We start from the raw sequence: 576,716 nt of genomic DNA, 5'->3' as shown, positions 1-576,716 counted from the left end.
CTTGAAAGATCAGATGGTTGTGCTGCCATTTAGAGGGACCTTGACAGGTTGGAGAACTGGGCTGACAGAAATCTCATTCAGTTCAACAATGGGAAATGCAAAATCCTACATCTGGGAAGGAACAGCCCCATACACCAATATATGTGAGGGACCAACAACCTGATAAGCAACTTCAAAGAGAAGGATTTCAAGGTCCGGGTGGACAACCAGCTGATCATGAGAGCGATACACCTTTGCAGTGAAAAAACAGAACAGTATCATGGTCTTAAAAAGAACATTGTAAGGAGGTTAAGGAAAGTGATCCTTCCTCACTACTCAGCATTGGTGAAGCCATACCTGGAATACTGTTTGCAGTTCTGGGCTCAACAATACAAGAGAGTCATGGGCATACTGCAGAAAGTCCAATAAGAATGGCCATAAGAACGATGAAGGGACTGGAGCATCATATATAAGGAAAGGCTGAGACAGCTGGGATTCCTGAGCCTGAAACAGAGAAGATTAAGGGGAGATCTTATGGTAGAATAGAATCATAGAATGACAGAATGCCTTGGGTTGGAAGGGACCTTAAAGATCATCTGGTTCACAACCCCCTGCCATGGGCAGGGATGCCACACAGTAGATCAAGCTGTCTAGGGCCTCATATAACCTGGTCTTGAACACCTCCAGGGATGGGTCATTCTTGAAAGGCCACAAAGAAGTCTACCAAAGGTGTTTTCTTCTTTAGGCTGAAAAAGAATTTCCTCCTAATACTTAATCTATATCTACCCTCTTTTAGTTTTAAACTATTCCCTTTTGTCCTATCTTTGTCCATGAAAAAGTTGTTATCTATCCTTTCTTGATAAGCTGCCTTTAAGTATTGAAAGGCTACAATGAGGTCTCACCAGAGCCTTCTCTTCTTCAGGCTGAACATCTTTCAGACTTTCTTCACAGGAGACATATTCCATCCCTATGATCATCTTTGTGGTCCTCCTCTGGACCCACTCTAACAGGTCCACATCTTTCCTGTACTGGGAACCCAAGACCTGGATGCAATACTCCAGGTGGGGTCTCATGAAGGCAGAGTAGAGGAGGACAATCACAGAATCACAGAATCACAGAATTGCAGGGGTTTGAAGGGACCTCGAAAGATCATTGGGTCCAACCCCCCTGCCAAAGCAGGTTCCTCAGAGCAGGCTGCCCAGGTAGGCATCCAGACAGGCTTTGAAAATCTCCAGAGAAGGAGACTCCACAACCTCCTTAGGCAGCCTGTTACAGTGCTCCGTGACCCACATTGTGAAGAAGTTCTTTCGCATGTTGGTATTTCCATGGTTGGAATTTCCTGTGCTCCACTTTGTGGCTGTTACCCCTTGTCCTATCCCCACAAACCACTAAAAAGAGGATGGCCAAATCCCTCTGTCTCCCACACTTCAGGTATCCATAAACATTGATAAGATCTCCTCTCAGTCTGCTTTTCTCCAGGCTGAACAGACCCTGGTCTCTCAGCCTTTCTTCATAGGGAAGATGCTCCAGGCCCCATATCATCTTTGTGGCCCTCTGCTGGACTCTTTCCAGGAGATCCCTGTCTTTTTTGTACCGGGGAGCCCAGAACTGGACACAGTACTCCAGGTGAGGCTTGATCAGGGCAGAGTAGAGGGGGAGGATCACCTCCCTTGACTTTCCTTTTAATGCACGCCAGGATCCCATTAGCCTCTTGGCCACAAGGGCACACTGCTGGCTCATGATCAACCCGTCATCCACCAGGACCCCCAGGTCCTTCTCCTCAGAGCTCCTCTCCAGCGGGTCGTCCCCCAGCCTGTACTGATACTTTGGGTTGTTTATTCCCAGGTGCAGGACTCTACACTTGCTCTTATTAAATCTCATTTGGTTTCTTCCTGCACATCTCTCCAGCCGGTCCAGGTCTTGCTGAATAGCAGCACAGCCTTCTGGTGTGTCAGCCACTTCTCCCAGCTTTGTGTTATCAGTGTACTTACTGAGGGCAGACACTAGTCCCTCATTAAGGTTGTTGTCGTGGTTTAACCCAGCCGGCAGCTAAACACCACACAGCCGTTCGCTCACCCTCCCCCCTCCCTCTCTGGGACGGGGGAGAGAAATGAAAAGTGAAGCCTGTGAGTTGAGAAAAAGACAGTTTCATAAGACAGGAAAATAATAATAACAATAATAACAATAACAATAACAATAATAATAATAATAATAATACAATGATGATAATAGTACTACTACTAATAATGTGTACAAACAAGTGATGCGCAATTGCTCACCACACGCTGACCGATGCCCAGTCTAACCCAGAGCAGTCCGGCCCCCTTCTCCCGGCTAGCCACCCCTATATATTGTTTAGCATGACATCAGATGGTATGGAATACCCCTTTGGCTAGTTCGGGTCACCTGTCCTGGGTCTGTCCCCTCCCAGCTTTTGCTGCACTCCCAGCCTGCCCGTTGGCAGGACAGAGCAAGTAGCTGAGATGTCCTTGGCTCAGTATAAGCACTGCTCTGCAACAATTAAAACATCGGGGTGTTATCAGCACTCTTCTCATCCTAAGCCAAAACATAGCATTCTACCAGCTACTAGGAAGAAAATTAACTCTGTTCTAACTGAAACCAGGACAGTCATCGATGAAGATGTTGGACAAGACCAGACCCAGCACCGACCCCTAGGGAATACCGCTAGTCACAGACCTCCAGCCAGACTCTGAGCCGCTGATCACCACCCTCTGAGCTCGGCCAGTAAACCAGTTCTCAACCCACCTTGCCATCCACTCATCTATCCCACACTTTCTCAGCTTTGCTAGCAGGATGTTGTGGGAGACAGTATCAAAAGCCTTGCTAAAGTCAAGGTAGATGACATCCACCACTCTTCCCCCATCTACCCAGCTGGTGATGCCATCACAGAAGGCAACAATGTTGGTCGAGCACAACTTCCCCTTGGTGAATCCATGCTCACTACTCCTCATAACCTTCTTCTCTTCCAATTGCTTGCAGATGGCATCCAGAATAAGCTGCTCCAATACCTTTCCAGGGACAGAGGTGAGACTGACTGGCCTGTAGTTTCCCATATACTCCTTGCCCTTCTTGAAGACCAGAGTGACATTGGCTATCCTCCAGTCTTCAGGCACCTCTCCTGTTCTCTGGGACCTTTCAAAGATGATAGAGATCAGTTCAGTGATCACCTCTACCAACTCCCTTAGCACCCATGGATGCATCCCAGCAGCACCTATGGATTTGTGTGCACTGAGCCCACTCAGACACTCCCAAACCACTCTCTCATCAACCAGGGGGGAACCCTCCATATCCCAGACCCTTTCCCTTCCCTCCAGTGTTGAGGAGTCCAGGCGCTGTCCTTGAAGCAAAGACTGAAGCGAAGAAAGCATTCAGTACCTCTGCCTCCCATTACCAGGACACCCCCCTTGTTCAGCAAGGGACCCACATTATGCTTAGTCTTCCTTTTACTGTTTACATACTTTTCAAAAAACAAACAAACAAACAAACAAACAAAAAACTTCTTATTATTCTTTATCTTGCTGAACCTGTTTAGGTTCACATGGTCCCACTTCTCAGGCTTGTCCAGGCTCCTTTGGATGGCACCTCTTCCTTCTGTTGTGTTAACTGCACAACAAAATTTTATATTATTGGGCAAAAAGTTATCCAGATTGCACTCTAGGAGCCTTCTGGTTTGCTTACATCCTGCTCTGTACCTTATTTTCCAGCAGACAACCTGGTTGAAGTCCCCCATCATGATGAGAGTGTGCTTCTTGTAGTTGAAACAATAAAGCCTCTTCAACATGCTCCTCTTCTTCAGGTGTCCTGTAGTAGAGTCCACCCAAAAGGTGTCCTTTATTGGTCCAGTTCTTAACTTCTACCCTCAAGCTCTCAGCTCGTCCATGTCTATTTCTCAGATGCATCAATCTCTTCCCTAACATAGAGGATAACACCCTACGCCTCCTTCCCTGACTGTCTCTTCTAAAAAGCCTGTAGCCCTCTACTCAAGTACTCTATTTATGTTATGTCTCACCATGTTTCAGTGATAGAAATTAGGTCACAATTTTCTAATTGCACTGTGGTTTCCAGTTCCTCCTCTTCTTTCTCATACTGTGTGCAGTGCTGTAGAAGCACTTCAGCTGGCCTATCAGTCACATCACTTTTTCAGAATAACCTTTCCGGATTGCTCTGGGATAGTTCTCAAGTATTTCCATGTTGTCTCCAAAAGTGACAAAGCTCCCAGGTTCACTTCCATCACTAAGAGGTACATCTCCATCCCCTGCTGTTTTAATACTTTAAAGCTCTACTAATAAACTCAGACAACTTACTGTCCAGAACACTCTTGCCCCACTGGTCAGGTAAGACCCATCTCACGTCAGTATGCTCAGTCTCTCAGATCTGAGATCATAGAAGCCCAAACCTTGAGCATGGCACCAGCCATGCAGCCAATAGTTCACTTGGTCCATTCATCTTCTTCTTGGGTTCCAGTCACCAACTGGGAGGACAGAAGAAAACACTACTTGACCTCCTGATCCTTTCAGCAGCTTTTTAAGGGATATAAAGACCCTTTTGACATTTCAGAGTCTCTTTGTTGTAGCCTCATTTGACCCTACATGAGAGAGTGGGAATGTGTGGTAGTCTTCTGAACCCAGAAGGCTTGGTAGCCTCTTTGTAATATCACGAATGTGGGCCCTAGGCAGGCAGCAAACCTCTCTGGAGAAATTATCTGGACAGCAAATAGGTGCTTCAATGACTCTCATTGAGGAGTTTCCAATTCCTAATACTCTTTGCACCTTTTTTGTGGCACTGTTTCTGATCCAGGTAGCTGACTGGGCCATCTTTGTATGGTTGCCCTTTCCTAGATTTTCTCTTTTACTCATATACTCTCCTTTTTCCAGCCCTAGAACATTGTGTCTGTTGTGTAGAGGCACTTCAGGGGCAAGAGGGAGACTCCTCCTTCTGCTTTGTGCAGAGACAAGTGTCGTTAGTTAGTCTCCCTTGTCTTGTGAGTCAGTCAAGATTGTTGGTTAAGGGTTGGAAGCTAACTTGTGTTCTCCTTGCCAGGATTTAAGGAAGGAATCAATGTGCATAAACCCGATGGAAGGAAATGTAGAGAGAAACAGGCTTTTTTTTTTTTTTTTTTTTTTTTTTTTTCTCAGTAGTGCCCAGTGACAGGACAAGGTACAGCAGGCAAAAATTAAAATACATGAAATTCCATCTGAACACAATGGAATTTTTTTAAGGAAACAAACAAACAAAAATAACCTGTGAGGGTGAATGTAACAGGTTTCCCAGAGAGGTTGTGAAGTCTGCATATGTGGAGTTGCTCAAAACCCAACTGGACATGATCCTGGACAACTGACTAGCTGAACTTCTTGAGTAGCACACTTGAACAAGATGATCGTATGAGGTGCCTTCCAACCTTAACTATTCTTTGATTCTGTGATTGAGTGAGTGTAGAACTGGAAATCTACTTTGGTAAGATGTTGGATTTTTTCATCTTTTCCACAAAAATATATAGTCTGTAGACATCTATTTGAAAATTATAATAAGGTTAATACTTTATTAATTCATCAGTTACACAAAATTTTAAGGTTAATAGCTTAAGCAAGGTAAATTCAGTTCAGAAATACAGGTCAAATTTTAGCAGTTTGAGTAATGATGTATTAGAATAAATTGGTTTGAACTTGAAGTTCAAATGGCTATTTTCCATAACCACTATAAAAAAATAAATAAATCAGAAGTTATACTTCCATAGCAGATATTGTGATATTTTTCCACTTATATATTGTGAGGTAAATATATTGGTCATTACTTATCTAAAATTCTGTTGCTTAACATGTAGATCTAATCTATATATAAGTCTTTGTGGCTGTAGAGATAGGAGGTTTAGAGGGAAACATTCAGAACTAAACAGCATGTCTTCAGTGCTGAGGTCAACTCTTTAGCACCTCTTACACGAACATTCCCTTCTATAACTGTACGTTTTCTTCATATGGTGCCATGTTCTGGATTTAGGATAACAGTAAAGCTGATAACACACTGATGGTGTAGTTGCAGAGCAGTGCTTACACAGAGCCAACGACTTGTCAGCTCCTCACACTGCCCTGCCAGCAAGGAGACTGGGGATGCACAAAGAGCTGGGAGGGAACACAGCCAACACCGCTGACCCAAACTGGCCAAAGGAATGTTCCATAACATATGATATCATGTTGGATAATAAAAAATGGGAAGGTTGGCTGGGAGGGGGGGGGGGGAAGGGGAGGGAGGGGGGACCACTGCTTGGGGACTGGCTAGGCATCCATTGGTAGATGGCAAGCAATGACATTGTGCATCACTTTATATATTATATATATATAATTATCATTATTATTATTTTCCCTTCTGTTTCTATCTCATTAAACTTTCTTTATCTCAACCAACAGGTCTTTATTATTTTGGCTTATGATTCTCTCCCCCATCCCACTGGGTGGGAGAGAAGGAGCAAAAGGCTGCAAGGTGCCTAGCTGCCTGCCAGGTTAAACCAAAACAGGGTTCCAGAAAAATAGAACTTCTCTGGAAGGTAGAGGGTAAAATTAAAATAAAATAAAATAAAATAAAATAAAATAAAATAAAATAAAATAAAATAAAATAAAATAAAATAAAATAAAATAAAATAAAATAAAATAAAATAAAATAAAATAAAATAAAATAAAATAAAATAAAATAATAAAACCAAATAATAGAAGAAGGAATAACTGCACTCTGACAGATAATGAAAATAGAGTCCCTAAATCTTCTTGCCAAGTATCAATACAAGATATTGTGCTAAAAGAATGATCTGTCACTTTTAAATATTTGCCTCGGCCATTTATTTCCACAGCTGAATATCACAGGTAACATTGTAGTGCTCACTATATTGCACTCCTGTAATCTGGAGAAGTAAGAAAGAATTTGAACTTAGTAATTATTAGTAAATATTAGTAATATTTAAATGAAATACTTTCTATAATTTTAATTTAAATTTATAAGCTTAACTTTTGTTAGTTTTGCTTCTGCCTGTCCCATGTAAAGTAGAAATAAACTGTGATTAGTGATCCTCTTTGTTCCTTTACAAACTTCTTCATTTTAGAAGGATGAGTCCTTGCACCTTAGAAACATTGAATAGGTGGCTTCAGAGACTCATAAACACATTTTCTGTTGAAGTAAGAAGCTTTGTATGCTGAGTACCTCCGATTAGAATCTCTCACAGTGTTAACGTATTCAGTTTGCTGAGAGGCTTCATCATTTCCAGTAACGAAAAGCAGACTCTTTACACATTTGTTCCGTCATAATTTTTGTGGTCTGATCCACACTAACTGGAGTACAAGGACATTTGGTTGGATACACTACTGAAACATTCTTTGTAGTGCATGCTATTATTCATTAAATAGGAGATATTTTTTTTCCCCTCTAATAGGGTGATGAAATAAAACACTTATATTTGGGGGTTGAATTACACGGTCACAGTCACCACAAAAGTAATTACCATTGGGTAGTTGTGCCACTGAGGGTCCACAGTGATGAACAATGCACTTTTAGAGTACACTTTTGTCTTTTAAGTTGGGTTTCTTCCATAAGCCATCAGGAGAAGATCTTTAAACAAGTTATTAAGGTCAGGGTTGTTTTGAAGAATGTTCCAACGTTTCCCTGATAATTGCTTGGATTCCACCTACCTATTCTTTAACCTAGTGACACGGCTAATAGAAAGTTATTTGTGTTTTGATGCTGGGTTGTTTCAATAAGAGCTCCACTCATGCTTTCCTAACTTGAGGTTTATTCTTGGCATGAGGGAATTGTACTTTAGAAAAGCATCTATAAAATAAATAAAACTTCTCACTCAGCCCATCAGACCTTTTCAATAAAGGCCTTTATGTTAGAGAATCTCTTGAATATAAAATGTTATTTAATAAGTCCCGTTTTTTATTAAAGATAGCAATTTTTGTATTCTTATTCTTTTTTTTTTTTTTTTTTTTTTTGCTTTTGAATAGGTGTATTTTCTATGATAGTAATATTTCATCTTGAAGCTTGTTAGTAAAATCATATATCAAAATAATGTCTCTATTTCACATTATGTTCAATATGGAGATGAAATATTTTATGAATATTTCTCTGCACCTGTCAAAATAAACAAAATATAATTTACAGGATAATTTGTAATGTATTTTAAACTTCATATTTTTCTTAGTAAGTTATATTTTCATCAACTCATTGTGGAAATGAGGAAGATTCATGTATGTTTTTCTTTGGATATAAAACACGTCACTTTGAAATTTACTGGAATAAACGGGAAAGCTTACAAAGTACCATTTGTTGCCAGTCAAGCTATCACAGTACAGGTCACATTGAATTTTGCTAAGGTAAGGTAGATGACATCTACTTAACAGCATAGAAATTATAACTAGTATACATTTTCTGAGTGGAATAACTCTTGCATATAAACTACCCTTCAGCACTTATTTAAATCATATTTACAATGCTATTGCCATTGCATTTTGTTTTGTAACAAAAATCCTATTGAAAGACTATATTTTGGTTTATGCTGGGGAAAAAAAAAAAAAAAGAAAAAAAAAAAGGAATGGCAAGTTTACCTCCCATTGAAACAGCATTTGATTCTTTATTTCAGTGTTAGGATTCTACTTTCTTGCTTGGGAGGAAAAGGGAAGAGATGAGGAGAGGAGAGGAGAGGAGAGGAGAGGAGAGGAGAGGAGAGGAGAGGAGAGGAGAGGAGAGGAGAGGAGAGGAGAGGAGAGGAGAGGAGAGGAGAGGAGAGGAGAGGAGAGGAGAGGAGAGGAGAGGAGAGGAGAGGAGAGGAGAGGAGAGGAGAGGAGAGGAGAGGAGAGGAGAGGAGAGGAGAGGAGAGGAGAGGAGAGGAGAGGAGAGGAGAGGAGAGGAGAGGAGAGGAGAGGAGAGGAGAGGAGAGGAGAGGAGAGGAAAGGAAAGGAAAGGAAAGGAAAGGAAAGGAAAGGAAAGGAAAGGAAAGGAAAGGAAAGGAAAGGAAAGGAAAGGAAAGGAAAGGAAAGGAAAGGAAAGGAAAGGAAAGGAAAGGAAAGGAAAGGAAAGGAAAGGAAAGGAAAGGAAAGGAAAGGAAAGGAAAGGAAAGGAAAGGAAAGGAAAGGAAAGGAAAGGAAAGGAAAGGAAAGGAAAGGAAAGGAAGGACACAGACAGGGCACTTGTATTTAAAGTGAGTAACATTTCCGAGAAAATATACAGAAGGACATTAAAAGTGCTTTTTAAGACCTGATAAAGTAAAGTTTCAGAAGAAGCATATTAAACAATATATATAATAAATATTATATAGATGTGCGTGTATGTATATATATATATATATATATATATCCTGTTTTAAAATACTTTGTTAAAGCTGAGACTCTTCAAGATGAGACTCTTCAAGATCTTTGGATGTGTGACATAAGCCAAAGACTCAAATGCTGAATTAAATGATTATCCAAATCACAGTGATCCTAGACATAATCTGATGATAGAGAAAATACACCCTCTAAATATGAAACTGGAAGAAAGTTTATCATCTGAAACCCAGAGCAGGAATTAATCATTCATTTAATTTGAATTAAGTCAGTTGGAATTATCCCAGGAATTAATATAGCCCAATTTGTTAAATATATTGTATTGTAAATACTGTATGTGTCAGAGATGCATGTGTTCAGCAACTACATCAGCTAAATAAATAAGAGATGTTTTTCCATTAGATAAAAACAACCTAACACTTAACTCAGACCAACACATGCAGAAGTGGCCTTCAAATGAAGCAACTCAGTACTTTTCACTTGGAGTCATGTAAAACATCTAATATTTGGTTTAGAAAAAAGAGAAGAAGGAGAAGGAGAAGGAGAAGGAGAAGGAGAAGGAGAAGGAGAAGGAGAAGGAGAAGGAGAAGGAGAAGGAGAAGGAGAAGGAGAAGGAGAAGGAGAAGGAGAAGGAGAAGGAGAAGGAGAAGGAGAAGGAGAAGGAGAAGGAGAAGGAGAAAGAAAGAGAAAGAGAAAGAAAGAGAAAGAGAAGGAGAAAGAGAAAGAGAAAGAGAAAGAGAAAGAGAAAGAGAAAGAGAAAGAGAAAGAGAAAGAGAAAGAGAGAGAAAGAGAAAGAGAAAGAGAAAGAGAAAGAGAAAGAGAAAGAGAAAGAAAGAGAAAGAGAAAGAGAAAGAGAAAGAGAAAGAGAAAGAGAAAGAGAAAGAGAAAGAGAAAGAAAGAGAAAAGAGGAAAGGAGTAAAGGGGAATGGAGAAAAGGGGAAGAGAGAAATGGGGAAGAGAGAAACGGGGAAGGGAGAAGCAGAAGGGAAAAGGGGAAGGGGAAAAGAGGAAGGGGAAGGGGAAATGGGGAAGGGGAAGGGGAAAAGGGGAAGGGGAAAGAGAAAAGGGGAAGGGGAAGGGGAAAAGGGAAGGGGAGGGGAGGGGAGGGGAGGGGAGGGGAGGGGAGAGCGAAGCGAAAGGAAAAGGAAAAGGAAAAGGAAAAGGAAAAGGAAAAGAAAAAGGAAAAGGAAAAGGAAAAGGAAAAGGAAAAGGAAAAGGAAAAGGAAAAGGAAAAGGAAAAGGAAAAGGAAAAGGAAAAGAAAAAGAAAAAGAAAAAGAAAAAGAAAAAGAAAAGAAAAAGAAAAAGAAAAAGAAAAAGAAAAGAAAAGAAAAAGAAAAAGAAAAAGAAAAAGAAGAAGAAAAAGAAAAAGAAAAAAAATATATATGACCAAAACTCACAAAAGAATAAAGGGAAGAGGGCAGAATGATGGGATATTCACAGTACAACATTCTGTCACTGACAGTCTGATCTTCAAAGGATTTCAACAAAGTCATTAAAATAGGAGGTTAGCTTTTAATGAGAAGGTATACAAGATGCCCAGTATAATTAGACAGTGGGCTCTGAGGATTTACAGGACTTATGAATTTTTGAAAGAGAAGAAATAGCTGAGCAAACTGAGTTTAGCAAGAACTGTCCCTAATATTTTGCACAACCTACATATGCAAGTTGTTTTAATATGTATTCTTTGAACCTTGTGAAGCACTGTAAAACATCAGTTCCTTCCTCACTAGCTGTTTCATCAGAAAATTTTGCCATGGATTGAACTAGATCCTTTCATCTTCTCTCCCCACTATTCTCCCACAGTGAAAGCTATCCTTTTTGTTTACTAGACAATCCGCAATGTATACTTCATTTATGTACACAACGGTTTTGAAGGGTCAGTAGAGGATTTCTTTTCCTTCATTTATGACTATCTAGTAAAAAGGTTCACAGTTTTGCACAAATGCATCTTTTGCATAAAATACTGATAATTCCTCCTAGTGAATAACACCTTTTAATTCTAGAAAGTAAAAAACATTTAAAGTGCAGTAAAAAAAAAAAAAAACGGGGGGGGGGGGATGTGGGGATTTTTACAGAAGTTTCAAATTATATTTTATTCAGACAATAAACTGACTGCATTGTCTAGATGTTTAGATGTACTATTTTTCTCTGTCTTAGTCTAGTCATTGAGTTGTTCTTTTATTTTTTTTCCTTCCTTTTTACTCATGGGCCTTTTTCCTTTACTTTGCTTTTGTTTTCCCATTCTAGATCTAGTGGCCTCCTTCCTGAGCTCCCTGTCTCTTTCTTTCTTTTCTTATGAGAAGGTTTTTGCATGTAAGCATTTACCAACCTTTTTTATTTTTAGGAAATAAAAGAGCTGAATGCATGTTTTAATACATTTTTAATGGCCATTGCTGACAGACAAGACACTTTGTTGGTATTGTCTTGCACTGCTATTATATTAAAAGACTTTTATTTTTATCAATATCTATTGTGCCATCCAGTTAAAATGACAAAGACTCCCACGCTGAGCAAATTGAACGAGCTTTTCACTTCATTGAAGAAAAGGACTAGTTCTGGTTGCAATCGCTTTTTTTTTTTCCTTTTTTTTTTTTTTTTTTTTTTTTTCAGGGGGAGCCATTGTTCGTATTCTATTGACTCTATAGTTCCTGTTAAATAATGCTTATGTATTATTAAGAGAATATTCGTCGTTAGAGTACAGATAACTGCAAAAACTGTTCCAGCTATTTATTCATGAGATTTAGTCTTTTGCTTTTGCTACCACCTATAGACAAAATGAAGTATTGCTGCATGGTGTGCTTTTAAATAACATAAATGACACTGGCATGCCTTCGTTATGTAGTTTCAGAGACATTTCTCCATTTTTATATATTCGCAGCATTTATGTGGGAAAAATCTCACGGGAAACAAAAAAAGACTATAACACAATTTTTTAATTGTAAAAAAAAAAAAAGGAAAGAAAAAAAAAAAAAGAAAAAACAGCTCACTACATACATGTACTCAAACACTTTTTTGGGTAAGATAAACATATTCTAGTCCATTATTCCCCTTCACAAAGTGAAAAGGGTTCCTTCATATAACTGCATATGCCTGTTCTGGTCTGTAAAAACTATTGTTTTTAGTGCCTCTTGTCTTAATTGCAGCACTTAATGATAAGGGTTTCTTGCATCTCATTCCAAGGTGGTTCCATGTGTCCTTCATGCTTATTGTTCCCTTGACTTATCAGCCTGAAAAGAAAATTCAAAGCAGTAGTTTTCTTTTCTCTTTCATAGCACACAGTACAGATAAAATTCTGCCAGTGTGAAGGATCATATACAGGCCTCTTGGAGTCGTAAATCCCACAGCACACACTGCACAGATATGTGTCAGAAAGAATATCAACCTTTACCTCAGTCTGCTGAACTTCTTTGGTACTGTGAAAGGGACCTCTGTTATGAAATTGTACAGTACAATGAAGTGTTAAAAAAGGTGTAAAAATGAGGAAAGCAGTGTATTGTTAATTCAAAAATGGTGATTCATTATCCAGAGAGGCTAAGATCAAAATGATTATTCCTCATCTGTTATGTCTGTGGGATCTTACTTGTCCTGGTGGCAGAAGCATGCTCTTGATACTCCTTCAGGCTGTAGTACATTGTAGTAAAATAGCTGCAGTACATCCTGGGGTAAACTTTTTCCTAGGAAAAAAAAAAAAACACAACGCCAACAGGAAAAAAGAAATTGGTTGTGTGTATATAGGAAGACAAAAGCTACACTTCTGAATCCTCAAGCAGATGCATTCTACACGCTAACTGCAACTGATACAGCCTAGCTGTAAATTTTGATAACACCTGGACTAAACAGAAGTGTCACATCCTGAATACTTCATTTAATAAAGAGGCATGAACCAGAACCACCAGCAAAGACACTGAGCAAACATTGTTCTTCTGCATATGACTGGGAAAACCAGAAGCTTTAGGTTCTGGAATGAAAAGAACAAAAATAAGGAGCTATCAAAAAGAAGAAGTGGACTCAGAGACAAGAGAAGGCCAGGAAAGAAGATGGTGAAAATTAAAGAATCACAGAATTTTCTAGGTTGGAAGAGACCTCAAGGTCATCGAGTCCAACCTCTGACCTAACGCTAACAGCCCTCCACTAAACCATATCCCTAAGCTCTACATCTAAACGTCTTTTGAAGACTTCCAGGGACGGTGACTCCACCACTTCCCTGGGCAGCCTGTTCCAGTGCCTCACAACCCTTTCAGTAAAGAAGTTCTTCCTAACATCTAACCTAAAACTCCGCTGGCTCAACTTAAGCCCATTCCCCCTCGTCCTGTCACCAGGCACGTGGGAGAACAGGCCAACCCCCACCTCGCTACAGCCTCCCTTGAGGTACCTAAAAAGAGCGATAAGGTCACCCCTGAGCCTCCTCTTCTCCAGGCTGAACAAGACCAGCTCCCTCAGCCGCTCCTCGTAGCACTTGTTCTCCAGGCCCCTCACCAGCTTCGTCGCCCTTCTCTGCACCCGCTCAAGCACCTCCATGTCCTTCTTGTAGCGAGGGGCCCAAAACTGAACACAGTACTCGAGGTGCGGCCTCACCAGAGCCGAGTACAGGGGGACGATCACCTCCCTAGCCCTGCTGGTCACGCTGTTCCTGATACAAGCCAGGATGCCGTTGGCCTTCTTGGCCACCTGAATACACTGCTGGCTCATATTCAGCCGCCTATCAACCATCACTCCCAGGTCCTTCTCTGCCTGGCAGCTCTCCAACCATTCCTCTCCAAGCCTGTAGCTCTGCTTGGGGTTATTGCGCCCCAGGTGCAGGACCCGGCACTTGGCCTTGTTGAACTTCATGCAGTTGACCTCAGCCCATCGGTGCAGCCTATCCAGATCCTCCTGCAGAGCTTTCCTACCCTCAAGCAGATCGACACACGCACCTAACTTGGTGTCATCTGCGAACTTACTGAGGGTGCACTCGATGCCCTCGTCCAGATCATCGATGAAGATATTAAAGAGGACCGGCCCCAGCACCGAGCCCTGGGGGACGCCACTAGTGACCGGCCTCCAACTGGACTTGGCTCCATTCACCACGACTCTTTGGGCCCGGCTATCCAGCCAGTTTCTAACCCAATGAAGCGTGCGCCAGTCCAAGCCAAGAGCAGCCAGTTTCTTGAGGAGAATGCTGTGGGAGACGGTGTCAAAAGCCTTGCTGAAGTCAAGGTAGACCACATCCACAGCCTTTCCCTCATCCACCCAGCGCATCACTCTGTCATAGAAGGAGATCAGGTTCGTCAGGCATGACCTGCCTTTCATAAAGCCATGCTGACTGGGCCTGATCGCCTGCTTGCCCTGCAAGTGCTGCATGATGACTCTCAGGAGGATCTGCTCCATGAGCTTTCCTGGCACTGAGGTCAAACTGACAGGCCTGTAGTTTCCCGGGTCTGCCCTCCGGCCCTTCTTGTAGATGGGCGTCACGTTTGCTAGCCGCCAGTCGATTGGGACCTCCCCCGATAGCCAGGACTGTTGATAAATGATGGACAGTGGCTTGGCCAGCTCCTCTGCCAGTTCCCTCAGTACCCTTGGGTGGATCCTATCCGGCCCCATCGACTTGTGCACATCTAAGTGCCGTAGCAGGTCACCAACCAGTTCTTCATGGATAATGAGGGCCACATCCTGCTCCCCATCCCCTTCCACCAGCTCAGGGTACTGAGTATCCAGAGAACATCCGGTATTGCCGCTAAAGACTGAGGCAAAGAAGGCATTGAGCACCTCCGCCTTTTCCTCATCTCTTGTAACTAAGTTTCCCCCCGCATCCAGTAGAGGATGGAGATTCTCCTTAGTCCTCCTTTTTGTGTTGATGTATTTATAGAAACGTTTTTTGTTATCTTTAACGGCAGTAGCCAGATTGAGCTCCAGATGAGCTTTGGCCTTCCTAATTTTGTCCCTGCACAGCCTCGCTACTTCTTTAAAGTCCTCCTTAGTGGCCTGCCCACTTTTCCAAAGCTTATAAACCCTCTTTTTCCTCCTAAGATCAAGCCACAATTCTCTGTTGAGCCAGGCCGGTCTTCTTCCCCGCCAGCTCGTCTTTGGGCACGTGGGGACAGACCGTTCCTGCGCCATTAAGACTTCCCTCTTGAAGAGCGCCCAGCCTTCCTGGACCCCTCTGCCCTTCAGAACCACCTCCCAAGGGACTCCACCAACTAGTGTCCTGAGCAGCTCAAAGTCAGCCCTCCGAAAGTCCAATACAGCGGTTTTACTGGTCCCCTTCCTGGCCTCGCCAAGAATAGTGAACTCCACCATTGCGTGGTCACTCTGCCCAAGACAGCTCCCGACGATCACGTCCTCCACCAATCCTTCTCTGTTTGTGAAGAGAAGGTCTAGCGGGGCACCACCCCTGGTAGGTTCACTAACCAGCTGCGTCAGGAAGCTATCTTCCACGCTCTCCAGAAACCTCCTAGACTGCTTTCTCAGGGCTGTGTTGTGCTTCCAGGATATGTCAGGGAAGTTGAAGTCCCCCACGAGTACAAGAGCTGATGATTTTGCAACCTCTGTCAGCTGCCTGTAGAATTCCTCATCTGTCTCCTCATCCTGGTTCGGCGGTCTATAGCAGACCCCGACCAGGACACTAGCCTTGTTGTCCCTGCCGATCCTAACCCAAAGGGACTCGACCTTGTCATTCCCAACCTTGAGTTCTACAACCTCGAAAGACTCTCTAATATAGAGAGCCACACCACCACCCCTTCTATGCTGCCTGTCCCTTCTATAGAGCTTATAGCCAGGCATTGCAGCACTCCAGTCATGAGAGTGGTCCCACCACGTCTCCGTGATGGCAACCAAGTCGTAGCCTGCCTGCCGCACGATGGCTTCCAGCTCCTCCTGTTTGTTACCCATGCTGCGTGCATTGGTGTAGATGCACTTCAGCTGGGCCATTGCCTTATCCTCCGGCCTTGCCATTGTTCCCCCTAGCACAGCCCCAACAATCCTAGCCTCAGCCCCATCCCCCTTCCTACCTAGTTTAAAGCCCTCTCAATGAGCCCTGCCAGTTCCTGGCCCAGGATTCTTTTTCCCCTAAAAGATAGGGACCCATCTGCGGCCATCAGGCCAGGTGCTGAGTAAAGTGCCCCATGATCAAAAAAAACAAGATTTCTGCGTTGGCACCAGTCCCGGAGCCACGTGTTTAACAGGTGGGCTTTCCGTGTCCTCTCTGAACCCCTCCCTGCCACCACAGGGATGGACGAAAACACCACCTGCACTCCCGCTCCATCCACTAACCGACCCAGTCCCCTAAAGTCCCTTTTGATAGCCTTGAGGCTTCTCTCTTCGATGTTATCACTGCCCGCCTGGACTATCAAAAGGGGGTAATAGTCAGAGGGGCGTACCAGGTTAGGAAGCTTCCTGGCAACGTCCCTGACCCTGGCCCCAGGGAGGCAGCAGACTTCCCTACGGGTAGGGTCAGGCCGACAAATAGGGCCCTCTGTTCCCCTAAGAATCGAGTCACCAACAACAATAACCCTCCTGTCTTTCTTGGTGGAGGCAGTCCTGAGGCGCGGAGTCGACCTCCTCGCCCCAGGCATCCTCCTGGGAACATTTGCTACCTCTTCCTCACACACCAGCCTCTCAATCTCTAGGGCCTCAAACCTGTTGTGTAAGGGCACCTGGGAAGGTGGGGCCGGAAGGGGAGAGCATCGCCTGCAATGTCGAGCAGGGACCTGTTTCCATTCCTCCTCAGCTCCCAGATCCCCTCCCTCTGCCCGACAGGGACAGGGCGGGGGGTCCGCCCCCATTTGAGGAGTCTCACCTCGGCACCTCCCCTTGAGGCCCTGCAGGGAGTTACTCCAGAAGTCTATCTCCCGCTCACACTCCCTGATGGCCCTCAACCTCTCCACCTCCTCCTTGAGCTCCGCCACCATGCGGACCAGATCATCCACCTGCTCGCACCTCACGCACGCAGTTTCTCTGCCTGCCGCCGATGGCAGCAACAGGCTCAGACACTCCTTGCATCCGGTGACCTGAACTGCGGCATTTTTTGACAGGTAGTCGGTCTGCGTGTGTACCGACTTTCTGGAGAGCGCACCGTGCCTGGTGGCGACCATTATCGCCTAGTTACGGCTGTTGTTAACGAGGTGTTGTTTGTGTGTAGGGGGAGCGCTCTGCCCTTCCTGCGCGCCCTGCCTGCGCAAACTGCCGCGCCACTCCCTTCTGACGCGCCACGCCCTGTTTGCCCGCCCTGGTCGCCGCGCTCCTGGTCGCTCGCGCTCCCTAGGGGCAGCTTTTGAACGGCTGGGGAGGGGGCGCTGCTGGCTCCGCCTTCGCCTCGTCAGCCTCCCTCACGAGGGCTGCCGGGTCCTGGCGGCTCCCTCAAGTAGGCTCGATGCCGGAAAAAATTAGCCCTGCCTGGCCCGATCCCCCGCTCCGCTGCAGAACGCGTCTGCCCCGGAGCCGATCGCCTCGGCAAATTCCTGCTAAAGAAAAGATCTGAAAAGTAGGTTAATATCCTTGATATCAGAGAGATATGGGAAATAATGCAGTGGGATGCCTCTTGACTTTGGCTGGTGACCCTCCCAGGAATGGTAGCTGTGAATAGTAGCACAACTTGAGCCAAGATGACTTTCTGTGTGATCTTTTCAGACCAGCAACAAGTTCCTTCTGGGAAAGGGAAGCTGAGATCTAGCATATGTGGCATTGTGGAGAGCCAGTGAGTGTGTAAGATGAGTGGGGTAAAAGATCTAACACTGCTGTTTCTAAAATAAACCCCACAATCCATATTCACTATGGCTGTTTTTTACTCTGCCTGGCATCAGCAGTGTGACAGACTTGCTTGACCTGCATCTCTTCCTTTGCCCAGGAGCAAAACAGATACAAGTTCCCAAAACCCCTAGTGAAGTCTGTACTAGCTTAGTAGACTCCAGCAATGGCTTCTTCTTCCTGTTTTCTTTGAAACACAATTATTTCATAAGCTAAAGAACAAACCCCTTTAATATATATTGAATATTAAAGCAATCACTACTAATTAAATAAGTCTAATAATTGTGATATTAGATTGGGGAGTTTATGAGGAATCTAGAGATGAAGAATCTCATAGGATCTTTATAGGTTCCTCTACATTTGATAGGTATAAAGAGACTTGAAAATACAGCCAATTTACAAATATTGTGATAAATTTGCTTGTTTGTTTGTTTTGTGATGAAAATATAATTGTCAGTGAGATCATTTTCCTGCTCAACCAAAACTTTTTAATTCATCAAATAGACCCAAATTAAAAATAAATCAAAATCCTGTTTTCATCTTATTTTTCTTTCCTGTTCACCTCCTCACTATTATAATTTCAAGGCCAGAAAGACCCGTGAAATTTCTCATTGACCTCCTGCTTAGAACAATTTTTAACCCTGTTCAGTGTTTTCTCACAATAACACATTTGCATAACTATGTTTATCAGCTGCTGTGACCTTCCTCTTGCTTTCCACCAGTCATTGTAATTTAACACAAGAGGTACTACTTGTATTACAGTTTTTAATATGCATTTTTCTCAAGAAGGGCTCATTTGTTAACACAGCTGAAGTTTTGTTGTTGTTGTTGTTGTTGTTTTTTGGTGAAATTTACTCATAGATGTGAAGTTTATCTAGCATTATTTCAAGATTTCCTTTTGGTGTATTTGTTTCAAATATCATTTTTCCTACTTGGAATTATCCCTTATCTGTAGTATTAACATGTAAGAAAAAATACTTCAAAAATAGAAGTAAAAGATTTGATACAGCAGACTCTTGTAAACATAGCTCTTGCTCTACTGTTTTTCTGATTAATTGTATAAAAATATAAAGAAATATTAGGGAATATGGAGGCTCAGAGTGGAAACAGATGACTTCAAGGAATAGGGCAAGACATTTTTTCCAGATTATTCTTGATATTAAATGCTACTGTGGGAAAAAAAAAAAAAAAAAAAAAAAAAAAAAGCTTAATTTCCATACATTTATAATCATCCTTTTTTTTTTTTTTTTTTTTTCCCAACAAAAATGATAACATTTCTCTTTTATTCTGTCTAATACTTATCAAAGGATGAGAGAAATGATTAGGGCTATATCCTGTTTCATAAACATACGTAACACATACTTCAATACAGTCATTTTGAAGTCAATTGAACTTCCAATGAGGATGAATAATGTCTACAAGGAAGGGCAGAACTTTTAATTTTGATGGAAACTATGAAACCAATCCTATTTTCATAGGCAATAAATATTTTGCAAATATGTTATAATCAATGTCTAGACTAGTTCTCTTTTCAGATTATTAACACAAATTCCTGTAGACTCTTCAGAAATGCTTCAAAGGCCAGGTCAAATATAATATATCTGAGCTATGTTTTTTATTATTTTATTTTTATTTTTCCTTTTGAAGTGAATAGTTTAGACATATATTAAGGGTTTTGTTCTTTACCTGCCAAAATGCTCATGCATTACTCACTCCCCGATTATCTCATTTGCCTGACAACTAATCTTAATGAAGAGTTAACAGCATTTCATTGGCATGGACTGAAGTATTCCTTGCTACCATGAATAAGGTCTGAGAAATTAATCCAGGAGTAAGTAAGGACTGAAGGATTTGGCCCAACACCTATAAAATATGGGGAGATAATTCTTTCAGAAAGAAGAAGTATTATCATCTATTGTCTTCTGATGAACTCTGTGATGACTGAATTGCACAGCACTCTGGATAGTAGTAAATGACTATTGTACTTGAGAAGTCAGATTTATTTTGCACATTTAAGACATTATTTTCATTCTTAGTCTTCAAGGACCCTTCATTCAGAATTTAAAATGTTTCATCAAACAATGTAGCATCTGTTAAAATGATAATCACTCACATAAAGAATCTATATCAAAAGACATACTGTACTTTACTTTTTTTTGTATTTATTACACACGCACACACACACACACACCAAATAGGCATCTCAACAATTTGGAAGATATATAGTAGGCTTATATGGCAGGGGGAAAAAAAAAGAAAAAAAAAAAAAAGATAAAAAAAAAAAAAGAGTTCTGTTCTGTTTTTGTCTTTTAGTTGACATCAGAAGTGCAGTAATGCTAATCTAGGAAATAAAGTAAGTTTTAAATATTTTTACAGGCAATTCAGAGACTAAATAATAAAGGAAGCGTTTAGGTTTTATTCATATTCACCTATTATGAACAGTGTTATTAACATTAAATATATTATGCAGGCTTCAGCTGATTTTCATTTTGATTTGTAAGAAGTGAAACCACTGCTTGTTACTGTGAAGATGAAGAAGGATCTTAAATTCTACTAAGTCTAGCTATTGAATTTTGACTATAGGTAAAAGATGCAGGAAGCCAAGAGGAGATGAAAAAGTGCTTTATGCAAGCATTCATGGGCATGAAATATAAAAAAACAGTATAAGGGCCTTTTGTCCTGCTCAAGTATTACACAAATCAAATTAGGTCACTCAGTTTGGAACAGGCCTAAGCATGGTACAGTAAACTTCTACACTATCTTATGAAATGATGAGTTTTTTTTTTCTTATTCCAGAGAACAATTTTGATTTTTGAAAACTAATGCAAATCACTGTAAAAACACTTAGGAAAAGAATATGCATATGAAAATCTCAAAAATAAAACTTTAAATGGTACATGTGTCATATTAAAAAGAGTCAGAAATTCATCCCAGGAGGATGAAAAAATCACAAAATATTACGCACATATTTGGAAAAATATCACTGAAACAATTTACAATCATTAAAACAAACAACAAATCACCATAGGGAGCCCTAAATTAAAAATCCTTCATACTTCAGAAGTCAGTATAGTTAGTGTTGTCAATTGTACACTTGGGATTATTTTAATGTACTATAGGTTTCAGCTGTTTGGTTGATATGCATAGTTACCCCTTTGATCAGTTATCATTTGGAATTTCCCCTTTTTTATTTTGCAGATAATGTTTCATGAGATTTATCTTCAGTCCCGTTTTTGATGCAAGGATAATTAGACCAAATAGTTCTAGCTCTTCTAAAGAGAGAGGATTATTTTGTCATTGTTTTATTATTGTTTTTTAGACAGTGGGGATAAAGAGAAGGGTATGTTCTTTTACTGGAAGTTGTTTATGAATTTTATTGTCATTTTAATCAGCCAGGATACATAAAAAAGCAAGCTTGATCCAACATTATATTATAGGGTCTATGAATGCCAATATATGACTGAATGACATTCAGTCCTGAAAAAAATAAATATATATATATATAACAAATTTAAATGAAAATGTTTTTAAATTTTATTGCTTCATTGCAGTTATAAATGAGTAGTGATGAAGGACTGTTTTGAAAGGAGGTAGAAAATATTTGGTGTGAAAACTGAGATAGACAGAGTTCAGGCTACAGTTATTTTTTCTTCTGTTTTGATGTTATGAGGTACATTCTGTGAAGAACAGGACTGCATCTAATGATATGAACTAAAAAAAAAAAAAAATTAACACTGGCCACTTCTGCAAAGAGCAACAATGATCTCTAGTGGCAGCATTTTTTATTTCAAGCTTAGAGATAGTAAAACAAACATAGTAAAGATTTTCCATATCATCATTTAGTCTAATTTGATTAAAAATAAGAATAATAAAAAATAATAATAATTTAAAAAAATCAAGCAGTAGTAGTTAATGAAATTTAATTCCCGTATTTCCCTCCCCTCTGTATGGACTTAAGTTTGCAAATTTAGTAGTCCCTTTGGTATTAACCCAGTTTTACACATGCAATTGTCTGCTGTATTTATTTATTTATTTTCTGGAACTGAAAATATTATTTTCATAACTACTTTTTGCTGAGGCATTTAAATCTCTGAGTTACTGGTGATATAACAACAGAAAAGAACAAAAGGCTAAATTTTTCCTTCCTTGTAGACAGAGTAGTTTTACATTGTCTGCATACATTTTTATTTTATTTTTCTTTCAAATATATTAAATTTTGTCCACTCTAAATAGCAGCATTGCATTATGTAATAAGACATTTTAATATAGTGATTAATAGTATAAATACAAATTCTTGTAAAATTCTTGTATGTAAAAAGAACCCAGAATTATAAAGTATTGTTTTTTTTCCAGTAGTTTTATGTAAGAAAACACATATGTATACATAAACTCTTATAGTAGCTATACTATTTCTATATGCTGTCTTCATTCCTTGATAGCAATTTCAGATTTGAAATTTTAGGCCAATAGTGTTTCCTGTTTCTTAGCTTATATTCTCCTTTTTTTCATTCTTGTATTTTCTGAAGTATGGAAAGAAGATACAAGCCAAAACAAGGTGAGTAAAGTCACTTATATTTAGGCATAAGAAAGAATCTCATTTATTTGTGTTAATCAAACCTACTTATTTTAGATCCATGGCCATTAGTTCTGTGGCCACAGATTCTATGGGGCCACAAAAATCTGCAGCTCTTAATATCCAGAGTACAAACTACCATTTCCCCAAGGTCATTTAATGTGTTTTGGAGGACCAGATATATAAGAGCAGAGCAATGTTTAATGTATAATGAGTTGAGAACCTCTACAATTGTCATCAAATGGTTTAACCCAGGGTGACATGAGAGTGTTTGTCCAGAACACTTAGATGGCCAAAGGCAGAACACACATGCCATGACTGTTGTTTTTAGCCACTGGAGTGAAACGTTATTTTTTCTACTAGTAAATGAATGTAGTGCAGATACTTTCATTGCTTATATGAGGGCAGCACTGATATCTACAGAGGTGTATTAGAATGCAGTTAAATAAATGCATAATAAGATGGGTGAACAATTGGCTGATAGGTCAGACCCAAAGGGTTCTTGTAAATTGGGTTAAATCATGGTGCCGACCTGTCACTAGTGGGCTTCCCCAGGGCTCCATTTTAGGAACAGCCCTCTTCAATGTTTTCATAAAGGATTTGTATGTAGAACTTGGGTTTATGTGGCAAGGTTTGCATAGTGGGGAACTGAAAGGGTGGCCTCTGAGAGAAGAACCCAGAACCTGCCCAATGACAGATAAGGGCCAGTTTCAGATGGCTCCAAAGGGACCTGCTCTTGGCCAGAGCTAAACCAATAAGCAACGTTGTTTGAGCCTCTGTGAGAGAAGATTTAAGAAAATGAAAAAAGCTGCTGTGCAACAGAAGCTGGGAGAGCAAGGAGTAAGAAACAGCCTTGCAGACACCATGGTCAATGAAGAAGGAGAGGGAGGAGATAACCCAGGTGCTGGAGCTGAAGTTCCCCTGTGGCCTGTGGAGAGGCCCCTGGTGGAGCAGGCTGTCCCCCTGCAGCCCATGGGTCCCACATGGAGCAGATCTCCATGCTGCAGCCTGTGGAAGAGCCCCCGGTGGAGCAGGTGGATGTGGCCTGGAGGAGGCTGCGGCCCATGGAAAGCCCACGCAGGAGCAGGCCCCGGGCCAGAGCTGCAGCCCGTGGAGAGGAGTCCATGCAGGCTCCCCCCAGGTTCTGGGGGAAGCTGTCACCATGGGGGACCCAGGTTGGAGCAGTTTGCTCCTTAATTATGCACCCCATGGTACTGAGACATGTGGGAGCAGTTCTTGAAGAGCTGCTGCCTGTGGCAAGCCCCTGCAGGCTCTGTTCAGGAAGGATGGCATCCCATGGGAGGGATCCCACATTGGAGCAGGGGCAGAGAGTGACCGTGAAGGACCAGTGGAGATGAAGCATTAGGGACTGACCACAGCCCCATCCCCCCTTTCTCCTGCGCCACTCTGGGGGAAGATGTAGAGGAGGGTGAATGGGAAGAAGGTGTTTTTTAGTTTGTTTTCTTTGTTTCTCACTGCTCTCGCCTGTTAGTAATAGGTAGTAAATTTCTCTAATCTCCCTATGCTGAGTCTGTTTTGCCTGTAGTGCAAATTGTTAAGAGATCTCCCTCTCCTTATCTCTACCCTTGAGCCCTTTCTACTGTATTTTCTCTCTCTTTCCCTTTGAGGAGAAGTGAGAGAGCAGTTGTGGTGGAGCTCATCTGCCCAGCTTCTAAGTTTGTGGCTGTAAAACCACCACAGACTAAAAGTTTTTTTGAGTGAGTTCACGGACGATACTAAATTGGGTGAAGCTGTTGACTCCATAGAGCGTAGAGTTCTTGCGGAGAGATCTGGAGAAATTAGAGAGCTGGGCAGTCACTTACAATATGAAGTTTAACAACAGCAAGTGATAGATTCTGCACCTGGGAAGAAGCAACCCTGGCTACACGTACAGACTGGGAGACAAGATGCTGGAGATCCACCCCACAGAGAGGAATCTGGGAGTTTTGAACAGCAAGCTGAACGTGAGCCAGCAGTGTGCCTTGGCAGCCAGAAGGACCAAATATATCCTGTGGTGCATCAAGCAAAGCATTACTATCCAGTCAACGAAAGTGATTACTCTCTGTATTCTGAGATGGTGCAGCCTCACCTAGAGTACTGTGTGCAGTTTTGGGCACCACGGTATAAGAAAGATATAAAACTGTTAGAAAGTGTCCAAAGGAGGACAACAAAGATGGTGAAGACGGGAAGGTATATGAGGAGCAGCTGAAGTCACTTGGATTGTTCAGCCCAGAGAAGAGGAGGCAGATGGGAGACCTCATTGCGGTCTACAACTTCCTCATGAGGAGAGCAGAGGGGAAGGTACTGATCTCTGCTCTCTGGTGACAGCAACAGGGCTCAAGGAAATGGCATGAAGCTGTGACAGGGCTGGTTCAGGCTTTTCCTGGGTATCAGGAAAAGGTTCTTCAGTGAGGGGGGGGTCAGGCACTGGAACAGGCTCCCCTAGAGAGTGGTCACAGCACCAAGCTTGCTGGGGTTCAAGAAGTGTTTGCACAGTGCTCTGACACATTTTGATTTGCGGACCCAGGAGCTGGACTTGATTATCATGTGTCCCTTCCAACTCAGTATATTCTATAATATGACAGAAGCAGAGCTTGCAGCACTCCTTTTCTACCTTATTTTACTCCTTCCCATGCATTTCCTTTTTCTTTTTTTTTTTTTCTTTTCATTTTTCTCTTCTTTCTTGGCATGTTATATGGATTATTAGCATGTTTCATTGAACTTGTAGTAGCCAAAATATGTTGGAGACAAAGAGCTCTGGGACTTAAAAAGCGTGCTCTGAAACCCATCCTTTAAGCACCTCAAATGCAGTTCAAAGCCCTGAGAAAGTTGCTAGGAATATACACAGTGCAAGACAGCACACATCTCAAAACAGGATCCAAAGCAGCTGGTAATCTGAATGATGCTTCCTACTGACGTTCTGATGCCTGGAGTTAGAGAGTGGAGATATGTTAAGAGTTAGAGAAAAGCTTCACATACATTTTTAAACCAGAGTTTTTTTCCTATTCTGCAATGTGATGCCATTGTGTAAAAACTTAGAACCTTTTCCTGAAAGCAGACAACTCTGCTTTAACTTATGCACCCTCATTATATGGTATACTAATATACCATAATTTGCCTACTTGGCAAAACAATGACAAGCTTTCTTCAGGGTACACCGCTGTAACATGTCTGAACAGTATTAATATCTTATTTCCTGTCCCCTTATTAGATTTCCAAACTGCAATCTACTCTAGATAGAATTTTACCATTTGCCTTTTTAAAGTCCTACTAGTTTTGCATCTTCTGAGTCAGAAATAAAGAGCACGAAAAAGAACAATTTGTAGCTTAAAACCTTGTGCTAGTTTAGTCTCAACTCCCTGGTGACACACCAGTTGCAATGATACTGGTTTGCTAGGAGAAAAAAAAAAAAAAAATCTTAATAATTTTTCTTTACTGATGCTGTTTGTAAGAAAATGGTCCTTTGTAAGAAAATTTTGCAGCATGAAGGTTCTCCTGGCTGCCTGACTTATTTAGATTTGGATTTATGTGGATTTAACACACATTGTAACACCTAGTCATTAGAGAAAGATGTACATAACCACTGATATATTTCTGGCTTTCACTCTGCATGACTACACCACCTTTGCTACTTTGAAAAAGATGGAGAAGCTACAGCTGGTAAAGCAGCTGTTCTCTTGATTAGAAGTTGTAGTCACAACTAGCACATTACTGGTGGGCTTCTAGGATTGCACTATGAATGTATTTGCTTCTGAGTGCAATTCAAGGTGTAATTCTGGGTCCAATATTTAATTGCATCTTAAGACACTGCATACTATTGGAATTAGCTGCTTGAGGGACTCTTTCTTTCCTTTATATTAATTCAAAAGTAGTGATTTCTTCAGGTAGTATGATTCCAGGTCCATATATATAGGACATAAAGTGGGCTATTTTGATGATCAGGCACCAAAGCAGGCTCTATGGAGAAGTGGTCATGGCACCTGCCAGTGTTCAAGATGCTTCTTGAACACCTGCTAATGTTCAAGAAGCATTTGGACAGTGCTCTTATACATATGATTTAATTTTGAGTTAGTCCTGTGTGGAGCCAGGAGTTGGACTTAATGATCCTTCTGGGTCCCTTCCAACTCAGGCTATTCTATGATTCTATGATCCCTGGGGTCCCTTCCAACTTGGGATATTCTATGATTCTAGGATTTTCAGTAAAGGTCATTTGACTGGATTTATATTTTTCCTGATGATTCTTCCAGACAGACACTTTTATTAAGCATTTAGCCTAAAGAAGACCAGGACCTTTATCTATACAATGATACATTGGGACACTAGTTCCCAATGTGTTTAATTGCACAAAAGACCTGGCAACTAGATCTGGAGAAAAGGATGAAAAGAGAAAAATATGACTTCTATTTACCCACATCCCCCCATGTTCTCCCTTTCCTTTCTGTAAAGGCACTCTTCCCTACCAGCCCAATTACCTGCGCGCATTGCAGTACCAGGTGAATTTCTCACAGCAAAGACCCCCTCCACTCCTTTTTTAGCTTTTCTCTACACCTCTGCATCATCAGCTCAGACCCATTAAACTCCTCATCCATCACCTGTTCTGCCACCACTGCCTATATATCTAGAAAGCCCAGAGCTGGATCTGCCAACAGCCTTCTGCCTATAAAGGCCCTACATAAAGTTTGTCATTCATTCCAGCATAATTGCTAATAATAGCTGGTTGTGCAGGCACTACACACATTTGCGTGCATTTAATTATACATATTAGTCAAGTATTGTTTAGATAGCAAAATAAAAATTAATCCAACATGGGCAGCATACTACCACCTGGGATGTATGGAATGCGTGGAATGTATGACAGTCATTTCCCACTGGAAGAGAGTCTAGAGGCCTAAATGATTGTTAATGCTTCAATTAAACAAGAAGCCTTCTCCTAATTTAAACAAAAAGAGAGATACCCAAACTCAAAATTTTACAGATGTTAAATCCATTTACCCTGCAGAATTCTGGAGCTACAAATCTTAGTTTGCTATATACATGAAGAGGATGCTATATCCATGAAGAAGAGAAAGGAGTCTTGAATACTATCCTTTGTAATCTGAGTATTTTTCCCAGATTTCTGTCTCCACTCTGGATTCTCATTCAAAACCCTCTCCTTCAAGTACACCTGTAATTCCTTTCTCAAATTCATAAGTTGATATTTGAGAACAATTTTTAATATATATATATTTGATCTTGAAATGCAGTAATGTGCTAACAATATTATGGATGAAATGCCAGCTGCCACAATGAATGAATAATAGCATACTGAGTAATGTTAATTTTTTAAATTAAGATATAATATTGTAATCTAGACAGTGTTTACCATGAAATTACAGCACTGGGCTAGGAAGTGTTTTTCCCTTGTAAACAAGGGACAATGTGTAGAACAAATCAAAGACTTCTACCTTGTAGCCCTTCTCAAACTGCCTGATCTGTAGCGTGAATTACATTCCACTACCACGGAGGCAGATAAGAATAGTTTATCTGAAAAGATGAGTAGCGACAGTTCCATATAAACCAGAATGCCTTTACTTTTATGCAGCTATCAGCATTGTAGGTCATTGATAGAAATGAGTGAGGAGTGACCTTTATTTAAGTGATTAAAAAAATCTCTGTCCAGTCTACTATCATTGGTCTACTGCAACACCAGTTTTTAGGTGAAATAATGATGTCTATAGTTATGGGTTATAGACACCACCAAGGACATTACAAGAGATAATTTCCAAAATCAAATTTTTGGCAAAAAAAAATAATTTTAATGAGAATTACAAGAGAGACATGACCATTGATCCAAATCATATAGGCATGATTTCCCTCCCCTTTCCCCCCCCAAAAAAAATAAATATATACATATATACATACATTCTTTATCATGAGCATCATACAATTATGATTCCCATTTTAATTTTATATTATTGTCAAATAAAATGATAGCATGACTTTCTACAGTACTTGTTGCAATGATTTCAAACAGTGCTTAACTAATTGTATTGACCAAATTAAGTCTTGTCTTTACTGCAGTAGTTTCTATAAAAATTCTCTCTTGTGTGTATCTGTGTCTCATAGACACAACTCGGGACAATTACCACAGAAAGCAGCAGAACGTTAAATACAAAGCTTAACCCTGCCCTCTCACCCTCAAGATCTATACCGTATTCTTTAATGAAGAAACAGAAGTAAGGATGATGCATTTCATTGGACCTTCATTAGATGAAGACAGTTAATTTTCTTCACAAGCATATATGTGTTGACCCATTGAGATCTAGATGTGTTGGAAAAGGAGGCATATAACTTCATAAGATTGAATAGACAGGAAAGCACATATAGATTGCATAGGGGCTTATCAGTGATAGCAGTAAAAATACATGGTTCTAAGAAATATTAAAAAACAAATCTGTCAGAGGACGATTAAGGAATAAATTACACAAAAAATACTTCTCTTGTGTCACAGATATGTTGAAACTTAAATGAAAACCTAGTCCTATGGAACTCTACGAAGAAGGTCAAGATTTCACCTTGTGCATTAAATTTATGACTATGTGGTTCAATATTACACAGAATTGATACGACAATACGTCACAGCTTACCAGTAGAAGAATGGTAATGCAGTACATACTCTCATTACCTCTAACCCTAAATTATTGTCACTGCCTCGATCCTAAATGGTCCTAGAAGTACTCTCTTTTCAAAGCCTTTGGGGGAGGGGGGGGAGGGGGGACTGTCATCAATGAGACGACCAATGTTCGTGTTTTGAAATATTCTGAAAAAAACAGATACACTATGCTAATACAATAATGTGGAAGTCTTTTTTCAACTGTATAAATGAAAAATAGTCTTGCAGTAGAAATATTGACAACTATTTGGAACAGCAGTTATTTCACATACTTCAGCTAAGAAATAAAGGATGGTCTTGTTAATTTTGGTATTTTAATAAAATGAATAACCCATGTATTCTAATGCAAGGAACTTGTATTTTAAAATAGACATTAATAAGTGAAATTTAATAGTACAACTTTAAGTATTCATAGTAGAACACCTGTTGGTTGTTTTATTAAGATTTTTTTCCTCATAATTTTCAAAAATACACAATTATGTGTAAAAAAATAAAATTTATAGTCCCTCAGCACCTTCTTAAAGTCTGTGAAAAGCAAGCTCTAGACGTATAAGACCAGTATAAAGTACTAAGCATGTAGTTTTATTATCAGAAGGCATTAGACCATTAGGTGTTTTCTGTGCTCCATAAAGAAGCATTAACAGAAGCAAAATATTCATCAACAAAACCTACAGTTCTACCATAAAGTAATGTATAAGAAAGCATGAATGAACAAGTAAAATATCCCAGCAAGATTTATAATCCATGGATATTGCTTAGAATGAAGCATAAGGATTGAATGTATAAATTGGCTCTGTTACCAAAATAAAGTTCTTAGTCTGAAATCTAAGTGACTTGCTTTAAACTATAAAACTGTCATCTGCTTATAGATAATTCGTTATTTTGACGCTCTAAGAAAGCCACTATAAATATAGTATTTCTAAATATAATATATAAATAACAACCTCTAGTACGTATACCATCTTACATTATCCAGCTCTCCAAAGCACTGAGTATATTAACTTTTACTGAAGAACTTGATCTCCCATCTTTTGTTCCTATTTTGAAAAAAAAGGATATTTCAAAGATAATTAAGCTAATAGCTCATGTAAAACTGATAAAGGTAATTCAGTATTTATAGCATTGATAGTGGCAGCTCTCTCAAATAATGTTCACCTGCTTGCACCTTACTCAGCTGGGAGACTTTCCTTGGATAAGTGAATTGATCTTTTTATCTGCCATGGCAATAAGGAGTTTTCTACTGAGAAGGCACACAGTGCCTAATTAATAATAATCACTTCAGTGTAGGTTTATGTCTACTCAAAACTGCACAGAGATTTCTGCACCTGGAACAACCAGCAGCAGAGAAAGACAAAAACTAATTGCTAGCTTCTCAAAAGGCCTATAAAGAGGAGAAATTGTATAGGAAAAAGAAATTAGACTCCTGTTGATGTCTAATCCTCTTCATGACTTTTTAATCCTGACACCTGTTAATGACCCAGATATTTCTGGTAAGAAAGTGTTTTCATCTTTTTGGCCTTTGCAATACCAGTGTAGTGCAGAGCATTGCCACCATGGGGGAAAATTTCAGTGAAAAAAAAAAAATAATCTTTGGTAGCAGAGGAAAGAAAATTACAACAGTTACAGAAGCAGACACAGAAAAGTATGAGTGGGTTTTTTGTATCCTATCTCATACTAGCTGAGAAAGCATAGACTTTCTGTTTCAGAGGGGTCCAAAATTTGTCTGGAAGTGCACAAAAAGTGACAAACATTAAGTGCTGTAGAGATGACAAATGAGCTTGATGGTAAGAGGATGTTCTGGTATGATGACATAAAAAATTGAGTAAATATGAAAAAACAGACCTGTGCAACTTCCATCATCCTGATTGTCTATACTGCTTAAATGCATAAAACCTAATGAGGACAGGTAGAAGAGAAAAATAAGACCTCTTATAAGGACAATGGATAACACTGCGGCCAAGGTGTACAGAATAAGAAAAACTTCAAAGCACAGCCCTCTATAATCCTTTATTATGGTGTGCAGTATAGGAATATTGATTCTAAATTCAAATGAAACAATTGTGAAATTTGACATTAACTTAGACACCAGTAATACTCAAGTGAAAGATTTATTTATATTAGTTTTTATGTACTTTGTTACAGTCCAATTATTAAGAAGGAAACCCATATATAAATTGAGGTAATTAATATTGCAAAATAATGTCTGGAATATTAAGTGTTTTGTTATCACAATCAATAACATGAAAATGATTAAAAAGATTAAAAAACATAAAACCAGTCTACCATCAAAACAGAAAAGTGTAAGAAATCAAATAAAGTCAATCACCTTATACCCTTGATTTATGCATTCTCATTGACCCCTTATTATTGTATTTTGCCTGAACCTACATAAACATAAACAACTAAATCCAGTGATATTCAGGGATGGAAAAAAAAAAAGAGGATTGTGTTTTAGTCAACATGATTAGTCTCTTACATATTAAGGTCCCGGAAGAACAAATCTGATATACATCAGAATATTCTACTACTACTTATAATCCAGTAAAGTAATTATTATAAAGGTGATTTCATCTGACATGATATCAATTTTAGAACATATTCATATTTATGTTCATATTTAAGTTTCTGTTTGTTTTTTTGGTTGATCAGCCACTGCCACTACCAGCACTGCATGCCAATCACTTCAACAGTCATGATTTAATAACTTAATTTAATATCTTTATTTACTTGGTTATATCCAGTAGGTTTGTCTAACTATAGTATTCAAAGTTTTCTAATTGTAAATGGGCAAAATTAAGGAAGCAAGCTCAGGAGAGCTAGGGAAAACAAAAAAATAAACAAACAAAAACACCGCCTAACTTACAAGGAACAAGTAATAAATTCCTAGATGCATAAGTTTTCTGGTAAATTTTGTGTTTGTTTTTTTTTTTAACCATAGCTTTGATACTGTGGTATCGAACTGTGATGCTTATTGATGATTGGTCATGTGTTTATTCTTCTACTTATTTAAATTAATTGTTTGTCTCAAGCCCACTAAAGAGCTTAATTTGCTGTGTCTTTTGCATGTATTACCTCCAGGCTCTGGTATAGTATGCTAAACCCTAATTCATCAGATTGTCAGATTTGCTTGCATTGGTCTGTCTTTTTTTGTTGTTGTTTTAAACTGAGCGTAAGGCTGTGTGTAGTTCCTTTGACTATGTAAAGCATTGAAGCACACTGGCCCATCTTCTGTCCATCCTGTTCAAGTATTTTTACACTCTAAAAGAGTGTGGCTGCCCCATATGATTTATTAGGCCTGATCCCTGATTTGTGTTATTTTTAATAGAAATTATATGGGAAAATATAGTATATATGGAGAAAATATATTTTCTCCAGCCTTTACTGGATGCGGGGGGGAACTTAGTTATGAAAGATGAGGAAAAGGCTGAGGTGCTTAATGCCTTCTTTGCCTCAGTCTTTAGCGGCAAAAACCAATTGTTCTCTGAATACCCAGTACCCTGAACTGGTGGAAGGGGATGGGGAGCAGAATGTGGCCCTCACTATCCATGAAGGCTGGCGACCTACTACGGCACTTGGATGTACGCAAGTCGATTGGGCCAGATGGGATTCAACCGAGGGTACTGAGAAAACTTGCGGAGGAGCTGGCCAAGCTGCTTTCCATCATTTATCAGCAGTCCTGGCTATCAGGGGAGGTACCACTTGACTGGTGGCTAGCAAACATGACGCCCATCTACAAGAAGGGCTGGAAGGTAGATCTGGGAAACTATTGACCTGATAGTTCAACTTTAGTGCCAGGGAAACTCATGGAGCAGATTATCTTGAGTGTCATCATGCGGCACTTGCATGGCAACCAGGCGATCAGGCCCAGTCAGCATGGGTTTATGAAAGGCAGGTCTTGCTTGATGAACCTGATCGCCTTCAATGACAAAGTGACGCACCTGGTGGATGAAGGAAAGGCTGTGGATGTGGTCTACCTTGACTTCAGCAAGGCTTTTGACAATGTTTCCCACAGCATTCCCCTCAAGAAACTGTCTGCTCTTGGCTTGGACTGGCGTACGCTTCGTTGGGTTGAAAACTAGCTGGATAGCCAGGCCCAAAGAGTCGTGGTTAATGGATTCAAATCCAGCCGGAGGCTGGTCACTAGTGGTGCTCCCCAGGGCTTGTTACTGGGGCTGGTCCTCTTTAATATCTTTATCGATGACCTGGATGAGGGCATCGAGTGCACCCTCAGTAAGTTTGCAGAAGACACCAAGTTAGGTGCATGTGTCGATCTGCTTGAGGGTAGGAAGGCTCTGCAGGAGGATCTGCATAGGCTGCACCGATGGGGTGAGGTCAGCTGTATGAAGTTCAACAAGGCCAAGTGCCGGGTCCTGCACCTGGGGCACAACAACCCCAAGCAGAGCTACAGGCTGGGAGATGAGTGGTTGGAAAGCTGCCAGGTGGAGAAGGACCTGGGAGTATTGGTGGATAGTCGGCTGAATATGAGCCAGCAGTGTGCTCAGGTGGCCAAGAAGGCCAACAGCATCCTGGCTTTTATAAGAAGCAGTGTGGCCAGCAGGGCTAGGGAAGTGATTGTCCCCCTGTACTCGGCTCTGGTGAGGCCGCACCTCAAGTACTGTGTTCAGTTTTGGACCCCTCGCTACAAGAAGGACGTGGAGATGCTCGAGTGAGTCCAGAGAAGGGTGACAACGCTGGTGAGGGGTCTGGAGAACAAGTCCTGTGAGGAGTGGCTGAGGGAGCTGGGTTTGTTCAGCCTGGAGAAAAGGAGGCTCAGGGGTGACCTTATCACTCTTTATAAGTACATTAAAGGAAGCTGTAGCGAGGTGGGGGTTGGTCTATCTTCCCACATGCTTGGTGACAGGACGAGGGGGAATGGGCTAAAGCTGCACCAGGGGAGGTTTAGATTGGATATTAGGAAGAACTTCTTTACTGAAAGGGTTGTTAGTCATTGGAATGGGCTGCCCAGGGAAGTGGTTGAGTCACCATCCCTGGAGATCTTTAAAAGATATTTAGATGTTGAACTTAGTGATATGGTTTAGTGGAGGACTCATTAGTGTTAGGTCAGAGGTTGGACTCAATGATCTTGATAATTCTAGATGATCTAGATAATTCTGTGATTTTGTGATCCTGTGAAAATAACATTTGTACTAGATGAAGACATGGCAAGCACCACTTCAACAATTTAGCAATCTGAAAGATCAAGTTCCAGAGCCTGAGAACATGCCCTTGTACTGTGTAATTTGCCCACACAGGTATATCCAATGAGCTCCATGGGTGCTAAAATGAAATCTAATCAATCTTAGTATATATGTGAATACTACTTTGAACTGAACTAAATATTTGATCTTCAAAGATGGCTCAAGAATGTCAAATCAACATCAGGAATAATGACAAGTTTTTTGTTTGTTTGTTTGTTTGTTTGTTTTTGTTTTGTTTTGTTTTCCCCTTTGCTATTATTGAGTGTACTGAATTTATAGCTTCTGCCAAAATACCTGATTCACACAATGCCATCTAGAGACCTAATATGAAGCACACATACTTCTCCCTCAGAATGCTCTCTATCTATCTACACATGCATGTAGATATCAATAAAATTGGGGCAATTCCAGTGGCACACTACACAGGGACCATTTACCCATTTAGATCAGTGGGGGTTTGGTATGTATTACTTTAAAGGCAGAACTAAGTATTAATGTAGCCTCATTACATTAATTACATTACAAATGAGAGGCCTCATCTGCTTTCAAGATGCACATATTTTTGATCCACTACAGAAAGTAAGCTATAAACACCCACCAGGAATGATCCAGTACCCGAGTAAGATTTTTAGCCCTCCTGTTTAAGCTGTTTAGCCAAACAGCTTAAACTCATCTCAGAGTTTCAGCAGAAAGCTTGGTGTGCTGACATTATTCCACCAGGCTTACTACTATGCTTAGTAGGGACAGAAATAATACAAATACTATTTGGCTTATCTGTCTTATCTAAAATTATTTTCAAGTAAACATCTCAAAATATGATCTGCAAAGCAATATGACTACTCAGAATATTCCTATAAAATGACCATTGGTCTGGGGATGCAAATACCCATTAACAGATTCCCTACAGGAAACTGTGCCATATACTTTGTCTCTCTAGAAATTTCTGGTGTGTTCCTTTACTGTTCCTCTCTCTTAAGATAACAGAAGTAGAAGGTTTGTCCAACCATGCTCAGTGTGGCACCCACCATTAGACTCCAAAGAGTGAGAATAAGTGATTTTACTTAATATTAAAGAATGTTTAGTATTAATTAAATTTAATATTACAGTTTAATAAGAAAATAAATAAATCAAGGATAGATAGATTAAAAAAAAAAAGTGATGCATAATGGAATTACACACCCACTGAACATCCCAGCCAATCTTCAAGCAACTGCAGCCCACCCAGTTCTATTGTTCAGCTTGACACCAAGAGTTTTTTTCAAAAGATGTCAGATCGTTGACAAACAGTTCTAGAACACTTCTCCAGAAAGTGAAAAAAAATGATTTTGTGCAATGTTCTTCATAAGGCTTTTTGAACTAATTTTTCATCTTACTGCTACTGAAGCTACTTCATTAGGATAGTATGCCAAAAATGTAAGATTCATCAGATTAGTAAGAGGACAAGAATATGATTCTGTAGTGTGGTAATAAGGAAAAATCCCAGTGAAGGGTGGTACTCAGGCTTCCAAAAAACTGCCAGAGCTGTATAAAAATTTTATGCCACATCTCTTTAACATGAAATGTATGAATGCATGTAAAAACATTTAAGTGGGGATTAAAACTAAAGACCTAAGCTACACAAGCATGCTGTCAGCAAAGCTACAGAAGTAGGTACCTTTTATTGTCCTGTTCTTAGAATTATTACAGCTGTCCACACAGTGGCACAACTTCCAAAGGAAAAAGAAAAAAAAAAAAAAAAAAAAAAAAAAAAGAGAGAGAGAGAGAGACGAGAGAGACATTTCAGGCAAATTGCTTTCATATTACCAGTTAGCTGAATATGGGACTGCTGTGTCTATTTAGCATACCTTTTTATTTTTCTTCTTCTTTTTTGTAAAGCTCATCCTAAAACACCCTGTTCTATTTATATATTATCCAAGTAATCTGAGAATCTAACTTATGTTTACAAATTCCACTCCTCCAGCCACATCTTGGCTTTCAGTTGTGAATTTGGCCACAGATACATAAGTTGGATGAGAGGTGAAGAGGAAATCAACTCAGGCAAGCTAGACAAGGAGATGATGCTAATCAAGGTACAAGATTGTAAACAGCATATAATTTGATTTGTTGGTAGCTTACTGTTATCTTTTACTGTATATAAGGGAAAAATAAAAAAATAATAAAAAAAAAAAAAAGAAAAATCATAATAACAGGTAATGGAATTTTGTTACATGACATTGAAAGCATGTCTGCCTCCTCCAGCTCCCCAAGTCCACAACTCATCCTGCATGGTGCTAGAGCCCAGCCCGGTGCCAGTGGAACCAGGGTCTCTGCCCAGGCTGGAAAATGCAGCTGAGCTTTCTCCATTGTTGGTTCAACCTATAGCAAAGCTGAGAACCGGTCCCAGAGACACACAGGCAGCAAAGTGCCCTCCTCCTCTTGGTTTGGCAGAGATAGAAGGTCACTAGTGAACGCAAAAACACAACACTTTCTGCCCACCACCACTGCCTGGATCCTGGTCCCTCTCACCTGCCTCATGGGTTAACCCACTCACCAGCTGCTCCTGTGAGGGATTTGCCAGCAAACACACATGCAAACCCTGCACACACACAGTTTGGGGCAAACACAGATGCTACCACCATCAGCCAGCACCAGGTACAGAGGCTGTGACCTGTGACCCCGCTCCAACTGCCAGCACAGAGCCCCTCACTTGTCTCACTCACCACCCCTACACCAGGGGCTGGAGGCTGAAGACCCCTATTACTCCAGGAGCTGACAATGGTTCTAGCAGCCATCATCACAGGGCAGGGTACACACAAACCCAGCCTGAGTGCAGCAGCTGGTACCAAATTTCTCTCACGTCTCACATGGAGCTGACACTGAGCCCCTTGTAGCAATGACACACATGCAATTTCTTATTATTCATTGTTGCACTGGAAAAGGTCCTTGACAAGCAAGATACCCTTTCAAGAGCAGACACATTCTCTCCTTTTACCCACCTTTACAAATTTAACTGAATATCTGAAGCTGAAGATCTAAGACACTAAATTGGTCTAAAAACATGAAAATGGCTGTAGTGGATAACATTTGAGGTTCACTTTTCACAAAATCTGACTACTTACTATGCCTAAAAGATCTACTTTTGCTTTAGAAGACAGAAAGAAATCCTGATTAAGACAACACTGAATAAATATGTATCTTGGAAATATAATTTTAATCCTTAATTAGGAATGATGTGAATTGTGAAGATATAACATTTAGAAAACCGTGCTAGAGAAAAGAAAGATGAAAGATATTTTTTATGTTGGAACTGAACTATGGAAAATGCATAGTTTTCTCTCTAAATGTATTCTTTCATACAGCAGATTATTCCTTATCTACCCAGGAGATGGCACCAGAAGCTTGAATAAAGTTTAGCCCACACCTTAACATTTATATATCTTCACCACATATCTTCCTGAAAACAAACAAACAAACATCAGAAATGCAGTAACAATGGCACAAACCAAGAATTCTGTGTCTGCCTAACACTTTGAAATGACATATACTTTTTATAAACTGTAAAGGTAGTGCTTGCCTCAATTTGATTCAAATAGGTATTTTGCTACATATTTGACCAATATTGAAACTTAAAATATTTTCTCAAAATACTTTAACAAGGATTTAAAAATGCAGGCTAGTTCCCAGGAAAGGTCATTTCTTCAGTAATATGATTTAATTGTTTTGTATTATTTTAAAGATCAAGTAATTACATTTTATTAGAAGGTCCAAACCTTTGGAATTGTATAAGACCTTTCAGGGTTAATAGTGGTTAGCATCACTTTAAATGGGGTTCTGCCAAAATGGAAAACTGTTTATGGTGTGACTGCTACTGATGAACTTAGAGATGCTGATTTATTTAGTTTCTACTTTTTATTTACTAAATCTTCATTAAAAAAATAAAATAGTTTTTGTAGTAATGTGAAGGGTATAATGAATGTTTCTATTACCCTTCTCCCTATCTCTGGGAATCCTTCACGAAAAAATAAACTATTTGTTATTGAAATAAGTCCCTTAAGATTTCTTTGTCCACCACAATCTATAACAGAGTGATGACAAAAGTGTTCCTGTAAAATCTTCAAGATGATTAAATTGTAAAATTGGAGAAAATTCTATCTTTCAGAAAGCAAAAATTATTTGGATTTGTAAAACCAAGGTAATAATAATTAACCTGCAAAAATTATCAGAAATATTTCAGAACTCAGATGCATGTTCTTTCTTCTTATAAAAGATACATGTGCCTACATGATATTCTTTAAGTGTATGAGACAAAAGGACTGACTAAGAATGAGAAAATAAAAATAAAAACAAAAATAAGACATGATTTCATGCTGGAAACAAGCCAAGTTAATTGAAAACTTCTGTCACACTACAATGCAAATGCCAATAATATGTAGGTAATATTATTTGTCACAGATGACAAAAGTAAAGGGAATTATACAGTAAATTGGAAAAAAAAATACACTTTGGCAATGTATTTTAAAAAGTTTAAGTACATTTAAATAGTACAGTAAGTAAAAAAGCATAAAGACCAATCCCCTAAGCTTTTCATGACAATCTGCTTGATTGCAGTGGAACAGCATGGTTACAGACATGCCCTAATGCCTTAATTTCAATTCAGGAGATCTAGAAAACATATTCTTAAATAAAGTACAATGATCAAAATTTAATCAATCCACACTTTAGTTTGTTGTCTTGAACTGGGCATGACATCATGACTTGCTGAATACATGGCTTTAGTATTCTGGCATTGAATTTCTCGTATTTTTAGTGACTCCATCATATCTCACAAAAAGTAATTCAGTGATCTTCATCTTTGTCTCATATCTAAAAGTATGGAAAAATCTTTCAGAATGAAACACAGTTAGGTACTAATCTTATTTGAATACTCTGTATTTCAGATAATTTCACTGAAGTGAAGGAAAAGTGTAAGTTACAATCTGAATTCATACTATTGTAGCAGAAATCTGTCCTGCTTTTGGCTGGGATAGAGTTAATTTTCTTCATAACAGCTCATATTGTACTGTGTTGTGAACTTGTGTTGACAACAGCATTTATAAAACACCAGTAATTTAGTTCATAGTATCATAGAATCACAGAATCACAGAATCACGAAATCACAGAATCACAGATTTGTAGAATCATAGAATAGTTTGGGCTGGAAGGAACCTTAAAAATATTGCTGAGCAGTACTTGCACAGAGTCAAGGACTTTTTGTGAATGAATTCCTTTTTTTTTTTTTTTTTTCTTGCATGCAAGGCTTTTGCTTTACCTAGTAGACTGTCTTTAACTCAACCCACAAGTTTACTTACAATTTCCTTTCTGATTCTCTCCCCACCCCTCTTTGTGTAAGTGACCAAGCAGCTTTGTAGTTCTTAACTGCCTGCTGGTGTTGAACAAGCCCCTACAGACAAAATTCCTTATTTAATGTATACATACTACTAAAAATCCTTCCTTGTTTAATGCATAAATACTACCAACCTATAAGTTAGATGCTTTATTCAAGATAGATGAAGAGAGCTTTAAACTAAAGTTGTCAGAGGAGGGGAACTTCAATCCATCCAACTCTTAGCATCTTGATGCCAGTGCCAGAAATAAATGCCCAGAGCAAAGAAGGGGATCAGAGGCCAGTGAGAGAGCACCTGCAAAGCAGCACAAAGGAATTCCAGGTACTTCATCCAATAAAACAGTTTACATCAGAGGTCCCACTTAAATGTCTCTATGCAAAGGCACATAGCATGGGGGAGTAAATAAGAGGAGTTCTAACAGGGCTATGATCTTACTGGCATCACAGAGACAAGGAGTGTTGTAAAGGCTCTAGAGAAAAGATAAGCAGGGGAGATGAGTATTGAGCATTAACCTCTAGCCAATGACCAGCTGGAGTACATGGAGTTCCGCCTGGGGATGAAGGGCCAATTGAAAGCTTATTGGTCATGCTTAAAGGGAGGGTAGGGAGAGATGCCATTATAGTGGGGGTCTGCTAGAGGCCACCTGACCAAGTAGACTGAGTGGGTGAGGCCCTCTATCTATAGGCAGGTAGGAGCAGCCTCACATTCACAGCTCAGGTCTTCGAGGGGGAATTCAGCCACCCTGATACCTGTTGTAGGGAAAACACAGCAGGGCATAGGCAATCCAGGAGGTTCTTGGAATGCATTGATGGAAGCTTCCTTTTCCAACTGGAAAAGGAGCCAACAAGAGGAGGAACAACACTGGACCTCATTCTCATATATCCGTAGTGTAGCAAGAAGGGTGCGTAGCAAGAAGTGTGCACAGCAAGATCCTGGACTTAAGATGTCAGACCTTGCTGCATGGTAGAGTACTGTGGATTGAAACCCTAGAAAGATGAGAAACCCAAGAAAGCTGCTTAATATTCAAGGATCTCCTCCTTCAAGCTCAAGAGCAATAAATTCCAATAAATAAGTCAGGCAAAAATGCCAGGAGGCCTGCATGTAGGAACAAATAGCTCATATCCAAATTCAAACACATGAAGGAAGCCTATAGAAGGTGGAAGCAAGGACAAGTAGCCTAGAAAGAATACTAAGAAATTGTCTAAATGGTCAGGGATCCAATTAGAAAACTAAAGCCCAGGTAGAACTAAATCTGGCTAGGGACATCAAGGACAACAAGAAAGGCTTCTACAGGTATGTCAGCAATAAAAGAAAGTCTAGGGAAAATGCAGAACCTCTCCTGAAGCAGGACACATGGATTTGCCGAATGGACCACTCAGTGGATAAGGAATTGGCTCGATGGTCACCCTCAAAGAGTTCCTGTCAACAACTCAGTATCCAGGTGGAGACCTGTAGTGAGTGATGTTTTCCAGGGGTCAGTACTGGGACCAAGTATTATTTAACATCTTTGTCAGTGACATGGAGAGTAGGATTGAGTACACCCTCAGCAAGACTGTGGACGGCACCAAGCTGAGTGGTACACTGAAGGGAAGGGATGCCATCCAGAGGGACGTGGACAGGCTTGAATGGTGGGCCTGTGTGAACCCTCAACAAAGCCAAGTGAAAGGTTCTGTACTTGAGTTGGGGCAATCCTAACCATGAATCCAGGATGGATGATGAATGGATAAAGTAGAGCCTTGAGGAGAAGGACTTGGTGGATGAAAAACTGAACACAACCCAGCAATGTGCACTTGCAGCCCAGAAAGCCAATTGTATCCTTGGCTTCATCATATGAAGCACAGCCAGCAGGTTGAGGGAGGTGATTCTCTATGTCTGCTCTACCCTTATGAGACCTAATCTGGAGTACTGCCTGTGGCTCTTGGGTACCCAGCATAAGAAATTCATGCATCTGTTAGAATGAGTCCAGAGGAGGGCCACATGGATGACAAGAGTGCTGGAGCACCTCTCCTATGAAGAGAGGTTGAGGGAGTTGGACTTGTTCAGCCTGGAGAAGAGAAGACTCCAGGGAGACTGTATAGCTGCGTTCCAGGAAAGATGGAGAGTGACTCTATCAGGGAGTGTAGCAATAGGACAAAGAATAATGGTTTTAAATTAAAAGAGGTTAGACATTATGTAGAAATTCTTTACAATGAGGGTGGCAAGGCACTGGAATGGGGAAGTTGTGAATGCCCTGTTCCTGGAAATTATTTTAAGGCCAGGCTGGATGGGCCTTTGTGCAACCTTATCTAGTGGAAGGTATCCCTGCCAATGGCAGTGGTATTGGAACTAGATAATCTTTAAGGTCTTTTTCAACTCTAACCACCCTGTGATTCTGATATATAGTGAGCAGAAAATGGCTTATATCCTGAACTTTCCCCTTTTCTTTACTGTTCATATTGTGACAACATTTAAATGTTTCATAATTACTTAGATGCATACTTAGCTAGTACTTCTTTAGTGCTACAAGAAGAGGTTATCAACCTTCCTCAGGAAACTGAGGGAACTCTATATGCCGGGAACTCTAACTTGTTTGATTCAGCTGTGCTGTAGAATGAGACACCCTACTATTAATGATGGAAAGTTTATATTTATACTTTCTCTTTTTAAAGTCTGGCATGAAACCACATTCAAAATATTTTGTATATCATGATGATAATAATAACAACAACAACAACAACATTTCAGTATTGTTTATGCGTTTTTCAGTTTCTAGTCCTGAAACAGTTATATCATCAGTCCTCTCTGAGTACATCAGAAATTCACAAAATCCTTTTGTTTTATTAACAGGTACCAGATGTCACAGCAAGTTAACTATACCTCAGCTGTCTGTGGGTTAGCAAATTCCTCATATTCAACATTTCTTAGATTAGTTGGTAACCCATTTGCTTTTCATGAGCAGCTATTTGCACTGCAAGACTGGGCATGGGTACAGAACCAGTCTTAGCAATGCAATTGCATCAAAGGCTACAAGAAATAAAGCTTCAGCTTTAACAGCTAATTTAATTAAAAACTTAACATGCATATTTATGGCTGATTCTTCAAATATGTTTCTTATGCATCTACTCCCCCTCACCCACCCCCCCCCCCTCAAAAAAAAAGAAAAAAAAATGTCAACAATACTCTCTTAAAATATGTTAAGAACAAAAAATATTTTCAAAACCTCTGATTGTTCATTTTTTAATCTGAACTTCCCTTTGTTGAGATTATGTTGTTTAATGGAATTTCCCACTATCAATCAAGCATTATGCTAAAATGTGACCTCTAAGAATTTAATTATGATCCTTGGCAGAGGAGAGGTTTTAGCATCCTTACGTATTTGAGAGGCCTTCCTGACCAAGGGCTCCCAAATTCTTAGGACATGTAAATTCTCCATTATTGACAGTTCCACATAGCCACCAATGTGAGGACAACCCTAGCTGAGCTCATCTTTCACAACATTCAGGTGTAAGGCAGTAGAAACTCTTCCCTAGAACATGGCATCATAGATGATAGTCCTGGTTATCATCACTAAAACAGAAGACTTCCACTCAGCACGACTGGATGGATCATGTGTTACTTGCACAGTTGACAGGGTGTCTTACTGAGAACATCCTGCACCTTCAAGGGATTGAGGGTCCCATTGAGTCCTGCAACTTTCTACTTTGGGGCAACTCAGGGGAAGTGGCAGCCCCCACCTACTTCCTTACATTTGAAGTGTCTCTGCTTTATGATATTCCCTGCATCTCCCCATGAAACACTTTACCCAGCCAGTCTACCTCCAAATCTCATCTTGGAAACGGATCTCTGACATTATTTCATTTTCTTTATGATTTCAGAGGGATGTTGGTGCCTTCAGAAGAAAAGAAACCTCAGTGAGCTAGGGAAATCTGTTCTTTGTCTTTAATGTGAATATAAACTGCAAAATCACCCATGAATAAAAAGCTAAGAACAGTGAACTGTGTGGTTCAGTACATTGTTTCCTCTGTGATGAGAAGAATGTCCCTTACCTGAGACACCTAGACCCAATAAAACCACTTCCCTACTTTCACCATGGGTACAGTATTTCCAAAACTGTTCATCTCATCCCATCCTTGTAACCCTGATATGAACATCTTGGGACCAGACTCTTGCTAATGTGAACAGAGAATAAACTGTTGTCATCCCTTGCTATCCCTGATTTTATAAGCCTCACTTCCCCTAAGTAATATATTTTTTTTTTTTTAGATATGATGTTCTTAGCCTACCTAGTCATTTCTTGTACAGAAGGAAAAAAAAAATCTGTATCTTGTATTTTTCTGGGTTTTGTTTGTTTGTTTGTTTTTCTATTCTTTTTTATCCATTGCACATTTTATTAGAATCAAAACTGTTTACATCATTCAAGGTGTAGGACAGTCTATTAACAGTATTATGGTGGCTTGTGTTTTGTTCTCTCTTTTTAAAACAATCCCTAATATTCTATTTGCTTTTCCAACTCCTGCTATTATTGAACTGATATTTCAGGGAAACGTTTTTTATAACTCCAAGATATGACTCTTGAGAGGTAATGGTTAGTTTTAAATCTGTAATTTTATATGTGGAAATAGGAGTGTTTTTCTTCATCACTCTACGTTACATTTATTTACGCTGAATTTCATTTGTCACTTCATTGCCCTTTGAGTCTTATGCAGTCTTTTTTTCAGTTCCTCACAGTCAGCTTTCATCCTTACTATCCTGCATAATACAGTATTTTCAGCAGTCTTTCTTTTCACTGATTTCCTGCTTTCCAGGTCAATTATTAATATGTTTTACAGTAAAGACCCTTGCTTTCCAGCACCGATGACCTGTCTCCTCTTCAAGAATTGACAATTTACTCCTACTTGTGTTTTTTTTTTTGTTTGTTTGTTTTATTTTGTTTTGTTTTGTTTTCTCTTAACCAGTTATTTATACATGCAACAAATGGCTTTGTTCATGCTATCTAATTTACTTAAAAGCTTTCTGAGAGAGCCTGTCCAAAGGCTTTTTGAAACCTATGTAAACTAAATAGTTTGCCCCACAGCTCTTGGAACCTGTTAGAAAATTTGAAGTAAGATTTTCCACCTTCTGATCTTCAGGATCTAAAGCTTTTTAAAGTGAAAAGCTACATGAAAGTCAGTAATTCAGATATTTCATCCTTGAGTTCCTCTAGATCTCATGTGTGAATAACATCTGGTCCTGGAAAATCATTATTGTTCATTTGTCATTTTTTTTCATAAACTCTACTACAATTATGCACTTTCAGGCAGATCCTTGATAAGTCTCCTGCAGAGAGTGGCTCCCTAATGGGATTCTTCTCTCCCCTTTTTCTTCTGCAAGGATCACCATTACAACCTCTCAAAAATGACCTTTTCTGCTTGTTTGGTTTTAGTACTCCCTTTATGTTCTAATCATCAACTAGCTGAACAGACTTCTTGATCCTGATGTATGTGAAAAAAAAAAAAAAAGTTTTAGTTTTGTTTCCTTTTGTCACTTTTTTTTTTATGCTTTCTGTTTTCTTTTGAACATAAGAATATGACTTCATCTTTCTGAAGGATGACTTAATGCTTCTTGTAACCTCCACTTCATTATGATTTGGGCTTTCAATTTCCTTTTGCTTTTTAGTCTTCTGTTAGCAGGTAATCTTAATTGAACTTGCCTACCATTGTTTTTTTTTGTGATACTCATGTTCCCTATAAGGATTGACTTTCTTTGGTGTGGTGGTTTTACTCAGCAGGGCAGCTGAGCTCCACCACAACCACTTTCTCACTCCCCCCTCCTCAAAGTGAAACGGAGAAAATACGATGAAAAGGGCTCAAGGGTTAAGATAAGGGCAGGGAGATCACTCAGCAAACTAAAACCACCTTCCCCTCCACCACTCTCTTCCACCTCCTCCCCCCGCATGGTGCAGGGGAACAGGGAATGGGGTCTGCTGTGAGTCCCTAACACTTCATCTCCACTGCTCCTTCATGGTCACTCTCTGCCCCTGCTCCATGTGGGGTCCCTCCCACAGGATGCTGTCCTTACTGAACTGATCCGGCAGGGGCTGCCCACAGGCAGCAGCTCTTCAGGAACTGCTTCAGTACGGGTCCATATCACGGGGTTCATCTGTCAGGAGTAAACTGCTCCAGCACAGGTCCCCTACAGGCAGCAGCTCCCCCCAGACCCCTGCTCCTGCATGGACTCCTCTCCATGGGCCACAGCCTCCTCCAGGCCACATCCACCTGCTCCACCGGGGGCTCCTCCACGGGCTGCAGCGTGGAGATCTGCTCCATGTGGGACCCATGGGATGCCGGGGGACAGCCTGCTCCACCAGGGGCCTCTCTACAGGCCACAGGGGAACTTCTACAGCACCTGGGGCACGTCCTGCCCTCCTTCTGCACTGACCTTGGTAAGGGCTATTTCTCACTCACAACTGGTGTTTGGTAGCAGTTATTTTTTCCCTTTCTTAAATCTGCTCTCACAGAAATATGAACAACATCACTTACTGGCTTGGCTCTGGCCAGCGTCTGGTCCCTTTTGGAGCCGGCGGAAACTGGCCCTTATGTAACATGGGGCAGGTTCTGGACTCTTCTAACAGAGACCACCCTTCTATCCCCATGCAATTAAAACCTTGCCATGGAAACCCTATACAGGCCTGCATTGTGTTTTCTACATTGAAGAGGATTAAAAGTATCTATGAAAAAAAGCCATACCCAATATATATTCATTTTGAAGTAGTGTTTTGCTTTAAAAAACAGAAACAAACAAACAAACAAAAAACACATTGTAGAGTTTTGGCCTCTGCTGTAATGCTGTGAAGTTCATGTTATCAATGGAACATTGATCTGTTTGCAATCTTCTATTTTATTTTACCAAATTAGAGATCTGCTATGAATAATTTTGTTTTGTATCTCAAGCACATGGAATATAAAGCAAAAAATATCTATCTGTCCTCATAGATATATTAAAAATATTGGTTCTATTTATGAAAGAACATTTTCTTGTGAAAACCTTCTATATACGCAATCAATACCTATGTTTTTGGGTGCAACACTTAGCTGTAGAAAGACTGTATAGATCAGTGTTTTTACATTAAGATTTAATATAGCTTTGAATTGTATATTACCTTTATATATTACAGACATTTAATATTCTATTTCTTACATAGTGTTCTGCACCCCCAAATCACTTTTTAACTGCATTTGCTTAATGTAAGTGTAGGCTTTTAACTAAAAGAGTGTAGATTTAGATTAGATATAAGGAGGAAGTTTTTTCCTCTGAGAAAAGTGAGCCACTGGCACAGGTTGCCCAGAGAAGTTGTGGATGTCTTGGAGGTGTTCAAGGCCAGGTTGAATGGGGCTTTGAGCAACCTAATTTAGTGGAAGGTGTCATTAACCATAGCAGAGGGTGTGGGGTGGGGGAGGGATGGAACTAGATGATCTTTACAGTCCCTTCCAATCCAAACCATTCTATGACCTATAACAAGAAGAAAAGAATAATGCTACCTTGTGTTTTTCACTTTGAAGAAAGTACTATTTCAAGAGCAAGTTTTCCGATACATTGTCCTCTTGAACATTTGCTGTCAAGTTTTCAAGATGTGTTTTAGTTATCATCTAACAGACAGTACATGGAGAAGTGAAAGCTCATCTTTTTTTCCTTGTGCTCTTTCCTTTTCTCACTATTTCTCACAGTTCTGAGGTACAGTCCAATGAAAAAGTTATTTTATGACTTCTCAGGAAATATATATTTTTATACATTTTTAGATTCTTTACCATGTCCTTAACTTAGAGAAATTTTAAGATCACTATGCATTAAAACCACATCTGCAGAAAAAAAAAAAAAATGCAATTCAGGTCCTCATATCTAAAACTGAATGTCCTATAATATCTTACTCAGCTGTTTCTAAACTTCCTACAGAAACTCTCAGTGCTGAAGTTTTGTTTCTTTTTTCCCTGAAACTGTTCAAGGGACTCAAACTTCTGCTTCCTGGTCCATATGGAAATGCTTTAGTTTTTAGGAGTCTGTGGAGTCTGACACCCAAAGAAATTAACTGCAGACTTGAAACGAGACATTCTACATAACATCCAGAAGGGATTGATTCAGTGAATCCTTACAGAGAATGTATAACAGACTTGACTTTGTATAAGATGAAGAAGAGCAATATTTGATTATAAGACCATCTGCTCAGTACCTATTAGTACCTATTAGAAGGAAGAGAGAAACCCATGCCCTTTTTTTCTCTGCCTCAGGAAACTGGAACCTACAAAAGTTTACTTGAAAATGTTGATTTAATATTTTGGCTATCCAAAAGTAATGTTAAAAGCCAGGGAAATATTTAACTTCCATTTTTAAAGATGCACTTTTCAGGGAATTTAAGCAGTAAATCAAGGCTTAGTGAGCCGGAACAGAAATGGAAGAGACACAAATACAAGGAATGACATAAAATGCAAAAACAGCTCATGGATAGGGAATGGAATTCTGTCTTTCTTGCTTCATTAATATGTTTTGTTTCATAAAATGTGTACTTTCTTTGGTGAAATTTTAATTCTGACATGCATAGCAAAGCAGCTTCAACAAGGCATATCTCTGAGTTTTAAGGCTGAATTTTTAAAATTATATAATCTGAATTTGCAGTAGCATAGCTCCTAGGATCTCATTAATACTTCCATGAAATATGTAAAGTCTGGCAGAGCTACACCATATTTATTTGAGGAAGATACTCACTCCTATTTAAAAGCCTTGAATTGATAAAAAAAAAAAAAAAAAAAAAAAAAAAAAAAAAAAAAACCTACTTCATCTCCAAGTTAATTAGTCCATTAGTTAATTACCCTTATCATTTATTTTTACGTTCTTTCTGCATTCATTTGCAGAAATGAATGGCTTCTAACTTTGGGTCTCATTGTGGCTATGGGCACAGTGAGATTGGAAATATACTCTTTCTACAAATTCATAAATGACATGAATATGTCACTCCTAGATAAATTACAGAGAAATTGCATCTGTTTCTCAGTGGGGTTTGCTATATGGTGAAACACTGCAAATCGTTTCATATTTGTGAGCATCTAATTAAAGCAGAGATTCTAGAATGTGCATAGTGTCCTAATAATTGTTTTATTAATTCTATGAATGGTTAGGATATCACCTTCTGTTTCATATTCACTAGCTGGTATACCCACAAGGCATTTTTTTCATTTGAGATGACTCAATATACTGTTGGCTGACATTAAAATGGTTAATCATAACTTGAAGAGGAAAAAAAAAAAAAAAAAAAAAAAAAAAAAAACTGTAGCTCTTTTCCTATGCAAAATCTCTATGTATGGTTAGCAATTCAATACTGCACTAGAGACAGAGTACTACAGTATGCAACAAATGTATATATTGTATAACAATTATACTATACATTTAATAAAACTTTTTTTTCCTAGAAAGAATGGCTTCTCTGTAAGACACAAATTCAAAAAATTCATATGCCACTAGGATTTTCAAAGTTCACACTGAGCCACCTGGCATTCTGGAAGCTGCTTCAGGTTTAGAAATCAAACAATTTATACCACAGTACATTTATTCATTAAATGCTGAAGAAAATGAATATCCACAGACAAATGGGATATATTAACCAAAAGAGATTGTGTATTTTTGTGTGTTTTTAGTTACTGAATATTTTAAACATACATTTGTATGTTTCATCCAAAGATGAAAGGTTAGAAAATGTCAGGGATAACCTCGCTAATTTGATTTTTGTTAATTCACAGAGGTCATAAGACTCATCCCTTAAAAAAACAGTTGGAAAGACATGTCTCTCTACTGTCTTTCTTGTGGCTCTCTGTGGCATAAATGCTCTGCTCTGCACTCCTAAATGAAAATAGTTGTGCTTTAGTTTAATGTGGGTCCAAACTGTCTCTTAGCTGCTCTGAGTATTGGCCTCATGATGCATATAAAAGTCTTCTACTTAGGTCCCCAAGCCCTGTGCCAGAGAGTGTGTATGCCTTGCTGTAGATATCAAGAGTGAAGGTGAAGAGAAAAAGATGTGTTCTGAACATTTCAGAATCAAGTCAGTATGCTAAATATTTTATATGATCATTTTAACTATCACCTTCCTTGAACTACTGTAATTTTTCAAGTCTTAAGCTGAAGTAATTTACAGAAGAATCTGACATCATTTTTAGAGGTTAAATGGTAAAGATTAAAAAAAAAGGAAAGATCAAATTTCAGTAAGAACAATTAAGTAGAAAATCGTATATGATGAAGATAATAGAAAATAAAAGTATTTTAGTAGAAAAGACTACACTTAGAAGTTCTTAACACCCTTTCATAGAGCAAAAACACCTTAACATCCTATATAAAAATGGTTTCACTGGAATCATATTCAAGTTAATTAAAAATATACAGCTGTAATTTTTGCTTTTTCTCCTTTATTGTAAAACTATTTAACTTTTTAAAGCTCAGCACTACTTACATTGTCTTAGAATATGACTAGTATCACAGATACAAAGCCATTCATTATTTCATCAAAAATAATATGTTTCTACTCATACGCACATCAACTGCTGTTATGTTGGTATATCAAGAGCAGTTCCCCAAAATAACTGTTTTAATACTTTAATTAATTGTTTTAATACTTTCCAACTTGCAAGTGATGCACAATGCAATTGCTCACCACCCGCTGACCGATGCCCAGCCTAACCCCGAGCAGTCCAGCCCTCCTCCCCCCGGCCAGCCACCCCTATATATTGTTTAGCATAACGTCAGATGGTATGGAATACCCCTTTGGACAGTTTGGGTCAGCTGTTCTGGGTCTGTCCCCTCCCAGCTCTTGCTGCACCCCCAGCCTGCTCATTGGCAGGACAGAGTGAGAAGCTGAGACGTCCTTGGCTTGGTATAAGCACTGCTCTGCAACAATTAAAACATTGGCGTGTTATCAGCACTCTTCTCATCCTAAGCCAAAACATAGCATTCTACCAGCTACTAGGAAGAAAATTAATTCTGTCCTAACTAAAACCAGGACATCTGTGTAAGTAGTTCATATACTGGTGGAAGATGAAGTGATATTATTCAGCTTTTGGGGAACTGACAAAAGGGAATGAGTTTGATCTTCTTTCCTAGTACTCAGAGAAGCACATGAGAATTAATCTCATTCATTGAATGGATTTTGTTTGTCCATTCTGATACCTCTCTTTCAGTTAAACTGAGACTGATCAAATAGAAATTCATCTTGAAGGCTTTCCTTACAGATAAAAAGTGTCACTTGCCTGTGGCAATGATGTGTGTTATGGCCTCAGCAAAGGTTATAAGTGAGAAAATCTTGTATTTTAGTCTCCAAACCTCCAAATTAACTGTGAAGAGTTACTACAGAGTCATGTGCGTACTCAGCTATAGGTTAGGGCTTGAATTTTGATCTGAAATTAGTGGAACATGCCAGAATGGTCCAATTTCTCAAAGCTTATTCAGATTGCTAACTAAAAAAATCATGCTGCCTAACAACAAAATTCAACAAATAATGCATTTTATCCTGATAATATCAGCATCAATACCAAAAACAAAAACTATGATATGCAATGAGCAAAATACAATGTAGTTTGATAAAAAAGAATTGTCAGCTTTTGTGTATGGCTAACAACTAAGTCCTCAACTAACTGCTTTCTCATTCTTTTTCCTCAGTAGGTTCAGGGGAGAAAATATGGTGAGCAAGGTCATGAGTGAAAATAAAGACAGGGAGATTCTTTACATTTATAGGCAAAACAGACTAAACTTGCACAAAATTATTTTAATTTCTTGCCAGTAAAATAAACTCAGGCAGTGAGATACAAAGAAAGATGTTAAAACATGTTTCCTCTTCACTTTCTTCATTTCTTCTCCCTCAACTTAATTTCTTCACACCCAACTCCTCTCATTCTGAATGCTCCAAATAAGATACTTTTTTTTCTTTTCATCATACTTTGTTTTCAAGAAGGGATCTACTTACTTTCTGAAAATAAGTGAGCAGTCACCTTTTTTTTCCTTCTTTATGCCTTCTTTAATTCAAATTCTTTCAAAAATATTTTCATTTCATTTAAATATATGTATAGAGAGAGATGGTAAAAGAGTAAAACATCCAGTAACAGCAAAATTTTGCAGAACTAAGGAACAATGCAGGGTATATGAGAAAATGAAATGGACAAAATGGAAAATATGAAAAATAAGAGGAAGAGAAATGTATAATAGAAGTTAAATTAATGAGTTATAATGATTTTTTTTCCAGTTAAATTGAAACATAATGCAATACCATTACATTTTGTTTCAAAACCTTTCTTCCCTACTTGACTCAAAATTCTTAGAAGGAAACCAGATTCCTTTGCCTGTCCAAACACCACTGAAGTTTCTAAGGATTAGTGTGTATAATTGGAATAGATTATCATTCAACAAGGGTGAGTGCTGGCACCTGCAACTGGGACCTAACAACCTGAAGCAGCAATATAGGCTTGGGAAACAGTGGCTGAAAAGTTCCACAGCAGAAAAGGACCTCAGGGTGCTGAACATGAGCCAACAGAGTACTCAGGTGGCTAAGAAGGCCAATGGCACGATGGCCTGCAACAGAAATAGCGTGACCAGAAGGACCAGGGAAGTGTTTGTCCCTTTGTATGCAACACTGATAAGACTGCACCTCAAATACTGTGTTTGGTTTGGGGCCTCTCACTACTGGAAGGAAACTGAGTTGAGTGTGTGCAGAGAAGAGCAATGAAGCTGATGAAGAGACTAGGAAAAAAGAGTTATGAAGAGCAGCTGAGGGAATTGGAGTTGTTTAGTCTGGAGAAGAGGAAGCTGAGGTGATATCTCATTACTCTCTACAACTACCAGAAAGGAGGTTTTAGCAAGATGTTAGTCTCTTTTCTCAGTTGAAAAGTGATAGGACAGAAGGAAGTGGTCTCAAGTTGTGCCGGGGGTGTTTTCATTGGATGTTGGGAAGCATTTCTTCACAGAGAGGGTGGTTAAGCATTGGAACAGGTTGCCTGTGGAATTGGTGGATTTGCCATCCCTGGAGATATTCAAGAGATGCGTGGAGGTGGCACTATGGGACATGATTAAGAGATGGGACTCACTAGGTCAGGTTGATGGTTTTACTTAGTTATCTTAAAGGTCTTTTCTAATATTGATTATCCTATTATTCATTTTTGCAATATTCAGTAAGAATTATGCCTGAAGAATTATTGCTTTCTGAAAACTACAATAAGATCTTTTTCACGTTACAAATAGCAAACTTGTTATGTCAGGTAGTTCTGATATTACCTAAAAGTTTGTTTACTGCTGTGGATGGATTACTGAATAGTATGGAAAGGCAAAAGATTCCTGATTTAGTACTGTATCATCATCCATCACCTCTTATTTCTTAAATCCTATTAAAATTAAAAGACCATTGGAATAATACTTATTGAACCTGTTTTTCAGGATGAATCAGAATTTAAATTTTTCAGAATTTAAAGTTCAGCTTCCAGGATGAAAATTAACATGTTCATAGATTTTTAAAGGCTAGCACAAAATGTTATCCCAAAACACTTTCTGTAAACTGTAGTTTTGACATTGAACAGTTCCTGTGAGCAAGAGCACTTCACTTAGAAGTAATAAAGTATGTTTGCTTGTTTTTGCAGTTCTCAGCCTTTTAGTGTTCCATAATGTGTTGCAGTTCCTAGTTCAATGTCAGAGGATAAGAACTGTTTCAGTGTGGTTCATTTATATCCAGTTATTTTTCCAATAAAACAAAGCCAAAAGCAAACCGATCTCAAGGAAACTGACACCAAAAAAAGTTGAGTGTATTTCAAAACAATTTATAGCTTGTTGTAGTGATTAGCAGGTATAGTGAGATGACATTTATTGTCTTTTTTTTCAGTCATATCTTATCCAAACATAGACTATTCAGACTGAATAGGCCACTTGCTGGTGTTTACTGCCATTAACATGGATACTATTATTACAAATATGAAACCATAACTTTTTATTATCATTAGTGTATGCTTCTATGTTTTATGTTTTTACAGTTACACATTCTTACTGACATTAAAGTTATTGCTGATATTCTTTTAAATCATTTAGAGCAGGTAATAGAAAAACAAAATTTTTCACACAATAAAAAAAAAAATCTCAATACACTTTTTTTTTTTTTTTAATGAATTTTGTGGTGTATCAGTTCTCTTCATCACATATGAGAAACTGGTCCAGCCTTCAAAACAATCAGTGCTTAAAACCACGTGGAGTACAACCCTTTTTGAAATTTTAATGGCCCACTAAAAACATGTATACGGAACTACGTTTTTTCTGCTGATTGATTGTGTGTGTGTGTGTGTGATATTCCCAGATCAGTACTCAAAGGAAAGAATACCTCTTAGATAAGTTTATGAAATTCAATTTATATATGTGTTAATCAAGTTTCAAAAAAAAAAAAAAAATTAAAATTAATCTACATTGGTAATGATTCCCCCCCCCATAGGTGATAAATTTTATATTATAGGTGATAAATTTTAGATTGATTGATTTGATATTTAGTTTTAATTTGTGACATACAGTGCAGTTAATTTTTTCCACATGCTCTTTTCAATGTAACATTTTAATTGTGCTTATTTTTTTTCTTTTTAAACAGAAAACCCAATATGAAAATGAATTTATCCTAAAACTCATCCATGATAAATTAAAGTCTACTTCTTATGCAGTATTAAGCATCTAAATGAGGCCTAGGCCATTTCATACAGTTGAAAAAAAATATTTAAAAGCATTTGAGAATCTGATTTAGCTTTCAAATTCATCTGTCAGCTAGTCAGACAAGACTGATGAATGTGGTTCAATTTTTTTTTTTTTTTTTGCACATTACCTTTAAATTATTTACAGACAAAAATTATTCACATAAATTATTTTCTGGACACTACAAAATGATTAATATATCTTGGAGTATTCAAATGTTCCCACAGAGAATTCAAGAATAGGAAGAGGTGAAGTTCAATGAATAAATTAGAAAAAAAAAATCTCTCAGCTTCAGTTAGAATGTACAAATCAGCATATTTAGGGGGCCTCTTGTTAGTGATGATACTGATTAGATTTAATATACCATCCCATCATTTTCTTTAACTAGGGATGTCCTAGGGATGCAGGTTGTAATTGTTAATATGCATCAGTTGTTTCTATTATATGTTACTGATTTTCAATCTCAGTTTATTCATTAGAAGAGAACATTACAAATTTAAAATTATCTTCATGATATACTTCATATCATGTAATATCATCTTCATGTTATCCCACTTCTTAGATATGGTAAATATAAATAATTTAAAAGAATATTTATATATATATATATATATGTATATGTATGTATGTATATATATGTGTGTATATATATATATATATATATATATTTCTGGTCCTTAATTAGACAAGCCTTAAAATTAAATAGGCAGACATCTAAAGAGCTGAATTTTCTACAAAAAATAATTCACACACACACACACACACAAAAAGTATTTTACGTATTTGGATAATACTTGAAGGGTTCAATGTCTAGGGTCAAAATCTCCTTTATGCCTCATCTAGATGAGCATCAGCTAAGGCCCATTTGTACATGGTAATTGGATCATATGAAAGCCTGATACTGACCTACTGGCCAATTTACACTTTTTAAAAAGAAATGATCTATTTCCACTGAAACAAATTTCATTTCCAACCACTTTAGTTGTCTTAGGTTGCTAAGCAAATCTGAGCATAGCAACATATTTGTGAGAAAGAACTTAACTGTTTCAAAACACACAAACTTCATGTGAATGCACTACAGCTTATAAGAATGCAAGCAATTTTAGTCAATTAGCAAGGACAGGTAAATGACTTCAAATGTCAAGATGGAGTCCTCCTTTTAATTTATTGGAACCTCCTTAGTATTTTTGAAGAGAGCTGGCAAGAATTATGATTTTTTTTAATATTTTTGCTTAAGGATAAAAATTACTCCCAAATAAAATTAGCACAGGTGAGATGTCTAAATAATCTCAAAAATCATTTTGTGGGAATTTTCTAAAACATTTCAGTAAATTAGAAGGAGGTCAAGAGAATTTGAGATTAAGTGAAGAAATGATTTAGAAATCTTTTATAAGTGTTTGGCAGTACAGCCAGATCTTAACAATATATGTTTAAATAGTAAAAGTTAAGTTTCTGTGCAGATAGCTAAGAGTACTAACACCCATATCTAATCTGGGAAATAGTTAAAGCTTCAGCATTTTACCCATGTAAAAAGTAGATTAAATGACTTTTAGCTAAATCAGCCACGATTACCTTGTTACATATAAAAAATGGTTGTAAAGTGAAATGTTGTGATAAATGAAAAGATCAATTACTTAAAGAATATAAGCAATTAGAGTGAAAAACTTCAGATTCATGGAAACACATAGGTAGTATTTGATTTGAAATATTTACAGGAATATTGTGTTACCCAAATTTGATAGTTAGTTGTTGCTGAAAATCTGACTTGTAATTCTGTTCAATTTTTGGTGCAAGACTATATTAGCCTTGAATTCAGGATTACAGTAATCTTTCTAATGCTTTCCTTATTCAGTACAGAAATGTGTCGTCTGCACCATGGATGCAACAGGAATTTTCAGGAATTTTGACATAAGTGAAAAATTGAAAAAGAAAAAATCCCTTATGAAATAGCAAAGTTACCAAATAATTAGTGATTAAGCTGAAGGGTGAGGTCAGTTTAATTTAGACAATTAAATAAATTTTAAATAGAATGTTTTTCTTTTGTTGTTTTTCCTTTTTTTTTTTTTTGAAAGAATGAAAGAAAGAATGAAAGAATGAAAGAACAAAAGAACAAAAGAAAGAAAGAAAGAAAGAAAGAACAAAAGAACAAAAAAGAAAGAAAGAGAAAAATAGAGGGTTTAGGGATAATAATCATGAGATTATTAGTTTTTATTTTCTTGTCCATGAAGAAAATCAGTGTTTTTTTTTCTGCTCAGCTGAAGTCTGAGTAGAATTTAGTAATGAAGACAATCCTTATGAGCATACTATACAAGAAAACGTAAAAAATACATTGATCAAAAGCAAACAGGTTGAATACTAGCTTATGCAGATATTGGTCTCATTAAAATCACAAAACAACTCATAAAATAATTTCAATCAGACAGGCTATCATAACCAACCCACAGAAGTCAAAGGAAAACAAACAAACAAACATACAATTCTATCTCTGAAACACAAAATACAGCATAAACAACATCTGGACAGGAAGGAGGGAAAGAAGGTGCCACAATTATATTTCATGCTTTTCTAGAGGACTATACGTCATCTGTTCTCATTGATTTTTATGAACATTCTTGACAGTACTTTTTAGAACATTAGATTATTATCTTCTCTTTTTGAGAGGTGCCAGAGGAGATAAATGGATTTATGTAATATGTATACGGGATTATCTTTTTATATAAATAACTTATTTCTGGAATAAACATATGCAGTCTCCAGAATAGACCACAGCCTCAGAATTTCCTGCTGCTTTTGATGATTTCTTCACTTTGTGTGAGGTAAGATCATATCTGGAAATTTGGAACACTTAATAGAGTCATCCCATGGCAGGTTAGAAGAGTATTACTGTGAATATCAGGAGTGGTGTAGAGGTTAAGTATTCTTCCAAATATATCTTACGATTGATTCACTTTTTTTCCCTTGTATCTAGATATTTCCTTAATTTATCATTTCTTCTAACATATATTTAATACCAAAAAAGAAGACAGTAAGGCACACACATGTACACAGATCTAGCTGTGAATTACCTGTTCCTAATCTGGTTTAGTTATATTCTTCTGTAATCTGAACATGTATTTTCATCTCAAATTTGGGAAATAAAGTAAAATCAGTATAATCAAATATGATCAGAGCCACATTGTCATATTATTGCCATATTATTGCCATCATCATCATGCAAGAAAACATTTTCTGTATCAGTGAAAAGTAACAATTGCTTCATGAAGACATGAATAAAGGACGGAGAAGTGTATGGTTGCCTTCTTGCTCAGCTAGATGGCATTTCTTGCAGAACGGGAGTTTATCTTGACAGTGTGACTTGATGGCCTTGCTGGCTCTGGTTTTACTGATCTACAGCAGTTCTTGGTAGAAATCCTCATTAGTAGAAATTATTACTAAAGATAAAAAAATGTTGACTGCTTTAAAAATGATCTCAAAAATAGAGAATTAAAGGAGAACCATAAGAGTAACTATTCAGAGTTAAAAACTCATAAATTATATCTTTCAGAATTTTACAAAACATTCTAAAGTAACTTTGCAATTAAACACATCAAGTACATGAATATATTTTGCAATGAAGTCACCTTCAGTCTGGACTCGTGAAACCACAAATGAGCATAGTTGAATGTTCAACTATGCCTCCTCACTGGCACAGCCGTGTATGGAGCTGAAGAGTCCTTGACTTAGTGCAAGCACCGCTATGTAACAACTACAACATCAGTGTGTTATCAGCATTATTCTTATCCTAAATCCAAAACATGGCACCATACTAGCTATTAGGAAGAAAATTAACTCTATTCTAGATGAAACCAGGACAAGCAAAAAGCATACAAGATTTCATTGAAATATTTGCTCTATATTTTAGCTATATTAACTTAAAGAAAAACTAAACAAACAAACTAAAGAAAGTCTTTTCTTCTAATGTACAAGATGAAGTCAAACTAAAAAAAATATACCAGTTATTGATAAGAATTAAAGTGTTTGGATTTAATGAAAAAACGAAACAAAGCGGACAGGGTCTGGGTGAACTTAAAGTCTTAAAGCCACAATTTCGATAAAGCCAACAGGATTTAGAGGAAAACCTAAAGCCCTAAGGCCTGATAAATGCTGGCTTTATTGGTATTATATTTTTTATATAAATACCTATGAAACACAACCTTTCTTAATGAAAAATTATTCACTGTAGTTACAGTAATATTTATGTAGCTCTACCAACTGAAATGCAGCTTTGCAGGATATACTCATCATTATAACAGGAAATCCATATCAAAATAAATTGTGCATTATGGTACCCTGTTACTCTTTAATAAACTTTGTTGCTCTTTGTCTACCAAAAATATTAGAAGGAGTGTGGTCTGGTGATCTGAGTATTGGGCTGTGAAATTAGTACCTCTATTCTTCACCACTAGAGGTGACCTTGAGCATTCCACAAAAATATAAATCTCAATGGATTTCCAAGGCACATTTAATTGAAAAATAGTTTATAAATACATAAAAAAAAACAAACACCCCCAAATGAAATTGGGAAACATTTTTGAAAAGTATGATGTGACCTTAAAAAGTATGATTAAAAGTATGTTAAAAGTATGATGTGATCCTTAATTTAAGGATCATCAAAGTATTATGATTCAAATATATAAAAATAATATTAATATTTTTATAATGCAAAGGTCTAAATTATTATGACTCAAATATATAAATATAACATTAACAATGATTTTTATAAAGCAGAGACCTAAAATATTTTGGATGCTATATAGGGAAAAAAAAAAAAAAAACCCTACCTGAACAACTACCAATAATTTTGATCTATTAACATTGTGTGAAAAGTTACAGATTTTGAATTGTATGTCTTGTAACTATGTAAAATCATTTATTGTGAAAAGTTATATCTTACTTTCACTCTTTAATAAAGGAAATCCACAAACCATTTCTTCTCGCCAGTTATGTTTCTCATTTTCACAGGTTACAGTCTTCCGTGCCATGGAGTTAATGTTAATCCCTTTGTTCCTTCTACCCCCAAACTCCCACCTCCATTTTAAATGTTACCTGTATTCAAGCACATCTATTATTTACAGAATTTTTGTACTACTTCAGCAAAGCAAAATTAGGACCACAAGCCCCAACTAATAGAGATGGAAAGCTGTAAACTCAATTTTTATTAATACGTGAAACCATTTTTGAATTACCACCTGAGCAGCACCTTAGCCTGCCAGCTTCCTACAGAGATTCCACAGAATCCAGAAAAGGACCATTTTGCTGCTTACAGAAAGATGTATAGGGGTGACTTTAATATGGAGGACAAATAAATTCTTCCAAATCTTCCGGTACTCGCGTCTTTCTACTCCGATGAATATAGAAATAATAAAATGGTTAAAAGTAGACTTCCAGATATTATAAAAGAATATAGTTATAAGATAACATTGTTTTATCACTGACAACTTGTTCCTTTTACATATGTACCAGAATCATTCTATGATTCTGATTCCTGTGTCACAGATGGGGAAACAAGGCATTGTTAGATTTGAGCCATCTAAATCTTTCCTAGCATGGGAGTTAAACAGTATTAAAATTCTTGAATTCTAAACAATGACTCAGACAATCTGCTTACAAGTTCAAGCTAACCTCACAGGAATTTTTAATGAACTGGTAACTGCTTCTGAGATAACATAGATCTCAAGACACCTGAAATTGGGTGTTTGTGTTATGTCAGAAGTGCTCTTATCTAAATTACTAGAAAACTAACTCTTGTTTATATCAGTTGTACAGAGACAGAGCTAGACATTGCTCAGGTCTACAGGGAAACCTATTGTTTCTGTGTTCAGACTATTTCTAATGTATAGTGACAGCAAGACACATAGCAGTCACAACCACTTTACAAAGTATGGCTATTGGTAATGTCACCACCAGCCAGCTTTTATATTGTTGACATTAGTCACCCAGTAGGTAGGAGATATGGATTCTGAATCTTTCACAGAATGACAATACTTAAGTCAAACACAAAGCTCTCATATTCCAGGTAGGTTAGAACAGGGCCATTCTCAGCTGAAGTTGCCCTATTTTGAGATTCAAAAATAATGTCAGCTTTTGGGCAGGATGCATATTCTCTTGTTTTACATAACGAACTGCATAAAGGAGGATTTGGACCAGAGATAACAGTGAAGGAATTTCATCTCCAAATAAAACTGCTTACTAAACTGAAGAATCTAAAGCTTCCTAAAGCTTGTCAGTGTGGCTCAATTCAATAAGACTCAGAAGGATACTAAGCCAGTCTAAAAACTTCTAGAGATCTCAAGTATTCAACATGCATATATACACCTAGGAGATTTAGGGCCAAAAACAAAGAAAGAATGAAACAAAATTCTAAATAAGACTAATCTGCAAACTCATTAATACACACTCATGGAGTGAAATCACTGAGTAGAATATTACACAGAGATCTCTCTATTGCCGTGTGTAGTCTAGAAGTGCTTCTTAGTCTTGCCATCTTGGGTAATGTTTGTGTGGGGATCACATCTCTCAGTCTAAAAGACTGGAAGTTGCATGGATTTTTGAAGCTGTATGATGAAGCTAACATTGCATGAACTCCAAGTTCATCAGACTGAACCCCTTCATTGGACCAAACCCCTGTTTCCAGAGTCCCAAACTCACTTCCTAATTATTGAAAGATGTCAAGGATAAGAAAAAAAATAATTTTTAAGTTGCAAATTCTTTTTTCCTACTTTTCCTCCTTTTTACTACTTGTAAAACATTTTCAATGAGATATTCTGTTTTCCAGTTTAGGCAAAATGTCACTTTTATGTTCTATTTTTAAAAAAGGAATCAGGATATTCCGTAAGAGAGGTGATGGCTTTAGAGAGTCTCTTTCCAGTTCAGAGTACTCTTTAAAAACTGTGAAACTAAGCTGCAATATTCTTGTCGCAGATGCGTTTCAAAATCTGCGAATTCTTTCTACAAGCTGCAAGTGGTATTTGGCATGTAAATCTATTAAATGTCTCAAGCATTTCTGAAAATCTTTCTTTCCCTTAGAGTAGCTTGTTTTAAACTTTTATGAATGTATTAACAGGAGACAGGGAACAGAAAGTAGATTTGACCAGAATGACTGGAAACCCCTGAGGTTTCTTTCATTGCATTTTCAATTTAATTCTGCAATTTTCAGATAATAATTAGAATTGCCAGATTCATCTTTTTTTTTCTTGCAAGTTCTTCATATAAGATGTGGTTACAATAACAGGATATCCTATTTTTTTATGGCATGAAGGTGGAACTATATCTATGGAGTTTAAATTCTCATTTCTTCTCCAGTTCACAGGGGGAGCGGTTACCTTTTCCACAATGTGTTTAATTCTGAGTTACAAATGGTGTGGAGTCCTGTTTAGATTACTTAACTTGAACAAAATAAAACTGACTTTTTTGCCTCCCTAGGGTTTCAAACCCCTTTTCCACTAGTTTAAATTTGAATAGCTTCAGATCCTTTGTGTTTTCATTTAATAAATCTGGTTCCTTGAAAACTGTTACAAAGAAGGTGAAAAAAAAATAATGGAGCTCAATTAATAAGCTTTATAGATTGCTTCTGACAGTGCAAATACTTATTTCTTCAACAAATCACCACATATGACCTGTTTCTTTTCCAAGCCAAAAAAATGTTAAAGAACAAAGTCAGTATAAGAAATCCTGTGGCTATCTAAATGCATTTAAAGTTTTAAAGCTACAGCTTTTCCAACTCTGAAAAAAAAGAAATATTTGTAAAACTAGCTTTGAATTCTTTTTTCAATTTTTATATTAAACTGGGAAAGATTCACTTTTTTTTTAAAAAAAACAAAAAACTTCTCAGATCTATTTATTTTATGTGTATATCATGGTTATGTAATTTAAACAATAAAAATTCCATGTCATTTATAAAAAAAAAGGATAACATTTTTTTTATCATTATTTATTGGTAAATGAATTTGTATAAAGTTCTTATCACTGGATTTAAAAACATTTTACATTCACTTTGTATTGGACCAAAGGTCTGTGGAAAGTACAGACAGGATTTGGAATGATAGGAGGAGGGAGGCTTAGATAATAGCCACAGTTCTTTACTCACTTTTTTTTTCCCCCCATACATTCTCATCATATAATTATTCAGTTACACTAGAAAAAGTAAGAACCAAGAAAAAGAATATCAGGACTGTTAACATGCAGAGAAATGAGCACCTTTGTTGTCTATAGACACCTTGCAATAAAAATAAAATTAAAAAAAAAAAAAATATGACACACTTGCAAATACACATATAATAGTGTATTGGCTCTTTAAACAGAAACAAAAACTATTCCTACATAAGATGAATATTAAAAAAAAAAAAAAAAAAAAGTGTTAAATATCTATTTTTTTCTGTTATGGATAATTAGTGAAAATTGTGTGGTTTGGCACAGATTCACAGAGCAATCTATATAAGTCAGCAGCACTTGAAGTAAGAGACCAGTCAACAGCAATCAGAACATGAGCCAGTAGAGTGCTCAGGTGGCCAAGAAGGCCACTAGCATTCTGACCTGCATAAGAAATAATGTGGCCAGCAGGACTGATTTGTCCCTCTGTATGTGACACTGGTGAAACTGCACCTTGAAAACTGTATTTAGTTTGGGGCCTGTGTTCAGTTTTGGGCCCCTCACTACAGGAAAGATATTGAGTTGCTGGAATGCATTCAGAGAAAATCAACAAAGCTGATGAAGTGTCAGCAAACAAGACAGATGAGGAGTGGCTGTTGTTTACAAGAACTGGAGTTGTTTAGTCTTGACAAAAGGAAGTTAAGATTTTAGCTTTGTGCTAATGCTTTAGAATCAGAAGTATTCTTTTGATATAAATCTCAGGTTTGCACAGTGTTTGGAGCACATCCTGGTTTTGTTTTAGATGTAAGTAATTTGGAAAAGACAATTCAGGATTTAACACAGTGTGCACCGGCTGCACATGGACATTCAGTCACTGAGTACAGACAAAAGCTATCCTGATATCACAACCCAAAAAAATCCTCCCAGACCAGAAAGGTTTACAGTGTTCTCAGTACCAGCTGGCTAATCAAAACTCCCTAAAAAGTACATCATTTCAGAACTCTACATCACAATTTAAAAAGAAGGAAAAATGTATTCCATCAGTACCTTTTTAGACCTTCCAAACCACATCTGTACTGATGCAAGGCATTAACACCAGACTTCCCCTGCCTTTGTCATCATTTTTATTCAACCTGTGCCCTTCATATAATATGTGATCATTTGGCTTGTATTTTTCCTTAGCTTTGTCATAATTTCTGTAACAGAAAAGCTGGAGGAAGAAAGCATAAAACAAAAATCATTTCAGAACATTAATGTGCAGTTAGAACAGTTCTCAAAAAAAAATAAAAAAAAAGTCAGAGGGGTTAACAAGAAAACAGGAATATACATGTAGTTGTTGCATAAGTATTTTTTCTTCAGTCTTTTCTTCTTTTCTGAGAACTCAGCTTTTTCTACCAACAATTATACTGGTACAACTGCCATTAATATTGTAATCATAACATTATTTTCACATTTTAAAATTCATAGTATTTAATTTTATTTTAAATTGGACTTCATCATGAACGTCTGAATAAAACTGTGTTGTGAATTACTATCCCATCAGAATAATGAATAATGACTTACAGTGTATTATTTAGTAGGCATCTATCCACAGTCACTAACACTTTTCTTCTGAGAAGATTAATTCATAAGTTTTGCCAGTTCCACAGCAATCCTTTTTTTTGGTGCGTATGCCACATATGCCTGTCAATGTATAGCAGAAAGAAAATATGAAGTTCAGTGGATGGAAACACTTCATACAGGAAAATGCAAAAAGAAGATTCAGTCATATAGAAAGATGGAATCTTAATGGTTTTCTATTGAAAAAGAGAAGACTTACATTCCTTCACATCTTAGGCTGTGTGGACAGACCCCTCTCTCTGCATCATCTGTAATGCTTGTTAGACTACATATTAAACTAAATCAATTCACCAGAAATCCACCTGATAAAATAAGAAATGGATGGTCACTAAAGAGGCAAGATGGAAATGTTTTACTTCGTTGCATCAAGATTGTATTAAATGAGCAGCAGTGTGATGATATCTGATTTTATAAAGTAGTTTTTGCTCTCATAGAACAAGAAGTGTTTATTTTTGGTTAAGTTCAGGTGGCTGAACAGAAACCAAGTTCAGATTTAATACTAATATAGCTTGAGAAACCTTAATTTTCGATGTTATTATTTTTTTAATCAACAGCAGTTTTACTATAAATTTCTGCATTCTTTGTGTATTCTGTATGTGGGAAACACTAGTATATCTGATCTGTTTTAGTTTAGTTAGTCTGAAGGAAATGAGACCAACAGCAAGTTACCAACTACCAAAGCACTTAATGATTTTGCAGATCAGGACACCACCAGTTTAACACATTCTGAAGAATAATCAAGTTTGCATAGATTGTTTTGAAAGCTGCTTTTCAAGCTCAGAGAAAGAACCTTCTCCACTGATATCCTAGCAAATTTCCTGAAACACAGAAATGTATTTGGAGCATACCTTACTACCCCCAAAAGAAAATTTTTCCCATCAGGCTCAAGCAAATCCCAAACTAAGAGCCTTCTATGTTTGGATAGTTGTCACTCATTGACCACTTAGCTTTGGAGGACGTGCCAATCCTAAAAGAATGGCAAGGCAAGAAAAGGCAAATATTTTCTATGGAACTTCTAAAGTCACAACAATTTATTTATTCATTTATTTATTTGTTTGTTTATTTATTCAGAATGAATAGTAACTGCTGTGCTTGAGATGCAGTCAGCCACCTGTATGCGTATATTCAGGTGTCGTTAAAATACTCCAAACATGAAATGAAAATATGAAAATACCCCAATAAAAATCATCTTCTGAATTATTTTACAAGTACTGTTAATGATGGTATTTAATGCAAAAGCTAGATACACTAGAACATGTAAATATATATATACTTGTTCTGTTCTAAAGAAGAAGAAAAAAGATTATCTTATATTCAGGTTGAACTATATTTAGTTTCCCAAACTAAACTATTTCTTGATACCTTATCTTCTTTAAGTAGTATTTCTGAACTGATTTAATTAACGCTTGACAGTTACAGCATTTCCTTTTAGATTTCAACTGCTAAAAAAAAAAAAAAAAAGATAAAAAATCATGAACTCAATCTCATTTGTGTCGTTTGTGCAGCTATTAGCTTATCTGAAAACAATGTTTGTATTTGTTTGTTAAGATGAGTACTTGATTGACCAATAAGCCCCTATAGAAGAAGAAGGCTCTGTGAAAAGGGACAATGTGCCCCCTTTTGGGGGTCAGTTGTGTATTGCTATATTGTGCTTTTTTTGTGTGTGTGATTTTGATACATTGTTGTATCAATTTTCTAACTCCAAATCCCATGTAACATCAGATATCTGTCAATAAGTAAATTTGATATTTGAGTATACCCCCCACCTGTGGAATAACTAAAAGAATCTGGCCAGAGAATACTGCACTTACTGTAACAGTACTTTTTGCTATGTTAGCCTTTTTGTTATTTGTACAGGATTGTATTCTTTAAACTGCATTTGAACATGACAAAATATATTGTATATGCTTCATAACCAGAACAAAATGCTGACATTATGATTTTTATTTTTTTAATGTAGTCTAATAAGTACTGTAATAGTATACTAATGTTCCCTAATGCTACATATTTCATGGATTCATAAGAAATGGCAATAACAGAATCCTTGGAAATCCAGTTTATATTCATCACAGTCTCATTTCTTAATTTATATTATTTCTTAATATACATTAATGTATATTGTATATAATGTATATATATATAATGTGTAATGTATATTGTAATATACATTGTAATATATATGGGGACATGCATTTTAATTAAATCTTAACTGCAAAGGAAACAATCACCTATTGCAAAAAAAGGTTTTCCAAAAATGCTATTTTTTTCCTAGCAACCACAGAAACTTGATCATATATTTTGACATTATGTGCTAAATTATTGACTTAAAAATGTCAAAATGTAATATTTCTTATTCTAAATGAAAATATGGACATTTAAGTATGGATCAGCATTACTCATATTTAAATGAGCACAGGAACTTCCTCCTGTATTCATTATTTTGTTCATGATAATATACTAGAAATACTATTTTGTTTGTTTGTTTGTTTGTTTTTGTTTTTGTTTTTGTTTTTTTTAATTAAAATAGCTTGTTGCATACCTGTCCATTTTCTGCAATTCTAACATCATTTGCATTTAACCTTTGTACTTTGTTTACTTTACTTTCATCTCATAGTCAATGTATATAGAGCAGTCAGTTTATTTCTGTTGAAGCAATAAAGCACATGGACGACTGTTACATTTCAAAGTTTATCTGTTCACAGTTATCTGAACTAAAAATGAAGGAACTAGAATCTGTTGCACTGGATAGCTTTCAGATTTCAGAGCTGGTACATAGTGCCATTAATCTGCAATAATGATCATTTTTTGAAGGAATTTCCTCTCATCTATTATATAAATGTGTATACCTTCACTGATAACCTTAGGCTTTTCTTAGTGCTAGCGAAGAGAAATAGTCATTTTTTGGCTATGATTTATCCGCCATGTTAAATTTCTGTATTAGAATTAAACAAATGATACCTCAAATGTGATTCTTTCTCCTCATTAACTCTAAAATAAGCCTCGGGTACCTATTAGAGGTACAGACATCCATGCTAAAGACTTCTTAAATTGGATAAAATGTATTGTATCCTAAATGTCAGTAACATTTAAGAAATTAGCATAGCCTCAAAATAACATCAGTGGTAACAGTCAAACTTATCTATTTATTAACTAATAAATAATTTAACTGTATATCAGTGATTCTTCCACTCCTTTTTTGATAGTGTTAAAATTAGGATTAGAGCTATATCCTCTCCCCTCTATTTTCTAAAGAAAGCTTGGGAAGAAAAAGGATTTGCAGTGACTCCATGGTTGGCCAAAATGACAACTATAGATATCCTGATATGTGTCCACATGTGAGCTTCACTTGCTTAAAGATAAACATTTAATTGCCTGAACTTACATGCTTAGTGTCTAGGTTCTGGTCCAGGAGGAAATGGATCTCCTATAGTTCTGTGCCAGATCTTCAGCCCTATAGAAATGTCTCAAACATCCTAAAAATACCACATATATAAGTATCACAAATATCTGTAAATTATAGACAACTAAGACATCCCCAGAAAACGAGGCATTGATTGGATGAGATGTTTAAGACTGCTACAGTCTATTGGTAGTAGGGTTACGGTTGGACTAGATGATCTTGGAGGTCTTTTCCAACCTTTATGATTCTGTGATTCTTACTATCTAAACATCATGGTAAGAAATTTTGCAGTTAAGGAGAAAGTAAGAGCAAAGTATTAAAAATTCAGCATATCAGACAGAAATGAGAATGACAAAAAAGTTCCCAAATCAGTATGTGCAAAACTAAAGTGTATACAGAACTCAGAGGAGAATTTGCATTTGGTAGAAGTGATGTTGCTATTTTGATTGTGCCTACTGCACAGTAGGTGATTACTGCATGATCCTTCTGTCTTTCATCTCTCTAGGTAGTTACATAGCTGTCATCACTTCAATACATCAAAGTAGTTTCCCTTTCCTTCATTTATACTGCATATCATTTATCCACTTCTGTAGACCAGTCTCTATGATAACTTTTGGTTGCAATTAGTTTCTATCAAGTTAATTTCAAAAGTTATAAGACATCCAAGTTTCTCTTGCATTTTCTCATAATCAGATCACTGTAGGATGGTAAGTTGCTCTCACAGAAGAATGCTAGTGCAATTTTCACTAGGCTGAGGCTATTCAATATAACTTTTGGCAACAGAAGAAAACTGGTAAGTAGATAGTTAGATAAAATTGTTCTTACTGACAGATGGTTGCTGTTTCATTTTACAAATGAGTCATAAACATACAAAAAGGATAATAAAAATAAAGATTTTAATAACTTTAGCAATAACAATTTTCATAAGTCCATCTCGTGGCAGAACAGCAAGGAAAACATAATGGTAATCATAACCATTTTCAGTTACAGTATTAGGCTTAGTTGGCAAGGTTTTGGTGGCAGGGGGGGCTGCAAGGGTGGCCTCTGTGAGAAGAGTCCAGAGGCTGCCCCATGTTAGATAAGGGCCAGTTTCAACTGTCTCCAAAAGCAAGTGTGAACATATAGTCTATTAACAAGTAGAAACAGCATACTTTCTATAAAAGAAAACGTGTGCACTGTGGTTTGTTTTCTAAGCATTTTTTGAATTGTACCTATTAATTCTCTCTCAAGCTTTGTCAAAACCACAGTAGATATCATGATTTCATGAAGGTTTATTTCCCAACAATTATAAATGTTATTTTATGCATCTTATTTAGGTCCTATTTATTTAAACAGGAATTGAGGTTTCCCAATGAAGTCAAACCTAAAAGTATATACATATAGAAACATTTTGATAGTGTTTATATATCATAAGTATTGCCTGTCATTCTACTAAATCTCATAACATTAAAAAAGTAGAATTTGTGACTGAACTAAGAAAGAAAAACAAAACAAACAAAAAAGGCAACAAAATATAAGCTTTTTAATATTTAATATGAAAATGAAGAACACCTTTTTTATTAAGACTCAATAATTCATAAAATCTAGTTGAGCTGTACCAGGAGGTAGCCAACCTGCAGTTTTCTTGTATACTGCCTTTCAGCTATTAAACTATATACAAATTTACAGTTGCCAAAAGTCAAGTCATTGATTTACCTCTCTAGTAGGGGGGTACAGCTGCTCTGTTCACTTTTCAGAAATCCTCCTCTCTAGATGACATTGAAAGCATAACAAGAGACTTCATTACTGATGAAATAAAGTCTTGGACTACTCAGCGAATATATTAAAAAATAAATTCTTAGTAGAAATGTACAGATGAAGCACAGAAAAAAAAATGGTGGGAGCAAATGTGGTGCTTACCCAGAATCTTATCACCAGAATACTATCACCTTACACCAGAATCCTATCACCTACCAGTTTTCTAATACACCAACTATTATGAAAAATGCTTTTTTAGCCTACTAATTAAATAAATACAGATCCTTTAGATATTGCATTCTTCTTTTGATTCTTAAATGAAATTGCTAATAGTATTGCTCAAGGCAGGGAAAAGCTTAACTTTATCAGTGATCTGTTAACTACACATCTAATGTAACAATAAATTAATTAATAAATAAATGTTGACAATACTCACAGCTCCAATTAGTAGATTTGCTCTGGTAGATTCTAATCAAAAGACAGATTTTTTTATTATTTTTTTTTAACATCTGGCTCATTTTTATAGATAACATTTTCTGTAAAACTTCAAGATAAAGCCTATCTAAATAAATGATATCATACCTGGATTGCTTGATGTTTCTCAGGATGTTCTGGGAAGAAAAAACAAATAAAAAATGAAGGGAAGGGAAGGGAAGGGAAGGGAAGGGAAGGGAAGGGAAGGGAAGGGAAGGGAAGGGAAGGGAAGGGAAGGGAAGGGAAGGGAAGGGAAGGGAAGGGAAGGGAAGGGAAGGGAAGGGAAGGGAAGGGAAGGGAAGGGAAGGGAAGGGAAGGGAAGGGAAGGGAAGGGAAGGGAAGGGAAGGGAAGGGAAGGGAAGGGAAGGGAAGGGTAATAAACATCTATATTCATTAACAGTGGAAGAGAAAATGAAGATATTAACTAGAAACTTCCTTTTCCTGATTCTATACTCTGATATGTGATTATTACTTCCAATGCTTGCTTTTTCGCCTAAAATTGCTTCCTTAAAAAGTTTTTCAATGACATATTAGGTCATTATCACTTCTCCTGATGCATTAGGCTATTAGGCTTATGTGGCAAGATTTTAGTACTTCAGGGGGCTGCAGGGGTGGCCTCTTTGAGAAGAATCCAGAAGCTGACCAATGTTAAATAAGAGCTAGGTCCAGCTGGCTCCAAAAGCCAGTTCCACGGCTGGCCAGAGCTGAGCCAGAGGGCAACGCTTGTTCTGCCTCTGTAAGAGCATATTTAAGAAAGGGGGGGGGGGGGGGGGAATGTTGCACAGCACCATCTAGACTAGAGTAGTGTAGGAAATGTAGAGAGAATCAATCTTGCAGACACCAAGGTCAGTGAAGAGGAACAAGGAGGTGATGCTCCTGGCTCCAGGGCAGAAGTTCCCCTGCAACCCACAGAGGACCACACAGGAAAAGATACCCACACTGCAACATGTGGAGAAGTCCACAGTGGTAGAGCAGGTGATCTGTCAGTCAGGAGCTGCCACCTGCAAGGGACCCCTTCTGAGGAACTAGTTCCTGAAGGACTGCACCCCATGCTACAGACCAATATTGAAGCAGTTCAAACAAACAAAAACCAGCAAAGGCCAGGAGGGAAGGAAAAGAAACAAATAAATAAATCTCTACTTCCCATCAACAAGCAATATTTGGTTAAGTCCAGGGAGTCAGGGAATCAATACAGGTAGTCATTGTCTGGGAGGGACAGATGTCTTCATAATGAGTGCTCCCCCTCTACCTTCCCCTTTCCCACCTTTTATTGCTGAGTGTGACATCATATGGTATGGAATATCCCTTTGGTTGGTTTAGGTCAGCTGCCCTGGTGATGTTTCCTCTCCAGGTTTTGCCCACCCTCAGCCTACTGTCTCTGGGGTGGGCTGGAGGGAGTTTTAATGCTGTGCCAGCACTGCTCAGCAACAGACAAAACATTAGTGTCATATCAGGGCTGTTCTAGCTACAAGTGCAGAGCACTATGTGGGCCACTACAGGGAAAGTTAACTGTAGGTAGGTGTGACCTCTGTGAGAAGAGAAGATAGCACTATTATATTATAAAGAGACGGTCTTACTATCTTCTTTTTACATGAGAACACTACAATGAATGGAGAATTCAGAGATGCAGCAGACATTATATATTCTTCAAATAATATACAAGACTTAATCACCACCTTTCCTGAAAACAAAACACCTTTCAAATTATCATAGAAAAAGCACAATTAATCTAAACCTGTTGAAAATAATTACTCTGGATTCTGACTCAGAAGTGACACTTCATTAGTCATATTTGTTTTATCTCTTTTGTTACAAACACAATAACCCATATTTTGAAATATTACCATACATTAGTAATACCATAGAATTGTAAAATTCTATTTTACAACTTCCATCTGTAGATCAGTAAGCAAAAAAGTTCAAAAAATTTCAATGTTAGTAATATTATTCACCAGTGATCTCAGGCAATGTTCTCTGAAGACAGGAAAAAATAGAATTTCTAATTTATTCTAACTAAATAAAATCATTGATACATTCTTAGAACTTCAAATATGTAAGTGCTTTAGGAAAAATAAATAAATAAATAAATAAATCATCAATATGTTTTATGTTTATTTATAAACAAACAAAATTTAATTTGTAACAGCTCACAGATTTTTCCAACATATTATTTATGGTGGCATTTTGACAGATTTCTTAATGTCTTATTATTATTATTATTTACTTATTTATTTTTTAATTTCCCTTAATTACTACTGTTACTTTGAAAAGACTTAAAACAGTTCCAGTGGGAGAAAGTTGGGAATCAGAAATGTATTATGTCAATAAGCCTACAGATGAATATTCAGTCTATATAGTATACCTGGATTCTGAAACACTTTCAACACAGTCCCAGATAGGAGTCTCCAGCAGAATAGAAGAGAATATTCTATCAGGATTATTAACAGGTTAAAAGACATAGAGCAAAATACAGGAGAAACAAGTTCAGTTTTCAAAAATAAGGAAAACTATAAACCAAGTACTACAACTTTTTGTATTTTCATGTAGTATGATAGTTAGATAGGGAATAAAAGAAAGATTATATGAGATCCTGATTGTTCACATATAACTTAATTAATTAATTCAATCCTTGATTGTTTTGGACCAGACAACTCCAGCTGTCTGCACTGGGATTTCATGGCAAGGTTTTGGTAGCACGGGGCTGCAGGGGTGGCCTCTGTGAGAAGAATCCAGAAGCTGCCCCATATTAGGTAAGGGCCAGTTTCAGCCAGCTCCAAAGGGAGGACAGCAACATATTGATGTTCCATTGATAATTAGGACTTCACTGCATTATAGCAGAGACCAAAATTCTACAGCGGTGTGTGTGTGTGTTTTGTTTTTAAAGCAAAACAGTACTTAATAATACAGCTCTATTGAATATGGCTTTTCTTCATAGATACTTTTAATCTTTTTAATAAAATCTAGAAAACATAATGCAGGTCTGTATTGGGTTTTCATAGCAAGGTTTTGGTTGCATGGGGGTATAGAGGTGGCCTCTGTGAGAAGAATCCAGAAGCTGCCCCATGTTAGATAATGGACAGTTTCAGCCAGCTCTCAAAGGGACCAGCCACTGGCCAGAGTCAAGCCAATAAGTGATGTTGTTTGTGCCTCTTTTAGAGCATATTTAAGACAGTGAAAAAATAAATGCTGTGCAACAGTACCTGAGAGATAGTGAGGGGTGAGAACCAGCCCTGCAGACCGCAAGACCAGTGCAGAAGGACAGAATCACAGAATCACAGAATTTCTAGGTTGGAAGAGACCTCAAGATCATCGAGTTAAACCTCTGACCTAACACTAACAAGTCCTCCACTAAACCATATCACTAAGTTCAACATCTAAATGTCTTTTAAAGATCTCCAGGGATGGTGACTCCACCACTTCCCTGGGCAGCCCATTCCAATGCCTAACAACCCTTTCAGTAAAGTTCTTCCTAATATCCAATCTAAACCTCCCCTGGCTCAACTTTAGCCCATTCCCCCTCGTCCTGTCACCAGGCACGTGGGAAGATAGACTAACCCCCACCTCACTACAGCTTCCTTTAATGTACCTATAGAGAGCAATAAGGTTGCCCCTGAGCCTCCGTTTCTCCAGGCTGAACAAACCCAGCTCCCTCAGCCACTCCTCGTAGGACTTGTTCTCCAGATCCCTCACCAGCTTCGTCGCCCTTCTCTGAACTCACTCGAGCACCTCCATGTCCTTCTTGTAGCGAGGGGCCCAAAACTGAACACAGTACTCGAGGTGCGGCCTCACCAGAGCCGAGTACAGGGGAAAAATCACTTCCCTAGACCTGCTGACCACACTGCTTCTTATACAAGCCAGGATGCTGTTGGCCTTCTTGGCCACCTGAGCACACTGCTGGCTCATATTCAGCTGACTATCCACCATCACTCCCAGGTCCTTCTCTTCTAGGCAGCACTCCAACCACTCATCTCCCAGCCTGTAGCTCTGCTTGGGGTTATTGCGCCCCAGGTGCAGGGCCCGGCACTTGGCCTTGTTGAACTTCATACAGTTGGCCTCAGCCTATGCAGATCCTCCTGCAGAGCCTTCCTACCCTCGAACAGATCAACACACGCACCTAACTTGGTGTCATCTGCGAACTTACTGAGGGTGCACTCAATAACCTCATCCAGGTCATCGATAAAGATATTAAAGAGGACTGGCCCCAGTACTGAGCCCTGGGGAACACCACTAGTGACCGGCCTCCAACTGGATTTGACTCCATTAACCACAACTCTTTGGGTTTGGTTATCCAGATAGTTTTTAACCCAACAAAGCGTATGCCAGTCCAAGCCTGGAGCAGACAGTTTCTTGAGGAGAATTCTGTGGGAAACATTGTCAAAAGCCTTGCTGAAGTCAAGGTAGACCACATCCACAGGATATGCTCCACGATAGCAGGATATGCTCCAGGAACCATGGCAAAAGTTCACCCGTGGCTTGTGGAGAGGCCCCTGGTGGAGCAGGCTGTCCCCCTGCAGCCCATGGGTCCCACATGGAGCAGATCTCCATGCTGCAGCCTGTGGAGGAGCCCCCGGTGGAGCAGGTGGATGTGGCCTGGAGGAGGCTGCAACCTATGGAGAGCCCCCACAGGAGCAGGCCCCAGGCTGGAGCTGCAGCCTGTGGAGAGGAGCCCACTCAGGAGCAGGGGCATGTTAAAACGTTCCTCACAGTGAGAAGAATTGTGCCAGCAAAGCGCAATTAGAGTTGAAGCTGGCCAGAACTGTGGAGGAAAATCTTTTTTTCCTTTTCTTTTTCTTTTTCTTTTTTCTTTTTTCTTTTTCCTTTTTTTTTTTCTTTTTCTTTTTCTTTTTCTTTTTCTTTTTCTTTTTCTTTTTCTTTTTCTTTTTCTTTTTCTTTTTCTTTACCTTTTCCTTTTCCTTTTCCTTTTCCTTTTCCTTTTCCTTTTCCTTTTCCTTTTCCTTTTCCTTTTCCTTTTCCTTTTCCTTTTCCTTTTCCTTTTCCTTTTCTTTCTTTCCTTTTCCTTTTCCTTTTCCTTTTCCTTTTCCTTTTCCTTTTCCTTTTCCTTTTCCTTTTCCTTTTCCTTTTTTCTTTTTCTTGTTCTTTTTTTTTTTTCTTATTTTTCTTTGTGTTAACAGCAAAAAGAACAGAGAACACGTTGGTCCATTATTTGATGAGGATGGTCACCTCACAGAGACATAAACAAAGCAGAGAAGTTTAATGCCTTCTTCATTAAACTCTGTCTTCAACACTGATGGTGTGCTCTGGGACCCCAGGTGCCCTGTGTTGGGGGACCATGACTGTGGTAATGACAATCTCTCAACCAACCCTGAAGTTGTGTAAGATGTGTTGCTCCAGCTGGTCTATGAGGCCCAATGTAATTCATGCCAGGGTACTCAGAGAGCTGGCTGATGTCATCAAAAGACCTCTTTCAATTATTTTTCAATGGTCTTGGGAATCTGGAGAGGTCCCAGTTGACTGGAAGCTGCCAAACATTGTTCCAATTTTCAAGAAGGGCAAGAAAGAAGACCCTGGTAATCACAGGCCTGTCAGTCTCACTTCAGTGCCTGGTTAAAGAGAAAATTATTCTGGGAGTTATTGAAAAAAAATTGAAGGACAATGTGGTCATTGATCATAGCCAACATGAGTTCATGAGGTGAAGGTTCTGCTTAATGAACTTATTGTCCTTTCATGACAAGGTCACCCACCTAGTTGACCAAGGGAAGCCAGATGATATAATATTCTTGGATTTCAGGAAAGCTTTCAATACTGTTTCTTACAGTATCCTTCTGAACAAAATATCCAGCATACATCTAGATAAAAACATAATACGATGGGTGAATAATTTGGATAATGGTCAGGCATAAAGGGTTATAGTAAATGGGGTTAATTCAGGCTGGCAGCCAGTTTCTAGTGGGATTCTTCAGATCTCCATTTTAGGGCCAATTCTCTTTAACATTTTCATAAATTACTTTGATACAAGACTTAAAGGTGTATGAAGTAAGTCTATGGATTGTGGATAACACTAAATTGGGAGGAGCTGTTGACTGTGTGGAGTGTAGAAAGGCCTTGCAGAGAGATCATGACAAATTAGAGAGCTAGGCAATTGCCAACTGTATGAAGTTTAACAAGTGCCAGATTCCACACCTGGGAAGGGGCCACTTTGGCTATATGTACAGACTGGGGGACAAGATGCTGTAGAGAAACCCCATGGAAAGGGATCTTTGGATTTTGGTCAATGGCAAGTTGAATATGAGTCAAAAGTGCACCCTGGCAGCCAGAAGGGCAAACCAAACCCTGGGGTGCATCAAGCACAGCATTGCTAGCCAGTCAACAAAAGTGATTGCTCCACTCTTTGGTGTGGCCTCATCTCAAGTGCTGCATGCAGTTTTGGGTGCCGCAATATATGAAGGACATACAACCATTAGAGAGTGTACAAAGGAGATCAACAAAGATGGTGAAGAGTCTAGAGGGTAAGACTTATGAGGAGTGGATGAGGTCACTTGGTTTGTTCATCCTAGAGGAAAGAAGACGGAGGGGAGACCACGTGGTAGCCTACAGCTTCCTCATGAGGGAAGCAGAGGGGCAGACACTAACAACTTCTCTCTGGTGACCAACCAGACTTCCCTCTGGACCTGAGCACTTGAAGCTGAACAGCAATCTCAGACCTGTGGTTTAATTTTTAGGCAGTTCTTTATGGAACCAGAATTTGGACCTTATAGGTCCCTTCCAGCTGAAGATATTCTGTGATTCTGTGATTCTATGACTACATTTCTGCAGTTCAGACGTCTCTACTCTAAGCCTCTACATTTGGTGGATGAATATTAATCAAAACCTTTAAGTACTTAATTCATCTTTTTATCTAGTCATACAGGTTCAATATATACTATGCTATGCATATTCTTGAAAAAATATTTTTCATGCTCTAAAAATAGAATTCACTAAAATTAAACTGTATTTTTTATGATTAAATACCACTACTTTAACCATGCAACATGATGTTTTTGTTATAGCTTAAAAATTAAATAGAAAAATAAACAAGTGTTTGTTTTCTATTTGTGTCTTTTAGTATTAGAAATTATTAATGAATTAATTAATTTACTATCCTAGCAAAAGAAAAAAAAAAAAAAAAAAAAAACAAGTTTAAAGCTGCAATCCAAATTCTTATCCATTTAGGGAATTTTTATTTCCAATAAAATGAGGCATACATTTAAAAAAAGGTTAACCTATAAATGTTGAACATATTTTCATGACTGATGCACAACACGGATTAATAAGCAGCAAATTTTCCATCGCATGCTTGATCTGTATTTAGATAAAAGTGAGCTTTATGAAATGGAGCTGATTAAATATATTAGTTTAAAAGAATGGCATATATATAATAGGAAATACTGACTGAAAATTAATTTTAACTGCCTTATACATTAAAACTGGTTGATAGATTGAAAGCTATTTGAGGAACAGTAAATGAAGGAGAAAAACAAACAGTAGACTATAAAATCTAGATATGCAGTGTAAAATTATTAACTTTATTAATGTCTGGAACAGGCAATGGTCTGCCAGTTAATAGCTACAAATGATTATAGGCTGGAAATCACTGCAAATGCCAATAGAGAACAGACAGTAATTTGTGAGCAAATTTAAAATGTTATCTCCCCAAAATAAAATAGATTCTTTCAGACATAACCTCAAAATTTATAATTAAAATTATTCTTTTAGGAATGCAGTCAAACTATAAAGAACAATAAGCAAGAGGTATTACTTGAGGAAAAAAATATGAAGAAAAAACAAATTATCAACAAACTAACAGAGAAGAATAGGAAACTTGGATTTACAGAAGTAGAACATTTAAATTACTAGGTAGGAAAAAAGGATATTGTCACATTCTTAATAAAGTTATTAAGACAAATCCAAATGTGATGCAATTTTGAGCAGTTGGCCTCTGTTGGTAGCACAAAACAGTTATCCTGTGCTCTGCCTCCTGAGATAAGATTATACCTGTTCCAAAAGTAGTGAGAGAAATGTATTGAGTGGCATCTTCACAATTCATACTAGGACACAAATCAATTATATATTCATGAAGATGGACTCTGAGTACCAGATGCAAATTAGGTTTTCTAACACTTGACAACTCAGATATTGCTCTGAATTTCAAACAAAATGCAAATATTTCTCTTTATTCAAAACTGACTGAAAGAGAGTTAAGGACTTGCCAGGAAACTTCCTGAAGACAAGAATCACACTATGTAAGTGAACGGTAAACACAGTGCAGAACTTGGCAAGGTCTGAGCCTCTCCATTTCAATAGATCTTCCTTCAACAGAAATCACAATCTAGAAATCTCATTAAGATGTTGACGTTTATTTTTGCCTGATAGGGACTTGAGCACAACCTTAGCTTTGAGTTCAGTCCCAAGTTTGGATAGGTTTGTTCTATTCCTCCAATTTCCTACGATATTCAGCAGTAATTATTCAATAATTATTTCTATATCTAAACTGCACATGTCCCTGTACCACTCTAAAAATCTCTCTAAAGAGAGACCTTATGATGACTGAGGAAAGAAAAAATATATTTTTTTCTTCATTTTTTGTTTTTAAATTATTTTAATTATTTTAAATAATAATAATTATTATTATTATATTTTTGTTTTGTTGTGTTTTTGTCAAGAAGACAGTCAACAAGTAGTCATGTTTTCCAATTTTACATTCAGAAGAACAAAGTATCTGTCTCTTCCTATATTTCATGAACAAAAATATCTGTGTTAGCTAGTTCTGGCAATAAGACAGATCATGCGAAAGACCTATGGAAAAAAGCCTTATGTGAGGAGCTTATTAAAGGCAATTAAACTTCTATCTTAAATAGAACAAGTCATAGTAAGAATAAAATCTGACTGTTCTCCACTGGCACTAATTCAATGGTTAATCAACATGGAAAATACAGTTAAAAAAAAAAAAAAAAAAAAAAAAAAGAAGTATTAGAGCTAGGGTCATTCTTATAAAATAGAAGAAGGCTGTTTTTCAGCTTTGTACATCTGTAGAATTTAGATGTACAATTCCGGTTCTCATTAAACCATATCAGAAAGTGTTAGCTTTCATTCCTTATTTCCCACTTACAAACTGGCATTTATATTAGAGTCGGGTTAAATCCAATAACTGGATAAAAATATCCGTTAATATTTGAAACCTTAGTTTGTATCACTGTGAATAGTATGGAAAGTGTAAATGGCAAAATCTTACCCTCTAGGCTTAGTGATTTTTTAAAAAGAAGTATTTGAAGTCTAATGTAAGTTAAATGAGAGGTTGCAGTACTCTGCATAACCTCTCCAAATATAAAACTATAATACTTTTATACTTTATAGATATCTTGAAATAAATACATTCAAAGAGATCTCATTAGATACAGGCTTTCTTTGCCTTTAGTCCAATCAAGTATCTACAATTTCCTTTCAAAGTCAGACTGTAGTATGTTTGAACTGAAGCAAGCAGACAGCATTTCTTTCTGCTAAACCTTGATTTTCTAAAACTCTGCTTTGCAAGCACCAAGAATTAAAACGCAGGTCCTATGTTCATTTATGAGTTCAGTTTAATGTCACATGCTATGCCCTTAATATCTAACTTCAAAAAGTTAACTAGAATTATGTAGTCACTTAAGAGATTAGATAGTATCACATGACTCTTTTACTTTTTTTTTTTTTTTTTTTTTTTTTTAAGTATCAAATGTAAATTAAGCAGGTAAAAGTCCAAATACTTGAAAATATCACAGATCCCTAGAAAAATCGATTAGATGACTACGTGTTTCACACTGACACTAGACTTTGAGAAAAAAAAAATAAATCTGTAATAGTTTGACTTCTGAATCTAGCCAACAGAACCTGATACAGGGTCTAGAAATTAGCAGGATTGATTAGTGGAGAAACTCTTCTTCTGTTGTATATAATAATTAAAAGCTCAGTCTTCAGACATGACACATTTTTACTTTGCTTTATCAAGTATTATGGCCTTAGAAACATCTACAAATGATTTTTTTTAGTATTTTATTTTATTTTATTTTTTTAAACAAAAGGGATTAAGAAGCTTTAGAAAATATGTTCTGTAATGAAACATTATCTAGGTCTACTTAGGACTAAAATTACTCAGCTAAGCTTAGTCACAAACAGTTTTTAAATTGCAGAATTTAATTGTAACGTGTGTTCATCAGGATGTAAGTGAAATGCTTCCAACACTACATTACCCTAGTTCTTCCATAACCCAAGTTTTTTCTACTTTGTTATAAAAAATGTATTTCATATGATAAACACTATGAGATAAATCATTTTTCATCTGTGTCTGCTTAACAGTATCGAGCAAGAGTCACAGAATTACAGAATGGCCGAGGTTGGAATGGACTTCTGAAGATCATCCAGTCCAACACCCCTGCTGTGCACATTCACCTAGTGCACATTGTGCAGGATGGCATCCAAGCAGGTTTTAAATATCTCCAGAGAAGGAGACTCCACAATCTCTCTGGGCAAACATCAGCAACAGCATGTTTCTTGAAACTAAGGACGTTAATACTAATGTTTTTTAATACTAAGGACAAGTAAGAGCATATAATTTGCAAAAACAGTGCCAGCTATGAAGAATAAGGTCAGCTGTAAACAATGGCTGCTTTTTTTTTCATGTGAATTGTAATGATTAAGAATTGACTCATTTTATAAACATAAGCTTGGGAATGTGCATAAATTTATTAATTAAATCTGAGAAAACAGCATAATTCCAAGAGTATAACACGTTAGCAGTGGTTTGTTGAAATTATCCCCTTTACATATTATCATCTAAGTTAGATGTAAATTTGAAAGAAATTTACTATGACAGATTTTTTTTTTTTTTTTTTTTGAGGCATGGTGTTAGAAATTACTAGTATAAATGTTCTCTAATGGCAAAGTTATAAATTAAACCAACAGTGTTAGAATAGTGTATTAGCTTTTATTCCTGATTATTCTAATTTTTTCCCTGTTAAATTTCAACTTCTAATATTAAAAAGAGACTGGGAGGAAAATGAAAATGAATCATTGGTTCATATAATATTCATATAACATATTATGTACTGAAGTCAAGATTCACACCACAGGACATTAGCAACACTTTTAATTGAATCACATTGCATTCCAAGTTGCTATAAATATTTATTGTTCACCATATATGTTCTCTAGAGAAAAAAATAATGAAGTGCTTCATTTGGAATTCCTGGTTTCCAGTCTTTACACCATGTTTGAATTACACAAACACAATACTTTAAACATTTTGGGTATTATCAAATTATATTAATTATGCTATTTTTACAGTGAAAAAAAAAAAAGTACTTTTAATACATATCCAATCCATGAATATTTTACAAACAATCATGCTAGAGAAGTACTCATATCCTTGCCCAGCAGGGATTCTCTTTCCTGACATATTTAATTAATCATTTGTTGACTTTTGTTTTTCCTCCCTATATATTATCGGACTGAACATTTTCATCTTAACATGATTTGGATACTGAATTTGATAGAATTCAGAGCAACAAATGCAGAATGCTAAATGTAGAAAACATTTTTCATTCTTTGAATAGCACAGTATTCCCAAGGGTCTACAAATCTGTGAGGGTTAAAAAAATTATTTAAATTTAATTTCATTTCTGAAAGATTTTGTTTCTTTGCAGGTTTAAAATTAATCACATAAAGAATAAAGTAATGCATAACCTTTACTTTCTAAAGCAGATTAAACAACATTTGTAATTAATAAATATTACTTCCTTGTTAAATGGCGTCAAGGTTTATTATTTTATAGCCCTATTAATGATGGAAAATGTCAAAATACTTAAATGTCAAGAAATTTTCTCTAGTTTTCAGCCATTCCTCCATTCTAATACATAACAAATTGGTCAAGTAACAGCACTTAAATAGCAGAAAGGCTGTTGAGACTTCAGTATGGTCCTATTCTACCCCAATATTATTCAACTTGTTTGAATATTCCTGGTTCATGAGGGTTTAAAAAAAAAAAAAAAAAAAGTAAGAACCTTTCATAATATTTTATATATTTAATGTTTTATTATTTATGCCACATCATGAGGCCACATTGCAGTGACTTGTTTCAGGAAGCTAAACTGATAAACATGTGTGGTAATAAAACACTAGATCTTTAGAGATAAAAGATGAGATGGAAACAGATGAGATGCCTCCTAGAAGCACAAGATCAGGCAATTCCTAAATATCGCAAGTCAGGCAGGCGGGGCAGGAGGCCAGCGTGGCTGACCAGGAACGTTCTAATGGAGATTAGGCGGAAACAGAGAGTGTTTCGCTACTGGAAGGAGGGCCAGGTGTCATGGAAAGAATGCAGGGATGCTGTTCGTGTTTGTAGGGAGAAAGTTCGTGTGGCCAAAGCACACCTAGAGTTGAAGCTGGCTGTGTCTGTGAGAGAAAATAAAAAGGTTTTTTTTAGATATGTGAATAGAAAAAGGAGAACTAAAGAATACATAGGGCCGCTCCTTGATAGGGAAGGTCTCCTCACAGACAATGACATAGGCAAAGCAGAGACGCTTAACGACTTCTTTGCCTCTGTCTTCAATGACGATGATGGGCTTCGGGACCCAGGGTGCCCTGAGCTGGAGGACCAGGACGGTGGGAATGACAAACTCCCAACCGACCCTGAATGTGTGCGGGATTTGCTACTCCACCTGGATCCCTACAAGTCCATGGGTCCGGATGGGATTCATCCCCGGGTGCTGAAAGAGCTGGCGGACGTCATCGCGGAACCTCTCTCAATTATTTTTCAACGATCCTGGGAATTTGGAGAGGTCCTGGTAGACTGAAAGCTGGCAAATGTTGTGCCGATTTTCAAGAAGGGTCAGAAAGAAGACCCTAGCAATTACAGGCCTGTCAGTCTCATGTCAGTGCCTGGTAAAATCATGGAGAAGATGGTTCTTGAACTTATTGAGGCGCACCTGGGGGACAAAGCAGTCATTGGTCCCACCCAGCATGGGTTTGTGAAGGGTAGGTCCTGCCTAACTAACCTGATTTCCTTTTATGATAAGATCACCCGTTTGGTGGACCAAGGGAAACCAGCTGATGTGATTTTTTTGGACTTCAGCAAGGCTTTTGACACGGTTTCCCATAGGATCCTACTGGACAAAATGTCCACGATACAGCTAAATAAAAACATCATACGATGGGTGAGCAATTGGCTAACGGGCAGGGCCCAAAGGGTTATGGTAAATGGGGCTGCGTCAGGCTGGCGGGTGGTCACCAGTGGGGTCCCTCAAGGCTCCATTTTAGGGCCGGTACTTTTCAATATTTTTATAACCGATCTGGATGTAGGAATAGAAGGTATTTTGTGCAAGTTTGCTGATGACGCCAAACTTGGAGGAGTTGTGGACTCGAATGAGGGTGTAAAGGCCTTGCAGAGGGATCTGGATAGGTTGGAGAGCTGGGCGATCACCAACTGCATGAAGTTCAATAAGAGCAAGTGCCGGGTCCTGCACCTGGGACGGGGAAACCCTGGCTGCACGTACAGACTGGGCGACGAGACGCTGGAGAGCAGCCTAGAAGAGAGGGATCTGAGGGTCGTGGTAGACAGCAAGTTGAATATGAGCCAGCAGTGTGCCCTGGCAGCCAGGAAGGCCAACCGTGTCCTGGGGTGCATCAAGCACGGCATCGCTAGTAGGTCAAGGGAGATGATTGTCCCGCTCTACTCTGTGCTGGTGCGGCCTCACCTCGAGTACTGTGTGCAGTTCTGGGCACCACAGTATAAAAAGGACATGAAACTGTTGGAGAGTGTCCAGAGGAGGGCTACGAAGATGGTGAAAGGCCTGGAGGGGAAGACGTACGAAGAACGGCTGAGGTCACTGGGCCTGTTCAGCCTGGAGAAGAGGAGGCTGAGGGGAGACCTCATCACAGTCTACAACTTCCTCGTAAGGGGGTGTCGAGAGGCAGGAGACCTTTTCTCCATTAACACCAGTGACAGGACCCGTGGGAACGGCATTAAGCTGAGGCAGGGGAAATTTAGGCTTGACATCAGGAGGGGGTTCTTCACAGAGAGGGTGGTTGCACACTGGAACAGGCTCCCCAGGGAAGTGGTCACTGCACCGAGCCTGTCTGAATTTAAGAAGAGATTGGACTGTGCACTTAGTCACATGGTCTGAACTTTTGGATAGGCCTGTGCGGTGTCAAGAGTTGGACTTGATGATCCTTAAGGGTCCCTTCCAACTCAGGATATTCTATGATCCTATGATTCTATGATTCAGATTCTGCTTAAAGTTGAACAACTACTTAGGAAGCTCATCTGGAGATCTGCCCGGAGGCAATATAGTTGTGGGTGGCAGGGAGTATGGGAGGATATGGGCAGGCATCTAGAGCAGTTGGCACCCCCAGTGTTTTGGAAATTCACCTCTGAACAACTGCAAAATCCTAAAAAACTGGCAGAATGCTTGAAAAAAAGGTGTCATGATTCTGGCAGTTCCAAAGTAGCACAAATCATTGTAACATGCTGGGGCCTGGCTCATGCCTATCGAGCTGCCACTGATACTGCTATCAACTTAGTGACAGACCCTGCGGCCACTCCAAGTCCCGTGACAGATCCAACGGCCACTGTGACCCCTACGGTGGACTCTGCAGCCGCTCCAGTCCCAGCTCCTGCAGCTGCTCCAGCTCCGGTTCCTGCAGCCGCTCCAGCTCCAGTTCCTGCAGCCGCTCCAGTTTCAGTTCCTGCAGCTGCTCCAGTCCCAGCTCCTGCAGCCGCTCCAGTCCCAGTTCCAGCAGCTGCTTCAGCTCCAGTTCCTGCAACTGCTCAAACTCCAGTTCCTGCAGCTGCTCCAGCTCCGGTTCCTGCAGCTGCTCCAGCTCCTGTGGCTGGGTCAGAGAAACGAGCTGTAGCAGTGCAAGTTGACCCTGCAGAGGGTATTCCAACCCCTGTGGCAGACCCTGTAACGGGGTCAGAGAAACGAGCTGTAGCAGTGCAAGTTGACCCTGCAGAGGGTATTCCAACCCCTGTGGCAGACCCTGTAACGGGGTCAGAGAAACGAGCTGTAGCAGTGCAAGTTGACCCTGCAGAGGGTATTCCAACCTCTGTGGCAGACCCCGTAACAAGGTCAGAGAAATGAGCTGTAGCAGTGCAAACTGCCCCTGTAGAGAAGGTGAAAAAATGGTATAGAGATTCAGGTCGTTTAGAACGCAGGGAGTCTTCTGCCAAATCTAGGTATAGAGACGACGATGACGCTGGGCCATCAAGGATTCAGGAGGAGGAAGATGAGGATGCCGAAAAATCAACAGTAACTACCCAAAGCCTATACGAGCGCGAGCTACGAGACGTGCGAAAAGATTTTGGTCATTGTATAGGTGAGCAGCTTGTCACCTGGCTGCTCCAGTGCTGGGACTCTGGAGCCAATTGTGTGGAATTAGACGGCAGGGAAGCCAGGCAGCTGGGATCCCTTGCTCGAGACGCTGGCATTGACAAAGCAATTGCAGATGGAGCACAATCTAACAGCCTCTGGAGGCGTCTCCTCTCAGCTGTGAGGGAAAGGTATCCCTTCAAGGAAGAACTTTTATGTCTACCAGGCAAGTGGACCACTATGGAGAAAGGAATCCAGTACCTGAGGGAATTAGCCATACGGGAAGTGATTTATGATGATCCAGACCTCGGATAAACATCCAAATATCCAGATGAAGTCAGGTGTACACGATCCATGTGGCGGAAGTTTGTATGGAGTGCACCATCATCATATGCCAGCTCATTGGCAATAATGGCCTGGAAAGAGGATGAGGAACCCACAGTGGATGAAGTGGCTAAACAACTTCAGCAGTACGAAGAAAGTCTCTCCTCTTCCTTACAGGCCTGCGTCTCAGCTGTGGAGAAACTTTCTGAAAAGGTTCACCAACTTGAAGAGAGATTATTCTCCTCCGCACCTGTACAAAGCAGTGTCTCAGCTATCAGGGGTAGGCGTTCATCCACACAAGGAAGACGATATGGTGAGTACTCACCCCGTGCCACCCTGTGGTTTTACTTACGAGACCATGGAGAGGACATGAGAAAATGGGATGGAAAATCTACTGCGACCCTAGAGGCACAGGTACGTGAGTTGCAAAAGAAAACAATCAGGAAAAAGGGATTCTCTGAAAAGTTTGCTTCTCCAACTTCCAGCAGACAGTCCTACAAACACAGAAACGAAGAAGATTCTGACCAGCATTAGGGGGGCCCTGCCTCCAGCCAGGGGGAGGAAAGGGACAATCGAGTTTATTGGACTGTGTGGATTCGATGGCCTGGCATGTCAGACGCACAGAAGTATAAGGCTTTAGTAGACACCGGTGCACAATGTACTATAATGCCATCGAGATATAAAGGACCAGAGCCCATCTATATTTGTGGAGTGACAGGCGGATCTCAGCAGTTGACTGTATTGGAGGCTGAAGTGAGTCTGACTGGGAATGAGTGGGAAAAGCACCACATTGTGACTGGCCCGGATGCTCCATGTATCCTTGGCATAGACTATCTTAGAAGAGGATATTTCAAGGACCCAAAAGGGTTCAGGTGGGCTTTTGGTATAGCTGCCTTAGAGACAGAGAGCATTAGACAATTATCTACCTTGCCCGGTCTCTCAGAGGACCCCTCTGTTGTGGGGTTGCTGAGGGTCGAAGAACAGCAAGTGCCAATCGCTACCACAACTGTGCACCGGCAGCAATATCGCACTAACCAAGACTCCCTGATTCCCATCCATAACCTAATTCGTCAATTGGAGAGCCAAGGAGTGATCAGCAAGACTCACTCACCTTTCAATAGCCCCATATGGCCAGTGCGAAAGTCTAATGGCGAGTGGAGACTAACAGTGGACTATCGTGGCCTGAACGAAGTGACGCCACCACTGAGTGCTGCAGTGCCGGACATGCTGGAACTTCAGTACGAACTTGAATCGAAGGCAGCCAAGTGGTACGCCACAATTGATATCGCTAATGCATTTTTCTCCATCCCTCTAGCAGCAGAGTGCAGGCCACAGTTTGCTTTCACTTGAAGGGGAGTCCAATATACTCGGAATTGGCTGCCCCAGGGGTGGAAACACAGCCCTACCATTTTCCATGGACTGATCCAGTCTGTGCTGGAGCAGGGGGAAGCTCCTGAACACCTGCAGTACATCAGTGACATTATTGTGTGGGGTGACACAGCAGAGGAAGTTTTTGAGAAAGGGAAGAAAATAGTCCAAATCCTTCTGAAAGCCGGTTTTGCCATAAAACAAAATAAAGTCAAAGGACCTGCACAAGAGATCCAGTTTTTAGGAATAAAATGGCAAGATGGATGTCGTCAAATCCCAATGGATGTGATCAACAAAATAACAGCTATGTCTCCACCAACTAGCAAAAAAGAAACACAAACTTTCCTAGGTGTTGTGGGGTTTTGGAGAATGCACATTCCAAATTACAGTCTGATTGTAAACCCACTCTAAGTAACCAGTAAGAAGAATGAGTTTGAATGGGTCCCTGAGCAACAACAAGCCTTTGAACAAATCAAGCAGGAAATAGTTCATGCAGTAGCCCTTGGGCCAGTTCGAACACGACCTGATGTAGAGAATGTGCTCTACACCACAGCCAGGGAGAAGGGCCCCACCCGGAGCCTCTGGCAGAAAGAACCTGGGGAAACTCGAGGTCGACCCCTGGGGTTTTGGAGTCGGGGATACAGAAGATCTGAGGCCCGCTATACTCCAACTGAAAAGGAGATATTGGCAGCATATGAAGGAGTTCGATCTGCTTCGGAGGTGGTCGGTACTGAAGCGCAGCTCCTCCTAGCACCCCGATTGCCAGTACTAGGCTGGATGTTCAAAGGAAGGGTCTCCTCTACACATCATGCAACTGATGCTACATGGAGCAAGTGGGTTGCACTGATCACTCAGAGGGCTCGAATAGGAAACCCCAGTCGCCCAGGAATATTGGATGTGATTATGGACTGGCCAAAAGGCAAATACTTTGGGATATTATCAGAGGAGGAGGTGGGTCGTGCTGAAGAAGCCCCACTGTACAACCAGTTACCAGAGAATGAGAAGAAATATGCCCTGTTCACTGATGGGTCCTGTTGTATTGTAGGGAAGCATCGGAGATGGAAGGCTGCTGTATGGAGTCCTACACGACGAGTTGCAGAAGCTGCTGAAGGAGAAGGTGAATCGAGTCAGTTTGCAGAAGTGAATGCCATTCAGCTGGCTTTAGACATTGCTGAACGAGAAAAATGGCCAGTTCTCTATCTCTACACCGATTCATGGATGGTAGCAAATGCCCTGTGGGGATGGTTACAGCAATGGAAGCAAAACAACTGGCAACACAGGGGCAAACCCATCTGGGCTGCTGCATTGTGGCAAGATATTGCTGCTTGGGTAGAGAACCTGGCTGTAAAGGTACGCCACGTAGATGCTCATGTGCCCAAGAATCGGGCTACTGAAGAACATCAAAACAACCAGCAGGTGGATCAGGCTGCTAAGATTGAAGTAGCTCAGGTGGACCTGGATTGGCAGCATAAAGGTGAATTATTTATAGCCCGATGGGCCCATGACACCTCAGGCCATCAAGGTAGAGATGCAACATACAGATGGGCTCGTGATCGAGGGGTAGACCTGACCATGGACGCTATAGCACAGGTTATTCTTGACTGTGAAACATGTGCTGCAATCAAGCAAGCCAAACGGTCAAAGCCTTTTTGGTATGGAGGATGATGGCTGAAATATAAATATGGAGAGGCCTGGCAGATTGATTACATCACACTCCCTCAAACTCGCAATGGCAAGCGCCACGTACTTACAATGGTGGAAGCAACCACCGGATGGCTGGAAACATATCCTGTGCCTCATGCCACCGCCCGGAACACTATCCTGGGCCTTGAAAAGCAAGTCCTATGGCGACATGGTACCCCAGAAAGAATAGAGTCAGACAATGGAACTCATTTTCGAAACAACCTTATAGACACTTGGGCCAAAAAGCATGGTATTGAGCGGGTATATCACATCCCCTATCATGCACCAGCCTCCGGGAAAGTTGAACGATACAACGGACTGTTAAAGACTACATTGAAAGCAATAGGCGCTGGGACATTCAAAAATTGGGATATGCATTTGGCAAAGGCCACCTGGTTAGTCAATACTAGGGGATCTGCCAACCAAGCTGGACCTGCCCAATCAAACCTGTTACGTACTGTAGATGGGGATAAAGTCCCTGTAGTGCATGTAAGAAATATGCTGGGTAAAACAGTCTGGGCTACTCCTGCCTCAGGAAAAGGCAAACCCATTCGTGGAATTGCTTTTCCTCAGGGACCTGGATACACTTGGTGGGTGATGCAAAAGAACAGAGAGGTCCGGTGTGTACCTCAAGGGGATTTAATACTGAGTGAGAATAGCCCATAAATTGAATTGTACCATGTTAATAACCATATAATACTGTATGTTATCACTACCATGACTACTATTTACCCTACATGAAAATGGTGACTAATTAGAATGTATAGAAAAGAGTGTAACCTGAGCATGACATAAATGGTATGGAATAAGGGGTGGATAGATGTCCTGGTCTCAGTTAGAACAGAATTTTCTTCCTAGTAGCTGGTGGAATGCTGTGTTTTGGCTTGGGATGAGAAGAGTGCTGATAACACCCCCGATGTTCTAATTGTTGCAGAGCAGTGCTTATACCAAGCCAAGGACATCTCAGCCTTTTGCTCTGTCCTGCCAACAGGCAGGCTGGGGGTGCAGTAAGAGCTGGGAGGGGACAGACCCAGGACAGGTGACCCAAACTAGCCAAAGGGGTATTCCATACCATCTGACGTCATGCTAAACAATATATAGGGGTAGCTAGCCGGGGGGAGGGGGCCGGACTGCTCAGGGTTAGGCTGGGCATCGGTCAGCGGGTGGTGAGCAATTGCATTGTGCATCACTTGTTTAAAGTGATTAAACTGTCTTTATCTCAACTCACAGGCTTCACTTTCCATTTATCTCCCCCATCCCAGAGAGGGAGGGGGAGGGTGAGCGAACGGCTGTGGAAGTCCAGTCTTCCTGTACTCCTCTGCTCTTCAGAACTGCTTCGCAAGGGATTCTGCCAACTAATGTCCTGAACAGCTTAAAGTCTGCCCTATGGAAGTCCAAGATAGCAGTTTTACTGATCCCTTTCCTGACTTCACCAAGGGGACAGAACTCTACCATTTCATGGTCACTCTGCCCAAGACAGCTCCCGACCACCACATCTCCCACCAGTCCTTCTCTGTTTGTGAAAAGAATGTCTAGCGGGGCACCACCCCTGGTAGGCTCAATAACCAACTGCGTCAGGAGGTTATCTTCCACGCTCTCCAGAAACCTCCTAGACAGTTTTCTCTGGGCTGTGTTGTTCTTCCGGGATATATCTGGGAAGTTGAAGTCCCCCACGAGAACAAGCACTGATGATTTTGCAACTTCTGCCAGCTGACTGTCGAATTCCTCATCTGTCTCCTCATCCTGGTTTGGCAGTCTTAACAGACCCCCACTAGGAAGTTTGCCTTGTCCTTCCTGCTGATCCTAACCTGATTAGACAGATGTCTAATCTGTCCCCACGTGCCCAAAGATGAGCTGGCGGGGAAGAAGACCAGCCTGGCTCAACAGAGAATTGTGGCTTGATCTTAGGAGAAAAAAGAGGGTTTATAATCTTTGGAAAAGTGGGCAGGCCACTAGGGAGGACTTTAAGGATGTAGCGAGGCTGTGCAGGGACAAAATTAGGAAGGCCAAAGCTCATCTGGAGCTCAATCTGGCTACTGCCGTTAAAGATAACAAAAAACGTTTCTATAAATACATCAACACAAAAAGGAGGACTAAGGAGAATCTCCATCCTTTACTGGATGCGGGGGGAAACTTAGTTACAAGAGATGAGGAAAAGGCGGAGGTGCTCAATGCCTTCTTTGCCTCAGTCTTCAATGCCGATGATGGGCTTCGGGACCCAGGGTGCCCTGAGCTGGAGGACCAGGACGGTGGGAATGACAAACTCCCAACCGACCCTGAATGTGTGCGGGATTTGCTACTCCACCTGGATCCCTACAAGTCCATGGGTCCGGATGGGATTCATCCCCGGGTGCTGAAAGAGCTGGCGGACGTCATCGCAGAACCTCTCTCAATTATTTTTCAACGATCCTGGGAATTTGGAGAGGTCCTGGTAGACTGAAAGCTGGCAAATGTTGTGCCGATTTTCAAGAAGGGTCAGAAAGAAGACCCTAGCAATTACAGGCCTGTCAGTCTCATGTCAGTGCCTGGTAAAATCATGGAGAAGATGGTTCTTGAACTTATTGAGGCGCACCTGGGGGACAAAGCAGTCATTGGTCCCACCCAGCATGGGTTTGTGAAGGGTAGGTCCTGCCTAACTAACCTGATTTCCTTTTATGATAAGATCACCCGTTTGGTGGACCAAGGGAAACCAGCTGATGTGATTTTTTTGGACTTCAGCAAGGCTTTTGACACGGTTTCCCATAGGATCCTACTGGACAAAATGTCCACGATACAGCTAAATAAAAACATCATACGATGGGTGAGCAATTGGCTAACGGGCAGGGCCCAAAGGGTTATGGTAAATGGGGCTGCGTCAGGCTGGCGGGTGGTCACCAGTGGGGTCCCTCAAGGCTCCATTTTAGGGCCGGTACTTTTCAATATTTTTATAACCGATCTGGATGTAGGAATAGAAGGTATTTTGTGCAAGTTTGCTGATGACGCCAAACTTGGAGGAGTTGTGGACTCGAATGAGGGTGTAAAGGCCTTGCAGAGGGATCTGGATAGGTTGGAGAGCTGGGCGATCACCAACTGCATGAAGTTCAATAAGAGCAAGTGCCGGGTCCTGCACCTGGGACGGGGAAACCCTGGCTGCACGTACAGACTGGGCGACGAGACGCTGGAGAGCAGCCTAGAAGAGAGGGATCTGAGGGTCGTGGTAGACAGCAAGTTGAATATGAGCCAGCAGTGTGCCCTGGCAGCCAGGAAGGCCAACCGTGTCCTGGGGTGCATCAAGCACGGCATCGCTAGTAGGTCAAGGGAGATGATTGTCCCGCTCTACTCTGCGCTGGTGCGGCCTCACCTCGAGTACTGTGTGCAGTTCTGGGCACCACAGTATAAAAAGGACATGAAACTGTTGGAGAGTGTCCAGAGGAGGGCTACGAAGATGGTGAAAGGCCTGGAGGGGAAGACGTACGAAGAACGGCTGAGGTCACTGGGCCTGTTCAGCCTGGAGAAGAGGAGGCTGAGGGGAGACCTCATCACAGTCTACAACTTCCTCGTAAGGGGGTGTCGAGAGGCAGGAGACCTTTTCTCCATTAACACCAGTGACAGGACCCGTGGGAACGGCATTAAGCTGAGGCAGGGGAAATTTAGGCTTGACATCAGGAGGGGGTTCTTCACAGAGAGGGTGGTTGCACACTGGAACAGGCTCCCCAGGGAAGTGGTCACTGCACCGAGCCTGTCTGAATTTAAGAAGAGATTGGACTGTGCACTTAGTCACATGGTCTGAACTTTTGGATAGACCTGTGCGGTGTCAAGAGTTGGACTTGATGATCCTTAAGGGTCCCTTCCAACTCAGGATATTCTATGATTCTATGATTCTATGATTCAGATTCTGCTTAAAGTTGAACAACTACTTAGGAAGCTCATCTGGAGATCTGCCCGGAGGCAATATAGTTGTGGGTGGCAGGGAGTATGGGAGGATATGGGCAGGCATCTAGAGCAGTTGGCACCCCCAGTGTTTTGGAAATTCACCTCTGAACAACTGCAAAATCCTAAAAAACTGGCAGAATGCTTGAAAAAAAGGTGTCATGATTCTGGCAGTTCCAAAGTAGCACAAATCATTGTAACATGCTGGGGCCTGGCTCATGCCTATCGAGCTGCCACTGATACTGCTATCAACTTAGTGACAGACCCTGCGGCCACTCCAAGTCCCGTGACAGATCCAACGGCCACTGTGACCCCTACGGTGGACTCTGCAGCCGCTCCAGTCCCAGCTCCTGCAGCTGCTCCAGCTCCGGTTCCTGCAGCCGCTCCAGCTCCAGTTCCTGCAGCCGCTCCAGTTTCAGTTCCTGCAGCTGCTCCAGTCCCAGCTCCTGCAGCCGCTCCAGTCCCAGTTCCAGCAGCTGCTTCAGCTCCAGTTCCTGCAACTGCTCAAACTCCAGTTCCTGCAGCTGCTCCAGCTCCGGTTCCTGCAGCTGCTCCAGCTCCTGTGGCTGGGTCAGAGAAACGAGCTGTAGCAGTGCAAGTTGACCCTGTAGAGGGTATTCCAACCCCTGTGGCAGACCCTGTAACGGGGTCAGAGAAACGAGCTGTAGCAGTGCAAGTTGACCCTGCAGAGGGTATTCCAACCCCTGTGGCAGACCCTGTAACGGGGTCAGAGAAACGAGCTGTAGCAGTGCAAGTTGACCCTGCAGAGGGTATTCCAACCTCTGTGGCAGACCCCGTAACAAGGTCAGAGAAATGAGCTGTAGCAGTGCAAACTGCCCCTGTAGAGAAGGTGAAAAAATGGTATAGAGATTCAGGTCGTTTAGAACGCAGGGAGTCTTCTGCCAAATCTAGGTATAGAGACGACGATGACGCTGGGCCATCAAGGATTCAGGAGGAGGAAGATGAGGATGCCGAAAAATCAACAGTAACTACCCAAAGCCTATACGAGCGCGAGCTACGAGACGTGCGAAAAGATTTTGGTCATTGTATAGGTGAGCAGCTTGTCACCTGGCTGCTCCAGTGCTGGGACTCTGGAGCCAATTGTGTGGAATTAGACGGCAGGGAAGCCAGGCAGCTGGGATCCCTTGCTCGAGACGCTGGCATTGACAAAGCAATTGCAGATGGAGCACAATCTAACAGCCTCTGGAGGCGTCTCCTCTCAGCTGTGAGGGAAAGGTATCCCTTCAAGGAAGAACTTTTATGTCTACCAGGCAAGTGGACCACTATGGAGAAAGGAATCCAGTACCTGAGGGAATTAGCCATACGGGAAGTGATTTATGATGATCCAGACCTCGGATAAACATCCAAATATCCAGATGAAGTCAGGTGTACACGATCCATGTGGCGGAAGTTTGTATGGAGTGCACCATCATCATATGCCAGCTCATTGGCAATAATGGCCTGGAAAGAGGATGAGGAACCCACAGTGGATGAAGTGGCTAAACAACTTCAGCAGTACGAAGAAAGTCTCTCCTCTTCCTTACAGGCCTGCGTCTCAGCTGTGGAGAAACTTTCTGAAAAGGTTCACCAACTTGAAGAGAGATTATTCTCCTCCGCACCTGTACAAAGCAGTGTCTCAGCTATCAGGGGTAGGCGTTCATCCACACAAGGAAGACGATATGGTGAGTACTCACCCCGTGCCACCCTGTGGTTTTACTTACGAGACCATGGAGAGGACATGAGAAAATGGGATGGAAAATCTACTGCGACCCTAGAGGCACAGGTACGTGAGTTGCAAAAGAAAACAATCAGGAAAAAGGGATTCTCTGAAAAGTTTGCTTCTCCAACTTCCAGCAGACAGTCCTACAAACACAGAAACGAAGAAGATTCTGACCAGCATTAGGGGGGCCCTGCCTCCAGCCAGGGGGAGGAAAGGGACAATCGAGTTTATTGGACTGTGTGGATTCGATGGCCTGGCATGTCAGACGCACAGAAGTATAAGGCTTTAGTAGACACCGGTGCACAATGTACTATAATGCCATCGAGATATAAAGGACCAGAGCCCATCTATATTTGTGGAGTGACAGGCGGATCTCAGCAGTTGACTGTATTGGAGGCTGAAGTGAGTCTGACTGGGAATGAGTGGGAAAAGCACCACATTGTGACTGGCCCGGATGCTCCATGTATCCTTGGCATAGACTATCTTAGAAGAGGATATTTCAAGGACCCAAAAGGGTTCAGGTGGGCTTTTGGTATAGCTGCCTTAGAGACAGAGAGCATTAGACAATTATCTACCTTGCCCGGTCTCTCAGAGGACCCCTCTGTTGTGGGGTTGCTGAGGGTCGAAGAACAGCAAGTGCCAATCGCTACCACAACTGTGCACCGGCAGCAATATCGCACTAACCAAGACTCCCTGATTCCCATCCATAACCTAATTCGTCAATTGGAGAGCCAAGGAGTGATCAGCAAGACTCACTCACCTTTCAATAGCCCCATATGGCCAGTGCGAAAGTCTAATGGCGAGTGGAGACTAACAGTGGACTATCGTGGCCTGAACGAAGTGACGCCACCACTGAGTGCTGCAGTGCCGGACATGCTGGAACTTCAGTACGAACTTGAATCGAAGGCAGCCAAGTGGTACGCCACAATTGATATCGCTAATGCATTTTTCTCCATCCCTCTAGCAGCAGAGTGCAGGCCACAGTTTGCTTTCACTTGAAGGGGAGTCCAATATACTCGGAATTGGCTGCCCCAGGGGTGGAAACACAGCCCTACCATTTTCCATGGACTGATCCAGTCTGTGCTGGAGCAGGGGGAAGCTCCTGAACACCTGCAGTACATCAGTGACATTATTGTGTGGGGTGACACAGCAGAGGAAGTTTTTGAGAAAGGGAAGAAAATAGTCCAAATCCTTCTGAAAGCCGGTTTTGCCATAAAACAAAATAAAGTCAAAGGACCTGCACAAGAGATCCAGTTTTTAGGAATAAAATGGCAAGATGGATGTCGTCAAATCCCAATGGATGTGATCAACAAAATAACAGCTATGTCTCCACCAACTAGCAAAAAAGAAACACAAACTTTCCTAGGTGTTGTGGGGTTTTGGAGAATGCACATTCCAAATTACAGTCTGATTGTAAACCCACTCTAAGTAACCAGTAAGAAGAATGAGTTTGAATGGGTCCCTGAGCAACAACAAGCCTTTGAACAAATCAAGCAGGAAATAGTTCATGCAGTAGCCCTTGGGCCAGTTCGAACACGACCTGATGTAGAGAATGTGCTCTACACCACAGCCAGGGAGAAGGGCCCCACCCGGAGCCTCTGGCAGAAAGAACCTGGGGAAACTCGAGGTCGACCCCTGGGGTTTTGGAGTCGGGGATACAGAAGATCTGAGGCCCGCTATACTCCAACTGAAAAGGAGATATTGGCAGCATATGAAGGAGTTCGATCTGCTTCGGAGGTGGTCGGTACTGAAGCGCAGCTCCTCCTAGCACCCCGATTGCCAGTACTAGGCTGGATGTTCAAAGGAAGGGTCTCCTCTACACATCATGCAACTGATGCTACATGGAGCAAGTGGGTTGCACTGATCACTCAGAGGGCTCAAATAGGAAACCCCAGTCGCCCAGGAATATTGGATGTGATTATGGACTGGCCAAAAGGCAAATACTTTGGGATATTATCAGAGGAGGAGGTGGGTCGTGCTGAAGAAGCCCCACTGTACAACCAGTTACCAGAGAATGAGAAGAAATATGCCCTGTTCACTGATGGGTCCTGTTGTATTGTAGGGAAGCATCGGAGATGGAAGGCTGCTGTATGGAGTCCTACACGACGAGTTGCAGAAGCTGCTGAAGGAGAAGGTGAATCGAGTCAGTTTGCAGAAGTGAATGCCATTCAGCTGGCTTTAGACATTGCTGAACGAGAAAAATGGCCAGTTCTCTATCTCTACACCGATTCATGGATGGTAGCAAATGCCCTGTGGGGATGGTTACAGCAATGGAAGCAAAACAACTGGCAACACAGGGGCAAACCCATCTGGGCTGCTGCATTGTGGCAAGATATTGCTGCTTGGGTAGAGAACCTGGCTGTAAAGGTACGCCACGTAGATGCTCATGTGCCCAAGAATCGGGCTACTGAAGAACATCAAAACAACCAGCAGGTGGATCAGGCTGCTAAGATTGAAGTAGCTCAGGTGGACCTGGATTGGCAGCATAAAGGTGAATTATTTATAGCCCGATGGGCCCATGACACCTCAGGCCATCAAGGTAGAGATGCAACATACAGATGGGCTCGTGATCGAGGGGTAGACCTGACCATGGACGCTATAGCACAGGTTATTCTTGACTGTGAAACATGTGCTGCAATCAAGCAAGCCAAACGGTCAAAGCCTTTTTGGTATGGAGGATGATGGCTGAAATATAAATATGGAGAGGCCTGGCAGATTGATTACATCACACTCCCTCAAACTCGCAATGGCAAGCGCCACGTACTTACAATGGTGGAAGCAACCACCGGATGGCTGGAAACATATCCTGTGCCTCATGCCACCGCCCGGAACACTATCCTGGGCCTTGAAAAGCAAGTCCTATGGCGACATGGTACCCCAGAAAGAATAGAGTCAGACAATGGAACTCATTTTCGAAACAACCTTATAGACACTTGGGCCAAAAAGCATGGTATTGAGCGGGTATATCACATCCCCTATCATGCACCAGCCTCCGGGAAAGTTGAACGATACAACGGACTGTTAAAGACTACATTGAAAGCAATAGGCGCTGGGACATTCAAAAATTGGGATATGCATTTGGCAAAGGCCACCTGGTTAGTCAATACTAGGGGATCTGCCAACCAAGCTGGACCTGCCCAATCAAACCTGTTACGTACTGTAGATGGGGATAAAGTCCCTGTAGTGCATGTAAGAAATATGCTGGGTAAAACAGTCTGGGCTACTCCTGCCTCAGGAAAAGGCAAACCCATTCGTGGAATTGCTTTTCCTCAGGGACCTGGATACACTTGGTGGGTGATGCAAAAGAACAGAGAGGTCCGGTGTGTACCTCAAGGGGATTTAATACTGAGTGAGAATAGCCCATAAATTGAATTGTACCATGTTAATAACCATATAATACTGTATGTTATCACTACCATGACTACTATTTACCCTACATGAAAATGGTGACTAATTAGAATGTATAGAAAAGAGTGTAACCTGAGCATGACATAAATGGTATGGAATAAGGGGTGGATAGATGTCCTGGTCTCAGTTAGAACAGAATTTTCTTCCTAGTAGCTGGTGGAATGCTGTGTTTTGGCTTGGGATGAGAAGAGTGCTGATAACACCCCCGATGTTCTAATTGTTGCAGAGCAGTGCTTATACCAAGCCAAGGACATCTCAGCCTTTTGCTCTGTCCTGCCAACAGGCAGGCTGGGGGTGCAGTAAGAGCTGGGAGGGGACAGACCCAGGACAGGTGACCCAAACTAGCCAAAGGGGTATTCCATACCATCTGACGTCATGCTAAACAATATATAGGGGTAGCTAGCCGGGGGGAGGGGGCCGGACTGCTCAGGGTTAGGCTGGGCATCGGTCAGCGGGTGGTGAGCAATTGCATTGTGCATCACTTGTTTAAAGTGATTAAACTGTCTTTATCTCAACTCACAGGCTTCACTTTCCATTTATCTCCCCCATCCCAGAGAGGGAGGGGGAGGGTGAGCGAACGGCTGTGGAAGTCCAGTCTTCCTGTACTCCTCTGCTCTTCAGAACTGCTTCGCAAGGGATTCTGCCAACTAATGTCCTGAACAGCTTAAAGTCTGCCCTATGGAAGTCCAAGATAGCAGTTTTACTGATCCCTTTCCTGACTTCACCAAGGGGACAGAACTCTACCATTTCATGGTCACTCTGCCCAAGACAGCTCCCGACCACCACATCTCCCACCAGTCCTTCTCTGTTTGTGAAAAGAATGTCTAGCGGGGCACCACCCCTGGTAGGCTCAATAACCAACTGCGTCAGGAGGTTATCTTCCACGCTCTCCAGAAACCTCCTAGACAGTTTTCTCTGGGCTGTGTTGTTCTTCCGGGATATATCTGGGAAGTTGAAGTCCCCCACGAGAACAAGCACTGATGATTTTGCAACTTCTGCCAGCTGACTGTCGAATTCCTCATCTGTCTCCTCATCCTGGTTTGGCAGTCTTAACAGACCCCCACTAGGAAGTTTGCCTTGTCCTTCCTGCTGATCCTAACCTGATTAGACAGATGTCTAATCTGTCCCCACGTGCCCAAAGATGAGCTGGCGGGGAAGAAGACCAGCCTGGCTCAACAGAGAATTGTGGCTTGATCTTAGGAGAAAAAAGAGGGTTTATAATCTTTGGAAAAGTGGGCAGGCCACTAGGGAGGACTTTAAGGATGTAGCGAGGCTGTGCAGGGACAAAATTAGGAAGGCCAATGCTCATCTGGAGCTCAATCTGGCTACTGCCGTTAAAGATAACAAAAAACGTTTCTATAAATACATCAACACAAAAAGGAGGACTAAGGAGAATCTCCATCCTTTACTGGATGCGGGGGGAAACTTAGTTACAAGAGATGAGGAAAAGGCGGAGGTGCTCAATGCCTTCTTTGCCTCAGTCTTCAATGCCGATGATGGGCTTCGGGACCCAGGGTGCCCTGAGCTGGAGGACCAGGACGGTGGGAATGACAAACTCCCAACCGACCCTGAATGTGTGCGGGATTTGCTACTCCACCTGGATCCCTACAAGTCCATGGGTCCGGATGGGATTCATCCCCGGGTGCTGAAAGAGCTGGCGGACGTCATCGCAGAACCTCTCTCAATTATTTTTCAACGATCCTGGGAATTTGGAGAGGTCCTGGTAGACTGAAAGCTGGCAAATGTTGTGCCGATTTTCAAGAAGGGTCAGAAAGAAGACCCTAGCAATTACAGGCCTGTCAGTCTCATGTCAGTGCCTGGTAAAATCATGGAGAAGATGGTTCTTGAACTTATTGAGGCGCACCTGGGGGACAAAGCAGTCATTGGTCCCACCCAGCATGGGTTTGTGAAGGGTAGGTCCTGCCTAACTAACCTGATTTCCTTTTATGATAAGATCACCCGTTTGGTGGACCAAGGGAAACCAGCTGATGTGATTTTTTTGGACTTCAGCAAGGCTTTTGACACGGTTTCCCATAGGATCCTACTGGACAAAATGTCCACGATACAGCTAAATAAAAACATCATACGATGGGTGAGCAATTGGCTAACGGGCAGGGCCCAAAGGGTTATGGTAAATGGGGCTGCGTCAGGCTGGCGGGTGGTCACCAGTGGGGTCCCTCAAGGCTCCATTTTAGGGCCGGTACTTTTCAATATTTTTATAACCGATCTGGATGTAGGAATAGAAGGTATTTTGTGCAAGTTTGCTGATGACGCCAAACTTGGAGGAGTTGTGGACTCGAATGAGGGTGTAAAGGCCTTGCAGAGGGATCTGGATAGGTTGGAGAGCTGGGCGATCACCAACTGCATGAAGTTCAATAAGAGCAAGTGCCGGGTCCTGCACCTGGGACGGGGAAACCCTGGCTGCACGTACAGACTGGGCGACGAGACGCTGGAGAGCAGCCTAGAAGAGAGGGATCTGAGGGTCGTGGTAGACAGCAAGTTGAATATGAGCCAGCAGTGTGCCCTGGCAGCCAGGAAGGCCAACCGTGTCCTGGGGTGCATCAAGCACGGCATCGCTAGTAGGTCAAGGGAGATGATTGTCCCGCTCTACTCTGCGCTGGTGCGGCCTCACCTCGAGTACTGTGTGCAGTTCTGGGCACCACAGTATAAAAAGGACATGAAACTGTTGGAGAGTGTCCAGAGGAGGGCTACGAAGATGGTGAAAGGCCTGGAGGGGAAGACGTACGAAGAACGGCTGAGGTCACTGGGCCTGTTCAGCCTGGAGAAGAGGAGGCTGAGGGGAGACCTCATCACAGTCTACAACTTCCTCGTAAGGGGGTGTCGAGAGGCAGGAGACCTTTTCTCCATTAACACCAGTGACAGGACCCGTGGGAACGGCATTAAGCTGAGGCAGGGGAAATTTAGGCTTGACATCAGGAGGGGGTTCTTCACAGAGAGGGTGGTTGCACCCCCGGTATTAGCGGCAATACCGGATGTTCTCTGGATACTCAGTACCCTGAGCTGGTGGAAGGGGATGGGGAGCAGGATGTGGCCCTCACTATCCATGAAGAACTGTTTGGTGACCTGCTACGGCACTTAGATGTGCACAAGTCGATGGGGCCGGATGGGATCCACCCAAGGGTACTGAGTGAACTCGCAGAGGAGTGGCCAAGCTACTATCCATCATTTATCAGCAGTCCTGGTGATCGGGGGAGGTCCCAGTTGACTGGCGGCTAGCAAATGTGACGCCCATCTACAAGAAGGGCTGGAGGGCAGACCCTTCCGGGAAACTACAGGCCTGTCAGTTTGACCTCAGTACCAGGGAAGCTCATGGAGCAGATCCTCCTGAGAGTCATCATGCAGCACTTGCAGGGCAAGCAGGCGATCAGGCCCAGTCAGCATGGGTTTATGAAAGGCAGGTCCTGCTTGACGAACCTGATCTCCTTCTATGACAAAGTGACGCGCTGGGTGGATGAGGGAAAGGCTGTGGATGTGGTCTACCTTGACTTCAGCAAGGCTTTTGACACCGTCTCACACAGCATTCTCCTCAAGAAACTGGCTGCTCTTGGCTTGGACTGGCGCACGCTTCGTTGGGTTAGAAACTGGCTGGATAGCCGGGCCCAAAGAGTCGTGGTTAATGGATTCAAATCCAGCCGGAGGCTGGTCACTAGTGGTGCTCCCCAGGGCTTGTTACTGGGGCTGGTCCTCTTTAATATCTTTATCGATGACCTGGATGAGGGCATCGAGTACACCCTCAGTAAGTTCACAGATGACACCAAGTTAGGTGCGTGTGTCGATCTGCTTGAGGGTAGGAAAGCTCTGCAGGAGGATCTGCATAGGCTGCACCGATGGGCTGAGGCCAACTGTATGAAGTTCAACAAGGCCAAGTGCCGGGTCCTGCACCTGGGGCGCAATAACCCCAAGCAGAGCTACAGGCTGGGAGATGAGTGGTTGGAGTGCTGCCTAGAAGAGAAGGACCTGGGAGTGATGGTGGATAGTCAGCTGAATATGAGCCAGCAGTGTGCTCAGGTGGCCAAGAAGGCCAACGGCATACTGGCTTGTATCAGAAACAGTGTGACCAGCAGGGCTAGGGAGGTGATCGTCCCCCTGTACTCGGCTCTGGTGAGGCCGCACCTCAAGTACTGTGTTCAGTTTTGGGCCCCTCGCTACAAGAAGGACATTGAGGTGCTCGAGTGAGTTCAGAGAAGGGCGACGAAGCTGGTGAGGGGCCTGGAGAACAAGTCCTACAAGGAGTGGCTGAGGGAGCTGGTCTTGTTCAGCCTGGAGAAACGGAGGCTCAGGGGCAACCTTATCGCTCTCTATGGGTACCTCAAGGGAGGCTGTAGCGAGGTGGGGGTTGGTCTGTTCTCCCACGTGCCTGGTGACAGGACGAGGCGGAATGGGCTTAAGTTGAGCCAGCGGAGTTTTAGGTTAGATGTTAGGAAGAACTTCTTCACTGAAAGGGTTGTGAGGCACTGGAACAGGCTGCCCAGGGAAGTGGTGGAGTCACCATCCCTGGAAGTCTTCAAAAGACGTTTAGATGTAGAGCTTAGGGATATGGTTTAGTGGAGGGCTGTTAGCGTTAGGTTGGAGGTTGGACTCGATGACCTTGAGGTCTCTTCCAACCTAGGAAAATCTGTGATTCTGTGATTCTGTGAAGTCTTTAAAAGACGTTTAGATGTAGAGCTTAGGGATATGGTTTAGTGGGGACTGCTAGCGTTAGGTTAGAGGTTGGACTTGATGATCTTGAGGTCTCTTCCAACCTAGAAATTCTGTGATTCTGTGATTCTGTGATTCTGTGTAACCCATATGGACTCAACCTTATCATTCCCAGACTCAAGTTCCACAACATCAAAACACTCTCCGATATAGAGAGCCACACCACCAAAAAATGTTTATACAAGAATGTTTACATTTGGACTTGGGGTTGTTTGGTTGTCTTTTTTGGTTGGTTGTTTTTTGGCTCATGCCTGCCTGGCACTTGCAGTACACATGTATTATGACATGCAAGACACTACAGGGCAAAGCCTTGGAAAAATAAACAGAGCTGTTATAACACTAAATCAAAACAGTGCCAAAGGAGGCATGTATTTGATAAGCTATTGTGTTGTTGTTGGTTTTTTTCCTTCTACATTACCACTGTGCTACCTGCATCAATGGTAGAAACAGCAAAAACACTTGTGTAAATAGTTTGCAGCAACTGTATCGTTATGATATCTTCCTATGTTCATTGTATATTGTTAAGTACTATGGAAAAATCTGGAAACCTGGGAAAGTTTGTTTATCCTTTAGAGTCGCTTATATTTATTGACTTAAAAAAAATAAATAATCATATACCAATTGTGTTCCTACCTTGGGTAACTTATTAGAAACCTAAAACTAGCTGAGCTAAATCTTGTCCTTTATCTTGTTAGCACAAGTGCTTCTGCTGCTGCAGCTGCTGTATTGCTGCACAGTACAACAATAAGTTCAGGAAAAATATGTGTGTAGACAGGGTTGAAATTCAGTTTGTCTAAATTTAGGTGTCTGCATAAAATTAGATGTCTGGACATAAGATTAGATATCTGAATTTACTAATCTAATCAGTGATCTAATCAGTACAGTCAATGAAGCCTCACCTTACCTAGTTGATCTTTTGTATAGCTCTCTAGAAACCAATATCTGTATTGACTAGAATTCTACATTCAATAATGGGAGCTAGAACATCAAACTTGCACATAGACACCTATAGTGTAGGTATTAAGAGAGAGAATAAGATGAATACTGCCTGCAGGACTACAGGGGATGCAGGGCATTGGTGTATGAAATCCTGCAACAACCTCACTATGAAAACAGAATAGCGTAGTAACAATGACTGTCTCCACTAAAAGTATATGGTTAGGCTTAGCGGCATAAGAAGGGGTAAATTCACCCAAACTCACTTGCACTTGTCTTTTAAGTTACATGCTGCTAATGCCAATAATGAGAAGAAATATTAAGTAGTTGTGATGAGAATTGAAAGAAGATAACTGTGATTTGATTAATTAAATATTTTTGACATTTTAACTGAAGTAAGTAACAACCAACTAAAGCAAAAATCATTGACAGTCTTTGGAAATAAACACATGACAATATATGTGCTAAGAACACAAAGCTGAAAGGAAGACAATGAGGAGGTTTAAAACAAACCATATAATCATTTAGTAAATGTAAGATCTGATAAATGTAGTTACTTAGTGTATATAAGAGGAAATGAATTAGCACTTGAACAAACAGTTGATGTTACACTTCTGGAGAACCATAGTGCCTGCATAGGTGTCTCATTAAAAATATGTAGCTTAACTGCCCAGACAAAAGAAAAGAAAATATCTTCATGTATTTATGTAAGTATTTCTCCTGCAAAAGACAACATTTCCTGAGTAGTCAAGAGAGAAAATAGAATTAACCTTTGCAATGTTTCCCTTTATGTATTCCAAGCAGCACAGTATTACATACCATTATTTGATGAGGTAGTTGCTTGTATTTAATGAAATTACATCCTTTATTAGGTAGCAAAATAATTGGAAAGCATATGCTGGAACACAAGATAGAGAAAAGTGAGTGCAGTGCTAGTATATTAATTCCATCACTGTAATTTTCAATCAGGAATCCGGGTAGGAAAGGCTTATATGAGCTTTTTTAACATTATTGGATAATTCTATTTCAGTATTTTAGTTCACATCAGAAGATGCATTGGATTTATATGGCAAGGCTTTGACAGCAGGGAGGCTGTAGGGGTGGCCTCTGCAAGAAGACTTCAGAAGCTGCCCTATATTAAATAAGAGCCAGCTCCAGTCAGCTCCAAAAGTTACCCACCACTGGCTGAAGCTGAGCCAATGAGCAATGCTGGTTGTGCCTCTGTGAGAACAGATTTAAGAAAAGATGAAAAACTGCTGTGCAACAACATCTGGAGAGGGGAATGAGAAAATGAGAGAGAAACAATCTTGCAGACACCAACATCAATGAAGAAGGAGGTGGAAGAGGTTCTTCAGGCTCCAGAGCAAAAGTTCCACTGCAGCCTGTGGAGAGGACCATAGTGAAGCAGCAGATTGCTCCCCTGCAGCCCACAGAGGACCATATCAGAGCAGATATCCATGCTGCAGCCTGTGGAGAGCCTGTGGTGGAGCAGGATGTCTGGCAGATGCTGCTGCCTATGAGGGACCTCTGAACTAACTGGATCTGTTAGTTCCTGAAGGACTGCATCCCATGCTACAGACCCACATTGGAAGTTCTTGAAGAACTGCAAACTGTTGGAAGTCCATTTAGAAAACGTTTGGGAAGGACTGCCTCCTGTGGGAGGACCCTATGCTGGAGCAGGAGAAGATAGTCAGGATAAAGGAGCAGCAAAGATGGACTATTATGGACTGACCATGACTCTCATTCCCCATTCTCCTGAACTGATCAGGGAGAGGAGGTAGAAACAGGTAGATTGGAGGAAAGCATTTTTAGTTTGCTTTTAATTCTCACTGCACTAGTCTGTTAGTGGTATAAATTACATTACAATAAATTACATTAATGTCTCTTATTCTGAATTTGTTTTGCTTGTGATGGTAATTGGTACATGATCTCCCTGTCCTTATCTCAACCTGTGAGCCTTATTTTCATCATATTTTCTCCCCATAGTCTGTTGAGGAGAAGGAGTGAGAGAGTGGTGTAGCGGTTCTTCACTGCTCATTGCTGTAAAACCACCTTTTGAAGTGAGCCTCCAGATTGCCTTCTAGGGTTCACATGGTGGAGTAGTTTCAGAAAGACAATTATTGAATTCCTTCTGGCCAAAAAGTAAACCACTGGATGTACTCTGGGCTCTCATCTAATGCATTCCAATTGCTGTTGAGTTCACACCATAGGAACAAAGTAGAACTGCACCAAATTAAATCTTGGTCCTCATCATAGTCATGAAGATCAGGAGCAACCATTAGTAGCACAGCAATGTTTAAAATATTTTTTAAAATGCCTTAAATTAGTTTCTTCTAGGCAGAGCCAGGGATATGAAATATAAGCCCTATAAAAATGGAGAAATTCTGTATAGTGGTTCTACTATTACAATGTCTCTGTGTTTCAGGAATCCTAGAGATATATTAAAATGAACAATCATATGCAAAACTGCTGTAGTAAATTCAGTGACTACAACAGTCTTCCATAACAATTAATTTCTTACTCTCTGAGATATTAATAACATGTTACCTTAATCAAACAAAATGAGATTTCAGCTTTTATTCTATCAGCTATTCAACATCATTTCTTTCAGTAGTGCCATACAAAAAGGAAGTCTCATTCTTCAAAAAGAATTATTAGAATAATATTGTCTTGTGGAACAAACAAAAAATTATAATTTGAAATAACAGTTTGGATGAGAAGATCACTTAATAAAACAATATTTAGATTAATTTATTTCTTAGTTAGGAAGCTTTTCTCTTATGTATGAAAAAGTGAGTCATGTTAATAGAAGAGATAGTCATGAAATTATACCTTTTTGGTAAAGTGTGGAGCTCAGCAGAAGTTCCTCTCAGTTCCTTGATTTCATAAAATAAATACAGTTAGATGAATGCAGAGAAAAAGAAAAATTAATATAACTCAGTGAAAATCAAACTACAGACAGTAAATCAGGTCAAGTAGTTAAGGTTATGAATACCTCTGGGAGATGGGAGACTATACCTAGTTCGACTACAGATGCCATTTCCAAATAACACATCATCTTATAAATAAAAAGTTGTTTATTTTACATTAGTATACTAGTGTTGTGTGATAACTCTTTGAAACACTTTGCTAGCTCATTAATTTAGATTTGACCCTTGCATATCACTTTTTGATGCAATAAATGAAAAAAGAAACCATCAACTTCTTAGAATAATGCACATAAATGTTTAATAGTAGGTAAGCATCAGAATACTATAATGATAACAAAATATTCGAAGAATAATAGAGCAAATAACTTCACAACCCCACCTAATAGGCTTTGTATTTTTGTTTGTTTGTTTCCAAGGTAGAGGCAAAAATTCATAATCAATTTAAAGGCTGGAGATAAACTTCAGTTATTCTGAGCTGTAAGTAGAGTTTTAGTGACTTAGAGCAATTTCTTCACTTAAAAACAAGCACAAAGACTACATAAGGAATTGTTTGGAAGATGTAGGATGATGAGATTCTTATGGAAAAAACAGAAATCAAGTTGTTATCCAGACATTCAAAATACAAAAACAAATTATGTTTAATAAAATCATACATGAACACATGTGTATGCATACACACTTGTAGAATTTAATTCAATTGTGTATAATTAGAGGCAGTACACTGTAATATGCCCAAGTATTTATCTATAACAATAGAGAAGTTGATAAGAGAAAAATAGCAATTAACATAGGTAAAAACATTGTTAATGTATAAATCAGTATTTCCATGCCACTTGTCATTTTGGACACCCCACAGTCTTTTATAGCTTCATTTAAGGCATCCTCAAAAAATTATTCATAAAGGGAAGCATGTTTCAGCCTTTTTGAGGAAGGCGTGTTTCAGCCTTTTTGAAAAAGCACCACTTCGAGTGTTTCAGAAACATCCTGCTTTAAACATCTCTTTACTTTTAAAAATTGCCTATTTATATTTTTCCATGTATTAATTTTAGTTTTATTTAAATGTCAGAGATGATACAATATTTCTGAATGAAAATATGAAGTCTCTTTGGAAAGGAACCCTTTAGTTCTATTAGTGTTATATATCTCTCAATATATGTATGTGTATATGCTTATATTAGTATTTATACATTTTCTGGTTTATGATGTATCTTGACAAATTTTTTTCTATGTGATATATTAAATAATATTGATTTAGTGGACCTTTCTCATATGAATGATTGACTACTTCTTGGTAGTTCAGTGACAGCATTTTAGATGTTTAGGTCCTATGGTAGCAATATATAGAAACCTATAAAGAATAAACCTACTGAAATAGCTGAAAAAGATACATCTTGGATTTAAGTAGCTACTTTTCATCTTGATCCCCTGTGAAGTTGAAGTTTCTCAATGAATATAATTCAGAATGAGTTGCAGTTGAATCTTTAGTTATATAATAATATCTAGCTGTTCAGTGATAACTGGGAGAGTCAGTCAAATGAGGGATCTCACAGACGCACGTCATTCTCATCTTCATCTCTTGCTAACACTGTCTACCTGACCTACAAGGTGGCGTCAAATGAAAACATAAAATACTTTTGTTATGTTAGATCATAAAACAATCTTATTGCTGTTTTTCTTTTTTTAATTGTTATCCCTCCAAGTTGATTTTTTTCCAGATTCCCTTGTAATGCATTCTGAAAATTTGAAACAATATAAAGAAATTATTTCTAAAAGTTAACATAAATGTAAGACTCCTTCAGTTTCTTTTTCAGAAGGAGATGTTGGAAACCTTATAACACAATCTTATATTCTGACACATTTTATTTGCTTTCGGTACCTCTTATTTGGTACCTCTTTCTTAACTAATGAGCACCCCTGAAGAAAAGATCTCGGGATTTTCACAGAATCACTCAATGTTAAGGACTGGAAGGGACCTTGAAAGATCATCTAGCCCAATCCCCCTGCCAGAGCAGGAACACCTAGATCACATCACACAGGATTTTATCCAGGCGGGTTTGGAAAGTCTCCAGAAAAGGAGACTCCACAACTCCCTGGGCAGCTGGTTTCAGTGTTCTGTCACCCTTACCATTAAAAAGTTTATTCTCATATTTAACATCTCCTATGTTCCCATTTACACCCATTGCCTCTTGTCCTATCATTAGATGTCACTGGAAAGAGCCTGGTTCCAACCTCCTGACACTCACCCTTTACATATTTATAAACATTAATGAGGTCAATCCTCAGTCTCCTCTTCTCTAAGCTACAGAGATCCAGATCCCTCAGCCATTCCTTGTATAGGAGATGCTTCTTGTGGTTCTGTGCTGGAATCTCTCAAGCAGTTCCCTGTCCTTCTTGAAGTGAGGGGCCCAGAAATGGAGGCAATATTCCACATGGAGTCTCACTAGGGCAGAGTGGAGGGTGAGATATCACAACCTACTAACCACACCCCTTCTAATAACCCCAGGATGCCATTAGCCTTCTTGGCCACAAGGGCATAGTCCTGGCTCATAGTCATCCAACTGTCCACCAGGACTTCCAGGTCCCTTTCCCCCTCACTGCTCTCCAGCAGGGTAGTCCCCAACCTATGCCTGAAGTTGTTCCTGCCCAGATGCAGGACTCTACACTTACCCTTCTTATATTTCATTACATTTTTGCCTGCCCAACTCTTCAGCCTGTTTTGGTCCATAGCAAGTTGAATATGTGTCAATAGTATGCCCTGGCAGCCAGGAGGGCCAAGTATATCCAGAAGTGCATGAAGCACAGCATTGCTAGCCAATAGAGGAAAGCGAGTATCATGCTCTGCTCTGCAGTGGTGCATCCTCACCTCAAACACTATGTGCAGTCTTGGGGACCACAGTATAATAAGAACAGGAAACTACAACAGTGTTTGAAGTGGAAAAAAAAAAAAAAAAAAAAAGAAGAGTTTATAGGGCAAGACGTATGAGGAGCAGTTTGAAGTCGCTTGGTTTGTTCAGCCCAGAGCAGAACAGACTGAGGGGAGGCCTCATGGTAGCCTGCAGCTTCCTCATGAGGGGAGAGGAGCAGCAGGCTCTGAGCTATGCTTGCTGGGGACAGCGACAGGACCTGAAGGAATGGCATGGAGCTGGGACAGGGGAGGGTCAGGATGGGTGTTAGGAAATGGTTCTTCAGTGAGAGGGTGGTCAAGCACAGGAACAGGCTCCCCGTGTCTTCCCAGTCTGCTCAACTCTCTCAGACAGTTATATTTTTGAGTGGTTCTGTGTGGATCCAGGAGTTGGACTTGATGTTCCTTGTGGGTCCCTTTAAACTCAGGGTATTCTATGATTCTATGGTTGCTGTGGATGTTGAAAGAAGGTATTTTCTAATATGTATAAATGTATCTCTTCAAACTGGCGTGTACCTGTCATACCAATATATTCACTACCAACAGACAAAAAAAGAAAGCCAGTAAATACACACTTCATTATGAAGATTTTTTCCATTTCTAAGAATCCTGTACAAAAAAAAAAAAAAAAAAAAGGTTTTTTTTTTTTTTTTTTTTTAAGTCCATATCTCACAGGTAATCTAGAGGACAAATTAATGCATTTATACTGCATTTATTCATTTAACATTTATCTCAACTACTTGTTTTCACAGACTTGTGCCACTTTTTTTTTTTTTTTTTTCCAAAGAGAGAACTGAGGAACACTGAGACCTTCTTCTATTTCATCATCGTTAAGTCTGATGCTTCAGACTATTACTGAGATAGGAAACCATCCTCCCATTACTTCTTTCAAGTGATAATGACTTGATTCCAACTGAAAAAAAGCATTTTGAGTAGGAATTGCCAGTCAGTTGTCACCTTATACTCATATACCTTGGTTTGATTATGGGGGTGAAAAGTACAGTTACTATATTTTCCTAATAAGCCTCCAGATAACTGGCATTCTTCTCTAAAACAGGTATGCAAAGAGAAAATATTATGAGAAATTGATTCCTATGTATAACTTCATACTGAATGAGCACACACTGTTTTTTTTCAGTGAGTATGATATGTTTCTTCTGCAGCAAGACTCGACTACATAAAGCACAAAGTAGTTTGCTTGTGCTTGAAAGTCAAATGAGCCTGTTTTTCCATTTTCCTCTTCCACTGTGCAGTTTTCTCTGAAGTGACACAGTATACAGTAGTTCTATTAAGGGTAGCTGAGTCACCAAGAATGTTCACATTTGTAGATCAGGTGTGAGTAATAATAAGACAAATTGCCTGGCACTACTCAGCTGGACCTCTGTCACTCTGTGCAGACTATTTGTTGCTTATTTGCTGATAGCTTTACCTTTAGTTAATGCCTAGCCTGATACATTCTCAGATATTTTTCTGTGGCTGTACTTTTTGAATTGTGTGCATAGCAATGGGACCTTTATTCATTCTGTAACTGTTACAAGAAAAGCAAGGGCAGAGCAGGGCAGGGCAGGACAGGACGCAGGTTCTTTGTCTGTCTGCATAAAATGTCCCCCAGAAAGAGTAGAGAGAAGGTGAGAAATAGCATGAGATTTCTATATTTTGTAAGGAAGCCTAATACCAAGTTCTGCCTGTTAATTATACAGTATGGATTTGGCATTTAGGTTCTAAATAATAGGTGCTTTATTTTTGGTACTAACTGAATAATTCTCATCAGAAATTACAACTGAGACCTTTAACTCCTAAACCCAAACCACTTTGGAACATCTGTATGCATTGTGGCCTTAAACACACACCACAGAGAAGAAGGTTACATAGCTACCCAGTAGATGTGGGTCAGATATAAAACATGAATTATGAAGACAGTAGGCATTTGAACTGTGTTTTAAAAAAGTCATGATCCAAAATCTAAGCATCATATGTAATTGGTATACACTTTTATGGACATTGCTAAATGTTTTCCCCATTTTCCTCTGCAAGCCTAATTATAATGTAGACACTAGATTATATCCTATTTCAATGTGTCAGTCCATTGTGGTTGACATTGTGAGAGTGCACTTAGCTGGAAATAAAAATAAAAATAATAATAATAAAAAAAAAAAAAAGCTTCAAAGCAGAATGCACTTGCCTCTCTTCATTTTTAAGCACTGTTTGAGGAGAAGATATCTCCAGTAATAGCTAAAAATATGTTGCACCGGTCATTCAAGAACTGAAAACCATAAGCCTCACTGTAGTCAGCCTTTCATCTTTCACCAACCAAGAGGTCTACAGGTGAGGCTAAAATTTGTTTCCCTTCCTCCCACTCAGAAGAATGAAAACTTCCTGGTGTGAGAAATGGAACACTAAATCAAATAACATGATCCATGATAGCACTTAGCTAGGAAAGGGTACACCTAGCTTTTATCCTTAAACAAATTCATTATACAAAAATTTGTAAATAATATAGGTTTAAGCCACTTGATTTGAGAAAATAAGTAATGCTAGAATAAAGAAGGAAATGGCCACTTAGCAGCTATCCCTGAAAGCTCTCCCAGGCAAGATCTGTTTAGGCATGTGTGCTACCTGAATTCAGAAGCAGTAAAGTAAAATCAGGCAGACCAGTTGAATATCATTTGGATGATAACTGAAACTTGAACTAAGAATTCTGAGGATGCTACTGAAGACTGTCTTTATGAGTGGTACTCTAGTAGTACCCCAATGAATACGTGAGAACTCATTCACTGATTTCCAAAATTATTTCAGATTTGGTTTATGTATTTTATTTATTTTATTTATTTATTTATTATGTATTTTACCCTACCTGAGTTAAATCCAAGGAAGCAAAGAGAGTGGAGACAAATAACAATCAAAAAAAAAAAAAACGTAGTAGTATGAATATCTATTTTCTGGTTAATGTCTCCTGTTTTTCTGCAAGGAGAATAGTAAGGTTTTACTCTCACAGATCTGAAAGGGGAGTAAGTCCAGCTAGTCACAAAAACCTTTATCTTTTATCTAAGAAAAAGAATAAAACATGGAAGTGCTGCATGAGTTATGTAACCTGCCTGAGCTGCCTGGTTGAGTGAATTTTGAAATAGATACAAGGAAACTCTGTCATAAAGTCTGAAATGCACACTTCTTCCTAACTGGATGACCAAGCATATGATTTTTAATAAATAAATAAATAAATAAAAGAAATAAAATTTAGATACAAGGAAATAACTGCACCAGGACTTTCTCCTTTTCTCTTTTTTTCCTTGTTATTTTTTCTTAAAGTACTTCCAAATAAATGAATGTTTTAAATTATTTTATCTAATGCCACAGTTCCTTTTTCTGTGAATTACTCCAAACTTAACATACTCAGTGAAATAATAATAATAATAATAATAATAATAATAATAATAATAATAATAATAAAAGAAATTTTAAAAAAAGAAATCTCCAACAGTGTGTTTCTTTGTCTTCCCTGGCACAGCAGAACAGGTGATGACTTCAATATCATTGCTTAGCAAGCTATTACTATCAATGTTACCTGTATGTAACCCAAAGAAAGATGAGCACTTGAAAAATTAAGTTATTGATTCATTGTACAGGCGGCCAAAGGAGAATTAGGCCCAAGGTCTGAGTTCTTTTAACACTTAGCTTTGCAGTATCCTCTTTGTCAGTGTGTAAGTTTACCATTTATGTTGTGACTATATCACTTCAGTTAATTACTCAGTTTCTTTTATGCACGTGAGTATGAAAATAAACATCAGTTTAATGACGACATAATTTAAACAACACGAAGAAATTATATAATTTTAAATCCACCTGACTGATAGCACCATAAACTAGCATACACAGAAATCAAAATAAATTCATACTGTGTAGACTTTGAGAAGCAATTGGGTGTCTGAAGAATAATAAATGTATACAATGGCCTATTAGGCAAGGGTATTCAAGGAAAAACACTGGAATCAAGAACATGAAATACAAAGAAGAGAACTTGTTTTGACAGGTTAAATGCCCTTTACTCTTTCCTAAAAATCAAAAGAAAAAGGGGGGGGGGGGGGGGGGGGAGGGAGGGGACAAGGGGAATGGTGGTTGTTCTTATTTATGGCTTTCCTTAGGGAAAATGTGTCCTTGTTGCATATTCTTGTTTAAATGCCCTGTAAAATGATTATGATACCTGCTGTAGAACAACTTGACTGGTTTATGCCCACACAAATAGAACTGTGATGTTGTAAATCTAAGAGCTGCTATAATGTCCATACACACTATGCTGGAATTGCCTGCGATCCTCTATTATTTGTCTTTAAATGTTTTGTGCTCCTGACACAAATCCAATATTGCTTGCTTGGCTGGAGGATGTTTTCAGATTCCAAGGTCATTTGCTTTGACCAGTGGTTCATGAACCCTGTAAACAAACATTTTCAAGCTCTGTGTCTGTATGCATGCTATTGTATTAAAACAAGCAAACAAACAACATCTCTATATCAAACATAATCCAAAGATTCTGGCATGACCATAAGAAGTGTCAACAAATGAATGAAATGGAAATAGTCAGGTAGTCCTGAGTTATGGGTCCCATGGGTAAAGCTGTTGCCTTTTTTGTCTGTTACATAATTGCACAGAAAAACATTAAAGTTGGCAAATGACTGTTTATCCTTCTATAAAGGACCCAAACACATCACCTCCTTCACATGACAGTTTCCAATTACACCACACCAAGTTACATTTTAATTAAACCCTAACAACTTTTGTTGGCTTTACTCATATGGACAGCTGAGCTTCACCACAACCACCCTGCTCAAAGGGAAAGGGGGAGAAAATACAGTGGAAATGTTGCAAGGATTGAGATAAGAACAGGGACGTCACTCAATAATTATAATTGCAGGCAAAACAGACTCAGGATAGGGAGATTAATGTAACTGATTACACATTACTAACAAGCTAGAGAACTGAGAAACTGAAAAATAAAAAATAATAGCTCCTCTCCACAGGGTGCAGCTCTGGCCTGGGGCCTGCTCCTGTGGGGGCTCTCCATGGGCTGCAGCCTCCTCCAGGCCACATCCACCTGCTCCACCGGGGGCTCCTCCACAGACTGCGGTGTGGAGATCTGCTCCATGTGGATTTGGACCCATGGGCTGCAGGGGGACAGCCTGCTCCACCAGGGGCCTCTCCACAGCCTGCAGGGTAACTTCTGCTCCGTGCCTGGAGCATATCCTGCTGTCCTTCTGCACTGGTCTTGGTGTCTGCAGGGCTGGTTCTCACTCCTCACTCTCCCAACTGCTGTTGTGCTGCAGTACTTTCCCGTTCTTAAGTGTGCTGTCATGGAGGCACAAACAACATTGCGTATTGGCTCAGCTCTAGCCAGTGCCAGGTCCCTTTGGAGCTGGCTGAAACTGTCCCTTATTTAACATGGGGAAGCTTCTGAATTCTTCTTACACAGGCCACCCCTGAAGCCCCCCTTGCTACCAAAACCTTGCCACATAAACTCGGTACACACCTAATTCATTCTTTTCTAAAAACTAAAGACTTGACCCATTGGAAAACCATTTTGCCACAGAGAGTCATCCCAAATAAAATTCTTGACCTACTTTTCCATCTGTAAAACATACATAATAATAGAATCACAAAATGGTTGAGGGTGAAAGGTACCTTCGGGTGTCATATTGTCCAAAATCCCACCTCAAGTAGAGGCACCCAGAGCAGCTTTGAAATTCTTTGGCCCAAATGTTTGTTCAGTCTTAGGAACCAGACTAAATATAATTTGATATAAAACCACCAAAGTACAAATTATGTAGATATAAGGGACTTAGAAGCAAGAATTCACTGGTCTGATTCTATGCCGCCAAATTATTTGCTAATACAGGGATTGCCTAGGGTTTTTCTTTGGTAGACTAAAGGTATCATGTAGTTTTAGTGAACCACCTATATGATCCTTGCTTCTACCTTTTCCAGTTTTAAGCTACTGCAGCCCATAAATATTTTCCCCCTAAATATTTTTGATGATATGATTCCAATTTTCTGATTTATGTATCTAATCATTCATCAGTTACCATGTTAATGCTTCCACCAAATATTTATTTTGAAACAGATCTTAATGAAACCTTGTTGTTTTTTTGTTTTTTTTTTCTACATGAGCAATTCTGATCTTTTATTTTAGAGACTCCTGCCATCTAGAATGGCTACCTGCCATTTGCAGTGAGGGAGGCAGCACTTAATAATTAATATGATGGATGACAAATAGAGTTGGACATGTTTTCCCTTGGTTGCAGTATACTTAAGGAAATATTTTATGTTCATATAAATGATTCTGTAATTCAGTGAAAGTTTAACTTGCCACCACAATAGCAATAAAACTAATAAGTGGGTTGAATATTGAAACAACAGTCTTTAGGATTTGTGTGTGTGTGTGTGTGTGCATGTGCATGTGTGTGCATGTTGGAAGCCTTGTTAATTCTACTTGCAGTGAACACTTTCAACTGATAATCAAACTTTAAATGACCTAAAGGAGATGCCTACTGATATGTCATGGTCAAATGGTCAAATACACGGGGAATCAATATGATGAGAAACTGACAAACTGAGAAAAAAAAAAAAAAAATATATATATATATATATATATATATTATTGTAGCAGTAGGCTCCAGCTGGAAATAGGAAAAATGAAAAATGAATTCCAGAGAAAATACTATTTTTCAAATTCAGGTCTGTGGTAATGAAACAGAATGACTGAATTTCAGTAATTCTTCAGATCTACATACAGATATATGTATAGAGTTAAGATGAGAAGTCACTTGCCTTTATAGTAAACTGAAACCTTTTCCATAGTTAGCCTTATGAAATATAAATATTTCACATATTATTGTCCTTAAATTAATTATTATTTTGTCTTCTTCTTCTTTAAATGAATATTCACATTATTTGGAAAATATAGGAGAAAAATAGGTGAAGGAAATGCAAATCAAAGCATGCGTTTATCATATAGTCAGCTATAAAATAGAAAGTAAGAAGGAGTATATTTGTTATTTCTTGCATTTAACTTATGAATAGAATGAAGAAATTCATTTCATTCTGGAGAGTAAAACAATTTCAGGAATATGAGCTAGCTGCTCAATAATCGTAAATTAAAAGATTTCCTTTCCTCAGATCTATTGAGGTCACTTTTATTCTTTGAGGGCTTTACATTTCACCCTGTGGCAGACTGCTCAGAATGCCTAACAGGATAATTACATTTCCCAAACTGGATGACAACTGGAAAGATGATAACAATGTACAACTGTTTAACTGAACAGAATCTTGAATATTAATTTTGTTTTATAATTGCCTACATTTGGAGGCACTGATGTTTCTTTTTTTCTTTTTTTTTCAACCAAGTACTTTTTTCCCACATTTTTTCCATTTCCTCTTTTTTTCATCTTTTGTTAGATAAATGATCATTTCCTGTGACATACATGCTGGTAAATATATATAGAACATATTTTTAATAGCTTTACTCAAATATTATCTGATCTTATTAGGACAGCAGCATATATTGATTTAAATATTTTAAAACTTATTATTTTTCCATGACAGAGGAGACCATGTTTTCATATAAATGAATAAATAGTTATAATTTCTCAATAAATGATTGAAAAAACATGCATTTCAGCATTTGTAATTCATATGCTTGTTAATGATCTGAAGTAAATGTATAATTATTAGTTTAAAGTATAGTAGTATTAAGATTCTAGGAAGTGATAAAATAGAAAAAAGATCACGATTTACAGGCTAGATCTAGATTTTAATGATCTTGGGCCTTTTCATAAATTAGTCACAAGCAAATAATGTAAATGGTAATTTTAATATTTCTGAATCAAGGCAAACTCTACTTGAATTATATTCTTAAAAGCAGTGGCTAGGTGTCCTGGTTTCAGTTAGAACAGAATTAATTTTCTTCCTAGTAGCTGGTGGAATGCTGTGTTTTGGCTTAGGATGAGAAGAGTGCTGATAACACCCCAATGTTTTAATTGTTGCAGAGCAGTGCTTATACCAAGCCAAGGACATCTCAGCCTTTTGCTCTGTCCTGCCAACAGGCAGGCTGGGGGTGCAGTAAGAGCTGGGAGGGGACAGACCCAGGACAGGTGACCCAAACTAGTCAAAGGGGTATTCCATACCATCTGATGTCATGCTAAACAATATATAGGGGTGGCTAGCCGGGGGGAGGAGGCCGGACTGCTCAGGGTTAGGCTGGGCATCGGTCAGCGGGTGGTGTGCAATTGCATTGTGCATCACTTGTTTGTACATATTATTATTACTTTCCTATTATCACCATTGTATTATTATTATTATTATTGTTATTATTATTTTGTTATTATTATTTTCCTGTCTTATTAAACTGTCTTTATCTCAACTCATGGGCTTCACTTTCCATTTCTCTCCCCCGTCCCAGAGAGGGAGGGGGGAGGGTGAGCAAACGGCTGCGTGGTGTTTAGCTGCCAGCCGGGTTAAACCACGACACTAGGTATAATTTTCAATTACATATGGACAATTAATTACTTTACTTGTTGAGATCTGAATTTTAAAAATATGATCAAAGTTATTTTTAAGATACATTCTTTTTCAAAGAGACTGATTCAGGAAAGGTAGATGTTACAACAGGTAAATGAAATGTTCATTGTGTTTTCTTTATATTTAAAATTCAGAAAACTTTTTTTATGAAAAAAAAATAGGAAAAAAATAATAGAAAAAAAAAAAATGATGTGCTGAAGTCTTTCCTGGCACTATGATTCTGTATTATTCTTCTGTTGTTTCCTGCTTCTTTACAAATACTTATTTTAATTTAGTCAAAGTCCATCAGCAGCCATTTTTTAAAACATATTCCCTGGTCTCTGTTCTTCATACTGTTCTGCAGACATCTGTTTTTGTTTGTTTGTTTGTTTGTTTTTTCTTTATCATTATGACTTACTTTTTCCTAACAGCTTTTGATCTTTTTTATGCTGTAATTAAGACACAAATTAAGATACAATAGTACTGTTAATTGTCACTTCCATTGGAGCAAATTTCAGATGTTTGAATAATGGGCACACACAGATACAAGACATTTTTATTTTTCAAAAATATAGTATTAGAGTTTCTTTCATTTTTTTTCAAGACTTTCCATATTGAATGTCCTAAATAAATAAATAAATAAATAAATAAATAAATAAAATTTGTTCTGAAGTATCAAAAATATCCTTGGTCTTTGAGAATGCAAACATTAGTTTGAACAGACCTTGTTTTCTTTTTCTTCTTTTCTTATTATCTATATCTACCACACAGTGACATTTCTGTTTTGCTTCCAGTCTTTGTAACCCAGTTCATAGATATTTGCCCTGGCACTTACCAGTTCTACTTGGTAGTCTGCTAGGATTTATTTTTTTTTTTAGAGAGAGATATTGCACTAATCTCTATTGCCATTTAGTAGGAATCTTCTCACCAGGATTCAGTTATGCCCACAAGATCACAACCACCATCATTTAGCAACCTTTTTTTCTTTTTGGTTCTTTGTGTTTGATCTCATCCTTCTAGCATTGTGTACAGGCACTCTTCACACATTACAGCATACAAAAGGCACTAGCCTTTTAATTCTTCATACTTCATTCTTTTGACAAATATATCTGATTTATTGAGATACTAAATGTGGCAAAAACCAAGCAGAACTCAAAGGAAGGATTAAACTTTCATATAGATAATAATATTTTATAGATAATAACCTCTACAGTTATATGTTCTACAAAGCCATCAAATAAACAAGCAAAACACAAAGCCTTCTTGCTTCAGGGTTTAATAAACTGCTAACTACCTCTCATTAGAAATAAAATTGACTTAACACAGAATTGCCTGTTAGGGCGTGTAAAATTTCCTCCTCCTCTTAAGAAGAGCTGTAGGAGTATCACAACCCTTATGAAGATAAGACTTATTTGGGTGCCTAATTTCAGGCACCTATTTCTAAATACTTTCACCAGCTGAGAGGTCCTGTTCTGAAATTATGCTGTGAAATTAACTGACAGCATTATATGTTATATTGTGGTGTACAAATAAGAGAAACTTGACACTAGCGTGTACTATTGCGTTAGTAAGAGTTGCTGAATAATCTCTAAACTTAACCTAAGTAACAATTATTAAGCTTTTGTTTCTGTAATTATTTTGACCTTTTTTCAACATGCTTGCCCCCCCTACCCCTCACCCTCATCCCAGATACTCTAGGAGTATAGGTGTGGGATTTCTGCAAATATGACTTCCAAGTATCAGTACTCTCATCAGGTGATCTGTTCCAAGTCAGTCGCATGCTGCTGTGGAGCAGGCGAACATGGCAGGCACATACTTTTCTGCATCAAGGTCACTCGAGGCAGCTGAGGGAGCTGCCCTCGAGGGCTTCTGACAAGATGCAGGTGGAGTCAGCAGCAGCAGAGACCCATTTCACAGCCACTTGCCTGGTGTTTTATTATCTGTGATTCTATGTCCTGACTATGTCATTCCTCTTCCACACAAATAAATTGACTGTTTTCACACTTAGACCCTCTATTCCCTATAGTCTTTGCTTCCTACTGTAGATGTCAATAATATCAAAAGAAGTTTTGAGCTGGAAGCTGGGATTTGTTTTGCAGTCAACATTATTTTTAGTGGCAGACATCCAGAATCATAGAATCATTAAGGTTGGAAAAGACCTTCGAGATTGTCTGGTCATACCCCTACCACCAATATCACCCACTATACCATGTCCCTAAGCACCATGTCCAACCTTTCCTTAAACACCCCCAGGGACGGTGACTCCACCACTTTCCTGGGCAACCCATTCACAGAGTCTGACTACTCTTTCAGAGAATAAATGTCTAAACCTACCCTGGCGCAGCTTGAGACCATTCCCTCTGATCCTATTGCTGGTTATCTGCAAGAAGAGGCCCATTCTCAGCTCCCCACAACTTCCTTTCAGGTAGCTGTAGAGAGCAATAACATCTCCCCTGAGCCTCTTCTTCTCCAAACTAAACAATCCAAGTTCCCTCAGAGCCACTCCTCTTAGGACTTGTGTTACAGACCCTTTGCTAGCTTCATAGCCCTTCTTTGGACATGCCTCGATATCTTTCTTATACTGAGGGCCCAAAACAGAGCACAGTACTCGACGCGCAGCCTCACCAGAGTTGAGTACAAGTGGATGATTACCTACCTGGTCCTGCTGGCTACGCTATTCCTGATACAAGCCAGGGTGCCATTGGCTTTCTTGGCCACCTGGGCACACTGCTGGCTCATGTTCTGAAGTCAAACAATACCCCCAGATCCTTTTCCTCTGCAGAGCTTTCCAACCACTGTGCCCCAAGACTGTAGTGTAATCAGAACAAAATCAGAACAAAAGCTTTCTCTGTGTATGAATTTTTCATTTATATTTTGTCTATTTAGAAACAGTGGTATGATAACTGTAACAACAAAACACTTTTAGTCTAAATCTGGGACTATTTTTTTGAGGATTTTGATTATTTGCTCCTTATCATATACTGTAAAACATTTACTATTCGCTGGAAATTAAACGTTAATAAAGACAAACTTTGGGACATTTCTGCATTAATACTAACACCTTCATATAGTTTTGAATCCAAATTTTTATTTTAGAATGTATTTGAAATGGCACTTTTTTTTTTTTTTTTTATTCTGTGAACAAATGTGAGGATTCATTTCATCCTTCTATTCTAAGGTAGTTACTAAATCATCTTGCACTTTTTTTCCTAATGAATAACCAGCAGTGTGTGGTCATTCATCATCCCGTATTAGATCAAAGGTCCGTGCTACCCTTTTCATTCCCCAAATATTGAATCGGTCACTCATTTCTAAACACAGACAAAAGAACGAATCTTAAACCAAAGCCTATGTATCCACAGAAAGGTAGTGAGAAATTATGATAGATAGAAAGCCCAACAGAATACTGAAAGTCATGTATGAATACAATATGTGGAAAACCAGAATAGTTCAGGCAAAATCTATAAATATAAATATGGAGAGAGAGAGAAAGAAGGAGGGTGGGTAGGAGGGAGGGAGACGGAGATTAACTATCTCCTGGAAATACTAATGTTTTTCATAGTATAAAAAAAAATTATTATAGTTTATGGTAGCTAATCTGTTAAATTTGGTTGTTCTACATAGTTGTACAGGATATCAAAGGTGAAAGGTGATGATTTATGTATTTATGGATGGGTAGATGAAATGGATAAGTGAAATAAATCCAAAGTCAGTGAAGTAATGATGACACCTCTGTATCTTCATCTCTGCAGGGCTTAAATTAAGCTAAAACTTCAAAGCATTTGTCTATAGCTCTGAATAGGTATCCATATAAGAATACAACTCTACATTCTCATTGTTGTTAATCCAGATGATTAATTGCTGAGAATTGACTTTATCGAAGAAGACTGTCATTTTTTAAAATGATAAACAAAACTAGAAACTGACACTTGTCATACTAGTAACTCACACTCAAAGCAATATTTCTTCATTAAATTTTGCTGTCTTCAGTGTTTAAAATTACTTAAAATTAGCAGTTTTACAGCTTTAATCTGCTTATTTATTTTATACACAATCTCTCTTTCCCCCTCCATATTATTAGTCCCCCCCCATTAGTCAAATGCAAAATGCAACATTAGCACGTTTACAATATTTAATCGGTGAACATTTTGTCTTCCTTTTTTAAATAATATGCTATCTACAGTATGAAATAGCTTATCATTTGAATGGGATAGATATATTTACCTTATTTTACTCTATCTACACAGTTAAATTAATATTATGTGTTTCCAGTGTTGGAAATTTTGGAAATTGATCAAATCTTTGATCTTCTGGTGGATGTACCAAGTCTTACAGAGGTTAAAACTCTAACACTCCTATTGCTTCGGTTAGTTATACTATTTCAGTTTCAGTGCTTTTTGCCACTGTTATTCTGCAGATAAAAATAATAGCAATGATGGCCCAATTTCATGGTATCACAGATAATGTTGTTGACAAAAAAAAACTTTCAAGTGATTTTGTCTTTGAAGGAAAAACAATTCTAGTTTTTTGTTTTTGTTTTTAATTTTAGTTCTTTATATAAAAAGCAACAACAACAATAAACAAGTAAGAAAGCAAAAAAAAAATTACTCTTCTTTCTCTCTGTATTTATCTGTCTCTAGGAATCTTTGATTTGTGAGAAATGAAACAACATCTTTCTCTAAAAGAAAATTGTTTGCTTTTTTTTTTTTTTTTCCTGACATTGGTCATTCAGCATTTAGTTTAGAGTTTAGTTAGATTAGATAGTCTATGCTTCTTGTTTAAGTTTATGATCACCCTGAGAATCATAGATCTAATCCACTTTTTGTCGCGCTAAATTCTATGGATATGGAAACACTCTGAAAATAGCATATTTTGATAACAAACCCTTGCCTTTCCAGCACCAAGAACGCTATGTATAATTTTTTATAAATAATTCTGATGAAGCATATTAAGCAATATAAGAACATTTTGTTTCTATCAAATAATCAAATAAAAAAAAATCAAAAATTCTGTATTTTGTTTTACTATCTTTAAAAACATTGTGCATACTCATCAGAAATAATCATAATTTACTAATTTAATTTGAGCTGTAATTTAGTTGCTTTCAACCATTTAATTAGCATATTGTCTCAATTTCAGGCATCAATAAGGAAAATACATAGAATCACAGAACCATAGAAGAACAATTCCACTGGGAGGACCTCAGAAGGTCTAAAGTCCAGTGTCTTGCTCATAGAAGACTCATCTTTGAGGTGAGAAAGACAACTCTGGGCAGACAGACAGCTGAACTCTGACAGAGACTTTACGTTCTCTCTGAGGAGCCTGTGCAAGTTTGTTCTCATCATACTTTTTTTTTTGTTTAATCCTTATTTCCTGTCTGAAACTGGATCCAGTTCTCCTGCCATGCACAAGTCCCAAAATCCCACAAGATTAGCAGTTTAAGATGAGTACCCGGTATATGCCCTAACTATGATGATAGCTGCAATATCACAGAGAATACAAATTGGTGATAGATACCTGTTTTTTAGACAAGTCCTTAACAAATATTAAAAATTTGCTTGTAGATTAGAGGTGTTTTTTGCTTGTAGATTAGAGGTGTTTTATTATTTTTATTTTTTTAATGTTCATTCTTTGGTACTTTCACAATGCTTCCTTGAAGCAGTTTTAAGGAAAACCTCATGTTATTCCTGGAGAGTTGTCAGGAATTCCTCTGATAAAAACTTATTCTGGCCTGAATTCTATTTTTAGCGACATTTTTCTCTGGGAATTAATTTATCTCACTGAGATTTTAACAGTATTACATATCATTATCTTAACCAGAAAACATTTTGTGTATTTTTCATAAAATAGAAATTTTATCTGTATTTTTCATAAAATACATCTTACAGAGTAAGTTTTATTAGTTCTTATAATATATGTGGTACTTAATACAGGAATTACTTCCAATTGTCTTCGTCATTTTCATTTTTCAACATTCCATCAATTTCTATACCTATTTTAAAATCATTTCATTTTAAAGTCTTTTTTTTTTTTTTTCAATTTTCAGATTTAACTAGTCCTGTAAAATAAAAAAAAAATAAAAAATAAGTCCTGTAAAAAAAAGTTTGAAATACAATGAGGTAATATAGTTATTAACTTTATTTTAACTTCTTACATTGTATTATATCTACAGTATACTGCCAGTATTACAGCATTAGGCTATCACCATCAGTATGCTGTAGTTAGTTTAAGGACTTCCACAGAGCTATCGATTTAAAAACCAAGTCATTTTTTTTTTTAGAAATTAAAAACAATAAATATATTATCCCATGCTGTTGTTGAAACAATCGCTAAGAGTAAACATTTTATTTTCACAATAAATACCAGATTTTGATTGTTATCTCTAGTTATTCTTTCTTCATTTATTTCCTTCCTTTATTGGGTCCTCATAGCTGATCAGGCCTTTGATCAGAGCTGGTTGTTCATAAAAGTTGGAATTAGTTTATGGCAATAAACTAATCCAGACAGACTGAATTTCAGTTCTGTAATCCAAAGTAATTTACGTTATGACATTTCTCCGCATAGTTATCAAAATTATTGATTTCAGGGTAGTGACAACAATTAAAATCTGGAAAGGATCTCTTATTCATTTTTTGTCTGTACAGTCTTTAGTATAAAATTACTGTGAAAATCTATAAATTATTTAATTACTTGTTAGATTTAATGTAATTATTCAGGGCAGGTGATTACTTTTTGTTTCTGTGCTCTACACTTCAGTCTGTTTTCTTCTTGTTGCACCATTTGAAGCTATGCATGGTCTTATATCCACTTATAAGTTAGGGTGCAAACTTGAGATTTCTTCAACCACTATACATCTGAATGTTGTTTTGTTAGCAGGCCATCTAAAGACATTGAAAGCTTCATACCTGCTCATATCTGATGTAAAACATTTTTATCTTGCTTATTTGACTCTACTTTTTTTTTGTGAGACATAACCAAAAAGAATGGTTATGCTTCATTTATTAACAGTGAAGTAAATTTCTAGATCATGAATCTCCTCTCAAAAAGAAACAGATGAAATTACTTTTTTTTTTTTTTTTCCTAGTTCACTTACTTCTCTGCAGTCCAATGGTCTGTAATGCCACTTTCTAAATATTTCACAACTTTATTAGTCATTAGTCACAATTATGTTAGTACTGTTATGAGCAAAAAGTGCATAAAATTTCTTATTGAATTAAAACTGGCAAAAGATAAATCTCTGGAATGAGATTTCAAGGTACTTTGTCATTGTTTTGCTTTAGGTGTCCACTCTGCACAATCGTATCTCTTATAGATGTTAAATACGTTCATTGATATATACTTTTCTCTATTTTATGTCACCAGAATTTTGCAATTGTTCAGTGTAGCCTTTGATCACTTTTACGTAATCTCTCTAAGCTGTGAAGGATACAGCTGTGTTTGGATAACACAGTTCTGAAATACTTGGAGAAATTATATTGATCTGTCTTTTAGATGATACATCTTTTAGGTTACACATGTAGTGTATTACTATTTTTACATCAGAATAGCAGTGCACAAGTATTATATGCTTTTCTGACCTCAGATCTTGAAATGTGGAAAGATCCCTTTGACAGTTTTGTTTAATAAACATAATTAGTACCATTTATGTGGTAAAAAAATGTTACTTAAACCTGCAAAGCTTTACCCAGTTTATGATACATTTGACACTGCATGCATGTAGGTACCTGCATGTGGACCTATACTACTTTGGAAAAGTGCAAATCAGTACTCCATTATCAGTAACATAGAGAAGTTTATTCTAATGTCCCACAGAAATTTGTCAGAAATTGTACTTCCCTGCTATACTAACTTAAAAAGGATGTCTGTTCTATTTCTACTTGAATTCCATTATCAATTCAGAAAAACACAGATGAAAGAGTTAGCATGGGGAGGTTAAATGAAAGGAAGGAATATATATATATATATATATATATATATATTCCTTATTTATGTCTCCTTAATAATCTCTCTTTATATATACAATATATTCTTTCCTCATATATATATAAATATATCATCAAAGATATATATATATTATATCTTTATATCATTATTATATATATATATATATATTATAATGATAAACACAGTCCTGTCATAAGCACTGCAGGAAATACACATTCCTAATGATCACAGGAAGAGACATACTGTGTGGGAGACATACCATTGAATACTGACATGACTTGGCACAAAGAGAGTCTTGTGTTTTATTGTTACTGATAGCTTCCTTAGCTTATGTTGAAATACAAGGGCCATCACTGTAAGAAGAAAGGGAATTGGAAGAACTATAAATTATCAAGATTATGAAGTTTCCTATGATGCTACAGTTGATGGTTTAATAAAGGAAAGAATAACTGATAGAGAATACATTCTCAAAAAAAAAAAAAAAAGGAAGGGAAGGGAAGGGGAGGGAAGGGAAGGGAAGAGGAGGGAAGGGAAGGGAAGGGAAGGGAAGGGAAGGGAAGGGAAGGGAAGGGAAGGGAAGGGAAGGGAAGGGAAGGGAAGGGAAGGGAAGGGAAGGGAAGGGAAGGGAAGGGAAGGGAAGGGAAGGGAAGGGAAGGGAAGGGAAGGGAAGGGAAGGGAAGGGAAGGGAAGGGAAGGGAAGGGAAGGGAAAAAGAATTCTAGCACCTACATACAGTTCAGAATTTAAAATGAAAACTTAGGATTCTGGAATTTTGAAATAAAAAGTTATAACACACTTCTCTTCACCAAAAATAACATGTGGAAAGGAGAACATTCTTATAGGTATTGTTGGTAGTATGTGTTCAGGAATGCTTTCAGGCATTCTAACCTTATCTTTTTTCATAACTGTTACTAATTTTTCTGGTAATGATGCCATGATTACAGGATTACAGTTTTCCAGATCCACTTAATCCTTTTTTAAAGATTGATGTCACATTTGCTACCCTCCAATCTTCAGGTAACAAAAAAGTGTAAAGGAAAAGTCAACCCATAGCCATTAACTATTTTAACTCTCAGCTTTTAAAACACTTTCATATGGGTAATATATGCAGCCTGGGTAATATGATAGCATTCATTTTGTCTTTTTACAACATAACCTCTTCAATAGTTACTTCAGTTGGAGAGTTACTTCATATACTCAGATACTTCATACTCTTCAATAGTTACTTCAGTTTGGCTCAGCCAACTCCTGCTGAAAATTTTTCCTAAAGGTATTTTTTTGATACTATACACAAAAGCAAATAATTCATTCAGCTTCTCTGCAGTAATGGTGACATATCTAAGAAACACCTTTTTCTTCCAATGGTCAACCATTGGATCTAACACTGCATGGCAGTCTTTTGGCTCTTGATGAATTGGAAGAAATTATAGTATCATTTATTACATTAGCCAGTTCCTTTAACCAGTCAGACCTCCTCTGGTCACGTGTCTGATATTACTGATTTCATCATTTAAGAATAAATATTTCCATTCCTTTATTCCTACCTATTCCTTAGATTTTCAGCATTCATATAGATATACTATCTGGTACATTTCTTGTCACTGTATTTAATAGTACTAATTTTGTTCTTCTTTTCATACATTAATACCTCTGTTTTCTGACTTTTCTGTCTGTTGAGGATACAGAGTTTTCAAGTCTTTCTTGGCAGAAATTATTTTACAGAAGTTATCCCATCCTCCCCATAGTGTCATGCACTTTGCAATGCTTAACTACTTTGAGTTTTAATTTTCAGCAATATCTGTAACTCAAAATAAACCAGAGATCTGGGGGAAAAATCATGATATTGACTTGTCCTAAATCAGTGTGATACAAACTATAATAAGGTCATAAGAAAGAGCTCATTTGACTCAATCCCTCATTCTATATTTTGACAGAATACATGTCTATTGTATACTTCTATAAAATCTCAACTTCTGTGAAATAGTCACACAGATATTCTTCAGAAGGCAGACCATACACATGAAATATGACTGGATGTGTAGAGAAACACATCATATCATCAAACATGTATGAAACTCCGGGCCATGTGATCTGCTCAAGAGTATTTAAAATGGATTGTCAAAACAGGAAAAATACAGTCAACTTCCTTCTTGTCCTTAGGATGTACCTTTCCCACCACCACCACCCCCCCCCAAAAAAAAAAAAAAAAAAAAAAAAAGAGAGAGAGAGAGAGAGTGTCATAGTTTAACCCGGCAGGCAGCTAAACACCACACAGCCATTTGCTCACCCTCACCCCTCCCTCTCTGGAATGGGGGAGAGAAATGGGAAAGTGAAGCCTGTGAGTTGAGATAAAGACAGTTTATTAAGACAGGAAAATAATAATAACAATAATAACAACAATGATAATAGTACTATTACTAATAATGTGTACAAAACAAGTGATGCACAATGCAATTGCTCACCACCTGCTGACCAATGCCCAGCCTAACCCCGAGCAGTCCAGCCCCCTCACCCCAGCTAGCCACCCCTATGTATTGTTTAGCATGATGTCAGATGGTATGGAATACCCCTTTGGCTAGTTTGGGTCAGCTGTTCTGGGTCTGTCCCCTCCCAGCTCTTGCTTCACCCCCAGTCTGCCCGTTGGCAGGACAGAGTGAGAAGCTGAGATGTCCTTGGCTTGGTGTAAGCACAGCTCTGCAACAATTAAAACATCAGCATGTTATCAGCACTCTTCTCATCCTAAGCCAAAACATAGCATTCTACCAGCTACTAGGAAGAAAATTAACTCTGTCCTAACTGAAACCAGGACAGAGAGAAAGAAATAAAAATAAAATAAATAATCACAGAATCACAGAATTTCTAGGCTGGAAGAGACCTCAAGATCATCGAGTTCAACCTCTGAACTAACACTAACAGTCCCCACTAAACCATATCCCTAAGCTCTACATCTAAACGTCTTTTAAAGACTTCCAGGGATGGTGACTCCACCACTTCCCTGGGCAGCCTGTTCCAATGTCTAACAAACCTTTCGGTAAAGAAGTTCTTCCTAACATCCAACCTAAAACTCTCCTGGTGCAACTTAAGCCCATTCCCCCTCGTCCTGTCACCAGGCATGTGGGAGAACAGACCAACCCCCACCTCACTACAGCCTCCTTTAAGGTATCTGTAGAGAGCAATAAGGTTGCCCCTGAGCCTCCTTTTCTTCAGGCTGAACATATCCAGCTCCCTCAGCCGCTCCTTGTAGGACTTGTTCTCCAGGCCCCTCACCAGCTTTGTCACCCTTCTCTGGACCCGCTCAAGCACCTTGATGTCCTTCTTGTAGCGAGGGGCCCATATAAATAAAGAAAGAAAGAAAGAAAGAAAAGAAAAAAAAAGTGTATACAGAGAATTAAGTAAACACTGCCAAAGCATATCTAAGCAATGTTGACTGACATAGCTGACTACTCCTGAATTTAAAGATCAAATCTTCAATCAAGTAAAAATAATTTATATTCCTTAATTAACAAAGATTTCAAAAGTGTAAGCAATCTGAGAGATATATTGTGTTGTGTCCTCAGAGTATGAGAAAAGCAGTTAAGGTATGCCTAGATAGTATTCAGCTGAATAAAGTTATTAGAATGTTTCAGTAGCATGCTCTATCATTTTAAGACATACAGAATCCTCATATGCTTTTTTAATTGCTCATGAACACTCTTGGCAATCATTGGTTAAGGAAGCAAATAGGTCATCTGGGTATCTTAAAAAAGCAGTGGAAGGTAATATAGAAAATATTAATATTGCTTTACATCTTTCCAAGCAAATAAATATCACATTTACCTTTGTAAATGAAAATTAAAATACATTCTAGTTAGCCATTGTTTAAAATAGTAAGGATCTTATTTCTTTTAGAAAGAAGTATATGAAAATATGAGTACATTGCATATGATGTCATACTATTCAGTCTGTGAAATTGTTCATATCTATCTGTGCAATTTATTCATTGATGCAACTTCTCATTCACCTTTCTTTACACCTGAAGCACTACTTGTAAATTAAAGGAAGCCTTATCATGAAAAAAAAGTATGTCAGAACTAAATAATGCAACTGTTTGTAATTATATTCTAAATGATTCTATGATTCTACTCAGAGTTTTATCTGGTAATGGAGGGGAGGAAAGTATATGAATTCACTTATTTTGATTTAGGAGGTTGCACATTTTGAAACTTGAAGATGATGATTGGAATCATATGTTGGGTACATAAGAAACAGGTGATCCTGGAGGAATATCAAGATACCACCTAAATATAGGATAGGATTAGGAAAACCAAAGTCCATCTAAAATTGAATCTAGTGAGAGGCATGAAGTACAAGAAAGGAAGACTAGGAAACAAGCAAAAAAAAAGGCTTGAGAAAAACATGGGCTTGTTGTTGAGTGGGGTAGGAGACCTGGTCATAAAGAAAACAGAAAAACACAAGATATTAAATGTCTTTTTTGCTTCATTCCTTAGTAGTAAAATCAGATTCAGGAATCCTAAGCCCTGAAACATAAAAACTCAGAACCAAGGAAAACTTACTTTCAGTGGAGGATGTACATGCTATGGAACATATAAATTAATTTGACACACACAAGTCTATGGAACCTAACAGGGTGTTGTTTTAACCAAAAATGAAAAGCACAGCAGAGTGCAGGTTTCTGTAGAGGTTAACTCAGCCCCAGAATATGCTTATGCTTCAGGATTATCCCAGTTCCTTTTGACATTATTACTGCAAGTTCTGTTTTGTTGTTTGGTTTTTTTTTGTACTGTCCTGTATTGAGCTTGTTCACTTACATCACAAGTCTCTGCCAGTGGATGTCATCTACCTTGATTTTAGCAATGTTTTTGATACTGTCTCTCACAACATCCTACTAGAAAAGCTGAGAAAGTATGGGTTAGCTGAGTGGACAGTAACGTGGGTTGAGAACTGGCTGACTGACCGAGCTCAGAGGGTGGTGATCAGCGGCACAGAGTCTGGCTGGAGACCTGTGACTAACGGTGTTCCCCAGGGGTCACTGCTGGGTCCGGTCCTGTTCTACATCTTCATTGACAAACTTGATCAGGGACTAATGTCCACCCTCAGCAAGTACACCAATCATACAAATCTGGGAGGAGTGGCTGACACACCAGAAGGCTGTGCTGCCATTTAGCAAGACTTGAACCGGCTGGAGAGAGGGCAGGAAGAAACCAAATGAGGTTTAATAAGAGCAAGCATAGAGTCCTGCACCTGGGAAGGAACAACATGATGTATCAGTACAGGCTGGGGGATGACCTGCTGGAGAGGAGCTCTGAGGGGAACAACCCGGGGGTCCTGGTGGATGACAGGTTGACCATTAGCCAGCAGTGTGCCCTGGTTGCCAAGAAGTCCCATGGGATCCCGGTGTGCATTAAAAGGAGTGTGGCCAGGAGATCAAGGGAGGTGATCCTCCCCCTCTACTCTGGTCAAGCCTCACCTGGAGTACTGTGTCCAGTTCTGGGCTCCCTGGTACAAAAGACAAGGATTTCCTGGAAAGAGTCCAGTGGAGGGCCACAAAGATGATACGGGGCAAGGAGAATCTTCCCTATGAAGAAAGACTGAGAGACCTGGGTCTGTTCAGCCTGGAGAAAAGAAGACTGAGAGGGGATCTCATCAATACCTGAAGTGTGGGAGACAGAGGGATTTGGCCATCCTCTTTTCAGTGGTTTGTGGGGATAGGACAAGGGGTAACAGCCACAAAGTGGAGCACAGGAAATTCCAACCATGGAAATACCAACATGCGAAAGAACTTCTTCACAATGTGGGTCACGGAGCACTGTAACAGGCTGCCTAAGGAGGTTGTGGAGTCTCCTTCTCTGGAGATTTTCAAAGCCTGTCTGGATGCCTACCTGGGCAGCCTGCTCTGAGGAATCTGCTTTGGCAGGGGGGTTGGACCTGATGATCTCTCAAGGTCCCTTCCAACCCCTATAATTCTGTGATTCTGTGAATCTCCAATTTTAGCAGTTCCATACACTACTCAAACATATAATCTTTTTCAAAAAATAGAAAATATCTTTGGAGACAATAAAAAAATAGATTTTGTGACTTCTATCTAGCTAGAAGATTTGTTAATATATTAGATATTTCATAGTGATGCTTTAAGATAACCTATTTGCCTATTTTTCTATATACAAATGATAAAAACTATAATTGCATGGCTAAAAGGTCATGTTTTGTTTTGCATACAATAAAGGTCAAATTAGTGTAGTGTTACTAGTAGTTATGTTCCAGAAAGATGAAATGAACCATATATGGAAAAAAAAATCCACAGTAACTGTATTTCAAAATAAAAACTATTATTTTTTTAAAAAAGGAACTTCATGATCCTGTCAAGATATGCATTACTAACCATACATTGATAGCATACATCAGAACGAGAGTTCAGGATCCCATGTAAGGGAGAAACAGATAATTTCTGTGTCAAGTAAAGCTTTGGCTATATTGTATCTGTGGAGAATAGAGCTGACAAAACTCAAGAACAAATTATTCCATATTTATAGCTTTTTTAATTTCATATATAGATTACATACAGCTTTCATGATTGCCTCGATTATGTGGAAGCAATGAGTTTATTTATATAAATCAAATTTTACTTCTAAATTGCTAACAATTTATAATTGATTAGAGGTGACTGATTATTATTATTGATCTATGAAGCTAATAAATTACTTCCAATATGTGATTAATATGACAATCATGTCTGTCTTGGGAGACAAATGTCAAGTCGGTCACCTGTGTAGAGTTACAGAATTTGACCTAAGTATCCTTTTAGCATAGTAGTGTGAATTTACAACGTAAATAGCAAATAGTTTTGGTTTTGGCAGTATATCTATACCAACATTTAATTGGCAGTAGAAATTACCTGCAGAATTAAAATTTATAAAACCCACAGACCATACTTGTGCAGAAACCTGATCAATAATAATGTTTTGCTGCAGAATTAAACACCTGAAAAGATTATAATAAAACAAACAAACAAACAAACACATCTGTGTTAGAAATAGTCACTGCAAATATAATTTTCATTCATATTCCCTTATGCACTTTAATAAATTCAGAGCAAAAAGCAGAAGGAATTGAAGATATTTTTACCTTAATGGCTCAGTCTGCAGGCAAGTCTTAATTTTATAGAAAAACACTAATAGAAACAAATAAATCATCAGGGAAGAGTTGTCAGGTACCATAATTTAGCCCTACTCCAGAGAGCATTAGCACTGACTTCTGTCAAGCCAACAGCCTATGTTTACTAAGTAGTCTTGGTAAGAAAAGTCAAACTGTTCTTGTAACCTATACTGGTTTAGACTACCCACTTCTGGTTTGAATATGTCAGTGCTAATTTAAGAATATCAACCTAATTCACATGCTAACATGCAAGTTATAACTTTTAATCAAAACTTCTTTACCTACATCAGAATAGAAGATGAGAAAAATACATGTGTTAAAATGTTATACAATGGATAGTAAGTAATAAATTCAGGCAGTTCAAGCTGATTACTTGATAAGATAAAGTGTAACAATATCATATTTTTCAATAGTATGAATACATTTTATTTTATGCAAAAATTAATATATCAAGAGTATTTAATCTCTAAATATTTTGCAGATATGAATATCACTTCTCACATGTGAAAAAGTAGTTAACAGCTGACAGCTAGATGGATACTTCTATGAATTTGCACTCTGCATCCTTCACTGTGACACCTTTGTTCTCTGTTCCCATGGGCCATTAACTTGTTTATTTATTTACTCATTCATTTTTTAAATATATTCAGAAACTCAGAAATTAACAAGCAACATCTTATGAAACATGAAAAAGTGAAAAGTACTGTAGTTATAGACACAACATTCAACTAAGCCTCAAACTACTGATATAAAGAATTTTCATGACATCTAAACATGAAAAAATAAGAAAAAAAGTATATTTTCACAAACCATTAAATCAATGTAATTTGTTATGCTACTGAGCAACACTGAGTCTAAAGTGGAAATATATATATATATAAAATCTCCCTCCAATTTTATTATATATATATAACAAATTATTATATATGTTTTTCTAAATTTTATGGGAAAAAGTCATCTGATATAGGCTAATATTTGGCATACAGGCTTTTATAAGCTCGCATTATTCCATGTTCAGATAACATGACAGGAATGCCAGGTTCCCTAGTCTTTGCATGTTTTTATTGCATATGCAACAGTATAGTGCAATAGCATAGCATAAAGCCTCACCAATGCATTTAATTCATATTTAGATTATACCTGTGTTGGCTCACAAACCACATTTCTGAGAACCAAAATGAAGGACATAGATTTTAATAATCTATGTATCATGACACTAAAAGACACAATGGATAAAATTGGATGGATACATTGCCTTCTATCTCACATAGACATATGTGAGAGTAGCTGCTTTCTTACTGAGACAAGGTATTCGCTTTCAGTTACAAGCAAAAGCTAAGATTTATCTCTTGGCACCAAGAATACTCAAAACACGCACACATATAGCAAGAAGACATGGACATGTATAACAGAAACAGATATGATGAATTCAATTTGAGCTAACCTACAGAGCGTCTTCTGAGATATTATGTCTTACTGAAATAGTAGCTTCAATTAATAGGCTGTTTACTAAGCTAGAACACTTTTCAGCTTCTTTTACTGTTATATCCATATCAGACTGTTCCATAATTTATTTCGGCTTGGCACATAACCATATGATTTTATTTTAAGCAGAAGTATAAATTTTCCAGTGTTATTCAAACTTGAACAACCATTTCTGTGATATTCCCTTTCTGATAAAAACAATAGTGCATTACTGTATTTTTTTTTCATATTACCTACCACTTGACATCCTATCTATTTAGCTACTTCTTTATAATAGTCCAGCTCGATATAGACTGTTGGCACTGACATTTCAAGCAGAAGAGCTTGAATATCACATTCTTGGAATTTAAATTTTTATTTTCCATCCAAGAGTTTCCAATACTGACATATTTCTCCTAGACTTCAGTTGCTTTTTGAAGAGAAAGCATAACCTTATTTTCCTCCAAAATAAAACATTTTTTTCCTCCATTTACTTTTTAAAGTGCTGAAACCATCTTATTTCAAGAAATATAGATCTCATTGTACTATAAGTAGCTTACCATGATATACAAAATAATGAAAATCTTGAATGGAAAAGAAAAAAAAAAAAAAGTCGACTGTTTAATATTAAACCCATCAACTCTCTACGTCTATCATATTCAGTTTATACTGGTGGTAGAGGTACATGTGAGTATTTGGTTCACCCTTATTAAAATTCTGCCTCTTTTTTTTTTTTTTTTTTTTAATAATTCAGTAGAACATATCAAACAAGCAAACAAATAAACAAAACAACAAACCAAACAGAAACTGCTGCAGAGAAAACCTGATTGTTTCACAGTTACATATGGATCAGAAACTATTCACCAATGCTCAGGCTAATTTATCTTTCCTCTTTCCACAATCTCTTAAGTGAAAAGAGAATTATAAATAGGAAATTACGTAACACTATCTGAGTGGAAACACAAGTAAATTGCTAAACATTGAAAATAGAACATTCTATATTAAGAAACTCTCTTAGTAAAATTCAAACTATCAGCTATTTTATGGGATAGCTCAGCCACAAAGGGGGTCACAAACATCAAAATATTGCCTCTTCTGTGTCATAATTGATTTTTTGGATTATGTGTCTGTGGATGTCTACAGTGTAAAATTAATTATAACTGCGATATAAGGCCTGTAAAAAATGACCAATAAGTATTGTTCAACACCAATGCCAAATAGCAGAAAATACCTGACAATGTTTGTCTTGCCATAGAATCGTTTAAACATAGAATGGTTTGGGTTAAAAAGGACATTAAAGATTCAAGTGCCAATCCCCTGCTATCAGCAAGGATACTAGACCAGGTTGCCTAAAGCTTCATCCAACCTGGCCTTCAACACTGCTAGAGAGGGGACATCCACAACTTCTCTGGCCAACCTGTTATAATGCCTCATCACACTCATAGTAAAGAATTTCTTCCTATTATCTAACCTAAATCAATCCTCTTTTAGCTTAAAAACATTATTTTTGTCTTATCACTACAATCCCTGATAAAGAGTCCATGTCCATCTTTCTTGTACCCACTTAAAGTACTGGAAGGTCACTATATGGTGTCCTGTACTGGAAGACCACTATAAGGATCCTTTCCTTCTCCAGGATGAGCAACATCAACTCTCATATGGTCTTCATAGGAGAGCTGTTCCAGTTCTTTGATAATCTTCATCTTCTGATCATCCCCAGTGTTGAATGCAGTAATGAGGTGGGGTCTCATGAGAGCAGAATAGAGGGGAAGAATCACTACCCTCAGCCTGGTGGCCATGTATCTTTTGATGGAGCCCAGGGTACAATTGACCTTCTGGTCTTCACAGACCCCTAAAGGACACCAGTCATCTCTGGTCTCCACTGTGATATTGAGCGATTGACAGCAACATTGTGAGTGTGACCATCCAGCCAATTTCTAATCCACCCAGCAGTGCATTCACCAAATTCATGTCTCCAATCTAGAGACAAGGATATTTGTTTGAACAATGTCAAAAGCTTTGCACAAATCCAGTTGCTCTTCCCCTATCTTAACAATGCTGTAACTCCATCACAGAAGGCTACCAGATTTTCCAGGCACAATCTGTCCTTAGTGAAGCCATGCTGGCTGCAACCAATCACCTCCTTATTTTCCATGTGGCTTATCATAGTTTGCAGGAGGATCTGCTCCATGATCTTGCCAGGCACAGATGTGAGACTGGCTGACTTGTAGTTCACTGGGTTTTCCTTTATCTTTTTTTGAAAATGAGGTTATGTTTCCATTTTTCCAGTCAATTGGAACTTCACTGGATTAGCATAATTTTTCAAATATGATGAAGAGTCATTTATCAACTTAATCTGCCAGTTGCCTCAGTACCCTCAAATGAATCTCATCAGGTTCCATGGACTTGTGCACAGTCAGGTTCCTCAGATTGTCTCAAACTTCACCTTCACCTTAGGTGGTAGAGTTCTTTATTTTCCCATTCCTCACCTTTGCTTTCCTTGACTTGGGCAATGTGGCTAGAATACTTTCCTGTGAAGGCTGAGGCAAAGAAATCATCCAGTACCTCAGCTTTTTCACTCTCCTGGGTAACCAGGTCTCCCATTTCCTTCAGGCCCACATTTTCTTAGTCTTTCTTTTATCACTGACATACTTGTAGAAACCTTTTCTTGTTGTCCTTAATGTTCCTGTCCAGGTTCAATTCTATCTGGTCTTTAGCTTTCCTAACCTGATCCCTGGCAGCTCAGACCATTTCTCTACATTCTTCCCAGGTTACCCGTCCTTGCTTCCACATTCTGTAGGTTTTCTTTCTGTGTTTGAGTTTGGCCATGAGCTCCTTGTTCCTCCATGCAAGACTCCTGGCATTTTTCCCAACTTCCTCTGGATGCATTACTTGAGCTTGAAGGAGGAAAACTTTGAATATTTACCAGCTTTCTTGGGCCCTTCTTCACTCTAGGGTTTTATCCCACAGTACTTTACCAAGTAAATCCTTGAAGAGGACAAGGTTTGCCCTCCTGAAGTCCAGGATATAAAGCCCATTGTGGAGCCCATCTTTTTCAAAGTAACAAAAAATATGAGTGGAAAACAACCTGTCTCATATGCCTTCATGAAGCTCCTAGGCTACTGTAGGCCACTGATTAGCAATAAAACACAAAAGAAAAACAAGCAAACAAAGAAAACCTATGCAGTTTGAAGTGTATCTGGTGATATGTTACAGATATTTACCATAGCTTCACATGGGTTGATAAAGCTACGTTTAAATCTCCTACTGCGTACCCCCATGGTGGGTGATTCACCTCAGTCCTTATTATTTTGACCCTCTTGAAGATTCTTGTGTCTCTTTCTATCCATATGCTCCTGTAGTTATTTTCTAGCCTCTCTTAGTCTAAACTAAGTTAACCTTTTGGTTGACTTAGTAAGGTTCTACAGTTTAAACTGCTGAGTGTTACCTGACTGTTTTGACTGAACCAGGTTGATAGTTAAATGCCTGCCTGTTGAGATAACAATGAAGAAAAGCTATCATATGTATTTGGGAGAGAGAAAATAAAATGGTCAGGCTGCAATGGTATCTTATTCAGCCATATTAACATGGGTGCTATCACAGCTACAGACAAGGAGTATGTGTAAATACCTCCTAAGGATTTTAGACATGTCCCAGAATACTATGGGGATTTTCAAAGAATCAGTTTCAAAGCATTAGCAATGAGCTAGTATTTCTTCTTTCAAAATTGTGTTTTTATCATCAACTCGAGGAATTTTAATTGGAATTTCAGAGCTAGTTTAAAACTGATTTGTTTGATAAACCTCACCTCTAATATTTAATGTATTAACAGTGAGAACTGCCATCTGAAAGAAATAATTAGTTTACCTAAAACTGCAGTCTTCATGGACATATGTTAATCAAATTTGTTTTGCTAGCAGCAGTCAAGAAAATGTAGTTTCTTATTTTGGTGCCCATCTTATTTTGGTACCCAGAATGTGCTAAAATAAAATAAAATAAAATAAAATAAAATAAAATAAAATAAAATAAAATAAAATAAAATAAAATAAAATAAAATCCTACGTAATTGAACAAAATACATAATCTTTTAACTATTTAATTTCATTTTTCTCACACATACTTCCATTCTGTTGCACATAAGTGTTTTCTTGTTTTATGCCTATAGTCTGACTGTAAACTCTTAAAGAAGAAAGGTTTTTTTCTTCTATATTAGAAAGCTTCTTTTTTTTTTTTACAGAAATTTTGAAATTAAATAATAATATACCAATTTGCTCTGCACCCCTTCATAATAATTATTGAGATAGTAAATTTTGAGAAAGAACAAAAGTAATTTTGGAGGCATGTAAAACAATAAAGAATCTTTCATTTTATTAATGCAAATACACTTCTCATGAAGTTGAGATTAAATTAGATGGTGTATGTGTACTTCCTCTTTAAATTATATTTTTTGTCTTTTTCATTGACCCTTAAAGTTTGTTATTTTTACTTTATATAAGGTATGTGGAAAATACTCTTCAAATAAACTCATAAATTAAAGTTATTTTTATGTAATCTTCTTAACACATATTTACTATATCTGTGTTAAGATATGTGCATGCAGTAAATCTCCAATTAGTAGTTTTTTCAACTAATTTATATCCTTGTGATTTTATTCATAACTGGAAACTTTATATGATACAGATTACAATAAATCTAAAAAAACAACTGCAATGATATAAGCAGGTACAGTCGAATATTGAAATGACATCTTGATTGCTCAGTGAAACACAGTACCATTGTCTAGACTGTGCTCATTAAATTCTCTCTTTCTCAAAACACAGTGTAATTATGTTTTACAAATATGTTGATTTAATACCTGGAATATAAATTGGTTTTTATTTATTGTGTTGTGTTTTATGTTATTTAGAGTTTTCTAGTAAAATATTTATCATGTTCGGTATTAAATATGTTATTCATATGTAAATGTCATGTTCCCTTAAAATAAGGGAAATTTTTACAGTAAAAAACAAACAAACAAGTTTTGTATGTCATCTCTATTCACTAGCAATGTATAATAAACCACACAAGACATTGCTGCAATTGAATTATGAAGTATTTCAGATTGCATAATAGTTTACTGCCTCATATACTGGTGTTCAAATGCATATCCCTTCCCTCTCCTCTCCTCTCCTCTCCTCTCCTCTCCTCTCCTCTCCTCTCCTCTCCTCTCCTCTCCTCTCCTCTCCTCTCCTCTCCTCTCCTCTCCTCTCCTCTCCTCTCCTCTCCTCTCCTCTCCCCCTCTTTTTTTTTTTTTTTCCCCATTGGAAAATCAGAAATAAAGCAAAATAGCAAATGCATTGTAAAAATACAAATATATTAATGCAAAAATACTTCATTTTTGAATGTTTTAGAACTTTGGAAGGTATACATTAACCATGAGAATTCTCTGACAGATATTTAGACACATTTTGTACAATCAGGTGAATCTTAGCCAAGCACATATTTTCTATAAATATTTTTCTTTCATATTTAACATATTCTATCCATGTTAACCCAGACGTACATCTTCATAATACTTATAGGAAGTGTTACTTGTAGGTAGGTATAATTACTGACAAAGCAACTCAGAAATTGCTTATAAGAAGTTTTATTTCAAGCCTCTAGATGATCTTATTTGGTCAGATTTTAAACCCAAAGTATCTATCAAAATGATTATTTATTTATTTATTTATTGTTAAACAGAACAAGTAGTTGAAATGCCACAATCTGGCTTTTATTCTTTGTCTGTGTGTGAATTCAGTTTCATAACTTTGAAGTTTATTGATGTTAACCAGCATTAGACTGCATTACAGACCTCAGGAGGTAAAAGCATGTTTCATTTCAGGATGGAAACGTAATTCTCTTGAGTTAAACATGTAATAGCCTCACAGCCTCCACTGACTGACTACAAAAGTTCTTGTGTACAATGACCAGTGAACTATATTTAGAGATGAAATATGGGGTTAATAACATAGAGTGAAATTATCCATTAGCTTTAAAAGTAGTTCCAAATTACAGAAATAAAAAGATGAAATTATTTGTAATTCCAGTTTTCAATTAAATATATATATATATTTCAGCCTCAATTAAGCAAAGCTCTTTTTTTTTTTTTTTTTTTTTTCTTTAGTAGTATCTTTATCAGTGGCATGGATTTGTTCACTGGAAAGAAAGTGCCTTTTATAGGTATAGGTTCATTTATATACAGTAAATTTCCACCTATGCTTTCATGCAATAAAATCAATACTCACAAAAAAAATCAAAAGGAGCATATACTGACTGCAGGATAATATCGACATATAATATTCAACAGCCTTATAAAAGACTGTGATGAAAGAACTTTCTCTTGTATGTACAGGAAAAATCTGGTCAACAATATACCATATCTTAGCAAAGGTGAATTTATGTAATAGAATGAAGAAAAAGAAGAGTAGTGCAATGATTATGTATTTCAGACCATAAAATATTACAGATTAAAGAACTAAAATAGTAGCTAATAATCTTTACTCCCAATGCTTGTTTTATATAAGTGTGAGAAAACAAGAAGAAAATCTTGCTGATATTTTTATTTATTTTAAAATAAATAAATAAATAATCAAAATATTAATACAGGGTGCCACTTGCTTAAATGGATGTTTATAGAACAAATGTCTAGAAAATATTTGTGCTGTATAGATTGCGAACTTTGGCACAGGACTACATTTTCTTTAGTCAGTCTTTGGTACTTTCCCTTTCCACATCTGAGAACATATTCCTTATCTTGCTGAGAGAGTATCATATCATTGAGGGAAGAACTCTCCTCATCATGAGTCCTTTCAGCCATTCAGGCAGTGTATGAACTCTTATATGGTCTTTTCCAGTTACATATACACCTCCACACAAGGAGAACAGTCCTTGAGAGACCCACTGGACAGAATTATTTTTGTTTCACTTCTGGCATGTGAATAAAGTAATTTATGGACTGTAGTGATGAGAACCTTCAATTAATCTTACAATACAACAAAGAGTAAGCACTCCACAATTTGTAAAACCTGTCGACCATATCCACAAAAGCTTCAAAATCTGCTTTACAAAGACAGCAACACCTTACATGAAATCAAGAAGTACTTTGTTGGCTTGCAAATATTTATTGACTCTGAAAAAAATGACACACAGTTCAGTTCCTAGTCCTAGCAAAGAACCTCTCCATTCTGCCTCTTTAATTCCATAACTAACATTAGAATCATTGAATCATAGAATGATAGAATCATTAAGGTTGGAAGAGACCTTTAAGATCATCTGGGCTTACCATCACCCTATTACCAATGTCACCCATTAAACTATGTCCGTAAGCACCAGGTTCAACCTTTCCTTGAACACCCCCACGGACAGTAATGCCACCACTTCCCTGGGCAACCTGTTCCAATGCCTGACTACTCCTTCTGAGAAAAAATGTCTCCTAATTTCTAACCTAAACCTTCCCTGGAGCAACTTGAGGCCATTCCCACTAGTCCTATCACAAGTTATCTGCAAAAAGAGGCCAGCTCCCAGCTCCCCACACTTTCCTTTCAGGTAGTTGTAGAGAGCAATAACATCTCCCCTGAGCCTTATTGAACAACCCCAGTTTCCTCATCTGCTATTCCCAGGACTTGTGTTGGCCCTTCACCAGCTTCATCCAAAGTTCAGTGCCTGAATAAAGTACTGGTGACATTTTTGTTTTGTTTTGTTTTGTATTTTGGTTTGTTTTGTATTAGTTTCATATAATTGTTTGTTTTAGAAGTGAAATTACACTCCAAGTGTTTAAGAATTTTTTTAAGCTGCTTTTTAACTCTGATTCTTATGTATGTCTTCAATTAAATGTTAAACACTCTTTCCTGAAACAAGTGACTTCAAAATAAGAATGCTTTCTGTTTCTTGGTCATGTGTTTTTTTTCTAAAATTCATGCTTGCATCTATTTGATTTAATGGATATCTATTTGCAAGCTCTTTATAGAATTTATGAAAGGGAGTGCATAGTTTAATATTATGACCCAGTATTGATTACTTCTGAAACAAAGATTAATCAGATGCAAAATATTGTTCCTGTCCTCAGGTAAAAAAGAGAAAAAAAAAATAATTAGACCAATCAAAGTCCATAGAAGTTCCCGCTGACTGGAAGAGGTGACCCATAACCCCATTTTTAAAAAGAGAAAGAAGGAAGACTTGGAGACAGACCAGTCAGTCTCACTTCTGTGCCCAGGAAAATCATGGAGCAGGTCCTCCTGGAAACTATGCTAAGGCACATGGGTAATAAAGAGGCAATTGGTGACAGACAATACAGCTTAACCAATGGCAGATCATACCTGACAATCTTAGTGTCCTTCTATGATGGCTTACAACTTTGGTGGATAGGGGCAGAGTACATGACATCATCTACCTGGATATGTGCAAAGCATTTGACATTGTCTACCATGATATCCTTGTCTCTAAATCAGAGAGACATGGATTTAATGGATGGACCACTCAGTGATTAAGGAACTAGCTGGATGGTAGCACTCAAAGTGTTGCAGTCAACAGCTCAGTGTCCAAGCGGAAATCAATGACAAGTGGTGTTCCTCAGGGGTCAGTATTGGGGCTGGCATTATTTAACACCATTGCTAGTGACATGGACAGTGAAATTGAGTGCACCCTCAGAAAGTCTGCTGATGACACCAAGCTGTGTAGTGCAGTTGACACACTGGAGGAAGGAGGTGCCATTCAGAGGGACCTGGACAATCTTGAGAGGTGGGCCTGTACAAACTTCATGAGGTTACACAAAGCCAAGTGCAAGGTCCTGCATCTGGGTTGGAGCAATCCCAAGGACAAGTACAGGCTGGGCATATAACAGGCTGAGAGCAGCCCTGAGGAGAAGGATTTGGAGGTTTTGGTTGACGGCTTGACATGAGCCGTCAACGTGTGCTCACAACCCAGAAAGCCAACCTGCCTCGACCAAGGGATGTGATTATCCCTCCCACCTCTGCTCTAATGATACCCCTCCTAGGGTTCAGCTCTGGGGCCCCTATGACAAGCAGGACATGGACATATTAGAACAAGCCTATGGGAGGGCCACAAGGATGATCAGAGATCTGGAATGTCTCCCATGAAGACAGGCTGATAGAGTTGGGTTTGTTCAGCCTGGCAAAGACTCCAGGGAGACCTAGCAGACTTCCAGTACCTAAAAACTAAAAACTAAAAAAAAAAAAAAAAAAAGAAAAAAAGAAAAGTAGATTTAGATTAGATATTTGGAAGACATTCTAAAGGGGTGTCTCAGAGGGTGCTGAGGCTCTCTGTGGACGCCCAGTCCCTGGAAGTGTTCAAGGACAAAGTTGTATGGGGCTTTGGCCATTATTATATGGTTCTATAATTTTAACAAGTATATTATACGTGTATATAGTCAGCTGAGAAACACCAATTTTTATTAGCCCTTTTTGGGCTGAAGTATTGATATTATCACAACTACATGTCGGATAATACAAGATGATTTACAAGCTTTACCATTTGGTAGTTGCTTTCAAGTGTGCAGGTTTTTTCCTTTTCCAAGATCTATAAAATAGTAGCTCAAGCCCCTTTTTAAGGTGCTGCTCAGCTGTTGCTGGTTTGCAGTGGAGAAGCAGAAGAGAAAGCTTTCTGCCATACTTTTCTGTTTGAACATGTTACTTCTACACAAGGTTCAGCTTTTCCAGATTAACACTCAGCAAATAGTATGATTTTCCGTGGGTAAACCTACTCACCTATAAGCCAATGATATTTGTCTTTTATTTTATAACCATTTATAAGCAACACTCTCCATCTACACATAAGGTAATCTGGGCTACTCTAGCATCAGTTGAGAAAGAGACAGATCTCCATGAAATAAATAAATAAATAAATAAATAAATAAATAAATAATCTGTGCTAGGAGTGCTAGGAGGTTAAAACTGTACCCCTCTACATTCCAGGTTGCTCACTGCTCAAATAGCTACTGTGGTATTTATTCCAGTAGTAACAAAACTGTTTCATGCTACCAGAAAATGCATTTGAAACAAAGTAAAAAGAAAAAAAAAATACTTGTATTGACTCTACACAATATGAGATATGTCAATAAAGCAGAATCAGAATTATAATTTGCCTTCTAAATTCAAAACTGATGTCACCACAACTTACAGGGAAAAGATTAATTTAAATTCTCCTTAGACATCTATAATATAGATGTCAATATTTGAACCAGTTGGTTAGACTATTTATAACAAATGCAGACAAAAAGGTGTACACCTTGGGAAACTTTAATGGATCAGTTTTAGACATCTACCATAGGATAAAGTAAATTTTTACTTAGAACTATTTCTCTCTGTTGAGAGATTAAATGACTGATTTTGACATATACGTATTCCTAGCCAATTAAAATTGATACTCTCTGTATTCAGGTTATATTTGCTCATTTTGTTTCTCTACCAAAAAGTATGGTACCTTTATAGTAGAGAATGGTACCATATGGTAGTTTCTCTACCATAAAGGTTGTTTTAGTTTAAAACAACCCCCCCCCAAAAAAAAATAATAATAAAAAAATAATAATAATAATCTTCATATTTCAGAATGTTCTATATTTTACATAGCTCTTTCACACTTACCATTAGTAGGACAATAATAACTATGATTTACTGAAAGGTGTAATTGTTCATGAATGTAATAAGTTCCTGCTAGCAAAATATATGCCCCTATTGTGACAAGTTTATTTGACTTTTCAACCCATCTGTATATTCCTGTGCCATCTTTGACTTGAAAGTTTGTATTGGAAGAAGCAGACTAAAACCATGCATTCATTTTCTCAGAATTCAGATAAGAACTCCTGCCTTCTTTAAAGAAAGAATTGAGTAAAAAATTCTGCTCCAAAGGATGGTTGAAGCTTCAGTATTTAAAATTGATTTTCAGATAGAGTTTCAAAACACATTCAGCCGTTGGAATGTGTGCTACATACTCAAATTAGCAGAATCATAATATTCCTATAGAAATTATTTTGGGAAAATTCTGTCATTCAGCAGACTTCTGGCACTAGTTGTTTAACTTAACATTCCTAAGAATTTCTAATCCTTAGTACCTTGTCCCAGGACACCTATTTTTTCAAAGCCCTAGCCATCAACTCACCAAGACACTCACTTATGTCCTTTGTCTACAGTGAGAATAAGAAGAACAAAAGCGTGAAAACCCATAGTCTGAGATAGAGATAGCTTAATTAGTGAAGGAAAGAGAAAGAGGAAAGAGAAATTTCCTTTAAAAAGTGGTGCAAACCTTTCTTCCAAAGAAGAACAATGTCCAGTCTCTGAATAATGGCTACCTTGGAAAGACTACACTACAGTTATACTGCTGAGCATGGCACAGTTGTTCCCTGCCCCACCTGTGTCCCCTCCCATCCTCCTGTCTACATGGATGTGGATGCATATGGAGATGATGCTGTGCAAGCACTGTTCACCAATACTTAAAATAAATGATGTGTTATCAGCATTAGTTTAGCCACAAATCCAAAATACAGCACTATACAAGCTGTCACAAAGAAACTTCCATCCCAGCCAAACTTAGTACATTCCTACAGCTTCTTTTGCAGTGATAATCGTTCTGAGGAGAAAAAAAGAAACAAACAAACAAACAAACAAAAATCTAAACTTAACTAAAAGAATTCTAAATTGGGAAGCATATTAAAAATGAGAATTAAAAAAAAAAAAAAAAAAAAAAAAAACAACTCTCATGTTCTTGTTTCATAACCCAATATTTGTAAACCTTATTTTTGAGCAGCCTTCTTTGGATAACTACCTTTCACAGAAAATTCCTATCAGATAATTATACAGGAAATACAAGAGAAGTAGTGCTGATAAAAGGAAAACAAACACCTAAGACCTAGCAGAAATTGTACTCTCATTAACATTGTAACACTGCCATGAATTACCATACCACACTGAGACAGTGATTAAAAGGAAACAAGACTTAGAGAATACAAGGATATTTTACCCTGCTGTATGTTTCCTGTGTTGTGGGTAATATACATTGAGGATTAGTAAGTGGAAGCCTTAAATTACACCACTCCAGGGCTGCATAGGGTAAGTTATAAATTTGTCTGAGAGAAAGCTGAAATTGAGAATTCAAAAGTGAATTCTTCAGTGACTTCAGTGAATGTGCTATGTCAACATAAGTGTATATTAAGCCCCTTTTCTTAACTATATGTGTTTCAAAATGGCAGAAGAGAGATATTAGAAATTTGGCTGGCTGCATGATGTTGGTAACAGCCCAGAGGTATCAAAAGTACAGCTATGTCATACTAGAAACCAGCTAAAAATAACTTGGTTTTGCAATTTATTTTTAACATGTTGTTTGTATATATATTTGTGTGTAGAGATAAATGAGAGAGACAAAAAGAAAGCAAACACCCTAGAGAATTTTCTTTTATTTTTTTTCTTGTATTAATTTCTTACAGATATTAATCTTTTCTTCTCATATTTGATATATCTAAATGCCTGAATAATCATTTTGCAGTGCATTTTTCTTACTTTCAATTAGAAACTGAAGCCTATAGAGAACATGAAATAGCAGAGGAGAATCCTGATTTCTTTTTCTTTGTTTTACTATGTAGTAACTCACCCAATGATTTCTCTGTGTAGCAATAATATTTTCACAGAGTTATGTAAACTTTAAAGCAGCTTCACCAAAATAAGGTTATACCAGCTTCACTGAATATTCTGAAAATATTAAGGGTAAATAAATAAAACTACACTATTCTTGTATTCTGTAGTTATAAAAGCTCTACTTTACTGCAATGTAAAAGGTTATTTTTAAACGTACATTTTTTTCAATGTGATTGAAAGAAAGAATGTGATTGATTCATAACAGACAAAGAAATGTAATATTGCTTGCCCAGATGTTATTTATGGGTTATAAAAGGAACTCAGTAAAAAAGCTAAGAAAACTGAAATTACCACTGGGAGAGATATCATAATATTTGTCTTCAGCAATACAAGTTTACTGCAGTCAGAAGAGATGTGAGGACAAAGAATATCAGATTTAGTAAGTTTCAGTGCTCTTGGAGTGTGGATTGGCAAATGACAGACCCATGAAATGATAGACCCAGAGGAAGAATACAAAACCAGGTTATACTAAGGTAAAATTGTTCCAAGAGCCCAAAATTTCATTGCGAAGTTTTGTATCCTTTACTGTTAGGTTTTATGCAATGTACAATATACAATGAAATGTCCTCTCATTGGGTAGACCCATTGATCATCCAGCATCCTATTTTAATTTATTTCCCTGCCATTCCCTGAAGTCAGAGAACTTTACAATCTTTATAAACTTTATAATCAGCTCTATCTTTATCCCATATTCATTTTCCAAGTACATGTATAGTTAAGTTCCATGCACAATCATGGTAGAAAGATTTATATCTCCCTTGCTCAAGTGTATGCCGACACTCCCAGCATACCTAACATGAGCTTGAGACCATGGCAATTTTAGGGTTCTTTGATCATGGGCTGGGAGGAATAGAATTGTTAAAATCTGAAATAACAACATGAACACATCTTTGTCTGTCATCTTGCAGAAAACAAAACTACTTGCTTTAGTGGAGGGATTATGAACAAGTTACCCCTTTAAAAAGAAGGAAAAATCGATCGTGCACTAATTTTATGTTTTGCACCACTGATATCAGTAGCTTCCCAGGCAAGTGTGCAAGTTTTGGTTAGGATCATAGGTACAAGTAGTGATGGAAGCTAATTGATCGTCACATGTTGTCCTGACTGTAATTTTTTCAGATATTCTCTTTCCCCAGTAGGTGGAGCGCTAACCTCTGTTTTAAGAAATAAAGCCCGGCCTACCGGGCTTCCCTTAGGTCCGTATCCGATGTTTGAGTACCTTTAAAAATTATGTATCCTGTTGAGTCTCGTGTGGTATGAGATTCCTTTTCAAAAAGGCATTAGTTCTTTCTACCATCCAATTTGATTGAGAGTAGTATGGGGTGTGAAATACCCATTGAATTTCTTCTTGCTTTGCCCAATATATTACAGTTCCTTACATGGGAAATGTCAGACATTGTCATTTCGGATAACATCAGGGGTAGGTAGATGTGAGAACCAAGACTACAGTCCTCACACCCCTCTTTGGGATGGTAGAGGATAGATAAGCTTTACAGAGAGCATCTTCCAGACTGGTTACAGGTGGACTTGCTTGTTGATTTGCGTAGTGAGTGGATACAGAAATATTCTTGCAAAATGTAGTTTTGTTTCCACCACTTTTATGTTGGTTTCTATTTGTTTGTTTGTTTTATTTGCCTGTTTGTTTCATAACACCTGCCTAATTGTTTTTTATCTGCCAAAAGTTGTGACCCTAACTAATTAGCAACATCCCACAAGCCTCCAACATCAGCCTAATTACTAAAGCAATGTCAACTCAGTAGGCCAAGGCACAGAGAAAATCAGATGTGATTAATCCTATACTGGAATTCTTGTCCTTATTTTCCTTAGAAACTCATAGTTTTCTGTCATCCTGTTTAGAGTCACTTCAAGAAATTATTTGAGATAATGCTGTGTATCCTCTTCTACAATTTAAGACAGTAAGATCATAACTTTGCAAAGAGTTTGTCATAGTGAGTGCAGCTCTTTATAAAAGGTCATTGTCTCCATGTCCAGACCAAATGAGACATTTCTTCTCCTTGTGGTATTGCCTCTTATTCTAATCTGCAGCTGTCAGACTGCTGTCATTTATACTTAAATTTTGAATGTCAAGGCTTACAGACCATAAATGCTGTTTCTTCTATGATCTACAAGATCTTTTTGAGCTTTTGTACTCTTGGCCCATTTTTTCATGTTCTGGTTAGCAACTTTCTGTTGTTTTCACATGACTAAAACCTAACTATAGAGAAACATCATTTACAGTTGTTAGTTTTCGCCACTAGGGATCACCACATTTTCTGAGGAAAATAAATAAATAAATAAATGGAGGACTACTGCTATCTAACCAGACAATGTATAGAATTTTAATTAAGTTTTTAATATATTATGCAGCTCTTCACATGCACATCTGGATGTGAATGCGTGTCTGTACCAAAGATGAAATAATGTAAACATTTCAAATTCTTCAAAGTGGCTAGACAACTACATATTGCCTGAAATTTGCCACAAAGATCTATACAGTGATTGCTAGGTACTGAGATAATACATCAGACTTCTTTCTTGCGTTTCAGACTTGATAAAAATCAGTCCAGAGCAAACCATGATGCACTATTGTACTGCTTTTTAAAAATAGACTTTGTTTTGCTTGTTTATTATTATTATTATCATTATTATTACCAAAATGTAACACTACATAACTTTACGGAACCTAGGTAAGTATTCTGGAATTCTAGTCCATGTTATGGACACTGGCTTTGTTTGTCTTCTCTTCTGTGGTTGATACTACGCATAATTTTTCTGCTCAGATTTTTCCGAAAATTGTTCTTTTTATATATCAGCTAGGTATCATAGCTTGAACTAATGTAAATCACAAAGCCTTTCTCAGTTTACATGTTTGTGAAATTATTTCAAACGTTGTTGAAAAATTTTGTATTTTCTTACCTGAAAATACTTAGAATTCCTTTTAGAAGATACAGACAATTCAGTAGAAGCTGCAGCTTAAAAAATTGTCATGACATTTTGTCAGCAGTGCTGAAAGAAATGTTTAATTTGGTGTATAATGATAAATATCCAGCAAAGTGAAACTTGTTATCAAAACTTAGAGAATTTATATGCCTTTCTTTTTATGACTTCAGATTACAGATTGGCCCAACAATGTTATTTATGCTATGTGAAGGAAGTAGAAATATCTCAAGGTTTGCAAAGCTATAGTACGAATAACTTGAGGAGTTCCACATAATTCTAAACACCACTGAGAACAGATAAAATGTTTATTTTTTATTTTATTTTATTTTAAAGTAAATAAGGTGATTCACTAAGTTTTATTTTAGTTCTCTTCCATTTTTACATAAAAATGAATTATGAGTGTTCAGGTCTGAAACCCTAAATTATTATAGCTTTTTGGGGAAACTACTTGGTCTCTAGAAGCTATTTTCAGACTCTGAAGTAACATCTTGGTAGTAGACACAATAATAATAATAAAAAACGAACTGTAATTGAACCAGTTAACTCACACCTGTAGATTAATGGCTCACTAAATGTAATAGTCACTTCTGTCAGCTTTCCCTAATATATGCACAGGTATCTTCTAATGAAAGAATATGCTAAGAAATATGATAAGAAAATATCATTGTGCCTCTCAGAAAATAATTTAATAAATACATGAATAAGTATTCACATTTATACACAAACTATTTCTTCCTTTGAATGAAGAAGACATGAATGATACTTAGTCTTGCTTATCAATTTGACTGCCACATATGATTTATATTTCATGAACAGATAATATACGATTCTGATCCATTTTGTCTTAAAAATATTCCAATAATCTCCCGAAAAAGCAGTGAATATATGAGAATTAAAAAGTTGTATTAGCATTAATCAAGTTTATAACAAATCTTTGGTTTAAGAGTTTGAATTACCGCATTTGAATGAGAGTCTGGTTGTTTTTTCTGCAGTTTTTAATCACTGAAAAAAAAGTAAATAAATAAATAAAGCATTGAGCTGTGATATGGATTCTTAAAAAGTTACTTTCTGTTACTCCATGTACCAAGCAAGAGATCCTTGTACAGTAACTCTTAATTTGATTCCTGTGTTATATGTTGATTTTGTTGCTTACAGTTTTGTATTTTATTTTGTAATTGTATTTTATTTATTTTTCTGCAACAGACTACTAGCAACTAGAAAAGGAAAAATAATATTTACTATGACATTTAAGGAAACAAACTTCAGTACTGCAAGGAAATATCTGATATTGTTAAAATTAAACAATAGCAAAAATGATGTTTGCATAAACTTATTACCTAAAAATTTAAAGTACTGTGTTACTTGGTATATAATGAAACATTACTGGGCCTGGTTGTGTTCTTAAAACCAGAAAAGGGAACTTCTGGAGGCCATCAAGCACAAATTCCTGTTGAAGTCATGACAGCATGTTTTGTCTAGTCTGGTCTTGAAAACAGGGTAATCAAACATGATACATCATTGAAAACACGCTCATTGATGATCTAGAAAAGTGAATAAAGAAATAGATCTCCAGCTCTACAGTAAGTACTAACCTCTGCTGGATAGTCAAATGCTATGCCAATGATGACTTTGGGTATGGTCACATCAAAGTTTTATAGAGGTAAAATCATTTCACAATCTTTTGTAGTTCTGGCCTCCACATTTTAAGAAGGACAGAGGACAGATAGGGAAATAACATAATCACAACAACAGAAGAAGAAAAGATGTTGCCTTGAGAGGAAGGGCTATAAAGGTTGGTGGTCCTCAGTTAGAAGAGCAAAAAGTTGACAAGAGTTATTGGTGAAGGTTTATTAAGAGCCTTTATTAGCTGTTCCTGAACATAATCAGAAACATTCTGTTAAAGTACTGTCCTGGTTTCAGTTAGGACAGAGTTAATTTTCTTCCTAGTAGCTGGTAGAATGCTATGTTTTGGCTTAGGATGAGAAGAGTGCTGATAACACGCTGATGTTTTAATTGTTGCAGAGCAGTGCTTACACCAAGCCAAGGACGTCTCAGCTTCTCACTCCGTCCTGCCAACGGGCAGGCTGGGGGTACAGCAAGAGCTGGGAGGGGACAGACCCAGAACAGCTGACCCAAACTAGCCAAAGGGGTATTCCATACCATCTGATATCATGCTGAACAATATATAGGGGTGATTAGCTGGGGTGGGGGGCCCGGCTGCTCGGGGTTAGGCTGGGCATCGGTCAGCAGGTGGTGAGCAATTGCATTGTGCATCACTTGTTTTGTACACATTATTAGTAGTAGTACTATTATTATTATTATTGTTGTTATTATTATTTTCCTGTCTTAACAAACTGTCTTTATCTCAACTCACAGGCTTCACTTTCCCATTTCTCTCCCCCATTCCAGAGAGGGAGGGGTGAGGGTGAGCAAATGGCTGTGTGGTGTTTAGCTGCCGGCCGGGTTAAACTACAACAAGTATCAAGAATCTTATTTGAACAAATACAACAGAGTACTTTACACAGTGGGAAACGAACTTCTGTAACTTACTGTTACAGGATGCTATGAAAACAGGTATCAGAAATTTAAAATAAAATAAAAAAAAAAAAGAGGTTAGAAAAAATCATGGATAATAATTCCATAAAAAGATCATAAAAGGATGACTCAAGGTCCTGACAAAAATTCTCCTGAGATCATGCAATAAATTTCCTGCCTAACATGTTCAGGCTATACAGAATCTCCTACTCATCTCTTACTCAGAGAGAAGATTTATGGGCTAGAGACAGCATTGGTTTGAACCAGTAGGGTATTTCTTGTGTCTTTACAGCCTCTCCTAGACACCTGTGAGTTTCCAGTTCTTGATTCAAAATTCCTATATCTACAATTCTTTTTTAACATTTTAAAAAATAGCACAACAGAGAGAATTGGTAAGTTTACAGACAATCCTAAATGTGTATCTACTGTCTCTTATTATCTTCCAGATCAATTTAATACTTTTAGTAATTAAAGATTTCTGGGTTTATTTATTTATTATTATTTGTTTCATAAATATACTGCCTATTCTCAGTATGGCTCATGGTATCACCACAGGCAACAAATATTTCTTAATAATAATGTGTTCCTGCTGTTAACTAAAGCCTGAGAAAATAAAATATAATTTAAACAGAAACTTCTTAAAGCTCCTTATCATCTATCAACTAATCCCACATATCCACGCTTACAAAAAAATAAAATAAAATAAAATAAAATAAAATAAAATAAAATAAAATAAAATAAAATAAAATAAAATAAAATAAAATAAAATAAAATAAATCCTAAGCTTGACTGGTCCCTTATGGAAAAACCAGCCACCAAAACTATGTGGTTATCATACACATGGTATGGCATACTCACTGACAATTTAGAGTATATGTTAAAGACTCACAATTTTTTGTATGTCACAATGATGATGAAAATTGTTCATAAATGGAGAATTCACAAGAAGTATCTTATCAACAGAAATAGCAAAGTGTGATTTTAAAGTTTGCAACTGGCTGCATTTTTCAGTCTTTTAAACATTCCTAGCAAAGTAATTCAAGGATCTCTATCTATATCTCTATATTCATTTGTAGTCATGGAATAAGAATGTATGTAGATGATGTGTGTACATGTGAGTCACTTATTAATTAGTGTCTGCATTAATATTTTTTTTCAGAGTGTGATTTTTTAAATTGAATGCCTAGATCATCTTCATTTATTATATTTCCTTTAGAGTTTTGGAAGTGTTTTTGTCTGATAAGACAAGATTTTTTTTGAGAAGGAACAAAACTACAAAGTCTTACTAACATGCATGTTATATGTCCTAAACTTTAGTGGGCTCATAAAGGTGCTTATAGACAGCTATGCTCAGGACTGTGCTCCACAGCTGTGCTCTGGACTTTTGGTCTAGGAAACTATATGATAACAGTAAGAAGTTCAAATCTGAACCATGGATATAGAATTTCAGTACCAAATAAGTTTCAATACCAAAAAACGTATTGACCCTCTCCCATTTCAACCCAGTTTCAAATGTAAATATGACATAATACAAAACCATAGCCTTAATATATGAATGCTGATAAAATTTGCCTAAGTAAAAAAACCAGCTTAAATATCAGCGGTATTTACTCTACTGTAAATAAGAAATATTTTTTGATTTTGTAAATACATTTATTGTGTTTACAAAATGTAAGTGTATTTTGTAAATATAATATATAATAAATATAAATATAAATAAATATAATTACTTAAACTCAGCATAATAGATACTTAAACAGTAATATAATAATATGGAAGCTTATGTGTTATGGGTAACTATTAAACAATAAATCTTAATCTTCTCCTGAATAAAGTTCATTGATTCTTTCTACTTATAATTTCAAATGTTCAGTAAATATGTTGCCATTGTGATAGTCTCCTTCTGAACCAAAGTTCAATAATGTATGTTTACCTGGGTGTATTTTATGTTTTGAAGTGGATAAAAAAAGATCTGTGATCATTGCATATACACAAATAGAAGAATAAGCCTAAGAATAAGCCTCCATGTTCACTAAAGATACAATACACATAAACAAAGCTGTCTAGCTAGGTTCTGCTATCCAGCACAAAACATAATGTGAAATATGCAGAGCTCTATATGGGAGGTGTATATTTTTGATGAAGACAGTAGGAACTACTGTGTCACCTTAAAAAGCGAGCGAACAGATGGGGCACAGTCATGAGGAAAATGTCTTGGAAGAAACTTTGAATCCTGGGGCTTCCCCAGAAATAATCATAGAATGATAGAATAATAAAATGGCTTGGGTTGGAAAGGACTTTAAAGATCAACTAGTTCCAAACCCCCTGCCATGGGCAGGAATGCCACCCACTAGGTCTAGTTGACAACGCCCCCTTCAACCTGGCCTTGAACACCTCCAAGAATGTGGCATCCACAACTTCTCTGGGCAACCTGTTCCAGTTCCTCACCATCCTCAGAGGAAAGAATTTCTTCTGAATATCTAATCTAAAATTATTATTATTATTTATTTTTTTTTTTAGTTTAAAACCATTAGTACTTGTCCTACCACTACATTCCTTGACAAAGCATACCTCTCCAGCTTTTTTGTAGGCCCCCTTGAGGTACTGGATGGCTGCTATAAGGTCTCCCCAGAGCCTTCTCTCCTCCAGACTAAACTCTAACTCCTTCAGCTTGTTTTCATAGGAGTGGTGCTCCAGCCCTTTGATCATCCTCGTGCCTCTCCTCTGGACCTCAAGAAGGTATGTCTTGAGCTGGGGGCCCCAGATCTGAATGCAGTACTCCAGAAGGGGTCTCACAAGAGGAGAACAGAGAGGGAGAATCACCTCCCTTGACATGTTGGTCATCCTACTTTTGACATAGCCCATGATAAAGTTGGCTTTCTGGGCTACAGGTGCACATTGCCAGCTCATGTTGAGCTTCTCATCAACCAACACACCCAGGTCCTTTTCGTCAGGGCTGCTCTCAATCCACTGTCAGCTTAGCCTATATTTGTGCTTGGGGTTGCCCTGACGCAGATGCAGGACCTTTCACTTGACCTTTTTGAACTTAATGAGATGTGCACAGGCCCACCTCTCAAGCCTGTCCAGGTCCCTCTGGCTGGCATACCTACCCTCCAGTGCATCAACCACACCACACAGCTTGGTGTCATCAGCAAGCTTTCTGAGGGTGTATTCAATCCAACTGTCCATGTCACCAAAACAGATGTTTAACAGTGACAGACACAATGCAGGTCTTTGAGGAACACCATTCATCACTGATCTCCACTTGAATGTTGGGATTTTGACCACAACGGTGGAACCAGCCAGCCGATAACATACTAGTCGGACAAAATGGAGACAAATTAGTGCTGTGCAATTTCCCTATGAATGCACTGAGTTGTACTTTGTTGTTGTTGTTGTTTGTTCGTTTGTTTTGTTTTGTTTTGTTTTTAATGGGTATTTTTTACTTTAGAAACATCGCACTGGAATTTCTCATTGAATTTTAAGGGTCATAGATTTACCAATGCATAAAATTGCAGCCACAGTGATATGATTCAAATTCTATTCTGCAGTCCCCTGAAAGTAAAATACCATAGCAAGAATATGTAATAAATCGTAGAAACAGATTAGTGTATGGAAATTGACACAGATTTTCATCTTAAGTATTTGCATCTGAGAGAGAAGATGTTGGAGTGTGATGTACCTTCGTAAAATGATTTGCTTTGATTTAAAATAATTCATTTTTGATTAATCACTACAAACTGACAGAATAAAGTAAAAATACTAGCTATTCACTGAACATCTGCCATATCTGTGTCACTCACTGATTCATATACCTGCATTCTCCTTGTGGATACCATGTTTTACCCAGCTTCTGCTACAAGACTGGTTACAGTGGAATATTTACATAAGTCTGAATTTGGCAAAAAGTCCTGTTTCAGTTATGTCTTTTGCTGAAACCATAACACTTTTAATTCTGTCTCCTCTAAGATAATAAAATATTATATTATTTATATCATATTATTTATATTATTTATATTATATTGCTATATTATATTATATTTTTAGAAAATAAAACCCTTATCACTGGACTTTGGGAAAAAATAAAATTGTTTTCTTTATGTACTTAGGAATTGCCCAATCTCTTACTCAAATAAATATAAATATAAATATAAATATAAATATAAATATAAATATAAATATAAATATAAATATAAATATAAATATAATAATTAATAATAATAATAATAATAATAATAATAATAATAATAATAATAATAATAATAATAATAATAATAATCTGACTGCTAAGGTAAAGATATAATGTGGATTTTTCAAGTTACATCTAAATGTAACTATGTTCCAGACCATGCTGATCTACCTGTAGCCTATTTGAATACATGCCACTTCATGCATCCAAATTACAGTCTGGTACATTCAGCCTTTTCCCAAATTTCCCTTCTCTGTACTGCCACACACACACACACACACACACACACACACACAAAGCCACACAATTATATACAACCACCTCTGGCTAACTCAAGAGGAAGAGATATAATATCAGTGACAAATTTCTTGTTTTCTTGCATTTGTTACATCAATATTTTGAAAGTGACTTCTCTGTCAGCAACCAAGCCAGACCTCTTCAGATTGTCTTTGGTAAAGATAATAATATCAATTTATTTCCATTACAAAGGATTTATCTTCTGTGCTTCTGATGATCATTTTAGTTTTTCTGTTTTAAGATGGAAAATGTCTCCAGCTGCTGTGTTTGCCTATTTTTATGCTTTTCCTATATCCAATAACAGACTAAGCAATCACTCATACGGGATTGATGCAATAACTTCAGTATGTGACTGTTTCATTTCTAAACATCTTTTAATATTAACTGAAATAATCATAAGTATAATCAAGTTTCATAATTATCCAACTGAAGGAAATTGTATACATCCTGAATATGCATTTGTATAACTAGACATCATAGGTGATGCAAACATGTTTGTAGAGCCTTTTCCCTGAATTTCTACCCTTGATACAATAATTATTCCTTAGTTGTCAAAGCATATGCAGAAAGCAACCTCTTTGGAATATTTTTCAGATCTTCTCTGTCATGACAGAAGGAAACATTAGCACAGAGAGAAAAAAATAACTTCCAAAGTGTGATGAAATACTGGCTTTAACAAAGGCAATGATAAAATTACCATTAACTTCAATAGGTTCAAGGAAGTCTTCACACAGACTAGTTGGCATTGCACTGCTCTTAATAGCTTGAGTGATACAGTAACTGTACATATGCAGCTAGGATACATAACAAATGTTCTTGAAGCAGGTCAAAAATAAAGAAAAGATATTTTGGGGAATTGCATTTATACAAAAAAAAAAAAGCTCATAGTACAAAAAAAGTGACAAATAAAAATGTTGTATGACATTTTCTGACATAAAATCAGAAATCTTGGTATCAGAGAAAGTTATTTTGCTAAAATGTGGATGATTTAGTGGATAAGGAGTTGGCTTGAAGATCACATCCAGAGTGGTAGTCAATGGTTCTGTGTCCAAGAGGCTGGTGAAGAATGGTGTCCCTCGGGGATGTGCCCTGGGACTGGTACTCTCTAATGTCTTTATCAATGACATAGACAGTGGGATTGAGTGCACCCTCAGCAAATTTGCAGATGATACCAAGCTGAGTGGTGTGGTTGATACCAAAGAAGGAAAGGATGCCATCCAAAGGGACCTAGACAAGCTTGAGAAGTGGGACCACATGAACCTAATGAGGTTCAACAAATCCAAGTGCAAGGTGCTGCACCAGGCTCAGGGCAATCCCAGACAGGAGTACAGACTCGGAGAAGAACTCATTGAGAACACCCCTGCAGAGAGTGACTTGGGGGTTCTGGTGGATGGAACGCTTGACATGATCCAGCAGTGCATGCTTGCAGCCCAAAAAGCCAACTGCATCCTGGGTTGCATCAAAAGATGTGATTGCTTCCCTCTACTCTGCCATTGTGAGGCCCCACTTGGAGTATTGCATCCACATCTGGATTCCCAGCTCCAGAGGAGAGCCACAAAGATGATCAAGGGGCTGGAGCATCTCTCCTATGAAGACAGGCTGAGAGAGCTGGGGCTGTTCAGCCTACAGAAGAGAAGGCTCCAGGGTGACCTCATTGCAGCCTTTCAGTACTTGAAGAGGACTTATAAAAAAGATGGAGAGCAACTCTTTGCTCAATCAGATATTGACATGACAAAGAAGAATGTTTTCACACTAAAAAAGGGGAGATTTAAATGAGAGGTTAGGAGGAGGAAATTCATTCAGAGGGTGGTGAGACACTGCAACAGGTTGCCCAAAGAGGTTGTGGATGCCCCATCCCTGGAGATGTTCAAGACAAAGTTAGATGAGGCTGTGATTAATCTGATCAGGGTGGCGTCCCTGCCCACAGTAGGGAGGTTGAAACTAGATGATCTTTGAGGTCCCTTCCAACTCAAGCCATTCTATGATTCTAAAATCTCATCTACTAATCTGAGATTCAAAAATGAGATCTTTAAAACATAAGTGGTGGAGATTATACAGGAACATCTATTAAAAAATAAATAATTAAATAGACTTTAAACACTGTTATGCACCAAAAAGCAGATATATGCTTTAGGTTGTGAGTTATTTTCCTGACTATATTGAATGTACCAGAGACAATCGGAAAAATGGTGAGGGAACTTTTTAATATTTCCTTGTGTTAGATGAAATAACTTTAAATCTGAACATTATTTTAGATGTGAATATTTTTTGGTTTTCAGACAAGAAATATAGCAAACAGAGCAAAGAAGAAAAATAAAACCAGAAAAAAAAAAAAAAAAAAAAAAAAAAAAGCATAGTAAAAACCAGAAAGGAAGCCAAGGCACAATGAGAAAAGCATTTCTAGCTTGACTGTAAGAAAAATGTGAGAAAAAGTAACGTGAAAACATCTTAAAAACAAAATTTTGAAAAAAAAAAATAGTCTTATCTAGTTTAGTTGACCACAAGTTCATAGAAACAAGATGAATATTCTTCGTAAGTATACACAGGAACCACTTTATTTTTTACATTAGTGAACCTATCAGCAAGATAAGTTTTGATTAACAACTTTAGTCTGAAAAATTATCGCAGTTTTAAAACCAGACAATAAAAATTTACAAATATAGTGAAGTTTGTTTGTTTGTTTGTTTGTTTTCTTTTCCCCGATGTTAATTGTCTCATGATTATTTTGTAGAATCAAGCCAAATTAAACTCTCAAGGTAATCTCTGAGCAACTTTAATGGTACACATGACTTATAGTATCTTCATATGTACATAGATTTTGCTCATAGAATACATTTTTTGTTTATTTGTTATTTATTTGTTATATACTAAAAGTCATCTGATCAGAGAAGAAATTGAAAATATAACATCATACAAAACAGCAATGATTTTTTTAGAGACATAACTTAAATAATTACATTATTTAATTGTATTAAATTAATTGTATATTTAAATATTACATAACATTAAATAATTACAAAACATTATGAGTATTCATGAAATAGTAAAATAATCCATAAAATCAGGATTATATTTAAATCTTATTATTGAAAATAAGAAAGTGAAACTTGAATTTGATCTTCTGCTCAGATTTGTGTTCAAAAGAACAAGATATTTCTTTATAGTTTGCAGGCTGTCCTCTCATGAAATGGTGAAACTGTTTTTAAAGCTGAAAATTTTCCACAGTATTGAAGTATAAGACACTTTCTAGAGAGAAAGAAAAGCTTTAGCAACAGCATGAATAGAAATGTAGCCTTCCTCTTACAGAAAACTACAGATTAGGGGTAATCAAAACCTAAGAAAAAAAAAAACTAATGCTGCTTTTCACCTTTTATTTATCTATTCTTAATCAGTGCAATATTTTATGGATTGGAATATTACAAACAGCCTATGGCAGTAGCTGGAGAAAAGAGTCATCATTAAGGTATTAAACACCCATTAAGCACTCTTTGAGAGCTCCCTCACCTACCAACCCTCCACTGTTATGTGCTGTGGAAGGCCAGGGGCTTCAGCATCATGTTAGCTAAATGCTTAACTAATGCAATTAAATTGATGCTGGACTGTAGCAGAGAAGAATAATGAAACACCTCTTTATTCTTTCTTTATAGCAGTAAGTGCACATATCTGACAGGGCTATGCCACTGCCTTTCTGGCCTTCTGAAGTGCTGAATGTTACATAGAACTGGAATTACTACTTCATGGTAGAAGCAAACTCAATTTGCTCAATACTTTTCCCTACATATTACAAAACTTTCAGATATAAAAATACCTTGAGAAGGGTGTCATTTGTTGTTGTTTTTAGTAACTTCCCAGTGCTTTCTAACTTTTTAAGAATCACTTTATTGAGGTACAAATGATTTATAAAATGAGAGTATCTGGCCATCTAAAGTACTATGCATATGGAGTAAAAAGAACACTTTGGGTATGGGTAAAAAGAACCCACTAAGGGTTTGATGCTACTTATGCAGAATCCATTAAGACTGATATAGGTGGATGTCCACAGAAAAGATTTCTTTTAAATGTATTGCTTCAGTTTCTTCTTATTGAATCATAGAATCGTAAAATGCTTTGGGTTGCAAGGGAGATAAGAGACCAAATAGTTCTATCTTCCCACCTATTGGTGGGGATACCACCTACTAGATCTGGTTGCCCAGGGCCTCATCCAACCTGGCCTTGAGCACTTCCAGGAATGGGACACCTACAGCTTCTCTGGGCAACCTCCCAGTTCCAGTGCTTCACCACCCTCTGAGTGAAGAATTTCTTCCTAATAATTATTCCAAATCTCTCTTCTTTTAGTTTAAAACTATTAATCCTTGTCCTGTCATTACCTGCCCAAGTAAAAAGTTGTTCTCCATCCTTTGGAGAATAAGTATTGAAAGGCTGCAATGAGATCTCCCCAGAACCTTCTCCTGGCTGAACAGCCCCAACTCTCTCAGCCGTTCTTCATAGGAGAGGTGCTCCAGACCTCTGATCAACTTTGGTGCCTGCCTCTGGACTTATTCTAATACATCCATGTCCTTCTTGTGCTTGGGGTCCTGGAGATTAACACAGTACTCCAGGTGGGGCCTCACAAGAGCAGAGTACAAGGGAAGAATCACCTCCCTTGACCTGCTGGGCATACTTCTTTTGATGCAGCCCAGGATGAAGCTGGGCTTCTGCTGGCTCCTGTCATAGAGCTTTTTGTCCATCAGAACACCTTCTCTTCAGGGCTGTTCTCAATGAGTTATTCTCCCAGTCTGTACTCACGTCTGGGATTGCCCCAACACAGATGCCATGACTTTGTACTTGGACTTGTTGAACCTCATTAGGTTCACATGGGCCCAATTCTCCAGCTTGTGCTTTTCAAACTTGAAGATTATCTTTACAATAAATATTCTGATCCTTTCATTCACAGTGAATAGTTTTTTTTTATTATCGAGCCTTGTTTGGTATACTCAGTGGAACTAATGGCAGATTTTTGTGTGCACAATCTAAAGATCAAGACCTGGTGAACTGATTTGCATTTGAACGTAGGCGATTTTTACAAGGGTACTTTCTGATTTTTAACGTCAGGAGTATAATAAGTAACATTTTAACCAAGAAATTCAGATCATGCCTTTCTTGGCTGGATGAATTTGATAAAGAACAGTTTGTAATTGTAAAGCTGATGTCATCTTAGGCTATGGTTAGCCACAGTTCTTTGGCCTATGTGCATGAAACAGATTTGAAATACTGAAGTCCAAAGGAACACACACTTGAAATTCTCCAGTGCAATAAATTTTGCATTTTTGAACGTCCTCAGAATTGTTCCTGATAGAAAATCTATAACCTAAAATTAGAAATTAAAAGTGAAAGAACTTAAGTAATTTGATGGGCCAGATATGCTTCCAATATTCTTTTTCAATAATTTGTGACATTATAGGTGGAAAAGCAAACATTTATCTAATAACTAGAATACCTGAATTCTTCCCTCTGTTGTTAGGAAAATATAGCCTCAAAACTATCATTTGTTCTCAGTTAGAACATCTTAATTGCACTGGTATTAGCATCACAGTACAGGAAACATGAGGTCAGAAGCAGTGTAAGGAGCATGGCTTCTATAGATATGAAAAGGGTATGACAATAACCTGTTTTCAAGGTTATTATTTTATCATATTTCATTTAATTTCATTTTTATTCAAAGTCTGTTTGCAGCTCAATTTATAAGAATTTTTTTTAGGTGCCACAAACTTCTATTACTCCTTCTCAAGTGAATACTGACACTGCCAAGTTGTAGCAAAGATTAATGACATTATGTAGATTCTGCATCCTTTTCTACAGAAAAACTCATATTCAACAGTTCAAGCAGGTCTCCTGTTAGCAGTAACCAGATAATCAGAGCACTTCACAAACTCTTCTGGTTTATTCAGGATAAAGGAAAAGCTGAAATTCCTTGATAAATACTCACCCTTAATGTAATCATAGGATGGTATGGGTTAGAAGGGACCTCAAAAATCATCTGGTTCCAAACCTACCACCAACCAGGTTGCCCAGGGCTTCACCTAATCTGGTCTTGAATACCTCCAGGGGTGCGGCATCTACAACCTCTCTGGGCAAGCTGCTCTTCGCTTACAGTGGATGGGACTTTTCTTTCCCAGTGTCCATCTATGGGTTCAGGGAAACAAAAGAAACAAGTTGTTGAGTCAGTTGAGTCAGTCTTCTCCATGTCTGTCATTACCAGTTCACCCTTCTCATCTATCAGAGGGGGTAAAGGCACCACACGATTTACTTCATCTTCCTAAGTAAGGGGTCTAGTCTCTCTCACTTTTGAGAAGAATATATGGTTTGTAGTTTTGCTTGTTTGTTTATTTTCCAGATTGTCTTAAGCAAAGACAATAATAGACAATGATTAGTGATCATCAAACATTTAAAAAAATAATTAAAAAAAAAAAAAAAATCTAGGCATCAGCTATGTACTACGTACTACGATCTAGATTTTGAAGACCTTGCATTTTAGACAATTAATCATTTACAGTATCTTGCTTCATATAGCGTAAATATATGGAAAATGTTTTCAGAATTGTTTTTATTATTTGTAAATCTTAACATATGGAAGGCATGAATGCCTTTGTCATTAACTTCAAAAAATAATAATTCTTTTTTTTAGGTCATTGGGGATACTAATTGTTCAAGTTTGTTTTCCTGTCAAGACTCTGCTTTATCATGAAACAATCACTAGCTAGATGATTTAGTGCTACCAAAATAAGTGTTTCATGATGACCCCCATCTTCTCACTTTCTTATTGGTTCAGGCTCATCACAGTGAAGGAAAAGGCAGATTATGATTTCTCCAATTTATTATTGCATTTGTCTGGAGGCAATTTTCTTACTGAAATGACAAATAAACCCACTGGGAAACAAGAGCTATGGACCTTATAAATATGCAGCCATCACTTCTTTGATCGAGCTTTTGACTGCATTGCTCTGACTGTCATAATAAGCAGAAATGCTATGTGAGAAAAATAAAAAGGTTTTGTTTAAAATTCCTTGGTGCATTCCCTAGCACCAACAAAATTGCTGTCTATCGTAAGCACCATGGAATCTGAAAAATTATTACACACACAGTTGGCAGCTGCTGTCAGCTGAGACGGTAACTGTTATTCATTTCATAATGTCAGAGTCAATATTTAAAAAATCATTACAGATGCCTATTCTTCTGTGTATTATGTTAATGAAGATGATTTGGGCAATTGTTTTTCTTTTGCTGCCTTTTGGAAAATCCTGGTATTCTCCAGCTTTCTCCTCTTCCCATTTACTATTTGTCAAATAAAACACAGAAGAAATCTATCGGAGGAATGACATAAAAATTGTTTGTTTGGACAGAGTGCAAACAGTGTTATCTTCTGCTGCTTGTAGGCTCATCATTACTACATTGTCATGTATCCAATTACAATTTCTTTATGCCAGGAATCTCAGATTCTGCCAGAAATACGCTGCCGCTGGCACACTGCTCCCTCTTCAGTGAGCACAACTGAGTATTGCAGATAGATACTATTACTATTCAGATTTCAGTTAGCAGGAGTAGAATGTGAGGGAAAAAGTAAATAAATAAACCACCACCACCAAAAACAAAAACAAAACCAAAACAACAACAACAAAAAAAAACTAACACTTGTCAGTCAGTTAAAAATGGATGAATACATAATAGTCCTTTTGTATGTTGCACTGTTATCTAACTGGACAGGATTACAGATGGCTACAGAATTTTGTCTTATCTGCTCTGTTGGGTGGCAGACCCCAATCAGTCCAGAAACATATACATGTTAATTATGAATAAAGAGCTTTGTGGAAGATTGTGACCAGGGCTGTTGCCTACTGCATAAAGCAATGGAAAAACTATACAGGAATTTGCTTGGACCTACTGAAGCACCATGTTGTTAGTATTGTTGCTATCTATCTATTCTAGGTAGAAGTATGTATGGAGGCCTGATTTAGAGTGAAGCTTAGTGGAATACCAGATATCCAATTTTCTACAGTTCAGTAAGAAGAAAAGGTACACAAAGAGACCCTGAAGTTAACAAGTGATATTATAAGCTCAGCAGAATGTCTAAGTCCATGAAAAAATAAAATTGTAGTTAGGTATGTGTAGGTACAAGAGCTCCCTGAACCCTCAGAAGCTCACCTGTACTTAGATAATCATTATTTTTCTAGCTCCTGTGAGTGCTGAACTTCACAGAATCAAAAAGGGCAGCTGAGACCTATATTGCCAACTGGACTGAAGGAGGACTAGTTCCTTATTTGTTATCACTTGAACTGTTCTGTACAAAAAAAAAAAAATGGATTTTTTCCCCCCCTCATCATGTGTTGTTTTAGAAACAGGAGTGTACTCCTACTCCCAACCAAAAGTAAAATTCATAATTCTAAAAAGGGCATTATAATTTCACTTTTAAGGGAAACAGCCTCAATAATTGTGTATTTAAGAGAAGATCCACCCAAATACAAAGCATTCTTTTTCTGACTGTTACCAAGGAATAAAACACTCATATTTCATTAGCTGATAGTTTTTTGTGGCCTCTCAGATGGACAGAAAAAAATGTAAGGTGGAAAAAACTCTGTGATTTTTATTCTTCACAAACCTTAATAGGATATACTTAATATATGTTGAACAAAGATATAAGCTATACTAAGTATAGTAATATAGTTTGCACAAGTCACCCATCAAATAAAGATCTGATAAATCAGAGAAATGACGAGCCAAAGGAAACAAAGCTTATCTGGCTTGCATATTCAAATGTAAATATGTAAATTTTAAAAATCCAGTTCTTTTTCACTATGAACCACCTTTCAGCTTCAATTCTGGTATTATGGTAAACTTGCACTAATTAATTTCTTACATTTATAATTACATTTTAATTTTCTGTAAGATTTTCCTATTTTTTTCCTTTATTGCCCATATTATAATACGCATAATTTTCCCTCTGTGCTTTCTGTCCAGAATATATATTTTTTTAATTTTATTTTTTTATGTTCTTTGCATATCTTCCTGAATTCCTCATTTCACCCTCACACAACCATAGTGTTTTTGTTTTGTTATGTTTTGTTTGCTTGTTTGTTTTCCTGGCTTGGTAAAAAAGCTGTTAAGAACTTTCAGGAGACTGCAGTTTCAGTTGCTCTGTCCAAAAGAGAATTGGCAGTGCCTTTACACTTTTTGGAGAGTTTTCTCTACCTTCCATGAACATACATGTAATGCAGCATAAATACTTTAAATAGTTCAAGTGGATGGAAGGAACATTTTCAATTCATTAGAGGATGCAAAAGCTGAAGGAGAGATCCAATCATAGAACTGCTGGAGGAAATCCAACTTCGCTCTTTCTTTCTCAGCTTAAATATTAAACAAAACAAGAGAGAGAGAGAGAGAATCCACTTCTATTCAGCAATGCCTTTGCTGTGATTTGAAAGAGCTATTTTGGTGTCTGGTTATTTACTAGAAATTTTTATTATTTTTTTTTTTCTGATTCTCCCTGATCATATTCTCTCTCTGATACAAACAGCCTGTCCCAGTCTTAAATGGACTTGGTTGGTTGGGTCCATGTCCACAGCATATCATCAGAGACGTAATCTGAGAGAGAAATCAGCTGTAAAGCAGCAAAGGATAATCACCATTAACGTGCATGTCAGCATTTCTTCATTCTCAAAATATGTTCAAAAAAAATTCTGGATGGCTGTTAAATTAATAAGATTTTCATGAAAATTTTAATTTAGACATAAAACTAGAACTTACCAGTTTTGACAGAAACCTCCAAAACAAATATCAAGGCAAACTTTTTAAGTCAAGTCTTTGGCTTACATTATATAGTATAGGCCATATCCTTTCCTATTACTTATTTCAATGATTTTATAAACTTCTTACTTTTTTTTTTTTTTTTCCCCTTTCTTTTTACCTAAACAGTAGAAAGATCTAGAAAAGGTTAACACTCTTTCCAGACAGGACTCCACATTATCTGCATATTTTCTACTTTTTTTGAGATCAATCCATGCTCCTTCAGATGAAATAAATGATGTCATTAGAAGATAATATTCTAATTATAATTATAATTATAATTATAATTAGAAGAAAATATTATATATTTTTTCCTACCTAGGCAATGAAGATTCAAAAAAGATTTCTCTGAAACAATTCAGCTTTTACCAGACTACTGTTTCACTCTTCAAAACTTTAAAACATCCTGGCTTGGTTAAAAAGTAAATGTTGGTAAATCATCAAATAAAATTTGTATTATTATTTCCTTGTCATTCTGTTAAATTCCTTCTTTTGGCAGGTTCTACTGGTATTTTTCTTGGCATTACCAGATTTTTGACAGTTTAGAAGTCTATCTCATTTAACTGAATTTTCAATGTAACATTTTTATATATTGTTTCTGCAGAGTCTTTGCAATTATAACAGCAACAATTGGGAAAAAAAAAAAAAAAAAGTATATGAGTATATGAGTATAATGGGAACATTATACAAATTACTTTTTCCTTATTTCCTTCTTTCTAAGTCCTAATCTAAATAGGTTTCTAGTCTTTACCAGCTTTTGACTAAAATAAAAACCCTAAGACTTAGAATTTACTTAATTTTTGTGTGTGTTTAGTCAAAGTGCCCAATTTAAACCTTCAGTCATATTTGCTCCCCAAATATATATATATATTGCTTAATTTATCATAATTAATATCCTAAGTTCTTCCCTTGTCTTTTATTAAGAAAGTTTTCTGTATGAACAGATATATATTCTTTTTTTTTTTTTTTTTGGTCAGGTAATATATTGCTTCTACTTTTTCCTGATCCCTTTAGAAGACTGTCTTTATGAGTCCTTTTAATTCTGAGTTATTAGATTTATCAAGCAGCATGAAATTTAAGACTTAGTCCATTAGGTCATCTGGAAGCCCATTTACTGACCTTAACATCTGATCTCCAATGCACAATTGAAAATTAGGTAGTTCAGGGAAAAAAAAAAAAAAAAAAAAAAAACCTCCAACCCTTCCTTCCTGTAGTTGCAGTAGAGGCAGACAAACTGCTAGTGATTACCAAGCTGGGCTAGCCAATGAGCATAAATGGCTAATGAGTGGGGATGAGTGGCTCTACAGGCCAGCTCTGGATTTGAGAGCATCTGTGTGTATTTGCAAGGGTGAGAGCAAAGAGGGCTCAGGTATGGGGACCTGGGGATTTCCAGTCAGGTTTGTGTGTGTGATACTCTGTAACAAAAAATGGAGTGGAGCTGTGGTGCTGGGTACCTGTAGGTGCCTGCATGGAGTAGCTACTGGGCTTGCATGGGCTTGGTGTATGTATATATTCTCACTAGAGGATTTTTATCCTACTCAGCCAGAGAGGGGAGTAGGATGAGGACATCAGTGTTGTCTATGTTCATGTGGGAGCTTTCAGTATCTGCCTGTGATCTGTGTGGCCATATATACATGTGGTGTATATGTGTACTCTGTGTGCACCTATTCACAATATATCTTCTTCCTCACTAATGGTTGCATCTGCAGGCATAGAGTACAGCAACCTTGCTTCTCTCAGGCTTTTGGATCAGGCATGGTATTTTCCTCAGAGAGTGTAGTTGTTGTTGGCCAATGCCAAGGAGCAGACATACTTGAAATTCATTGAAAGGCAACAGTGACTGGGAGAGGCTACTGAGCTGGCAAGAAGGGAAATGTCACTCAGGTCCTGAAGAAGGAGGATCCATTCCGAGGCTGTCACATTTTGCTGCTGAGTGGGGGATCTTGGCACACAAGAGCTTTTCTTCATCAGCACCACTGAAGGCAGCCAAGGGAGCTGCCAAGACCCAGCAGCCCTTGCAAGGGTGACTGACCAGGAATGGGTGGAGCCAAAAGCCCCCGAACATCGTACAAAGGCAGGTCCTAGAGGGCACAAGCAAACAGGAGTGCAGCAAACAGGGTGGGCAAACAGGGCATGGTGCATCAGTTTGCAGGCCAGTGGGCGCAGGCAGGGTGAACAGGGAGAGTGGAGGAGCCCTCTGCTCTCAGGAGACCGGCTCACCTACTGGCTACCACCCAGACAGCAAACCCAGCCATGGACACCACCAGGAAGCACGTGCTTGCCAAAGTGCTTGCCAAAAAGACTGTGACAACCCAGGCAGAGTGCCTGCCCAAAGATAAGGCTGTTCAGGTCTCTGGCTGCAGGAGTGCCTGAGCCTGTTGCTACTAATGGAGGGTGACAGATATACTGCCTGCGTGAGATGCAAGCAGGTGGACGATCTGATCAGCCTGGTGGCAGAGCTCAAGGAGGAAGTGGAGAGATTAAGAACTATCAGGGAGTGTGAGCAGGAGTTAGACTGGTGGAGCCACTCCATGCCATGCCTGAGAGAAAGGCATGTGGTGACAAACCCAAGTAGTGATGGACCCCCTGTTCTGTCACTGTTGGGTAGGGGAAGGAGACATGAGAGATGGAGAGGAATGGAAACTGGTTCCTACTTGGTGTCACAGGTGAGCCCCCCCCCTACCCACCTTGCCTCCCCAGGTGCTCTTACACAATACGTTTGAGGCCTTGGAGCTCGAGGGACAGGATGGTGAGGATATGGGGGAAAGTCAACACAGGAGGCTGTCTAGGGCAAGGAAGTCAACTCCATGCCTCAAGACGTTCTCCACCAAGAAGGAAAGAAGGATAATGGTTGTAGACAATTCCCTTCTGGGGCGAACAGAGGGCCTCGTATGTCAGCCAGACCCTATCCTTAGGGAATCACAGAATCACAGAATTTCTAGATTGGAAGAGACCTCAAGATCATCGAGTCCAACCTCTGAACTATCACTAACAGTCCCCACTAAACCATATCCCTAAGCTCTACATCTAAACGTCTTTTAAAGACTTCCAGGGATGGTGACTCCACCACTTCCCTGGGCAGCCTGTTCCAATGCCTAACAACCCTTTCGGTAAAGAAGTTCTTCCTAACATCCAACCTAAAACTCCCCTGGTGCAACTTAAGCCCATTCCCCCTCGTCCTGTCACCAGGCACGTGGGAGAACAGACTAACCCCCACCTCTCCTTTAAGGTATCTGTAAAGAGCAATAAAGTCACCCCTGAGCCTCCTTTTCTCCAGGCTGAACAAGCCCAGCTCCCTCAGCCGCTCCCCTCTGATTATTACCCCTTAGTGATAATTCAGTCTGACAGCAATGAAGTTGCTGAGAGAAGCCTGAGCACTGTCAAAAGGGACTTCAGGGTATTGGGAAGATTACTGGATGGCATGGGTGCACAGGTGGTGTTCTCCTCTATCCCTTCAGTGGTGGGGAGGAACACTGAGAGGACCTGGAAGGCCCAGCTGATCAATACATAGCTGAGAGGCTGGTGCTGTCGCAGGATTTTTTATTATTTTTTTTTTTATTACAAAGATACTCACTCGGCATCTGGCCTGATAGCTGCTGATGGGTCCCACCCATCTCAAAGGGGGAAATGGACTCCAGCCTGAGAGCTAGCAAGGGTCATTGAGAGGGCTTTAAACTAGGTATGAAGGGGGATGGGGAGGAAATGAGGCTCAACAGAGATGAGCCTGGGGGAGCAGTCCCAGGACTGGGGGTGAGGGCAATGGCATGACTCAAGTGCATCTACACCAATGCACGCAGCATGGACAACAAACAGGAGGAGCTGGAAGCCATTGTGAAGCAGGCAAACTATGACCTAGTCACCATCATTGAAATGTGGTGGGACCACGCCCACAATTGGAGTGCTGCAATGGATGGCTACAAGCTCTTCAGAAGGGACAGGCAACTGAAGAGTGGAGGTGGTGTGGTTCTCTATATTAGAGAGTGCATTGATGTTGTTGAGGTCAGGGTTGGGAATGATAAGGTAGAGTCCTTGTGGATAAGGATCAGGGGGTTGGCCAACAAGGCTGACATCCTGGTTGGGGGCTATTATAGATCTCCAAACCAGGACGAAAAGACAGATGAAGCATTCTATAACAGCTGGCAGAAGTAGCTCAGTCACCAGTACTTGTCCTCAAGGGTGATTTTAAAGTCTGAGACATGCTGGAGATAGAATACAGTCCTAAGGAAGCAGTCTAGAAGGTTCCTGGAGTTTGTGGAAGATAGCTTCCTGACTCAGCTGGTTAGTGACCCTACCAGAGTGGGTGCCCTGTGAGACCTGCTCTTCACAAACAGAGAAGGACTGGTGGGAGATGTGGTGGTAGGGTGTTGTCTTGGGCAGAGTGACCATGTCATGGCAGGGTTCTCTATTCTTGGTGAAGTCAGGAGGGGGGTCAGTAAAACTGCTACCTTGGACTTCCAGAGGGCAGAATTTGAATTGTTCACTGGTAGGGAGGGTCCCTTGGGAGTCAGTCCTGAAGGGCAAAGGAATCCAGGAAGGCTGGATGCTCCTCAAGAAGGAAGTTATAATGGCACAGGAGCAGGCTGTCCTCACATGCCATAAGATGAGCCGGTGGGGAAGAAGACTGGCATGGCTGAACAGGGAACTTTTGCTGACTGTCCAGAGAAAAAGAGAGCTGATTGTCCAGAGAAAAATGTCCAGTAGAAAAAGGGGCAGGCAACTCAGGAAGAAGTACAAAGAAGTTGCCAGCATATACAGAGAAAAAATCAGGAAGTACAAAGTACAAAGCCCAGCATAAGCTCAACCTGGCCACTATGGTTAAGGATAAAAATAAATGTTCTTATAAATATATTAACAGCAAGATAAGGGCCAAGGAGAATCTTCATTCTTTACTGGACACACGGGGAAACATGACTACTGAGGATAATGAAAAGGCTAAGGTTCTTAATGCCTTCTTTACGTCTGTCTTTACTAGCCAGACAACTTATCCTCAGGGTACACAGCCTCCCGACCTGAAAGTCTAGGATGAGGAGAAGAAGAAACCCCTCACAATTCAGGGGAAACAATTAGAGACCCGCTGCTCTACCTGGACTGTAACCAGTCCATGGGGACAGATGGGATCTACCAGAGGGTGCTGAGGGAGTTGGCAGATGTGATTACTGGGCCACTTTCTACCATTTATGGGTGGTCATGGTCATCCTGAGAGGTCCTGGATGACTGTAGACTTGTTAATGTGACTTCCATCTATAAGAAGGGTCATAAGGAGGACCCAAGGAACTACAGGCCTATCAGCCTGACATCGGTGCCAGGAAAGGTGATGGACTAGGTCATCTTGAATGCAATCATCACACAGCATATGCGGGACAATGTGGTGGTTTTACTCAAGTGGGCAGCCAAGCTCCACCTCAGCTGCTCTCTCACTCCCCCTCCTCAAAGGGAAAGGGGGAGAAAATACAATGCAAAAGGCATATCTCAATGGTTGAGATAAGGAGGGGGAGATCGTTCAACAGTTATCATCACAGGCAAATTAGACTCAGAGTAGGGAGATAGTAAGATTTATTGCCTATTACTAACAAGCTAGAGAAGTGTGAAACAAAGGAAAGAAAACAAAACCACCTTCCCCCAATCCACCCACTTTCAGCTCCTCCCTCCAAGCAGCACAGGGAAATGGGGGAATGGGGATTTCGGTCAGTCTTTCCAACTTTGTCTCTGCTGCTCCTTCTCTTTCCCTGCTCCAATGTGGGGTCCCTCCCACAGGATGCAGTCCTTGCTGAATTTATATGGCATGGACTTCCCACAGGCAGCAGCTCTTCACGAATTGTTCTAGATATGGGTCCATAACATGAGGTCCATCCATCAGGAGCACACTGCTCCAGCCTGGTTCCCCCCACGGGCAGCAGCTCGTGCCAGGTCACCTGCTCCTGCATGGTCTTCTCTCCATGGGCTACAGGTCTGGCCTGCTCCAGGGATAGGGGGAGGGGTCCACCACAGGCTGCAGCCTCTGTCAGTGCAGGTCCACCTGCTCCACTGAGGTCTTTTCCATAGGCTGAAGCATGGAAGGTCCACCTGCTCCACCACGGTACACTGGTGATCATGGGCTGCAGGGGGACAGCCTGCTTCACCACGGTCCTCACCACAGGCCTCAGGGGAACTTCTACTCCATTGCCTGGAGCACCTCTCCCCCTCCTTCTTCACTGACCTTGGTGTCTGCAAAGCTGTTTATCGCTCCTCTCTCTCCCAGCAGCTGTTGTGGCACAGGTGTTGTTGTTTGTTTTTTTTTCTTTTCTTAAGTCTGTTCTCACAGAACCGTAAACAACGTCACTCATGGGCTCAGCTCTGGCCAGTGGCAGGGCCCTTATCTAACATGGGGCAGCTTCTGGATTCTTCTTGCAGAAGCCACCCCTATGGTCCCCCACTACCAAAACCTTGCCACGTAAACCCACTACAGACAACAGGGGCATCAGGCCCAGTCAGCATAGGGTCATGAAAGGCAAGTCCTACCTAACCAACCACATCTCCTTCTATCAGCAGATAACGCACCCTGTGGATGAGGCTGTTGATGAAAGGCTGTTGATGTAGTCTACCTAGACTTCAGCAATGCCTTAGACACAGTCTCCCATAGTATTCTCCTGGAGAAAATGACAGCCCATGGCATGGACAAGTACACTCTGCTGGGTTAAAAACCGACTGGATGGCCAGGCCCAGAGAGTGGTGGTGAATGGAGTGAAAGCCATCTGACAACTAGTCATGAGTGGTGTTCCCCAGGGGTCAGTGTTGGGGCCCATCTTCTTTAATATCTTTATTGATGATTTGGATGAGGGAACTGAGTGCACCCTCAATAATCTGCAGATGACACCAAGGCAGGGGGAAATGTCATTCTGCCAGAAGGTAGGAAAGCCCTGCAGAGGGACCTGGACAGGTAGAATCTATGGGCAGAGCCCAGTGGAATGGGCTTCAACATGGCTAATTGCCATGTCCTGCACTTTGGCCACAACAACCCCATGCAATGCTACAGGCTTGGGGCAGAATGGCTTGAAAGCTGTAGAGAGGAAAAGGATCTGGGGGTACTGATTGATGCTTGCCTGAATATGAGCCAGCAGTGTGCCCAGGTGGCCATGAAGGCCAATGGCATCCTGGCTTGTATCAGGAATAGTGTAGCAAGCAGGACCAGGGAGGTGATCATTCCCGTGTACTCTGCTCTGGTGAGGCTGCACCTTGAGTACTGTGTTCCGTTTTGGGCTACTCACTACAAGAAAGACATTGAGGCCCTGCAGTGTGTCCAGAGAAAGGCTACAAAACTGGTGGGTGAATGGTCTGGAACACAAGTCCTGTGAGAAGCGTCTGAGAGAACTGAGGTTGTTTGGTCTGGAGAAGAAGAGGCTCAGGGGAGACCTTATTGCTCTCTACAACTACCTGAAAGGAAGGTGTGAGGAGCTGGGGTTCAGCTTCTTCTCACAGATAACTTGTGATAGGACTAGTGGGAACGGCCTCAAGTTGCTCCGGGGAAAGTTTGGTTTGGAAATTAGGAGACATTTCTTCTAAGAAAGAGTAGTCAGGCATTGAAATGGGTTGCCCAGGGAGGTGTTGTAGTCACTGTCCGTGGGGGTGTTCAAGGAAAGGTTGGACCTGGTGCTTAGGGACATAGTTTAAATGGTGACATTGGTAGTAGGGTGTAGTGGGTTTATGTGGCAAGGTTTTGGTAGCAGGGAGCCATAGGGGTGGTTTCTGTGAGAAAGATCTAGAAGCTGCCCCATGTTTGGGAAGGGCCCCATTGTTTTCCCAGATCTGAGCCAATAAGCGATGTTGTTTTGCGCCTCTGTGAGAGCATATTTAAGACAGGGAAAAAAACGCTGCGCCAGACAGCAGCTGGGAGAGTCAAGGGAGTGAGAGAACAGTCTTGCAGGTGCCAAGGTCAGTGAAAAAGGAGGGGGAGAGGTGCTCCAGGCGCCGGAGCAGAAGTCCCCTGCAGCCTGTGGTGAGGACCATGGTGAAGCAGGATGTTCCCCTGCAGCCCATGGAGTACCACGGTGGAGCAGGGTTCCATGCTGCAGCCCGTGGAGGAGACCACGGTGGAGCAGGTGGCCCTGCACCAACGGAGGCTGCCGCCTGTGGAAGACCCCTGCCGGAGCAGATTACGGGCCGGACCTGTAGCCCATGGAGAGGAGACCACGCAGGAGCAGGTGACCTGGCAGGAGCTGCTGCCCGTAGGGGAGCCAGGTTGGAGCAGTTTTCTCCTGAGGAATGGACCCCGTGGTACGGACCCATATCTGGAGCAGTTCTGGAAGAGCTGCTGCCTGTGGGAAGCCCACGCCGGATCAGTTCATCAAGGACTGCATCCCGTGGGTGGGACCCCACAGCACAGGGGATGAGAGTGACCGAGAAGGAGCAGCAGAGAAGAAGTGCTGTAGACTGACCATAACCCCCATTCCCCCGTTCCCCTGCGCCGCTCGGGGGGAGGAGGTGGAAGAGGGTGGATGGGGGGGAAGGTGCTTTTGTTTTTTTTTTCCTTTGTTTTCTCACTTCTCTCACTTGTTTGTAATAGGCAATAAATCTTACTATCTCCTTATGCCAAGTCTGTTTTGCCCGTTACAATAATTATTGTGTGATTTTCTCGTCCTTATCTCAACCCTTGAGCCCCTTTTCACATATCTTCTCCCCATTCCTCTTTGAGGAGGGGGAGTGAGAGAGCGGCTGTGGTGGAGCTCGGCTGCCCACTCAAGTGGAACCATGACATAGGGCGATGGTTGGACCAGATGATCTTGAAGGTCTTTTCCAACCTTAATGATTCTCTTTTTCTATTATCATCATAGACAAACTGGTTAAGTATGAATTGGATAAGTGGCCAGTGAGATAGACTGAAAACTGGTTGAACTGCTAGGCTTAGAGTGTTATGATCAGTGGTGCAAACTCCAGTTGGAGGCTAGTCTCTACCAGTGTACCCCAGGAACTGAACTGGGATCAGTACTTTTTAAACATATTTTTAATATGTTTTAATATGTTTTAATTATGTTTTAATATGTTTTATGTTTTAATATCTTTTTAATATCTTTTTAATATATTTAATGTCTTCATTGATGACCCTGATAATGGGATAAAGTACACCCTCAGGAAAACCGGAAATGAGAGAAGCATAGGAAGAGTGGTTGATATACTAGGTAAGTGAGCTGTCATTCAGAGGGACTGACCAGATGGAAAACAACTTAGCAGAGAAGTACCTGGCAGTTAGGGTAGACATTGAGTTGAGCACTAACCAACAAGGTCCTTTTCTGGCAAAGAAGGCTAACAGTGTCTTGGACTTCATTAGGAATAATACTGCTGGTAGGTCAAAGGAGATGATCCATTTCCTCTATTCAGCACTGGTGAGACAAATCTAGAGCACTGGGTACAGGTTCCCCAGTGCAAGATAAACATGAACATACTGGAGTCACAAAAAGGCAGCGGGAACAGGGAACTTCTGTTTAAATATAAGAAAAAAAACCTTATTTACCTTGGGGGTGCTTAAACACTGTTACAGAATGTCCAGAGAGGTTGTGGAATTTCCATCCCTGGAAATATTCAAAACCTGACTGTATGTGGTCCTGATTAATCTGCTCTATCAGACCCTGCTTTGAGCAGGGGAATTGAAATAGGTGGTCTGAATTATCCCTTCCCACCTTAACCTCTGTTTGATTCATTGATTCAAAATAAAATAATGGCCTCCACTGATGTTTCCTGAAGTGTAGCAAGTACTTTTAAAGAGGTTCCAGCATTTTCTGAGAACTGACCTGGAAGATTATCTGTCTTCTGGATACAGTTGAATGTAGGCTAGAGAGCCGCTCAGACTAGGTGAAAGCCGTATCTGACTATATAACTTCAAACAAGGTTTAAACTTAAGTGCTTTAGATGTCAAATCTGAGTTTTGGACTTGTATTATTAGATACAGTAAGTGCCTTAGAAGTTAAATCTGAAATTTGGGCTTGTATTGTTAAATACATTTTAAAATTCTGCTCCTGGCACCTAGTTATCTGTTGGGATCTAGGCCTTAACCTTCATCTAATTTCATCTAACCTTTATCTAACAAGCAGTGTAGAGAAAATTATGTGAATACAGATAGAAATAGAGTGTTGTGATTAAGTAATTCGTATTGTTAGCTTTTAGAATTATAACAACACCAGTGACAAGGCTAGACTCATCATCATAAAAAAATTAAAATTAAAATTAAAAAAAAAAAGTTTGTGCTTCTTGTTGGTGAGTTTTACTCTATCTTTTTCACTTCTATTTATTTTTTTCACCAGTCACCTATCTTACAAAGCCAAGCAGACTTCAAGCTGTCATGCTGTTTTCAGCTGCTGTCTAGAATATGGGTTCCCAAGAGACAGACACTTATTCCAGTCTGGGAATCAGATGTGCCTGTGAAGATGAATACTAAGAATATAAGCCTGTAGTTGTGGTTTTTCAGTTTCTCTGCTGTCAGACTTTTCTTAAATAAATTTTTGCACAGATTTGAATCTGTTTCCCTGACAACTGAGGGATTCTAAATAAAATAATCTGATTTTGACAGATATGAAATAAATAAGTCTAGGATTATTTTAAACTCTGGTTTAAAATCCTTATAAAATAATGTCTGGTTTAAAATCCTTATAGAATAATGTTTTGATATGTTACTCGCGTGTACTGAAATTCTATGAATTGATTTGCAAACACAACAATTATGTATATATTGGTAAATAAAGTAGCATATACCAATCTCTGATCCCAAGACCAGGTGGCATAGCCATGTCCTCACTGGTCGGGAATTTCTCCTTCCAGAGGACGCTACCCACAGTCACATATTTGCGCTTGTCCCTGGGTGTCCTTTAAGTTACTTCTGATACCCTATAAACCATGGTTACTGTTTGACTTTTCAAAACGTTATACAGATGTATATATTTCTGTTCTAAGAACATCAAACATAGAACCAGGAACCTGCTGTACCCCTCCTGTAGGTCAGTTTATTTTATAACCCTGATGGATTTATTCCACGTTTTGGGTGAGATTTGAGTACATTTATCCTGGAGTGGTTGATTTGAAAGATTTTGTAAGTAAAGGGGGTCAAAAGTTGGAGCAGTTTTCATTTACACCGCAGCTGGGAGAAGAAACCCCAATGAAATAACCAGCCAAATTATGTCTGGGCTTTGTCTTGGAAACAGCTAGATGTGGTGTTCCAAGATGGAGCCAGGGAGAAAGATGTTAAGTGGATGGTTAGGAAATGGTACTGTTTCTTACCTTTAAGCCCTCTCTTATTTCTAGGAGAGACATTGCCAAAAGAAGATAGCAAGGTGTTAACTAAACTTTCTTTCCATACTTTCAAGCAGAGAAAGCTACATTTTTTTGTCTTCTTTATTCCTTTATTCCCCTTACTTTTTTGCATCTTAATGAGAAGCAAATTGACAAGTCCCCACTCATTCATTTATATATTATTGAAAATATGTAAAGACTTTTCATCGTCGTTATAACTCAAGACAGAAGAGGAATATTCTACATACCACTAAAAAGATAAAATAAAAAAATAAAAAATAATAATGTTAGGAATTGTTATGTGGCAAAAGTTCAATGCATTCAGCGTATAATTTAATACTAATAGGAAATTAGCTTATTCTTTATAATAGGAAGGTCAATTCTTTCAGTTTTGCTAGTGATGAAAAGACACAAAAGATTGAGACTGACAAACAAAACAGATAAAATAAACAAGGAAAAAAAAAAAAAAACTAAAATACAGGGAATGTCAGGGAATACAATCATTTATCCCCTGTAGGGAAAAAAAATAGTCTTGCAGCAAAGTTGATATGAAAAGTGATTCATATTTATCTGTATGCCATTGTGACTACTACTCCACAAATCTTCTTTTTCATAGAAGGGCTTGGGTTGGAAGGGACCTTAAAGATCAAATAGTTCCAACCCTCCTGCAATGGGCAAGGATGCCACCCAGTAGGTAAGGTTGCTCAAAGCCCTATCCAACATGGCCTTTAACACTTCCAGGGATGGGGCATCCACAAGTTCTCTGAGCAACCTCTTCCAGTTCCAGTGCCTTACTACCTTCTGCATAAAGGCTTTCTTCATAATATCTAATATAAATCTACCCTCTTCTAGTTTAAAACCATTATTCCTTGTCCTACCCCGATAAAGTCCAACTTTTTTGTCAGCCTCATTTATGTACTGGAAGGCTGTGATGGGGTCTCCCAGCAGCTTTCTCTTCTCCAGGCTGGACAGGCCTGGCTCTCTCAACCTGTCTTCATAGTAGAGGTGCTCCAGCCCTTTTATCATCCTCGTGGCCCTTCTCTGAACTTGCTCTAATATGTCTTTCTTACACAGGGGGCTCCAGAGCTGAACACAGTACTCCCGATTGGGTCTCACTAGAGCGTAGTAGAGGGACATAATCACATCCCTTGACCTGCTGGTAATGCTTCTTTTAATGCAGCCCAGGATACAGTTGGCTTTCTGGTCTGCAAGTGCACATTGACAGCTTATGTTGAGCTTCTCATCAACCAACAGCCCCAAGTCCTAAGTCCTTCTCAGGGCTGGAGCTAGTTTTCCTTTTTTTATTATTATTTTTATTTTTTTGCAGCTGGACGTATAGGGGCAATCTAATAGTGAAATGTCTGTAATATCATTTCTCTACATCATTTCTGTATTACAATTCAGGACAAGTATAGTATGAGAAGTCCTTTCCTACGTGTGTTTCATTTTTGGTTGTTTGTGGCATAAGAGGTGGTGCTCATGTAGTCCTAGACTAAGCAAATGAAATTACCCAGCTAGTAACTAAACTAGCAGCTAAACTAACTCTCTTAGTCTCTCTTCCTGAGAACCAAGAAGAGACCTTACTAGCCTGTAATTCATCATGTCTCCAGGAGATTTCAGAATGATACAGAAAACTAACTAATCTGTAGATATCTCCAATGTCTACCTGGTAGATTGTCTAAATCTTTGAAATCAATCCCAAAGTACTTTCCTAATCCTCGCACATGAGAAAAATGGAAATAATATGTGGGAATCATTATGTAATTTACCTGACCAGATGTCTTCATATGTGTTGGGATTAAATAAGCCAAAATGTTTTTTCTTCATCTTAAGTTTACTATGTCACTTAAAGGGCATCTGCATTTTGTCGTTTTTGGCATTTTATTTATTTATTTATTTATGTGGAATGTCAATTTCATTTACTGAATTTCTATTGCTTCTTCTGAAGACAACACAGCATGTAATAAATTCCTGTAGTTCCCACCATTAAAAAAAATAATAATAATAAGCCAAATTAAAAACAAAAGTAATTTTAAATTTTAAACATAAAATATAAGAGAGGACAAGTTTTATTTTAGCTTTCTAACTTTGTGCTCATTCTGGTTTGTTTCTTGAGTTTCCCTGTAAACCAGGTAGGCTTTGTTCTTTCCTATTTTTTTGTTTAGCAACACAGCAGTCTGACATAGAATTCAATAATTATATTCCCTAGATTTTCTAGGGGTTATCTGAGAGTATTATTTTGCTTATTTAATTGCTTAATGTCAGAAAGGTCATTCTATATATATCCATTTATCTAAGATCCCTTGAGACAGAAAGTGAATAATGTAATATTCACTTATCACAATACATCACAATAAATCTTTATTATTCCAGTTACTGCATTCTTCCTTCCCTTGGGTATCGGTTTCTTTGTTGCAATATTTTTTACCTTAACATTTCATCTCATTCTTTTTTTATACACATTTATTAAACAAGCTTTTTACTAGAATGAAAAGCAAGAAACCTGACTGTAACTAAATTAGTAAATACTTGTTTGACTGTCTGCCTTTATAACCTCCAAATGTTATTCTATACAGACTTTTGACTTTTATTAGCATTCCATATATACCTTTTAGATTTTTAATCATGATGTCTGTAACTATTCCTTGTGTTTTTCTCTGTTAGGATTTCTTCAAAATACATTTATTAAATAAAATCTCACGTTTCTTTTTTGTTGTTGTTGTTATTCACAGTTGCATTGGAAAAGCTATTTTCCTTCTGAAATCCATATATCCTGAAGATTTGTGTATATGTAAATATATATATATATATATACTCCTATAGGGAGAGAGAGATCCATTTGGGGGTTGGATACAGGCTGGACTTCTGTGATAAAATCTTTCATGAGCAGATAATTGTCTTATTTTTCCTGGTGCATAGTTCCTTTGGGCTTGGCATATCGTTGCAGATGTCTTCTCAGTAGGAACTGTTTCTGAGGAGTTCCAAAGTTTTCTAGTAGGCTGGATAGTCATTAAATATTAAAAATAAATAAATAAATAAATAAATAAATAAATAAATAAATATTCTTCGGTAATTTTACATTTCAAGTTTAAATACTTAAATACCATGCAATTGTTCTTCCTAAAAAAAAATAAAAAATAAATTAATAAAAAACATATATGTTTTAGTCAAAGAAATACAATAAATTGCATGCATAGATTTGTTTTACTGCTGGTATTGCAAGGTACTTACTTGTAATAAGCAAAATCCTACAGCATTACAGTCACTGCAGATTTTGACACTGGCTCTCACAAGCATGCGTAAGAGATAACCTGCTTGTGGAAAGGAAAAGCTTTCTTGTAAATGCAAGATGACAGAAGTGAAGCTCTTTTATGACATCAACTGAATATGCCTTTATGTAAACACACTGCAAACAGATTTAGCTTGATATGGTCTACCTTCTGATGTGTAAATTCTGTGTGTTTATAAAATGTCATCTCAAGACCTTTGTTGCCATCATCTTACTTAATTTGTCAATCTGTCAATTCATTTCAAACAGGATGATAAGTCCTTTAAAGAAATATATATATTGGTATAGTATAAATCTCAAATAATTACAACAAAATGTCCTTGCTCGGAAACAGAATTATCCTTTTCCACAGTGAAAGAAGACATTATGACATGAAGAGACATCTTGTGAAAAAGAGATATTTGTTCTCAATGAGAATTATCACAGACAAATTAAAAAATACATTTTCAGGACTGTCTTTGCTTTTTTACTTTCTAGCTGCACATAGGAACAGAAAGCAAGAAATATTCCCATGGACGAACATTGGGCAGAAGGCCTGGAAAGTTGATTGAATGTAAAATGGCTTAACAAATGGCCTGTGCAATGAAATTTTTCTACTACTATGTTTGTGAATTTACATCGTAGCTTTCCTTATGTTGGTAAGTAATGGTCTATTTTTCAAAGTATATCTGGTATGCTGTTCTTTTGATTGAAGTATTACAAAACCATGAATTTGCAGTTTGGGGAGATATTGACATCACCTTCACAAAGCTGAATAAACTTTCTACCTCTTGAATGTATCATCTGGATAGTTTCTCTTGAAGTAGTATCCTGGATTTTGATAGTGGCTTTTTTTCCCCCCCCTTTTCTTGCAGTATATGCCTATCCTTATACATGATGAGAACTTATTTTAAGTCAAATGGAATGCAAAATAATCTACTGTAAAGCCTGCTACACTGTTCAAAACATAAAACACTAAAATGTATATAGATATTTATGAACAGCATGATTTTTGAGGTAATTTCTCTACTAAAATTTATCATAACCATTAGAATGTTTTAACTGACCTATGTTTTTTTCCCATAAAGTAACAACTATACATACACCAGATTTCAACTTTTATGTCTAAATGATTTCTTTAACATAATAAATGGCTCAATGGAGAAATATTCATATAATATAGAAAATATCAAAATGGAATATTTGGAACCTGAAACAAAAAAATAAGTGTTTCTAAGATATTTTATGCAGGTATATTATTTTATGCAGGTATAAATTTGTTCTAGATTTCAGAATTATTGTTAATAATTAAATTTAGGATGAAGCCATCACAAATTACAACATGAGATTACAACAAGAATTGCCTTTCTTATTCTCATGTTCTGTCTATTGTTTCAGAAAATGTGATCAGCTAGCAGATAGTAGAAGTTATGATTGCTTTTGAATAAAATTGGATCAATAAATAATATAGAGAGCCATATCAACAGGCATACTGTGAGACCAAAGGTTCTAATTAGACTAACATCCAAAAGGAGCTAAGAGCAGATGTGTTAGGAAGAACACAAGGAGATCAATCAAGAACTAATATTTCCTCTGGAAATAAGCCAGGAGTAGCATGATTTTAGCTAATGTAACTTCATAGGTTTTACTCTTTTTTTTAATACCACATATAATTCTACAATCCATGTCTTGCTAAAAATAAAATATACAATGGAATTACATGTAATGAGAACTACCTCTGTAGTTTTGTTTTGAATTTGCCATCTGTTAAACCATTTTAATTTCTTTATTCTTATAACTAAATGTCTTATTGGGGTCTAGATGTAGGACTAGATGTGCTACTAAATGATGTGCCCTATTCATGTACAAAAGTTTTCAATTAATGTTTCCCACACTACTTGTGAGTTACACGCTGTGATTTACACATAATTTCTACAGTCAAACTTTTTTTAATTTTTTTTTTTCCTTCTTCAAACTGGAGAGTTCTAGTTTATTTAAATCATAATTATATGGTCTATTTTTATAAGTGTATATTGTTACATTTTACTTTATTGGATTTTATTCTATTATTTATATTATGATTATTTGTATAAATTAATAATTATATGGTTTATCTAACAACAAAAACAAAAGCTTTTTTTTTTGTATTGCATCATTAGAGTTCAACTATAATATTTTTTGACATGGCAGGATCTAAGGCTGTACATAGAATTCAAAACCAATATACACAATGATATTTTTTTCTGACATGCTTTCCTACTAATTTCTCGTGTACTTCTTTTTTATATTGAAGTAGCTACTGAATGTGGAGGTGAAGTTTCTGTAGAACCATCTGAGGATCTTGTTTCTGACAGATAGGAGTCAGCTCTGATCCCAACATTTATGCCATTAATGCACAGAATTATTATTATTCTTTTTTCATGCGTGTCACTTTATATTTATCAGTTATATATGAATATATGAATTTCACCTGCCATTTACATGTCAGTCACAAAGAACTGTAAGATCTTTCCTTAGTTCCCTACAGTCTTTGCTACATACCTGAGTAATTTAATAACATCAGGAAACTTTATGATTTCACACTTCCTCTTACCTGGTTTTTATGAACATGTTGAAGGACATAAGTATCAACACAGATAACTGTGGAGCATAGACATTTATGTTAAAAAAATAACAAACAAAAACCTTTGTAGATAAGTTTAAATCAAAGATCTGCTTAGCTTATGTCCAGTATTAGGCAATGAATAGCATCAAGACACTAAAAAGACCAAAGCAAGTCCTCTGTTATATGGTGTGATGATATCCTCCCTGCATCCAATAGTTCCTGATACTGACATAATATTTTTACAGCACTGGTAAGACTTCACTGCTAGTTATCCCCCACAGTGAAAACTTACCTCTTATCCTACCTCTGATCTTTCAGCCAATCTTTTCTGTTATCTTTTATTTAGGTAAATGATTTCATACTTATCCTGGTACAATTCAGTTTATTGATCATCCTTTGGTGATGGAAGTTGTCAAATGCCTTTTGGCATTTTACATAGCCACAGGCTATGGATCACATTTATATCAACTAGATCTCTTTATGGCTGTTCATAAATTTGCTTTACAGAAAGATACTAATTTTCATTTTCAGTGTAATGTTTGGTATAATTTTCATAGATACAATTGCACTCAATGAATGTATAAATGTATCTTTAAGTGACAATGGTTACAGAAGAAGTAATAATATGTCTGTAAGAGGAGGAAATGTGGTTAGAGATTCCCTGTTGGCTTCTGTGCTCGTTCACCCTTTCTAGAAGTGTGGTTGGCTATACTAAGAAATGTCTAAGTGCGAGCACATGAGCTCCTTCTCTGTTTAGAACTGTTGAGAAGGAGGCTAAAATCAAGGGGTGTCCCTCTTTCCCTTGGGAACTGCCAGTAGGAATTTTTCTTGAACCCTTTGCCTTATTTAATTATTTATTTATTTTCCGGGTAAGTGGTATCTGGCTTCATCTTCTCTATAACCACCCACTAGATAGGTGAGAACAGTATCTCTTCTTAACATTGCACAACTCCAGCTCTTTTAGTCTCTCACAGCATATCAGTTATCCAACCCATGAATCATCTTGGTACACCTTCAACAGGCTTGCTCCAGCATATCATAATATATGTCTCTCATATACTGAAAGATTGAACTGGATACAATGTGTGGTCTCACAGGTAACAAACACTTGTAAGTAGGATACTTCCAGAAAATAATCACTTCCTTCATTCCCCTGAGATAAAACTGACAGACCTGTAGTTTCCTGGAATCTCCTTCTTGTATGGGAGTGGCATTTTCCTCTTCCAATCTGCAGTTATTCATGACCTTTTAAAGACAGTAGATGGTAAACTTGCAAGGTTGTTGAGAATCCTTAGATGCATCCTCCTTTGTCCTGTGTGTTTAAGACCAGTTAGCTTTATTTGTCCCTAACTTCCTATTTTCCCTTACCATGAATGACTTCCCTCCAGACTTTTTCACTAGGAACAGATGAGCAAACCTTGCCAGTAAAGACTGAGAAGTAATATTTTCTGCTTCCTTTATAACTAAATTTCCCATCCTGTTGAACAGATGACCCAAAATGTCTTTAGTTTTCCTTTTGGTGTCAATGTATATAGAACCATAGAATCAGAATTATTCAGATTGGAAAAGACCTCTAAGATCATCTAGCCCAACCATTCCCCTACCACTACTATCACCCACTAAACCATGTTGCTAAGTACCATGTCCAACCTTGCCTTAAGCCGTGACTGCACCACCTCCCTGGGCAACTCGTTCCAATGCCTAACTACTCTTTCTGAGAAGAAATGTCTCCTAATTTCCAACCTAAACCTCCCCTGGAGCAACTTGAGGCTATTCCCACTTGTCCTATCACTAGTTACCTGCAAGAAGATGCTGATCCCCAGCTCCTCACACCTTCCTTTCAGTCCTATGAGTCCTCCTCATAGGACTTGTGATCCAGACCATTCACCCACCAGTTTTGTAGCCTTTCTCTGGACACACTGCAGGGCCTCAATGTCTTTCTTGTAGTGAGTAGCCCAAAACGGAACACAGTACTCAAGGTGCAGCCTCACCAGAGCAGAGTACACGGGAATGATCACCTCCCTGGTCCTGCTTGCTACACTATTCCTGATACAAGCCAGGATGCCATTGGCCTTCATGGCCACCTGGGCACACTGCTGGCTCATATTCAGGCAAGCATCAATCAGTACCCCCAGATCCTTTTCCTCTCTACAGCTTTCAAGCCATTCTGCCCCAAGCCTGTAGCATTGCATGGGGTTGTTGTGGCCAAAGTGCAGGATGTGGCAATTAGTCATGATGAAGCCCATTCCATTGGCTTCTGCCAACCTGTCCTGGTCCCCCTGCAGGGCCTTCTTGTTGGAAGGATATGGAAACCTTTCTTGTTGCTTTTCACAACCTAGTTCTTGTCCTAGTTTTAACCTCACACAAAGTTTGGTTTTATTGATAGTCTGCTTTCTAGGTGAGCGACAAAGATGTTGGGGCACAAATTGATTTATTCTCTCAGTTTTATTCTCCAGAGTCAGTTGTCTGACATGCAAATGTTTATAATTTAGATATCCATATGTGTGTTTTTTGAATAGATCAGATCTGCTAGATGGTTTTCTAAATTCCACTGGTTTGGTTTCAGTGACCCACACATAAACACCTAATGTCACCTAACATGAGCTGGCAGTTTTGTCAGAGAACATATTGGGACTCTGTATTCATCTTCAGTAGCAGCTACTATAGAGGCAGTGAAAAGGTTCTCTCAAGTGACAGTAGGCACCATGTGTGTGGACAACTGAATTACATCCATTACCCTAGTACTATTACTCTTCCTTTGACTATGCTCACCTAGCTCACTTGAAGAAACTCAATTAATTGCAGGTGTCAACAATGTGAAGCTGATTCCAAACATTAAAGCCAGGTATCTGGAACCTGAAATTTAGCCCAATTCTAGTGATTTGGTTTCTTAAGTACTTCCTATTTTGCCTGAAAATAATGTTATTTTTTAAAGTTAAGGTGAATGTTAATGCTGACAGCAGTCTGGCAGTTTAGGAAGCACTGACAAAATACATAAGGACCTGTAGTTAACAAAGCCACTTAAGTATCCTCTTAAAGTAAATTTAAGTTAATAAATATCTCATTCTGAAGTAATTCTCATTGCTTCAACTCATATTTAGGATTCCTTCTCAATGGTTTCCGCTTTCCAAAAGTTTTGCTGCTGAGTGGTTACTGTAAGAACTGTACCTACTGCATGAGTAAATTATTACATATTTCTACTCTCCCACTTTGTGTTTAGTTACTTAATAATCAACGTTTCTTATATTCTACTAGTTTGCACTCTGAGCTTTTAGTTAATTATCTACCACGAACCACAAGGACTTTTCAAATTTCATAGTATGTTCTTTCCCATTTTGCCTGACCTACATTTCCACTGATAGAAAGCCCAATCCTTAGCAGCTCTAAACTAATGGAATCTATCAAAACGCATTCACTTACTTCTTCTGAAAAACAATATGCAATAGTTTTTATGTGTTTTTTTGTTTGTTTGTTTGCTTGCTTGCTTGTTTGTTTGTTTTTACAATATAGGTATAGCTGAGACGGGTAAGAATATCATACTGCTTTTTGACAAAATCACTTATTTTTTCAAAATAGCTATGTCTGTTTCTCAAAATGGGTATAGAAATATCTGGAATAAAAATACTCATTGTTTAGACAAGCTTTATATTACAAAAAGCAAAAGGTGAATTAATTGTTGTGGTTTAATCATGCAGGCAGCTAATCACCACATAGCCAGTGGGATGGGGGAAAGAATCAGAAAAAAAAAAGTTAAACCTCATGTGTTGAGATAAAGACAGTTTAATAGGGAAGAAAAGAAAGGGAAAATTGAAGAAGAAGTAGAAGGAGAAGGAGAAGGAGAAGGAGAAGGAGAAGGAGAAGGAGAAGGAGAAGGAGAAGGAGAAGGAGAAGGAGAAGGAGAAGGAGAAGGAGAAGGAGAAGGAGAAGGAGAAGGAGAAGGAGAAGGAGAAGGAGAAGAAGGAGAAGGAGAAGGAGAAGGAGATACAAAACAAGTGATGCACAACGAAAATGCTCACCCTCTGCTGACCAATGCCCAGACAGGCCTTAAACAACAGCAGCCCTCACCAGCCAACCTCCCCTAGTTTTACTGTTGAACATGATTCTATATGTTATGGAATATCCCCTTGGTCAGTTTGTGTCATCTGTCCTGTTTGTGTCTCCTCCCATCTTCCTGTGAACCCCACTCTACTTGCAGACAGTTTGTAAAATATAGAAGACCTTGACTTAGTGTAAACACTGCTCAGCAACAGCTAAAACACTGTTGTGTTATCAACATTATTTTCCTCCTAAATCCAAAACATGGCATCATACCAGCCATTATGAAGAAAATTATCCCAGATGAAGCCAGGACAGAAACACACTTTGAAAATCTCTACCACTGTTCTCCAATGCATATATGAAAAGTTAATGCCTATACCACAAATTAACTGTGAGTATACCATGGAATTGGTGCTATAATTAGCATTGAGGGCTCTCTTTGACTAATACTCTTGCTCATCCTGTGTGCTTTTATGCTTGCTTGCTGCTCCTCAGATGGGGAATCTCATCTGCTCCCTCTGCTGCTAATCTCGGTTTTCAGTTTCACTTCCTCCTACTCATGCATTTATCAGGATGTCTTGCCTATTTGCAGCTTCTTGTGCTAATGTTGTGTTTTGTTCTTTGACTATCATAGCTGTTACTTGGGCTACTCTGCAAGTTTTTCTATGCCTTCCAAAGGCAACTACACATTTCTTGGTCCCTTTGCTGGTCATGGAGTTCAGATACATATATAGAATTCATATATTCATGTTCTTGTTTGTGATTCTATATTGGGTTTACATTGCAAGATTTTGGTAGCAAAGGGGGATGCAGGGGTGGCCTCTGTGAGAAGAGTCCAGAAGTTTCCCTGTGTCAAACAAGGGCCACTTTTATCTGGCTCCAGAGGGACCCGCTGCTGCCCAGAGCTGAGACAGTAAGTGATATTGTTTGTGTCCCTGTGAGAGCAGATTTAACAACAGGAAAAGAAAACTGCTGCACAACAGCAGCTGGGAGGGTGAGGAATGAGAAACAGCCCTGCAGACCCCAAGGTCAGTGCAGAAGGAGGGTGAGGATGTACTCCAGGCACTGAACAGAAGCTCCCCTGTGACCTGTGGAGAGGCCCCTGGTGGAGCAGGCTGTCCCCCTGCAGCCCATGAGTCCCACATGGAGCAGATCTCCATGCTGCAGCCTGTGGAAGAGCCCCCAGTGGAGCAGGTGGATGTGGCCTGGTGGATGTGGCCTGAAGGAGGTGGATGTGGCTGCAGCCCATGGAAAGCCCCGGCAGGAGTAGGCCCCAAGGCTGGAGCTGGAGCCCGTGGAGAGGAGCCCACGCAGGAGTATGAAGGGATGCAAGACACGGACTCCTGATGGCTCTTGAACAGAAAGCCTTTATTGCCCTTTTTCACTACTACATATACTTTCCCCGTAGCCCCACGCACTGTCCACATGCCTGAATCTGTCATACAATTGGTTAGAGACCCTCAGACACACACCTCAAGCCAGCCAGCAATTGGCCAATGGCCCAAAGCAGCTCATCTTTAACACTGTAGCCAATTTTCTTTATCTCAGCCTTGCTCAAGTTTTTGTTTCTACTGCTTGTTTCCTCATTATCTCTAATGACTCCATGATACGGACCCATGTTGGAGCAGTTCTTGAAGAGCTGCTGCCTGTGTGAAGCCCATAGTGGGAAGGATGGCATCTGATGAGAGGGACCCCAGGTGGAGCAGGGGCAGAGAGTGACCGTGAACAAGTAGTGGAGATGGAGCATTAGGGACTGACCGCAGCCCCCATTCCCCATTCTCCCTGCCCTGCCTTGGGAGAGGATCATAGAAGAGGGTGGATTGGGGAAAGGTGTTTTTAATTTGTCTTGAGTTTCTCACTGCTCTATCTTGTTAGTAATAGGTAATAAATTACATTAATTTCCCTATGCTCAGTCTGTTTTTCCCATGACAATAATTGTTGAGTGATCTTCCTGTCCTGATCTCAACCCTTGAGCTCTTTCCATCGTATTTCCTCCCCCTTTTCCTTTGAGGAGGGGAAGTGAGAGAGCACTTGTGCTGGAACTCAGCTGCTCAGCTGAGTAAAACCACCAAAGACTGTTGCAAAATATTTATATATTACTGATGGTTGTCACTAACATTTTACTTGGATGCTTCTCATGGATGCAAGGAGTATAGGAAGAGGCATCTTTTGCCCTCCTTGGACCATTGTACTGGGTCTGGCTGGAATGTTAACTTTCCCTGCAGCAACCCATACAGTGGTGTGCTCTGCACTTGTAGCCAGAACAGCAGTGTTATCACTCCAGTGTTGTGTCTACTGCTGAGCAGTGTTGGCACAGAATTGGGACTGTCTCTTTGGGGGTGGGCAAAAAAAGTGAGAAGAGAAACATCACCAGGGCAGCTGACCTAAACCAACAAAAGGGATATTCCATACCATGTGATGTCACACTCAGCAATAAAAGGTGGAAACAGGAAGAAGAGGGGAGGGGTGGGCTCTCGTGAAAACGTCGGTCCTCCTCCTGAACACCGGCTACGTGTGTTGAGGCCCTGCTTCAAGGATGTGGTCAAGCATTGCTCATTTGTGGCAAGTAGAGAGTAATTTCTTTCCTCCGCACTTCCACATAGTCTTTATTTGTTTTGTTTGTTTGTTTTCCTCCCTTTTTTCCCTTTCCCCCTCCCTTTTCCCCTTTCCCTTTTTTCCCCTTTAGTTAAATTGTTTAGTTAATAATAATATTTCCTTTATTATTATTATTATTATTATTATTATTTCCCTTTAATTAAATTATCCTTATCTCAACCCGTGAGTTGTTCTTTACTTTACTTCTTCCCCTCCTCATCTAAGGAGGGGGAGTGAGAGAGCAGTTGTGGTGTGCAGCTGCCTAGCATGGTAAAACCACCACAAGCATTAAGGAAAAATATAATCTTTCCATCATTATACATTCATAAAACTCAGTATTCCATTAGAGCATTGTTAAAATCCTATTGTTAATAATTCACTTAAAGACTTTAAGTCCATAGGTCTTTAACTTAGTAGTGAATGATTTTACACAGTTTGACTTTCAAATGCTGTTTCTTTTATGAAATGAAGGAGGGCTTAAATTCTCAGCAACAAGTAAAATATCAGTGTGTTATCAATATTATTTCCCTCTTAAATTCAAAACACAGCACCATATCAGTTAAAAATTAGAGTAGAAAATAGAAAATTAATTCTATCCCAGTCATAACCAGGACATCAACATAAATTATAATAAATTGAGGTCACTTTTGCAGCTACTCACATGGACCAATATTTGGCAAAATGACCTACATAACAGCATTAATAAGACAAGAGTATGAGAGTAAACAGTTGGTGTGAATGGAACATGAAAAACTGAGAGGTTGTTGGCCCAAAATTGATTGATGTAAAAGAGAAAACAACCACCAGTCATTTGAACAGTAGCTAGAAAATTACAAAGATGGTTATTTATTTATTTATTTTTGAAACAAAAAACTAGACAGCTTGAAGCAAGAATAAAACACAAAAATTTATACTCTCTCTCTTTTTTTTTCTTTTTTTTTCACCCTGGAGTGGGGTAGAATGAACAGCTGCATGCTGGTGAGAAGTAGGACACCATGGGCTCCAATATGCAGGCTGACAGTACTGGGACTACACCCTGGATGTCTGAGCATAAGCCTCTGACATGCTTTCTCAGCAGTGTGTCAGTCAGTGGGGTTTTAGGAGCAGCAGGGGTATACTCAAAAAGAGAACACCAACATGACCCACAGGAGCAGTGTGCACAGAGGTAAAGCACAGCGCACAGGGAAGCAGGGGGCTGGTGATATGTATGACCTCTATCTGTGTGAGTGTGTGTGTCTGTGTGTTGGTGGGGGTGTATGTGAGAAAGAGTTTAATAATATGCAGGTGTTTACTGATATTTTAAGTATCACAGAATCACAGAACTGTCTAGGTTGGAAGAGACCTAAAGATCATCAAGTCCAACCTCTGACCTAACACTAACTATGGTTTAGTCCTCCACTAAACCATATCACTAAGTTCAACATCTAAATGTCTTTTAAAGACCTCCAGGGATGGTGACTCCACCACTTCCCTGGGCAGCCCATTCCAATGCCTCACAACCCTCTCAGTAAAGAAGTTCTTCCTAATATCCAACCTAAAACACCCCTGGTGCAACTTTAGCCCTTTCCCCCTCGTCCTGTCACCAGGCACATGGGAGAATAGACCAACCCCCACCTCTCTACAGCCTCCTTTTATCTGCGAACTTAGTGAGGGTGCACTCGATCCCCTCATCCAGATCATTGAGGACCGGCCCCAGTACCAAGCCCTGGTGAACACCACTAGTGATCGGCCTCCAACTGGATTTGACTCCACTCACCACGACTCTTTGGGCCCAGCTACCCAGCCAGTTTCTAACCCAAAGAAGGTGTACGCCAGTCCAAGCCACAAGCAGCTAGTTTGTTGAGGAGAATGCTGTGGGAAACAGTGTCAAAAGCCTTGCTGAAGTCAAGGTAGACCACATCCACAGCCTTTCCCTCATCCACCAAGCGTGTCATTGAAGGAGATCAGGTTCGTCAAGCAGGACCTGCCTTTCAAAAATCCATGCTGACTGGGCCTGATCACCTGGTTGCCCTGTCAGTGCCACGTGATGACTTTCAAGAGGATCTGCTCCATGAGCTTCCCTGGCACTGAGGTCAAACTGACAGGCCTGTAGTTTCCCGGGTCTGCCCTCCGGCCCTTCTTGTAGATGGGCGTCATGTTTGCTAGCCACCAGTCGACTGGGACCTCCCCCAATAGCCAGGACTGTTGATAAATGATGGAAAGCAGCTTGGCCAGCTCCTCCGCCAGTTCTCTCAGTATCCTCGGGTGGATAGGGCCCATCTGGCCCCGTCGACTTGTGTACATCCAAGTGCCGTAGCAGGTCGCCAACCATTTCTTCATGGATAATGAGGGCCACATTCTGCTCCCCATCCCCTTCCACCAGTTCAGGGTACTGGGTATCCAGAGAGCAACTGGTTTTGCCGCTAAAGACTGAGGCAAAGAAGGCATTAAGCACCTCCGCCTTTTCCTCATCTTTTGTAACTAAGTTCCCCCCCGCATCCAGTAAAGGCTGGAGATTCTCCTTAGTCCTCCATTTTGCATTGATGTATTTGTAAAATCATTTTTTGTTGTCTTTGACGGCAGTAGCCAGATTGATATTCTGATATACTGGTATTTTAAGTATATTGTTAAGTATTTTTAAGTAATTAGTTTTTGCCCTTCAAATGTACTTTTTTTTTTTTTTTATAAGAATGCAAACATAACCTTCCCTGTTGGACCTCAATATTTTACAATGATATTTTTTAAAGTGTAAATTCCACAGATCTGTATTTCAGTGTAGTTAATAAAGAATGCTATTATTCATTACAAGCCTCATTCAATAGCCTGCCCTGGCCTCCAGCTAAGCCTTGTTTATATCTCTTGGAAACAGTATGGTATATCAAATAATATTAAATATCTCCATTTGGACAACTACATCAAGCTCTGTATCAACACTTAAAATAGGACTATTTCTACACAATGAGAAAGTTTCCTGTGGAATATGAACTCTCAGTGGGACATACGTTCATGTAAAGAAATAACTAAGAAATTGAGTCACAAATGCATCATTGAAACACCAGGAAGAAAATCAACATGACTAAACTAGTCTGGGTAACAAAATTCGTACTTAGGTGAAATAAAATGAGCGATAAAGTGGGATATTAGTCATAAACTTTGAATTATTTATGAGTGAATTTAATGCCTTTCTTCAGTGATATACTTCATAAGCTTGTAGTAAACTTTATACTTCTTAATGTGTTAAAAAATTCAGGTTGAAAACATCAGAGAAATATTTCGTACAGCTAATAAAAGTAACATTTTAATTATTCTCTATTAAAAAGAACAAAAAATACTGTCATACAAGCAAGTTTTACAAAGTTCCTGTAATCCCAAAATACTCTTTTGTCTGGCCTACAGTTACAGAATTTCAAACCTACACCTATCAAAAATCAGCAAATGTGCCAAACTAGGAAATCCACCTGAAGGTATACAATTAGTTTTTGAGATAAAATTCATTAGGTTTCATGGGGTATAACATAACAAAAAAAAAAAAAAAGATTTTGTGTAGAAGAAAATTGTTCTAAATCAATATTCCAATATCTTTTGGTTGTACCAGATTACATTACAGGTATCTCAATAATCATTTTTTCAGACTACTTTTGTGTAGCATACCTTTACACATATAAATGCTTCTCCAGTTTGACATGCTTGAAATACAGTTCATAACATTATATATTTCATAAAGAGGTATATTCTCTATTTCTTCATTTAAGAGACATAGCACAGAAGAACACATCTGAAGGGAAGAGACTAAAGTGGCTTTTTAGCTTGATTTTGTCTGATCCGTGAACTCGTATAAGTGCTGGTCCTCACAGCAGCTTTTGCATTGTTACTGACCCTCTGTGCATTCCAGAATTGCTTTAAAATAAAGCACTTTTGCTGCATATCTCCCACATTTCTGACATATTACAGTTGCTTCCAGCATATTTCTGGGGAAGATAAACTAGAGAGGGAGAACTATTAAGCTTCTCCCCAGTAACTACATTGCCAATCCCATGTGTGGGAATATATTAATGAAAATCAAAGGAAAGCAGTTTATAAACTTACTGTTTCAGCAATAAAATCTCTATTCATGTTCACCATTCTATCTGAATAATATATATATATTATATAAATAATATTTTTATATTATATATATATAAATTCTATGTGCTGTTACTAAGTGGTAATCCATTAGAATAAATGTGAAACTGAAATCTGATTTAAGAACAATGGCAAAACTCAAAATGGAATTCAGGTATTTAAATAATCACTTGTGAAATATCAACTTTTATAGGATATCATGCCCCTGTAGTACTAAAAAGTTTTAAGAAAGCATTATGCCCCGGAAAGATCTTGAAAATGGCACTGACAGAAAATAAGTTCTTCATAAGCCCTCAGCAGCCTTCAGCCCTCAGCCCTCAGCATGTGTTGAATTTCAGCTTTGCTGCTTCCATCTCAATTATTTTGGCTACCCCAAGACTCATTTTACTAAAATTTTCCATTATTGAAAAAAAAAATAAAATAAAAATTACATGCCTTGCTCATTTTAAGTCAATGAAAGTGTCACCTTAGCTGATAAAGGTTATCCATTTCCTTCCACTGATATGTGACAGGAAAATAAAAATAGGGCATTTAATTAGTTAGTTAGTTCTTGTCTAACGTGAAAGAATAACATAAAATGTTTTAAATCTTCAAAGTAATATGTTAATACAGTGAAACTCTATGGGTTTCTCTTATTGAAATAACATTTAACAAAATGTTATTTAACAAAAGTATATTAAAATGAAACATCTGTGTTGTTTATTTGTGGGTTTCTTTGCTTGTTTGTTTTTGTGTTTTTTTAAGATCCTTAGTCAAACTTTGATATGCTTCTAAATAAAAACAAATCTGATAATTTGATTTCTAATTTATTCCAATATTTATACCATTGGAAATGAGAGATGGAATGAAGAGGTAATATTTTCATTAGAACAGAAGATAAGAAAAAGGCGAAAAGCTTTTGAGCACAGTGTCTTCATATATATACACGTTTATACATACATGCTATGACTACAACATATTGCTATCATTGTATTATTTCTAGGACTAGTTTTCTGGAATGGTAGAAATTTGAAGAAGAAAGGTCTGAGAATGAAGGCTCCAAAAATATTTGCAGACCCAGGGAACTATGGGCCTGTTAGTTTGACCTTAGTGACAGAGAAGCTCATGGAGCAGATTCTCTTGAGCATCATCATGTGGCACTTGCAGGGCAACCAGGTGATCAGGCCCAGTCAGCATGGGTTTTTGAAAGGCAGGTCCTGCTTGATGAACCTGATCGCCTTCAATAACAAAGTGACGTGCTTGGTGGATGAGGGAAAGGCTGTGGATGTGGTCTACCTTGACTTCAGCAAGGCTTTTGACACTGTTTCCCACAGCATTCTCCTCAAGAAACTGGCTGCTCTTGGCTTGGACTGGCGTATGCTTCATTGGGTTAGAAACTGGCTGGGTAGCTGGACCCAAAGGCATTGGAATTTGTTAGGCATTCGGGATTTTGTTAGGCGTTGGTGTAGGCTGCCCAGGGAAGTGGTTGAGTCACCATCCCTGGAAGTCTTTAAAAGACATTTAGATGTAGAGCTTAGTGATATGGTTTAGTGGAAGACTTGTTAGTGTTAGGTCAGAAGGTGGACTCAGTGCTCTTGGAGGTCTCTTCCAACCTAAATGATTCTGTGATTCTCTGAAAATTATAAAAACAAAAAATAATAACAATAATAATTCAGGAAAACAGAAGAACTTGGGAATGAGAATTTATTTATTCCTGATCCACAGATAGTGTGGTAGTATAATGATTCAGAGCACACATGGGACACAAGTATAAGAAAATGCCCTAATATGAATTCATTGAGATTATTTGAGACCCTGTTTTCTTCTTTCTTTCACTGTTTCTGCATCCCTTCTACTCAGGCAGTCTGCTAATTTCATGTCCATTCTCTCAAATTCTACTTCATTAATCCTTTGTTTCATTTTACCTTTTCTGAATTTACTCACTTTATTTTCTCTCTATCTCATGTCTGCCTTTATATGTTTCTTCCTTTAGAAGTACATGATGCATATATTAAGTGTATGCAGATCTATAGATGTAAGCCACATTTCAGTAGAGGTAATGTCATTTTCTGCACCACTAGGAGAGACTTAGAACGTGTGCTGCAATCATTTTACCTCACTATTGTTTGTTTCCTAATCAGATAATAAAATAATTAATTGCAACAATTAATGTTTCTGGTTGCACAAGTAAAATCTTTTTTTGAATAACCAAAACAAAATCCCTAAATACACTATTCAAGAATTGTAATCCTTTGATTTTTATCAACCTATGTATCTTCTTCATAGAGATTTCATTACTAAGTTTTTAACTAAATATGTCTTACAATTACATCTTTTCTATCTGTATTATTTTAATTGCCTCCATATCTTCACTACATCAGAGCGAGCTGAAGTTAGGAATCAAGATGACGAATTAAAACCTTGACTGCTAGGATGAATAGAGTAAGGAGTCTAAAGAGCTCACATTTTATACACACCAGTCAGGCTTTCCTCTAACATAAGTATGTACACATTTATGGTTTTGAGTATGGTTTTTGAGTATACCTCATCCTTTCTAAAATGCATATTCATAACAAACACTGTTTTCTTAAAACACTTTACCTCATCTCTTGCCTTGTCAAAAAACAGAGAGCTTGTGGACATGTAAGGGACTATAACAACAGTAACAGCAAAACTGTTAGTCACAGATCACAAAAATTAGTAGAAACGCTTATTAAGACCAAAAATAAAAATAAAATTAAAAAATAGAGGTCAAAACCACCGAGCTGGAGGAAGATGCATTCTTAAAAATTTTGGTTACACAGCAAGTGAAATTGATTTTGTGTTCTGCTGCTCTCATTTTCTGGTTTTGACAGAAACAAAGCTTTTCAGTCAGATAACTGAATTGAACAGATAAGAAAAATGACATTGAGAATCTTGTTCAAACAAAGAACCACATACAGAGATGATGGGAGGTGGTAGACTCGACAAATCATCTGGACAGATTGCTCTTACTGACACTTAAACAATATATGCACTCTTTCCATTTTAAGTACACAGGCCTCCTTGAATAAAGGAATAGAGATGAAACTGTGGTCTTCTTCTATTGAATTGTAATAGTGACTTTATTCCTACAATAAGTTGTTATCTGGGCATACAAATTAACAAAATGGATCAAGATACATTCATGGGCTCTCAGTCAAGTAGCTAAGAGTATTTCATGTCATGCATCTCAACTCTTTGCCCTTAACAGGTTTTACTATTTAGTAACGGTTCCTGGAATATTATATCCCCTAAATCATGATGGAGTTGTTTAAGAAAGATCTGTTTGAGTGTGGGAAAACTATATCATAGTCTAATTTGATAATACTAATCATGGCCTCCCAGAAAAGCATTGGCTATGGTTTCTTTAACAGTAAGACATAATCTTAACATTTCTTATGCATTTTACATTGTACATACATTTTTCCCTGTGTAACTTAAAATCCAGGAAAGATGAGGGCAAGAAGTTAATAATCCTAATTTGGAGGCTGAACAGTCTGAATTCAGTGCAGACTAAAAGAAGGAAAAGCAAACACAGTTACTTAATGTGATTTTTATGACTGCTCCCTGCAGGGAGACCAGACTGATCCCACATGCAAAATCAATGTGGGGTTACTCCAAGTTTTATCAGCATCCTTTACAACCATTTAATTCAGCTAGGAACACAGGAACAAGAAGAAAGAACCATATTTCCTGGCACAGTTTTAATAGTGAGGTCTAAAAGAAGAGATGGAGGAGATAAATAAGCTTCTTACATCTCCAGTGCTTAATCTTGATTAACTTGCTTCTGTTAATCATTTATGAGTAGTGTGCAGTAGAGGAAAATGCCAATTTTGCATCTAATAGGAACTTCATAACTCTTCTTTGGGGATATCACAAGATTTTAAGAAGGCTTAGCCTGAAAGTAATTTTATTATCTTATGTATAAGATAATATGTATATGATGTATATGTATAAGATAATTATGTATAAGACTTTCATTGTAGATTTCAGCAACATGTTCATCCATGGCCAAACAACATATCTATTTAGATTCCTTCCTGATAAAGAAAAATACACTGCTGCCTGTTCCCCTGTGTAGTTTAATGGAATTGTTCCTTTAAAAAAATATAAATATTTGTGCATCTCAGCTATTAATAAGCCAGAGCCTTGACATTTCTGAGATAACAGGGGACTTCTGTGTACTCTTAATAAGCCTATCATTTCAGTTATTCAATCTGTTACTATCAGCAGACAAAATAAATAAATACAATCTGATTTCCATTACAGTGTACACCTATATTTACAACTACAAGTTGGGAGGGATTAAACATTATTTTACACATTGCTATCTATTTTTCTATTAAAAATATAAGTATCCTGAAACATGCCATATGGCTGTCAGAGGTACAGAGCAACTGGGCTAAATTATCAAAGGAGGATGCACAATTAAGCAGGATCTTACTAGTACAGCTCTGTAATTAAGCCTCTGTCTCCATAGACTCATCTGGTCTCTGTCTCTTCACTCTGCTTTGGAATCTGAGATTTACTGTTTAGCAGTAAGGGGGGGAGGGTAGATGGGGGAAGTAGTGTAGTATTGTCTGTACACCTCACAAACTTCTGTGGGGTCAAGGAAGACGTCAATGTTAATGAGCTGAATTTCAGAAGAGGATCTTATTACATTGGGATTGTTTTAAAATGTCAGTTAGTCATATATTTACCTGTATCTATTTGTTTCTTTGTGAAAAAAAAATATCCAAAAAAAAAGTGGATATCTGAAAACAATGGAATCATAGACTAGATCACTGTTAAAATATGTCAAATTATATATAATTTTAATGATAATAAATAAATGATTAAATTCACGCAAATGCAAATTCAAAGTGAACAGATTCTAAACTGTCTCTACTCTATTGTCATATTATCAAAGCAATAAGAGATGATGTCAAATATGTATTCAGTTAAACAAACAGTTGTTTGATTTGGAGGATTAAAATAAGAAGTGAGGGTGCACAATAAATCAGGCAATACAGACATTGCAATTGTAATCATGCAAACACAAATAATTCACATATAAATAGTATAACTTCAGTCTTTGAAAGACATGAGTTAGTTCTTGTTCATCACAGTCACATGAGTGACAAGATGAGTGACATAGATTGTCAGTATGTAAGAAATTATAATTATTCCTGGACTGCAGATATTTACTGTTGACAATCACCTAGTAGAAACAATAGAGGAGTTCTAAGTGACTTCAGTCATTCTCATATTAGAAACCATACGAAGAAATTGTTTATAATGTAATATACATAAATATTTCATCTTGTGTTTAAATAAGTTTTTAAAAAATACTTATTGTAGTGAATTAATAAATAAATCCAATCAATGTTGAACTAAACCTTGTAAAATTAAAAATAAAATAAAGATGTGCTTGATCTTGTCTGCCTAGATCTCATACTCTGCTACCTCTACAATGAATAATAATAATAATTAAAAAATCATGTTTTAAAAGGGGGAAGAAAAAGCTGCGTGAGGCTTCAGCATTCAGCATAGTGAAGTCTAATAGACAGAAGTTTGCATATTCAGGCCAGAAACACACTGCTGACTCTACAACATTGTAACAAGGATAATAGTTCCCCTGTGCACAGGAAGAAGACTTTATTAAATACTAAATGCATGACATTACCTTGTGTGTTTTTTCCCCTACTCTATTTTGTTGGTTTTATGAGGAAATCCTTCAGGAATGTTGATATGATATACAGAATTGAGCCCTTTTTTGAGAATAATTTGAATTAGATGTTGTTAGAGCTGAAATACACTCATAACTTGAAGGTTTATTTATTTATATATTTTCCTGACCCATGAGAGATAGTATATCTCTCATATATAGTATAGAGAGAGAGAGGTACACTAACAAGCTGTTTCTTCTCAAAGGAAGGGAACAGGAATGAAATGATGCTTGCCCAATGCTGGACATTGACATTTTTGAAAACTACGTATTTAGAGACAGTTTTACTGGTAAAAGTAAAAAGAATGGGTTTGTGTTACTTGACTGTATCTCAAAAATATCAACTATGTGATGTTCTCGTTACTGAGAAAATGTCCATGTAGCATTTAAATGATGGCACAGTAGCCTTTTGTTGTTCAGAACTGAAGTTATAAAAATAATGAAAAGCAAGAAATAAAACCCATAGAACTAAAGCCAGTAGATATCCAGTATTATACTGGCAAGAAATGCTAGAATTATTTAATCAACCATTTCTAGGATTTGATTTCCATGTTTAGAAAATATCTGTGAAGTACACAGTCTTTCCTTGAGTCTGGGAGAAGAGCAATAGAAACCCACAAGAAAAAAACTATGAGTTTTGCTTTGAAAGTTTGGCTATTCGATTAAACTGACAAACACAAAGTCCTATTCAATTCAAATTAGTTAAGTATACCTGATATGGATGTCTGTTTTACGAACTTGCAGTATGTGATGGTTTCATATTCTGGTATCAATCCGAAGCTGTGGAATTATAATGAATATAATTTATTATGCATTTCTTTCCAGAATATTTCATGAAGTCTGATTTCTGATACCAGCTGTTTGCTTACAGTGGAGGAGGTATCAACAGATGGAATTAATGCATGCTTTTTGAAAAACCCTTATTATTCAGTCAAGTAACCATTACCCTGAGATAGGATTAAAGATTTGAACCAGTTTTAGCTTTATGAAGTGATAAAAACTAAAACTGAAAATGTTTGTCAAATATCTTGGGAATCTGCACTGGCATGTTTTGCTCCTCAGACACTATTATTCATTAAAATCTATAATTTGACTTAATTTCAATAATGATAATGAGAGAGAAAAGGAGAGAGGGAGGGAAAGAGAGTGTCTGGACCTCCAGACATCTATTTTTCTGTAATAAGGAGGAGAAAAAGAACATCCCGCTGTATTTGTTCTGGACTTCAGGAGAAAAAAAAAAAAAAAAAAAAAAAAAAAAAACCAACTGTTACGTCATCTGTGTGAACATAAGTGTTATAAATTATGTGGGGGTTTTTTGTTTGTTTTTAGAAATACATTTTTAAACAGTATATTAAAAACATCTTCCTTTATTTCAGCCAAGTTGCTTAGACAAAAATATTGAAATTGAATAGCAGTCAAATCAGATACTTTGAAGATGAGAACTAGAAACTTAACTTTCTCCTTCATTAGATCTGTAAAGAGCTAACAGTTTATATCAGAACATATTATTTCCTTAGTATTATAGAGCATTCTAAACATCAAGAGAATAGATGCATTTGACTTCTATATAAATTTTAAAGCAGGCAAATTTTGTTTCCAGTGTGAATGGTCATCTACCTGGCAGAATTATTTGCCCTAAGTACATAGTGATATATTTGATGCTCTGAAATATAAATATAATTTATTCCATTGCAGTCTAGGAGCTGCAGTAAGATACTGCATTTACAGACGCATTGGTTCATGGTTAATGATAGAGCAGCTGTTAAGAAATCAGTTTTGATACAGCATATATCAGACGTATATCAGAAATGCTACCCTCTACAAATAACTACAGCAGGCCGGGGACAGTTCTGGGGCACTTAGTCTTAAGTGACACAGACTTTATTTTATCCACTTGCTTAAACTCTCATCTCCAGAGAGGATTTTTTCGTCCATACTGTCTAGTGGAGATGTGCTATTCAGGTCCAAATACTTTCTGAGGAAGAGTTGGCATATGGTAAAAAAATGTTAGAGAAGGTGATGGCAATTAAGCATGGGCAATGAGAAACCCCCTTCCTGGCCTTCTGTTATTTATAGGTATGGACATAGCCTAGAGCATTCTGGCTGTTTATTAATAAACATTGGTGTTGCTATCATTCTTTTTATAAATATAAGACACATCTTTCAGACTTTTATTGTCTTGAAAGTTGAGGTGCATGGCAAGTATGTTCACTATAAATGGAAATAATTCACATTATTTTATATGCCATAGCCAGAAGAAAATACATTGTATATGATTAAAGTATGCACTTGGGAACAAAAACTCCTGTATTCTGGTGCTGCGGGCAGGTGTTACCTATTCAGCAAGTCACGAAGCTGACAGTGCATCATGATTCCCATCTGCAAAAATGTCATATTCTACTCATTGACTCTAAAGAAATACTAATAGCCTACAGTTAATACATAAATAAATAGAATTAATCTAGAAGGGGATGAAAGTTAAAATTTGGTGTTTCCTTTATATGTGTGTATCCACATAAATAAATGTAAATATAATGAGTGATCTTTATTTTTTAAGTAATCATTAATTTGGGGTTAAAAAAAAAAAATGATGAAAGGGAAAGGCTACTCTTGCCTAATAGATAGCCTGAAAGAAAACATATGGTAATATTATTTTATCTAACTAGAAATAATAATCACATTTTAAGATTAATGGGAAGTATTAATATTTAGCAATCCGTACTCTCATCTTAACCTCGCTAGAGATTAATGCTCATTCAAAAAATGAACAAAATGTGCAATTGGAAATCATTTATCGTTTAGAAAGTGACTATTTGACTTCTATTTTAAAATGATACTGTGTATGTATGTATGTATGTGTGTGTGTGTGTGTGTGTGTGCTTAGTATCTACAGAAAGATCCTTCAGCACTCATTCATGTATACACCCATTAACTGTAGACCAGCTATGTGATTCTATGAAAATTCTGTGGCAAGCATACTTGGAACACTATCTACCTAGACTACCCTTTTTCCATGATAAGCACACACGTCTTAATTCTAGAAAATAACGGAGATTTTAAACATTTTTATGTAGACGTTCAGCTGCCTGACACTTCTGTAACAAATAGAGAACTTACAGGTTACGAATCTGAGATGCTATCTTATTTCCTTTGATAGAATAGCCTAGGCTATTCTATCTATGTTTTCAGATATGCCAGTTGCCTTAAAGTGAGGTATGGAGATCCCCTCATTAGGAAACACTATGGCTATAAGAAATGGAAAGAAGTTAATATTGTTGATATGTCCCCACTCTTTTGGGGAGAAAGAAATAGTGCCACTGTAACAGTGGGGAACAATTATGTCCCAACCTTCAAAGAACAGAGCAGAAATATTCATGTATACTCTTAATCTTCAAGTGACTTGTGAATGCAAAGGATAGTTAGTATACATTGCCACACTACATTACCACAAATCATGGAGTGATTTTTTTTGACACTTCTTTTTTTTTAAATTTAAAACACACACACACACACACACAAAAAAAAAAAAAAAAAAAAAAAAAAAAAAATCAACCATAATTGGAAAATCTATTACTATTACACAAGGAGATCTAATAAAGGTGTGAAACATGCAAAAAAGCTTCAGTGATTGGATTTATGTTTTAAAGAATTCATATATTCACTGAAGCAATGAATTCGTGTTGCTCGATCAGAATATAAACCTCTTCACATTAATGTGCCATTAGTTTTGTTATTATTATCAATCAAAAAGGATGAGAGACCTAAAGAATCATAGCACGCCCTTTCGAGGTCTTTGGCCTCACGGAAGAATGTTTGCAACTGTACACCAGTAGGGGGTGCCAAAAGAAAATGTAATAAAAGCCTTCTTGCTTTCTTGTCCCATGAGCATGTGCCTGAACTGTCAGTAGATTCCTGCACATTTCATATCTTGGTCTTTCAGTTCTGCAGTCAGAAGGCTGGGAAAAAAAAAAAAAAAAAAAAAAAAAAAAAAAAAGATAGGATAGGATAGGATAATCATTGCAGTGTGATAACATCAATCACTCAATCACTATACAATAAAAATTTTAATGGAAGAAACATACTACATTTTTGGTATGCAAGTACTGCTGTGAAAAAAAATTGAAGGCTTAGGACTGTTACACAAGAAATAATAGGGTAATAAAGAATCAGTGAATATATGTCACTGCATGCAAAATGTCTTTTTTTGCTTTAAGGAAATATTTAGTTTTGTGTTTATGATTTTTAAATATCACAAGTATATATTCATTCACTGACATTTCAGCCTGGATTTGGCAATTCATTTATAGATTTTCCTAAGATTTATCACTTATGGTACATCACTTTTAATACATTTTTCTAAGTTATATTTCTATACAGTATGGTAATTACAGTGATATATTAATTTTACAAAGTGATATATTAGGTTGAAATGTGATTTTTATTTATGAATTCACATCTATATGCCTGTGATTTTTAACTTTTTTTTTTTTTCTTTGCAGCATTATCATGTGTTGGTACTGTTGCATTAAGCTAACTAGGCTAGGCAGGTGTTCAACCAACAGATTTTTGTTATCTGATGCTAAAAATAACAAAATGTAATTGCTCATCTCCAGCAGTAGAATTTATAATGAAGATGGTTAAAGTCTCATAAAATGGGATTCCCCAAAACTTTCATGAACACTGGAGTGCTCAAGATAGAAAACAATATGAGACAGGGATGGGCTCAGGTAGGTTCCCTAAACTGAACTATCATTTGATATTCCTTAGGGTTTATGAACACACCTTAAAGTGCTGCTTAAGAAAGATAAGGATATCCTGCAGGCTTCATGTTATATATGTGAAACCTGGACATATGTCTCAAATAGGCATCTCACATGGCAGCAGATGCGCTAATGCAACAACATATTTAGCCAAATCTTGAAACACTTATTTAAATTTAGACACATATCATAGCCAGTATTAAGAGCCAGAATGAAAAATAAAATTAAAATAAAGTGAAATGAAATATAAAATGAAATTAAATAAAAATATTTTTTAAGGTATCTAAAGCAAAATCAAGTCATAAATTGTGAAGAATAAGTCAATGAGGGGCAATTTCTGATGCCTGCAAGAATTGTTGCAGGCATCAGAAGTTGCCTAATATGTAAAACAAAAGGACTTTCTGGAGAATACAGCTAGTGCAATACAGCTATATGCAGCTAGTGGAATGTAAATATTTAAATAAATCCTGCTCTACTCAGAGCAAGCTTAGACTCTCATTCTAACAAGAGGTAAATAGCCATTTTAAGAATGAGGTAAATTTTCCTATCATTCATGTGCATATTAAATGAATTGGTCAGCTTCAAATTGCATTTGTAATCTGAAAGCCTCTTTTAAAGTCATTTTGCTGCTTTTCTGTAAGTTCATATGAGTTTATTTTGTTCTTGAGGCACACAGATATGCAGATGCCCCAACAACTATGTGGAGTTGTGTTCCAGGCCAGCTCAAGGCTTGCTGGCATTCCAAGGGCCATAGCAAAATCACTCTTATCAAAGAGGAAGCAATAGTGTCCATATCTCTGCATATGACAAACTGTTATGGGCACTGTCAGGAAAGAGAAGCATGATCTGAAACAACGTTTGATTCCATCAGAGAACAGGAGTTGGTGAAGGCTTGCTGTACCTGCATCTGAGGAGAGTTACTGTTCTGCTCTCTCCTGTCCAGGAAGGGGAAGTGAAAGGTTCCATCTGTCTCCATGCACTTACACCCATCAGTTTACCATTGATAAATCCACACCCACACTCCTTACAAAATAGCCAAGTTTTACAAAGACTTCTTTCATCTCATCTCTCCCTGCAAATCTTAAATGTTTAAATATATTTTCTCTTTTTTCCTTTTCTTCTTCTTCTTCTTCTTCTTCTTCTTCTTCTTCTTCTTCTTCTTCTTCTTCTTCTTCTTTTTCTTCTTCTTTTTCTTTTTCTTTTTCTTTTTCTTTTTCTTTTTCTTTTTCTTTCTTTTTTCTTTTCTTTTCTTTTCTTTTCTTTTCTTTTCTTTTCTTTTCTTTTCTTTTCTTTTCTTTTCTTTTCTTTTCTTTTCTTTTTTTTTCTTTTCTTTTCTTTTCTTTTCTTTTCTTTTCTTTTTTCTTTTTCTTTTCTTTTTCTTTTCTTTTTCTTTTCTTTTATTTTTCTTTTTTCTTCTACTTTTCTTTTCTATTTTTTTCCCAAAGAAATTTTGGCTGCCCCATCCCTGGAGGCGTTCAAGACCAGGTTGGATGAGGCCTTGGACAACCTGATCTGGTTGGCTGTTTTGAGTTAGATGATCTTTAAGGCCCCTTCCAATCCAAACCATTCTATGATTCTAAGATTCTATTATTATTTCTCCTTTTCTTTTCTTTTCTTTTCTTTTCTTTTCTTTTCTTTTCTTTTCTTTTCTTTTCTTTTCTTTTCTTTTCTTTTCTTTCTCTCTGCATGATAAGATAGTTATTGTATCTATCTCAGGAAAATAGCTTTGCATAGAATTCAAAGTATTTGCGTAGTATTCAAAGAATTCAAAGTTAGAGGTCTACCGATAGATGATTTGCCTAATTTTGCCTATAATAATCCATTAATGTGGATCATCACAAGAAATACTTAAAAAACATCTTATCATGAAGTAGTAGTAAATTATTCAAATTTATATAATTTTTTTATTAGCAATAAGTATCAAAAGGCAGATCAACCTCAAATCCTAGAATTATCCTGAGTTGGAAGGGACCCACAAGGATCATTGTGTCCAGCTCCTTGCTCCACACAGGACCATCCAAAAATTAAACAATATGTCTGAGAGCATTGTCCAAATGCTTCTTGAACTCTGACAGGCTTGGTGCTGTGACCAGGCCTGAGGAGCCTGTTCTGGTGTTCAAACACCCCCTCAGTGAAAAACCTTTTTTTGTAACATCCAGCCTGACTCTCCCCTGTCCCAGCTCCATGATGTTCCCGTGTCCAGTCGCTAGGACACCAGAGAGCAGAGCTCAGTGCCTATCCCTCCACTCCCATTGTGAGGAAGCTGCAGGCCACCATGAGGCCTATGCTCAGTCTCCTCTTCATGAAGCTGAGGACACCAAGTAACCTCAGCTGCTCCTCGTGCATGTTTCCCTGTAGACCCTTCAGTATAGTTGTTGCTCTCCTTTCGACCCTCTCTAATAGTTTGTGTACTTAGTGTACTCTAGTGTACTTAGTCCCATGGTCTGAATTTTTGAGTAGAACTGTGTGGTGCCAGGAGTTGGACTGGATGGCCCCTTCCAACTCAGGATATTCTATGATTCTATGAAACTTCTTGCCATTGGTAGTTGCTCATCTCTCTAATTTGTCAAGATCTCTCCACAAGGTCTCTCTACCCACAATGGAGTCAACATCTCTTTCCAGTTTCGTGTCATCCACAGACTTACTTAATACATCTTCAAGTCCTGCATCCAAGTCATTTATGAAAACATTTAAGAGAACTGGCCCAAAAATGGAGGCCTGGGGAACCCCACTAATGGCTCATTGCCAGCCTGATGTAACCCCATTTACTAGAACCCTTTGAGCCCAACCCATCAGCCAGTAGTTCACCCACTGTGCTATGTATTTGTCTAACTGTATGCTGGACATTTTGTCCAGAAGGATACTTTGAAAAACGGTATTGAAAGTTATACTGAAATCCAAAAAAATTGCATCAGCTGGGTTCCCTTCATCAACTAGATGGGTGACCTTTGTCAGAACCTACTTTTTATTGAGCTCATAAAACTAATCTCCTCAGATTAATATTAATACTTCTAAAAGTTATTGGAGATAGAGCCACAAATAAAGGACAGTTTCAGGAAAGAATTTACAAATGAAGAAAATTAACTTCATTCCATATGTATTAGACAGCTATGTGTTCATTTTGGCTCAATTTGGTCAGTGGACAGTTTTCTAGTGCCAGGTAACAATTTTAATGGTTTGTAACATATTTTTTTTTTGGTGCTAATCAAACCTCAATGTCATAAATACCTGGTAAAATGTAACGAGTTTGACTTTGATATAATAGAGTACTGCTCAGCTTGACATTTCATCTACATTACATATATGCCTTAAATTTAGCAGGGGAATGTGTGAAAATCACAGAAGAACATCAAATACATAAAACTAATAGTTATATGATAAATACCAGGATATTTTTTTTAATTTATGTAACACTACAGATTTTTAGAAACATTGTAAAAATAACGTTTTTAACAATTATATGCCTCTTCTGCACTTCAACAATCTACTTTTAAATTATCATTTCTATTAAGTCCTAATTATATTTTTAGAAAAAAAAAATGTGTTGATTAATTTAAAACTGCAGAAGATTATTCATTTAAAATTATCCATTTGTCCTGGTTTCAGTTAGAACAGAATTAATTTTCTTCCTAGTAGCTGGTGGAATGCTGTGTTTTGGCTTAGGATGAGAAGAGTGCTGATAACATGCTGATGTTTTAATTGTTGCAGAGCAGTACTTATACCAAGCCAAGGACATCTCAGCCTTTCGCTCTGTCCTGCCAACAGGCAGGCTGGGGGTGCAGTAAGAGCTGGGAGGGGACAGACCCAGGACAGGTGACCCAAACTAGCCAAAGGGGTATTCCATACCATCTGACGTCATGCTAAACAATATATAGGGGTGGCTAGCCAGGGGGAGGGGGCCGGACTGCTCAGGGTTAGGCTGGGCATCGGTCAGCAGGTGGTGTGCAATTGCATTGTGCATCACTTGTTTGTACATATTATTATTACTTTCCTATTATCACCATTGTATTATTATTATTATTATTATTGTTATTATTATTTTGTTATTATTATTTTCCTGTCTTATTAAACTGTCTTTATCTCAACTCACGGGCTTCACTTTCCATTTCTCTCCCCCGCCCCAGAGAGGGAGGGGGGAGGGTGAGCGAACGGCTGCGTGGTGTTTAGCTGCCGGCCGGGTTAAACCACGACACCATTGCACAATTTTTTTCAGCTGTATTACAGCAACAATTCAGCAAAATAATAACTTATAAAATATCTGTTGTTATGGAAGAGGGAAGTCCTCCAGTTTTGAGGAAATCTGCTCACTTGAATGATTTTCTTTGGCTTTTATCACATTCAGTTTTCTTCATTATTCTCTTTTTGATTTCTCAGAAATTGATGAAGTAGAACACAGACTACTTAAATAATAATCATGCAGAACCTTTGTTCTATACAAATCAGCCTCTGAAAAAGCTGAGCTGCAAACTCAGTGCATAGTTCTCTTATTAATGCAGTCTACATCATAATTTCCAAACACACCCTCCATCAAGATACATTTTCTTTTCACCTCTGTTTTCTGCTGTCAATCAATATACTTCTCTCAATTAGGAAATCAAAAGGAACTTTTTTAACATCTTTGCCCTGAACAGGAACATACTGACAATATTTCCAGAACAGTAATAAATAAATAAATAAATAAATAAATAAATAAATAAAGATGCATTTCATCTAATCTACATGGCAGCAAAACTTGGGGAAAAAAAAAATACAATAAAAGCTTAAATGCATTCAAGCAATTAGGTTATTCAGGTGAAGAAGGAGAACAGGTTCTGGGAATGTGTTCTGGTGAAGAGAATTTATACTCACCTTCATTGATTCCCTTTTGAGATACACTTAACTTCTATCTTTACAAGACAATTTATCTACTCCAAGGTAATTTATCTACTCCAAGGGTCTCCCCTTGGCCTCCTCTTCTCCAAACTGAACAGCCCCAGCTCCTTCAGCAGCTCCTTCAATGTCTTTATCAATGATCTGGATGAGAGGATAAAATGCACCCTCAGTTAGTCTGTAGACAACACCAAGTTAGGTGCAAGTGTTGATCAAGTCGTGAGTGTTAAGGTTAGAAGGCTCTACAAAGAGATCTGGATAGTCTGGACCAATGGGCCAAGGCCAACTGTATGAAGTCCAACAAGTTTAAGTGTCTGGTCCTACACTTTGGGCACAACAACCCAATGCAATGCTACAGGCTGGGGGAATAGTAGCTGGAAAACTGCCCTGTGGACAGGAAACTGGGGTTTTTGGTGGATAGCCAGCTGAAAATGAGCCAGCAGTGTGCTCATGTGGCCAAGACCATGTGATACATCCTGACCTATATCAAAATAGCATGTCCAGAAGGAACAGGGAAGTGATTGTCCCTCTGTACTCAACTCTGGAGAGGCTGTATTTCGAATACAATGTTCAGTGTTGGGCTCCTCGCTATAAGAAGGACATCAAGGTGCTGGAGCATGTCCAAAAAATGGCAGTGAAGCTGATGAAAGGTCTAGAGAACAAGTCTTCTGAGGAGCAGCTAAGGGAGCTGGAGTTGTTTAGCTTGAAGAAAAGGAGTCTCAGAGGAGACCTTATCTTGCCCTACAGATACCTTAAAGGAGGCTGTAGTGAAGAGGGGATCATTCTCTTTTCCCAAGCACCAGGTGATAAGAGGAAATGCCCTTAAGTTGTACCAAGGGAGGTTTAGGTTGGATATTAGGAAAAAATTCTTCACTGAAAGGGTTGTGAAGTATTGGAGCTGGCTGCCCAGGGAAGTAGTTGAGTCACCATCCCTGAAGGTCTTCAAAAAACATGTAGATGTACAACTTAGTGACATGATTTAATGGTGGATTTGGCAGTCCTAGGTTAAAGGTCGGACTTGATGATCTTAGAGGTCTTTTCCACCTAAATGATTCTGTGATTCTATGTCCATATATATATGGAATACATACAGAATATATGTTCCATTAATGGACTACACAAATATCAGTATTTTGGAGGATAAGATTAGAATTCTCTGACACTGAAAACTAAAATCATGGCTATATAGGACTTGAACAGTCTACTGCAAGAAGAGACATTGGAGAATAACTGATTAGTGACAGAGCTGATGAGAGATACATGGGGATTAGCCTGTGGGGACACTGTTAATATATTGTAAATATCTCATTCATAATAATTCATAATAGTTCACATGAATTCATTTGATAGGATATTCATAGGACAATTCATCAGAACTGTATTTTAAGAAGCCTGTATACTTTTGCTGATCATTGTAGTGGCAGCAAGAATGACAATGGAAAGGAACTTGGTATATATTCCCCTGATTATAACTTCAGACCAGTGAGTAATTAGAAGCTGTTAACTTTGCATTTGAGATTAATAACTATGCCAAAAGAGGATATTGTCCATCCTTTGTCTTTCATCTTGAAGCTATTCCACTGTGTAGTAATAAAAAATTAGTTCAGCTGGTGAGAAAAAAAAAAATTACTACCTCAGAAGCTAGGGCACACAGCTGGGAAATGAAAGTTTCATGTTCAGGTCCCTGCTTCAGTGAATATTCAGTAATTTTATTCAAAGGAGAAAGAGTTCAAAAAGCACTAATCGCAACCCAAATAGCCTAATTAAAATAGTCTTGTATGCGCAGACTGACTGAGTAGGTATATCAAGCAGGTATTCTCAAGTCTTAAGGGAATACCCAGCCTGTAGGTTATTGTCTGCTTAGGAGGCAGCAATGTATGGATTAATTTCATAGAATCATAGAATGTTTTCTGCTGGAAGGGACCTTAAAGATCATCTAATTGCAAGCCCCCTGCCATGGGCAGGGATGCCTTCCACTGAATCAGGTTGTTCAAAGCCCCATCCAATCTGGCCTTACACATTTCCAGTGATGGGGCATCCACAGGTTCTCTGGGCAACATGTTCCAGTTCCTCACCACCCTCAGAGTAAAGAATTTCTTCCTTATATTTAATCTAAACTTACCCTCTTTTAGTTTAAAACCATTATTCCTTCTCATATCAATACGCTCCCTGATAAAGAGTCCCTCTCCCGCTTTCCTGTAAGCCCCATTTACGTACTGGAAGACGACTTTAAGGTCTCCCTGCAATCTTCTCTTCTGCAGGCTGAACAACCCCAAATCCTTCAGCCTGTCTTCATAGAAGAAGTGTTCATCCTCATGGCCTGTGTACTAATATGTCTATGTCCTTCTTATATTGGGGGTCTCAGAGCTAAACACAATACTCCAGGTTGGATCTCATGAAAGCAGGGTAGAGGGGCAGAATCACTTCCCTCAACCTGTTAGACAAGCTTCTTTTGAGGCAGCCCAGGATACGGTTGGCTTTCTGGGCTGCAAGCAAACATTGACGGCTCATGTTGAGCTTCTCATCAACCAACACACCCAGGTCCTTTTCTTCAGGGCTGCTCTCAATCCGTTGTCCGCACAGCCTGTATTTGTGCTTGGGATTGCCCTGACCCAGATGCAGGATCTTGCATTTAACCTTTTTGAACTTAATGAGATGTGCATAGGCCCACCTCTCAAGCCTGTCCAGGTCTCTCTGGATGTCATCCCTTCCCTCCAGTGCATCAACCACACCACACAGCTTCATGTCATCAGCAAACTTGCTGAGGGTGCACTCAGTTTCACGTTCCATGTCACCTACAAAGATGTCAAACAGTTCCAGTCCCAAAGACTGACTGGCCTGTAGTTCTCTGGGTCTTCCTTTTTTCCCTTTTTAAAAATGAGTGTTGTGTTTCCCCTCTTCCAGTAAGTGGGAACTTCACTGGACTGCCACAACTTCTCAAATATGATCGATAGTGGTTTAGCAATTTTATATTCCAGTTCCTTCATGATCTGCAGATGCATCTCATCAGGTCCTATGGACTTGTGCACCTTTATGTTCCTTAGACAGTATTGAACATGATCTTCTCTCAATTAATTTAATTTTATTATTATTATTATTGTTTTTATATTATGACTGACTGGTCGGTACATTGCATTACTGGATAAAGTAAAATGATTTGTCCTGGGTCCCTTCAAAAGGCAAGGTTACCTGGCCCTGAAGCTCTTTACTTCCACGACAGGATGCTCTGCCTAAAGAGGGAACAGACCAACACTTCACTAGGTTCTTGGTATTGCCTGTTCAATGGATTGTGTATCTCTTCACTCACTATGTGTATTTGTATATAGTTCCTAGATGTCTTTATCATCCCATGAAAACTTTTAAAAGAGTCTAGCCAGGTAGCTTAGGTAGTTAATTATTTTGGAAAATGAAACACTAAAATGCATTGCCATGACAGGCATTGCAAATTTCTCTACAGAACGAGATCTAAATTGAAATGTGTTTGAAGTTCATAGGGAAATCTTCAGTTCTATCATCTAATCCCATTCATGAGAAAATTCTTCAGGTATCTAAAGTTGATGCACATGCTTACAAGTGATACTATCTTGATAAATTTGAGATTGTTCCTGGAGTGAATCTAAGGATAATTAAGATTTTCACAGTAGGCTCTGGCAGAACAGTCATAGGAGGCATGATGGGATCACATTTTATATAGCAATGGAGAGTATTTCTCCACAAAATATACTAGGTGTATTTACTTTGGTTAAAGGTGTTTATACACTTTATCCAATAACTGGTCAATGTAGAATACAGTCCTGCAAAACTTCTCCTCACAACAAAAACTCCGGAAAATTGACACCATTCCTGCCACAGACCATTTCAAACCCAAAATGAAAACAACAGCAACAACAAAAACAGTGTAAGTAAAGGTTTTCATGAAAACCTATTTTCTTAAAAGTTGTATGTCATTTCAGTGATTCTCTGCATTCTCGTTTCTCCATGTGGGTTGAAAATATGAATGTGTTTAATATAATATGTAATAGCACATGTTATTTATAGTTTAATGTAAAAAAGTTTATTTGAGATTTAATATTAATATTAAATGTTGTGTTCACAATGAAATTCTCAAAATAAATAGACAGATACATAAAAGGAACTTAGGCATAATTCTTCTGCTGCAAGTTTTCTGATGATTTACACTACAGTAACTAGTCCCCTTGGAAATAAAATCTCTACTAAAACACTGGAAACCATGTCTGTACTAACTCTTTATTTTATGTGTGTTGATACTGCTTGAGAATTTTTGAATGTAAGAGAATTCAATGTATTTATTTAGAAAAATGAGTTAAAGAAGATTTCCTGCACAAAAGAATATTAATCAGAGTGATATGAAGCACAAATAATATTCTAATTTAAGTAAAACAATCTGAAATTATAGATAATGAAGAACCATGAAATAATTAAGAGGGAAGTTTGGTGACAGCTATTCTTATATAAATCTTCCTAAAGAGCAATTATTCTTCTCAGAATAATCATTTTTTCCTGGGTCTATTCTAAGTTGTTCCAGTATTAAACCAATGTAACTTTACTGATGTAAAGTAATAAGTAATACAAAGCTAATGTAGTGAGAGACATGATATATTGGCTGCAACACTGCTTTGATGAGTACATGCCCACAGCATGTACTGGGCATATTGACTGGGCTTATTACACTGTGGAATGTAGATACCTTTTTTATAAACATATAACATTACAAATAAATGCAATATTCCAATAGAAAATAAAATAAGCAGCAGTAATTACATGAAATTTTTGACAAAGAACTACTGTCAAAATATTTACAGCACTGATTTGATATTCCCTTTGAACGGTTTATTTACCTAAATTAATTACAGTTCTAAAGGAACTTCCAAAACCGTAGTTATGATCTGAAAACTTAAACATCAAATTTTACATATAATAAGAGTTTATTGTCTATGGTTTAAATTATTAAAAGAACAAATAAATAATTAGCATGTTCGCTTAATAGAAGATGGTTGTTTATAAACTATATACATAACATACTGACATTAGGAAAACAAATTTCAATTTCCAAAATTGACTTTCAAGTAAAGCTTCAGTTTTGGAGATGGACATTTTATTACATTTACTTCAGGGGAACAGAAGTAAGATGACAATTCATATTTGATGCAGTACAATAAATGATAAAAAATGGAAGAAAAAATAAGAAAATTTAAAGGAGGTTAAGCAAAATTCAATATATAAAAAGATATAACTTATTTTGAAGATTCAATTACATATAGTATTACATAATATTTATCTAAAAATAAGTGTATTTGTTTCAGTTTACAGCTTTTGTCAGGTCAACATTTTGGATAGCAAACGAACTGGCATAATTATAATTCTAAAAAGATTTTTATTTATGCTCTATTCTGATATGAGATAAAAAAGACAGAGTAATCAACTTGTCTGTGGAACATAAAATATTTCAGCATAGATTTATGCTGCTAACTTTCTCATTTAACAGACCCAGCTATGTATTTGTTATTCCATTAACTAGATTAACAGCATATGGTATGAGCATACCAGTTATATTGCTTCGTACATCTTATGTATAGCTGCTGATATATGGGATAATAACATGCTAGCAATGCTGGGGCTGTCTATATAACATCACTTGAATGGCTTTTTCATCATTAATATTTAATAAAATAATTAATATGGTGAAGTAATAAACTCAAAGCTTACTTTGTGATACAGCAGTGGAGCAATACATTTTGGCTACAATGAAGTCACAGATAGATTTTTTAGTACACAGCCTGAAAGAATACTATACACACAATGCTTACATAGCACTTTTAAGGAAAAAAAAAAAATCAAACATTCCATCTTTAAATAATAAAATACCTTCAATTACGTAGCACAAATTCCTATATCTGAGAATGGCCAACAATGGATGTTTAGGGAAGAATACAACAAAAACAAATGACGAGGCAGCAAATCTGATTGGGAAATTTATACTAAAGACATTTTGTAGAGTATTGGTATTGCAGAGTTTTAATACAAGACATATGGTCCTGATCTGCAATTACTTATATACAAGTAATGAGAAATAAGACAGATACTAAAATTGTTCTGAAAGTCAGGTGTTATGGAGAGAACACAAATCACTCATCTGCCTCAGCAAGCACTCATGTTCTGCATGGTCAGCAAGTTAGCTAACAATAGCAGAATGAGTTGGAGTGTAAAATACAAAATAAGCACACCGTTCTTCATGTCCAACCTTGAAATGTTCAGACATTCTATTGCTACGGGAGCACTGGTTTAGGCATGGATGGAAGGCAGAATTGGAGGGCCAAACAGATTCAGGTTAAATGCTAACTCTTTGTGACTTCAGGCTGCTGTTCTGAAGCATATATGCATTTTAATTTGCATTATGAGTTCCGCTTTAGTTTTCTGAGGAGATGATAACATATTAATTTATTAATCATGGATCAATATTTAAAGAAACAGAAAAGCAAATATATATATATATATATATCCATCACTCAATCTATCACCTGTGCATACATCTTCTGCAGCAACTGATGCAATTCAGGACCAAACTGGAACAATGACACTTGGAAATAAAAAGAGGTTAGAGTTTCTGTAACCACTGTCATACAGTGACATTCAAACTTCTGACTGCACATTTCCCAGTGCATGTCTTAACAAAATGTCCTAATGTTGGGTGCTATACCACATAGTATTGTGAGCATGATACTCATGGTTTATTTTTCTATTTCATTGTTATCATGTCACAACACCTATTTACTTATGAAATAATGAAACTTAAAAAAAAAAAAAAAAAAGAAAAAAAAAAAAAAAGAAGGAATATAGAGCACCTGTGAACCCAAAATGAATTTATACGTATCTGAACTCCATGACCAGCAAAGGGACAAAGAAATGTGCAGCTTCCCACGGGAGACATAGAAAAACTTGCAAAGGATTGCCCACGTAACATCTATGACAGTCAAAGAACTGTCATAGTCAACAAAACACAAGATTAGCACAAGAAGCTGCAGATAGGCAAGACATCCTGATAAATGCTGATAAAGGAGGAAGTGAAACTGAAAACCAAGACTAGCAGCAGAGGGAGCAGATGAGATTCTCCCTTTGAAGAGCAGCAAACAAGTGAGAAATTAAGTTGTGTTTTTGAAGTAAAGAATTATTTTTCTGAAGTCCAAGGTAGTTGTGTAGTCATAATAGGGAGAAATGTTAAGTAGATAAGTAGACAGTAGGAGGCCTCACAGTTTCAAAACAAGGTACAAGCTTGAGAAAAACAGGACGACAAGTGTGAGAACAGTAAAACAAAGATCACAAGTTCTCAAAACATACAAAAAGAGAAATTAAAGGGTTGAGAAAAAGAAAAATTGTACATATAGAGGAGCATCGAGTAGCTTGTGAACCTGTAGTACTCAGCCAATGAGGAAACAGGGGAGGAGGATCAGGCATCAGGTAATAGGGAATAAAAGGCTATGATTTGTTTACTAAAATGTGTTCTTGATTGACAGGATGCCCACCACTGCAATTGCGAATAAAATAGCTGCACAGAAGATCCTGTCTGAAGAAAATTATTTGAGATGTTTCTCACAAACAGCATAAAAGCACTAGGGATGATCAAGGGTATCTAGACAAAGAGAATACTTCTGCTTCAGTCCAAGCTTCCTTTGCTTTCAAACTTGATAACCGTGACATTCACAATTAAGACTGAACAAGGACCAGAGCTGTCAATGATAATTACATGGCACCAATTACATAGTATACTCACAGTTAGTTTGGATTATAAGCACTAATGAATACGAGTTTCATCAATGCACTGGTAAGTGGAGGTAGAGATATTCAAAGTGCTCCTGTCTTGGTATCATATGGATGCCAACAGATCCCAATGGATGTGATCAACAAAACAACAACTATGTCTCCACCAACTAGCAAAAAGGAAGCACAAGTTTTTTTAGGGTTTTTGGAGAATGCACATTCCAAATTACAGTTTGATTGTAACTTTATCAAGTTACCCAGAAGAAGAATGATTTCAAATGGAACCCTGAACAATGACAAGCCTTTGAACAAATTAAACATGAGATAGTTTACACAGTAGCTCTTGGGCCAGTTCAGGCAGGACAAGATGTAAAAGACAAGCTGCAGTCAGGGAGAATGGCCCTACTTGGAGCCTCACCAGGGAAGAAAACACCAGGGAAGACTTGAGGTTAACTGTTAGGATTTTGTAGTTAGGGATACAGAGTGTCCAAGGCTCACTATACTCCAACTGAAAAAGAGATATTGGTAGCATATGCTGCATCAAAAGTAGTTGGTACTGAAGCACAGCTCCTCTTGGCACTCTGATTGCCAGTGCTGGGCTGGATGTTCAAAGGAACAGTAACTTGGTTGACCAATGACATCTCAAGCCATCAAAGAAGAGATGCAACATATAGATGGGCTCATTATTGAGGGATGGACTTAATGTGTTTAGCTATTGCAAGAAAGTATATTGATAGATCTAGGTTTAAAGCAGACTTTTTGATAACTATTCAGACTTTCAGGTCTAGTAAGGAACCACAGAGGAAATACATTAGTGAACAGTTGGCCTATTCCACATCAAGCATAATGCTTATAATCCGTATCAAGACAGTGCCACCAGTTCACAAACAAACAAGCAAAAAGATACATCCACTTCAGCATATATTACTTCAAGACCTGTCTAGTAAAAAAAAAAAAAAAAAGAAGCCAAATATCAATCTGTACCGGATGTATTAAAAAGGGAATCAGTTAAAATAGACAGAGATCTAAGTTTTTGTACTGTTTTTTAGCTGGGATAGAGATAATTTTAATCATAGTAACAGGTGATATGTTTTGGATTTGTGATGAAAATAGTGAAAATATGTGATAATATCAGTTGACAAGTTGCTAAGCGGTGCTTACAAAGAGATAAGGTATTCTCTGTTTTTTTGAACTACTTGCTAGCAAGGAGATTGTGGATGTCCAGCAAGCTGGAAAGAGATACAGCCAGGACAACTGACTGAAGTGGACCAAAGGAATGTTCCACATTCCTGCAAAAACTTTCTCTCCCTGCTTTTATCTGTACCTTCCCTATGTTACTGAACAAAATAAAGTACTATAATTATTCATAACTGTAATTCAGAGTCTGACAGATTCCACATGAGACAGAGCTTGTTTCCCATGGAAGTTCTTTTCCATTCGACAGCATATAGACTCTGCCAACAGCCTTTGAAAATAATTAATAGACACATGAAAACTAGTAAATTTCCCCAAATTTAATGAGAAAGCATATTATCCTGTCTTATCATTCTCTCTTCTGCCCTGAAAGGATAATGACAGACAACATCTATAGTGTGCGCTATCTATATGAGAGTCTTATAGGGCAGGAGTAGGGTGGGAAGAAGGACCACTCATTTTGTTGTTATTTCATTGTAGATGCAGACTTCTGTTAAACAGCCACTGAACCTGAAGGCTTGCTTCAATGGAATTTAAAACAAACTGACACTGTCAGTTGAAGGGAGCTGGACAGGAACTATTTATAAAGTGAAGGGTGTATGTGTGTGTGTCCGCATGCACGTACAAAACAAAACAAACAAAAGCCAAAACCCACCACCAACAACAACCATAACAATCACTGTGAATTTCACTCCTACAAACTGCTGTTGTAGATATTAACACTCTAGTAATTAACATACTAAGCTGTGAAGGTGCAGAGGGCTCACTTGAAAGTTATGAACAGTCATGGATCTTTGTGAAATCTGTAGAAGTTCAAATTATTTCATGCATTCCAATTCAGGCTGAATTAATATTAATATTGGCTAGATACCTTGGAGATGCAAAACTGAACGTATACTTCCAACTTTTCATCTTTATCTAAGGATCTTCCTGAGGGTAGAAAAAGAAGACTCTTTCCAGGTGATTCTTCTAATTTAATTTCACTCTTTTATACCCCATTCTATATCACAAAGCTCTTTTCCCTGCTCTCCTATCTCTCTGACAGATATAGCTAGTTACTGAGTAGGAGAGTAGAGGTCACAGTCATAACATCTTCCTTCACCTCAGTACACAAGTGTTAGTTTAAATCAAAGACACAAGAAGCATTTGCTAGATAGCAACAAAACGTTGTGACTTCTAAAGAAGTTAAAAATATGTTTTGCAACAAAAGAAAAAAAAAAGTAACATACAAAATAAAATTCTATGGTTCCATATCCACTTTAAAAAAAAGATTTGATGAAAACAGTAATGAGTCTGTTTGGTTAAGAACCTGCTATAGAATTTGATATTTTTGATGAAAAGGAAGGGAAGGGAAGGGAAGGGAAGGGAAGGGAAGGGAAGGGAAGGGAAGGGAAGGGAAGGGAAGGGAAGGGAAGGGAAGGGAAGGGAAGGGAAGGGAAGGGAAGGGAAGGGAAGGGAAGGGAAGGGAAGGGAAGGGAAGGGAAGGGAAGGGAAGGGAAGGGAAGGGAAGGGAAGGGAAGGGAAGGGAAGGGAAGGGAAGGGAAGGGAAGGGAAGGGAAGGGAAGGGATAAATATTCTATTACAATAATGTTACCTCTGTTAAAATAGGCAATATTTATATCTTTATATTAAAATCAGGAATTTCTAAATATATATTTTTTTCAGACATTCTGTGTGAATTAGATTGGCACACAAAAGGTAGTAAGAAAGGCTTTATGTTACGGTTTGTATACATCAGATTATTACAGGAGCAAAAGGTTAGTAATTTTTGTTAACCATGTGCTTCATATCCCAATGATTTTGCAGTACAGTGTAAAAACACAGAAATCATTAGTGTAACATCTTTATTAACATTAACATTAGTAACATTAGTAGTAACATCTTTATTCAGAGGTAATTTCTGGATTAAGATATCTAAAACATATTTCATATATTGAAACAAAATATTTGCTTGATTTCCATTCTATACTATGGTGAAAGCAAAAGGTGAGATCAAAGAATGACATTCTACAGCCTTTCTACCATGAAGCAATTTCAGTATTGACTATAAATCAAAGTGAATACAATTAGGTCACCAAAATAAGCACAAACAACAAAAGGAATACCAAAGCTGGCTAAAGAACAAGAGTTAGGAAATGAAAAAGCCAGAGACTGATAAAACCTTATTTATATAAACATGGAAATTTTATGAGATTAGGAAGAAAGGGATAAAAGAAATAATTAAAAAATTTTAAAAAAGAAGTCAAATATTGCAAGCAGAAGTGTAAGCAAAATACGAAATAAAGTAATGGCAGGAACTGGACTTCATGCATTACTTTTATTTTGTCATAAGTTTAAATACCTCTTCCAAATGAGGAGCAGATAACTCTGGTCTTCTGAAATCTTACCCTTAAATCGTCTAGTTTAGTTTAGCCTAGTTTTATTTATTTTATTTTAGTGTTATGTATTTTTGTTTATTTTTTAAAGAAAGTTTTTAATGTGAAAGAACACATTTGTTAGCTCATGCTTGATTCAGTTATGAGCATGTGCATCCAGTAGCAGAGAGTTAATGGCCACTAAAGGTTACTTAGAGAACTCTTATGGTCACTCTGTGGTCTTATGACCATGAGAATCTTATGGTCACTCTTAAATCAGTAGATGCAGAAGACTATCTTTGAAGTTACTTTCACAAAAATTTAGAAGTACGTTGAAAGACTTATGATATACTTACTGCTTGTGTCAAAGCAGCAACTGAGTTCTAGGGTGTCGTGGTTTAGCCCGGCCGGCAGCTAAACACCACACAGCCATTCGCTCACCCTCCCCCCTCCCTCTCTTGGACAGGAGAGAGAGATGGAAAGTGAAGCCCGTGAGTTGAGATAAAGACAGTTTAATAAGACAAAATAATAATAATAATAATAATAATAATAATAATAATAATAATAATAATAATAATAATAATAATAATAATAATAATAATAATAATAATAATAATAATAATACAATGATGATAATAGTACTACTAATAATAATGTGTACAAACAAGTGATGCACAATGCAATTGCTCACCACCCGCTGACCGATGCCCAGCCTAACCCTGAGCAGTCCGGCCCCCTCCCCCGACTAGCCACCCCTATATATTGTTTAGCATGACGTCAGATGGTATGGAATACCCCTTTGGCTAGTTTGGGTCACCTGTCCTGGGTCTGTCCCCTCCCAGCTCTTACTGCACCCCCAGCCTGCCTGTTGGCAGGACAGAGCGAGAAGCTGAGATGTCCTTGGCTTGGTATAAGCACTGCTCTGCAACAATTAAAACATCAGGGTGTTATCAGCACTCTTCTCATCCTAAGCCAAAACATAGCATTCTACCAGCTACTAGGAAGAAAATTAACTCTGTTCTAACTGAAACCAGGACATAGGGTAATGTGTGTAATTCACTGAGAGTGTAAGGAAAAAATCAGATGTGACAACCATTGATTGAAATTGTCTTTCTGAAATTCTTTGTAGCTTGGGCTTATACTTCTTAACCTACTCTTAGAATGACATCCTACTCATTTGTTTCTTTTTTATAGAGCATTCTACCTCAGGGTGAATTGATAAAGGGAGCTTATTTAATAGGAAGCCTCTTATGCAAGATTAAAGGCAAAGCCTACCTTGATTTTTTCAGTATCCTCATGAAGAACTGTCACCTATGGGACAGAAGGGCACATGGTCCTGACTCTAAGGCTGTCGTCACAGACCTTCCAATGCTGTAGAGCATTTTATAGTTTCACATATCTATTCTACAGTTCCAATAGTTTGGAAATAATGTTCTCACATTCCAGCCAGAAACTAATCTATTTTTCTTTATAAAAGCCAAAGGGTTGGAAATCGTAAGTTTAAAGGAATGTTACATGAAGAATAAGCAGATAGTATGCTGGACTAGCTTTTCTGTAGGTGCAGAGATGTCAGATGCTCCTGTTATTAACATGTCTTTACTATGGGCATTGTATTAAACAGAAGATATTATATAATGCTTGTGCAAGATAGCTCCTTTTATTAAAACAGTATGAAAGGTTACTATAATTAACAGGAAAAAAAAACTCTTCCACTAGGAAATCACGATGGAATAATTTGATGATAAAGATGCCACATGAATTACTGTTTGAACACATCTTTTTACACAACAATGAAAAACGCTGAAATGTGGCTCACTTCATAAAAAACAAACAAACAAAAAAAAAACACACAAAACAAAACAAAAAACATATACACAGAATGGCAGAGCTGTCTGGTTCCTCTCTACACTGGTGAAGGACAACAGTGTCAGCTTTCTTATATTGGTATTTTTATTATGTGCTGGATACTGGTGCAAACATGATATAGAATTTGAGATTTCATGGTTTGTCATATTGTGACAACCCTGCCACAGGCTGTTCCACGCAGGTAAATTCAGGGCCAAAAGACTCTACGGTGAAAGATGTGATAAAATAGTCATCATAAAAATCCATGGTATGGAACCAAGAAGGAGACTGCCCTGAAAAACAGTCGTAATGCAAGATACAATTTCATTTTCAAAAGAAGTACAATACTTCCAGGGTTCTGAGAGCCTTAACACTCAAGATTTCTATGTGTCTATACAAATTCTGGAAAAGAAGAATCTAGATGAACCGGAGGCATTTAGAAACCACAAATCCCTTTTGTGTCAGCTGGAAAGCTCTTGTCAGATCACTCAGAATCTATAAGGTTTCAGAAGTCATCAAGGAGTCATCATTTTCCAGGATTTTGAGGCTCCACAATGGTCCATCATTTTGAGGCTCCATCACTGTCCATCACATTTGAAAAGTCCTGGCAGTCAGGTGAAGTCCCCAGTGACTGGAAAAAGGGAAACATGGCTCATGTTTTTAAAAAGGGTCAAAAGAAGGACCTGGGGAACTACATACTGATCAGCCTCACCTCTGTGCCTGGAAAGATCATGGAACAAACCCTTCTGGAAGCAATGTTAAGGCACATTTAAGTCACGGATATGATCTAAGACAACCGTCATGGCTTCACCAAGGGCAAATCATGCCTGACCAATTTGGTGGCCTTCTATGATGGAGTGACTGCATCAGTTGACAAGTGAAGACTGACTGATGTAATCTACCTGGACTTCTGTAAGGCTTTGTCACAGTCCTACCATGACATCATTACCTCTAAGGAGAGAGATAGGTAGACCATTTGGTGTGTAAGGAATTGGCTGGATGGCTGCACCGAGAGTTGCAATGAACAGCTCTCTATCTAGGTGGAGGCCAGTGATGAGAAGTGATGTCTCTCAAGGATTTGTCCTGGGACCAGTACTGTTTAATATCTTTATCAGTGACATAGAAAGAGGGTTGAGTACACCCGCAACAAGTTTGCAGACGACAACAAGTTGAGTGTTGCAGTTGATATGAACGAAGGAAGATGTATCATCCAAAGGGGCCTGGACAAGCTTGATAAGTGAGCCCACGTGAATCTAAGTCATGTTCAACAAGTCCAAGTGCAAGGTGTAGCACCTGGGCCAGGGCAATCCCAGAACTCACTGAGAGCAGCCCTGCAGAGAGGGACTTGAGGATTCTGGTGGATGAAAAACTCAACATGAGCCAGCAGTGTGCACTTGCAGCCCAGGAGGCCAACTGCATCCTGGTCTGCATCAAAAGAGGAGTGGCCAGCAGGACAAGGGACTCTGCCCTTGTGAGGTCCCGCTTGGAGTAATGTGTCCAGGTCTGGAGACCCCAGCACAAGAAGGATGTTGATCTGTTAGGGTGGGTCCAGAAGTGAAGAAACCTGAAGAAGAGAAGGCTCTTGAGAAAAATATTACTAAATTCAGATTGAGTTGTATCTTCATTTATAACAATTCTATGATTCTACACATTACAATTAATTTTTAAGGTAACATTCTTTCACTGTCCTGAGACTGTCACACTATCCATTCTTTACCTCACACATCAAGCAGATAAAGTTTCTAGCTTGTCTAAGAAACATTTTATAGCATTTAGGTAAGAAAGTATGTAAAGATTTCAACACTTTAAATTTATACAAATTCATAGCAATGACTCAGTGCCAGGAAGCTAAATATAAGCAAGTTAACTTGATTTCAACTCATCATAAAGACAATTCTGAAAATGGAGTGACATTTGGGAATCTGTTGAAACATTAACTGCTATCCCCCCCATCCCATTGTTCAGACCATGTTAATCTGTGTGGCCATAGAGATTACCATCTCTGAGTGGACAAACAACATGCATCTTCTAAACTATATAATTTCCAAAGCAGCTTTATCAGGTTCTCTCACCACTGTGTGTCAATCTTTATCACTGGACCTTGAAGTGCTTCCAAGCCTAAATACACACTTTCATTCTGTCCTCATTCTTGCCAAAAAAAAAATAATATATATCTTTACCTGTGGCATAATGACCACATGAACACCAGGGTTCTGCTGCTACCTTATTGGTGACAGAACTTCAACTCTCTATTGAGGGCATAACTTCAACTCTCTCTTAGTGAGGGCAAGGGCATAACTTCATCCTATCTCTTATTGAGGACAGGTTCTAAACTCTTTACATTCCTGATGGTCTCATCATTAAGAGTCTAATGCCAACCATGGGGCTTGTTGACTCCTATGGCCACACTCCCACATTTACCTAATTTCTTTTGATGGACATACACAATCGATGAGTTTTCAATGTATTAAGATGTTTTAAGCATGAGGAATTGTCCCATAGTCGATGTTATAATAGCACACTGTCTTTAGGATGTTTTTTGTATTTTTTCCAGAAAATATGCAGGAAAGTTCCTGAGGAAAAGCTAAAAGCTATGAATTCAGAAGAATTTCAAATTCTGTGTTTTAACAGATGCTGGTATGCCTTTTTTTTTTCCTAAATGCAATTTCTTGGCATAAAAGCAGAGGAGGATCCATTGTGACAATTAATATAAGTTGTATTAGACTGAATTTTACAAGAAATAGTATAATTGCAGAAAATTAAGTTATTAATTTATGCCTTGAGAAAAAATCCTCTTTTACTGCTTTGAACAACTAGTGACTGCGGAAAGCAAACTCCACAATTAGTAAGATTGTAAAGTAGGTTTTTATTCTCCTAATAACTCCATCAGGATCTGAAAAAGTTAAATCCTATGGCTATTCACTTCAAGGGAAGAAGTAATAAATACGAGATACAGAGACAAAAAGAATTTTTTGCCTTATATTGCAATTCACCAGAAGTCTAGAAGCCAATAGGCCTGGATCAAAAGGCACGTCCAGGTCACCAGGGGGCGTAACAGCAAAGGCCTGCGATGGCAGTAGCGGCGGGGGGGGGGAGGGGGGGCGATGGTGTAGCAGAAGGATCGGTGGACGAGCCCGCAGCTCCCTCACAATCTGGCAAACCACACGTTCCTGACTCTGGTCCCACCTGGCTGTTTAAGGCCTCAGAGATTGCTCGCCACGTGCCGAGCAATCCCGCCACAACCTTGTCGTTTTTAGTTGCTGAGTCCCACACCTTGACCTCAGTTTGGTCCCGTATTTCAGAATCATAAACTGTCTGATTGTCACTAAAGAGAGTAAGCTGTAAGGTTATCAGGACAGCCTTTGTTTCTAAGGACGTATGATTCCCCATAATGCGCAACTGCTTACCTTTCGCCAGCGAGGGGCAGTTGTGTGCACCGGTCTGCTTCTCCCAGTTTGAGCTTCTTCCCAGGCTGTGGTGTGCCTATTTCCAGCGACTTTCTGTACAAGCTCCTTTGAGGGGTTTGCTGAGTTTGGCCGAACCTGTCTTCATGATGCGATCAGTGTGCCTGTTCCTGTCCTGGTCCCTGTTCTGCTAGCCTGTCCCTATTCACTCCTTTTTCCTGCTTCTTTATTGATGACATTACTTCATTATATCGTGTTGTCTTTTTCATCTTGAGGACAGGCTCCCCTCTTATACCCTTCACCCCACAGCAGTCTTTTTCAAAACAACTTTACATTGGTCAAACGACTTTGCCCGGCAACCAGCAAACACCCAGCAACTTCCATGCCTTAATGGCTGGAGAACAAGCAACCCCAGACAACAAGGCATCTCCTGAATCACCCTTCTTTGTTCCCTCTGAACTCTTTACATTCCTGATGTCCTCATCGTTAAGAGTCTGATGTTATCACCAACCATGGGGCTTGTTGACCCCCATGGCTACACTCCCACATCTCCCCCTTCTTTATTAATATCAACCATCTTCTTGACACGAATTATTACTCCACATTAGATTCAGCTCTCCCCAGACACCTAATTGCCATCTTCACCTATACAATTTAAAGACACCTGCTGTAAAAGTTACATGTAATCAATATGAATGCAGTTGTAAAAGGAACCATACATGGCACCCTGCAATTTAATTCTGTCCTTACTACTGCTGGATTCCACTTTTATATTTATAGTATGCATAATGAATGAATACAATTTTAGAACTAATCCAAGGGGCGAAAAATCTTGGTTTTTGACATATTCTGAATGAACTACTTTTTCTTGTTAATTTAAATTCAAATTTAAATATATCTGATTCATGGCTGTGCAGAGGAGGACTTCAGTTCAAATAGTGAAGAAGAAGAAGCTGTATGAACGAGAACATTTAATTAATTAAATATTATATCAGAATATGATCAAAATGTCAAATTGAATAATAAGCAAATTAGCATCAGGAGCAAATGAAATAAATAAACAAGTATTTGTGATTTTAGATGCCAGTCTATGATCAGTTTATGCAGCTCAACCTTTGTAAATTTTGCCTGAACACCTGGAGTCCAAAAGCATCTACCAGGGACTTATTTTCTGTCTTGTATCTGGTGTACTGGGTGACTCCATACTCTGCATTCATACTTCCTGTTCTATATTTACTGGGAAAATATCAAATAACAATGTCTGTGTAAACTAATGAGATTTTCAGGTAGAGTTTAATGATTTATTTATTATTTTTCATCATAGAATTGTTTGGGTTGGAAGGAAATTTACAGATAATCTGATTCCACTCCCCTGCTATGGGCAGGGACAACTTTCACTAGACCAGGTTGCTCAAACAGAAGAAAATGTTAAATAATTGTTTTCAATGCAATTAAAAAAAATGCAATTAATTATTTTTTAAATAAATAAAATAAATTTTAAAAAATTACAGAGTTTGCTATTGGTATAACCTTAAATTCAACTCATAAGAAATGTCTGCAAAGGCCTGCAACCTTGCTATTACTATTTTTTTACAAAAGACAAATGGGTAAGAATAGATGTGTTCTAGTCCTTGAAATCAGTTAACAAAATCTTTGTTATCAGGAAAATCACAAAGATCAAGTGTTTTGTGGGGTCATTTTCTATGTGTTGAAGTGGTCAGGAGCATATGCAAAACCAGCAGAAGGGGTGAATTTACCTTATGGCCCATGTCTACTTTCAGATCCCAGTTCTTGGAATAGGTTTTATAGATGGTACACAGGAGATCTAACCAACACATATCAGATCTACCATTATCTGTTGTGCTTTTTTTGTTTGTTTTTGTTTTTGTTTTTGTTTTTTCTGCATATGCTGTTATCCATGTACATGCTGCAATACTGAAAGCTGAGATTTGTGCCTTCAAAAGTTTGTACATAGCAGATATGACCGTATTATTATGTCCATGCAGTACAGAACAGTATGTATACATGTATACATGTAGACTGAGTTACTGACGTTGCCATGGATCCTGGGGTCACCTTGGAAAAACACATGCTTTGTCTTTCATTGTTCTTGGAAATTACTAAATATTCTCATGTTTATACTTTATTGCACCCTTTTCCATGCCTCATCCACTGCTCTGATGTAGCTACTATTATAACAGAGCCACTGCTTTGTATTCAAAACGTTGCTATTCAATCACCTCACTTTTCTCCTGAGAAACTGCCTGCTGTCCTTCTGTTTGACCTTTGAAATGAAGTCATACTAACTAGAGGACCTGTCTTTTTTACGTATTTGTAAAACATCATCAACTCTTGCATACTGTATAAAATCAGCACAAAGATATCACCTCCAGTGTGGCCAAAGGGACTACTTATTCAAATTTAGAGCTCCTGAGCTATAATTTTAACTGCCATTGCTTTGTTCTGTAACCTCAGACATCTTTTCCCCGACTTAATCTGCTCAGTTTTACTTTGTGTTATTATGAAATTCAGTGAGAATTCTGTGGACTTATTATAGCATAGTTAGGGATTAGAAAAGAAAACTGTTACATGAATTAATACTATTTTGTTTAGCTTACTTTGCACCACCTTGCTGTTCATTGATGCTGCCTCTAAGTAAGAATAAGTGGCATATATTTGACAAAAATGTTTTCAGCAATCACCAGAAAATAGTGCTACAAGTCCACTAAAAAGTAATGATGCTGACATCGTACTCAAACTGATAGTATTTGCTAAGAGGCAAGTGATGATAACATAGGCTTAAGTTTGTAAAAATACTGTTTTGTGGATATGACTGGCTTATGTCTGGTTGTCTTGGTGTGCCAGCAGGATGGACATATGACAATGGACAGCAACTGAAGCCTGTGACCTCAAATACATCAAGGTGCTAATACTAATGCTATTTGTTTAGATGAGGCTGTCTTATGCCATGTTGGCTTAATAAAGGCTGTAGAACAACAGGCTTTCATCCAAAACTGTCCATAAACAAATGTTATTAATTCATTAATCTTCAATATAAAAAGGAATCCTTTTCCACATTTTTTTTTATTATAAGGTCTACAGTTTTATAGTTTTATTGAAAGTATGTTACATAATAAAGCAGTTTTTTATTACTAAAATATATAAACTCATTTTACGTAATCAAAATCTTTCGTAAGACTTGTTATTGTAAATGCTATTTTAAATTTTATTAGAGAAAAACTAAATCAGAGGCTGTCCTACAACAACAAAACAACAACAAAGAAAGTCAAGTTCTTTTTTGTAACATTTTACACTCAAATTCTGCTTCTGCGAATGAGCAAAAAAGCAGAAGACACAGTTTATTCTCCTCAGAAACTACACTGAGGCTAAGATGTTATTTTCTGCAATGTAAATACATATTTTTAAGAAATATAAATACATTTTAGGTACTTATATAGAATTGCGTATTCTGAGCACTTCACCATGATTAAGCATTTCTTCACTTTCTACTGAGTAGTTATATGGATAGTACAAAGTCTGAACTTCCTAACTGTATTTTGATATTTCTATTCTTCAATGCCTTGTAGTATTTTGAGACAGAGTAATTTGTTTGCTGTATTATCTGAATTTTACTTATGTTCAGAATAATACTTTTTTTCTTACAAATCTTTAGTATAACTTCCAACATTTTGTCTTTTTTTTTTTTTTTCAAAAGCGGCCATATTAAAGGGTTCTACTCATGTCTAAGGTAATCGCATCATACACCTTCAGACATTTGCTTTGGAAGATCTTCACTAAGATCTTTCATTCTTTTCATGTTGGCTCTTGCAAATTCCTTAGAGATAAATTAATTATGCTTGCTTATTTTTTAATTCCACATATTTCTGTTTTATAAATTATTTTTATTATTTTTAATTATTATTTTTTAGTTTTGAAATGCAACAGGATGAATTTGTTTCATTCTGTGACACAGAAAAACACAAATTGCTTTTTCTAGGTTTAAATCAACTCCTAATAGCCTTTCCTCTGTTCTGTGTGTCTGATTCCTATTACAACCCTGTTTACTAGGATTCTAAATACCCTCTAAAATTTTCCCTCTCACTAGTCTCAAACTTGCTCTTAATTCTCTTTTTCTTTGGGGGTTTCTAACATAAAACTAATATAATACACAAGCCTCATTCTTTATAAGGCATAAATTTCCTTAAGAGTCTTTATATTTCTTATGTATACCCTGATAAGTCTTCTCAGCTGCTGTGAATATAATGTAATTGAATAGCTTCCAACTATACAATATTAAAACAAAAACAAAAACAAAAAAACCACGCCTTTAGAGTCAAATTCTTTGAACTTTTAAATTAAACAAACAAACAAAACATTTATTTCCAATTTTTCTATTATTTACTATGTCTATTCAAGTTGTCTTTGTACTTCAAAAGACTCTAAAAAGTTTGACCTTTCCTGGAGTTTTTACCTGTGAGCTCCCTATTTAAATTTTTTATTCTTTTGCTTATATAGGTGCACTCTTCATTCAAACTTTACTACCAGATAACATTTAGTGTCATATAGTGTTCTAATTTACAGATGCTAATTAAACCAAATCCTTAAAAGCTCCTTAAAATCTCCTTTAAAAAGGGAGATAATTTTTTGTCTTTTCTTCAGTTGATAATTGTAAAATTAGCTTCAGGTAGACTAGGATATTGTAGGAACTGTTTCACTTCTAGTTTGCACATCCTAGTACGCACAGGGTAACTCAACAGTTTTCTGTACCATCACAATAGCACAGAATCTTCAAAATGACTTCAAAATGGAGATCAAAATCCATTCAACCAAAGTCCCATGGCCAGACATCTTTCTGATGATGATTCACCCTTTGCCCTAGCTCATCAGACTGGACCACACTGTTTCAAAAGGATTGTTCAAAAAGCTGCCAAATTTTCACAGATACAAGGGAAAATACCATTTTGCCCAAGCCAAATTTCTCAGGAAATTGTAGCAAATCACATATCCTCATCTACTGAACAATATGTTAGTTCACAGTTTGTCAACACCACTTTAGAAAATAAAAGCTTGATCAAAATTAAATTAGTCATATGACTTATATGTCTTTGTTGTATTTCAATCAATAAACAGATACATTCCATTAGGAAAGTGGTCATGGTTGTATGATTTTTTAAACTGTGATAATTCCTTTCTATATTTTGTTCTAAATCTAGCCACTGTCTATCCATGATTGCCACATGTCTAGTAGGATAACTAAGTTTCTTGTTCACTGGTTCAGTTTGTCTGAGACATATCATTCTGGTTATCCTTTTATTAACTTATAGCCATGTATCTTCAGCCTGAGAGCTGAAGAACAAATTCAATTTGCTGTTTCCCAGGTATCATCATCTGTGATCCAAACTCAACTCAATAAATCATGTCCACACTTGGCCATATGATATTACTAGTGATGTCTTTGCAATGTTGTTTTCACTGTAAATTACTTCAGTGAAGTGAATGATTAGAACATAAGTAATGTCATTTGTTCATGTTACACTAGAAAGAACTGCACTCTGTTCACTTCACTGCCTACATTAGCAGTGCACTGTAAAAAAGAAAGACTACTAGGAATAGTATTAATTTATATTTGTAAACTATATTTTGAATACTCAGTTCAATGAAAATACACTATTTTTAAATTAAAATTTAAAACATTTTTTGATGGAAAAAGACAACATTAATGGGGCTCCAAGGCAGATATTCCTAGGAGAAAAAGAAGGCTTGAGACATCTTGAAGGCTTTTGCCATTCCATTTCACAGATTAGTCCAGAATATGTGAAAATCTCAAACTAAATTAGATTGTGGATTCTTAGAAAACAGCAGTTGGTTAATAGGATCCTTCCCTTCAAAATTATTAATTTGAGGTTTGGGAACAGTTTCTTCCTATAGGGGGTAAAGAGGGCAATACAGAATCACAGAATTGTCTAGGTTGAAAGAGACCTCAAGATCATCAAGTCCAACCTCTGACCTAACACTAACAAGTCCTCCACTAAACCATACCACTAAGCTCTACATCTAAACGTCTTTTAAAGACCTCCAGGGATGGTGACTCCACCACTTCCCTGGGCAGCCCATTCCAATGCCTCACAACCCTCTCAGTAAAGAAGTTCTTCCTAATATCCAACCTAAAACTCCCCTGGCGCAACTTTAGCCCATTCCCCCTCGTCCTGTCACCAGGCACATGGGAGAATAGACCAATCCCCACCTCGCTACAGCCTCCTTTAATGTACTTATAAAGAGCGATAAGGTCGCCCCTGAGCCTCCTTTTCTCCAGGCTGAACAAACCCAGCTCCCTCAGCCACTCCTCATAGGACTTGTTCTCCAGACACCTCACCAGCTTTATCTCCCTTCTCTGGACTCGCTCGAGCACCTCCATGTCCTTCTTGTAGCGAGGGGCCCAAAACTGAACACAGTACTTGAGGTGCAGCCTTACCAGAGCTGAAAACAGGGGGACAATCACTTCCCTAGACCTGCTGGTCACACTGCTGCTTATGCAAGCCAGTATCCTCGGGTGGATCCCATCTGGCCCAATCGACTTGCATACATCCAAATGCTGTAGCAGGTCACCAATCATTTCCTCATGGATAGTAAGGCCACTTTCTGCTCCCCATCCCCTTCCACCAGTTCAGGGTACTGGGTATCCAGAGAGCAACTGGTTTTGCCGCTAAAGACTGAAGCAAAGAAGGCATTAAGCACCTCTGCCTTTTCCTCATCTTTTGTAACTAAGTTCCCCCTCCTGCATCCACTAAAGGATGGAGATTCTCCTTAGTCCTCCATTTTGCATTGATGTATTTGTAAAAATGTTTTTTGTTGTCTTTGATGGCAGTAGCCAGATGGAGCTCCAGATGAGCTTTGGCCTTTCTAATTTTGTCCCTGCACAACTTTGCAACCTCCTTATAGTCTTCCTGAGTGGTCCGCCCTCTTTTCCAAAGATTTTAAACCCTCTTTTTTCTCCTAAACTCAAGCCACAATTCTCTGTTCAGCCAGGCCCGTCTTCTTCCACACCGGCTCGTCTTTGGGCACGTGGGGACAGACTGCTCCTGCGCCATTAAGATTTCCTTCTTGAAGAGTGCCCAGCCTTCCTGGACTCCTCTGCCTTTCAGAACCGCCTCCCAAGGGACTCTACCAACCAGTGTCCTGAGCAGCTCAAAGTCAGCCCTCCGGAAGTCCAATACAACGGTTTTACTGGTCCCCTTCCTGGCCTCGCCAAGAACAGAGAACTCCACCATTTCGTGGTGACTCTGCCCAAGACAGCTTCCGACCACCACATCTCCCACCAGTCCTTCTCTGTTTGTGAAGAGAAGGTCTAGCGGGGCACCACCCCTGGTAGGCTCACTAACCAGCTGTGTCAGGAAGCTATCTTCCACACTCTCCAGAAACCTCCTAGACTGCTTTCTTAGGGCTGTGTTGTGCTTCCAGGATATGTCTGGGAAGTTGAAGTCCCCCACTAGAACAAGCGCCGATGATTTCGCAACTTCTGTCAGCTGCCTGTAGAACTCCTCATCAGTCTCCTCTTCCTGGTTCAGCGGTCTACAACAGACCCCCACCAGGATGCTTGCCTTGTTGGCCTTCCCACTGATCCTAACCCATAGGGACTCAACCTTATCATTCTCAGCCTCAAGTTCCACAACATCAAAACTCTCTGATATAGAGAGCCACACCACCCCTTCCATGCTGCCTGTCCCTTCTAAAGAGCCTATAGCCAGACATTGCAGCACTCCAGTCATGAGAGTGGTCCCACCACGTTTCCGTGATGGCAACCAAGTCGTAGCCTGCCTGCCACACGATGGCTTCTAGCTCCTCCTGTTTGTTACCCATGCGTGCATTAGTGCGTGCATTAGTGTAGATGCACTTCAGTTGGGCCATTGCCTTCTCTCCCAGACTTGCCATTGTTCCCCCTGGCACAGCTCTAATAAGCCTTGTTTCAGCTCTGTCCCCCTTCTTACCTAGTTTAAAGCCCTCTCAATGAGCCCTATCAGCTCCTGGCTTAGGATCCGTTTTCCCCTTAGAGATAGGGACCCGTCTGCGGCCATCAGGCCGGGTGCCGAGTAAAGCGCCCCAAGGTCAAAAAAAAACCCAAAATTTCTGTGTTGGCACCAGCCTCTGAGCCACGTGTTTATCTGGTGGGCTTTCTATGTCCTCTCTGTACCCCTCCCTGCCACCATAGGGATGGACGAAAACACCACCTGTACTCCTGCTCCCTCCACTAGTTGTCCCAGTCCCCTAAAGTCCCGTTTGATGGTCTTCAGGCTTCTCTCTTCAGTGTTATCACTGCCAGCCTGGACTATTAAAAGAGGGTAATAATCAGAGTGGTGAACCAGGTTGGGAAGCTTTCTGGCAATGTCCCTGACCCTGGCCCCAGGGAGGCAACAGACTTCCCTACGGGTAGGGTCAGGCTGACAAATAGGTCCCTCTGTTCCCCTGAGAAGGCAGTCGCCCACAACAATCACCCTTCTTTCTGGTGGAGGCAGTCCTGAGGCATGGAGTCAACTTCTTCACCCTAGGCATCCTCCTGGGTAGACTTTATACCTCTTCCTCAGCTACCGGTCTCTCAAGCTTCAGGACCCCAAACCTGTTGCATAAGGGCACTGGGAAGGTGGGGCTGGTAGGGGGGCATCGCCTGTGATGTCAAGCAGGGACCTGTTTCCATTCCTCCTCAACTCCTAGGTCCCCTCCCTCTGCCCAACAGCAACAGGGCAGGGGGTCCACCCCCATTTGGGGTGTCTCACTCCAGTACCTGTCCTTCAGGCCCTGCAGGGAGTTGCTCCCCAAGTCTATCTCCCGCTCACACTCCCTGACATCCCTCAACCTCTCAACCTCCTCCTTGAGTTCTGCCATGAGACAGACCAGGTCGTCCACCTGCTTACACCTCATTCACACAGTCTCTCTGCCCCCGCAGGTGGTAGCAACAGGCTCAGGCACTCCCTGCATCCGGAGACCTGAACTGTCGCATTTTTGAGTGGGTGGTCAGTCTGAGTGGGCGGTCAGTCTGGGTGTGTACAGACTTCCTAGAGAGGGCACTGTGACTGGTGGAGACCATCACAGCTGAGCTAGCGGTAGACCGCTGTTAGAGGAGGTGTTCATATGGGCGGGGGAGCACACTCTGCCCTTCCTGCACGCTCTGCCCTTCCTGCTCGCTCTGCCTGCTCGCCCTGCCTGCGCAAACTACCACGCTTCTCCCTTCTGACGCACCACATCCTGTTTGCCCGTCCTGTTTGCTGCGCTCCTGGCCGTCCGCGCGTCCTAGGGGCTGCTTTTGAACGGCCGGGGAGGGGGCGCTGCTGGCTCCGCCTACGCCTCGTTCTCGCCTCATTCACCTCCATCGAGAGGGCTGCTGAGCCCTGGTGGCTCCCTCGAGAGGGCTCGGTGCTGGGAAATTTAGCCCTGTCTGTCCGATCCCCCAGTCCACTGCAGAACGCGTCTGCCCCGGAGCCGATCGCCTCGGCAAGTTAATAATACAACTCATTTCAAAATGCAGCTATATCGGTTCTTAGATGGCATTACTGGACATAGTTGCTTGTAAAAATAAAGCACTGCAGCTAGCCCTCAAAAATGTTCATTGCCTGATGTTTGTTATCTCCATCCAGATTTTCCTTTTATTATGCATTAGAATATGCAACTCAGTTATGTGTCCAAGTGCTTGGTAGTTAAAACTGGCTGGAACTGAATCTACTATGAAGTATTTACAGTACTTTGTATTACAATCCTTTTATTTTGACAGGTTTTCTTTAGATTATCTCTCAAGATTAACAAGGTGAACAACTTGGTGCAGCAAAAACTTCCTAAGAACAGAACACGCGGTCACATTTCTCTGCTTTCTCAAGTTTCCTGTGGTTAAATGCATGCCAAAAACCCCTTTGTTACTAACAAAACAGTGGTAATGCCTTGTAGGAATAGGTATTTTTGACAGACTTATTATTTGACTACATTTCCACACGGCAGCAATTTTTTTTTTAAATAATCAATCTAGTATTCCAGCTAAGTTGGAAACCTGAATTCTCATGCACCAATTATATATAAAGTATTATTATTTCATATTCTCTTTCACAAACTAGTTTAAAAAAATAATGTTACTCTATTTGACTTTAAAAGTACTTGTAAGTGGGATCTTCATTCTCTTGGAAAAAAAAAAAAAAGTTATATTTTGATTGGTTTTATATAGTGCTTTATATTATAGATATATGTTTATGATATGTTTATATGTATATATATTTGTGTATATATATACATATATATATGTACGTGTATATATATGTATATGTATATATAATATATATATGTGTATATATATATTTGTCAGTATAATGATTTTCTTTTGTGGTAACCGTGTGAATATTTGTATTTATTCAGTATTGCAGCATCAGTTTATTGTTTAGAACTACTTTAATTTTTTAACATGGTCCCAAACATTTCTGACAGTTAGACAGTGGTATTTGGTAGCAGTTAATAGGAAAAGCTTCTGAACAATTTCAGAAGGCACTCCAAGATGTACTTGTTTTCTGCCACTCCAAATTTTCCATGAGATGTTGTCTGGTTAACAGTGGCAAAAGAAGAGTATTTTGCAAAAGGAGTCAAGTTCTGTCTGCATTTTACCAGTAAGAGCAAAGAGGGTAAAGTCTGCCCTTCACAACCCTCTGGGCACTTTCTACATCAGGAGAAGGACTGAGACCAGAACGAACTGTTTCAGCTCTCTTCTGAGAACAGATCACATTATCATCTCACTCATTCTTCTCTGGGAGTCATGATAGTGCCTAAAGGCTTTTAGGTGGCTTTATTGCTTTCTAAAGCACGGCCAGTAAAAGATATTGTATGATTACCAAATTTGAACATGACTAAAATACAGCACAAGAGTTGGCATGGTGATTCTCAACACCAGCAGTAACATGCCAGCATTAGAATATTATGCAACGATATTTTTGTACGTGCCTGACTTACGGATTTTTTGAAGTGTTTAATATGACTCATATTTTGTAATTACAAAATAATAATAATAATAATAATAATAATGGAAAATAATATCTTTTGCTATCTCTGTGCAAGAAAAACTTCACCTCTGCACCGGTCTTATTATTGGTCTTCATAGAAATTGACACTATCTGCTTTCCCAGAGTTTTTCTTTGAGGCTGAGATGTGGGAGAAAGCTTTAAGTACTGAGGATCAAATTCTGTATGTCACAGACTGATGGGAATCTTGCCATTGATTTCAACAGCAATTCATGAATCAATTCTTCCTTTGACCCTAAACAGCCTTTCCTCCTTTCTAATTCAAGTCCTATTTCTGTAGACAAAAAGATTTTTTTGTTTGTTTGCTTGTTTTTTGGGGGTTCAACTTTCTAATGGTCTTACGCTTGAGAACAAATGATCTGACATACTATCGCAAACCCAAGGGATGGCAAATATTCCGTTGCAAATTTGCAGGCTACCTAGGAAAAGAGCTTCAACACCTTGAATACTTTTGACTTTCCTGACAAATGATTTCTCAGAGAACTATTCAGTTCTTCTTCAACTTTACTTCTTCCCTTTTTAGAGATACACCTCCTTTTGGAGGGATACATCTGAGATATAATATTGCATTGTCAGTCACTGGTTACATCAGGGAAAGAGGAGGCTGTTTTTCACTGAGAATGCTTGATGTGGTTCAAGAATGTAAATGTCTAAACTGCTATCTTGGGTACTTCATTAGGTCTCAAAGGTCATGATAGCACTCTGTTCCATGACAGCCACACTGAACAAATCGTACAGATCACTGTCAATTTACTGAATCACAATCAGAAGCACAAAAGATATGACATTAGTTTGCTGTTTATTTATTTATTTTTATTTATTTTATTTTTTTCTTTCCTAGTGCAAGGAAGCAACATGATGCAGCAGCTGTAGTTTCTAATGTGGAAGCCCATGCTACACTGCATCTATCCAGTCTAGAAGCCAATGTTGCAGATAATTGTACCAAGAATGAGGCCTAAAACTTTAAAGAAGATAAAGGTAAAAAAGAGATACTTTTTTATCTGTAGAAGATTTTAAGGTTGTAGGGTAGGGAATGTTGTTCATATTTTATATGATGGACTCAATGTTCTGGCACTGAACCAAAGCAGGAACAGATTCAGTAAAGAAAAAAACATACAATTGCTTATATAAATATTTTATTTGTTAATACTGTCATTCTTTGCTAAACGGCGCTGGTGTATCCAGTTCTTTAGGCAAAACCTGTCTAAACAGCTTCTGGCTTTGCAGTGATATGAGGCTTTTTGAGCTTTAGTTGGCAATTCCTGTAAACAAGCAAAAGGATCCTTAGAAGTCTGTATAATAGAGAAAACTCTTCTGTGCATCATTTAAGGCCGCATATTTGGAGTACCTTCAAATCACCAATCTCCTGGACAAAACTAGATAATTTCCTAAGCAAGACTAGATACTGAACTTCTGATCTATATTTTTTCTTTTTACCTTGCACAGATAAAGTCTCAGCTGAAACATTCCACTCAAGCATAGTATAAGCCAGGAAATGTAAAAAAGCAGAAAATTGCTCTGTTTTTAACGGAAGAAGAAATTTTAGTTTTAAAATCCCCGTTTTCTTACACATTAAGTATTACTTTGACAAGAACAAAAAAAATGCAAAAAAAAAATAATTTTGAAATCTGAGAAAATACTAAGAATAAATTTCTGTCTTTCATGTTTTCTTGAATCACCATGGTTATATGAAATAATCAGAGAGACAGAGAAACAGGATCAGACAGAGAGAAACAGGATCAGAGAGAACTATGCACTTTTTTTGGAAACAGCAGCAGTCCTACAGGTATCAGTTACTGGCCCCACTTTTATAAGATTCATAATTTTGAATAAAATAATAACAAACATTCCAACTTATTGGTTTGTTCATATGATGCTTCAAAATATTTTCAGGTATTCTTGAAAAATATGGCTAAGGATACTTGCAACTGAAAACATGAGATGCTGATTCTTATAGTACCCAGTCATGCATAACATCATAACTAAGCATTAGAATAAGTGTAAGACTGTGTACCTGTAATTGAAACAAGAGAGTGCAACAGAAACAGTTTCCTTTAAGGGTGTTCTGGTTTAACAGCATAATAAATTAGCATATGTGAAGTATTTATGAATACAATTAACCTTTAAATTAACATGGTTTTCAAAAATGTCAGGGTTTACAATATCACTGACAAAGATAGACAGTAGACCTTCCAGGTAGAATAGAAAGGTATTTTTTGCAAACTGTTGTGGCCTTTAAAAAGATTTACAATAAAATTAAACAGTAAAAAATAGTATTTTTTCTAATGCTAGAAATTATGTTAATTAAAATAATACCTTCCAGTACACTCAACATCTTACACTCTTGTTTATTGTAGATTTTTATTCATTTAAGAACTTTCACATTGCTTTATTTTGCAAGTTTAATTAATGATGACTTTTTACTGATGCAGAATCCATGAAGAATCCATGTGCTCTGCCTGATGGCAGGTTCCGTATTATGCCATCTGTCTAGTTTTCTGGCTTGATACAGCTTCTAAGATGCAGCTTTCAGAGGTGGGGAATACATTCAAGAAAAATGTTAAATACAAACATGCATTTTATTTATTGGTTAAGGTTTTTTTTTTTTTGTTTTTGTTTTTTTTCTTTCCATGCAGAATGATAATAATAGACAAATTATGGTATATTCAATTTTCATCATAATAATGCACAAAGCACTATAAACACCATTAGAAACCAAGAAATTTACAGTATCATAATGCCAGCTTTAACGCAAATTACCCTTAACATTCAAAATAAATCTGTAGCATAGTAGAGGATTGAATTTGTATATTTACTGAGTGCTGAAAGCAGAAAATAAACTATTTTATCATAGTAAAAGTGGATGCTGCTAGCTTATGTCAAGCATTTTGTCCACCGGAACCCCCAAGTCTTTCTCTTCAGGACTCAGTTCACATAGGCCCCCTTCTCAGGCTTGTCCAGGTCCAGGCATCCCTTCCTTCTGTTGTATCAACTGCACCACTCAGCCTGGTATCATCTGCAAACTTACTGAGTGTGTACTTGATCCCAATGTCTGTGTCATTGATAAAGATATTAAACAGTACCAGTTATAAGACAGACCCCTGAAAGGCACCACTAGTGATAACTGATATAGCTTAAAATTGTTAATTGTCCTTTGCATTATTCCACAATAAATAAATAAATAAAAATCTAATTGTATCTTAAAATGCTTCAAGTGTGGCAGTTTATAAAAATATACAATATACTACACAACACCAGATGAGGTCATACTTAATAATAATAATAATAATAATAATAATAATAATAATAATAATAATAATAACAACAACAATAATTCAGGCCTGCAGACTTCCAAAAATTCTCAGGCTCAAACATCCCCAGAAAACCAGGTCAATGGCACAAATTTTCTACCCCTGCTGTAGCAGAGGTAGATGGGTTCTTTTCTAACATGCAGTCCTGCTTATTGCACTCACCAAAACAATCTTGTGAAACACCGCAACACAGTCGAATATATCTTCTGCTCTTTACTTGGACTTTATATTTGTGTATCTATAGAGTCATGAAAACTGAGTTGCTGTTATAAAGATGAGAAAAGTCTAGCTTATGGCCTTCTGATATTTAAAATTGCTTTATGAAACTTATTTATTTCAGTTCATGTAGGCACACTATTATTTTCTGATATGACATGTCTTAGCTATATTTTGCACATTATTTCTCCTTCACAGTAAAACGTCTCAGAGACCCATGAGACCTTAGTACAAAAATGTGCAGCTGAAAGGAGTGGTTAGGTAAAGTCATAATAGTATGGGAATCATGTAAAAGATTCATGAAACAATGCAAGCTTGAGCTTCTGAACATAACCATACCATTTACAACTAAAATACAGTATTTAAAATATTTTCATATAATAATGAGGAAATAACATTAAACATTTTTAGACAATCTGGGTGTTTAATACTCAATAAAATAAATTGTGTAAATGAATTGGAAAACAGCAAACATTTGAAGAACAAACCTTCAAGTTATGCAGGATTCTATATGTGATATTTTCCATCAGCATTTCCAATCAAACACTTTGACCTCACCGGTTAAAACTTTTCTTCTGTTACAGGTTGAAAATGTCAGATTGTTGATACTATGTTTATAAAAGCATCTGGACATAAAAAGCATATCAATATCTGTAGGACTCAAAAGCTAGATATTTCTGAAAATCTTTATTTGACTGCTTGCAACTTCCCAATCATGCTTCAGTATACTTAAACTCCCTTACATTTTAGATGTTCAGTGGAACAGTACTTCTAATGCATTGCTTTCACATATAGACTGCAGAGAAAAGTAGATAGGTTTAAAGAGCTCTGTTTTTTTAAGACCCCATTAAACCTCTGTAATTCTTCTAAGAAGACAGTGCTATATTAGACATCTGGAATTTAGAGTCCAACAGGATACACCAAGGGTGTTGGCAGAGTACCAGCAGAGTGCCAGAGCATGTAGGCAGTTGGAAAACCTTCTGAAAACTGGACCTAAATCACAGATTTTACTCCTCCAATGAACCCCAGTCATGAGTGGGAATGTCCAACTGTGTGCAATGACTGTAATATGCATACTGAGGATCTTTGTGTATCAGTATTATGTTGGGCATATTAATGTAGTCTTATTAGCATAAACTGAGATACATCACTTTATGTTGGCTGACTAATGGACCTAGTGGGAGAAAAGTTGTGCAGTAATTTTGAAATAAAAAATGTGTACTGAATAGGATGCTGGAGAATTTAAACATTTCTGCTTCCAATTTAAGGAATCTTTAAGGAATCTTTATCTGATTATTTTGTGTGTGTGTGTGTGTGTGTGTGTGAATTAATCCCAGTGCCATTCACAGACAAATACAAAAACATAAATAAAAAAATAAGAATTGTCAAAACAGTACCAATTGTAATCATTAACTTAGAACATTGATTCATTTGAAGAAATCAGGGAAACTAATCATGGAAATATGCTATCTTAAATAACATAATGTTTATTTATAAAAGTATTTTCTTCTATTCCCATCTAAGGCAGTGGACATTTATGTGTGTGACCACACAAATACTTGAAAAGCTTACTAGATAAAACACATGCTCTTTTCAAAGAGAAAGACATTTTGCAATGGCATAAATCATACCACCTCCACCACCATATCTCCCTAGAGATATGTCAGCTTAGAAAAAATGTTGGAATTGCTAATTAAAATTCTATAGCCAAGGTGGACAAGAGGAGCAAGAACAGTTTACTGTAGTTAACTTGTGGCATCCTAATACACTCTAGTACTCCTGATAAATAATCACAGTTTTCATTTTGAGACTCATGACATCACAGACATTAATTAAATATCCCTTTCACAGGTAGGTAAGAATCATTATTCCTGTTTTACTGGATGGATAAACTGAAATGTGAAGCAATTAATGCAAAATGAATAAAGCCAAGAATAGAACTCACCACTGTTTTGATTACTATCCTAAATCCTTATTATCATAAAATACAATAGCCCAAAACACAATAGTAGCAATAAAATTCTCATTATTCCCTATTATTTTCCATACCTACATGGCATAGTAACAGCTAGATAATTCCAAATGATAATCCATGATAAAGCAGAGGTAAGCCTGGTAAACATGACTCCATTCTGATGTTCTGGGGAGCATGGTAGAAATCTGGGTTTTGTTTGTTTGTAAACCATCTTAGCCACTTATTTATTGTGTAGAAATGAGAAAGTTCAAAACAACGTATTGCTATGGGCTGACTTTCATCTATGACAGGCACTCTTCCACAATGCAGTAGGCTGACTTAACATAGTAGTGCAATTGGAATGCTAACCTGTTCCCAATAGCTAGTTCTACTCATTTTTTAAATTGTTTTCCACTGGCTTAGTGAGCTGAACTAACTTATAAAGGGACCAGAGAAGTGCCAGAGGTTTCAAATAAGTTATTATTATTGTTATTATTATCATTAATTATAGTAATTAATATAATATAAAATAATAATTATAATTTAATGTAATTCTAATAATAATAATAATAATAATAATAATAATAATGGATGCAAAGTGGTGATTTCAAAGTTCCTTCAAAAATATTCTTTTTTTTCCTACTTTTCTTAGCTGTATGGAATTCCCTGTTGCTCAAATGTATCTTCTTAGATTTTCACTTTTATGCATGCTTTCGTCTACTTTAATAAATACTTTTGTTTCACTCAAGCTGAAATTGGTTCTGATAGATATAAACTCTGTGATAGGTAGAACTAGACTATAAAAGGTAACATTCAAAATGTATTTCCCTTAACCTCACATTAGAGGAAGTTCTGGAAGCAGACAGGAGATCTTTCGATAATGTGCTATGTGAATAGAAAAGAATCTGTCTATTTGAAGCAGTTGAGAGACTCATACACTGAAATACTGTTCAAGGAGATGAAAGGGTCACATACAATGTCAAATCTGTACTTTTAAAAGTTTGAACTAAACACACTTTCTTTTAGTTCAATTATAGAAAATGAAAGTGAATTTGCAGAAACAGTTGAGCTAGGTCTGTTATATAAATCCAATGTTTTGTAATTAAAATGAGATTTCAGGTAGGCAACCTAAACCATACAACGATTGGCAGTTCATTAGGTTTTACAAGCTCTTTCAGGCTTTTAGTGGTTCTGATGTTGGGGTAAGAATGCCATTATATATATATATATAAATAGTCTGAAAAAAGCTTTGAGAAAGCACAGAAAAGTGTTATTTATGGGGGTTATATATTCCTTTAAAAGACATCCCTTGGAAAAGAGATGAAAAAAAATGTAGAACCTATAATAAAATCGGTATGCTGGGTATCATCTGTTGCAACCAATCCAGAATTTTTGATATTATGTTTTATTTTTTAGGAGAAAAAAAAAAAAAAAAGGAGGGGGGGGGGAGTTTTGGCCTGAACCTGTTTTCCCAGTTTTATGTCTTATAAAAAGTTATAAAATTGTTCATGATTTTACCACACAAACAAATATTGATAGATTTGGTTTACTTTATACAGAGGCAGATAGGACCTAATAGCCCTCAGATTCAATGACTGACAGATTTAACATCTCTGCCCAGCTTGCCAGAATACTTAATTATCTTAAAATTAATTAGTTAGTTCTCACTATCTGTATATGTCCCACACACTCTAATTTGGAGCTCCTTCTTATTTCACACACAGGAAATCCACTCCAATTAGGTTGGTTATATCCTTTGTAAAACAGATACATCAGCTCTATATTCCTGCAGATACTACATACTACTGCTTGGAAGATTCTAGTAGATTCCAGTCTTTTTTTTTTTCTGCCTCAGATATATTCTTGTGTAACATTTGTTGCCTATTTTAATTTTTCTCTGTTAGTCTGTATGGTCTGAACTCAAAGTATTGTGATGCTAACAGCATTATCATATATTCTGTAGGCCTGGATAGTAGGCAGCGAAGTATTCTGTTCTTCTGAGAACATTTTATTATTTTTATGAGGAATGCTGAAGGTCTGAATTTAGTTGCAAAGGTCAGTGATTCACACAGATTGTAAAACTGTTCAGTAAAGTAACAGCAGGAAAAGTATGATGTTGCTGTATATGTAAATGTCAAGTCAGCTGCTGCTGGGATAAAAAGCATGAATATAATTGAAGATTTCTGCATAGGTATAAAAGAAACCAATTAAAAGACATTTATTCTATTCTTTTCACTAAGAAACAAGATGAAACATGTTTATGGAGTGCTAATTTCAGTGAATAGAGAGCACCTTGGCTGGTGAAAGGATATTGTTTTATCTCTCCAGCGTTTCATTTACTGTTGTTGGTTCCAGATTTTGTCACTAGTGATATCTTGTAGCATTATACACAATGGTATTTACCACAAAAGAACAGTGACCCAACTAAGAGAAGTGGCATTTTTTTCAGAAGAAAATTTGCCACACCCACCACTACCCTAAAAAAAAATCCTTTCCTTGAACCAAAACTCTTTTTCACCAACTATTCTTCCATGATCTTCAAAAGAAAGGTGAGCACAATTTGTAATTAAGTATTCATGAATTTTCAAATTCTTCATCATTTTTTACTGCCACCAACCTTTTAAAATATTCATATTTTTGTATAGCACTTAAATTTTCCAGCAGAACACATTTTACTGCAGAGCCCATCAGCAAAGCTTGTAGCACCTCTATAAAAAGGCAAAACACTGAACATACAATGAGGAATAAGGAAAAAAAAAAAAAAAAAGAAGAAGAAAAAAAAGTGAAAACCTTGCAAATGCGAGGGTCGGAGCAGAACGTGATCCAACACTGGAGCAGGATTCCCCCACAGCTTGTGGAGGAGACCACAGTGGAGAAGATATTTCCCTGCAGCCTACAGAGAGCACAATAGTGGAGCAGACATCCACACTGCAGCCTGTGGAGGATTCCCAGAGGTTCTGGATTCTGAAGGAACTGAGGCCTGAGGAGAGGTCCAGAGAGCCATCCTTGACCTATTTTCACATACTGGAAGAGACATACCCAGTGGCTGCTAACTATAACATATTCTTTCCACTTACTTTCATTGGTAAATAAGAAACCAGTATAAGATTTAGAAACCTAAAGATTTTCTCAAATTTAGGTTCAGGACCACCCCCCCCCCTCCCCCCCCCCCAAAAAAAAAAAAAAAAAAAAAAAAAAAGAAAGAAAGAAAGAAAAAGTACTTATATCTGCACTTATATCTGTAATAATAACAACAACAGCAACAGTATAAAATTCTTCAGGTTTGATGTTCAAGTTTTGTAGAAAATAGAGAATTCAAAACTTTTTTGTTGCTTTAAATCAGTTCTCTCTACATCACAACAAAAATTACCATTTTCTTCTAAGGACTTTTGTAAATCTTGTGTAAAGGACAAAAGATAGCAAGTATAGAGCTAGTGAGAATGAAAAGAGAATTAATCTGAAATGAGAATACAATCTGAGTACATTAGTTGTGTACAGATCTTTAGCAGGAGCACTAGACTTTTAAAACGGCTCAGGATGCAATGGCCAGCCAGCACTTACTGCATTTTAGTATGTATAATACATTCGGTTTTCAATAGCTCTATCTGCCTTAGTAGTTATGACTTATATTTTAGATTTTATCTGAAAAGCAATATTTAGGATTCAGGTCATCTGCAATTCTGAAGCATTCTGGTAGTTGGAACTTTTTATTTTCTCCTGGGGGAAGGGAAATAGTCATTGCACCAAAATTACTTTGGGAAAAAAGGAAGAAGGCAGGAAGGGAGGGAGGGAGGCAGGCAGGCAGGAAGGGAGGGAGGCAGGAAGAAAAGAAGGAAGGAAGGAAGGGGGGTGGGAAGAGAGAAAGTGAAAGAAAGAAAGAAAGAGGGAAATAGGGAAAGAGAGAGAGAGAAAGAAAGAAAGGAATAGAGAAAAAAAAATAGAAAGAAAGAAAGAAAGAAAGAAAGAAAGAAAGAAAGAAAGAAAGAAAGATAAAATAATGTTTATTTATTTTTTATTTTATTAATTTTTTATTTTATTATTTTATTTTTATTATTTTTATTTTATTTATTTTTTATTTTATTAATGTTTCATTATTTTCTGTTTTGTTTTGTTTGTGTTTTTTTTTTTTTTTTCACAGACAGCAACATCAAGAACATTGTTTTGAATTTGATTTCATACTACCACTCATGGATGAAAAACTTGTAGTTCTTGGTTGTTTATTTGTGCACATTTCTGATTCTGGTTAACTGTCTTGCAAAATAATCTGTAAACCATTTTCACAGGAGGACATTTCTGAATTGTTTCAGTTCTTACTGAACCAGAGAACTAAGCTGGCACTGAATTTCAGGGATCTTGCTGTGCTATCCCCCAAACTCATTTTCTTCAATACGAATTTTATTTTTAAACCAAAGCACTTCATTACTTTATAATAAGAATATATTCTTCCTAAAGTTCAGGATATTATTTTACACTTACAATAACATATTCCAGCAAGCTAGAATAATATAACTTCTATCTTAAGTACTTAAAATCACTTGGCTTCAGTTCATGGATTGTAACATCTGCAAGGAATGTAGTTTTCAATAAATGTACACAGTGGGTAACTGGCTACAAGCTAGGGGTTCTTTCTCAAATTAATTTTGCTTTGGAAATTAGTTATTGTTATTTCAAACATGTGTTTATTAAAGCTATCAACTATTTATTAAATGTACCACAATGAAGAAAATTATTGGTATTACATGGTTGAACATCATGCAACTGTTCCAATGGAAGTAAAGTACATTTGTCTGAGCCACTAATGTAGTATATCATGTCTACAATAAAGGCACAGTTTTCTTACTTAACAATATTCTTACTGTGCAGTAGTAGTAAGAAGTTTTTGGTCAGAAATAAAGTCACAGGTTTCTGCATAAGGACAACAGCCAGGGTAATGGATTTGTGTTTTTCATATTGATGTAGGTATTCCACAATACTGCTGGGTCTATGCATTGCTATTAAAAACAACCAATCCAAACCAAACCAAAACAAAACAAAACACGATTACTTAAAAGCATTTTATGACCTTTTCTAATCTAGAATTTCAGTGACTTAGTGGTGGCTCAAAGACCCTAATTTCCTCTTGGTGCTGTAGCTGTTGGAAAACTACCAAAGACTTGCCTTTATGTTTATCTGCACACACAACATTGGAAAAACATTGATAACAAATTAGTATAATAAGGTCATGAATTGATGTGTATTGCTTTATGATCTAACAGGAACAATCTTGCCTAAAATAGGGAGATAGATGTGACACATTTAGGTACACCATAAGAGATGGCATATGTTAATACAGGTTTGAATCGAAGTCTAATGCAATTTAGCAAAATTAAAAGAGGAAATATTTCCAGTAATAGTGCTCTTACTTAATTCTTGAATTGTGATGATAAGTACTTCATAAGTACTTTAAGATTTATCTATGACTGAAAGCACTTGATTGGTTTGCATTTTTCAACCATGTCCAGGTCTAGTCTGTTGCAGGACACCATACTTATAGTATATCTTGTGTTGGAAGAGACCCACAAGAATCATCTCCATGTTTTATCTATTCATTTTAAGGAAGGTATTCAGGTTGTGGTTAAAAACTAAATTTAGTGATGCCATTCAGCAACTACATTGCAATATACTGGCATTACCTGAGATGTCCTAAATTACTCTGAGATGTCCAGGTGGAGCTAAAAAAGTATGGAGCTTAAAAAGTATGAATATCTTCTCCCATTCATTTAGGATGAACTAGCAAAACAACTTGATTTGATTTGGGTTATTTTTAGTTTATTTTTTTATTTGACTGTTTTCTAAGTTCAAATACTCCAGCTAGAGTGACATTTGTAGTTAAAAACAAACCAAAACAATCAAAATAACCCCTCATATCTCCATGTTGGTGAAGACTGAGGAATGGAAAAAATAAGCAGGATGCAGCATTGCTACCAAATGTGCAAAAGACAAATTTAGGTTACAAAAGAAAGCAAACAAAACAAAGAAACAAACAAAAAAACCACACACATACACACACCAAAAACAAAAACAAAAACAAAAACAATCAACAGCAAACAAAAAAAAATCAACAAAACAAAACAAAACAAAACAAAACAAAAAAAAAAAAACCACACCTGTATTCTTCCTAGCCATATTTAAAATAAACAATTTTCCAGTTTTTCATTTCTAAATACATTCATTAGGACACTGTGGTCACAAACCACTGATTTTGGGTCCCTGCAGAGAGGAAGAAGTCGAAGAATTAAATTTTCAGTGTTTCCCAGGGCTGCATTCAGTGCAATATGATGGATCTGAGAAATCATAGTCCAAGAACTTTAACTGGTTTCATTTCATATATATGTCTATTTGTATATATAAGTCAGCACTATAATTTCTAGTGACACTCCTAGCACTAAAATTTCATATAGAGCAAGAATATTATAGTTTTTCTTTATTTGTTTGGTTTTTGGTTTTGGTTTTGAGGAGCGTGGTAGAAGGAGGATTTTTTTTTTTTCGTTTTTGTTTTTTCTCTATTTTGACCTTAATTTACAAAGTGTGAAAAAACAAGAGATAAAAACTTTGCTAAATATTGTTAAGTGTAAAAGTAATAAACCTGTGCAGATAGAGATTTACACTGTGATTTTTAAAGTGATAATGCAGGTTAGATAATGAAAATTAAGAAATACAAAATTAAAGCTATGGAACAGACTATTTGAAGTTTTATATATTTCTTTGGTACAGACCACAATCTCATTTTTTCAAAACAAATCTGGAAATAAATATTGGAATTTATTAATTGACATAACAAAAGGAATTCCAAAATAAGGAATTTAATTTGTTCAGGTGAAAGTAAAATATTTCAAATAGCCAAAGTTAGGTACAAAGGCTTAACCTTACACATTTGAAACAGTCTTCATTGAGAATTATGGTTTTACAGAAACATGGGGGGAAAGGTTTCAATTGTCTTGAAAAATCCTAAAAACAAAATTATCTTTGAAAAAAAATGTTAATAAAAATAAACAATCATACATCTTTACAGTTATTGTATTCCAGTAAATAAACACAGGTCTGCTTTTGAGGGAGCAAACATTTTAATATATGCAAGTATTTTTTATTTATCTGGCATATAGTTCTGTGATTTTGGGTCTCAAAGAAGGGACTTTAATTTTTCTGTTCAGTCTCTCTAAGGCCTCCATGTTAAGATGTGTTCTTTGTAGCTCTAATGTCAATTCATACAATAATTGGTTAAGACAATCCAAATTAACTTCCATATGAACTATTCTTCTAAATTGGGCGAAGTCTGTTATGAATATAAAACAGCAACTAAAGAATATTTGTGTTAGTGACATGTGACCTTTGCAGGCGCACATCTATGGCATGTTTAGCACTTGTGTATGGTATGCAATTTTAGTACTTTTTTTTTTTCTTTTTCAAGAAGCCTTTCTACTTTTAAATTTTCCAATAACAGAACACAGAAATCATTAAAATAAATAAATAAATAAACATCCTCTCATTAAAACCAAGATGTCGCTTTCCAAAATATGGACTGCCATTTACATACACATTGTCTGTCTAGATAATAACTATTCATTTATGCATCATGAAGACACAACTAAGAAAACAGAATTAATTTTATCAGTTTTTGCATTTTTGCAAATGTCATCCTTATATAAACATCTATTTGAAAGTAGTAAGTTAAAGCAATTGCAAAAAAAAAAAAAAAAAGTTTGATGCTCCAAATTGATTCCATAGTATAACTCCAACTTGATTGCATATATTCTGACTGCTAATAAGATAAGAAAGCTATTATAGAAATTTACTCAAGCTGATTTCCTTTAGGAGAAACCTCTGAGAAATGGAATGCAGCCAACAACTTGGTGAGAAACCCGTTGTGAAATTACCTACTGACTGCCTTAACAGGACTTGATTTGATGAATTTATAACATTCTTAAGTGATGTTAGTAAAAACACGGCTTGATCAAAGTGAGATTTTAACTGAAGAAAGAATATGTTCAGTCTTTTGTTGGATTTCTGGAGGTTAACACCAGAAATATAATCACTACAAATACATTGACATATATTTATATTGATTCCTCAGCCCCATAAAAATGCCTAGTACAGGATTTGGTTGTAAGAAAAATGTAATAAATACACATTTAATGAAATTACGAACATATACCTTTAAAGGCACAAATCATAAATCAACCGTCTTGATAATCAGTAGTTAATTCATAATAGAAAATATATAAGTAATGAATGGAATTTCAAGCTGCCTTTAATTAAAAACTAATAGTGCAAATGAGTGATGTATATTCTTTTCAGATCATATTGCAGTGCTTCAGCCAACTAGAACTACCATTGGAAAAGCTGAAAACAATTCTCAATCCACTCAGCTTGACTATAGCAGTGTTCACATGAAGCATTTAAATAACCAGTAGTATATCAAGGTTCATATCAGGTCATCTGGATTCTACTTATAAATTACAAAAGTTTGTGAACTATAGTATAATTTGAAAAAATCTGCCATGAAAAATATGCTGAACACATATGGTACTCAATTAATACTTTCTAGTCTGCAAAATAAGAAATTATTATAACTGTGAATTACAACATATGAAACTTCTATGAGAAACATGCACCATAAACTCAGTGAGAATTTAGGATCTATTGAAAATGAAAAATCTGATAAATAAGGAGAATGGGTCAGATGCTGGACTAAAGTACTTCACTGCAGTTCCTTTGTGTTTATCCACCAGAAGAACAACTCTTAACTAGTGAGATGGAAGATCCACCTGTGGCCGCAATAGACCCACACATATATGCATACCTATATAGAGACTTTTTATTTCTGTAGCCAAACTATGCTATACTAATCTATTTTTATCCCTATAAATGTTACTATTTATATTTTCAATTGCAACTCATAGAAGCATGCATTACTGCTTACCTAACACAGAAAATCATATTAGTAGTGATCTTCTGACCAAAACACTTTTAGATATTGTTTCAAACAGGCTTTAATATGTTCTCCTCCTTAGAATGCTAAGGTGTGCTTCTATAAAATGTAAGATGAGTGAAAAAGTTACAATTGCATAAACTGTAGGAATCAGTTATTTAAATATATGTGTATTATAATATTTAAGGAAAAAAACTATCAGAAGAGATTTAGAACTGAGTTTAGAAAGTGTAAAAATTAAAATAGCATAGAAGTTAGTGGTTACCACAATACAAAACAACTATGTAGAAACACATTTTTAATATCAGATTTTCAAAAATGAATTATTTAAGAGAAAAATGTATATTTTCCTGGAATATCAGTAAAAATTATTTGGATGGGCATTTTTCTTTCTATATACTTAAGGTTTTTTTTTCATTAGGAGGTAACCCTATGAAGTAGAACGGTGTTTCAGAATCCTTTGTTTAGTAGAACTAAACTTACTGAAATTATAATTTTCACATTTTTTCATTAACCGATGGATTGATCCCTTCATTTCTAGATACTTGGGACTAAATATTTATTTACTGCAGACATTGCATTGGAAATGTAACACCTTTTTGCAAATTGTAATCTGTAAATACTTTGGCTTTTCTGAAAATTTATGGAAACCCCAATCAGTGGTACATGTATGACCATGATATGATCAGTGTCAAAACATTACTAATGAATTCTCCAGGAAAACAAAACAAAACAAAACAAAAAAGAGAAAGAAGAAAACAAAGTATTAGACAGGAGCTAAACTGATACACTTTTTTTTTTTTTTTTCAAGATCTGTATTTTAATTGATGGGGAACTGCATTTTTGCCCTTTCAGCAAAATGATGGAAATAAATGTATTGAGATGTTGGTCTCAAAAGACTGCATAAGAAGCTATGCTTCAACAAAGTGTGAATGTGTTCTGAGATGCTGGAAATAGTTCAAGATGGTCTTTAATTGATGGCTGTAGCAACAGTGTAAGCATAAGGGGAAAACTGACAGCTTTATTTTATGTTTTTGCCTTCTGTACACTACAAAATTGAGTTATAGTGGTCTATAAATGATTAGAGAAAGCAGTTGGACCATTTCTACAAATTTGTGCCACTGTTAAAAAAAGGTTATGCAAATATTACTTTAAAAAAATTACCTCGAAAGCATTAAGTTATAGATTTTAAAGGCAATTAAAAATGCAAAAATTGCCAATGGAAAGTTAATAGGTGGCTAGACGTGTCCACAAGGCACCTGCCTCTAAAGGAGGCACCTCTAAAGAAGGCACCTGCCTTCTCAATGCCATTCATTTCTTATAGTGTTTCTCATCCACTTTTATATTTTAAATGTGAATTATAAATATAATTAAGCACTTCGGTACTAATATATATATCAGAGATTCCTCTAATGTATAAGGTAAGTATTCTTTCAGTGATCCTCTTTAAATTTGGATTACTGTATGACACATACTTGTTTGCATACTTTGGTCCGTCTTGTAGTCAATACTGTGTGTTTCATGGCATTCTCAAAGAGTAGGATTCCTTCCTTCCATGCACTAACTTAACCTATTTAATCTTTGGGGTCCCTTTATATTTAATTGACAGACAAGTAATTGATTTGATCCACCTAACATTGATTCCCTGAGTAGAGATCACCTTCACAAAACCTTTTTTATTTTATTTTTTTCTTTTTAAATAGAATTCAAATCAAGAATTGAAATAACCTTGTCCATACAATTAGTAGGCACTGGATCATGGAGAGCCTTTCAGCCTTTAAGATGCTCAGCTATGTAAACTTCAATGGCTGTACTGGAGATCTCTGACGCATCCATTTCAGATGTAGGTACATGTATCTATATTACAGACACATGAAAAGATGAAGGCCACCTCCTCATTGCAGATGTTTATGTCTAATGATCATTTAAGAAACTTAGATGACTTTCAGAGGTGTAAAGTTAGGTGAGATGAAGCCCATTCTCACAGTCAAAAAATCCTCCCTATAAACTCAAAATGCAGTAATGTAAAAATGCATTCTGTAAAATTTGCCAAAGTAATGACTATCACATTTAGTAAAGTTGTAAGCTACCTGGGTTTATCTCTTTCTTCTCACAGAAAGATTTAAAGACACATCTTTCATCTTTTCAGTGAATAACAAAATAAATTTTATTTTTTAATTTCTCAGTTTTTTGGCTGCTACAAGTATTTAACTTCACGTGGCATGCTTAAATATAGTTCAGGCCAGAGAAAGACAGTGTGGAGGTGGAGAACTTAAACAGGCATCCCAAAACCATGGAAAGGATATACTCAGAGCATGAGGAGGAAGGCAGGAACTGAACTACAGAGAAAGAAAATTTAACAGAAGCAGTTACAACAAAAGATATCTTGTGAGTTTCCTACTAGAATTACATATTATTTAATCAGTGACATAATTATATGTTTGTATATTTGATGTCTCACCACAGAAACACAATCATCATGCATACTCACAACTGACAAAGCAACATTGCAAATAAAAGGAAATATACAGAATAACAGAACTGATACTAAGACCTTTTAAATAATTGAAATGCATCTGGTGAATTATTCAAATAACTGTTTTTATATTACAAATCAGCAGATTGTCCTGGTTTCAGTTAGGACAGAGTTAATTTTCTTCCTAGTAGGATGCTATGTTTTGGATTCGGATGAAAAGAGTGCTGATAACACGCTGATGTTTTAATTGTTGCAGAGCAGTGCTTACACCAAGCCAAGGACGTCTCAGCTTCTCGCTCTGTCCTGCCAGTGGGCAGGCTGGGGTTGCAGCAAGAGATGGGAGGGGACAGACCCAGGACAGGTGACCCAAACTGCCTAAAGGAGTATTCCATACCATCGGACATCATGCTAAACAGTATATAGGGGTGGCTAGCCAGGGTGGGGGGCCTGGCTGCTCAGGGTTAGGCTGGGCATCGGTCAGTGGGTGGTGAGCAGTTGCATTGTGCATCACTTGTTTCGTACACATTATTACTAGTAGTACTGTTATATAATCGTTATTATTATTATTATTATTCTCCTGTCTTAATAAACTGTCTTTATCTCAATTTACAGGCTTCACTTTCCCGTTTCTGTCCCCCATCCTAGACAGAGAGGGGAGAGGGTGAGCAAACAGCTGTGTGGTGTTTAGCTGCCAGCCAGGTTAAACCACAACACAGATATTGACAATCTGGTGAAATGCATATATGTATAACTTGAAAAATGATCTGTAGAAAACTATAGACTCTAGCTGTTATCGAAAGATTCTGAACATCTTGAAAGAAAACATAAAAATGCAAATCAGAATGTTTGGATAGAGTATCAGGATCTGGGGATCAAGAAAGTTGTCCACATTGTAAAAGCACACCCGAACCCTCAGAAGCTATGGATATGATACTAAATTATGACCCAGACTTCTGTGCAACACTCAAACAAACTGTAGAACAGCTCATAATGATACTGTTAAACTACTGGATGCTCCAAAACACAGTGGAAATATCCACAGTGCCTTCTGCAGGTCATCCACGATCAGTGTTAAGCCCATGATTTACCTCTAGGAGATGTTACTGGCACAAGCCAAACACTTTTCAGGAACCATTATGTAGTAGAATCCAGGAGCATCTGCAGAAAATGTTTTGTTTACTAATTCAGACATAACCAAGAGCTCTTTTATTGATGTTTATTGTTCCATTTGCTTTTTAACTGGATACTTTAAGCTTACAAAGATAGATAATTTGTTATATTATTGCATAACTGTGCTTTCAATTAACCTCTCCAACTGATCGGTTTTGAGTCCTGTGCCAGTGATTACTAGTTGTGTATTTTATATTCATTAATAACTTTCATTTTGGCATGCTACTTCTCTATACATCAGAGTAGCAAGTAGCTGTTATCAGAGACACTGACTATCTGCTACATCAGCAAATAATCCCAGATTTACTTGTGAGGTGTGGAGACCAAGGTCTGGTTTAAGAAGCTTACATCCTAAATGCCTGCTAGTCCATTCTATGATTTCCATTTTATGTTGCCTAGCAACCTATCTCTGGTATCAATCCCAGCATACAGATTGGCAAAAGATCCTACAAAGGAAAAACAGAAAAGGGTGTAATATCTGAAAGAAAAAAAAAAGGGATCCATTTCATAATCTTTCTCTCATGAATTTGTGTATGCATGTTCATTTGGGCACTGATTATGAGTAAAAGTGTAAAACTAATTGTGGTCTGTGCACATGTGCATTTTAAGATGATGTGAAGAAAGAATGGATTAAAAAAAAAAAAAGTCTGCTTGTATAGCAGAGCTGTATACTGAAGGATCTAAATGCAGAAATCTATCCAGTCTTCCCTTGAAATTCCTGAAGTTTTATTTCGTTATTATTGAATGAGAGGAAAAAAAAAAAGTTAATAATGGACCCTTTTGTAAAGTTGTCCAGCTTCTTCACAATGGTACAAGTTCCATAAGTGAGAATTTGTGGAGCTCTGGGAACATCAGCCACTGGAAATACTCTGTAGTATAGACTCATGTATGTACCATAGTCTTGATATTTAAGACATTTTTAGTATCTAGTGATTTGAATAGTTACATCAAAGACTGAATTCTGTGGATCATCTTGCTCACATAGTGTAGCATATGTATCTGCTTGCAAGGTTATACAACTTATATTGTGTCCTAGAATATTACCAGAATTATCCCTTTATGGTGTTGTCTTCTTATATTTGGACTCTAGCAGCAGAACCGGCAGAAGACCTCTATCTGAGACATCATATGATTGTCAGCTCTTTCCAAACAAAGGTTGAATATGATACCTCTCTTTGACTGCCTTTTATTAACAGGCCAGGTGTAGTTCCATTAAGCATTCAACTAGAGCCTTAATGGTTTTAAATATAGCTTACACAGGTATGCAGATAGTTTTTATCTGAATGTACAGTTTTAAGACATAGAGCTTCTGCCTGGCTTCAAACACTTCCCATTTAGTAGATGGCTCCTGTAGTCCTCCATCTTGGATTTCCATTCAGTGTATTCAATAATGGTGTGAGGAAGTTTAATTTGAATTCCCCACCTACTTTTTATGTTGAATTTGGCAGCTAAAGACAGAGCCAAAAACAAGACATTATTATTTTCAACAATCACAGTCCAAAAATTCAGACTAAAGAATTGTGAGGGGGAAGAGAAAAGGTACAGAAGTATTAAGCCTCTCATTAACCCACTTTTCTTCTTTATTCCTTAAGTATTCCAAATGTCAGAGGGATATATGTTCAATTGTTAATAGCTGCTGAAAGAGAATAAATTATAATTTATGTCAGCATGACTTATTTCCAAGCCTTGTGCCTGTGTGTCCAACTTTTATTTCTCCATCTTGATAAATATACTTTTACTTTGTTTTACTAGAAATTCTGTTTGTTTTTTTTTTGTTTGTTTTTGTTTGTTTTTTGTTTGTTTGTTTGTTTGTTGCTATAAAACAACATGAATTCCTGTAGTCTTTGGATCACGATATGGGATCTTCCTGCTGAAAACCAGAAGCAAACATTTAATACTCAAGAGTAGAACAATTCAGCACTTGCTTCTGTGGCTCATGGGCAGATATCCACATGGATGTGTCTCTGGGAGCTTGCTCCATGTTAGCCATGGAAATTTAACAGTTTACTTGGCCAGAATGTTGCTGGAACTAACTACAAGAAAGGTCAGATGCTGCTGCAAAAAAGATTGTGTCACTGCAGCAATCTGTCAGTATTGACCTCTTGCAATAAGTGTCTGGCATGAAGTCATTTACAGCAAGCAGTATTCCTGGCTCCTCTATCTTGATCTGGTATACACTTTGAAGACAAATGACAAAAGTGGGGAATGGTGTCTACACAGATTCCTAAGTACACTCAGAATGCCCTCTATAAGTCCTTTGGCAACCCCACTCCTATTTAATGGAATGGCTTCCCCTACCCCTCCATTCTGTCCAGTCCTATGTTATGCGGGTTCTTCCACTTTACGGGGTAAAATGGGAGAATGCTACCATCTACTCCACTCAGTGAGAGAGCATATTCAAGTTGCCTGTGTCTATGTGACCTTCTAGGAAAAGCTAAGCATGTAAATCATCAAATGCACTGTACTAGAGGCAACAACTGCAATAGTTACTGGCTGAACGTGTGATGATATCTGCATGACCTACACACTTTGGTTTTGGCCGTGAGACGGGGAATCCATGGTGTCCATATGTGCCAGCTTTTGTGAATTTTGTGTTTCCGTGAGACTAAAAGCAGTGACCCTCCTTTAAGAATGGTCTTACAGTGGCTAATTCTTTTTGTCCATGATGACAGCTCCTTCTTTTTTTTATAGATAGTTCACCTCAAGTAAATGGGAAACAGGTCTTAGCAGAGAAGAGAAAATAAACCTCCATGTTTTTGTTGTTGTTTTGTTTTTATTTTTTTTCCTTTTCTTTGAAACAGAGTAATGACAGATTTGAAGGAGCAAAACTGAGCAGAAATACGGAGGGAAAGAGTGGGAGGAGTGGGTTTTAGTGTGATGCCCTGGAGGACTTTTCCTTCATGTTTCTGTACTGTCATCCCATTAAAGCTGAGTCACCTGAATTACTCCATCTGAAGGCTACCTGTCCATAATATCTTCTACTATTTAAATAGGGGAATAGGATGTCTGCTTGTAGACAGATATCTCATGATTAAATGCAGTTTGGAAGAAGCACTAGCTTAAATTTAGATCTCTATATATAGGCATCTGAGTCACATCCAATCAGAAAGAATTGTGAAAGTGCATTGAACGGTCATTGTAAGATAAAAAATCACCCTGCAGTCCATCTCTAAAAGTTTCTACAATGAATATGAGGAGCCACAAAAATACTGTATAAGATCAGAAAAATATGCTGTAGTTGATCTGTAGTTGAACATTCAAGGAAAACAATTGTAGAAAAAAATAACGGTAAAAATAATCATTCTGACTTTAAAAATTAGCAACTGATGGAGAAACTACAAAGCCACTGAGTCCTACCTAGATATTTCACATAAGAAATGTTAGAAAGTAATGTCAATTAATGCATTATAGATGCTGTGCAGCCGTCACATCTCTTATTATCACATTTTCATTTGCTACATTTGGCTAGAGTCTGGAACACTGACATTTAAAACTAATCTGTTGGGAGAGGTGCTTCCAAGACTAAAATTAAAATTGTGTGTGTACTCTTCAGGAGTGCAGTTGGAAGGAAGATATTTTCTAGCATTTAAATACATGATTAAATAAAGGCTCTGTAATTATACTATTCCCATTAACTCATACCTATAATAGATGTCCAGTTTTTAATTATTTATATGATTGAATTCATGTTGCTGAATATTGTACTTCAAATTATTTATTTTTAAAGCATTTTAAAGCATTACATGCATATTGCCATTACAAATGTAGTATTGTGGTTATAATTCAGTGGATTATAGGCCTGACATTTTTTAATAGAATCACTACAAATTTTATTACTATGAAGCCAAATGCTTTGGAAATATAATTCCACATACATTGTTTTAACTTTTCAGTTGAAACAATATACTTGCATATCGGAACCCTAATCAGATAAATAAATAGATAGATAGATAAGTAAATATTTCTCTAGGAATATGTGTAATTTAATATTTGATAAATTATCTGCAGAAAGTTTTATGAAGATGACCAAGAATGCCCTGCAATACAGAAATATGGGATGTATTTATGGGACACTGTTATAACAAAAATTAAAACAAACAAAAAAAGTAATTTCAACTTTATCCCATATTGTTTTTCCCTATGTCCACTCTTGCTTTCAGCTTGAGTGAGGAGATCTATTCAATATAAAATACAAGTAGACCACTTGGTTCCATTTAAGCTGTTGTGGTTAAACCCCGGCAGGCAGCCCACAGCTCACTCTCCGTAGGTGGGATGGGGGAGAGAATCAGAAAGGTAAAGTGTGAGAACTCAGGGGCTGAAATAAAGACAGTTTACTAGGTAAAGCAAAAGCAGCGCACACAAGCAAAGCAAGGGATTCATTTGCTACTTCCCATCAATGGGCAGATGCTCAGCCAGTTCAAGGAAAGCAAGGCTCATCACATGTAATGGTTTCCTGGGAAGACAAATGCCATCACTCCAAACACCCTTCCCCTTCCTCCTTCTTTACCCTAGCTTTTATTGCTGAGCATGATGCCATAAGGTATGGAGTATCTCTTTGGTCAGTCTGGCTTAGCTGTCCTGGCTGTGTCTCCTCCCATCTTGTGCGTCCCCAGCCTCCTCACTGCCAGGGCAGCATAAGAAGCAAAAACAGTCCTTGTCTCTGTGTAAACACTGCTCTGCAACAAGTAAAATCATTGGTATGTTATCCCCACTATTATCAAAAATCCAAAACACAGCATTGTGTGAGTCTCTACAAATAAAATTTACTTTGTCACATCAAGAAACAGTACTTTTGTTGTGATTCTGCTATTTTGATGTCCACAGCATCCATAGAAGACAATTTCTTAGCTCCATTTTGTGTGGCAAAAGCTACAGAACATAATTTGCAAGTTACATTCAATTTTGTCCTTTAGCTATAACTGTTGTACAGTTAAATATGTGTTCTATGCCTTTGTGCACATGCAGTGTGCATAAATCATTAATTCTCTGGGCAGTGCAGAAATTCATCAGGTAGTTACCTACACAGCTGAGAAAACGAACTGGCTTGAGACAAGGTTATAACCTCTTAAGTCATCTTCTCAGCAAAGGATTTGACTAATTGGCCACGGAGCATTCCAGGTCAGAATTTCAAACTGTCCTGAAGATTTTACCAGGCATCTCTTGCTGTGGCCAGACCAGTCTGTATGTTTAATGTGTTGAATATCAATCAACCTGGCCCCTTCAAAAACTCCCCTGATGGTTCCTGTGCTGAACTGACCAACCTTTTTATAGATAAGATTCTTCTAGTCAGTTGAAAGTGCTGACAAGGACTAGGAGGAGAAGTGGTCATATACATGTAAGATGATCTTCTGCACATACTGAGGATAGGCAGGAGACATTTTGTAGAGAGACCTTCACGGTCACTATCTATCCCTGTTCCACTTGACATCCGTCCCACAGGATGCCATCCTTCCCAAACTGATCCGGTGGGGGCTTCCCACAGACATCAGCTCTTCAAGAACTACTCCAACATGGCTCTGTAGCGCAGGGTCCATCTGTCAGGAGCAAACTGCTCCAGAACAGGTCCCCCATGGGCGGCAGCTCCCCCCAGACACCCTGCTCCTGCATGGGCTCCTCTCCACAGGCTGCAAATCTGGCCCGGGGCCTGCTTCTGTGGGGGCTCTCCATGGGCCACAGCCTCCTCCAGGCCACATCCACCTGCTCCACCGGGGGCTCCTCCATGGGCTGCAGCATGGAAATCTGTGCCATGTGGGACCCATGGGCTGCAGGGGGACACCCTGCTCCACCAGGGGCCTCTCCACAGGCCACTGGGGAATTTCTGCTGTGGCACCTGGAGTACCTCTTGCCCTCCTGCTGCACTGATCTTGGGGTCTGTAGGGCTGTTTCTCACTCTTTGCTCTCCCAGCTGCTGTTGTGCAGCAGTTTTTCTTTTTCCCTTTATGAAGTCTGCGCTCATAGAGGCACAAACAACACAGCTTATTGGCTCGTCTCTGGGCAGCAGTGGGTCCCTTTGGAGCTGGCTGAAACTGCCCCTTATCTAACATGGGACAGCTTCTGGACTCTTCTCCCAAAGGCCAACCCTGCAGCCCCCTGCTACCAAAAACTTGCCATGTAAACCCACTACACTATTAGGAGACCAGACTGGAGGAAATTGATCTCTCTTACAGGCATGCACACATGCATATGCACACATACATAGCTGGGGCAACAGTCAGGAGGTCAACAGTTGGGAGGCTCAGGAGTGGAGAGACATTGTCACAGGGGAAATCATACACCTTTCATAAGGAAGAAGCAGCATGTAGCAGCATCTACCAAAGCTTAATTGTAAATAAGACAGCAACTTAACAGGATTTGAGATACAAGGTACACTTGACTATTTACTGCATAAATGACAGAGTCAGATGCATCAGGGAGACCCTCTTGCTGAGTCACAAGGTTCAGGTTGGACTTCTTTGCTTTCTAAATTCCTTGAACTGAAGAGGTAAGGAGCCTAGGTGCACCTGAATGCACTCCTAGTCCCAGACTTGGTCAGCGGTTTATATCTAGAGATTATATGTACACAATCAATCAAAGAAATAATCTTAGCAAAGCTTACAAAGTTTAGCAAACTATTAATCACTTACCAAGGATCTGTTGTGGAAGGGATCTTTCAAAAGGAGTAAGGGATCTCTGTAGCAGGCACGACCTTGAAAGGTATCTCTTCTCAAGAGGAGATCCTGTCATGCAGCTCGTTGTCATGTGGAAGAGCTTTACAGGCCTTTGGGCTGCTCACTATTTATGTGATAAAATGATGGATTAGTAGTCATACTGCTTTTTTTGGTGCATATTCTATTGTCCTACAGTTTCATAGCAAGATGTCTGTCTGTCAGTCTCTTTAGCATCCAGCTTGAGCTGTTATTTCTGTCACTATCTGCCTGAGCTATGCCTCAGGTATAGTCAGTACACTGGCCCCTATCTGCCTGAGTGCAAGAGCCAGTTTTTGAGCAAGGCCAGACTGAAGGTGGGAGGGGGCTGAGAAGGGAAACACACTGTCACAGTCATGCTCTAGTGTCTTCAGAAGATCCATCAAGCAGTTCCTATATTTCTTCAGCTGAATATAAACTTAATACTGTAATTTTTGTTTGCACACAATGGTCGCCACCCTTTTATCCAGCCTGAGTTTTTTCGTTCTTGTGGATTCCATAGGTCTGCTAGTCTTTCAAGATTATAAGGACTTGTGAGACTTTCACATGCTGTACCTCAGCATGTACTTCTCCCTTCAGCTAGCTATTTCTGGTATCTATTTCTCTGTCTCACCCATAGGTGAGACACAATACGAACAAAAACTCACAAATATATATATATTTTCAATGAAAATCCGAGTGCTAGATATGTTAGTTTTCTAAAGAAAGTGGCCTGGGTAATATACTGAATAAAGCAGACATACTGGTGGAGGATCTGAAATTGAAATTTTACATCAGAAGAGCTGTAGGAAAAAAAAAAAAAAAAAAAAAAAAAAAAAAAAAAAAAAAAGTTAAAACAGAAACATGGATCAGAACATCTATTTATGTTGATAATGTGGTAAACAAAAGAGGTGTAATAATGTTTAGTAAATATAAAAGGTCTAATGTTATTAGAAAAAGTATCTTTCCTTAATTTATCCTTATATGTATTTTAACTTCCTCTCTCTCCCTGTCTTCCTCCTTCTCTCTCTCTAAGAGTGTTAAGTATGTCATAGAGCATTTCTAAGAATCATATAGCTTCTAATCATTTCTTTCAGTGCTTTGTCTGAGGATACAGAATGATGATCCTTACCCACTTCCTTCATTCATTTTAAAATGATTAGTTACAGAGTGTGAGTTGAAAATTCACATCTGAAATAATCTCTGTTCTTACAAATGCAGATTTGGGAGCCTCTCTAAAATATATTCTATGTAACCCTTTACAATGGATGTGGTAAATACAAGATTTAGCAGAGAATTCCTTAAAGGAAAAACTCTGCTAGGATAAACAGACTACAATGCATTTAAAGTACATAGCATTTTCATTATTGCCTTGACAACTATCCCACTTCCTTTCCTTATGGGAAAAAGTAGTAGTCCATAATGGAGTCTGGAATATGGAATAGGTAAGAGCTGGCAAATAAATTCTGTTTTGCAGGCAGACTGGTTTAGCACACAACTGATAGACAAGAAGCATCTGTACACACTGATAGTAAATCATAGGGCCTGTGTTCAACAATTATTTAGTAAAGGTCAAGATATTAAAGTTTAAAAAATGGCTAAGTGGGAATCCACTTGCTAGTCTTCATAATTTTTCTATTTAATATTCAAAGATGTTTATAAGTCTTGTAAAACCATTTCCTTAACAAATGTTAAAATTTCATCAAATGTTCATATGAGTTCAAAATGAATATGAATTCTTATTAACAAAATATTTTTGTCAAAATCCAGATAGGTATATTCCTGGCACTGTCTTTGAACAGAAACTTGGAAAAGGATTTACATTATTTCAACTTTTATAGCATGGAACCAAAGGAGTAGTTCTTCTATAATACATGAAAAACTGATTTCATTATTTAGCAGAAAAAGCAGTTATTGAAATGTGATATATAATGAAAATTAATATGTTTCTATGTTGGAATAACTTAAAAAAAAAAAAAAATCAGAAATACATTAGGTAAAACACACTGCTTTGAAATCCTATTCTGATACCACTGAAGTCAAACAGAACTATGAAAGTTTTATACAAGATTATGTAACACAAAAGAGCCCATAAAATCAAGTATTTAAGATATATTGGAACACCAGTAAATTAAAGAAGACATGCAAATTTTCCTTTTTCATGAGCTACTCTGGCATGCCTGTAGCTGCAGACCGATGTCAAAAGAAATATAAATCAATTTCCCTGTAATCTCTTATATTAAATAATGCAGTTGGATAGGATATGTATATAATTGTTTTGCCTTTTGTTATTCTAATAGCAATTGTGAATGCATTTTTGAGATATATATTAATATATATTCCAGAGTAAAAGAAATTTACAACATGTTGTTATGGTTTATCAAACTATTTTACGAGTATTTTCAAGACACAATATTCTTTGATTTTTGAAGCTAGAAGGGCAAAGCTACATGCTGAAAATAGGTTTGCTGCAGATAATACTTTTTTTTTTTAAGTAACGAGAAAATTATTGAATTTGTATCCCCATCTGTTCTTTATTTTGGGAGCTAATTCTGTTCTCTCTTTTAGTGTCTGTGAAAGACAAAGGTATTGGTATCTGTGTAATGTTTGGCAATAAAGAACAATAAGACCAACAGAACCATGGAATCAAATTTCTAGAACATCATGGTTTAAAATCACTTTGACAGTGTGAAGTTGTCTTGGATACAAAGCACTTTTATAACAGATACATATGCAGTTTTACAAATTGCATGATACCACTGTCCTGAGGGTAGATGGTGTAGTCCAGGAAGAAGGCTGAATAGGTCAATGCAGTGCAGCCAATGCAGATAGGTCACTGCAGCGCACAATCTGCATACCAGGCCATGGGGTCTCCTGGATGTCACTTCAGTACTCTCTTCTGCACTCCCATCAGTCCTGCATTGGGTCCTCTCTTACATATCCCTGGAGGCAAGAGACTTCTGTTATCAAAAGCCATCTGTCCAAACAGTGCCATGCACAGCAGCTGCTCTGCTTGTCTTCCCTAGCGCCTCTCCCCTCGTGTGTCTACTCAGGTGCCTTGTCTCAATGTGTTTCCCTAAGTTCCTCTCCCATACTGCCTTTCCTCAGTGTGTCTCCTGTGCCTCGTGGCTGCCCATCTTTTCTAATGTGCTACATTACATTTTTGAATTTTATAAAAAGCACATAAGAATGATTTTGTATGTATATCTTATGAATAAGATGCTAAGTATTTAAAAAAAAAAAAAAAGAAAAAGAAAAAAATAAAGAAATAAAAAAAAGAATAAAAGTCGTTATGATTTAATTGCAACATGATGTAATTATTATATATATATTTAGCATAAGGGGTCTATCTTAATGCAAATAATCTCCATGATTACGCATTTCTTGCTTATAATTATATGAACAACAAACTCAAAGCGAATTAAAGTAAAACTAGGAGAAGAGTATGCATATTTTTCAAAAGTTGTTTCTTGGTCTTACAGACCACGAGAAGCATGAGAAGCAGAAAAGTTCTTGACTCAATGTAAGCATTGGTCAGCAACAGCTAAAACATCAGTGTGTTATTGACATCATTTTCTTCAAAAATCCAAGACATCAATGAAAATCTATGAAGAAAATGAACTCTATCCCTGTTTCGGAAATGAGTCCCATTGTCTGACTCTATTCTTTCTGGGGTGCCATGTCGCCATAGGACTTGCTTTTCAAGGCCCAGGATAGTGTTCCGGGTGGTGGCATGAGGCACAGGATATGTTTCCAGCCATCCGGTGGTTGCTTCCACCATTGTAAGTACGTGGCGCTTGCCATTGCGAGTTTGAGGGAGTGTGATGTAATCAATCTGCCAGGCCTCTCCATATTTATATTTCAGCCATCATCCTCCATACCAAAAAGGCTTTGACCGTTTGGCTTGCTTGATTGCAGCACATGTTTCACAGTCAAGAATAACCTGTGCTATAGCGTCCATGGTCAGGTCTACCCCTCGATCACGAGCCCATCTGTATGTTGCATCTCTACCTTGATGGCCTGAGGTGTCATGGGCCCATCGGGCCATAAATAATTCACCTTTATGCTGCCAATCCAGGTCCACCTGAGCTACTTCAATCTTAGCAGCCTGATCCACCTGCTGGTTGTTTTGATGTTCTTCAGTAGCCCGATTCTTGGGCACATGAGCATCTACGTGGCGTACCTTTACAGCCAGGTTCTCTACCCAAGCAGCAATATCTTGCCACAATGCAGCAGCCCAGATGGGTTTGCCCCTGTGTTGCCAGTTGTTTTGCTTCCATTGCTGTAACCATCCCCACAGGGCATTTGCTACCATCCATGAATCGGTGTAGAGATAGAGAACTGGCCATTTTTCTCGTTCAGCAATGTCTAAAGCCAGCTGAATGGCATTCACTTCTGCAAACTGACTCGATTCACCTTCTCCTTCAGCAGCTTCTGCAACTCGTCGTGTAGGACTCCATACAGCAGCCTTCCATCTCCGATGCTTCCCTACAATACAACAGGACCCATCAGTGAACAGGGCATATTTCTTCTCATTCTCTGGTAACTGGTTGTACAGTGGGGCTTCTTCAGCACGACCCACCTCCTCCTCTGATAATATCCCAAAGTATTTGCCTTTTGGCCAGTCCATAATCACATCCAATATTCCTGGGCGACCGGGGTTTCCTATTCGAGCCCTCTGAGTGATCAGTGCAACCCACTTGCTCCATGTAGCATCAGTTGCATGATGTGTAGAGGAGACCCTTCCTTTGAACATCCAGCCTAGTACTGGCAATCGGGGTGCTAGGAGGAGCTGCGCTTCAGTACCGACCACCTCCGAAGCAGATCGAACTCCTTCATATGCTGCCAATATCTCCTTTTCAGTTGGAGTATAGCGGGCCTCAGATCTTCTGTATCCCCGACTCCAAAACCCCAGGGGTCGACCTCGAGTTTCCCCAGGTTCTTTCTGCCAGAGGCTCCGGGTGGGGCCCTTCTCCCTGGCTGTGGTGTAGAGCACATTCTCTACATCAGGTCGTGTTCGAACTGGCCCAAGGGCTACTGCATGAACTATTTCCTGCTTGATTTGTTCAAAGGCTTGTTGTTGCTCAGGGACCCATTCAAACTCATTCTTCTTACTGGTTACTTAGAGTGGGTTTACAATCAGACTGTAATTTGGAATGTGCATTCTCCAAAACCCCACAACACCTAGGAAAGTTTGTGTTTCTTTTTTGCTAGTTGGTGGAGACATAGCTGTTATTTTGTTGATCACATCCATTGGGATTTGACGACATCCATCTTGCCATTTTATTCCTAAAAACTGGATCTCTTGTGCAGGTCCTTTGACTTTATTTTGTTTTATGGCAAAACCGGCTTTCAGAAGGATTTGGACTATTTTCTTCCCTTTCTCAAAAACTTCCTCTGCTGTGTCACCCCACACAATAATGTCACTGATGTACTGCAGGTGTTCAGGAGCTTCCCCCTGCTCCAGCGCAGACTGGATCAGTCCATGGCAAATGGTAGGGCTGTGTTTCCACCCCTGGGGCAGCCAATTCCGAGTATATTGGACTCCCCTTCAAGTGAAAGCAAACTGTGGCCTGCACTCTGCTGCTAGAGGGATGGAGAAAAATGCATTAGCAATATCAGTTGTGGCGTACCACTTGGCTACCTTTGATTCCAGTTCGTACTGGAGTTCCAGCATGTCAGGCACTGCAGCACTCGGTGGTGGTGTGACTTCATTCAGGCCACGATAGTCCACTGTTAGTCTCCACTCGCCATTAGACTTTCGCACTGGCCATATGGGACTATTGAAAGGTGAGTGAGTCTTGCTGATCACTCCTTGGCTCTCCAATTGACGAATTAGGTTATGGATGGGAATCAGGGAGTCTTGGTTAGTGCGATATTGCTGCCGGTGCACAGTTGTGGTAGCGATTGGCACTTGCTGTTCTTCGACCCTCAGCAACCCCACAACAGAGGGGTCCTCTGAGAGACCAGGCAAGGTAGATAATTGTCTAATGCTCTCTGTCTCTAAGGCAGCTATACCAAAAGCCCACCTGAACCCTTTTGGGTCCTTGAAATATCCTCTTCTAAGATAGTCTATGCCAAGGATACATGGAGCATCCGGGCCAGTCACAATGTGGTGCTTTTCCCACTCATTCCCAGTCAGACTCACTTCAGCCTCCAATACAGTCAACTGCTGAGATCCGCCTGTCACTCCACAAATATAGATGGGCTCTGGTCCTTTATATCTCGATGGCATTATAGTACATTGTGCACCGGTGTCTACTAAAGCCTTATACTTCTGTGCGTCTGACGTGCCAGGCCATCGAATCCACACAGTCCAATAAACTCGATTGTCCCTTTCCTCCCCCTGGCTGGAGGCAGGGCCCCCCTAATGCTGGTCAGAATCTTCTTCGTTTCTATGTTTGTAGGACTGTCTGCTGGAAGTTGGAGAAGCAAACTTTTCAGAGAATCCCTTTTTCCTGATTGTTTTCTTTTGCAACTCACGTACCTGTGCCTCTAGGGTCGCAGTAGATTTTCCATCCCATTTTCTCATGTCCTCTCCATGGTCTCGTAAGTAAAACCACAGGGTGGCACGGGGTGAGTACCCACCATATCGTTTTCCTTGTGCAGATGAATGCTTACCCCTGAGCTGAGACACTGCTTTGTACAGGTGGGGAGGAAAATAATCTCTCTTCAAGTTGGTGGAACTCTTCAGAAAGTTTCTCCACAGCTGAGACGCAGGCCTGTAAGGAAGAGGAGAGACTTTCTTCGTACTGCTGAAGTTGTTTAGCCACTTCATCCACTGTGGGTTCCTCATCATCATTCCAGGCCATTATTGCCAATGAGCTGGCATATGATGATGGTGCACTCCATACAAACTTCCACCACATCTTCCAACACAGGGTTCCACCAAACTTCCAACACAGGGTTGTGTACACCTGACTTCATCTGGATCTGTGGATGTTTGTCTGAGGTCAGGGTCCTCATAAATCACCTCCCATACGGCTAATTCCCTCAGGTACTGGATTCCCTTCTCCATAGTGGTCCACTTGCCTGGCAGACATACAAGATCTTCCTTGAATACCTTTATTACCTGTATTATTACCTGTATTATTGTATTATTATATATGTATTATTACTTGTATACCTTTCCCTCACAGCTGAGAGGAGACACCTCCAGAGGCTGTGAGATTGTGCTCCATCTTGCTTTGTCAATGCCTGCGTCTCTAGCAGTTGTCTGGCTTCCCTGCCCTCTAATTCCACACAATTGGCTCCGGTGTCCCAGCACCAGAGCAGCCAGGTGACAAGCTGCTAACCTATGCAACAACCAAAATCTTTTTGCACATCTCATAGCTCACACTGGTGTAGTTACTGTTGATTTTTCGGCACCCTCATCTTCCTCCTCCTGAATCCCTGATGGCCCAGCATCGTCATCTCTATACCTAGACTTGGCAGAAGACTCTCTGCGTTCTAAGCGACTTGAATCCCTATACCATTTTTTCACCATCTCTACAGGGGCAGCTTGCACTGCTACAGCTCGTTTCTCTGATCCAGCTACAGGGTCTGCCACAGGAGTTGGAATACCCTCTGCAGGGGCAGCTTGCACTGCCACAGCTGATTTCTCTGATCAATTTCTCTGATCAATGGCAGCTCGATAGGCATGAGCCAGGCCCCAGCATGTTACAATGATTTGTGCTACTTTGGAACTGCCAGAATCATGACACCTTTTTTTCAAGCATTCTGCCAGTTTTTTAGGATTTTGCAGTTGTTCAGAGGTGAATTTCCAAAACACTGGGGGTGCCAACTGCTCTAGATGCCTGCCCATATCCTCCCATACTCCCTGGCACTCACAACTATCTTGCCTCCGGGCAGATCTCTGGATGAGATTCCTAAGTAGTCGTTTAACTTTAAGCAAAACCTGAAGCACATTCAGGAGGCATAACAACAATAACATGCTGGTCTGAGTATCCCAAGGATATTCAATATCTTGGAGAACTATTGTAACAAGCTCGGAGGATAAAGGGGTGGTGAAGGAGAAAGGGAGAGTGAACGAGTAAGAAAAATTATCTTCCCCCTCCACGGATTGACTCCCTGATGAAAAAAGGCAATAGGTATAATTGCTAATAGTTTCCGAGATACGGTTTCCAAAGTATAGAGTTGACGACGTTGCTGAGTACAAGTACCAAGTTAGAGTCATGACCAGATATTTCATTGTCTCATAAGCCACTGTTACAACGCACAGTACCGTAATGATCTTAAACCAGGGCACGGAGAGGATAAACAACATGACAGAGAGCACATACGGAAAATAATGTGCTATAATACTCAATTTGGAAAAGAGGCACGGCAGACTTGAGATTAAAGCAATCAGCATTATGACAAGTAACTATTAAGCAGGTCTAATACTTACACCAATTTTAGTTTAACACACTCTGGTCAGATCTGTCGTTATCTCAACCCTTCAAGCCCTACGTTGGGTGCCAAAAGGACTGTAGTGGTTTAACCCAGCTGGCAGCTAAACACCACACAGCTGTTTGCTCACCCTCCCTCCTCCCTCTCTGGGATGGGGGACAGAAACGGGAAAGTAAAGCCCGTGAGTTGAGATAAAGACAGTTTATTAAGACAGGAAAATAATAATAACAATAATAACAATAACAACAATGATGATAATAGTACTACTACTAATAATGTGTACAAACAAGTAATGCACAATGCAATTGCTCACCACCCACTGACCAATGCCCAGCCTAACCCTGAGCAGTCTGGCCCCCCTCCCCTGGCTAGCCACCCCTATATACTGTTTAGCATGACATCAGATGGTATGGAATACCCCTTTGGCTAGTTTGGGTCACCTGTCCTGGGTCTGTCCCCTCCCAGCTCTTGCTGCACCCCCAGCCTGCCCGTTGGCAGGACAGAGCAAGAAGCTGCCAGCTTCTTGCAAGCTGTCCTTGGCTTGGTGTAAGCACTGCTCTGCAACAATTAAAACATCGGGGTGTTATCAGCACTCTTTTCATCCTAAGCCTAAACATAGCATTCTACCAGCTACTAGGAAGAAAATTAACTCTGTCCTAACTGAAACCAGGACAATCCCAGACAATATCATGACAAATATAGTATTTTCTTAGCATTAAATGCCTTCTTCCCTAGAGGTTATATGCAAAGCCAGTTAAATTGTGAATGAGCTTTCTGTAAGTGTCACAAAGTTTATGAAACTGTTACTGTCAGATGCAGTGTAAAGTGGTGCAAACAGTCTATCTATTAAAGAACTGTAATGCTCCATGTGAAGTAGTTTTTCAATGCTTGTCTCTCTGTTTCCTGTCTTTCTGATGCACAAAAGGCTTAACACACATGAGAATGTGGACTTTCCTTCATCTTTGTGTAAAACTCTTATTTATATCATGAGGATTTAAGCTCTGGATTGAAGATGGTAATTTTACATATCCAAAAGCTCATCAACCCTAAAGAAAAGAGATTTGACAAATCCTCCCTACTGAATGACTGTGACATTCTAGTTCTGAGGTTTTATTCTAAGTGAAAAAGTCGAGAAGACATCTAATTTGTAATTAGTTCTCCCCTTTTCGGAGATCATCTGATTTTACTGGCAGAATTAGCAAGTGAAATCACTTAAGAGCTGCCATGTAAATGTCCCCTACCCCTAGGGCGTCAGTATATTAAATGAATACAGTGCTAACCTGAAAACATTATTATTGATTTTAAATTAGAAGAGTTCTGAAATTTGGAGGAAATCATTAAATTGAAATAATTATTTTGATTTTTTCTTGATCACTGCTAATGTAAATCTTTTTATGCAATGCAGTTTCTGTCCTCTCTCCCCATTCTACTAATTACAATAAATCATTTAAAACCATCCTAGACATACTCCGTAGTGCTTTCTGACAAAGATAAGCAACTTGCAGGATGTATCAAAACAGAGAACAAATAAGGCTGTAAGAATTTTCCTTATTGATTTTTATCTTACAACTTCTTTTTATCAATTATACATAGTATGATATTTTATTATAATTTAGAAAAATTTAGAAAATATTTAGATAATTTAGAAAAAATAATCTGAGATTATGTGGTTAGTTTTTCAAGTACCATTTAACCTCTAAAATTCAGCCATATTTCTGTGGCAATATGTTACACTTAATCTGATTATAAATAAAGTTTCTGTTGAGTCAGTTGAGCTTGTCAGTTGAGCTATTTACTACAAAATTGTGACACTGGAGTCATCCCACATTTGATCTTTTTGATTTATAATGCCTATCCAAGTCATGAATGTTTTCTGGAACCACACAGGCAGTTACCACATACTTAAATGTCAGCCCTACAGAAGTCCTTCAATACAGGCCCCGGTCTTGACTAGTTGTACAGAACTGTCCAGTTATCCTTTTACTACTTGAAAACAAACAATGTCTAGAGTTAAGCATTCTGATGTATCTTTGTTTTGAGTTTTTGAGATTTAAGTATCTACATTATTCAGTCCCCATGTTACATGATTTATAATGCTTATACAAAATCCTCACTTAACAAGAATTAAGCATTTCCAGTTAAATATTAAGGCTGAGAAGTAGTTAGTGTGAAAAATCAGCAGCAATATCATGCAATTTTTATGTGTGTGTATATATACATGTATGTATATGCCTATAGATTTGCATATAGCAAGGCTTAGGAAGAATACATTATACAAGGAGAAAAAGTATATTTGGCATAAAAAGAAAAAATAGCTTTCCTAACTCCTTTTCACCTTTTACTGAAAAGAAAAAGATGGCATATGATATCTTAAAATAATTACACATTTTTACATTTTTGAACATAAATTCCTAAATTCTTAACAAATCCACTCAATATCAATGGGGACAACACCTTTTAAAATCAGACAAGTGGTATACAAATCTATTTCAATCATGGAGAAAGTTATATTTAAATGTAATTTAAAGAAGCCTGAAAAGGTAAATAGCATCAGACTAAATAAATATCTATTGCTTATTATTTTTATTATCATAAAATATCATAGAGGAAATGCATCAATTCTTCAAGAAACTCTGCAGTCATTAGTAGAACAAAAAACTTTCACCAAGAAGAAACTCATAAATTTTTTACAGCCACAGAGATATATTCCTTTCTTAGTCACTGATGATATTTAAAATAAATGCACAGGAGTAACAAGGTTACAACAATGATAATGAAATGGAAAGAAAATAGCATGCATTTTAACTTAATATAAATATTAAAATTACACTGAAAGGAAACAAAACAGGTTCAGTTAGAAACTGCATCACTTCTTAGCCAGCATAACTGGATATAGTCCTGCCAAATTTAGGAAAACTGCCAATTAGCATTGTAATACTTTTTAGCCTTCTGTTATTAATACAGCATTGTTAATGTCATTAATATTAATGAAAAACACTTGGGGCTATTCTATCAAGACAACTTTTTTTTTTCTAATAATTATTTTCAGTAATAATTGCATCTGCTCTCAATGATCAAAATCAACACTTGTCAGATAAAAAACATTATATCTAGAAATGGAAATTTCCTTTTAAGAACAGTCAAGAAGGAAGTGAAAATTCATTAAGAGTTGAAAGATTTCTGTTAAACAAAAGCAGAATACTTGAAAAATGCTTATAAATCAGACTAACTAAATGAAGCCTGGAAAAATATATTAGTCAGACAGAAAGAGATCCAATTCTATAGTACTCTTGATCGTGCAGTCATTTGCAGCTGCAGAATATGGATGTAATTCATTATCTTTCTGGTATTTCTAAGAACATAAATATGTATGTATACTCAAGAACAAAGTCATTGGAATCTGTGATTTTTAACTTTTGGACTTACTTTCTATTATTTCTTTCTATTGTTGGAAGGAAAAAAAAAAATAGTAGAAAAGCAATTGCCTTATTGAGTCACCAGAGAATTTTGATCTGCAAATAAGCACAAAATTGTGTAATATGTGTACGGCCTGCAATAAGTCTATATTTTCTGCATATTTCTCTGAAAACAAAGTCCCTGTTGCGGGTTCTGTCAGATTCTTCCATCTGGTTCTATCAGATGTGGAGCTTAAAGAAACTATTTTTGCAACTCCTTTGCCAATACATTTTTGTGAATAATATCATGGGAAAAGACATTAAAAAAAATGTATTTCTTATATGTCTGTTATATATTCAATATATGTATGTATCTGTTATATATTCCAGTATTGGCAGTCAAAATCTGCTTGATTTATTGGCCAGTCAATATGGCCTTATACAGAGATGAGCAATGCCATGAAGTCATGATTATCCTTTTCACTTTTTTTTTTTTTTCCATTTAAAACTTGGCCTTTATTTTCTGTGAGCTCTCCCCAGGAGTTGTATCATATGCCCCTAGAAATGTACAAATAAGGAGGTATGACCTTAAGGTAAGGGGACATTTATCTATAAAAGATAAAGTTGTGTTGTTGTTATTATTGTTTTTGTTTGTTTGTTTGTTTGTTTTAATCTCCAGGCAGTAGGAACTCATCAAGGTACAATCAAAGAACAGAAGCTGTTTTAAACATTTGAAATGGACTCTGAGTATGTTAGAGTATGTTCTCTGCCTTGCTACTCACTGGATCCTTTCTTCTTTCAGGTTACAGATTTTCGTTCATTTATATCAAGTTCCAGCAGAAGTATGTTTTATGTGGCTATGTTGAAGAATAGAAATTACTATAAGCAGGTCTGTAATAATCATTTAACTACAGACTATCAACATGATAAAAACTGTGCAATGGATCCTATTTAAGTAAGCACAAATCTTATGATTCACAAGTACTGTGAGTAAATCATCTAAACTCACTAAGTGCCTCTTTACCTCTGAATTTCTGTAGGAGAGCTTTGATGTGATTACCTGAGAATCTATTGATAGATAAGCATGTGTGCATACCTTATAAAAACCTTATAAGGTTAAAAGGACTTGATTATAAAGACCTTATAAAAAGCCTAAAGACCTTATAAAAATTATAGTTGCAGTGTTATTTCCAAGGCATTGGAAAAAACTGTGATTTTTTTTTCTATTATTATTAATATTTTATTATTTTAAAGAATAACCACTGGAGATGAACATGCATTTTGTTTGTATTTTATATTATTTTCTTACAGCCAGAGAATTTACCCAGACTGTCAAAGACTTTAATGCACATCTTAGACTAACAGTGTAAAATAAGCACCTAGCCCTTCCTAAGAAGATGCCTTAGACATTACAGTAAGAGATGCCAAGTTGGAGCAGATGAATTAATTCCTCCTTCTAGAGTGGTGCTGTTATACAATTAAAAAAAAAAAAAAAAAAAAAAAAAAAAAAAACACAATTCTGTGTCAGGGAGATACCTGACACAGCTTTCGAAAGACATTAATTTTTTCCCTCTAAAAAAAAAAAGGAATTTTATTTATTTTTTTCCCATCTCTTTCAGCATTTCTACTACTCTAGTAGTTTAATTAATGAATACTCTACTGTTAATATTTTTGGAGACACTGATTGTTATTTATGATGGACCAATATGGTGATAAAGTTTGCTTCTTGCCATTTGAGATTTCTACATATCATATCAGAAGTTGTAGGATTCAGTATGCATCATCAAGATTCAAGACTTTATGCAAACAGATCAGTATGAGACTCCCTAGAAACATGCACATTGTCAAAGTACAGTGATATAAGTGAGTTTTGAAGTCAGACAGGGATGGGCTTTATATATTGCTGTTACAATTACATGACAAACCCAAATTTTAGGCTTTCACAAAACGATACTTCCCAAAACCAAATTTGGACTCCAACATTATCTACTGAGTGTTGTCTGTATTTACATTTCAGAGGTAGAGTTTCTTTCAAGATAAGTAAATCATTTACTTATGCAGTTTTTATTATTTTGGAAAGGCCTCTGTGTAAAGCTTCAGCACTTTCCAGCCTGTATGCATGGACCATGCATACCAGCTTGGAGTACTTAAATCCATAGGTCAACAAACATCTAAAAGTGCTCAGTGTAGATAATTTTAGCAGTGGATTTAGAGAAACATAATTAAATTGCATTCAGTATCATAAAATGTGAATTGGTGAGAATATAACAAGAGTCATACCTCTGCCATCATGCACAGAAAATATATCTACTTAATTAAAATAACTATAATCTGATGCGGACATTCATTTATCAAGGATTAATTATGATATATGAATGCTGCTTATAGTTACAAGTACACTATTAAGCACAACACACTATAAAATGCAATGAACCTATGACATTTGTGCAACCAGTAGTGCCACCAAAAATATAGCAGTTGTCAAACTTTTTAGTCTTACGATAAACTATTCCTGCATTGTAGTTATATGAGCAAGATACTGAACCAGTATCATTATCTGAGCTCCTGTTTTCTTTGAAACCCTTGTAACTTGGGAGTCCTATTTTTTTATGAACTGAGCTCCTGTTTTCTTTGAATCCCTTGTAACTTGGGAGCCCTATTTTTTTATGAATTCTGCGCTATTTTACCAAATGTGAATTCCTGTAGGGATAGTGGGTTGAGTTATTCTCTAGTAATATTGCAACAGAGCAGTGATTTATGCTAAGTATTAATTTTGTCATGTTTCATATTGTTTCTTCTTATGCATAGTTCTTAGCAAGACTAACTAGCCCAATACTCCTTAGGTAATGAGCTATTAAGTTCAACAAGTGAATTTACAGTGCCCTTAGAAGTAAAGCATTCACATTAACCTCTCACTCATGTCAGAGATTAATAACGTAAGAAGTTAGTAACTTACATCTAGTGATCAATATTATTCTGTTTCTTTGGTTGGGATAAACATAAAAGTCATCTTAGAAACAGATATCAGTAGCATCCAAATTAAACAAATGAACAAATAAACAAACAAACAAAAAAACAAACAAAAAAAAAAAAACCCAAAACAAACCAAAAAAAACCAAACTTTTCAGTAACTGAGAAACAAGTAAATTCATAAGAATTAAAATACCACCTAACAAGGAACTAAAAGCTTACATATGTTTCAAAGATAGCTCTAATTATTTTCATAGCTTAAATAAAGTCTGGAGACATAATCCAAAGCCTCTTCTGTATCTTAAATGAACTTCATATTACACTCCTACCCTAATTGGGATAAATAATGATTAAAAATAGTATCTCATTCCTGTAGTACTGATCTATTCTCAGCAATACTAAAATTTCAAGAATCTCAAATCTGTCAGGGTTGTGAATACAGCTTGATGGCTCTGATTTTGCACCAAGGTGCACTAGATAAAATAAGTGTTGCCTTTGAATGCTTATGTTAGTACTACTTAGACACAGCTAAAGAAATTATCAGTCAATTCAGATTTTAAGTCACAAATATGGCAACTAAACTGCAACCTCTATTTTTTTCACTCAGTTAAAAAAAAAAAAAAAAAGTTCAATTTAGCTACAAAGTGTTAAGACTTCCTGGGAGAAGTTGAAGACAAACAGGAAAGTAACAGTTCTGAAATATGCAACCATATGCAATATGAAATATTGGCATAATTTTGAGTTTAGAGCATAGTTCTATATCTTTTCCTTGTTCTCTGCTACAGGCCAAAATTATATTTTATAAAACACTCTATTCAAAGTTACAGACTCCAGTCTTCTTACTATATCCTAGCTATTTTCAAAGTACTTAACTTTATATACTTGAATCTTCAGCTCATGCAAGAAATCAGTTCTTAGAGCAGAATTCTTTCTGCAAAGGGCTCTGCAAAGGTTTTTCCTGAAAGTGAAATGATTGTAGGAAAAGCTGTGGCACACATAAATAAACAAGAAGAAATCACAGGATTCAGAAAAATTGTTACCAAAAGCATGTGATATTTTTTCTAAAATGGTATTAAAACCTGGACTTCATAGGAGTAAACGTGACTAATCTTTAAAGATATTTTAAGGTGTATGCAGAGACCTACATCTTAAGAGACTATAAAGGACAGATTTAATAGATACATTGTCTTAATAAGATCTTGATCCAGTAACTTATTCGTGCTTCTCTTTTATATCCTGCTCTTCAAATTGCCTTTTCATTTCACAGCAATTGCATGGAGGATAGGTCATAAGAAAAATAAATAAATAAATAAATAAATAAATAGAAAAAGTAAATCTTAGTCTGCAAAGAGAGGAGGGAATCTCCATCTGTCCTAATAAACTGCTGTGTGAAAGGGAAGCAAAACTCTTGTTGTGCTCTGTATCTTAAGGAGATGGACTGTTAATCATGAGTAGAGAGAACAGCGTCCCTGGATATCAGTATTGTCTGAAGAGTAATTGTACTGAACATATATTTCTTACTATTGTGTAATTATTTGCTCATCATTCAATGATCCAGTCTTTGTCAATCTCAAATAAGTAACTTTGTTTAGGAAGCTAATACACTAACAAAATGACTGGGATTTCAGTCTACAACAAGTGCATCTGAAAACTAGACTTAAAAATGAGGTACTGCAATAATATGCACAGTGTCTAAATTCCTTCCTGGATCTAATCCCATATTAATTTCAGACAACACTTACACTGTTTATATATATTTTATTGGACTATATTAATCTTGCTGGAAATGTGCTTATTATTGAAATACAATGTTAATTGTGCTTTTTATTGTTTCATAATGAGTTATTCATAAACAGAGTATATCCAAAGCAATTATGTCAAGAATTTTTGAAACTACAATAGAAGAGATTTTGCATTTACCATAATTGCACTGATTTATTTCATGAAATTGGATTGACATATTTTTGAGTAGACAGCATTAATTGGTTCTCTGAAACAAACAAAGAAAAAGAATTCCTAGTCTACATTTACTTCCCCAAAGAGCCTGGCAAAAAAAAGAAAAAGAGAGCCCTAATAAATATGACTTATAAGGATGAGTACATGAAAGAGGATTTGTGCAAATTCTGATTTCTTCTTTGGACTACATAAATTTGGATAAGTAATCTTTGGTGGTCACAATGAGAAATGTATGGCAGAAAAATATATTAATTATATCTTACTGATTTAAAATTTTATACAGGCAGAGTAAATATTCAGGCTGTTCAAGTAAGAATGAAAAAAATACTATTTTTAGAATTGGGTACATTTTTTATGATTCTGGATCTTGTTATTAAATGCCAGGCTAACATATTGCAAACCATTTTTCTCTGTTTTTAATTAAAAAGAAATCCTGGGAAACTCTTCTGAAAGCTTCTGGTTAAAAATTTTTGTATGTTTAAGCATACTATTTAAATTTAATTAAACTAACAGGGAGGAAAAGCATTCCATAAATCTTCGCCAGTGAGCTCACGACCAACTCTAGAAAAGATATGCATTTTGTGAAAAGGTTCCTTCTTTCCCCAAAGTCTTTTAACATGTACTCTTCTTCAACTTTCTTCTGTTGCTTTGCCAGGGTATACCATTTCTAAAAGTTCATGAAGACCAAAAAGAATGTTTAAAACAACAGAAGGAACAAAACCATTGTCAAATGCCAAATCTAGTTTTTATTGTTTTGGTTTTGTGCGTGTGTGTGTTTGTGTGTCTGTGTTGACTTCTTCCTTAACTCCTCTCCATTTTATTGTTTATATTGCCATTTGTATAGCATCACTGTTTTTCAAACTTACAGGGCTTTTACTGAATTTCACTTGGCCAAAAGTAGTCCACACATGATACTCTACAGGGCACATTATTAAGTTCGATTGCTATCCATACAGCAGGGACACTACCATTTCAATATGACTTGATAGTTTAATGATGTTAGTCTGTGCTTCAATAATCTATGCTGGACATTAACTTACTTGAAATTTAAAATAAGTTTATTTGGTTAGATATTCTTTCTAGAGTAAATCTGAACATATAGGTAAAGGAATACTGATAAGTGAACTTAGTAATTGATGTGCCATTCAAATTCCAAGCACATAAAGGACTAAGACATTACATTTCTATCTGTCTATGCTTAGCTCTGTTCTGAGAGCTAATATGACACTTCAGAATTTGGGTTGTGTAAATACACAAATAGAATGCCCAGGCAAGTAATAACATTGAAAAGAAGTTGGATACACTGTTCCAAGAATAAGCTAAAATAGTGTTTGTTTGTTTGTTTAACAAATAAGCAATACCTAATGAAATACCTCCAATTTCAAAAACAGGCAGCTACCTTAGGTTCTGTATGCAGCTGTGACTTGAGCTGTTGTCATATCTGTTTGATCTCTCTGAATGCTGATGCAACTGAATGTTGCCCAAAAATACCATTGACTATAATGTAAAATGTAGTATTTAGCTTTCAAAACCACATATAAAAGCCAACACATTTAAAAGCCAATTTTAAGTGTGGAGCTAATTCCCACCTTCTGCAATGCCATGCCTACTATGTCCTATGTTCATTCTTCTGGCCATGGCACTATCCTGAAAGATCTATCCTGAGATCCAAAACTCATTTGGAAAGAAGACAGTGCACAGGAACTAGAGAGCATAGTCTGTGCATATGCTCTCTACATGAGCAGCAAACCTAAAAACTGCTCACAGTTAAAGCACATTCACAGGAGGATCAAGTTCAGGGCAATGTATGAAAAGAAAACCAAATTCACTTATCTGTTACTTCCATGGATTTTTTTTTATTTTTTATTCTTTTTTTGCAGTTTAAATATTATAATAATTGAATTAACAACTGTGCTTCAGCCATGTTTTGTTTCATAAATAAATTAAAACAAACAAACAACAATAAAAAACATAGTATATAGTTAAAACAGAGATATCCATTTTAAGTTCTCAAGGTAAAACTCCAGCAATTGGTGGTAATTTTCTGTATAGTTAAATTTTGGTGGTAATTTTCTGTATAGTTTTCTGTATAGTATAGGAGAGCACAAAAGGAATAATCAATACTTTAGAAACTGGAATTAACTTTGAGTGCACATTTTAATTAAGTTAAAATCAAAGTTTCCTCTTAATTACACCTTAAGAGTGAAATCAGTTCTGTTTGTAGTGTTCATAGCTATAGACTTTCTTTTTATTTAGCTACACTATCTCATTCTCCTACTTATGGCAAATCTTAACACAAAATACAAATACAATGGATTGCAAAATTATTGGGGATAGCTTCATAACCTTTTATTTTTAAAACCTTAGAGAATTTAAACTATACTTTTACAGAATGGATTAATTTTAGTGAGATTACAAGGTCAAACTTCATAAAGAAACAAACAACAAACAAAGCATGACAGATTATAATTCCAATGCACTAGATATGGTAACAATATACAGGTAAAAATTTTATTTAGGGTCAGAGTATTTAAGAAAAGGAATCAAAACCACAATGATATAATACTTATCTGAGGTCCCTCAATATCAAATATTACCAGTGGTGTTACTGGAAAAGTTTGCTGACTACAGATATGGCAGAAAGAAGTGCACAGAAGTGATAGGTGCTTAATCTCTGTTTCTTTTATAATGCTTTTATCATTGACATTTTGGTCCTCCTGGTTACCTGTGTTAAAAGTATTATAAGTGTCCATACTTAAAATAAGTTTTGATGGGCATGAAGGTTGGCTTTAAATATCTTCAAAGTTACATAAAACATGGAGTCTTAAGACTGCACGACACTGTTGAGGCTGCTGGCTAGACCCTGCCCTGAGATTAAGTTAATTGAGTATGACATGACATGACATGGCATGACCTGACATGAGAAATTGCTGGATTTGACAGGTAACAGTGTGAGAAGATGACATAAATTACACAGCACCAAGAGGCATGGCAAGTATGCATAGGTAGTTAAGGGAGAGTTATTTGAGAACTCCATAGGTAATTGGAAGTATTGGGAACCTTTGGGATGGTATATAAGCCAGCAGTAACTAGGCAGACATGTCACTAATAACCGACAAGGCTAAGGTTACATTGGTAATGGTAGTGGAAATATCCAGTTTGGATAAGGATAAAACTGGGACCAACAGGAGGAAAAAAAAAAAAAAAAAAAAAGTAATTACAGACTGCTGGGTAATTACAGACTGCTGGTATGAGCTAGGTGTGAGAAAGGGAGAAAAAAGATAGCATAAAGGAAGGTCAAGATAAAGAAAAAAAAAAAGCAGTACAAAGTATGCTAATCTTGGGACCAGTGCTGCCTGGGGATACCTGCTGGGAAGTCCTGCACTTGATCACTGTAGGACTGTAGACAAAGCCTGTCATGCTGAGCATAACACAGTACTCAACCCTAGAGGCAGGATGGCTTGGGTAGAGTTCTCTCTGTGTCTTATAGGAACATACCTGGACAGGCAAATCAGCGGTATCTCCATGTTAGATCTTGCTTCTGACAGCATCTTCACCTGCCCATCACTGCTAACAAGATTAATATTTTGACACAAACCTTGCCATGCAATTCATGCAAGTCAGATTTCAGTTTTTTAGATACTTGTATAATTCTTTATAAGGAAAAGGTACTCCACTGGAAAAGTAATATGAAAGTTTATTGATCAGAGAGGTCAAAATATGACTCTTCTCATATTATTTGAAAAATCAAACAAACAAGCAAAACAAACAAACAAACAAAAACAACAAACACCACACAACTACTATTCATGGTTTAGGATTCCTCCAAACACAAGTAACAATTTGTACTCCTAATAACTCCTAAGATCAGGATGCTTCTTTCTTTGACTGACAAACAGACGGAGACATAAATCAGGCAAAAGGATATCAGCAAATATGGTGCATGCAAACAGATGGATTAAACTACCATAAATAAACAAACAAATAAATAAATAAATAAATAAATGCCTGAGGTCTTTTTCTGGTCTTTCACTTCATTTCTGGTATCTGAGGAAGAACTTGAATTACTATATTGAATTTATTGTGCTTAAATGACACTTAGTCTCCTTAAAATTTCGTAATGTATGCATACATACATACAACATTACTGGACTGAAATTCTTTTCAAATAGTATCAGCAACAAGCCTATAAAATATAGATACATAGTGCTGTGGCAAGAAGACAGAAGAATTTGTTCAAAACTATTAATGAAATTCTTTATTCTTTTTTGTTTGTTTGTTTTTGTTTTTGTTTTTGATGGAGTCTCTATGATCTACATGTAGAACTTTCAATATGTAATGCCTACTTTGAAAAACTACAAATAAATCGCAACAAATGTAAGTTATTGAGCTGAGAGTCAACTGCTACACCTGCTGTAGAATCTGTTGCTTCAAGAATGATAAACAATTATTACCTCCATCTTTACCATCAAGTAAACTTGAGAGCATAAAAATGTTCTGCATATCTGTTCTACCTCTGTCTGTGTATAAATCATATACTTTCTCTACATGCTTATGTACAGAAATGCTTATATCATAAGTACCTGTCCTGGTTTTGGCTGGGATGAAGATAATTTTCCTCATAGTAGCTGGTATGGTGCCGCATTTTGGACTTAGGATGAGAATAATGCTGACAACACACTGGTGTTTGTTGCAGAGTACTGCTTACACAGACTTTTCAGCTCCTCACACTGCCCTGCCAGTGAGGAGGCTGAAGTTGCCCAAGGAGCTGGGAGGGGACAGAACCAGAACAGCTGGCCCAGACTGGTCAAAGGGACATCCTAAACCACATGGTGTCATTCTGAACAATAAAACTGGGGTGGCTGGCTGGGGTGGGGGTGGGGTTGTGCTGCTCAGGACCAGGCTGGGCATCTGTCAGTGGGTGGTGAAAATTTTCATTGTGTGCATCTCTTGCTTTGTATATTTGTTTATTATTATTTTCCCTTCCTTTTCTGTCCTATTAAACTGTCTTTATCTCAACCCACCAGCTTCTACATTTTTTCTTCCCAATTCTCTCCCCCATCCCGCTGGGAGGGGTGGGGTGAGCGAATGGCTGTTGGTGCTTAGCTACCTGCCGGGTTAAACCACAACACTGCTTATTCATCTCATTTTCCTTAGAATTCTACATTTGTTTGAACAGAAGACATTAAATTTATGGGGTAATATATGATGAATGCAAACAAGGAAGAACACAAACTTTCAGAAAGAAGTAACAGAATTCTACCCCAATAATTGAAATAAAATGAAAGTTCCCGTCTTAGTTTCTTACAGGTCTATCCTCCTCTTTTAATATTATGAAATTCAATGAAGAATTTGTTCCTGTAGACCTTTAGCATATTCAATAATAAAAGAAAATAATTGAAAACATGGAATATGGAATATTTTAAACTTCATACAGTACAGGACAGAGGATAAAATAGGATACTGTGTGATCAAATTACAGCAAAATAGTTATTGTAAAAAATAAAGAAGGAAGAAACAACAAACATGAAGGCAGATTAAAAGAAAAAAATCACTTAGGATATATAAATTCCTTATAAACTTATTAATAATAATAATAAAAAAAGAGACCTGGATTTACATGTAAATTGCTATGTCTTTCAACATATTCCATCAAATTGTGAATTTTGCATTTTTGTTCTTATCAGCAGAAATATCCTAAATAACTTATGTTCAAACAGTTCAAACAAGTGTTTTTGCTGAGGCGATCGGCTCCGGGGCAGAAGTGTTCTGCAGCGGAGCAGGGGACCGAGGCGGGCAGGGCTTTTTGTCCGGCATCGAGGCCACTCGGGGGAGCCACCGGGACCTGGCTGTCCTCGCGAGGGAGGCTGACGAGGCGAGGGCGGAGCCAGCAACGCACCCTCCCAGGCTGTTTAAAAGTTGCCCCTAGGGAGCGCGAGCAACCAGGAGCGTGGCGAACAGGACGGGCAAACAGGGCGTGGCGTGTCGAAGGGCGTGGCGCGGCAGTTTGCGCGGCAGTTCGCGCGGGCAGGGTGAGCGGGGGGCCCAACGTCGCTCTGTTGCAGCTGCCTCTCCCTTCGGTGCTTGTAACCTGCTTGCGTAGAACCTGACCATGGTATCGACCAGGCAGAAAACCGTGGCCTCCGCATCTCGTGCGGCATCTCCAGCCACGGTCGCCAGTGTGGCTACTCAGACGGAGGGCTCGGGGAAACACGCAGCTGTCCAGGTCCTGGGCTGCAGAGTGTGCCCCAGCCTTCTGTCGGTCTCCGACAGCAGTGGTGGGTATGCCTGTGGGAGGTGTGCCCAGGTTGAAGAACTGCTCAGCCAGGTAGCGGAGCTCCGGGAGGAGGTGAACAGGCTCAGGAGCATCAGGGAATCAGAGAGGGAAATTGACTGGTGGAGGTGCGCTCTACCCTCTCTGAGGCAGGCTCACGAGCCTGCCACAGCACAGGCGTCTCCTGTTACGCAGAAGACGGAGGTTCCCTCCTCCTGCCAGGCAGTGGGAGGAGACCTAGATCAAGGGGGGGAATGGAGGCAGGTGCCTATTCGGGGTGGTAGGCGAGCCCTCTCTCTGCCCACCTCACCTTCTCATCTACCCTTAAATAATCGATATGAAGGACTAGAACAAGACAATCTAAATGATAAAGTAGATAAAAACCCGTCCCAGTTGGAGGGGGCACCTAAGACAAGGCGACCTACACATCACATTGCCACATCATCCTTCAAAAAAGAAAGAAGGGCTATTGTTATGGGGGGCTCCCTCCTGAAAGGGACAGAGGGACCGATATGCCGACCGGACCCAACCCGCAGAGAAGTCTGTTGCCTCCCTGGGGCTCGGGTGAGAGACTTTGCCAAGAAAGTCATGCGCCTGGTACGGCCCACTGACTACTACCCGCTACTGGTCTTTCAGGCTGGTAGTGATGAAGTAGCAACGAGAAGTCCGAAGGCGATCAAGAGAGACTTTAGGGATTTGGGGTGACTACTTAGAGGATCAGGGGCGCAGGTTGTGTTTGCCTCTGTCCTTCCGATAGGGGGGATCGAAGCTGAAAGGCGTGCTGTTCACATAAACTCGTGGCTTCGAGACTGGTGTGACCGGCAGAATTTTGGGTTCTTTGATCACGGGAAGGTCTATGCTACACCGGGCCTGATGGCACCGGATGGGATGCGCCTCTCTCGGAGAGGGGTAAGGATCTTTGGTCAGGAGTTGGCAGGGCTGATAGATAGGGCTTTAAACTAGAGTCGAAGGGGGAAGGGGCTAAAACCAGGCGCGCCGGTGAAGACCTAAGGGATGGTACACTAGAATCAGAGGGGCTGTGTGCCAGTGAGGTCCTTTGGTCAGATCCACAAGGTGCTGAGTGTAAGGAGATGCACCTGAAGTGCTTCTACACGAACGCACGCAGTATGAGGAATAAAATGGATGAGCTAGAAGTCCTGGCCCAGTCCCGCAACTACGACATCATCGGCATAAGCGAAACCTGGTGGGATGAGTCCTGTGACTGGGGTGTTGCGATAGATGGTTACAGGCTCTTCAGGAGGGACAGGCAGGGTAGGCGAGGTGGTGGGGTGGCGATGCATGTGAAGCAGGGGCTGGACTGTGTGGAACTTCAGGTCGGCGATGGCAAAGTTGAGAGCCTCTGGGTAAGGATCAAGGGACGAACGAATAAAGGGGATGTCGTTGTGGGAGTCTATTACAGACCGCCTGGCCAGGATGATAGCGCCGATAAATTATTCTTTACAGAGCTAAGAGAGGCCTCGAGATTAACTCCCCTTGTCCTTATGGGGGACTTCAACTTGCCGGACGTTAACTGGGAGTGCCACATGGCTGACACGAGCAAGTCCAGGAGGTTCATGAAGCACCTAGATGATAACTTCTTGGTGCAGGTGCTAACGGAGCCAACTAGGAAAGGTGCCCTCCTAGACCTGTTGCTAGAAAACAGAGAGGGTCTGGTGGGAGATGTGGTGATTGGTGGCCGCCTCGGTCATAGCAACCATGAAGTGGTTGAGTTCAAAATTTATGGTGACAGAAGGAAAAGTGCCACCAAAACCTCATCCCTAGATATGGGGAAAGCGGACTTCAGGCTGCTCAGGGAACTAGTCAGCAAGGTCCCCTGGGAAACTGCTCTTGAAGGCCTCGATGTCCACCAGTGCTGGTCATTCTTTAAGCGATGCCTCCTAGAAGCACAAGATCAGGCAATTCCTAAATATCGCAAGTCAGGCAGGCGGGGCAGGAGGCCGGCGTGGCTGACCAGGAACGTTCTAATGGAGGTTAGGCGGAAACAGAGAGTGTTTCGCTACTGGAAGGAGGGCCAGGTGTCATGGAAAGAATACAGGGATGCTGTTCGTGTTTGTAGGGAGAAAGTTTGTGTGGCCAAAGCACACCTAGAGTTGAAGCTGGCTGTGTCTGTGAGAGAAAATAAAAAGGGTTTTTTTAGATATGTGAATGGAAAAAGGAGAACTAAAGAATACATAGGGCCGCTCCTTGATAGGGAAGGTCTCCTCACAGACAACGACATAGGCAAAGCAGAGATGCTTAACACCTTCTTTGCCTCTGTCTTCAATGCCGATGATGGGCTTCGGGACCCAGGGTGCCCTGAGCTGGAGGACCGGGACGGTGGGGATGACAAACTCCCAACCGACCCTGAACGTGTGCGGGATTTGCTACTCCACCTGGATCCCTACAAGTCCATGGGTCTGGATGGGATTCATCCCCGGGTGCTGAAAGAGCTGGCGGACGTCATCGCGGAACCTCTCTCAATTATTTTTCAACGATCCTGGGAATTTGGAGAGGTCCCGGTAGACTGGAAGCTGGCAAATGTTGTGCCGATTTTCAAGAAGGGTCAGAAAGAAGACCCTAGCAATTACAGGCCTGTCAGTCTCACGTCAGTGCCTGGTAAAATCATGGAGAAGTTGGTTCTCGAACTTATTGAGGCGCACCTGGGGGACAAAGCAGTCATTGGTCCCAGCCAGCATGGGTTTGTGAAGGGTAGGTCCTGCCTAACTAACCTGATTTCCTTTTATGATAAGATCACCCGTATGGTGGACCAAGGGAAACCAGCTGATGTGATTTTTTTGGACTTCAGCAAAGCTTTTGACACGGTTTCCCATAGGATCCTACTGGACAAAATGTCCACCATACAGCTAAATAAAAACATCATATGATGGGTGAGCAATTGGCTAACGGGCAGGGCCCAAAGGGTTATGGTAAATGGGGCTGCGTCAGGCTGGCGGGCGGTCACCAGTGGGGTCCCTCAAGGCTCCATTTTAGGGCCGGTACTTTTCAATATTTTTATAAACGATCTGGATGTAGGAATAGAAGGTATTTTGAGCAAGTTTGCTGATGACACCAAACTTGGAGGAGTTGTGGACTCGAATGAGGGTGTAAAGGCCTTGCAGAGGGATCTGGATAGGTTGGAGAGCTGGGCGATCACCAACCGCATGAAGTTCAATAAGAGCAAGTGCCGGGTCCTGCACCTGGGACGGGGAAACCCTGGCTGCACGTACAGACTGGGCGACGAGATGCTGGAGAGCAACCTAGAAGAGAGGGATCTGGGGGTCGTGGTAGACAGCAAGTTGAATATGAGCCAGCAGTGTGCCCTGGCAGCCAGGAGGGCCAATCGTGTCCTGGGGTGCATCAAGCACGGCATCGCTAGTAGGTCAAGGGAGGTGATTGTCCCGCTCTACTCTGCGCTGGTGCGGCCTCACCTCGAGTACTGTGTGCAGTTCTGGGCACCACAGTATAAAAAGGACATGAAACTGTTGGAGAGTGTCCAGAGGAGGGCTACGAAGATGGTGAAAGGCCTGGAGGGGAAGACGTACGAAGAACGGCTGAGGTCACTGGGCCTGTTCAGCCTGGAGAAGAGGAGGCTGAGGGGAGACCTCATCACAGTCTACAACTTCCTCGTAAGGGGGTATCGAGAGGCAGGAGACCTTTTCTCCATTAACACCAGTGACAGGACCCGCGGGAACGGGGTTAAGCTGAGGCAGGGGAAATTTAGGCTTGACGTCAGGAGGGGGTTCTTCACAGAGAGGGTGGTTGCACACTGGAACAGGCTCCCCAGGGAAGTGGTCACTGCACCGAGCCTGTCTGAATTTAAGAAGAGATTGGACTGTGCACTTAGTCACATGGTCTGAACTTTCGGGTAGACCTGTGCGGTGTCAAGAGTTGGACTTGATGATCCTTAAGGGTCCCTTCCAACTCAGGATATTCTATGATTCTATGATTCTATGATTCTAAGTGTTCAAACAAACAAAACCATCATAAATTCCACTGCCATTTGGTGAGCTTTCAGCTCCAAAACTCTTCCATGAAGATGCCTAATTTACTCACATATGTCTTGATCAACGTTACCTCAAACAGATGACACTTTCAGGTAAGTCCTTTTCTTCTGAGTTGTTATTTTATATTCCTATTTTATTTAGGATTTCCAGCTATCAGAACTTTCACTGTTGTGGATGGGAATCTTTATCATCAACTGTGTGATACATTTATAAATTCAAGTAAGATACTAAAATCAACATTAAAAATTAAATATTGAACCTGGATAACTAAGATAGGTGTTGCTGTACTGAGGCTTGTAATTTTATATTTATATATATATATATATATATTGGGGTGGGCGTCTTATCAATTGGTTTGAAATGGAAAACATGACACAAATCCAATGTATTACTTCCCATGCTACTTATGGGAACAAAAATGAATGCCATTTTGGGGTGTTTTCCAAGAGATGTTTATTGCCAAATGTTAATGAATACTAATTTACATTTAATCAGGACAGTATTTCACATCAATTCCAATTAACTGGAATACATTTTTTCTATTGCAAAGAGAAAAGTGGCCTACAACAAAGTTTAAATTATATCTGAAATTCATATTTGATTTTAATACACATTTTACTAAGTATTAAGAGGTATGTGAGCCGGTTTATTCAAGAGTGACATACTGCCTCTTTAACAAAGATATCTAATTTATGATTACTTATTATGTGCTTTATGCTTTTAGGAAACTAGTACCAAAATTCTCTGGTAGTCTCTTGGGAATGTGAGTGGGCAGCCATCTTTAAAGACACTAATATAAATGTTCACAAATCAAAAATCTGCATTTATTGCTGAGTAGATAATTTTCAATTTTGTTCTGGGAAACTTGTTATTTCTCTCAAAATTTAGAAATGATACCAATGTTAAGAAGTCAAGCTTTCAGAAATCACTGAAGACAGATTTCATGTAAATATTAAAATACAAAATTTGAAGACTTTTATTAGTATTCAAAATGCATTACTGCTAATACACATTAGTAATTAGAATTACTTTCATTGACAATTTCTACAATTTGTAATATAATAAAACTGAAACTTCCTATGCAAATGTGTGCACAACAAATTACAATACATTAATGTAAGCTTTGACTGGTTCAGCTTCACTGAAAAAAATTAAGTGTTAAAAAGTGGTCTAAAGCAATGCAAGATAAATGCATTTATCATTTAGGCAAGAAAGAATTGCAGGTGTGGAGACTGTGACAGTTAACAGGTTGGAGACTCTGTATTAGATTCTAAATGTTAATAAATCCTACAAAAAATCAGAAGAAGGCAATTCAGCAGTAGTAAGGATCAGCTTGTTCCGAAGAACACAGAGGCTTTTTTTCCCTATCTGAGTACTACCAAGCCAACCAAGATTCTTCGGGGATCAATCACTAGAAATGGCAAACATGCTTAGCATGGTAGTCTACTGGTATCTGTCTACTGCACGTATTAGCCAACAAATAATTGCTTTCCACTCCCAAGTTGTTCATACCTTACTGACAATCTCTTCCTGTATGATATGAGAAGCCCAAATTAAGTGATGCAGGAAATGAGGTACAGTAAGGTACAGTAAGATGAACCCAAACTTCAGAATCATTATGCTACAGAATTTCAAAATAAATTTACAAATACAAAAATTAGTTAAGATTTTCTACTTTTAAAATTTATAAGCATAACATCTCAAGAACTGCAGTTTAAGATAATTTAAATTCTAGAACATATTTTGTTTGAGACATTACTAGGTTGTGATTTAGAATTTAAAAGCGATCGAAGAATAAAGGTGAGTCATATGGTGGCAGATTTTAATGTGGAATAATTTCAAGTATGCTTCTATTTTATTTTAGGTATGCAGTTTGTTCAAATGTCTCCTGAATAATATGAAAATTACATAATACTAGTAGAATTGATTTTGTTTGAACTATGGTTTTATACCTCATTTCAACTTATTTGCCACTTATTAAGACCACTCTGAACTCTTTTTGTAAGAATACCGTGGAATTTGCTGCAGGTTAAGAATTTTTTTAGTTTTATTCTTAAAATTGTTCAGAACATCTACAGTATACTTGATGATTCACACAATTCTGCTAAAACAAGGATATCCAAATGATTTTTTTTCAACCTCTCTCTCTCTCTGTCTCTCCCCCCCCCCCCCCCCCACACCTTTTTACATTCATGGATGTCAGCATTATGTACATATTTTACAAATATATTTCATATATTTGCAAAAATACATACCGATAGCTCAGGCAAATACACACCGATAGCTCAGGCAAAGTCTGCACAGTAACTCCCCTAACATTTTCCACTGCCTCATGTAAATTCACATGCTCAATGAGTTTAAAGGAGCAATTACTCTCCAGATAGATAAAATGGCAATTTCTTTGCCAGACAACTTTATCCATTTTTGCCTGTGTGTCATTCACAAAATCGTGATTGTGAAACATATCATTCATTTAGGACAAAGCTGTGGTAAATAACAATGTGTAGAAAAAGACAGAAAAAGCTTTCATACTTCCAAGATAAATAAATGAGTTATGAGCTCCCACAATATAACATCAAATGTTTTTTCTACAAATTCATTTCAGAGTTTTGGTATTATAAATCTTAAATTCAGAATATTTACTAAATGTAGTATATATCTTGAATATTATCATATATAGATGTTTAGCATTAAACCTAAATGAAAATGATATGCACAGATAAATGATCTGCTTTCATAGTTAACAAAACAATAGAGAACTAGAAATTTCATTTTCTATAAAAGTCTTGATAAACTTTTAGAATTGCAGTTCTAAGAAAATAATGCCATTATTAATGTGAAACTAATGTGTGCTGAGGTGATTACAAACCAAAACAAACCAAAACTACATCCAATATATATATATATATATATATATATATCTTACAATACTAGAAATGGTTCTACTAAAGTTTGCAGTACTGGTAATTATATTTATCCGTCCATTTTCAGAGATCGTACTTTCCAAATAAAAGAACAAATAAAATCGATGAGCAATAAATATTATTTCTTTTTCATAATTACCTTCTGTGTCAAGCTGCACTAATGCATTACCTTTCATTATATATTTTTATTTTTTTTTTAATAAAACAATGACACATTTGAAACTTTGGACACGATTCAATTTCTTTAATTCTGATATCTAAATTGTAGGTGTTTAAATGACAGCTTCTCACCTTTGTTTACAGTAACAAAACCAGAGATTGTTTCATACCATCCCAAGACAGATGTTTGAGATAGCAATAATGAACTTAGGGAAAAGTCAGAGAGATCAGTTATACTTGTGGATGAGAGAACAGGGGAATGAATTTTACTCCTCATTGCCTGTAATGCTAATTTACTCACTAGACCTTTTTTTTTTTTTTTCACATCTTTAATTAATTATCTTCAAGACTAATCTGTTCTAGAAATGGCTACCTTTAAGTAGTCTTTTTCCATTTTACCAATGGGCTGGTATTCATTCCCTTTCCTGCAGTAAATTAACAATAGCCAGGATAGCCAATGCAAAGGAAGAACCTAACACATTCTGTCAGTTTATCAGATGCAAAAGGGTAACAAAGAAAGAATTCAGTCATTACTCTAGGGACACCAAACACTATTGATGTTGGGAAGAATGAAGTGTTTACACCTTTCCTGCTTCAGATTCCATTAAGGATGAATGAACAGACATCTAACAGAAATAACCTCAAGTTCTAAAGACACTGAGATACAATAGGAAAAAAAATGTTACTTAGATAAGTCAGATGAAATTTCATCAGGTTGATGAAATTTTCTGCAGACTACTTTAGAAAAATGGCTGAAGAAATCTCATGTTAGCATTATCTTTGAAAGCAGGAAGAGAATAGATGATCTTCCAGATGAGAGCAAACATACTCATTATTTTTTAAAAGGGAGGGAAAATGCCACATCTATCTAACTCCAGTTGAGGAAAAATATCTTGATAAAATAAAAAAGGTGTTTATTATCAGCCAAGAAATCATGCTGTAACAACAAAACTTCCTTCAACAGGATACCACATTTCATGAGTATGGTTGAAATAATGTCTGTTTCAGATAATACCATTATTAAATGAGCTAGAAATTTATAGTGAAGGAAACAAACAAACAAGCAAACAAAAAAATGTTGCAAGGTGACTGTATAAATAGTCGGAAAACTGTACTCAGCTGTTATTATAATGAATCAAGAACAAATGCTGAGCATGATTACAGTGTTTATTTTAACTTCAATACTGTTCAATATATTTACCATTTTAGAACAGAACAGGAATAGAATAGAATAGAATAGAATAGAATAGAATAGAATAGAATAGAATAGAATAGAATAGAATAGAATAGAATAGAATAGAATAGAATAGAATAGAATAGTTCACTTGGAAGGGACCTTCAAAGATCATCTAGTTTAACTGCACAGAAAATAAAGGTGCACCATTCAATTTGCAGATCACTTCAAACAATTCTAGGCTTTGGAAGTCTCCAAAAATTAAAATTCAAATGATCTTGAGAATATGAAGTTGTTTATCTTCAAAACAAAACAAAACAAAAACACAGCTGACAGTAATGCCCTTGTAGCTTTAAAGTTTATTAAATGAAAGATTGTCTTACCTCCATTTAAAAACTGCAGGCTGATTGTCAAACAGGATATGCAAAACTTTGTGGCAAATAAGACAATTATTCAAAAGGTTACCAAAATTATTCTATCAGTTAGAACTTTCTCCAGTTCAAAAGCCTCTCCCCTCATCAGAAACAGCAAAATTCTTTTTTTGTAGGTTTCTTCCTACAGAAGTTCAAGCATGTCTCTATGTATAGAGAGAGATATAGATGTAACTCCTATTGGACAGTTGGACACACAGTCTGGCCATCACAGAAGTCTTGTTGCTTATACCTCCTTATTAATTACATGTTGTAATCCAACTGTCAAACTCAATTTATACAGCACTTCTCCATTTTACATATACATTTAATTTACATATAACCAGATGTAGCTGTTATAAATAACTGGAATAAATTATTTAGACAAATTGTAGTCTTTCTATCATAAGCATTTTTTAAAAAACCAGACAAGCATCTGTCAAAACTAGTTGTAGCTAATTCAGCTTTGAGGAGAAAAGATTAGACTCATCTTTATGCTCATTTCTATTCTATAATTTTACCATGTCATTTACATATAATTTTACTGATAAGTCACTATGTCAAAATATGAAGTTAAAATATATTGACTATGACAGAAATTATGATCTCATGACATTGAAATCTATGACATTATCAGAGGACAGAAGATTGTGGCCAAAGGGTTAAAAAATGTAATGTAGTTAATTAGGTAAAACCAAAGAAATCACAGTAGGAAAGCCTTTCTGTATACAAGAACAATTATAACTATGTGAAACTTCAACATATGGTAAAATATTTAACATAAATATTCAACATGGTAAAATATTTAAAAAAACAAATAGTGTCCATACAGTTATTGCTTTTGTATTACATGTTAGAAAGGGAAAATTTGAAGCACTCTGTGATCCTGAACTTCAATTTTAGCATTTATTTGGACAGAAGACTATGTTTTTAAGTTGCTCAAACAATTATAATATTCTTATTTGAATTGCAAAACATTTTACATAGGAAAAAAATGCAGACAGAGACTCACAGAATAGTTCTAGTTGGAAGGGACATGATGACTCCGGAGGTTATCTAGTGCAACCCCCCTGGCCAAGCAGGGACAAGCTTGCCCAGAACCCTCTCCAGGTATCTTTTGAATTTCTCTCAGGAGTGATATACAGTTCAAATGAAAGAATGAATAATTAGATTTAAAAAAAAATAAAAAAAAAAAATCTAAAATATCTTTAATTTGGTAAGACACTTAGAAACATATTTACAAAATATATGTGTATATATATATCCCACAGCCTTCCTTTTCAAAAAGAAAGGCAATAGAAATATACAAGAGTTTGCTCTGCTCCTAAATGCTGAATAATTCCTCTAAAGAAATAAAATAATTTCACGGGAAATGTTGTAACTTCTTGCTGAAGTTACAATAACAAAAATAAAAGTTACAATAACTTGCTCAAAAAACAAGTTATTTTACTGTGGTATTCCGAGATACAACATAATGCAAAGCAAATAAAGATTCAGTGTCATTAATGGTTACTTACTAATTAAAATAGCATTCAGAGATTCAGTATTGCTATATATGAATTTCTTTGTTAGGTTTCCCACAACTAAAGATTCTTTTACTTGATCATGAAGTCAGAAGCTGAGCAAGCATCTTCCATGTCTGGAGAACAACAGAGGAAATGACTGTCATCTGTAATGTCAAAATTTCTACTTATTTTACGAATGTAACAAGGCACATGGCACAAGAACCTCAGTTGCAACTAGAAATTTTATTTCTTGTGGGAAAAACAAAAACAAAAACAAAAACAAAACAACAAACTTCCTAAACTGGAAGTATACAGTCTACAAAGCCATCTACTGAGAATCGAAAATAAGGGAAGTATTGATGGTACTGGAAAGTACTGGAAGTCCAGTGGTAAATAACACCCCAAGCAACAGAAGACACCTCTATGAGGACAGGGTCCTTACATGAGACACACCTGAAAACAGAGAAATGATTCTCTGTGTGCATATATCCATAAGTGATGAAAGCAGTGCAAACAGGAATCTTTACCCAAAGGGCAATGAGACAATGAGTTAGAGAAAAAGTGATAGACATGATCATCCTATGTTGTTTGTTTTAATACTCAGTCTCAGTAATATTCATTTAAAAAGCGACATGATTTATTCCTTAAGTAATTCTGTGCGAATAAGATGTAGAGAAATTTCTAGACTATTTTGTCTTGATACAGTTTCATAACAGAACTTTTACTTCTACTTCAACTGTAAAGTAAAAATTTTTAATGTTAAAATAATTTAATTGCTGTTCTGTACTTCAAGCAGTTATTGTAGGCTGCAGGAGGAAAATATTCATTTAGAAATACATAAAAAAAAAACCCTCCTAAACACTCAAATCAGTATTATTGTGTTCGTCACTTTGTTTCTAAAATAGCAAAACTTTAATATACAAATGTAAGATTACTACATTTGTTACCACTAGTGTTAATCTGAACAATGGTATGTTATTTATGTATTCCTCAAAATGAAACTGCTTATATGTGTAGTACAGTTCATATTTTCTACTTTCCACTTACCCACTTTTCTACTGATTACAAAAAAATGTCATTTGGAAGGTAAATAATATTATCAGACAAGATTCTTGAAATTAAAATCATCTGATACCCTGTTATTTAGACAAAACATTTTGATTTTTAAAATTACATTCTATGGGGATAGTATGTATTCCTATTAAATAAAGCAAGGATTAAAATTATGAGTCAGATTATCAAAAGAATTAACTCCTTTTAACTCCAGCCACAGAGTGACATTACAAAATACTTACTATGAATTGTGGGTGAATATCAAAAAAACATGCTTATTATTCAACTAAACCAACCAAAATTTTTCCTTCATATTCAGCGACTATGAATATAAGTCAGAAGACATTGGGATGTAAGAATTACATCCAATGGAATTACCCAATGGAATTACATCCCAATGTCTTCTGACATTGATTAAGATTGCTGCTTATTCAGATACTGGAGAAGGCCATATCAACTTGTAACGTTACTCGAAAGATAACTTCTTTGATGATGTGGCATTATAAATCTACTTTTATCCTTACTGTTTTTAATTCTTAAGAGAACTCTAGAAATTGTTCATTTTCTGTCAAATATTGAAAGGTTTTCAAGGGTGAAACACCTCTGAAAACATATATATATGTTTTGTTTTGTTTTGTTTTGTTTTGTTTTGTTTTGCTTTTCTTCAAAGGAACCTGTAAGCTGAAATGTAAGTATCATACGGTCATATCTAAAACAGTAAATAAAATGTCCTAGTACCTGTTCTCAGGTTCTGGGACTCAGGCCAAATGGCATGTCACAATTTACATCCACATGGCTAAATGCTCTTATCCTCTAAAACAGTGGCTATTTCCAATGTGCCTATTGAGCATGTTTCTTGACTTATGCTAATTCCTGAACTAGTTTCTGAGAATTCTAGTTTGTACAGTCCAAAACCACTTTAGTGACTGTGATAATGCTTATCAGTATTGACCATCTTATACCAGCTCCACTGACTGTTAAATCTAATTAATTCTAATTTAATTTACTAATATATGTGTAGTGGTAAATTTATAGATTTGTTTGTTTGTTTTTATAGCCTATTTTGCAATCTCCATTGTTGTTATTTTCCAATATATAATTTGACAGAAGCTTGTACTTCAGATTGTAAATAAATGTTAAATAAAAGAACACCAAGAAACTGAATATTTTTTGAACAGAACATGAAAGCAAGCCAGCTCTGAGAAGGTTCTGAGTCACAGAAGGAACAAGATAATAGCAGAAGGAAAAAAAAAAAAAAAAAAAAAAAGGACAGCACCTGTTATTGAGTCTAGCTAGAAAAATGTCCTTTCTTTGTATCACCAGAATTTCCATGGATAGAATTCTCATTCATAGAAGCACTGCCAAAAGTGTTTAAATCAAAACAAAACAACATACTGATTTTAGTAAGATGCTATCACCTAAAATTGATTAAAACAGCTTCCATGTGGATTAGCAAATGTTACAAATGAATGGCTTCCAAATGGTGGAATATGGCATAGCCACACAAACGTGTGCACTGCCACTGCCAAAACTGTACTAGATCTAGTTCCACCATTTCTCTTGAACATTATTTTGGAAAGAAAGCGTTGACAAATTTTTCAAATAAGGGTCATCTATAGCCATCGTGGGAACAGTTGGCATAAAGGAATTATGCATTTCTTGGGAGAAGTGACAATTATTGCAAATGGAGAAGTTGTGGGAACAGATTTTGGAATTGGAATAGAAATCTTAATATTTTTTTAAATTCACTTAAAGACAGTGACATGTTACTATTCTAAGATTAATAACTATTTCTCTGGTTTTGTAATTTTATGTTCTCTATTCTTAGTTTACTTATGAATCCTTATCATTGACAAATCATGTAGCATTTACTCTTCTTAAGTGAAATTCTCTGAACATTTAAAAACTGCTTTAGGGTATGTTTATACAACTGCTTGTGATCATAATGAAATGGTTTAAAAAGTGACTGTCCTTCAAACTGGTAACTGACTGTGCTCTTCTAGGCTCCTGCAATGCAGAATAAAACGTGTTCATTTAAATCACCACTGGGATCAATTAATCCATCATTATTTTACCCAGCATTACTATGAAGGCAGTAAGTAACAACTTTGGAGAAGTAATTTTTGTTATTCCCTAAAATAAATGTAGTTAGTCATGTGACCACAATTACCTGTACTGTCCTAACTTGCGGTTAATTTTGAGAAATTATATGATTTAACCTTTTAATTTATGTAAAGGGAAACATTATCAAAAGTGTAATCTCAGTTGAAAACCCACTAGAGAAAAAAAATACAGAAGAGTTGACAAGCGAGTAAGTTTTAGTTTAGTTTTAGTCTGGTTTTGTTATTCCATTCTGGCCATTAGAAAACAATCATAGTTACTAAGTGTGGCTATCTTGCCTTGCTTTAGTCATTTCTGTGGACCTCTCAAAGGAGGTTGTAGTGAAATAGAGGTCAGTCTCTTCTCCCAAGGACAAAGTGATAAGAAGTAATGGTCTTAAGTTGTACCAGGGAGGTTTAGGTTGTATACTAAGAAAAAAATTCTCCACTGAAAGTGTTGTCAAGCATTGGAACAGGCTGCCCAGGGAAATGGTTTAGTCACCATCAGGATATATTTAAAAGACATGTATACGTAGTGCTTAGGGACATGGTTTATGGCAGACTTGGCAGTGCTAGGTTAAAGGTTGGACTCGATGATCTTAGAAGTCTGTTCCAACCTAAATGATTCTATGATTCCATTCTATATTTATAGCATGTTGAGAGGAAAATCAGATCAACAACTTGAAACTCCACTTCTTAGCAACGTATACGTATGTTATTTACAAAATAACTGTTTAGTTTCCCATTATTACCATCTTTTCCCAGTTTCATATTTTACTTACCTGTACTGATTGACAATATATCTACATTTCAGAAAGGACAGAAATATATATGACAGAATTTTAAAGACTAACTCAAATGCATTCTTTATTTGTTTATCCCATACTACACTGCCACTTTCTTCAGTAAGTTTTGATCTCTCAGTGGATGTCCCATCCCATCAATTTCTTTCTCTACTCTTTTGCGTATTCTATAGATCTGTTTCACAGCATCTTTTGAACACCCTCAAATTTTACTCCTGAATGCATGATTAACCACCTACAAAATCACTGTCTTTATAACTGAAGTACACGTTCATTCATTCATGCAAGAATTCTCACATTCGAGTGAGAATTGTTTTAAAACTATTCATTCTATTATCATCCCTATTCTAAACACAGTGATGTCTCCTCTTCTGCTGCTTTTGTTCAGCAAGATTTAGTGTCTTCTGGATTAAAAATATATGACAAGTTAAAAATAATGACAAAATTACCTCTAATACTCTTAGTTTGCTGACAGGTATTTCCCTTCTCTTATTAATAACGCCTTCTTATTAGTAATGATTGATCCACAGTAACATGAATGCTCATCGTCTTCAGATTCACTTGCTATATGTCTTTATGTAAATGAGATGCACATATAATATGACTATTCATAACTCTAAGGGTACTGTTAGCAAATTACCTTGTATGCTGTTTCTTCTTCAATTAATGCAACTACAATTTATCTTTATTTCTGATCTACCAATTCTCCTTGGGGTACAAAGGGGGTAAAACATATAAATATCTTAATGTAAAACATTTGAAAAACAAAAATAAATAACAAGTTTTGCAATGGGAAGAAGAAAAAAAAAAAAAGAGGGTTAATCGAATCTGACCAGTTTGGACACTACTACAAGGTCATTTTCATTGAAAGTGCTCTTTATTGCTTGGAAGATTCATAAGATTTATTAAAAGAATGTATACCTCTAGGCCATTTTTCCTACAAAGAATGAACATGAAACTTTTTTTTTTTTTTTTTTTAACGACATAGCTATGTGAAACGAATTCATTTGTAGACTGTTGGAAACATAAAAAGAAAGTGTCAGGAATCTGACTCCTAAAAATACACCGTGAGATTAACTATTTTCATCTCTTTACTTAAATAACAGAAAAAGAAAAAAAAAAGCCATGAGCACTTTCAAGCAAAGTTTCTATAGTTATTCAAGCTTTTAATGATTTTTAATCTGGGGAAACTGCAAGAGGTGAGGAGTTCAGAAACATGTTGTTCAATGAACAAAAATACAATGCAATACAGTATGTTCTAGTGTGCAACAGACATGTGACAGTTTACCCAAGTTTATTATTATCTTGTTTACATTTCATGGTTTGCCCCTTTTGGTAAGGATGGAAGTCTGTAAGGCATCAAAACTTCAGCAACTTAGAAATGTGTATTTTCACAAGTCTGTTCATATGTTTACGCCAACACCATATAAGTAGTCTGACATCAGTGACTAATAAACTAATGATTTTATTATTATTCTTTGTATTGTGTATTGAATGTGAGCAAGGCCCCTAAAACTCCAACAGAGAATACCTTTTATTTTTCCTGCATGGAGGAGAAAGGTTACACTTTACCACACTAAGTCTAGACAACCTATACAGTTAAGTTAATCATTTTACATAACAGAAGTTTCAATTGAAACTTAACAGACATTTGTCTTCACCTTGTCGTGCCTCGAATATGTCCTTGTGGCATATGTCAAAAAGTGTTTTCAGGGAAACATGTAGAAAAGGAATTCTGAAAAACTAAGTAAAACAGTTTCATCTTTTTACTTCAGGTTAAGGAAACCGATTTATTCATGTATTATATACAGTGACAACAGATACTTCTCTGTTGTAGTTTCTTCATGTTCTAGCTCCTGTTTACTGTACATTGACAAAATACTTTCTTTATACTTATGAATGTGATCTGAATAAGAAGATTAAAGATCTTTCCAGATTTCTTTTTATGACAGTGTTCATACATCTTCACACATGAAATAAACTGTAAGATGCTTGTAAAAAAGCAGGTATACGTACCAAATTAATGTATCTCTTAGCCTCAAAAAATGTACCAGAACATGAAAGAATCAAGTAATGTTACAATGTCAAAACCTACAAAGAATACACCAAAGAGTTGAGAATTTAATTATTAAAAACAATAATAATCAAAGACAATTTCAGTTACTGACATAATTGAAATAACAAAGTCTGAATAACAACCTAAAATATTTTTTACTTTTTTCTTCACAATTGTTTTCTAGTTTGTACCAGAAAGCTGATAAAAAAGTCAATCATTTTGTTGGATGATACTTTAATATATTTATTGAGTGACCTCTGAAGTATACATAGAAAAAAAAAAAGTTACAATGAACTGCTATTTATAATATCTAGGTAACAGAAATAAAGACATAAAATCTATGCAATGCAGTTTAGATGAAAATAAATAAAAATCTGTCAACTGTTCACATCAAATGATCAACTAAAGTATTAATTTAGAATTTAAAATGTCTAAGATTTACAATAAAGCAAGGAAAATATGCAATCCTCCTCAGAATATTTCTGAACTTCCCTAATCAATTAAAAGATATTAGATATATACTATCTATGTATTCACTGATAAAAGCTATTTTACATGTTCATATTCCCACCTTTTAGAGCTCATAGCCAGGCATTAAGTAACCAGGACTCATGGATGATTTCACATACATTTTCATAAGAGGTGCATTTCTAAAGTCTCTGAAATGATTAAAGTCATCTGTCCTATTCTAGATTAAAATTTTTATGCTTTTCTTCCTACTGCTCTCCCAAGCAGTACATATTCACTCAGATCAGTTCTTACATAAAAGTGAACCATCACTTCTGTTTGCTTTAGAAGGATTTTTGTCTTTTTTTTTTTTTTAGCACTGAATACTGAGAGCAGAACCAAGGCACTAGAGAGTTTGCAGTCCAGCTATTGTGGCATAAATCAATATTTAAAATACACAGTGGCAATTTTTCTTCCCTTGAAAGTAGGACTTTGTGTCCTGAATTTCTTGTTCTCTTAAATACAGACCTTAATCAAAGTTGAAACACAGACCCTAATATTGGTTTATAACTAGAAGCACAGCTTCTGTGATAAACTAAATAAAACAGTAATAAAATTGTTAATTAATGTTTGACTTCTGGGTTTCTCTGGAGGATTTTTAAAGCTGTAATGTTTTACGAATGAGGAATTAAAACATTCCAGCTTGAGGAAAAGAATTCTTTCAACTTTTTTTTTCTTGAATTCACAGAGAGCTATCAGAAAAAAAAAAAAAAAATAATAATAATAATAAACAAATGGATAGCTCACAAGTACATGGGTAAAGCAGACCAAAGCAGAGTACCTTGAGGAGAATATAGATATATATTTTTCATCATTTTCCCAGGGGTAAATCTTCTTTTTCACTTTCCTAGGTATAAATCTTCTTTTAAAATGCTACTTTCTAAGGTACAGGTGGATTGCAGACTTTCTGTACATCTTCATATGCTACCAGCCGATGATATGCAGTTCAGTTTTGCCCCTATATCCCCCTCTCCCACATTTCACCATGAAGCTTTTAATTCTGTAATTACATCCCAGATGCACAGCATACTTTGCGATATCCGTCCCAAGTGGGCAGATGTTCCTAAGCAGATTTCTCTGTTGTGAAGGAGCCTCCCTTGGGTTTAACACTGTCAGACTGCATTAAGAGCATATATAAAAGGTAAGAAGCAGATGTGTAGTGCTATTTCTGTTTCACGCACCATCCCTCTAGCCAATGTTTTCTACTGGTGAAGCAACGCTGAGCCAACAGGCTAATGAATGGAGCCTGCAGAATAAATTGTTAACCTGTAACCTCATCCAGTCAGCATGCAGTCCATTAAGTTTGTACTCCTATGATTCATGCTCTTGTGTTTGCTGCTACTGCTCCATTTGTTTCCCTTTATTTTTTCTCCCAGTATAACATAGTGGACTCAGAACCAAAACAAGGTGCTGGAGAGAGGGGAGCAGGAGGCTATGACAGACAATTAGCGACCTGCCAACTTACTCAGATGAGGAAGACTGAAGCATCTTTTTCCCTCTGTGTCTTCACACTGATGGTCCCAGAGCACATCTGCGTCACATGCAGGGGAGGGGGCGGCTTGGTTAGAGGCACTGAGACAGATAGAAAATTGTACAGTGAGGACCTTGACAGCCTCACTGGCATTTTTTTAATTATTATTTTTTTCCCCCTCCTACGTAAAGCATATATAAAGGAGCCCTGCTTTCACCCCATGCCAGCTCTCTGGCTTTGCTATCGCAGATAGCCGCAAGCATGGGACTCCCCTGAGAAATGGGATGGGGAGGCGGGAGGTGGAGAGAGGCTTCCAGGTGACTTCTCCAGCGGCGCTCGGTCACGAAGCTCCAAGAGCCAGAGGAAGAGCCACCTGCCTCCTGGCGCGGCTGCTGCCGCCGGTCCTCTCCGGGCTGTAGCTCCGCTCGCTCCCCCGTTAATCAGATCAGCGCTCCTTTGCAGCATCTCTCACCCGCAAGTGCCTGTCTCCCCTGAGAGGTGTCTCTCATTCCTGCCTCTCTCCCCTCCCCTTTCCACCGATCGCCGTGCAAATTCTCGTCAGCTCCCTTTCTCCTTCTCCCTTCCCTGCTGGGTGCCTCTCCCCTCCTCTCGGCTCTGTGCATCGCTCCCTCCATCCCTCCCTCCATCCTCCCTCTCCCTCTCCGCGCTGCCTGTGTGCGCGCATCTCCCTCCTCCGGCCGCCCACCACCACCCCTCGCCCTGCAGGCTCAGCTCTGCCCGAAGAAGCCTCCGATCCTCCGCCGCCTCCCGGCCCTGCCCGGCCGCCCTGAGTCCCTCTTCGGCACCATGTCCGGCTCCGGCAGGAAAGACTTCGACGTGAAGCACATCCTGCGCCTCCGCTGGAAACTGTTCAGCCACCCCTCGCCGGCGGGCGGCCCGGCGGGGGGAGGCTGCCTGCCGCCCGACAGCAGCTTCGAGCACTGGGGGCCGAGCCAGAGCCGCCTGCTGAAGAGCCAGGAGAGGGGCAGCAGCGCCTTCTGGAAGAAATCCCCCTCCTCAACCTCCTCCACCGCCGCCGGGCCGCCCAACGGGACGCCGCGGCCGGGCGGGGGGCACGGGCCGGGGCCGGGTCCTCCTCCTCCGCCGCCCCGCACCGTCTTCTACGTGGAGTCCCTGGAGGAGGAAGAGGAGGAGGAGGCGGAGGCGGCGCCCGGCGGGATGGAGGTCGCCCGGGAGCCCGAGAAGCCCCCGGCGCCGGCCGAGCGGGAGGAGGCGCCGGGGGGATGCGCGGATGGCGGCAGCCGGGCAACAGGTGACGGAGGAGGGCGCAGGTAGGGGCTGCGCTGCCGCGGTTTGGGGGGTGGAGGGTGGTGGGGCTTGTCCAGGCCCGATGGGGGGCGGCCGGTGCCGTCCGGGAGGAGTGAGGGGGCCGGGGGCACACGGGGGAAAGTTTGAGTTGTTGGAGGAGGGTGGTCGGAGCCGGGGGAGGAGGGCTCCTGGGCTTCCAGAGCCAGGGTTTTGGGGGCTGGGGGCTTTGTGATGGAGAGGGAGGGCGGACAGAGGGTCCCTCATGTGCCAAGGGTGCTTCGGGGGACGGGACAGCGCACCGAGCCCCGGGGGTGGTGAGCTCTCAGCACCCAACTTTGTCAGAAGTTCAGAGGAATAGTAGCGCCAGGTACCGAGATGTCAGGGTGCCGAGATGTTAGGGAACATCTGGGAAATTAAGCTAAATTGTGACAGAGAAAAATGAGAATTTGAGTCATGAACCCAGTGACACCTGGGGAGATGCAAAAGCCAGCAAGTCACATCCAGCACCTGGTTGTTTCATTTGGAAGTTCCTTGAATCTTGAGCTGCTTCGCCTTCTCGGTCACCCTGCCCTCCTCAGCATAAAAAGAAATTAAAGTCAACAGAAAAGGGAAATGTATCTCAGACAGAGTTTCCAGAAATGCTATAATACAGATAATAATTCTGGAGAACAATAAACTTTTCACTGGTTTAATTCTGCCTGCCCCCATCTCCCCATTGTTAAAATAATTTAAATTTCATTTAGCTTGTCATTTATTACTTTTTCTGTGGGAGGTAAATATGCAGTCATGTTTATAAACTGAAATGAGACACCTGGCATTCTTAAGCCACAATGTATGTTCTTCTTATTGAAAGCAAAGTTTACTCTATCAAATACTTTATTAGGTAAAGAGACAACACCATGTATTTGTTTGGATTAACATAGCTATACATATACATACATGTACATCCAACTTCGCCTATGTTAATTTTTTTTAAAGACCAAAGTTGAGCAGTAGGGAATATATTCTAAAGCATATATTCTTAATTGCTTTATCAGAGTAGTTATTTTCATAGAATCTACACCATTTAAAAAATATAGAATAGCTGATAATTTACAATTCAAAATTTACATTTTACTATAGCTGATAATTTACAATTCAAAATTTACATTTTAAAATAAAAAGTTACGCTAGTTTTCATAACCATTGGAAGTTATTCTAAACAAGAAGATAGATGCTGATATATGAATTAATATAAAATGTTATCAAGATACACTATAAAGACAGGTGAAAAGCAAATTTTCTCCAGGGTTTCTGAAAAGAATAGAAGAGATTAAAAACTGGCACAAATATAATCTATTTTTCTTTTTATTTTGGGTGCATTGCTGATCTAAGAGTCTTTGAAGATTGTTATATTGGCAGAAGCTTACTGAAATTAAATGGCACTACTTAATTTGGCCATAAAGGTTGACTTGCTAGAATGAATTTCCACATCGCATATGTACTCGATGCTACTATATATCCAATTTACTTTTACTGCTATTGTTTTTTTATAGTCTGTTTCTTCCACACTTTTCATTCATTGGTGGTGAAACAACACATCTCGTCATCTGTAGCTCCTAGTCTTTTTGAGGTCATATGCTAAAATTTGTTTAAATTCAGAATAATGATGGTAACATTTTATTATTAATAAAAATGTCAGGGTTTGAAATATGAGAATATTTAGTTTACAGTCTGAGACTTTCCCTTCTCTTTTTCCATCCAAAATCGTTTAGTTTACCTGCAGTTTTGAATGCTATGGTGAGGGATGGTCAAATACTGCAAAAATGTCAATTCTGTACTTGAGTGTCCAGTACGTGATTCCATAAAAGTTCAGTGGTCTAAAAATTTTCTTACACCCCAACAATTTACATCTCCATCACTCTGTAGAAATTAGTCTTTTTCATAAATAGTGCCAAATTTTTACTTCAATATGGCTATACATAAATATAATATATATATATGTAAAATATATAAACTTCAGTTCAGTTTTGAATGAGATATTACTAAATGCACAAAGAGCCAAAATTTTTGAACTTCCAGCAAGACTACAGACAAATACCTGCATTTTTTGGAACACTTAGTATAAAATCGTTAGCTCATGGCTCCCCTTGGTATTTTGTCCTGAACACATTTTACAACTACTTTAAAACATTAGGACTGTTGGGAAAGCAGCATTTTTGTTTTGTGAAAAAACAGTGAGAATTCAGCTCAAATATGTTATAGCATGGAACATATCCACAATATTTCAGACATGAGCAGGAGTCCTCTGGGAGGAACAGGAAGGCTTTGGTTTTATGTTTTGATGCCTTGGAATAATCTATTTATTGCTACTCCTACTTTTAATAACTACCTACAAGTGCAAATGCCCTTTTTTTTTTTTTTTTTTTTTTTTAAATCCCCAGACAAGTTTTTCTGGTTGCTCCCCTCTGCTCAAGACAAGAATTCTGTAGTGGAATCATTTTTTTTTCATCCTATATCATGTGCAGAACCCTGTTTGGGGCTATTTGTGGATTGGTAGTTAGTTTATCACATCTAAGTTTCTCACATCTAAGATAAACAGCTGAATGATCTTGAATTCTGAATTTTACTTTTAATTTTTTGGGAGATGTTACAGGATAGCATGGTTGGGTAATAATACATTGTAGTTTATTTATTTGTTTTGGTACACTTCTAAAGAACATCTTGTCAGGTTGATTTTACAGATACTTCTATGCACAATGTGCAATCCACATAACATTGTGTGGATTGTCCCATTGGCATTAAGACTTTATATCATTGTGCATGATATAAAGTACTAACATAAATGGTCTACATTGTATATTGTATTCAAAAATAAATGTTTTACAGTGAACAATTATCATTTAAACGTTGTTTCATTGTTTGAAATTGCTGGAAAGCTTACATATCAAATTGTTTCAGAGTTTGCATGTCAAATTTTAAAATGACTACAGTAGATATCCAAGCATAGATTCTATTTTGATCTTAATTATATAAGAAAAAGCTGTCAGGAAAAAATAATCCATACAATGGATTTGCAATTCAGATTTATAAATCAACCTGACAAAGCTTGGAAAATATGAGTGCCAATACTTCCTGTGTAGCCATGAGCTACACATGTGTTTATGATGGAGTTTTTACATGATCATGTTTTTTCATAAGATCTATTAATCAATCCACAAAATGAACTGTACTCATTTAATAATCAAGTGGTCAGTGTTTTCTTTCCTCCTTGATCGGTGAATAGTAGGATACTTTACACTTACTTTACACCGTCCAAACCTTTTATGTGATGACTCATGAGCCCTCAGTACTGTTCACCACAACACTTGCTATGTGCCTCACAAACTGTTAATGGGTTTGTCTTTACTATCTCTTTATTTTACAGTGGGCAAGTGAAACATAGAAAAAAACAAAAACAAATAAAACCAAAACAAAGCAAGACCACCACCAATACCAACAGAAGAAGCCACAAAGCAAAAACTTGAATTGCTGGCTTTAGAGCACATAACATTTTTCTCTTACTACTTTCTGTTTTCTTACTTGAAAGTGATCAGCACTTATGTAGACCAGTTCCAGACTTCTCTGACTGAAGAGGAATGAGGAACACAGGATTCAATTAACATTTAGTTTGAGACAGCTGCAGGAAGGATACACTAGATATGTCAAGCCTACATAAAACAATCACTGACAGTACAGAAGTCTTTCATAAAATGTACAGGTATTTGAAAATAAAACTTCTGAGTGAAGGTGGCAAGTCCTCCCACTATTATACGCCATATAATAGCATGCTAAAAAGTAGGAATTGAAAGAGCTGATCTCTGTGCCCTCTTTACAAATAAAAGTTTCAAACCCATATCTTGTTTCACTAGAAAAAGTCATGACGGAAGAGCATTTACAACTATTTCTGTTGAAATTGACAATGGAAAATAAAGAATTCAGTATAAATGGGAGTCCAAAATGTTAAAAAGTGTAATTTTGTAAGTAATTTTGTAAATTAAACTTTAACTCTGCAATTCAAAATCTAAGTTTATCAGTCTGTTTCACAACTATTTTTAAAATTAAATAATTATTTAAGAAACAGAGTAGATCAGAGTAGAATCAGAAACATAAATGTATATTTTTAAACTGTGAAATCAAGACTATCTAGATAAGCATTTCTTTTGTATCTTTCTGTACTGATCCCACAAATCTCGCCTGCTTTTTGCCTTTTTTCTCTTCCACTTCCAAGAGTAGCTCCATTTCTCTTAGCACTCTACAATCTTGTGGTTAGCATGTTGCTGTAGAAAGTTATAAGTTTGAAACCTGTCTGGGTAAAGAAGAATTTCAGTGCAGTTTTCTAATATCATGAGAAAATATTGTGATGATTGTATGAACTTTAGATAAAATCATCATCAGAGTTTACACTGTAATTACTCGATATAATAATGTACATGCATCTAAGTAAAGATACATCTAGATATGCAAATATAGTTTCCTGCTTACCGCTTGGACTTGGGTACCTGAGTTTACAAAAAAAGGGGAATCACACCTTCCTATTTCTTAGTCTATCCTATGAGCCGTCACACCTTTAGAATGTTCTTAACCAAAAATGGCAATGGCCATTCTGAGGTTCTGTCCACTTGGTATTCTTTAGATACTGAAATATTAACTGTGGATTCTACTGTGATAGCCATATCCTAGAGTTACATACCATAAATGTTAAACTTACAGGTACTCACATTTTCTGTTGATTTTGTTGTCTCATATAGAATTTTTTATTTTTTTTTCAGAATATAATTTAGCGCTTGGGCTGGAATATATAACACAGAACTCTGCATTTCTAGGTTGCAGAATCAGAAGAGAATAATTAATTTGCCTTAACCACAAAACTGCTTTTCACCTCAGTTATGAAACTTTTTTTAAATAGTTATATAACTTCTTTATTTCTACAGTTCTACTTTTGACTTTGACAACAAAAAGGACAGGTTTCAGATGTACCACACACCACAGACTTTTTAAATCCACAGTTCTGATTTATTCTCAGAGGACTTATGTCCTGTGCATATCATGCAATAGTATCTGATCAAAATAGTTCATGATCATACAGCTAAAGACTCTATGCACAGATGGAATTAAAATAAGGTGACAAGGACAATCTAGCTCTGGAATTTTCTAACTTTGAAATCTTTGTCTTTGCTACATTAAGAATAGCATTTCTAATGTAGGTTTTTAAATAGGTTTAGTTGGTTGGTTGGCTGGTTTTGTCTTGGTTTTAGAAAAAAATGGAATAGCGCAGAAAAGTCACTTCATGTGTTGCTATTTCTTTTGTCCTCCACTAGGATGCAGGTCCGAAACTTGAGGATTCTCTCTATATCTTATTGCCACTTGAACCAGTAAAATAACTGGTAGTAAATGGAAGTTCTTATTTGTGTGGATAATTACAATGGTGACTGTGTACCCTCTTTGTAAAAGATTTGGGGATACAACAGTTGAAGGGATAGCAAGTCCTAAAAATTTTTTCCTTCATTTGAGGTCTTAGTGCCAAGCACACACTCATGCACTTTTCTTCTTGTCACTCCCAGACTTACTTCCATTTATTCCATCCTCTTTAAACTATTTTGTCATACTTATTTGTACTCATTCTGGATCTTATCCTAGCCTTACTCTCCTTTACACAGTCTTGACCTTTTTCTGACTGTCTTATCAAGTCCTGAGTTCTTTATGCAGATAGTCCTACTTGATTTTCCTGATTTATCTTGTTATCTGCCTCTTAAGTTTACTCACCAAGTTACTTACTGTGCCACAAAACTGTCCATTCTTCCCTGTATTCCTTCCTAGATGCTTTCACACAGTCCAATTAAAGTCTGTAAAGTCCAATTGTCCTCTAGTGCCTTAACAACTAACATCAGACCTCTCATTCTTCTTCTCTGACACCCTTTCCTACTCTTCATATGTCAGTATCCTTCAGAAAATTTCTCAGCACCTTTGAAAGTTTTAATGGAATTCTAACAGAATTCCAGTTCCTGTTTCTTTTCCAGCTCCCACTTTTACTATGTTCTGCTGATCTGTTTCCTGAATTGCTGCCAAGTTGATGGTCCCATTTGCTATATCTAATGGATCAGTGTGACACCTAAGTTTGAGTAATTCATTCTGTCAGTGATGCAGATTTATCTTATCTCTTTCTTAGATGTCCATTTTAGAATAAGAGGAATTGTCATCCAGACATGCCCATTTTTTCTTCATTGAGTGTAACAGTAGTCTAGAGTGACTAATTCAGATTTAAGTGTTCAATTTAAATGTTTAATGTTCAATTAAACTTGAGAAAATGAACATCAACTGAAGTCTACACTGCAAATTCAAACTATTCTAAAAGGATAGATATAATTAAATCTTAGATTTCATGCATTAATAAAGAACATATCCCTCATCCTAATAAATGTAAGGGTGCTGCTTTAAAACATGAGCCCACTAAATACACTAGAAATCAAGACTTGACAGTTATTGTTGCTATTGTCTACGTAGTTTAAGCATTGGATAAAATTACATTTTTCATAGAATCAGAGAGTATCCTGAGGTGGAAGGGACCCTCAAGGATCCAACTCCTCAAGGATTCTCAATTCCATCTCCACAGAGGACTGACTAAAAATTAAAGCATATGTCTAAGAGTGTTGTCCATATGCTTCTTGAACTCTGACAGGCTTAGTGCCATGACTGCTTCCTTGGGGAGCCTGTTACAGTGCTCAGTCGCCCTCTCAGTGAAGAACCATTTTGTAATACCCAGTCAGAACCACCCCTAAAAAGCTTCATGCTGTTCCCTAGTTAGCTGTCACTAGTTGCCAAAGAGAACAGTAACTGCCCCTCCGTTCTCCCTTGTGAGGAAACTGTAGGCTGCCATGAGGTTGCAGTTAAGTTTTCAGTTGTTAAACCTCAGCCTTCTCTAAGCTGAATGAAGAATCATAGAATCATAGAATCATTCAGGTTGGAAAAGACCTCTAAGATCATCTAGTCCAGCCTTTAACCTCGTACTAAAATCCACCAGTAAACCATGCTACTAAGTTCTAAATCTACACATTTCTTGAAGACCTCCAGGGATAGTGACTCAAACACTTACCAGGGCATCCTGTTGCAATGCCGCACAACCCTTTCAGTAAATAATTTGTTCCTTAAATCCAACCGAAACCTTCCACAGCAAAACTTGAGGCCATTTCTCCTCATCACTTGGTGCTTAGGAGAAGTGTCCAATCCCCACCTTGCTACACCAAAGCATACATGCATTCAAGCCTTGAGCAGTCAGCTTCTTCAGGAGAATGCTGTTGGAAATGGTGTCAAAAGCCTTACTGACATCTAGGTAGAACACATCCAGAGCCTTTCCCTCATGCACTGAGTGTGTCACCTTTTTGAAGGAGCTCTAGTTCATCAAACAGGACCTGCCTTTCATAAACCCATGTTGACTGGGCCTGATCCCTTGGTTGTCCTGTAAGTACTGCATGATGGTACTCAAGATAATCTGCTTCATTAGCTTCCCTAGCACCGAGGTCAGACTGACAGGCCGGTAGCTCTCCAGATCCTCCTTCTAGCTCTTCTTTTGTCACATTTGCTAGCCATCATTCGACTGGGACCTCCCCTGATAGCCAGGACTGCTGATAAATGATAGAAAGTGGCTTGGCAAGTGCTTCCGCCAGCCCCATCAGTACTCTTGGGCCCATAGACTTGCATACATCTAAGTGGTTTAGCAGGTCATATACCATTTCTTCATGGATTATGAGGGCTTCATTCCGCTCCCTGACCCTATCTACCAGCTCAGGGGACTGAGTACCCGGAGAACAACTGCTCTTGCTGCTAAAAAGTGAAGCAGAGAAGGCTTTAAGTACCTCAGCCTTTTCCTCACTGTGTTTCCCCCCACATCCAGCAGAGGATGGAGATCCTCTTTAGTTCTTTTCTTGTTTATGTATTTATAAAAAACATTATTTAATGTCTTTAACAGCAGTAGCCAGTTGGACTACTGACCTCCAGCTGGGATTTGACTCTTCTAATTTTCTCTCTGAACAGCCTCACAACATCTTCATAGTCTTCCTGAGTACCCCACCCTTTCTTCCAAAGGTCATAAACTCTCCTTTTCTTTCTGAGCTCTAGCTACAGCTCTCTGTTCAGCCAGGCCAGTCTTCTTCCATGCTAGCTCATCTTTTGGCATGTGGGGGACCTGTGTCTTTAGGATTTCTTTCTTGAAGAGTGTCCAGCCTTCCTGGACTCTTTTTACCCTTCAAGACTGCTTCTCCCATGCAACTCTGCCAACCAGTCTCCTAAACAGGCCAAAGTCTGCCTTCTGAAAGTCCAGGGTGGCAGTTCTGCTAACGATTGACTTCAGGTGTTCCTCACACATCTTGCCTTCTAGACCTTTCACCATCTTTGTTGTCCTCCTTTGGATACTCTCTAATAGTTTTGTGTCCTTATATTGTAGTGCCTCAAACTGCACACAGTATTGGAGGTGAGGCCCCATCAATGCTGAGTAGAGCTGGACAATCACTTCCCTCAACTGGCTAGCAATGCTATGCTTGATGCACCCCAGGATACTGCCAGGCTGCCAGGGCACACAGTTGACTCATAGTCAACCTGCTGTTGACCAGAATCCCCAGATCCCATTCCACGGGTCTGCTTTCCATCCTCTTGTCCCCTAGCCCATATGTATGTCCAGGGATGCCCTTTCCCAGGTGTGGAATCCCACACTTGCTCTTGTTAAACTTTATGTGGTTGGTGATTGCCCATCTCCCTAATTTGTCAAGGTATCTCTACCCTCAGCAGAGTCAACAACTCCTCCTAAGGTAGTATCATCTCATAGAATCATAGAATATGCCGAGTTGGAAGGGCCTATAAGGATCATCAAGTCCAACTCCTGGCACAACACAGGTCTGCCCAAAAGTTTAGACAATATGACTAAGTTCACAGGTATCATCTGCAACCTTACTTAGTATGTATTCGAGTCCTGTGTCTAGATCATTTATGAAAACATTAAAGAGAACTGGCTCTAAAATGGAGCTCTGCAGAACCCTGCCAGTGACTGGCCACTAGCCACTAGCCTGATTTACCCCTTCGAGCCTGACCTATCAGCCAGTTGTTCACCCATTGTATTATGTATTTGTCTAGCTGTATGCTAGACAGAAGGATAGTGTGAGAAACGGTGACAAAGACTTTGCTGAAATCCAAAAAGATTACATCTGCTGGTCTCTCTTGGTCAACTAGATGGGTAATGTTTTTGGAAAAGGAAATTGAGTTCATTAAACAGGACTTTCTGCTTGTGTACCCTTGTTGGATATCACCGATGACCATTTATTGGTCCAGAACTAAACATTGCTGTTCCCAGGACTTTAAAACAATATACTTGGGAATCAGTTCCATGATTTATCTTTTAATTTTAAGAAAGATATTCAGCATGCAGTTAAGACATCTAAATTTATTGACGTCATTCAGCAGCTACATTGTAATATAGTGGCATTACCTGAAATGTCCTAAATTAATCTGAGATGTCCAGGAGGAGATGTCACTAAAAGGTACCAGTAATTTAAGCCAAACACAAATATATTAAAATATCTTGATTTTTCATAGAGATGTTTTACTTAAAATGATTATTTTTTAGGTCTTACTATTTTCAATCTTTAGTTTTAAAATAAGTTTTAAAATGTTAATTTTTGTTAATTTTAACTGTAAACAGTTTAAAACATCTTTTACACTTCTAAAACACTCTAATGTACTGCAGAATAAGAAATGAAAGAAAGCATTTTATTTCAGAAACAACAACAACAACAACAACAACAACAACAACAACAAAGGTTATCCAAATTTCGTTTTCATGTCTATCTGAAAATTACAACACATATTTTCAATTTAATGAGCTTGTTTTTCCCTGTGGTTTTCATTCATTTCATCAACTACAAGAAATGTTATCTGCAATGTATATAATTCTATAAATTCTATTTCACTTTGAGGATTTTGCTACTTAATAATGACTACTTGTGCAAGCAGTGGTGAGGATTACTATAAGTTTAGACTGTCACTACAGTTATATAGTCATAAATATATATACATATATATACACATTTAGAATATCACAGGTGATCATCATATGTATCCTGTTCTTCCAAACCACAGTTTTAGTCATACTTCCTATTTCTTCTTTCTCCAGTCCTTTGCAGTTCTTGGGGAATATTAGGGCTCAAAGCATGTAAAAAAGCAAGTAGAATTTAAGACAGGTCATACAGAAGCTTTATTAGCTGTGATCATAATGAAAGAATGCTCGGGCAGCATCTATCCCTGTGCCTTTGTGCTCTCTGCCTGGTGGCTGCAGAGACCAGACATTATTGGAATTATTTGCTTAAGGTTGCTACATAAAATTGAATATTAGAAATAAAACATTTGCAATTAGATCTGATTGAAAAGAGATTTTTTTTTAATTTAATTCTTTGGCATTGTTTCAATGTTTGGCATTATCCCAAAATGAGTTTGGACATAAATGTCTTTTACAGATGGCCACTTAAAAATTATTTATTGAATCTAAACCAATACTCTTTATCACACTGAATTGATTGTCAAGTTAAGGAATTTTCTTTCTTAATGCCTAATAGTGCCTGTGTTCACTATGTGGAATGCCTTCATTCTTTTTTAGACTGCATCAATCAAGTTTTCTGTTTTACTTTGTATTACCAACACTAAAATGTTCAACCTTCTAGAAATCTTGGATTTGCTTGTCATCTGTTTTTGCTCTCAATCCCACTCCACCATATGGGAAAAGCAGCATTGTTTTGACCCCATGGTATCTTTTGTTGCTGTTAATGTAGTGTAGCTTTGTGCAAAGCTCAAAGAGGAGCCCCTAAAACAATCAAACAAAATGTACCAGATCTTCAATCCAGACAGGTATAATCAAGCACTTACATTGTCTTTTTAGAATATAATCCTTGGGCTGAATCCTATTCTGTCTCCTAATTCTTTCTTGCTACTCTTCAACTGTACAAATAGGGTATAGAAACACATAAGGAGAGAAAATACAGGATGCATACATAATGCATGTTTGTTCTGTTGTGTGTTTTTGTTGAAGCTGTCTCAGAATATTTTACAGTTTACTGATGAAGTTCTTTCAGGGCATAGAAGTTGATTTATATTTCTTGGGCAGACATGGAGAAAATATGCAAAAGGTGCATCTGTATTTGCAAGAGTATGTGCCACAAACTTCACATACACAACTTGCTGTTCTTAGACTTATGTCTGTATACAGAGATAGAAGATCTTTTTATGTTTTAGACAGGTTAGGTGAGTCACTAATCCATGACTTCAGGTTGATCTGGTTCACCACTTTTTCTCAAATTTCTTGTTATTTCTCTTCTTATAAACTGGAATCTGGAATAACATTAGTATACATCCATTCGTTATTCATCTCCAAATATCCTGTTACAAGTTTTATGCGTGCAATTATGGTCATTTCTGAATGACTGAAAGGTTCCTTTTACAAAAAGATTTCTCACAGAATCTTATAGTACATATACACTCATCATGTACAACATGTACTCATCATGTACAACTTCCATGCATAACATCTGTTGGCTCTATTTACTGTAGTTGAATTTTTGTGTGATGCTCTACATATAAACGTCTTCTAAAGACCTCCAGGGATGGTGACTCCACCACTTCCCTGGGCAGCCCATTCCAATGCCTCACAACACTCTCAGTAAAGAAGTTCTTCCTAATATCCAACCTAAAACACCCCTGGCGCAACTTTAGCCCATTCCCCCTCATCCTGTCACCAGGCACATGGGAGAACAGGCCAACCCCCACCTCTCTACAGCCTCCTTTAATGTACCTGTAGAGTGCAATAAGGTCACCATTGAGCATCCTCTTTTCCAGGCTGAACAAGCCCAGCTCCTTCAGCCACTCCTCATAGGACTTGCTCTCCAGACCCCTCACCAGCTTCGTCGCCCTTCTCTGGACTCGCTCGAGCACCTCGATGTCCTTCTTGTAGCGAGGGGCCCAAAACTGAACACAGTACTCGAGGTGCAGCCTCACCAGAGCCTAGTACAGGGGGATGATCACTTCCCTAGCCCTGCTGGCCACACTGCTTCTTATACAAGCCAGGATGCTGTTGGCCTTCTTGGCCATCTGAGCACACTGCTGGCTCATATTCAGCCGACTATCCACCAATACTCCCAGGTCCTTCTCTGCCAGGCATCTTTCCAACCACTCATCTCTCAGCACGTAGCGCTGCTTGGGATTGTTGTGCCCCACATGCAGGACCTGGCACTTGGCCTTGTTGAACCTCGTACAGTTGCCCTCAGCCCATCAGTAGAGCCTATCCTGATCCTCCTGCAGAGCCTTCCTACCCTTGAACAGATCAACACACGTACCTAACTTGGTGTTGCCTGCAAACTTATTGAGGGTGAACTCGATCCCCTCATCCACATCATTGATAAAGGTATTAAAGAGAACTGGTTCTAGTACTGAGCCCTGGGAGACTCCACTAGTGACTGGCCTCCAACTGGATTTGACTCCATTCACCACAACTCTTTGGGCCCGGCTTCCCAGACAGTTTCTAACCCAACGAAGCGTATGCCAGTCCAAGCCAAGAGCAGCCAGTTTCTTGAGGAGAATGCTGTGGGAAACAGTGTCAAAAGCCTTGCTGAAGTCAAGGTAGACCACATCCACAGCCTTTCCCTCATCCACCAAACTTGTCACTTTGTCACAGAAGGAGATCAGGTTCGTCAAGCAGGATCTGGCTTTCATAAACCCATGCTGACTGGGCCTGATCGCCTGCTTGCCGTGCAAGTGCCGTGTGATGACACTCAAGATAATCTGCTCGATGAACTTCCCTGGCACTGAGGTCAAACTGACAGGCCTATAGTTTCCCTGGTCCACCCTCCGGCCCTTCTTGTAGATGGGTGTAACTTTTGCTAGCCACCAGTCAAATGGGACCTCCCCTGATAGCCAGGACTGCTAATAAATGATGGAAAGCGGCTTGGCCAGTTTTTCTGCCAGTTCTCTCTGCACCCTCGGGTGGATCCTATCCAGCCCCATTGACTTGCATACATCTAAGTGCTGTAGCAGGTCACCAGCTATTTCCTCATGGATTGCGAGGGCCACAATCTGCTCCCCATCTTCTTCCACTAGATCAGGGTACTGGGTATCTAGAGAACAAAAAAACTTTATTATCAATTTATTCCCAGTGATAACCTAATTTTTATACTGATTCTGAAGTTCAGAATAAAAATACCTCAAAAGAAATAATAATAATAAAGTAGCAATAGTAAGCACAACTTTAAAATATGATTTCTAACAAGGAAGGAGACAGGAGAAAGAAAGGTAGATGGAAGGAAAGAAAATGGAATAAATAGTCCTTAGTATCTTAAGTTAATGGGAGTAATTTTTGGAAATTGTTTCAGTATTCTGTTGACAGACATTAGGACCTAAGACTACTGCCACATTTCAAAAGACTTTTGACAAAAAAAAAAACAAAACACTTCAATAAGGAACCATTTGTTAATCACCAATACCTTCACCAACATATTTGTTTATAATTAAGCCTCCTGAATTTAGTTTTGCATATTGTAACTCTTGTTATATACTTTAAAATATTAATTTTGTTTAAAAATATAATACTTGCTGAGAGGATTGAAATGTAGATGAAAGTGCATGGTTCATCTAGGTTGGAGGGAATTTATCAGAACTGCTATAAAATGGATGCAAGAGGAAAGCCTTTTTCATGTGCAAAATTATAAACAATTATTGTTCAGTGTCAGAATAGTAGGCTGTATCAGCTGAAATTCTTCAGATACTTCTTTGGGGCCCAGTAATTATAGTCACTAATGGCTAAATAATGAAATAAAGCATATACTTCTTAAAGATGAAAAGAGTCTTAGAGGATTCACCAGGATATTACAGACAGAATGCAAAATAATCCTGAAAAAAAAAAAAAAAAAAAAAAAAAAAAAAAAGAGAGATCCTCTAAAAAATGAATATGATGAATATGGAATAGTTCAACTTGTCAGAAGAATAATCAGCACAAATACCCAATGGGATCAAATGACTAGACAGCAGTTCTGCAAAAGATTTGCAGTTAGTAAAGAGCAAGTAAAATATGAGTAAACAATGCCATGCTGCTGCTAAAAAACAATCATAGGAATATATAAACAGATACATATTCTGCAAAACAAGTTGATATAATCGAGCGTCAGCTCTGCTGCATTGTCAAGGTCAATCAAGAAAGATATGGACTCTGGAGAATTCCAGGTAAAAATCCCAGTATTTCAGGAAATACCGTACCAAAACAAAATTAGCATAGGAAACAGATTTTTCTTTTTAACATTTGGTAAAAATATTGATCTACTCTTCCTATGAAGGAAGAATTGGAAAAGATTTAAAGGGCTTAAATCACACATCAGATAGAATCACAGAATCACAGAATCATCTAGGTTGGACGATCAGTAAGTAATTGATGCTGTGAATTGATTCCAGTGAAGCACTGGAAATGATTTCCTTGAAGTACTGTACTTTCCTTGAAGTACTAATTTAACATCAGAGATTAGAATAATAGGTTAGACAAACATCTGTCAATCATGACATGTAAATAATCTCTCACAAACTGTCTGCCAGGCTACAAATGGTGATGGTTTAAAATAAATAAATAAATAAAAAATTAAAAATTTTATATGGGAATTAAAAGTTTATTTTTATCATCCCATTTTTACATTCTTTAAAAATAACTTTTACAGCTTAAGTACATCCACTCTTCACCATTTATGCCTTTGTCATGGCATCCTTATGGCTCTTCTACAGAAGCCACTCTTCTACTTCAGTCTGAGTGCCACATCTCATGCCTTCCCATAACCAAAGTCAGTCCCCATCCTGTAAGGTGTTAAATACATACTCATATACTCATATCTTAAAAAAGCTTAAAATTTCAGGAAATTTGAAGTGAATGTCAGTACTATTATCTCTTCTTTTAAAGACAGAACTTAAGCAAAAATAATTACATGAGAAAAGTGTTGTAAATTGAAACTAGATGTTTTGAAGTCATTGAACAGTAGACCCTAGATCTTCCTCAAATAAGTGTTGAAGTAAATTAATCTACAATATTCACAAAAATAAATAAATAAATAAAGTATATAATCAAAACTTGTCTGTTTAGTTCCCCTAACTCTACATTTGTTGTGCCAATTGTTGTGTGGCACGTTTTTGAGTGCCATTGTCCTTGATATTCCCCCAGTGAGCCCATTCAATACCATATTTCTCTTTTTATCTTAAAAGGATTGTGGAAAATATCATTAAGCTTTTTGATTCCATAATTTAATAATAAATTAGATACAAAAGAAAGATTTAAAGTTTTTTTTTTATATATATATATACATGTATATATAATTTCCTAATAGCACCAAGTATCTCTAGTACCACCTACCTTGCCAGCATCTAACTTCTTAGGTTTATTACTCTTTATCACAGGCAAGCATTACCAAAGCTCACAGTTGACTGTAGATCTTTTTATGTGCTAGGCTCTTAATACTCTCTTAATAAGAGAGTGCACAGCATTGAGAATGTAACTTGCAGAACCAAACACCAAAGCAGTCTCAGGGAGACTGCTGTCTGAAGTGTCCTGTTTCCTTTGTAGTGGTGCTTGGAAATTATGTAGGAAAAAAGAAAGAGAACAATTATGAAAGGAAGGTATTTGTGTTGCCTTATGAACTGTCTTCTGAAGTTTCCTTTCAAAGGAGAAATCATTGGAAGGTTTCCTTCCAAATCTCAGTGATTAAGAACTGATAGAGAAGTTTCTTAAATCTCTGGTATTGGAATTGTGCATGACACAAAAACATTTTGAAAAGATCAATGCAAAGTTTAACATACGCAAAACTGAAAATAGCAAGATTAATCTCAATTTAATCTCAAGGGTGAATTTTGGGAAGAACCTTTTTCCTCTTACAGAGTAACTATTATAACAAAGGGATGGGATGGCAAGGCATATGAGCATATGATTTTTTTTTTTTTTTTTTTAACGGAGTCTCCTATGATTACTGCATGGTAGGAGAAGCTCAAATACACTTCAGGATTTTTATTTTGATTTGTTTTACTTTTTATGTTAGCATATGAAAACAGCAGTTGAAAAACAAAAAAGGAGCAACAGATGGTGTGTGCATTCTGCTACAAACAGATGATAGGCGCTTTGACTAATATGCAGATAACGTTGCTAAAAGTTTTGAAGAAAAGTATGATGGCCTAAATAAAGCAAAAAAATAATATGTGTGTTTTTTTTTTTTTTTTTTTTTTTTTTTGTGTTGCAAGGTGAGGAATCTATCTATTTCAACATATGCACATTTGTATGTATCTGTGTATATAAGTATATAGAGAAAAGCTAGGAAACCATTAACAATACTAATTTCAGAAGCAATGCTGCCTCTCTCACGTTCTTGTGATTATATGTCCCAAACATTGTTCTTTGAGCCAGAACATTGTTCTGTTCAACAGATTTCTAAATCTTTTTGGATGTAGCTACTGCCTAGAAAAGAATCCTTCAGTTTACTATATGATTTTTTTTTCTTGATTATGCCTTTTGACAATATTTAAATGCTAAAGAGATGGGTTTTAAGTAATAGTTTACTAACTGTATTTATTTATTTATTTTAAAATATTTTTTAATTACTTTTTTTTTTTTTTTTCCTGAAAAACAAGCATAAAAATAATAATGTTGCCTTTTTGTCTAAAAATACATTGGGGTAGACTCTGGTGGAGCTCAGAAAAAGTACATTTTTCTTTTGGAAATTGGAAAACACCATATAACATACCATAAATCTGAAGCAGGAGCTTCAGATACATTCTTTATATCTTCTAGTAAATTTACAGCTGTCAAAGTAAAATAGTTAGACTGGGGGGAGGGGAGGAGGGCTGGTGTGGGGGGAGTGTGTAGAGGGGGAACAACTATATGCTATTAAGTTTAAAACCATATTTCCTGGCAAAAAAAAAAAAAAAAAAAAAAAAAAAAAAAGCCTTATAAGGTTCATTTTGTAATAGGTGATAACACATGATATGAAAAAAGCTTTACCTCTCAAAGTATTTTTTACATTAATTTAAATAATAATGTCTCATTTTTAAGCAGACTTTTAAAATAAATCCTTGCTGTAGGAAGTTCCTTCAGGCTTTTATGAAATATAAAGGAGAAAAAAATTGGTTAAAAGGGAAAAAAAAATATATTCTCGACTCTACAGTGTGATCATTGTAGTCCAAATCTGTTCACTGTGGAAGGGTCAGACAAAAAGATTTGGTGTTTCTTTTCTTTTTTTTTTTTTTTTGCACTAAACCAGAGATCATAATGAATCTTCTACGAAAACATTCTTGCAAGAAAATGAAGTTTTACAAAAAGAAATAAATAGGAAGGACTGATTTATGATGATGATTTATTGATTTAAAATGAAAAATTAAAGATATTTTCAAAATTATTGATGCATCAGAATATTAAAAAAATCTGCTTTCAGTAACATTTTTACTTCAAAGATCATTATTAAATAAAACAGTTGAAAGAGTGTTACAAAAATTAGTACTAAATTAATTGAATTAAGTGAATTGAACTGATCAGGACTTCTTACTTACTCATTTGAATGCTGGTTTATCAAATTTTCAAGGTTCTGAATGTGTTGTCATATGTGGTAAATTATAATCTCAAATAATTCATATAAATTATTAATCTCAAAATCTCATCAAAATGGTTGAAGAGATGGTCACAAGTTTAGAGAAGAAGGAAAACAAATATTTTTTCTAATTTTGAGATCACAGATCCTATTTGTTGGAATTTCACCATGGCATGAATATTTTCAAAATGTATATGTATTTTTGTTGTTGATAGACACTCTTACTTGCATATGATTATCTTAGTAGTTTCCTGTGTTTTTTTTTGTTTTGTTTTGTTTTGTTTTGTTTTGTTTTAGAATCCTATGTTTATGGTATATCATTGACAACATCCAAGGATTTGGATCCAAGGATAATCAGCTTCAGATGGAAGCCCTTTTAACAAATATCTTTAATTATTCTTAAATTATAGGTTATAGTTTACTATCAACATAATATTTCAAGCCTATTATCCCTTACTGCTAAAAAGTACCCAGTAAAATATAGTGTCAGAAAATATCACTTTTGTTAAAAGCTTAATAGGGGCAAAAGAGCTGTACTCTGCTAAGCCTTTAGTTGCATGCTATCTATTGTCCCTGCCATATGACCTTTTAAAATGACATTTCTTTTTAAATCTCTACATTGCATTAGAAATAAATTTAACTGAACTTTATAAAACTAGTTTCTGAGAATAAAATAAAAAATATTAGATATTATATTATAATTAGAAAATGTAGGAGAAATGGCATACATTGGAGAATGGCAAGAGGAATAGTACGAAATTTTCAGTAACCCTGTTTGATCTACTTTTTCATAGTATTATTATTGTCTGTTGAATTATCAGTTCCAAAACGATTTATCAACTTTGCCAATGTTTCTTGGATTAAACACAGGCAATTAATGTAAGTGGAGCTATCTGAGGCTTGTTTTCATAATGATACATTCATTTACTAATAAATTTTTCCAATTTACTTTTATTCGTCTAAATTAAGACATCCGGTCCAGTGGTCATCTAGCCAACCTAATGGGCCTAACAATTGTATACAGTTTATCTGGGCTTATCTGGGCAAAGAGAATGTGGCATATGCTGCTCAAAAGGAGTTCTCTGTGTGATGAAAGTATGTGCATTAGTTAAATAAGTAAAAGAAGATATTTGTGAATATACAGTCCAAAGATAGCTTCAAATGGTTATGCAAGTGATAGGGGTTCTGACATTCAAGTATTTGGATGAAACTAGGTTACTTTTACTCAAGTACTGTTAACTTGCTTTAGATGCACCACAAAATTAAAGTTAACAAGATAACTTTATAAAATGAAAATAAGAGCATAATACTGTAATCCATGAACATCTGTATGTGCATATTTAAGGTTGATGCCCCTTCTCAGTACCATCTCAATATAAATTTGTGTTGTATCTCTTGCAACCCAACCTTCTGTGAGTATCACATCAGCAAAATGTGATGTATTGGAATATGTACCCAAATTAATTATATTCCCATAAGTTTTGCAGAACACTTCATTTGAACACGGCAGCCAGCATACCACCACCAAAGTGCTCTGTGAAAGGACAGCATGTATCTATGAAAAGATGAACAGAAAATCTTGTTATAGATAGCAAGAAAAAAAATATATATGTGGATATGGATATAGATATGGGTATGGGTATGGGTATGGATATGGATATGGATATGGATATGGATATGGATATGGATATGGATATGGGTATGGATAAGAAGTCAAGCCCTGTTATTTCTGGTGAAGATTACTTGTTAATTTTATTAGTGTGATTTTCCATGTGTATAGAAGAGTCTAAACTATTAATTGGAATATTAACAACCAAGTCTTGGTTAAAAACTAGCCTCCCTGAATGCACTGGTAATTATTGGAACTCTGATCCTTTAATTTGGAAGTAACTGTAAATTACTCTAAAGATTTTTTAACTGAAAAAAAAAAAAGAAAGAAAAAAAAAGATCTGAGAAACTATAAAATAAAATAATTGAAAAAAATAGCTATAAGGATATAGCTATAAGGATAGCTATAATAGCTGCTGTCTTCATGGCAGTTTAATTCATTTTGCTTTATAGATACATCAATCTAAGAGCATTTGCAGGGGCAGTTATTGTATATCAGCTGAGAAACAGTAATAACTTAAGATAGGTCAACTTGTTCCCTTGCTACCATCTGTCCATATGCTAAGACTGAACATTTTAAATGGTAAGAGTTTCAGTTTATTCAATAAAACAGTAAAATGAAAAACATTAGTTGTCTTGTACTAGCCACTATTTTTCATTTGCATCTAGCTTAGCATGCGTGGATCTGAAAAGTTACCTGAAAAAACCTGGACTTGGAAATGATGATCATGTTTGCTCCAAAATTTGCTATGAAGGGCTCCACAGTGGTGGTCTGGAAATAAACCAGGATTGTCTAAAGGTATTATATTTATTATTTTGCTGGGAAGACAAACAGGTCTGCTTTGAAGATTCTCAGGTATGAAGCAGAATATTGATTTTGGTGAGAAACTGAAACTTCAGTTGTGTGTTAAGAGGCATTTTTAGGTTCTCATATTACACGGGAAGCAGGATCACTATTCACTATAGAGAATCTCAGTTCATTTCACTGAAATGACTTATTTTGGTGCATCTTCCTCTGTTGTCTTTACAGCCAATTAAGAGAGATGGACACTTGCAAGTAAGTCATGGTTAAGATGTTGTATGTGAGATGATCAGATGTCTTCAGTGAAATGGAACGGCCTAGATGTCTACAGTGCCCACCCTAAGCTCTCTATTTACAGAATAGTACAGAGTAGACCAGGGCAAGGCAGAATATTAATTTTACTTTTCTAATGTGCTTTTATTACTGGGAAGGTAAAGTGAACATGATCAGCTTAACATAAAATAGTAGGAAAAATTAATTAAAACGGAATATACATACATACTTGCAACAGCAGAAGTAAATAATAGTCTCTAATTGCTGTCTTTCACATAGTTACTTGAACTTACAATTACTACTAGAACAAAGAAGACTTTAGGATAAAAATCTAAATCCATTTGCAGAAAGCTATAATAAAAAGACGGTAGAGGACAAGAATTACACAATACAGATCTTTATAATGAAAATTCTGCAAACTATAAAAATTGCAATAAAAAATGAAAATTCAGAAAGTAAATAATTTTAAAGCTACCTTTGCTATTGAAAGTGACACTTGTAATCCAATACACATTTGTTTACTTAAGGAGAAGGTAATTTTTTATCATTTTTATTTTTTAATATTATTATTTAATTTTCTAACATGACTGAAACATTTACACTTGTATTATTTTTGAAAGTGCTTAAGAGGTGTGTATAAGAATTTCACATGGAGGTATTGTGGATGAACATGTCTGAATTCAGGCAAGATGCATTGAAACGGAAGTCAAGTCTTAGAATGTTGCATAGCTGTTGACAATTTGGCTATTAATTGTGGCTAAAATACATTTGACCCCTAGTAACCAGTAGTGCCTGGTCAAATTCTTGGATTAGTCAAGACCAACTAATTGTAAGTTTAAAATAATGTTTGTAATAATTTTATTTTTTTTAGAACTCAAAGTTTATTTTCCTCTTTTTTTCTTCTGTCAAGCATATACCAAAACCAAGTATGAATAATGTGAATATATATATATGTAAGGAAAAAAAAGAATCAGAAAAGCATCACTGTCAAGCAAATAATGTAATAAAATGTGCATTTCTCTCCTTTTTGGTAGATATACTTGCTTTTCTTTAAACAGAACACATCACAAGCTCTACTCTTGTCTTAATATTTTATAACCTTAAACCTTATAAAAGTTTAACTCTGATATAAAAGTTTAATACTTCAGCAGAAGATAGTTGCTGAATAAGAATGTTCTGAAAGGGGTTCTTTAGCACAAAGAAGAAAGCACTGAAGTCATTTGTAAATATTTCATGTTACAAGAACCAGCTTTAGTGTCACCCTTTGTGTTTTTTTTTTTTGTTTTTGTTTTTGTTTTTTTTTGTTTTAACAAAAGGATCATCAAAAGGTTAGTTATAACCTTTGGAAAATGTTACTTTTTTATTTCCAAGCATAGCATTAAATGTTTGCAGATCTTTATATTTTTAGTATGCACGCTTCTGATGTCAATTAAAAACATCATCACTCAAGGGATAAGTGCAGTTTGAAATAATAATTGGTGAAAGCTTTGCCTTCAGTAAAGTATTTTAAAAGAAAATATGTAAGAGGGAAATGATTGATATGTATTTCAGATTAAAGTTTTTGTAAGCCCTATTTTAATGTGGGAATTAAATAGCATTACTTGAATTAGTTTTCAGGTAATTCTAACTGACTATACCATATTGCTTGGCTGCAATAATCCCACTAAAATTAAACAACGAGAAAACTTCTAAGGAAGTTCATACAAAGAATCATCCCTGGTTCAAAGTGTATTTTAGTCACAGTTGTATGGGGTAGTTTAGTAAGTTTATGTAAAGTTCTGCTAGCCACAAGAAAACTGCTTAAAACCCTGTTTCATGGTACTCTATTAATAAAAGCTTGCTTAACTAGTGTGATTGATGGTATCCAATGTTTTCATTTCCAATCCTCAACTTAGAAATAGCTTCAGGGAATGAAATGAGAGACATTTTGTTTTGATTTGTCTTTGCTTCCTCTTTATGTACCAATTGCTCTGTAGTTTACGGCTGTGTGAAATACAGATCACCTATCCACTGACTATGCACTGAGTTGTTTTAAGAACAAATGAACCAACTTCCCAATCCTCCCTCCCTCCCTCCCTCCCTCCCTCCCTCCCTCCCTCCCTCCCTCCCTCCCTCCCTCCCTCCCTCCCTCCCTCCCTCCTTTCCTTCCTTCCTTCCTTCCTTCCTTCCTTCCTTCCTTCCTTCCTTCCTTCCTTCCTTCCTTCCTTCCTTCCTTCCTTCCTTCCTTCCTTCCCTCCATCCCTTCATCCCTCCATCCTTCTTTCTCTCCTTCCATCCCACCATCCCTCCCTCCTTCCTTCCCTCCCTTTCCTGTCCCTTTCTCTCATTTTTCTTCTCATTCCGCAGCATTATGCTATATTGCTATTGTTGCCTCATGAAAATAATACTTCATAAACTGCAAACATAATAAGATCTCAGTCATGACAAATGACCCAAGTCAGTCTTCCTATTAAGTCCAATTAATGGCTGTAGTATAGTCCAATTAATGGCTGTAGTATATACTGTGCTGTAATGAAGAATAGAAGAGTATACCCTCTGCAGAAAATTATAGTACTAAATTTCCCCCAAGTAAATCAGAGAACCACAAACTGTTTCAGTCTTTAAGAGTATTCATGAAGTCTCTACTGATTTTTTTATTTTATTTATTTTTTTTTTTTGTGAAGGCAACAGTTGCCTAAATTACTGAAACCGTGCAAAGCTTCTGTGCATTGCTTTTTCTTTTATAAAGGTCTGGTTCTAATTTGGTTGCATACACATTTTCATGCAAAATTTCACATTCTGAAGATTTGATTAAGTAAAATTACAAAAAAAATGACTCTTCATTTTACATCTGGAAGGAGTGTATGTATAACTGATTTATTAAAGGAATAAACAACAGAACTAGAGATAAGATGTAAGCCAATGCATCTGCTCTGCATCACCTTTAATCTATAGCATGTAATTCAAGAGATGATTATAAGAAATATTTCTGTTAAATCCAATCAGTGTGGTGGTATGCTATGGTATACAAAGGTCAATTTTCCATTCTTGCAGAACAAAGATGCTGAAAAGCTCTCAGAAAACAAGCAAACAACAACAACAACCCTGTGCCTGTATTTTGTAACTAGGATTAAAAATATATATATTATGAAAGTAAAATCAGCATGGTAAAACAAAGAAGAGGATTAAAATTAAATCATTATAACAGCACCTTTTTGAGAAGTTAAAAGCATTCTGGCAGATTTTTGGCAAACAAATGTAGTATTGAAATATAGTTGGCATAACATCTTAACAAAATGTTATTTGATTGCAGGTTCTTTCATAATAATAAATTGAAGTTTCCCTTTTTAATATTCTTTGGTATTCTAATGACTTCATTTGGAAAATTAGTCACAATTAATTGAGATTTTTTTCCTCAGGAATAATAGCCAAATAATAGCCAATTTATAGTTTATTACTTTTTATGTGCTTGGAATTTTCTCCTATCTCCTTGACTCTTAAAATTATCAACACTGAATATAATCTAATTTTATTAACAGTGAAATATATTTCTCAGTCATTTAGTGAGGTCTTTCTTACATCTGTATGATTATATTAGACTTAGTAATTTAAATCAAAGATTTTTCATTCTCATTTTTCATTGCTAAATAGCTAACAACAAAACCAGCAACACAGGTTCTTCGGGGATGTTTCTCCCTGTAAAGGACTCTTCAATATAAAAAAACAATTATTCCAGTCCTTTTTCCATCTTTTAGCTAGTTATTAATTCACTAAAGCTCTTCTTCCTTTCTAAGTAGACAGGTTCTTTCAGAGACTTTGATGGAAGAAGTAAAAAAATATTTATCAGAAAACAGAGTATACATTGCTCATAACAATAATATACGTGCTGATTCCTTCAAAATACCGAAGTGAAACTTGTAAGAGCATTACTGCTTCTACAGAAGCTAGTTTGATACTTCAAACTAACATGTAAATACTGCATGTATTCATACATATATTAATGACATTCTTTATTTTATTTTTCTATCAATGTCCCTGAAATTCAAATTATACAATGGTTAGAGATCCTTTTAAAGTTGGTGTCACATGAATAGCTACTGTCTTTCTAATACCACAGCTGATTTAAACAAGAGCTTATAGAGAGCTACAGAACTAAGTTTAGCACTTCTTTATGCATTTTGTAAAAATTCATGGGTGAACATCAAATTGTCCAGACAATTTATTATTTTCTAGTGCATAGAGTTATTTCCAAACCTTTTATTTTAACGATTTTGTTTTGTGACAGCTTATCAGATTTTTTTCCAGTAAAAAGACATCTGGTCAGAGAACATACATGTTCTCTGTGGCTGAACATTGTTACAAATAGAAAATGAAAAAAAATAACTGAGTGAAGCATTAGATTTTCTGTATTTTTAAACCTTGATAAATGCATATCTGTCTGAAGTTTCTTTTCGGGTATGATTCATCCTTTCAGTATACGGTATTACAGTATTTCTGCTATCAATTTCTTGGTTTCTGCTAGTGTTATTGTTTTTACTTTGAATCAGTGTGGCTGGAAAAAAAAAAAAAAAAGGTAACAGACATACAAGCACACAAAACTGGAAGGTTCTTACATTCGTTCTGTCAAGCTTTCTTAAAGGCACCAAAAATATCAATTCATAACAATAATAATAATAAGAATTGGAGGAAAGATTTTTTTTTCTTTTTTTTTGTCTAGCATAATCAGTATGTCTGGCAAAGTGAGAGACATGATGTAAATGAAGACTTGATTTCTTGTAAGTAAATCCAAATATATATACATTTACTTTCTGTCATTGGACATTCATTAGTAATGACTGCTGAAGGCTCAGCAAATACCCTTAATACATGATACTGACAAGGAAAGAGTGTGATATCTCACATATAGATCATTTGATGCTCAGTGAATTTGAAGTTGTGCTATTATTTACAAAATAAAACTTCTTCACGATTTTACATTACTCTACATAATACAACAACTTCTGGAAAGAACAAGAAGGGAGGAAAATGGGAGGTATTTAAATACTATTTAAATGTCCTCAGCACTTGGTTATTCTTCTTACAAAAGATCTACTAAAGTACACTATCTCCTAAGATAAATGCCAATGTTCAGGAGAGACCAAGCTCAGGATATACAATCAGAAATTGTGTGACTATTGCAGTAGGTTGGGTGTCCAAATTCTTTTTGTTTGTTTTAATTATTATTATTTTATCTCCTGACTCATTTGATTAACAGAAAGAAGCCAGCTTTAGTGTCAGAATTCTGATAGATATTACTGCTTAACAACATTGGCTTCTTAGTCTTCTGGAAGCTTCTAATTTCTCTTACAATTCCAGGAAAATAGAATGAGAACCAGATTCTACCTTTTGAAGAGAACAGTTCAGCTACTTTGATTATTAATGTCCATATGTATGTTTGCATAATGTAGTAACTGATAAACAATGATAGAATTATATGAACTTGTGATGTGATGGAGTTGACACTAATGAATTCTGTGACTGAGATTTTGCTCTGTTATTTTTTAGACAAATTGTAAAAAATATTTAATAAAAAGACATCACAATTTCCTTTCAGCTCTTAGTTTGGTAAATCTTAAAGGGATCTCTGGTTTATTTATGAAAGTGTGCCCTTGTTTTTCGCTTTTTTTTTTTTTTTTTTTTTAATTATTACTATTTATGCTCTACTATTTTTAGACTAAAGAATGTGAAGATCTCCATAAACATAATAGACCGAATTAAGTGCATAATTAGACAACTATCTTATCTCAGCTCCCTTTCTGCTCAGTTTCATATCATAGAATCTTAGAATGGCTTGGGTTGGAAGGGATCTCAAAGATGTGATTTTGGAACTACCCCCCTGCCACAGGCAGAGATGTCACCCACTAGGTCAGGTTGCTCATGGCTTCATTTAACCTGGTCTGGAACACCTCCAGGGATGGGGCATCCACATCCTCTCTGGGCAACCTGTTCCAGTGCCTCACAGTCATTATAAGCACCTACTAGGAAATAATCATACTGACTGTCACAGATAGATTTTTACACAACTTTGATTTAGCAACAATTTAGGATTTATTAATATTTTTTATGGTAAATCACAAGATTACATTGTATGATTCTTAACAGTACTTAATCATAAGCCAATTTAACATGATTCAATGGAATTTCCTACAATCAAAACAGTGACTCAGTTGAAGATTCAAAAATGGCAAAGTTCACACAAAACTTACTGCAGGGTATTATTATATAATTGGGTGGGGTAATGTTCAGTCATGCACTTACAAACTCCCCCCCCCCTTTTCTGATGAATTACATACCCTTCACAGAATCACAGAATCACAGAATCTCTAGGTTGGAAGAGACCTCAAGATCATCGAGTCCAACCTCTGACCTAACGCTAACAGTCCCCACTAAACCATATACCTAAGCTCTACATCTAAACGTCTTTTAAAGACTTCCAGGGATGGTGACTCCACCATTTCCCTGGGCAGCCTGTTCCAAGGTCTCTCCTACATCAGCATGTACAATGAATGATCTTTGAACCTTGAGGAATCTACCCTGAGAAGCATCCCAGCTCAGAGGTAGATCAAGGGTCATGGGGAGCTGTGATCCCTGGAGAGCTCAAGGGGCTCCTCACTTAGGACCACTATAGACAAATGACTTTTAGTCACTACCTTTCCATCATAGTTATGATTCAGATAAGGCAATTTTGGTATTTTCCACCAACTGCACCATTCTGATACCTTTTGGAATGTACATCTTCCCAGACTACGATATGATCCAGGTTTGAGAAACCTGTTATGTCTACCATAATACAGTGATGATGGCTTACATGAAGTATGTGTTGTTGCATAGGCAATAACATCAATAAAAATAATTTTGCTTTTCTAGCTACATATATCTAGATCTAGTTGATCTAGTGGAATGTGTCCCTGCTTACTGCAGGGGGGCTAGAACTAGATGATGTCTATGGTCCCTTCCAGCTGAAACCTTTATACGATGATTCTATAATTTTCTGTAACATATATGTGCATCCATATGTATATATATGGTCAGATCATATCTTTTCACTCTATATGTGATTTCAATGAGATTTCAATGGGAAATTTGAAGTGGGTTTAGACTAGATGATCTCCAGAGATCCCTTCCAACCTCAACTGTTCTGTGATTCTGTGGTTCCCTCCACTGAAAGAAAATAGAGACATGGAATGCTAATGAAGAGGAAATTCAACAGCCCCATTTAGTCTTGTGGAGAATAGTTGAAAATACAAGTAAATCCAATAACCAATAACCTGGAAAAGTGAATCAATTATAGTCAAAACTATTTTTGAAAGTTATGCAATGCAATAATACTATAGAATGCTCACTGTAATTGGTAAAAAAGATTGTTACACTTAATGCAAAAAGTCCCATGAGCCTTTTAAAGCTTATATTGAAGACAGTTTATAATGAAAAGAAATAAAACTTGAACTAAGGATTCCTCTCTACCTACAGAGCTTCATTGCTTCAAAATAGTGAGTGAACACTATTACTTCAAAATTTGTTTCATATTTTAAAATATTTGTGTTTTAAAAGTGAGAGATATATCCAGAAAATATTGGCAAATGTCTATTTTATGTAGTAATTGATATCAACATGTGTACTGCACATATGAAAATATTTCTAAATATTTATGTCATTTGTCATATAGCGTTTATGACATTTTGAAACATTCAAGTTTAAATAATAAATTAGAATGTGTGGAAATAACATGCCAATTGTTTTGAATCACATAAAAATATTATTTTATGAATTTAAGGCAGCCAACCACTGCTATTAAAAGCAGAAGCTTGACTTTAATCTGATAAAGGTTATGTTCCATCTACAATACTATTACTTTATTGTATTGTATTGCATTGCATTGCATTGCATTTTCTATTGCTATATTATTTACAATATACTAAGTGGAGCAATCAACCAAAATTGTTAAGAAACCAATCAGACATGGTATATGTTTCTAAGTGTGTGCTTACTCCATAAAAGCGCACTAATAACTTAAGAAAATATTGATGTTTCTATGTATTCTATGCTGGTTTTGTTTGTTTATTTGTTTGTTTGTTTGTTTGTTTGTTTTACATTGCTCTATATTACCTTCTGAAATTTAGTTAAGCTGCATTTTTTTTTCAGATAGTAACATCTTCTTTTTACAACATAAGTCTTACAGCATCATTTAGGTAAATTTTTTTGAGATCGTTTTAGAAACTTTTTTTTTTTTCTAGTACTTGTCTAATAAGATGCTTAGAACTGCTGGACAGTCCTGAAGGAAGCAAATGAGTCTTCATTTCCATAATTTGGTATATGATTGGTTCAGATGAACTGAACCTTTCCTAGTCATAAAATTTCATCTGTAAACTGATCTGAGGATATTGTGGTTCATGGTCTGAAATCAGTGGCTAAGAGCTTATCATAAAATCTCAGAGCCTGTCATAAAATCTCACACTAATAGGGAAAAGATACTACAAGCTTATTTGCTTTTTGTAAAGTGTAATGATACTTTTTTGTTTTGTTTCATGAGGGAGGTGGAGAGCTTAAAGAAATGTGGCAGTTTTATAAATGTGTTATAGTTAATAATTTATTTTCTCATATTTCTTCCATATATATTCTCTTAACATCAGCAGAGAGTTTGGAAAATATTATGGAATATTCCTGTATGAATGTAGTCTGGAGTTACTCATGAAAGATAATGTTTGCCAAATGGTACTTAATCTGTTATTAACTGGGAGCTACTTTTAGGAGCATTATTAACTAATACAGATGGATAAAATTAAGAAGCCTTCTGGCATGTGGTCCCTCTTGCAGATTTTTCTAGAAGCAAAAAAAAAAAAAAAATAGAGTATGCATAGCAATTCTTAAATAATTGTGTGAATTACAATACTCAAGGGGATTGGGGTGAGGGGCAGTTTTAGTACTGAAGGAACAGATTTTCTGCACTGAAAGAGCGAATGAAATTGCTAGTCCTCGTGGGACACAAATAGGAAGATGGGAAGATGAAACAGAAAGGTAACCATGAATAAGACACATAAAAGATGGAGAAATGTAATGCAGTACAAGATCAAACATGTTCCTTGAAACCTTTTTTGTTTTTTGTTTTTATATTGAATATATTTAAGTATCTGAGTTTTAAGACTTGCCTTCTGAAGGTATTTTCTAGATGTCCTATGAAGATGAGGATTAAGAAAAATAGCTGTTATTAGAAACAAAACAGAAAAACAAACAAACAAACAAAAACCACCATTTCTCTTATTGGTAACTAGATAATGTCCTTTAATAGTTGTGTAAGTTCACTGTGTTAGGTAGATGTTAATAGGATTCAACAACAGTTTCTTCTAAATCGTTGACAGAATATATAGGATTTGGAATGAACACCTATAACATTTGTGTACTGCTCTATCAGAGAGTCTGCCACACGTTATGAGCATTGTTAAAACTCTGTGTCTGGTATTTGTTCATCTATGGAAAGTGATCAACATACTAAATGTCATCATAGTCTGAATGTATGATGGAATTGTATGAAAAAATAATTTAAGGTATAGTCTTCTATTATGGGATGTCAGTGCTCTATACCTATTTCTGTTTGAAATGTGTCAATTTGAGATTAGGAAATTCAACAGGAAGTTTGTTTTTACCAACCTTTTTATGTCTATACACAGCAAGTATTCAGTGTGCAATTGTGTAACTTATTCAAACATACAATTCAGATCTGGAAAAAAAAAAAAAGATACAAATTCTTTGTGTAATGTTAATATGCAGTGAATATTTTCATCTGTGCAGAGGAGGTGTCTGAAGATCTGTTTGCACACTACTTGATGATTCATGGTTTTGTGGATAGTCTGCTGAGTTTTGTGGTTGTATATAATGGTAGTTTGTGGATTACTAGTAGAGTAGTGGGTTACTTGGGAAATAAAGTTATTTGGCAATGCCAAATAACTGTTTAGGAGAACAGTGACCGCTGATCTTGAAAACAGTGGTTTGGCTGGTGTAAATCTGGTTTCAAGGACAGATTTATTCCTACCTATTGTTTCTTAGTTTAAAAGCATGTGAACAGCTAATGGCAACTTGAACAATACTAACTTGGAGAAATCTGCACCACACTGTTCTGCACTGCATAAACAAATACACTTTGATTTGTTGAAGTGTATCTAATCTGATTATTTATTTTTCTTAACTTCAAATTGTTTAAAAGAAAGAAAATCATCTTTATAATTATTTCATATAGTAAGTAGATGTTCTCATATTTTGGACAGACTCAGATGCTGTGAATTCCAGTAAGTAAAAACACTTATCTCTCCCACAGAGTATTTTCTTGGTATTTATGTTAACTACATACACCTTTCATGGTCATCACTGAAAATAAATCAGAAATCAGAAAAGTTTTTTCTCTTGCCAGAAGAGCAAGTCTAAAACTTCATTCAGGAAACATCTTGCTGAAAACTTAATGTTTAAGTTCCACCAATTTATGTGAGTGTATTTGTTTTTCTTAATAGGAGTTTACAGCACTGAAATCTTTATTTTAGTTTCTTGTTACCAGTTCACAGGGAAAAAAACAAACAAACAAACAAAAAAAAACCACACACAACAAAAACTAAACATCTACCATTCTTTCTAAACTAGATTCTTACAAAAAAAAAAAAAGTATATATATAAATAAATATATATACAATATATATATTTTATTTTTTGGCCACAGAAATAGAAAGTGATATTTTACTTACCACATCAGAATGCTGAACAAAACAGAACTGGAAAAGCCAGTCTTCTTCATGAAAGCTCTGCAGAAAGGTTAGGTTAAAAAGTGAATAAAATAATTGTTTATTTTTTAATAACTTTTTTTGTTTGATAGCTACTAATATTCAGAGCAGTTTATAAACAGAAATAAGATTTTACCATTGAGAGTACTCATGAGTGTACATCTTGAAGTTATTATTTTGCAAAAGTCTAAGACGTGCTAAAAGTTACCAGTACTTTTCAGTGTTTTCAATAAAATCAGATGTTTTTGTAGGTTTGCGGGTTGTTGTGGGTTATCCTCAGCAGGCAGCTCAGCACCACGCAGCCATTCACTCCCGAGATGGAGAAGGGAATTGGAAGGGTAAAAGTGAGATATCTCATGGGCTGAGATAAGGACGCGTAAAGCAAAAGCTTCACGCTCTAGGGAAATAAATAAATAAATAAATAAATAAATGAAAATTCACTACTTCCCATCAGCAGGCAGGTGTTCAACCACTTCCAGGAAAGCAGGGTTCCAACACAAGTCATGTTTTTTTGGGAGGACAAATACTATCACTCTGCCTTCCTTCTTCCCCCTCCCAGTCCTTCCTCTTTTTTCCCCATCTTTCACTGCTGAGCATGACATCATATGGTATGGGTGTACTGGGTTAACATTGCACGGTTTTGGTAGCAGGGGGCTGCAAGTGTTGTCCTCTGTGAGAAGAATCCAGAAGCTACCCCAGGTTAGATAAAGCCCAGTTTCAGCCAGCTCCAAAAGGACCTACTGCTGGCCAGAGCCAAGCCAATAAGTGGTGTTGTCTGCGCCTCTGTCAGAGCAGATTTAAGAAAGGGAAAAGAAAACAACAACAACAAAACAAACAAACAACAACAAACAAACAAACAAAAATGCAACAGCAGCTAGAAGAAGAAGGAGTGAGAACCAGCTCTGCAGACCCCAAGGTCAGTGCAGCAGGAGGGCAGGCGGTGCTCCAGGCACTGCAGCCTGTGGAGAGGCCCATGGTGGAGCAGGCTGTCCCCCTGGAGCCCATGGGTCCCACATGGAGCAGATCTCCATGCTGCAGCCCATGGAGGAGCCCCTGGTGGAGCAGGTGGATGTGGCTTGGAGGAGGCTGCGGCCCATGGAGAGCCCCCGCAGGAGCAGGCCCCGGGCCAGAGCTGCAGCCCGTGGAGAGGAGCCCATGCAGGAGCAGGGTGTCTGGGGGGAGCTGCCGCCCGTGACCCATGCTGGAGCAGTTTGCTCCTGAATGATGGACCCCGTGGTACAGAGTCATGTTGGAGCATTTCTTGAAGAGCTGATGTCTGTGGGAAGCCCCCGCAGGATCAGTTTGGGAAGGATGGCTTCCTTCCCAAAGGAAGGGAGGGACTCCACGTGTAGCAGGGGTGAAGACCGTCAGACCGTGAAAGAGCAGCAGAGATGAAGCCTCAGGGACTGACCACAGCCCCTATTCCCTGTTTTCTTGCACAGCTTAGGGGGGGTAGGTAGAAGGTGGATGGGGGAAAGGTGTTTTTTGTTTGCTTTCAGTTTCTCACTAGTCTAGCTTATTAGTCATAGGTAATAAATTTAATTAACGTCCCTATATTAAGACTGTTTTGCCCATGACAATAATTGTTGAGTGATCTCCTTGTCCCTATCTCAACGCTTGAGTCCTTCTCATCGTATTTTCTCCCCTTTTCCCTTTGAGGAGGGGGAGTGAAAGAGCTGTTGTGGCTCAAGCTACCCAGCTGAGTAAAACCACAACAATGGGATATATAGGATATCTCATCGGTCCCTTGGGGTCAGCTGCCCTGTCTGTGTCCCCTCCCATCGTCTTGTACACCCCCAGCTTCCATGCTGGCAGGGCAGTGTGAGAAATAGAAAAGTCCCTGATTCTGTGAAAGCACAGCAACAACTAAGACAATAGTGTGTTATCAACATTGTTTTGGTCACAAAAACAAAATATCATCATGCAAATGACTCTGAAGGAAATTAACTCCATCCTACTAGCTACTCCAGCTTAAAAAATACAGAGGCTGAAAGCAGGGTTAGGGTTCCCCAGTCTCCCAAATAGGAAACTGAGAGGACAAGAAACTTCCTTCCTATCTGCCTCACCACTGTGTTCACAATGGAGCAAATTCATGGCTCTAGCCACAGCTAGTCACACTAAGCTTTAGGCATTTAGCTGAGGCATAAAGATGAAGAATACAGGAACTTCCTGTAGTAGTAGAGAGAAAAGGTGAGTATTTCTAGGTCATCTATCTAATTTCAAATCTATTACATGTTAATAATTCAGTATGATGAATCAAATCTTCCCTCACTAGCTCTTTCAGCATTCTTAGTCAAAAGGAAGGAAAATAAAAAGGAGAAAAATAGAGGAATATATGGTAGTGCTATAAAAAGTATAAAATCAGCATTCTTTGTGTAGATCTGGAAAGACTGAGAAATCAGTTCCAGCACTTCTTGCAGGCATTTCCTCTCTTGGTGCAATTCCTTTCAATTGTAGAGAACGATGAGGTCTGCCCTTAGCCTTTCCTCTGTTCCACCTCCAGAGTGACCTATGTCAAGAACATTAAAGTAGATGTAACTGGAATTCCATATCAGATTAACTGTAAATATTAGATTAAGTGTAAATGACATTTAGAAACAGCTTGATTTTTATTATGGAAGAAAATCCAAATAGGTATATATTTTTGCCTTACTAATGTAGGAGCATAAATCTGTTGATTTTCAATGAGACTGTAACTCAGAATTTCAAAAACCATTTAGAAAAATCTGTAAGGTTTTGGAAAGTCAGAAACAATTGTGTCAATAATGAAAAGCTGTTACCAATTATAACATTTTTTCTTAGCATAATACTAGGAAAAAAAAAAAAAAAAGATCCTGTGTGCTCATCAAAGGAAAAGGTATATAAAAGCAAAATTATGTTCTTACACAAGTGTTCCAAAGAGCAACACTCTAAAAAGGCACTGTTTGGTGATGTCATGAAGTATAAACAACAACAACAACAAAAATGTATAAACAGATAGGAAAATAAATAAGTGTTTTAAAATGTTTGAATAAGCTTTTTTAGACTTAAACTTTACAGATTTAATGAATCTAAACTGAATAGCTCAAAGCTGCCACATACTGGATATCTTTGCATAAGGACCATCAATTCATTTCTTAAAATTTCCTGTTCATGGATTGAGGCAAATAAACTCTATCTTCCCTTGTACTAGTTTGTTTGTCTTAAGGATTATTGATCAATGAGTATTGCAGATACCTCTTTACAAAAAAAAAAAAAAAAAATGTCACTAAGCTACTTCTCCTTGAGTATTAAGTAAGAATGGTGTGCTGTTGTACTTAGTCAGCTGTATGATTCATCACAATATGCTTTTGCAGGCAGACATTGATACATCTAAGCCTCTTCTAACATCTCTGCTAGGAGGCTGTAAAAATAGCGTCACTAATATTTCATTCAGCAGAATAAAGTATTTGAAAGTTTACAGCTTTTCTCATAATTCTTGTTGTTTTTTAAGCAAGTCAAAACAGCTTTGTTAGTTTGATATAGAGGTTAAACTTTTAGAGTATGCATTTATTTATCACTCCCACAAATTGATGCATGGGAAATCATAATATTGCCACTTCTTGTTATATGAGACAGCTGATGGTTTGTGGGCCACAATTTGCTAAGTTTATTCAGATAACTATTGAAGGTGACAGTAGTATTACTCCCACATAACAGTTTTGGTGGGACCCTTTTTGCTTCAGCAGAGGTTTATCTTAAGGAATATTCATGAGATGTGAGCAGTTTTGAGAATATTTATCCATTTACTACTCTGTATGAAAGTACTGAGCACGCTGTACTCAGTGTTTTCCTTAGGGAAAGGATGAAATGTGGAATTCCTTTTTTAGGCTCCACCCAAAGCCAAAGCTCTGAGTTTATATTGCATTATTTATAATTTCTGTTGCATAGCTGGATACACCTACTACTAATTCTCCTCAGTTTTGTTCTTGTTTGTTAATTATGTTAAATATATACTTACGAGTAGGTTATAGCAGTTTAAATAGTAAATTCAAAGAATATAAAAACAAACATATTATTCCACTCTTTATTTTGCATTTAATAGTCAAAATAATTCCTACTCCAACTCCTTATTTATATATTTTTAAATATTTCCACAATCTTTTCAGGGTTCATTTTGCCTGACTTCAGAGCCAGTAATGAAGATATTTGAATGTGATATAGCAACTGAAGCACACGTTGTTAGAAGAGAAACATATATGTTAAGTGAGAGCTAGTCATCTCATTGCTAAAGTTCCTATAAATGCCTATATGAATGGTTCTCTAGACTCCTGTAATAGCTTGAATCAGTTCCCCATGCATAAATGTCTTTTGAGAAGCCCTAAGATGGCTAAGGGTTTTTGACATGGGGTTGACCTACATGGGGTTGATCTACAGAAGATCATATTTTTTTGTTGCCATCTGAAAACCAAATAAGATATGTGAGAGCATCTTAGATTGTTTTAGATGCCTGTATGTGGGCAACTGAACTGAAAACTTAGTTTACAGTATAAAGACTGGTATAAAGCAACATCTTTATGTGCAAGGAATAAAAAAGATGCCAACAAGGAGTAATTTTGGACGTAAGACTGTATCTTGTGTTTGCGTAGTGAACAGATTGTTCACACATACACTGTAGAAAAGTGCATTTAACAAACCTGATTGCAACATTATGTTTTACTAATTTCTGTATTTTAAATAGAGATAATGGGGTAATGTAATTGTCCATGATAAAAACAAAACAAACCCAACCCAGCCCAACCCAACCCAACCCAACCCAATCCAAACCCTTCCTTTGTTAACACACACAGCAGCTTCTGTTACTAAAACAAACAAACAAAACCCATTACTAAGAAAAAATAAAAATTAAAAAAAAAAAAAAGAGAGAGAGAGAGAGAAAACAGGATATCAAAGAAAAGACGGCCTGTTCTGCAGTTTGGTTTTTACTACTGTACTGTAATCTGTTTTTGAAAAAAAAAAAAAAAAGTCTATATTCTTATTTATGCTCATACAGCACAAATGTAGCAGTGAAAATTGGTGGATTAGGTATAATGATTCAATAAAGAAAGGCAAGTTACTAGGGATGACTGAGAAGAAAAAAAAAACACAAATAAAATCATGAAAATATTGATTCAAGTAATTCTGATAACATGCTTACTTACAATTTTGCTCAAATTCTGAAATCACATCAGAGAGCAAAGCCATTAATTAATTTTTGCTTTAGGAGAAACAAAATACATTTCTTTAAATGTGTTAAGTTCTCCACCTTAAATTGGATGCTCCATTAACATTCTGAAGTAACCAGTAGTTCAAGTTATGCTAACAGCTAAGGTTAGTGAGAACCATAGACTGTGTGCTGAAGAGGAAAAATAACTAACTTTTTATCTAAAAAGGAGAGAAATGAGACATTACCATATCAAGACTATAAAAATGAAACTTATTTTCAGAGTAATTGAGAATCTATTCAGCTAAAGCTGATATTTTGCTTATAACTAATGTTTATAACATGTTTCTTCTGACAAGGAAACTAGATTTATGCTTTAAAACACACACATTTTGTAATGGAGTAATAGAGAGCTTTTTTGATTTTGCCCTACAATAAATTTAATTTTCATATTGATTAAGGTTATAATATTCATATTAATTTATTTTTGCAGGGTTAACAGTTATATTAAAATAACCAGATCTGTCTATGGAACTTTTGTTAAGTTATAACAAGAAAGCTGATGTTTTAGGCAACCTGTGTGAGTCGTAGAATACAGACGCATAAATACAGTGGTTTGGCCTTTGTGAAAAGTGAATGAAATATTTTTATTTTAATTGAGAAATAGTGTATTGTATGCCACTCATGCTATATATTTGTTTCAGATACCTTGAGGTTATAAAACTAAGGAACAAAATCTTGTTGGGATCTTTTTATGTTCAAGAGACACTGAACTACTGAAGTTTATTTAATGGGAATTTGTTGCTTGAAAGGACTACTGTCTCTTACTACATGTGTTTGAAAGCAGTAAAGAAGTGATGTGGCAATTAAATCCAGATGGCATCATTATATTGATTTAAGTGATGTAGAGCACATACACAGAATTTCACTGAGGTACGTCTGTACTGAATAAATAAACACCAATTTTCTAAGGTTGGAATCAAGAGATAAAACCTATCATCAACAGGTGAAGAATAAATCATGTCTAATCAATCTCTTTGTTGGATTTACTGTCCTGATGAATTACATCCTAGGAAAGATTTTGATAATTAAGCCCAGTTATAAGTGAACTAATGACATATGATGGAGGTATAATCAGCCTCTGGTGAGTGTTCAGCTGCTTAAAAATCACTCCTAGAATGGTTACTAAAGGCTTTTTGGAAGGACATTTAACACAGTCATGTCCTGAAGCCAGTTTCATTCACTACTATAATTGCTTGAATAATAAAATAATAAAACAAACAAACAAATAAATAAATGCATACAACCTGCAGGTGATACCAAGATTAAAGTCTTCCAAAAACGTTTGAAAACCTGACCTCACATTGATCTTAGAGTATCTGGGGACTGGGGGACAGAGGGGAGGGGAAGGTTAGAAATCTAGGTGCTGAAACACAAGGCTTAGATGGAAACACATAAGCAAATTACCCATGAGTATTGCTATAATTAATAATCACAGATTTATATGTCCCATGGCAAATGCGAGGCAATTTGAATTAACTTCTTACTGATTCAAGAAAGGACAAACTATTCCAGATTTGTAATTTCTGTGACTAAGAATAGAAATTTCAACAGATGTGCAGTGCCTTTTTGGGAACAAGTTCAGCTAGAAATATAGTTAAGCACTGATAAACATTACTTCAGATATCTTTACATCTCACTGAAGAGTTGTAACTTCTGAGAATTAGGCAGACATCTTCTGCTAATTGTGTAGGTGCACTGAACTCTAACTGGGCTGATGATTAAATAGGTTTTCCAAGATTTATTCCATTTTAATATTTGCATCATTCCAGTTAGTTTTTCCATTTCTCTTCAATTTCTATTGTGAAATACCAAGGGAAAAGGAGGGTTAAAGCAAAACAAAACAAACAATAACAAAAAAATCATCATCAACAACAACAACAACAAAACAGCTGAAGTCTGTCCTTGATTGGTCAGGTATTTTCCTTTCTGGCTCCAAGCAGGTCATTCCCTATAGCTTTAGATGCACAAGTCCCCTTGGCTTTTGCCCAGGGAACAATCTCAATTTCTGGAATGAATGGTATAGACTGACTTGCCTGTGCTGTGGATGGCTAGCTTCTTCTGGAGCAAACAGCTCAATTCACACTGTAGAAACACTTAATTTCTTATGCTGTAAACCTTAGTATTTACTTACAGGCCCACAGGTTTCAGTGATACCTCTCAGATAAACTTATACCTGGCATTATAATTTTCTTTACTTACATGTTACATATATGTCACCATATTTCTCATCCAGGTCTTTATTTTAACTTATTTTAGGAGTTATTTATTACATTTTCTATTGTTGGCATTTTATGTCTGAAACCCACAATATGCAGCTGTCCTGTCCTGTTACTGTCACTTGTCCTGTCTTTTCTTTTTTTTTGTCCATAAGTTGAATTCAGTTTAAGAGAAAATTATAACATGCACAATAGCCTCAGATTAAACATTTAAGCATTCTAGTGTCTTCTACTTTTAAGTTCTTAACTATAATTTTGTATGTCTTTAATATGAAATGGAATCTGATCAGTTTAAATTCTCTGCTTTCAGTTTCTCCTTAAATCCTACAGAATAATCCAGCCCACCAGTTCTTTTTTTAGGTAGAAGTCATTGGAACATTGCTAACGTCTGGGGAAGGAGTGCGGGGGTGTAATCTAGAAAGTTGTACCAATTTCACACTTACAATATCGGAACTGGTGGTAACTTCCAAGTTTTGCTTTTGGCACTTTGGAAATCTCAGGAGAGTAGGAAGTCACCAAGCAGTACACCAGTCAGAAAGTTGTGACTGCGTCTGTTTCTGTGTTTTCACCTTTGCACCACTTTTGCTAACGAGCATCTGAATAATTAAGGGACAGGCTTTATGGAGGTGGCAGTAGGAATTAGAACAGATTTTTGTTAATACTGAGTGCCAATAGTAAGATGGCACTGAATAGTTGCAGTTGGCTTTTCTGGCTCATCATGCTTCTCAGCTTTACTAAAAGTTGTATATTCTGTTTCCATATCTTTCAAACACTAATAGGAATGGATATTCAAGCAATCCTTTAATAAGCATGTATAATACATAAGTTTCTCCCTTCTGAGTTACAATTAGAAACAGATGTAGCTGGACTGACTGTATCTTTCAGTTTGGGGATTTGGGAAAATCAGAAAGAGGAACAAAAAAGCTAATGTATTTTCGGAAAATCTTCTAAAAAATAGCAAATAGAAGAATTATTTACTCTACACCTTAGTTCCTAGTGCCCTATATCAGATCTATCTTCCTGTAACAGTGAAGATCTGTATCCCCCGTCTCTTGCTTGGCCAAAACCACCCAAATGTTTACCCTGTTCACCAGTATTCCTTTGGGTCACTTGTGAGCAATGCTCCCTGTCACCCCCATGAGGTTTACAGGCACTGAGTACACCAAGAACACAAGTGTCACCTCTGACATCTTGTTTTGAATTTGTCAGAGTATTCAGTGTGCAGTTAAACCAATCTGCCATGTGTTCATAAATGACATCAGTGTACCAATGCTGTATTGCTATTTTGAAGGATATAAAGTCCTCCACCCCTCCCAAGAAACTGGTGTCAAATCTCCTAAGCAACCTGCTATGATTCATTTACTTTATCTGTGCCTTCCATTAGCCTTCATGACCTGCTGCCCAAGGACATTGTGAGTGGTATACTGCAGTGGTACCTCCTTGTGCACAGCAGAAATACACTTGTCCACAGTAATCTCAGGTCGATTTAGAGTCGTTTTGTTTACTGATAGTATCATTATTTACACAAAGAAATAGTCTACATCAATGACAGAACTGGTAAAATAAGTTGTGTCTTACTGTAGCTTGATTTGAGATCAAAATCCTTCTCGTTCTGCTGCATGTCTATTCTCATCTCCACATCCCAAATAGCATTACATGCTAGTGCAGTGAGTTGGTACCGTGAACACCTCACAAAAGCTGATCCACAGATTCCCAACTCACAGCTATCATTATTTTTATTAGCTATCTTCAATTCTGAGAAGTCAGCATCTGTCCTGCAGGCTCACCTTTCTCCCTGTATTACTGTCTCCTGCTCAGGATTGCAACCTGCAACTCAATTTTCCTCTTCAGTAACACAAGATATCTATGTGCACTTGCCACTAACTACATGAAAAGGAGAAAGAGCTCATCTTACTGAGCAGGATCCAGGCATTGGAACCAGAGGGGCTGGGAAAAAGTGGTAGAAAAGTACTTAGTATTGTTACTGACAGGCTAAGGTACTTTCACAGAGAAGTTCAAAAAGGAAAAGTGTATTCTCCCTCAAAATTTGTAGTCCTGAGATCCTCCTTAAAATTCTACAATCTCTCCCAATTTAATTTGCAGTTCAGCACGTAAATAGATGTAGATATGTGTGTATGTACACAGAAGTATGATTCAGACACAGCCTTGCAGTGTAACTGTAAAAAGCATCTTGGCAAAATTTGATATCCACATTTGGATGAAGTCTGTACCACTATGGATTTGTTTTAAAGAAGGGAAAACAAACAAACAAAACAAACAACAACAAGAACCAACAATCTGGAATTAAGCTTTCTTTAGGAGTTCAGAACACTTTGACTATGCAACCAACCTGTTTACCATGAAGTGAAAAAACTTTTGCTCCATTTGGAGAGTAAACTTACTTCTCTCTAAGTCCATAAAACATGTGATGATATAACATATTTATAAAGAGGGAACTGAACTTTTATAGTCAGCTTTTCTTATTTATTGACGTTTTCCAGCTTTATTAACATCAGGGTATGTTTTCTTGCTGTTTAATCTACATCACTGAAATCCTAGCAAGAAGCAATTCTTTAATGAGCATATAGGTTTCTCCTTTTTAAGATACAGTTAGATAGCTAAGTAAACAATCAATCTCTAAATCAACTTCTTTCGCAGTTCAGCATATTTTCTCAGGAATCAGCATGATTTCTGCCATAACTAGTTAATGAACCAGTACTTCAAAGTCATTTTATTTCTCGATATTTTTGTCACTGGTATGTAGGCCATTGCAACTAACGCATAACTGTGACCAAGTGTACCAGAAGGAAAAATAAAATAATAATAATAATAAAAAAAATGCCTATATAGATGTATGTAGCCAGCAATGAACTTTATACAAGCTTAAAATCTTTTTTGAAAAAAAAATAAATCAATTACAGTGGAACAAACCTATATTTTGGTAGTTGTTGCTGTTAGATCTATGGTGAATGTTGGTCACTAGTAGAGAACACAGATTTCAGCTGGAAATTCAGATTAACCTAGCGTAAATGCAGTTTTGTTTTAAAAAACATTATCATTTTATAACTAGATCATATTAATAACAACTGCAGATAGTCATAAGTAATTTATGCTACTGCTTGTCCTCATCAAACTCATTACTTGCAAAGTCTTTCATCCCTCTCCCTAACCAGAAATATGAAAAATTATCCCTAAAGGCCCTCCTCTGATCTACTCCCTTCCCAACCCCCATCACTGAAATTTTCCTATAAAAAAAGTTAATGGAGAGCAAGCTTACACTATAGGTCCAGCCTTGAGCACCCATATCCTCCAGAGTAGTTACTTCCTCATGGTCAAAACTGAATCTAAGGGTATGAAGTTCCTCATGAGATAGCAGCAAAGAACAGGGAAGAAAAATAATCGTTACAGGTTGTATCTTTTATAAAAAAGGGAAATCTTACAACTCAAACAGAAAACAATCAATGGGTTATCTTAAAATTCTCACCTTACTTGATATGTGGGTCTTCACAAAGGATCTTATTGTGAAAGTAGATCTCATGTTTTTGGGATAAGGGAGATAAGGGATTTTGCCCATAAGAAGATGAACAAGGAGCCAAGGGTGACTGCAGCACAGCCGATGTCCTCAGTGATGGCATACAGCCTTACAGGATCTAAGCACAGCAGGCAGAGCCAATGGCTGGTAACTAGAGCTGGTAGAAATACCCAACACGGCAAGCCATGAGCCAGGGCCAGTGTCCTTCCAGGGGATTGGGAGCAAAAGGAGATGAAACTTTTTTGTTTCCCGTTCTGTCTAGCTATGAAATTCTCATAATTAAATGACTACTGGAAAATTTTGAAGTCTTCTAAAATGAGAAATGACTTCAAATATCCAGTTCCAGTATCTTCTCACACATTAGAGATTGTTTTGGTAATTCTGGAAGGTTTTTCTATAATAAATAAGAATATTGGAATAAGAATACTTCTAACTATAAAATGTCTCATAAATTGAATGTAAACAGTGATTTTTTTTTTCTCATTGCACACATGCAAAAACACTCCTTTTTCCAAGACCTAACTTCATTTTACCAATTTATTTATTTATTGCTCCAGTAAAAGTATAACATGTTTAAATTCATTCCTAGTATATGAGTAAAACTTAAAAATATACAGAAATTATATTTTCTGTTCTCTTATCTTTGAAAATAATGTGACTTGCACATTTAATTCCTTATTAAAAAGCTGTTTTAACAGCCACTAACATAAAACCTACTACAAAGAACAAACCCCAAATATTTTTGCAGTATCTTTTAAGACTCAATAGATAATCCTTTTACAATACCTGTCTGGTAATATGAATGTTGCATATGTTTAAATGCAAAGAGATATTTTTAATCTAAGGATAATTAATGGTATTGTAAATGAAAGCAAATGATGTAAAAATATTTTTATATCATTTGCCAAATTTAAAATGAAAAAAAAAATACAGTTTGTGTTTGAATTTCAGGTCTGCTGATTCTTCATGTTGAGATCTTGACTGCAGAATGTCTTACTTCTGCATTAAAAATAAATAAGTAATATAAAAATTTGATTCCTTTCCAACTTATTAGGGGGAAGACTATGTCCTCCTCTATGGAAAGATTGTTTCATTACCTCATGGAAATGGTCTAAAATGGTGTTTGTGGATCCTTCAATTTAGATGTAGTCAAAAATGTTAGAAAATTGCAGTCAGGAAATGCTGGCAAATAAAGGATGTTAAAGATATCCATGAAAAGAATCTGAGCAGGATTAAATATATATATAATCTTGCTCATATATATATATATATATATATACAATATATATATATATTCTCCTAAGAATTAAGAAGAAATGCAGTTTCCTAACAGTAGTAATACATACTGCATATTGAAAAAGTGAAAGTCTTCTGCCTGATGTGGTCCATTTGTATGTTTTTTCATTCAAATGGTTTGTTACCAGGTTTTCATTTTTGAGGATGTTAATCATGAACTTCTAAAAGTAAATATCAAAAAGCACACATAAGGTATATAAAAGTTATCAGCTGAGCAAAGAGCTGCTTGAACAAATCTTTGAGCTAGTATAAAAAAATAATAATAATAAAATCAGAATGCTGGAGATGATCCAGAGGTCTAAGGAAGAGTTTATTTCTTCTAATATTTAAAAAGGATAATACAGTCTAACTATCCTCACATTTAATCCTAACAAAATAATAGAAAAAAAATATGATAAGCACTGTAAGTGAATTAATGCAAAACAAAAGAGTTACTTGGAAGACATGTCTTATCAAATCAATTCATTATCTTTGTTTAAAGCAGGAGATAGTTGCTGTTTTATAACACAGCAATACATTTAGATACCTGCAGGGCTTTATATTAGTATTTCATAAGATTCTAATTAAAAAGTAAATATTTTTTCCAGATAAATGAAGCATGACATACAATTTTTTCATTATTTTTACCTGCTCTAGACTATGCTATCAGCATGCATAAAGATAAAACTGGTCTTAAAGAAAATATATAAATATTTTCTTGATTTAATCTGCAGATAATTCAGAAATTATGGAATCTTACATCTTAATATTTAATATTAATGATATAGTGATACTGATCTGTTGGCATAATTGCCAGTAAAGGGATACTTCAAATAATATCCTTTGAATACAAGCTATTACAATATACCTACTAAGAATATGAAGAGTATACATAAGGTATTCCAGGAAATAGCATCATGGAGTATAAAATCACTTAAAAGGTAGCCTACAATTTTTTAACGCAGAAAGAAGAAAAGGTAAAGTAAGAAAAAATACACAGTGTAAATCTATGTCATTGATAAACCATCACAAGAGCTACATGTCCTGTGTTGGTATCCTTTTTGAGAAAAGTATGAATGAAAAAAAATAATCTGAATTAGAAAATAAAAGAGAGAGAATGGTCTGGTAATTCTGCTTTAGAGGAATTTTACAAACAGGGCAATCTATTTTCTTTACTGTCAGAGAAGGTTAACAAAGGATCTGGTCATTCTCAGGAAAGCATTTTCTGATGGTACTCTACTCTTCAGTTAAGTCAAAATCATTACCTTGAAAAGTTATGTTTAAAAAAGGTACAATTTCTGACTTTCAGGGTTTCAGGACTGAGATTTGAATTGTCTTGTTAATCTTTAATCCTTCCCAAACCCTCCCAAAGCAAAATATGTAAGAATATTGTTCACTTGAAGTATGTAGTCATATGTGGTGACTTTTGCACTAGGCTGCTGAGCATGCCTTTCTCTCACATATGAAGACTGCATACGTCTTCATTATGCTAGGAGTGTTTCTGGCTCGTTTGCTCTTGAGCATGGTAGTAAATAAATATTTAATAGTAGCTTACTGAATCTTTGATGTTCCAAAAATATTTCCTCTGAGGCTATTGACAACATAAGTTCGGACTCATGAACACATTCAAGGATGCATAATCAAGGATGTTGGGCTGAACCACATTAGAAGCTCTTGACAAACAAGCACACCAACTAGAGAAGGTGTGAAAGGTGTGATTAATAAATATTTTGGAAACAATGGTGTTTATTATTATTATTTATTCTTTTATTTTCATAATGTGGCGACAACTCCACAGTTTTTGTGTTTGTTTGTTTGTTTGTTTTTCTCTTTTATGTTTTACCTCTGTGACTCTTGAAAAATATTTTGGTAAGCTTATTTATTCTTATTTGTCTTTAGTTACCTTTGTCAAATACAAGATGTAGATTTATTGTAGAAAGTATTGTTCTAAGCACATCAGGTTGGGAAACGGTTGGACCAGACATCTTGGAAGTCTTTTCCAACCTTATTGATACTATGATTCTATATTACTAATTCACAGCAGATTTAAGTTCAGATTTTGGCTTTACCTCAAGGTTTCAATGTAATTTTGTGGACAAGTCACTGAATGTGAAAGCTTTCACATTGCCTGGCATATAAATGTACTACTATTTACTTGTCTGTGTAAGTTCAACATTTTGATGAACTGCAGTTATTAAAAAATGAAATGAGGGAAAAAAAAAAAAAAACGACACGCAAAACTATGTGAAAGTAATTGTGTAAGAAGCAAAAGTGAACAGATAAATCCTTTTTTTCTTATCAGAGGATTTTATTTGTATAGAGCAATGAATACTGATGTTTAGATACAGCTAGGCATTCTGTTTATGCTACAGCTAATCTGTTAAAACTTACTTTAAAGAGAGGGAGAATTGGAGTCCATGAAATCGTGACATCATGATTTTTGTGAAGTGTTAATTCTGATAAAGGACAATTTCTCACTGTGAAATTACCAGTTTAAATTACATTTTGTCATCATCTACTTGTTTAAATGTGTCATTACTCTTTATAATGTATAAACAAATCAGCAAAATAGAGTAATTTTCAAATATGAAAGAAAATGAAAGTCTGGCACCAATGAAATACACCAGTGATTAAACAGTATAATATAACTGGAGGCTACTCTATCATAATTTTTAAGTGTTGACCTGGTTTTTGGCTGTGTACTCTATGAATTTATCTAATTAATGTTTACCCCAAATAAATGCAAGCAAGGAAAGGAAAAACTGGTGCAATATAAACATATTGGTCATATTGGAGATACAAGCCAGAGAGAACAATTCAAGACCCACCAAAAAACATTAGAAGGATACTGAGAAATTGGAAAAAATAAAAAATAAAATTATATATATATATATATAAAGATATATATATAAAGGAGAAATAAAGCAGTCTGCTTGGAAAGAAAGATATGCTAGCAAAAGTTTATAAATCCTTTTCTTCATATTTTTTTTTTAAATAGGTTTTGGTTTGGGGACTTATTGTCTTGTTTTACAAAACTGTTTTTTGGTGTTTAAAATGGCATGTTTGAACTGATGTGGAACTCTACTGAAACCTCACCACCTTCCAAGGGCAGTGTTTACTCAATCATTTTGAACAAGAGTGCTTCTTAAAAGCATGAATTCAGATACCTTAAGGGATGTACCCAAAGAGATCATGAAGGGAAGAGATGCAGATTTTCAACTGTTAGTTTCCAATGACTGTTCTATACCATCAAATATGCTTTTGATGACATCTTGATACTAAGCCACATCAATTAAAATTTATGCCAAAACATCACTGTCTGTATTGTTTTTCTATATTATCCATTACTGTAGTAAAACAGAACTATAGATTATTTGCATTCTGTTAAGGTATCATAATATTTTTTGGAATAGTTAGGTCTACAGTAAATACTAATACCATATCAGCTATATGGCAGATAGCTTTGAAGAAAAATAATTATAAAAGGTGTCCATGGTTAAAGGGATTAAAATAAATTTAAATATGTGAGGTATATTAAATAATAAATGTGTCTTCCAAATGTTTGTAAAAGGAATTGGATTAATCATTTCAGTCAGACATGTTTGCTATTGACATGATGGTACTGAACAGCTTAAAGAGCTTTAAGAGATTAATTGTGAATACAAACCTGAATCCTTTAGAATATACAGCTCATCAATATACATAAAATGAACATCCAGAACAAACATCTGTTAAAAACAAATAAAACCTTGGGCAAAATAAACCTAGTCAATTGATGGCTAAGGTTTTACTTCTACACAGCTTAAATACTGTGTGTGTAGAGACACAAGCTATTTAAGATCTTTGATCTTGAAGTTAAGTATCCCAAAACCATGTTATTGTTTCTGTTTGTTTGTTTGTTTTCTGCCAACAGTAAGCCTTCTAGGCAAAAAGCCTGAAAAAATTCTAGTCACATAAAGTCACAAGAAATAATTTAAGGGTAAAGTTGATGAAAATACACTATAATAGTAGTTTAATTTAGAAACCTTCAACAATATGATTAAGAGGGAGAATTCATGCTGATTTGAGTCTTTATAAGTGATTTTTGTTTGGAAATGTATAGTGTGGTACGGAAATGTAATTTGAAGTACATTAAAAGAGGCTTTATGCTTTGGTCCATTTATAAATTAGGAGAATTATGAATGGACAGCAGTATAAGATTATTCTACAGAAGAGATGCTGGGGTGTTTCTATTCAGATAGATATAATATCATCTTGTATCAAGCCATTAGCTAAAATTCTTCCTTCTACCTGATCTTTTCTAAATTCACAACTGACACGTACACAGGGATATGTAGAGAGAACTTCCTAGTAGGAATAGGGTGTAATCAAATGAATCAACTTTCCTGTACTATGCAGCTGTATGTACAGAACCCAGGGTTCTGCATTGTGAAGGTTCCACTCCAGTGGGCAGCCGAGCTCCACCACAACCGCTCTCTCACTACCCCCCCTCAAAGAGGAACGGGGAGAAAATACAATGAAAAGGGCTCAAGGGTTGAGATAAGGACAAGGAGATCATGCAGTAATTATTGTGACAGGCAAAACAGACTCTGCATAGGGAGACAGTAAGATTTATTGCTTATTACTAACAAACGAGAGAAGTGAGAAACAAAGGAAAGAAACCAAAAGCACCTTCCCCCCCATCCATCCGCTTCCACCTCCTTCCCCCGAGTGGCGCAAGGGGACGGGGGAATGGGGGTTATGGTCAGTCTACAGCGCTTCTTCTCTGCCGCTCCTTCTCGGTCATTCTCATCCCCTGTGCTGTGGGGTCCCTCCCACGGGATGCAGTCCTTGATGAACTGATCCGGCGTGGGCTTCCCACAGGCAGCAGCTCTTCCAGAACTGCTCCAGATATGGGTCTGTACCACGGGGTCCATCCCTCAGGAGAAAACTGCTCCAACCTGGCTCCCTTACGGGCAGCAGCTCCTGCCAGGTCACCTGCTCCTGCGTGGTCTCCTCTCCACGGGCTACAGGTCCAGCCCAGAATCTGCTCCAGCAGGGGTCTTCCACAGGCGGCAGCCTCCGTTGGTGCAGGGCCATCTGCTCCACCGTGGTCTCCTCCACGGGCTGCAGCGTGGAACCCTGCTCCACCGTGCTACTCCATGGGCTGCAGGGGGACAGCCTGCTTCACCATGGTCCTCACCACACGCCGCAGGGGATTTCTGCTCCGGCGCCTGGAGCACCACTCCCCCTCCTTCTTCACTGACCTTGGCGCCTGCAAGGCTGTTCCTCACTCCTCTCACTCTCCCAGCTGCTGTGTGGCGCAGCGTTTTTTTCCCTGTCTTAAATATGCTCTCACAGAGGCGCAAAACAACGTTGCTTATTGGCTCAGCTCTGGTCAACAGTGGGGCCCTTACCAAACATGGGGCAGCTTCTAGATCCTTCTCACAGAAACCACCCCTATTGCCCCCTTCTACCAAAACCTTGCCACATAAACCCACTGCATGCATACAGAACCTGGATCTCCCAAAGTCTGAGCAAATTCCTCTGGCTCTGAATCTGATTCATTAAGGACTGTTAGTCTTTTTCTAAAGTCAGTTAAGTAGATGAATAACCCCAGAATGAATGTGTCTCCTCATCTCTGTTTTATATTTATACCAGTCTTTTTCAGTCATATGATATAAGAAAATTTGCTCTTGTTCCTTCCTTGTATTGGTATTCCCTGCTGGCTTGATGAGGTGTCCTAACCTTCAGTATCTTAGTTGCTATGAACCAGACAAAGTAGTTTATCGCTTCCCACTCCACCTACAGGAAAATTAGGTGCACTATATTAAATTCATTTCCGAATTTAGGCACCTAGTAAAATCTGTGATTGACCTCTAACTTCAGCTTATATCCTTAGATTTTGGTAACCTGGAAGCAGATTTTACCTCTGATTTTACCTGGTATTATTTCTTCTCAACTATAGCCCTCTTCAAACAATCAAGGGTGAACTGCTAATAAAAAGTTATGATATCTGCTATCTCGATTCTTATATCCTTAGATCCTTATATTCTTAGATCTATAGAATTACAGATAAATCAGCCTGCCTTGTGCGCATTTGGAAATTTTTAAGTAAGAGATAAGTCATTGCTGAAACAGTATTTTGAGGAGAAAAGAGAAAGGGTAGGTTTATGTTTGTTTTGGCTGTTGCCAGGGCATGGCAACAAACAGTTGTTAAGATCATTTCATATACCACATTTCATCTGTGAATTGCTATCCATTTGGACAGCATAATAGAGTTTGATGAGAAGGCTGTATTGGCACTCTCCTTCTGTGTTTTGTAGGTTTAAAGGGTTTAAAACTCTAAACTAGAGAGTACTATTAGAGGTTAGGAATTTATTAACGTGAACTGGAATTGAATTTAGAGGGATGGCTAATCTTAAAATATAACATAAATGTACTCCTCTCATGCATTTGGATCCAAAAGCACAATAACTGATGGTTAAGCTGAAGCATCACTATACCATGATTAATGTGTCAATGGTTATGCATTTATTCAAAATATTGTTAGGACAATAAGCACCTTTCCACAGTAGGCAAGTTTTTATTTTTGTTGTTTGTGTTTGTTTTAATTGGAACAAGCAGGGATTTGTTTGAATTGTTTTATTTTTTTTTTCTTTCTGAAAAACAATACATTGTATTTCAAAGCATATTTATTATTAAACATAATCACCAGCTATTGTATGCATATACACTTTGTTGAGGACTAGAGGTGTTTTGTGCATAATTGTTTTTTTCATGCCAGAACCTTGAAATTGATTAACTAACTCTATCATCCTTGATATGAAGAAATGAATGAATTGATATGAAAAATGAAGTCAAATAATTTTCCAAGGATACGTAGCAAATTAGTTTTAAATGTAGAATGTACTTCACAGTAGTACAAAACTGTGTGTACCCTACCTGGATTAACAACTCTGACACATTTGAATTTTGTTTGTTTGTTTTTCTATTATAGTTATGCAAAAATATTATATATTCTAAAGGGGTGTGAAAGCTCAGGTGTCAGACCATTTTTACTAGGACAGAATAATTAAGTCTTTTAAAGTGAATGAAATGCATTGAGTTTTTGCAAATGTTATTTTCCATAAGTTGTTGCTATTATTGTTCTTTAAATTAGCTCATCAACTTAATGTACTTAAACTGTTAAAAGTTTGCTTGTGGCCTTTCCAGATAGTTTGTAACTCACAATAATCCTCCAGTATGTTTGAACACATGGGCTTCCAAGAATACATAACATGACAGCTCAGACAAATCCCTTCTTTCTTTTGAAACACTTTCAAAGAACTTTCAAAACACAACATACTTGCTGTCAAAAAAAAAAAAACAAAAAACAAAAAACAAAAAAAACCACACCACACTCTACTTCCTCTCACCTCCAGTCATGCTGAAACATGAAGCAGGAGTCAGTTTTCATTATTACAAGGCTTTCCAATGCAGAATAAATATATTGTTCCAAATACAATTAAGGTATATAAATGTTTCATACTAAAATTATTAAATCTGTTAATCAAAATTACTGTTAAAAAATAGTAAGAGGATCCTGTTAAGAGAAATACTAAACAGTTATCTTCTTAAAATCTCTTTTCAAATCCATCACATGCTAATAAGCTTCAGAGCTTTTGCATTTAATACATTTTATGAAAATAATGCTAAAATATAAAGGTCAATTCAGTTGATACATTTTTACTTTATGTATTAAGTTATGATTCAGTGGGGAGTAATAGTAATTTAGCTGTCTGTACTGGTAATCAAACTCAAGCAGCCTCCTATTACCTATGCTGTTTAGTTTTGTGATGTAGATTTGTCCTGGTGTCTGAGCACAGTCTGCGAAATAGCAGAGCCCCACCATGCTTCCTGAGAGGGAAAATCATCATGATTTGGGTCAAGAACATTTTTTTAGCAAAATAATTATCAGCTGTGCCAAGAATGGTTATTTTATTTACTACTACAGATGAAGCTATTGTAGTCTCTTACTCATTTATTTTATAAATGAGATTGTTTACAGGAAAGAGAGTGCTGAGCAAAGCTCCAAACACCAGCTGGTTGGTTGTGGCATTTATTGCTTCATCTTTTACTGACCAGTTGATTTTTGGACATTCCATTTCATATGCTGATGTATCGGTTGCTCCGTTACTAAAATGTAGTTAATAACGACAGCATCATTTTAAGATCAGTGATGCTGAATGTGTAGTATATATTGAGATAATATTTGAATTTAATGGAAAGGTGAGGTTGGTATAAACTCCTTTTGGAAATTCTGAAAAAGCAGGAAGATAAAAAATGGAAGAGTAAATTAGTAAAAAATGGTAACTGGTATTACCTTTTAATTTGTTTTAGTTTCAAGATTAAGAAAATCAAATCAGTCATTTACTTACCTGTTTATGTCCTTCCTAAATATACTGCATATTAAAATGCATTATATGAAATGATATGCATTTTTATATATTTTTTCACTAATAAGTGAGGAAAAATATCTGATTGAGAATAGCTTGACACAAAATACAATGCAGATATTGCTATCTTGAGTTTCTTAGCTGATCATGGCTGAACTGATACAGTGTGTTACTCTTATCTTCTGAGAAATAATGCCCCAATCATACAATCCTTGAGATCAATAACAGCATCTTGGACTGTACCAGGAAGTCAATAGGCAGTTCATAAAGCAGTCAGGTCAGAATGTGCATCCCTGGAAGTTTTTACTTTTCTCTCAAACCATCTTTAAGAATAAATAATTACAGCTATTTAGTCTGGAGATCACAAAGCCATGCTCAAATCTGACAGTTATGGTCTTAATTACTGTGCAAAATGCATGTGAAATAGGTGAACTTGGCAATGAATCACTTGAAACTTCACAGACAATCGCCAACCTTACTGAATTCCTCCTGCATGAGTAACTCAGCAGTACTGTTAGTACTATTAACAGCACTTGACAAAATATTACTTCAGTTCTTCATTTTTAATTGTATGGATACTCTTTCATCTTAAATTTACATTTAACAGAATAATGGTCAACACAAATTGCAATGGAAAAAAAAATCTGATATGTAAAAACATTGGTTAAGTGAATTTTATAAATGTGTCCACATCTCTCTGTGTTTATATGTATGTGTGTGTGCATATATATATACACGCATGCACACGTGCATATAAATATGAGAACACATAAAATATATAATACATGTTATGCACATTATATATCTATAAATTTATATGTGTGAGGTGTGTATATATGTACATATATAAAATTAACATAAATAAATAGATTGGAGTCCACAGGAAATACCAGAAAAGGAAGTATTGGGACTCTCCAGTTGCACCAAGGTCTCATCTCTCTTCATTCAACAATTTGTAAAAATTGTGAAAAACTGAAGTTCTAAGGCTAGGTATCTAACTTTCTTGCAGGAAAATCCAGCCTGTGGCTTCCATCTCTCAAAACACCGCCAAAGGACTATAAGAACAATACTAATGATAAATTGGTGAAATTTTTTATCTATTTCATGTGGAACCTCATTAAATGTAATGTGAAGGAATCTTCACATTAGGCTTAGCCTAATAATTAGTGCATTTGTTCTTGAGGGAGAAACACTATATTTTAGTCCTTTTTCTGCTAATAGCTGTTGACATATTTTTGCAGCAATTTTTTGATGTATCCTACATTAATAGTCTATGGACTGGGGAGCAAAATTTTTTTTTTCCTTCCCATCTCCCGCAAAGGCAGATGGGTTTAAAAAGATGTAGACAATATATTTTATTCTATAGGCTAGTCAATAACTTGATGATTAAAACACATCCCTGGTGTGTATAGTGATATATTTATCTCAACATATAGAGAAAACTATTAAACATATGCAGCCTGAATTTTTCACCACTGAGTTACTAAGTATTAGGTTATATGATGAAAGCTCATCTTCTCAGCCACAAAGGAGCCCAGAGTAACCAAACCTTGGGAAAGGGATGGATCTGGGTGTTCTGGGGAGGAGAAAGTGTGGGATAACAAGTCAAGGGATAAAAAAGACCAGTGAGTTATAAATAATTAACTGGTCTGTACATTTGTCTGGCTATGCCTTACATCTCATAAGCATAAGACTTTGCTGTCCACAGTCTGTCCAACTTTCTTATTACACTGTTTTCTAACTGTTTTCTGTTTGATTTGCACATGTGTATGGAGGTCTGAGTGTAGCAGATGGTGTTGGAGGGTCCTTGTGTCTGTGGTGCTGGCAACTTGGACAAATGTGGGTGTGAGTGAGTGTGTGTCCTCATTAAGTGATGAGGATATAGCCAAACTAGCCAGTGTAGTGAAGTGAAGTGGCCTGGGAGCCAAGGGTATGTGTCTCTCTAAAGATGATTTCCACTAGTAAATTCCTGTTACTTGCTGCCTTACTAAAAGAAACATAACCACTACTGCATTTTTGACCAGCTGCATTTGTAACAACCATTGATGAAAAAGCAACATGGACCAGACTAAGAATGCTGAAAAGGACATGAATTTTTAGACATTGACCACTCAACCAAATTAGGCATTGAGCAAGTAAAAAAATGAACCAACCAACCAAGCAACCAAGAAAACACCAGAACAGCATTTATTTTTAGGACATTAGGTAATTTTTCCACTGCCATAAAGATTTGTCCACTTTGTTTGTCCTCACAGATCATCTTTTACAGTTTTACACTTAACATTACCACTTTGGACTCATTTCTATGAATGCATATATTTTTTATTTATGATAAATATGTGTTTTTCTAACTCATTAATAACAAGACTTTATCGTATTTTTATGACATGCACCAGATGGCAGGATACAATTCTCAATGAATGGTCTCAGTGGAGCAAGTAGTACTATGTCTCTGTAAAATTATTCAGGCATAGTAGCTTGTGGCTTTTCAGCTATGTATTGGAACAAGGTTCTTATGACATGCTTATACAGTGACTATCACAGTAGGCCTCTAGTATTTTGGTCAAAGCATTTAGGTAGTGTAATATAAAAGATTACTAACATTAAAGCTTAGGTTAAAAGATCGATCTTTGTATTTTGCACATGTTTACATATTTAAGTATATTTAAAACATATTTCAAGTTATAAGAAAAATAAAATATAATGAACTTTTCTCATTTTACAAAAAGATAAAAGCTTTTGGCATTCAGATATCATGTATATATTTTTATTTAATAAAACTCCAATTCTTATTTTAAAATAGTTTTTAATATAAATAACTATGAACATACTAAAAATAGTATAAATAACTGAACATTTTACACACGTTAGTTTTAATTTTTACTTTAGATAATATTTCAAAGCCAACGTAGTATGTAAACAATGGTGTCAAAAATAATTTCTCTGTGCATCAGGAGTCTAGAAACCTCATATATGAAAATGTAATGTTTACAGATACACTGAAAATTAACAACGGAGTGAAAAGAAGGTGCTTATTTAATATCAGTGATCGAACTCTGTATTTCAGATATTTGCATTTTTCTTCATCCAAAATTTCACTTTTTTTTAGCCTTTTTTAGTAAGTATTCTTTGTTATGCTAATAATTATCACCTTTTGCAGCAATATTAAAAATAAACTTTTTTTTTTTTTTCTAGATATCAGTAAATATCATAAATACAGTAGTGTATTGATAATAAAATTAGTGTACATTGACAATTTTACACCGCAAATTCGTGAAGCGTTCCATATTTTTTGGAAGGCTCTGCAGGAGGATCTGGATAGGCTGCACCGATGGGCTGAGGTCAACTGCATGAAGTTCAACAAGGCCAAGTGCCGGGTCCTCCACCTGGGGTGCAATAACCCCAAGCAGAGCTGCAGGCTGGGAGATGAGTGGTTGGAGAGCTGCCAGGCAGAGAAGGACCTGGGAGTGATGGTTGATAGTTGGCTGAATATGAGCCAGCAGTGTGCTCAGGTGGCCAAGAAGGCCAACGGCATCCTGGCTTGCATAAGAAACAGTGTGACCAGCAGGGCTAGGGAGGTGATCGTCCCCCTCTACTCAGCTCTGGTGAGGCCGCACCTCGAGTACTGTATTCAGTTTTGGGCCCCTTGCTACAAGAAGGACATGGAGGTGCTTGAGCGGGTGCAGAGAAGGGCGACGAAGCTGGTGAGGGGCCTGGAGAACAAGTCCTACGAGGAGCGGCTGAGGGAGCTGGGCTTGTTCAGCCTGGAGAAAAGGAGGCTCAGGGGTGACCTTATTGCTCTTTACAGATACCTTAAAGGAGGCTGTAGCGAGGTGGGGGTTGGTCTGTTCTCCCATGTGCCTGGTGACAGGACGAGGCGGAATGGGCTTAAGTTGCGCCAGGGGAGTTTTAGGTTGGAAGTTAGGAAGAACTTCTTTACCGAAAGGGTTGTTAGACATTGGAACAGGCTGCCCAGGGAAGTGGTGGAGTCACCATCCCTGGAAGTCTTTAAAAGACGTTTAGATGTAGAGCTTAGGGATATGGTTTAGTGGGGACTGCTAGCGTTAGTTCAGAGGTTGGACTCGATGATCTTGAGGTCTCTTCCAACCTAGAAATTCTGTGATTCTGTGATTCTAATTTTCAGGTTGATCCATTTACTAGGATTACATTGCAACATAGTCAAAGATCATACCCAAATTTATGGGGTGCAGTCTGATTTTCAAAATACTTTTCAACTCAATTACCATTGTCTTACCTTTAATTAGTTGTCTTTTGTGGACAAATAACCTTTCACTGATTTTGATTAGTCAGCATTTTGTTCTGTTAAAGCTAAATTATTCATTCAAGTCTTTTTAAACATTGGGATTTCTCCTAATAGTACCTTTTTGTTTAGAACTTGGCAATTATTTAATCAAGGTTTGCAGTTAAAGAGATAAAGTAGTACACAAGTCTGTTGTCTAATACTCCCCATAAATCAGCCAAAAAATTATGTTTTCCCCTTCCTTCAAATGAAAATAGTTTCACTTTTTTTTTTTTTTTTTTTTTTTTTTAAAGAATTATTATCTTCTTTCAGTCTAAATTTTAGAAATTGTTTTATTACTAGAACCAAAGTATCTTTGAGTATTACAGTTGTATCAACTTGTAACAATATTGAGTTAGGATTTGCAGTTGACCAGGTAATTGAAAACATTTAACCATCGAGGTAAATTTTTGGTATTTGATTTGTAACATAAGAAGAACATGGAATAAATATGGCATTGAGTTTATTGTTTAAATTAAACTTATTCTGCTTTTCAGCAACATTGCTGAAAATTCATGATAATGGATTAAATGATCTCCTGAAGTTTTTTGGCCTGAAATGCTTGTGAAATTATGCACTAAAATAGTTTTTTCTTAATCTCTATTTTTATTCTCTTTCTAAATGAAAACAGAAAAGGCAAAACAAAACAAAAACAACAACAAAAGCACCTTTTAGTCCTTTTTATTTTGTACAGAATGACATTATCTTTGCAATTTTTTTAGTTATATACTAGTGCATAGCCGTACATATATATGACATAATAATATATATCTATTAAATTAAACACATGATTGTAAAGATATCAGAATTTCCTTAAGGAAGATAACCAAATCATATTTGAAAACTAAGGAACATATTAATTATGCATCTTTAAAAAAAAAAAGAAATCTGATACAAAGACAGAATATAACGGCAAGCATGACCATTGGAAGTTATAATTTTTTTACAGGTTAGGTAACCTGTTTGTGTTTGGCAAGCTGAGTAAGTACAAGCTTGGAAGGAGCTGAGATTGGACTGCTTCATCTATTTATTTATTTATTTATTTATCTCCAGTATAACCTTTGAAATAAACTCAGATGATGTCTTGTCAGTCAGTGATGTTATTTTAAGTAGGTAAGGTGCTTAGCTAGAAGGAATAAGCAGTATTTTGCAATATGTTACTGTTAACATGTTATGATTGAGAGATTTCATATCATTGCAGAATAAATGAGTCCCTTTTTCTGACAGTGAGAAAATGATTATGTCACGCACAATGGAAATGATTCAATGAAATATGATTTTTGGAAATCTGTGGCCTGTCAATGTAGCATAATGCATATTTGACAGATGTCTAAACACAACAGCTGAGAAAACCAGAAATTAACATCCATGCACATGTTGACATTTTTAATTGAATATTCCATCATAGCAAAGCTTGGCAGAAAGCAAAATCATTCACAAGTGTAGTTCATTAATAAAAGTCAGTCTCATATATAACTGTACTTAATTTCATGCCATATATTAAGTAACAATTATGATTATCCAACAAAAAAATATTCTTTGCTACTTTATTATGGCCACATATAATCTACAGGAAAGATGTATAGGTTCACTGACATGTTCACTAATAGCTCCTATTTTAGTTTCTGGTCACTAAAATGTGGTGATAATTAATATAAGGTCTGTATAATTTGGAAATATATACATTGTAATCTAACATAAATCAATACGGAAACATGTGCCACCTTAATATTTCATTATCAAGGACTTCGCCAACTAAGGAAAAAACAAATCTAGTTTGGATTTAGCTGATGTAGAGTTAAGATTCTTGAATTTCACTGAAAGTGCCAGTGTTTTGTTAAGAAGCCATGAGAGTAATGAGTAATCAAGTAATTATCTCTAATACGGCTTCTTGTTGGAAAAAAAAATATTGCATGGTGTAAAGTGGTAGACAATTTATCCCCACTTTGGAATAACAAGATTGAATAAAACCTTTTTATTCATTTTACAGCATGCCTAATGAAACCCAAGGCATGCACGTAGGTATTGATATATCTGTTAAGTTTGTGTATGTGTATTTGTTGCTTAGATGTGGAAAAAAAGCAGGCAATAAAACTCTCTAAGCCTTTTCAGATATCTAGGGCTCAGAGACTAAGCTATATATTGCCTAATTGCCACACTGCCTTGAAGAATGTGTACAATTGTTTGATGTTTTCAACTTCTAAAAACTTATTATACAAGTTGGATTTTTAAGTAATAACTAAATGAAATTAATTCTACAGTTAAGGTCTCTGAAACCACACATTGTGTAAATTACTAATCTTAGACAACAATTACACTACTGAAAAATTGTCACATCTGTATGATTCTGAGAGCTAGCCTAGTAATTATGGCATAATGCCTTCTCTTTGTCTTATAGCTGCCAAAAATACGGAAACACTTGGTCATGACTGGAAATGTCTTCTCAGCAAAATAATCTCAACTAAATAAAGATTTATGACAGCAGATAGTGTCTGCACTATTTAAAGAACAACATCTGTTTAAATAAATAAATAATGAACCTACCAAGGCAGTGCACAGTGCTAGGAAGACATCTGTACCACTGATATGAGCTATTTAAACTACTTCATACTTTATACTGGAATAGTTACTTAAAGTGTGAGTTGTGTTTTTTCTGTCTTTGTCATTGTCTTTGTCCCTTTGTCTCTCTTTCTCTCTTCTTCTTGTTTCTTTTTCCTATTTTTTTTCCCCTTCCACCTCCCTCCCTCTCTTCTTTGTCCTCCACCCATCTCTCAATTTCCAGATATGGTGGAGTACTCTGGTGGCAAAAATTGTGCCACACACCAACAAATCCCAAGGACCTGAAACTACCATTTCAGGTTTGCTGAAATCAGATTACCCTACAGCTATTCTGATTTAAATCGAGAAATGAACAGTCTTAGTGATTTTACAGATTACAAGATTGTTCAGAGCTTCCCTACTGTAATGCAGACATTTGAAACATAGCAAAAGCCAGGCATGAAATTATGACTGGTTTTGTTGCTCCTACATATACATTGTGTTGAGTGCAGTTTCATTGTACCATTATGTCTGTGGCTTGAGTAGATTTAAAGTGATTGGAGGAAAATCTTAGTCAAGTTTCAGTATAGCTCTTCAAACACAGATTACCATGCTTGATTTGTTTAGAAAGCAATTTAAATGGAGCTGTGTCTATCTTATAAACCATATAAACCATATGTAGAACAATGGCTTATCATCAGAACTTTGACAACTTAGAAGTAGTAATAGAAAACACAGATGAAGCCAGTATATATGCATACATTCCATTTAAAGGAAAGTAAAATTAAAACAATCAATTTAAATAAATCAAATAAAATCTAAGTACAGCTCTAAATGACTGTATTGTTGCCTTTTTTTTTTTTTTTTTTTTTTTTCATTATTTCTGAGTTTGGTTGTATAAGTCCAGAAAGCACTTGTGAAAATCTTTAAATCTTTCTCTGGAAAGACTGACACATAAAAGACACAGAAGGCAAGGCTTTCATTTTCTGGACCGTGTAAGCACTAATATATTACTTCAGTAGAGCTTCACGTACCTAAGTAAGATTACTTTCTTTTAAGTAGACCTCAAAATGTCATTTTCCATTTAAAGCAGGTAATATGTCTGCATTAATTTTTAGTGTATAAGATAAATTATGTTGCCTTTATACACTTTTTCTTTTAATGCACTCAGCTGTTTGCTGTTATAATGACATTTTATCCAGAGAAAGACAAAGAAATTAATGAAGTACAGTTTTCTTTCTAATTTGTTGATGAAAGTGCAGGCAGTGTTGCAGAAGTAGTTTGTTTAAAAGTACATTTATATTCTTTTTTCTTGTATTAATCTTTACCTTTCTCATAAATATTAGATTGATCAAGGGAAACTAATAGGTCAAAATATTCAAATGTAGTTATTTATTATATCATTATTATAATAGAATATAATTGATATTTTAATGTTTCGTATTGTGCTTAGAAGAACAGTCATGACCAACAACTGTATAAGATGCCATTGTATATTTTCATTTTTATTAAGCTGTATAGCTAAAGAAATAACTAGTTATATGCTGCATTCAGTGATCATGTTTAAATATTTCTCTACAAACATTGACCCTACCACATTAAATGTTTTTAATGAATTAGCCATGATAAAACTATGTAACTGAATACTGAATAATCTGAGTACTGAATAATCTGAGTAATAAAACTGAGTACTGAGTTTGAGAAATTGTTCATAATATTTTATGAACATAATATTTATTCATTGAGAATTTGTTAATAATATCTTCATGTTTTTGATCACTTTACAAGATCTTTGGAAGTTCTTGACAATGTAGTATTTTTAATTCCTTTTTAAAGACTCAAAGTGAACTTTAATTTTTTGTCTTTTAAAGTGTAGTTGAAATAGAATTTTATTTTTATTCAAAAGTGAAAGAAATATATAAAGAAAAATCTGCTGAAACATAGTTCTGAGTTATTATTTGAATAATCCTGTAATTCACAGCTGAGCTAATCTCTATAGGGCTGATTCAGATAATCAGGAAATGGAATGCTCTTCAAATTAGTCTATATCCGCTGCAAGTAGTATTTGAGGGCACAAATTCAGCAAACAAAAGCAAGCATATTTAAAAAAGTCAAGTAGAGTTTAAAAGCCAGCATTTTTAGAGATGCAAATGGTGACTAGGTTAGCCTAGTTTTTAACCTGGTCAAAATAAATCTTATTCTAGTAATCAATTCTTAATTTTGATGTGTTATAGAGTTCACTGAGACTAGTTGAAAGTGCACATTACAATTCTAGAGACTTGGATTAACTATTTTGGAAGTTTTTCACTTTTTCATATTCATAAATATAGAGTGAACATAAAATACAGACAAGTAATCGTTGCTGGCATTCTTAGAGTTGACCTGAGAGTGTAAGGGAATATGTGCTATTTCTCTTATGTCCACAGTCATCAAAGATATGCAGAAGGCATAAATAATTTTTACCTCTATAAATATAACCCATTTTTTGTTTCTTTTGTCTTCAATTTAAATAAAAAGTGGGAAAGAAAAGAAATCAAAAGACCTTTAAAAAAATGCTGTGATATAAGACCCTAGGAAATTAATTGGATACATAAGCAGGAATCTTAGCGTTTTTACAAAATACTACTAAATACCCCTTTTCAGTACATCAGTTATTAAGTAGATTGAATGTAGATACAAGCATAATTCATAAATCTAGAAAAAAATTTTCATCACTGCAGCTCAGCTTCCAAAGGAGACTTTGTTGCTGCAATATTAGATACTGGAATGCTTAAGTATTGTGTGAAAGTCCTAAGCAGCCAATATAAGGCATGTGAAGAAAATAAATGTCTCTCTTTAAATATGGCTTTTATTCGTATGTGTTCCTGAAAGCGCCTTCATCTACTTGGGAGTCACACAAAAGATTGCCTCATGCCTGTAAACATTCATGTCTGTTGTTACACTTTGCACATATCCTATGCAAAAACTCTGATTACCAAGGTCTAACTTCCCTGTGCTATTTGTGGTTAGCTCAATGGTCAGAATGCCCATGCTGTGGACTGGATTCCACTTCTACCTGGTGAAGGGAAGGTATTCCATACTTTGGAGTCAGCAAACTTCCATGCTTTGGAGTCTGTGGAGGAGAAGGAGAGTAAAAGTGTCTCAATTATTTCATCTTTCTACAAAAAAAATAAGCCAAAGTCAGCAGGCTTAACTTTGCTTTCCTAGAATCATAGAATGGCTTAGGTTGGAAGGGACCTTAAAGATCATCTAGTACCACCCCTCTGCCATGGCTAGGGACACCTTCTACTTGACCAGGTTGCTCAAAGCCCCATGCAACCTGGCCTTGAACACCTCCAGAGATGGGGCATCCACAACTTTTTGGGGCAACCTGTTCCAGTGTCTCACCAACCTCTTATTGAAGAATTTCCTCCTAACATCTAATCTAAATATCCCCTCTTTTAGTTTTAAACAATTCCCCCTTTTCCTATCAGTATGTTCCCAAACAAAACATTGCTCTCCATCTTTATTATACATATTGAAAAGCTGCCCTGAAGACTTCTCTTCTCCAGGCTGAACATCCCCAGCTCTCTCAGCCTGTCTTCATAGGAGAGATGTTCCAGCCCTTTGATCATCTTCATGGCCTTCATCTGGATTTGCTCTAACAGGTTCACATCCTTCTTGTGCTGGGGGCCCCAGACCCGGATGCAATAAGAAAATCTGAATTCTGCGTTTCGTGCTTCGTTTTGGGTCAGACTTCAGATAAATATGTAAAAAAATATATATATATACATCACAAACATAACGTGGTACTGAAATGATTAGGAATTAAAAAAATATATATTAAAAAATCATGCTTTTTCTATTGTATAAGGTGGGCACTAATTATGCCACATGCTGCCCTGTAGCTTGATGTAACTATATAGTGGTTTTGATTCCATACCTGCAATTTTGCAGATTAAGGGCAGTATTTAACTTCTATTTGTGTTTGAATTCAGAGGTCTAACACATCACTCTTGCTGCCTGTTTTCAGACTCTGTAGATAATAGTTGCTTTTATAAAGACTGTTAGACCAAAACAATATTAGTGGCTAGGATTTTATGCTAGCATACATGTATGTAAAAGTCATTTGACCTTTTTCATATTGAACATACTATGAAGAACATAGCTTAGATTATGAGCAGGGTTAATAAGAGTGAGTTGTTATAGAATATGTAGTCCTAAATTGTTTGCCAGTTCAGTTCCCAGGGTTGAAGTGATCCTGTAGCGTAGAAGCTGAATCTGTGAAATTTATTTTAGACACGATCCTCTGAATTCTCATTCTTAATTGCTGTTTTCAAAATTAGTAAAAAATGTATTGACAATTCAAAACAAGGTGGCAAAATGGCATACACTTTATGCCTTTTTTTCAGACATATCTTTCCCACTGGTTTGCAGATGCAGGCAGGCATGTCAGGACTGTGAGATCTGTGAGCATCACCCAAAGATGTGACACTCTACTGGTCTGTAACGAATAGCAGGAAGAGATATATGCTGCTAGCTACTGAATAGAGTGCAAGCTCCCTAAAAGCTTGCCTTGCAACAGGATGTTTGAAGGATAATTCATACAGGTTGTTGGTGGGGTGGTTGTGTGTTTTTATGTGTGTGTGAGTTGATTTCCCCCTTCATCAAGTGCAGTACTTAAACAACATTTTGAACTGGGATTTTGCAAGGAGTCATCTATCTGTGGTCTTTAATATGATTTCCATTGCAGTCATAGGGTGTTTTAAGTTCTGACATCCTATCTATGAAGTGGAATACAGTAACTATACAGTAACACAATACAGTAACACACAATATAGTAGTATTGTACAGTACAGTAGTAGCACACTGAAGTTTTATTGGATTATATGCTAAATAAAATAGTAATACAGCACTTGCTTTTTTTTTTTTTTCTCCATTACTCTTTTTTTTGTACTCCATGACCATCATTCACATACGTGATTTCTGTTTTCATAGAGTACCTATATCATAAATCAAATGCTGGAAGAAAATGTCTTGCAATAAAAAACATGTCGGCATCCTTGTTTATCTGCATCTTCATGCACACTCTGAATGATTAACTATGTCATCTAATTTACTTATTTTATTAATATAGATATAGCCATTTGTCATAACAATATAGTTCAGTAGCACCTCTCTTAGGCATAACATAATCCATCCATTCAGAAAATTCAGCACTGCTATAAGGAAGGAAGCAAGAGTAATTTTAAAGGTATCCACTATGTCTGTGGCTAGAATCGTGTCTCTCCTATTCCATAAAATGGAGCATGCCCTCTTCTCTTCCTTTTTTATTTTTTCCTTCCCTCTATTGGTATTCCCACTAGTATCTGGGGCTGCTCGTTACCATCCCTGAAGGTATTCAAAATATGTGTAGATACGGTGCTTAGGGACATGATTTAGTGGGAGTCTTGTCAGTATTAATGGTTAATGGTTAAACTTGATGATCATAAAGGTCTTTTCCAACCTTATTTCTTCTATGATTCTTTTAGGATCTGAATCTGCATTATTCCTACAGCAATTATAGGGCTAACACAGAAGAGTGCTACTATGTCAGTGGTACTGGTGTCAATTTTATTGTTGGAGAATTACACACCATCGGTATCTGCAGCTAAATAATTTAGAGGCAGAGTTGTCTGAAAGGTACAGAAGCTTTCCCTCCACAGGATATTAGAGGAGTCTCCTGAGTGTTTTTTGCTTCAGCAGTTTCTGAATATACAATCTTCAGTTCCTGTATTTGTAAAATTCTCATTTTGAGGGGAAGTATGTGCATAAATGATAGGTAATAATAAAAGCACAAGTTGTTTTATGTGCAGAACTTCTGAATTAAAATATTAATCTGATATTAGTTCCTTGTTATATTTGTCTGAAGCTATGCTCTTTATTTGCTCTTCCTTTGGCAGTACGTTAGTCAATATAAAATTCTACTGCGTAGAATTTCATGTATCTGTATAGCATATTCATTATTTCAATGACAAAATTCTGAAATTCAAGTCAATACAATAGAGTTGCATCTATCATAATATTTTTATAATTTGAAATAATAAAACTTCCATAGAATGTTATTTTGTCGAGCCAGTAAAATTTGGTAAGACCCTGTTATCAAAGACAGTTTGTCACTTTCAGTTATTAGCCTTAGTTATATTCTCTGTATTCACTTACTTGACTTAAAATCACACTTAGCAAAACTCTTAATCTTACTCATGACTAAGTGAATTTGAATTATGAAAAAAAAAAATGCAAAAATAAAATCAATGCAAAATGATTAAGAATTAAACAGAATTTCTGTTTAATTCTGTTTAATTTCTGTTAACAGAAATTCTGTTAAGAATTTCTGAAATGGTTAGCATAAGTTCTTATTTATTAAATGAAGCAAAGTTAGTCTATCCACATGAATTTTCATACAGCTGTATTTTGTCTTCAAACTACTTTTAATCATTCATCAAATTATCATTTCTTAAAAAACAAACAAACACCGCCACCACCACCACCGCCAACAACCATACTTTAAATTTTAATTGGCCTCACAGGAAGTTTATTTTTGTTTGTGAGAAGCAGATTTGGTACCAGGCACATGACCTGAATCTCTTTGTAGAGATGGAAGGACAGTATTGCGGCTGCTCACATTATTTTTTTCCCCCTCCACTAGGAGCATTAAGACTGTGCATAACAATATCCATTCAACTTTATCTTCAGGCTTAAACTCATTCCACTTTTTATGTTATTAAGGGCTAGCACATTTGACATTCACCACCTAGTAAAAGACAGCGTTGGGGGATAAGAGAGTTATTGTAATGTAATAGGAGAACTGTTTTGGTATGTTATGTTTGAGAAGTCTAAGAAATTCAAAAAAGTTCAGTGCAGATCATCATCTGGAATAAGCCATCACAACCACTTGGCTCCAAGAAAAGTGTGGCAATCTATGTTTTGTGCTACCTGGGGTTTGTGTCTTTGCTAGTTCTTCTCAGCTGATAGTACACTGTGGTACAAAATGCAATGCCATAAATTTGTTGAGCTGGTAAGAAAGGAAAAAGAATCACCTCTCATTTCCAGCATTGTAGCTGCTTTTTGGTTTTCTTCCTGCACCTCTTTACTTATTGCTACTTTTAAGCCAAAGGAATGAGTAATCCGCATGAGAACGTAACTTCTGCAAGAAGAAAGGTCAATACATCTCCAACCTGTCATATTTAACTACTCAGGACAGCAGTATTAAGATCTTTTACGACAATCTTTACCCTTTGTCCCACTTTCCAGTTAGCAACTTCCACTGTAATTTCTACAGTTGAGACAAAGTTCTTTCTCATTCAACTTAAACCTATCTTGTCTAGGTCTGCCATGAACAGCTACCTCATGAAATTTTGTTATTTGATAATTTTTGTAATTGAATCTAATTGTTATTGCATTCATTAATGGAGAGGATCAAAGAAGGTGAAAAAAAAAATAGTAATTTAAAAGGAATCCACAAAATTTATAATAATGAAATGAATAAAAATAAACTTCAGAAAATTGTGTTAAGAACAATGTATAAGGAATATAATTTTGGTGTTATATTTTAGAAATGGGAGGCCTTCAACTTATGCAGGGAAGTAGAGTTTAAGTTGAAATTGGAATGTTGAATTTCTGAGTCATAATATTTTTCATTCAATTTTTCGTAGAAATGCGGAATCAAATATGCTAGAAAATATTTAACCAAAGTGTTAAAAAAGTTTTATGATGACAATTCTGTATTCAAAATGAAGACAGTGTTTCCCTATTACATTATCAATTGGGTAATTAAAGTATGCATGCACTATGAATACTTGATGAATACTTGATTCATGTATTAGGGTTTCTTGCTTTATGCATTTGTCTGCCATAAGACCTTTGTAGACCATAAATCAACAAATTAACAGTATTTTTTTTTCCTTTTTCCCTTTTTATTTATTGTATTTATTTATATTACGTATGTAACGGGAAGCAAGAAGTATGGTAAATATAAGGAATTTAATATGGTCAGTGACACAGATTTATTTGTTTATTATTCATACCTGGAGTCAAAATCTTTAATAACTGAAAATGAATGGTTAAAGAGCATAATGATTTTGTTGGGACTGGGAGGGAGGAGGAAAGAATGCATGTCAGAAGATGCAGTAGCCTTACTCCTGGTCTGAAGCTAAACTGATTCCTTGCAGTAGGAATTTTGTCTACTTCTCTGATATTAAAAGGAAAGAGAGGGGAGGAAAGAAAAGCAGCTGGGCCATACTCTGATGAAAGAGGCTCCCTTGAGACTTGAACTAGAAATAGAAATACTAAGAATAACTCAGGGAAAGGTTGTTGAGCTTCTCAGTTGTTCTCCAGTAGGATATGTATTCAAAAATTGAGGTCTCCTGTGACATCTTTCCTGGTTTCTTTCTCTTCTTTTTTTTCTTCCTTTTCTTCCTTTCTTTCAGAATAGTATTTTACTCTAAATAATTATGCAAGAAGCTCTCTCTCCCCCACACAGTAAAGATTCACAGCCTTTTCCAGCTTTGCATGCCCTGTAGAAGAATATTTTGTTCCAGCAAGATTCAACACGACAAAAGACTGTTAGAAATATGAATGTGGAAAACACACCAGTAAATTTCCAAGTGTATCTAAGAGAAGTATATATTCATTTCTCTAATCATGAGGTTTCCAAGACCATCTGGAACAAAATATTCCTTCTACATGGGCATGCAAAGCTGAAAAGGCTGTGAATGCGCTGTTAGCTGTGTGGGGGAGAGAGAGCAATCCAGCAGATAGTCAGCATCTTTTCTCTGTTATTGCATAGAAACATTATTTAGAGTAAGAATAGGTCTGCCTATTCTGAAAGAAAAGGAAGAAAAGGAAGAAAAAAAAGAAGAGAAAGAAAAGGGAAAGGGAAAGGGAAAGGGAAAGGGAAAGGGAAAGGGAAAGGGAAAGGGAAAGGGAAAGGGAAAGGGAAAGGGAAAGGGAAAGGGAAAGGGAAAGGGAAAGGGAAAGGGAAAGGGAGGGAGGGAGGAAGGAAAGAAGGAAGGAAGGAAGGAAGGAAGGAAGGAAGGAAGGAAGGAAGGAAGGAAGGAAGGAAGGAAAAAGAAAGAGAGAAAGAGAGAAAGAGAGAAAGAGAGAAAGAGAGAGAGAGAGAGAGAGAGAGAGAAAGAAAGAAAGAAAGAAAAGAAAGAAAAAGAAGAAAGAAAGAAAGAAAGAAAGAAAGAAAGAAAGAAAGAAAGAAAGAAAGAAAGAAAGAAAGAAAGAAAGAAAAAAGAAAGAGAAAGAAAGAAAGAAAGAAAGAAAGAAAGAAAGAAAGAAAGAAAGAAAGAAAGAAAGAAAGAAAGAAAGAAAGAAAGAAAGAAAGAAAGAAAGGAAGAAAGGAAGAAAGAAAAAGGAAGAAAGGAAGAAAGGAAGAAAGGAAGAAAGGAAGAAAGGAAGAAAGGAAGAAAGGAAGAAAGGAAGAAAGGAAGAAAGGAAGAAAGAAAGAAAGAAAGAAAGAAAGAAAGAAAGAAAGAAAGAAAGAAAGAAAGAAAGAAAGAAAGAAAGAGAACAAATTAACTTAATTGGTGTATTGGGAAAATGTCACAAGATTTTGTGAAGGTTTGGTAGCAAGGGGGGCTGCAGTGCTGGCCCCTGTGGGGGGAGCCCAGCAGCTGTCCCATGTCAGATCACAACCAGTTTCAGCTGGCTCCGAAAGGGATCTGCAGCTGGCCAGTGGATTTGGTTGGGCCTCTGGAAAAGCAAATTTAAGAAAAAGAAAAACTGCAAGAGCAGCTGGGAGGGAAGAATAAAAACATGTACAGGAAACAGCCCTGCAGACCCCAAGTTAAGTGCAGAAGGAGGGCAGGAGGTGCTCCAGGTACGCAGCAGAAGTTTCCCTGCTCCCCTGCCTGTGGAGAGGCCCCTGGTGGAGCAGGCTGTTCTCCTGCAGCCCATGGGTCCCACATGGAGCAGATCTCCATGCTGCAGCCTGTGGAGGAGCCCACAGTGGAGCAGGTGGATGTGGCCTGGAGGAGGCTGCGGCCGATGGAGAGCCCCCGCAGGAGCAGGCCCCGGGCTGGAGCTGCAGCCCGTGGAGAGGAGCCCATGCAGGAGCAGGAGTCTGGGGGTAGCTGCTGCCCATGGGGGACCTGTGCTGGAGCAGTTTGCTCCTGATAGATGGACCCTGTGGTACGGAGCCATGTGGGAGCAGTTCTTGAAGAGCTGCTGCCTGTGGGAAGCCCCCACAGGATCAGTTCTGGGAGGACAGCATCCTGTGGGAGGGACCCCACATGGAGCAGGGGCAGAGAGTGACTGTGAAGGAGCAGCAGAGACGAAGTGTTAGGGGCTGACCGCAGCCCCCATTCCTTGTTCCCCTGTGCCGCTAAGGGGTAAGAGGTGGAAGAGGGTGGATGGGGGAAAGTGTTTCTAGTTTGCTGACAGTTTTCACTTCTCTAGTCTGTTATTAGTAGGCAATAAATTACATTAATCCCCGTATGCTGAATGTGTTTTGCTAGTCGTACTATATGGTGAGTGATCTCCCTGTCCTTAGGCCCATGAGCCTATTTCTACATGTTTTTCTCTCCCTGTTCTTTTGACCAGGGGAGTGAGAGAGTGGCGTATAACTGAGCTACCTGATAACCTGGAAAAATTACAGTCTGAACAAGCTCTTTCTTCTCTAACCCTACTTCTGTTTATTTATTTATTTATTTTTCTCAGCTACTAAAGAAGTAAATATGTTTTTCTTCATAGAAGCATTTTCAGTATAGCATAGTGGTCCCTTCTTAGTGTCCTACTTATTTTTCAGGAGGACTGCTCAGTCAATTTGTCTGAGGTCACATGATAAACTGGCAGCTAGTATTTTGTTTATGGAGGCTTGTAAAACTCATAAGAAGTGCAGATATGCAGAACAACAGTGGAATAATATATATTTTTGCTAGGCATACAGACTGTATGTCCATACACACATGTATAAGTCTGTACATAGTGTCTGTATTTTTTCTTTATGGTGTCCAAAGAATAAGTTTCACTATGAGTAGTAATGCAATTTATGATGTAATAATTTTTGTCGCCCTTTTAGTTTTCTCATCCTGTAGTATCACCCTTTGATCCCCAGATTACACATTATCTATTGAATGACAAATATGTCATCCACACCGGCCTCTCTTTAAAAATATTATTCTTGCTTAGAAAAAGAATCTCAGAAACAGCAATAATGCATCTCTGAGCTGAATTAGTGTAAACGAAAAAGTCCCATTTGATGTTCTGGTAATTTTTTTATCTGCTATTCTACCTGTGTTTTATAAAATAAATTTATAACATTCTGCTGAAACTCCCAGTATAACCCTCAGATGCAAATATAATTGCTGGTAGCATAGTGAAAAGCATGTCTTTTGATCACAAACAGAACTTCAACCTTACCATTGCTTTGCTAAAATGGTTTAAAGGCTTTATAAAACTGTTTCTTTTGCATTTTTGCAAATGATTGGTAATGAAATTCATGACTTTTGACAATCTATCTCAATTTGGTAAATGCAGTTCTGCATTTTATTGATTCCTAAGCATTCAGTAAACAATTTTTAGAGAACAATTTATGAAGTTTTTTGCGTTTTTACTTAAGTTTACAATAACATTTATTATTTCTTTTTATACTTTTGCAGATTTGCAGATGTTGCAGATTTTAAATAGCAAAGCCATAGTTTTTTTGTTTGTTTGTTTGTTTGTTTGGGGGAGGGGTTGGTTTGGTTGTTGTTATTGTTGCTTTATTATTTATTTACCAAATTGTATATACTCATTGACATTGAACTGTGCTGGGATAACTTTGCATGATCAATCCTGCATAAATGAAAAGGGAAAAAAAAAAAAAGTAAAATACAGCAGGATTTTGTATTACAGTAACAATGAAATCATATAACATTTTCTGAGTAAAGAATTCTTTAGTTGAGGCCAGGGTTTCAATAGAAGGCATGAGAAATAAATTCCAATTAAGTGAGCGAAATACCCAAGTGTTCTGTAAAGTACTCTGTATGGTGTTCAAGTTCTATGCTTTTCTGCACCTGAAGAATGAAAACCATTTCTAAATCTAAGCCTCTTTTTTCAAAGAGAAATACAGTTTAAAGTTATATGAATTCTCTTATTTCAAAATTTGTTGTAGTTGTTGTTTTTCCTTTTAATACCTATTCAGAATACAGATTTAACTACTGATGTTTACTATTTCTTTATTCAGACCTTTGCAACTCAAGAGTGGATTTTTACCTGTACCTCTGAAGTCCGTCTTTCCTGGTATTTTCTCTTTAATTCCCTGTCAGCATTATTGTCAGTGAAGGGTTTTCATTTTTGTATTATTTCTGTCCTAGCCTATTTATGTGTGTAAAGTCAATGACCAGTAATCAAGGCTGAGTAGTATGTTATTATTTATGAGTGAACAACAGTACAAGATGCAGGGGAGAGCAGACTAGATACCTACATAATAACAGTAGGGTACTAACTGGTATTGTAGATATGTTGATATCTTCCGATGTTTTATTTCTGCTCCACTTGAATAAATCTAAACTTGGACAAAATGACCAGAGGTCTTAAAGGTGAACTTGGTCAATATTACCAGTCTCTAGGAGACCTTTGGATAGGATGCATTTTCCTTCTTCCTTACAGTGGGATGAAGAGATGTTAAATTGAGGGAAAAATCAGTACACACAATTATACTGGGATTTTACTGCTGTTTTACCTGTTCTTTTAAAGTAACGAGGAGGTAAAAGTTGATTAGAGAACAGCACTCTTGTTCAAATCAAAATGTTTTTTTTTTTTCTCAGAAGAGGAACACTGTGTAGTCAGATGCTGTAGAGTTAAACTTTAATTTCTGTTTTCTCCCTACTAAGATCCAGAAGGCTCTAAGACTGAATTTCCTCATCAACACTTTTGGGTTCTTCTTAAACCATTTCTTTTTTGAGGACAGCATGTCATCCTGAACTCTGAAAATCAGTCTGTATAAAGTTGCTGGGGTAATTTTTTTCCCGTTTTACTTGGTATGCATTCTGGTTTCCAATTTCTTAAGGAAACATTTGAGATTATTGGTCATTTGCAGTGTTGATAATTATTGTGGCCCTTTTAATTTTTTCAACCTGTAGTATCCCTTCAGTATCATGGTCATAAATTTGTAGAAGGTTTGGTTTTCTTATTTCTTTACTGCTAACTGAATTGTTTAAACATAAAAAGTGTCTTAGACTGAACACTTGTTCTGTTTGAAATTTTGTAATGAATGTTTGACACCCCCACGGTAAGTTCAGGTTTTGCACTTACCAATTAAAAAAATTATGGAAAAAGCTTCTCTGGAGTCTTTTATGTTCAATGATTACAAAATAAGCTCTCCATCCATTCTAAGGTATGAAAGTACTAAAAAGTGTTTTGAACAATTCAGACTCTTCAGATGAATTTGTGCTGGGCTTCCTGCAGAATGCAATCAACAAGCGTCTCATTGAATATGTGGTTCAGATTTCCTGCACCTCGACAAAAACAATATAGGCAAACAGGAAATGTTGTTTTTATATCACTAATTGGTCATAAGTACCTCTAAATGCTTTTCATGAACTGGTACAAAATGAGTGGTCTTTGCTCTTTGAAGTTCTTTGGTTCCTACATTAACAAGCTGCCAATTGAATTTAAAGGATTGATATTGCAGACAGCATTTGTAGTGAAAAAGAGCTTCTCAAAAAGGATCAGTAGCAGACTTTTTATCTGGGCTTTCTTAGAAAATAAAAGATTAACTTATTGTCTTCTACTAAGCTTATTATGTGCTAGTTTTTGGGATAGTAATTCAAAATGTCTTCAGAGCTTGTTTTTGAGTAGCCATTTAATGACTTGTTAAGTGGCAGATATACTGATGAATTTGAGGGTAGAAAGTGTTGTTTATAAATGGCAAGCAGGCAAGAGGACAAAATTTGTGCCAAACGCTGTGTAATGATTCAAAGACAAAATGACACATCTCATTTCAGCCCAATCTAACTATACAGAACTAGCATAAAAACAGAAGTTTTTCTGACCTGAAAAGCATAGCATGTTTAGAATAGCCAAGAGGCAGGATTAATACCTTATCTGTTCAACTGTAAGCTGACTTAGACCAAATTCTGATTTAACGAACAGTATGAATCCATTCAGACCTGCTCATTCCTGTTGTTTTCGTTTCTCAGAATTGTTGCTGTTGACATGTCTAAACTCCTTGGAGGAAGAGTAAAAATGTGTCTCTTTAACCCTACCAACCTCATTTATTAGGCACTGATTTATTTCTTGTAAATTACTTGTCATTCTAATTCTTCAGCAATAAAACTGAAGAAGCATGCATACAGCCACAACAAAGCTGAGGGAAAATAATTGAGAGAAAAAGTTGAAATCTCTTCCCACTACCCATACTAATGAGCTCCATCTTTACATTTTTATATATTATATTTTTATATATTTGTTGATCATTTTTATATATTTGTTGATCATCCAAAGGTAAGAAAATAAATTTGGATTTCCATTCAACATGATTGGCAGTCCAGATAGGACAGGAACACATATAAGCAGATTATGTCACTTATGGAAATAATACGTTTATTGTATTCTTTAGGGGGACCTCATAAGAGGTATCTTGCACATATAACAAGGTGAATATAACAGAATTAAGGAAATATTATTTTCTAAATCACCAATTCATAACTGTTTCTGTTGATAAATGATGATTTCTCATGGTCCAATTTAATTCTATTCAAGTGACATTAATGCGGGTAATAATTTTAGAAGGTAACTTACTCTAATACTTGTATATGACACAGATCAGGGGGTGAGATACAGTGGTAACTGAGTTGGTTTTGTGTAAAATTATCTGCAGGCCACCTCCAATTATTCAGGCTTACAACTACTTTAAAGGAAGGTTGTGAAATGTAGCAATTACTGTGACAGAAGGATGAACTAGCCTTTCCTCTTTTCCCATGTGGACCCTCATACAATAACCGTAAGATATTATGCAGAACACCTTTGTACAAAAAATAATTCAAAAATAAATCAATGGTATATGTCAAAAGTAAATACTATTTTTCTAAACCATATTATAGTCCATCAAAAGTCAATAAAAATATTAAAGATTTCTTTTTCTAAATAACTGTATTTCATATCATAATAACAGCTGATTTTTTAATTATCCTTATGCATTTTTCAAATGTTTCCAGCACCAGGGTTGCCGACTGCATTATATAGGTCTATTAATACTGTTCTCTATTAATACTGTTCTCAAAGTTTATGTAATGAAACTGCTATGTTATTACTGGACATTATCCAAATTACTGACACTCTCTCACCACAAGATACATAAAATCCTATGGCTTTCATTTGAAACAATCTTGTTATTTATTTGTAAAAGAAGGGGCTTGTCAGTGTCAGGAATTATTCTGAATTACATAGTTTCCTCAAAGGCTAGTAATTGCTAGCAAATTTTAGTATTTTCAGTAAAGTTCTGAACCAGAATTGCTGAACTGAGTAAATTTGCACTAAGTAAATATGAAATATTTATAAAATGAAAATACATTTCCATTTCTCTCCCATTTCTTTTTTTTTTTCAGTTTTTGGAATTGTAGACATCATTGTCTTTGCTGGCTAAAGTTGCATTAATAAGCCTTTTAGCTAAAAAGTTGGTCTGTATTTTATCATTATGGAAATATTGCCAATTCATCACATATAAAATCATTTGAAGTTTTAATTTTATTTCCCAACTGGTAAAATTTCCATGTTTTTTCCATTATTCCTTTATCTTGTGGATGCATATTAATGATGAAATAGAAAAATAAATAATTCTTTAAAAGAATTTTAAATTATTAAAATTAAATTATTAAAATTATTAAAATTAAAAATTGCTAAAATTATTTAAAGTGCCCAGTCATATTCTGATAATGAAGATGCAGCTGTTGTGTCAACCTTAACATGAATGTACTAAACATCTGTTTGTTGTTTGTATTTGTATTTTTAGTATCTTTATCAAAGAAGAAAGAAATACATAATTTCTGTGTCTGTGCTAAAAAACAAACAAGCAAACAAACAAAAAGCCCTCTTTCACTGTCAAAAGACTTACAACTTGTCACCTACAGTGCAGTAAAAATTTTCCGTCTTGTACTTCTGGTGATGAGAATTGGGAAAGATGCAGTGATTGCTCATATCTTCTAGAAGTTTGCAATGAAGTCTAGACAACACCTAGATGTTTTGGTCACATCTTATCAACACAGAGTTTCTTTTGTGGTTTTCAGACTGTCAGCAGCCAGCCATCCCCTGTCACCTCACTGCGACATGGATTCGAGTAGTTCTGAGGAATTCTACCAGGCTGTTCACCATGCTGAGCAAACCTTCAGAAAGATGGAGAGCTACCTGAAGCAACAGCAGCTCTGTGACGTTATTCTGATTGCTGGGAATCGCAAGATACCTGCACACAGGTAGGATGTAAACACAGGATATTGAAATTATGAGAGTAAAGATTCTGTATCTGCTTATTCCTTAGAACAGGATTTTCTGTCACCCTTTATGTATGCTTCCCTCTTTTTCTTGTACAACACAAAAATAAGTGACTGCAGAAGGTAATATTTGAAGGTTAGGCCTTTCAAGGTATTAGTCTTTTGCACAGATTTCAATAGTTCAAGTAGCCCTCGACTAGCAAACTTTCTATTGTGGGTGTGACAAGCTCCGTGTTCTGATGGTGTTCATCTGTGAGTAGAATGGAAGTTTCTGAAATTAGATGCTGTAGAGATACAGTGAACACTTTTAGCTTGAGATCATGACACACCAATAAGCTTGTCATACATCTTAGACATGTATAGTAAAATAACACTGAACACCAACTTCATAGAAATTGTTTATTTGAATTAACTTTAAAATGCCTTAATTACTTGGAATGATAATTATAAATATAAAAAGAATATATCATCATTTTCAAAATTCTAAAATGGTCTACCCCATTCCTGGATGTGTTCAATACCAGGTTAGATGATGCCCTGGGTAACCTGATGCAGTGGGTGGTGTCCCTGCCTATGGCAGGAGGGTTGGAACTAGATGATCTTTGAGGTCCCTTCCAACCCAAGCCATTCTATGTATCTGGTATTAAAATCGCCAGTATATATGAAACTCTGCTTGATGCTGGATTGTAATTGGAATTTAAAACAGTTATTATTTGCTGTGGTTTTCATTTTGGCTGTAGTCTTTGACTTCATGCAGACAAATGAAAATGGACTCCTAAAATTTAGATTAAAATACACAGCATGCTTTAGAGTTTTAAGAAAAAAAAAAAAAAAGCGAATACTTTTGCAATAAAACTCTCTTGAAGGCTGCAGCCTACAGGTGAACTATTCCTTGCCTGTGCTTTGGTTTCTCAGCTGAGGCAGTAAATCCAGAACAGGACTATGGTTGCCTCTTCAGGAAATCCTAAACACAGCCAAAGTATTTTTGAATTCATACATTAACTTTCTGGTATAGAGGAATACAGTAAGGTCATCTTGTCAACTTGAATATTGCAAAGTTCTTTCTTCCCAAGTGAAGATGGACACAGAAAGTTTTACAGAAAGTTTGCATATTATATATTCCAACTTCCATAATGAGGAAAAAAAGAAGAAGTCGAATATGTAAAGCTGAGAATTCAAAAGTATTGTTCAAATACTAATCAGTAAAAGCAAAGAGGAACCTTCATTAAAGTATTTAAATAGCCCCAGTAATTAAAATGAATGAGAAAATAACACCACTTAACAAGCAATAACAGATTGATCCAGCTGAAGCAGAATCCATGTAGTTTCAGTTTAGTAGCTGTAATAAACATAGAAATCTTTCTTCTCTTCTTTCAGCTCTTTTCATTCTTAAGATTTTGGTTCTGTTCTATAGTGTTAGAGATTCCATTTTTACTGTTTCTTTCTTGGCCTGATATACTCAGATTCCCAGATGCAGCAAAAACCCCAGTAATTTCTACCCACTGAGCTGGTAACTGACTCTGCTCCTGTGTTCCAGGCTTTTTGCCACTATTAAAATGCATCTGACACCTTGTGCACCCCTGGTAGTTGTCAGCTGATGTTACTTTTATCTGAAACACCAGGATTTTTCCCTTATGGGTATATCAAGTACAAAGAGAATAATATTAAATTTCAGTCTTGCTGTCCGTCTACATTTACAGTGTTCCAGAGCTGCAGGATTTGCCTTAAGGTGCTTTCCATCAAGAAAAAAGAAATAGAGGGGTAATGACCTAAGGTCTTCTAATCTGTGTCCAGCTTTACATCCCTATACATTATTGAATGAATGGAATTTTGTAGAAAACATGAGAAATTGGTTGTTCTTCCTTGACAGTTACTTGGTCTGTTTTTGCTTTTCATATTTTCCAACACAGATGTGGTAAAAAAATAAAGCAAATACAGTCCTGAATCTACATTCTTAAACTGGTTGGAAAAAAAACACTTATTAGATACACAGGAATATTATAGGTAGTTTGCCCTGTTAAATATAGATTATTTAAAATACTCAACTATATTTTTACCAGTATATTTTTTTGCCTATTTTATATATTTTGTTAAACTGCATAGTTTGTAGAGAAAGAGACAGAGTAAACTGCAAGTTTTTCTTTTAATTAGTTTAGTTAATTCATCCCAATATTTTTAAGACAGCTGTTCATGTTTGTATTCCTCCCTGTCAGTAGTAAATTTAATTTCACATTTGTCATTTCAATTCTACAGCATATCTAAATCCTTCTGGAGCTGGGCAAATACCTTAATAACAAGAGGATTGACCATGAAATAATAACCAAAATCTGATTTAGATTTTCTAATAAACCTTCAGACAACTTTCTATTTGATTTTCTACTTCTCTTTAGTCTGCAGTCAAAAGACTAGTTATCAAAGAATAGGCCAAACAGCTTTTGAATTATGAAGAATTGAAAACCTTATGTTCTGAATAAACTGGAATGTTGTCCAACAAGTAAAAATGAAGAGAAGGGTGTTCTGAATTTTCTGTTTATTTTATAGTGCTTGCTCTATTTTGTTTTAGACAGGTGTAGCTGAACAAGCACAGAATAAGGCTTTCTACTTATTTTTACGTTGGCTGTTAACAATATCAGAATATAATTTTATTTGGAAGAGAACTATTAGAGTCTGATTCAACATCTTCTGTTCAAAGCAGGCCCAAGTCCAAAGTTAGATTGACCTGTTGAGGGTCATTAAATAGTGGCATCTGTGAAGGTTACTCTTTTGGCATCCTCTTCCAGTTTATGATTGTCCTCATTGTCTTTAGTGATCCAGCATGTAGATTCTATTCAGATTTGCTCCATGATATTTTTGATTCAGGAAAATCAGACTATAGCTACCCACATTTTTCTTCCTGAGGACAGACATGGAAATAATCTTTTTTTCCAGTCTTGAGAAACATCCCACATTTTATCTGTCAAAGAAAAGAGAACATCCTCTCAGTGACATTGCTCTTTCAGCCGCTCCTCTTTGAATACGTGGTCCTATGGACGTGGTCCTATGGACTCATCTAATTCACTTAACTGCTCGCTGAGTACATCTTCCTCTGTCGAGAGTGATATTTCATACCCTATACATCCTGCTACATAAGGACCTGAAAGCAGACTATGTAAACAAACAAAACATTGACAGGTCCTGTCTATTATTTTTTTCCAAGGGTATTCAGAAGTATATCCAGCAGAGTGCCCCCTCTAATTAATGTTTTATGGAAGGTAGGATAGATAATATTTATATTGTATTCCTAAAAACATATAATAAGACTGTTTGCAGAGCAATAGACAACTGGTATTTATGGAGTTTATAAATTCAGTAGAACAGGTTAAGTATAACATTTCCTGCACAAACTTTGTAAAATCTTATCCAAGATAAAATCAACCCTTTTGAACAAAGATCCTCCTAAAATTATTTTATTTGGGGCAAATTAAAGCATATTACAAACCATCATTCTTACTGAATGCTAATAGAAATTAATAAAAACAAAATACTCAAAATTATTGCCTAAAATTATGATTTTCCTCCAATGTAGAAAAAATCAAAGTGGCAGTGTAAAAAACAAGCAGATATTTTTTTAATGTAATCATATAATCTCAATATTTCTATTTCTATAAAAGTTAAAATTCAGTTAAAAAAAATGCCAGGATATTGCATCAAGTAAAGTGAAAGACAAAAAAAAATAGTTATTCTGCTATTAGTTCTTGTGGATCTCTCTATACACCTCCACAGTTTGTAAACTGTATCATTTCTAGTTTAATTCCTCATAGTAATTATTTTTTCCTATCTTCCAATAACTTTCATAGGAAGAATATCAGGCAAGCTCTGGCCATGGCCTGAATGCTGACGAGGTAATTTTTGGCACTGCTATTTACTTCATTTTTGTTCTTTTTTACATTTTTATTCCTCATAAATAAGGGTAGAATGTTACACTACAAGATGGATCATAAAACATTATCGTGGAGCAATAGTTTCCCACTTGGAGGTACCACACCAAACGCTTGGTCTTGTTATAACAGCTTTTCAATGCTTTGGCGACTCAAACAACTTTAAAGTTATTATTACTGAAGCTTTTTGTTGGCTCCCGTATTGTAATGATGAGAAGGGATACTGAGAAAGTAGGAAGACCTCTGTAACAGCCATTTCAGAGGGGTAAAGTAAATGACATTTAAATGACATTTAAATAAAAGAAGTAAAATCCAATTTTATTTCTGCATTGATTTAACATGTAGAAATAATAATAAAATGTAAAAATGTAATATACCCTAAAGAGAGAAAATGCTTAATTAATTTCTCCTTTCTTCTGTTACACTGTCACATTATTAACAGTCTCTCTTCATTTAATAATGTTATTAACATAGAGTTTTCAGTTTCTCCATTCACGCTGGAGATGCATAGTGTATTTTTTTTTCTCATTTTCTGCATTTCATATTTAGATTATAGTTTGTTTAAGACAAGAACTTTGAAGTACTGTAACTTGAAAGTGCCTGAAAGGAACTCGGCCATTGCTGTTACAAAACAAACAAACAAATAAAAACATTCTGACACTTTCTACCTGTATCCAGGTTGAAATCAGCCACTTGCAGTTGCATCTAGATGTCTAGTTCCAGGTGCAACTAGATTGCATCTAGTAAATGTCATCTGAAACACACACACACAAAGGGAGTAGATGTTGTGCAGAATTACAGTGATGCAAAAATGAAAGTCAAAGCAATCAAAAGTAAAATATTTTTTTTAAATAAGCAATAATCTTAATATTAAAATGTAATTTATTAACATTTATAAAATATTAAAATAAAAATGTAGATTTGCCACAAATAATTTGGATGTTTTGAGTGAGTGTAACTCACTCGAATTGCATGGTGTTTCAATACTGTAGTTTCAGTACCATACAGCTGCTGAATAAACTTCAAAAAAATACTGTAAAGAAAACAGCTAAAGTCAAGGTAAATGATTCATAGACCTTTAAGATTTGCATTGGAGAGTTCATTAAAGCCCTCAGCCAGCATTGCCTAAATGTTACAGGCAGCTCTAAATTCAGACTCCAGTTTAAACCATTAGTTAGAATTTGACTGCTTAAAACAATAATCAACGTTAGCAGAAAATAAATGTTTTAAGCTTAGAATCTACCAATTCTTATTCAATTAAAAAGCAGATATAACAGGGAATGAATTGTAATATAAACAGAAAAATCAATGAAAACAAAAAATGAAAAAATATATTAAAATGACTTACATCTTCAACTTGCAATTCTAACTTTCACTGCGCTTGGTTAAATATTGCAATTAAAAAAAAAAAAAAAAAAAAAAAAAAAAGATTTTGAATGGAAATAAACCAAGAAATCAAGTGCCTTTTTTTTTTAATTTTCAGTTATAGATGATCTTATCATGAGAAATCTTGAGTTGTTCAGATGATTTTACTTAATATCAAATAAATGTAGGCATTTTAGCTCTCCCTGATGTTTAAGATAAGGTGCAGGAGGTACTCCTACTGTGGCAGTAAGAGTCTGTATGGCACAGAAGGCTAGGGGGTATATGTCAAATAAATAAATGCTTTAGTATGGCTACTCAAAGCTTTCTGCAAGCATTTGAATTGAAAGTGAAAAACATGTTTGTATTTTTCCACTCAAAATTTATTTTTTTCATCATAAATACTAAAATAAATTAATCTGAACCCTTTATAGGTAGTCATCTCTAATGTAGCATAGCATTTACTTGCTATCATCCTGATAAGTTTAATAAATGTTTTTCAGCAAACGGCAATGTATGTTCTCTATTTTAGTTCTCTAAGGAGAGAGGCCCACTTTTTCAATATATTTTGAGTGCTACTACAGAGAGGTGAAGTTTATGAAAATAATGGCATCATTAAAATTTTGAGACAGAAACTGAGAACTCAAAAAAGAAGATAAGATGTTAAGCTTGGAGGAGAGCTTAAAAAAAAGGCAGAGAAAGAAAGTTGGTATAAAGGCAAGAGTTGAAAGAAACGGAAAGCACAATATCCTAAGACTGTTTTATTGCATTACTCAGTAACAGATGCTCATGAAAACAAATGTAGTTGCTAACATTTTCTTTCTTTTTCTTTCTTTCTTTCTTTCTTTCTTTCTTTCTTTCTTTCTTTCTTAATAATATTTCTTGATACTGAGAATGGCATTAATACTTTCAAAGGTATTTCTTGTATCCACAAGCAACTCTTCTGTTTTTATTTGTATATAAGACATAAAAAATCTTAAATTCATATAACTGTGTACTATTTAAAGATTTTGCACAAGCATAAATTGGCCTTTAATTCTGAAGATTATTTTTGAAAACCTGAAGTTGGTACTTCAGTTAAATTTTGTTTTCAATTTTGCCATGTGTGTAATGTTACTGTAATCAGTGAAGGTCTGTAGTGTAAGTTACCTAGGCACGAGTGTCTGATGGTAACTGAGATGCCCTAAGCCATCTGAGGGAACTGGTGCCGATGACACAGTATGTGGAAAGTCTGTGCAGAGAAGGTTAGAGTCTAAGAGCCATCTCATTCATTTACTTGTGTACCACCAAAAAAGAGGTTGAAGATCACATACAAGGACATGACCAAACTGAACTATATGGAGGAATGAGGAATGAATTTGAATTAATAATGATGCTATGTTGTATTGTCTTTGTACAAAGAAGTTCTAGAATAAAAGGGGAGGATGACAAATAGACCTAAAAAAATTGAAATGTTTAAGCAGTCATTTATTCTAATGACTTCACTAATGACTTCATAGATCTACCTCTGTACTTTCATCAGACCTGAGCTCTGTGTTTCTGACATCTCTTCTGATAGTTCAAAGGAGCTAAAACTGAACTTTTCTTTCTCCTGAAAGCTTTTTACCACTTGTTCTTTTGGAGTTATAGTGAATAAATGTAATAATTAAGCACACCAGTAGAAGATCATAGTGGATTATTTATGATACATTCAAATATATATTCTATGTCTGAAGATGTGTTTTTTCTTCAGGAGAAAAGCACTGAGCTCTGCATTGTATTTGTATCATAACGGATCTTCATCAGCTCCTATTTTCATCACTGTGACATTTTGCCTCTCTTGCCCATTCCCAGATTTTGATAATTTGCTTGGATTCATATTTCTGTCTTCTCTCGCTCTTTTTTTAAATTTCTCTACTGGTTCAAAACAGCACAGAGTTCAAAGTACTGGCTGTAATAACAGACACCTTTAAATTAACACAAGGACACAAACTGACACAGGTAAACTGTATTCGACAACATATTCTGTTATCAAGTCTAGCAGCTGTAGTATGTGTATACTACTTGAAATCTCTGGGAAAAAACAAACAAACAAAAAGAAACAAAAAACAATTACAGACATTGTGTGCTGGGTGAATACATAGTGGAAATGACAATGTCAGATTTGTGTAACAATCCTAAAAACATTGTGTCAACTTAAGAGATGCAATGGTTGAAAAATCATGTTTCAGTTTGTACTGTAGGATCAATAATAAGGATCAATAATAAGGATCAATTTACTGTATTTGCACTTAAATGTCTGAGAGACAGTGAAAGAATTAAAAGAAAAAACAAAATGGAATAGAATGTGTCAAAAGACATGGTCCTGAGGGGAAACAGGGCATCTATCGTATAGATGGTGTAGACTATCAATGTCACTTAAAATTTGTAACTATCTGTTATATAAAATTAAAATGTAATAAAACAGTGTTTGACTACAGACAGAAAGGAACTTTCTTGTTTCAGGTTTAATCTATTCTCTTTAGATTTCCATCTGCCTGTCTATGGGCTTGAGAAAATTTTACTGGTTTCTTCTTGTTTGGTTTTATTATTATTTTTTAGCTGTTCTAGACAAAACTGCCTTTATAATAAGTTAGTTTATAAATATTACTCAGATGGTAAGGAAGAAAAAAGTTATCATATAGTTCTGTCCTTTTATTTCTCAAAAATGAAATAAGCACGTGGTACAGACTGGTTATAACAGGAAGTATGAGACAACTTATTAATTTAACTGTTATATACTATACTCACTGACTGCTTCTTTGCGCAGTAAGTTTACATTTCTATTTTTTTAATGAGCTAATGTGGCACTACTGAATTGCTAGCAAAATTCTTACCCTATGATAATGGTTCTGAGTGGATATTTAACCCAAATTACCTCAAAAATTGTTTTCTGTTTGTTAACTGCACAGGAACAGATTTCACTTACAGAGTGGGGAGAAAATCACAGAAAAACCTACAATATTTACAATATTGCCATGTGGCCTTTTACAGATTTTTTTTATCTGTGTAAAATTTGTATCTTTTCAATTTGGCAGATACAGATATTGAAGTCTATACAGACATATATATGTGTTCTCATATACGAAAATTAAAAAACAAACAAACTGTGATTTTGAACTCAATCTTCTGAAAAATATAAAAAATCACTTTTGAATGTTTGAAAGAACAGTGGAATAATTCACACAAAACATGTTTCTGAGAATTCAGTTTTCAAAGATGCATGAATTCATGATACTATTGAGACTTAGTGCTTTTATGTACTGTTCAGATGACTGATACATAGTTTGATAATTTTGTTCTTACTAATTGAGATCTGTTAGAATCTATTAGAATCTATTAGCCTTTTACAGCCTACAGGTACATAGATTACTCAACTAACGTAATTTTACAAAGTTAGAATTGACAGATCATCCGGTTTTCTAAGTGTTCCATGCTCAGAGTAATCTCATGACTTACAATGGGATAACATATATTAATGGGATAACATATATTAGAGATACCACTCTTTATTTCTTGTTTTAAGAAAGAAGAACTTCCTCTTGACTCTGAAAAAGTAAACAATTCCTTCTTTGAAGGAACAAGCAATGACAGTGTAGAAAACTGAAGTAGCTGACAGTTTGTTGGCAAGCAAGAAGGAAAGAAAATGACTGTGAACAAATCAGAGAGAATGGGCATAATAGATAATGCTTACATAATTTTCACAGACAAGAGAAAATAATACCAGATAGTTCCCTTGGTTTCAGTATTCTTCTACTGAAAGTATATTACAAGATCCGTATCTTGAAACACAGCCATCATACACATTTCAATAACCATTGGTGAACTATGTCTCAAGGACTTTCCAGCCAGAGGTGGTGCTATCCTGAATGTATTTTTATTCCATAGAGATTTATCTTATTCCATAGAGTTTGGTCTTCCAACCCATTTGTAATTGAAATGGGGATAGACAAAGTATGAACTTCCAAAATAAGGAATATGTCCACAGTTTTAACCTACTTGCATTAGATACTGACCTGAACATCCTTGTCTTTACATTGGAGAGACATATATTTGATGGATGGACCATTTGGTGGATAAGCAGTTGGCTGGATGGTTGCACTCAAAGACCTGCTGTCAACAACTCGGTGTCCAGGTGGAGACCAGTGATGATTGGCTTTCTTCAGGGATCAGTATTGGGATCCAGTATTAACACCTTTGATGGTGTCATGGACAATGGGATTGAGTGCACCCTCAGCAAGTTTGCAGACAACTGCAAGCTGAGTGGTGCACTTTACATATTGGGGGAAGGGATGCCATCCAGAGGAACATGGACAGGCTAGAGAGGTGGGCCTGTATGATGAACCTCATGAAGTTCAACAAGACCTGACGAGCAAGGTCCTGCATGTGGATCAGGGCAATCCCAAGCACAAATACAGGCTGGGTGGAGAATGGATTGAGAGCATCCCTGAAGAGAAGGACTCGGTGTGCAGAGAAACTCAACATGAACTGGCAATATGTACTTGCAGCCCAGAAAGCCAGCCATATCCTCAAATGCATCAAAAGAAGAGTGACCAGCAGGTCAAGGGAGACAATTCTCACCCTCTACTCTGCTGTTGTGAGATCCCACCTGGAGCACTGTGTTCAGCTCTGGGGCCCACAGCATAAGAAAGACATAGACCTGTTAGAGCATGTCCAGAGGGCATGTCAGAAGGCCATGAAGATGATTAAAACAGCTGGAGCACCTATCCTATGAAGACAAGCTGTTACGCCTGGAGAAGAGAAGACTCCAGGGAGATCTTCCAGCAGCCTTCCAGCATCTAAGGGAGTCCTGCAAGAAAGCTGGAGAGGGACTCTTCCAGGGAATGTAGCGATATGACAAGGGGGAATGTCTTTAAATTACAAGAGTAGATTTAGATTAGATATTCAGAAGAAATTCTTTACTATGAGGGTGGTGAGGCAGAGGTTGCCCGGAGAAACTGTGGATGCCCCATCCCTGGAAATAAAAAGGCCAGGGGTTGGATGGGACTTTGAGTAACCTGGTCTAGTGGAAGCTGTCCCTGCCCATGGCTGGGAATTGGAACCAGATGATCTTAATGTTCCTTCCAACCCAAACCATTCTATCATTCTATGATAACAACAAAAAAAAGAAAGTACCTGAGTGTTAAAAAAAAAAGAAAGAAGAAAACAAAAAACAGAAAACAAAAAACAAAAAACAAAAAACAAAACAACAACAACAACAAAAAAAACAGAGTAGCAACAAAGTGTATTTACAATCTCTTTTTTTTGTAGGCATCTAGTGTTACGTTAATTACATGAACATGGAATTTTTATGAATTAGAATCTTCTAAAGTTCATGATAACCAAAGTTGAGCGCACAATCAGAAGGAATTACTACCTCAATTAGTCATTTCTCATCATTTGAGACAAAGTAAAGATCCTGTACATGTTCTGAAGCTGCACTACCTGCAGGTAAATCATAGAATCATAGAATATCCTGAGTTGGAAGGGACCTATGAGGATCATCGAGTCCAACTCCTGGCACCACTGAGGTCTACCCAAAAATTCAGACCATATGACTAAGAGCACAGTCCAAACACTTCTTAAAACCTGACAGGCTTGGTGCTGTGACTGGGGAGCCTCCCTGGGGAGCCTGTTCCAGTGCGCGACAACCCTCTCAGTGAAGAGCCTCTTCCTGATATCCAGCCTGAACCTCCCCTGCCTCAGCTTGGCACCATTCCCTTGGGTCCTATCACTGGTCACTAAATCGATCAGCACCTGCTCCTCCACTCCCCCTTGTAGCTGTAGACCATGGTGAGATCTCCCCTCAGGCCAAGTGACCTCAGCTGCTCCTTGAACATCTTCCCCTCTATGCCCTTCACCATCTTTGTAGCCCTTCTCTGGACAGTCTCCAATAGTTTCACATCCTTTTTGTACTGTGGTGCCCAGAGCTGCACACAGTACTCGACGTGAGGCCGCACCAGCACAGAGTAGAGCAGGACAATGACAATCACTTCCCTTGACCAACTAGCAATGCCGTGCTTGATGCACCCCAGGATATGGTTGGCCCTCCTGGCTGCCAGGGCATACTGCTGGCTCATATTCAGCTTGCTATCAACCACAACGCCCAGATCCTTCTCTTCAGGGCTGCTCTCCAGTGTCTCATCAGTCAGTCTGTACATATAGCCAGGATTGCCCTTTCCCAGGTGCAGGACCTGGCACTTGCTCTTGTTAAACTTCATGTGGTTGGTGACTGCCCAGCTCTCCAATCTGTCCAGATCGCTCTGCAAGTGCTTTCCACCTTCAACAGAGTCAACAACTTCTACAAGTTTAGGGTCATCAGCAAATTTGCTCAAAACACCTTCTAGTCCTAGATCCAAATTGTTTATAAAATCATTGAAGAGAACTGGCCCTAACCTAGGGGAACCCCATTAGTGACCATCCGCCAGCCTGATGTGGACCCATTTAACAAAACCCTTTGAGCCCTACCTATCAGCCAATTTTTCACCCATTTTGTGATGCTGTTGTCTAGCTGTATGCTGGACATTTTGTCCAGTTGGATCCTACGGAAAAGTGTGTCAAAAGTTTTACTGAAGTCCAAAAAGATTACAGCTGGTTTCCCTTGATTGACTAGATGGGTGATCTTATCATAAAAGGAAATGAAGGTAGTCAAACCGGACCTACCCCTCGTGAACCCATGTTGGCTGGGACCAGTGACTGCATTGTTCCCCAGGTTCACTTCAGTAACTTCAGGGATGATCTTCTCCATAATTTTACCAAGCACTGATGTGAGACTGACAGGCTTGTAGTTGCAAGGGTCTTCTTTCTTGCTCCTCTTGAAAACTGGTACAACATTTGCCAGTTCCCAGTCTACTGGGACCTCTCCAGATTTCCAAGACCATTGAAAAAGAATTGAGAGAGGTCCCGCAATGATGTCAGCCAGCTCCCTGAGCACCCTAGGATGAATCCCATCCGGACCCATGGACTTGTATGGATTCAGGTGGAGCAGCAAATCCTGCACACATTCAGGTTCGGTTGGGAGTTATCATTCCCACCGTCACGCAGCTCAGGGCAGCTGGGGCTCCGAAGCCCATCGTTGGCTTTGAAGACAGAGGCAAAGAAGGCATTAAATGTCTCTGTTTTGCCGATGTCCTTGTCTGTGAGGTGACCATCCCCACCAAGTAGCGGACCTATGTTTTTTCTTGTCCTCCTTTTTCTATTCACATATTTAAAAATAAAATAAAATAAAATAAAATAAAATAAAATAAAATAAAATAAAATAAAATAAAATAAAATAAAATAAAATAAAATAAAATAAAATAAAATAAAATAAAATAAAATAAAATACAACAAAATAAAATAAAAATTATAGTCTCCCACAGAACTGGACAGCTTCAATTCTAACTGGGCTGTGGCCACACAAATTTTCTCCCTACAAACACAAGCAGCGTCCCTGTATTCCTTCCACATTGCCTGACCCTTCTTCCAGCAGCCATACATTTTCTTTTTGTGTCTAAGCTCCAGAAGAAGATCCCTGGTCAGCTAAGCTGACCTTCTGCCCCACCTGCTTGACTGCCAGTATTTTGGAATTGCTTGATCCTGTGCTTTTAGGAGGCAGTGCTTAAAGACTGACCAGTACTGATGGATGCCAATGCCTTCAAAAGCAGTTTTCCAGATGACCTTGCTAGCCAGTTACCTGAGAAGCCTGAAGTCTGCTCTCCTCATATCCAGAGCTGAAGTTTTGGTGGCAGTTTTCCTCCTGTCACCAAAAATCTTAAACTCAACCACTTCATGGTCACTATGAACAAGATGGCCACCAATTGCCACGTCCCACACCAGACCCTCTCTGTTCTTCAGCAACATATTTAGGAGGGCATTTTTCCTAGTTGGCTCACTTAGCACTTGCACCAAAAAGTTATCATTGAGGTGCTTTAGGAACCTCCTGGATCTGCCCACGTTGACCATGTGGTAATACCAGTTGACATTTGGCAAGTTGAAGTCTCCCATAAGGACAAGGGCAGTGGATCTCGGGGTGTTTCTTAATTCCACAAAGAATAATTCATCAGTGTCACCATCCTAGCCGGGTGGTCTGTAATAGACTCCCACAACAACATCCTCCCTTTCCTCTTGTGGCAGAAACACAAGAGAAAAGGCAGGCCCCAAAGCTTGCACTCCATCCCCTCACAAAGGACAACGTAGGCTGGCAGCCTGGTCCTCTGGCACACACAGCTGACCCCAGCCCCAGCTCCTGGTGCCACACGGGATGTGTGGCACATGACAACAGATGAAACAAACCTCCTTAAGGCTTAGGAGATGAGCATTGCCTTCACTCTCCAGAAGCTCTCACATTCAGTTCTATTTTCCCAATTTCTGCCACGGCTCTTTAACAATTACCTTCTACCATTTCATACAGCATTTCTACTTTTGCAACAAGCCTTTGAAAGATGCCTGGGAAATCACTGGGGGATCAGTGCACCCACTGGGGTCTGGGCACCCATTCACACAAGGGATTCAGCTAGCTCCGTAAGGCTGTCAACGCTTTACTTCCCAAGAAAGGCAGAACCCCAGTGCTCATTATCCCCATCCCCTTCCTGGAACTGTCCTAGGCTGCACAGAACACTGATCTCAGGCTGCCTTCCAGTATTAGATATCATTACAGCAGTGTTTTCATTTTGACTGGTTTGTATAACTATGAACTGATTAAGGAGAAGTTTGTCTGTGGAACCGAATTACCAGAATCTCATAATTAAAGACAAGGAGAGCCAACACTAATCTAACATGTAAACACAGAGTTCCTGATAGATGCCTTTGCTGGGTCTGGCTGGGATGGAGTTAACTTCCCCCACAGCACCCCATTACAGCAGTGCAGCGCGCTGCACTTCCAGCTCAAACAGCCCTGATATTGCATCAGTGCTTTGTCTATCGCTGAGCTGTGCCCCACAGCACCCTGACTCCCTCCAGCTCACCAAGAACAGTAGGTAGGGGGCGGGCAGGGGTGGGGAGGAGACATCACAGGGGCAGCTGACCAAAACTGACCAATGGGATATCCCATATTGTGTGGTGTCACACTCAGCAGTAACAGCTGGGGAAGGGAATGGAGACTCATTATCAAAATGTCTGTCTTCCCCAACAACCTCTACGTGTACTGAGCCCCTGCTTCCAAAGATGTGGCAGGATATCGCTTATTGAAAAGAAGTAGAGAGTAATTGTTTTCTCTCTCTGAATCTGCACAGCTTTGCTTTATTTTACTTTCTTTTCCCTAAATTAAGTTATCCTTACCTCAAAACTGTTAGGCTTTTGCCTTCATCATACTCCCCTCCACACCCCTGAGTATGGGGACTGTGAGTGTGCTGTGGTGTTTTGCTGCCCATAAAATTATGAATCTAATTCAAACTGTTACATTTTACTTTGCTATTTGGATAAGCTAAGAGAACAAAAGCAATCAATTGTCACACTGGCTGATGAATGTTAACTTCAGTAGCTTTTTTCTTGAAATAAATAGTTAACTATATACAGATGGGTAGATATTTTCTCTCTGTTTACTAATTCTCTGTTTGTGATTCTTGTGTTTTCAATGAATGTTTTTATATTTTATGTTTTCAAATTAAGCAAGAAATATGACCATATTTTATGGAAGTGTGTGTTACGCTATTTATAGCTTTGCCAGATTTCTAACTCAAGATTATCTGTGAATATTCACTCCTAATAAAGTAATAATATAATTATAAATGTTATTTAAATGAATGTGTTGGCCTAAGGCAGTAAAATGACAACTATACCTGGTAGTTAACGTTGGTTTGACGTACATATATCAGACCCTCAAAAAAGACATGCAAATTGTGTAAATATTTTGAAATTATTTTCCTTTGGAAATGTTTCTTAACAACAACAACAAAAAGACATTTAGATTTAGAGCTTAGTGATATGGTTTAGTGGAGGACTTGTTAGGTCAGAGGTTGGACTAGGTGATTTCTTCCAACCTAGATGATTATGTGATTCTGTGAAAAAAGTAACATCCTTACATTCTTGCATTGGATTATTATTTTTTTTATTAAATAGCATGTTAAGCTATTAAAGTTCTTACTGAAGGTTGAACGATCTTACTAAGTTACATGCTGTTAGTAAAGTTTATCGAAAAAAAGACTTTTTTAAGGTCAATTAAGAGTACCTCTTCGGTATAGAATCTGTATGTCTATTAAGATGGCTTTGATACAGAGAGGTTATCTTGCTAACAATAGGGATAGGAGAGTTATCATAAAGACTGAGAGCTAATTTCTATGTCTGTTTTATATGCAAATGCTGATGTGCCACTTGGTTCATATCACAGGAAGCAGAATCAAATTAGAATAAATGTCATGTTGTATTTTGCTGCTTACGTGCATTCATAATGTATTGCTCCTGCTACTGTTTAGTTATTTTGAAAGTAAGCGTTTCTAAAAGAACATTAGCCTTGATGATCTGAAATTTCTAATACATAGATCAATGCAAATGACACAAGTTTCCAACTTTTTTTGCAGACTTGTCCTCAGTTCTGTCTCTGACTACTTTGCTGCCATGTTCACAAGTGATGTTTGTGAAGCCAAGCAAGAAGAGATCAAAATGGAAGGCATAGACCCCAATGCACTGTGGGATCTTGTTCAGTTTGCGTATACAGGTATTGCAAAGCATACATGATACTTCCTACAGTCAAAGATGTTGACAGTTTCATTTGCTGCTTGCCAATAAATAGATACATATTTTTATAACCTGTGTCCTTCAGAACACTCATTTACCATTTCTAGAGCTAAGTTCTAATTATTTCTTATCTCCTAACTGTTAAATATCTTAGACTCAGTAAGCACAACGTAAGAGTCTAGGAAACTATGTGTATTTCTTGGTCTAGAAATACTTAAAAAACAGTACTTCATTATATGCGTTATTTGATGTATTTTTTGAAGATTGCTGTCTTAGTCAAGTTTCAGTTTAAAAAATTACATTTTTTTTTTTTAAATTGTCACTTTCATTTGCTGTTATAAACTGGTACTTGGTTGTATAATGTTGTATAAAGTTTCTGAATAAATTATAATTCAGATTTAATAACTCAGAACTTCCCACTGAATAGTTTTTACATTTTAATGCATAATAAATTTGTTTTTATCCTTCCTAAACAAGCTCTTACACACAATGTATCTGAAATGCATTAATAGGAAAGAATACTAAGGTCACAAAATAAAGTAATTAAAAGATAGGAAATACCAACAATAAGATTTGTAGTCTGAATTTGTCTCCCCTTGCATATGAAGACTGAAAGTATTAAACACAAGCTGTTTTCTCTTTCTGTTTCCTAGAAGACATCCGTATATTATTTAAATTAACAATATTTTATTATAATTTTGCTACTGAACATTTGATTTTAACTTCGATTTTAAACGGATGGCTCATAACATACAGTTTTAATCCTTTCTAAATACATTAATATTAATTTAATCTTGAAATGCTCTTTGCTTTGATATATTTAATCAGGATATGTGCTGTTTATTTTATGACATAATAAATGTCCTTTACCCTCTTAATAGGAAACAGGAACTGTAAATAAATATAATTTAAGTTAAAAAATGTTCCTTTTGAGATCCATGTTTTGGAAACTCAGGTTCTACGAATGTCATAAAGTCTTCATTTATGTAGTACTCTACATTTTCATCTGAAAGTGTATTTTGTTTATTTGTGGATTTGCTGTTCATATCGTTCCACAGTCTGGATGTCATCCAGAACATCTCAAGCTAGGGACCCATGAAATGAAGAATGTGTAAGTAGTTGTCATTAGGCATGAGATGGATATAATCATTATTACTCAGTATGAATGTAAAATTAATAGTACAGGAATACTGCTGCAAAATGTAGAATACCTCAGAATAGCAAAATATGCTATAAAATAGCAAAAAAAATAATGCACAGAATAGCAAAAGACATCATAGGTAACAATAAATTATTTTGTATAATAATTCTGTATAATTATGTAAGTGTACAGGTAGAGGAAAGTGAAAGACAGTGTTGTTCCACTAGGAGCAAAACTCTGGAAATATTGAAGTACTGCATGAAGTTCTTTTGCTTCAGCTTACACTGAAAGTTCACACACAAACACACAGTGCAGTTCATATGTACAATGAAAGATAACATCCAGGTATGGATTAAGAAAAGATTAGATAAAGAAAGAAAAGAAAAGAAGAAAGCAAAAAACTATTTAACTTTCAAGTGAATCTATTTCAGCACTTTGTTGGTTATCTTTGAGAACTTTGGAGAACGGATGTGGTAATGGAAAATTAGAAAAGAGCAAATATATTCCACTCTCACCTTGATTTCTTTGCAGAATGTTGTATTTTTATTTTTTTTTTTTCTATGAGCTGGAAAACCTGAAGGTTTCTTATTGTGGTCAGGTAGTTAAGGACCAACCTCCAAAAATGGAAGTAAAGAGAACTTCACAGGAAGTTTAGCTCCAGTGTTTTCTAATTTGCCTCATGTGCATGCATATTTGCATCCATAATGTTCTTTCATTTAAAATGTGACATAAAGTCCAAACTACCTTAAAAATGACAACATTATGTGCCATTGTAATGTTACCTTGAAGAATGAGAAACTTAGGATGGTCACAAAGATCTTTAATTTATTTTCTTATTTTCTAATTTTTTCTTAATTGCGAATTTGCAGTGGTAATGCACCATTATCCTTTAAGCTCTAACCCAGTATGGAGACAAAATAAGACTTCAAAAATATTTTCTCGAGTATACAATTTAAAAGGAAATTTCACAAATAATTGCTGACCAAAAGGAGCGATAAGATTAATTTTGCATGCTAAAAGAGAACACATTTTGTCTGCCGTAGACCTTTCAGGTTTTGTTTACTCTGTCTTGCATTTCTGTTCCATCAGATTGTTTGTTCTGATTTACTTTTTTTTTTTTCTCAGCTTGTGCACTTACATCTTGAAATTCGTGTTAGACTATTTCTTTCTCTATTCCTTTCTATCAGACATCTTATCCAACTCCTTAAATTCCTAGTTACACTTATGCTAGTTAATTAAACAATGCTAGGAAAGATTTGCAGGCCTTGGAACATAATTATCTATCTGTATTGATCCCAACTCAGTTTTAGCAAAATTCAGCTAGCATGCTTTCTAACAAACCTTAAGTATAGCCTGGAAACAAAGGCTTGTCATGGATATGGACATCCTGTGTGGAGGGTGAGAACATTTAACAGTGCTACAGACAATTCAGGGATAACTCACAGCTGATTAGGTCATGATACCAAACATGTTCAAGTTACTGAAATAAACTCAGTCTTTGCTCCTTGGCTAATCGTTCTGTTTTCCAATGTCCTTTGCCTGATCAAAAGCTGTCCCCTTAAACCTTAATTGTTTTTTCCCCTCGCCTTTCCACTATCTCCCATGATTTATCTAGATTCATAAGTTCTTACCTCTTTTCTTCCCTTCCATGTCTTTATTTACCTCTAGTCTAGTACATGCCATTTTTTCCTTCAAGTAGCCACTTTTCTGATATCCAGCAGTGTAGCAGCTAACATAAATAGCCATTCAGCCTTTTAATCTGTGATCTGGAGCATACAGAGTCCAGACAGAATATCTAGAGAATTAAGCTGCCAAATTCTAAACACCTACTGCACAATGTGTGAAATTCTTTTTTAACTAGTCATAGTTTTTGCAAGTTTAGCTCTTTATTCTTTTACTCCAGGAAAAGCAAACCATTTTGACATGTAGGTAATTTTTCATTTTTCCCTTTGTTTCCTTTTTCCTGTAAGTACCTTCTTCCCTCAAAGAATAAATAGATAGATAGATAAACAGATGGATAGATAGAAGTTAATGTGTTAGCAGATCTTCTACAGCAATTTCAATATAAACAGAATACTTTGTTCAGACAAATCAGAAACTTCTGATCTCTTGTATCTCAGAGATATAATCCATTGTTCTGATCTCTTGTATCTTAGAGATATAATCCATTTAAGATTTTTAAGAAATTTTTAAGAAAATTTAAAGAAACACAGAAACATCTAGGTTGGAAAAAACCTTCAAGATCATGAAGTCCAACAATCAGCTTTGAGACCTACTGAATTCCATCACTAAACCAAGTCATTTAGTTCCAAGATCACGTCTCTTGAATACCTGCAGGGATGTGCACTTCACCACTGTTAAATGGAACAGAAATCTGATTTAAAGACTTCAGAAGAACAGATAAGCTTAACAAAATGGTAAAATATTAGTAATGTTGTCTGCTATTACTTCAGTACGCTCATATTTGGCTTGCTTCTTGAAATCTGATATTTTGTGGGCTAATGAATAAGTGTGGAATGGAGTAGAACATTTGAACATTTAGCTCGTTGGAACAGAATAAGAAAGCTTTTCAACAGTTTGTTAGATTTTGACCTTTTAACTAGTATCACACCTATAAGTATGTATATTATAGTTATTTCTATTTGGTGTATATGTAAAGTCTTTCTTTTTATGTAGAAAATGTTAATGGTGTATACTATTTTAATTTCTACAGTTTGTTCAAGGAACTAGACTTAAGTATCGTAAAACATTTAATTTCAAGTATAGTTGCTTCTGTTTGAGAGAAGTTTTTCTCTGGGGACAACTGAACACTAAAATACAGTTAACATGGGCTTTTTTTTGCAAAAACGTGGAAGCTAGAAGTATTACATTGCAAATATTTTTAGATGTAAGTTTAAAAGGGGAAGCATTTTACATTATATTAAGTAACAGATATTATTACTCACAAGTCTCTGAGGTAATGAATTTATGATCTGGCCCAAAACAGAGGCTCTTCTGCACACAGTTACAGAATACATTTAGAAAGGGACAAGAGAAGGAACATTTAATAAGATTTTAAGTAGACAATGTTTTTGTTCAAACAGACTGAAATTTGGTGATAACTGAAGTTATCATCTATTTCAGTCACTTTGAAAAATCAGCACTGAGCACAAATCCTTTCCAGAAGATTGTGTCCTTTCAGAAGCATATGTTTCTGGAAGCATGTTAGATCTATTATATTTAACAGGAGTACTTCACCCAGGAGTTTTAGAATGTGGGATGTTAAATCTGCTTCTGTTGATCAGTAATGAAAAACACCTCAGGAAATTTTGAAAAATTTTTCGTGATTGTGTGTCTCAAAGTTTTCAAATTCAAAACCAAAATAGTTTTGCTAAAACTGTCAGAGAAAATGAACAGATAATATTTACTGCAAAACCAAGGCTATTTTCCTGTATTTTTCCTATTTTCTATGATTAAGTGAAACTGTGATCCAGTACAGAAATTCTTCACACTTCTATATTAAAGATAACATTAGCTTCAATAAGCATTTCTATCACTCTTGGTTGCTTATTTATTAGATTTATATATTTTTAACAAACTGTATTTCAGGTTTTTGTTTTTAAGAATTGTTCAGTCTTCATTCATCCTATAAAAAAATATAGAATGACAAAATACTTTTTAAAATTTGGTTTCATGTTTAATCACCCCCAAAAGTTTTCTTTTACAGTGGGTCCTAAACAACTTCACATTTACATTATTTAGAAAGTATATACAGTGTGCGTTCATAAAATTATATATAGAGATCAAATACATATACATAGATTAAAAACAAACAAAAACAAACAAACAGCAACAACAAGAAAAACACCAAACAAGCCATACGCCACACCTTTTCTGCTAGCCTACAAAATAAAGGAAACATTAATTTTCAGGATATCTCTTTTATGTTGATGAAATTGTATGATGAAATTTTATGCTGAAATTTATGATGAAATTGTATGCCTTTAATTATCAAGAATAATTTCTTGCATATATATAAAAAAAAGGAGTGTATGGAGTATATTCTCTCTTTGCCAATTGTGTGAAGTCAGGATAATATCTAACTTAGAGAGGAAAAAGAATATTTTGAAGTCTAAACAACTTGATGTAGAGCTTGTCATTTATGAGGAACTGGCATATTAAATAAATTTAGTGTTTTACAATCATGTATGAGTAAAGCTTGACAAATTCTTAAGTTAGATACAGTGTTCATTTTATTTTGCTTGCTTTGCTTATGGTTTTGTTGTTTTGCCTTTTAAAATAGGCAGTATTCTTAGCCTTCTTTTTTATCATCTTAAACAGATTCTGTTAAAGATAGGAATTCTGTTGCCTATAATGTTATGAAATTCTATGTACAACTTTATATTGTTCTCTCTCTACCTATAGGTAGAAGACTTATTCTGATACATTTAAAGCTGAGCTGTATTACCTCATGTTTAAGCAAATGGAGTTCTAAACAATTTGAAAGGTATAATTACATTGTGGCAGGCACAGTATTATGTCTATGCAGCCCTGATAAGAACTGCTCTTAAATAAAGAACATAAGACTATATCTAAGTAGTTAACAGGAAAACAAGAAAATTAGACTGCCAAAAATAATGATAGTAAAGTTTCTATGGAGAAGCAACATTACTAAGTATGAAATTTACAATTATTATTTTTTTATTATTATTTTCCCTAAGGATATTTTTGAGCAGTTTAAAAACTTGAATAAAATGTACTTGTGCTTTGCTAGGTTTGACTGGTTCATTCAAAAGAACAAATTATGTTTACTGTGTGTTGTAACAGAACTACAATTTAGGAGGAAAAAAAGCATCCTCATTTCGATATCAGTTAAACGTATCATGTGAGGCAGCTCAGAAATTCTGAAGCCACATTTACATACAATGGATATACAAGAAATATGTTTTATTTTTCAAGCAGCAAGATGACTGACTAAAGAAAATCTAGGACTGAGATCCTAGTGTCCTGACGTACATGGATATGTGTTCTTTGATCTTTTTAGCCTTCAGGAGGAGCAGTAATAGAAGAATATTTCTTTGCCTCACTTTCTTGGGTAAAGATTCTTTCTTGATCTAAAAAACTTTAATTTTTATTATTTTCAATTATGCTTAAATATTTTAAATAGAACAGAAACTAGAGATTGAGCTTCTGGTGCTTTTGAACTTTCAGAGTTTCTTTGAACTTAGTATAGAGCTATGAAGTTGCTATAGATCTCCTCAGATTACATCAGTCTATCTAATTAGTATGCATTCCCAACAGTGGTTAGAAGAATAGACTAGTGCTTTCATACAGTTAATGAAACTGATAAAGCAGAAATCATTTAACTAAAAATAAAATAAAAAAAAATAATTGATTTATTTATGAGTTTCTGATAAATAAATAAAAAATAGTATGTATCATATATGTAAGTGGATTAAAGTCTGTTTGATCCTAGCTTTTAGTTAGATTTTATTTTGGAGTTTTTTTTTTTTAATCAAAGGTTTTTCAGATGACTTCTCTGGCAACGTTATATCTAATAACACATACAGAGCAGACAGCAAGGATATAGCAAGAAACTACCTTTAGGACAAGAACCCTTAGGTGCCCTCAGAACGTAAGACTTAAAATATCCCAGGAAGTTTGATTTTTTTTTTTTAATCAATGAAACTCAGTTCATATATGAATAAAAGGTAGGAATGATACTTGGCATAGTTTTGACACATACCGATTTATAGTCTTCCAAGCTGTTCCTTCATATTGTACAGAGGTTGTCACAGCCACAGTTGATCATTCTTCAATATGCAGTACATGTAGTCAGGAAACAAACGTAAGTACTGAAGTCCATTGTCTAAAAAGAACTGAGAGAAACTAAGTCTTTATATACTTATATGAGCTTTTGGAGATCATTGTTGTCATACCCTACCCTATTTGTTGCACAAGTGCTGTTGAAAATTTATTTAATTACTCTTTTTATTTGTGTTTTCAAGGTACTCTTTATCTTGTGATGTTTTCTTTGTTTATTTAATATGTAGACAGTATATGTTTTTATTTAGATTCTTACTTAAAAACTTAAATAAGTTTTTATTTAAATTAGTAAATTTCCATATATAATGACTTCCTAATAGGTGAACTACTGGTGAAGTAATCAATATTTTGATTATGTACACAGGTACACACTAGTACATTTTAGCAAGTAATCCCAACAATGAAATAAGTAATTTTAACTTTTTTTTTTTTTTTTTTTCTATAGTCAAATGAAAAAATACATCTCCAGGCGTGTTTCAGAGCAGTAGCATATCTGTCTTTATTTTTTATAAAATATTTTTGGAAGATTACATCCAGTTAAAATAATTTAGTATTTAAACTCTTATTTTTATGTGTATTTTACAGGCATGTGTGACTAAATTCAAATTTCTAAAGTGAGCTAAGGCACACAAACAGCAGTTTTATGAGGAGAAAGAGTTTGATACTGATCTCTTAAAAAACTGATGTTTATAAACCAGTGAGCAAGTTTTCTTTAAAAATATGACTGTGACAATTCAGTTATACAACAGACTTTGTTGTTTTGATATATATATATATATATTATTTTATTTTTATTTTATTTTATTTTTTTTTCTCAGACCAAGAGAGGAAAAAGTACCACATCATGGTATGTTTTGACTAATATGCATCTCTGATCTTTAGCGAGACATTTGCAAGATTTCCACTCAGTGGGGAATTTTAATTAGTTAATAGGATTTGATTATCATTCTCCAATGTTGTAATTTTCTACACCTTTGAAATGCAGGCTGAATTTGGCAGTACATTACAATGACCATGTGATCAGTTCAGTTTAGTCAGTTTGCACAAAGATGCAGCAATATTAGGATGAAAATAATAGTACAGCTTGTTAAAAGATAGATGCTGTTTTATTTATCATAATTCTCAAATTCCTGTGACAGATGCATTAACTTTTTTTCTTTTGCAAATAACATATTTTTCCAGCTGCAGAAAAAAATATGAAAGTAGTTTTCTTACACATACTAATTCTTAAAGTTCTTATAAAAATGGTTATTTGAAATGACAAGTTCCCCTAATCTTGAAGCCATGGTTGGTAGTGAGAAGCTAAAATGATAACTGACAATTTATCTGAGTATCATAGTGACATATTTGAATTAAGTAAATACTTCTTTTATTTAGACATCCATTTTCTCTGAGATTATTTCATAAAACTTAAATAAACAAAACCATAAAGACTCCAGTGTGAAGAATGAGGAGTTAAAATAAGTTGAGCTTTTCAGGAGATGAATTTCACCCACAGGGACTAAAAAAGAGAAGCAATATAAATAGAAAAAGATTGAAATTGTCAGGACAGGAAAATGTTTCTGTTAGGAAACAATTTTCTGCTGGGAAAAGTATTTTCATAGTTAAGTCATGTGTTTTAACTTGTCTTCTATTTATTGTGGCAGATATCAAATTGGCCTAAATTCAAGTAATTCATCAGCACCGTCAAGTACGTCAAGTAGAAACTTCTTTGAGTTACGCATACTTCTTAGGTTAATTTGTGTTTAGTTTTGGTTTTGGCTGCTAATGTATAGGATGAATAGTCTTGATAATACAGATAATAGTCAGATCCTAAGTTTTTCCTCAATTCAAATTGCACTTTTTATTTGTGTAGGAGGCTAAGCACTTGTCTTGTAGTATCTATTTTATTTATTTAATAATGAATTTGTATATCTGCAGTGAGGCTGCCTTTCCAAATTTTCACTGATGCAAAATGCTAAAGTGTAAGGAAATAAACAGAAAAAGCCTTAGAGAGCTTGTCTTACCTCACTTGCAGCTGATGATACTGGTTTGCAACAAATAGTTAACAGAAAATAAGTGTTAAATGAGGAGGATCCTCTGCAAAAGGAATATACTGCCTGTTGTGTTTCCTCTTCTGGAAACAAACTCACATTTACAAAAAGTGTAAGTGATCATACAATGTAGAATATATCTTTTAAGATACTGGTCCAAACCAAAAATTTAACATTCACTTTAGAAAACAGCTGAAGACTAGCACATATTCTGCTATGAGGAAGCTACTTTTTATTGCAGACTTCATTGGCTGCTCTTCATGGATGAATGTAAGAGATAATTACTGCACATTATATCATTTCCAGGAGTTGACAGTAATAAGGAATGTGAAAATCAGAAGTGGACCCAAAGAGTGTTGAAAAGGGACTAAAGCATTTCCAGACTCTTTATTACCTGTTCCCTATTAGTTCCAATCATTCTAATACTGTGTGTTTGGGAGCAGATGGACTGAATTCATATCACCAAGTATAAATATCGACAGTGGCAGAGCAAGTCAAATGAAGGTGCTTCTTTTATGGTTAATTACAAGAAATAACCAATCCTTGGGAGTGATCCATCACCTTCTAAAGTGGACTACTGAAACAGAGTAGATGTGCTGTATCTTCATATTTCTCTCTGTTGATTATAAAGGGAAATCTAAAATGTTTAGCTCAGATTGCTACCTGGTAGATACCTAAGACTTGGTAAGATTAAATAAGAAATGTCAAAAAGGTTTGTTATAGTGGTATGAAGCATAGCACAGTTTTCATAAGCTCTTTCTATTTGTCATTGGAATGTGATCCTGTTGAAAAAAAGCAGTTCACTTTCATAACCATTATTCAAACAATTCAACTACTTTTCAAAAGCTGAATAACTATTATCTTCATACTATCTACAGTTTTATTTACAAAATGGAGACCTAATAAACAAGCTGCCTTACCAGGACTGAGTATAGGGGTTAGCTTATGGAAAACAATTATAATTTATTAAAAATATTTAAAAATGATTCATAATAAAGTATAATAAATATATTAGCGTTATGAAAATAAATAATTATAAGTCATATTAAGAAACTCTTCAAAACTGCAATACAACTGATTAAGTCACATGAAATGGAAAGGTTAGAAGATAAACACTCGACTAAAAGGAATTAGCTCTAGCCTTTGTTTCTGATTACTTGACATTTCCTATGACTTCATTTGTGTACCCTGACTCACAGAGTATCTTAATGTTGTTGAAGGGTCTTTGCATGAATGGATCAATGTGCAGATTAATTACCTACACAAGAGAGAAAAATAGATTACTGTGCACATGAAATAAAATTATATTGCCATATGTTATGTATCTGGATTGAAATTTCTTGCTCATGCACAGAGCAAGTGAGCAGCACCTACTGAGTGGTAAAACTGTATTCCTGTTGATACCTAATGGTCACTGTCTGCGGGAAGTTGATTCCCGTGACTCACACACTGACCATGTTAGTCTGCAATGTGTTCAAAGATGCAGTGATTCCCTATACACAAAATTATTTGGAAAAGTTTAGCTTAAAGAGTAGGAGAAAGAAAGAGATTTAGCAAAGACAATAAAAATATCAGGGAATTTTTATATATTCTCTCTGCTACAACTTTGTTAGTGAAATAATAAATCGTACATATCCATTATAAGGATGCATCCTAAAGATAACCATTTTAATTTCTGCATAAACAATGCACATAAAATTTGTCACAAATAGAACTATAATTTAGAGTAGCAATTAAAATCCATTAACATTTTTGATTGTTTTTTAGCCTTTTTTCATACTAATTAATGTAACACAAAATGAGATTTTTAAGCTTTAGTTAATTTGTTTTGCTCATGCTGAAATAGTTGTGCAAGCCCCTTATTTCATAAGTGTGAGAGGGAAGTAAATTGAGGAAACAGTAACATTAAAAGTAACCCCCTTGAATAGCATATTAAACAGTTTTGATTAGATACTTGGATCATCTAACTGTCAATATAAAACTGTCTGAGGAGGTCACATTATATATACTAAGACTCTTAAGTGCCTTTTTTTTTGCCCTTTTTTTTTTTTCTTCCTTCTTTTTCTTTCTAAACTTAATGTGCTAGACCCAGGGGACTGTTCCTGTATGGAAACTATCTGTTTCCTCTAATGCTATATTTAGTGATAAAAGCTGTGAACTGTTTTTTTATAGCTGGTGACAATTCTTTCAATCTTTCTGGCAATCCTCAACAGTTATCCAGACTAGTTTTGTCTGGTCAGAGACTTCTTTGAGATTGTTGTTGAGAAATAAGTAGTGTGTAAGAAAAAGAGATTTAAAACTCTGTTTGTTTGTTTGATAGCTGTTTTGCACATTTTTTTTCCTGCTTTTTAGTACTGGGATGATCAGTTTTAACCTGGAAAAAAAAAATATATATATATATTTTAGCTTCTATACAAAGTAGAACTACAGTTTATGTAGTGAGTAGGGTGTTGGGCCAGTGGTTACCTGTAATCATGGAGCAAATTTGGGACTATCATTGATAAATACATGGGTCAACCAAGCATCAGCTTCATACTGTGCCTTCTGACTATATTGTGCAAATATGGGGGGGACAGAAGTGGTATGAACAGTCAGATAACATTAACAGAAACTCACATGGATATACAAGATGTATAAGAATAAGCAGAGGAAAACTGAAGTTATGCTGTGTACTTGATCTGCTGCTCTAATCTTTACAAAAGGGAGGTATTATAACCAGAAAGGATAACTTCATAGTTTCCATCTTGTATTAAAAGCTACAGGTTTAGCTTTAAAGGAGGCAAAAAGGTCAAATCTTCAGTATTATTGTATTTCTGGTTTGGTATTGCAATATAAAACGGCTTTTCTTTTCTATGGCAATCTGTTGTGAAGTTGAGGATTTTGGAACTGCTCAATGCCATGTGATAGAACTATTAAGACATGTAGATTTCTGTTTATATGACAACAAACACAAAAAGTGCATGGGGAAAAGAGGTAGTTTATCAAACAGTTGAACTATAATACTTTGAACAGAAAGATCAATATACACTTAATCCTCTTATAGTGTGAAGAGATTTTTCCAAGCACAGTGTTAGTTAAAGTGTTAGTTTCTTACAATTTATATTAGACTTACACATTTTCATATCATGTTCTATTTTCCTGTTCTCCAAGCTATTCCTGAGTTGTCTAATTTATTGTCTCAAGTTATTCACGTAAGAGACCATACAAAGATTTAATTTAAAAATGACAGCCTTGTGGGACATGATGACAAGAATGATACTTATTCTTCAATAAAGGGATGTTTTTTAAAATGTATATTATTTTATTTCACGTTTTGTTTATTAAATAGTTTATCAGTCTGTAAGGTAGAGATGATATGAAGTGACAAAATTAAATATAATGTAAAAATAAATGAAAGATAAATATTATGCATCCTTGTATGCTCTTCTAGCTAATGTAAAAGTCTTTTAGAAGAATGGTATGCTTTGAGAGATATGAAATATATTATTTAGGTAAAATTACCCCCCAAATCATGTTACAAATAAGTACCAAAAGTTTGAAATGTTTAAGTATTGTTTTGAAGATACTTATATTTTTAATTATACTTTTTTAGCCAGTTACTGAGTTTTTTGCAAAGATGAGAGTTTTAGTCTGTACCACTGAAGATAATGCAAGTTTAATCATCAATTTCAAAATAAATAAATAAATCACAGCCAAGTCGTTATATAGATACTTAGATTTTAATCTCATTATAGACACAAAAACAATGTTCTCAAGATGCTTCTTCTTTCAATATGTTCCCATCTCTATTTGTATCGATCTTATATAGCTGAATTAATGTTTACACACTGTAATGTTCGTGTAATTGAAGTGTCCAGTCATAGACATTAATCCTCTGCTTACTTTTTCTGCAGAACTATTTATATTAAGCTAGAATTATTTACAAAAGATGCTGCATGTTTTGTTTGTTTGTTTCTTTTTAATGCCAAGCTTACATTATTCAATTTTTTTAGGCTGCCTGGAGCTGAAAGAGGACACTATTGAAAATCTTCTGGCAGCTGCCTGCCTCCTCCAACTCCCTCAAGTGGTAGAGGTTTGCTGCCATTTTCTAATGAAGCTTTTGCACCCATCCAACTGTTTGGGAATACGAGCATTTGCTGATGCACAAGGATGCACAGAGCTAATGAAGGTGGCTCACAACTACACAATGGTAAGGCAGTTTTAGAAAGCTCGAATTATGATCATATGAATCCTCTATATATTTTCTAAGTAAAATTATCTTACTAATTTTGAACTTGGAATCCTTCTGTACTTTATATTACAAGTGGCTGTTTTGAAACCATAGGAATGGTAATTCCTCTGAACTTCCTTGAAGGTATGAGAATTCACTTTCTGTAATGTCCTGCTGAGTGAGAACAGTATATGCCTTAATTAAATGCATATTCAAATACAGTTGATAGCAGCAAAGCTATGTATAAGTCCTTAGAATACTTTTTATTTATTTATTTATTTATTAATCACCATTTTGCTTTAGGGAAGCTTTGTAATTTTTTGTACGTCAGTACAATATCAAGAGAAGTTTTTGTTTGTTTGTTTGTTTTTTCCCTGAAACATTATCCCACCTTTCATTCATCACTGAAGTAGATTAAGACATAATGGACAATGAAATGAATGAGCAGAAGTTAAATGATGGATGTTGTCCTGACAGCATTTTATTTTTTTTCCAATGGCACCTAAGAGAACTGTATGACATAAATATTAGAAATTAACCAGAATCAACGGAGCAAAAATACGGTACTTATTCAGAAGCTAAATCATATCTGTAGCCATTTAATTCTGCATAGTTTGACAAAATTAAAAACATTTGGCTCATGAAATTAAGCTTACATAAAGAGTAGATTACTTATCATTTCTGAGAAATAATGGTCCCTTAAGGTCTAGTTAGAAATTGTTACTGAAGTAATACAGAAGGTTTCAGTAAATCTTCTTGGCTTGTCCAGCAGTTACATCATTATTTTATTTATTCTTTTGAGTAACTAATACCATATTGTAGTTCATTGGTTTAACTGTGTTTTTCTTACCACTACAGCTGAGATATTTATATCCATCTAACACACATGGAGCTTGGTCTGTGTCTGGTTTTAATTTTATCTGTCTTCAGACATATAAAGCTAGTCTTCTGAGCCAAAGCTAGAGTGTTTGATGTTCTTCTGTTCATGGAGAGAAATAAGTTGTCAGAGCAGAATTCATCTGAGCTATTTTAGAGTGAGATTGTGTTAAAAAGTAAGCAGGTATGGGTCTGTAAGAATAAATTAAACCTTTTTATCATTTTTTCTTTCAGTAGATATAGTGTATTATTTTTATGTGTTTGTTTTGGAACATAGGCAATATAATGAGAAATTATATAAACAACAAACTAACAGGAATAAAATTAATTTCCAAAAGATCTTATGATTCTTTAAAACACCTTATTGAAATATTTTTGGGGTGAATTAAATTACTTATTGTAGTACCTTTGAAGACTTGTGACTGAAACAGCTGGTGGATCACAAAGATCTATGCCTATATATAAGATACAAGGTATATTATATAGTAAGTTACAGGTTCCAATGCTTGGATATAAAATCTGAATTATGTGCAATGGGAAAATTGTCAACAAATGATAGTAGATCAAAAAGGAAGTCAGTTGTATTTAATATGCAAACTCTGATGTAGTTAGAATTAATCTTGCAAGCATGCATGATAGTTACACATTTATATTTTCAGGAAAGACAAATAATCACATCTATTCAATTATAGTATTAAAAAAATAAATAATAATAAAAAAACCTGTATGTTATTCAACTCCGGACCTGGTGAAAAGATAATCATAAAAGTCTAATTCATAGGGCATGATATTTTCATGGGAACAGTGTTATTGAATTTAGGTATGAGGCAGCTCACATCTACTTGATTTACTCGTTTCTGTCAAATGTTGTGGATGAGCAATTCAGAATGGGGCTAGTGCCTTACCTATCTCTCTTGACTACAGCACTAGAGACCAGGTTGAATCTACGTAAGAGAAGAGGGATTACTTCTTTCCCACATATATAACCAAGAAAAATTGCCAGAGTACAGGCTAGATATCCTGGGAGAGGTGGGTGGAAGAACAGTGAGCAAGAGACTTTGTAACATGAAGAAAGGGTAGGAAAGTGCTGATCAGAGCAAAGAAGCTGATGCATATTCTCTGAAGTGACAAAAAGCATTATTTTTCCTGCAGGCTCCAAGGAAACAGTATGAACTGTAATGAGAATGAACTTATCTATGGCAAATATGGCAAGGGCAGGGTTGTTAAAAAACTATTTCTCCTTCTGTCTTAAGCAGCCAATTTGAGGAGAAGCCTTTCTTAAAAAAGGATAATGAAATTCTTGTTTTTAAAAAAGCTCTCATGATTTAATGAGGATTTAAAGACCCTTTCTTTTCAGGGTGCTTTCTTTAAGAGTTGCAAGTGATGTATCTCAAATGTTGGCTGTGTGACAACTCCTTATCTTCCATGGTATCATTGCAAAAGCTCGTATGTTTTGAATAGGAAATAATGGCAGTCCCTTAGCTCTGACATACTGTGTAGTAGTTTGCATGTAGAAATTTATTTTTCTGTGAGAGCTATATAAAATAAATAGTTTAAGTATGAAGGCAGAATAATGGATTAATAAATGCAGCATTCAAATTTTGGGTCTTTCTGCTTTGTAAGGATATTTTTATTCCCCTTCCCCCCCAAAATGTGAACCATGAAAACCGGTGAAGTGAATTTTACTTAACTAATTGTCTAAAATATTTACTTACATTTTTCACATAAATAGTGGAAGTGTCAGAAAATTAGTCTCTCTGATAAATGAAAAGCACCTATAGGAAGAAAATTTTTGAGAAACAAACAAACAAACAAAAAACCAAACAAATAACTTTGACAGCATTTGAGGGAACTCTAAAGGAATTTAAAAAGTGAAATAATATAATGATTTCTTCCTACATTTTTTTCAGTCTTTCAAAATACTGGGTTTCTTTTCTAGATGTTCAGCACCAAAGTATTTTAAAAATACATATGTTCAATTGATAAGAATTTATAGCTGACTGTCTGAGTAGCTAGTTCTATAATGCTAAAACAAGCTTTTTTTTTTTTTTTTTTCAAGAGTACAAATAACAAGACTAAGAGGAGTAGATATGCATGCCCCCAAAGTAGAGAAAAAATGAAGATAATGACTGAGATTATGTACTTTTTGTCTTGTTCTTTAAATTTACAAAAAATATCTACTCTACATTAAGCACATTAAATTCTTTTTGACCCCTTATATCTATTAAATATTATAGCCAATAATTGTCAAATAATATATATATGTATTGTACTAACCATACTGTTATCACAGAATCACAGAATTGTCTAGGTTGGAAGAGACCTCAAGATCATCAAGTCCAACCTCTGACCTAACACTAACAAGTCCTCTACTAAACCATATCACTAAGTTCAACATCTAAACATTTTTTAAAGACCTCCAGGGATGCTGACTCCACCACTTCCCTGGACAGCCCATTCCAATGCCTCACAACCCTCTCGGTAAAGTTTTTCCTAATATCAAACCTAAAACACCCCTGGTGCAACTTTAGCCCATTCCCCCTCGTCCTGTCACCAGGCACATGGGACAACCCCCCACCTCGCTACAGCCTCCTTTAATGTACTTATAAAGAGCGATAAGGTCGCCCCTGCTATAAGAGAAATACAGTTAGAACTGACTACAAATATTAGTTCTGTGCCATGAAGTTTTCTGAGATAAAGACTCAAATAGCAATAATTTTACACTGACTGTGAAAGTGGGGAACAAGACAAAGTTTTTCAAGTTGGCTTTCAGAAAACAATTTTTAGACATAATATATGCTATAGAATGAGCAATGATTTTGAGGTATACTTCAAGTGAATCATTTCAGCATTGATTCAAAATCAGCATTTTGGGGATATCCGAGACATGAACAGTTTAATGTTAGAGTGGTGGTTTCTTCCAAGGAGTTAATGCTATATCAGCAGATACCAGAAATCAAATGTGGTATGAGCTGTGAGAGTAATTGCAGTTGCAATATTTAATTTCTTCATAGATTCAGTGCTGCAATGATTAAAAATGTTTCTTACCTCCTTGGAAGTTTTCAAAGGGAAAATATATATATATATGTCTATTTGAAAATGTCAGTTCTTGCAAGAGAAAATGAACAGACAGAAATGCTGAAAAGAAGAAAGAATTTAGAAAGAGGATAAAAAAATCTCCCCTTTCTCCAACTTTGGTTGTTTTTAAATTGGTAAAATTAGGGAAGCTAGACAGTTTGGAAAAGTAACTCTGAAAAGTGAATCTTAACACACAAGTTAGCACTTAAAAGTGAAAAACTGCTTAACACATTACTTCTCTTTTTTTTTTTTTTTAATTTATTTTATTTTTTGTTTTCTTCTAAAAAACTGGCAAACCAGGCGTCTTTGGTAAATCTTGTCAGGAACAGGAAAGAAATCTTAAAGGAAATTACTGAAGGAGAACATTTTCTGAAAATACAAAATACTTCTTTCAAGTTATATTTTTGTTTTCGCAAAAGTTTTCTTTCCTATATCTTCCAAATGAAAAGTTTTACTTCCCTACTGCCCCAAATTAATTCTGAGCTAATTAAATTTTAGCAGTATTTTTTAACATTATCTGTCATATTTAATTTGTCCAATTCTGAAAAATATATGGCCCGTGTAACACAAGGCACAAGATTCTAATGATTGTAAAATGTTCATGATGGTCCAATTCATTTCCTTGGCTTATTTTTGTTGCTTCTGAGTTATGCCATTGAAGTTTCAGAGACAAAAGCAACAGATTATATTTTGGGCATTGGAACGGGTTGCCCAGGGAGGTGGTGGAGTCCCTGGGGGTGTTCAAGGAAAGGTTGGACGTGGTGCTTAGGGACATGATTTAGTGGGTGACATTGGTGGTAGGGGGATGGTTGGACCAGATTGTCTTGGAGGTCTTTTCCAACCTTAATGTTTCTATGATTCTGTGTTACACTGATCAGAGGCTTGAGCCTGAGCTGGAAAAGGTTGTGTGGAACATGTGGAACAAGGTAGATTAGGCTGCAATTTGCATGGTCCTGCATTTTTGCCTCCTAACCTAACCTATAGAAGTGTCCTAAAAGAAAGCTGGAGAGGGATGCTGTCAGGGAGTGTAGCGATGGAACAAGGAATAATGGCTTTGAACAAATGGAGAGGAGATTGAAATTGGATATGATGTGAGGAAGAAATTCTTCACTCAGCACAAAGCGCATATGGGAATTAGGGTTGAAGATGTCCCTTGCTTCTGTTCTTTTCCGTAAAGAATAGAATGAAATTACCTAAAAAACAGTGTTAACAAAACCAGAGCACAGGGTGGGAGGTGCAGGGCAGTCCCTGTGGCTGAGGGGCAGCCTTTCTTCCTGGCAAGCCAAATGGCCCGGGGGAGCCAGCCCCAGAAAAGGAGCCCTCAGCCCCCCAACCCTCCTCCTTCTTTCACGTGAGGGCATCTTCCAGGTTGCTCCCACCACAGCTGCCTTTGGCCACACGTGGGACACTCCATCACAGAGGCTTGCTGAGGTCACAGTGGCCACCACTGCCCCGCCTTTGCTCCGGACCCTATAAAACAGGACCCCTGCAGCTGGCCCACCATTCGCTCAGTGACTAGGTCCTCTGATGGCCAGCGCACACAGCAGGAAGGAGACTAGAAGCAGCAAGGCGAGAAGCAGCCCTGCTTGGTGTGCAAGGACAGCAATGCAGTCCAAAGAAGCACCAAGAAGGAATGCAGCTAACAAGGAGACAGGTCTATGAAACAGGTACAGGTCTATGAAACCTGATGACGTGAATCCTATTGCTGGTCGCTAAAGAGAATAGGTCGGCGCCTACCTCTCCACTCCCCATCACGAGGAAGCTGTAGATCACGATGAGATCTCCCCTCAGCCTCCTCTTTTCCAGGCTGAACAGTCCAAGTGACCTCAGCCGCTCCTCATACGTCTTTGCCTTTAGGCCCTTCACCAGGGCTAAAAGGCACTTGGCTTTCCTAGTAGCCAAGGAAAGGTTGGATGAGGTGCGTAGGGACATTGTTTAGTGTGTGACATTGGTAGTAGGGTGATGGTTTGACCAGATGATCTCAAAAGTCTTTTCCAACCTTAATGTTTCTGTGATTCTGTGATTCAAGTTAAATTTAATCTTAGAATAATCTTGCTTCTTATTTTCACTTTGGTGAAATTAAATATTAACCGATTCCTAAAATAAGGCATTTGCTATAGCACTTAGTTACTCATTTAAGGTTCCTGAACCTTAGGATAACTCCCTGTTACTATTTCATTCTCAACCAACATTTTATGGCTTTCATCCACCACTAAATTTGATTAGAAAGTCATTCTTCATCACAGTTGTCTTTACAACAGTATTTTAATGAAAATGAATAAAATGAATAAATGAGTATATGAAAATGATCAGCTTCATTTAATCTCCATAAATGCTTTAATGATTTTTCAAAATAAATTTTCCTTGCCTAATATCAGACTTGATATTTAATAAGTTCTAAATTACACTGTTTTGTTTATATATATGTGTGTGTGTGTGTATATATATATATATATACACACACACACACATATATATATACACAGCTTGCTTTGTGCTTTCACATAACACTTCGTGAGGGCAAGATAGAGCCAGGAAAATCTCTTCATATTGAAGAAGAAAGAGCTGCTAAAGCTCCCTACCACTAGAGTATTCTGTAGATTTCAGGAGATAAGTCATTTCTATTACATGTTTTTTGTCACATTAGATACAAAATCAGATCCCCTCAACAATGAAATCTGGGGAATCCATGACTAAAAGTTTTTATTTGCATAGTTGACACAGTATTTTCAGACTTAATTCAAATCTAACAAACATTTTTTTTTCCAAATGCAAAGAGCCAATGCTGAGATGGAGAAAGCTCTCAATAGAAGTAAAATTCATTAAGTGTATAGTTATATATTCCTTTTCATGAGTGTAATAGTTCTGTAATATCTCTGATATTTACTGAGATATTCAGTCTTCAGTATCGAGTATCAAATTGTCCTTTTGAAAAGTGAGTTATAAGTGAAGAAAAAATGTGTGCATGGAGATGGGAGGCAGGGAGGGGACAAAGGAAGAGAAGTAGTAAGAGAAAACCAGAGAACCTTTGAAAAATCCTTAGAAAATACACTTGCCAAATACCAAGTCATGTGGGGGAGGAGAGGAAGGTAGATTTCATAAAAAGTTAGTGTACAATGAAATTTGGAGACTTCTATCTTTGCATTATATCTGTTTTATTTATAAGTAAACCTTGTATAGCAATATTTTAAGGTAAAGCATTTGAAGTAAGAACTTAAAAATAAGTGGAAAAAAATGTGTGGTCTCATTGGTATCAGATTTACTGTGGGCTGTTTTATTTTCGAGGTGTGAAATTGCCCTACCATTTTTAAATGAATCTGCTAAATGGCAGCACAAATATCCGTGTCTCTCTTGATTTAAGACTTCTGTACTTAATGACAATCTGTGTTTTTTTTTTTGTTGTTTTTTTTTTTTTTGTTGTTGTTTTTTTTTCACTAGCGCGTCACTTTCGATAAGTTTTCAATCTGCAAAGCCATATGTCTTATAACTTTCGTTTCCTAATTTGTTGTTGGAGTTACATGATGGTAGAGTGACCTGCATGTGTGATGCCTTTTTAAAGAAACAAAAGAGTAAAATGGAAATGAGCTAAACCAACTACAGTCTTCTAACTGTTTCAATGACAGTTCTTTATACTTCTAGTTTCCAGGGTTTTCATATGAAGGGAAGATAATCTCTAAAGTTAGCAATTTATCAGCTTGTCAAATTGGTCAAAAATTAGAACTGTAGTATGTCTTACCTGTCTTGTTATAAAACAGAATAATGTCTAATTTAATAGTGTGATCGCAACTTGATTGGGATGCATTTTTTTTTAGAAAATATGTCTTTTTATAGCGTGTTTTACTTTGAACCACTTTATACTTACTGTTGAAAGTTTGTGGTAGACCACATTAGTTTAATAAAGGCTGTGATGTACCAGTAGTGTTTCTCAGAACAGCTACTTTTCTGCATTAAAAGAGGAAAAGGTTATAATAGACCGTGCCAGTTTAATAAACTGTGGTCCTTCTTATAACAACTACTTTTCTATGTCAGTAAATACTGAGAGATGAAAAGTATGTCATATTACTCCATAATAGATAATTACAGTTTGGTCTTACAGCATAGGAAATTCTTTAAAAAATTATTCGTATTTGGTGAAGTTTTGAATTCAGCTGTAGCTTGCTCTATCTCCCACAGTGAAGAGCATGGTTCTGCTTGTGTTGTGACATATAGATAATACTTAGAAATTTTGATTTTGACGGTCCAAGTTATGCTACCAGTTTCTACATCTCAAAATCATGCCATTTGACTGAAGTCTGAAGTTTCAAATGGAAAATGTTGAAGTTTTGAATGGAAAAGTTGTAACTTTACAGGTATAACTTTTCAATCTGACATTGCTTTACTTGTCAGGAAAAGTTATTTAAATTCCAGTGATCATTTTGCATCTTGAAACTTCAATTTGAATAGTGAGATGATACTTTTTTCCATGTTTTTATTTTGCTATATTCCAAGATGAATCACTAAACATAAACTTGGAAAATCTTCAAATTACTCTGAGGCTCTGAGTAGGAGGACAACCAAAAGTAAAAATTCCATGAGTAGAAGAATGTATTTAAATAAAGTGATTGATGTGTCTGTAACCCTGTCAGAATGTTAAAATTAAAAAGCACCCTAACATATGTTACAGTTTCAAGCCTGGGAGATGCGGAGTGTTTACAAGTGCCTGTGAATGAATTAGATGCAGGAGGTGTTTAGTCTCTCTTAGCTACAGTTCTGTGCTTCACACCACAAGGGTCATTAGTATCAGCACAGCAAAACATTATTCAAACTTAATTATAAGCATGTAAGTAATCAGTGACATATACTTACTTTATAAAGACCCTTAGTTAACTGAGATTTCTGATTATATTGCAGACAGAGCAACAATTTCATTTATGTAAAGTGTCTGCCATATGCAAATTCTTTAAATGATCTTTTATGGGAAAGAATTTCAATGATTGTATTATTAATTGTTTAGCTGCCCGGCCGGCAGCTAAACACCACACAGCCGTTGGCTCACCCTCCTCCCTCCCACTCTGGGACTGGGGAGAGAAATGGGAAAGTGAAGCCTGTGAGTTGAGATAAAGACAGTTTATTAGGACAGAACATGAAATAATAATATGTACAAAACAAGTGATGCACAATACAATTGCCCACCACCCGCTGACTGCTGACCAGCCTATCCCGAGCAGCCATCCCTGTATATTGTTTAGCATGATGTCAGATGGGACTGGTATGTAAAGCCTTTCCTATCCATTTCCACTTACAGCAGCTCATCTCGAAGCATATTGAAATGTTGTAACAATACTCCATATTCAAAATAAGATGTAATAAATGTAATTTTGGATATTGATACATGGTAATGACAATCATTAATGAGTTATGGTTGTACTTTTAGTGGTGTATTTCAGTTTTAATATGCTTATACCTGTTATCAGGTAACAAGTGAGGCGAGCAAACTGTCTACTACTGTGATTTAATTATTTCTTTAACATATACTTTTTAACGTAATTTATACACAGGGTCATTGATTGACTTTCTACTATTTAAGAAATACCAGTTAGACACTGACCAAATAACTTTGTTGTCTTTGTGTCATAGTTTGTTTTGACAACTTTGACGACACTGGTGAGATACAGATAGACAGTAAGAGGAGTGGAAAACTGGACTGCCAAGCTCAGATAGCTGTGATCTGTATAAAATCCATCTGGCAACCAGTGATGTTCCTCAGGGATCACTTCTGGGTCCAATACAGTTTATCATCTTCATTAATGACCTAGATGATAGCATAGAGTGCTCCTTCAGCAAGTTTGCAGATGCCACCAAAATACGGTGTGGAGAGCATATGTTTGGGCTGCTGTTTAGAAGGACCTGGACAGCCTGGAGAAATGGGGCTGATAGGAACCTCCTGAAGTTCAGCAAAGGGAAGTGCAAAGTCCTGCAACCTGGAGAAAAAGAACCCTGCACCAGTGCAGTTTGGGGAGCAGCTGTTTAGGATGCTGCTCTGCAGAAAAGGATCTGGGGGTCCATGTCGACAACAAAGTTAATGTGAGCCAGGAATATACAATGTCAGCAAGGAATGACAAGAGTGTCCTGGAATATATTAGGAGAGCAAGTTGAAGGAGGTGATCTTTCTCCTCTGTAGGGAACCTGTGAGACCACATAGGAAGTGCTGTGTATGGTTTTGAGTTCTTGTATTGACAAGAAGGACATTGATACACTTGAGTGAATCCAGCAAAGATCACCGAGCTGGTTGGGTCTGGAGCATACAGCATGCCACTAAAGACTGAGGGAGATGGGCCCATTCAACCTAGGTAAGAGAGAGCTAAGGGAGACCTTACTGTTCTATACATCCACCTAGTTGGAGGATATAGAGAAGATAGTGCTCAACTTTGTTGGAGGTGCAGCATTACAGGATGGGAGACAGAAGTTGGAATATAGAAAATTCTGATTAGATACTATGTTTGTTGTTATGATTTTTATTATTATTTAATCATGCAGGTATTTAAATACCAGAAGAGCAACAACCAATGGAGTTTGTGCAACCCATCCTGTATGTTAAAGACTTGACTTCAGATGTCTCTGGGTAATCTGACCTAGTTAGACAAATGGAGAGTTTGCCTAGATGACCTTCAGAGGTTGTTTCCCACCTAAACTATTCTTTGAGTGTATTAAATATAGTACTTGTACACTTCCAGTGGTCTTAGATGTGCGTTGTCTATCCAGGAATGACATGGAACAGAAATTCAGATATTTTAAATCAAATATTATTTTATTTTACTTAGCACTGTGCAGCAGATGGGATTATCAGAGCTAACATTTAACTGACTTTTATTAGAAACAACCTATTGGTAAAATGCTAGCAACAAGTTAGCAGTAACAGTGAAATTTTAAGCATTCTACGATTTTGTGTTTCTTATGCTGTCAGGCAGACATTTCCAAAATATGTTGTTGTACATAATGTCCTACTTGCACTGCAAACAGCAAATGTAAATCTGCAAGATGAACTGTGCAGGCTGTGTTCAAACTTTAAGGCATCTTATCTGTAAGGTTTGTTTTGCTTTGGTTTTAAGGATAGTGTTCACAGAAAACTAGTGGGACTCCAGACAGCCACATAAATTTTATTTAATTTGTTTTATTTTTTAAAGTATTTATTTTATTTGATTGCCTCTTTAAAAGCCCTAATCAAACATTTGTCCAGCCACCTAGGAGGATATTGTGGTAGAGTACAATGTGGAGGGAATTGTGGAAAAGATTCTGTCACACACTGGGAGGTAACATTGTTACTCACACTGCTGAATATGTCTTTGTCTAATAATGCAATATATCATGCTCTTAACAGAGCAAAAATAGGAATAAATTTGATGAAAATACATTAAGAAAAAAAACTTTAAAATAGAACATTTCTATCCATAGCAAGTTTATTTTACTTTGTTTTCTTCATTTATTTTACTTTAATTTTATATTTTATTTGTTATTTCATTTTACTTTTTTGTTCCTTTATTTTATTTAGAAGGAACGTTTATTGCTTACTCAATTGGAAATATTGCATATAGTGTGGTGTTAATAAGGTTGTAGTATACGTTACATGCTGTTTCAAAAGGTATATAGTGCTGTAACAACTGTTGTTTTTTTTAAGATTTCAGAATGAAGTTTAAATTACGTACATGTCCTAAATGATCTTGCGACATGCTGGGTAAATAAAGTCAGTGTTATCTAATTGAAATATAGAATGACTCTATATACTTATGACTAAAATAGACACGTTAATCTACTAAACATATTTTTCAAAGGGAGAGAGGAGTGGAATCAGAGTTTGGAAAGTTGTAATTGTTTATTTTCATGCTTTTAACCTTGTGGATTCTAATCACAAGTTTGGAATATTCTATATGAAGAAGATAATGTATTGCAAAAGGTTATACACACTATATACATCTCAATACAAAACTTTTTATTTCCACACCACTGACAACAGAATTGAGAAGATGTGCTAAAACTTTGCTGAATGTAACTGATCACTGCGTCTCTGCTACTGTTTTTAAATTATAATTCTAATTCTTTTCTTACAAATGCCAGGACATTCCTGAAAAAAAAATAAATATTGTGCGTCTTGTACATTTTGAAATATAAGCATGGAAAGTGTATTTTTTAAGGTTTACAGTTTCCTCAATCTTATCACTGTAAGCCATCTAGCAACAAGCAAAATTGAAAAAGACTGAAACATAATGCAAACACGGAGTCCCCAAATCCTTCTGATTATCTTACTTTCAACCCAAACATAAAATTTGATCTTTTATGTTATAGTACCTTTCTTTTTTTTCCTAATTCATGACAATGAACTATTATTGTGACTCTTGCTTACAACTTCTTTTTTCCTTCTCCTTTCTCTCCTTCAAAAATAATTTCTAGTTCACAGATCACTTTTCAGCTTTCTGGTATTTTTAAGATTCTTGTTTGAATGTAATAATTGGCACTTAGCACAGTGTGCTGCTTTTTTTAAGTTCTCCTTAATACAGCTGTGACATGGCACATTGCAGTACCACTCCATCAAGACACAGTAGGAGAAGAGGAAAGTAAGAGCATTTCAAGAACTAGCATATGGACAACAAGATAATTAACAGGAAATAGAGAAGACAACTGCTGGTAGTAAAATGCTGTGAAATCTACAGGATAATAGTTAAGTAAGTAGTCTGTACTGTATTAATCACAATCTGATGACTTCTTTATCATCAGTAACTGCCTGATGATATCATCTTATGCCTAAATGTCACGTGAAAAGGTTTGTATGGCAGAATTCTGCACTGTTCATTCTAGCTTCTGAATTCTAGACCTGAATCTTCAGCAGCAACAGTGGTATCCCATCATGTTAATACTTAGTACACTTCAGAATGTGTTGTGGTTTGAACTTATGGGTTAAGATAAAGACAGTTTACAAGGTAAAGAAAAAGCCATGCAAGTGAAGTAAAACAAGGAATTAATTCACTCCTTCTCATCAGCAGGCAGGCATTCAGTCACTTCTAGGAAAGCACATAACAGTTTTTTAGGAAGACAGATGCCATAACCCCTTCTTCCTTCTTTATCTCAGATTTCATTGCTGAGCATGATGCGATATGGTATGGGATATCCCTTTGACCAGTTTGGGTCAGCTGTTCTGGCTGTGCCCTCCCATCTTCTTGTGCACTCAGCCTCCTTGCTTGCTGGACAGCATAAGAAGCAAAAAAGTCGTTGGCTCTATGCAGACACCGCTCTGCAGCATTTTATTGGTTTTATCAGTGTGTTATCACCACCGTTTTCATCAAAAATCCAAAATGCAGCACATATGAGTCTCTACAAAGAAAACGAACTCCATCCTAGCTAAAATCCTGACAGTGCTACCAGAAATAGAATTTCATGTTCAGGGTGCTGTGATATCTCTCTTCTTTCTTCAGCGGGTTTGATGATGGTTTGACTGTCAGGTCAGCAGATCTACATCTCCATCTGCCAAGTCAAGAATATTTCAATTTATAAATCCTGCCTCATCTCACTGAACTGTAGGCATAAATAAATTGCTGTTCATAGAGGGTAGCTCAGGGCAAGCAGACTCTTAACCTAAAAAGCATTGGTGGTTTCCTAAAATCAGTAAGTGTGGTAGTTGTAGTTCTGTGTGTGCTGACACAGATTCAGACTAACAAAGCACTCCAAAGAGAGTGAATCAGTGAATCTGGGGGGATTTTCTTGGCATACATTAAAAAAAAAAAAAAAAAAAAAAAGAAGAAGACGAGAATCATGACAGATAAATTCTGTAGCTGTGAGTTCTAAGCCTTTAAATCTGTAAACTAGTGTAAAATCAGATACCTTACATTTGTGTGTCTTTGGTAAGACTTGAGGGTATGTCTCTGCATTGGGGATAAACATTGTGTTTGTTTTCACAAAGGCTATCCAAAAGTGGCTAAGTACAAAAACAAACAACAACAACAATATAACAAAGCTCTAGAATGCACAACTTGTATGCATAGTATAAAATCAGAACTTGAGACCCAAATTCTCTGAAAACATTGCATTGACATTGCAGTTCAGGGTCACCAAGAAAGCATGAGAACAAACTACAGTTGCATTGTCTATGTATTATTCCCAATATTTTAGGATTTAGCAGAAGTCTTCTAGGGTAGAAAAAAGACCCACTAGAGCTTTCTGTGGGCATCTTGGACAACAAGGAAGACTGTTTGGACTAATTGGATTGTTAGCCTAATTGAAGTACACAGGTAGTGAGAGGGGACAAGGAAAGGGTAATAGAAGTGACACAGGGAGCGCTGACACATAAAAGAGAGGAAGGGGAGATACAGGAGTGGCATTAAATAGAACAGTCAGTTTTAGGGATTAAGCTGTGACTGAGAAAGTGAAGAGTCTGAGAGCAGTAGAAATCCCAGTCTCTAGAAACTCAGTGACCAAGACTCTTGACTCTAGTCATTGCTCTGTTTTCTGGAATAGACAGTGACTAGCATTCATAAAATGGCCCATACTAAGAGCTAAGTTATAACGTTATTTTCACTAAGCATTGATATAAAACATTTAACATTTACAAGATTATCCGTTAAGCACAGGAAGGTGTACTGTTGTCAGTCAGGATAAGACTGTGATATGTCTTTCAAAAGCATAAAGACATCCTGAGTTACTGAGATGCTGCTCCTCATTTTAAAGGGTAAGATGTATGCAATGGTTAGTTTTTGGCTAATAATAGTGAAGAGTGTTGGAGTATTCATTCTGTTCTTTTTTTGTCAGTAACATTTTCAGTATAATGCAGGACATACCACTCCTTTCTGTGTTGGCTAGGTTGGGAAGAACTTGAAGTCATACAAAAATAAATACAATAACATCTCAAAAAATTAAACCTCAGGGTGTGTGTGGGGGGAGTGTGTAACAGGATGGACGAAACAACAATATTATCTGCAAGTATTTCTTTCTAACTGGAGCCAGGGAAACAGAAATGTGCATGTTCTTATTTTCTCATCCTATATTTTAAAAATGTTCATAGTTAATAGACAGGATTTGGATATATCCGTCTCATGGGCATGTTACTCCAGCCAAAGCCTTGGAATTAATGTGAATTCTAGTTCATTAAATGTTTTATTTTATTCACACTTAGAACATTTCTTATGGTACTGCAGTCTTTCAGAATTTGAACTGTTGTCACAGGAGCATCCTGACCTTGCCTTGATCAGGAGTGAATGAATGAGTATAATGAGCTATGGCTGACAATGCAATGCAAACAACGTCAGTGTGATAAGGCTTGATACAGGATATGGGGCAGCAAGCTAGAGAACAAATCGTGAAATTGCTGCAAAGGTGGTTCATGGTGTCATCATGGACTGATTTGATTGGTGGCCTGTGTGACACTTTCCCAGTAAAAGAGATTGGGGCCAGAAGGGAGGGGGAGGAGGATATTGTTGAGCAGGCATTCTGCAGGGAATGGGAGCAAGTGTTGCGTTCCTTCCAGGCTCACATTTAGGGCCAGTCTCAGACTGTAACTGCGTGTGGGTGTGTATGTGTGGGAGTGTGAAGTATTTTCTAACATGGCTTATCTAGAGCTCTGGTGTGAAGTATTTCCTAACACAGCTTATGAACTGTGGTTAAATGAACTCTGGTTCATTTATTAAATTGAACTTTGCAGAAGCATGGTGTCTGGTGCTCTTTCTCCCTTTCCCTCCTCTCAACAACTGTTCACCATGCATTTTTTCCTACAACAGAGAAATACCACAGTGTCTTATTTTGACTGGAAATGTTCATTGAAATTCCATACCATAAATAAATAATTATATATATGTATTTAATGATAACATAGCGTGGTTTAAAACTGTTACATTTTTAGAACTCATTTAGGCTTAAAGTTGTTAAAAGACTTTGTAATCGATACCTTCAACAAAGGCATCATAGATTGTATTAAAAGTAATTGACTGTTTTAAAAGTAATTGTAAATAATCTGAACCATGTACCTTTATTAAAAAGCAACAACAACAACAACAAAAAACACAGAAAGATGCAATTCCATATTTAATAAAAAGCTTATCAACGCACTGGAACAGCTTTCATCATGCAACCTTTTCAGAAAAAGAAACATTGAATATATACAAAAATGGTAAGATCAACATGTGATCTTTATATGATCAACGTGTAAAATACATGTGAAGTGTTATATCTGTATCTAATGAACTGCATAATTTCATTTTTTGCTTCTCCATCTCTTTCACAACATAATGAATTTCTTCCACTTTTCCTCACTTTTTCTCTGCCTCTCTCCTTTCCTTCTCTTTCCTTCCTTCTTTCCCTTAAATCTTCCCTTCCAACTTGCCTGCCTTCTTTCTTCCCCTCCTTTTTGGTTTGTCCTCTTTTAATATTTTTTCGTACGTCCTGTGTAGATGTACATCCTCTTTATCATTTTCAAGTAGTAACACAATTGTGTTACACAGAGAACATATAACTGAAGCTTAAAAATAAAGCTGGACAGGCAGAAAATGCAGAAAAAATAGTAAGGATTTCTGGAAATGACTATGTTAGCTCTCCTGTTCATTTATGGTGTTCATTCCTTCCTTCCTCTCCCTTTCTTCTTCTTATAGTATATTTCTTTTGCCTCCATCAATTTCTCAGGGATTATATGAATTCAGTGGTGTTTTTCAAATATTTAGTACAGATGATGGTTTATTTACAGTTTCTTCTGGGCAAGTATTGATCCTCATCATTGTTTGTAATTTGTACACTTAAAATAATATTATAAACAGTTGTATCTCCTGCATTGCCTTTTATAGTTGAACCCTACTACCTTACAGCCTCAACAGTAAGTTTAGCCTTAAGAGTTTAAATACTAAAAATCTCAATGAGTTCAGGCACATACAAGTTGGTATTTTTAATATTTTTAAATATCAACTTAGTGAAGATGAAAACAACATATAAATAATTAAAATTACTTGACCAAATCCCATGAAATGATAAAGAATCCATTTTTTTCTTCTACTGATCGCACACACTTTAACATATATGTGTTTTTATGAAAATTGTCTAATTCTACTAAGACCACATTCACTAAAAAGTCTGTTAATTTCTAAATGTATGTTGAAACTGGTTAGTCTCATCATTTAAAATGTTTCTCAAATATGACCTATGCTATAATGCAATGAAAGCAGTAGTTATTTATGTTTTCAAGGGTTTACATTTTCCAGGGAATGGCCATATGCTATCAGTTAAGGAAAGCTGGCAGTCCCCTAGGTAGAGAAGCTGTTTTTCAGCTTTTAATTATAGCCAGTCCTCAATCCATTGTCTGCAGTTTCTTTGTCTTTCTTCATGATCAGGCTTATCAGTTTATGATCCCTTTTATATGTGTCCCCACACTGTTGTGATAACCACTGGATTTGCACCCTAGCAGCAAAAATGATGTTTTCTATCACATAAGATGTGTGACTGTACAATATTCTGCCCAGGGAGACAGAAAAGATAATTAAAAAAAAAAAAAAAAAAAAGGAAAAAAAGAAGGAAAGAAGAAAAAAAGTCAAGAAAAAAAAAAGTCTTTATTTGAGTGATTCATTTGAATCATTTCTAATGCTTCAGAATTGTATATTCATTTCCAAAAGCCCATTTAACTGCTTCTGAATTACTTCAGAAATTAAAACATGCTTTAAAAGCAGTATCAGAGTAGAGTCATTAAAAGAAGTATCTGTTACTTCTTGAAAGGAAATAGCCTTTCTTGATTCTGAGATAATTATTACATCAACTGCTAAAAACTAACTAGAATAGAAAAAAAAACAACACACACACACACCAAAACACACAAAAAACCACTACCAAACAAAAACCGTATAATTTAAACACACACAATCTCATTAAAGTCATTAGAGCTATGCAGTTATATACCAGCTGACAATCCAGCACTTCTAAAACCAGTCTGTTAAAACTGTTTTAAACTTTTTTGTCTATCATATAATCCTTCACAACTCTTCAGATCTATTATCTTCATTTGCAGCCCCTGGAATTATTTGTTCAAAATTATGCTATATTAACACCATACTTAGCATTAACCTATTTAGGTAGCATTTTGCAGTATTTAACATAATGTTATAACGTGAGTGTCATCTGTAAGGGAGACATTGCCGAAAGCAAGGTGTAAAGAATTACCTGGATATTTCATGGTGCTTTTCTGTGGGATTAAAATGTTTGGGAAATCTGCCACAGCATTGATGGTACTAAAATCAGAACTCATGATGATATTCCATTCCTTTGAAGCATCTGTTAAAAAAGACTCACAGTTGACTCTTACGATTAAATAATTTACTTCAGTAATAACTCAAAATACTAATTCCAGCAAAGATCAGGATCAGGATTACTTAGCTGCATTTCATTCTCCATTTTACCAGTATTTTGGAACAATGAAAATATCATAGAATCATAGAATATCCTGAGTTGGAAGCGACCCACAAGGATCATCAAGTCCAACACCTGGTACCACACAGGTCTACCCAAAAATTCAGACCATGTGACTAAGAGCATAGTCCAAACACTTCTTAAACTCCAACAGGCTTGGTGCCGTGACTACATCCCTGGGGAGCCTGTTCCAGTGCGCTACCACCCTCTCAGTGAAAAACCTCTTCCTGATATCCAGCCTTTACATCTCCTGTCACAACTTGACACCGTTCCCTCAGATCCTGTCACTGGTCACTAAAGAGAATAGATCGACACCTGCCCTTCCACTCCCCCTTCTGAGGAAGTTGTAGACTGCAATGAGGTCTCCCCTCAGCCTAAACTTTTCCAGGCTGAAGACGGCTAGTAACCACAGCCTCTCCTCATGCATCTTCCCTTCTAGGCCCTTAGTCATCTTTGTAGCCCTCCTCTGTACACTCTTCAGAAGTTTCACGTCCTTTTTGTACTGTGGTGCCCAGAACTGCACACAGTACTCAAAGTGAGGCCGTACCAATCTATAGTTACTAAACTCTCATTTTTTTGAGATAACCTTGACTAAAAGTTTTAGTGTGCAATAAGAACTGTAAGTTTAGTTTCATATGTAAACCCTAATTTCAAAGGTTTGTGTTTGTTGTCAGTATTTCTATTTTATTCATAGAACTCCCTCTGGTGGATTATTAATGATATGAACATACTTGGTTTATTGTGTAACAGCAACAACAACAAAATAAAACTTTAGGGTCTAATTTTATGACTTTACTAAAACATTTCAGTTAGCATTTTTTATGTTCTTTAACTTGACAGTGGTTATATATTATTTATCTTGATAATGATTCTCAAAGTACATCTACAAAGTACATCAACATGTATAATGTTGATATCCCCTACCATACAAAGGAGAGTTTATTAAAACAGCAACAACAAAACAACACAGTGCTACTGAACAGTCTAACTCCAGTAACCTGAAAGTAACTGAAATACTGTCTATGTTTAATGTCTGATGAAGGCTGGCCTCAGGTTGATGTCAGAGTCATTCATTCTAGTTAAGGATAACAAAGGTTATGCTCAACTTATGCTTATGCCTACCCTTACCCTGAATTGTTATTTATCAATATCGTTTTCCCATCGTACAAGTTTGGTTTATGTTCTTCTCTGATTTGACAGGTTCCTGTCCATGACAATTCTTGTCCAGGATATTATTAAGTGATTCTAAGGTCAATAGAAACCTAAACTCCTAAATTCCACCTAATTATTGTATGGTATTATTTTATTGGTTTTGATTCTAGTCAATGTCGTCATTATTTAGATACGTGTGTATATACCTGTATACATATCTGCATGTGTAGAACATGTCCTAAGTACATACAAAATGTGAGATGTGGATTTACCAAAGTAAGATCATGTCAGACATATCCAACATTTCTTTAATAAAATAAAAAGACTGAGATTTCTTAGGGGGGAAGAAAAAAGAGATTGAACAAACTTAATATTTCAGTAAAATATGATGTGTGTTGTCTGGACTTCTTAGCTGCAGAAAATAATACAGGAACAGATAAAGAACTCCATTTTGCCCCTGTATGGTGCTGTAGCAAACAAGCCAAAAAAAAAAAAAGGTGTGTGTGTGGGGGGAACGGACATGCTATCTGTGGTTATGCCAGTGGATTTCGAAAATTTTTGTGCAGTTCTCATGACACTATTTTTCCATTTATAAACAGTGCTTGATATTTGTAGAGGATGAAGAAGAGATTGCAAGAAAAGAGAAAATGGCGTGCAAATGAATGTCTTAGAGTGCTTGGCCTATTTCAGCATATTAAAAATAAGAGAAGACAATATACTTGATTACAGTGTATCTCTACAGGGGGAAACTACTGTGAACTGAAGAGCTCTTTAATCTAGTTGAGAAACCTTAGTAAGAGCCAATTCATTTTAAACCAATTGGAAATAAGGTTCATTTTTCCATCAGGAAGGGTGCTTAAACACTGGAGTAGACTGGAATAGCTGTAGAGGAAAGTGGTGAATTCTCCATTGTTAGATATTGTCATCTCAAGACTGAATGCATTTGAATAAAATCTAGGCAAAGCAGAAATTATACTCATTACCAGGGTAATTGGTGAGCTGTGTGTGCAGAATATATTTGATATACAAGAAATTAGATTAATGATCTAACCTGTGTTCTTGGCTTTAATTCTAAATATCAGTGACATGATAATCTATTTGTTTCCTTACTACTGCTTGATAGGTATATATATTCCATATAAAAGACTCAATGGAAAAGAAAGTTGCCTGTTTGTTTGTCCCAAGCACTGAACGCTGAGTAATGTGGAACTGAATGAGAGGAAGGCCAAATTTTCCTTAACAGGCAGCTCAGTAAAGGAAACATGTTGGAGTTCAGGACATCATTAGAGCAATTTTGGTAAACAAGGAATCCACAGTACGAGAGAGGATAGAAGATTTCTTAGCTCAATAGAAAGCATGTAGTCCCCTGAAACTTAGGGGTAATGGATAAAAGATTTTTTTTTTTTTTCCTCACAGGATATATGTAGAATTTGTTGTAGCACAGGAGTATGCTGCAGTTCAGTCAACAAGAGGATAGTTATTTTTGGTGTGTTTACTAAGGGAAAGATGTAAGGAATTTAATTCATTGTTCAGTTAATTCTGTAGTCTTTCTTAGTATCTAACCAATCTTTTGAGTCCCTGATGGTCCAGATTGCAGTACCATGAAAATATGAGATTCCTACATATCTTACATGTATGTGGCCTTATGTAGCAATTCATTATATGAAACGCAAACTTCTGTATAGACGAATGTAAATTCATATAAATCTACGGTAAGATACTAGCTCTCCAAAGAATAAAAGATTGATTTAAAGCATCAGTATTTCTGCAACTGGAGAAAAGATGTTTATACATTAAAACACTCTATATTTAAATTCAGCTGACTATTAATTTACCTGAGATGTAATGGTTTTAGTTGCTGCTTTTATAGTGATAATAATCATAATAACATTTTCATTTTCACTAATAAATGAACTGGAAGGTTCATTTACAGGTAAAATAAAAAGTATATTTATAAAAGTAGTGCTGTTGGTTTGGTCTAAAAATTGCAAAGCCTGAAACCCCTTTTTTTCTTGCATACTTACTAATCTCTCTTTCCATCCACAAATACAGAAACATGTAAACTATGCAACATATGCAGCATCATTTAAACAGAGCTTCCATCCTGCTGCAGAATTCAGATGACAAAGCTAGCTTATTATTAAATTGATAGAAACAATTATGATTCTTTTTTGTGAGTGTCTTTTATTGATGGCTTTAGAATAGTGTATCCAGAACTGAAAGCTACCATAGACAATGATACAATATGAAATCCATCACATTTAGTGTGACTTCTGATATGTTTAAATAAAAACATAATAAATCCATACAGCATGCAATTTTCATTTAATTGCAAACATAATTGTCAGTAATTAATGGTGTTCTCCTAGTAAAATATTAGGCATCTGATGAATTAATATTTACCAGTGCAAACTTCATATACACCCTTTAAAATTCAGAGTATACATGTAGTGAAAGTTAGCTTGCATGACTCAGTTACAGTGATAGTAACTGCCTAGTCTAACCTTGCTGTCCAGTGTTTGTCATGCTCTTTTCTATTTTTTTCCTTTTTCTTTACCTGCAAAAAAAAAATCAATAAAAATAATTTACCTGCTTGTAAGAACAAATATAGGGAATTGATTTTTGCTGTTTTGTTGTTGTTGTTGTTGTTGTTGTTGTTTTGTTTTGTTTGTTTGTCTGTTTTAAAAGGCACTTACATGTGATGTTTAAAATTCCTGTATTACAAAATCAAGTATGCCAGTATCGAAGCTGCATGGCCAACCTGAATTTGGAATCCCTGCACAGGTGCATTATGATTCAATCTTTAATTATGGAATAATACGTCATATTTTCTATGGAGTAGGAAGTAGAAGTAGTTTTTATTTTTGTTTGTTTGTTTGTTTTGTGTGTTTTTTTTTTTCCCTATATACAAGATAAATAGAGGCAGTTTTGGGTAGCAAATCCAATTCTTAATGTGCAATTTGTAGGTATGTAGTGGTTATGGAAACTGATTACTGCCTTTATTTAAATATGCTACTTTTTATCATATTTCTGTGTAAAGATAAGTAATTTAAGGTATAGTTTTCTTACAAAAGTTTACTAAAATAATATTTTTTGCTTTATAATTATCTAGACTTGAATGAGAAGTCATTACATAGGATTACATTGAAGTCATTAACATCTTAAATAGAAGTTAAGCAGAAGTCATTACATCTAAAAACTTGTATTGTGGTATACTTGAATTGTTAGTGTTGTAAGCAATGTTTAAGCAATTGGAGAAAAAAAAAAAAAGATTTTTTGGAAACTAATAGCCATCTTTTTTACCTTTAATTCTCAATGTTTCTTTTTCTGATCTATTCAATGGAGGTAATAAGCTCCAATGCATGTTCTGAAGACAAAATTTGGTGACTCATACATGTCTGAATGCTATACTGCACTGCAGAAAAATCATTTAGAGAAATGATTAACTTTGTTTCTAATACTTGATTAGATTGGAGTAAATGTTGCTTGGAGAACTATGTTTCACAAGATTATTAAAAATGCGAAATGCTATTAAAAATACTAAGGTTGTTTTAATATTAGGTTGCTGTTGTTTGAAATACTACATTGTATTAAAATTTTACATTGTTCTTTATTGATCTTTATCCATATAGAACACTGAATCCAATTAATTTTTCTTTTTGTTGTTGTTTTTTTTTTTTTTTTTATAGTATAGAATGTAATAATACATAGTCATAGTAGCACAAAATGAGCATGCATGTCAAATTAAGAAAACCTTGGGTTATGCAATTAATTTAACTACTTAAGCAAAATGTAATGCTGTTTAATTTATTTTGCATTATTTACGCATTTAAGGAAAATCTTCAAATGCCAAGCCACATGCAGTATATTCAGAGTTTTCCTAGTTTTCTTCAGATGTCTTGGGTGTAGTCCTAGAGTTTGTTAGATGTGCTTGTGAAAGTGCATCAGAACTATCAGTCTCCGAGATCCTCAGTGATCTCTTAAAGATTATATAAACGGTGGATTCTAGATTCCCATTGATGGGAAAGTGTGAGCACTAGTTGTTCCTTTTGAGTATACTGCCAGCTAGAATATTCTAGTAAACGCTCTCAGGAAAAACTCCAGATTAGCAGCAGTATATCAGACACAAATCTGTATTTAGCAGGTTTCAGGCATATCTTTACTGTTTAGGTTGCTTCATACATGTAGAAATTCTAAACATAAAATTACAGGCTTCTGGATTGTGCTCCATGACACAGATATGCAAGAAGTTACCCAAATGCCTAAGCTGTTCTCAGTGCTTTCAGTGTTCAGTGGAGGTAATTCTTTAAAACAAGGACATTACATTCTAGTGGTACATAGAGTTCTGCATAAACAGACAGTTACTGTATTTTCATTTGTTACTCAAGCAGTGATTATTTGCTAGTGTGATTTAATATTTATTCAGCACATGTATTTTTTTTTCTGAGGGAGCCGGTTATAATTTCACTTATTCTTTTCTTTTATAATAGAGAAGCTCTTGTGGATTGATTTAGGAAAACTGAGTTGTAAAATCTGTCACGTGTAATACATCCTAGGTTGTCAACAGCTGTTTGTGAAGACCATACAATGATTTGGCTTAGAACAAAAAAAAAAAAGTGTCTTTTTAATTGTCATTATATATCTCTGTATAGTATATTCTAATTAAATACAAGAATTAGCCAATACCTTGAATGCAGAAAAAATGAAACATGTACAACTCTGTATGTTTCTTTTCTTATTAGCAGGTCTTCTTTCCTCAGTATGACAATGCTATATACTTTATAATTATGTAAATTTTGTCTAACTGGCATGTAAATTTTGTCTAACTGGCTTCTAGCATGCTGGGATCAGAGATGCCTAGAATGAGAAACCTTTAAGAAGGAGGATTATGAGTTTATTTAACTAATAAATGCAAGAGACTTGTACTCCTTTTGAAGTGAGAAAAGTTTTTTGTCTTTTTTCTTTCAGTTAGTTAATTAAGTTTACGTAGTTTTGCAAAGATAATCATGAAAATGTTAATGAAAGTCAAGTTATCTTTCTGAACCTTCTCTGTGCAGTGTTTCCTTTCCAAACACCCTGTGGTGTTTTATTTTCTTACATCCTGCTGTAGATTACTGTTGTCTTCCTTGCTTACAATGAGTTGTCTAGACAAGGCTGCTTGGGAAATTAGTCTATTATAAAATAGAGCCTATTAAAAAAGTCTACTGTAAATACATATAAACAATCAAAAGGTTTTTCATCTATTTTAATTAACACGGTTCTTCGTAAAAGCAAGTTTCATGGGTAAACTTCTGGGGTAAGTACTGAACTGGTGCACATGTATTTATGTACAAAAATACATTTTTGGGGGGAAATGAAATTATTTTTACTCTTTCTGGAAGGGAACAGGAAGGCATGGCCATGTTCCAAAATGATCCTGGAACTCTTTAGATTAGTAAAGACTCTTTACCATTTGTGAAATTAAGGTATATCTGACCCTCTATGTATCACATCCTTTTGCAACTAAGAAGTTAAGGTACCTGATTGCAATTTATATTTTTTAGTTAACATTATTTTTTTATGAAACAAATGGTAGTAATGTAAATTAGTAGAATATATTTGTTTAGCTCTGCAGTTTCTCAGAAACAAATTGTACTAGTGGTAGTAATCACAAACTCACACAGAATCACAGAATTTCTAGGTTGGAAGAGAGCAACAAGATCATCAAGTCCAACATCTGACCTAACACTAACAAGTCCTCCACTAAACCATATCGCTAAGTTCAACATCTAAACATCTTTTAAAGACCTCCAGGGATGGTGACTCCACCACTTCCCTGGGCAGCCCATTCCAATGCCTCACAACACTCTCAGTAAAGTTCTTCCTAATATCCAACCTAAAACACCCCTGGCACCACTTTAGCCCATTCCCCCTCATCCTGTCACCAGGCACGTGGGAGAATAGACCAACCCCCACCTCGCTACTGCCTCCTTTAATGTACTTATAAAGAGCGATAAGGTCACCCCTGAGCCTCCTTTTCTCCAGGCTGAACAAACACAACTCCCTCAGCCGCTCCTCATAAGACTTGTTCTTATGCATGTTAATGCATGAGTGTAGCCTAGTGCAATATCTTCAGTAGGTCTAGACCTGTCATATTTTTTTTATCATTGTGAGAGCAATGTTTGTGCTTGACAGTAATATAATTGTTCAGAAGGTGCTGTCCATTCCTATCATTAATAAAAGAAATATAGCACCCTTCAACCCCTTTAAGCAGATTTATGGCAGTGTAGTTGCTGCTTGCAGTAGAGTTACAAAAAGGCATAGTAAAGCCTTATGATGCCATCACAGTCAGATGGGTAAGGAAATTAGTTCTCCCAAAAACACTCACAAAGGTTAAAGAGAATTACTAGAATCAATTGTGTTTCATAAAAGATTTTAATAGAGGTAGTATAGCCCTAGAAGAGTATATCCTCTTCTTTTTCATCCTACCCAGAGTTAGACTAAAAAGCCTACGAGTTAAACAACAGAGTCAATAGGACATATTCAATTGTTTACATAACTGCATTTAATATTTAATATAAGTAACCTCAAATTCATGTAACATATATTTTAATTAGATGATCTGTACAGAAAACATTGTTGCTTTCCAAGTTACATGTGACATTCCTAAAAGATGGCCTTGGAGTAGTTGCTGATACGGATCTTATTCTAAGTCCACTACTCAAGTCTGAAATACTACAGATAACAGAAAACATGTTGACTTATCAGGAATATATTAATTTATTTTTACCCAGCAGCACTTCAGAATTTCCTTAAAGGAGGTGAGGAAATGAAAAAAAAAAAAAAAAAAAAAAAAAAAAAAGGAAATGAAATTATAAAGGTGTTCTTTTCAGTTATAAAATTATTTGTATTAATGCTTTAGATTAGGGTGGCTCTCAGCTCACCCTAATGACCCAGAGTTGATTTGTCATCATAGAATTGCCACGCACAGTTTTTTTAGCTTTGCTCATTTGAAGGTAAGAGAAGAGTGTTAAATTTTATTTAAGACTCCATTCCAACAATTTTATTTATTTATTTACTTGCATATTAATACTGAGGGTTAATTTCTATTTTATGTGGACATGAACTGCTCTGTTTGAAATAAGCGTGTAAGGGAAGAATTTACCTCTATATTGCCATTGGCATAATCAGCTTATTTGGCTCATATCCATTTTGCAGCTGTGCAGGTCAGAAATTTTGTTCTCTGTTTTACAGTACTAACAAAATTTTGGAGGGTTTAGCTCCAAAGACTTCTACTGAAAATGTTATTAACCTTAAAAAAAAATAAAAATGTTTCCTTGTTTCCTTTTGCTGTGAAGATTGAAGATGTTGGGAAACAAAGCAAAACAGAACAAAAATACAAACACTCAGAAAAATCACAAGAAAAATGTTCTTGCACTAGTTATTGCTGCTTTATTTAAAAGTTTCAATTTCAAGTTTTGTTTTAAAGGTATTTGATTATATGTGGATAGCAGAAAAGTCAAAAGAAAGTATAGTGATGTTGTTCATGTTACTGAAATAAAAAAGGGACAACAAGACAAAAAATACTGTAATGGGTATGGTAAAAAATAATAATTGCAATGTCTTAATTTTGCAATGGATTAATCCCTTTCTACATGCACATACATACATTTATACATCTGCAGACTATCTGAATGACATGTATCTTTAGTCAACATTATAAATTTAGTCTCACCACTGAAGCAATCCAGAATTTTTCTTCTGATGAAATTTTGTGCTGCATCCGTAACATGTCTAACCATACGCTTAGTAGTATTAGTCGTCAGGTTTAAAGAAATAATTATTTCCCTCTACTTAAGACTCATGATGCTGTAACTGGAATGAATTTTCCAGCTGATGGCATTTTAGTTCAATAGGAAACCGAACCACCTACCAAGCTGAAGCAGGAAGCATATAATATATAAAGAGAGCCTGAGGGAACTGGGTTTAAGAGGGACTCAATCGCTATTTTCAGCTAGCTTTAAAAGCTTGTAGAAAAGATAAAAATCATTCTCACAATTGTGCACAATGAGAGGATGTTGGGCAACAGTTCCAAGTGGCAGAAATGCAACTTCCATTGAAAAATGGTTATTCACAGTGCTGGTAGTACTCGTCATAGCAGGTTTCTTGAAGAAACTGTGGAGTCTCTACACTTGGAAATGTTCAAAGCAAGATTAAACAAGGCCCTGAGCATCCTGACCTATGTTTGAAATGAGCCATGATTTGAGGAGGGTTGGACTACATAGCTTCCAGAGGTTCCTTTCTACCTAAATTATTTTGTTTCTGTTTTGTAAGTCAATCTGATGCATTAATTCTAAGCTCATTACATTTCATCACTGTTGAATCAAGGGAAAATATATTTTTCACAAACCAATTAGCTTTAATTCTTTGTGACATTCTGTGATTTTCAATTTTCAGTAGAATTTATTCCATCAGTAATATTTTTTTTATTGTAAATGTTGTTTCTCATGAGATTAGAGCTATGATCCAGAACGCAGTGAGATGCCTTCAGTGTCAGTATATATGTGTACGTATATACATATAGGCATACATGGGTGTGTATACACATATATGCATAATGACATGCATATATATATTCATGGTCTTACTGTCTAATATGATTCAATCAATAATATCCATAAGTGTTAAATTATTTTCGTGTCATTGTAATTAAAATAATTTCAAGGAAATACAGTAATTATTGTAAGTTATGAAGAAATAGTAGCTGCTAAACAGCTGACTGCAAACTAAGCACATTCTACTGGTAAATTTATATTTAGAGAAATAAGAAAGGGAACTTGGATTTTTATTTTATTGTTTTATTTTATTTTAATGCTATTTTATCTAATGGTTAAAAAGCCAAAACTCTCAACATTGGGATGTAGCTGAGAATTTTACTGCATTACCATAGTGCAGTTCTAAAATGGTCAAACTGTGGAGTTAGTAAGTAGCATAGCACACAAAAATTAACATGTCCATTTAGAAGGTAACAACTTGTACATATATTCCATATTGTACATATATTCCATATTGTACATATCTCCACATAAAAAAGTCAAAACTGAGGAACGCAACAGCTGTTATGAAACATTTACTTCTTTTCTGAACTGGATCTATGACAAGACAGTGACCAAAACCAATCAATTTTATTTCACTTTTTTCTTAGCTTTTCATAAATGCTAAGCACAAGGAGCATTTTGATTTTAAAGACCAGTCATATATTAACATGTGGAATAAGCACTATAACACTAAACACCTCTGCTAGTTCCCTGAGGATTGATATTTTAGAGACATTCGACCTTTTTATTTAAACCAGTATTATACAGCTGTAAAACCTACTCAAAGTTCATGCAGATGGTTGTTATTATAGACAGAATTTCAGAGGTATTTGTGAAATTCCTAGGAATCATTAGAACTTTATATTAATTAGGATTTAATTACATTTTTTGAAAGATATGAACTGAAAAGTAATTCTTAAGTATACCTGGTTGCTTTTCTACTTGCAGTAGAAAATCTTAACAATTTATTGTCATGACTTTCTCATAAATGTCTGTTACCACAGAAATGATTTTGCAAGCATGTTTTTGCAAGCATGTTTTTGTTTTGTTTGACTTGTGTTTTGCTTATTACAAATTTCAAACATATCAACATAGATGAATGAATTATGTGGATTGCTGGATGAAAGTCCACTTTTCATAGCTAAATTACATTTGAATAACATCTGTTAACATCTTAGTTCTCAAAGTCTATTATACCCATCAGGATCTGCTGAGCTGTATTGCAGATGAATTATTTGTTCTACAATTGATAAAAACCTCTTCCTTTTTAGATGTGATTTGACTTATCTGGAACACAGTATGGAGATGCATTGCCTAATTCAGTACCCCATAAAGATTTCTTTGTAAAGCACCTGCTGGAAAAAGAAATTATACGAAAATATGGCTACTTTGATTCTGTTTTATTTATATGTCACTGTACAATGCTGAATTATATCAATCCTGTTAGTTTTTTTGTAAGCTAACATCAAAATTGTCCCTGGTAGGAGAAAAATGTAAGCTTATTAATGTGACAGTAGTGAGATGGCAAAGCAAAAGAAGGAAAAGTCCCACAAGACAGAAACCAATTACCTCAAGGTCTGTAACAGATAATTTAGTTAAACCGTAATAAAGGAAAACAGGCAGAAAATTCATTAAAAACATGGAAAAGACTGAAAGAAATTTTATTATGGAAAAACTATATATTTCACAAGTCTATGGAAATATACAAACAGTTTTTCTATTCTGTATTTGCCTTTCTGAAAGTCCACAAACAAAAGATGAGAATGAAGGTACAGATGTTGCTGTGTAAGAAGTTACCAGTGAGGACTATGCGGAATGTATGTTGGGAATTACTCAATTAAACATTTTCATAAATCTTATGGGAAAAGAGTAAACTATAAAATAAAAATGGCTTTATAAACAGTATAAAGTTACCAAGTGTAGTAAAAAAACACAAACCAACTCTAAGGCATTGCAAAAAGATCTTGTCGTGCTAAGCATATAATGCTAAATAAATATAACTTAAAATTATTGCAGGTGAAGGAACAATCTGCATACTCTGCATATTTTAATGAGGAAGTATTGCGTAGCTGTCTCTTGTCAGGTATGGAAAAAAAAAAAAACAAAACAACACAAACAGTTTTTGTTCATTAAGATCAGCTGTTTGCTCTAAGAATGCTAGCTGATCTGTTAGGCTGGTTAAAATAAGTGGAGTGCTAGGAAGTGCTTAGAGTTGAGGAGAAAATAGGAAACATCAAATTCTACTGTTAGACTCCAAGGTTTGTTTGCACCTTTAATTAGAGCTTGATGCACCTTGATTAGAGCTTGTGGCTCTAATCATCTAATTTCACAAATAATATATTAAAATTAGAAAGCTCTAATAAAAAAACATCAATGATTATCTTATCTAAGTAGACGTATGTGCATATGTGTACATATATACTCTGTTATCCAGGTCACGTACATGTATATATCCTGCTGCTTAGGTTTTTTTTTTCATGTGAAGGAGCATATGAGGTGTTCTCTTTCCTTGGATCATGTGGAGTAAATTCATCCTGGAATGGCATTGCAAGGTTGTTGCCAGGGCACTGTTTAGATTTAGCTAAGGATAATATTAGCATAGTAATTGAAGATGTGGGAAAGTCCCCTATCTCCATATAAACAGAGTTTTGTTTTGTTTTGTTGTTGGTTTTGCTTTTGGCAATGATGTAGATATGACTGCTGGAGAGGCTGTAATTAGATACATGAGGCATAAATGTGAGGGAAAATGGGATATTATTTCCCTCAGTTCAAGAATTAACCTTCATCAAGAACACTTGAGCAATGGATTTAAAATCAAACAAAAGGAAAGACTTTTACAAATGTGTTTAATTGTGTAATTGACTGCAAGGGATTCTATGGAGACAAAACCTAAACAGATTCAAAGTGCTGCTAAATAAATGGAAGTAACTGTCCACAAAGGTCTTCTAAAAATCAACCTTGCACGGCAAATCCCTAATATCATAAATTTCCAAAATATGTGATGCATAGAGAGCATTTAACAATTAGCCTTTAAAGGTCCTTCCAGTTGCTGATAATATATATATATATGTTATGTATATACATATATATATATTATGTATATATATATATTATATATATATATATACACACACATATATATGGTCACTGGTCATAAATAGACCATTATTTGCTGTAAATCCATACAGCTCTTTTTGTGCTTCATGAAAGCTTAAACAATAAGCAATTTCTGGATACCTAAATTATTTCCAAGAGTGCATCAGCTATCAGTAGGCTTATCAGAATAAAAATACATTTTTAAATGTAATTAGTAACTTCTAAAACACAAGGGGATCAGGAAATCTACTCCTAAAAATTTAGCAGATCTCCACATTTTTATTTTCTTTATTGTAAAAAATGTTTATAACTCCCTCCTGTTTTAAAGTCCACTGTGTTAGCATAATTTCATGTGTAAATCTCTTCAAGTAGTGTTCTGTTTATTTCCATATGAAATACTCTGTTTATTTCTGTTGATAAATATATATATATAAGGAGTAAATGTACAAATTTTAGATGACTGATAATTAGCCCAGAAATCTTTTTTTTTAATTATTACTTTACAAGGAAGATTTAATTATGTAAGGGAACAATGGCTTTGTAGCAACATAGCTTGGGATGCTGAGTTTGAGGGCAGTTCGCTTGGGTAATTAAATTGCTTTAAAAATTACAGATGTAATGTGGTGGATTTTAAAAAGAATTGAATGACTAGACACAGCTATAAAGTTCCTTTTTCTTCCTTTCCCTTCCCAATAAAGAACCGACACTAAGAAGTTATGGTACATTATAGCATGAGATTATTTGATGGCAACCTGCAGAGTCCTGGACAGTGTGAAACATAATGTCTTTTACTTCCAAATCAGTCATTTCATAACAACCAATAAAACAAGAGTATCTGTCACTTCCATCAATGTAATATGCAGGGTGGCAAATGTTTTAGAGTTTCACTTCAGTCTGAAATTTGTCCTTTGGGATTCACACAATAGGGTAATATATTTTCAGCATTCATTTAACAGTTTTTTAGGTGTTCTATCAAAAACAGTAACCTAATGTGACAAATTTTCAGGAGCCTTGTGTCTTGACAAACTAATCAAGATGTAATACTGTGGTTATTTTACATTGTAATATATACCATTGTTTTGTTGGAAAAGATACGGAAATCACCACTGTTGGTGATCACAGGTCTTTGTATGAATTTTTCTATATTCTGAAATACTGTGGAGTGGTGAATGTTTCCATTTTCTCCAGACTAGTTTATGGAGTGGAAATCTTTGGAAGCCAACTTTAAACAGAAAGGTGTTTCTCCATCAGAATTTTTTGTGCTCTAGTGTTCTTCTGATTTGGAATATAGCCTCTTCTTTCATAGTAAATAAAACTCTCACAAATGTTGTGTTAGTTTTTTTAACTAGATTAGATTAGCAGTAAATTAGCATCTGACAATGGAAGAGGAAAAGTGTTTGTGAGATTGATTCAGGCAAATGACTCAGGCATTTCTTGAACTTTTATTTTTCCTATGATGGGCTGCTTGTTCTCAAGAATGCTTTTGGAAGGCATATACTTTTCTTCAATATGAAGTTTTTATATTAAGTGATCAGAAATACTAAAGTTTTCACCATGTCTCTGCTGTGATTTTTTTTTTTTTTTTTTTTAATATTAGTTTTCACCTAAAATTACTATGGAGTCTGAAATATTGTAAAGTACAATTTTTAACACTTTAACCCAAACAAAACTTAAGTGAAGGATTCTCCAGCAATAGGATATATCACATCTGATATAGAACACATATGCTTTGAGATAGCTAATGACAGAGAAAAACACTGTTGTTGCAAATCTTTACACTGTGGAAAGCAGAGTAATTAAAGACTCAAGAGGTTATTTAGAGGTGTTTTTTTGTTTGTTTGTTTTTTTGTTTATTTGTTTTTTAAGTTTTGATGCTAATGGGCACATTAATCACAGTTCATAATAAGAACTGGTATGTATTAGTGGAAGACTGTTCAAATGCAAAATTAGACATGCATTTTAATGCTGAGCATGTTTACTTCTGAAAGCTACTGCAAAAGTGGCAAATTATCCATCTCCAGATGTCTTTGAGATTATGTCTTTATAGGAAACACTCTTCAGTGAATCAGATGTTATTAGGTTCAACAGAAGTGTGTGTAACTGGGTTAAAACAAAACTGAGAGGGAAACTAACACTATTCCGTGCACTCTCAGGAAACCCTTTTGCATGCTAAACTATTATAATGGCTATAATAGACCTGTTCCCTGCCTGCCCCACTGGAAATAAGTTCTAAAGCTTCATCCTTTAACAGCAAGGAATATGTATATGTATATATATTTATATATATATATTATTTTTTTTTCTGAATGCTAGCTTTCTTTTAATCAGATTGGATTTATACAAGTTTCTTGTTGTCCTTCATTTTCCTTTTCACAGAATCACACAGAATCACAGAATTTCTAGGTTGGAAGAGACGTCAAGATCATCAAGTCCAACCTCTGACCTAACACTAACAAGTCTTCCACTAAACCATATCACTAAGTTCAACATCTAAACATTTTTTAAAGACCTCCAGGGATGGTGACTCCACCACTTCCCTGGGCAGCCCATTCCAATGCCACACAACCCACTCGGTAAAGAAGTTCTTCCTAATATCCAACCCTAAAACACCCCGGCGCAACTTTAGCCCATTCCCCCTCGTCCTGTCACCAGGCGTGTGGGAGAATAGACCAACCCCCATCTCGCTACAGCCTCCTTTAAGGTACCTGTAGAGAGCAATAAGGTCGCCCCTGAGCCTCCTTTTCTCCAGGCTGAACAAACCCAGCTCCCTCAGCCACTCCTTGTAAGACTTGTTCTCCAGACCCCTCACCAGCTTGGTTGCCCTCCTCTGGACTCGCTCAAGCACCTCCATGTCCTTCTTGTAGCGAGGGGCCCAAAACTGAACACAGTACTTGAGGTGTGGCCTCATCAGAGCCAAGGCCTTTTCTATGCATGTGGTCAGAGTAAACAAGACAAAGGCTCCATTAAGGCTCCACTAAGGCAAAATAAATAAATAAATAAATAAGCAAACAAACAAACAAATAAATAAATAAAATACAGGGGTGGGGGAGAGGGGCGCTTCACATAAATATTGAAAGTTTGCACTCATGCTTTTATGCATCCAAACCTGGGCTGTGATGTGGTTCAAAGGCCAGATTACACAGATGGACCCTCACCACTGTAATTGAATATCAACATTCTCCCTAGTTGTGCAGTAGTAAAGAATTACCTGCAGGCTTTATTAATCCACAGGTTTTAGCCTCTAGCATATACCATACTCATGCACAGCAAGTTATATTCAACATTGAGACACACTTGGTAACCTTTGCTGAGCAACCCAAAGCACAACAGGGCTGATTTTGTGGCTTTTGTCTTCTCTAACCCTAATGTTGTCTTTACTCCACTTACCTAAGATGCTATAAACTGCAATTCCAAATCTTGGCCACAGTCACGAGTGTGTTACAAGGGCTGGTTTGATCAATATGGGCTAATAGGTGGTGTACTTCCTACAGAATCCTGAGTTTTATTCTGTCCATGCGTTCTAGCAATGCCCAGAGGCGGTGGGGAGCGTTGACAGGGCTTTTAGTGGAAGACATCCTCTTCTCCTAAAATCATCATCTTACCCAGTTATTAATTATCCTGCACTGCGTGAAGTTGCAAATGATGGTCCTCATGTCCTCCTATCCTACAAAATGGTTTTGTTCCTTCACCAACAGGGGTAGCAGTTACGGAGTGGTATTTCTCCAGTGATTGTTCCAGTGGTTGCTTGAGCATCTTTCATATAAAGAGTACCCAGAAGATTCAGGGCTTATGGGATACAAGACCTTCCAGAACAGTTTTGGAAGACTATCCATGGAACCAAGATATACAGTTATCCTCATCCATTTAGCAAGCTGTATCTGTTTCATGTGCAGGCTTAGTCTTTTTGGGTTTTCTTAGATATGAAAAAGAATGCATGAGGCATGTGTGAGCCAAGATCCTTCAGCAAAGCAGGAAACAAACTAACTATTCTGACCAAATTAAGGAAGCATGCAAGATTAGGGCACTTTAGCTTGAAAATTTTAGCCAGTTTGAACTGGCATATCAGCAAATGTTCATTAGCAACAGATAGTGAACTACATTTTAACTGTGAAATCCCAGTATGCCACATAATATTGACCTGAATTAGACTATATAATCTGGCTAATTCTGCAGTCATATCCTAAAAACTTAAAACTTTGGAAAGATATTTAATTTGAAAGTTGCAAGTAAAGAAAGGAACTACTGACATTGTGGTAGTCCAACTCTGTCATCTAGAAGTCTCTATTTAGATTTCAGTGAGATAATACAGTAGTCACCATCTTTTCTATCCTCACTTGTTATCTGTTCTCGCCAAAAAGCAGCAGCTGCTGCTCTCTGTTCCCACTGACACAGTTCAGAGGAGCATACAGCCACAAAATCTCTTCCCACTAGCTGCTATCCTTTTAACACCCCAGTCTTTATATCCCTTTAGTAATAACAACATCTGCCTGGCATCTGGTACCAGAAGAAATATGATTACACAGGGCAGGTGGAACTCTCTCTTAGATGAGATACATCATTTGGCTAGCAAACCAGACCGTAAACATACTAAAAAGTACTAGTCTTTTGTCTAATCAGAGTTCAGCAAATTGAAAGGTCCATTCACCTTTGGAAAGAAGATACATGATAGGACAGTCTTAACAAAAGCTAGTAGTTTTGGTAATGCTGAAAATAGGGAATATAGTCTTATATGATATACAACTGGTACAGAAAATTGGGCATACAGAGGAATTGGACTGAATTCAATGCACAGCAGCAGTAATTCCAGCCTGAAATAGTGTGGGGCTTGACCAAAATCAAAATTTCTTTCAGTATTTTAGCACTTCAGCAAGTATAATATATAATTTAATATGGAAATAAGATGTGCTATTTATTCATTTACTTTATATGTTCTAATGAAGACTTAGTTTAAAACAAAAAGCAATACGATTTAAAACGTTCATTGACACTAGCTACTTAGTACTTAAATTAAAAAATAGTGTATGGATGCCTGTTTTCAGAATTATTTCAAGGATTTCTCATTTTCATATTGAAAAGGTCACTGTATCAAAAGCAATCAAGCATAAAACTTCTTAAATAATACCCCTTAATCCAAACCCAAAAGTACTGCTAAGCATTTTACTGCTACAGCAGCTCTGATGTTGTAACAGATTCTAACTAGCTCTCTCTGAACATGACATACTTTGATGGTCAAGGTGTGAAATTAATTCATTTTTTTAATATGTAGAAGAAATAATTTTCAGGTTCTTTCTTACAACTGCATACGTGCTGATTAGTGAATTCAATGACATAAACATCAGTAAGAACTTACTTTTGCAAGATAATTTGATTCCACGTGAAATAATGATCATTACAAGACTTGATTAAAAAAAAATTCAAATTAATTTGTGTTGATAACATTATTATAAGGACATAGGTAATAGAATTCATTTTTATTAAATTCTGTGTGGTAATAGTTAAATTTCGTTAGTTCATTTGTGTTCCTATGATGCATAATCTGTTAGACTCAGATACTCACATGCTTATTTATCTACCTTCAAATATAGATATATTTTGTTTACATTATTTCACTCATATAACACTTTATGGTCATTTAATTCTAATCCTCTGTGCTGCTGTAAAGGTTTAAAAGTGAAACAGCTTTATTGTGTGGGGCTATAGCCCCACAGCAATGGTTATTTCATGCTCATTTTGAAAAAGTGGAAGGTCAACCATATGAGACACAGCTTTCTCTGTGACTTCAGAGATTCTCATACTTTCTACTGCTTTTCTAATTTAAAAGCAAAAATACAATACTTAATTAAAACATTATAATTCTTGCTTAAGGGAAAGGCTAAGTGAATGACCCATGCAGGAGAGGCATTAGACATATCTCAGTTATCTTACGAGACTTATGAGAAAAGACATGAAGACCAGATCTACAAAGTCCCTTAAGTTCCAGAGTCAAAAATTACAGGTCAAAAACTGTAACTCATACACCTGAAAACTCATAAACCTCTGTCACATAACCCTGAACCCTATTAAATGCTGAGTACCTTTTCTTGAGTTAAGGTTTCTGATCTTCCATGGACTTAAGCATTCCTAAAAGCACTTCACTACATCAGGACTGAGTAGGTTAATGACTATCTTGGACCTGGAGTATTAAAAAAGCTATTCCATCTACTCTGAAAATCTTAACCAGTAGATTGCAGACATCTGTTTTATCCTGCTCCCTGAAGTGCAAAAAATGAAGGCAAATTTTATTTTAAAAGAGAAGCAGATTTTTTTTTTTCTGTAATGAAAACTTATAATAAGCTATTTCTGTTGTGATAAAACAGCAGCCCATTGAAATACACTTTGCTGCTCCAAATGAATCTCAGGAAATTAAAATGTGGTCTATAGGTGTTATAAATTCAATCATCAATTTAGGAAATGCTAAATACTTGAAGGAGAGAGCTCTGAAGATCAAGAAACTGGATTTTAGTGTTGTTTTATATATGTAAAACATATATGAATATAACATATAAATGTGTGTGTATGTATACATATACAAAGTAGTTACAGTTCTGTAAAGATTTAAAAAATATCTATTTCTACAATACTCAGATCTGACTCAAAGGAAACTACTCTAAGTTCAAATGTTCAGAAGATTTGGGCTTACCAAACTCATATGTTTTGTCTGGAAACTGCTGGATATTCCTTTCAGTTAATAGTAGGTCTGTACAGAGGCTAGAATAAGCTATCCTTAAGTATATATCCAAATGAAAACACAATTTAAAATGATAAAAAAATCAATCATAATAATATTAAAATTATTATTATTAATTCAGAGCCACTGCTTTGAGTGTTCTTCAAAATTAAGTTCATAAAATGTATTCTACCATCATAATGCTTCTCAATAATGTTAGGTCTTTGAATTAATATGCTATTGCAAAGTTTGATACTGGTTCCTATTAACAAGTCAAGTTATATATTCTTCATAATGGGATTTAATGTCTCTTTAACCAACCTTAATTAAAATTTGGCTTATAAATCATTTTATTGAAAAGTGCAATGAAATTTTCTAAGTTTTATGACTTTTTAATTAAAATGAATTAAGCCAACTTTTAGTTAACTGTCTGCAAACTATTTCCTTTACATTTCTAAGCTGTTTTACAGCATTCTAGACACACAATTTAAACATGCTTTATTAGAAGTCAACGGATTAAAACCTCAGTCCATAACAATATATTTTTAGCTACCTCTTGACATTTACTCAAGCAATTTAAAAATAACTGAGTCCTGCATTTGGGGCACAACAGCCCCATGCAAGGCTACAGGATGGCTGGAAAGTTGCCTGGCGGAAAGGGACCTGGGGTTAACGGTCATTAGTCAGCTGAATATAAGCTGGCAGTGTGCTGAGGTGGTCAAGCAGGACAACAGCATCCTGACTTGTATCTGAAATAGCATCACCAGTGGGACCAGGGAAGTGATTGTCCATCTGTATTTCACAGAATCACAGAATTTCACAGAATTTCTAGGTTGGAAGAGACGTCAAGATCATCAAGTCCAACCTCTGATCTAACACTAACAAGTCCTCCACTAAACCATATCACTAAGTTGAACATCTAAAGGTCTTTTAAAGACCTCCAGGGACGGTGACTCCACCACTTCCCTGGGCAGCCTGTTCCAATGTCTAACAACCCTTTCGGTAAAGAAGTTCTTCCTAACATCCAACCTAAAACTCCTAAAACTCCTAAATTTGTCGCTGGTGAGGCCACACCTCAAATACTGTGTTCAGTCTTGGGTCCCTCACTACAAGAAGGACATTGAGGTTGGTGGAGTGTGTCGAAAGAAGGGCAATGAAGCTACTGAAGGGTCTAGAGAACAAATCTGTAGAGGAGCTTCTGAGGGAGTTGGGGTTGTTTATACTGGCAAAAGGAAGGCTCAGGAGGCCTTACTGATCTCCAGAAATACTTTAAAGGAGGCTATATTGGGATGGGGGTCATTCACTTCTCCTAAGCACCAATCAATAAGGCAGGCCTTAAGCTGCACCACGGGAGGTTTAGGTTGTATTTTAGGAAATTTTCTCAATTGGAAGGGTTCATAGCAATGGAATAGGCTGTCCAGGGAAATGGTTGAGTCACCATCCCTGAAGGTCTTTTAAAAATGTGTACATGTACAGCTTAGTGACATAGTTTAATGGTTGATTTGGCAGTGATAGGTTAAAGGTTTGACTTGATGATCTTAGAGGTCTTTTCCAACCTAAATTATGATTCTGTGATTCTATGATCTTGTAGTATGTAATTATCAGTTATATGAAAATAACAGCGCAGTTAAGAAAGATTATGAACATATATATAAGTATATTTATATGTATATATATACATTTGATTACCTCCTGTGTTGGCATCCCTTTTTGTTTGTGTATATAAAAAAAAGCTGTACATTATTAAAAGTTTTACATGGAAGTGTTCACATTCATAATAATAAGCATCACTTTCAGCTTTACTTGATTTATTTTATTTGCATGTATAAGTTGGCATGTAATTGCCTCACACAATTAAATGAATTTCAGTCTGTCATGATTTTGTTACATCTATGTCTTTATTATTTATCTACCTATTCATCTGTATCATCTATTCATCTATCTGCTAGCTTATACAAAAAAAAAATAATACACAGATAGTGTTAAATAGATTCTTTTAAACAGTGATTCTTTTAAACAGTGACTTTCAAAATATATGATGCTGGCGAATTAAAATCATGATTTGCCTGTATTAGATGGGAATAAAAGGACAAAATGTGACTTACTAGGGTCAGAGTAAGATACCCCCCAGAACTGCGTTTCTGTTGTGTCCTGTTATTGTAGGGTAGGTAGTTCAGACAGCACTTCACCTAGGATGCAGTCATCTAAATTAAGTACTTTTGTTTAGTTTAATGTTTTTGTTATTCCTATATGTGTAATAAATTTCAGTACTGTGAGATTTTAAATGTTGTATACATTTTGTTAGCTGAACAGTAAAAATCTATTTAAGCAAATTCATGAAGTAATGCTAAATTCATGATCTTGATCTTTCTTGTAGCCTTATTTTTCTAGACAACCATTATCTGGCTATTGATAATACAGCTGTATCTGACTGACAGGTTATTTGAGAAATGTATCAGGTAGTGAAAAATATGGGGAAATGCGTGCATATGCATGTAAGGATTTAAAATACATTGACTGCTCAATTACAACTAAATTTATAAAAATTTTAAACAGCATGCAGCTCCGCACTAGCTGTTCTGGCTAACCAAATGCTGACATTTTTTAATTACAATATTACCATATTGCCTTCCTTTTGCTTTTGGAATACATTGATATATGAGTTACAAATATAGCTGTTTAACTACAGTCATCTTTGTTTTTTTCTTATAAGCTATAAGAAAGCTGGGTATGACAGATACTGACTAATCCTATGGATTTATTAGCTTTAACAACTGCTTTTATATTTTTCCAGTATTACTGAATCTGAAATACTTTCCTCTTCTCAGGAGAATATAATGGAAGTTATAAGAAACCAAGAATTTTTACTTCTACCAGCTGAAGAACTCCATAAACTTCTTGCTAGCGATGATGTGAATGTTCCTGATGAAGAGACCATTTTCCATGCCTTAATGATGTGGGTGAAGTATGATATGCAGAGGCGATGCAGTGACCTAAGTATGCTGCTTGCTTATGTAAGATTACCACTGCTTCCACCTCAGGTAATTTTGTTTTATTTTGTTTTATTTATACTATAATCACAGTTGTGAAAACTCTCACCAGTTTATAATCTGAAAATGCTGAACACTCTGGATATTTAAGAGCAATACTTTTAAGAATTAGACAAAAAGAATGGCAGCCCTTCATTCAGAGTAGCTTCAACAAATCTGAAGGTTAGGCAAACAAACACTGAATATATGCAGAGCTGTGAACTTGGAGAGGAGTAACCACTTGCATTATAACATGCCAAAAAGGTATGTAGAATGGTAATTTTTCAAAAACAAAACAAAATAAAAGCAAAACAAACAAAAAGACTAAAATAATTACAACAGCAGCAACAAAATGAAACAACTACAAGAACAATAACAACAAACAACAACTTAGGCTTATGACAGATTCCAGCCTGAATATGAACTCACTGTGCAAATGAAGAAAACTTCATATTGGGCTACATCAGGAAAAACTTTTTCAGCAAGTTGCGTGAAGTTATTATTGCGATAGTACCTGGTGTTGGTAAGGCTGCACCTGGAATACCATTTCCAGTTTTGAACTCCACAGTTCAAGAGGTATAGACAGAAGCTGGAGAAGGTCCAGTGATGGGCTACCAAGATGGTATATGAGCTAGGAGCCTGAGGGAACAAACTTCTTCAGTTTGGTGAAGAGGAGCCTAAGTGATGCCCTAGTAGCAACTTAAAACTTCTTTAAAGGTAGTTCAGATGCTGATGGAACCAAATTCTTCTCGGGGACACTGCAGAATTTAAGAAGAGATAAAGGCCTGCAAGTTGTAGTATGCAGCAAGTCAGTCAGTTTGGACAACTTGAAAGTTTTGGACAACTTCAGTTTGGACAACTGGTCACTAGTGGTGTCTGCCAGGGCTCAGTATCAGGACAGTTCTCTTCAATATCTCTATTAATGATCTGGATGAGGGGATCAAGTGCACCCTCAGTAATTTTGCAGATTTGGGCACAAGTGCTTTAGGGTAGGAAGGCTCTGCAGAGGGATCTAGATAGGCTGAACCGATGTGCCGAGGTCAGCTGTAGGAGGTTCAGTGAGGCTAAGTGCCAGGTCCTGCCCTTGAGGCACTACAACCCCATGCAATGCTACAGGATGGCTGGAAAGAGTGGTTGGAAAGCTGGCTGGTGAAACAGAGCTGGACATACTGGTCGATAGCTGGCTGAAAATGAGACGGCAGTGTGCTCAGGTGGCCATGGAGGCCAACAGCATCCTGGCTTGTATCCGAAACAGTATCGCCAGTGGGACCAGGGAAGTGATTGTCCATCTGTATTTGTCTCTGGTGAGGCCACACCTCAAATACTGTGTTCAGTCTTGGGCCCCTCACTGCAAGAAGGACATTGAGGTCGGTGGAGTGTGTCGAAAGAAGGGCAATGAAGCTACTGAAGGGTCTAGAGAACAAATCTGTAGAGGAGCTTCTGAGAGAGCTGGGGTTGTTTAGACTGGCGAAAAAAAGGCTCAGGAGACCTTATTGCTCTCAACTACCTCAAAGGAGGTGTTGTAGCAGGGTGTGGTTCAGTCTCTTCTCTGAGGCAACAATGACAGGACAAGAAGAAATGTCCTCGAATTGTTCCAGGGGAGGTTTAGGTTGGATATTAGAAAAAGAATTCTTCTCTGAAAGGGTTGTGAAGAACTGGAACCAGCTGCCTAGGGAAGCAGTTGAGTCACCATCCCTGGAGGTATACAAAACAACTGCAGATGTAGTGCTTAGGGGTATGGTTTAATGGTGGATTTGGGAGTGCTAGGTTAGAGGTTGGACTTGATGATCTTAGAGGACTTTTCTAACCTAATTGATTTTATGATTCTTAAATACATTTTCTCAGAGGTGCCACTATTTTCACTGCTAGGCTCAGCCATGCCCTGCTGGTGGGGCCTTTGCAGCCATCTGGAACTGGCTGTGTCTGACATGGGGAAGGCCCTGGCTCCTCCTCACAGCATGTCATCGTACAAGCCTGCCTGCTGCAAAAAGCTCATCACACACACCCAATACAGCTAGATAGGATTAAATGAGGTTAAATGACTGCTCGTGTTTCTGAGGAAGGTCACAAAACAGATAATTAGCCAGCCATGAGTAAAGTTAGAAACAGCTGCCAGTTCAGTCTTATTTGTTAAAGGTGACATTTAGATTGTTCCATAATTGTACTAGCAATAATAGCAGATCATATCAATGTCTACAGGAGTTATTACTACATAGGAAGCAAGAGACAATGTTCTTACATATCTAAATCTCTTCAGGTTCATTTGGGCATAGTTACTGTTCCTTGGAGATCAAATCCTGAGCTGAGGGTCTGATGAATTAATAAAGAATTCACTGATACAACAAAAATATTGTTGAGCTTTTTCATCCTTGTCTATGAGTCTGCAAAATTTATTTCCTTCTGACCATGCAATAAAAATGACAAAAAGAATATGAGGCAAACATTTTTTGTTTGTTGTGAATCTTTGTTGCTATTCTGAATATTAACCTCTCAAAGCCCCATCCAACTTGGCCTTGAACACTTCCAGGGATGGGGCGTCCACAGCATCTCTGGGCAACCTGTTTCATTGCCTCACCATCTTCTGAGCAAAGACTTTCCTCCTTATATCTAATCTAACTCTACCCTCTTTTAGTTCAAAGCCATTACCCCTTGTCTATGACTATACTCCCTGACAAGGAGACCCTCCCCACCTGTAGGCCCCCTTTAGGTGTTGGAAGGGTGCTATAAGATCTTCCCAGAGCTTTCTCCTCTCCAGGCTGAACAACCCCAACTCCCTCAGCCTTAGTTGGTCATCCTCGTGGCCCTACTCTGGACTTGTTCTAATACTTCCATGTCCTTTTTGTGCTGGGGTCCCCAGAGCTAAACACAGTACACCAGGTACTTCTACTGCCTATCATAGATATGCATCACAAATAAAAACATGTAGTAGTATCACACATCACTGATACACAACTATAAACTTCTAATACAGTTGTGTTAACCTCAAACTGAATTACATTCTGGATTTTTCAGAAAAAAATCCCATAAAACTTTTTAATTCAGATTCAATTCCAGTTTTTTGAGATAGTGTTCCTTTTTGAACAGTCAGGAGGCAGGTGACCAGTCAACGGGATATACGAAAAAAATAACAGTTTCAAAGCTGTTTAAGGAATTTCAAATTTCAAAAGTAATTTTAGGTTGGTGTAAGTTGGTTTCTTTGGTTTTCTGTTTAATCTAAAAATTAACTTTTATGCATGACTATTGTATAAATATTTGCAGTAATGCTGAAAAAGTGTTAGTAATTATTTCCAGATTAAAGTTAAGATATAACAAAGTTTTAACAGAAAGTTATTGAGAACTGGAGGTGAAAATTTATTTTTTATTACCAAGAGGTGAAATTTTCCCTATTATGGTTTATACTTAAGTAAAAATCCAATAAAACATTCTGTCATTTTGATTCCACTGAAAATTAACTAAAAAGCTTTCTGAGAGAAGCAGGGTCAAAATTAAAATCTAATCACTAGACCTTGAGGAAACAGATTTGGGTTCCTTACTTTTAAATGCACTAAAAAAGATGAAGTCATAGAATGAAAAGATTATTAACAGATTTGAAAGATTGACGGAAAATGAAGGATTAAATTTATAGCCTGTGTTTTATGATGCCTCCTTTCACTCTCAAGGTTCTTTAATTACACCGGCAATGTGGTCAGACTTGAGTAATAGGATATCAAAATATATAATTCAGAATTCAGACAGCTCACCTCATCTTTTTCTGACCTTTTCCCAAAATAGAATAGTTTATTCTGTGCTTGTGTCTTCCATTCCATGACTGAATCTGCATCTGGAAGTATCCTCTAGCAATTCAGCAGCATGTTTGAGCCTCTGCCTAGCCCTGTATGTTCCACTAGTGCTAGTATAACCCCATTTACTGAGGTAAAAAAAATAAATTGTTTTTGCTGAATGTCTGAATACAGTGTAATATAGCTGTTAGTGTCAAGAGTACAGCATGAGCCAAGAATGTGTGCAGCTTCTTTTGGGTAAAACATTCTTTTTACTACATTTCTTAAGAGCATGAGGAATTGCTGATGATTGATGGATTGCTGAAGAAATTTACAAGCAAGAGTTCAGAGTTAACACATGATAGTAGGTGCCTAGAATAGCATGATTAGTAAGAATGAGGACGTTAAGCATATGTTTTAATGGATCTCAGCAGAGGCATGCATGATAAAGAGTACAAATATTTACTCACAGAAATGGCTAAGTTAAAGATAACTTGTACTTCACCAGTATATTGTGTTTATAATGGATGTTTTTGCAATGGCTTGTAATAGTAGATCATCAATTAACAATAAATGCTAAAAAGCAGCATAGAATAAAACATAAATATTATTGCCTTTATGCCTGCAACACTGCTAATAATACCCCTTTTACAGGCTTGCTAGTCACATCAGTAGGATAATGTATAATCTTTGAGTATTAAGTACACTGTGGCTCAGATCCAGTGAAACTAATACAGGCATCTAAATTAGATTTCTTGCCCAGGGACAGAAACAATCCTGTCTTAAGGTGAAATATTTAAATATCCTATTAAATCACTAGGGAGAAAGTGAACTGATCTACCTTCTGTGGATCTGTGGTTCTGTCCTTATTTCTACAGAGATGCTGTAGATAAACCTGTAGAAAATGCTGCACCACTAAATCCTCTCAGAATGTACACATTACAACCAATTGTATGATTTTAAAAGTGTGTGCTAATTTCCATATTACACTCCAGTAAATCCTAGGTTGGCTAATTGACGTTGTGAGACAAACTTGCAAGTTCCTTGCACAGGAAGGAATTTGTCAAAGAGGTATTTTTGTCTCCAACTAAAAAACAGTTAACCAGACAGTCATCAGTATGTTGAGATTCATCTGGTTCTAAGGTTTTCAGCCCTCTGGGGCTAAATGAAGAAATTCCTGAAGCCTTTGCAGGGGGACAGCCTGCTCCACCAGTGGCCTCTCCACAGGCCACAGAGGAAGTTCTTATCTGGCACCTGGAGCACCTCCTGCCTTCCTTCTGCACTGACCTTGGGGTCTGCAGGGCTGGTTGTCACTTGTATCTCCCAGCTTCTGTTGTGCTGCAGGTTTTACCCCTTTCTTAAATCTGCTCTCACAGAGGTAACAACATCACTTTGGCTTGGCTCTGTCCAGCGGCGGGTCCCTTTGGAGACGGCTTCAGCTGGCCCTTATCTGATATGCAGCAGCTTCTGGATTCTTTCCACAGAAGCCATCCCTGCATCCCCCCCACTACCACAGCTTTACCACATAAGCATTACCCAATACAATGTAGTAATTGAATTATTCATTTTGGGCATTTGTGACGTTTATCCTTGAAATATACTATATTGAAAAGGTATTTAAGTTATAGACAGTTCCATTTATGCAAAGTTTTCTTTTTTTTTTTTTTTTTTTTTTTCTTCTATTTTTAAGGCCTACAAATCATATTTGAAACAGAAAAAGATTATTTAGGGAAAAAGTGATTCTTTTGTATGCCATTTCTTTGTACTTTACTCTTTTCTAGGAGATATATCAAAATGACACCAATTTTGGTGTACTACAGTTAACTTTAGTAAATATGTAACTACAATTAAAAACAACAACAACAAAAAAGTATTTTGCAAATGTAGGCTATTAGCTGTTACTGACCAAATAACATTTGCATTCTACTTCTTGGTATCTGTCATGCTTTTATCAAATCTTTTACTTCATTTATCGCTTCGAGAAAATAAAAAAATAATTTGATTCAGAAGAGCTTGAACAGAAAATAACTACTTGTGAACTAAAGGAGACATAGAATTAGAATAATTTACCACAGTCCAACCTTTTTGCTGCAGCTAGTTTCCTTATGTTTTTCCTCTTTTTTATGTGATTTGTTTGGTTGTTTGTTTGCTTTCCTTAGGAACACAGTGCGCCCTCTATAACTTTTCTTATTTCTTATGGAGCACTTCAACAGAATTACAAAATATGCAGGAATACCAAAATTATGATAGTACATTTTTATTTTTTTTCCTCAAAGATTAGAGAAGAAAAAACATAACATTCTCTAGGACAGATTCATTTTCCCTAACTGTAGGCATCTGGAAATTAAATATCTTACAACTGAGATTTTATTTACTTTATTTAGTTAGTTTAAGAATAGATTTATCTTGAGATAAACATTTTTGCTTCTTTCCATATATTATGGAGAAAGCCTAGCATGATGAAATCAAATGTAGATTCTGCCATCTATATAATTAAGTATAGATAAATCTTTCATCTTAGATTTTGTGCTCCATATTTTAATGGTCAAAAGACATTATCAGAGACAGAAATATAATCATTTATAGTAAATGAATAAATAGATAGATAGATAGATAGATGGATAGATAGATGGATAGATAGATAGTGGTTACAGTTTTCCTAAAATGAATAGCATTTGATTCACCAGCACATCAGGGTGATAAATAAATTGTCCAAATTGGTGCCAGTTTTACCCAGTAGCACTATTTAGTCTGACACAAGTCAGCATATGTGCCAAAAAGTGTAGGCATATTTAGGAATTAAGTTAAAAGTAAGGTTTGAACAGTGTGGTAAAAGATAACAAGGGACCACTTATACAAATTATGTGAAGATTTCAATAAATGGGCTCGTTAAATCATAAGCTTTGGGGAAGTGTTAATGCTGTGAAAGTAGTTTCAACACCACATTTTAATTACTTATCACAGATGCTACCAATGAATATTCCAATCCCATTACTCATTCAGTTCATTCAAGAGAGTGGGAGAAAATAATCAGTTTCTTCACTTTTATATCATATGCAAAGCCTCAGAGAATGTGTGTGCGATTGTTTGTTTATCTAATATATTCATTTTTGTAACCTAATGATAGTTTAAGGAAAACAAACTTCAGTTATTCTTCTTGGGTGTTGTACCCTGATGAGGGTGGGGGAGAGGGATGCAGGATTACAATTAAAGGGTAGAATGTCCCAGAAGATTTCTTCTGAATAAGATGATTTATTTTATGTTGTTTTTTAACGTGTGGGTAAGGGGTTGAAATGATAAGTGAATTAAACACTGAACACATTTACAGTGAGTTGGTCACCAAATATACCAGTTTAGTAGATGTCAGAGTTCAGTTGTTAAACATAAAACAGAGATTTCCCTCCAGAATTCCAGTCCAAGACCATTCATTATTATTGTTATGTGACTAATCTCTTTACAATGTATTATCATAGCTTAGTTACATAGACCACAGACTTACAGACAAACTAGTGGAAGTGTGTTGTGTCTAAGTAATAAATCTTAATCATAGAATCATAGAATCATAGGACGGTTTGTGTTGCAAGGGACGTTAAAGATCATCTAGTTATAGAATGGTTAGTCTCATTCTATATGGTTAGTTATAGAATGGTCAGTTTCAAGAGTGAGTTGGTCTAGACTTTCTTAAAGATCCTCAAGTCTGCGACACCACTGAGGAGGAAAATTTCCCTTCTTTGAAAACACATAAATCTGAGGGATTAATTACGTAATTAATGTAGTGTCTATAAAGATAAAAATTGTGTATTTTTCCAAAAACATGTTACTTATTCTCTCTTGCTGAAAACTGTTCTTTTCTATAGGTGTCAAACAGGAAATTCAGTTACTGTTATAAGAGCAAAAATTAAAGTGAAATTGAAAGAAACAAGCTGTATTTTAATTCCATTCCAATGGATCTATTAAGGATACTTAATTCCGCAGTATCCTTATGCTATTCATTTCATGATTCTATTTCATTTTTACCTTGGACAAAGTAAGAAAAAGTTTTTTCAAACTACCCCATAGTAATGGAGAATTCTTGGTTCTGAGATGCATTCTTTTATTTTTTTCTTAAGCATACTATCATAAAAAAGCAAACAAACAAGCAAACAAAAAGCTACGCAGTAAGGACATTTAGGATCAGCAGAGATGATCAGAAAATGTAGATTTTCAATTGAATTAGAAGAAGTAAGAAAACTAGGCTATATTTTCTGTAGGAAAACAGACAAAACCAAGTCAACATAAACAAAAGACAAAGGAAAAACAAACAAAAAACACACTTAGAGATTCTTTAATTCTGATGATTTCAATGTGAAAGCCAAATTATTTTGAAAGTTTTTTGGTTTTTTTTTTTCATGGATGTTCTTTCAGTCTTGGAAAAGTAACATTTTTTTTTTTTTTTTTTGTAACATATAGGGTTATAAGCAGTATTTTCATGGTTGTGTGACCTGTGACAGTGATGGTAAAAAAACAAATTTAAAAAAATCTGTCACTGAAATCTGTCACTCGTATCTTTTTGAGCCCCAAAAAGGGTGTTTGAATTTACACTTTTGTTTTTGGGTAAATGTTAAATAATTAAATTTAATTTCATTATAATGCCTAAGCACTAATGCCTAGTGCTAGTGTTGAGTTTTTTCTCTGTTCATATATTAATTTTTGGAATTTTCAGTACAATTTTCCTACTATACTTTATGACAGTAAATAGCTAAAGTGATTTAGGATAAAACAATATAATAAGATTTGGAAATCATCTGGAATGTGTTAATCTAAATTAAATATTTTTGCACCAGAAAAAAAATTAATTTGAATAATACAAGAAAGAAAAAAGCAAAATCTTTCATTAAGCTGTTTCATCTCCCAACCTTAGTGGACTTTTTACTAAAACATAAAATCAAGCTTCTGTCTCTTCTAAAGCAGAAAATGAGTCTACATGTATATGGTTTGTAATAATAAAAAGTCACACATTATCTGAAACCCTGACTATTTTTACTGATTTGAACCTTCTAACTTAGATTAGCATTTAAATTATCTACCATCAATTGTATTTAAGTTTTTAACAATGGCTGATGGCTATTCAATAACTGTAGACTAAACCAAAGATCTTGTTCATATCATCCATCATTTTAATCCCAAGGAAGACATAGATGTATCCATTAAGGTAGAATCCTGAATTAACTGAAGCATGACCAAATGCATTCACAGAGAGATAGATCCATTAAGTATGCTGTTATTATTCATTCAGTATACTTTTGTTTCTATCTATAAGCTCAAATTTAGCTGCAAATAATTACATTTGACATCAGGCTGTTCTTGGAAAAAGAAATAGCAAAACTACAATCATTGCAGATTTGTCCTGAAAAACACGCTATTTCCAAAATCAAAAATGTAAATAAAAACTGCTGAAAAAAGTTGCCAGTTGCAGAACCAGTGTTCAAATCAGTCAAGGAAGTGTGCATAAATTTTAGGAAAATGGAGCATTTCATCAAACTCTTTATGATGAAACAAACAAATGAAAGTAATTAATTCACTGCTTTGTTTACCTAATAGGTTCAGAAGTTTCTAAAGAAGAATAAGGAGCTTAAAAATTATTAAACAATTAGTCTTTATAACAAGGGGTTTTGTATTCAACAGAGGCAGCTAAGAGATGTTTCATTTTGTAAAAAAGATAGTAACACTTTATGTGGGAGTTGTTGTTGTTTTTTTTTCATGTTTTCAGTGTAGCATGAATAGTCTAACTAATATTTCTTAAAATAGTTATACACATTTTTAATCAGGATTTTAATTGTAATTATGATGATTTTAAATGTAATTAATTTTTATTAAGTTGAAATCCACAGTTATGATGGAATTTGCAGGCATTTCTATCAGTTGCCTAGAAAATACAGCATAAAACAGTTTATTCCTTTCAACACATTAGGGAACTAAACTAATTCCATCCATATACCAGTACACTGACATAAGAATAATGACTTCTTTTTCTACCGGGTTTAGACAGATAAAAAAGTTTCTATTAGGGGTATTGTCCAAAGATGCATGTTTCCTATCAGCTAGAGCAGGATATATGTAGTAAGATTTTGAAGATGGACTAACAGTTTTTTTAAGGAAATAAAATATTTGTTTATACTGTCCAGGAATTGATACAAACCATTTGTTTGTTCTTAATCTGTACAAAGAAAAATAGTGACCTTACCCTTCAGCAGCCTGTTCTTTCCTGGTAGCCGTATTACTATGATTACTGCAATAACCAGCTATAACAAATCTGTACATGGAAGAAAACACATAAAAGGATGATGGTGGCTAATCAAATCCCTCTCTAGAAGACCATTCAATATGCACACTCTGTGTCATTCTTGCTTCAGATTTTTGTTTCATATGGTAATGTGTTTCTCTGATTCAAGGTTGTCAAGTGACTTCAGATACATTTTGGATCAAGAAAAAGACTCAGGGGCTTTGTTAAACAAAATGTGCCACAAAAATCTGCATTTCATTTACTCACGGTTCATTTAAAGGATTTTAAGCTTTTTGTTCTTCTATTATGATTATTAATACTATTAGGATAAGGCAAATCCTGTGTTCTGCATGACATTGGCTTATAGATTTCTGAGGGCACAGGACTCTATGTGTTTTACAGGGAAAATGAATTTAGATGCTGGGAGAATTTTTAAAGCATAGGAAATTGCTTTCTACCTACTGTAAAATTTGGGTATTGAATTTAATTCTGTTCAGGGCATAGTATGATATGTCATTAAGGACTATTCAAGGCACTAAATCAGAATAAATATGCAAAGAAAACATAAAACATTTTGAATAATTCTGTTCCCTTTTGACAGCAACTATTACTTGAAATTAGAAGACAAAATCTTTTCAAGTGGTAAAAGAGTTTGTTAGGATACAATCTGATTTGAGTGAGTGAGACAGAGAGAAGGAAACTCCAAATGGAGATAAGTACTTTGCTTTGGCCAGATTTTGAAATAAATTATCAAAGCAAAATGATCCATTCAGACCTACTGGAACTAATGGACAATGGATAGTGTAATATTCAGATACTTTTATATTGTTCATACTCATTACCTGAAAAAAAGAATTTAAAAACAAGAAAATTTAATGAAGATCAAAGTATTATCCCCATAATTAGTCAATGGCCTGTTAAGTCATCTCACGTAAGAATGGTTGAACTGTGTTGTCTATTTTAAGATTATTTTCTGGACTCTATACATTATTCTTCTAATGATTGGTGTTACCCGGGCTCCATCTCAATTTTTAAGCAATAAGTTGAAAAACTTGCTTTGTGTCAGTCCTGATTCTTTGTGGCTTCCAGTTTCCTACAGTGTTAACAGAAATCTCCTTTTCCTTGAGGAACAAGATCCTTAGAAATCTAGTCCAGAATAATTCTTTGGAAAGCCAAAAACAATTGTTTTTACAGCACTGTGGTTACTTCACAGTTCTGTGTTTGCATCTCTTAATAAAAAGCTTCTGTTATTACTATTTACATAAATATGGGTTCCTCTAAAGTTTAGTTTTATAATATCAAAATTTACAGTAATATACATAAAATTCAAAGGAAGAAATCAAATCAGTAATACTCTCAAGTGGATCATACTTTTTACTCAGCTGGGCAGTTGAGCTCCACCACAACCACTCTCTAACTCCCCCACCCCAAAGGAAAAGGGGGAGAAAATACAATGGAAAAGGCTCAAGGGTTGAGATAAGGTCAATTAAATCACTCAACAATTATCATCATGAGCAAAACAGATTCACTGCAGGGAGATGAATAAAATTTATTACCTATTAATAACAAGTGAGAGAAGTGAGAAACTAAAGGGAAATTAAAAACACCTTCCCCCAGTCCGCCCTCTTCTAAATACTCCCCCCAAGTGGTGCAGGGGAATGGGGGCTGCGGTCAGTTCCTAACGCTTCGTCTCCGCTGCTCCTTCACGGCCACGGGATGCCATCCTTCCCGAACTGATCCTGCGGGGGCTGCCCACAGGCACTTCAAGAACTACTCCAATATGGGTCTGTACCATAGGGTCCATCTGTCAGGAATAGAGTGCACCTGCGGGGGCTCTCCATCGGCTGCAGCCTCCTCTAGGCCACATCCACCTGCTCCACCAGGGGCTCCTCCATGGGCTGCAGTGTGGAGATCTGCTCCCTGTGGGACCATGAGCTGCAGGGGGACAGCCTGCTCCACCAGGGGCCTCTCCACAGGCCGCAGGGGAATTGCTGCTGTGGGCCTGGAGCATCTCCTGCCCTCCTTCTTCACTGACCTTGGTGTCTGCAGGGCTGGTTCTCATTCTCACTATTCCAGCTGCTGTTGTCCAGCATTTTTTCCCCCTTTCTTAAATCTGCACTCAGAGGCACAAACAACGTCATTTATTGGCTCAGCTCTGGGCTGCGGTAGGTCCCTTTGGAGTCAGCTGAAATTGACCCTTATCTAACATGGGGCAGTTTCTTTACTCTTCTCACAGCCCCTGCATCTCCCGCTACTAAAATGTTGCCATGTAAACCCAATACTAGGGGAGTTCTCTCAGGGTACTGCAAAAGTAAAGCTGCTCCCAAGTTGTGAAAGGTGAATATCTCAGTACTAAGGGTGCAGTCTCACAGTGTGCCTGCTGTCAGTCCCACTATCAGTCACTGTACCAGTACCAACCTCCTGCTTCTGTGCTCGTTAGATTTGACTTTCCTTTCGGCAGTACTTGACTACTTTTCACTCCAGATCTCAAATTGAATTTGCTTCCCTGAGATGAAGCATGCCAACTCTCTGCAGCATTGTGTTGAAGGTAATTTACAAGTACAACTGAGAAAGGATTTATTTTTTTTTTTTATCTCTGTTTTTTAAAGTGGTAAAAATGAGAAACACAGTGACACAAAGTTACTAAAAATTCTCAGAATATTGGTAGTCTGAGAAATTCAAGCAGCTCCAAAAACAGTGTAGTAGTTTAACTCTGCTGAAGTAGCACCCACATGGTTCAGCAACTGCTCTGTGAAATTCTATGTGTTACTAAACCCAGAAATCTTCATCTGATGTTAGATGCAATTCTCTTTTAATTAAGAATGTCATAGCTATGAAATAGTAAGCTGAACATAATTGGGTTTCCAGGGAAACATCCTTTTTAATTGAATTTCCTGGTCACATGTATCCTGATTAAATGTATTAAATGTATTGAATATTTTGATGCAATAAGGAAAGATAACTATGGACTAGAAAAATATTTAAACAGAATATTGAAACAGACAAGATAAAAGAGCTGGGTTTATGTTCCATTTGTTTTTTCTAAACACTAGCTGTAATTTCAACCTTTTTTTTTTTTTTTTTTTGTGTAAACTCACAGAGTTTAGCCCTTAGATTACTCAGAAATCCAGTGTTTATCACAAATTAGCCAATATGATAGAATAAGTACACAGGAGGGGAGGAATTAATATTTTTCACAAAATTATTTTTCTCATACCTGCACTGTTGGGAAAAGTGCATGAGATAACACATTTTACCCCATCATAACATAACAAGGAGATCTTTATTATTTATTTCTTTTGAACAAAAAATATTTTTATGGTTTGGCCATTGAATAAAAATTTATTTATTTATTTATGAGGGAAAAAATGCAGGTTTCTGTCTGCTTTTTGACGTTTTCAATAGAAATGGTTTCTCCTTTCCAAGATGTATTTCTAATCACAAAGAAAGAGATTCAGTCTTTATTTGTTGCTGGTGCATGAAATCTCCAAATTTTGGGACAGGACAGTTCATTGATTATCACTCCTGTATTTAAAATGTGGCAATTCATTTGCAAGATCTTATAAATACTTGTTTTGAGATTCTAAGCACAGATTTTAACACCAGTATATAGAAACAGCTGTGTGACAGGAAGTCAACAAATATGATTACTAGACTTTCATCCTTGCTAATAAAATAGGCTTGTCATAAAAAAACTTGTCAATTGCATTAGTTCCATTAAGCATTAGAAAGTATAGGCTACTATACATTATCTCAAATTTATGCAGAGGAAACTGATAATTTGATTTCTTACCTTTGTTGTGCCTGTATGATGATAAATTAATTGTTGACAGAGTACACTGTTTGGTTCAGTAGCCCTAAATGATAAAGTATTTTGCAAGAGAAAGCTTCATCCTGTTCAAAACTCTGAACATTATTTGTCTTTGGATCTTTGATTTTTCATCTACTGAGTAGTGTGCTGAGGACTTCAAAGGTGAAAGAATCACAAAAAATGATATATCAAGAATCTTAATATTATGAAATGTAAATTAATGTTATGAAATACAGCTACCAGCAGTGTTTATTAGCACACTTTAATATTCTTAGTAATATGAACTGCATTTGATTTCTCACCTTGATTTAGTGTATGCAATAACTAAAACATGGATGTGTTATCAACATTATTTTCATCCTAAATCCAAAATACAGCACCATACTAGCTATTATGAAGAAAATTAAAATAATAAAAGTATATATATATTACATATATATTACATATATTACATATAATTATATAATTTATATAATAATAGCTTAAATACCTTCTTGAGAGTTGTATTTTTCTCTACACAGGGGGGAAAGTAAATTAACTTAAAAATGAAACAGTTTGTAATTATAGACTCAGTTTTCTTGTAGCTTAGCTTAGATGTAAGAAACTGCAAGAAATAATAGAAAATTCAGTGATTATTCTGCTATTCTGGTACTGACTGTAGCTCAAAAATATCAAATGTAAAAACATATAGCAAAACTGTATTTTATGTAGTTCTATTACTGTCAATATGAAAATACCAAGTCTGAGGGAAGAGAATAAAATGTTGATATTTAAATTCGTGAGGTTAGATGTGAAGGTAGTATATATTGGACTATATGTTTAAAAATATATCAGACTGGTATCCATTTAGATGCACTTTGTGAAAAAATTTTAAAGGAAGCCATTTTGACTGAAAATAGCAGACTTTAGGAGTTGGCCATTCATTAAAGATAATAAAGTTTAAGAATGTTTTCAAGTGTAATTTGTTTCATGTGCAAACAAATTTGCAAACATTTGCAAATATTTGCAAACATTTATATCAAGCTCTTAACCTCAGCCATGTACAGTGACACCTTTTAAAAATACTACCATCAAGGAACACAATAGTCTGCTGTTTTTTTGCATGTATCTATTTCTCTTCTGCCTGAGTTTCATATTATTTTAATAAGAAACTTGACAACTGAGCACCTCTAGCCACTTGTATTATACATGTAAGTATACGTTGTTTTAAGCTGACTGTAGTATTAGTGTCTTATTTAGTGAACTTATTCCCCCCCCACCCCCCCAAAAATCAAAAAGATGCTTTTTATTGTTAGTTATCTGAAATCTAGACACAGATAAGTGGTTCTGAGGAGTAAACCTTCAATATAGATGACTTGATAACTTCTGTATGGATATGTGGCAGCCCACATACTGAATTTCTGTGATCATATGAATATGGTCTTGGAGTACATAGATCAGTAGAAACTAATTGGTTTGAAAGATACGTATATTTTAGGGAGATACCAGAATGGGAGCTTATGACAAATTTAAAGGAGGTTTAATTTCAAATCTATACAGTAACATTTCTCTAAGACTGTATTCATATTAGCCAACTTTTTTTTTTTTTTTTTTTTTTTTTTTCAGTTGGTTGTTTACAGTTCTGCTGCTTCTGCTTCAAAGATGTTTTAGTATTGTTTTAGTATTTTCTCAATACAATAATCACACACGTTTATAAAAATGAATATGATAGATACTGTTGTTTTATTTGAAAATGCTAGCAAATACAATTTATATATTTATATAAAAGTAAATGTATGTCTTCTATGCCTCATTTTCTATTTAAGATGAGAAAAGAGTTTGTTCCACCAGACAAAGAAGGTTGATATGACAATTTAAAACATAAAAATAAAAAATCTGCCAAATTGAGAGAAAGCATATAAGCCCTTTATTATTCCTTGGGAGGTGAAATTAAAGGCCTCATCCTTTCGTTTTCTGTTACGTGAAGCCAGATTTGGAACACTGGCAGAAATTTATTCAGAGATCATTAAAGATACTTGACATCCCCAAATATATATTAATAGATACATTTTCAGCCCCTTTGTCTTACCTGTCTTCTCTTAGGATGATCAGAGGGCTGGAGCATTTCTCTTATGATGAAAGACTGAGAGAACTGTGCCTGTTTAGCATGGAGAAGAGAAGACTGAGAGGATCTATTCAACATATACAAATATCTTAAGGGATGGTGTGAAGAAGGAGCCAGACTCTTTTCAGTGGTGGCTAGTGAAAGACTAAGAGGCAATACACAGAAACTGAATCACGGGAAGTTCCAGCTGAATATCAGGAAAAACGTTTCTACTGTGAGGTTGACAGAGTGCTGCAACAGGTTGCCAAGAGAGGCTGTCGAGTCTCCTTCTCGGGAGTTACTCAAAGCTTACCTGGACACAATCCTGTGCAATGTGTTTTAGGTGACCCTACTCGAGCAGGGAGGTTAGACTAGATGATCTCCAGAGGTCCCTTCCAACTTCAACCGCTTTGTGACTCTGACTTAGAGAGTATGGTAGGGCTCAATTATGCATTTGCTCATCCGTTAGAAGAATTAGGGGGCTATGAATGGAGCTCTGAATGACAGAAATGAATTAAACATATTGAATGAAAACAAATGAAGCCAAAGGAGTCAGGTTCAAAGCAAGGAAAGGGAAGTAAACCTTCATATTCATCAAGACGCAGGATGAATTTGTTGTCAAAACATTGGTGATGCAAGAAATTTACATGAGTTCAAAGAAGGATTGAACTGATTTATGGAAGATAAGGTCCTAGAGAATTATAAAATGCGTAGAAAAGACATTCATCTCAGAAGGTCCTTGTTCTGAAAGTTGAATACTAGGGGAATATTAAGGAGAATTATTCTGTATATGAAACTAGTCTTATGGCTTTCTCACTGGCTTATGGCTGCAGTTGGAGACAAAATACTAGGCTAGATTACTCTTCTTATTTTTGTATTTTAGTAACCAGGTCTACTGTCTGTTAGGTCATCAGCCATGTAAAATAAGAGTTCTGGAGCACCAGCTGAGATACTGAAGATTGTAATACCTTTGTTTGGAACTCAGTTAGTTCAGTTCATGACTGATACCTAAAATCAGAAGCAACAGTCTGCTATTTACATGTACCAACTAGTAATATTTTGGATGTCACAGAACATGCTATCTGAAAAAGACTGAGAGATTGATGAAGGACACTTACACATTCATCAGCAGTTGGAGTTCAGTTGACAGTTAGTTAACAGTCCTTAAAATGAATCTAGCTGCCTTTATCTAGTTAACTGCATTGCAGTTTGTGTATGTTTGTATGTATGTGTCTTCAAGGGTGATGTTTCTTTGTAGACACTGAGGACTAAATTCTTCAGCATCATTGCCATCTCCTGCATCTCCAGAAGCAACTGTGTCTCCAAGACAGATATCGTATAAGATCTAGAGATCTTCCAGACTGTACAGGTGTGTTGCCATATGCAATTAAAACCTGTTCTAATATATGATGTTGTATAGTCAACAGCATATAGGGATCAGCATCTAAAGGTAATACTCAGTTGCCTAGATGCCAATGAGAGTCTGATCCACTTCTGGTACCTTAGGGAAGCTGAGACATCTGCATGGGCCTGGCAGGTATGACACAAAATCTGTATAAGAGCTGAAGTTTACCACACTGGCATCAAATCCCAGAACTGTTCAGGCAGGAATAGGCTTCAGGAGTTCTCTAGTCCAAACTCCTGCTTAGAGTCAGCTATGAGTCTAGGCCAGGTTGCTTACCTCAATGGGATCTTGAAAATTTCAAGGGTGATTGTTCTGGTTTCATCTGGAATAGAGTTAATTTTCTTCAGAGTGGCTGGTATGTGCTATGTTTTTGATTTAGGAGAATAACACACTGATAGTACACTGATATTTTAGTTGTCGCAGAGTAATGCTTACACTCTTCCAAAGACTTTTCAGTTTCTTACACTGTCCGGTGAGGAGGCTGGGGATGCACAAGGAGCTGGGAGGGGGCAGAGCCAGGACAGCTAACCAAACTGGCCAAAGGGGTATTCCATACCTCATGGTGTCATGTGAGGCAATAAAACTGGGAGAGGGTAGGACCACTGCTCTGGGACTGGCTGGGCATCGATTGGTAGATAGTGAGTAATTTCATTGTTCATCACTTCTTTTTATGTTTATATGTATATAGTTATTATTATTTTCCCTTCCAGTTCTCTCCCCCATCTCACTTGGGGCGGGAGGTGGGGGGTGGCTGGCAGGTAGGGAGTGATCAAATGGCTGTGCAGTGTTTAGCTGCCTGAAGGGAGAAACTGCAACAGTGATGCAAAGCATTTCAAATGCTACTAGGTATGTCCATACAGGCAAGTAAATTCAACATTTAACATTTACAATTTCTTGGAAATATAGTAGAATGTTCTTTCAGCTGTATTCAGTAACTACGCTACTAATAGCTAGTAACTATAGTAACTATAGTAATTATACTACTAATAGCTTTTACACCAATTACAAAGATGTTCACGTGATCTGGATTATTAATCCTTATTTTTTCCAATAATGCAGCAAATCAATAAATGAAAAACTTACACTAGCATTGTGTTTGTTTGATTGTGATTTTTATTTTATTTTATTTTATTAGAGATAAGGGATGTTCCTGGAAAGTAAAATACATAAAATACTGTATAATGGTGTTATATGACTGCACGTTCAGGATGCTTACAAAGAGATGCCTCCTGGATCCTATCAAATCCAGAAATGTTGGAAACCATTAAAATAAGTAAGGCTGTAGCCTACAAAAGAATACTTAATTTTCTTCAGTGGCTTCAGTAAGAGACAGATTGTAGTCTTGAGGGATGGTGAAATAATCTAAAAGTTGCTTGGAGTCTTTTCAAAATCAATTAAATATTTACTTTCCTGGCCCTCTTCCTGCAAAAAGGATCCTGCAAAAGGCCTGTATTCCACACTGAAGTCATAAATTTATGACATCAGTTTTGTGGTATCTTATTGAATAGTATTGCTTTCCTAGGAATATGACAACATTTTTTATTGATAATCTTGTCATTCACAGATACTGGCTGACCTAGAAAACCATGCACTTTTTAAGGATGACCTAGAATGCCAGAAGCTTATTCTGGAAGCCATGAAATACCATCTTTTACCAGAGAGAAGAACTCTCATGCAAAGTCCAAGAACTAAACCTAGAAAATCTACAGTTGGCACACTTTATGCTGTTGGAGGAATGGATAACAACAAAGGTATTAAAGGATATCCATTTATAAACATATTTTGTATTTTCTTCATTAGAAAATAATGAATATTGAATAGGGATGAATATGTAAGTCAATCAAGAATTGCTGCCAAGACCCAAGTCTATCCAGAAAAGCTGCCAAGACTTTTGGTCCAAATAAACTCCAATGATATTCTAAGAAAAATGTAATGCTGTTAGAGAACAGAAACTGAGATTTGAGTTCATTCTTTGTTCAAAATTATTAAGATTTCCAGGAAGAATTTATACAAAGTATCTCTATTGAGATTAAATTACTTTGTTTTAGCTTTCTAGAAATTCTGTTTCATTTATAAGTCAAATGTGCAGGCACCTTTTCTAATCAATAAAAAAAGCAGTTTTATGTACAGTGTATTCCATCATTAAATAGTTGTCTGAAGTCTTTTGGATGAGTCATGCTCTTCTGATGCCAAAAAAATATTTCTTTAGAAAAAAAAATCCAGACAACTAGCTTTAGTAGATTATAACTTTCTCAACAGCTAAAGGAGGGTGGAATTATCCCATTTTACTGGTTTAAAAGGTAGGAAGCAATAGAAATATTATCAAGGTATTTTGTCTTTATTTATTGTGAATTGGAATTATGATGATGTGCTTTTATATCTGGCAAAGAAATCCAATTCACTGATTTATTAAATAAAATATTTGTAATAAAAAATCTATATATAAACATATATAAACAAGCCTATGTATTTGTAAAGGTTCTCATTATTAGCTTTCCTTGAAATTTACTAACAATTCCACAGTATCTTACATTTGTTGTCAATATTCAGACTGAATAATATGACTTCAGAAGCATAAATTCTAATCTAAAATAGTGTTCTCAAAAAATGGGAAAGATGTACGACGTCTCTGCTTGTGTGTAAAAGAAATGTTGGGAGAATAGAAAAATGTTGAGAAAAGAACTAATACTTCCATATATACATACTATATCCACAGATTATTTTTGACCTTTAAACATTTATAAATGTTTGTGCAGCTATGCATGCCTTTGTTAGGCATGCCTTTAGATCAAAAAATGCCTGAAATACAATTTTCCTCTTATTTAGGACAAATGGCTGTGAACACCTTAAGTATTCAGGTACTGTCAGGTACTGGGAATGACCATAAACCCAGTTTAGGTGCAGCTGTATTTCTTTCCGGTTACAGTACAGATCTGTTTCTGATTCATATAGCAAATCAAATATGAAGATATTTAGGAAGACAGCAAAAGTTTAGCATCCATTACAGAATCACAATCTGTTTTGCAGATTCAGATCAAGCAAGTGACCTGAAGTGGTTTATTTCTGTAGCTGGAGGTGAGAACACAGCACAACAGACGTTCAGACCTCTGTTATGAACTCTGACTTAAAACAGAAGTACTAGGTCTTATATTCATTTACAAAAAAAAAAAAAAGGTTTGAGAAGGGGCCTGATATAGAAGAGCTGCGTCTGCACAGAAGACTTTTAGAGTGGGTGTAATGTGTTTCTGATAGCTCTGCAGCCATGCGGCATCGACTTATATCTGTTCACCTCATTCCTCTCTCGCATGTGATGCTGCCATGTCCATAACTAAATTTTAGGCCCCATGAGCCTTGATTCCCACATCTGTTCAGAAAATCAGAGCACTGGTTGCATATTTTGAAGAATTACTGGGAGTTCATAAAGCACCCCTCTTTATGTCATGATACGAAACTAATGCTGTATTATCTGTCCTCACTGTTTTTTTTTTGTTTGTTTTTTTTCTCTACAACTTTTTCCATTGAAATGCTGACTTGGATTACTATTATTCACAATGATTTATTTTTAATGCTTGCTGGTGTTTGCTACTAAATACAAAACTGTTACATATAAGATGGAGATGAGCTAAGCAAATTAGCAATTTAGTAGCTAGTGTATAAAGCAGTGGGTAAGTGTTGGTATTGTGAAAGTATTTGAAGTTTATATGGCCCATTACGTAAAAAGTAGCATACCATGCTAAAGTAAGTTTGTTTTGAAATCTCTTCTATAATTATTCTCCTTTCCATATAAAAAAGAAGTGATAATTAAACTCCAGCAGACGGTGACTGGAATTGTGCTTGATGTGAAAAGTTAATGCAGCATAGTACTAACTGGATAGAATTAAATGGAGCAAGGTTAGAGAATTTCATAATTTTAAATCCTTAAACTCCCCAAACCTCATTTCAATCTCTGTTTCTACCCACTGTTGTTTACTTTTTCATTTAATTTAAAAGACATATATATATATATAAGAAACTAAGAATAAGATTGTCTCTATGTGGTTACATTAATAGAATGAGATGAATAAGATATAAGCTTCTGACAATATTCCCCTCACCTTACCCATTCATATAGTCATACTAACTCCTGTAATTTGAATTAGCAGAATTTAATCATCTAGTAGTAGACAAAAGCTGTCTACTATATAAAGGAGGATGATAGACTGAAATAAATGAGTAAATTCATGAAGTGATGATTAACAATTTCTGAGAATGGAAAACCACTGACTTTTTACATCAGTCTAGCAATCCCAAATGCAGAACAAAAGCTGTGTAGTAAAACACAATCTTTACAATCTGTGTTGGCTAGTACAATGGAAAATTAAGATGGGGAGAATACACTTCCACAGCAAGAGATCAGTATAAACAATTGGACAGTGTTGTATTGAAGAGAAGAGAAGAAGAAAAGAAGAAAATACTTCAGCTAGAATGTCTTCCATTATACTGGTCATTAACAGAGAGGACAAAGGTGATTTACTGAAACACTGATATTAAATGTGTATCTTTCTTTGATCTTGTGATTAGATACAAAATCTATTAGGAAAATTGCTCTGAGGGTAATAGGTGAAGTGCAACATTAGTCTATATCAAACCATATAGAGGTCCTTTAATTATTATTATTATTATTATTATTATTATTATTTTTAAAGATCTTTGCTTTCACTACAGCAATAACAAAAATGCAAAGTTTTGATTTCTAGTTACTGCTGCTTAAAATTCCATGTTGCATATTTTGTCTTTTCTGTAATAGCTTTCAATAATTTGTAATAATACTTTTTCTTTACAAATGTGTTTCTGCAAATGTTGTTTATTACATATTATCATATATAATATGATAATTATCATAATTACACAGGAATGTAATTTAACATTGTTCTATGAAGTTATTCTTTTTGTTTATCTTCTAAGTTTTTCTGTTGTTTTTGTTGTTGTTTTTAATTGTTATCAAGTTTTTGTCAAGACTCCTCACAACACACTTGCTTGCACCTTATTTATTTTAATTTTAATTTTAATTTTAATTTTTTCATTCACATAGAAGCACACATTAAATACAGAAACAAATACAGAAAGAAATATTGATGTTCTCAATTCTTTAGGAGCCTACTGGAAATACTGTAAATTAAGACAGAAATAGAGAAAGCATTGCATCTTTCCTCTTAGTTCATTCTTGTTGGTTTCTAAAATTTGTGCTTGAGATGCCTATAACTTGAAAATGTATCTTCTTCATGTTCAGATTAGTGCAAATTCATTTTAAAAAAGAAAAAGAGAGAGAGAAAGTAAAATCCATCAAAATTGTTTCATAGCATTTTGCAAGTTTTGGAAATGATTAGAAACCGCTTTGTCATCACATACAAAAATAATTCAACAGTATTTATTAAGCATTCATTTGATATATATAACCATCTTGAGAAAGCATCTTATATTCATCTTAGTTGCATTTTATTCACAATATTCAGTGTAAAGTAACTGAGCTTGATTTTCAGAATATGCCTGTAGGTATTTGTATAATACACAAACAGCAAAATTTACTTAAGAACGCATAGTATTATATTTAAAAAATGGAAAAGAAAAAAAGTCCAATGAGTTCAAAACTAAATTACAGAATATTTCTCTTTGGTATATTTTTAGAAAAGTTTTGTGCAAAGTCACATGTTTGTTAAGTACTAGATGTATGTATTTATACACTGGCTGGTCTGGCTTGACAGTCTGAGTCTGTTCCTTATCACTACAGTCTGTCCTATCTTCTTACTAAATCCTTTCCTAATATTCTATCTACATAATCTTGCTGCCTACCCCAAGTGTCAGCACTGCAAGGGCTCAGTGCCAGCTCCTGATGAGACCTCTCTTTTTGAGTGAAATCTGTCTGGGTGCCCTGCCCTGCGGTGGCAACTGCTGCAGCCAGTGGGGTCTCAGCATCAGCTCCTGGAACAGGTAGGGGTCTTCAGCCTCCAGCCCCAGAGGTGGGAGCACTATGTGTCCCCAAAACTTTAGCAATTTCACAGTAATATTAGTCATATCTCTCTAGTTTGAAGGATTCTACAAGTGTAAAGATCTAGATTAATTCTAGCTACTAGAGTTTGAAGTAGGCTCTCAAGGTAAAGACACATTTTTATGAGACTGACTGACAGAAGATATGGACGACACTGCAAGGCCTTCACAGAAAACATTGATAAGTTTGAGTGTTTTGTTGTTGTTGTTGTTGTTGTATTTTGCGTTGCAGCTTAATTGTATTAATACATTAAGCTTTTTTGAAAGGTGTTCAGCAATAGTGAAGCAGAATATATTTGTAGAGGAATGGTAAATTAATTGCTCCCATGATTGAGGAACATAAATTTGCTGTTATTACTCATGAAATAGGTAGATGTTCATAAAAGATAAAGTGAAAAGTAAGAAATGACCCGTCCCTTTTGCAGTTCATAAAATCATAGAATTATAGAATGGTTTGGGTTGGAAGGAACCCTAAAGATCATCTGGTTCCAACCCGCCCCTCCATGGGCAGGACACCTTCCACTAGACCAGGTTGCTCAAGGCCCCATCCAACCCAGCCTTGAACACCTCCAGGGATGGGCCATCCACAGCTTCTCTGGGCAATGCTCTTTTAGTTTAAAGCCGTTAATCCTTATCCTATCCCTCCACTTCCTGACAAAGAGTCCCTCCCCAGCTTTCCTGTAGAACCCCTTTAGGTACTGGAAGGTCTCCCTGGAGCCTTCTGTTCTTCAGGCTGAACAACCCCAACTCCCTCAGCCGTCTTCACAGGAGATGTGCTCCAGCCCCTTGATCATCTTTGTGGCCCTCCTCTGGACTTGTTCTAATACTTCCCTGTCCATCTTATGCTGGACTATTCCAATTCTACTAAGTTTATCGATAAGATTTTATATGTGGCCTTTCTGATCCTCCAAATAAATATCTTATGCATTTAGTGCTAGTTTGTTTTCACCCAAATGTTTTCTATGAGGACATTTGTTTCATTAAATTGAAGGATCATGTAGTCATAGCCCTGAAGGACCTCAGGAGGGTGATATGGCAAAATAATGATGCCTATGACATTCCAAGCAGCTGTCTACCTAAATCAATTTTAAAGTATTTCCAATGATAACTTCAGCTAGTCCAAAACATAACTATTTGTATTGGCATAAAAAATATCTTACAACAGCTAAGCTGTGCCTTTCAGCCCTTTCTTGCTGCAGTGGAAGTATGATTTAATCCACCTCCTTCCATCAGGCTTTTAATTGCTTTCCCATCAGGCCTTTCTTGCAGTTAATAGAGCCCCAAAAAATCACAGAATGTTAGGGATTGGAAGGGACCTTGAAAGATCGTGTAGTCCAATCCCCCTGCCAGAGCAGGAAAAAGCCACAGAACCCACTCTAGGGCTTTTGCAGTAGTGATTTAACCTGAAAGATTACTTCACACATCTTGCAGAACATACCTGTTTAACATGGTTTAATATTTACCTATCCCTCTTGAGAAATTGAAGTTAATCCTGTAATTCCTGTAGTTCTCAAAAATAACTTTGAAGACCTCAGAGTTCCTCTGCCTTTGCTTTTAACACCAAATGAAAGTGTTTTCTAGGACTAGTCCATCTGAAAATGGCTAATTTATCTAAGTAATTCACATCCAATTATTTCCTTATTTTAAACAGAGGTCCATTCACCAATTATGAGTGAACTATTTTTTGTATTACTTTTCAGGAGGTAGTGTTTTCATAGAGATGTCCCTGTATGTTTTGCCCTGTCAAAGTCTAGATTCATCTAGCGTTTTTTGATATTGAATAAATTTGCTTTTGATGATAATTTTAATTAAACTGATTATTCAGAAAGGAACAGCTGTGATAAAAAAAATATTACATATTCAATAACTAGAGGCTGCAATTCTGTAAATATTTTCCATAGAGCTTCCACTATTGACCAATAAGTGTCACTCAGGAATTATTATAGTAGATCACAGTTTTCTTTCATGCTGTACGAAATTTTTAAATAGTGGTAGTCTGACTTATAGAAAGAGAGAGTTTATTTCTTGAAATTGTATTGTTACTGAGAAAAGGCATCTTTTGACTGTATTGTCTTGAGTTTCATGTCATGACCATTTTCTACAGAGCAGATACAATAAGACCTGAGAATTTGCTGTCTGCAGTTTCCTTGGTGTGTTTTTGATGGTACTAGCTTTTTTCAGGTAGGTGTATCGGCCTCTAAGATGGAAAGTATTACAAGTTGAAAAATTTTAAATTTTTTTTGATGTTAAGAAAATTAATATGCCACTTTATAATTAAAATCAGTAAGGGTGAAAATAGATCAGTAACATTAAAGCACAGTATTCTAATTAAAAATAAATACATTATTGATCTAATGCACACCAAAAAAAAAAAAAAAAGAAAACAACTTATTCTCTTGAACTGATTAACAGCATTAAATCAAGCAAGATTTCATGAAAATCATTTAGAATGTCTTAAGAGGAATTTTGTTAAAGCACTGTGGAATTTTGTATCCGCAGATACAGAAATCTGTAGGAGATAACCATATATGTCAATGTTCTGTAGGAATGTCCTGCAATATGCAGATTGCATCACTAACAGAGTGCCAAGAAAGGCTTTGGTGGTTAACTTTACTGTCATTTTTTTCCTTATATTGATGCCAGAAAAAATAATTTATCTGCAATAAATATGAAGCTTTTGACATCTAAAAATATCTATTAAAAAGTATATTCTGAAAGAATAAGAATCTTACATTTCTTAACTATAGCTTTCATAGTCATGGTAGGGGACCCAGGACCACCAAATTTAAGATTACCATTCCCTGTTTTAAAATGACAGAAAAACAAAAAAAAAAAAAACACTGAAATATTAATTACCCTTCTGAAGCAGTACTTCAGATATTGTATTATTTTGCTCTTCAGAGATACTCCTATTTTATTTATTGAGATATATTTGTGGAAATGCATTGATTATGGAAGAATACACTTAGATATATTGTTAGCATTATTCAACCTCAAAAATCCAAACCATACTCCCACACAGTAACTCTCGTGATTGTTCAGAATGAAGATCTGAATTTACATTTAAAATAAATAAATAAATACAATCAGCTATTAGGTCTTGGACAGACACACAGGCTGAAGGCTTATCTTGCTTAGCATAAAATGCAGCATATCTTTGTACTAAAAGATTGATATTTTTACCTCATTATAGCACTGTCTTCACTAGTAAGGTATAACATGCAAAATATAATCAGAAATTTCATTTTGTCCTTTGGTACTTTCATGCCAATTCAGTAGCTGCTGTTCTGTGTACAGCACTTACAGAAGCAGATATGCATGTAGGAAATCAAGTATTTTTACAGCATATAGGTTTTCAAATTTTCATTGTGGCTTTTGTTAGATAGCCGTATTTGTTTTGTGAGAAGGAGACTTTAGCATAGTAGCCAGTATTCTAAGTAACTACAACATTTAAAACATATCTGGGACCTCCAGAATCATTTTCTTTTCCATGTAGTGCGTATTTTGTGTATTGTATGTCTAGTGTTTGTTTCAGAGGAGATTTGGGTTAGTTGCAATATTTCACTAATTAGATCTTATTTAAATATTTCAGTTTGTGCTACAAAAAGTGTACATTACTGGAGATAAATCTCCATTCTTCAATTTCTGATGTAACTGTATATTTTTCTAATTATTTCTTAGAAGCTTATTGGTTTGATTTTGTGTTCTGTTTGTTATTTTAATGGCCTTTTTTCTCTCATTCTGTTATGACAAATGATGAATGAAGTGTATTTACTTGACTATTCTCTTTCATTTTTTTCACTTAAATTATTTTTCTCCATTTGAATGCTAATATTATTATTTTTAAAATACCACTGAATTATATTACTTTAAAAAATACATATATCTCCTGATGATAGTATATTGTATTGTAAGAACAACTTTGAGGCATATGAAAAAGAAAGATTGGTATAACCAGCTGTTCAATGGACAGTTTTCTCTCTCAGTTTATTTTAGGAACCTTAGTTTATCTGTTGCGTATATTCATATTTTCAGTCATTTTAATATATTCCATTAGCTTATTACTGGATATATGTCTGATAAACTGCCATAGGAATATGGGGTTTAGTTTGATTCACCCAATACCTTGAAACTGAAATAAACTGTTTGAATTCCTAAAAAAAATATATGTGTGTTACATTTAGATGGCAACACAACATTCTGGAGAGAGGAATCATAATTCATTAAGTAATATGATAGCATAATTGTAGAGTGAAGGTGGGGCTTTGTTAATTATTTCACCAGAGGATTATGAACTACATAGGCTAATGACTGATGAGTTAATTAAATGTATAAATCAAACTAAAATTCCCTTCTCATAGAGTTCATGTAAGTATTAACATTACTATTTGCTTCTTTTCACTTCTGTGAATTTCAATGTGTTCCAGAACATTCAGCCTCATAGGCCATTTAACGCTAGAGTACTTTGATTTACATGTGCATTTCTAAATAGAAAAAATCCAGATTGTAAAACCTTCTGCTAGTTTTTTTGGTAGTTATTTTACATCACTTAATTTCTGGCATTTTCTCGGTGTAGTTAACATCTGAAATTGCTAATTCAGCTACAATTTATAATAGAGAGAAGAACCAGAAAAGATCTATTCTTAAGCTCGAAGAACTTCAAATACAAGGAAAGAGTCAAAGTTACCACAGAGAAGTTAACTTTCATCCTTTGATGAAAATGGAAGGTTAGCCAATAGGATGATTGATGTCATAAATAGGGCTTTAAACTAGGAAGGAGTGGGGTGGGAAGTGAAAGAGTGATGCACAGGGCTGCTGAACAAAGGGAGCGGGGTGATGTGGGATCATTATAATAATGACATATATATATTTACTCTAAAAACATAAAAAATACTTTGTACAAGTTATATATATATGGAGTGCTTTAAAACATTCTCTTATGGTATCACTAAAGAGAACAGTAGTGACTGTTCTGTTTCCTGTATATTTTTTTTCCTTACCAATAGCTTCTTGATATCTGCTTCAGTAACCTTTTTAGGTCACATTCTTTCCACTTGAGTAACCATATTTTCAGTTCAAAATGTATTGTTGCAGGTCGCTAGATCAAGTCATCATTTTCCACCTACTCATAGCAGCTTCTCTAAATCTTGAGCAAAATTGTCAGAGTATGCATCAGCAACAGCTTTAATAATAGCAAAATCAGCAGAAAGTCTTACAAGGAAAAAAATAATCTTGTGATGATAAATATAAAAATCCTAACTTTCTTTAAAGTTCTAAATACTGATATTCTATCTATGAGAAAGGAAAAAAGGAATCTTTCTTGTGAAAATGTCTGCACTGAATGCAAAGGATGGTGTTGGCTTTTTTGTTTGTTTTGTTCTGGGGTTGGGTGGTTGGCAACTTCTGTATCAACTTCTGAAGAAATATCCAATTTATATATGCCAACATTTGTGCATTTATACATAACTGAAATGATACCTCAAAAGATTTCACCAAAACTACATCCTGCTTTTAGAAGTTTTCAGATGGTAACTAAAATGAAAAATAGAATTCTGGGTTGTGCAATGGTGTACTGATTTGTAGATGAATGTAAATTTTTGAGATGTAGTAAATTATTCTTACCATCCTTGGATGGGAGAAGCACATACATAAACGAATTGTCAGCAGCAGCTGGATAATCATACAAAACCATCCTGATCCACTACAGTACTTTCATTTCTAGAGTTTTCTTTCTTTGGAGATCTCTTATTATTTCATACAACTTCATTAATTGGGATTTAGAACACCCATGAAAATATGTGCAATATACACAGAGCTAATTTTATCCACTAACCAGCTGGACTACATGTAGAATTAAAAAAAATAAAAAATAAAAAATGTTGAAATGTATCCAGAACATAAAGAAAAATCTTTAACTTATTTGAAATAATTTGTGCTGCCACAATCACAGTATAGCCACAATATTTTTTAACATTCATATAGAAGTTGTTAAATGAGTTCTGTTTCACCTCTGTCTTTTTCATATACTGTCTTCAGTATTACTCACCGAAATAACTCAGGCTTTCTTAGAAATCTGTCCATCTGAAAAATAGGGGTTTGTGCATGTGTCTGTGCTTGTGCAAGAGGAATTGTCTGACTATGTTCATCACAAGATCCTTGATGTTCTGTGCATTTGTTTTTCTTTATTGAAAAGCTTCATATCTTATGACAATGTAATAAATCGTGTCTGTCCAAGTGAAGTAAGCTATAGAAAAATACAGATTTTATGTAATCTCTTGTATTCTTTTAATATAAAAATTATTTTAATTTGAGCCTTTGATTATTTTACTTGTAGCGCGGTATCCCAGATGCTGTGTTTTATAGAAAAATATGCCTTTCCCTGCATAATCAGCACATACACTGCAACCACAAATTATTATTTTTTTCTATATTTAGTGTATTTACATCTTCACATTGAACCTGTATCTCCCATTTCCCCCCAAAAAATATACCATAGTATCATCACAACTGCTTTCTTTGATCCTCCCATAGGAGATTGTATTTTCCAGTTTTCTGAAACATTTAGTCAGAATTTCTTCATTTTAGCTAAAGTAAAAAAAGAAAAAAAAAAAAAAAGTAGTTGTTGACAATCTTTTAAGATTGGAAGATTGGTAAGACTTCTTAATACAGCTTATGTTGATTAGGGTAGACAGTGTTAGCCAACATTTCTCAATTCTTTGAGTTTGCAAAATTTGGAATTTGTTTCAATTAGGTGTTGGTTCTGCATTAATAATGGCAGACAAAAGACTTTATGATCTCAGCTGGGTAGTTATGCTACTAATTTCTGCTCAACACTCTTAGAAACATCTACTACCTGAAACATCTGCCTGAAACATCTTAGAAACATCTAAAGAAACATTTACCTGAATGACTGTCATTCCACTGTGCCACACCAAGGTGATTTAAAATCAGTTGTTTGGTTCTAAATATTGATCTCACCGTAGAAATGGTGAGTGTGAGTGGGAAGAATGTTCCTTCTATCTTTCTGCTAAATGCATCTGTCCAGGAGATACACCATAGTTCCTCCATATGTGGTGGCAAAGAGTGACTCAAGGATGCAATACCACACCACAAAACTAGCCTAATGGCCCTGCAGTGTTATTATTGTTTATGTATGCACTTGTTCAGACTTAATGAAATAATGTGTCACAGACAACTAGATCAGGTTTGGGGTGCTTAAAGTTTTGTTTAGGATCTTGAGCTTGGAAAGCCTATTAAGATCCTTTTATAAGTTACTGCAAGATGAAAAGATTAAAACATGCTACATTTCCATCCATTCTGCCAAAAAGGAGTGGACCATCAAGTGAAATATACACTCAGATATTTATTCCATTTTTGTTTTACCAATCCCAGTAGAACTTAATAAAGCTCAAATATGAGTGAAATATAATTCAGGACCAAGCAGTGAGCTGGGAGCCGTGTTATTTGGCAGTATAGATGCATCCTCTCAATTTATTTTTTCTCAGCTTCTTGCTGAAATCTGACTGGCTGTAAAGACCACAGCAAAGCAATAGTCTTAATAGCCCAAGTCTTAAATACATGTCAGGCACAGAACTTTAAATAAGTCTTTGCTGTTGTAAAAAGTAATCATTCATTGCTTTTCACAGTGTTCCAAAGTACCTTAATCTTTATCATCTTACATTTTTTATATGAAAATATTATCTCTTTTTATTTGTAGGGAAACCCAAGCACAGAGAGGAAAAACAGAATTCCTCAAATGGATGTAGGTATCAAAATGTTAAGAGTTAAAATACTCTTAAAATACATTAACAGCCACAGTAAGTGGCTACTTCATAGAATGGATTTCTAGGTGAAGTGTTTTGCCTCTATTTACAGGACATAGGAGAGTAGTATCTATGAATGGGAACTGTGAACATAAGTATATGTATCAAGATGCTGTCTAGAGCTAGTCAAAAAGGACATTGAAATGTGTTACCTTCTTGTATGATCTAATATCTTTCATCTCAAATACATGTTTCTCACTTATGTATTATTATCCCTCATCTTTTGTTGCTCAATTAAATCTTTGACGCTATCTCTCTGCATACTTGTCTCCCCTGATATCTACTTTCCCTTCTAATGTGCTGTGAAAAATTACAAATAATGTATGTATGAGTTCCATATCCCCCTCCACCCCCCCAAGTCTGGGGCAAAAAACAAAAATGACAAAAAAAAGACAAAATGGCAGAGCATGTAAAGGAACAGATGGGTAGAAAGGTGAGATAGCCATGTAGAACATAGCAAGGTTTCTAATGTGAGGTTTGAATTGGTCTCTTCTCCCAGGGACCAAGTGATATGACAAGAAGAAATTGCCTCAAGATGTGCCAGGGAAGATAGGTTAGATATTAGGAAAAATATTACTGAAAGGGTTGTGTGGCCTAGGGAAGTCACCATCCCTGGATGTCATCAAGAACTCTGTAGATGTAGAACTTAGTGACAAGGTGTAATGGTGGACTTGGCAAGGTTAAAAGTTGGACTAAGTAATCTTAGAGGTCTTTTCCAATCTTTTCCAATCAAGCTGTTTTCTAGAGAACAGTTGCTCTCATCCAGAGCTGACACTGACATTTCTTAGAAAGAACAGTTGTAGAATCTTTTGGCAGCACTGAACAGGTCTCCAAGGACTACCATGGGAATTTATATAAGTGTCTGCATTTGCAGATACTTGCATTTTCATCTTTGAAAGTGCGTTCCTCCCCACCAATGATAGGATGAAATGAATCTATCCTAGTTATCAAACACAGCCAATAAATTGAACAAAGCAAGAAACTTCATCCCTTCAGAGAATACTCCATAATATACTGTATCCAGTGTGGAATGTCACCATCCTATTTTTATTGTGTAAAATAGTCTTCTACCTATTTCTTTGTGTCTTTACTCCTGCTTTGATTCTACTATCACTTTCTTCCAGTCATCTCACCTTCATCTTACTGCGTTTTTATCTTTTTCCATTCCTTTACCAATTAATTTATGTCCACCTAGTTAAATCTAGAAAATAAACATATGATTGCAGAATAAAGAAAAAAAATGCTGTTATGACATACTTTTATATACCTTACTACTTTTGTCTGTCTGGTTTTCATCTTGTACTATATAGTGTTTTTTTGTTTGTTTGTTTTTTTTTTTCCAATTGATTTTTACAGAGCCTAGCACAGTGGGACATATCTGTGAGTAGTTCTTTGTATATTATCACAGTAACAATGATTAATACCATAGTTTTTTTCTGTCCCTGAAATCTACTGTTTAAATCCTGCATTTATTTTTTTTTTATTTACTTAAAAGTAATAAATGTATGACTGTTCACAGTCACACATAATGCACTACCACATCGTTATTAACACAATGAAGTCCTATCAGAGTAAATTCAACTATAAGCTCTTCATTGAGTATTTTGGTTCCCTGCAGCTTCAACACAGTTTAGAATTTCTCTTTTCTCTTAAAAATAGTGTTGAATTTACTTATTCATGTTTCTTCTCCTCTCTGCCGATTTTTTTCCCTCTATTCCTGACAGTTTTCCGTGGCATCTAAAAAAATCGTAACTTCCTGAGGTTGAGGAACAGAGGCTTGATCTAACACCATGAGACCTCCAACAGAACTATCACCTTTATGTGATATTTATATGCGATATATCACATATTTATCACCTTTATGTGATATCTATATGTGATATATCACCTTTATGTGATATATCACCTAAATTATGCCTAGATTATTTAGCTATAGCATGAATAGACCCATATGAAAACACACACACACTTATACATATATATATATATGTATATATTTGTTGTGGTTTAACATAGCAGATAGCTAAGCACCACACAACTCACCCCTTACCCCACCCCCCACAAAAGCCTAGAGGAGAGAGTTGAATGAAAAAATGGTTAAAAAAAAAATCTAGTTTGAGATAAAGACAGTTTAATAGTACAGAAAATAAAGGAAAAATAATAATAATAATGACAAAAGAATGCAGAAAAAAAGTGACGCACGATGTGTTTGCTCACCAGCTCACCACCTACTAACAGATGCCAAGCCAGACGCTGATTTGTGGCAGTTCCCTCCCTAGCCCTGGCCAACTCTCCCTGGTTTTATTGTTGAGCATCAAACCGTATGGTATGGGACATCTCTTTGGCCAGTTTGGATCAGCTGTCCTGATTCTGTCCCCTCCCAGCTCCTCCTTCACCCCCAGCCTCCTCACTGGCAGGGCAGTGTGAGAAGCTAAAAAATCCTTGTCTCCACAGTACAACACCACTCTACAACACCTAAAATCTCTAAAACATTGGTGTGTTTTCAACATTGTTCTCATCCTAAATCCAAAACAGCACTATACCAGCTACTAAGAGGAAAATTATTCAAGCCAAAACCAGGACAATGTTGCTCTGAAAAGCCTAAAAAGAAAAAATATATACCATTAGTTAGACAATTACAGACCATTTATGAGGATTAGACAACTTAAACTCTATTTTGTCTCTGTTTCTGTAATGTTTCCAGTTTCCTTCTTTCTTTCTGATATCTCATATTATATCATAAGTATCATATGATACACATCATATCATAAGGGACTTCATGATATCTCATATCATAAGGGACTCATATCACAAGGGACTGTTTCTCGTATCATAAGGGACTTTCTCATTTCTTCTTTGCCAGTCATATAAATAGTTGATCAGTTTGTAGAGAGCAAGCATTGTAATTGATACGACAACAGAGGCAAGAACATAATTTAGGCTTTTTTTTTAAAATGGCAACATATTTAAAGATAAATGATGGACTAAAATTACATCAACTTTCTACTGACAAGTAGAGAGATGGAACTTGAATGAAAAATTGAAGTACATATAAAGGTTAAGTTTAATGTGACTCATAATTTACTCTTAATTACTTACTGATTACTTCCTGTAAAGATAGATATTCATCATAATCACTTTGACCTGCATAATCACATAAAACATATAATACTTCTGACACCCTAAAGTTCATGGGTTTCCATTATTCAGAATAAATATGGGGAAATGTCTCTCACATTAAAAAGATGCAATATCTCTTATTTTTCTTGAGTCATTACATTGATTTTACTGACGTAAGTATACTTGCAATCTGTGGTTACTGCTCCATTACTCTTTTAAAAGAAAAATAGTGGTTTATGAACATACACTAATTTATTAACCAAAGTTGTTTTTGTTGTTGTTGTTTTGTTTGTTTGTTTTGTGTGTTTGTGTGGTTTTGTTTGTTTGTTTAAGAAAAAGTTATGCTTTCATCCATGCTGACAAAGACTTTGACTTGACATTCTATCATATTCATAAGCTTGTTTTTCACTATTAGTATACCTTCATACCTTCATCCTTTGTGCAATGAGGTTTTGTCACAGTGATCTGCTCTATTATGACAATCAGTTAGGTGGATTGATGAATCACTCCTTTTCTGTCTATTCATCTTGTTTTGATACCTCTAGTCACTCTAGTTTCTCAGGCAGTACACACCAACACGCACTACTAGTTTGGGAAGAAAAAAACGTCGAAGAAAGAAATTGCCTTTATGACATTCTCTTTTAGAAACTCTTATGTTCCCTATTATTATATTATTTAATATAGCTATCTCTAAAGCAGAGGTGTAGACAAATAGTCCTCTATATTTTCTCTATCTTATATACATATGCAAGAACATATACGTGTATATATTTAAAATATATGTATCTGTCTATAAAATATACATAAACATAGGTATGTGTTGATAATTAACTTGAACTCATTCTTCCATTCAAGTTCAAGTTCTCACCTGCCCGCATAAGAAACCTCACCTGATATGAAACAGTAGCAATGCTAGTCACTAATGCTAACTGAAGGATTGGAATGGATTGAAACCTCTTGTTTCTGACATTGCATTTCACCTCACATTTCCTTTCCTGCTCTCAGGCTTTACCATGACAAATGTCCTGTGTTCTACTACAGTGGAGTACACACTGCAGTTCACAAAGTAGTTCTTATTTCTTTGAAACCTTTTCCTGAGAGTAATACAAGAGTACTGCGGAACCTTGCTGGATACAAGAGGCCTGTCTTTACAGCAACTGATGGATGCTGTGGCCATGGTCCAATGCAGCTAATATTAGAGTCTTAGCTAGAAAAATTCATGGCTTAATTCCAGTCTGTAACCTAGATTCCTTTCCTTTAGAAAGAAAGTTTTGTTGAGAAGGCTAAGGGTAAGGAAGAACCTGGTATTCATCTAATTCTTATCCAAGTAGGGGACTGGACCATGAAGAGAAGTGGAAGATATATCAATGTGGATGTGACCAGAGAAACTCTGAGTTTCTAGTGACTCTGGCATCAGGAAAATGACTCTGGCATCAGGAAAAGCATCAGCATCAGGAAAATGATCTGCAGGACAAAGAGTTCAGGATTATGCAGAGAATTTACAGGCTGGGAGAGGAATGGTTGGAGAGCTGCTAGGCAGAGAAGGACCTGGGAGTGATGGTGGATAGTCGGCTGAATATGAGCCAGCAGTGTGCTCAGGTGGCCAAGAAGGCCAACAGCATCCTGGCTTGTATCAGGAACAGTGTGACCAGCAGGGCTAGGGAGGTGATCGTACCCCTGTACTCAGCTCTGGTGAGGCTGCACCTCGAGTACACCTCGAGTACTGTGTTCAGTTTTGGGCCCCTTGCTACAAGAAGGACATGGAGGTGCTTGATCGGGTGCAGAGAAGGGCGACGAAGCTGGTGAGGGGCCTGGAGAACAAGTCCTACGAGGAGCGGCTGAGGGAGCTGGGCTTGTTCAGCCTGGAGAAGAGGAGGCTCAGGGGCGACCTTATTGCTCTCTACAGATACCTTAAAGGAGGCTGTAGTGAGGTGGGGGTTGGCCTGTTCTCCCACGTGCCTGGTGACAGGACGAGGGGGAATGGGCTTAAGTTGAGCCAGGGGAGTTTTAGGTTAGATGTTAGGAAGAACTTCTTCACTGAAAGGGTTGTGAGGCATTGGAATGGGCTGCCCAGGGAAGTGGTGGAGTCAGCATCCCTGGAAGTCTTCAAAAGACGTTTAGATGTAGAGCTTAGGGATATGGTTTAGTGGGGACTGCTAGCGTTAGTTCAGAAGTTGGACTCGATGATCTTGAGGTCTCTGCCAACCTAGAAAATCTGTGATTCTGTGATTCTGTAATTAATGATGAATATTCCTAGCAGTTGGCCAAAGCTAACATTAACATAGTATGAGAACAAGATGAAGACGATAAATGTCTTTTTCTAAAGCCTCCACAGCAATGAGGCAAAGTACTGTGTATTAGGATTTTCAGAAGGTCTCTGAGGCACATGCCTCTGCAAAATCTCTGGTGACTGTCATGGTGCATTAAAGCAAATCCTACAGCTTTTCTCACCAAAGCAGCCTAATATGTAACCTAATTTGGAGTTGAATCTGGCAATGAGCTCCTGGAGCCTTTATGCATCTTAAAGTATCCTCTGCAGTCAGGCTTGGGTTTGTCTCTTCTCATCTCTGTGAAGAAAATCCTTTTTATTTGATGAATCTATGATTTTGTCAGAAATAATAGCCTAGTTTTCTTCCTGGGTAATGGTAGAAGAAGATTATTTATTTTTTGACCAACCAGTTCCAGTACTTTTCAGTTTGTATTGGAATGAAGAACAGTCTAAACATTATAAAAAGAAGTAGACTCAAAATATAAACAGTATAATTCTTATTGGGTCTGTCTAGGATAAAGTTAAGGAATGGATGTAAGGCTGAAAGAGAAAATTAAATTCATATATTCAGTTCCACTATGTTGCAGGATTAGTGTGTTTCTGTTATCTCCAAGTAAATGCATCTGAAAATCTCTGTTGATGTTATCTTTCAGTGGTTTCACCACCTTTCTCTTGAAGGATGTTTCCAGGCTAAACATTACTTGTATTACAGTGTATTTTTAAACCAAATGTAGTCTCATGACTTCAATTCTGAGTGGCTTAGTTCTTATTAAAACTATTTTGCTTGTGTCTTTATACCCTATTAAATTTGAGAAAGCACATTCAAAACACTAATAATACCTGATAAATGGGGTAATTTTTTTTCTCTTTGTTTTTAAGTTAAAAAGAGGAGGCTTTGTAATTCTGTTGGGAACGAAAGAGTCAACAAGGAATTGTTAAGGTTTTAGTTCATGGCTCTGTATATTGTGCACGGATAGCTAAGTAATAATAAATAACATAATAATAAATAATAATAAAAATGTAATAATAAATATTAAATAACCAATAATAAATAACAATAAACTCAAATAAATATATGACATAATGGAGGATGAAGGGGATGGCAATAGTCTTCTACTCACTCTATTTAATTTCACAGTCTTAGATAAAGCTGTATCATATGAAATATACTTCAGCCAAAGGAAAAAAAAAATAAAAAATAAAGCATGCTTTTCTGACTATCATCAAAATACCTATAATATCTTAACTGATTCAATCATCTCCTATTCATCCATGATCTGATTTCATACCAGGACTATCTAAATTTGAAGGTATTTCTATTCTTGTCTGGATTGCAGTCTGGAATGTTACCAATACTTGAGAACATTTTAAAGGATCAGTACCTGTTCCACTTTGGAGCAGTTGTTGTCTGGTCAAAAAGACTGAATCAGTGGAGCACATGAGTTACATCACTAGCACACATACTTCAATTTGATTTCATCTAAATAGAACCCAGTTATTCAGGAACGTCCTGTGACAGGAGCCAATGTGTGGTAAGTGTGCAAGACTGGGAAATCAACATCAAAAATGCACTCCAGAACCAAAAGTAAAATCAAAACCAAAAATAGATCCCGATAGTTGTTGGTGTTTTTGTTATTGTTGTTGTTGTTGTTTTGTTTTCTTTTCTTTTTCCCTAGATAAGGTGGTTGCCTTACTGGATAAACTGATTTCAGACATCTAGCAAATTTGCGGTATAGAATTTAATAGTGCATTATGCCAAACTCAGATTTAACCAATATTAGGAAATATATAGTTTCTCATAATTCAAAGACTGTATTTGTTGTATTAGTACTAATTTCTTAAATCAGAATAACAAAACTTCTAAATTGAATTCTGTATCATTGAAGTAGACGGTATTAGAGAAGTCATTTGCTTTTAACATTAATAGATTTGGTGCATAAAAAATTTCAAGTATTATAATGTAACTTTATTAATATCCATCACTATAATACGCCCTGCAGCACCACCAAACAACTGTATCAAATAATCTGTATTTTTATTTTTTCAAACCTCAAAATTAATACAATTACACAGATCAGTTTTAATTTAGGGATGAAAGGATAAATAAACATGTATCTGTTAATCAAATGTAAAATTTGGTTCATAGATTGTATGGCTTCATAAAACTAGCAGGAGATCTAATATATCCAGTTGAATTGTATATTATTGCTACTCTGCTACACTTAAATACAAATTGAATTTAAATTATATCTTTTTTAGTTCAATTAAAAAAAGCATTGCTTTCATTATGGTTGTTTCTACTTGGATCATTGCTCTACTGCTCCAAAGAATTAATGAATCATAAAAGAATTATTTCCAATGGAATTCTACTTTTTATTATAATCTAAATAGTTAGTTGGTAAAGCTCAATACCATAGCATAAATATGTTGATTCTTTCTGTTGGGGTATTTAAGCTTTGGAAACAAAACATTGTTATATTTATGTAGAAATAAAACACTAGTAACAGTTCACATGAATTATCAAATATCTATCATATCTTTAAATATTTGTGGGTATGCTTTACAATAATGTTTCGTAAACTCAGATTACAAATAATGGGATACAATGCCCATTCACTTTCTGTGATTTTGTTAAGTTATTATGCTTCCTTTATCTCTCTGGTTTTGTTAATAAATGTAATTTTGTAACTCATATTTGCATGTTTCATGCAAGTTACTTTTAAAAACTGAGGCTTCATGATTACCTAAGTTATTATGTATATGATGTTCTCTATAACTTTTGAGTTTATCTGTGAAAATACATCAAATGTGTAAGTATAGAAGGAAATATTTTTGCTACATATAGAAACATTCTTTAAATGTCTTGCTTGAGATTTTCAATACAACATTCTGTACATCCAGCAGAAACATGTCTGCAAAATACTCAACAGATGAGTACCTAAAATAAAAAACACAACACCACAACACCAAACCCAAACTGAAACAACTCCTCACCTTTGATGAAAATTCCACATAATTTCACAGGCATTTTTTTGCTCTTGTTGAAAAATTGGGATGAATTGTAGCAAGATTAGTTATCTCAGACAGTTATACCACTGAACTGTAAGAAAAACAACACAAACAAACAAACAAACAAAAAACACACAAAAAAACCCATAAAGCTAGGGGAAACTTATTCAGGCTTATAATACATTGATTCTGTATGGTTTTTGTACAGTTTGTTTTTCCACTTTCATGCTGATAATAATAACCATAGCAATCCTGGGACTACACTTTCTAAAGTAATGTAAAATACTTATCAAATGTTGTAAGTAATCAGATAATTGCATTAAAGTTTTTACTTTAACATTTTAGAAAAAAAAAAAAAAAGTAGCCAATTTTATATACATTGTCCTATTATTTTGTCTTATCAGGTGCTACAACTATTGAAAAATATGATCTCAGAACAAATATATGGATCCAGGCTGGAGTGATGAATGGCAGGAGGCTTCAGTTTGGTGTTGCTGTCATTGATGACAAGCTGTTTGTCATTGGAGGCCGGGATGGTTTAAAGACGTTAAACACTGTCGAATGTTACAATCCAAAGACAAAGGCTTGGACTGTGTTACCACCAATGTCAACACATAGGCATGGTTTAGGTAAGGAAAAAAAGTTTGAAAAATATAACACATTTTTCAGATACATATTTTAGAGTGCAGAATTTATTTTTTTTAAGCTATGGTAGCGCTCAACACTTTCAACAGTAGCAATCAGTAAGGACTTACATTGTTCTTCTTTGATCACTAAAAATATAAAGAAGGCTAAGACACTTTTTTACTATTTACCAAAGCATGAATACTTAGGAAAAAAAAAAAAAAAAAAAAAAAAAAGGAAAAAAAAGAAGAAGAAGAAAAAAAAGATGGACAGGGAAAGAAGCCCGAAATTTACACAGATCAGATTGGTGAGAATATTCAGGCTTGCTTTCAAAAATGTTGGTAAAGATATCTTTTTTTACCAAACAATCAAGTTGTTATAGACTTTCATTTAAAGTATTATATTTAAAGTATTATGTGTTTTTATTTATCCACTCTGATAGAAAATATACTGAAGAATATATACACTATGTCAGTGACAGACTTTACAAAGTATTTGTAGCAATAGTTCCATCATGACCACATGAGCACATTTTCCCATAGCCAGTTTCAGTCAGGCTTTTTAAAGGATCATCCATACCATTCTCAGCATTAATCAGCCTGTGTTGTATTCCTGTTCTCCTGTCTTTCTTTACTACTTACTCTACTAGCCACAAACCAAAAATTGCCTGATAGAAGTGATCTGAAGTGATCAGAAGGGTAAATCTGATATCTGAACTCTCCTTTCCATATGGTTTCTTCATTTTCAGAATCTAAAATGAAGATAAACTCTTTTCTTGTCCTTATATGTCTACAACTGTTTATTTTAGCCATCTCTATTTATTTTCAATGCAGGAAAAAAAAAAAAAAAGGACATTTCTAAAATATAATTTATGATATCTACTTTGAATATCTTTCTTGCAATGAAATGGGTCACACATTAGAATAAAATTTGCCTATACATATGCATACTTTTAACATTTTTGTTATATTGACCTGACTTTAACTTCTTAATAGTAAAAAATTGTTCAATTTTATTTTCCAAGGATATTCAATGATATGAGATTTAAATTAATATAATTTCAAGTTTCTGAAAGACAATAGAATTACACCACACACTACTAATGTTGAGTTAAAATTAATTCAATACATACACCTTTTATTTTACCTTTTGTTATATATTAGAACTGTTGCAAATGAAAATCTACATATCCCATAATACTTAACATGGTATGCTATGAAATATAATACATATTAACTACCTGAAGTCAAGAGTCCCTGTTTTTCGCAAAATAATGTTATAATATTACTGGTAGCAGTGGAAGCTGCCTCAACCATGACTTTATTGTTGATTAACTTCTAGTTCGGCATTCATTTTATTGTTTGTTTGTTTTTGACACTTCTGGGCAATGTGTTAGCTATGTCGAAATCTTTAGTATTGTATCTATTTTCCTACTGAGAAATTGCTGGAATCTACCAAAAACTAGAAAATAAGATCAGTGTCGACCAGTTAGTAACGTCATTACCATTTGTTGTTATTAGCCATCCTACATCTCAACTACAACTTCATGTTGTTGTTCTTGTTTTCAACATTATTATCGTAATTGTTGTTATCATCATTATCATTATTTGCCAGATTGTATATTTGCTTTAGATGATGATGGAATGGAATTTGAAGATACTCAAAGAAATATGCCTTTTTTTTTTTTTTTTTTTTTTGTCTGCTCTCACTTTTGAAAATAAGCAAAAGAAATCTGTACTGTTGCCTTGATATAAAATGTGCTCTTTCTTTCATGCATATCATATTCCTATGGTACAAAGAAAAAAAAAAGCAAACAAACATAATAACTTTTTAATTCAATTACATAAGTCATTTTTTGGCGTTTGAAAGATATATTTTTATTCTTTATGTGATGCGATTTTTTCTCATAAAGAAAGGAATTTAAAATCTATAGAATAAACGAATCAGAATGTAATATATAAGTTACAGAAAGCTGAGTTGCCCATTATGTGTTTTGCTAAAATAATCTGGTTTGATAGAATTGCTCCACAGTCCAGAAAATCAGAATTGGGAAAGGCATATTAGGTTATCACGTCCATTCCACTGAGTTACAATTAGCAGCGAGTGCTGTAGTGTACTCTATCACTGTTGCACAAAATCAAGTTGCATTTTTTTCCTGCCATTTGACACATATCATAATATGCATTTATATAGTGGCTGGCATAATGCAGTTTTGCTGCATGGTGCACAAATCTTAGAATAAAAAGTAATGAAGGTAATCTATGTCAAATGGCATCATAATACTAAATAGCTCTGTGGTTTGAAATTGTTTCCTATGCCAAATTTAATTACAACATTGCAGAAATACATATAATGTCTTTTATAGAGTGTTCCAGAATTTCACAGAATCTATTACTTTCAGTGCTATTACCAAAGAGTGGTAAAAATGCAGTGACTTGAGCTATTACATACAAAAGCATTAAGAAAGCAGGAAAAACTTGATAGAGAAATACTTTTCTCAGTGCCAAGACAAGTTGGAGCCATGATCCAAAAGCTATTGTAAGCAGTTCAAAAAATTTATCATTCAAGATTGACACTTCTATGGGTGCTCTTGGTCAATAGATTTAGAATATACTTTTATATTTTAAGCAAAGCTGTTCAGGAATGTTGAGTTTTTGACAAAAAAAGTTGTTATGTTTTCCACAGGAGAAAAAAGAAGTACTTGAGGTACTTGAGGTTAAGGGGAAACAATTTGTTTGTGTTTGTGTGTGTGTGTGTATGAACTTTTGAATTTTTATATTGAAGAAATTGGGGCTTTTTGTAAAAAATAAAAATGTGAAATGATGAAATACATAAAAATTGGGACTGGTGATGATGAAAATGGTTAAATCCAAAATTTTCCAAAATTGTTTGGAAAGCAATATAGATATGCTCTTTATTTAAAATTGTACAGGAACTATATTATTTCCTGACAAGCTCTGCTAATAGAATTTGTGTTTGTTTGTTTGATTTAATTTATTTATTTATCCAGGAATCCCATAAAGTTGTTATTTTAGTTAAAGACCTTTTTAATGAGATGAATCTACAATAAGAAATCCTTTTTCATTTGTTTTTGAAAACATACATTATGTTATATACATGTATTTTTGATGCTAGAGCTGCCTAAATTAGATTTTATATACAAGATTAGAAGCAGACTAGATTAGAAGCAGACCTCCCCTCCCCCCCCCCCTCTTCTCTTCTCCTTTTAAAATCTGTAATTTCTAAAAATATATATATATAGTCTAAAATTTCTGCAGATTTTAAAAGGTGCCTTTAGTACAAATATCAGAAAAAAAAAAGCAATATATAAATCGCCTTGAAACAGGTGAAGGACAAGCTGAATGTAACAAGGAAGTTGGTACTACAGGGTTATAATGAATTGTTGAGTGGAATAGAAATTATGCAGATTAAAGATGCAGTTCATGACGTGAACACAGAGAATAATCACCTTACTTCATTTTATGGGAAATAAACTTTGTTAGACATTTAGACAGTGTACAAGCTGTCTTGAGTTTTACCTTTTTCATAAAACATTTAGCTGTAAATTATTGTTATTCAGTGCTGGAAATCTAAAGATGAATGACATCAGTCTTTAGACCTAAACAGAAGGATAACTTTCAAGTCAGTCAGAGTTTAACTCATGTCTTCCATTAAAAACAAACAAACAAAACAAACAAACAAAGAAACTTCTACTGTGGCAATGAAATTGTTTTAGATAGTGCTGAAGCCCCAGTAAATACATGTTTTTCTATATAGCTATAATTTATCAAAAAGACATTCAAGGCAATGGAGAAAGCATTAAAGCAGATTAACTAAAAGTTTGATACAGCTTTAACAGTTACATGGTAACTATAAAATAAACAGTAAAAATGTAGAGAATAAAGGGATCCTTTTTCTTTCTCCACTGGTTTGCAAGATTGCATCTTTTTATGTACCACCATTTCTGAGCTACTGAGGAGGAAAACTGGGAAAATCACATCTTTCATTAAAAGATAAATGAAAATATATGTGCTAGTAAAATAAAAAGGGTTTTCTAGCAAAATAATTCCAGTTTTTCAGTATGTTGAGTGTCTGTGGAGCAAACTGCTATGAGGAGACAACAAAACAGGAGGTCAATAGACACATGCATGAGAATCTGAGATTTCATTATAGATAAGTAGGCAGATATGAACCTCTGGTGTCCTAATGGACAGAAGGCCAAAAAGAGAAAGTCAAGAAGAAACCAATGTCAGTAACAAGCAGAGAATTATATTATCATTAAAGTCAAGAGAGCAATCTTATAGTAGCTCATAGCCTGTTGGTATGACAAAACTGAAATTATTTGCAAATAATTAATTTGCAAAGAAAGTGCTGTAACCACTCTCACTATTAACAAATAAAAGAATTCTTAAAAGATACAATCATGGTTTGCAGCCCCAAAGTAGAACACTGTATAAAGGAAACTTCCAGATCTTATTTTGATAAAGCATACTGATAACTGTCAATTGCTCATTTCATAGGCATCTGTTTGTTGTTGTTGTTGTTGTTGTTGTTTTCAAGCAGTCAAACCCAATAATCAACTTGAAAATAATACAGGCCTTCATACAACCCTACATGTATACTACTGATTGAGTTCTACTCTATTAGGTGATGACATTCCATATTTCCAGATATATGACACTCAATTGTTGGATATTTAGATACTCTGAACAAATGACCATGTGTCATGGTTCCACTTGAGTGGGCAGCCGAGCTCCACCACAGCCGCTCTCTCACTCCCCTCCTCAAAGACGAACGGGGAGAAAATAAGATGAAAAGGGCTCTAAGGTTGAGATAAGGACAAGCAGATCACGCAGTAATTATTGTAATGGGCAAAACAAACTCGGCATAGGGAGATAGTAAGATTTATTGCTTATTACTAAAAAGCTAGAGAAGTGAGAAACAAAGGAAAGAACCTTCTCCCCCCATCCACCCTCTTCCACGTCCTTCCCCCAAGCGGTGCAGGGGAACAGAGGAATGGGGGTTACGGTCAGTCTACAGCGCTTCTTCTCTGCTGCTCCTTCTCAATCACTCTCGTCCCCTGTGCTGTGGGGTCCCTCCCATGGGATGCAGTCCTTGATGAACTCATTGGGTGTGGGCTTCCCACAGGCAGCAGCTCTTCCAGAACTGCTCCAGATATAGGTCTGTACCATGGGGTCCATCCCTCAGGAGAAAACTGCTCCAACATGGGTCTCCCACAGGCAGCAGCTCCTGCCAGGTCACCTGCTCCTGCGTGGTCTCCTCTCCATGGGCTACAGGTCTGGCCTGGAATCTGCTCCGGCAGGGGTCTTCCACAGTTGGCAGCCTCCGTTGGTGCAGGGCCACCTGCTCCACCGTGGTCTCCTCCACGGGCTGCAGCGTGGAACCCTGCTCCACCGTGGTACTCCATGGGCTGCAGGGGGACATCCTGCTTCACCATGGTCCTCACCACACGCTGCAGGGGACTTCTGCTCCGGCGCCTGGAGCACCTCTCCCCCTCCTTTTTCACTGACCTTGGCGCCTGCAAGGCTGTTCCTCACTCCCTTCACTCTCCCAGCTGCTATGTGGCGCAGCGTTTTTTTCCCTGTCTTAAATATGCTCTCACAGAGGTGCAATACAACATCGCTTATTGGCTCAGCTCTGGTCAACAGTGGGGCCCTTCCCAAACATGGGGCAGCTTCTAGATCCTTCTCACAGAAAACACCCCTATGGCCCCCTGCTACCAAAACCTTGCCATGTAAACCCACTACACCATGATGTCTGTTCAAATCAAGATTAAATTGTCAGAACTGTGTGTTTGATACATGCCAAATCTGCAGTACATTCTGATTGTGAAGGGTGCCTGAAGTGCTTTTGGACTTTTACAAATTGTCATTCATGAACACCTAATACTTTAGTCATGAAGAACACATTTGTTTATAACATATGTGCTTCAAGAGTATAAATTTCCACTGCCTTGTTCATTTGTGTAACAAGAATAAACAGTTTCCGAAGATTATTCACTAGGATTAATTATAAACAGTATGACTGGAATGAAAAACGGAACTGCTCAAGTAGAAACACTCATGTGATGCACACCAAAAGAGTTCTTTGAGTCAGGATCTTGTTGGAAAGATCTTGCTTTTTTGCACTGGTAAATTTCTTCAGCTATATCTGCATCTCACAAGGCACTACTATGATGGATATGTGTAATCTTGCTCAATGTGTGGTATGTTCAAATTGTGCATTGCCACAGATAGGAAAATAAAATAAAAATCTTGAATCCTCAAAAACTATAACCTTCTAAGCATTAAGCAGAGTGGAATAGTTTTTCAAGAGGCTGTCTAACTACAATACAGCAATGGTCTGACACAGCTATATTGCTTGACATTCAAGAAGCAGCTGGTTAGAGGTTAATTTGAGAATTTTTCTTTTATTCAGTGTTGAATAGAACTATGTACCTCTATGTCATTAAATTATTGTTATTTTTGAATGTTGAAATATCAAGAGAAATATCTAATTCTAGCTTTCACTCTTTGTTGACAGAAGATTTGAGCCTTTAAAGCATTTTCTCTGCAATGTTGATTTGCATGTATATTAGATTTTTGCTTTGGATTTTTTCTTTTAATCATCAGGAGCATTACAGGGATATATTTTTTTTGAATTATAATGTACCTTGTCATTGTACTTTGCACCTTAGTAAGTAGCATATCATGACCCAATTCACTAAAGAGCTACAAATCATAATGGCAACACTTATAATAATTTCTGAGTCAGGTTCTCAGGATAATAGTGTGGCAGGGTTGAGAATCTCTTATCTCATCTACAAAACCAAATGTAAATAAAGAGGTTGCAGGCAGATCTTTACCTCTATAAATTTGCATTATATTAACATGTCAGTTTAATATTGTCTGGCCCTAGAGGGCAAGGGTATTTTCATAACTCTTTTAATCAGCCTTAATACCAGCCTCTGAATAAAGATAGGGAGAGGTATTTTCTACAACATGTCATTGAATATTCACTGAGGAAGGTAGGTCAGGTCTAATTCTTCAATTTATCACATCCTAAATTCTCAGTTTTGCCTATGGCTGTCCTATATGCAGTATCCCAAGAACTATAATGGTGTTTCACACCCAGTTAAAATTATGGTTGTGAAAATTAAATTTCAGGTTTAATTAACTGATGCATAATTTAAAACAAGATAGACTTTACTGTCGTTATTTTTCTTTATTTGAGAGCACTTGTATGGAAGAAAAGTGGTTTACAATTTAAAAAGGGCAAAAATAGAATCAGACAAAGCAGCAAGATTAGCCAGAATGATTACAGAATTGTCTATTTCTGTGGATGTGTGTGAGAAAGGAGATAGGTAGAAATTTACAGCTACCTGGAAAATGAATAAAGTCAGATCTTAAAGAGGTGAAGTAAAGTGTGGGTATTACTTGATCAAGTTTCATTCTTGGATTACAAGTCACTAATTTATTTCTCTCATTACTTTCAATTTCATGATAAAACAAAGTCTGTCCTCTTCTTAAAAGGTAATTTCCTCATTAAAAAAAAAAAAAAAAAAAAAAAAAAGTTGTTGGATACAAGTTTATCCTTCGAAGTTAAAATTCTGTCTATGCAAAAATACAAATGCAGAGAACACAGTACAGTTTACATGTAAAATTTAAAATTTCACAGGGTTTAAATGCATTAGGTCTATCATGAAGATGCAGAAAGGCAAAGCTAGAAATAAGATAGGCTGTGCTCCTTTATTTTATAACACCACAGAAAAGCAATCTAAAAATCCCATTCCAATCTTCAAGTATAAATAATTGAACCTGTGCAGATCTCAGCACCTAGTTAAGCATAATAGGTATTTTGTTACATAGGTTTGTGAAGGTAATTGAAGGGAAAGTGCATGCCATTGCACACTGGATTATATTCATTTTTACATCTCATTTAGCTGAAAAATAACACTGTTTCCTTTCATAAAGCCCTGAGTCTAAATAATTAGCAGAATTATTTTCCAGGTGAAATATATATGTGTGTATATATATATATATATATATATATATATATATATATATATATATTCTTCCCCTGCAGAGTAAGATGTTATTGAAACTAATTATCCTTCTTTCTTGGGAGGTGAATAGAATAAAACAGTTCAGTTGGAAGGAACCTTCAAAGATCATCTAATCTGACTACCTGACCACTTCAGGGCTAACCATAAGTTAAAGTGAGCGCATTATCCGATTGCCACTTGAACACTGACAGTGACGGGACATCAACAGCCTCCCTAGGAAGCCTGTTCCAGTGTTTAATCATCCTCAGAGTAAAGAAATGTCCTTAATCTGAAGGTCTGAGGTCCAATCTGAACCTCCCCTGGTGCAGATGTGTTCCGTTCTCTTGTGTCCTGTCATTGGTGAAAGGGAAAAGAGATCAGCGCCTCCTTGTTCATTTCCCCTCCTTAAGCAAGTTGTAGAGAGCAATGAGGTTGCCTCTCAACCTTCTTTCCTCCAGACTAGACAACTCAAATATTCTCAGCTCCTCCTAATAGGAAATGCCTTCCAGACTTTTTACTAGCTTTGTTGCCCTTTGTTGCCTTTGTTTGATGCTTAACATCCTTTCTATACGGTGGAGCCCAGAACTGTATGCAATATTCAAGGTGAGACCACACCAACAGTAAATATAGAGGAAGAATCACCTCTTTTGACTGGCAGGCTATGCAGTGTTTAATGCATCCCAAAATGCATTTTGCCCTCTTGGCTGCAGGAGCACACTGCTGACTCATTGTTGAGCCTATTGTCAAACAGCACCCCCAGATCCCTTTCTGCAGAGTTGCTCTCTGTCCACTCTTCTTCCAGTTTGTACATATGTCCGGCATTATTCTCTCCCAGAAGCAGAAACTACCATTTTCCTTTGCTGAGCTTCATGTCTTTGCTGATTGCCCAGTGCTCCAATATATGAGATCCATCTGTAAGGCCCCTCCCTTGTACCATCAGGGAGTCAACAGTACCTCCAAGTTGATTACCCGTAAACTTGCTGAGTATGCATTCCAATCATTGATAAAACTGTTGAACAGAACTGGCCTCAAGACTGAACCCCGGAAAAAAGAACCATAGTGACTAGCCAGATGTAGCCCCCTGAGCTCCGCTATCAAGCCAGTTCATCACCCAGCACAGCGTGAAACTTTATTTCACAGTTGGACTATTTATCCAGAAGGATGCCATGAGGGACAATATCAAAGCCCTTATTAAAATCCAGAAAGATTATATCTGCTTCCTTCCCTTCATCCACCAAGCAGTTGACCTTAGCATAGGAGGAGATCAAGTTACTATGGCAGGATTTTTCCTTCATGAACCTATGTTAACTATGCCTGATAATAGCTTTGTTCTTTAAATACCTTTCAGTATCACCCAGGACAATCTTCTCCATAACTTTTCTTGACACTGAGGTTAGACTAACAGGTCTGCAGTTTTCTGCATATTCTCTCATGTCTTCTCTTATGCCCTTTTTGTGGTTGGGTTTAACACTGCCTAGCTTCCAGTCAGCAGGGACTTCCAAACCTTCTGGTAAATTGTTTAGAGAGATCCAGATATAACATCCACTCTAATTCCTTCAGCACTCTGGGGTGAATCTCAACAGGTCCCATGGACTTACAAATGTTGGGCTGATACAACTGTTCCCTTAAAATGTTGGTGACCACACTAATAGAAAGTCACTTCTCCCCAAGCCATGGTCCTTGAGCTCTAAGGTCCAGGCAGCCCAAGATCTGTCTTTAGTATTAAAAAAAAAAAAAAAAAAAAAAAAAAAGGAGAGAGGAAAAAGAAAAAAAAAATCATTAAATGTCACTGCCTTTTCCTCATCCTTACTTAGATCATCATCCCTTTCAGTTATCAGTCTGATGATTTCCTTTGACCTCCTTTTGCTGTTGACTTTTTTTTAAAGAAGCTTTTTTTATTGTTTGACACCACAATGGCCTATGTCAACTCAAGTTGAGATTTGGATTTTCTTGTGTATTTCCTGAGAGTGCAAACTCTGTACTCTCCATGTGAAGCCAGACCTCGCTTCCAGAGGTCATGTACTTTCTTTTTCTGCTGTAGTTCCATGTGGAGTTCCTTGTTCAGTCAGGCAGGTCTGCTGTCCTGCTTGCTTGACTTGTGGCACAAAGGAATTGTCTGCTCATGGGTTTTAAAAAATGATTCTTCAAAAGCAAACGGCTCTCATGGACACCTAAACCCTCAAGAACTGATTCCCAGGGGATGCTGCTAATTAGCTCCATGAGGAGCTTGAAGCTTTCCCTCTTAAAGTCCAGGGAGTGGCAATTCTGCTGACCTTTTTTGCTCCTTACACCAGAGATTTTAAGCTCAACTATTTCATGATCACTTCAACCAAGACAGCAGCCCACTGTCACGTCTGTCACAAGACCTTCCCTACTGTCAAACAACAGATCTAGTAGAGCATCTTTTCTAGTTGATTCAGTCAGTATTTTTGTCAGGAAGTTATCTTCAGCATGCTTTAGGAATTTTCAGGACTTGTGTTTCTCCCCATTACTGGGAGGACTGAGAAAAATGTTGTCTATGCTCCTGAGACCTTTAGCTGTCTCCCCAGGGCCCTGAAATCTTTTTGATAGACTTCAGGCTTCCTGTAAGTATGTTTTTGGTACCCACTTGAAAAAGGAGGAGTGGGTAATAGTCTGACAGCTGTATTATGCTCAACAACTTCCTGGTAACATCCCTGACCCAAGCCCCATGGAGGCAGCAAACTTCTCTGTGAAGAGGATCTGGTCTATAGATAGGAGCCTTTGTTCTCTTCGCAAGGAAGTCACCTATGACTACAACTCACTGCCACTTCTACATGATGTTGGTACTGGTGCTGCACTTGCTGCGAGACCTTGGCTGATCTAAATTTGAAGGGAGGATTTGCACAGATAGCTTTTTTTTTTTTTTGTCTGCCACACTTAGAGACTTATACCTATTTAGTAACAGAAGCTCTGTGGGTAGACAGGGACTTCTCTTATGGCTCCATGTACACTTCTGCTCCTCAGTGTCCCAAGAGTTCCAGCCTTTATCCTGATGCAGATCAGATACCAGGCCTGCCACAGCAGTGGCCATGCTACCTTGGCATGGGTATAGCAGAGAGGGCAGAGCATGGCTCTCTTGATCTATATTACCTTTTCGGACTCCCAGCTGCTTTTCAGTCTCCCTGTCTCTTCCTGAGGCTTGGCCACGAGGCAGAGCATCTACAGGGCCACCAGGCAGGGCATCTACATGCACACATCTTGCACAGGTGTGTGCTTACACTCTCCATCCTGAGTAAACCCCAGGCCCACTCCACCTGAGCAGGTAGTCGCATGAACTACCTGGAGTAGTGGCATTAGCCCTTCCTGGTGCTGGAGGCACTGAAGCAGACAGCATGGCTTTCTGCCAAGTGGTCACAATGTCTGTGCCTCCTTGCTGCCACACAGCCGATAGAATATTGTTTAACGTGTTGCTGTGGGCTAGGGAGGCTTCCAGGGCTGCAGGCCTCACCTGCTGGTGAAGAGAGCAGGCAGGTAAGGCAGGCTGCCTACAAACCATGACAGAGCGCACTGCCCTTCTCACGAGCCATTCCACTGCCATGCAAATACCCCTGTCCATGCTCTTTGGCACTCCCTAGGAGTGGGTCATACACTTCTTCCTTCTGTTTTGAACTGGCTTTGTTGTCAACTGATTCCACCCAACTCTCATGGAGCCTTCGCATGAGATGTGTCCCCTGCTGGCCAGTTCCTCCACACACAGCAAACACAGTATAGTGCCTCCACACTTACAGTACACGGCAGACAACAGATGCAAAAGCTTGTGAAGAAACTTCCACAAAAGTCATAAATACTACTGAGGCACTGTGCCATGAGGCACAGTCCCCAGAAGCTGTTGGAGCACTACCCTAGTCCATCAGAAGACTCAATTTAGTCTGAACTTCCAAAAGTGGATGAAACTTTACAGGCCTGGAGCTGCAGGGGTGCCTGGGGCCTCTGGCTCAAACCGGGGACAGAGAAGATAGGTTATTCACTGGTGGATGTGAGTAAATTCTTAACAAGTTTGCAGATGCCACAGAGCTATGAGAACTATGAGAAGTGATTGGTTGATACACCAAATGGTTGTTTAGCCATCAGAGACCTCAACAGGATGGACAAATGGGCTGATAGAATTTTAATGAAGTACAACAAAAAGAAATACTGTCCTGCACTTGGGGAAGAATAATTCCATGCATCAGTACAGGATGGGGGGTGACTGGCTGGAAAGTAATTTTGCAGAGAAGACCCTGGGGGCCTGATAGGCAATGAGTTGCATGAGTTACCAGCAATGTGTGCTTACAACAAGGAATGTCAACAGTATCCTGTGATGCTTTGGGAAGAGTGTAGTCAATAGAATAAGGGAGACGATCTTCTCCTGCTACTTACCACTGGTGAGACACACCTGGCATACTGTGACCAGTTCTAGTCTCCCCAGTACAAGAGAGATTTGGACATACTGGAGTGAAGCCATTGAAAGGCCACTAAAATATTAAGAAGCTGGAGCATCCCACATGCAAGGAGAGTCTGAGGGAGCTCAGGCTGCTTAGCCTGGAGAAGGCTCATGGGGTTCTTATCAATGTACAAAAATACTTGATGGAAGGGACTAAAGAAAATGAAGACAGGGTGTCCTCAGTGGTATTGAGTGAAATACAATGTGAAATACAGGAAAAATAATCTAAATATAAGGTGTTTTGTTTGTTTTACTGCAAGGCACTGGCACAGGCTTCCCTGAGAGGCTGTATGAGTATTTTTTGGAGATATTCAAAAGTCTTCTGGATGTGGTCTTGGGCAACTGGCTCTAGGTGACCATGCTTTGAGCAGCATGGTCCAGGCAATCTCCAGATATGCCTGCCAACTTTGACCACTCTGTAACAGATATACTTCAAGTGGATCTGGGAATTTGAAACTGTCATAGGACAATGGGAACAGGATTCCAGCCCATCAAATATCTTGTTTCTCAGGCTTCAGTCAGTTTTCTTATAAGCCTGATGCCTGATCATATGACAATACAACACAGAATAGAACACTGCCAAATGATTATATTTTTGTCAGTTTTAACACCATATTTAAATAACTACAGCAGTTGTTTGATGAAGACAATTGCTAAACATATTTTATAAATCCTTAGGGCTTGTAGCACAGGCTTATCATCCATGCTTAAATAACTATTCCATTACTAAGAAAACTGTTGAATCTACATTCAGCTGCTGCTGATGCAATGAACCAATTCCTTTTTATTTAATGAATGTCATCAACCATATCAGGATTTCCATTTCTGCATTACTTCATTTCACTCTTATGGTTTTATTTAAGCAGTTCCATACTAAGATTAAAAAGACTCATCTCATTTAACAATCTTTGAGATGTATTTATTTATAATTTTCATTTTTCTATAGTTACAATAAAGCATGGAACAAATAAAAAGCATATGTCTTACTAAATCTGTGAAGCTGACTTTGCACAATTTGAGGGGCCTCATCGCCTACTTACAATATTTGAAATCAAAACCATTTCATCAGTTTAAAAGAAGATTGGAAGTTTTTTTGTTTGTTTGTTTTTATTATTATTACATTTTTTCAGTATTACAGTTTAATTCTCCCAGAATGAATTTTGTATCTTACAAAGCAATGCACCATTCTCCAAAAATGGATGGATAGATCCTTTAGCTGATATGGATGACAGAAAGATGAGAGAAGGGAGTCGAAGTCTCTTCCAACCTAGAAATTCTGTGATTCTGATTCTGTGAAATAAAAGGAGTGGAAAGGATGATGGTGGCAACAGAAGAAGCAGGGAGATTTAGGGAGAAAACACACAGAGTTCTTTCAGTGACCTTTAATGTTCTTTTCATTTTTCAGAACACTATTTTTAAGATTAGATTGGTATGATTTTAATATTCCTGTATGATTTTTGCATTGAAAAGTAATCTGAAATTGTGAAAGTGCCTGATAATGAGTAAGCTGCTGCTGCATGTAGGAGAAAAGGAAATTTGCCTACTTAGTTACTTAGTTACTTAGTCCAGGCTTTCAAAATGTAACTTCTTAATCTTATTTTTTCTTCTTCTTCTTTTTTTTTCTTTTTCTTTTTTTTCTTTTTTTTTTTTTTTTTTCTTTTTTCTTATTTATTTATTTATTTATTTTCTTATTTATTTATTTATTATTTCCTTTAACCAGAAAACTGAACATATTACAGTCAATATTTCTCCTGTTTTCTACCACTATCGTGGCAGGCAGGAGAGTGTATGTTATAGCTGGTCTCTTTCTGGATATTACTCCACTTAATAGAAATCAGAAAAACAGAATTAGCGTCATCAACTTCAGTTTCAGAAAGTGTGTCAGGGAGACACTTGCGCTCTAAGGACAGAGCTCTGAGTAAATACTGGTTGAGTAAAATAATAGGTTTTCATAGCATAGCTTAGAAAAAATACAAAATTATTTATTTTTTAGTTATAGATTTCCATGTCTTCACTTTTCAATATGTGTTATTAATATTAATAATTGTAATAATTGAAAAACAAACAAACAAACAAAAAGAGAAAGCAAAAGAACTGTATAGTATGAGTACCTAGAAAGGGAATAATAATAAGAATATTAATAATACTAAATCCAACTGCATTTCTTTTAAAAAACAAAAACAAAACTGGTTGGTGGCAATTTGTCTGCTTGTATATGCAATGAGTTCTGCTTGTTATTTTTGGCTGCCTTTTCAGTCACACAGACATGGGTGTCTCAAATATATAAGAAGAGATTTTTTTCCATTTCAAAAGCTGTATATGCAATATTGTGATTTTTTATTAAGAATATTTAATAGTGAAGAGGAAATGAAAGCTTTTAGTTGGCACTGCATCAGAAAAGCAACAGCCTGACAACTTTATTTGATTTGATTAAAATAATTTGAAAGTTTTTCCAAAAAAATATTTTTATTGTGTTTGAAGCCATGTATTTTATAGATGCCTCATAAAGGAAGTTATTAGTTGTTTAAAGGAATGAAGGCATAAATTAAGCAATTACAACTTTTCTCTCAACTCTAATTTTATAAGTTCTAGGTATTTATCACAGTATCTAGGTATTTAGGTATTTATCTAGGTATCCTATCCCATTAATAACCAAAATTTGTACATTGTTACATTCAGCACATTCTGCAACAGTTTAGAAAGCTATATTTTGAGAGTAATTATTGAGAATGCATGACCAAAAGCATAATTAAAAAAATATATATATTAAAAAGGCTGGTGGAAATTTTGATCAGAACATTACCTGAAAGGAAGTTATGGGGAGTTGGAGGTTGTAGTCTTCTCACAGATGACTAGTGATAGGACAATAGGGAATTGCACTCCTCAAATTGCAGTACAGGAGGTTCAACTTGGAAATTAGAAGAATTTTTTTCTCAGAAAGAGTGGCTAGGCATTGGAATGGTTTGCCTAGGGAGGTGGTGGAGTCACCATCCCTAGGGGTGTTTAAGGAAAGGTTGGATGTGGTATTTGGGGACATGGTTTAGTGGATAATATTGGTGGTAGGGGGACAGTTGGACCAGATGATCTTAGAGGTCTTTTCCAACCGCAGTGATTCTATTCTTGTATGACCTTGGCAACTCCCAGAATGTTGTACAGTCTCAAGTGTACATAATTTACCAGTATTGCAAGGTGGGCATTTTTTATTTTCTTTGACTAATTTTCTTTGACTCAGACATGTGGGATGTATGTACAATTTTATTCTTCGAAAGCATTGGAATTGCCGCTGCGAGTCACTAAGTTTGCCTGTATTATCAATTAACTTAATTAGTTGGGCAGGAAGATGGGTATCTAGGTTCCAAAATCAGGAAAGGGCTGCACTGAAGATGTGGTCTCCTCTCTTTCAGGGTGGCTGTAAAGCTCTGGGATAAATCTCCACAGATTCTTCTGCAAGGACTATTCTTATTATGGGTCATGTTAATACAAAATGGAAAAGAGAAAAAGTGAGAGGAATGATAGGACACGGATAACTATGGTAACTAAGTGCCAGATGGCTCCCTGAATGTTTTTAATTTCATACAATACAGAGCTATGCAAGTAAGAAAAAGGAAGAATGCTCATCACAGACTAATAAGTGAGGGTCTCCACTGTAATGTGAATCCAGCAAAATAATCAAACTTCATATTATTCTATTATTTTGATACTTTGTCTAGTTGTGCCTTTTTTACTGTTATTATTATTATTATTATTATTATTATGGTCCAAAGAGCTGTGCAGGGATTGCCAAAAATCAACAGAAAACTGTTGGAAAGAGGTATGGATGATCAAGAAACTAAGAACAAGTAGCCAAACAGTTTATTGTTATTTGTCAGTGTTATTTGACAGACAATATCACCAAAAGGTATCTGGTATATTTGAATAATAATGAGTACTCAGTAGGTGATGTTGGGTGTGCCCCCAACACCAAAATGTCTCTGATATGTAATCTGTGTTAAGCAATAGACAAAGAATGGATGGAATATAAAAAGAATTATTTATCAGCCCACTGGAGTTGGAAAGAGGGTGCATGCATGAAGGGTAAAAGAGAAACAGTAGATTTGCTATTAAACAACATGAAAGAAAAACTATTATGCAGTTAGATGCATTGCAGAGATCTAGCTGTTTTTCCCATGGAGATGACTGTCCTGCAAACTATCTCACTCACTAGAACATGAATTTATGTTCTATATCTATATTGCTTTCATCAGTAGGCCTCCTGCAATTGTCAGTTTGACAGGTTTGTCTAGACCAGCCTTCAGAAGTTTATCATTATTCCCCATAACATAGAATCACCACAGAATCATAGAATCATTCAGGTTGGAAAAGACCTCTAAGATCATCTAGCCCAACAGCCAATGAGAGTGCGATATTCGTGCCCAAATTTAGCAAGTTTATACTGGATAATATATCTTATGGCTTGAACCTACTGCTGTAGATCACAGTAGACTGTGAGTCTGTCAGTAGATTTTCTGCAAAAGGACCACTGAATTTCACCCAGTCATTTCACTTTCTCAAAGACTTTGAACATGTCTTTCTAAATCCTATCAGTGTAGATATGAAAAGTTCAAGCAACACAGAAACTATCACATTGTTGTGTTCACAATTCCAAAAATCCTATATCCTCACTGGTTAAAATATGGAATATTATCCTAAGCCTGAATTTAACAGGTAACTATTTCCAGTCATTAGATCTCTTGTAGCAGAAATCATAAAATCTCTTTATATGGGTACTTATACACTATGATGGGAAATAATATGTTGATAAAGCCTACGTCTCTCATTGATTTTTCAGCAGGTTTTCCAGATTTCTAATGTTTCTTGTGTAATTCTTTCTGCCTCTCCATGTGGTTTACATTCTTTGCAAACACATCTACATCCATTAATTTTCATGGGTGTATTAGAGTTAGTTGGTACCAGCTGTGACTACAGGTTTCTCAATCTGTACCATTTTGCAATTTTGCTTCTCAAATATCTTCAGATATCAAAACAAAATTTTAAAAGGACACAAATCATTTTAAACAAGCATGATAATACTTTATGGAACTAATGGAATGCAGCACCATGTTGTTTTTTTGTTTTTGTTTTTGTTTTTTAATATATTTGCTTATTAGCTTTAAACATCAGTATATTTTATTTAAGTAATGCAAAATAATTATTTGCCCTCACATGTAATACAAACAAAACAGAATGAAATTTGATCTTGCAGAATCTGTCTAATATTTTAAAACACAAGGAGCCATAATGGCTCATTTGTTATGGAGCAAATGTAAGGATACGACTGCATTTGATATTCTGTAAAGAAGGAACCTTAAATATGAAAACTCACAGCAAGTTTGTACATGCTATAAGACAGCAACAGAGAAGATTACTTTTAGAAAGAATGGAAGGAATAATTTATCTACAGTTTTGACAGTAATTTTTCCTATTACAGAAGCAATGCAAACTGGCAAAAACGGACAATTTGTTATTGCACCACGTAATTTTTTTAAGCAAATTAAACTTTCTGATTTCTTCGTCTGTGTAGCAGTAACTATATATATATATATTTGGCAGAGGAGCAGGACATATATCTCACACCAAATCAGCATTTTTATTTTGTTATAACATAAAATTGCAACACTGCCCTCTGTCAGTGTAAGATTAGCTTACATGGAAATGTACATGATAGCAAAATGTGTAGATGTTATTCAACAAGATCAGAGAAGTTAAGAGAATACTCTAATGAGCTTTGAAAAACAGTTGAATTGGTAACACAATAGCAGGTGGTAAATGCAAAGTAATAGACATTGGGAAAAAATCTGAAGGAATTGTGCATCTTACAGGGTTTTATGTGCATAAACCCAGTAAAGTTCTAATCATGGAGAAGTCAGTGAAGACTATTTTCCATATAATGCTTGCTGTGGTGGTTTTACTCTGCTGGGCAGCTAAACACCACAACTGCTCTCTCACTCCCCCTCCTCAGATGAGGAGGGGGAGAAGTAAAGCAAAGAACAACTCATGGGTTGAGATAAGGATAATTTAATTAAAGGGAAATAATTATAATAATTAAATAAAGATTATTATGAACTAAACAATTTAACTAAAGGGAAATAAAAAGGGAAAGGGAAAAGGGAGGGGGAAAAGACAAAAAAAAAAAAAAAAAGGAGGAAAACAAACAAATAAAACAAATGAAGGGTATGTGGAAGTTCAGAGGAAAGAAATTACTCTCTACTTCCCACAAATGAGCTATGATTGACCACGTCCTTGAAGCAGGGCCTCAACGCATGTAGCTGGTGTTCGGGAGGAGGACCAACGTTTTCACAATGAGAGCCCACCCCTCCCCTCTTCTTCCTGTTTCCACCTTTCATTGCTGAGTGTGACATCATATGGTATGGAATATCCCTTTGTTTGGTTTAGGTCAGCTGCCCTGGTGATGTTTCTCTTCTCACTTTTTTGCCCACCCCCTAGAAGGGTTAGAGAGAGGCCCGATGCTGTGCCAACACTGCTCAGCAGTAGACACAACACTGGAGTGATAACACTGCTGTTCCAGCTACAAGTGCAGAGCACAGCACTGTATGGGCTTCTGCAGGGAAAGTTAACATTCCAGCTAGACCCAGTACAGCATCGTTATAATAAACTGTAGCAAATATTTTTTTGGATGATTTAATCTTTGTTGTTCATCATCTGGGAATGTTTATGACTTTTAGGGAAAACTGAGCACCCAGCCTGTGTTTATGAAAAGAAACTTCTGCCTGACTAACCTTATCTTCTATGACAAGATGACCTACTTAGTAGATGAGGGGAAAGCTGTAGATATTGCTTATCTTGATTTTATTAAAATGTTTGACACCATCTACAACAATATTCTTCTGAATAAACAGGCTGCTCATGTCTTGGAAAGGTATATGGTTCACTAGATGAAGAACAGGCTGGATGGCTGGACTCAAAGAGTCATGGTGAATGAAATTAAATCCAGTTGGCAACCAGTCACCAGTAGCGTCCCCCACGGGTCAGTCTTAGTGCCAAGTTTGTTCAACATTTTTTTCAGTGATTTGGATGAGTGGATCAAGTGCAACCATAGTAAGTTTACAGATGATACTGAGTTAGCTGGGACTAACTCAGGCTAGGAAGGCTAGGAAGGCTTTGCAAAGAGATCTGGATAGCCTTGATGGATGTGCCTGTGTCCAATTGCATGACATTCAACAAGGGTAAGTGCTGGGTCCTGCACTTGGGTAAGAATAACCCCATCCAGCAGTATAGGCTTGGTGAAGAGAGGCTGGAAAGTTCCTCATTAGAAAAAGACCTGGGGGAGCTGGTCAACAGCTAACTGATCATGAGCCAGCAGCGTGCCCAGGTGGACAAGAAGGCTAATGGCATTCTGATTGGTATCAGAAGTAGTGTGGCCAGCAGAACCAGGGAAATCATTGTCCCCTTCTAGGTGGCAATGGTAAGACCACACTTTGAGCAGTGTGTTCAGTTTTGGGCCCCTCACTACAAGAAGGATATTGAGCTGCTTGAGTGTGTGCAGAGGTGAGCAATGAAGCTGAAGGGAATAGAAAACAGATGTTACGAGGCTGAGGGAACTGAGGTTGTTTAGTCTGGAGAAGAGGAGGCTGAAGGAAGACTTCATCACTCTCTACAACTACCTGAGAGGAGGTTGCAGTGATGAGGGTGTTGGTCTCTTTTACAGAATCACAGAGTCACAGAATCACAGAATTTCTAGGTTGGAAGAGACCTCAAGATCATCGAGTCCAACCTCTGACCTAACGCTAGCAGTCCCCACTAAACCATATCCCTAAGCTCTACATCTAAACGTCTTTTGAAGACTTCCAGGGATGGTGACTCCACCACTTCCCTGGGCAGCCTGTTCCAATGCCTCACAACCCTTTCAGTGAAGAAGTTCTTCCTAACATCTAACCTAAAACTCCCCTGGCTCAACTTTAGCCCATTCCCCCTCGTCCTGTCACCAGGCATGTGGGAGAACAGGCCAACCCCCACCTCACTACAGCCTCCTTTAAGGTATCTGTAGAGAGCAATAAGGTCGCCCCTGAGCCTCCTCTTCTCCAGGCTGAACAAGCCCAGCTCCCTCAGCCGCTCCTCGTAGGACTTGTTCTCCAGGCCCCTCACCAGCTTCGTCGCCCTTCTCTGCACCCGCTCAAGCACCTCCATGTCCTTCTTGTAGCAAGGGGCCCAAAACTGAACACAGTACTCGAGGTGCGGCCTCACCAGAGCTGAGTACAGGGGGACGATCACCTCCCTAGCCCTGCTGGTCACACTGTTCCTGATACAAGCCAGGATGCCGTTGGCCTTCTTGGCCACTTGAGCACACTGCTGGCTCATATTTTCTCAGGTGACAAGCGATTGGATGTAAGGAAATGTTGTCAAGTTGCATCAGGGGAGGTTTAGATTGGACATTGAGAAGAATTTCTTCACAGAGAGAGTTGCCATGCATTGGAACAGGTTGCCCAGGGAAGTGGTGGAGTCCCCACCCCAGAGGTATTCAAGTGACTTGTAGATGTGGCACTAAGGGACAAAGTTTAGTGTTGTTACTCAGTAGGTCAGGTTAATGGTTGGGCTTGATGATCTTGAAGGTCTTATCCAACATAGATAATTCAATGATTAGGGTAAGAAGAAAAAAATCAACAACTGCAGAATATCTTCTCCTGTTTTTCTGTACAATCACAAATATATCTTACATGATTGCTGCTGCTTGCTTTCTGAGATGAGATATTGAGCTATATACATCATAAATAAAATTAAATATATGTTTTAATATTCTGGTAAAATTATAGATGAAATGTTGAACTAAAATATTTTTTCAAGAAGACCGCTCGGACCATATGAAATTGGAGAATGAGATCACTGAAGATTCTACAGAAAAAGACTTGATTCACACTTTATAAATAGTAATGTTTCAGTAATAGCTAGTAGGTTTTTTTTAATACTTGTCTATTTTAAAAAGAAACTACAGGAATAAGTTACTGTGAACATCAGGATGACAGTTATTCAAGCTCATTAATAAATATACTTTTAAACTGTGTTATATAAATAATATATATACAGATGTACAAATTAACCTTTGAATTAATGTCTGTTCTGAAGTAGAAAAAAACAGTTCTACTTAAAAAAAGGAAGCTTTACTTATTTTTTTTTAACTTTTTTTTTTTAAAAAACATATTCTTTTTTCCACAATATGTTAATATGTTTTCCATTCTCTGAAACTTTAATAATCTACTGTTTTCTCACTTTATAAGGAGTTCAAATTATGTGAAATGGAGCAAAATAAAAAAATATAAATAAATAAATAAAATAGATAAATAAATAAAAACACACTGGCTTATGAGTAGAATGGAATTTAGCCTAAGATTTCCAGAATAATACTTATTTGGGACTGGGGATTCACAGAATGCTGAATATCCCTGGGGGGGTTCCTAAGCTCACTGTATTGTAACAAATGCTGCTTAGCTCTGTCATATTTACCAGAGCCTTCTAAGCTTAACTGAAGATACCATGAGAATTCATCAGTTGCTTTGAACTGTTGATTTTAAACAGCTCTAGTTAAAAATTTGTCTCTTTGTTATTTATTTTTTCCTACTTCAGCTTTCATACTTTGCTTTTTTTCTCCTTTCTTCACTAGATAAAATAACCCTTATATATCCAACATTATTGTCCTGTGAAGTTTCCCATTCTCTGTAGTTGTCATTTATTTTCCTAAGGAAAGTTTTCATAAGGAAAAATGATGAAGCAGTTTACATTGTCAAACAAGTTACAGAAATCTAAGACTTTCACATCATTGACTGTTTATTCTATGAAGCAAATGATCTTCTCAAAGAATGAAATTGTTTGTTTGAGAAGACCTTCATAAAGCCCTGTTGATTGGCATTCATTTTATTCTTATTTGTTAATTCTTAATTAATAAAAATTGAAATTGGTGTTTCCATTTTTACTTTGAATATGCAAGTTTATGCATAGCTGCTATGGAAAACATTTTTTGATTATTATTATTGCTAGAAAAAGAATACTTTTACCTTCTCTCACTCTCTCCTTCATTTTAGGAGTTACAGTTCTTGAAGGGCCTATTTATGCAGTAGGAGGCCATGATGGTTGGAGCTATTTGAATACAGTTGAGAGGTGGGACCCTCAAAGTCAGCAGTGGACATTTGTGGCAAGTATGTCAATTGCCAGAAGCACTGTTGGAGTAGCAGCGTTAAATGGCAAGTGAGTAGGGTATTCTTATAAAGTTGAAACATTTTTTAGAAGGATAAATAACTGACACACAGTTGTAAAAAACTTTTAGCATATTGTAATAGAGGGTGTCTTTTAAAATAAATGTAGACACAGTTGTCCACACTTTCATATCTTGTGGATCTTACATTCATTTTAAATGTCAATTATGTATAATTTTCTATATTCCTTTTGCTTTTCTATTTTCCCTTTGTTTAATATTTATATCAAATATATAAGAAAATAGACATGAAATTTCAGTGTGTATGGTCAGTATAAACTAATTCAGAAAAAATTGTCAGATGACTCATCTGACTTGTATACGTTGTATATGTCAGTTCTAGTTAAACAATTGAGTTTAATAACCATCTAAAATAGTGACAAGATACATTGTTTATGCACTTTACACCTTGCTTCAACCAAACATTGGCCCATGAGAACTGCTTTGTCTAAATGCAACTACATTCACACAGAAAGTAAGCAGAAATTTGATTTTTGTCAAACCAGTCAGACTGCATTAAACCAGAAATTCTAAATGTGTTCAGAATCTAAGTTTCTCTGCTATAACTTTCACTTTTTTTTTTTTTTTTTTTTTTTAACGCGGTACTTATTAAAACTCATTTTACAGTTACACTATTGTGTATTACTAGTTGCTTATCACTTTCAAAAAATTTGCTTTTAGCTATGTGGCTAAAAAGACATGATGTGAACTGTAAAATTTAGAAGTGGTATAGGAAGGTTTTGTAGACATCTACAATGGAGCCAATCATCCTCATCAGCTTGCCTTATGGTTAAATGAAGATATACATACTTTTAAGATATCACTTTTCTTACATATATCAGACATTTATGCTAGGTCAGCATGACGCTGTAAGTGCACATTTTACTCCACCAACTAGAAGGGAAACCTGAGGACTTTCTCAGATTCTGACTTCCATATTGTTCATACCTTAAGTGAGGAAAATAAATCCTACCATAGGCAATTGAACATAAATGAAGGGTAGTGAGTAAAGGACCACTTAACTGATCAGCTTCCATGAAATACTTAGTCTGTAAATCACTTACAGAAACCATCTGGTAAATATTTTGTAAAGAGACAATGAATCAGAAAGAATCATGATTAATTTTGTGCATTTGCCTCACCTTCAACAATTTATTTTAGAATTAGACAAAAAATTGTAATAGTGCCAAAAGAGTTTCAGAAAAATTTTACTCTTTGCTGAGTTTAATTTTATTTTTTTTTAAGGAAAAAAATATATATTTTTTGTTTGCATTTTTATTTTTATACTGGCCAGAATTATACGTTTGCTTAGTGGGTTTCACAAGAAAGTATGTGTCTGTATGTGCATTTTAACAGTGCTTGAGAATACTGGAAGAAACAGAGTAATGCAGATTTCTCAAATATTATTTTCTTCAGACTTTATTGATACTAAATGGCAAGGAACAACAACAACAAAACAAAACAGCTGCAGATGTGGGATAGAATGAGAAAATAAATATTGAAGACACGAAAAAATAGTTAATAAAAGTTAGAATTAATATATATATATATAATGACATATTAAAGCTATTGGGTTTCATGGTATTGCACATCGCATAGCTATTGCATAATTCAACAACCTACTACGTTTTTCCTGTCCCATCTCTTCCGGTTGAAAATTGTTCAGTTTACATACAATTGGACAAAATCTCAATAGTCCTTGTGCATATCCCACCTACTGTACAGGTCTGAGATTCTGAGATAGGTAGGCTGAACAGCTTTCTGGGATTGTCAGATTCTTTGCATTGATTGTAAGAGACAGTGAATATAAAAGTCAAACAAGACGCTTATTAATTTAATAGCCCACAAACAACTATGTTAACAGACTTTACTTAATTATTTAGTTAATGGTGTCACATGCTCAGATGATCTACTGCACATCCATGAAATTAGGATTTAGTTTCATGTTGTGAAATCACCTGTAAGCCACTGAAACTTAATTGTCATTGGTTTCTTTTACTAAGCTGCAAGGGCATTGAAATGTTCCAGAGTAGATCAAACGGTCAAAGCCACTTTAATAACTCTTACTCTAAAGGAATACAGCTTCAATAATGTATGATCCATGCAACAAACTAGCAGAGACAAGATCTCTGATAAATGAGAAGGGACAACTGGTAACAATGGACATGGAGAAGACTGAGGTACTCAACAACTTCTTTGCCTCAGTCTTCACTGGCAGTCAGGCTTCCTGTCTCTTATTTCCCTGAAACTGTATATGAGGGTAGCAAAGTCTCTCCCACTCTAAGCAAAGAGCTGTCAGAACTCCTGACACAACTTAACAACTACAAGTCTATGGGGCCTGATGACATATATCCCAGGGTCCTAAGAGAACTGGCTGATGAAATCATTAAGTCACTCTTCATCCTATTTGAAAAGTGCTGGCAGTCAGGCGAAGTCCCTGGTGACTGGGAAAAGGGAAACATCACTCCCATTTTTGAAAAGGGTAGAAAGGAGGACCTTGGGAACTTCAGACCAGTGAGCCTCACCTCTGTTCCTGGGAAGATCATAGAACACACCCTTATGGAAGCAGTGTTAAGGCACATTCAAGACAAGCATGTGATCTAAGACACTTAGCGTGGCTTCATCAAGGGCAACTTGTGTCTGTCCAATCTGGTGGCCTTCTATGATAGAGTGACTGCATCAGTTGACAAAGGAAGATTGTCCGATGTCATTTACCCAGACTTCTGTAAGGCTGTCATATTCCTACCATGACATCGCATAGTCATAATTATGTGCTTGCAGCCCAGAAGGTCATCTGTATCCTGGGCTACATCAAAAGAGCCATGGCCAGCAGGTTGAGGAAGTCATTTTCCCCCTCTTGTGAGGCCTCACTTGGAGTATTGCATCCAGGTCAGGGACCCCGAGAACAAGAAGTCTGTTGGTCTGATAGAATGGGTCTAGAGGAGGCCCCATAAATTGACCAGAGGGCTGGAAAACTTCTTCTATGAAGAAAGGCTGAAAAAGCTTGGAAATTTTCAGCATGGAGAAGAGAAGGCAGCTCTAGGGAGACCTCATTGTGACCTTGCACTGGACCTGTAAAAGAGATGTAGAGTGACTTCTTATATGGGCAGATAGTGACAGGACAAGGGGAAATAGTTTTAAATTGGAAGAAGGATTTAGCTTAGGTGTTAGGAAAAAATTCTGCACTCAGAGGGTGGTGAGGCACTGGAAAAGTTTGCCTCAAGAAGCTGTGGATGCCCAACACCTGTTCAAGACCAGGTTAGATGAGGCCCTGAGCCAACTGATCTAGTGGGTGGCACCCCGTCAGGGGTTTTGGAACTGGGTGATCTTAAAGTTCCCTTCCAACCCAAGAGATTCTATGACTCTGATTCTTAGTTAATAAATGATCACTTGAATGTGTGTGTGACATGTAGAACATTTTCAAATGAAAAAAGAATATTACCTGTGTTCTTTTTAACTGCACCTTTCACAGCAAAAGGACCATCCCTTTACTTTTATTCAGACTGATTTTAAATGGTAGAACATCAGAGCAGTACACTAAGTGTCAAATTAATGAACTTGCACACACAGGGAAGCAGAGCATTCACATGGGGCCACCGAGGAACTAAGGAGAAGGGAGTTCTGACCTTTACTGATCATCACATCTGCAATGATATGTTTCAGTGACCTTTATATTTCTACCTGTTGCTGTTATTTATATCAGGTATCACAAACTATTATTGATCTATGATAGGTGACAAAAAAGTTATCATTAAATCTTAACTTTTAAAAATAGTACTATTTTAAGTGCCTTTTCAAAGCAGCTTTTACTTTTCTTTTACTTGAGATTTTTTTTTTCTTCTCCTGAGGAACAGTGAAAGAGCACTGAGAAATGCTGCAGGACATTATTTCCCATTTATACATATCTGTCTTGTTCTTTTAACAGAGGAACAGCAATGCATTATTATTATTATCACTATTAATTATTTCTATTGCTATTATTTCTATTTATTTTTTGTTTGTTTATTTCTGTTTTTGTAATTCTTTACAGATTCCATCAAAGTTTAGGCATTGTACAACAAGGAAAGGAGAAAGGGGATGCTAGGAACTGGAAGTTACTTATGCAAAGCTATGGTATGTTAGCCTTAGTTAACAGTCACATAGCCACCCGTCTCCTTGGCAAGCCAGATGGGCAAAAATAGGTTGAGAAAGCTTTCAGGTAAAGATAAAGACAGGGAGATCACTTACCAATCGTCATCATAGGCAAACCATACTTACCTCAGAGAAAATGTATTTTATTTATTGCCAATAAAAATATATTTGGGTAGTGAGGAACAAAGACAATTTTGGAGCAACATCTCTCCTCCCCCTTTTCCCATGTTCAACTTCATTCCTTCATTCCTGATTCCTCTAACCCCACCCCCAGGCAGCATAGTGAATGGGGGGATGCATATTGTCAGTCCATAACATTTCTTCTCTGCAACTTTTCCCTTTTCAAACATTTCCTGTGTTCCATCATGGGCTCTCTCAGTCCTTCTGATAATATTCAGCTGCTCCAGTGCAGGCTTTCTCCACAGGTCACAGTTGCTTCAGAAAATGTCCATCTGCTTCACCGTGGGGTCCTCCAGAGCATGGATATTGTCTCCAGTGCCGTGGAGCACCTCCTTGTTCTTTTACTTCTGTGTTGCCTCTGCTGTTTTTCTTGTGCTCCTTTTTGTCTCCTTGCTCTGCCCGTGTAACATTATTTTTTTTCTTCCCTTCTTAAATACATTTTCCCCAAGGCACCACCATCTTACCTGTATTCATGCCCTGCTAAGGCTGTTGGAGCCCTCTGGAATCAGTTCTGTCTGGCATGGGTCATTTTTCACCAAGGCCACCCATGATGCATCCCCACCCCTGCTGCTAACACCTTGACACCTGTACTCAGTACAATTGGAATTACTATTTTTGGCTATCTCTGTGTTGAGTTAGGAGGCTGGACTTCCTATCCAATGTTCTCTAAGTGGAGTTTGGAAGCCAGCAAGGAAACCATTTAAACTAGGCAAAGGTAAAAGTTGAAGGATGGGGATGGGATTCAGGAACCCAATTAGCAGGTCTGACCTGGGCAAATGATCAGCAGTAGCCAGGGCTGACTTTTTGATAGTGTATTTGAAAAAGGCTAGGTGGAATATTTAAAAAAATACTGGAGCATTTGGGAGGTTTGTGCTAAAGCTCCACCTGTAGTTCTTATTTCATAATTTTGGTACCAAAAGAAGTAAACAAATGGTCAAATATTATTGAGTTACTGACTAATAATTAATAAGCTGTAGAAATAATTCAAAAGAATGACTTTTTAAAGTAGGAACAAATTAATGTCTTTAACATTAGAGTTGTTTGAAAAGTGTCATCTTTATTAATTCTTTTTCTTTCTTTTTTCCTATTTAGCTTTGTCATTGATGTTTAAATGTATTCCCTTTTAATGTTTGTTTGAGAGGTAGTACGACGTAAAAATATGAATTTGTGTTTGTGTCCTTTATGAGATAATTTATAATCAATCACCAAATGTCAGATTTTGTATACAAAATCTTGATTGTACAGATAGAATGTTAAATGACTTCCACAAAATAGAAATTCTGTTTAACCATTCATAGAAATAGAGTATACTAAATATTTTTTAAAGACTGCATATATGTATACAGTTACTGTTTTGTCCCTTCACACACACGCAAATTCACTTTTTGGATTTTCAGATAAATCACTATTTTTTGTTTGTTTGTTTGTTTGTTTTTTGAGAGTGATGACATCTAGATTAGTTTAAAAACAATGTTATAATTTATATTCATTCAGTTATGTTCATTCAGTTCCACCTGTTTTACAATAATTTGATTAGTTTAGTAATGTATGGATTATTTTATTTATTACAAGCTGGATTATTTTCTTAGCAGTGTTTTTCCTTTTTAATTTGAATGGGAAACACAGAGAGCTGGCCAATACAGGTATCGGGCTACGTACAGGGGAATATTTTGTTTTCAGGTTCTTTAATGAAAGAAAGCTGAAATTAATCTTTTGTTATTTAGATCAATATTGAGCCTATTCTAAGTAGCAGCTGCTTTTGTTTAATATGTCCCTTACGACTATTGTGCATTATTGCAAAGTGAATATCAGAAAGGTTAGCTTGCTGAACCTTCATTTTCAAGAAAATAGCAAAATCCAAACCAAATTAGCATGTGCACATGAAAGGTTCTCAAAAATTGTCTTGTACTTAGTCACTCACATGGATATATTTGTTGTGTAATGACCTCAGAGAGTCATGGGTTAATAATTCCACAAAGACCTTAATAGCAGTTCAGTGTCTGGCACAAGAGAATTAGCAATGTATTACATCCATATAACCACCTAAAAAACTTCACTGAGTGGCTGATTACAGCCTCCTCCAAGAGTTCTGCTCCTTTGCCTTTCATGCATCATATAGTAAACTATCTGTGGCATTTTCTCTTAGCAGAATCATTAAGGCTTATTAGTAATTCAGTGCCCTGCTCTGATCTTTTGTACTTTGGTGCACAAATTCATATTTCCTATGTGGGAATCCCATACAGCTCAGTGAATGTGCAGTTCAATTCATTTCATTATATTCATCCTACTTTTTCAATAAATATTTAACTTGGTGTTTTACCTCCAGCCTGTAAAGTAGGAAATCTCTGCACAGGCCTGCTTCTTTTCATGAGGCTAGGCTAGCCCTAACAAGGGGTAGAGGGGATAAAAGTTAAGTAAACATATGTGACTCAGGACAATGAAAATTGTGAAAGTTTACAGTATTTTTTTTCTAGACTCCAAGACAGAGTCATTTGCAACTGAGATACTTTTTAAAACCTAACAGATTGTTAGAAAACATGGCAGATGCTAAAGCCATTGCAAGGTGGGAATTTACCGAAGCTGTTTTCTCCTGATATACTATGATCAGGAACCCAGCTGCTTAGGCCACATTAGTATTTTGCAGATCACCCAACATCCAGATCACTAGTGAAGATGTTAAATAGGACTGGACCCTTTACTGATGTCTGGGATATTCTTCTTATTACTGGCCTCCAACTAAACTTTGCACTACTGACCACTAGCCTCAGGGTCCAGCCGTCCAGCCAGTTTTTGATCCATCTCGCTGTCTGCTCATCTAGCCCATACTTCAACAACGTCTTTATGAGGATCTTAGGCAGGACACTGTCAAAAGCCTTACTGAGGTCCAGGAAGAAAATACCTACTGCTCCCTGCTCATCCATCAGGCTCATGATTTCATTATAAAAGCTTATAAGGTTGGTCAGGCATGAGTTCCCCTTGGTGAATCCATGCTAACCACTCCTGATGATTTTTTTCATGTGCCTGGAAATGGTTTCTAGGTTTAGTTGTTCCATCACCTTCCTAGGGATTGAGGTGAGGCTGATCATTGTGTAGTTCCCCAGATCTTCCTTCTCACCCTTCTTGAGGACAGGATTGCCATTTTCTTTCCTCCAGTCTTCAGACACTTTTCCCAGTTGCTACAATTGAGCAAAGATTATTGAGAGTGGCCTTTCAATCACATCTGCCAGCTCCCTCAGCACTAGTGGCTGCATTCCATCAGAGCTACCAGCCAGAAGCAGGCCAGCACTGTGGGGGGACAATAAAAAGGGCTTTTTAAAATACGTTATCAGCATGAAGAGGACCAGAGACAACATTAATCTGTTACTTGATGAGGAAGGTCACCTCACAAATAGAGACAAAGCAGAGACATTTAATGCCTTCTTCACCTCTGTCTTTAACACTGATGGTGGACACTGTGACACACAGAGCATTGAGCTGGAGGACCTGGACTGCAGGAACAATAAACTCCCAGCAAAGCCTAAACTTGTACAGGATTTGCTGCTCCAACTGGGTGCATAGAAATCTATGGGGCCTGATGGGATTCATCCCAGGGTATACTGAAAGAGCTGGCTTATATCATCGTGAGATCTCTTTCAGTTATTTTTCAATGGTCTCAGGAATCTGGAGAGGTCCCAGTCCTCTGGAAGCTGGCAAATGTTCCAGTTTTCAAGAAGGCCAAGGAAGAATACCCTTGTAATAACAGGCCTTTCAGTTTCACTTCAGTGCCTGTTAAAATTATGGAAAAGATTATTCTGGGAGTTATTGAAAAACACTTGAAAGGTAATGCAGTCATTGGTCACAGCAAACACAGGTTCACAAGGGGGAAGTCCTGTTTAACAAACTTAATTCCCTTTTATGACAAGGTTACCCATCTAGCTGACCAAGGGAAGCCAGCTGATATAATCATTCTGGATTTCAGGAAAAGTTTTGACACCGTTTCTCACAGTATCCTTATGAACAAAATATCCAGCATTCAGCCAGACAAATGCTTAATACAGTGAGTGAATTATTGGCTGATGGGTCAGGCTTAAGAGGTAAATGGGGTTAGATCAGGCTCGTGGCTAGTCTCTAGTGGGGTTCCCCAGGCTTTGATTTTATGGTCCGTTCTCTTAATGTTTTCATAAATGACCCGGAAGCAGAACTTAAATGTATACTGAGTAAGTTTGTGTATGACACTAAATTAGGAGAAGCTGTTGGCTCCCTGGAGGGCAGAGAGACCTTGCAGGCAGATTTTGACAGGCTAGAGGGCTGGGCAATCACTGGCCACATGAAATTCTCCCCAGGGAATTGGTCATGCCTCCAAATCTAATGATGTTCAAGCGTTTGGACAACACTCTCAGAAACATGATTTGATTTTGGCATGATCCTGTGTGGATCCAAAAGTTGGACTCAGTTCTTATAGGTCTGCTCCAACACAGGATATTCTATGATTCTGTGATTCTGTCTGGCTTCTCTTCAACATGGAGGGCAGTGAACCTATTTTGTAGTTGCAAGCCTTCATGTGAACCTTCTTGTCATTGCTAGAGGTCAACACTTTCCACCCTTCCCCTTCTCCAGATGCCATACTTATCTCAATGGTGGGAATGGACACTTTTCACCAGCAGTCAGGATCAGAGGCTCTGCAAGTCTGTAGCAGATAAGAGCCTGTCTATGCCCCATTCATATTCTTTGATACAGCACAACATATTTACCTGTTCTCATAAACTTTTTACTTGATGGCACAGCTCTTGTAAGATGGCACACCTCCTGCAGAGTGGTGGTCCATCTCTCCTGACCTCAGAGAGGGGCCCCAGGCATTCTCTACAGCCAGGAACCTGGAGGGCTGCATCTTCTGTCTGAAGTTCTGCCTGTGTCAAAGCCTCCAACCTAGCAGGGATAGCAGTTCCAACACCTTCTGGTCTATGGCATGTCGCCACCGTATTCAAGAATGTACCAAAGACATCCTTAATTCTAATACCTGATAGGAGAAGTCAGTCTGCTCGCACTGCCTAGCTGAAGTTTTCTTAATGTAACATATGTACCAATCTAGACAGAGGGCGGCAGTGTGAAATATAAAGATTCACAGCCAGTTTTTAAGTTGTGCAGCTTTCACACTTGCAAGTGCAGACTTTTGAGAAGCATTCATCCATCAGTGTCTTATCATGGTAAAAACAGCAAAATATATTAGTTTCCCACATTGTGTATTATTCTGAAAGTTGTTTTTAATTATCTTCAATGGGAGATGAAGTATGTCTCAAAGATTACTTAATGCCTTTTTGTTGAAACCCAAAGAAGGCCTTGTTCAGTGCAGCCAGAAAAGTCTAAAGATACTCCCCTGACTAAATGTAGAAATTTACTGGAATTTTACTGAACCATGAAAATTATCAGTGCATTGCATTTATATGACTGTCATATATGGATGTTACATTCACACACTTTCTTATTTCCACATTTATATACATCAGAAAGGACATAAACATATCTTACTGAAATTGAAGAAAGCTCAACATCTAATTTGATACTCACCTAAGTATCTTTATGGACCACAGCCCTTAAAGCTGCTATCAAATATCTACTATATTTAGTAGAACAAAATCCCGTGCCATCTTCATTGTTAACTATTTTTTTTTCTAATTTGAAAGTTGATCAACTTCTTAATAACTGGTATTGGGATAAAATTAAATTTCTTTTGAATTGGTAGGTCAGGTTCAGATGAGTCTTTCATTATGGATTGAATTTAGTGAATGGAAAAGGATTTGTTCATTGTGAATCACAGAATCACAGAATCACAGAATTTCTAGGTTGGAAGAGACCTCAAGATCATCGAGTCCAACTTCTGACCTAACTCTAACAAGTCCTCCACTAAACCATATCACTAAGCTCTACATCTAAATGTCTTTTAAAGACCTCCAGGGATGCTGACTCCACCACTTCCCTGGGCAGCCTGTTCCAATGCCTCACAACCCTCTCAGTAAAGAAGTTCTTCCTAATATCCAACCTAAAACTCCCCTGGCGCAACTTTAGCCCATTCCCCCTTGTCCTGTCACCAGGCACGTGGGAGAATAAGCTCTACATCTAAATGTCTTTTAAAGACCTCCAGGGATGCTGACTCCACCACTTCCCTGGGCAGCCTGTTCCAATGCCTCACAACCCTCTCAGTAAAGAAGTTCTTCCTAATATCCAACCTAAAACTCCCCTGGCGCAACTTTAGCCCATTCCCCCTTGTCCTGTCACCAGGCACGTGGGAGAATAGACCAACCCCCACCTCACTACAGCCTCCTTTAAGGTACCTGTAGAGAGCAATAAGGTCACCCCTGAGCCTCCTTTTCTCCAGGCTGAACAATCCCAGCTCCCTCAGCTGCTCCTCGTAGGTCTTGTTCTCCAGACCCCTCACCAGCTTCGTAGCCCTTCTCTGGACTTGAAGTCTGGACTGTGAAAGTCACAGACTAAATGATCTAAGACTTTTTTCAGGTCATACGTATAATTGCAATGCACTGATAATTTTCATACTTCGGTAAAGACTGAGGAACTGGCGCAATTTTATTAAATAAATATTAATATGCTGTAATTGTGATTGTTAGAGCTGAAGTAACACTTCAAAATTTCATACCAAGCTAACAAGATAAGAAAATGTCTGCAAATGTTATTTCCTGTCAGTGTTTTTTTGTTGTTTGTTTGTTTGTCATTTTGTTTCTCATGTTTGTTTGTGTGTGTGTTTTTTAGACTTTTTGTTTGTAAGTTTCTTTGCTCTTATAAGTTATTGATGATTCAGTTATCTACAAATCCATTTGAACTAAGAAGAGTACTGTACTTGGTATACATAATTGCAGTCATGTAAAGAGAAAATGTTTCATACTTCATGTTTTCTGACTAGAATATTCTCACTGACTACAAACATTTACTTTTACAGAATCACAGAGTCACAGAATTTTCTAGGTTGGAAGAGACCTCAAGGTCATCAAGTCCAATCTCTGACCTAACGCTAACAGTCCCCACTAAACCATTTCCCTAAGCTCTACATCTAAATGTCTTTTACAGACCTCCAGGGATGGTGACTCCACCACTTCCCTGGGCAGCCTGTTCCAGTGCCTCACAACCCTTTCAGTGAAGAAGTTCTTCCTAACATCTAACCTAAAACTCCCCTGGCTCAACTTAAGCCCATTCCCCCTCGTCCTGTCACCAGGCACGTGGGAGAACAGGCCAACCCCCACCTCACTACAGCCTCCTTTAAGGTACCTGTAGAGAGCGATAAGGTCACCCCTGAGCCTCCTCTTCTCCAGGCTGAACAAGCCCAGCTCCCTCAGCCGCTCCTCGTAGCACTTGTTCTCCAGGCCCCTCACCAGCTTTGTCACCCTTCTCTGCACCCGCTCAAGCACCTCGATGTCCTTCTTGTAGCAAGGGGCCCAAAACTGAACACAGTACTCGAGGTGCGGCCTCACCAGAGCTGAGTACAGGGGGACGATCACCTCCCTAGCCCTGCTGGTCACACTGTTCCTGATACAAGCCAGGATGCCGTTGGCCTTCTTGGCCACCTGAGCACACTGCTGGCTCATATTCAGCCGACTATCCACCATCACTCCCAGGTCCTTCTCTGCCTGGCAGCTCTCCAACCATTCCTCTCCCAGCCTGTAGCTCTGCTTGGGGTTTTTAAATAAATATTTATAAATTATTTGAATATTTTACCTGATACTGTAATACAGCAGTGCTTTTCCTTATCAAAAAATCATGCTTCTCACATCTGTTCCCATAACCAATCTTACATTGTCCACCCTCTAAGAATTAAAACAAAATATGACTTAGGATGATATTAATTTTAAAGATATTAAGTATTTTACAAATACAAGTAGTTTTACAAAACCCCTTTGCAATGAGGAAGAAGACAAATACATTTCAGACTAATACAACTTTTCAGCCTTAGAATATTTTTGTAGAAACGTTTTAAATCTTATGTCTCTTCCTACTATTTTTTACTCTGAATGTATTTTGACCTATAAGTGAATATCTATTTTAATTTAATCCCTGTAGATATTATTTCAGTTTCCTTTATGACAGCTTTGAAACTGCTGATATTTCATGTTTGCCATTTATTAACACCTGCATTTGATCAAACTCTTTTCTCTATATTATTGATTATAATTATTAATTAATATTACTATTATACTGCCTCCCTCTATAGGGAAAAAGGAACACTTGTTGAAAATATTCTTCCTTAGCTGCAGAAGCTAAAAAAAGAAATGCAGATATTTTGTAATATTTTAGTCAGGAAATTGTGCAATAAATCAATGAAGATACAGAAAAATTGAACGGTATTTTGGCCTAAAAAGATTGAACTGAAAGAGCAGATGAATATTGTAATCATTAACTCCATCTAGCACATTCTGTGAAAGCAAAAACATTTTCTTATTTAATGACAGTTTTGCTGTATTTATTTATTTTTAATAAATAAGACAGCAAATAAGGGGCCTTAACCTCATACTATACTAAATTATTAATTTACAGACTACTTTTCCTTGACTCTTTTATAGTCTAATGCAGCCAAGAATGGTGGATTTTGCATTCAGTCACTGGTCTTGCAAAGAAAATATAGCCCATATTATAACTTTGATTAAAATAAAATTTATTTGAAACAGGTTATTCCTTTTAGCAAAGTATACTTTGTAGTGTAGGAAGCAAATCTTTGCTGTATGATAATATCCATGCAAAGGTATTTTTCTCATAGTCTTTTCTAATACCAGTAGTTCATATTTCTGTAATTGCTGGCCCTTATTATATGACTTATCTTCGTTTTATTTTACTTATTTTTTTATCAAACTATATGTATTCTTAACTTATCCCACTACTGCAAACCCAAACACATAAAATACTGTTACCAAATACATAAAATACCATTCCAAATTTACAGACAGAAATAAGTCTTCATTACTGCTTTCCATTCAGAAAATTGTTATTTTCAACTTTTGACAATGTACTATTGTTCAGTGGCATAACCAAGGCTGTGAGAGAAGACCTAACCAAAAGGTCTAACCAAAGCCAAGAGAGCTTTCTTCTACACAGTTTTCTTCCTAGGTCAGGTGTGGATTGATCGAGAAAAACAGTAGTCCAGCACTGATAAAAATTACTACCTTCCCCTTGCATCCACTAGGCAGATACCCTTTGTGACAAGTAATTTTTGGTTGCTCTTTCGGGCATACTGAAAGGGCAGAAGAGGTCGAAAGGGGGCTTAAGCAAAAGACTGGTCTTTGATATTCTCAGTAAAAGAATTTTGAAAGGCAAAACCTTGAAAGGCAAAAAGAAATGCAGCAAAAGCATGATTCAACTGTTTTCACAAGCCATACTATCTTACATCAAAGACACTTGGTTCTTTTGAGGCTGGCTTGTCAAACGGAATTTAAAAATGGTTTTACTGATTAGTTACCAAAGTTTTGTAATGATCGCACTAGGATAAATGGTTTTGATCCAACTAGTCGTGATTTATCCTATCCCGTTTCAAAACCTTACTTGCATTTTCTAGCCATTTTTATGCATACATATATATGTGTGTGTTTATGATTAAGAATCTGTGTCCATCATAGTACAAAAGAAGTGACCAAATCCTGGAAAAACAAATTACTAATATATAAATTATTATTATTTCAAGCTCAGAGAAGACTGAATTTGTTCTAAATTCATATCTACCCCCAGTCTAAATAAGCTGAAATTTAGAGCATTGGAGAACAGAGACCTGTTTGTAAGGCAAAACTTTAATTGTGATCAGTGGACATAAAAATACTAAGTATTGAATGCTCATTTTCACTTGTTGATTTTCCCCTATAAACAGTGATAACTATAAAATAAATTCAAACAATTTTAATGAAATGCATCTCTGTGGATGGACTTATAGTTCAGTAAAAAGAATATTGCCACCTCAAAAATGAATGAAGATAAGTTTACTATGTGATTGTGACTATGCTTATATCTTAAGCTTCCTTTTTAATCATGCAGTGCTGAAAATAAAAGTCTTAAACTATTGTAGGTACGCAAAAACTATTAGAAGTTACGGTATCTACAAGAAGTCTACAGATGCCAATAATGAAACAAAAAAATGAGCTCTGTGTTGGTTGCAAAGTTAGACCTTTTGTGGTAGTATCCCAGTACTAGAGTATAGTTAAAGAGTATAGTAAAGGAACAGACAGAAGTAATATGCAGTAATAGAGTACAAGTAAAAGAAGCAATACACAAGTAATACACAGAATTTAGGTAAAGTAAGATACTAAGATAACATTTTGAATTTCCAGTGTGAAATTGTTATAAAAAAAAAAAGAAAAAAGAAAAAAGAAAAAAAGAATTTTCATAGAATATCACGAGTTGGAAGGGACCCATAAGAATCATCACGTCCAACTCCTGTGTTGCCAAAGGACCACTCAAAAATTCAGACCACGTGTCTGAGGGTGTTGTCCAAATGCTTCTTGAACTCCAGCAGGCTTCGTGCTGTGACCACTTCCCTGGGGAACCTGTTCCATTGTCCAACCACCCTCGCAGTGAACAACATTTTCCAGATGTCCAGCCTGAAACACCTCTGTCACAACTTCAAGACATTTCTTTATTTGTTAAATTCATACTCAATGGATTGTCTTTCTTCTCTGAATTCTGAACATATTTGCATATGAAAATGAAAGTCTACTTACAAGGATTTTCAACAAATCACCAAAATCAGATGTGGTACCAGGTAAATGAAGAAACACAATACAATACAATACAGCTAAGAGGCTGTAGCCATTGCAATTGTAGGGATGATATCTAATCTCATTAAGAAAAGTAAAGCTTTCAGACTTTTTTAAGAAAATGCATTAAAATTTCCCTGCAGAATTTTTTACTCTAAACTTTTAACAAGAAGGATAAGGATAAAAATAAAAAATAAAAATTAAAAAATTTTAAAAAGATTCACTCTAAGTCATCTAACAAAACAGGACCCTGAGCACTAAAAAAAAAAAAAAAAAAAAAAAAAAAGACTTCTAAATGTCTTTGAATAGAAGTATCCTAAAAGCTTAGTGCAGTATCCTGAATAATATCCAGAATTGTTTGCAAAACTGTTCTGCAGTCATTTTGGGTTAAAGGGAGTGATGATGGCGTAAGGATTTTAGCAGAAGAATGGAAAAAATTCCTGATTGAGGTGTTCAGGCTCAGGCACAACCAGAATTTTAAAACAATTATTCAATTTTCAGCTTTTATTTGTCTGAACTAGAACTTTGTGAAATAAAACTTTATTATTATTTATATAAATCTTATGAGCTATTTCTTGCTTGGGTATAAATACAATCAAAACCTAAAATGATTGTCACAAATAATTTTAGTCTGTATCCACAGACACTTTAACTTCTTCTCTCTTATAGTGGAGCCATGGCTTCTCCTGGCAACTTTTGGCACAAGTATGTCTGTCAGGCAGTACCAAAATATTACATGACTTCAGTGACATATTTAGTGATAGTATTGTCCTTTTTTTTTTCATCAGCATCCATGCCAGGGAAACAGAATGGTGAATCCACATTTAAGTAGCTCTGAATTCATGGACCGTTTAGGACAGTAAAAGCTTCCAAATGAATAATTGCTTCACACAGGCTGCTTTTGCGTCCTAAATTGCTCAATGGCCGAACTTTAAAATAGCCTGAGTGTCTATTAGTTAATCTTCAGGCAGTGTAGAAAAGGCAACAGACTGCAAAAAGATTCATATAAGAAATGAATGCAGCATGGAATTATTCAGAAAGAGCAATCAGAACTGCTTTCTCCTGCGAACCATTACGAAAGGAGGAAGGAAAAAAGTTTCTTGCCTGTAGGTAGTTGCTAAACACAAAAGAATTGTGTTTTGTTTGTTTGTTTGCTTGCTTGTTTTTTCACCACATTTTTACTATTTCAAATTTAAAATATTTTCAGAAGTTTTCCAGGACTTCCCTACAGAACTCAATCCTCATAATATATTCTGATGAAGAAAAGCAACATACACTGCCTGTGGGTGTCATAGAATCATAGAATATCCTGAGTTGGAAGGGACGCATAAAGATTGTCGAGTCCAACTTCTGGCACCACACAGGTCTACCCAAAAATTCAGACCATATGACTGTCCAAACACTTTTGATTGTATTAAACTCTGACAAGCTTGGTGCCATAACTACATCCCTGGGGAGCCTGCTCCAGTGCGCGACAACCCTCTTAGTGAAGAACCTCTTCTGATATCCAGCCTGAACCTCCCCTGTCGCAGCTTGACACCATTCCTTCAGGTCCTATCACTGGTCACTAAAAAGAATAGATTGGCACCTGCCCCTCCACTCCCCCTCACGAGGAAGCTGTAGACTGAGATGAAGTCTCGTTACCTTACTTGCTGAGTAGCCATGCTAACGGTAGTGTAGGCAAGACTTGTCATTTTATCCAAGATCTTTGAAAACATGAAGACAAGTTAGTACTTTTTAAAAATCCATATTTAAAACATAATGAGATATTCTTTTCTTTTCTGCACTGCCTATTTGATCTTTCCTATATTACAAGTGTAAAATTCATTCCAGACATGAGACTCCCATTGAGAGTAGTTCTGTGGAACAGGATGAATACTAGATCAAAGACCGAATACATTATTTTCTTCTGGCTTGTAATTTAGCATAGAAAGCTTCAGTGTGACTTTTTTTTTTTTTTTTTTTTTTTTTTCTAGGAATGTAGAACTAAAAGGTTTTGATTCCATTTAGTATTAAAGAATTATGCAAGATAAAATATTAAAATGCAGACAGCAGTTGTCAGACTCCCACAACTTTGATGCATGATAAAAACACAGAGAAACAATCATAAATGGATTACAACTTTCTTGTTTGTCTAGATTACCAATTAAAAGTTAGCACTTGCACTTCCACCTCACAGACGATAAGCAGTTAAGTAGCAACCATGTTTACATGATTTATAAATCTATTGAGACAAATCTGTGTGTCACTGTCACTTTTGGCATTATCTACTGCAACCAAAGAATGAAGATACCCATTTCCAGAGAGATAATATATTCATTGCCATTGAACTGGGCAAAGTAGGAAATTCTACTTTCATGAAGTAGAATGTGGATTTGGTAAAAAATATTAAAATCCTCTGTATGCTTATCATATGAAATTCATATATTTTTGAGAAACTATATTTTGTTTTTCTCCCATTTGCTAAAGTCAGATTAGAACAAAACAAAATGAAGCCAAACGAAATGAAATAAAATGAAACCAAACCAAACCAAACCAAACCAAACCAAACCAAACCAAAGCAAACCAAACGACCAAACAAAAATATACTCCTTGTCTTTATTACTACAGTTCTGAGATGTTGTTTTATTGACACTTCGTTGTGTGGATTTTCTTAGGTTATATTCAGTTGGAGGTCGGGATGGAAGTTCATGTTTGAGTTCAATGGAATACTATGACCCTCACACAAATAAATGGAATATGTGTGCTCCAATGTGTAAGAGAAGAGGAGGTGTAGGAGTGGCTACATGTGATGGATTTCTTTATGCAGTTGGAGGTCACGATGCTCCTGCTTCTAACCACTGCTCCCGGCTGCTGGACTATGTAGAAAGGTATCCACTATATGAATTTTATGAAGATAATGCCTGGAAGCATCATTTTCTTACTTAAATGATGGTAAAGTTCAGCAGATGTGGTATTTTTTTTTTGGTTTGTTTTGTTGTTGCTTTTGTTTTTGTTTATTTGTTTATTTGTTTTCCCCCAGCAAATACTAACTTCCTCTTTACTGGAAAAATTCCACAGAGGTCTGTAGAAGATAATCACTTTGTAGATGATTTTTTAATTTTATTTTTTTTAACAGTACTATTAGATATTACATTGGACACACAATTTCGCTCTTTTCATGTCTCCTTTAAGAAATCTTTGTTTCTAAGGCAAAATATTACACATTGCAGAATTATAAACTAAACTTTACAGAAATAAAATTTCAGGCCTGAAATAATTTTCCAACATGGATTTTTGTAACTCTAATGTAGCAATAACATTTTATTTTATTTTATTTCAATAAAAATTGAACTGCTGAAGTGATGGATGACAGTACATGACAGTATTACTTTTAACACTAGTACTACGTCCCTTAAATGTTGATACAAGCCTTACATGCTGTATTTACAGTACCATGAAGTTCACAAGTGGATATTCCACAAATTCAAGTATATGTGTTAGGGCAGTAGGGCACTGTTGGCATGCCTATAACATTAATTTTGAAGGTACTCCTCAAATGTTTCATGAAGGGATCACTTTTTTCTATTTCAACTTTTGCATGCTTTAAAGTAGAGTAATGAAAAATACTTTCAAATACATGCAGGTTGCAAATTTTAAAGCATATATATTTGAGCACTTGGTTGATCTAAACACAGAAGTCAAGATAGGCATTGGCACTGACAGACACTTGTGTAAGGAAAAATACCCAGAATTTTAATAGAGTAAATTTATATTAATTTTAGAATCATAGAACCATAGAAGATCCTGAGTTGGAAGGGACCCACAAGGGACCCACAAGGATCATCAAGTCTAACTCCTAATGACTGCTAGTGACAATACTTATAAATATGAAATCTTTCCAGCTCTTTCCGATTGTTGGTACTTACAAGGAAAGTTATCTATCAATCTATCTACCTATCATCTATCTATTTATCTATTTATTTATTTAATTGATTTTTTGTGTCTCTGAGAAGAAAATCCTTCTGATGTTGAAGATAAAACCCATCCCATTACATTTGTCTTCCTCAGAGATCATGATAGCAACCAATTAAATACAAGTGCTTAGCTATTTTATATTCTGATACCTGAATGACATTATACAGTGTCCTTTGCTGAGGTTTTATTGTACTGATAGCAAAAAAATATGGGTAATCTATTTCATGGGCTGTTAGCTTCCAGAGTAAAAGTTAGGACTCACAGATCAGAACTTGTAAGGCTAATAGTTTGCATAGAGTACCTATTAGAGTGAATTACGTGAAGTACTGCACTATAACATGAACAAAGTCTTATGACCCTCCCAATGACTGACAGACATATAAGGTGGCATGGATGTAATTTGATATGTCTATTTTTACATTCAAAAATCATCATCTTCCAAAAATAAAAACTCCTTAACAAACCAAAGACCAATTGTTAATGAGATCTACTATATTATTTCATATATCCGTGAAAGTTCTACTTGCTGTAAATATTTAGGGCATCAATCTTTTTAACTATGTCTCTTCTTCAGGAACAAGACTTTTCGTGAGACAGTTTGCCAGGAAGTGCATTATTCAAATTTTTTTCTTTTTTCTTTTCTGAAAGACTGTTAAGCAGACATAATAAATGTATTTTTAATATATTTTTGAGATTACTTTGGGATTACTTAGTGAGAGAAGATATGTGTTTTCTGAATACTACTGTTAAATCTTGCTCAACAGTAATTTAGATTCCCAATTTGAACACTTAAGTTTTGTTCAGTTCTGTTAAGTTTTGTTCAGTTCTGAGGATTTCCTGTGGCTTTGAGTACTTAAAAGTAAAACAATAGGTATATTTTACTGTGTTTCACATGTTGGGAAAGTAAATGTTGTGTTATTTTTTAAAGGTATAATCAATAATCTCTATTTAAGATTTATACAGTTTTGGAGATATTTTGGCAGTGAAGCAACACTGAGAAAATAATGTTACTTGCTCTAAATGTGACAGCTATTGAAAAGTTAAAGTGATCTATAGCTTTTCCCCTTCCCACTTTGATTTCAAATTATATATTTTTTCCATATTCAGGAACTTTATTGTAAACCTTTGCACCATAGGACATACCTAGTTATTATACAGATGAAATGTACAGTTGTTTTTAACAGAAGAGAGTATATAAGAAAATTCAGTCATTTTCCTGTAAATTAAAAAAATCACATTCTTTTGAAATTCTATCTTGTTAATAGAATTAAGTTTTAAGTTTTATATTTAGCTCTTGGTTACTTATTTATTTAAAAGGAAAACAAATTGGACAAAAATGTCAATTATATTTAGATGTCTTGCTTTTACAGTTCCTCACCTTGGCCCTCGTAATTTAAAAGCAGTGTATCAAATAGTACATTAAAATTTATTGCCTTTAGGGAGGTGCATATACAATACACACCGGAAAAGAAGGTTGAGAAACTCTTTCAGCTAGAGGCATACAATGATTTTGCTGAAAAAGTCACACAGTCTGAAAAAAAAAATCCATTCAAAATTAACAGTATTTTCTCTTGTTACATACGCACATCTGTTATGTATGCATCTTGTTACATATACAAGTATTCAAACATTGTTTTAAAGTATTTTCCTCTCAGGTTTTAAAAGACATTTATCTCATATTTAAGTCAAAACTTCTTAGAGAAAGATAGCAAAATGAAAGAATATGAATAAATAACATAAAGAAAAGGAATAAAAAGAAGCAAAGTGAAAAACACCATTAATTTAATGATATTTTAGACATAAGAAGTTGACCACAACATTTTACCATCTTATTTTCTGAGAAGATCCAATAAAGCCAGAAAGATTAACAGCCAATAGCTGAGCTGAGTCTTTTCCCTAAAGTGTTTTTAACTATAAAGAACAGTTTAATGAGATTAAAGTAAAGGCAATTAATTCTTGTCCTATTGGAAGGTTATGCTTATGAAGCAAATGAGGTCACAAAAAAAGCACTAAACATCACTGCTGCAATATTTATGTCAAAAAATGTTCATAAATTTCCAAATCTCTAACAAGACCTCTAACAGTATTCATACAGGTTGCTTATGAAAATATGAATGCCTGAAATAGTTACAGATGCTGCTAAATTCAACCTTGTAAAGTAAAATCCCTTTTTTTTTTTTTTTTTTTTTTTCATTTGGTAGAGCATCTATATATAAAAGTTAGAGATTAATAACTTCTGATTAAGAAAGTATAGTCTACAAGAAAATATACTGAAAGAACTGGGCACCCCCAAAACATGAACTTATACCTAATACTGCCTCTTAAAGTACTACAAGAAAAAAATTTGGTACATAATTTCATTAGTCAGTAGTCTGAACACTTGTAAATAATATCCTTAGCCATTACAGAATTCCTTTATAATTATTTTAGATTGTCATATCCAAAGTGTCAACTACTTTACGCCTAAGAAAATGACTCAAGTGTGTTAAAGACATTTTATCCTTAAACTGTTTATTTTTGCCACTGTGTGTAAAGTGATTCTACTACATAGTATAGCTGCTTATATCACATCATGCTGTGATATAATTTGGTATTTTGGTAATATCAGGCATCTTACAATGAGGTATCTAATTTAACTTAATACTCCAGGCATCCTTAGTGATTCATTTCTGTTTTACAGTAGATGTTTAAAATATTTACAATGATATGGCCTCTGGAACTAACTAATTTTACATTGCTAATAAACATCTAAATTAAGGCTATTATCTAACAGCCTAGGCTAACTATTTAATTTTTGAATAGCTATCATTATGTAAGAGGAATTCTGCCCTCAGTTTTAAAAATTCTATGATGATTAATGTCTCGAAAACTGTACTACTTTGTTCACTTGAACTGGGAGGAAAATCTAACTATAATGCACTTTAAAATATCCCCTGAATTTCTGGGGAGGTTTTCTGGCTATGAACAGATGGCATAGTAACATTTTAGAAAATAAAATATAGTAGAATATAATTTTATCAGGAATATTTTAATGTACTACAAAAATATTCTTATTTATTTGAAATATATACATAAATATATGCATACATTCAGATAATTTTCTTATATGCTTGTCATCTATTTTATGACACCTTAAGCCATAAAAAGCTTAATTGTGTTTGTTTGTTTGCTTGTTTTTCCAGGCTGGTTAACTAAATCAAAGTTTATAATCAATGTTAAATTACTTGAATTGGGAACAAAATATATCTTCATCTTTTCTTTCTGATTTTCTTTCTGCTATTTTACATTGGATGTCATGGATTATGTATTTATAATTTATTTATTCAGAAAAGGGCTTTATTTCATGCAAAGATCAGCATGAGTGGACACTAACCATTCAATTTCTTTTCTGTTTCATTAGATATGATCCAAAAACTGATACATGGACAATGGTGGCTCCACTGAGTATGCCTCGAGATGCTGTTGGAGTCTGTCTACTTGGTGACAAATTATATGCAGTAGGTGGATATGATGGTCAAACATACCTGAACACTATGGAAGCCTACGACCCTCAAACTAACGAATGGATGCAGGTAATTGTAAAGTCTGTATTTTCAATTCTGTAACACATTTTCATATGTTGAGAGAAACATTGCTTTTATGAAAACAACAACAAAGAAATGGTATCTGAGATTGCCATGGCTGTAAAATTAGTCCTAGCATTTGATCATTTGATTTAATTTGAGTTTCCCAATGCAGATAGAAAACAAAAACAAACAAACAAAAACAACAACAACAAAAAACCACATAGAATTAAGGAACTAGTAGAAGACAGAATAAACAGTCGTTAGAAATATCATCTTTTATCTTCCAGACAAAAATCTTGTTCTCATCAATTTCTGTTCAAATTATTTCTGTGCAGTTCTTCATATAGAAGAAATGTTCTAAAAATTGTCAACACAGAGTTTTAATTGGTAACCAGCATATTCTGAAGATTTTTCATATGAAACAGTTTGTTTATTTTAAGTATGGAGCCAAGTTTTCATTTCATTCTTTAATTCCATTTCCTTATTTTCGATGGATATTTTGAAATAAGCTATATGGAAGCACCTAATGGTGAACTGTAAAAGAATAGAAGTATTGTTATAGTGCAAGAAGGTGGGGATTGGTGATTTGATTATAGAGGAAATGTATGTACTTAATTATCATAGAATCATACAATCGTAGAATCGTAGAATCATTAAGGTTGGAAGAGACCTCTTCAGATCATCTGGTCCAACCATCACCTTATACCAATAGTTATCTCATAGTACTTGAAAAGATTTAGAGTCATAGCAAATCTTTCAGAAGAAACAAAGGATGATTTCAGTGTTTTCTTTTATTAATTCTGTTTTAAGACTTTCTGGAAATGTAATTCATTTCACCAGTGTGGATGCTTACATATGAAATAGTGACCCAAAGTTCCTTTTAAAGGTAGTGAAAAAAATTACATACTTTGAAAATATATCATCCTAAAATAAGTATTTTAAACAGGCCAGATATCTCCAAAATGCCTGCTTCTTTTTATGACTGCAAAGGGATTCTTCTGTTCTAAGCTTAAATTTAGATATGAAAGGTATAAAAATAAATGCAAAAGCCCATCACCTTTTTATCTATTGTTATTTGAATGGCAAAAGAGCATTTTTATGGTATTGTTTAGGATAACGTTTGAAAAATTAATTTTCCAAATACCACCATTCCACATAAAGACATAAGCTGGACACTTGAACAGATACTTAAGCAACATGTAACACCTCTGCTTTAGAGTAGTAATACTTACAGGGTACTATTATTATTAAATAGCATAGATGCTGCGTCTACTGTGTTAGCTTCAACAAGTAAAGAGGTCCAGCCTCCTACAGCTATGAGCTACTTCTGATGTCTTGAAATAGTGTCTGAAGCTGACAAACTTATCTTAAAGGAAACTTGACTCTGTTTAGAAATACTGGAACCATACAGTTTTGTTATTGTTAGCTTTGGCCTTGACTCAGGGACTAAAATGGAGATGTCAACCACAGTCTACAGAACTTGGAAACCCCTGGCATATCAACAAGTTCAGAAAGTTAATGAATGCTCTAAAATCACTTCCTTTATTTATTTATTTGTTTTCCTGTTCTTACATTTTCAAATGAAAAATGTAACATATGATTAAGTAATTTTAAAAGTACAGCACTAGGATATTGTGGGTTGTATTTAATCCCATTAGTCTGGAACATTTTAGACTAATGTTAACTCTTGCATGACATCCCTATTCAGTTAATTCTATTTATTTGTTCATTTATTTATTTTCTGCAGATGGCTTCCCTAAATATTGGAAGAGCTGGTGCCTGTGTTGTAGTCATCAAGCAACCATGACTTTGTGAGCACTGCTTAGGATTTTACTAACTGTGAAATGATTATTTTTCTATCAGACAACAAGAATGATAACGTCATGAGAACAAGGATTTACACATTGAATACTCTGTTGGTCACAGACATGAAGAAGTTTGAAAGTGAGGAAGATTAAGGATTTATGCCCTATAAAATCGCAAATGCTATTTATATTCTGAGAAGAAGAAAAAAAAATCAGACTGTCTTAGGTGTAAATACGTAAGCGTGCAGTAGTAAGTTCTGTACTGTTCTCACAAATGTGTCTTGGAGAACTGGATAATCAATAGAATCAAGGGACAGCTCTAGAGAAGAAGCAGGAGAAAATACGTGGACAGTTTTCATGGCTGAAACAGTTTTAACAGCAGAAACATCAAAGTACATCTAATCACTTTTAAACTGTGTTTTTGAAAGAGAAAAGTAGATAATATAACATTTCATGTCTTTTCTTCAAGTGGGTTATGGCCTTCTCATCTACATCGTTACGTAAGAATTAGTTCTTACTGAAGATAAAAAAAGTCTAGATATTCAACATTTGTTCATAATGATTAAGCTGTTGCTCTATGGTAGGAAGAAAAAAAGAAAAAAAGAAAAATACTCCAAGATGACTTTTTTTTCTTTTTTTATAAGTTCAGATTGTACCTCTCATAAGTGAGTCTACTGAACGGGAAGCCAGAGTGTTTAATCTGATTACACACAAATCAAGTCTTTGGCTGTCACAGAGCTTAATCGAAAAAGTGGGGGTCAAAAGGGCAGTTTCCTAACTTTTAATTACTTTTATATTCATTTTAAGCATGTGGGCTCTAATCTTATTGTTTAATGCATCTTCTGCATGTTAGAAACTCATGAAGGAATGGAAAACTGCTACTGTTCCTACATTGCCTCATGTAACATGTCAGGCATGACCAGAAGAGATTATACAGCCTCTTCTAGTTTAAAATGACAGCTCCTCATCACATTTCAAAAGAGATAAAAAATACAACATTTTATTTCTTTCTGACACTCATACACAATGCTGCCTGATGAAAGTGGTTAATTTATCACTTTTCACTTTCCACTGAGAATAACTACAAGTAGGGAATTGAGAATATATGCAAATGGAATAAGGCAAAATTATACCATCCAATCTAATAAACTTCATAGAGTAAATATACTAATGTCATCTGTGCTTCCCTTTATGGTTGATCATTTCTGGCAGCAATGATTCTTTGAGCTTTTGCCTTGACAGTAGGTTTAACATTGGCATTTTCTATCTGCTCAGCTGAATCAGTTTAAATGAAATTATGCTATTCTGGGAGGCACGAAATCTGGGAATAGGACTACCAAGTACTCCTCTTCTTTAAAGCCTTGCTCATACATTAGAAAACATTTCGTAGTCAAAATGTGCAAATCTCACTGTCCTCTATCTGTCTATCAATTTTGGGAAGGAACTGCTGTTACAATTAAATGAGTTTTCCTAGTGGAAAACTTTGAAGCCAGTTGAGATGGAAAAATATATACAGACTCCTACTTTGGACATTTGATTTGAAGATATATCTGTCCTTTTAACAGCATTAACTTGCATAGAGATCTTTGTTTCCTGACACAAACTGAACATCAGTTCTGAAGCCTAAGTAATTCATTTAAAATCTTTTTATATAGTTCTCTGTACTAATTAGAAATCAGATGTAAATTCTTGAATGTTGTTTTTCCACAACCTGTTGGCTTTTGAATTGCAAATTTAGTGTTCTTCAGACAAACATGTCAATTTTCTCCCCATTGTAACACCTTGTTTAATAACGTTACCTCTTTACAAATTTTGCTTCACATAAACATAACCTTCTGAGACCAAACCAAGAAGCTTCTAGAATTATAATTGCAATTAAATGTAGACATTAACATGCCGTTCTCCTACACAGATACCTAATTAACTTAAAAATTTAATTTTAATCCTATTCCCACAACTTTCTTTTGATTACATTATATTCATACACAATACGAATATGCTTGCTCTACACATATACTGACCTTCAAAAAAGAATTCTAATAGTTGCAATTTGATAGATATTTTTTCTCTTCTTTGATCATTTTCATGCTGTTTACACTCTTTTTTCTCCCAATTTTCATATGCCCATTTTCAATTTTCCTTTACTCTTTTTCTGAAATGTAACATTATTCTCATGTGAAATTTGTTAGATTAGTCCACTTCTATTATCTGAAATAATGCTGAAATGATAAAAATAATAATTTATTATTTAAATCTAGCTAGAATAAGATCAAAATTTGACTTTCAGGTTCTTTTTATAGGCCCTTATGTAGTCGACTTTCTCCTAAAGAGAATTTAGGGAGAAGTGGTTTTGGTTGTTGTTTGTTTGGTGTTTGTTTGTTTGTTTGTTCATTTTTGTTGTTTGTTCATTTGTTAATTTTTTTCTTGCCATTGTGTTTACTCTGCTCTTATTAAAACAACAATATTTTTACCTATAACTCCCAAGGGAATGGACTTAAATCAAAACAGTATAAAACCTTAATCTTGGATTATGTGACCAACAAGATACCTTTTTTATGTACACATTAAAATCAGTTGTGATACACTGTCTTTTGCTAAATGGTATTACATATGCAGGAAAAGCATATGTAATGTCTTTTCAAATGCTGGATTTTCTCATCTAGCTTGGTACTTTGCTCTCAGATGAACCCTTTGATTTCAGTGTGAAAAATACAACAAAATCAGATCTCCAACAGAAATTAATTGCAGTAGAAATTCCTCAAAATGCTTCAAAATGCTTCTTGGAAACTTTATGGTTTAATGTTCTAAAGTATATTCTAAAATGTTATTATTTTCTCTTGCTTTCCAATTTTATTCATTGTAGCATGCTTTAATTTCTAGAAAGTCAGCTGGTTTTATCATGCTGTCTTCATTTTGCGTTAGCTTGTTTTTATACACAGGGATTATATCCATTTTTTTCATACTGTTCATACTGCCCAATCTCAAATATGAACATCTTTATATTAATCAAACATACGTTAAAATAAGGTCCTGACTGGCTGCTGAGTTTTACATTTCTCTGTTCTTCGTGTCTAAAAATCCTTTTCCTTTATTTTATTTTTTTTTTAATTATTTATTAGATATTTATTATTTTCCTCCTTACTACTACTGGCTTTGAGATAGAAGGAAGGTCAAAGACCTGAAATACTTTCTAGCTTTGGATGAGTCTGTTTTTAAATGAAGAGATAGAAAACAATATTGAGAGAAGGTGTGTCAGAGGATTTATATTTAAAAGACAGCTACAAAAGATGATACTGTAAGCTTTGAAATGTTTGCAGAAACAATACTTATATATATACATCTCCTCTCTCTTTATATATATACACATATATGTGGGTTTCACAAAAGAGGGAATAAGCTGTGGTCATGTCATTAATGTTAATTAATATATTATTTAAATCATTGAAGAAATTTTATTTTTGAATGGTTTTGATTGGCTGTTAAGCTAAACAAAATCAAGGAAAAATACAATAATGTTATCCCTGTTATCAATTAGTCTTCCTGATTTACTTAGTCTCAAAATTATAGATAGTTGAATTCCAATAATATAATTTTTCTAGAAAGTCTAGAATATAATTTTCTAGATTTTTTCTAGAAAATCATCAAGCGAAATAGGTAAGTCTATTTTCATGACTTCGAGAACACTATTTTTTTTTGTTTGTTTGTTTCTATCAATATAGCAGTGCTAAAGAAATATTTTGCAGAAGAAAAACTAATATTGTGATCCTCTATTGCTTATAGAACTATATTACCTTGCAGTTTTGGACTTTTCCTTTAAGTTTTTATTTTTGACAATGGTGGATGCTAGATGTAAAAACAGAAAGAAAAAGAAAAAAAAATACTTGAAATAATTTAGCAGTCATAACTTTGAGGACCTCTCATTACGGGGTATTTGAGGATCAATTTTCTTGCAGATTTGGGCATTGGAATCAAAGTGACAAGCAAAGCAATAAAAATGTATGCAGGGAGCAATATTTTGAACTTATTTTTAATCATAAATATGTGATTCATATTTGTTTCTACATTCTTATGATCAAAAGACTAATATAATTTAAAAGCAAAAGTAAACAACAAATAAAACAACAGCAGTGTTTTTCATTCAAGATAGACATATAAACATATATGAAGTCTGTCAAATAATTAAAGCACTTCAAGGAGGTTTTAAGGGTGTTACCCATCTCATAATGTTACTTTGATAAGCTAGTATTAATTGACATAAGGGAACCATTATGACACAGTCCAAAAAAGTTATTTTCTTGAGCATCATTCTATTCTACAGAGAACTGACATTAAATGGTCATTACTAGCAGTGTTCATGTTAAAATGCATCTAGAAATTGCTATATTATATTCATTATTTAGATTGTTCTATATATTTAGAAGGTCCAAACAAATATGTATATATAGACAAGTCCAAATGTCTTCAGTAAAAATAACTCACAAATGAGTTTAAACTTACTCAAGTTTAATGGCTCAGAACTTGATGTCCATGAACTAGAGGCACTGTGCACTCTGATTACCATGAAGTACAGGTTTTCCATAACAGAATTCACACCTATTAGGGTGCTCACGATGGACTGAGCATAATAAAACATACTCTGTTATCTGAGATTTTGCATGAAGTATTTCATTGTGAATAAATAGAGAAGACATTTCTGTAAAGGCTTAAAAAAAAAGCTCTTGTAACTATTATCAAATGGCAGTAATAACATTACATGAGTAATTCTGTAATATAGTAAGAAATTTAGACATTTGACTCTGCATATATGGGATTTCATGACACCTGAACTATTTACCTATATCAAATTCACATCTTGTAAGATGTTTTTATTGTTGTTGTTTAATTTTTAATTATTTTTATTTATTTATTTTTGTGTGTGTGTGTTCAAAATCCACCTGCACTTTGGCTGTATGTACAATAAATAACTGTTCCTACTTTCTTACTCTTATCCCTTCCCCACCCCTCATTTATTTTGTGTTGCAGAGGCTTTCTACTATTAAGAGCATTTTCCCACAGAATTGTTTCTGATGAAAGCAGCAAGTATAACAGTACAGCATACGGGTAATCAATTCTTCACCACTCTATATGCAAAGAAGTGGATGTACATGACATAACAAAGAACAGCTTATTTTTCTTTTCCAAAGTAAAACTTCTTCGATATATCTTCAATTTTCTAAAAATCTATATATTTAAATGCAAATGTGAGTTTTATAAAAATGTAAACACTTTTATTAGAGAGCTTCCAAATATTGAGAAATGACTTCAACTTTAAAACTTTAAAATGCTGCATTTTTAGTCATGCATAATTCATGCTCCCAGTGCTAGCATCCACATTTCTTACAGGTGTTCATGTTTGTGAATGTGTCTCATTGTCTCCAGATTTCTTCCAATCCAAAGTGCATCTCCAGTTGAGTTAATAAAATATCAAATGCACTATTTACAACTCACCTTTGAAACTTTTTTATGGCATGCACAAATCAGAAATCAAGAACATGGACTGCTCACAGAGCAGTTTTCCAACCTTGCAAGAAGTTTGATTCAAAGTTATATTTTCTACCACATATAGCGTCCGGTGTTATAAGGGTGATATTTATCAAAACATCAGAACATAAAATACTGTGAGAAGGATAATGCAGTAGAATATCAGTATCTAAGAAATGTGAAAAGAGTATTGGGGAAATAGATTTTTTGTTACTTGCAGGAAGACATTCCCTGGAAATGTAATGTTATTTCCAACAGAAGCAATTTGATTTTAGGTAAATAACTTTGCAACCACTCTAATGGCTCATAAATTAAAATACTATTTGAAAGGAGTCATTTCTTATATTTCTTTTCGTAAAATAGGGACTTGCAGGAGACCTTTTCTCCATTAACACTAGTGACAGGACCTGCGGGAATGGGGTTAAGCTGAGGCAGGGGAAATTTAGGCTGGACGTCAGGAGGGGGTTCTTCACAGAGAGGGTGGTTGCACACTGGAACAGGCTCCCCAGGGAAGTGGTCACTGCACCGAGCCTGTCTGAATTTAAGAAGAGATTGGACTGTGCACTTAGTCACATGGTCTGAACTTTTGGATAGACCTGTGCGGTGTCAAGAGTTGGACTTGATGATCCTTAAGGGTCCCTTCCAACTCAGGATATTCTATGATTCTATGATTCTACATTCACCATAAGATAAGAAAAAATGTTATTTATCCCAAAGTAATACTTAAAATCTCACTATTGAAGACAACAACTCAACTATATCTTAGAGCTCAGCAACTAGTTATATACTTTAAATTCTGAGAATATTAAATTTTTGGATATCTACTGTACCAAGTAGATATACATATACTAAGTAATATGGACTCAGTGACAACCCAGAAGATAATCCCAATATTTAAAAGTAACTTCAAAAATATTTCTGTTTAAAAATAGATATCCATGCAATATATCTGTTCTAACTTAAATCAGAATGCATAAAATATTCAGCAGAATAATTATTCTTCAGCCTTATTGTAAATCCAGTATAAAGCTTCTCATATTGACATAACCTTACATTTCATTGCAAATTCCCTCATTATATTTCTGCTTCATAGTTCGTGGGGATTAGTGGCAGTTAGGGGCAGAGAGACTGCTCAAAATCCTTAAATCAGCAAAACCTTTATTTCCATATGTGCTGGACTGCAACTCCTTGAAACTGAACCATAAGAAAAATTACTAGCAAAGGTAAGAAATACAGTGGTTGGAAAAAATGTAGCTTGTAAACACTGGCTATTCACAGCTTCCCCTTGGGGGGCTATGGAGCTGCCAAATCCTTGTCAAACACATTAAGGATTTGAAAAGCAGTTAAAGCTTTTCAACTAGGTATAAACAACTTCTACTTCTGTCACTCCATATTTTCCCAGGTTTTTCCTTGATCATTACATGATGCTTCAAAACAAAGCAATCTGTTTCTGTAGAAGTCTAGTAGTCTAGTACTCTTTAGAATTGTGTCTATAAACCAGGATCATATTCAATCTTTTTGGATGGCTTGTATTTAAAGTCCATACTACCCTTAGTGAAGTATTTCTAATATAGAAGCTGTCCCCTATAAAAATCAGTGGAGAGCTTTTGAAGGCTCCCATACGGAGATCTTGTTCAGATAATAAGATATTTAAATTAAGTAGATGAGCATGTAGTTTTGTTATTCCCGTATAGGAACATCCACACAATGCTAGCAGGTATGACACAGCTGAAGTTTTGAAGTAGCAACTGAAGTTCAAATGGGAAGCCCTAAAAAATCCTAGATAACATTAGGTGCTTATGTATAGGTAACTCACATGAATTCATGATTCCTTATACATATTCACCCAGTGCCAGTAGCTGGCACTGTAAACCACCTAACATTTGTAAACCACCTGCATAAGAAAGGCTGAATGTATTACTTTAGTTGCTTAAGACTGAAACCGTGACTTTCAGGTGAGTGTCACATATAATGAACATAAATATGAGAGTACAATTAATATTCATTAATACTGGTATGATGTGGATAAATATGGAAGATGCTAACTTGAAGACATTCCTTTTACCATAAAAACGATTTTATTCAGAAAAACAAAACAAAACAAAATAAAAATCTTCAGTCAGAAATTTGTTCTATAATCAAGTCATGAGTAAATCTCCTTTACTCTGCAGAGGTATTTAAAAAAATAATCTACAGTAGTTGCTACTGCCTAATGAAGACTTAGGTTATTCTTGGCTAAGGTGTTTCTGGGTGCATTTCTGTAGAGCATACGTAGCAAACACAGCATACGTAGACACAGTGGAAACAGTAGATGAAAGGATGGGGGAGGCATTTTTTTTCTTCTTTCACATCTGTATATTTTCCAGGATATTGACAAATTGAAAATGGTCAATTATCCTATAAGAAAGGAAAAAGAGAAAAAAGACTTTTAATAACAGGCTGAATGAATAAATATCCAGATATTTACTTTATTAATAGAGCATTCCCAAAGATAAATATCTACTGTGTAAATGACCAGATCATAATTAAACATTCTAAGTTTTTTTTCTTACAACTAGAGGAGAGGGAAAAAAAAAAGTATTTCTCAGACATGATACATCTCATTCTAAAGGTGAAATAAATCACACTCTAAAAGCGTGTTTCTCTCCACTGACTGCAAAAGGATCCTAAGATGCCTAGTTCAGATGCAGCTATTCACACAGTAGATATCTACATTTTGTAAGACAAATGTTCAAGTTGGGAGAGATGAATCTCTAGAAGTTGCTAAATACTTAGAAGGAACTGGCCATACAAACATTTATTTAAAATAACTGCGACAGGAGTTCCATTTAGAACATAACTGCAAAAGTCAACTATGTATAAACAAAAACATTTTCCATGCTCTGAAGTCAAACAATGTTGTGATTTTCAGAGTGGATAATTTTGAGCTGCCATATGAGATGCAAAAGAAGTAAAATATATCTGCTAACCTACAAGGAAAATAAAATTCAGTAAATTGTATCTGCAGCTCCTGGCTTCCTAAGATTAGATACCTGGCTAGATTTTGGGGCTAGGGCAGTGATTTAATATAGTAAACAAAAAAATGTGTCCATATGATTAAACTTCAGAAGCATTTAGGTACACAAATTAAGATTACATAGAAACATAAGATGTGCTAAAATTGCTGTAACCAATGAAAATTAGTTATTTCAGGACCTTGTATGGTAGCAGAAGAGAAAACCAAACACATCTCACTGGATGGTTCAGCTCATCTAAATACATTCATACAGATACATACTCTCCTGAGATGTATAGTTTTTTATTTTGTTTTAAAAGGGTGCCAATGCAACGAAGCATGATTTGGGCACCTAGTTTAGTAGAAATCCCAGCAATGAAGCAAGAACAAAACTACTAAATAATGTGAAACTGTAAACATGCTTGACTTTCTTATGAGACTATCCATGTTATCATTTCTTTTGTGAATGGCTTACACTATAACATATATTCCTTACCAACACGTTTATAGAAATAGTTCAATAAATATATGTTTTGTAATTATAGACAACTTTTGAAATAACATCTATTATGCAGCTACTGTAGGTAAATTTTCTTTTTTTTTTTTTTTAGTCATATTCACAATCTTTCTTTGTGCAATTCTGAAGAAAATAGCATTAATTGTTGATTTCACTGTAAATAACAAGTGCTAAACGCTTCTGAAAATCACAGGCCATTTCTTTTGCTCTTTTTATTCATTTTTTCCCACATATTTTATTTAATGTATTTATGCAGCTGAAAATTTTTGTTTTTCATATAATGTGCAGAACCTGGCATAAAAATACTTGGCAAGATTCTCCTGGAATAAGCTTGCATAACACAATTTTTAAAAAAAATTGTCTAGAGAAGGAGACAGGTATCTAGGAGACAGGTTTAGTTGACATTAGGAAACTAAATTAGAGTCATAATTTATAAAGAAAATGAACACAAGATCAATGGATCTTACTTGCTTGACTTACTTGAATCTTTCCCTTCCCTCCTAGAACCAACCAACCAAAACAAAGAGACAAACAAAAACAAACCACAATAAATAGATACTATTTGGCAATGTCCTTTTTAATTCCAGTATATGTTCATTAATTTAACTGTAAAATATAATTAATTGTAAAATTAGAATTAGTCAGGGGAAGAGTGTTAACCAGCATAAAAATGGCACAACAGTAAATATTATGGACACAATGGAGAACTTCATAGACAGAATCAAATCAAATCAAATCAAATCAAATAATAAAATAAAATAAGTACTAAGTTGTCTAGAACTGTCAAATTATCATACAGTATCAGAATATTTATGATAATGGATGACTTATTCTTAAACTAAAAAGCTTCTCCATACAACATCCAAACCAACAGAGCTTGTATCGGATTATGGCTGCTTAGAAGAAACTAAGCAAGTGGACTATAGTAGGCTTAATGTGGTTAGCAATATGTTATAAAAATGAACTTTCCAGTGCTGTCATCTGAGAGTTAAATTGCTTGCAGATGTATTACAGGGCTTTTGCATTGAATTGATCCATTTAGAATTCTGAAATTTTAGTTGAAAACAAAACTGTTATTTAAGAAATAGCTTAGGATGTTGAGATATGTGTGTTTAGTATGGTAAGGAAAACTACAGAGCAAAATAAGCGTGCAGTGGATTGGAATGTATGAGAATAAATATATTATAAAAATGTATAAATATGGCTGTAAATACATTAAATTAAGCTGTGCTAAATTTTGCAATATATGCAGAGCACTTTACTTAATGTTATGCTTTTACCATGGTTCTATTATATCTTGGACATATGTGTATAGAATGCAAGTGAAGACATAGAGCACAATGTTAAATTCTGAAACCTAGATTTGTTTGACACAACCTGTTTTTAATGAATTTGAATCCTGGAAGTGTCATTGTGCAAAAATAAATATGCTTGTTTTTATGTGTTGCAGAGATGATTCTATTAAGTGGATATGGCCACAAAAGTAAGTCTTATATGTTTTAAACTTGCCTATACATTTTTTCCCATGTGTAAATGCAGTGGACAAGACTCTGATAATCATTAATAGTTAAATCATTTACCCTTTTTTTAAAGTTGGTCTATCAAGGCCACAATGGAATGACACATAATATAATCAAAACTTCAGTCAGTTCTCTTTTGTTTTTCATCTCTTCTGACAATGAAAAACTCCTCCTTTCCCCTCAAAAAAACAAACAAACAAACAAAAAAAAAAACAAAACACAAACCAAACCAATCAACCAACCAAAAAACCACACCAAACTGAATCAAACCAAACAAAACCAAACCAAAAACAAAACAAAACAAAACAAACTAACTAACAGACAAACAAAACAACAAAACACTCTACATGTACAACTATGTGTTCCAGGACTTCATTATAGCAGGAGACATACGCAAGTAAGTTGTTTGTTTCTGCTTGGAAAAATGATCAATAAGAAAATAAATTCTTGGTCGTAAAGAAAATATGCAGGCAAAATACAAGCTGGCTTGTATCACATGGTTGGAATGTTTACCTGGTGTATAAAGCAAATTATATTGTGGCATGTAGAAGGCGAACTTCATATTTCTTGAGCCCATTTATACACTTCAGATTTGTTCTGACTTCATCCCACACTGAGACTCAGTTGAACTCTTTTCTGTATGGGTAGACAATTCAGATGGATGGACATTTCAGGCTGATCAAGATTCAACCCCTCTGTTTTCCTACAGTTTAATCTAGGAGAACTTGAAATCCTGTACTTGAAATCCCCACCTGGGAAATGTGGATCATAATATATACTTACCCTATACAGGATTTATGAGAAGATATACTAAAATATGTTGATGAAGATATATGAAGGATACATGACAGATAGGTTAGAAGTTCTGCCAAAGTCAAATTAGAATAGAGACTCTTGAAGCATAAAGAATGCATATATTGGAATTTGAATTAAGTGATTTCAAACTCCTTGGAGAGACAAATAGTCTAGACATGACTGCATCAATAAACACAAATTTTGAATAACTAACATGAGTATTTCTAAGGTGGACAGTTTAACTGCAAAACCTTTGCTTAGAACATACTTCCTTTTAACATTTACCTTAATCTATTTCTTATAAGGCTGAAGTGTCAAAATTTCTTTTTATAAAATATGTTAGAAAATAAGCAAGAACTTCTCTTTGTGTTCAGATGAGTTTAGTCTTTCATACAAGATAAACTTTGCCATAGAGACTACTTCTGTCATGGTCTCACATTGCTCTTGAATAGCATACAATCAAATAATGGCTAATTAAAAAGATGCTGTCTATGGTGGCCATAAACTACATTCTATGTAAATTCTTGTAAAATTGGAACTGCAAATAAATTACACAGTCAAACATGGCTGGCATATAACATAACTTTCCAAAGGTAATATCATGGTTTTTTGAGCCCTTTTGACTGTATTTCAGTGATCAGAATTAAGGTTATATATTAAGGGTCTACAAATCAAAATCATGCTGTTATAGGAGAAGTTTTATTTGTTAACAGAGGTAGTTAGTTTTTTATATTTTTTTGGTCAAATTTTTATTTTGAATGCTTAAATGAAAATCTAGAATTTGAAAGTTAATTTTTGATCTCTTATTGCTTACTGTTGTGTTTTTCTTCCTTTTCTTTATCTGTGTTTCTTCTGAGGAGTCTCATTTATGGTTTCCTGTCTTATGTATGTGATCATTTTCTTTCTCTCATGATCTTCTTCTTCCTCCTAGTAAGTTATACGGGTTATAATTTCCTCCCCTTTCCAGTTTTCTTCCATTGTCACTTTTTCTCTAGCTTCCAGGAACCCAAATTTCCTTACCACTTATATGGTGTGTTGGAAAGTCTTCTTCACACCACAGTTACCTGGAGCTCATAGTTTTCTTTTTCCTTGCAGTATTCTTCATTTAACCTCCTCTTGCTTGAATACATATATTCCATATTTCATCAAGAAGTCCTGGTTATGTTGTATTGGAAATATTATATCTATTTATGGATGAAAAGAGTTTCAATGTGTCCTAGTATAAGTATTAGAAATTTTTTTTAGCATCATCAAGGCTTTTTTTTTTTTTTTTCTTTCAAGAAAGATAACCCATACTGAACATGTATAATTTATGTTACCAAGATTTTATATTTGTAAAGAGCAAATGTTTATTACTGTATCTGTGCATTTCCTTTTCATCATCCATGTTCAATGAAGTATTATTTCATGTTGGATCTGTTGCAAGGGGAAGGATAGGAGGATTCAGAGCCTAGTTAAAAATCTAGATTAAAATCATAGTTTAGCACAGTTAAAATCAGAATGACACAGACTATGACCACTCACTGCAAAGGCAACAGAGGGCAAAACAGTAAACAATGGAAAAAAAAAAAAAAAAAAGAATATTTAAAGTATCACACGTGTCAGGAAAAAAAAAAGTACAACTAGAGTGGTTAAGAATAATTTGCAGTCAGAAACTAAAATAAAATATTGAAGTAGGAGAAGACTAAAGGTCTGGAACTGCCTTCTAGTGAGAATACTTAGATGATAACTGAATAATACATAGTTTGAAAATATGGTTGTATTTAAGGGGGAATCTAAACCTCTACAATGAATTTACAGGACATGTCTTCCTGCAGTGGCAAGTAATTGATTTCACGACACAGAATTATTTTCTAGCTCCATATACCTGGAGTTTTCTTGAACTCTACAAGTAGCTAAGGAGTGTTGATCATTTGTATAAAATAGTACCTATGGTCTCATATTAATGTTTGTTAGATGACAACTCAACTTTATGGATACATAAACTCCAAAGAATATATACATGATTCCTCCTTAAGGACTCCTTACTCCTGAGCCCATTTCTTACTACACCTTGGCCAGGCCCTCAATTGTCCTGGGAGAATTCTTATCACCTTGCATCTTTGAAAAGTAAATGATCAGAATGGGAGGTCCCTAAAGCTTATGTTATTTACATACTGTGAAATTAAATCTTAAATTAACAAGATATCAGCTTTTCTAGTAATGTTTAAAAAAATATCCATTGTCCTCTTCTTTTTTCACAGGAACCTATTAATTCTGCATGAAAAAGAAAGAAAAAAAGGAAGGAAGGAAGGAAGGAAGGAAGGAAGGAAGGAAGGAAGGAAGGAAGGAAGGAAGGAAGGAAGGAAGGAAGGAAGGAAGGAAGGAAAGGCAGTATTTTGATCCACAAATTTTTGTGGCCTAATAACAGAAATAAATGATATATTGTGAATTCATGATACTCTTTTTGTAACCTCAGTTTTAAATTTTACATTTACTACATCCATCAACATTTCAGTTTGTGCACAAACTATGATTAGGGGATTATACACAACACAACCTCCACATTGCTGCAAATGTATCATTAGACAGCAAAGTATGAAAGCTTCATTGGGCCAGAGTACAAGCATAAGTGTGAGAATTAAGATGATTTTCTAATCTATTAATCTGGGCATTCATCATGAGAAATTTCTGTTTTGGCTCTGCATAAGATGTTTTATAGATTACATCATGCATTTTATGGTCCATTTATATTAAAATATTATTAGGTGATGCAAACATCAATGAAATTAAGTTCTGAACCCACAACTTCTCATTTTCAGCATTTTCTCTCAGATAATTTAGGTCATTCTCACTTGCACTTGTACTGATTGTTTCTGTACATTGAAATAATGATTTATATTTCAGATCCTGGGCAGTTGCAGGTGAATTAGCTTATATGTAGATCTAACATGTCAGATATATTCTTGCTTTAACTTTTCCATGAGATTTCTCAGTAAAAAACAAAACAGAGAAACAAAATCCCACAGTTCTGCACTTGATCAGAGGAAGTTCATGTATACCTAATACATATTCTGTAAATATACTTTTAACAATACAGATATCCAGGAAAAAAATATACATTCCTCACTATAGATAAAGATTTTAAAGTTAAAATAGTATTAAGTTGCCTGGCAATTTCATAAGTAGTTGAGCAAAGTGAAAATATCAGTTAAGCAAAAGAAACCATGTTCTGAGTGTAAATAAATTTCCAAGAATGCCACACTTTCATTAAAACTATGAAGGTAAGAAAGTATTTTGCTCTGAGTAAAATACTCAAGGTTTTAGGCACCCAGGAAAGTGGTAAAACTCTGAAGCAAAGAAAGATTGCTTGAACTAAAAACCTAGGTAGCAAGTTTAAAAAAAAATGCTATGAAAACAGAAGTTATTCATTTCCTTGTATCAAAAGCTGTGATGTCACTCCTATAATGGAGGCCTGTGACCCTCACTAAGTCAGTGGGCTAAATGGCTGTGGGAGTTATTTTTGATATGGTGCTATATTCTGTACAGCATAACTACCTACATTCCTCATGCATGGAGGTGTTACTAGTATTGTTTTCAGAACATACCCACTATGGTGGATTTCTTCTAATTTCTTTGCCTTTTTTACTTATTATTTTGCAAGTGAAAGACCTTCATTGTGCAGTCAAGCACAAGACATAGGCTGTCTGACCACAAGCAAAATAGTGTTCCAGAGCCTGACAGGTTTCTTAATCTGATGTCTGGCACATTGCACCAAAAAATACATTTGCAGGATAAATTATAAATGTAGTCAAAGTTCAAGCTCCATCAAACTGCTTTTGAAGGGTTTGAGGAATCCTATGGTTATAGAGAAACAGAATAGTGACTGCTAAAAAGTCAGAATTGATCAGTATGAAGGCAGGTAGGTGTCTAGACCTTTACTAAGAAGTAGCCCAGGCTTTACTTCTTAGTAAACAAGCACTTTACAATATTGAACAAGCACTTTACAATTGAACAAGCACTTCACAATAAACATCAGAGGATATCTGTTACTGATAGAATATCTGTGTTATTGATAAAATACAGTGATGACTTAATTGCCTTTACAATGGCTCCAGTGTATAAGGTGAAAAGGAGGGCTTCCTATTGTGTTGGAAAGAAAAATATAGGTTGGATTAGAGAACACAGTTGGAAACATACAAACACAGGTCTTCCTGCAAATACATTTTTTAAAATGTATACAAGTCTCAAATTTTATCTTTGACTATTGACTGCTAGCAGCAGCTTCAGAAAAGAACAAGGTGTAGTAAGAAAAAACAAATGATCTTTCCTTGTCCTCTCAACTTCTTTTGATTTTATGACACTTATTATTTTACATTATTCACTATCTTTCATTGAAGCTATCTTTTTCCAAGTTAGAGAGAGCTATTTTCATTGCAGAGAAGCCATTTTGCAACTCCAGGTATCTTTGTCAGATTTTTAACTATTTTTTTTTTTTTTTCTTCTAAGGATGTTTAATAATATGTTAGAAATCATAGCTCTTGAGTTGTCCTCAGTATCCAACATTTAACTATGTCCTGGAGGTACACAGTGGCAACAGAATTTCAACTATTTTCTCCCTTATTTTATTTTTAAGCTATAGCATACTTACCTCTTGATTGTGGCTGCACACTGTGATGCTCCTTCTACAGAGATATTTATAAAGAATACAATTTCCTAAGAACACCTAATATATACACTTTTATTCTTATGTGTAATCAAAGCCATTTTTTTTTGCACAAGCATTTTATATATTGAACTTAATTTTATCTATCTGTAGTGGGTTTACGTGGCAAGGTTTTGGTAGCAGGGAGCCATAGGGGTGGTTTCTGTGAGAAAGATCTAGAAGCTGCCCCATGTTTGGGAAGGGCCCCATTGTTTTCCAGATCCGAGCCAATAAGCGATGTTGTTTTGCGCCTCTGTGAGAGCATATTTAAGACAGGGAAAAAACACTGTGCCACACAGCAGCCGGGAGAGTCAAGGGAGTGAGAGAACAGCCTTGCACCAAGGTCAGTGTAGAAGGAGGGGGAGAGGTGCTCCAGGCGCCGGAGCAGAAGTCCCCTGCGGCCTGTGGTGAGGACCATGGTGAAGCAGGATGTCCCCCTACATCCCATGGAGTACCACGGTGCAGCAGGGTTCCACGCTGCAGCCCGTGGAGGAGACCACGGTGGAGCAGGTGGCCCTGCACCAATGGAGGCTGCCGCCTGTGGAAGACCCCTGCCGGAGCAGATTCCGGGCCGGACCTGTAGCCCGTGGAGAGGAGCCCACGCAGGAGCAGGTGACCCGGCAGGAGCTGCTGCCCGTAGGGGAGCCAGGTTGGAGCAGTTTTCTCCTGAGGGATGGACCCCGTGGTACGGACCCATATCTGGAGCAGTTCTGAAAGAGCTGCTGCCTGTGGGAAGCCCACGCCGGATCAGTTCATCAAGGACTGCATCCCGTGGGTGGGACCCCACAGCACAGGGGACGAGAGTGACCGAGAAGGAGCGGCAGAGAAGAAGTGCTGTAGACTGACCATAACCCCCATTCCCCGTTCCCCTGCGCCGCTCGGGGGGAGGAGGTGGAAGAGGGTGGATGGGGGGGAAGGTGCTTTTGTTTTTTTTTTTCCTTTGTTTTCTCACTTCTCTCGCTTGTTAGTTGTAGGCAATAAATCTTACTATCTCCTTATGCCGAGTCTGTTTTGCCCGTTACAATAATTATTGCGTGATTTTCTCGTCCTTATCTCAATCCTTGAGCCCTTTTCACATATTTTCTCCCCATTCCTCTTTGAGGAGGGGGAGTGAGAGAGCGGCTGTGGTGGAGCTCGGCTGCCCACTCGAGCGGAACCACGACACTATCACAGGCTTTAATTTTACCATCCAATATATATATTTTTTTCAGTTGCAAACAGCATTGTCCTTCATCCATTTTCTAGTTCTCTGACAGGGTTTTATTTTTATCCCATGAGAGTTTAGTTTCTTTAATTTTTATAACTACCTCAAAAGATTTTGGAAATCTAGATACACTTTATCAAAGACATCTTTCAGAGATTTCTAATTGATTTGCCTAGTATGACTTCCTTTAACAGAAATCATATTGGTTCTTCCTCATTTTCCTTTAATCTAATAATTTAATTCTTTAGTACAATTTCTACCAATCTCAATTATTTAAAATAAGACATTCTGATTTACAGATACTCACATATTCGAAAAGCTTTTATTAACCGCTTTATTTTCTACACATCGTTCCCCATAGTCAATTAAAGCACTAAACTGGAAGTCAGACAGTATTTCAGCAATTTTGTATCTGGCATCCTTTAACCTGCTGGGGTATAACCACTTACTTATGGAAATTGGAGTAGTTTATTCTAGTGATTTATACTTAGTCAGTTTTAGTAGCACTTGTCTTTAATGATGGTTCCTTTCCAGTAAAGGAAGAATTCAATGTGGAAAATTTGTAGAACTCCTTCACAGCAAACGTAACACACTGAAATAATTCACTATTCTCCTTTTTTCCCCCTCTGTATTTTCTTTTAATCTGTCCACTCAACAAATATTTTTAAGCATTTTTAGTGCATTCTACCTGATTCTGAGATGTTTAAGTTTGTTTTCATTAGTAGTTTTTAATTTTCAGCAAATACTTTCTCAAAATCTCTTTTGGCCAATTTTATTACAGGGTTATATTTAATTATCTCTTTCTCTCCCTCTCTCTCTTCCCCTCCCTCTCTCTTTCTCTCTCTTTCTCTGTTTGTTCCACTATATACTTTACCATTTGAAGATTTATTTTACTTCACATACATCTTTTATTCTTTTGTTTAGAGTTTTTGAGGTGTTTTTGATGGATGGCATACATCTCATTTGAGACTTTAGTATGGTAGTTCTAATAATACGATTTCACGTGCTAATATTTTATCATTTTGGTTACTCCAATTTTCTTTGTTCTATTTTCTCTTGCTTTTTTTTTTTTTTTTTTTTTCCTTTCATATTTCAGGCATTTATTTTTTTCTTCAGAGGATGGCGTGCATATGTGTCTGTTTCTCAGTGATAACATTTTAAGAGGTCATTTGAAAGTTTGAGTGCTTTTCTCATTCTGCCACAAAGTGTTGATAGATGATTTGTATATTCATTTCTTGAGATTTACGCATTTTAACATGATGTTAACAGTGAAGTCATAATGGAGTGTTTGTGTCCATATTAATCATAGAATCATAGAATCATTTAGGTTGGAAAAAACTTCTAAGATCATCCAGTCCAATAATTAACCTAGCACTGCCAAGTCTAGGTTACTAAACCATGTCACTAATCACGGTATTTACACGCCTTTTAAATACCTCTTATTAATGCTTTTCCTTTTCTTTTGAATTGAGTAAAATTCTCCTATATCACTGAGAAGATATTTGTTGGTTCATGTTGGCATGATACACTTCAAAAAATGTTGTATATTTCAATTAAATCATATTTTACACTTGGACTTTATTTTCAAAAATACTATATGTGGTAAAACATGTATAAATTGAACTGCAATTACATTAATCTAGCAATAGCTACTGCCATTTCAAAGAAAACAAAAAAAGTATTTTCAGTGGTGGGTCAAATGCATGTTGATTTGAAAAGACAGAACATTGTGATGGTCACAATGTCTTCATAAACTAGTACATATGAAAGAAGAGGGTATTGCACTTCATTTAAGCAGAAATTATAAAAAATGTGCCAACAATGTAAGGTGAAAAGGCAGAAATCTTTTGAACCCCAACACAAGAGAAATAATATGACATAGTTACAAAAATCTTTTCTGTCAAAGTCAATAATAACTGTTGAAAAGGTTTACAATGCATGAAATACATGATAAATGGAATTTTTATCTCATTTCAGTCAATTAATTTGAATCAATAAAATTAAAAGATAACTTGAGTAAGACAAGCTCACTACTTATCCAGTAAATCAATATGAGCTTGATGATAACTTTGATCAGAATCCTTTTAATAATTATGCTTCTCTAAAAAAATGTAAGTCCATAAAGATGAGTTTTTATTTTCAGAACTTCATGTCCAGTTTCTTAAAATGAATAGCAAACTATCAGATACAGATACATTTGGTACTAACAGAATAAATAAATAGATAAATTAAAAAAAAAAAAAAAAAAAAAAAAAGGAGTCAAATGGCTCATGTTCTTGTCCTGGGCTGATTAAACTGAAGTTAGAACAGTTACTAGACACTTTTTCACACACTATAAAAAAACTCAGAAAACCAAAAGTCTTTCCACATGATTTTTCTTAAGATTATCGGAGTCTCCCTGAAATGTATCATATATATGTATATATATATATGATAGTATATAGAGAAAACTTTAAAGGAGTTTGTGGTGGCTTTACCTTGCTAGGCAGCTGAACTTCACCACAATCGCTCTCTCACTCCCTCTCCTCAGAAGAGGAGGGGAAGAAGAAAAGAAACAACTCATGGGTTGAGCTAAAGATGATTTAATTAAAGTAAAAAATAATTAGTAAGGAAAAATTATTATTAATTTAAAAAATACCTAAAGGAAGGAAGGAAGGAAGGAAGGAAGGAAGGAAGGAAGGAAGGAAGGAAGGAAGGAAGGAAGGAAGGAAGGAAGGAAGGATTTTGATTCACAAACAAGTGATGCTTGACCTCATCTTTGAACTACTTGACCACTACCTTGAGTAGTTCAGGAGGACAAATGTTTTCACAACGAGAACCCACTCCCTCCCCTCATCTTCTTTTTTCCACCTTTTATTGCTGAATGTGACATCATATGGTATGGAATATCCCTTTGGTTGGTTTAGATCAGCTGCCCTGGTGATGTTCCTTTCTCATTTTTTGCCCACCCCCAGACTGCTGGTTCTGGGGGGGTTAGAGAGAGTCCTGATGCTGTGCCAGCACTGCTCAGTAGTAGACACCACACTGGTGTGATACCAGTGCTGTTCTAGCTACAAGTGCAGAGCACAGCACTGTATGGGCTGCTGCAGGGAAAGTTAACATTCTAGCCAGACCCAGTACAGAGTTAAAATGGGCCAACAGGAAATGTGGTTCTTTTACGTAGTTATGCATTAAACAATATATACATGTATATATAGATATTATTTTTTTTAACACTTTTTTTGTGGAACTAAAAATAGCAAAATATTAAGAAAAATTTTGACATTACATGTTGGTTATTCAGTCATGGCTTATATATAAAAGAGTTTTGAGGATTTAATATAATAAAGCATTTCAAAATATAAATGAAAAATGGTGTTGCTATGTTTGCTACAAATTATGGTGTCTTCTGACATTCCATATTCCACAATAACTCTCTCTTGTTTCCTTGTTCCTTTCTCTAGTGCTTCATGTTAATTCACATCATATGCCTTATTTTATTTTCTTAATGTTAAGGCATGGAGGGAAACTGTGTTCTTCAGTGCAAACTTCTGTTTTAGGCTGAGAAGGGAGATAAAAGAATCTTTCATAGATTGTGGTTTGTTTCTTCAGGTGAATTAATTTAGATAATTAGGAAGAGATTAATAATATCAGAATTTCTTACTCTTTACTGTCCATTAAGGGAGCTTAATTAAATATCTCAGACACACAGAGCTGTGTAGCAGAAAACTAAACTTAGGTGAGATGAATACTGCATGAAATGTTGACTTTTATTTTATTTAAAACAATTTAGTGGCTATCTTTAATAATTAAATCTATTACATTTGATGGCAAATCTCTTCACTCAGAACAGCTTCTGATTTCAGAATCATTTACAGTAATAAAACCTGACAGCCATAAAATCAGTCACCAGAAATTTATATAAAGTATGATAACGAGAATTGGAAACTTCTGTGCAATGATCTGTAAACTCATGGTTTTGTAATTATATAACTTGTACCCAATATTTCTTTGTCCTTAATATTATTTCCTTTTCCAAGCAACTAATGGTTCAGCTGCTTCATTTGGAGGGCAAGTACTCTGAAGGAAAAGAATTGTCATAGCAACAAAGTTTACTACTTGACAATGGAGTTTTTAAAATAGTAGACATATACCTTAAAAATAAAACTAAAACATATTATCATACTTTTCCATAATAGTGCTCTTGGGGTTATCATGTTGTATTTTTTCGTTAGGGAAGGGGTCAAAACTTTTTTTCATGCTCTAAGAGAGACAGAAGAAGGTAGACTGTTTTATGGAAAAACTCTGCATTGGTAGAGACAGTCATGCCAGGAACAGAAATTAATCCCATAGGGAGAAAAAAGGAAATGATGACGATTAGGACTTGCAAGGGAAAAGTCACACATATATTCTGAAGAAGCTGGTTATTATTATTTCACTCACTGAGAGACTATTTGGAAACTAACTCAAAATTCGTCACTCTTTGGAGTGTAATTTAGACTATGTTTACCATAGATTAAATTTTCACTTGGAGAATTAAGCTGACAACCAGCAGGGCAGAATTTAAAGTATGGTTACCTATCCATAATACTGAAATGAGAAAGGTGTTGTGTGAAGCTGTCTGAAAAGAAGACACATAACTTCTATACTGCTCCTGTGATAGTGTCAAGTGTTATTCCCACTGCTGTAATACCATGGAGACTCACAAGACCAGATCCCTGAATAACACGTGCCTCTCCTTAATATGCCTTAGTTGGACCTTGAAGTATTGATCAGATGATCGCTGAAAATGTCAGAACTGGTGTTACTTCAGACACTAGTCTAGAATAATTTGTGGTTTGCTGAAACCCAGTCTAACTGCAGGATGTTAGGATGAAAATAGAGAAACAATTTGTTTGCTGATATAAGTCCCACCTTTACTGTATATATCTACAAAATATTTAAATGACACTTTTATAGATGAATGTCTGTTTTATACAGACTGTTCTTTTAACTACTTTTTATACAAATGTATAAATAAGAAGCTGGATGATACTTATTGCAAGCTGACGGCTGAAGCTGGAATAGCTGCAGAGATAGTCCCAAAGTTGTCGTGCATGACTCCTTGTGTCAGCCCTGAGGGATACCATGCATTAATATATGTCACATGATGACTATGTCCATAAAACTGCCCCAGTTAGTTTGTTATGTCTCCTAATAGGTATCTGTACAAGACCTAGCTCAAGAAGTCAAATATTTAAAAACAGATGCACTGTGACTTTTTCTTACAATTTCTGTAAATGTCTATGCAAATTCCATTAAGATAGAGTCAATGCTTATATAAGAATTAATTCTATATAAAATCCTGTTTTATTGAGTTCATTCCCAGAAACTATTGGACACAATTCTTTGGAAGATATTCTGAAGCCTTGCTTAACTGGGAAAAATTATCGGTTCCAATTCTATGATACAAGGCTTCACCTAAAGATAGAATTTTTCTTCTTAACCTTATGTTTGGTAAATAAACTGGCAGATTAACACCTACTATGGAAAACACATATTTACAGTTCTTTCAAGACTTTAAACTATTTAACTAAAATATCGTATTCAAAAGGTACACAATAAGTGAAACTATTTTTACATGCCAAATCCAATCTTCTGGATTCATATAAAGAACATAGTCCAATTAATCTGGCAACTGGCTTGCAACTCTTGTCCTCCTTCTGCACTGACCTTGGGGTCTGCAGGGCTGGTTCTCACTCCTCACTCTCCCAGCTGCTGTAGTCAGCAGTTGAGACAAAGACAAAATAATAAGACAGAAAGGAAAATGAAATAGTAATAATGGTAATAGTAGTGATAACAATATGTACAAAGCAAGTGATGCACACAATGCAATTCCTCACCATCCACCGACTGATGCCCAGCCTGTCCCTGAGCACCAGCCCTACATCCCACTCCCACACCCCCCAGATAGCCACATCTATATTAATTGTTCAGCATGATACCATATGGTATGGAATATCCCTTTGGCCAGTCCTGGTTCTGTCCCCTCCCAGCTCCTCAGGCATTCTGGCAGGGCAGCATGGGAAACTGAAAAGTTCTTGGCTCTGTGCAAGCACTGCTCTGCAGCAAATAAAACATCAGTGTGTTATCAGCATTGTGCTCATCCTAAATCCAAAACACAGCACAGCACCATACCAGCTACTAGACGGAAAATAAACTGTATCCTAGCCAAAATCATGATAACTTCCCATCTGCATGCCACTTCCAGGAAAGTAGGGCTCCATCACACTTAACAGTTTCTTGGGAAGGAAAAAAACATTAATTCAAACATTCACACCTCCTCATTTTTTACCCCAGCTCTTATTAATGACCATGATGTCATATGGTATGAAATACCCCTTTGGTCAGTCAGGGTCAGCTGTCCTGGCTGTGTCCCTTCCCATTTTCTTATGCACCCCCAGCCTCCTCATTGGCAGGGCAGCATGAGAAGTAGGAAAGTCCTTGACCCTGTGCAAGTGTTATTTGGCAGCAACAGAAAGCACTACTGAGTTATCAACATTATTTTATTCAAAAATCCAAAACACAGCATCACAACAGCCTCTGCAAAAAAAAACTAACTCTATACCAGAAAAAAAAAAAAAAAAAAAAAAAAAAACAACAACAAACACGACAGGATTCCAAAAGTGAACTTCAAAGTGGAAAACGACAATCAAAAATCAATTTCTGAAGAGATCAATCACCCCCACGAATGGGTCCAGAAGAAAAAACAAAGTAACAGATAGAGTCTTGCTTCAAAGTTGATTTGCATCACAGTGTGTGGAGCATTGCAGAGTTTAGGAATCAATGTCATAGTATCACAGAGTTAACCTGATGTTCCAGCAAAGTTTCAGCCTGTTTAAGGAGGGAAAAGAAACAAAACATACAATAGAGAGAAAGGAATATGCAGCATGGGATGTTTTTTCAGAGAGCAAACCTCCAACTTGGGTAAAATCAAGCCCTTTTTGTACCATCGAGAGATGAGAGAGCATGAGAGACACCACCACTTATGTAACCAATGGGTGCTGTCAACTTTGGCCTTCTTCCTGAGACCACCAATAGTTGTGGTGGTCTTGCCACCAACAAGTAGACATTTATTGTTTTCCTTTATTTTCTTCAAACTGGAATTTTATTTCTTACATTGATTCCTACTTTCTCAGGTGATAAGTCTTTCCTCAATTTCTTGTTTTATTTTTATCAGTGGTATTTTCAGGATGCATCTGATATGAATTATTCAGCCACACTTCAAGGATCCTACATGTAGGTTCCTAGGCTAAGTTCCTAGGCTGAAGGCCAAGTTATCAGGCCTGGTTTCCAAACTGCTTTTCCAGACTGGCAGACGCATTCTTCTCTCTCTGTTTAGAAAAGTTCATGTCAGAACTTTTCTCATTCCAGCAAGGTTATCTCTATATCTACTCCCATCAGATAATTACACTGAAGAGGGTCTACATGTCATGCAAAAGTTATACTGAAAACAAGTTAAGCAAATACTAGTTTCTCAACATGGATATTTGATCTTTGTTTATGACAATGTTTATTTTACATATTTCCTTCTCACTTCTATATGTATTACATTTAGTAAGTGCTTAGAAAGAATTGCACTCCATAAGGGAACAGATCATGAATAGATCATATTTTCAAAGTCAGAACTATTGAAACCAGTGCAACTACAGTAGGACTCCTTGCACCTCTGTCCTCATATCCCTTCATTTGCTTCCATATACATTTTCTTCATTCTAATACCTTTGTCCTTCAGACCTTCTCTCTGTAAAGGAGCTCATTTTCCTTTAATAAGGGGTAAAAATTGAATATTGTCCCTGTGACTTCCTGATCATCTTGGGCATAGCCCTACATATAAATGTGGATTTTATGCTGCTGCAGTTCACTGAACATCTGAAAAGAAAAGATAAATGTTCCCTGTGCAGACTACTGTGGTGACTTTGACATTACTGGACATATATTTCCCCAACAGTGACATTCACTGAGGAGACAAAAGAAGGATTAAACATTATAATTGTACTTTGACAAGAACATATGACTTCTTCGATGGATTAATACTCCTGCAGAGGATTTTACTACTATGTCTGACAATACTTTGTCGTGAATGTTTCTTTTGGATACCTTTTTTCTTTAGCAGTAAAATGATAAACAGAGTGGTCTGAATAGATATTTATCTCTAATCAAAATTAAAATATACTGTAAGTTCATGAAAGTTTATCCAGACTATTCCACTACCCAACAGAATTTGGTCATCTCAGCTGACCTTACAGCAGGTCCAACTTTCTTACATTTGACCCTCAGTGACATCTTCTGACTATAATCTGAAACTTTAACTTTTTTCCTGCTATACAAATATGAATCACAGAAATCTATGACATGGTATATTTAGATGACTGGCTGTCCTGGTTTTAGAGTAGATGGTATGGTGATGTGTTTTGGATTTAGGATGAGTAAAATGCTGGTAACACGCTGATGGTTGCAGAGCAGTGCTTGCACAGAGCCAAGGACTTTTCAGCTTCTCACACTGCCCTGGCAGCAAGGAGGTTGAGGGTGCCTGAGGAGCTGGGAGGGGACAGAACCAGGACAGCTGACCCCAACTGGCCTAAGAAATATTCTATACCATATAGTGCAATTAATAAGGGGTGGCTGGGTGGGGCAGGGATGGCAGGGACAGGACACCACTGCTAAGAGATGAGATTTCTATATTTACTATACAAGTAGATCTCAGGGATGAGACCCTGTTATTGCTAGATTACCATAATTACTACAAAATCTTTTAAAGAATCTTTAAAATTTTAACAAGGTTAATTTGGTTAAATTTTTCTAAATTAATTACATTTCTGAAATTATCACTCTTCTTTCATTAAAGTTATTCAAGCTCCTATAAAATTTAAAAAAATAAATAAAAAAAATCAGCATTCCAGACTGTGGATCTATTAGTATTAGAATTTCTCAACAGATAGTGCATCAAAGCATTCACTCAGGGTAGCTGGAAAAGAAATCTGAGATCACAGAGGAATACACCCCCGCCTATGCCTCAGGTCTGTTTCAAGGAGTTACTTTAAGAGTCACAAAGTAAAAGAAAAAAAAAATCATTTCAGCTGTACAGCTTCAAAGTTTCTCTAACATAAAATAGACCTTCACAAAACCTGAAGTCCCAGAAGGCAGAAAATGCCTATTTAAAAGGGAAATTATAACTCTGCCATGACAAATGCAACTAGAAATCAGTCTTTTTTTTTTTTTTTTTTTTTTTTTTTTTTTTAAGTGCAAATATTATAGCAGTGGTTCTCCCTATCATTATTTATTTTCTTAATATTTGTATATAGATTGATGCTATATTGAAAATAAATAATTTTATTGAAAATAAGTAATTTCAAAATCCAAGTAAATAGTAGATATATATGCATAATTACCACTTCAATTCTTAGGAGCTAATTATGTTATCATGTGATTATAAGCATAGTCAATACACTCAGTTATCTAGTAAACCTATAAACACATTATTTTTCTGGAGTATTGCTGCAGTTTAAGATCCAAGAAAATTTCTAGCAAGTTCAAAATCTTAAAACTTAAACTTAAAACATTGAAAAAAAATGCCACATCATACAATATACTATAGAATACTCATATTTAAAGATCTTCTTTTTTCAGTCCATGAGACTGAAGAAAATGGGAAAGCCAGCAGGTCGGTAAGCCTTTTTTTGAAGTAAAAAATAAATGAATTTGAAAATAATATACCTATGTTTTATCCATACTACCAAGGGGGGAACTGAATGGAAAAGAAGTTAGATATTTTCTTAAGATAATCTGAAGACATCAGTACTGTGAACCTCTAAGACTGTGAAGCCCTTCCTAGCACCTGGAGTCCAAAAACTCACTTCCAGCTCACACAGTGAAGGAGATCTGTGTGGTTATTATTTGCCCTGATTTTCATTGCTGGGAAATGGGCAGAAAGAAAGATTGGGATTGCCCTGACCCAGATGCAGGACCTTGCACTTGGTCTTGTTGAACTTCACTAGGCTTGCACAGGCCCACCTCTGAAGCCTGTCCACGTCCTTCTGATCACTCACTAATCACTCACTGCTGTAACAGAAGTGAATGAAATCTACAGTACTATTATGTTTGCTACTAAATGATTACAGATGTTCAGAGAAAAATAATATCATGTTTGTCTCAAGTTTTGTATCCAAAGTGAGAGGCATAGAACCTTTCTGCACTTTATTTTCCACTTTGTAAAATGAGAACAAGGGTGTTTTGAGGGCATGCATGAGTATTAAGATATACATGTATTATTAGATTCTAACCATATGACAATGAAGGCCACAGGGGAAAAAAAAAAAGTTAAAAAAGCAAACAATTGGAGTTTAGTTTTAGAACAATTTCTAAAGATAAGCAAAGATATAGTTTTAATGCAAACGCAGAAGAATACTAAAACAGTGAATTAAAGTTTCAAAGGCTTTCACAGTTCACATTCATTTTGGCATTTTGTGTATATTTAGCACTTGACTCTACAAAGTCACTTCATGTTGACTGAATGCTTTTCTAAAACCTTGTATACAATCTGAAGCAAACCTACTTCATTATGTTACTTCTGGTGTTTTGTAACCATTTCTAAACAATTTGGAAAATGTGTCTTATTACTTGCTTTGATATTAGACTGAATTTTCTTCTTCTTCACCAGTTATTTCTTTAGCTTGGGATTGGAATGTGATTTATTATTTTTTTTTGAACTTTTGTTTGTTTTTCCTGAAGCATATACCATGTTTGTATCTCACAATAATTATTGGCTAATCTTTGCATCTCCAGTAAATCAGAAATGAACATAAGTAGGCTATCACATGAAAATAAGTATTTTTTTCCTCAAATCCTTCAGATTTTATAAAATAACTGCGAAGAAAAAGACTGATACTTTCTTTATATGAAATCTTCCTAGCTTTGGAAACCTAGCGTTTAAATCCACAAATCTATTTTTGCCATTTCTAAAACATGTCTATGTGGCTCATAGGAACAGGATCTTATCTTCATTTAAAACTGGATTTCTTTCTTTTTCCAAGTAATAGTAGTAAGAAATTTTATTATTACTGAATGCAGAGGATACAGATCACAAAGTATACATATTTCTTTTTTAGATATAAATATACAAACACACATATATCAATCATATACAAATAGTTAACAAAGTATATGGCCCTAATTTTTCTACAAATGGTCAGCAAATTTTATAGCCCCAGTTCTTTTCCTTAATTGTTTATGTGGAAACAGTATTTCAATGAAAGCTGGTGGTAGATGCAGAAAGGAAATCTGAGGACACAAGAGACTTGCTATTAAAGTGTGGTATAAAAAATTATGCTATTTTATTTTATAACTCTGTGCTGTGACTTGCAAACTTGTGGACTATCAGGACTTTATCAGCTACTTACAAAAGGCATATGAAAGATTATTAATAAAGACAAGTCTACCACTTGTCTAAGAAAAGTCTAAGGTAGGCTTAAATAGTGTATATAAGGTTTGAATTTCCACTTATTTTTTCTATTCATATTTACTTTGGTGTCTTAAAAAAATCAGACCCCTATTATATCTCACCATGCTCTGTTTAGCTGAATGCACACTTATATATGAATGTTTTTGCATTTCTGAAAGCAACTGGAATGTCAGCTTCACAGGGCTTTTTTGTACATTTAAGAAAAAAAGCATTTAGACTAAAAAAAGGAGATATAATTTAGGCAAAAGATATCATAAAATGCCATTACTAGTTGTTATTATTAATATATTGGGAAAGCCATAGAAATTTACAATGTAGGACAATATATAAGAAGAAATTAGAAATTAATTCACACAGACAATTAATCATGAAATACTACTCAGCATAGAATGGAAAAGCTACACAGAAATAACTTCTGAGAAACAATAGGAAATATTTAGGGGGGGGGATAAAACATATTTCTGTGATGTAACATTAAAGAATTTCAAACAGCTGCATAACCACAAATGGATTTGTGTTGCTTTTAAGATGCAGACAAATAAGACAAAACATTGTTTCCAGTTTCTAATACATTGTGAACTGATGTATTTATTTTAATATATTTGTTCATATAATATATCAAATATTTCTGTAATGATGCATGATTCTCTAATCACAGAGATTATAATCTAAGTAGCTACATATTTTTATATATATACTGATGTGTCAATTTCGTTATGTGAAGAAAAGCCCCAGATAAGACATGCCTTCAGGGACTCCTTTTTTCTTCAAATCATTTTCCCTTTCTTTGTTCTTTTAGAAAATCGAATGTCCTCTCACAAATCACCACCTTGCAAAAAAAAAATCCCTCCAAAACAAAACCAAAAAACCCTTTTTGTTCAATGTTACAGGTCTTCAGGATCATCAGTTAATTAAAACTTCATTCCTAGCTCTATTTGCATTGGAAATCAAGCTGAAAATATAACCAGGGTAAGCCATCGAAAAGATATCTTGCAATTCATAAAAAGGAGAGGATTTACTATCCATTTTAAATATTTAGCATAAAGTTTGGCGCAAACAAAGTTAAACTCTATGCGGATAAAAGTAAACTGTCATTCTTTTCTCCTGTTCTGTACAAGAGACTGACTTTAAACTGTATGAAGACACTATACAATTGATAATGATAATTAATACTGAAGATTAAGATCTTTTTGCTGCTATTTAAGTAGAATTATTTGAGTCTAAATTTCTGATTAAAAAGATAATTATTTCTATTTTGGAAATGACTAATTTTCTTTGAAGCTCACTCTCATTATTTCTCCCAAGAATGTTGTGTACAATTGTGTCATATCATCTAGGTGAAAAGAATCAATTCAGTGGGAATCACTACAGAAGCTGACAGTTACACAAGAGAAAACAACAGAGGCTTATTTGAAAAAGTTATCAAATCCAAACAGCAGACAATATAAGCTGCAAAAAGAGTGGAGATGTGTTCATAAGCTTGCCTCAGGCAAACCATATGTTCAGTTCATATTTACTCCTTATTTGGCACAGAAAGGAACTATAAAAGCTAGAAAAAAAATAATAAAATAAAATCTTTGGTTGTATTTCATGCCTATGGGAAAACTATAGCTAAAGTAATATGATCTCTACTATTTCTGATGTGAAGAATGAACTGTGGAAAGCATCAAGTCCATTCAAACGTCATGAAATAACATTTTATAATACAGTAGTTTGAAGATACAGCACAATCAAAAATACTTGTACCCTTGTGGTACAAGTAAGACTTAGCTACTCCTTTTTTTTATTATTATTATTATTTAGCTGGCTTTAATATGCTTCAGATACTACTGGGCAGGGGGCAAAACAATTTGTTATTAACAATGTGTCTTCAGAATTGCTCTCATTGATTCTTGGGAGGAGTTAGTACCAGCTAACCATTAGAAGCTATCTACTATATTGATTGAAATAAAGAAGAGATACAGAAAAAAAGGAACATCAAAAAAAAAAATCTTATTTTACAAATCTACTCAAAAGTAAGTCACAAAATAACAAACGTGTGATTTGAAATATGTAATAAATAGACATGAACCATCTGTGGAGTCAACCTTGTTATGATTTTCCATACTTTTTTTTGCAGTGCAGGCAGACAGAGAAGATGCTCAAGTGCACAATTGGTATTTAACCTCTTCTACTGTCCATTTTGCCAGTGAGACAACGGGTTATAACAAGCAGCACATGGAATGGAAAGGGGATATGGCAGGTGAAGATAACATTTTTAGATGTAGCTGTTGAATTGAAGCTTGCCCTGTGACAGAAGACTTTGAAAGAGTGAAACACAACAAAAAGCATATTACAAAGACAAGGACTCCTACAGACCTAGACCCTCTAATAACCTTGTATGCAAGTCAGACTGTGGCTGCCCAGCTCAGAGTATATGCCCAGAGTTCACTGGCAGGAGCAATGCTGACAGAAGAATATATGATAACCAAGTCTGAATAGTAGATAGGGCAGCAAAATGGAGTTCTGGTGAGATACCTGTATCTATAGTGAGATCCCTTCAATAGCTGGTGGGTCTGGCTACATTTATGGGCCTGTCTGATTTACAGGATGACTATAAGATGGTAATAGGATTTATAGGATGGATAAGAATTAGTAGAAATGGGAATCATTTGAAGAACATTTCTGAGATTAAATGCTTCTTCATGTATTTGAACATGGTCTGTCTCTAATGTTGGTAAATGAACTGTCTCTTTGCTTCACCAGAAGTATGAACTGATGCCACATGTTTGGTGGCACAGACATAAGAGAGGGCTAATTCTCCCAAGGCTGAGGTGTCTGAACTGTTAGAGAGAGCAGAGTAGTATATAGGGGTCTGAGGGGTGGATACTGGAGGGGCTAGAGGTACAAGCCAGCCACTGGCAGGACCCATGTTCATGCATGTAGGTGACTAGTAGGCTTTGACCAGAGAGCAAGTAAGAGCAGTGTCAGGTCATATCTGTTCAAGTTTACATTAGTGTGGTTTTTTTTTTTTTTTTTTTTTTTTTTTTTTTTTTTTTGTGTAGATGTCTGTAAAGGCACTGCTCTTTGCTAATCAACTGGCAGTTGATTGTGTCTGTGGGAAGTGTGTATTTGTGTGTGTGCATATGTGTGATAGCACAACAGGAAGAACACTTTCCTCTGATCATGCAGTCTGTTGCATTCAGTCAGACCATAAGGATTTACACAAGCATTGCAGTCTGCATAACTAGGACAATGAGTCTGTCCTGGTTTTGGCTAGGACAGAGTTAATTTTCCTCATAGTAGCTGGCATAGTGCTGTGTTCTGGATTTAGGTTGAGAATAATGCTGATAACACACTGATGTTTTAATTGCAGTGATTGCACAGAGACACGGACTTTTCAGCTTCTTACATTGCCCTGCCAGTGAGGAGGCTGGTGGTGCATCAGGTGCTGGAAGGAGACAGAAGCAGGGCAGCTGATCACAACTGGCCAGAGGGATATTCCATTCCTTTTGTTATCTTGCTGAACAATTTAGAAGGGGTGGCTGGCCACGGTGGAGGGTGGGGGGACTGCTGCTTAGGCATGGGCTGAGTGATGAGCGGGTGGTGAGCAGGTCAGCAGGTGGTGAGCAATGGCATTGTGCATCACTTGCTTTGTACACATTATTATTATTATTACTATTATTATATCATTATTATTGCCCTTCCTTTTCTGTACTGTTAAACTGTCTTTATCTCAGCCCACTTTTTTTTTTTTTTTTTTTTTCCTAGTTCTCTTCCCCAGTCCTACTGGGGGTAGGCACTGCATGAATGGGTTAAATCACAATGGAGTCATAAGCTAATTTCAACATCAGCAGCTACTGCAATCCACAGAGACAAGCAGAGCAGTTAGGTAGTATGTCAATACCTGGAAAGTATTTTAATAGGGCAAAAGAGCTATAAATTGAAGATAAAAATATTGGAATTAGTAATGTATTTCCAGCAACACATACAGACCCTTACAGCTCCAACAGTGGCACTACAAATTAAATCTTATGACAAAGCGCTTTCATGGGATTAATACACAATGCAGTAAATAAAAATAGTACCATTTTCATTGGGCATTCATTTTTCATTTATACTAATCAGATATAGAAGTACATTATGTAGAAATACAATCTGGAAAACCAATTTCGCTGTGAAAACAGTGTGTTCAAATGCTATTGTGGCTTTTATATATTCTGTGCTTTAATAGGATACTATGTCAAGATTTTCTACAATTATTCTTTGGGTTTTCAAGTGTGGAAGTTATTTTAGTCTGGGCTCACTAGTGATGAATCCTAAGCCAAACATATTAAATATTTTGCTTTTGTTCCTGAGGAAGGTAATATTAGTCTCATTTACTAGATGAATTTGGAAACTAAGTGTATTACTAACAGTTGTTCCTGTCAAGCATGATTAATTCTCTCAAAGAAATAACTAGCTATTACCATTTCTGTAGAGATGTCACATACAGAATGCACTCAGTTCTTTTTAATTCAGTGTTCTCATCTCATTCTATTCAGTATTCACTATATTTCAAGTATCTCAAATGAAGAAAATAGAATATTTTAGCAGAGAAAACCCACCTGTGGTAAAATGTGTTTGAGAGTACCTTGGCATTCCAATATTACTTCTATATAGCACAGAAGAGCTGACAGTACTGGTGGCACCTAGATTTATTTTATTTTATTTTATTTTATTTTATTTTATTTTATTTTATTTTATTTTATTTTATTTTATTTTATTTTATTTTATTTTATTTTATTTTATTTTTTATGTAGTTATAGTTATCAGGTAAAACAGCAGATCAAGATGAAGTATATATGGTTCAACATCAAATATATACATGCAAATTTTTATTAGTTATTGTAAAAGATATTTTGATGCCTTAAAACATAATAGATTTAAACCAAAGAACATTATTAGGAATTAATATAATATTAAATTGTATGTCAGAAAATTTAAATAAAAAAAAATCTTTACTAAAATCAGATACTCCAAAACTGTGCTGATGAATCTAATCTCTTAATTAGACAAGTCCTGTCAATACTCTGTAAATACACTTATTTTCTTACTAACATCAGCTACTTGATATCAAGACTCCGACACAGAAAATATTTTTGCTTTTTAGATTGCATGCTTCCTTGTTTCTAACCAGTGTTACTGAAAACAGTAATTGCTGTTTTGGAATGACAGGGGTCATCAGATCAGGCTTGCTCAGCAAATAAAAAATATTGCATTTCAGTTTCATTCAGATATATTTCCTTTGTTCTTTGAGAAGAGACATTTCAACCCTGGAACAATTTGAGGATTTTGGATACATATCTTGTTACACCATAAAATACAACTAGTTGGCTGCAGTTCAGATGCCAGCTATTTCACAGTTTATTTTTTAATGACATAAGTTTAGGTACTAAATTTCCAAAGCAATCCAAAGGTAATTAGAGGTAGTATTAATAGAGTTAAAAACAAACAAACAAAAAAGTCAGGGGGTACTTTTGTATGTACCCTATGTACTTCACTGTAAAAAAAAATAATAAAATAAATAAACACAATTACAATGTACTATTCTCAGTAAGGAACAGAATGCTGAGGTAAGAAAATTTAACCTCGAAAGAAAATAGATCAGTCCAGTCTTTTGTGTGTTTGTGTGTGTGTTTGTTATTTTAGCAATATATCTAGAATATATCTAAAAGACTTTAAAATTCAAAATTTAAACCCAATTTTTCTTCTGCTGCTGGAAAAAAAATAAAAAAAAATACAATGAAAAAAAAGGCCCCATGAAAAATGTAGTGAAAAATATTTAGAAATGGAAGCACTTTTGTATTTGTCTTCCTTTTGGCAACATACTTTCCACCATTCTAAGTAGGTGGGTTTCAGTTTGAATTGGATTGAATACTTCGGTTCTCCAAAGACAGATAATGCATTTGTTTTGCAGATGTTTCTAGACAGTGCATGGAAGCTGTGATGGACAGAAAGAAAGCCCTGAAAACATCATTGCAAACTGAAGCATTATTGATAAGGTCAGTGTCATGGGCAGCTCAAAGGTAAAGTCCTCTGAGAATAACAAACATAGTGTTCTCAGGTAATGAATACAGAAGTTATGAATAAGTTATGAAAACATAAGTTACATAAGTTATGAAAAATTGAAAGAATTGAGTTAAAGAAAGAGATCTGAAAGTTATAGTCTCAGTAAGCTGACAATCATATCTATGCTTAGTTGGAACCAGCTTAGTTCGGTTTCTACATGGTTGTTCTCAAAAGGAAAAATATTTAAATCACATACTTCCTACACAAAGGGTTAAATGCTTCCTGGAATTTAGTGGACCCCTGCTGTCTCCATTGTTTAAAATCAGTTAATATTTTCACTGCTGCAGTCTGCACTTATATTTGATGATGATGAATCCATTGTATTTTGTACAACCTGATTGTAATCCTATAGATTCTGATTTTTTTTTTGTCTTTTTTGTCTATTCTATTCATGACAAAAAAATAAATATGCATATTTAACTTGTAAAGCCGTTGCAGTCTAAGATTTTACATCAGTGATTCTAAACTGCTGAATGAGCAATATTTCAAAAGGGCCTGGTCTAAGTGTGCTTGATGCAGGCAGAAAAATACTCAATTTACATAAACTAAATCCATTTTGGTTTGTTTGTTTGTTTGTAGGATCAATGTCACCAATACAACAGATAAACTGCAATAACAGACACTTAAAAATGTCAACACTCACACAAAATCCTTTTTAATACCCTTCTATAACTATTCTCCAAACTTATAATGCCTCCCCACACACATATATTCTTCATGCCCAACCTGAAGAATTACCTGTCACCAGCCCGCTGCTCCCCTGGGAGCATGGGGAGTTCCCCTCCATGTACAACCTACTTGTAGGAGATGCAGTTGCTCTGGCTCTGAGTGTACACCTTCTGCTCCCAAACCCCTGGTGATCCACACGCTGCTGAGAAAGCACTTGATGGGCTCATGCTCATACATCTAAGGCATGGTCCCTGCACTGTCATCCTGCATATTGCAGCCCACAGTACAACCCCACTGCCAGAAACGCAGTTGCTCATGACAACCCAGGAAAGCTGCTTTGTCCCGCCTGGGCAGGGCTTGGGATTCTGCAGGGTGCTTTCAGCAAATGTCAAGCCATGTGTGACTGACACTGCTTCCTCCACAAGGTCTCTTCTCTCTTAGAATCACAGAATCACAGAACAGTTGAGGTTGGATAGGACCTCTGAAAATCATCTAGGCCAACCTCCCTGCCAAGCAGGTTCACCCAGCACAAGTTACACAGGATGGCATCCAGATGGGTTTTGAACATTTCCAAAGAAAGACACTTCACAGCCTCTCTGGGTGACCTGTTCCAGTGCTCTGTCACCCTCAGTAAAGAAATGTTTCCTTATATTCAGCTGGAACTTCCCATGTTTCAGTTTGTGCCCATTACCTCTTATCCTGTCGCTGGGCACCACTGAAGAGTCCAGCCCCATCCTCTTGACACCCTCTCTTCAGATATTTGTACACATTGATAAGATCCCCTCTCAGTCTTTTCTCCAAGCTAAACAGGCCCAGCTCTTTCAGCCACTCCTTGTATTAGAGCTGCTCCAGTCACTTATTCATCTTCATAGCCCTCTGCTGAATTTGTTCCAGGAGCTCTATGTACCTCTTGTACTGGGGAGCCCAGAACTTCACACAACATTCCAGGTGAGGCCTCACCAGGACTGAGTTGAGGGGGAGAACCACCTCCCTTGACCTGCCGGCAACACTATTCTAAATGCAGTCCATGATACCATTGGCCTTCTTGGCCACAAGGGCACATTGCTGCCTCATGGTCAGCCTGCTGTCTACCAGGACTCCTAGGTCCTTCTCTTCAGGGCTGCTTTCCAGCAGGTCAGCTCCCAACCTGTACTGGTATATGGGGTTGTTCTGCACCAGGTGCAAGACCCTACATTTGCCTTTGTTGAACTTCACGAGGCTCCTTGCCACACAATGCTCCAGCCTGTCCAGGTCCCTCTGAATGGCAGCACAGCCTTCTGGTGTATCAGTCACTCCTCCCTTATGTCACTTGCAAACTTGCTGAGGGAGCACTCTATTTCATCACCCAGGTTGTTGATGAATAAATTGATGAATAACATCACTGTACATATCACAGTACAGACCCCTGGAGGAAATTGCTAGCTGCAGGCCTCCAACTAGACTGATCACAACCCTCTGAACTCTGCCATCCAGCCTGTTCTCAGTCCACCTTACTGACCACTCATCTATCCCACACTTCCTGAGCTTGCCTATGAGGATGTTATGGGAGACAGTGTTGAAAGCCTTGCTGAAGTCAAGGTAGATGACATCTACTGCTCTCCCCTCATCCACCCAGCTAGTCATTCCACAACAGAAATCTATCAGGTTGGTCAAGTGCAATTTCCCCTTGGTGAACCCATGCTGATTACTCCTGACTGACTGGACTTGACTTTTTTGAAGACTGGAGTGACCTGAGCTTTCTTCCAGTCCTCAGGTACCTCTCCTGTTCTCCATGACCTTTCAAAGATGATGGAGAGTGGGCTAGCAATAACATCTGCCAGCTCCCTCAGCACTTGTTCAGGCATCCCATCTGGGCCCATGGATTTGTGGGTGTCAAGTTTGGCTAAGAGACCTCTGATCTTATCCTCTTTGACTAATGGAAAGTCCTCCTTTACCCAGACTTCCTCTCTTGTTTCTAGGTTCAGAGATTCCTGAGGGCTGCTCTTGGCAGTAAAGACTGAAGAAAAGAAGGCATTCAGTAGTTCTGCCTTCTTTGTATCCTTTGTCACAAGTGCACCCACTTCATTAAGCAGTGACTCACATTTTCCTTAGTCTTCCTTCTGCAATTGATATGTTTGAAAAAAACCCTTCTTGTTGTCCTTGACACACCTTGCCAAAGGGACCTTGACCTTCCTTGTCACATCCCTGCAGCCTCTGACAATGTCCCTATATTCTTCCCAAGTGCTCTGTCCCCTTTTCCACATTCCTTTTCAAGATGCCTCCTTCTTTCTTTGAAAAGTCTCTTTGTAATTCCCTGGTTATTGTTTAATCCTGTGGATGGGTCACCTTCCCCTGTTACATGATCATGTTTGGTCTGACTCCTTCTAGACAGTTTAGGATGCTCCATTCACACACACCCCCTTTTTTTTTTTGCCCCCATTTCTCCCTTAAGACCAGTTACTACAGTAATACCAATGAAAATATATTAAAGCTTAATTATTCATCTTTGTTTAACAGTCACTTAACATTTTGGAAACTGTCTTCCATAAGATCATTAGACCATGTATAGGCGTGTTTTGAAATAATATTCTGAGAAACAATAGTTTAATATTTCTCTTTTTTTTTTTTTTTTTGGAGGGAAATATTTATTTTAGAATACAATCAAACTATGGTTTGTATGTTCTCATTTTAACTGTAGTTTCAATAGGTATAGAAAAAACATTTTTAGTAAAGAGAATAACAGTAGTTAAGCTTCATAAAGATCTTTATTTATATCTGAAAAACATGTCAAGAAATTTTATATTTTTATATTTCTACATGCAGAAATAAACCTGCACCAAATTTTGACCACAGATGAAATGTTGCTTCAATTTATCTCCACATGTAATTCCCACATATAATTACCCAACATGTATGCTTTTTGGATATGCTTTTTTACCATAAAACCATTCTCTCTTTCTTCCCCCCCCTTTTTGTTATTTCTCAGCATAAAATAAATAAATAAATGAATGAATGGTAACAGCTGTAATGAGACATGTTTGGAAAACAAACGAACTGTTGTGTTTTAACTCCAGTAGGTAGTTCAGCCTCATACTTCTGAGTACCCTTGCTTCACCCCAGAAAGATGGGGAAGAGAATCAAAAGGGTAAAAGAAAGAAAACTCATAGGTTGAGATACAAACAGTTCAGTAGGTAAAGTAGAAGCTGCACACACTGGCAAAGAAAAGCAAGGAAATTATTAACTGCTTCCCATTGGCAGGCTGATCCTTAGCCACTTCCAGGAAAGCAGAAGCAGGTGACCTGTGCTTTCCAGGAAAGCATAGGTGATGGTTTCTTGGGAAGGCATATGCCATGACCCCGATCATGGCATTGATGGCATCACTACTCCTCCTTCTTTCCCTCATTTTTTATCCCCCAGTCTTTATGTGGAATGAAATATTGAATTTCATTCAATATTTATATGGAATATTCAATATTTATATGGAATATATTCAATATTTATATGGAATATCCCTTTGGCCAGTTTGGTTCAGCTGTCCTGGTTCTGTACCCTGCCAGCCCCTTGTGCATCACCAGCCTACACTCTGGCAGGGCAGCACAAGAAGCTAAAAAGTCCTTGACTCAGTGTAAGCACTGCTCTGCAACAACTAAAAATGTTGGTATGCTATCCCCACTATTTTCATCACAAATCCAAAGCATAGCACAGTATGAAGAAAATTAACACTATCCCAGCTAAAACCAGGACACAAACATAAAAACAAACAAAAGATGTTAAAGTGCCATGAAAGAAATAACATAAATATTACAATCTATTGGGGGATTTTATGTGTAGACACAATTACATAAAAGTAATTTACAATACTGAAAGCATAAACTCTGTAAGAATATCTCTCATCCATTTAAATATCTGAATGTCATTTTGATAACTCTTAGATTTACTTTTGTCTCAAAATCAACTCAGCTTCTAAAACTGTTAGCCATTTAAATAGGCTTTGGTTTAGGTCATTACTTCAGCTTGCAGCTATTCCCTTCACTTCTTCATTTCATGTCTCAGTTCAATCAGAAGTCTTTCGTCCCTTCTAGGACTCTCTTACCCTGATCAAAAGATTTTATGGTGTGAAAGAAATCTTAAAAAGATATTTTAGGGAACTCCAAGAGGTTTTCGTTCTGTTACAAGACTAATTCTGAAGTATATATTCAAAGCATTCAATGTGTGACAACGTGTTGGATAATAGGTCTTTCTAGAGTTCTTTTCAGTGCT

At 36.6% G+C, this 576,716-nt stretch overlaps 1 protein-coding gene across 2 annotated transcripts; it reads left to right on the top strand.

The window, feature by feature from the left end:
* Positions 1–304,170: 304,170 nt before the first annotated feature.
* Positions 304,171–537,006, top strand: KLHL1 (kelch like family member 1; the record flags this gene model as incomplete). 2 transcript variants are annotated; one of them, XM_082753436.1, is made up of 11 exons in its annotated part: positions 304,171–304,655; positions 379,479–379,661; positions 395,473–395,609; positions 408,601–408,797; positions 449,531–449,743; positions 468,615–468,801; positions 489,700–489,924; positions 512,478–512,640; positions 530,334–530,546; positions 535,034–535,205; positions 536,947–537,006. In XM_082753436.1, 11 exons carry the CDS (start codon positions 304,171–304,173, stop codon positions 537,004–537,006), a joined length of 2,235 nt encoding a protein of 744 aa, XP_082609562.1. The 2 variants fall into 2 exon arrangements, with proteins under 2 accessions (XP_082609562.1, XP_082609563.1); XM_082753437.1 differs by lacking the exon at positions 379,479–379,661.
* Positions 537,007–576,716: the final 39,710 nt, after the last annotated feature.

This window comes from Aythya marila (assembly GCF_965140915.1).
Source record: "Aythya marila genome assembly, chromosome: 1".
Lineage (NCBI taxonomy): Eukaryota > Metazoa > Chordata > Aves > Anseriformes > Anatidae > Aythya > Aythya marila.
This window is presented reverse-complemented; position numbering and strand designations above follow the sequence as displayed.